Source organism: Tamandua tetradactyla, chromosome 5 (genome assembly GCF_023851605.1).
Source record: "Tamandua tetradactyla isolate mTamTet1 chromosome 5, mTamTet1.pri, whole genome shotgun sequence".
In the NCBI taxonomy this organism is placed as follows: Eukaryota; Metazoa; Chordata; class Mammalia; order Pilosa; family Myrmecophagidae; genus Tamandua; species Tamandua tetradactyla.
The window spans coordinates 51,708,861-52,285,576 of record NC_135331.1 but is presented as its reverse complement, the minus strand read 5'-3'; the positions used below and the strand labels follow the sequence as shown (position 1 = coordinate 52,285,576).

Below are 576,716 nucleotides of genomic sequence, written 5' to 3'. Positions count from 1 at the left end.
ATAAAAATACAGAAAAAAAAGGACAAGGGCTGAGGTGGGGGTGGGGGCAGGGTGGGCAGAGAAGAGAAGAGCTGAAGAGTAAGGAGCAAATATTGGAGCATGTTATACTTAGAGAGTCAGTGAATATATCAGAGAAATGATCTGAGATAGAGAAAGAGAAGTGGTTAGCTTCGTGTTGGTCAGGCAGGAAGGCGGTGTTGTTCATTTAGGTCAAAACCTGCAAGATCAATGCAAATGAGGGCTGAGAAACAGAAGTGGAGCCAGAGGAAGTTGTTTTCTAGAAAGAAGAGCTCCACATTCATTTATTCATTCAACAAATATTTATTGAGGGACTACTTTGTGTCCAGCCCTCATTCAAACCCTGGACAAACCATGGTGGGCAAAACGGAGACCCTTCCTCACAGACCTTATATTCTACTGGGGAGAAAAGATGATAAACAAAGAAAGATTGATCAATGCTCTGGAGAAAAATAAAGCCAAGTAAGTGGGTAGAGAGTGACAGGATGGTCAAGGAAAGAGTTTAAACAGAACCCTGAAAGAGGGGAGGGAGTGGATCATGGAAATATCTGGTGGGAAAGCATTTCAGGCAGAGGGAAGAGCAAGGAATAGGCATGAGTCTGGCATTAGGTGGGTATGAAAACAGTGAGGAGGCCAAAGTGACTGGAGAGCAAGGGGAGAAGACGGAGCCAGGGTTCAATCTCAAAGGACCACATCAGCAGTGCTAAGGTCCTCAGATGCTGTCTTAAGAGTGTGTGTGAGTATGTGTGGGGTTTGAAAGACCACACACTGGGTGTGTGTCTGTCTATCTGAGACTTGGTGGATGGGGTGAAGGAGGGGCATCAAAAGAAGTAGGTGGTGAGGAGGCTCTTGCAGTAGTTGGAGTGAGAGACAGTGGTTTGGAGCCTGAGCAGTGGTGGGAGAAGTAGCCAGATGGATGCTGGAAGGATGGAGCCATCAGAGTGGGAGACCTTGCAGAAGCTGTGAAAATGGGGAAGGATCAAGACTGGGGGACCAGGGGAAGGAGGAGGGAAACCCTTACCTGGAAATAAAATCATCTAGACCCAGGAGCTGTTCAGAAGTTCTGTGGCACAAAGGCAGCACAGTACTCTGGCCTTCAGTGTTGAAAGCAGGCTCACTATGGCAGAAAACTAGATTTGGGGTTTTCAGTTTGTGTTAGGAAAATACTGACCTCTCCAGATGTCAGGCAGAAGATCTTCATAAGTGAAGTTCTAGAATGGAGGAGAGCTTTTTACCTCCATCTTAAACTAGAGTTTTAGAAATAACACCTCATGACATCCTCCTTCTTTGCTCTGCATCCATGGTTTCCTAGACCCTGGGTTTTGGGATATGGTCTTCCCTATGAGGGCCACCACTCTCTCCTCCTTGCCACACTAGGTAGCTTGGTCTTTCTGGCTCTTCAGTCTGCACATGGTCGCCAACGTCCTGCTCAGGTCATGCCATGCCTGTCTCAAAAATCTTCAGGGGGGCGGGCCATGGTGGCTCAGCAGGCAGAATTCTCACCCGCCATGCCAGAGACCTGGGCTTGATTCCCGGTGACTGCCCAAGCAAAAAAAAAAAAAAAAAAATCTTCAGGGGCCCTTCTTGCTTAGCAAGTCAAAGATAAGCTTTTCTTCTATATGGGCCCAGCCTATCTCTGTACCCTATTGATTTCCCACTCTCATTCCAGAATTCAGCCAAAATGTTTGCTTTTCTCTAAAAACAAACCACTTTTTCCTACCTCTATGCCTTTGGTCCAGTGTCTTTCCAACCCACCCCCAATTCCTCGATTTCTCCCCATCCTTTTCTTCCTGTTGGAAAACCTAATCACCCTTTAAAAACCATCTCTAATACCACCTCATCCCTGAAGTCTTTTGAATGTGCTCTCCTTCCTTGAAAAATCTTTCCAGAATTCACACTACGCTCACAGCACTTTTCAGGTTCTATTTTGGGTTGGTATTATATACGTGCCTGTCTCAATCTTTTCTTGCTCCTCACATCAGACTTGTGCTTTAAGGGCAAAAGCCCCCTTTCCCTCTTCTTTGTATCATCTGAGGTGCTTAACAGAGGGCCTGGAACAGAGCAGGCAGTTAGCAAATACTGAACTGGATTGCTTTTCGGATGAGATGACCGAGAACGCTGAAATAAATCAGCATGGGGGAGAAAGGACTCCTAAGTGAGTTTTCACAAGGATAAGGAGAGGGGCAGCCTGAGGGGTGGATGTGGGTGTGGTGGGCACCCAATCACATGGCCTGGCAGGGAAGGAGGTCCAGGGCTACAAGGTCACCTTCCACTCACGGCCCCACTGTTCGGACAGGCTTCTGCAAGCGTTTCCCCAAACGACACAAGTTAAGCATGCTGTTCTCACCCAGAGACTTCACTCTCCAGCTCTAAACTCTTCCAGGTGGTTTGGGGAGCCCCTCCCACTAGTCAATCTTGCAGGACAGCTGCATAAGCAGAACAGCTGTTCCTCTCTGCTCTCTTAATTTGCATGTCTATCCCTGGCTAAAAGACCTGGGTCCACCAGACCGGTGCCAGACTCCTTCCTCCTCTTATCCTGTTTCCCTTAACTGCTTATCACTATGAATTTACCCTAAGCCTCTGAACTGCACTTAACCATCAAAATAACTTGACACAATAGATACCCAATCTCTCAAATAGTCTTTTCGGTTGTTAGAGTGAGTTTATTTCACTCAGCTGCCCCCCAGTCTGGGCTGCACATTCAGCATCACCTGGCTAGTTTTTCTCTAGGCCCCAGCCCCAGAAATCCTGATTCACTAGATTGTGGCAGGCCTGGGAGTTTGAATTTAGTATACCTCCCGGGTGATTCTCACACAGTGGATGACAGCCCTGCTTTAGGAACTGCTGAGGTCATCTCTCATTTTACAGATGAGGATTATGAGGCAGAGTGTGTGGAACCCTGGTCCAAGGTCATGCTACCAGTGTAAATAACAACAGCAGTCCTGGAACATGTCACAGGGTACGTGACTTCATGTGATCCTCCAATAACCTGTAAAGCTGGTATGAATACAGCTCGTTCCTCTTTACAGAGGAATGAAAGAAGCTGCAGAGCAGGCAAATGACTCACCTAAGGTCTCACTGTTAATAATCAGATCACAACTAGACCACAGGTTTCCTGACCCCCAGTCCTGAACTCTTTCCACTGAGAAGTAAGAGTTCTAAGTCCAAGCAAATGGTGGTGGTGGGTGGTGGGTGGTGAGGAGGCAGAGTGGAAAGGAAATTCCAAATCAGCAAAATTCCATGCAGCTCTGGCTCCCTATTGCTTGCCGCCACCTAAATCAAGTGGTTAGTATTGCAAAGGCATACATCAACTTACTGTGAGGTTTACAAGCTATAAAATGATCCATTTTGACGTTTTATACACACTTTCAATGATGAAAATGTTCAAATATACAAAATTCTTTCACTCTTCTGAAAGAATTAGAATAATCAATTCCTGTTTATCCAACAACCAGATTAAACAATTATCAGAATTTTTGCCCCATTTGCTTCATCTGCTCCCTTGCTTATTTTTTCTCATTTTTTGCTTTACCGAAGTATTTTAAAACAAATCCCAGACATTGTGTCATTTCTTCTCTTTATACTTCAGGGTGCGTCTCAGAAAAACACCTGACCTTTGTGTTTAAAGCAGTGTGATTTAGCAGCCAGAGCTGCCAGGCACCGCCCTGTACTGGGAGCACAGACTCTAGCAAGTCCAGCCTATCTTGCCCTGGGTGAGTCAGCAGATCTGTGCTGCACCTCTGGCACCAGGCATGGGTTCTTTTTCTTTTCTTTTCTTTTCTTTCTTGGCACAGGCAAGCTCCAGGAATCGAACCTGGGTCTCCAGCATGGCCCATGCGAGTTCTGCCACTGAGCCGCCCGGCGTGGGTTCTTAATAATTCTGGCTGGCAAACACATATTGGGCTTCCTCCAACCCTCTGATACATTTGGGTGTTGACTTAATCCAGTCTTGGTTTGCCAGTTGCTGCCAAGTGCCACCTTGCCTGCATTAAAGGATGTCACAAAAGAAGGTAGGAAAGCAGCCTCGACACAACAGTTTCTCAATTCCTGCTTCACAGATGGGACTATCATTAATCCCCTGCTGCAGTAAGATTTAGGACATCCAGTCCTGCTGCCACACATGGGAGAAACTATCAGACCGAGGAGCTGATTGGAGTCTTTAGCACACATGAGGCAGGAAAGAGTGTCATTATTTTTAGCCACCTCTTGTTAAATATTCGCCTGATGCTGAGGTACTCAACCAGTCACATTAAAACGAGAGGGGCTTTAATGCCACCTCTGCAGAGGGGGTGGAGAGCATGGGGAGAGGGCCCTTTTATGACTCACTTTGTTCAATCTGTCCTCCTGCAATCTTGCCACCAGCTGTTCCCATCAGTACTACATCTATAAAATTAAAAGCCAGAATCATAAAGCATGGGCTGAAACAGATCCATCTATATCTTTTGTCCCGGACTTTGGCACAGTCTTAACCAAACTGTACACAGACTGCCCTTGGGCTGCTTGGACAGCACCCTAACCTCCCTGTCTTCCTGGCCAAGCCTGATGAGGCATTCTTAGGAAACTCCAGAAACTTTCAGTCCACCGGGATTCTTGATCATTCATTCTGCTGATGCACCATCTGACACATTCTGGACACAGGAACCACAACTTGGGATTAAGTTTCCCACGCTTCTATTTCTGGGAGATAGCAGCCTGTGTATGTCCTAAAGTGCTTTCTGAAAACAGGAATAGCCGAGCTCGAGACATATTCTTACCAACACCTTCTAGTAACTGATACGTGACTACTTAGTAGCTAGGCCAGGACCGAGGTCCTGGATCCTGCTGTCACCCTGCTATCTGACACCCATTGATTCACCTAATTAAAGTCCTTTCACATGGGATCACTGTCTTGTTTACATGTGGGTGAACAGGGACAGAGACAATCGTGCTACATTTGTTTATTTTTTTTTAACTCAAAAGGGAAGTGATACCATTTGACACCTATATGCCTATCCACATCTGAAATTAAACTCTTCACTTGGCATAATTTATGGACGAAGGGTGTAGGCTGTTGTCTTTATGATTCTGGAACTACCGCTGAAAAATGAAAACATTTGGTTGATTAAGCTGATTGTTTGAAACTTTCCCCCTAAACGGGCAGCACTACCTGTTAAGTTGACTTTATCGGAATCTGTGGAGACTAGGAGTCTAGGGCGAGGGCACAGGATTTAAGGAGGCACTCACTCTCAGGGCTGGCAAGGCAAGATCAGTGGTTGCACCGTCCTGACGATGAGTTACCTCTTTATATTTTGCACCCTAAGTAACTTATTCACTTCACTCTAGTTCTACCTCTCATCTGAATCCAAGCACCAGAGCCCTGCTTTGGGTCCAATGTAATGTCCTGTAAATTGCATTTTTCCATATCATAAATCACATTATTCTCATGAAAGTTGCACTTTTGAAGAACATGGCTAAGGTGCACTTTTCCTCCTACTTGAGTGTCACTTATTTCAGAGACATGTATCTCCATCTCTTTTAATTCCTCACAAGACCACCTCCACCAAATAGGGCGCCACTCAGCCCTTCTGCTTCTGGTTGCCCTTTCGGCAGGGGTGGTAATCAGGATGTGTCTGTGAGCCAACAAAGTCATGAGACTGAGTGGTGAAAGGTGACTTCCATTAAAACATCAAGCAGATAGTGAGGCATGTTAAGAAACGGTATCAGCAGTATGCTCTGAGGCCCAGGGTTGAAAGTAGGTAAGAAGGTGCCCAGGGTACAGTTTAAAGAGACACTCTTGGGCTCATGCAAGTGCAGGGATGGCACCAAAGGGCATACCTCCGGACATCATCTTGTGCCCTGAGTCCTTCACTTGCCTCACCTTAGACTTGGCCCCAGTGGGCTGAAGAGAGCTGGGGGAATAAGAATTACCTTGGTAAGATACAGTCTCCTAGCCCAAATCTTGGAGATTCCAATTCAGTACATGAGAGGTGAGGTTGAGGAATCATTTTAAATAAACTCCCCCAAGCTACCTGATATGCAGCCAGGTTTGGGAACCACTGATAGATTGTTTAGAATATCAAGCTTAGATGGTGACCTTCCCTTAAATTTAGCATGATTAGCTACAAGTAAAAGTATTGGGTTCAATTCTCAGTTTTCTCAATGTAGAAGGTATTTGCTGAGCTGATCCTATATCAGTGAGGATTGTGTTCATCTGTAAGTAGCATAAAATCTGAATATCAGGTGCTGAACAATAGTGGTTTATTTTTCTCATAAGTACAAGTCTGGAAATAGGTTACTGCTGGTATGGGTCAGCAACTTGATAACATCAGGGTCAGTATCTCGGTGATTTTCTTGGACACTCCTTTGTTTTGCTTGCCTCATAGCCGTGAAATGGCAGCTGTAGTTCCAGGGATCACCTTCAAGATGGTAAGGAAGCAGAAGCAGAAGTGCACAGCCAGCCATGTCTGTCCCCTGGTATCAAGAAAGCAAAAGCCTTCTGTGGTAGTTAGGTTCAGTTGTCAACTTGGCCAGGTGAAGGTGCCTAGTTCTGTGGCTGCGGACATGAGCCAATGGTACGTGAACCTCATCTGTTGCTGATTACATCTGCAGTCGGCTAGGAGGCATGCCTGCTGCAATGAATGATGTTTGATTTAATTGGCTGGATGCTTAAATGAGAGAGCTCTACATAGCATAGGCCAAGCAGCTCAGCATACCTCATCTCAGCACTGGCAGCTCCAGGCCTTTGGAGATGCAGAAAGGAGCCACCCCAGGGAAAGTTGTTGGAACCCAGAGGCCTGGAGAGAAGGCCAGCAGATATTGCCCTGTGCCTTCCCGTGTAAGAAAGAACCTCAAATGAAAGTTAGCTGCCCTTCCTCTGAAGAACTAATGACATAAATCTCCTTTTATTAAAAGCCATTCCATCTCTGGTGTGTTGCATTCCAGCAGCTAGCAAACTAGAACACCTTCCCAGAAACCACTTGGCCCCAGCAGACCTCTGCTGGGTCCTATTGGCCGGAACTGGGTCATGTGATGCCCTGCCGCTGAAAGGGATGCTGGGAAATCAGGGACCATTTTCAAGAGGAAGAGCTCAGACCAGGACTCCTCAAACTTAAGCAAATATCAGAATCACCTGGAGGGCCTGTTAAACCACAGATTGCTGGCCTCTACTCCCAGAAATGTTGATTCAGAAGGTCTAGGTAAGGGCCTAAGAATTTGTATAGCTAAAACTTCTGAGTTGATACTGATGCTGCTGGTCTTAGGGCAACACTTTGAGAACCAGTGACTTCAGACAATGGCTGCCAGCCCTGGTGATGCATCAGAAACATCTGGAGAGCATTTTTAAAGATACCCTTTTCCTGGGACCTGCTCCAGATGTTCGACTTTCATTTGTTGGGTGGAGTCAAAGCTCTCCACATGATTCTAATGGTAGCCAGGGATGGGAACCACTGTTTTAGGCCAGTCATGTTCCCTTACCTGGGGCTGTTTTCAAGGTTGTATTCACAAGGAATACCCAGACATTCTTATTTAATTAGTATGGGGTACAACTGGTCTCTCAGGCATTTAAGAGCACCTGTCATGATTTTAGTGCGCAGGCAAGTTCAAGAATAACTGAACTAAAAGAGGGAAAACTCCTAAATCTTTTCCTTAACTCCACTATGGGATCTTCAACCTAAAATCCACTGAGAGGGATACTAGCCTGCTGCAGGTTCATGTAGTGGTTCCCAAACTTGTCTACACTTTTGAGTCACTTGGGAATCTCTTAAAAATTCCAAAGTCTAGGTCACACCCCAGGCCTGTTAACTCACAGTTCTGGGGCTGGTCGCAGGCATCAGTATTTTTTGAAGCTCTCGAAGTGATTGTGATGTGCAGACAAGTTTGGGAGCCACTGGGTTTAGAGAAGATTGCTAGGGAGATGATTATATTTGAAAATAGCTAAAGAGGAAGATATGAAGGGATGTTATTCAGATTGGAAAAAAGAAAAACGAAGATTTATTTAATTATAGTTTTTAAGTATCAGAAGAAATATCATAAAGAATGCTGTTGTCTGTTTGCACCAAAGAATAGCAAAGGGGAAATGGGATTAATTTGATCAGGGCCCTCAGGTTAGATGCAATGAAAAATTTCCTAGTTGCAAGTTGTTGCAATGAAAAGTAGTGCAATGAGAAGGGGATTGTGCAATCCTGTCATTTAAGAGCTATAAAAATAGTATAGATTCTCATCTGGTTAGAATTCTTAATGTCATTCTTTCTGAAGGTGAAGAGGAGGGTAAAATGACCTGTCTAGATTTCTTCTTTGAAAATTTCCTGTTTTACTCTTCTATGCATTTCACATCCTGAACTTAAAAGACAGACTTTTGTATTAACAACTCAAAGAAAACATAACCTTTGCCTGCCACTCTGCTTGAATGAATAAAATATCTGACAGCTAGTAATAGGTTGAGATGCCTCTAGCTCAAACAGCTTGAATCTCTGAAAGGCTATTTTGAGCTTCTGGATGACAAGCATACTGCCAAATAGAGAGGGTCACTGGGCAATTGATTTGAATAGGTACCTTTGTTTGAAATGTAAATGTTGCACTTAAGGATGATTCACAATCATGTTTGAACCCTGATACACATGTACACACACGCACATACATACACCAGAAGAGCTATTTTCATGCTGCATAGAAAGAATACAGGTGTTTAAATATAGCTACAATTAAAATGTGTTCTTCATTTGTCTGTGAAAATGTCACTGGCTAATATCAGTAGAACATGTCTTCTGAACTGTCTTTTACAGGACTAGTGATGGATTTACCCTGATCATACCAAACCTTATTACCATATAACGTGCACAAGTCCAAGTGCTGGTTAGAGTTGCAATAGCAGATGAAAAAATAGGAGCCATCCATGAAGCAAACCCCCTCTCAGTGGATTTTAGGTTGAAGATCCCATAGTGGAGTTAAGGAAAAGATTTAGGAGTTTTCCCTCTTTTAGCTCAGTTATTCTTGAACTTGCCTGCACACTAAAATCATGACAGGTGCTCTTAAATGCCTGAGAGACCAGTTGTACCCCATACTAATTAAATAAGAATGTCTGGGTATGGGAGCCCACCATCAGTTGATAGAGATTCCCAGGTGATTCCAATGTGCAGCAAAAGTTTGAGAACCTCTAGTCACCTTCATTATGGGATCTAAAATCTTCTGAAGAAAGAATTTCCTTTAGATCTCATGGTCAGAGGTAGTGGTAGGAATTAGTAAATTTTCATCCTTGCTGGGTATAACAAGATTGCTTATTTTCCTCAAATATTTCACCTTTTTAATTTCTCCATCATAATAGGACTCCTATTTCCTAGCCTCCTTATGGTGGGGCATGGCTATGCATCTCAATTCTGGCCAGTGAAATTAAGTGGAAGGGGACAATCCTTAAAGGGAAGGGGTGTGTTCTTCTCCTCTTCCATCTTTTTACTTGCTGGAATGCAGACAGAATAGATGAAGCTTCAAAAACCAATTGAACTATGACATGACTGGGAAAATGGAAGCCACACAAAGCAAAGAAACAAGGTAGAAGATTTTTTATTCCAAACACAACAGAACTTCAAATCAGCCCTAGACTGATTTGAGGATTTGAGGATTCATTAAGAATTAATGAATTAAGCCAACACTTGCTGAGTCCTTACTATGTGGCTGTAATTATACTATCAACTTTCTTAGATTATCTCATTTAATGTTCACCATGAAATAGGCACTGAAACTGGCTTAGAGAGGTTTAGTTAAACCTCTCTAAGGATAGGTCAAACCTACTTAAAATTAGGCCTAAGAGTCACCCCCAAGAGAACCTCTTTTTTAACTCAGATGTGGCCTCTCTCTCCAGCCAACACAACAAGCAAACTCACCACCCTCCCCCTGTCTATGTGGGACATGACTCCCAGGGGTGTGGACCTTCCTGGCAATGGGGGGCAGAAATCGTAGCATGAGCTGAGACTCAGCATCAAGGGATTGAGAAAACCCTAGAATGAGCTGAGACTCAGCATCAAGGAATTGAGAAAACCTTCTCAACCAAAAGGGAGAAGAGTGAAATGAAACAAAGTGTCAATGGCTGAGAGATTCCAAACAGAGTTGAAAGGTTATCCTGGAGATTATTCTTACACATTAAGTAAATGTCACCTTGTTATTCAAGATGTAATGGAGAGGCTGGAGGAACTGCCTGAAAATGTAGAGCTGTGTTCCAGTAGCCATGTTTCTTGATGATGATTGCATAATGGTATAGCATTCACAATGTGACTGTGTGATTGTGAAAACCTGGTGTCGGATGCTTCTTTTATGTACCTTGTCAACAGATGAGTAGAACACATGGAATAAAAATAAATAATAGGGGAAATAAATGTTAAAATAAATTTAGTTTGAAATGCTAGTGATCAATGAAAGGGAGGGGTAAGGGGTATGGTATGTATAATTTTTTTTTTCTGCTTTCATTTTATTTCTTTTTCTGTTGTGTTTTTATTTCTTTTTCTGAATTGATGCAAATGTTCTAAGAAATGATCATGATGATGAATATGCAACTATGTGATGATATTGTGAATTACTGATTATATATGTAGAACAGAATGATCATATGTTAAGAATATTTGTGTTTCTTTCTTGTCGTATTTTTTTAAAAATTTAAAAATTAATAAAAAAATTAAAAAACAAACAAACAAAAAACAAGAATCCTGGGATTCTTAACGATTGAGAAAAATAAACTTCTACCTTGTCTATGGCACTGTTCCTGTTTATTGCAGCTCAACTTAATTCTAGCTGACTCCATAGTTCTCAAATATTGGCATATATCAGAAACACCAAGGAAATTATTGAAGCATATTAAGGTAGGATATGGTCTAGGGCTAGGTGATTCTGATACTTCCCTAAGTTTGAGTACAACTGGAGTAGATGAAACTGGTAGCTAGAGAGGGCATGTCAGGGGGCAAATCTTTGAAAAGCATCAGTTCATTATAACCTGTTTTGGAGATAGTAATCTATTGAATAAAATATTTATTGGTATAGCATATTGGTTATAGGCTCAGGTTTAGGAGGAAAGGGTACCTAGGTTTAAATCTTGGATTTGCCACCTGCAAACCATTAGTGAACTGTGATAAGTAACTAAACCTCTCTAAGCCAGTTTCAGTGCCTATTTCATGGTGAATATTAAATGAGATAATCTAAGAAAGTTCATAGGATAATTACTGCCACATAGTAAGGACTCAGTAAGTGTTGGCTTAAAAAAAATTGGGGGGTAGTATATATGACTTAGCTTTGAATTCCATTTTAATCCCTGACTCTTTATAGCTATGCTTATTCAGTATGGTAGCCACTAGCCACAGGTGATGATTTAAATTAATTAAAATTAAATAAAATTAAAACTTCAGTTCCTCAGTTGCATTAACCACAGTGCAAGTGCTCAATAACCACATGTGGCCAGTGGCTACTGCATTGGACAATGCAAATAAATAGACCATCTCCATCACCACAGAAAGTTCTATTGGGCAGTACTGCTTCATAAGAACTTGAACAGCCATGTCTTCACATGGGGAAATCAAGCTATGGCTTCTTCCCAGGGGATATATGGTCATGTCCAACGGGGATGCTTTTTTAGAATCACTATAATGACCACAGGAATGTATTAACTATGGGCCAGTGTGTGTGTGGGTGTGAGTGTGTGTTTAGGGGAGAGTGTCCATTTATTTGAGCGTGTAGTCAAAAATTAAAAAAAGAATTTAACAAAAGAAGCACAAGTCTTATACACTGAAAAACACAAAATATTGAAAGAAACTAAAGAAAAATGTTGATGTTTGTGAATCAGAAGAGTTAATGTTGTTAAGATGACAACACTCCCCATGTTGGTCTATACATTCAGCGCATTCCCAGCCAAGATGACTTATTTTTTTTGCAAACGTGGACAAGCTGATTCAGAAATTTATATGGAAATTTAAGGCACTCAGAATAGCCAAAACAATCTTGAAAAAGAACAAAATTGGAGAACTCACACTTCCTGATTTAGAAACTTACTACAAAGCTATAGTAGTCAAGACAGTACACTACTGTACTTTGGGGTGACTCTCAGGTCTAATTTTAAGTAGGCTTAGCCTATCCTTTGCAGGAATAAGTTTCATAGAAGGAGTCCCCCAAGATCAAGTAACTTGGCCTATTGATTTAGTTGTCCCCACTGCTTGCAAAAATATCAGAAATTCTCCAAATGGGGAAGTTGAATATTTCCCCCTTTCTCCACATTCCCCCAAGGGGACTTTGCAAATACTTCTTTATTCACTGTCTAAATCACTTACAGCCTCATCTTAAAAAGAATAATAAAAATATAGAATGGGAAGGGGCATTTGTTCCAACTCTTAACCTATTCATAAGGAAAATGAGGACTGGAGATTTAAAGGACTTGACCACAGTCCTATTATTAATGAAGCTGGGACTAAAACCCTTCCCTATAGACTCCAATTCTGATGCCTTTTACTTTAACCTAATAAAATACATCTCAAAGTTGAATTTCACAGAGTGGGGGGTGGAAGATTAAGTCTCATACATACCTTAGTTTATATTTAATTTCATAAAACAATCTGTACAATTAAATTACAAGTGAAGGTTGGAGGAATTAAATCTCATATATGTCCTTATCTAAAAGAATTACTTCACTCAAATATAAGGCCAGTATTTCCAGAGTCTCTGGTTGAAAAGTTGGCATGCCTCCCACTTCAGAACTTTGTCCTTTTCCCTCCTCCACGCTCACCTCCTTGGTGATCTCTTGCAGCTTTACTGCTGTAAATACTCCTCTCTCCTTCACAGCCTATATGTGATCCATCAGGAAATTACATTAACTTGACCTTCAAAATATGTGTAGAGGGCAGTGCTTTGGTGGCTCAGTGGCAGAATTCCTGCCTGTGATGCCAGAGACCGGGGTTTGATTCCCCGTGCCTGCCCATGTGAAAAACAAAACAAGAAAACCACTCACACAAAAATATGTTCAGAATTCAGCCACTTCTCACTGCTCTCACTGCCTCTGTGCTGGCCCAGGCTGCCATCATATCTCCTTGGATTACCACTGTAGCCTCCCAACCATTGCCCTTTTTTCTGCCCTTGCTCTTTTGTCTGATCTCAATACACCAGGCAAAGCAATGCTTGTAAAGATAAGTCGGATCATGTCCTACCTCTGCTTGCAACCACCCACTGGCTTCACATAAAAGCAGAGTCCACACAGTGGCCCTGGAGACTTGACGTGATCTGCCACTCCCCTACTCTCTTGGTCACTCTGCCCTTACCATGGGAATCTTACTGTTCCTTGAGCCCTGCAGGTGGACTCACCTCCCAGCTTTTGCTCTGACTGCTGCTTCTGCCGGAAGTTGTCCCCAAGGGTAAATCCTGAAAGGTATGCGATTCTGCTGGACCCTAGTTAAAAAGTCTTAAAAAAGTCATGAGTCTAAAATCAGATGCAAGGGCTGGAAGGGGCCCCTGTATGTTAGAGGACTTGACATTTAAACTTCACTAGCGTCACAGTAAATCCACCTTTTTCTTATCTTAGATGTCTGTTTGATTGACTCCTGCACCTCTTTCAAGGCTTTGTTCTAATCTTGCCTTCTCAGTGCCGTGACTTCTCTGTATAATACTGTAATTTGTTCCTCCGTTCTCTCCTTCACCCCAACCCCTGCATCATGGCACTTATTCTAATATACCATATAATTAACTTATTTGTTACAATTACTATCACTTCTCATTCCCTGTACCCCTGTTGCACCGCTCTGGAATGTAAGCTCTTGTCTCCCCAGTCCCTAGAACTCTGCCTGGGGACAGAGTAGGCATTCAATAAACGTCTGTAGAAGGAATGAATTTCCGTTTCTTCAATGTCATGTTAGAGGCAATTAGAACTCCTAGGACTTGGAATAGGCTAAATGCTCATTAATCATCTTGAAGATGAATATTAATTTTGAAAAGCTACCATTGCCAATATTCATCCTGAATTTAGCATGTACCAGGCTCCTTATTACATTCTCTTGACAATCCCACCGGGTAGGTACTATTTTAATTCCCATTTTACAGAGGAGAGAACCAAGTTGACATAAATTGTCCAAGGTCACCTTGCTAGGAAATAACCAAGTGGCATTACACCCAAGTCTGCCTGATTCCAAAGGTGATGATCTTTCCATTTTGCTGGTAACATATTTATATTCCAGTTTCTTCCTGGCATGACTGAGGCAGACAGTTGTGAAGATGGCGTGAATCTGGGATTAACTCACATACATACTCATTTGGGGCTGCATGGGCAAGATTCTTAACCTCTGACATGAAGTTTTCTCATCTGTTAAATGGGCCTCCCAGTGTTTATCTCGAAGGATGGATAAAAGGAGTAATGATATGACATTTAATATAGAGGCTTTAATAAGCATTTAATAAATATTCCTTTCAAAGGATTCAAATTAGTTTATAATTAAACACACACCCACAAAAAAGCACACATACCAAGGTTCGTAAATAGAATTCGGAGGAGGATATGAGCCGGTTGCTATGGGGAAGTCAGTGGCAGGGAAGTAGTGCTTTTCTGGAGCCAAGTACACAGAGGTTCCACTCAAGATAGCAGTGTTGGAGTGGGGCAGAGAAGATCAATGTTGCAAACCACAAGGGACTGAAAGAGGTACTCTTGAAGTTACATTTTGTCCTCACCTCCTACCAGTTGGCTTGCTCACATCTTTCCTTAAGACCCTGGTGTCTTTTTGCAACACGTCAATGAACAAGTGTCAAAGGCCACTTGAAGTTTCCTGGAATTGAGTCATCCCATACAATTCCAAATATTTTAAGTGCCAAATGAAAGGAAAACTCCAGCTTCTTGTTATGTTTCTTCAAAACTTTGTTGGGAACAATAGTTGAGGAAAGACCGACTGGCAGTGTTAGGTGGCTGGGGGTGGGGTACCAAAGGCCAGGACGGCCCAGAGGTGAGGAGCAGCAGGCTGGTACCCACAAACCCCAAATTACCTCTGTCAAGAGCCCTGTGCTTGCCTCATGTGCACGCTGGAGGTGTCCACACCTTATTCAGAGCCTGGCATGGGGCAGGAAGCATGGATTCATGTTCTTTTATTTTCTTTTTAATATTAGCTGGGGTCATTTGGATATTCTTTAAATAAATGATTTAATCATACTATGGAGTCCTAATTCACCTGTAAAATATTATGAAAGAAAAACCTAATACCTGCAAACCCACTACCCAATGCAGCAACAACTAAAAATAGGTATTTTACAAAGAATGTGTCCATTTATCTCAAATATGTGACATTCTTGGTCTTCTAGCTCAAATTATAGGGGTCTGGTATTGAGGAAGTTTGGACAGTACAATATAAAAGATGTGTTAGGATTAACTCCAGTTAAGAAAAATAGCAGCTTAAACTGGTTGGAACTTTATTTTCCAAATACATATAAATCTGTATGGAGTCAGTCCAGAGTTGCATGATGCTCCACGGTCATCAGTAACTGAAGCTCCTTCCAGCTTTCTGTTCTGCCAGTCTTGGGCTATGGCATTTGATGGCTGCTGGGGCTCCCCATTTGAAGCAACTGGACAGTGGAAGGGAAGTAGGAGAGTGTGCCCCTCTGGTCCTTTTAAAGAGACTTCTACCTATCTTTTCTGCTTGCACCTGATTGGCCAGAACTTAATCACATGGCCAGATCCAGCCACGAGGGAAGCTGGGAAATGTCTTTTATCTGGGTGTGTTTTAGTTTGCAAGCTGCCGGAAAGTGATATACTAGAAATAGATTGGCTTCAAAAAAGGTGAATTTATTAAGTTGCAAGTTTACTGTTCTAAGACCATGAAAATGTCCAAATTAAGGAAAGCCTATAAAAATGTCCAATCTAAGGCATCCAGGAAAAGATACCTTGGTTCAAGAAGGCCAATGAAGGTCAGGGTTTCTCTTTCAGCTGGGAAAGCACATGGCGCGATCTGCTAGGTTTCTTTTCAATGGCTTACCCAGGGCTCTGTGCATTCTGTTGGCTCTGGCAGTTTTGGTGACTCTGGTTGCTCTGAGCTTTTTCCAAAATGGTTTCACCTAAAAGGGCTTCAGTAAGCAACCCCAACTTGAATGGGTGAAGACATGTTTCCATGGAAATCATCTAATCAAAAATTACCACCCACAACTGGATGGGTCACAACTCTGAGGAAACAATCACAAAGATTCTACCCAGCAATATTGAATGAGGATTAAAGGACATGGCTTTTTTTGGGTACATAATAGCTTACTGTGCCCAGAGAAAATTTTGAATTCTATTTTAAGAAAGAAGGGATGCCAATATTGGGAGGCTATTTTCAGTCTCTGCCTCTACTTCCTCTATTACTCTAAGAATCTGTGATTACTGAGTATCTTTGCTGTTCTGAACAGGAGGAAAGAAAGTCTATTTATATATATTATCATATTTAATCCTTACGTAGTCAATAAAATGCCACAGGGTGGGGGTCAATAAACATGTAAAATTATAAAACAAAGTGGGGTGAAATAGTTGAAGAAATGGGTTCAAAACCTGATTTGTTTTCAATTGAATAATCTTAGTTGATATAGGATGGTAGGTGAGTAAAACCCCAGAAAAGTATTAAAAAATTTTTATCTGTCATAGCGATATCTTTGTGTAAACTGGTAAAAAGCTGTTTTTTTTTTTAAATCTTTGTGCTGTTTTCTAATGTTTGTGATTTTTAAAGAGATGTTGATATGCATAAGAGAATGTGATGGTTATATTTGTGTCTGATTTATTAGATAAAGGAGACTTGTCTAAGCTCTCAGAAAGATTTTGTTTGTGAGATAACTCTCACATAGTCTGCATTGTGAAGTGTTTGAGAGAAGTAAGAATAAATTCATATTTGTGGGTTAAATGTCTAAAGGATTCTGATTAATTATGTAGGAGGTATTGATTAGGAAATTCTCATTCATTAAATTTAAGAGTGAACTGAATGAACATTAATCAAAGAGTGAGTGAAAGTTATTCCATGTGATTTATAAAAGGATGTGTTCTAATATATCATAGAATAAAAATATAAATATAAAAATATTATCTGTATATTGTGCTTAGTGGCTTAAAAAATACCAGGTTAAAAAATGTAAACCTTTAATATAATGAATATTAACTAAAACCGAAGTAATTGGGAGTGCTCTTTTATACACTCGAAAGCCCTCTCTGTCATTTAAAATCTACGAACAGATTTTATTTTTCCCATTTCACAGATGAAGAAAGAAAGTGAGGCTCAGAGTGGTTAAGTAACTTATCTCATGTCTGTCAGTGGGCTGAGCCCCTGAGATTGCATCTGAGACTGCACTCTCCCCAGCCTTTATCAGGGAAGGCTATAGTTCCATTTCTAGAAGGGAGCTCTAAGTCCTCCATCTTAGCAGCAAAGTTTGGGTAAACTGTGTTTCGCTCTGGCTACAACTGAAGTTCGCTGGCTAAATCCTCTGGAGTCAGAGCTGCAAGGAGGTTTCTGTGACGGATGGAAACAAATGCCATATTAATGTTGTTTTTAATGAACTTGTTATAACTAAAAAATTAATACAGACACATGATAAAAAATTTTAAAAGTACAAGAGAATAAGGGAAAAGTAAGTTGTTCTGGTTTTCTTCTTACCTTAGACAGTTGTAGTTTCCCTCTATAGCAGTAACCACCATAAATAATTGCTTAAACATCTTTCCAGAAATATTCCATGCATATGAAATGCATTTGTGTCTGCACCTAGCCTCCCCACCCTTTAAAACTTTCTCTGTACACTCTTCATGCTTTTTTTTTAAACAAACAACAAACAAAAAAACCATGGGTATATATTACTTTTTCAAAAACAAATAGATCATTTTGCCCAATTCATTCAGTGGGGAAGCATCTTTGAAACTCTATTCCTTGGATCACAGGCAGTATAAACTGTTCATGGATATTCTTTGGGCACATCTGGAGTCACTCCACACCACCTGAACTGCTTGTTGATGATGCAGTCTAGAACAATGGGCTGTGTGATTGAGGAGATTGTGCCTGGATGTACCCTACAGATAATTCATCTGTGATTATTCACCTTTCCCTTTCTGGTATTCTGTTCTCAATGCACGAGGGGATCATCATGATACATGCTGAATGGCTAAGGCAGGATTAATACAGATTTGCCTTAGGATTTCAGAACTCTCTGAGACGAGTTTTCCTGTTGTAGTAAGAGATGTGCAGTAACTTTGAAAAATGTGACGCCCGTAACCAGGTTGGAAGGCCAGGGAGCAGAGAAATCCCAGTTGGCCCCTCGGGGGTAAGGCGCCTGGGTGGGCGGTGGATGGAGTTGAGAAGATCAGAGACTGTTCCTGTACCAAGGCGTCTGGCCCAGCCATGGTCCTAGATGGGGTATTTAACCTTTGGGAAATCTGGGGGGAAGGGTTTCTGAACATCAGGTTTCCAGGTGCCTGGTCTCTATGGCAACAACTTGGGACTGGGCATGAGATTTAGGGAGAAGCCGAAGGTGGGGCACTTCGTTTCAGGTGCCCTGATCTCCATGGTGATGGCGGGGGGGGGGGGGGGGGGGGGGGGGGGAGAGGAGCTTTCCAACACCTGGATTCTGCTGGGAGTTTCTCAGGCCCATTTAAAAAAAAAAAAGTCTGTTAGACCTAATATCATCACCAGAATTAGTAACTTTTTAACAGTTAGAAGATGAAAATCAAGAAAAATGAGGAGGGTAGGCCATGGTGGATCAGCAGGTAGAGTTCTCACCTGCCATGCCAGAGACCGGGGTTCGATTCCCAGTGCCTGCTCATGCAAAAAAAAAAAATTAAAAAAAGAGGAGAAAACATATGATTAAAAAAGGACAAACTTTATTGAGAAATGTACAAGACTTTAATAAAGGAATGTACATATGGCCCTGAGAAGGCACTCAACAATAACAATTTTCCCCCAATTTATTTTATGGATTTGGTGCAACCCCTGTTAGATTTTTTATTTTTTTGAAACTTGGAAAAACTATTTAAAATTAATCTCACACACATAAAAAAGCCCTGCTCAGAATAACAGGAAAAATTTAAATAACGAGGGAAACTTATTTTATCATACGTAAAAACATATTGTATAGTCACGATAATTAAAATCCCGTGGTAGAATGTTCCCCTGTCATGCGGGAGACCCAGGTTTGATTCCCGGCCCATGCACCACTCCCCTCCCCCCCAAAAAAATCCCGTGGGTGTCTTGAAATTTTCCAAGGCTGATTCTCTAGGATCTTTTTTCCCGCATCAATACATCTCCTAGATGAATCAGTCCAGCTTCATAGTTTTAAAGATTATCTATGTGGTACATAGAATAATGCCTCCCCAAGATGTCCATGTCCTAAATTGTGACCTGTGAATGCTACACGACATGGCAAAAGGTATTTTGCAGGTATGATTAAGTTAAGGATCTTGGAGTTTCCAGGTGGGCCCAATGTTAACGCGGCATCTCTATAAGAGTGAGGCAGAGTGAAAGAAGAGCTGTGACAATGGAAGCAGAGGTTGGAGTGATTTGGGGCCATGAGCTAAGGAATGCAGGCAGCTTCTAGAAGCTGGACAAGGCAAGGAAACAAATTCTCCCCTCCAGTCCCCAGAATCTGACCACATCTCCACATATGACCCCTCACTGCTGCCATCATTTTTTTTTTTTAGCTTTTTTTCATATAGTTGTGCATTTATCACCAAAATTGACTTTTTTTCTTTTTTTGTGAAAAATAATATATATACAAAAAAGGAATAAATTTCAAAGCACATCGCAACAATTAGTTGTAGAGCAGATTTCAGAGTTTGGTATGGGTTACAATTCCACAAAGTTTAGATTTTTACTTCCAGCTGCTCTAAGATACTAGAGACTAAAAGAAATATCAATATAATTTTCAGTAATCATATTCATTTGTTTAATCTTACCTTCTCTGTATAATTCCACAATCACCTTTTGATCTTTCTCCTACTCTTTAGGGATATTTGGGCTATGGCCATTCTAATTTTTTCATGCTGGAAGGGGCTGTTGATAATATGGGGTAGGGGGATGGAAGTAGCTGGCGCCTCTGCATTTCAGGACTTATCTGGTCCTCAGACCCATCTAGAGGTTATAGGTTTCTGGAAAGTAACCCTAGGCATGGAACCTTTGTAGAATCTTATATAATGCCCTAGGTGGTCTTTAGGATTGGCAGGAATGATTTTGGCTGGTGTTTGGCCAGCAATGATAGGTAGCAATGTCTAACTGGAGCTTATGTTGGAGTGACCTGCAGAGTAGCCTCTCAATTCTATTTGAACTCTCAGCCACTGATACCTTATTAATTACACTTCTTTTTCTCCTTTTGATCAAGATGGCATTGTTAATCCCACGGTGCCAGGGTCAGGATCTACTGTGGGAGTCATCTCCCATGGCACCATGGAGACTTTCACCCCTGGATGTCATGTCCCACGTAGGGGAGAGGGCAATGGTTTCACTTGCAGAGTTGGGCTTAAAGAGAGAGAGGCCACATCTGAATGACAAAATTGCCTCCACCATTTTAACCCTCACCCAAATCAGCATTCTCTTTCATTTTTCTCCTACTTCCTCTATTCTTACCCCATGCCCTCACTTATTAGACTGGTTGACCTCTTTGAAATGTAAGTCTGATCACCCTCTGCTCGAATTCCTCCAGCAGCTTTCCAACAGGCCATTCTTATTTAGAGTAAAGCCAAAGTCTTTACCATTGTTTAGAAGGATCTACATGACCCGTGCCTTCATGGTGCTCTCCTTAATGCATCTCCTACACTCACCACCTCCATCACTTAGCTTCATCCACAATGGCCTCCTTGCTGTTTCCTCCCAATGTGTTATGCTCAGTTCTATCACAGAGACTTTGCATTTGCTGGAGCCACTGCCTGGACTGCTTTTCCTCTAGATACTTTCATGTCTCACACTACCTTACTACATTCAGGTCTCTGTTCAGATATCGCTGTCTTAGAGAGGTTGGCCTGACCAACATATTCAAACTGGCACTTGCTTGACATTACGTGTTCCTCACTCTGATTTACTTTCCTTCTTAATATTTATCATCACCCCAAATATTCTACAATTATTTGTTTCTTTAATTATTATTCATCTTTCCTGACTAGAATGTAAGGCCCAAGAGATTAGGTGCTTTTTTTAGTTCACTATTGTATTCCCAGAACCCAGACTAGTGCCTGGCACATAGTGTTTAACAAATAATTGTTAAATGGATGGATGGATAGATAAATGGAGCAGACCTGATTGCCTAGGAACAGACTCTATTATTTAATAAAGGAAGCTTCACAAATAACTGGAGAGCAGATGACTAGGTGAGTCAATAAAGGTTACAGAAAAAGTTGACCAGCTTTTTTTGAAAAAAAGTGATCATTTTACAATGAATTATATAAATAAATGTCCTTTCTGGTGGATTAAAAATGTGGCTATTTAGAGCAAATCATTAAAAATAACATTTTAAATATAAGGGTTATTTAAAAATTAAATATAAAAAACTGATAAGATGGTGTGAGATTTTAAAAATATAGCTGAATTTTCTTCTGACTTTCCATTGGGAGAGAGCTTTCTAATCTAAAAAGCAACAGGAAGGGCGGGCCACAGTGGCTCAGCAGGCAGAGTTCTCACCTGCCATGCCACAGACCCGGGTTCAATTCCCAGTGTCTGCCCATGCAAAAAAAAAAAAAAGCAATACGAAGATCATAAATGAAAAGATCAATACATTTGAATACACAAAATCTATAATTTCTTTGGATTTCTTTTTGAGTTAGATTTGGTTTTATTTATAATTTTTTAAATAATTAAAACCACAATGAAATCGCATTACACATCTATTGGAATGGCTAAGAGAAAAAAATGAAAGCCCAAAATGGCAATACCAGGTGCTACCAAAGATGTGTTGCTGGTGGGAATGCAAAATGGTACAGCCATTTCAAAAAATAAGTTGGCAGTTTCTGTGAAGTTAAATGTATGCTCACCGTACAACTAGTAGTCCACTTCTAAGTACCCAAGAGAAATGAAAAATTTTATTCATACAAAAACCTGTATGTGAATGTACATAGTGGCTTTATTCATCTCCCCAAACTGGAAATGATCCAAATGTCTGTTATCAAGTAAATGGATAAACAAAATGTGGTATATACCTACATGGAATACTACTGGGCAATAAAAAAGGAACAAATTACTGACACAATGACATGGATAAAGCTCTTAATTATTTCTGCTAATTGAGGGAAGACCCAAAATCTATATTCTGCATGATTCCATTTAGATAACATTCTAGAAACAGTAGAAAAATAGGAATAAAAACCAGAAGAGAAGAGTGGTTGCCAGGGGCTGGAGGCGAAAGGAGGATATACTATAATGGGGCATGAAGCAGATAAGCCCTGAAACCCAAAGGGGCCAACTTCTCCACATCAACAAGTTCCATCTCCATATCCCATTTTATTGACAGCCCCATCCAACATGAGAAAGTTAGAATGGCATAGCCCAAATACCCATAAAGACTGGGAGAAAGACCGAAGGAAAAGGTGGAGTTATATCAGGGAAGATAGGATTTAACAAATGAGTATGATTGCTGAATCATTATATTAATATTTCTTTTAGTCTCTAGGATCTTGGAGCAGCTCGAAGGTAAAACTTAAAATTGTGGAACTGTAAGCCATAACAAACTTTGAAATCTTTTCTATAACTAATTGTTGCAGTGTGGTTTAAAATTTATTGCTTTTTTGTATACATGTTATTTTTCACAATTAAAAAAAAAATCAATGGCCAATAAAAAAGGGGCTGTGGGCTGTGCTTTTGCTCACCACTTTCTGGAGGTGACAGAAATATTCTATATTTGTGACTGTGGTTAGCTGACTGCATGAGTTTGTGAAAATTTCTGGAACTTTTCACTAAAAGGGATTAATTTTACTATATATAAAATATACTTCAATAAACCTGACTTTTAAAAAAGTATAAAATTAAAAGGCAAACTGGAAAAATATTTAAAGCAAATAGGACAAAGTACTAATATATATACAATATATTAATATATATATAATAATATATAATATGCATGCATATTGATAAGATAAACATCAGGATTCCAATTGCTAAATAATAAAGGGGAAATATTCATTCTAACTCGTGATCAACTAATAAAAACAAAGCTGAGATACCAGTTCCTTGACTTAGCATGTATATTCTCTCCCCCCGCTTCTTCTTTGTTGTTGTGAAAGGTAAATTCACAAGGCCATTAACTGTGCAGAGGGATGTATACTCTCACAGTTTGTTGCGTGTAACTTGTTGAAATCTGCAGGGAAGTAGTCTGGTAAATCTATGTCAAGAGGTTAAGAAGTGTTCACGCTTTTTGATCCAATAATTTCACGTCTGGAAATCTATTGTAAGGAAATAAACTGAGATGTGAAGAAAGATTTCCTTAGGAAGATGGCTATCACAAATTATTTTCAGGTTGAAATAATGTGTCTATACTAAGATAATGTTCAAAAACAAAAAAATTATGGCTCATTCATAAGAAGAAAAATATTAGATAGCCATTGAAAATATTTTTGAAGAATTTGTCATGATAGAAAAAATTCTTATGAAATAATGTTAAGAATAGACAATAGCATAAAGAGTCTAATCTCAACTGGATAAATATATTCATACATTTATAAACTCAAGAAGGCAATGTGCGAACACACTGATTACAGTTTTCTGTGGTAGCTGATTTAATTTTCTTATTGGCCCATATTTTTTTCCTAAAAGTATCCCCCCAAACTGTATTTTGAAAGAAGAAGATCAAGGTTTAAAGGACTCAGGGGAGGGTGGACAACAGTGGCTCAGTGGCAGAGTTCTCACCTGCCAACTTGGAGACCTGGGTTCGATTCCTGGAGCCTGCCCATGGGAAACCTTGCCTTGGTTTCTAGCTCATTGGTGCTGCTTTTTCAGGAAGCATTTCCATTTTGGAAATCTATATTCATGGCTTTCGGACATTGTCACAACAGTTTGAAATAAAGTACAACACTACTAATGTTTGAAATTTGTCATGATAGAAAAAATGCTTATGAAATAATTTTAGGAATAGAGAATAGTGTAGCGTATTATCTCAACTGGGTAAACCTATTCATACATTAAAAAAACCTCCAGAAGGCAAAGTGCTAACCTGTGGAAGCTTTCTTAGAAATTAAATTTTGATTCTGTTTACACTTCTGCAGTCCAAGTTACAAACGTTTGGATCTGAGATTCAAGACTCTCTAAAACTGCACTGGGTGATGGCAGTCACCTGTAGCTCTGAAGCACCTGAAATGTGGCTGGTCCATATCGAGAAGCGCTATAAATTAAAATACACGGCAGATTTTGAAGAGTTAGACTAAATAATAGAAGGTAAAATATCTTCACTTGGCCAGGTGAAGGTGCCTAGTTATATTGCTGTGGACATGAGCCAATGGTACGTGAACCTCATCTGTTGATGATTACATCTGCAGTCAGCGAGGAGGCATGCCTGCTGCAATGAATGATGTTTGATTTAATTGGCTGGATGCTTAAATGAGAGAGCTCTACATAGCACAGGCCAAGCAGCTCAGCATACCTCATCTCAGCACTGGCAGCTCAGCCCAGTCCTTTGGAGATGCAGAAAGGAATCACCCCAGGGAAAGTTGTTGGAACCCAGAAGCCTGGAGAGGAGGCCAGCACAGATCACCCTGTACCTTCCCACATAAGAAAGAACCTCAGTTGAAAGTTAGCTGTCTTTGTGTTCCAGTAGCCATGTTTCTTGATGATGATTGAATAATGATATAGCTTTCACAATGTGACCCTGTGATTGTGAAAACCTTGTGTCTGATGCTTCTTTTATCTGCCGTATCAACAGACGAGTAGAACACATGGAATAAAAATAAATAATAGGGGGAAAAATGTTAAAATAAATTTAGTTTGAAATGCTAGTGATAAATGAAAGCGAGGGATAAGGGGTATGGTATGTATAATCTTTTTTTTTCTTTGTTATCGTTTTATTCCTTTCTCTGTTATCTTTTTATTTCTTTTTCTAAATCGATGCAAATGTTCTAAGAAATGATGAATATGCAACTATGTGATGATATTAAGAATTACTGATTATATATGTAGAATGGAATAATATGTTAATATTCTTGTTTGTTTGTTGTTAATTTTTTTAAATTAATAAATTAAAAAAAAAGAAAGTTAGCTGTCTTTCCTCTGAAGAGCCAAACCTTTTTTACTGAATAAATCTCCTTTAATTAAAAGCCAATCCACCTCTGGTGGGTTGCATTCCTGCAGCTAGCAAACTAGAGCAATCTCACTAAAAATTGTTTACATTAATTACATTACATGTTGAAATGGTAATATGTTGAATAATAAGTTTAATAAAATACACTACTAACGTTAATTTTACCTGTTTCTTTTTCAGTGTAGATACTAGAAAATTTAAAGTTACATAAGTGGATGGGTGGAAAATCACATTATATTTCCACCCATCAGCATCAGTTATAGCACCCATTTGCTCTAACATCTGCCCTCAGTCTAGCCTGAGTCCCACTTTTTCCCTCGTACTTGTACATAAATAAAAAATATAGACCCCTCACATGTTCCCATCATAAGAGAAAATCGTATTTATTATGCAGTTTCTTGCTGCAGGTTTCCTCAGTACTTTTCTCCACCCTAATTCATGTTTAAATCTTAATCTTTTTTTAACTTAGTATTTTTTAAAAATATATTTTTATTAATAAAACAGCATAAAAACATACAAACATTCTTAATATACAAACATTCCACACATGGTATGCTATCAGTGCATCACCCAGAAAAAGAAATAAAAAAGAAAAAACTTGTACACCTCATACCTCTCACCCCTCCCTCTCATTGACCACTAGTCCTAATTATTTTTTTTTTCTTTTAAATTTTATTTTATTTTTTTACAGGGGCAGGTACTGGGAATCGAACTCATGTCCTCTGGCATGGCAGGCAAGCATTCTTGCCTGCTGAGCCACTGTGGCCCGCCCAAGCCTAGTCATTTTTAGGCCCAATTAAAATGCTGCTATTTCAGCGAAGCCCTCTGCATCTACCAGGGATTGCACTCAGCAAAATGTAACAGGAGCCACACCAGGTACCTGAATCGAATTGGTGTTTCGTTTAATCATGAGTCCAGAACAGCTGCAGCGGTTCCCTCACATCATCCAGCTGCAGGCTCTCTGCCATTCTGCTTTCCCATCTTTGGTGTGGGGCTTTTCTATTTATGGTCCCCTTATAGTCACAAGAGATGGCTGCTTCGTTTCCTGCCGCACATCTGCATTGCAGGGAGTAAAAGAAGAACGTAACAAGGAGGAAGGCACAGAGCTATATGAGAAAAACAAAATCTTTCCAGAAATCTTCAGAAGACTTTCTCTTTGTGTGCTATTGGCCAGAATTGTGTCAAATAGATCCCTCAATTGGCAAGGGGGACAGGAAAATATAGTTCTTTCTGTTGTTGCTATCGTATTATTGCTGATGTTGTTTGCTGACGCTGCTGTGGGTTTGGGTTTTGTTTTTTTTTCCTGGACACCTTGCTGCAAAGATGTGTTAGTAAGGAAAAGGGGTAGGAACCCACACTGTGATTGTCCTGGTCAAAATGCATTTCCCTGGATGGTGCTGGATCCGCGCTGAAAGTTTTAGTCATTTTACTTCCCTCTTTCTAGCCTACCATAGAAAGACTTTGTTTCTCCCATAGATGCAGTTTTCCTTCAGGCAGCGATCATTAATAGTTTATCATATTTTGGATCTTCTTAATTACCATCACATTTCCCGTCTTGCCCGTGGGGCCTTTTCTTTTATTACTCACAGTGCCTAGAGTGTAGGAGCTTTTCAGGGATCTGACCGTTTGAGACCTGAAAAGAAAAAATGTGTTGGCTCTTAAATGCACAAAGAAAACGTCAATAACAACAATCATTAAAAACTGAGTTTAAAAAAAAAACGGAGTTAAATGTCTTCAAAATATATATGGTGATGTCCAGTGCATTGTTATAGCTAGTATTCACAAATGATATGTTTGAAATATATGTATAGGTACAGGCCCACTTTTCTGAGCTGCATGATGATCAGAGAGAAATGATAGCCACCCAACGATGAAAAGATTTACTCTCAGCCCGTGGTGGACCTGACGGTGGCTTCCCACCTCCTTTCCAGGCATATTATCGCTCCAAGACTTTCCCAGTACACATATTCCTAGTGGGTGAGTGAGCTGGGGATGGACAGATTATGCCACTTGGGCTGATAAGACATGGGTAGACATGTGCTGTTCTTCTCTCTCCTCATCTTCTAAATGTGAATAAGGAAGGGTTTTGCCATTACTGCTGCTGGCAGCCATCTAGCTCATGACCTGGGAGAGATCCAAGCTTAGGACCCAGCCCACACTGTAATGGGCAGAACAAAAAACTGAGAAAAAAAAATCTAGATCCTTAAGAACAAGGTTAAGCCACTAACCTGCAATCTGTTCTTCCTCTGGACCTCTCCAAGTCATATGTGCTAGTGAAGCTTAGTGTTCCCTTAGGTGTCTACCACGTCAAATTAAATGACATATTATAGTTTAAGAATTATGCAGATACCATGTTCATGGATTGGAAGACTAAATAGTTAAGATGTCAATTTTACCTAAATAGATTTATAGATTCAATGCAATACCAATTAAAATCCCAAAACTTACTTTGCAGAAATAGAAAAACCAATAACCAAATTTATCTGGAAGGGCAGGGTTCCTGAATAACTAAAAATATACTGAGAAGGAAAAATGAAATCAGAGGTCTCACCCTACCTGACCTTAAGTCGTATTACAAAGCTACAGTGGTCAAAACAGCATGGTACTGGCAGAAAGACAGATATACTGACCCATGGAGTCGAATAGCGCACTCAGATATAGACCCTCTCATCTATGGACAACTGATCTGTGATAAGGCAGTCAAGCCAGCTCACCTGGGACAGAACAGTCTGTTCAATAAATGGTGCTTGGAGAACTGGATATTCACATGCAAAAGAACGAAAGAGGATCCATACCTCACACCCTATACAAAAATTAACTCAAAATAGATCAAAGACCTAAACTTTAGATCTAAGATCATAAAATTTTTAGAAGGAAATGTAGGGAAATATCTTACAAAACTTGTAACAGCAGACGGTTTCCTAGATCTTACACCCAAAGCACAAGCAGCATTGAAGAAAGAAATTGATAAATGGGAACTCCTCAAAATTAAACACTTTTGTGCATCAAAGAACTTCATCAAGAAAGTAAAAAGACAGCCTACACAATGGGAATCAATATTTGGAAACGATATATTAGATAAGCGTCTAGTATCCAGAATATATAGAGATTGTTCAACTCAACAACAAAAAGACAAACAACTAAATCATAAAAGCGTAAAAGATGTGAACAGACACTTCTCAGAAGAGGAAATACAAATGGCTAAAAGGCATATGAAAAGATGCTCAACTTCCCTGGCTATTAGGGAAATGCAAATCAAAACCACAATGAGATATCATCTCACATCCACCAGAGTGGCCATTATCAATAAAACAGGAAACGACAAGTGCTGGAAAGAATGCGGAGAAAGAGGCACACTTATCCAACTGTTGGTGGGAATGTCAAATGGTACAACTGCTATGGAAAGCAGTTTGGTGGTTCCTCAGGAAGCTAAGTATAGAATTACCATATGACCTGGCAATACTATTGCTAGGTATCTACTCAGAGGCCATGAGGGCAAGGACACAAACGGATATTTGCACACCAATGTTTATAGCAGTATTATTTACAATTGCCAAGAGATGGAAACAGCCCAAATGCCATCAATAGATAAGTGGCTAAATAAGCTGTGGCATATACATACGATGGAATATTATGCAGCCGTAAGACAGAATAAAGTTATGAAGTATGTAACAACGTGGATGGACCTTGAGGACATTATACTGTGTGAGATTAGCCAGAAACAAAAGGACAAATACTGTATGGTCTCACTGATATGAACTAACATTAACATAGAATCCCCACCCCCCCACCCCAAAGGGGATAATTGGGGCACGAAATCCTGACATAAAGTAAACTTCCAGATAATCAAGAAGGTGGGGTCAAGAACCAAGATTTGGAGTAATCTTATGAGTGGAACCCCTCTAGACTCACTTTCAGGCTAGACCAGGTCATATGTATTAAGGCTGCTAATGTGCTATCTGTCATATACGGCAAATATTCACCCCTTTAGTTTGCCATATGTTCTTTCATTTTGAGCTTGTTGGCACAGAAGTGCTAACTTTGTATATAGTAAATTTTATAGACAAAGAATTTATACAAAAAAATTCTATATTTTCTTTGCGATATCTTCCATAAACATCTTTTACATTTAGGTAGCCTCTTCTTCCCTTTTCAAAAATATATTCAATATTTCCTTACAAAAAAAAAAAAAAGAGAGAGAGAATCATGCAGAGCTCGTAATCTAATTCCCTATTTTAGTTGAAGAAAACAGAGGCTGATAGATTCACGCAATTTACTCAAGGGTTGCATCGCTGGTTAATTATAGAGCTCAGGCTAGCACCCACATTTCTTGCCACCTACCTGTGATAATGAGTTGGTTGGGTAAATCATAGTTATGTCCACCCATTTAGAATACTATGCAGCCTTAAAAATTATAAGGTAGATATATATTTCTTAATATAAAAAGATAAAATTTAAAAAGTTGATTACACAACTATATGGTAAGTCCTGATTTAAAAACATATACCTATATATGTATATATGTAATTACTGGCAGTGAACACATGAAACTATTAACAGTGGACTGCAGTTTTCCTCTTTGCTTATTTTTTTTTTTTCCAAAAAATATTTAAATAAATCTGGAAAGTTTGTGTTTTGAATGCTGGGAAAGATCTCCATATCTAGGGACAAAGCATGGGGTCAAACGTAAGGACCTTTTCTGGCCTATCAAGCTGGCAGCAATCAGCAACAAAATGTGCAAACTTTGAGTACAAAACTGAGAAGCAGCTGCTGCCCTGGCAGCTCCCCCTCCATTCAACACAGATCTCTTATTCCAGGAAGAGTTTTGCTTTTTCTTTCCAGAGGTTTGACACCCTGCCTGGCCCCCTTTAGTATTGTGTAGGGAAAGTTGTTTTATTTTGTATTTTCATTCCACCTTTTCCTGCCTCTGTGGGGATCAAGGTGTGTCCTCCTGTTGTCTGTTTTAAAGGCAGTAACTGTCAGCCACAAAAATATGGGGAAACCAGCTTTGGAACTTAGAAGCTGACCTGAAAAGTCATGACGCAGCCAGGACAGCTGCAAATGGAATCTGCAGAACTTCTCACACACAACCCCAGGCCCAGCCTGGCTCTTTCCCCTACGTCCCTGATGAAATGATTAGTCTCCAGCAGCAAAAGCTATTTGAACTCTTTGGAAATATCTCCCTTCCTTGCCTGCTCTCCACCCTGAGCATGTGAGCTTGCCTCTGGGACAGCTTAATAACTATCACATGATCAGCACGTCACCAGTACAAAGTGTTTTACCCATACCATCCATTCTGGGAAAAGGAGCTACAGACAGGCTGGGTGTGGCCGAATCCAGGAGCCCTAGAGTGGCTCAGAGAAGGGCCCCGCATTTGTCTCTCTGTCTGAGCTCACTGGAATTGTTTAATGACCATTACTTCTAAGTTTTGCCTCCTGGGATTTACTTAGTGGAGGGTGGAGGCTGAAAAGCAAGAGTCATTAGGGGAACTAACCCCAGTCGGGTTGAGGAGTGTCAGGGGAGTGGACCTGAGGTTGGTTTCCTATCTGAGCCTTGGTCCCTTTGCCAGCACTGACCAGCTGGGAGAAGTGTCAGTGTGCTTGCAGGAGAGAAGGGCTGTGTTAAGTATAACTGTGACCTGGAAGTGGAACAGGAGAGCTGCTGACTTCAGCACACATTCTACCTTCTACTTTAGGATAAGCAAGAGCCCTCAAAAGAAAAAAAAGGCCCCCATTTTTCTCTTGGACCTTGGGAAACTAAGTGATAAAATAGCAATTGCAAATGAAACTCTCCCTGAGATGTCAATAGGTTTAACACTAATTGCAGATTCCAGGAAGATTCTATTTGATTTTCAGTGCCTTCAGTGCTGCCATTATTGCCCACTAAGAAGTGAGATAAATGAAGGCACTGAAACAGATTAGATTCTTGTGTGGGGAAAGTCTGAATTCTTACATGCTTTGTTCTAATTTGCAAGCTGCCGGAATGCAATATACCAGAAATGGGATGGCTTTTTTTTTCAACAAGGGCAGGCACTGGAAATCGAACCCAGGTCTCTAGCATGGCAGGTGAGAACTCTGCCTGCTGGGCCACCGTCGCCCACCCGGGGTGGATTTTAAAAGGGGAAATTCACTAAGTTACAAGTTTACAGTTCTAAGGCCGTACAGATGTCCCAATTAAAGCAAGTCTATAAATATATCCAATCTCAGGCATCCAGGGAAGGATACCTTGATGGAAGAAGGCTGATGAAGTTCAGGGTTTCTCTCTCAAGTGGAAAGGCACATGGCAAACACAGCACCATCTGCTAGCTTCCTCGCCAGGCCTCCCACTCCATGAAGCTCCCCAGGAGGTGTTTTCTTTCTTTATCCCAAATGTCTCTAGCTGGTGGACTCTATGCTTCTTGTGGCTATGTCATTCTCTGCTCTCAGAATCTCCTACTTTCTTCAAAATGTGTCCTCTTTTATTACACTCCAGTAAACTAATCAAGACCCACCTAGACACGTCTCTATCTAATGAAGTTTAATACCCACTCTTGATTGAATCACATTTCCAGGGAGATGATCTATTTAAAGTTTCAAGCATACAGTACTGAATAAGGATTAGAAGAAATGTCTGCCTTTACAAAATGGGATTGGATTAAAACATGACTTTTCTAGGGTACATATGTCCTTTCAAACCAGCACATGCTTTCAGCTGGTTTTAGTCTCTTTTGATTATACCCAATATTGACTGCAACTAGAATAATTGGGCAATGTTACAATTTCTGTCCAGTAGTGATTAGGGATTACAATGTAAATGTAAAATCAATAGTATAGAAACTAAATTCAGATTTGCCCTTAGGCAACTTTGCTTGTATTAGTTAATGGTATGGTAAGTAGTAAAGATTGCTTGAGATACAATTATGCAGGTAGAGGCCATTCCTATATGCTTCAAATTAATTTTTCGTAGGAAAATAAGTCTCTCATCATCTACAACAAGTATTTATTTAATTTCCAGTCTCCCACGTGGCTCGGAACTTCACAGAACAAAGATGATGCAATCAACACAAATTTATTGAGTGACAACTCCATGTGGGGTACAAAGAAGAGTAGGACTCAGTTCCCAGCTGCAGAGGGCTGGATTCTCCCAGCAGGGGGGAGTGAAGGTTGGGGATGTAGGGCTGTCAAGCTACTGTAAATGGTTCTGGCTGTAAGCATAGGAGGACAGCAAATTGGGTACAGCCATTGCTCCCAATTCATGGAAAAGGTGGTACTTGGCTAGAACTTCATGGACAGGTTAAGCTGCATGATCAGTGGGAGTTAAATGTGGGGCATTTTCAGAGGGGAACAAAGAGAGAAACTTCTTGCTAATGTTTAAAAAGCATTCGCTCCATTCATTCAACTTGCCCTCCTGAGAGCCTGCTGGGAGCACAGCCCTCCAGGGCGTAGCCTAAGAAAGCAGCTCTAAGGACAGCCTGTGCCTTGTCTGTTGGGCTGTCTGGTTCCAACTGGAGGTGAGCTGTGGACAGTGGCATCCTGTTTTCCTGGTAGGGAAATGGTCAGCCACAGGTTTAGTAGCCAGAAGGCCACATCACAGGAAGGTGTTTGGCGTGGGCCTAAGCTCAGTAAGGTCTCAAATGTGAACTCTGCTTGTACTCTCCGATGCAGTTAAACAACCGTGGATATACAACAGTGGGATAAATTGATGTTCAATTTATAATTTTAATTGTGAACCCTTAACATATATCCCAATTTTCCAACCCACTCTAGCATTTATTTTTTTAATATACCAGGACCCTTAAAAAATAGGAGTGGCCCTGACTTCCCTCAGCTTTTGGGAGGCCCTGCTAGCTAGGCTACCCCCTTTCCATCTCCTGCTCCCAGCTCCCCAAGGGCCTTCCATCCCAGACTCCCTCCCCCTGGTTTCGTGCTGAGCATTTCCATCTCTGCACTCCTGGAGCACTTTAGGCTTGTTCTCTCCTGTGGAGCATTTGGTACTTGATGCTCCAGCCAACTGAGCTAACCAGCTTGTACAGGAGGCCACAAACAGAAAAAGAAGCCTCTAAAGTACTGAAGGGAGCGCTATGTTCTTTCCAGTACAGGGCATTCATTTTCAGGCTGTCCAGCACAAGTGTGTAGCCCTGAAGATACTTATCGGAAACTACTTTCACCTCTTGTACTTGGCAACCAAAGCACACAGACACATACCAACATGACCTCAGGTTTATCCTAATTTTATATCCCAAATGCCCCCTGAGAGAAAAGATAAAGGAGGTGTTCTCTAGCTCCAGAAAATTCATCATGACTTTATTTTCTCTTCCTTAATGAATTATTATGCACTATGTGTTAATCTGTGATATACCAAATTATCTAGCTGGTAGACTATAAGAGAGAAAGAAACATCACCTTACTTCAGGAATCAACATCATTACCACAATAAAAAAAAACATAGGAAAACCCCCAAAAACCAAAAACAAATGAGAGGGAATGAAAAAAAAAAAAAAAAACCTTTGTGGATACAACTATCCCAATTCAATTAACAGCAAGTAATATACAACGGTTAAAATTCTCATTGCAAGAAATAAACTTGGTCCAGAATAAATGGTTGTGCAGATGAGCCCAAAGACTTCCAGCCCAACCAAATTCATAGTTTGGTTTTGGGGGAGTAAATGTGCACCAACATCACATTAGCTATTCTGAGAACTGTTTGCAGATTTTAAAACCAAGTGTGACCACTTTCATGATGATCCCGTTGGTGATGTTCTCAGATCTGGACATCAGGAAATCTTTGACTATGTACTAGGACAGTTAAAAGGAAGCCGTGCTGACCCTAAACATAATTATGAGCTCAGTTGACACCTTAGTGGCAAAACGAAATATCCAAAGTCTGTTAATGACTCACTAAAGCATATAATGTCCTGGAACAGGGAATCATTGTACTGTACATTCTTTAAGGAGGTGTAACATTTCAGATGTGGTCTATCAGACTTTTTTGAGATTTTTCGGGAAACAAGTTAATAAGACTCACAAGGCTGAGACAAATCACCACTGACATCCTGAAGAAATTGCGACTTCATCTTTGGACTATGGCTTCCTTTGGAACCTTCAGTTGCTTTTGAATATAGTATGTGCTTAAAACTTACCCAAAGGTTTCTAAGATGATGCTTTGGGAGATTTAAACCTCAGACAGAGCACAAAACTGTGAGATTAGGGACACTAGGCATTGAGGTAATGTGTGAATTGCTAAAACACTGGGTTCAGCTCCAGATCTAATTAGTGTTGCTGCTTTGCCTCCGGTTGACTGGATGAGCTTTTCATAAAGGAGTTCCACCTTGGCCCACTCTGCTCAGACCAAAGGGTATTATTGTTTCAGGTTTCTCACTCTGTCTCTCTCTCATAAAAAGTGCCATCTGAAATCTAGGGTGTCTATATGAAAGAATAATTACATGGTTATAATGCCTATGTATGCAGGTACATTCTCTGGCTTATATTCTTTAGTTTGAATACCTCTTTTTTTTTTTTGGCTTTATGTTTATACTTGCTTCATCATCTAACCTAAAAGAAAGCCATTATTTGCCTGACCCACCTGGGAGTCAGAATTAGGGTGAGGCCAGTGAGGCACTCGCCTTTGGCACAAAATTTAAGGAAATACCAAAAAGCTCAGTAATCAAGATAAATAAAATTTGAATGCAATATTTGAAGAAAAATTGGCAAACTATGGCCTGTGAGTCAACCGTATATTTTTGCACATAAAGTTTTATTGAAATCAGGATTAGGGTGCTCTGGGTGAGGCAGAGCAGTGCAAGTGCAGGGTTAGTTGTTACCTTTTAAAAAGTTTTTATAGCTCATCCATCACGGATTTTTTTTTTGCATTGATAATGATTTTTCAATGTCATCTCATATCTCTAAATTGCCCTTTTTATTTTTAAATCTTTTTTGTATGCTCTATGGCGGGAGTCACATTTCTTTCTTTTTCCACGTGAGAATTCCCTTTTGCAGCACCATTTATTGAACTTTTTTGTTTGTTTATTTGCTTGTTTGGGAAGTGCATGGGCCCTGGAATCAAACCCGGGTCTCTCACATGGTAGGCCAGAATTCTACCACTGAACTACACTTATACCCCCTCTAAATTGCCTTTTAACCTCTCTCCCACTTCCACCACTCTTGGCAGCGACCAAGCCATCCTAGATTAACTGTGTCAATCGGTGTCTGGTGCACAAAGTGGACCCCAACCCATCAGAGCTGTCATTCTTTCCTCAGAGGGAAATAAGCAATCTCACTCCTTGGTTAACCCCACCACAGATGATCATTTTCTTCTATCCTTTGCCAGTTTGAAACTGCTGTATACCCTGGAAAAACCATGTTCTTTAATCTTCATTCAGTATTGCTGGGTGGGATATATTTGATTGTTTCCATGCAGATGTGTGGGTGGTAAGTTTTGATTAGATGGCATGCTGGTTTGAATCTGTGGTATACTCTAGAAAAACCAGGTCCTTTAATTCTCATTCACTATTGCTGGGTGGGAACTTTTTCATTATTCATGGAGATGTGACCCATCCAATTGTGCATGGTAAGTTTTGATTAGATGGTTTCCATAGAGGTGTTTCTCCATCTATTCAAGGTTGGGTTGCTTATTTGGAGCCCTTTAAGAAGGAACCATTTTGGAAGGACCCACAATAGCCCAAGTAAACAGAGACCTTTGGAGATGAAGAAAGAAAATGCCGCCTGGGGAGTTTGATGAAAGGAGGCCTGGAGAGAAAGCTAGCAGATGTGACCATGTTCGCCATGTGCCCCTTCCAGTTGAGAGAGAAACCCTGAACTTCACTGGCTCTTCTTGAGTGAAGGTAACCTCTTGTTGGTGCCTTAATTTGGACATTTTCATGGCCTTAGAATTGTAAACTTGCAAATTAATAAATTCCCCCTTTTAAAAGCCTTTCTTTTTCTGGTATATTGCATTTTGGCAGCTTGCAAACTAGCACAGATGGTTTCCATAGAGATGTGTCTCCACCCATTCAAGGTGAGGTTGCTTACTGGAGAGCCCTTTAAGAAGGAACCATTTTGGAACAAGCTTCAGTGCCCACAGAGCCCACACAGCCAGAGACCTTTGGAGATGAAGAAAGAGAATGTCCCTGGGGAAGACGTTTGAAATGAGAAGTCAAAGACCCCAGCAGATGCCAGCCACATGCCTTCCCATCTGACAGAGGTGTTCTGAACCCAAGAGCCTTTCTTTTTTTTTTTTTTTTTTTTTAAAGAGAGGGAGGAAGGGAAGGAAAGACAGAGAGAAGGAAGGAAGGATGGAAGGAAGGAAGGGAGGAAGAAAGGGAAACATCTTTAAACATTTTCTTGTTTTATTGTATTTTGTTTGTTTGTTTGTTTTTTACATGGGCTGGGGCCGGGAATCGAACCGAGGTCCTCCGGCATGGCAGGCAAGCACTTTGCCCGCTGAGCCACCGCGGCCCGCCCCAAGAGCCTTTCTTGAACCAAGGTATCTTTCTCCGGATGCCTTAGTTTGGACATTTTCATGGCTTTAAAACTGTAAACTTGCAACTTAATAAATTCCCTTTTAAAAAGCTGTTCCATTTTTGGTGTATTGCATTCTGGAAGCTTTAACAAACTAAAACGTATCCATCCATACATAGTTATTTTGTCACTACCCTTTTTCTTCCTCCTTCTAATTAGCAGAATAATTTTTAAATTGGAAATTAAAAAACAATAACAACAAACTCATATGGAAGCATAAGGAATGACCTGTGTCAACAGCATAATCTCAGGCCAAGTTCCTTAGCCTTTATGGTGCTCAATTTCTCCCTCTGTAAACTAAGTGAATTCTGTTATCTGATATTTAACTTTCCTTCCAGCTCTGAGATTTTTGGATCATGGATTATGTGTATTGAGAGTACCAGAAGGTTCAGATAATCCATTTGTAAATTGAGGCCTTCTTGTACATTGCACAATACAAATTCATTTTTAAAATTAGAATCTCATATTTGCTGAAAGGCATTCACTTAAAATCCCAAAACCCTAATTTATATTAATGGCCTGTAAGTGGCTACTCTGTGTGTCTGATGGAAAACACGACAATAGCTGGAGAAGCTTAAATCAGAAAAGAGTCCATTCACTGGTATGGCATTACCCTGAGTCTGTGTATTTAAAGTACATAAGTAGATATATTTTTTAAACAGTTTTGTATTAAAAAAAACCTTTATTGAAAAAATGAAAGCAGCTTAAAATAAATATAAAAAATAAAGATTTGCAGCTATGATTCTCTTACATTAAAATAATCTATGTACAATTTTCTTTTAAAAGCTAACTTTCAAGTTAGCAATACATCATTTTAATACAGAAAATTACTTGCATTTTGACAACATGCCTGTGTGGGAATATGCAAATTAGACAGAATCCCCATGGAAATGACTTTCTGGCTCCTGCCTTATTATTTAGGTCAATGTAGCCAGCAGTGACCACCTCATCCTCTTCCATGCAAATATAGTAAAGGAGAAAACTGTGACAATGATAGGAGTTGGAGGGGGGTGGTCATTATATGGGAAGCTAAGAAAGGCAATGAGCCAGGAAGGCCTGCCCTGGGGAGCCACAGCTGCATGGCAGCTACTGAAAAGCTGTTTTTTAACTGTCAGCATGCCTAATGTGGCAGGGGGTACACGCAGCTACCTCCTCTTCCAAATTAATGGGAGGAACATTTGCATTTACCGAAAGTATGTACTCACCAAGTGGATGGAATTTTAACTAGGGTTTTCCCAGACTGAGGCGTATTTAAGTTGATCTCATTTCCCTGCTTGTCCCAGCTCTAGTCCTTCCTCTATACAGAATGCTGCTGAGTGAGCTTTCAACACTCAAATCTAATCCCATGCCCCTTCTTCACCAGGCCCCTGGGGCTTACCAAATGAAGTAAAAACCCTTAGCTTGGCATACCACTCCTCCATTAGCTGATCTCTCATCTCACTACACAGATTCCAGCTTGAAAGTCTTTACTGAGGCATAACATCCATAAGTGCACTAACCATAAGTGTAGAGCCTTATGATTTTTACAAATGTATATTAGATTAATGTATAGATCTTATGATGAATATACTGCTATGTGAAGATATTGTGAGCCATTGATTGTAAACCACGTATGGAATGTTTTATGTAAGAATATTTGTGTTTGTATGTTGTTTTGGCTTGTCAATTAAAAAATAACAATTAAATTAAAATTAAAATAAAGCATAAAAAATACATATATATACAGACCTTAGTCAAAACATAGATTTCCACGGTGCATGTGTTTCCCTTATGCTCCTTCCTGGTCTACACACACCCTACCCACCACCCCAGATTCTTCCTGTTTTTAAACTTCATATAAATAAAACTATACAATATGCATTATTTTATTTCTGGCTTCTTTCAACATAAAGGCTTGTGAAATTCATTCATGTATTTAGTTCATTCTTTTTGTTGATGTTGCTGAGTAGTAGTCCACTGCATGAATATACCACAGTTTATTTATCCATTCTCTTGCTTTTTCATCTGTTTCTTCGGGCATTTAGTATTTAATAAAAAGGCCTGGGAAGCAGTGCCCTGAGGCCTCAGGGGGACTCCTCTAGCCCATTCTTCAGCCCCATAACCTCAGCTCCTGGGATTGGGAGAGCTTGCAGGACCCAGGGCAACTGTGTCCTCGGAATGGATTAGAAGATCCACACCCATTTATTTATTTATAATGAGAAATATGATTGCCACATGTTCAGGTGAATACGTTCATCTATTTTTGAAATGGTTCTGTAATACTTATGTAGTCTTTCTTCCAAGGAACTCTGAATACATTTGAATAATGAGTTGCCACAACATCCTGGCAAGTAGACCACTAGAATTTACAAATGCAGAATTTGGGACAAAAGGAAGAACTAAGGCCAGCCGAGGTAAACCTGTAAGGAACAACGACCACAACAAAAACAAAAACAAACATTAGCCCTAATGTTTGCCTGTCTTTCCCACCAAGTCCAGGAGGCTGGGCAGTCAGGTGGTTAAGACTGTGCGCTCTGGGGCCAGGGGACCTGGATTCAGAAGTCCTCTGCCATCGCCTCTGTTACTTTGGGCAACTTACACTGCCTCTCAGTGCCTCAGCTACACCATTTGGAAAATGGGGTTGATCATTAAATGAGCCAATAGAGGCAAAGTGATTGGAACAGTGTCAGGCATGTAGCAAGCAATCAAAATATGCTAGCTGTTGTAAAATATGCCAGCCCTTGGGCCCCATAAATTGCCACTTTTCTCCTTCACAGAAAATTAGATCATATTTGGGCATTACTAACTACTCAGGCCTTAGCTGAAGTCACAAGGTGAAGCTGTATCACTTTTAAATTCCTAAGGGACGTGGCATTTCTAGAGGTGAGTCAGTGTTGGCGATACTTGACACATACTCTACTGATGACAACTATAAGGAGGTTAGGAAAATAAGACCAAATTTTAGTCAGAATACCCCAGGGTGATTAAAATGTTTTAAATAAATACATGGTGTTAGAGACACTGGTTTGTTGACCTGTTTTTGCTCTTGCTTTTTAGATTATGGTTCTAAAAAAGCAGGGAATCTGAAGCATTATTAAAGCTGAGGCCTCTGCTAGGGGGTTGCTAAGCAAAGTTTGCAATCCAGGGCTACTAATTAAAATTAATTCTACTTATCGTGCATAAATTAGGTCCTGATGGGGTGAGAAACTTGAGTAAAATAATTAAAGAATGAAAATATCTTCTCTGAATATAAAGGAAAACCATGGAGGCACTACACTCACAACTATATCTTGTTTCTCTTTGGTTGTGGTTGAAAAAAAAAGGAAGTAGCTCTGAGAACAGGGAGATGGAAAATAAAAGCAAAATTTTCATGTAATTAGCTTGTACTCTCCAGCCAGCCCTGTGAATGATAAAGAAATCTTCAGCATGTATTGAAAAATAAGCTACTCTGGGGCACTTTAGCTCAAGACCAGTCCAAGAGTAAAGGACAAGTGCCCAGGAAAAGGGTTTTGCCTTCAAGCTTAGAATGACTTGAATATGAAAAGTTAAGGATTTGGGTCAGAAGGACCAAATTATGCCTTAATCATTTATATTTTTCAAAGTACTGATAAAGAAGAACTTGTTGCATTATAAACATGTTCAAGTTCTGTTCTTTTAATGAAGAGAATTATTTTTGAGAGACAGAAAAGAGAGAAAGATGGAAGATTTCCAGGGAGCCTGAATATTTCAATGTGTTCAATTTTCAAAAACATGAGAGGCCTGGCAAAAGCAACTTCCAGGTTGCCAGTTCTTGGTAAGATGTGGTGTCAAATCCAGAAAAGGGGGTGTGCATTGGGTCTCCTGGGGTAAGAATGACCAGGGATCACAGGTTCAGGAGCCCCTCTCTGAAACCTGTTGATGACCTATACTGTGTTTAAAATATTTTTTAACCCTAGCTCTCAAAAAAAGACAACCTCAGGGGTGGGAGGGTAGTTCAGTGGTAGAATTCTCATAAGCCATGCAGGAGACTGGCCCATACACTACTAAAAGAAACCAACCAACCAACAAAAAAATTCAACAAAAATGGTGCTGCAATAATGGGATACTCACATGGAAAAAGAATGAAATGTGACCCCACCATACAGCATACAAAAAAAAAAAAAAAAAAAAAAAAAAAAGACACCCTCACCTAAAAAAAAAATCTAAATTTCCAGCTTCTCTCGCAGACCTTGACATTTTGGCAGCTCTGGGCCAGTGCTCCCACCTTTTCCCAGGGGGCAGCACTTGAGCGGTGGCTGCTCCTCTGCAGATCACCAAAGCCCCAGTTTGGCTTGTCTTATCCATCCATGCTACCTGCTTGGCCCTGTTGCTTGTGAAGTTTCACCCTTGCCAAGGGTATTGGTGCTCTGTAGATGTCCTGGGGATGAGGGATAGCAGGACTTTTGGAAAATCTTTTTCAAGGCAGAATATATCTGTGTCGGTTGAAGGCAGAGGCAGATGGAAGTGTTGTGGGTACTTCCTTGGAGAGCCACCAGTAAGATGAAATCAATCACTTCTCATGGTAGCTATTTAGGTATAAATATCTGGTTAACTACCTCCAGACTGAACTTCTCCAGGACAGGGAACCAGTTTCATTCACCATTAGGTCCCCAGGTTAGCACAGTGTGTGGCACAAAGTTGGTGCTTAATAAATATTTAATGGATGAATAAAAGATCCAATGACTGTGGTGCTCACTGCCCTCTGAAATGTGCACGAGAAAGTGTTTACTTTTATGAAAAGAGTAACTTCATTCTCTCAGTATCATCTGTTCCCACCAGAAACCCAAACCTTCACTCATTCTAGTAACTCCTATGATCTCTGGGAAGTTCACTTCCCACTAACCAGCAGGTTAAACAGGAAAATTATGGAGCAAATCTCCAGAGTCCCTTCCAGGATTTAGGTTAAGCCCCACAGACAATGAGCCAGGAGTATCAACTAAGTACCAGCTACACTACAGGAGGAAAGCAGATTTATCACCTGCATATCTGAGCAATATAAAATGTCTAAACCAAGGGCACACTTGGCTTCCACAAACTGAATGAGGAATTCTTGAGTGAACTAGTTGCCTATAGTTTGTTAAAAGGAAGCTATTTTTCAGTGTTCTGATGTATTTACTTAGCCAAATTTCCTCCAAGAGAATGATGAAGACAAATTTTTGCTGTTTATAAACCCTGCGTATAAACCAAGGATTCCAAACTCAGAAGCCCACAGGGTCAGGCCAAAAATGGAGATGAATAAAGTCATCTGGGGAAATCAAAAGGGGTAGTCACTTTTCTGCTACGAGTAACTGAAGCTAGGGCAGGAATCTGGGCCAATTGTTGCCAGGTCTTCTAATCTTTCAAGAGAAGCCAGATTTATATAGACAATTCCCAGTTAAAACACGCGTGTGTGTGCGCGCACACACACATCTAGGCCAAAGAGTGCAGGCCAGATTGAGTCAAGTTTACAGGTTTTGAAATCTGCAGTTGAGCCAGTGTGCTGGTTTGACACTGTTAAGTACCCCAAGGAAAGCTATGATCTTTTAATCCAATCATGTGGGGGCAGACCTATTGTGTAGTGGGACCTTTTGATTAGGTTGTTTCCATGGAGATGTGATCCCACCCCTTAAGGGGGTTTTTAAACAGCTTACTGGAGTCCTTTAAGAGGGAAATATTTTGGAGAAAGCTCAAACACAGACTTTTGGAGATTGCTTTGGTTTGTTAAAGCTGCTGGAATGCAATATACCAGAAAAGGAACTGCTTTTATAAAGGGAATTTATTAAGTTGCAAGTTTACAGTTCTAAAGGCATGAAAATGTCCAAATTAAGCCACCAACAAGAAGTTATCTTCACTCAAGAAAGGCTGACGAAGTCTACAACACCTTTGTCAGCTGGGAAAGCATGTGGCTGGCATCTGCTGGTCCCTTGCTCCTGGGCTCCATTGTGTTCAGCCTCTGTCTCCTGTGGGGGTGCCTCATCTGGCTTCTCCAGCGCGGGTTTCATCTCTTGGTTTTCCTTGGCTCTCTCCAGGTTCTGGCTTGCTTATCATTTCATGGGAAGGCACATGGTGATGTCTGCTGGGCTCTGCATCTCCAAACGTCTGGATTTCATGTTGGCTCTGTTGGCTCTGTGGCTTCTGCTTTTCAAGTGCCTGCATCTGAGGTTTCTCCAAAATGTTTCCCATTTTAAAGGACTCCAGTAAATGAATTAAGACCCACTTGGAATGGCTGGAGTCACATCTCTATCTAATTAAAATGCCACACCCACAATTAGGTGTGTCACATCTCCATGGAAACAATCCAATCAAAGTTTAAACCCTAAACAATAGGTCTTCCCCCATAAGATTGGATCAGGATTAAAACATGGCTTTTCTGTGGTACATATGATAGTTTCAAACCAGCACATTCTAGATCCCCCCCAAAAGACATGTTCTTTCCATATACGAAATACATTTACTCCATCACAATATCACAAAAGCCTTAAACCATTTCAGTAACAATACAAATACCATACAAAGTAAAAAAAAAAAACAACAAAAAAGTACTAAATCTCATCAAAATCAGTTACACACAAGCATGGTTTGTTCTAAGGCAAAGCATTCTCCTCTGGCTCTGGACCTGTGAAACTCAGAACAAGTTAGATGCTGCCAATATACAAAGGAGGGACAGTCATAGGATACATGTTTCCATTGCCATAGGGAGAAATCGAAAGGTAAACAGGGGTCACCAGATCCAAACAGTTCTGAAAACCTGCAGAGCAAACTCCATTGGATTTCAAAGTCTGAGAGTCATTCATCCTCCGGGCTTTAGAAAGCGGCAGTCCCACCCTTTCCAAGGGCCTAGGCAGTGGCCCTGGTCTCTCTAAATGTTGGAGAGTTGCAATACTAAGTTGCATTGAGGGGGACAGCCTTTCTCTCAGCTCCACTCTCTCCAAGCTTCAGGGCAACACTTGGGATTTCTACCATCTCCAGGGACCCGTCCAGAATAATGGGGTGGCAGGCTGACTCTCCCCCCTCCAATGCCTGATTTATGTGCTCCACCCTCTCTGAGGCCTGGGGCAGCAAAACTCTTCCTGAGCATTGAGGTGGATGGCCCCCTTTGCCTTTGGGGCAAACTCACCTCTCCAAGTGCCTGGGTGGGTCTGCTCTCTTGGCTTGAGGTTTTCTTTGCTTCAGACCTTGTCTTCTGTTGTTTTGCCATTTTTCCCTCAATTTGCCCCAGGAAAGGGAGTTGAGACTGGCAGTGGTTCCATTTATACAGATCCTACAACACTCTTACTGGTTTTCTATGCAGTGTACTGGGATTATACCCATCAGATAATAGGACTTTTTACAGATCATTTCTGGATAACTCTATCTCCAGTCCTTGCTTGTCCTGTATGGCTGACTGCCTCCGTGTTTGGTTAAATTCTCATGTGGGGCCCTATGCAATGGGGTCTCACTTTCTGGAAGTCCAGAATTTTCCAGACTATCAATTTCTGTTTTCTTTGTATCTAAGAGTTCAGTTCTCAAATGATCTGTTTCCTGTCACAGTTTACTCTAAGTTGCAAGGAGAAACCAGGCTGTATTTTCCTCATTTAGTTTGGAAATTTCTTCAGCTAAGTATCCCAGCTTATGGCTTTTAAATTCTGCTTTCCATTCAATTCCAGCAATCAGTTTTGCTAAATTCTTTGCCACTTTATACCAAGGATCACCTTCCTTCCAGTTTGCAATAAAACATGCATCATTTTTGTCTAAAGCTTCATTGGGTGTATCTTTAGAGTCCATATTTCTACCAACAGTCTCTTCAAAGCATTCTGGGCCTTCTTTATCAAGCTCTTACAATGCTTCCAGAATTTTCCCCTTATCCATTTAAAAAGTCATCCCCAAATGTTTGGTTTTGCAAACTTCAGTACCCACTTCTCTGGTACCACTTCTGGGGTACATAATCGTTTCAAACAGGCACAGAGATGCAGAAGGAAAACACCCCAGGAGATGCCAGAAGGCCCCACAGAAGCTGAGAGAGCCATTTGAAATGAGAAGCTGGGAAAGAAGGATAGCAGATGTTGCCGTGTGCCCTTCCATGTGACAGAGAAACCCAGATGCCAGCTGCATTTCCTCCAAGAAGGAATCCTTTTGTTTATGCTTTAATTTGGATACAGCCTTAGAACTGTAAACTTGTAATTTAATAAATCTCCTTTATAAAAGCCAATCAATTTCTGGTAGATTACATTCTGGCAGCATCGACAAACCAAAATAGCCAGGTAGGGAAAAAAGTTTCCTGTGGAAGCCTTTTAGGAGCAGCCCCTTGGTGATCTGTGATGAGCAACAAGAAGAAATGAAATACTGATAGAGAGAACAATATAGACGAACCTTGAAAATGAAGTCATGTATTGTGTGAGTCCATTCATATGAAATATCCAGAATAGGCAATTTATAAACAGAAAGTAGATTTGTGATTGGCTGGGCCTGGAGAAATGGGGAGTGGCTTGTAATGGGTATGGGTTTTTTGTTTTTTTTTTTCTGAAGGCGATGAAAATGTTCTAAAATTGATTTTAATGACAGCTGTACAAATCTGTGTCTATATCAAAAACCATTGAATTGTACACTTTAAATGGTCAAATTGTAAAAAAAAAAATAATAGCTAACACTTTCATAGCACTTGTAATAACCTAGGTATGGTTCTAAGACAAATTTATTTATTAATTTATTTAATTCTTCCATATATATATTAACTCATTTACATCTTACAATATCCAATGAGGCAGGTACATGACGGGCCCCAGAGGGAACTGCCCAAGGTCACAAAGCTGGGACATGAACCCAGGAGGGCTGGCTTTGGCATGCACATGCCTACTTCCACTTTATACTGTTCTAGATTGGGAGCCATAAAAAACTCCAAAGCTTGGATAACCTGGGTTCTGATCTTGGTTCTGCTGCTTCCCAGTCAAGCACCTGAACTTGGTTTTCTCATATATAAATGGGGACAATGATAATGCATGCCTCATAGGATTGGCACTGTTATTCACTATGAGATTCTTTTATGTTGTATCCTCTGGCACTGGTTAGAGAATTGAAAAGCACTACACAAATCAAAGCAGTAAGCAGCCTAATGCCATAGAGACTCGAAGAGTCAGCTTATTTCTGCAAGTATAGAATTTTGTTTTCCACGTAGAAATAGCCTGGTAAATTAGTGGTCTGGCATGCTATCTTTTACAAAGTGTAACTTAAAATTAAGTTTTAAATGAAGATGCAAAATATTTGTCACATGCACTAAGAATTTGAATGTTGAGCATTTGCTCTTTGTTGCATAACAATAAACAGAAATGTAAGACTGAGAGAGAAAGACTCCACTTCCCTAATACTGGCCTGCAAGGGCAGAGTGACCTTACACAAGAGGAAAAAATGTCACTAATTTCCAAACTAAACTAATTTTAAATTTCTGGATTTTTCATTTCATCTTGGAGAAACACTTATTCTTGAAAGAAGGAAAAAGAAAAAACAACTCAGCGACATTAGCAACACATGAAGTCATATAAGTTTTTCTGGCAAACACACTGCCTCGCACTGAACCGCTAATTTGGAAGGCAAGGAAGCAAGTCAAAGTTCCACTGCAATTCTCTGAGTGCCCAGAATGTTTCTCTGAGTACAGTTTGTGACCAGAATCTTTTTTATTTTGAAGTTTGCATAGTTTGCTATGGTATGATTCAGACACTTCTTTAATCTTCTCCAACTTTGCTTCCAACACTCAATGAACCCACTCCTCCCCCAGATTTCTACCCTGTAGAAAAAGCACCACCATTCATTCAGTTGCTCATGTCATCTCTGATTCCTTGTCTTCTCTCCCACATCTAGTCTATCGCCACATTTAGTAGGCTTCCTCTAAATAGATCTTGAATCTTTTCACTTTTCTCTAGCTACTTTATCACAACCCTAATCCAAGCTACCTACATCTCCTGCCTAGACTACTACCACAGCCTTCTAAATGTTTCCTCTTTTTCCACTGTGTTTCCCTATAGTTAAGTCTCTACAGAGCAACCAGAGAAAAATACTAATCTGGTCAATCTTCTGCTTAAAACATATTGATGGCCAAAATCCAAATAAACAATTGGAATATGAAAAAATGATGATCAATACCATTAATCATCAGGGAAATTAAAATTAAAACTACAATAAGATAATACTACACACTCATCAGAATGGCTAAAATTTTGAAGAGGCATTTTAAAAGATTGACAAGACCAAGAATTGCTGAGGATGTGGAGGAAGTTGAACTCTCATTTACTGCCAGTGGGAAGGAAGGTATACTAAGTTTGGAAAATTGTTTGAAAAGATCTAATAAGTCTAAACATATTCTTTATCTATGACCAAGAAATTGCACTCCTAGGTATAGACTCAGGACAAATGAGTACATATGTTCACCAAAAGATATTCAAGCATATTCATAGTTTTATTTATAACAGGTAAAAATTGGCAGCAACCCACACGTCCATCAATAGTACAATAGAGAAATGGAGGTCTACTATGCAACATAATGCAACACAGTGATAAAAACAATGAACTACCAGTACCTGCAATGGCATGGATGCATCTTCCAGATTAAGGAAATAAAGAGAGACAAAAGTATGTGCTGTATGAGTCTAATTATAAGAAGTTCAAGAATAGATACAATTAATCTGTTGTGAAAAAAGGCATATTAGTTATAAGCTATGCTGGGGTCTGGGAGCAGGTGAATGGTTGAATGGAGAAGTGGCAAAAGGGAGTCTTCTAAGGTTTTGGAAATATTCCATATCCTGAACTAGGTGATGGTTTCATGAGTATTGTGTGTGTGTGTTTGTGTGCATGTTGTCTACACTTTCCGTGCATGTTACAATATGTTTGTTTTACTTCAATTTCAAAAAGTTAGTGGCATCCCAATGCACTTGGAATCTAAATTTCATGTCATGGTCTGGCTCCCATCTTCCTTTCCTCATCTCACAGTTCATTTCTGCTCTTTATGCTCTTTCACCACACTGGCCTTCTTGTTTTCCCTCAAGCATGGCCCTCTCCCCCATTATCCTATTTTATTCTCATTATAGCCTCTACCACCGGTTAAAATGATCTTATTTGATTATCCATTTATTTCCTGGTTTTCCCCTCTAAACTTTCAGCTCTAAACAGAATTTCTGCCTGTTTTTTTCAACTCTCTATCCCTAGAATGGGGTCTAGTACATAGCAGGACTCAAATATTTGCTCCATGAATTGATACGATCTTCAAATACCTGTAGAAAGTAATACTTCTGAGTATATATGGTATCTTGATATCCTCAACACTATCTCAGAAGAAAATATAGCTATTGTGTCCATTTTATAAATGGAAAAATTTATAAATATCCTACCTGACAAATTTATTCAGTTATTTCCTCTATAAATATTTATTAAATGTTCACTATAAAGTATTGATTTATCTAGTCTTTTCTGGAGTGCAATGAGGAATTAGAGAGGGAGAATTAAAAATAGAGGAGATAAGAGTGGTTATTGAGGGACTATATTCTGGAGCTGGCCTAGGAATGGAGACGGGTCATGCTTTTTGTGAGACTGATGGGAAAATGGGAAATGTGGGTGAGGATATAGGTAAATTCATTTGTGAGGAAGCAAAACATTTTGAGGGTTCTCACTTGATAGCTTCTATGTCTTCCGAAGTAAAGGGAAGATCATGTGCTAAAAAAGAGAAGGGCAGGAGTAGGCTAGGGGATCTACAGGGAACAAAGAGATCATCCAGGAAATGAAACTATTTACCAAGACAGTATTATGACAACCATAAATGTGTATGCCCTTAACAATGTAGTTTCTGTGGAAGATACTGGAAATTGGCTCATTCAGCACTACTCCAACCCTCTTTTTATCGTGCTGAAGACTGTGTCCCAATTTCCCTTGCAGCTAGAGTTCGTGATGGAGCTGCAGAAAAGCAGATTGGGAAAGTGAAAACAAGCATCATGACATCGTAGCCACAAGGTTCTGCTGGCAGGAAGGGAGGTGCTCTTGGTTCTCCAGTGACAGCTGTTTCAGGAGTTTTGGCCCTGCTTCTAGCATCAGAGATGTTACGTGGCAGACAGTGGCTGGCTGTGGGGTTTCAGGGGGAAGTTGGATGTTTCTTTGGCTGTTTTGCTACTAGGCAATATAATACTATCCAAGCTTGCTCCTGCAGCCTCCCAGAAACTCTGTCAGCTACCTTGTACCCTATAATAAGCCCCTTTCTGCCTAACCTAGTTGGAATGTGTCACAATCTGTTGGATAAATGCTATGGTAGAGATGAGCCCTAAGTGTTCTCAGGATATATGGGATTCAAACTCAGATGGGGGGAAGTGTGGAAACCTTGTGGGCTTCCTAGACAGGTGACAGCTGCGATATGAGCTGAGGCATGAGTTGGAATTAGCCAGGTAGAGGCAGTGGGAGTGGGAGGGCCAAGATGAAGGAGGAAAAGCATGTGCAAAGGGAGGAGCCCATGAGATGCAGAGCTCTAATTAGTTCAGAATGTCCTTAACATAGGATGAGAAGTCTGCAGTGATGAAAAAGGAGACTGTGGCAGTTGTTGGGAAGAAATTACAAATGGCCTTGCATGCCAGTTTGTAGAATGCAACTGTCTTTTTCCTTTTAGTCTTGCTCAGGACCTTGGCACCTCTTCCCTCCCCTCTCTCTGTCCCATTGGGGACTCTCGCATTTCCATTGGGTACTGACTTCTTCTCTACTTCAAGTAGGAGATTCTGATTAGACTGTTGCCACTGTATCGCTCCTCTTGGATGACAGGGTGAGAGATGCTTGTCTCAGGCCTGACCACTGATAGTAGCCATTCCTATGACCATGACGGCTGTCTGCAATGGACCTGTGGGTCAATCCAGACCCACCGGAGACCTTCCTTGGTGGGGTGGGGGGAGGTTAAAATTTAGAACTGGGTCAGAGTTGTGGATTTTGGACGTTATCCCCATTCAACTCCCATCTTCCAGGAGAAAGCTCAACTGTGGTGGAAGACAATTATGCCAAGTAGAGAAAAGAAATAATGATAGGTGAAGAAGAGAAATGGAGAGGAGGAAGAAGAGAGAGAGAGAGAAAGAGGGAGGGAGAAAACATTTTGGTAAAGATAAGTCTCAGGATCCGGGGCCTGACCTCTCCATGGCTGCCCGAATTCCTATAGCCTTTCTGTCACACTGACCAAACCCCCCAATATACCCACTGTGCCAGTTTGAATCTGTTGTGGACCCAGAAAAGGCAAGCCCTTTAATCCTCAGTCAGTATTGCTGGGTAGGAGCTTTTTGATAGTTTCTGTGGAGCTGTGACCCATCCAATTGTGGGTGATAACTTTTGATTAGATGGTTTCCATGGAGATGTTTCTCCACTTGTTCAAGGTGGGGTTGTTTACTGGAGCCCTTTAAGAGGGAACCATTTTGGAAAAAAAGCTGTAGAGCCACGAGAGCCACCAAGAACTGACAGAACCAACAGAATGGACAGAGCCCCGGCCAAGCCGCAAAAGGGAAAGCTAGCAGATCTTGCCATGTGCCTTTCCAGCTGGAAGAGAAACCCTGAATGTCATTGGCCTTCTTGAACCAAGGTATCTTTCCCTGGATGCCTTAGGTTGGACATTTTTTATAGCCTTGCTTTAATTTGGACATTTTCATGGCCTTAGAACTGTAAACTTGCAACTTAATAAATTTCCCTTTTGAAAAGTTGCTCTCTGTTTCTGGTATACTGCATTCTGTCAGCTGGCAAACTAAAACACTCACTTATAATCAAGTTGCTTATTCAATTTGTTTATACATATTTAATAAAAATTTTCCATATTGCTGCATAGTTTTCTCCTACCCTTCTTTCTCTTGCCTTTTTCTTCCTCTTTTTCTTCTCACCCTCCTTCCATCTCTTCTCCTGCTTCTCTTCTCCTGCTCATTTTTGCTTACTGTAGAGTTTTCCGTTGAATTTGAATACCTCCATTTATTTAACTATTTTGTGAACTCTAGGCTGCTTCCAATATATCAAACACAGAGGGCTTGGAATTTTTTTTCAATTTTAAAAAATTTATTTATTAAACTTAACCACAAACATTTGTGCCCCCAGGCTTCCTCCCTCTATCATTCTCACATTCAGTTTCATTCAGTGTTCTAACATTATTGTATTAAAGTTAGGTAGTATTGTGCTATCCATTTCTGAATTTTTACAATCAGTACTGTTGCACAATCTGTATCCCTTCAGCTCCAATTACCCTATATCTACCCTATTTCTATCTCCTGATGGTCTCTGTTACCAACTGAAGTTTTCCAAGTTCATTCACTAGTGTCAATTCATAGCAGTGAGTCCATACAGTATTTGTTCTTTTGTTTCTGGTTAATCTCACTCAGCATAATGTCCTTAAGGTCCATCCATGTTGCTACATACTTCATAATTTTTTTTTTTACTCTTTTTTTTTTTATTAATTAAAGAAAGAATTAACAAAACAATTAGAAATCATTCCAATCTACATGTACAATCAGTAATTCTTAATAACATCACATAGTTGCATATTCATCATTTCTTAGTACATTTGCATCGATTTAGAAAAAGAAATAAAAAGACAACAGAATAAGAATTAAAACAATAATAGAAAGAAAAAAAACAAAAAAAAACAAAAACAAAAAACCTATACCTCACATGCAGCTTCATTCAGTGTTTTAACATAATTGCATTACAATTGGGTAGTATTGTGCTGTCCATTTCTGAGTTTTTATATCCAGTCCCGTTGTACAGTCTGTATCCCTTCAGCTCCAATTATCCCTTCTCTTTTTTTTTTTTTTTTAATTAACGGAAAAAAAGAAATTAACCCAACATTTAGAGATCATACCATTCTACATATGCAATCATTAATTCTTAACATCATCACATAGATGCATGATCATCATTTCTTAGTACATTTGCATTGGTTTAGAACAACTAGCAACATAACCGAAAAAGATATAGAATGTTAATATAGAGAAAAAAATAAAAGTAATAATAGTAAAATCAAAACAAAACAAAACAAAACAAAACAAAAACCTATAGCTCAGATGCAGCTTCATTCAGTGTTTTAACATGATTACTTTACAATTAGGTATTATTGTGCTGTCCATTTTTGAGTTTTTGTATCTAGTCCTGTTGCATAGTCTGTATCCCTTCAGCTTCAATTACCCATTGTCTTACCCTGTTTCTAACTCCTGCTGAACTCTGTTACCAATGACATATTTCAAGTTTATTCTCGAATGTCCGTTCACATCAGTGGGACCATACAGTATTTGTCCTTTAGTTTTTGACTGGATTCACTCAGCATAATATTCTCTAGGTCCATCCATGTTATTACATGGTTCATAAGTTTATCTTGTCTTAAAGCTGCATAATATTCCATCATATGTATATACCACAGTTTGTTTAGCCACTCTTCTGTTGATGGAGATTTTGGCTGTTTCCATCTCTTTGCAATTGTAAATAACGCTGCTATAAACATTGGTGTGCAAATGTCCATTTGTGTCTTTGCCCTTAAGTCCTTTGAGTAGATACCCAGCAATGGTATTGCTGGGTCGTATGGCAACTCTATATTCAGCTTTTTGAGGAACCGCCAAACTGCCTTCCACAGTGGTTGCACCATTTGACATTCCCACCAACAGTGGATAAGTGTGCCTCTTTCTCCGCATCCTCTCCAGCACTTGTCATTTTCTGTTTTGTTGATAATGGCCATTCTGGTGGGTGTGAGATGATATCTCATTGTGGTTTTGATTTGCATTTCTCTAATGGCCAGGGACATTGAGCATCTCTTCATGTGCCTCTTGGCCATCCGTATTTCCTCTTCTGAGAGGTGTCTGTTCAAGTCTTTTTCCCATTTTGTAATTGGGTTGGCTGTCTTTTTGTTGTTGAGATGAACAATCTCTTTATAAATTCTGGATACTAGACCTTTATCTGATATATCATTTCCAAATATTGCCTCCCATTGTGAAGGCTGTCTTTCTACTTTCTTGATGAAGTTCTTTGATGCACAAAAGTGTTTAATTTTGAGAAGTTCCCATTTATTTATTTCCTTCTTCAGTGCTCTTGCTTTAGGTTTAAGGTCCATAAAACCGCCTCCAGTTGTAAGATCCATAAGATATCTCCCAACATTTTCCTCTAACTGTTTTATGGTCTTAGACCTAATGTTTAGATCTTTGATCCATTTTGAGTTAACTTTTGTATAGGGTGTGAGAGATGGGTCTTCTTTCATTCTTTTGCATATGGATATCCAGTTCTCTAGGCACCATTTATTGAAGAGACTGCTCTGTCCCAGGTGAGTTGGCTTGACTGCCTTATCAAAGATCAAATGTCCATAGATGAGAGGGTCTATATCTGAGCACTCTATTCGATTCCATTGGTCGATATATCTATCTTTATGCCAATACCATGCTGTTTTGACCACTGTGGCTTCATAATATGCCTTAAAGTCAGGCAGCGCGAGACCTCCAGCTTCGTTTTTTTTCCTCAAGATGTTTTTAGCAATTCGGGGCACCCTGCCCTTCCAGATAAATTTGCTTATTGGTTTTTCTATTTCTGAAAAATAAGTTGTTGGGATTTTGATTGGTATTGCATTGAATCTGTAAATCAATTTAGGTAGGATTGACATCTTAACTATATTTAGTCTTCCAATCCATGAACACGGTATGCCCTTCCATCTATTTAGGTCTTCTGTGATTTCTTTTAGCAGTTTTTTGTAGTTTTCTTTATATAGGTTTTTTGTCTCTTTAGTTAAATTTATTCCTAGGTATTTTATTCTTTTAGTTGCAATTGTAAATGGGATTCGTTTCTTGATTTCCCCCTCCGCTTGTTCATTACTAGTGTATAGAAATGCTACAGATTTTTGAATGTTGATCTTGTAACCTGCTACTTTGCTGTACTCATTTATTAGCTCTAGTAGTTTTGTTGTGGATTTTTCCGGGTTTTCGACGTATAGTATCATATCGTCTGCAAACAGTGATAGTTTTACTTCTTCCTTTCCAATTTTGATGCCTTGTATTTCTTTTTCTTGTCTAATTGCTCTGGCTAGAACCTCCAACACAATGTTGAATAATAGTGGTGATAGTGGACATCCTTGTCTTGTTCCTGATCTTAGGGGGAAAGTTTTCAATTTTTCCCCATTGAGGATGATATTAGCTGTGGGTTTTTCATATATTCCCTCTATCATTTTAAGGAAGTTCCCTTGTATTCCTATCTTTTGAAGTGTTTTCAACAGGAAAGGATGTTGAGTCTTGTCGAATGCCTTCTCTGCATCAATTGAGATGATCATGTGACTTTTCTGCTTTGATTTGTTGATATGGTGTATTACATTAATTGATTTTCTTATGTTGAACCATCCTTGCATACCTGGGATGAATCCTACTTGGTCATGATGTATAATTCTTTTAATGTGTTGTTGGATACGATTTGCTAGAATTTTATTGAGGATTTTTGCATCTGTATTCATTAGAGAGATTGGTCTGTAGTTTTCTTTTTTTGTAATATCTTTGCCTGGTTTTGGTATGAGGGTGATGTTGGCTTCATAGAATGAATTAGGTAGTTTTCCCTCCACTTCGATTTTTTTGAAGAGTTTGAAGAGAATTGGTACTAATTCTTTCTGGAACGTTTGGTAGAATTCACATGTGAAGCCATCTGGTCCTGGACTTTTCTTTTTAGGAAGCTTTTGAATGACTAATTCAATTTCTTTACTTGTGATTGGTTTGTTGAGGTCATCTATGTCTTCTTGAGTCAAAGTTGGTTGTTCATGTCTTTCCAGGAACCCGTCCATTTCCTCTAAATTGTTGTATTTATTAGCGTAAAGTTGTTCATAGTATCCTGTTATTACCTCCTTTATTTCTGTGAGGTCAGTAGTTATGTCTCCTCTTCCATTGCTGATCTTATTTATTTGCATCCTCTCTCTTCTTCTTTTTGTCAATCTTGATAAGGGCCCATCAATCTTATTGATTTTCTCATAGAACCAACTTCTGGTCTTATTGATTTTCTCTACTGTTTTCATATTTTCAATTTCATTTATTTCTGCTCTGATCTTTGTTATTTCTTTCCTTTTGCTTGCTTTGGGATTAGTTTGCTGTTCTTTCTCCAGTTCTTCCAAGTGAACAGTTAATTCCTGCATTTTTGCCTTTTCTTCTTTTCTGATATAGGCATTTAGGGCAATAAATTTCCCTCTTAGCACTGCCTTTGCTGCATCCCATAAGTTTTGATATGTTGTGTTTTCATTTTCATTTGCCTCGAGGTATTTACTAATTTCTCTTGCAATTTCTTCTTTGACCCACTCGTTGTTTAAGAGTGTGTTGTTGAGCCTCCAGGTATTTGTGAATTTTCTGGCATTCTGCCTATTATTGATTTCCAACTTCATTCCTTTATGATCCGAGAAAGTGTTGTGTATGATTTCAATCTTTTTAAATTTGTTAAGACTTGCTTTGTGACCCAGCATATGGTCTATCTTTGAGAATGATCCATGAGCACTTGAGAAAAAGGTGTATCCTGCTGTTGTGGGATGTAATGTCCTATAAATGTCTGTTAAGTCTAGCTCATTTATAGTAATATTCAGATTCTCTATTTCTTTATTGATCCTCTGTCTAGATGTTCTGTCCATTGATGAGAGTGGGGAATTGAAGTCTCCAACTATTATGGTATTTGTGTCTATTTCCCTTTTTAGTGTTTGCAGTGTATTCCTCACGTATTTTGGGGCATTCTGGTTCAGTGCATAAATATTTATGATTGTTATGTCTTCTTGTTTAATTGTTCCTTTTATTAGTATATAGTGTCCTTCTTTGTCTCTTTTAACTGTTTTACATTTGAAGTCTAACTTGTTGGATATTAGTATAGCCACTCCTGCTATTTTCTGGTTGTTATTTGCATGAAATATCTTTTCCCAACCTTTCACTTTCAACCTATGTTTATCTTTGGGTCTAAGATGTGTTTCCTGTAGACAGCATATAGAAGGATCCTGTTTTTTAATCCATTCTGCCAATCTATGTCTTTTGATTGGGGAATTCAGTCCATTAACATTTAGTGTTATTACTGTTTGGATAATATTTTCCTCTGCCATTTTGCCTTTTGTATTATATATATATCATATCTGACTTTCCTTCTTTCTACACTCTTCTCCATACCTCTCTCTTCTGTCTTTTTGGTTCTGACTCTAGTGCTCCCTTTAGTATTTCTTGCAGAGCTGGTCTCTTGGTCACAAATTCTCTCAGTGACTTTTTGTCTGAGAATGTTTTAATTTCTCCCTCATTTTTGAAGGACAATTTTGCTGGATATAGGAGTCTTGGTTGGCAGTTTTTCTCTTTTAGTAATTTAAATATATCATCCCACTGTCTTCTAGCCGCCATGGTTTCTGCTGAGAAATCTACACATAGTCTTATTGGGTTTCCCTTGTATGTGATGGATTGTTTTTCTCTTGCTGCTTTCAAGATCCTCTCTTTCTCTTTGACCTCTGACATTCTAACTAGTAAGTGTCTTGGAGAACGCCTATTTGGGTCTAATCTCTTTGGGGTACGCTGCACTTCTTGGATCTGTAATTTTAGGTCTTTCATAAGAGTTGGGAAATTTTCAGTGAAAATTTCTTCCATTAGTTTTTCTCCTCCTTTTCCCTTCTCTTCTCCTTCTGGGACACCCACAACACGTATATTTGTGCGGTTCATATTGTCCTTGAGTTCCCTGATACCCTGTTCAAATTTTTCCATTCTTTTCCCGATAGTTTCTGTTTCTTTTTGGAATTCAGATGTTCCATCCTCCAAATCACTAATTCTATCTTCTGTCTCTTTGAATCTATCATTGTAGGTATCCATTGTTTTTTCTATCTTTTCTACTTTGTCCTTCACTTCCATAAGTTCTGTGATTTGCTTTTTCAGTTTTTCTATTTCTTCTTTATGTTCAGCCCATGTCTTCTTCATGTCCTCCCTCAATTTATCGATTTCATTTTTGAAGAGGTTTTCCATTTCTGTTCGTATATTTAGCATTAGTTGTCTCAGCTCCTGTATCTCATTTGAACTATTGGTTTGTTCCTTTGACTGGGCCATATTTTCAATTATTTGAGCGTGATCTGTTATCTTCTGTTGGCATCTGCGCATTTAGACAGATTTCCCTGGGTACTGGATCCAAAAGTTTGGAAGATTTTTCTGTGAAATCTCTGGGTTCTGTTTTTCTTATCCTGCCCAGTAGGTGGCGCTCGTGGCACACGTTTGTCTGGGGGTCCCACCAGTAAAAGGTGCTGTGGGACCTTAAACTTTGGAAAACTCTCGCCGTCCTGGGGGTTCGCTAGCCGAAGCGGGGTCCGAACGCAGGGAGGGTTGCTGGTCGCTGCAGCCAGGGAAAGAGCCCGTCCGAATTTCCTAGTCGGCCCTGGGCAACAAGCGTGGCGGGAGGGCGCCAGCGGCAGCGGCCCGCCCGAGAGAGTGCACGTTCCCCGGGAGTCACGGGTTTGGAAGGGGCCTCCCCCACCCGTCACCGTTCTCCGCGGCCTGGGGGTTTCCGATCCAATTCTCTCAGTTGGTCCGGGGGCTGTGCGTGGTGTGGGCGCCAGCCGCCTTGGTTTCAGGGGACCACCTCTCCAATTCTCCCAGCGGGCCTGGGAAGGGGGAAGGGAGTAACTCCGGCCGCTTGCCACCCCGCCCGGTAAGGCCCGCGCGCCTCGGCGATCTCACCCGAGCTGCTTCTCTCAGCCAGCCAGCCATTCCAGGATGGGGTACGCTGTCTTTTTTATCTCTGTTGTGGCTTTGGGCGCTTTCTGTATCGTTTCTACTCCCCTAGTAGGTGTCCTGGAGAAGAAACTAAGATCCGCGCGTCTTACTAAGCCGCCATCTTCCAGGAAGTCCCAAAGCTACTCATACTTCATAATTTTATTCTGTCTTATAGCTGCATAATATTCCATCATATGTATATACCACAGCTTGTTTAGCAACTTCTCTGTTGATGGACATTTGGGCTGTTTCCATCTCTTGGCAATTGTAAATAATGCTGCTATAAACATTGGTGTGCAAGTGTCATTTGTGGCCTTGCCATCATGTCCTCTGAGTAGATACCTAGCAATGGTATTGCCGGGTCATATGGCAATTCTATACTTAGCTTCCTGAGGAACCACCAAACTGCCTTCCACAGCAGTTGTACCATTTGACATTCCTACCAACAGTGGATAAGTGTGCCTCTTTCTCCACATCCTCTCCAGCACTTGTTGTTTTCTGTTTTATTGATAGTGGCCATTCTGGTGGGTGTGAGATGATATCTCATTGTGGTTTTGATCTGCATTTCCCTAATACCCAGGGAAGTTGAGCATCTTTTCCTGTGCCTTTTGGGGATGGCTTGAATTTGAATAGAAAGAAATAAAGTGGGAGGTGACAACACAGAGCTAGCCAGCTGCAGGAAATGGCAGGAAAAAAGGTAAGGAGGCGAGAAAGTACATAGAGGGCTGAGGATTAGCAAATAGTTCAGTTTGACTGGAGCTGAAGAATAGTGGGAACAGAGATAACCATGCAAATAGAAGCTTGGCCTATTAATGTATTAATAGTAGTGTGGCTGAAAGTGAAAAAAAGTGTGCAAATTTGTGCTAGATTTATTGCTACAAAAATGATAAGGAAGTTGTCATGCACAAAATCATGGGACATTCACAGGGAAAAGCCAGCAAACTGTTCTGAGAACTGCAACTTAGAGGCGTCAGGAATAATTACCAAACCTACAATCATCTTAATCAGCATTGTGAGGATTAAATACGAAGGAAACTATAGAAAATCAACTGATTGCACTAAAAGAAGATTTGAGAAAATGAATTGTAATTGACCAAGTGGGAAGACTGAATTTTATAGTTGTCAATTTTTATATTTACAGATTTGGTTGCAATGTGTGTGTAGTGGGGTGGGAATTGGGGGTTCTTCTTCCCTACACCCCTGGTTTTCATTAGGTGATTTTCCTGGTCTCTTGCCCCAAATTTTATGCAAATTCAATCTGTGGTTAAAAAAAAAAAAGACTTCACAATAAATGAATTATATTGGAGCAATTGTTTAGATGTTTAGGAAAATAGGGTAGATCCTCATATTACTAAATCACATGAACTAAAGAGAGCTGAATAAAACAAATCACATCATAAAATACAAGAAGAAAAATGTGACTTTGTATTAGATTTCAGTGAGGGGAAATGCAAGGGGAATTGGGGGTACTTTCTAAGCTTAAAAATGTTGGAAGAAATAAAATGCAAAAGATTAGGGCACCTGACCATGCAAACATTCCAAATTTCAATAGGTGTCTTATTCCATCCCCCACAATTAATAAAACCTCAATAAACTTAGAAAAAATGTTGCATCAACATGAAAGACAACAGGTTATGACATAGAGTATGCATGCAGATAGACTGAAATCAGTAGAATACAATTTCTGAGCACCAATCCCAGATGAGATCTGTGCTGGATACTTTGCAAACCATACATTGTTCAGTTAAAACAAAACAAAACAAAGCAAAACCCAAGTCTACAAGGCGGACATCTTGCTTGCCCAGGAAGAAACTAAGGGTCAGCGGTATGAAGGGGCTGCCTAATCACTCCCCTAAGGGACACACACTGTTTCTGCCCATCAGACACCTGCTCCCTCCCAGTCCCACACAACCAGGTTCCTAATCAAATCCCGAATTCTTTCTAGTAGCCCCTCCTGCCCTACACATACACAGTTGCCAGGTGTTCGGTGGAGCCTGATTCCCTTCTCAGGTCCAGGAGGTGGGTCCTGAGTGGGTTCGGTTACTAAAAGTGCAGTCCAATTCCTCTTACAGGGAGACTGCCTTTAGGAATGGGCATGTGGCAAATTCTGGCTTAGCTGTCAGGGAGAAATCATTTTGGAAATTTTGGGAAAATGATTTCTCACTCTTACAAACAGCCTCTGGACGCTGTTGTGTGTGGATGTAGTGCCTAGAAACGCTGCGAACCTCCTGCTGTTGGGGAACTGCCAGTGAGGCATGCGGTGTGGGGCTGACACAAGTCATCCCAGGGAAACAGGCCCGAATCCTTATCACACCCGCTCGCCCGGGCTGGAACAATCTGGGGGCTTCCTCTTAAGGGTAATAGTATATATCCTTATTATTGAAGCTTATTGGACCTAGTATTCTATTGCTTGCTGCCACAGGCCTTCTAACAGAGACCAAAGGTGTTGCAAGTACTGAGATTTGAACCCACAGAACACATATTACTAAAAGAGAAGATAAGTGGTGAATGAACAATTGGAAAAAAGTTTCAACCCTATTAGAAAGCAAAGTAAATTCAACAACACTGAGTCTCTGTTTTTGAAAAATGATCACATAAGCAAGATTTGTGTTTAATGACAAGTACCATCATACTTTGCTGGGTTTTCAGACTGCACACTATTGTGGCTCTTTAAAAATAACAGCAGTTATCATTTATTGAGTGCATACTAGTTTGCTCAACAAACTAAATAAGCAAACTGATTCGACCCTTAAGACAAACTGCGATGGCTTGAAGCTGTTAGGTAGCACGTTCTTTTAATCCATCCCTGTGGGGGCAGATTTTTTGATTAGGTTATTTCAGTTGAGGCATACCTCAGGGTGTATCTTTTAATCTCCTTATTGGTGCCCTCTATAAGAGATGAAATTAGGAGTAGCTCACCAAGAAAAGCCCTGCTAAGAGAGGACCACCTAAACTGAGAGAGGAGTCCACAGAGGCCAGAAGCTGGGAGTAATGAAACCAAGAGAGAAGGACAAGCAAATGTCATCATGTGCCCTGCTATCTGACAGAGGAGCCAAGGCTTGGGGTAACTAATCTTCAGAGAATGTATAGTCCTGTTGATGCCTTAATTGGGACATTTTCAGGGCCTTAGAGCTATACATTCGTAAGCTAATAAATCCCCATTGTTTAAAGCCAACTCATTTCTGGTATATTGCATTCCAGCAGCTTTAGCAAACCCAAACACAACCAAATGAAACGGATGTCATTATCTGCAGTTTAAAATAAGCCTTAGAGAGAATAACAAACCTGCTGAGGTCTTGCAGGCGTGGTGGATCTTCAGTGTCCCATCACTCTGCAAGTGAACCAACAGATGCCACAGGCATTAGGAGAGTAGGGGCACACAAAAAAATTAAGAATGATATTACAATTTGACACTTGATAGTCAAAATAAAGCATCAAAGCAGTTCTTAGAAGGAAATAATCCTTCATTGGCTCTCCTCACAACAAATTTTTGGCAAGGTGGTTTTTTTCTGAGTTAGTTCTGAGATATATGGCCCTCTCGTATTGCTCAATGCCTCTCAGGGTCTCAATTCAGCCCATAGAGCCAGGATCCAATCCAAATCTGAATCCAAAGCCTGTGCTTTTAACAAAGACCACCTGGACCCAAGTTAGAAAACAATTTAGCAATTTAAATCAATAGCCTTAAAAATATTTCCATGGTTTAATCTACTAAATCCAATGTTGTGAAAAATTGTAAAAGCTTTAAGAAAAAATATGCTAAGGGCAGAGTTCTTTATAATAGCGAATTTTAGAAATAAACCCACGTGCTTAACTATAGGGGACTCATTAATTAAACTGTATAATGACACCATTACAAATAATGTTCATGAAGACTTTATAATCCAGTGGAAAACTGATTGTATTATACAATGTCAAGAGGGGAAAAAAATCAACACATAAAAGTACTTATAGAAAGTATTCAGAACTATGTAAAAGGAGAATTTTAAATGTGTTAAGAAATACTTTAAAATGTTAACACAGTGCCAGCGTTTTTGTTGTTTTAAAGGATATTGTGGCCAAAATGAATTGCAAAGTAAAAAAAAAAAATGTTAACACAGTGGTATTAACATTAACACAAGTGGGTCTTGGTATAATTTCTCACATTTTCTATAATGAGTATTACTCTTATAATAGATATATTCCCCCCAAAACTTTGTTTCATAAAGAAATAAAGGTTTTAGAAGAGGTCCTTATGTAGATAGTAAACTTTACTGAGGGATGGAGAGGCGTCCACATGAAGATATTATAGTTGTGACTGCTCAGTGTTTGTGCTAGTTGAAACTGTCACGTACCCCAGAAGAGCCATGTTCCTTGAATCCTGATCCAATATTCTAAGGTGAGACCTTTCAATTAGGTTTTTTCCATGAGATGTGACACATCCAGATGTGGGTGTGACCTTCTGATTAGATCATCTCCACAGAGGTGTGATCCCCACCCATTCAAGGTGGGTCTTGATTAGTTTATCTGAGTCCTTTAACTGGGGAACATTTTGGAGAAGGTTCAGATGCAGATGGTTGGAGATGCAGAGGAAAATGCCAGAAGGATTCATAGGATCTGCAAGGGTTGTTTGAAACCAGAAGCTGGGAAAGGAGCCCAGCAGACGTTGCCATTGCCTTCCCATGAGATGCTAAGCAAGCCAGAACCCAGAATTTTTGCCCTGGAGAAGCTAAATGAGGTCCCACAGATGGTTAGAGAGGAAGTCACTGGAATCAGAAGCACAAAGCAGTGAAATAGAAACAAGGACCTCAGACATCAGCCATGTGCCTTCCCAGCTGACAGAAACCCCGGACACTATTTGGCCTTTCTTCTGAGTCAAGGTATCTTTCTCTAGATGCCTTAGTTTGGACATTTTTAAGGCCTTAGAACTGTAAACTTGAAACAGTAAATTCCCTTTATAAAAGCTGATCCATTTCTGGTATATTACATTCTGGCAGCATTAGCAAATTAAAAGAGTGTTCAAAGAAAAGGTTACGAGGAAACATGGTCCTGGCTATCCTCTACTCACAGTTTTCCAATACATACTGATGTCAAATATTTTGCCCTATTGTCAGCTCATGTTATTCAATATTTGGTTTAGCAAGCACAGTCATGTAGACACTCAAAATTTCTGTACTTATGGAAAATTTGTGGAGGTTACATATGTTTCTGGACCACTAACCCAGCTGAGCAGAGCCCTCTGAAACTTGAAGGAGCTAAATAACAACAACAAAACCACTATAACAGGGAGTAAATTATAAAGCCTCTCATTAGAGTTTGTTAAATTCACTACCTCTTTTTGGAAAGACACTTTTTCCTTGGTCTCTCTTGGTATTTATATCACCTTGTATCCTCTTCTGGTTTTCCTTCAATCTTTTCTGGCTGTTCTTTCTGTCTCATTTAAGGCTCTCCACCAGTACCTCTCTAAAATGTACATACTCACTGTCCCAGGATCTCTGCAGATCTCTACATTTTCCCCTGGAGAACCTCATCTATATTTAGCTCCAGGTACCCATTGTATATTAACGACCCTCCAGCAGCACCTGAGAGGTGGTTGTTGATGAGGTAGAAATAGGTTAAACATGAAAGTTTTGCTATGCACATTTTTGGATAACAGATGGTGCTTAGAAATGATTATCAAGGAATGGCCTATCAGCAAATACGTTATCCTTTGATTACCTTTTCAACCAATGTGTCTGCTGATGTCTTAGTATTAGGACAAACAGACTGTCTCTTGCTTTTAAATGGCTTCCTCTGAAGTTGCTTCATCAAAGTCTTAACAATTGTCAAGCCAGCCATCATACTTTAAAAAACTTACTGAGAGTCTCAAAAAGTTAAACGCAGAATTAACATGAGACCCAGCAATTCTACTCCTAGTTATATACCCCAAAAGAATTGAAAACAGGGACTCAAATAGGTACTTGTACACCAATTTTCCTATCATCAGTATTCACACAATAGCCAAAAAGTAGAAGCAACCCAAGCATCGATCTACCGATGAATGGATACACAAAATGCGGTGTATATATGCATGGAATATTATCCCATCATAAAAAAGAATGAAGTTCGGGTACACGTGACAATATATAAACCTTGAAGATGTCATGTTGAGTGAAATAAGTCAGACACAAAAGGACAAATACAATATGATCTTACTAGAATAGGTAATTTCATAGAAATGGAAAGTAGAAGAGAGGTTACCAGGAACTGGGGGGAGGAAAGGATGGAGAATTATTGCTTATTGGGTACAGAGTTTCTGTCTGGATGATGAAAAAGTTCTGGAAATAGGGGTGATGGTTATACAACATTGTAAATGTACTTAATGCCTCTAAATTGTTTACATAAAACCGTTTAAAATGGCAAAATTTTTAAAATTAATAAAATTTTTTACTAAGAAAACCAATTGACATACAACATGAACATTCTTTTTTATCACATATTGTATATTCATCATGATCATTTCTTAGAACATTTGCATCAATTCAGAAAAAGAAATAGAAAGAAAACAGAAAAAAATTCATATATACCATACCCCTTACCCCTCCCTTTCATTGATCACTAGCATTTCAATCTACTAAATTTATTTTAACATTTGTTCCCCCATTATTTATTTATTTTTAATCCATATGTTTTACTCACCTGCCCAATAGGTAGATAAAAAGAGCATCAGACACAAGGTTTTCACAATCACACAGCCACACTCATCATACAATCATCTTCAAGAAACATGGCTACTGGAACACAGCTCTACATTTTCAGGCAGTGCCCTACAGCTTTTCTGTTATGCCTTAACTAAAAAGGTGATATTGATTTAATGCATAAGAATAACCTCCAGGATAACCTCTCAACTCTGTTTGGAATCTCTCGGCCACTGACACTTTATTTTGTCTCAGTTCTCTCTTCCCCCTTTTGGTCAAGAAGGTTTTCTCAATCCCCTGATGCTGAGTCTCAGCTCATTCTAGGATTTCTGTCCCATGTTGCCAAGAAGATCCACATCCCTGGGAGTCATGTCCCATGTAGAGAGGGGGAGGGCAGTGAATTTGCTTGTCGTGTTGGCTGAGAGAGAGGCCACATCTGAGCAACAAAAGAGGTTCTCCAGGGGTAACCTTGGGCCTAATTTTAAGTAGGCTTAGCCTATCCTTTGCGGGGTTAAGTTTCATATGAACAAACCCCAAGATTGAGGGCTCAGCCTATTGCTTTGGTTGTCCCCACTGCTTGTGAGAATATCAAGAATTCTCCACTTGGGGAAGTTGAATTTTCTCCCTTTCTCACCATTCCCCCAAGGGGACTTTGCAAATACATAAAATGGCAAATTTTAAATTTATATATATTTTAATACAATAAAAAAATTCATTTAGAAATACACTAGGAGCAGGGTGGGGAAGCCACACCATGGCTTCCCAGCCAGCCATGCCACAGTGAGGGGCCAGTTCTGACATGGACTGGATAGGTTAGCTGTACTCGGACATGAATGAATAAATGATAACCCCCAAATTGTGCTTACCAAGCAAATTCCACCTTTCCCTGTAGACAGTTGAGATCATGTTTGTTTCTCTTTGCTTTATTTTTTTTTAACATGGGCAGACACTGAGAATCAAACCCAGGTCCTCTGGCATGGCAAGTGAGAACTCTGCCACTGAGCCACTGTGGCCCTCTTGTTGCTTTTTACTGTCTGAGATTAAAAGTAAGCAGTCCAGGCATTTGCATTATCTTCCTATCAAAAGATTTACTACCGGATGGACAGGTGAGTGAAAAATATGAATTAAAAATAAATAAATAACTAGGGGAACAAATGTTAAAGCAAATTGAGTAGATTGAAATACTAGTGATCAATGAAAGGGAGATGGAAGGGGTATAGAAAAAAAATAGGGGGAACAAATGTTAAAATATATTGGATAAATGGAAATAGTAGTGGTCAATGAGAGGCAGGGATAAGAGGTAGGTATGTATGAGTGTTTTCTTTTTATTTCTTTTTCTGGAGTGATGCAAATATTCTAAAAAATGATCATGGCGATGAATATACTACTATGTGATGATATTGTGAGCATTGATTATGCACCATGTGTGGAATGTTTGTACGTTAAGAATAATTGTGTTATTATTATTTAATAAGTGACATATTTATTATCACTTACAAATAATGCCAGGTATGATTTTAAGTGCTTCACCCTGTGTACAAACTCATTCATTTCTTACAACAACCCTAAAGAAGTGTTGTCATGTTTCTTATAAGCACAAATATGGACTAGAGAGCATTCATACACCTGCTCTAGGAGTGTAAATTGGCACTACTCCTTTGGAGGGAATTTGGTAGTAACTATCAAAATTGAAGACTTTGTTTTCTTGACATTACTTTTGGGGCTGTGACGGAAATACAGATACCAAAGATGTACAAAGATGTTGAGCATGGCATTTTGGCAACTGAAAAAACAAAGAAGAATTTTGATGTCCATTAATGGGGGACTCATAAAATTATGGTGTGGCCATATTAGGGAATGCTTTTCAGCTGTTAAGATTGAGGTGGATCTATTTATACAGATGTAGATGGATGTCCATGACACATTGCTGGGTGAATTAAGATATAGAACAATGTATAATCTATTAAAAAAACTTTATGTATGTATAGTTATGTACTTGTGTGCATAGAAAAGGTCTGGAAGGACACCTGAGGATTACCATATGATTACTTATGGAGAGTGTGCGATTGGGAGAGGTGAAGGTAATCTTTTGTATTTTTTTTTGTATTTTCCCCCCAAACAAGCATTTATCATTTTTGTAATTAGAGATTTAAATGAACTTTAAGACTGCCTTTCTTAAATAAAAAAAAAAAAAGAATAATTGTGTTGTATGTTGTTTATCAATAAAAATATTTTTAAAAAAAGATATAATACTGGGCATGCCAGCCACTCCTTCTTCTTCTCTCCCTCAGAGATCTTTTAGGCAATTCTCTCTCAACTGCAGAAGTTCAAAAGTATTGTCATATCTTCGTTTCTTTGCCCCTATCATGCTGGTCCATTTGGCAATCAATCACTTTAGCTTAACAAATTTTTTTGAGTGCTAACTCAAAATTAGCAGAGCTGTGCTAGGCAATGTGGAGTTCAGGATCAATGGAACAAGAATCTTCAGAGGTGAATAGCCACACGGTCCCCTGTCCTCTGGTTTCCAGGCCTGAACTGAGCTATCAGCCATATCTCTAAATACAATTAATTGCTCCGTAGCTGGAGAACACAGTCAATATCCAATCAGTGGCCCGTGCTGCTTGCTTTTTTCCTCAATCACAACCTTTATTGCAACTTTAACCTATCATTACAAATTTAAATTGATGCAAAGACCTGAAGTCAAAATTAGAAATTACAAGCCCTCTCCAGGATCTCATCCTAATGTTTTAAATGTTCTTCTCTCAGATAAAATACTCCACACCCACTCTCATCCCATTTAGCAGCCTCCTCAGGCAGCAATATGACTTAAACCCATAGAAATCATTACTTTCACTACACAATTGGCTTTCTGTGGAGTTAAGTGAAAAAGATTGAGCCACCCCCAAGATCATAACGGGTCCATTGTTATTTGTTTCTTCTTTCACAGCAAGTTAGAAAGTTTGATGGGATCACTATTATTATTCTTCATTATTACCAAATACTGACACCGGTTTTAGACTTTAGACTAAATTTTTTTGCTCCAAGTTGCAAAAAAGGGAGAAGCAGATACTCAGCATTCGTGAAAAACAGCCTCGCATTTTTCTGCACTTAGTGCTGTGTTGAAAGTGTTTCATAAACAGAAAATGTGCAGTCAGTGCCATCCATTCACGAGCACAGTCTGCCGGGAGCAGAGGCAGCCTGAGCTGAGCTGTGAATTCCAGCCTCCTCCCTCAAGTCCAAGCACCAACTCAGGCCAAGTACTCATGGCTTCCTTAGAGCTTTCATGGGTCGGCTTTTTGAAAGCATACTCATTCCATATGCAAAGGCCTGGATGCATATGCAGACCAACATCCCCTATGCATGCAAAATGTGCAAACGGGCAAAGGAAAATGAGACGGGGGTTGATTGAGACAAATCATTAACCTGAGAATTTCTAAAAGCCACATAGGGGTCTTCTAGAAAAATAGCTTCTCTGAGAACTGATACCAAGAAACTTATTTTAGATTTCAGAAACTGTGGTTTGACAGAAGTGTAATAAAAACAGCTTTTTTTTTAACTTCACTCCCTGTCCCCACCGTTTCCTTTGAAAACCAACATCTAAAAGATTGTAGAATTTCAACGAGCAGCCATCACCAAAACTGACCTTTTTTTCCCCAAAGCTCCCACCACATATGGATGAGATTGGCCTTAGCTGATACAGTACAAGAGAGCTGAAGAAGAGTTCTTAAATAAAAGAGCTGCACGATTCCTTTTAGAAAGGGAAAGTAAGATGAAGTACCATACAATAAATTATATTTTCAAATATTTAATACCCCATTAGGATTTATAAATACATAATAGATCATGTAACAGATATACCAAGATTTTATTAAGATTATATATTTCAGACTACTTTAGAGAATTAAGTTTTTAGACTATATTTAGGTCTAAGGATTTACAGATTTAAGGTCAGGATTTTTAAAAGAAATTTCATGTAGTTTATTCTCTACCCAAGAATTCAATTCTAATTAACTCAGCAGACCTACTTATCTGTGAGGTGCTAGACTAAAATAGGGGGAAATAAATGTTTATTTATTTTTTTGACTCAATATAACTTTTTGGTCTCTTCCATCATGCCATCTATGAGTAGTCACAACTCAAAGCACCCTTTCACAGATTAAGAGCCTTAAAGATATCTGTGGAATTGTTTGGGTCTATTATAATGATCAATAGTCTATTCTTGACTTGAAGGTTCTCATGGGTAATGCCTGTCCTTTCCTCTAAGTCCCTAGCACATTACTTTACGTTCCTTAGAAGAAGTCAGATATTAAGAGGTTACTCTAGGTTTTAATGAATTAATTAGGCTAGGGTAAGGATATGCTCTAAAAGCACACAGAAGGGAAGACCCCCGTGAGGAGTAATACTTAAGAAGTCTGAATTAAAGATACCTAGGAGACAGGACAAACTGGACTTGACAATTGTTTTGATGGGGTGGGGGTGAGGGGAGTGGCGGGTAGAGTTTGAGAGAATGAGTCAAGCATGATGCTTCTGTTCCTTGGGTAACTACTTGTTTGGGGATGTGGGGTAAGATAAGGAGTTTGGTCTTGGTCCTGAATTTCAGGGTGTGACTGAGATATCTGAGTGAGTTGTTCAGAAGGCAGCTGGATAAGAGACATCCAGGAAAGTGGCTGAGATTCTTTGGCAGTCATAAACATTTGGATGGCAATAGAAGCCAAGGGGTGAATGGGTTACCCAACAAGAGCATGCAGAGAGAGGATGAGGATGGAGTCTGAGAAGAAGAATGAGGAGGACAAGTAGGATGGGAAGAAAACTAAGAGAGGGCAGTGTTGGGGCATCAAGGGAACAGAGTGCTTCAAGAAGTCAGGATTAAATGTGGCCAAGTCACATAAGGTTATGGCTGAACAGTGGGTGTTTGATTTAGCAATGAGAAGTTCGGTAGTGACCTTGATGCTTTGGGGGGATGTGAAGGGCTGAAGAGCCAGATTACACTGAAAAAGCATGAATGAGGGAGTCAGTAAAAAGAGGCAGCAAAGAGAGAGAACTCTGAAAAAGTTTGACAAGAGCGAGGACAGATGGGGGAAGGGGCAGCTAGAAGGATAGTTAAGGTCAGTGTTTCATTCTGTACATTAGAATCACCTTTGGGAGCTTAAAAAAATTCTAACTCCTGGGCCCCACCCCTGGCAATTCAGACTTAATTGTTATGAGGTGGGGAGACATAAATTTTTTAAAAACTCCCCAGGTGATTTTAAAGAACAGCCAGGGCTGTAAACAAGTGGGATTGAAAAATAATTTCTTTTAAAGATGGGGGGTGAGTTGAGTATGTTTAATTGCTGAAAAAATGAAGTCATAGAGATGGAGTGGCTACCACAGAGAAAGAGAAGCTGAAGATATGAGGAGGTAGGGACGATGTAAAGTGAAGGCTAGGGGCTCCAGGTAAAGGAGGTAGAGGCATTAACTTTAGACTAGGCAGAAGCATGTGTTTTTATTACGGCAGGAGAAAGAAGAACACAGGGGTGTGTGGATGGAGTTGGGTTCTGCTGGCTGGACAGTGAGGAGGTAGCCTTCTAATGCAGTCTGTATTCTCTGTGAAGTAAGAGGAAAAAAAGAGGAGGTGGTGAGATTGGAGTCTGCAGGAGAGTGGGAAGGACTTGACAGTGTTGAATGCCCAGTTTAGTTTAGAGATCCTAGATTGTAGTGTCACCAAGATGTGAAGCTGATCGCTCTTAGCAGACTATTAAGAAGAGTGAAACAGCACCTCTTTAACCATGAGGCTTACATTCTTCATACCACATTGGTAGAATTCAAAGTTGAGAAATTTAAGTCTGGGGAGGCACTGGGTTGGGGTAGGGTGGGGGGTGGCAGGGTTACAAATTAGCCAGGGAACTCTTTTGAATACAGTTATATTCTCTAACTCCAAAATAAGCCCCTCCCCCCAACAAAAGCCAACCAACCCTTAAGAGTATATAATTTATAACAATAATATTAAAAGTATCCTTCATATTTTAAATGAGTAAACAATAAGTACTCAATATTTTTACCTTTATTTGCTTCCTGAAAACATTCAGCATCTCCATGTCCTGTGTTTTCAAGTGAGACACTTGCAAATTCATTATGCCTACTGACACTCTTGCCCTCTTCTCATATTTGGTCTATCAAATCCACATTGAATTTTTGGTGATGTAACTGAGTGTTTTTGTATATGCAGTCTGAAAATTTTGAAGTTGTTTAATAAAAAAATGTATATCAAAGTGAACCCACAAATACTTGAATTTTTTAAGGCCACTCCAGGTTGGTGAGTAGGATAAACAATTGTCCAGTTTTGCAAGGAACTGAGGGGTCTCCTCAGTGCTGTTATTTGAATTGTGTCCCCCAAAAAAGATATGTCAACTCCCAACACCTGGTCCTGGGAATATGATGCTATTTGTATATAGGATCTCTGAAGATGTTGTAAGTTAAGATGAGGCCCTAATCCAATATGAGTGATAGCTTTAAAAAGAGAGGAACACTTGGACACAGAGAGAGACAGAGAGAGGGGGAGACGGCCACATGGTCAAGGCAGAGATTGAGATTGACTACAAACCCTGGAATGCCCAAGATTGCATTGGACCCCCAGAAGCTGGGGGAAAGGCATGGAATGGTTGTCCCTCTTAAGAGGAGGCACGACCCTGCCAACATCTTGATTCTAGACCACTAGCCTCCCGTGCTGTGACACATGAGATGATACATTTCTGTTGTTTCAGCCAAGTCTGTAGGACATTGTTACAGCAGATCTGGCAAATTAAGACAAGTTCTAATTAAGGCGGATGTGGATAACTAAGACCAGCGCTAAACTGGGAGAGTCCCAGGCAAATGGGAAACCCAACCATTCTGTTCCCTGCAATAAACCCTAACTCTTTCCCCTTTTTGGTGACAAAGTGCTTGCTCTCACAAAGTCTGTGAGACTCACAGAGAAAGGGGCCTGTGTCACAACTCTGTGCCAGGAAGCCTGTGTGATGAAAAGAGACCTCAAGAATTATTTGAAGAACATAGAAACTCTTATATTATCTTATTATCTTCCTTCACCTTAATTGGCTTTTCACTTTAGCCTATGGAGCACTAACTCATTTCATCTCTAAAATCCTTGCTGATTTTCTGTTTTTTTTAACCACCACTGTCCTTCGAGGAGGCGGCTCTCACACCCCTAGTCTCTGAGACACATTTTTGCCTTGGGGCAGTGCAGAAGACCTCCTCTCTTCCCAAGCCACCAGTTCTCCACATCCCTTTTTCTCCTCTCATCTTCAGATAAGCCAGACTGAGGAAAACTCGCATCTTAAAATCCATCCCAAAGCACTTCTTGATAAAAGAAACTTCAATGTCTCAATATAAAATAGGTGCTTTGTAAGACAAACGCAGAGGACACTGCTCTACCCTCTCTGCCCTTGGACAACAGAGGCCAGGCCTTCATTTAGAAGAAACTGCTTTCCTCTCCATTCCGTGATGTGCTTTACTTACAGCCAATTTTTTTTTGTTCCCCCTGTTATTTATTTTTATTCCATATGTTCTACTCGTCTGTTGACAAGGTAGATAAAAGGAGCATCAGACCCAAGTTTTTCACAATCACACAGTCACATTGTGAAAGCGATATCATTATGCAATCATCATCAAGAAAAATGGCTACTGGAACACAAGCTCTACATTTTCAGGCGGTTCCCTCCAGCCTCTCCATTACGTCTTATTAAAAAAAAATTTATTAATTAAAAAATAAAGAAACAAAATAAAACAACATACATAATCAGTAATGCACAATATCATCACTTCGTTGCATATTCATCATTTCTTAGAACATTTGCATTAATTCAGAAAAAGAAATAAAAAGGCAATAGAAAAAGAGATAAAACAAACACAGGAAAGAAAAAAAAAGATTATACCTACCATACTCCTTACCCCTCGCTTTCATTGATCACTAGCATTTCAAACTAAATTTATTTTAGCATTTGTTCCCCCTATTATTTATTTTTATTCCATATGGTCTACTCCTTTGTTGACAAGGTAGATAAAAGGAGCATCAGACACAAGGTTTTCACAATCACAGTCATATTGTGACAGCTGTATCATTATTCAATTATCCTCAAGAAACATGGCTACTGGAACACAGCTCTACATTTTCAGGCAGTTCCCTCCAGCCTCTCCATTACATCTTTTTTTTTTTTTTAATTTTTTTTATTAATTAAAAAATTAACTAACACAACAATAGAAATCAATCCATTCTACATATGCAATCAGTAATTCTTAATATCATCACATAGGTGTATGGTCATCATTTCTCAGTACATATGCATCGATTTAGAGAAAGAAATAGTACTACAACAGAAAAAGAAATAAAGTGATAACACAGAGAGAAAACACAAATAAAAATAAAAAGTACAAAAATATATAAGAGAAAAAAAAAAACAAAACAAACAAAAAAAACTATAGATCAGATGCAGCTTCATTCAGCGTTCCAAGATAATTACATTACAATTAGGCAGTATTGTGCTGACCATTTTTTTTTTTTTTTTAGACATCATACCATTCTACATATGCAATCAGTATTTCTTAACATCATCACATAGATGCATGATCATCGTTTCTTAGTACATTTGCATCGGTTTAGAAGAACTAGCAGTATAACAGAAAAAGATATAGAATGTTAATATAGAGAAAAAAATAAAAGTAATAATAATAAGAACAAAACAAACAAAACAAAACAAAACAAAAACCTATAGCTCGGATGCAGCTTCGTTCAGTATTTTAACATGATTACTTTACAATTAGGTATTATTGTACTGTCCATTTTTGAGTTTTTGTATCTAGTCCTATTGCACCGTCTGTATTCCATCAGCTCCGATTACCCATTATCTTACCCTGTTTCTAACTCCTGCTGAACTCTGTTACCAATGACATATTCCAAGTTTATTCTCGAGTGTCGATTCACATCATTGGGACCATACAGTATTTGTCTTTTAGCTTTTGGCTAGACTCACTCAGCATAATGTTTTCTAGGTCCATCCATGTTATTACATGCTTCATAAGTTTATCCTGTCTTAACGCTGCATAATATTCCATCGTATGTATATACCACAGTTTGTTTAGCCACTCGTCTGTTGATGGACATTTTGGCTGTTTCCATCTCTTTGCAATTGTAAATAACGCTGCTATAAACATTGGTGTGCAAATGTCTGTTTGAGTTTTTGCCCTTAATTCCTTTGAGTAGATTCCCAGCAATGGTATTGCTGGATCGTATGGCAATTCTATATTCAGCTTTTTGAGGAACCGCCAAACTGCTTTCCACAGTGGTTGCACCATTTGACATTCCCACCAACAGTGGATAAGTGTGCCTCTTTCTCCGCATCCTCTCCAGCACTTGTCATTTTCTGTTTTGTTGATAATGGCCATTCTGGTGGGTGTGAGATGATATCTCATTGTGGTTTTGATTTGCATTTCTCTAATGGCCAGGGACATTGAGCATCTCTTCATGTGTCTTTTGGCCATTTGTATTTCCTCCTCTGAGAGGTGTCTATTCAAGTCTTTTTCCCATTTTGTAATTGGGTTGGCTATCTTTTTGTTGTTGAGTTGAACAATCTCATTATAAATTCTGGATACTAGGCCTTTATCTGATATGTCGTTTCCAAATATTGATTCCCATTGTGTAGGCTGTCTTTCTACTTTCTTGATGAAGTTCTTTGATGCACAAAAGTGTTTAATTTTGAGGAGTTCCCATTTATTTATTTCCTTCTTCAGTGCTCTTGCTTTAGGTGTAAGGTCCATAAAACCGCCTCCAATTGTAAGATTCATAAGATATCTCCCTACATTTTCCTCTAACTGTTCTATGGTCTTAGACCTAATGTTTAGATCTTTGATCCATTTTGAGTTAACTTTTGTATAGGGTGTGAGATATGGGTCTTCTTTCATTCTTTTGCATATGGATATCCAGTTCTCTAGGCACCATTTATTGAAGAGACTGTTCTGTCCCAGGTGAGTTGGCTTGACTCCCTTATCAAAGATCAAATGACCATAGATGAGAGGGTCTATATCTGAGCACTCTATTCGATTCCATTGGTCGATATATCTATCTTTATGCCAATACCATGCTGTTTTGACCACTGTGGCTTCATAATATGCCTTAAAGTCAGGCAGCGCGAGACCTCCAGCTTCGTTTTTTTTCCTCAAGATGTTTTTAGCAATTCGGGGCACCCTGCCCTTCCAGATAAATTTGCTTATTGGTTTTTCTATTTCTGAAAAATAAGTTGTTGAGATTTTGATTGGTATTGCATTGAATTTGTAAATCAATTTAGGTAGGATTGACACCTTAACTATATTTAGTCTTCCAATCCATGAACATGGTATGCCCTTCCATCTGTTTAGGTCTTCTGTGATTTCTTTTAACAGTTTTTTGTAGTTTTCTTTGTATAGGTCTTTTGTCTCTTTAGTTAAATTTATTCCTAGGTATTTTATTCTTTTAGTTGCAATTGTAAATGGGATTCGTTTCTTGATTTCCCCCTCCGCTTGTTCATTGCTAGTGTATAGAAATGCTACAGATTTTTGAATGTTGATCTTGTAACCTGCTACTTTGCTGTACTCATTTATTAGCTCTAGTAGTTTTGTTGTGGATTTTTCCGTGTTTTCGACGTATAGTATCATATCGTCTGCAAACAGTGATAGTTTTACTTCTTCCTTTCCAATTTTGATGCCTTGTATTTCTTTTTCTTGTCTAATTGCTCTGGCTAGAACCTCCAACACAATGTTGAATAATAGTGGTGATAGTGGACATCCTTGTCTTGTTCCTGATCTTAGGGGGAACGTTTTCAATTTTTCCCCATTAAGGATGATATTAGCTGTGGGTTTTTCATATATTCCCTCTATCATTTTAAGGAAGTTCCCTTGTATTCCTATCCTTTGAAGTGTTTTCAACAGGAAAGAATGTTGAATCTTGTCAAATGCCTTCTCTGCATCAATTGAGATGATCATGTGATTTTTCTGCTTTAATTTGTTGATATGGTGTATTACATTAATTGATTTTCTTATGTTGAACCATCCTTGCATACCTGGGATGAATCCTACTTGGTCATGATGAATAATTCTTTTAATGTGTTGTTGAATACGATTTGCTAGAATTTTATTGAGGATTTTTGCATCAATATTCATTAGAGAGATCGGCCTGTAGTTTTCTTTTCTTGTAGTATCTTTGCCTGGTTTTGGTATGAGGGTAATGTTGGCTTCATAGAATGAGTTAGGTAGTTTTCCCTCCACTTCGATTTTTTTGAAGAGTTTGAGGAGAGTTGGTACTAATTCTTTCTGGAATGTTTGATAGAATTCACATGTGAAGCCGTCTGGTCCTGGACTTTTCTTTTTAGGAAGCTTTTGAATGACTGCTTCGATTTCTTTACTTGTGATTGGTTTGTTGAGATCATCTATCTCTTCTTGAGTCAAAGTTGGTTGTTCATGTCTTTCCAGGAACCCGTCCATTTCCTCTAAATTGTTGTATTTATTAGTGTAAAGTTGTTCATAGTATCCTGTTATTACCTCCTTTATTTCTGTGAGGTCAGTAGTTATGTCTCCTCTTCCATTTCTGATCTTATTTATTTGCATCCTCTCTCTTCTTCTTTTTGTCAATCTTGCTAAGGGCCCATCAATCTTATTGATTTTCTCATAGAACCAACTTCTGGCCTTATTGATTTTCTCTATTGTTTTCATGTTTTCAATTTCATTTATTTGTGCTCTAATCTTTGTTATTTCTTTCCTTTTGCTTGCTTTGGGGTTAGCTTGCTGTTCTTTCTCCAGTTCTTCCAAATGGATAGTTAATTCCTGAATTTTTGCCTTTTCTTCTTTTCTGATATAGGCATTTAGAGCAATAAATTTCCCTCTTAGCACTGCCTTTGCTGCGTCCCATAAGTTTTGATATGTTGTGTTTTCATTTTCATTCGCCTCGAGGTATTTGCTAATTTCCCTTGCAATTTCTTCTTTGACCCAGTCGTTGTTTAGGAGTGTGTTGTTGAGCCTCCACGTATTTGTGAATTTTCTGGCACTCTGCCTATTATTGATTTCCAACATCATTCCTTTATGGTCCGAGAAAGTGTTGTGTAAGATTTCAATCTTTTTAAATTTGTTAAGACTTGCTTTGTGACCCAGCATATGGTCTATCTTTGAGAATGATCCATGAGCACTTGAGAAAAAGGTGTATCCTGCTGTTGTGGGATGTAATGTCCTATAAATGTCTATTAAGTCTAGTTCATTTATAGTAATATTCAGATTCTCTATTTCTTTGTTGATCTTCTGTCTAGATGTTCTGTCCCTTGATGAGAGTGGTGAGTTGAAGTCTCCAACTATTATAGTATATGAGTCTATTTCCCTTTTCAGTGTTTGCAGTGTATTCCTCACGTATTTTGGGGCATTCTGGTTCGGTGCATAAATATTTATGATTGTTATGTCTTCTTGTTTAATTGTTCTTTTTATTAGTATATAGTGTCCTTCTTTGTCTCTTTTAACTGTTTTACATTTGAAGTCTAATTTGTTGGATATTAGTATAGCCACTCCTGCTCTTTTCTGGTTGTTATTTGCATGAAATATCTTTTCCCAACCTTTCACTTTCAACCTATGTTTATCTTTGGGTCTAAGATGTGTTTCCTGTAGACAGCATATAGAAGGATCCTGCTTTTTAATCCATTCTGCCAATCTATGTCTTTTGATTGGGGAATTCAGTCCATTGACATTTAGTGTTATTACTGTTTGGATAATATTTTCCTCTAACATTTTGCCTTTTGTATTATATATATCATGTCTAATTTTCCTTCTTTCTACACTCTTTTCCATATCTCTCTCTTCTGTCTTTTTGTATCTGACTCTAGTGCTCCCTTTAGTATTTCTTGCAGAGCTGGTCTCTTGGTCACGAATTCTTTCAGTGACTTTTTGTCTGAGAATGTTTTAATTTCTCCCTCATTTTTGAAGGATAATTTTGCTGGATATAGGAGTCGTGGTTGGCAGTTTTTCTCTTTTAGTATTTTAAATATATCATCCCACTGTCTTCTAGCTTCCATGGTTTCTGCTGAGAAATCTACACATAGTCTTATTGGGTTTCCCTTGTATGTGATGGATTGTTTTTCTCTTGCTGCTTTCAAGATCCTCTCTTTCTCATTGACCTCTGACATTCTAACTAGTAAGTGTCTTGGAGAACGCCTATTTGGGTCTAATCTCTTTGGGGTGCGCTGCACTTCTTGGATCTGTAATTTTAGGTCTTTCATAAGAGTTGGGAAATTTTCAGTGAAAATTTCTTCCATTAGTTTTTCTCCTCCTTTTCCCTTCTCCTCTCCTTCTGGGACACCCACAACACGTATATTTGTGCGGTTCATATTGTCCTTGAGTTCCCTGATACCCTGTTCAAATTTCTCCATTCTTTTCCCTATAGTTTCTGTTTCTTTTTGGAATTCAGATGTTCCTTCCATCCTCCAAATCACTAATTCTATCTTCTGTCTCTTTAAATCTATCATTGTAACTATCCATTATTTTTTCTATGTTTGCTACTTTATCCTTCACTTCCATAAGTTCTGCGATTTGTTTTTTCAGTTTTTCTATTTCTTCTTTATGTTCAGCCCATGTCCTCTTCATGTCCTCCCTCAATTTATCGATTTCATTTTTGAAGAGGTTTTCCATTTCTGTTCGTATATTCAGGATTAGTTGTCTCAGCTCTTGTGTCTCATTTGAGCTATTGGTTTGTTCCTTTGACTGGGCCATATTCTCAATCTTTTGAGCGTGGACAGTTATCTTCTGCTGCTGGCGTCTGGGCATTTATTCAGATTTCTCTGGGTGTTGGACCCCACAAGGTTGTAAGATTTTTCTGTGAAATCTCTGGGATCTGTTTTTCTTATCTTGCCCAGTACGTGTCGCACGTGGCACACGTTTGTCTCAAGTGTTTGGAATGGGTCTCCCCCAGTCACCGATCTCCATGGCCTGGGGATTTCGGATCCAAATCTCTCCGTTGGTTCAGGGGCCGTGCGTGGTGGGGGCGTCAGCTGCCGCGGCTTGAGGGGACCCTGTGGCTGGTTGCGGGCCGCAGCGGGCCTGGGGGATTCCCCCCCGGACCAGGAAGCCTCCCGTGGGGGGGGGGCTTCCGCGGCTTGGATAGCCCTCCTATCTGAGACTCGTATCCGTGGACTCGAAGCAGAGACTCGAAGCCGCCCGCAAAAGAGGGGTGCCACCTGTCTCGGCTTGGGAAACTTGCTTCTCCAATACTCTCAGCCGGCCCGGAAAGGGGGGAGGGAGTAGCTCGGACCACCGCGGCTGCCGCTGCTCGGGAAATCGCACGCCGCTCGGGGGTCTCACTGCAGCCGAGTCTCGCAGTCAGTCTAGCCAGCCCAGACTTTGGATAGCCCTCTGATCTGGGACTCGTAGCCGCGGACTTAAAGCCGAGACTCGAAGCCGCCCGCAAAAGAAGGGCGCCGCCTGCCTCGGCTTGGGGAACTCACTTCTCCGATACTCTCAGCCAGCCCGGGAAGGAGGGAGGGATTAGCTCGGAACGCCGCAGCTGCGGCTGCTCGGGAAATCGCCCGCCGCTCGGGGATCTCACTCACCGCAGCCGTGTTTCACAGTCAGACTAGCCAGCCCAGACTTTGGATAGCCCTCTGATCCGAGACTTGTAGTCGCGAACTCGAAGCCGAGACTCGCAGCCGCCCGCAAAAGTGTGGCGCCGGCCGCCTTGGCTGGGAAGCTTGTCTCTCCGAGTCTCTCAGCCAGCCCCGGAAGGAGGGAGGGATTAGCTCGGACCGCCGCAGCTGCGGCTGCTCGGGAAATCGCCCGCCGCTCGGGGATCTCACTCACCGCAGCTGAGTTTCGCAGTCAGACTAGCCAGCCCAGACTTGGTTACGCTGTGTGTCCATTCCCTGCTGTAGCCCCGGGAGCTGTTTTGTACTGTTTCTGTTCACCTATTAGTTGATTTGGAGTCGGAGGAACTAAAATGCATGTACCTTACTAAGACGCCATCTTGGATCCTCCCTCCATTACATCTTGAATAACAAATTGATATCTACTTAATGCGTAAGAATAACCTCCAGGATAATCTCTCCACTCTGTTTGGAATCTCTCAGCCATTGACACTTTGTTTCATTTCACCCTTCTCCCTTTTGGTGGAGAAGGTTTTCTCAATTCCTTGATGCTGAGTCTCAGCTCATTCTAGGGTTTTTCTCAATCCCTTGATGCTGAGTCTCAGCTCATTCTAGGATTTCTGTCCCACGTTGCCAGGAAGGTCCACACCCCTGGGAGTCATGTTCCACATAGACAGGGGGAGGGTGGTGAGTTTGCTTGTTGTGTTGGCTGGAGAGAGAGGCCATATCTGAGCAACAAAAGAGGTTCTCTTGGGGGTGACTCTTGGGCCTTATTTTAAGTAGGCTTGCCCTATCCTTTGTGGGGTTAAGTTTCATATGAACAAACCCCAAGACTGGGAGCTCAGCCTATAGCTTTGGTTGTCCACACTGCTTGTGAGAATATCAAGAATTCAACTTGGGGAAGTTGAATTTTCCCCCATTCTCACCATTCCCTGAAGGGGACTTTGCAAATACTTTTTTATTCACTGATCAAATCACTCTGGGATTTATGGGGGCATCACTCTGGACAAACCAACAAAATCTCATGTCCTACTCAAGGTTCCATGTACTTATGGTGTTCAATTAAGCTATCTACATAAGTTGTATTAGGAAATGCTCAACTTAAAATATAAATTTTGTACCAAATAAACATTTTTTGCTTTAGTCTCACACATAAGTTGAAATTTTAAAACATTAATTACCATCTATTTTCAGCACCCCGCAGTACTGATATTCCTTTGTTCTTTCTCATGTAAAAACATTTTTAAAATTTGTACATTTAGTCACTATCATTATACACTCTAGGCATTCCTAGATTATACCATCTCAGTATTTATCATCTCTTTCTTTCTGATTTCATTTGTGCCCCCAGCCCTCCTCCCTCAATCATTCTCACATTCATCTTCATTCACTGTTTTAACATAATTGTATTACAGTTAGGTAGTATTGTGCTGTTCATTTCTGAATTTTTATATTCAGTTCTGTTGCACAATCTGTATCCCTTCAGCTCCAATTCCCCAATGTCTTACCCTATTTCTATCTCCTGATGGTCTCTTGTTACCAACGAAATATTCCAGGTTTATTCACTAATGTCAGTTCATAGTAGTGAGACCATACAGTATTTGTCCTTTTGTTTCTGGCTAATCTCACTCAGCATAATGTCCTTAAGGTCCATCCATGTTGCTACATACTTCATAACTTTATTCTGTCTTACAGCTGCAAAATATTCCATCGTATGTATATACCACAGTTTTTTTAGCCACTCATCTGTTGATAGACATTTTGGCTGTTTCCATCTCTTTGCAATTGTTAATAATGCTGCTATAAACATTGGTGTGCAAATGTCCATTTGTGTCCTTGCCCTCACATCCTTTGAGTAGATTCCTAGCAATGGTATTGCCGGGTCATATGGCAATTCTATATTTAGCTTTTTGAAGAACTGCCAAACTGCCTTCCACAGTGGTTGTACCATTTGACATTCCCACCAACAGTGGATAAGTGTGCCTCTTTCTCCACAACCTCTCCAGCACTTGCCATTTTCTGTTTTATTGATAATGGCCATTCACGTGGGTGTGAGATGATAATCTCATTGTGGTTTTGATTTACATTTCTCTAATGGCCAGGGAAGTTGAGCATCTCTTCATATGCCTTTTGGCCATTTGTATTTCTTCTTCCGAGAAGTGTCACTTACAGTCAATTTTAAAACAACCGACAGCATGAAAAATCTTATTCTTGGGGAATGATACAGAAAACAGTTTATACAGTAGATTGAAGAAATAAAGAGTTTAAGCTGTATCAAGGCCTCAATACATGTTTGTTGGTTTGGGATGAACAAGTAAAATGAAGACAAAGCAGATTTCTTAAACAACTGAAAAGTATCTCTTTCCAGTCACTGTCACTTTTCTGCTTTCACTATAATTTAACATTGCAATACTTGGTGGATCAGGCACAGTGGAAGGGCTTTACATTATTTGTTTCATTCATTTCTCAAAGCAAGCTTGTGAAGCAAATGAGGCTCAGTGAGGATAAGCAATTTGCCCAAGACCACACAGCTATTCATGTGACAGATTAAACAGACATATTTTCCCATTCTGTAAACTGTAAGCACATAAGAGAGGGAGAAGAGAAAAGGATATTTAGTACAGAAAGGTCCAAGAGGAGATGGTTGAATTTGGAATAAAAAATATGGATAGTAAGTCAGAGAGATGTCACTTCCCCAGGGATCAAGGAAGATAGAATCAGAAAATACTGCAAGAGATTAGATTTTAAATTTAAATTTACTCTGGATAAAAATAGCCAGGCATCTGGCATAAGTGTCCGGCTATGTTCCCAGGAGACCACTGATAATTCCATTGATTGTACAATGACAGAAGGACAGCCTTCTCTTTTTTATCCCCTGATTGTGCCTAGTTTTGATTGTTCCTAGGGTGCTCTGCAGATCATATACTGCACTCTTTGGGACCGTGTAACTCTACATGCTGTTCCTTCTAGCTGGCATGCCCTTCCTCAACTCTTTGTAAGCATGGAGATTGAGGCTACTAGGTAATTGATAAACCAAGTGAAATAAATACTGAAATTGAATAGATGCGATTCAAGAATTTGGGCTAAAGATTTTTATCTACTGGACTGTTGTTAGATAACATTGATTGGAGTATGTAAAATAGAAGTATTTTTAAATAAAGACTCCTAAAAGATGAGCAATGAATTACAACTGGGCTTTTGTGTCATCTAAGCCATTCTAGTTGAAATTCATGACCTACTTTATCTTACATTCTGTAGCCATAGCACTGGGGTTAAATGTGTAACTAAAGAAAATTTATTTCCAGTGTAAATCTTAATTTTTATTGTGCCCTGCAGTGTTAGATGAATGATGCATGTATGATAAGTCTCACATTTAGAAGATTCCAGGGGGAGTTTTGAGAGTTAAAGTATAATGGCCTCTCTTGATGATTATTAAGATAATATATTTTCTGTAGATAAGTCTCAATTTCCCCAAGAAGCACGTGGCTCTATGTATGTCCACAGGCACAAAAGAAACAGGCTTTTCTGACTACTTCAGAAACAGCCTTTAAATTTACTTGGAGCACAGCGCTGATTTCCTAAAAAGAAAAATAATATTTATCTTGGAATTAGTTTCAAGCTCAAAGACAAATGCCTGTTCCCCAAATGTTTTAATGCCTCATTTGGTTTGAAAATCAATTCCACAGTAAGGTATGCATTTAGAATTCTCCAGACCTTATCTTTATAAAAAATCATCCAGCTGTCAGACAGATCTCATGAAATGGTGGGGTCTATGGGTGTGTGTGTGTGGGGTGGGGAGGGAAACTGGATAAGGTAAAAGGCCAGTATTTCCCAGCATTCTCTCTAAAAGGGCAGAGAAAGGGCACTTTCTTTCTATAATGGTAAGGCTTTTTTGTATCACACCTAATCTTTTTTTTTTTAATGCATTTTTTCAAGTCTCCTTAAATCTAGAAGTTTATAGGGGTAGATACACCTCAGACATGTACTGCTTGGACTTCACAATATTTTGTGGTTCTTCCTTCCTTTCTTCTACTCACCCACCCAACCATCCATCCATCCATCCATCCATCCATCCACTCATCCAGCCAGCCATCTTAATTTGTGTGCATTTCAGCAAGGTGAGCTCTCCAATCACACTGACCCCAGCACTGTCTCATATCCTACACCTGATACAATTCATTCAGTGAAGTGACTTGTTTGGATCTTGCAGGCATTTGATCTTGTTACCCTTGTCTTAAATGTTTTGGGGAAGGGATGCAAAATATATTCATAAATTATGCTGAATTCATTAGGATGTAAAATCTGTATTTTTCAGTTTACTTTCTTTGAAATCTATTCTGTTTTCAGTTTTAAGATAGAGTATTTTTGCTTTATTGCAGGTAACAGGGGTCTCTTTTAGGCCTATAGAGAGAGGTAAGGAAGCTCTGAAGCTGTCTTAGCACCTCCCTAATCTTCCCTTTTCTAATTTAGGGCTGCTGGTGAGTTAAGGTTTATGGTTTCCATCTTCTCTCTGTTGGCCTCCCTTGTTTCCGTACCACTATACTGACTGTCTTTTTCTGGGGATTAATGTTCAAACTCTCTGCATCAGAGAATCCAGAATGAGCCCTAAGTCTGCTTGCTGAAGTTTGCCTATGGGCTACATGCAGGAGCCTACCTGCCTACGAGGATGTGTTGGCCAGAGTTGCAAGTGTGGCCATGACTGCATGGCAATTAGTATGCAAGAAATAACCCTTGATTGCTTCTCACCTTGGACCTTCAGCAGCAGACCCTGAGAATCAGAGACTCCTCTGGTGCAAAGGAAACCTGAATTCATCTGTGCTAAAGAGAATATATCCTGGAGTCATATTGTCTGGGTTCATAACTTGACATTGACACTCACTGACTGGGGGATCTAACGTGAGTTAGTTTACTAATCTGTGCCTCAGTTTCTTCACCTGTCAAATGGGGATAACAACACAAACCTTGTGGGGTTGCTGTAAGGATTAAATCAGACAATACATGGCCCATCACAGACCTAGACATATAAACAACTACTCAATAATGCTGGTTATTTTAATTATAATAATTATGATTACTTTGTGGTTACTTCTGGGGCTCTAGTATGGACTTTTCACATAAAAGGTGAAAACTTTAAAGTGGTACTTTAAAACATTACTTTATATCTAGAAACTAATATAAGTGCTCCATCTTTTTTTCTGAAAGAAATTATTTCCGTAATGAGATTTGCATTTCAAATGGGCTTTAAAACAGGATCCTTGTTCCTCCCCCACCCCCAACCTCCACCCAGGCCAGGTCTGGATGATTGTATTAGTTAGGGTTCTCTTGAGAAACAGAATCAACAGGAAACACTCACAAATATAAAATTTATAAAGGTGTCTCATGTAACTGTGGGAACACAGAGTCCAAAATTTGCAGGGCAGGCTGGGAAGCCCACGATTCTGATGGAGGGTCTGGATGAACTCCACAGGAGAGGGTCCCTGGCCGAAGCAGGAAGAGAGCCTGTCTCTTCTGAACCCTCCTTAAAAGGCTTCCAGTGATTAGATTAAGCATCACTCATCGCAGAAGACCCTCCCCTTGGCTGATTACAAATGGAATCAGCTGTGGATGCAGCTGACACGATCATAATTTAATTCTATGAAATGTCCTCATCACAACAGACAGGCTAGCACTTGACCAACCACACAAACAGGTACCACCATTTGGCCAAGTTGACACATGAACCTGACCATGCCAATGATCCATTGTTATTCTGCATAAGGCCCCAGTGAAAAGCTAGCAGTGGCCATAGTTCTCTTGGACCACATACAGGAGCCCAGCTCAATATCTGCAGATTCAAACAACTTGAGATTCCATGTGGTAGTTTGGAGTTGTATGTACTCCAGAAACGGTCATGTTCTTTTAATCCATTTCTTTGGGCACAGAGCTTTAACAGGTGGGACCTTTTGACTAGGTTATTTCAATTGAGATGTAACCTAAACCCATTCAAGGTGGGTCTTGTCTCCTTACTGGGGTCCTATATAAGAGGATAAAACACATACAGAAACTAAGAGATAAAATTCAGAGAAGCACCCAGAGAAGTAGAGAGATGGAGCAGCACAAAGCTGAAAGCAGCAAAACCTGGGAGAGAAAAATCAGCAAAAACTGGCCATGTACCTCCCCATGTGACAGAGGTGTCCCGGATGCTGGCAGCCTGTCTTCAGAGTCCAGGTATTGTCCTGTTAATGCCTTGAGTTGCACATTTTCATGGCCTAAGAACTGTAAATTGTAAGCCAATAAATCCCCACTGTAAAAGCCAGTCCATCTCTGGTATATGGCATTTTGTCAGCTTTAGCGAACTGAAACGTTCCATTTCTGAGATAGTGCATAAGGCCTACATATCCACTGACTGGCCCTATATATTACTTGGAGTATTTCTTTTGATGAGCAACAACTGTGAATATCACTCCAGCACCAAACATTAGGTAAGGAAACCAGAAATAGAGTTGACAAATATGATAGATGGGAAAATATTAAAGTTATACTACATCATTAATTAACAGCTCTTCAGTAGTGATGTGTATTGTATTTCATTGTATTATGATTCACCATGTCCAATTACGTGCCATTGGTGAGAAATAGTTCCACCTAGCAAAGGTGCAGTACTGGGACATATGGTCATTGTCTGAGTAGCCACTTGCTAGTAATAACTGTACCTGATAGAAGGGGAGCACAAATCTTTGGTGGCCAGCTAGTTGTTTCTGCCACCATCTGCCCCTTTGGCCACCAAATATCTATGCTCATCCTGCTTCCCACATGGAGAAGACACTCACCCCCTCCCCAAGGGAAATCTCTTCAAAGTCTAACTAATCACTGCATCCTGCTCAAAATCTGAGATTTCCTTCACTGTACTCCATTAATCCTCTCTACTAGGTTCAGAAGGTGACCTGGTGACCAATGAGCTAAAAAGACAAATATTCTACACAACACCCCCATCCCCAACACACATATCCCTTGTTCTAGTTTGCTAGCTGCCAGAATGCAATAGACCAGAAATGGAATGGCTTTTAAAAAGGGGATTTAATGTTGGTAGTTTACAGTTCTATGGCTGAGAAAATGTCCCAATTAAAACAAGTCTATAGAAATGTCCAATCAAAGGCATCCAGGGAAAGATACCTTGGTTCAAGAAGGCCGATGAAGTTCAGGGTTTCTCTCTCAAGTGAGAAGGCACATGGTGAACAGGGTCACAGTTTCTCTCTCAGCTGGAAGGGCACATGGCGAGCACAGCATCACCTGCCAGCTTTCTCTCCTGGCTTCCGGTTTCATGAAGCTTCCCGGGAGGTGTTTTCCTTCTTCATCTCCAAAGGTCGCTGGCTCGTGGACTCTCTGCTTTGTAGTGCTGCAGCATTCTCTGCTCTCTCTGAATCTCCTTCATTCTCCAAAATGTTTCCTCTTCTATAGGACTCCAGAAACTTATCAAGACCCACCCAAATGGCTGGAGACATGTTGTCACCTCATCCATCTCAACAATGACTCTTGATTAAATCACATCTCCAGGGAGATGATCTGATTACAATTTCAAACATACAGTATAGAGTAGGGATTATTCTGCCTTTATGAAATGGAATTTTGATTAAAACATGGCTTTTCTAGGGTCCATACATCCTTTCAAACCAGCACACCCCTCAATACATGTAGGGACAAGATTCTTGCAACAACGTACTCCCATTCACAAAAGGAACACTAGAAAACACAAAGCCATTACTGGCACATGGCAATTATAAAATCCTGCTGGGTGAGCATGGTGGAGGCATCCTATATTGTGGACAGGGGAAGTTTCTTGATTAGAATTTGATTCTACTCCCAGAGAAAAGACCTCTTGCCTCTTGTGCTCTATGGCCCCTGGCTTCACCCACTGGGAAGTTCTTTATTTATTACTCTTCATGGACACATCGGAGGATAGTTTTAGGGAGTGTACTGTGCTCTCCTTGGGGACTGTACAGCTTTCGAAGTCTGCTTCCCACTGACGTAAGTTTGGGAACCTAAGGTTTTTTATAAGTTAAAATAAAAGAAAGCTTCAAAGCTTATTTAATCTAGATTTTTTTCAATACAATTCCCTCAAAAACTTAGTATGGTTTTGATATTTTTTTCCAGTTAGCCGTTTCTGTCTTTCATTTTTTTAACTTTTTATTTATTTTTATTTTTTAACTTTTTAATTTATTTTTTATTTATGAAACATATCCACATGCAAACACAAACATTCTTACCATATGATCATTCCATTCTTGTTATATAATCAATAACTCACAATACCACATAGTTGTATATTCATCATCACGATCATTTCTTAGAACATTTGCATCAATTCAGAAAAAGAAATACGAAGAAAACAAAAAATTCATACATACCATAATCCTTGCCCCTCCCTTTCATTGATCACTAGCATTTCAATCTAGTAAATTTATTTTAACATTTGTTCCCCCTATTTTTAATTTATTTTTAATCCATATGTTTTACTCATCTGTCCATACCATAGATAAAAGGAGCATCAGACACAAGGTTTTCACAATCACACAGTCACATTGCAAAAGCTATACCATTACACAATCATCTTCAAGAAACATGGCTCCAGTTAGCCCTTTCTTTGACACAATTCTCATGGCTGTTTAATTTCTGTGCTTTCATTTCAGGACATAAACAACCTGTTCTTGTCTGAACTTATCTCCTTCTTCTAGGATAAATGCAGTCAGCAATAAGGAACACACACCACAACATTCCCTCGTCTACCCTCATCTTCTAGAGCTGGGCTCAGTAGGCACTTGGTCTGACTTTCAAATTCTCACAGCCTTCAGGTTTACTCCTGCATAGCACGGGATGCTGGCTTTCCAGCCTGCAAAATTCGTTTCCCTGTTGCCCAGCCACCAAACTAATACCATAATTTGAGGTTTTTATTGTAATAGGAACTATTTCTAAATTGGTTAAGGCAACGTAAACTGCTATAACAGATAAACTCTGAAATCTGAGTGGCTTAATAAAAGTTTTTTTTTCTCATTCAGTAATATCCAAACAATTAGTGTGTGTGACTATGTATGGAGGGGAGGGGCAGGGACTTATATTAGCTCTACATAGCCATTCAAGCTGACAGTGGTTCTACCAGCTCCAAACTGTGGTTGGTTTCCAAGATTGCCCTGAATGTTGGCATCCAGTCAGCAGATACAAGAAAACACTAAGAGAATGACGTAGGAGATTTTCATGGACCAGGCCAGTAAGGGGCATTCAAACTCTGCCTACATTCCATTTAATGAAACTCAGTCACATGGTAACACTTATAAGAGTGCTGAAAAATGTAGTCTAAATATGTCCACAGGAGGGAGGTGGAAAGAGGCTGCCTGTTGCTGAAATTCCTTAGAAGACAGCCTCAAGAAAGGACTAAGTGAGTGCTGATGTCTTTTTTGATAAGTACAGACCCATGGCAATGAGAGAAAGGAATAAAGAAAGGATGTGAAGTAGTACTAAGTAGCATATTCGCATTCTGGCTGCTGCTTCATGATGAACTGTGAAAAAACACAGTAGGTCACCTGGCAGGTGCATCTGCTTGGCACAAAAGGTATCTCTGGCTAGGGTGGTTGGAGAAAATGTGCCTCTGTGAAGTCTGAAGAAGGGAGGGCCTATTTGCCCCCTTCTTTTCCATGTCTGGTCATTATTAAATTCACTCCAAGGGGGTTTAACCCTGCACTCTGGGTTGATTTATCTAGCCCCTCAGATGACTGCTTGGGATCCAGATCCCTTGCCACACGGACTTACCAAAGTCCAAAGAAAAAACAGCAAGGAAGTCAGGTCCTCCAGGTATATGATCAGAGCTCTGATTGTTGAAGACAAAGGAGAGAATCCAAGTATTTCCAGGTCAAATGATTGTTAGAGGCCTTAAAGCAATAGTAGCACGGCTTGGGAAGGCAGTGGGGCTGGGGGCATGTGAGGTGGCTCATAGGATTAGTATATGATTCATAGGTTTGGTGAATATCTAGTCAGGCTAACAGTTAGGCAACAGTAAACAGCCTCAAATCTATAGCTTTTTCAATACTATAGATTCCCAGAGTGGATTTGCTGGGTTAAATATATGTCATCAAGATTGAATTTTACTGCTTATGAAAAAACCTTAGATAAACAGCGGCATAATCTAATAATAAGGAATCAGGTGGTAATCCAGGTGGAGCTGGCACAGCCATTTGAGGATCCAGACTATTCTTGTCTTCCTGGTGTGTCATTCTTAGCACATGGATTTTTTGTCTTTATGGTCACAAAATGACTGCTATGCCTAAAGGCATTATATCTGCATTCCAGACAGGAAAAAGGGGGAAGGAGGAAGAAAAAAAGAGCACTGTCCAGCTGAGTCATTCCCTTTTTAACAGGAAAAAAAATATTTCCCAATCACCCCATTTCTGCTTCCATTTCCTTGCCAGAATTGTATCACATGGCAACCCTTAGCTGCACAAGAGTCTGAATGTGACTATTCTAATCAAATCGAGGCTATTTTAGAGTGGAAGTAGAGAATAACTGATTTTGGGTATGCAAATTAGGTAAACTAATTTTTCATTTGCCAGATTTCTTCCAAAAAGCCATGAGCAGTGGATAAGAGAAATCTTGTACCTATATTCCTACCAGCAATGCGAATCATTACTCTAAAGTTGTTTTGCCAACAGCAAAGTGATATAATAGAAATGTTAAGCCTAAAATTCACAGATTCGATTCAAGTTGATCTGCTTCCTTTATAGAGTTGAACTCTATTGAAATAGGTAAAACACATGGTAGATCTTTGTTTGGATAGAATCCACTGCCTAACTCCTCCTCTTTCTTTTTTTTTTTCTTTTTAAGCACTCTTTACTCTGCATGTCCAGTGTACCATGGTTATACATGCCATATAATTTCTAGATGATCCTTAGATCTTGCTGTTCTTTGAAAGGAACTAGATACTATTTAGTGTAAGAAGCCACTCCTTCAGCCTTTCAGGTGTATCTTCATTCTTTTGGCTACCATCTCTTGTCATAAACATCATTGCTTATCATATTTCTCTAATTTATCCCTCCGAAAAAAAGTGTAAAAATTCCTACCATTTTAGATTGTTTACTGTTTGTATTTACCTTTTGCTTTTCTTATTAACTTACAAGGTGTATTAATTTTTCTCAGTTAGCTCCTGTTGAGCACTTCAATCTCTAACATTTAATCTAATCAACATTTTAAACTTTTATCTTCCTTAGATTGTTAAAGTTTTTTTTTTGTGTGCATAGTTCTTCCTAATCTCAACATTATAGTTTATTTTCTTTAAATTATTCTGATGATTTTGTGGCTTTGATCTTACATTTCCTGCTTTCATTTTTTATCTTCTTTTATAGTCTTGGTTTCTAAATAGCAAGCAGAAAATCTAGCTACAGAAAACGAGCCGACAGCTTTTGCAGATAAATTGGTCACAGATGAGAAGAAAGAAAGGAATTAGTGTTGAAATCTAGCTTTTTATAGCATGGTTTTGGAGTTACCATTATAAGGGTTCAGTTGAAATAAAAACAAATGAAAAGTAATTTATAAATATGTCAGACACATTAAAATAATCTTCAATCAAAACTTGAGCCCCTTCAAATCAAGTCTCTCTCTCTTTTTTTTTACAACGATAACATATTTTTGTAAAGACTCTAGGCCTTGGACATCAGCGCAGCCAGTTTCCCACCCTCAGGTTCTTCACCTGAAAAATGGAAACAATGATGTGCATGTCAATGGATTCTTGGGAGTATTTAATGAAATAATGGATATAAAAAAGGAGAAGGGATTCTACACGTGTTAGCTATTCTCTTTCTCTTTCTCTTCCTCCCCCAGTGGTGGGTACATAAAGAAAGTACTAAATATATGCTCGTTCAATGAATAACTGTATGACGCGGGGCCAGAGAGTTGCTTATTTTGGAATTCCGGAGACGCTGAAAGCACGAGTCTGACAGCAACTGTTATGTGGAATGTCAATAAAGTTTTGTTACTTAAAAAAAAAAAAAGCACCCGCTAAACTACAAATCCCTTCCTTCTTCTCCATATTGACGAGTCACGTGTCTTACCAGGACTCCAGACGTCTGTCGCCCTCGCCCAATCACGCCGGGAAGCACATGTAGCGACTCCATGCAGGCCAATCCTGGGCAAGCTTGCTCCGCACCGTGGCAGGTCCTGCTTCCGCGCGCCACGCTGACGGGTCATTAGCAGATACGGCGGCCGTGAGGGCGGTTCCAGGGGGCTCCGCCCAGCTTTGCCCCTGGTTCAGGCTTCGCGGCTTTCGGCCCCTTGCTCGTCATGGCTCCTAGGGGTGGCTCCAAGCAGCAGTCCGAGGAGGACCTGCTCCTGCAGGATTTCAGCCGCAACCTATCGGCCAAGTCCTCGGCGCTTTTCTTCGGGAACGCCTTCATTGTGTCCGCCATCCCCATCTGTGAGCGCTGGAAGCGGGTCGGACTGGGCGGGGACGTGGCAGGGCCGGGCGGCCTGGCGAGTTATGAAAGCAGGGGCCCTCGGCCCGCGTCCTCCTTGTTTCCCCCCGAGGGTTGGGGAAAGCATGCTGCCTTTGTAGGCTTCAGTGTTCTTGTTTGGCATGGTGGTGGCCAGCACCGCTGGGAAGTCATTTGGAGCGCTTTTAAAAGCGTGCACGTTCCCTGGGCCCACTGCGGTCGATTGTGATTGACGAGTTCTGGGATGGCGGTCTCGAATCTGTGCTCAGACCTCCGGGTTAAGATCTGTGGTATTAACACGCATGTCTGTCTCCTGCCGTCTGTTCGTCTCCATGCAAATGTTGCCATTAGAGTTCTCACACTTTCACTGCTACTTATTTTGTAGAAACTAATGAATTAGGTGAGAGGCAGAGGTTCCCATTCTAATCCTCTCACTTGGATTATAAGTGTTTTCTTAGGTGAGTTTAGGCGAACAACATCACACCATTTTCCTAATTTGAAAAATGAGAGGTTGGGCCAATGTCGAGGAAGAGGGATCTGTTTTGTTAGTGACCCAATTGAGAGCAATTCTAGAATCCCTGCTTGAGATGGGAGAGTTAGTTGCACATTTGGCCAAGATCGTTTTTAGAACTCAAGGTTCCTGAATTTAAACCTGGTGTGTCTCATACTACCGCAGTGTTGCTGGGCAATCAAATCCAGATGTATTTTCTCCTTTGGCCTTACAAAACACAGCGTAAACACAGCGTTCACTAAGTAGCCCTTCTGCTCACTGGCAGGACAGCACTCTCTTGAATTCAGATAGGGGCCACGTCAGCATGTAAACTCTGGATTGGTGCTGCACGTGGCCTTTTGAAGGAGCCTGTGTTTAGCATAGCAGTATTCTAATGAATGAAATTTCATTGGAATTTGAAGTCTGAACTGTGATTTTGTTGAGTCAGTTCTTATTTTGAAAGAAGCAGAAATTTCCTCTGGGCTGGTTATAGGTTATGATTTTCCTCGTGTTGAAACTGAAAGCTTGAGACTAAAACTTTTTGCTGGATAATCCACTTCTGAATGTCCTCAGACACTATTGAATTCCCTAACCTCACAGGAGGCCTCTAACTGGGTGGTAATGTTTTGTTCTTTTTTGTCTACCCCCCCTTTTTTTTTTTAATCAGGGTTATATTGGCGAATATGGCACATGGATCTTATTCAGTCTGCTGTTCTGTATAGTGTGATGACGCTAGTAAGCACCTATTTGGTAGCCTTTGCATACAAGAATGTAAAATTTGTTCTCAAACACAAGTAAGTATAATTTCTCAAGTGAAAGCATGCGTTACATATTGCATTTTTATATAGTACGGTGCCTTCTTAAAAATAATTTGAATATGTGTGTATTGATTTTAAAAAGTATTAATTTGATATATATATGTATATATATTTAATTTTTTGAGGAAAAATTTTTGACTAATTGAGGCAGAGGTAATTAGATCAATGATCAGTCTAACCCTGTTATGCAAGTTAGTTTTCAGGGTGGAATTAGAACACTTAAGCACTAACCTTAATGTTGGGTTTTATCAGAAAAACCAACCCATGAAGTAAATTAACATTTCTGAAGCCAATGGAACTACTTTCTGGGAAGAACTGTTCTGGACTCACCATGAATCTTTTTTTTTTTTTTAATGCAATTTATTGAGATATATCCACATACCATATAATCCATCCAAAGTATATAACCATTGGCTCACAGACCATCATATAGTTGTGCATTCATCACCATGATCAATTTTAGGATATTTTCATTATTCTGGAAAAAAGAAAAGTAAAAAAGAAAACTGAAAGCAACCCATACTCCTTATTCCGCACCCCCCCCCCCCATTATTGACCCCTAGTATTGGTATGGTACATTTCTTGTTGATGAAAGAATATTGAGATATTAATGTTTATTGTAGTGCATAGATTGCAACAGGTACATTTTTTCCCTATATACTCCTGTTATTAATTCCTTGTAGTAATGTCGTACATTTGTTCCATGAGCCATTGTTTAAAATGAAAGAAGTTGTCTTTTTAAAAAATTATTAAACCAGCTGACATTTTCAGTTTGAATTACGTTGTTATAAAAATGTAAAGAATTACCATACTTCCTCTATTCTAAGCCTCCACATATTAGAAATATATCATTAAAAAATGGTGGCTTTTGGGGAAGAAAACCCAAGCCTTATCACAGTAAATTTAATACATTAATTATAAGAAGTTATATACTCCTGGTTTCATAAATTAAAATGTGCAAAAAAAAGTCTAGACTTGAGGAAAGATGGTAACATTCAGAATGCAATGGACTTTGAGAAGTAGGTGAGAATTAATGTTTAAGTGGAAGAGGGACTCTTTGAAGTTTATTTCATACTTTGAAGTTTATTTCAACATTTGATCTGGAAGAATTAAATATTTGTTTCTTCATTGTGGCCTTCTAGGTAATATGTTTCTTTGGAAGCGTTTTCTTAAAGCCATTTGGAGTTTTGCCGAGACTTGAAGTGCTGTGTTCTTTGCGTGCACATTGTTATATTCATTTCCATAATTCCTACTCTTTATTGGATATTGGTTATTTTTTTTTAAATACCAAAAAATATCAAGCACAGACATTCCTATTTTGATCATTCTGTTCTACATATGTAATCAGTAATTCACAATATCATCACGTAGTTGCATATTCATCATCATGATCATTTCTTGGAACATTTGCATCTATTCAGAAAAAGAAATAAAACGAAAACAGAAAAAAAATTTATACAGACCATACTCCTACCCCTCTCTTTCATTGATCATTAGCATTTCAAACTAAATTTATTTTAACATTTGTACCCCCTATTATTTATTTTTATTCCACATGTTCTACTCGTCTGTTGACAAGGTAGATAAAAGGAGCATCAGACACAAGGTTTTCACAATCACACCGTCACATTGTGAAAGCTCTATCATTATACAATCATCTTCAAGAAACATGGCTATTGGAACACAGCTCTACATTTTCAGGCAGTTCCCTCCAGCCTCTCCATTACATCTTGAATAACAAGGTGATAGCTACTTAATGTGTAAGAATAACCTCCAGGATAACCTCTCAACTCTGTTTGGAATCTCTCAGCCATCGACACTTTATTTTGTCTCATTTTACTCTTCCCCCCTTTGGTCGAGAAGGATTTCTCAATCCCTTAATGCTGAGTCTTAGCTCATTCTAGGGGTTTTCTCAATCCCTTGATGCTGAGTCTCTGCTCATTCCAAGATCTCTATCCCACGTTGCCAGGAAGGTCCACACCCCTGGGAGTCATGTCCCACGTAGACAGGGGGAGGGTGGTGAGTTTGCTTGTTGTGTTGGCTGGAGAGAGAGGCCATATCTGAGCGACAAAAGAGGTTCTCTTGGGGGTGACTCTTAGACCTAATTTTAAGTAGGCTTGCCCTATCCTTTGTGGGGTTAAGTTTCATATGAACAAACCCCAAGACTGGGGACTCAGCCTGTAACTTCGGTTGTCCACACTGCTTGTGAGAATATCAAGAATTCAACTTGGGGAAGTTGAATTTTCCCCCTTTCTCAGGATATTGGTTATTTTTTGCCTGAATTGCTACAACAGTCGCCATCTAGTCTTTTTTAAAGAGACTAAGGTCCCACCCTTAACTGTACAGGCACTGTATAAAACACTTTATGTATTCCTCACATCGTCCCTAATAGATGCAGATATTATCCTTATTTTATGGGATGAAGAGCATATATTCAGCTTTTATCATTAACAGTCCATCATGGTCTTTTCTTTAATATATCACATTTTTCTAGGCCTCTGGAATGTGAGTCATCTGTCTCCTTCCTGCCAGTCTGACCTCATCTTTCAGAACTGGGTTATCTTTGACTAAGCTTTTGTGTTATCTTCTGAACTTGATCTGTGCCCCCTGTCATTTTGATACCTAGGAATCTTTTCCAGCAAGATCCCTCCCGACTTTGATCAGTTCTTTGCTTTATTGTCCTTGTGTTAGGCTCTTTCTGGTGTCAAAGAATGGGCACATGTTGAGATAATCCCAGTTAACGAGAATTTATGGTAAGGAGATGAGAATATGACCTTGGTGACTGAAAGTGGCCTCAGCAGATTCACCGCTGTCACTGTGGGCACACAGATCGGGTTGTTTGGCTGCAGTTATATAGAACAGCAGAGTGATCAGGTCATCTTTGTAATCTTTCTGTTTGTCAGCCCCTCCTTTGCCAAATGCCATTCCAGAGACTCAGCACACTTTGGCCTCAGCTACTATGGACTGTCTTTGTTGTGAGGCATGGCCACTGGTGGATAAGGAAGCCTCAGAAGGAATGTTAGGGCAGCAGGCGTTTTGAATCTGTATAAAGGGGAAAGCTTGCATGAACTATTTATGATTCCCTTGGAATTCTGTCTCCTTGAGACTTGTCTTTTACTTGTTCTATCATTTCATTCACCTCTTTGGAATAAAAATCATGTCCTTTTTATCTTCTCATTTTTATTTTAGGCTTCTTGAGGGCAGTTGCCATGTCTTTTGTGTTATTTCACTTTTCTTACATTTATTAATTACAGCATTAATGGTACATTTAGTTCTGTAAAATTTCAGTGACTTAGTGACTTAATAGACTCAATAGAAATTTTCCTAATCAGAGTTTTGGCTTAATATAAAGTATGCTACTTACGTTGAAGTCTAAAATTTGCAAGCTGGTTAAGGTTCCAGGACCTAGAAAGATACTGATTGTGCGCTGATGTTGGTTATAGGGGAAAGATGGCATCAGAGTTGGTGGTCTAGATACCAGTCCCAGCTCTGCTGCTACTCAGTGTCTGGCCTTGGGCATACATTTTACCTTTCCAGCCTTCACCCTTGAACTGTAAAATGGGGATACTAATGGTCTCTCATAGGGTGGTGAGAATTAAATATGATAATATGTGTGACATGTTAAGCATAATGTCTGGTACATAAAAATGTTTGTGAGCAAGGTTGGAGAGATTTGGGGGTGAGAGAATTCTTAGGAATTAGTTTAAAAGGTGGCATGACTTTAAAGGAAAAGTTTGCGAGGATGTTTTTCTTCTAAGAAATTAAATACATAGTATTTTTGTTTTTTATTCTGGAAAGATTCTGATATACTGATGTAAAAAAAAAAAAAAGAAAACCTAGTTGATTTTATGGATTATCTCAAATGACTGAGTACTAGCTCATGTGAGCAATTTCTGCCTTATTTTAGAGCACTGAACATTGAGTGGAATTTTTTTCCCAAGAGCCCTGCTGGGGGGTGAGGTGGCTTCCTGTTCTTGAGTTGAAAGTAAATTTATAGTTAGATTGTTATGCCTCTGTAAGGAGGTGAGCACAGAACTTTAGACCTAGAAGAGAAATTACCTAGTTATCTGGTTCTGTTCAGGAAGATTTATCATGTGGAACAGATGGTTGGCTGATTGTACTAAAGATTCTTAGTTAGAGATAAACAACTCTTGAAAATATAGTGTGCCCTGACACTGATGGTTGGTGTGTGCGTACATGTATTATTTCTTTTATTTGCTTTTTTATAGAAAAAAGTGATCTATTAAATTCAGTGAGTGTGTCTGGTCTGCTAGGGAGGTTCAGAGTTTCTGCCTTTCAGAGCCTAGAGTCTCAGAAATGAAAAAAGCTTATAAAATGATAATTTTTCATAATAAATGAGTTAGGTTAAGTTGGGTCTTTGGATGAAAAATTACATTGTAGTGGCCTAAAGTATGTCTGAAAAAGTAGTTTTTTCCTTAGCTACCTTTTACTTTAGTTTTCAGAAACTGTTATCTATTTTTCTTAGACAAACTGCTTTTCTTCCCTCTAGCTATTGATTTTTGTGGGGTAACAGTTTAAAAATTATTCTAAAAATACCTTTTATTTTTTAATGATGTCTGTATTAATTCAGTTCTTGAGTGAGAAAGAAAAATGGAGATACAGGAAAGCCTGTCAGAATTTGTATTTAATTTGTTTCCTAGAAGGATCCCTGTTGAAGAAAGGTTTGAAAACTAGTGCCTTGAATGAGCTGGAGTTTTCTTTTCTGGAATCATACCCTATTTTCCACAAGTTTTCCTTGGTACACTGACCAGAACTTAATACAGCATAGTAATGAGTGACCGATCAATTGAGTGAACAGATTTTTATCTCCATGCTCTGTTTCTTGTTGCTTTTAATATGCCTCGATATGATGTAGACTTTTTCGTAGTGAAATTGTATAGATAATTGTTGTATTTTACTTATGGTCAGTTAACATTTTTTTCTGCTGTATTTATGTTTATGAAGGGTATCAAAAACTTCAGCAACTTCCAGCACTCTTTTGACACCAGCTTCAAAGACTGCAGTAACTCAGTTAGTTCCCTTCTGCCTGTAACTACCTGGAGTTAGGCCAGATGCTATACGTTAAGGGCAGTCCTCTGCAAGATTGTCCTTTAGGCAGCAGTCACAAGTTTGGGGGCATAGGCTGCCTGTATTTCTGACCAACTGGCTTCAGATTTGAAGTTTCATACCACCCTCTCGGGTTTGATAATTTTTTAGAACGACTCACAGAACCCCTGAAAGCTTGTATTCAAGATTATAGTTTTATTATAGTAAAAGGATACAAATATGTTAACAGAAGAGATGCAGAGGGTGGGTTCTCACATGCAAGCTTCTGTGTCCTTTCCATGTCAGTCAGAATGCCCCAACCTCCTGGCACAGTGATTTATCTTTTCAGTCATGAAAACTCCTTGTCGTTTGAGTATCCCAAATTAATATGGGGTCTCATTTTTATACATGATTGATAGGATCAATATCTACGTGGTTGAACTCGGTCTACAGCCCCCTCCCCTCCAGAGGTAAAGGAGGTGAACTGATAGCATGTGGCTCAAAACCCCAACCCCTAATCACATATTTGGTCTTCTGCTGTGGCTAGCCCCCATCCTAAGACAACAGGTGTGACTGGCCCCACCTTGTAACTATCCTGGGTTTGCCATGAAGTACGAAAGACACTCTTTTCACAGGAAATTCCAAAGATTCAGAGGTTGCTGCTTCTATGGGAACTGAGAACAAAGACCAACTAAGTTGTTCATTATCCTGCAGTGGTCACATTTCTCTTTATATGAAAAGTATACCATGTTGAACTTAAAATGCCATAGTCTTTGAAAGGCTTTTTCTACTTCATTGTAGTTTAAATTTTATCCTCTCTGTTTGCTAGCCACCTCATGTGATAAAATTCACCTATAGATTTTTTCATGAGTATAGTTTTATTTATTTATTTTTGATCTGACTCATCACTGAAGATCCTGATCTGATTTCTTGGGAATAATGCTATTCCAGCCTTTTCAGCCTGCTTCCGTATTATCTTTTGGGTGCAACACTCAAACAGTGGTTCATTTAACTAAAAGTGGTATGGTCATGACTTTTTCTAGTGAGATTGTTCCTTGGGTGGAGTTAAAAGTATTACCTTAAGGGCTGCCAGGGAAGATGGTGGTTTCCATATTGAAAGAACTTGAAGAAGGACAAAAAAGAGTAGATGGTGGTACATTAGCTGGGGCCTGGAAGATGTGACGATGTAACACTTACAGGGTGGGCAGGCATGATTATTGGGACACCAAGGACAAATTACAATAACAGAATATATAACCTGAAAATAGAATGTGAACCTAAAAACCTAGAAGCTCCTTCATCAGTTAGATTTGTAACAAAAATTAATGTGACTGGAATAAATAATATCAGTGAAATGGTGGATGCACAGAGCATACCAGTGTTAACAAAATGGCAAAATTCGTATAGCAATAAAGTTGTATTTTATTGCTGTCCAATGAAAAATAAATTTCCACAGCCACCACATGGACAAGCATACAACAGTTAATTTTAGTGGATCTCAAACTTGTCTTAAATCAACATCCTTCTGCTCATGTTAATGTCTTGATTAAGTATCACAACGCAGAATACCCACACATTAAGTAAAAGAATTCCAGCTGGTAAACATCACCTGTACATTTGTAAGAAATATTTAATATATGTATGTCCATTATGCTTTCAGGTAACAGAAAGAAAAATGCACTAGTTCTTTTTTCTCTTAATCAAGGCACTGTCTACTTTGGAGAACTCAAAGTAGAATTCAGATTTACAAGATGAAAACATGACCAGAAGTGTCAGATTGCTGGGGAAGGATATGGGTGTCTGAAAGCTAATTTCAAGAAGGAAAAACCATAAATGGCATGCTTTATCTACTTGCTTAGTGAGAGAGCTGCAGTTTAAATTGTATAAAGTAGCTGGTACAAATGAACATTATTGGAAATTGTGTTAATTTTTGAGGCATTGTGGGTGCTGACTACTAGTAGTATCAAAAATATGTTCAGGATTGTTTAGATACCTGTATATAAAATAAAAAAAAAATTGAGGGATGTCAGTGAATTTTTGTTAAGCTGTACCCTGATCAACAATGCCATCCTGACAAAAAGTAGGGGAAAAGTGTAACAAGGTATCAGTGGCTGAGAGTTCAAATAGAATCGAGAGGCTACACTGGTGATCACTCTTGCTCAAGCTTTAGTTGGACATTGCTATTATAACTTGCCAACCCCCAACTAAAACCATTCTTGTCAATCCTAAAGAATAAGGGCATTATATAAGATTCTACAAAGGTTCTATGTACTAGAGTAATTTTCCAAAACCTTCAATCTCCAGATGGGTTTTCTGGACCAGACAAGTCCTGAAATGTAGAGGGGCCAGCCTTTCTAGAACATCAAGTAGTTCCATCCCCCATCCCGTATTATTGACAGCCCCTTCCAACATGAAAAAGTTAGAATGGAAATAGCCCAAATATCCTTAAAGAGGGGGAGAAAGATCAAAGGTGACAGTGGAATTATACTGAGAAAGTCAGGTTTAACAAATGAGTATGAGTGCTGAATCATTATACTGATATTTGTTTTAGCCTCTGACCTTAGAGCAACTAGAAATGAAAACCTAAAATGGTGGAATTGTAACCTATACCAAACTCTAAAATCTGTTCTACAACTAATTGTTGTGATGTACTTCGAAATTTATTGCTTTTATGTATATATGTTATGTAAAGAGATGGAGTATTATTACAGAGAAGATAGGATTTAACAAATGAGTATGACTGCTGAATCATTATTTTGATTTTTCTGTTAGTCTTCACTGTTGTGGAGCAGCTAGAAGAAAAAAATGAAAAATCGTGGAACTGTAACCCATACCAAACTCAAATATTTGTTCTATAGCTACTTATTAAAATGTATTTGGAAATATATTGCTTTTTGTATATGTTATATTTCACAATTTAAAAAAAAAAGCTGTTCCCTGTGTGTTACTTGTAACAGACATGGCAAATATTTGTTTACAGTCTTTATTTAGCATATCATGCATTTAAGTTTAAATGAAACCAACTGAAAGAAAATAAGTGTATGAATATGTGATTTTGAGATTAAAGTTAGTTTTAAAATGTTAATAAAATGTGAAAAGATTCAAAAAAAGCATTACTTTTAAGATATTAGGCTGATATTCCTCCCTTGTTTATTAAACTTGGTTCTATTTCCTATTATTTACTGGAATTAAAATCCTACGCCATTTACTAATGCCTTATAAAATTTATTTGTTGAACCGTTGAATTAAAGGTTAAGCAAAATGGAGTTATAGTGATTCAGAACTAAATTGTGTTGATAGAATTTGACTTTCACATCCATATTAAATACATAAGCTTTGGAAAATTCTCCGTTAATTTTAAGCAGAAACCAAAATGCATAATAAACCACATCTTGGAAGCTTCTTGGGCTCTTGCTCCCTTTTGGCTAGAAGAGTAATAAATTTGGAATTTCTTTCCGGCTTACTTTCATGAAACGTAAAGTGTCATATGGCTACCAATACAAAATATGAGTACAGGGTGTTTCTGAGAGAGTGTGATGTTCATCCCTGGAGTATGTGGAAATTTTTTTTTTCTTTTCCTTCCAGAGTAGCACAGAAGAGGGAGGATGCTGTTTCCAAAGAAGTAACACGAAAACTTTCTGAAGCTGACAATAGAAAGATGTCTCGAAAGGAGAAAGATGAAAGGTTTGATTCCTTATGTAAGGTATTTTTGGTAATCAAAAAAAAAAAAGAATACTTAGGAGAAAATAAAGTTTTAATTCTGCTTAGAGATTGTGGGTATTGGAATTGCCTGAAATAAATGTCTAAGGTAAATATTGGTGGTTGTAGACGTTAATAGTATGGGAATAGTAATACTAACTTTTTGAATATGCATTACTACCAGAAGCTTTTTTTGGTGTTATATACAATTCATTCATTTATTTCTCTAAAGAATGCTATCAGATTGGTACTGTCATTATCCTCCTTTTCCACTTGAAAAAACTGAGGTACAGAAAGTTTGGATAATTTGTCCAAGATGACAGATTAGTATATGGCAGAGCTTAGATGTGAGTGTAAAAGTCTGACTTGAGGATTTATAATGCTCTGCTGAAATTTAGGAGGCTGCAGAGCTTTGTCCAGTACTGTTTCTTTTACTTAATAGCTGTACAACCTTGCTGTATCACTTAACCCCTCTGGGTTTGAAGGGCTTCTGTGTTAGCATTTATACTGGGAAATCTACCCATAGTCTTATTGGGCTTCCCTTGTGGGTGATGGATTGCTTTTCTCTTGCTGCTTTCCAGATACTCTCTTTCTCTTTGACATCTGACATTCTGATTAGTAAGTGTCTTGGAGTACATCTATTTGGATCTATTCTGTTTGGGGTATGCTGTACTTTTTGGATCTGTAATTTTAAGTCTTTCATAAGAATTAGGAAATTTTCAGTGATAATTTCCTCCATTAGTTTTTCTCCTCCTTTTCCCTTCTCTCTCCTTCTGGGACACCTACAACATGTATATTCGTGCACTTCATGTTGTCATTCAATTCCCTGAGTTCCTCTTCATATTTTTCCTTTTTCCTTCTGTTTTCTTTTGCTTGTCAGATTTCAGATGTCCCGTCCTCCAGTTCACTAATCCTGTTTTCTGCCTCTTGAAATCTGACATTGTAGGTTTCCATTGTTTTTTTCATCTCTTCTACTGTGCCTTTCATTCCTATAAGTCCTTTGATTTTTTTCAGACTTTCAGTTTCATCTTTTTGTTAATTCCTTGCCTTCTTTATATCCTCCCTCAGTTCACTGATTTGATTTTTAATGAGGTTTTCCACGTCTGTTTGAACATTCTGAATTAATTGTTTCAATTCCTGTATCTCATTTGAATTGTTGGCTTGCTCCTTTGGGCCATATCTTCAATTTTCCTAGTGTGATTCATTATTTTTTGCTGGCATCTAGGCATTTAATTACCTTAATTAGTTTATTCTGGAGATTGTTTTCCCTTTTTTTTACCTAGGATTTTCTTGCTGAATGACTTTGTTGTCTATCTGTTCTTTGGCATTCAGTTTAGCTTACTCTGGACCTCTAGCTTAGTTTTTGTTTAAAAGTTCAGAATTTTCAGTTCTTGTTTTCTTGTGTCTTGCCCTGCCTATATGGTGCCTTTTTTCCTCCTTTAGGTATTAGGTATTTCCTCTTCTTAGGTATTACAGACGTCAGCTAGATTTTCCCAAGCCAAACTGGCCTCCTGTCAGCAGGAAAGTGTCACCTGCGTCAGTTTTCCCTGAGGATGAGACCCAGCAGATTGAAAGTCTTTCCTATGAAGCCTCTGGGCTCTGTTTTTCCAATCCTGCCCAGTATGTGGAGCTTTCCTGCTTGTGGGTTCCACCAGCATCAGATGATGTGGTACCTTTAACTTTAGCAGGCTCTCCCTACTGGGGACGTGGTGCAGACAGAGGAGAAGTTGTAGGCTGGCTTTAATCGCTTCACTTTTCCAGACCCTGGGGTCTGAACTCCTTGAGGGAGGATTCCACCTGAGCTGGGCCCCAGCACTGTCCTAGGGAAGGCACAGGCCCCAGACAAACACTCAAACAAGCTTAATTCTGCCTATACCTGGGGCAGTGGAGCCTGAGAAGCCATGCAGCTGTATCCAAACAGCAGCCAAGCCGTAGATAAACAGCCACCAAAATGAAAGAGAAAAATCCTTTTCAGAGCAGGCCCCCCGTTCCTCAGGTTTGCCAATCAAGAACTTAAGTTGGTATGTTGCTCTGTGTATCTTCAGGTCCTGTCCTCCTCCTCCTTCCCTCAGGGCCCAGAACTTTGGAAATCCAAAAAAACCTCTGTTTATATGGTTTTTTTCTTTTTTTTTGTCAGCCCTGCCCCCTCTGTGCCAGGGCAATATCAGCAACTTCTGCTTTTACTCGAGGTTCAGCTGAGCTGGGGGCCTATTTTCATAGTCAGAATTTGTTAATTAATTCCACAGTTGGAATTTGGTTGTGCTCAGCCCCTGCTACTGTTAAAGTCCCTTTCCTTTCCCCTCGGGGAAGCAGCCTGTGGGGAGGGGCACTGGCTGCCATGGTTTGGGGAACCCACAGTTCTGGGTGGGATTGCAGGCAGTCCAGCTGGTCCAGACTGAGGTACACTGTGTGTCTGGTCACTGCATGGCCTCAGCAGTTATTCTGTACTGTTCCTGGCTATTTATTAGCTGCTCTGGAGGATGACTAAATCGCACACCTCACTAAGCCACCATCTTGGCCCCTCCTGTGTTAGCATTTCTAGGTAATGGTACTACTTTTGTTTGAGTTTCCAAGGGACATTCAGTTCTTGGTTTCTCCAGTGTTTGGGGGAAAAAAAAGAACTAGGTTTGTCTCCTGTCACCCAATTCTGTGCCACATTTGTAGCCCCATCCCCAGTTTTTCCTGTCATTGGCTCTTAGAAGACTTAATTGAAGTCCCTGAATAATTGAGTAAACTTTTAAGAGTTGCTAGATGGTTTAATTGAGGCATGAGTCTGGTCATTTTCATGAATTTTAAGTTTTAGTATCAGCACAGTGCTTTGTGTCAAGGAATTTTTATCCCACTTTCTTCCAGAAAGACTGTGGGGACTTGAAGTATTAAAGTGCATATAAAACGAAGTAATACAATTTTAAAAGATCAGAAATCATTTAGAAAGAAGAAAAGGTAGGTGAACAAGGGCTCTAGAGTTGGTTACAACAATTGATCACTGAACTTAGCTTTGAGCTTCCAAGTGTCAGGGGAAGCATACAATCGGTAGCTCACAAGATAATCACATAGATGTGTGTTCTTCATCATGATCATTTTTTTAGAACGTTTTCATCACTCCAGAAAAAGAAATAAGAAAAAAGAATTCATACATCCCATCCATATCCCTTAGCCCTCCCTCTCATTGACCCACTGTATTTTAGTCTACCCATTTTCTACCCCTTATCTCCTCCTATTATTTAAGTATTTATTTTCCTTATTTTTTTTTACTCATCCGTCCTTACCCTGAATAAAAGGAACATCAGACACAAGGTTTTTACAGTCACACAAGGTTTTTGTATATGTATGTAAAAGCTATATAATTATACAGTTTTCTTCAAGAATCAGGGCTACCGGAACACAGCTCAATAGCTTCAGGTACTCTCTCTAGCCACTTCAGTATACCATAAGCTAAAAAGGGATATCTATATAATGCATAAGAACAACCTACCTCCAGGATAACATCTCGAGTCTGAAATCTCTCAGCCACTGAGACTTTATTTTATCTCATTTCTCTCTTCCCCCTTTTGGTCAAGAAGGCTTTCTCATTTCCATAACGCCAGATCCTGGCTCATCCCTGGGAGTCAGGTCCCAGGTTGCCAGGGAGATTTTTACCCCTGGGAGTCACGTCCCACAGGGGTGGGGAGGGCAGTGAATTCTCCTGCCAAATTGGCTTAGAGAGAGGGGCCACATCTGAGCAGAAAAAGAGGTTCTCTGGGAGTGAATCTTAGGCATAATTATTAGTAGGTTTAGCATCTCCTTTGCAGGAATAAGCTTCATAGAGATGAGCCCCAAGATTAAGGGCTCAGTGTATTGGTTGACCCCACAGCTTGCAAGAATATCAGGAATTCCCTGTATGGAAGTTGAACATTTTCTCCTTTCTCCCCAGTCCCCCAAGGGCACTTTGTAAATGCTTTTTTTATTCTCTGCCCAAATTACTCAGGGATATATTAGAGTATCATGCTAACCTGTACAAACCAGTAAGATCTCACACCCTATTCAAGATTCCGTGTATTATGACCTTCAAGTCAGCTGGCCATACAAGTTAAATTAGATAATGTGCTAACCAAAATGTAAATTTTGCACCCAATGAACATCTCTTCCTTTGGTCTTACAGAGAGGTTGAAGTTTGAAAGTATGGGCCATATGATCCTTTACCCAGTATTCTCATTTACCTTAGTCCTATCTAGATCAGCTTCATTCATATCTCTTAAAGTCTGATTACTTTTTCAGCTTTTTTAGCAGTCTGACTGTTTAGCTTTCTGATTGCATTTTTTGTGTGTAGGGGTAAAGGTTAGAGACTCTGGAACACTTTTTTAAAACCTTTATTGAATTTTGTTATTCATTAGAACAGTGTTCTTAAACTGGAGGACGCATGACAGTTACCCAAATTTAGAAATACCTGTAACAACTCTTCTCTGGGGTGTAAAATTGGCCAGATTAAATCTTGTATTTATTGAGAAGGCTCTCATATTTGTAAAAGGTTTTCCAGTTAATAGTCCTAATGTTTGAGAAAAGAATGGTCTATTTGGAAAGGAAGAGGCTGTGTATTTAGGGTTTAGATATTACTGTTTTCTGGTTTTGAGTGATTAATTATTTCAGAGAGTCAAAATGGGTTTTCTTTGCCGATTGCGGGAATGCCTGATTTGGTCTGACATTTGTTCTTGATCCTGAGATGTAGCACAGAACCCTTCTCAGCATGGCATTCCACTATTAGTGGATCAGAGTTGGAATTGGAAACGAAACCTCTTTGCCACTCCCTGGATTGAATATTTCAAAGTAGGGTGAAGTAGAGGTTTCCTGGACATATAAAATGTAGAGTGATTGTCAGAAGAGTATAAAATTTTTCTTGGCATTAGTAATAATTTGTGCTATTAGTATTTCTCTCCCAAAAGCCACACTGAGTACAATTGTAACTAGGTTTATACTCATGAGTGACCCCGATAACGACTGAAGACTCTCTTATTGAGATCTAGCATGTTTCTCCCTCAAAGGATGTGTTACTTCCAATATATTTAATCCAAGAGAGGTTATCAGCCCCCTTTTGACTTGATGTATCTCTTGGTGCTCCCTCTGCAATAATTTGAAATATGTAATATATACTCCATGCCACTTTGAAACTGCTTTAAAACATTCATCCATCCAGGGGTGCAATAAGCAGCGGGAGAAACAGACATTCATTAACATTTGTCCCAGGGTGTGAGTTTTCTTCTCACTTGATTTATCCATAGTCTATCATGTAGCATTATCTGATTTTAGCAATTGTTGAGTTTGGCCTCAACTTTTCTTTTTTTCTTTTAAATTTTTAAAAATTTATTTATGAAACATAATTACATACAAACAAATATTCTTACCATATGATCATTCCATTCTTGTTACATAATCAATAACTCACAGTATCATCACATAGTATATTCATCATCACGATAAGCTCTTAGAACAGTTGCGTCAATTCAAAAAAAATAAAAAGAAAACAGGAAAAAAATCAGACATACCATACCCCTTACTCCTCCCTTTCATTGATCACTAGCATTTCAATCTACTAAATTTACTTTAACATTTGTTCCCCCTATTATTTATTTATTTTTAATCCATGTGTTTTACTCATCTGTCAGTAAGATAGATAAAAGGAGCATCAGACACAAGGTTTTCACAATCACACAGTCCCATTGAGAAAGCTATATCATTATACAGTCATCTTCAAGAAACATGACTACTGGAACACATCTCCACATTTTCAGGCATCAACTTTTCTTTTGTTGCAGGCAGCTCTCCCTGGAAAAATGACTCGTTGGGAAATGGTCTTCCAGACTACGTTTCCTGCTAGTGTAGATTTGGCAGAACCATTGCCAGTGAGGGCATTTGAGGTTCTAATTTTTAAAAAATAATTGGCATATGTGTGGGCTGGGAAAAAGTTCCAAAGGCTCAGTCCTGGTTGAGTTTATGCTGATATGGTATGGAGTAACCTAAAGGATTGGGCCACTCCTTTTATCAAAACCATTTTGAAGATGGTTTTGCTTCTGCAGCCTGATAAAAAGGAAGTTTAAGAGAAGCGCTTTGATGGAGATGAGATAATTTAATCAGTGAGAATAAAGGCATGCTAGTAGTCAATTAGGGGACCCCTCTTCATTGAATCTTTTGTCTGTCTTAAAGATAGAGTGTTTCCTAACATTAAGCCATTGTTGGGACTATGCATCTTACTAGGTGGTGTTTCCTTTGATCAGCGTTAGAATGGTGTGATGTATTTTCTCTAACTATAAGCCATATCTTCTTTAAAAAAAATTTTTATTTTCATCCAAAATCTGTATAGACAGCTTTCATGATTTCCATTGCAAAGACACATACACACGTGTGCACATATTTTAATGGTTTTAATATGTGTAGGAAGCTTTATTGCAGTGTTGATGGGACAGAGTGTTTATTATACTTACTATTATTACTTTTTTTAAACATGGATAGACTCCGGAAATTGAACCTGGCTCCAACATAGCAGGTAAGAATTCTGCCACTGAGCCACCATTGCGCCACCCACTTATTTTTTAAATTTACACTTAAACGTCTTTGAATTCAGATGGCATTTTTTGGTTGATAGAGACACTTTAATTTAATGTCCTTCCTCTCCCCAGATTGATAGCAAATTGAAGGTTTATTAAGTTGATGGTGTCCATAGAATCCAGGAAATATGGCGTATAGTTAGAAACTGTAAATGTCTTCTGATGAGGATAAGGTAATAGTACTCTTCATCCTTTAGCTCTTCTACATGCAACCTCGTTGACTTGAATTGAAACATTTGGCAAATAAAATGTATCAGTTGCTAGTGATGTTAGCCTCAATGTTGTTCTTAGGATTGAGGGGTCACCTGGCCTCAGAGTAGGCTATCTTTTTGGGGGGACAAAGTGTTTGTACAGCCATGGCTTCTACCTTTTTAATAATGACCCATAGTAAAAAATGTGTTTAATCTTTTGGCTAAGTACAATCATGCATACACACACAAATATTTCATGAAACAGTAATTTACCTACTATGTGTGGTGCACTCTAATATCTTTCTAGTTTAATTTTTTTTTGAATGCTGGTCTCATTTAAATGAGACACCCACTCAATTAATTTCCCTAAGCTTTCACTTTCCACTAATGGGTCACAGTGTACCCTTTTAAAACCTGCCTTACAAGTTAATCAAGGAGAATAAAGACTTATTCACAGGTATTCTGGGAGCTGCCTCTTGCTTGGGTGTAGGGGTGAAAGGTTGATAAAATATAGTAAATTAATAAAATAAAATATAACATGTAAAATAGAATAAAAAGTAAAGGCATTTTACAAAAGTTAAATCCTCCTAATAAAAGTAGACCTTTTGAATTAAGTAAGATGCTTAAAGGTAGTCTCAGACAAGTCTGCTTCTGTGAGACCACAGTTGACTTTTGTTGGGATTATCTTCTTAACGTGCAGTGCTGAAGGCTGGAGTTTGAAGGCTATGGAGAGCCTCAAGCCAGAGCATGACCAAGGAAACTGTATCAGGATAATATCATATAGTTTAAAGTTTAAAGTGAAGACTTAGAGAAAGGGGCCTGTTATTTTGCTGGTGAAACCAAGCCATTTGCAATTAATCTTCCTCCGTATTCCTTTCTGCCTGGAAAAAAAACAACACAACCAGCAACTGTTTTCTTCAGTATCAATAAAGAGAGTGAAATATATTTTCCAGTGAAAGAAAGGGGATAATCCTGACTAAATGGAATATTAACAACACAGTTTGTTCCAGAACATAAAAGGAAAAACTTGTCTTACAACAAACTAAAGCCATTGTGATATTTAAAGTTTTTAATGCATGTTTAGAAATTTGATTGACTTATTTCTGTGTCTACAGAATCTTGTGGAAGAAAAATGAAGTTGCGGATTATGAAGCTACAACATTTTCCATCTTTTATAACAACACTCTGTTTCTGGTCCTGGTCATTGTTGCTTCCTTCTTTATATTGAAGAACTTCAACCCCACAGTGTATCCTTTTAAAATGTTGTTTATCTTTTTTAGAAATCTAGAAACAGTAGTTCAGTTTGGTTTTGACTTGTCTGAGTGTTTTAGTGGAAAGTGCATTAAATAACACTGTGACCTTAGGCAAGTTTCTGGACATTTGAAATACAGGCTTTGGCTTAACTTACAAAGTCCTTTTAAGTTTATGAATTATGACAAATAACAAGTGCTACAAAGTAGTCTTACATATGTGATTGTGTATGCCTGCCCACTTAACAAAAGTTCCAAGGATAGATTTTGGAGCCAAAGAAAACTTGCCTTTGATAGCTCCTGGCTTAAGCCTATGCCTCTGCTGTTATTTTTGGGTTTTGGGTGTTGGGTAGATAGCCAGTGTAGTTAAATAGGAACATTTTATGATATCTTAACAGTGTTTCTTAATAGTGCTGTTAAATTGAACTTTTGGGCAAGAAGTCAATTTTCTCTTGTTAAGGTAATTTTTAAAGAAGTTATCCAAGAATATGTAGCCAAACTTAACAATTGGGTATTATGATACACCGAAAATACCAGACAACCTTTAGCATGTGTCTTCTGGGAATGCTGATGTGGTTTGTGCAAAAAGGTCTAGGTCTGAGGCTGAGCGCTGCAAATGTTCAGAACCTCCTTGCTTTTACAAGTCACCCGCATTGAAGCACTGATGAACAAGGAAGACTTGCAATTTCTCTTGCTCTTGGGAAAAAAGAAAATCTCTTCTTCCCTCCCTTTTTTCTTTGCTCAAATTTTCTCCTGAAGGTTAAACATAATTCAAATGTGTTCTTTGTGATCCTGTATTCTAGGTTTCTGTCTCAAGTGTTTTCTTTTTTAAATTGGAACACATTTTCTGTGAATGTTTTTCATTCTTCACAGTCATCTATCTTGTAAATTGTGTTTGCAGACAATAGGGCTATACATCATTGTGATTATACAGTGTCAGGAAGGAGACATTACATTCCAGAGAGAGATGGACTCGTTTTGTTGAAAAACTAATTTTGGGTTCAGAATTTTTCCTTAATACTAAATTCTTACAGGAACTACATTTTGTCTATAAGTGCTTCATCAGGACTCATCGCCCTCCTTTCTACTGGTTCCAAATAGACCGTGTCAGCTTCCCCCTGGCTTTGTATTTATGGGTGGCCTGTGGTATATGGAAAAGTAGCAGGGTGGTCAAGGTGGGAGACACACCAGCTGTTTTTTTAGACTGGATTTTGAGGGCTTAAAAAAAAAACCAACAAAATATAACTCAGTATTTGTTTATTGGCTCTTTTTGACAGATTGTTGAAATTAAATGAATTGAAAGAGAAGCTTAGAGTACCAAGACATCTATTAAAAGGCAAAAAGTGTCTTGAAATGTGTCCTAGTCATAAGCAGAGAAAATAACTTTTTTCTTTAATCTTTCAGAGGTCACAGTAACCTTAGCTGAGCTGTTATTATTTATAATAGTAGCAAGAAGTTAATAACTGGTTCTCTATGTTCCAAGCACAATATTATAACTTTTTTTGAACCAATATCAGAATGAATCATCTCCCCTGGGGTGTTGAACAGAAACCTCATGTTTACAAATCTTTGAATTTGTGATTTGAAAAAACTCAACTCTGTTTAAAACATGGTTTCTCCATCTCAGGGATGAGAAATTTTAGAAAAGTTCCTTTTTTTTCCTTTTAAAAAAAGAAGAAAGGCAGCCAAGGTAACTAAAAATAGTGCCCAAGCATATGAGAATTGTCCTGTGGTCTTAAAGCACACACTGTTCAGCTATATGCCTTGGGCCCTGGGTGGCCATGGAGGTCACCTTGACCCTGCCATATTGGTTTGGCCTCTAAGAGACCAAAATTGTTGTTTTCCTTCACTGGGTCTCACACACTGGAGGAATGTTAAATAAGAGAAAGAACTTTTTTTCCTGAAAATTGATACATAAAAGACCAAAGTAATTTTTGTAACCTTATATCCAGAATTCTGAGACCTTAAAAGGAATTAATAGTGGGTTTAGTGCTTGTTAGCATGCTTCCATTAGTACTTTCATAAATTTTCCTATGGATTGGGAACCAGAACTTGATTGATCCCTTCAGTCCTTCAGTCCGACTGAGACCAGGCTATTGCATTTTTACCAGTGTGTGTACAGATCTCATTTTCTGTGTGTGGCCTGACTTGAGAAATTTTGGGAAGCCTCTTTTTTAACCTATATCACTTAAAAGACTGGAATCACAGGTGACTTCCTATTAACTTTTGATCACATCTAGTAATTTCTCCAAAGCATTACCTCAGAGAAAATATCTTATTCCTAATCTTTAGTTTCCACTTCTAAATTTAAGATGAATGTTGTAAATTACATTAGCTTTCATATTTATATCTTTATAAAAAAGGTGTGGATTAGGAGTTCCTAGTTCCTAGTTTCATCTTCTAGTTCCATGACATAGGCTATTTTCATGGGCCACATCAAAGGAATTGGAGGTAAGACAGGTCAGGAGCCTATTTTCATAGGTGACCCAGATTATTAGTGCAATTGGGGATTAAGTTTTATCATTGCTTTTAGAAATTTGCAGTTCTTTGCTTTTCTTTGATGCATTATTATCTGAGTGCCATCTCCGGATAACATGGAGTGGAGTGGGAAGTCAGAAGAGAGTGACTGCTAAGTGCAGTTAGAGTAACTCCTAAGAGGTTTATTTTTTTAACTTTTCTTTTGATAAACCAGTCAGTAGTTCTACTGGTGGCACAGAGTTTGTGTACAAAACGCATTTGCTTCCTTGACAGAATTACGGTGTCTACTATTTGTTACCAAGTCTGGGCCAAGTGTCTATTTGAAATTGCAGGGGAAAAAATTTGCCACTAGATGGCAGTGCCTGTACAGATGAGGATGGAAATCTCTACCGTACTTGGTATATAATACAGTGTAGTCTTGATGGGGTGGTGAAAATGGGATATCTGTCTAAAATTCTTAATAGAATTCTCTGGACTCAGTAAACTGAATACATTTATAGGAGAACAAATAAGCAAAATTTGTTTTCACTGTTGAATTTTTCTTTGAGTTCTTTTTGTTTTTAATCTTGATAATGTTTTCTAACTTTCTCTGTTAAATTTCTGTGTATAAGATTATAAAGCATAAATATACTCATAGTTTCAAGATTTTAATAAGGATTTACTCTGCTAGTACTTTATTCTTGTGAATTGCAAGACATTTCTTCCGGTAGTCTCCCCATCTAAAATGGCTGTGTGGCACATGGAATTATTGTCCTGAGTCTGATTTAATTGGTAAAAATCTGCTGTAGCATTTTTATCTTAAAAAGAAAAGGGGTTCTGTAATTGGACTGAAAGTGATTACATTTTTTTAAACTCCTTGTGAAGATAAGTAGACGCTTAAGGTGTTTGAGTATTTTTACATTTCCCTTTGTTTCCTCATTTACAACTTAATTTTGGATTGAAATTATTTTTTACAAGTCAGAAGTTTTGCTGGTTGCTCTCATGGGAATATTATTGTAACTTGGAAAGGATTATTTGAAATAACGTTTGAAGTTAACTGAAAGTTGGAGGTTGGATTCATACCTAAAAATTTCTTGTGAAAGGTTTTGTTTATTCCATTAAAATTTGTTTACAAAATTTACATTTTCCCTAGACTTCTTTATGAGATCTGTGTCAAAAAGTACATCATCTTCATTACACTATTTTACATAAATCACCATTTCAATTTACCACACATGGTAATGTGTGTTTTTTAGTTGCTAATCAAATGTCTGGGAGAGGACAGGGATAGGCATAGGACAGTTACCGTAAAGAGTACACATTTAGGTGTGTTTGCTGATAATGTGCCAATTGTACCTTCTTGCTCATTCTGTGTCTATTTTTTTAGTGAGTGCCAGTCATTGCTCTTTCTTTTTGGAGACAGTAAGATAGGATACACACGCACACAACATGCATATAAATACACACACACGTACATATGTGTATATAGAGAAGCTGTTTACAGATGCATTTAAATGACCTGTGAGGGTTTATCTCCTACCTCCTTGAACTCAAGCAGAGGAATTAATTAAAGATTAGAAGGGTTTTTTGTTGTTTGGTTTGTTTTAATTTTCAGAGAGGTAGTTAGGGACAGACTACTTACTGGCTTCCGTGATTTTCATTGTATTTCTCTTACCTCTGAATTTAAATTCATACCAGACTTTTTAATTTAAAAGTTCAAAATTGCCTATGAAAAAAGTTTTAAAGCTTAAAAAGGAAAAGAATATTCTCCCTAAAAGGGCCCTGGACTGGAAGACAAAATACTTGGTTCTTAGGCCTGGTTTTGCTGTCAGCTAGCCATGTGAGTTTGGACAAGTCTCAGTTTCCTTATTTGCTAGGAGGCCTGTGAGGAGGCATGGACTTGCAGATGGTTAAGGTCCCTTGAAGCTCTGGCATCTGCCTGGTGTCCACACTCTATGCATCTAAATGAGGTGACAGTTCCTAATGTGGGAAACCAGGTGCAGTTCCAGTTTGCAATTTCCTTGGCTGAGATTTCAGTATGTGGATGACCACTATCCGGTTAACCATCAAAATGATAGGTTCTTTTCCATGGAATTCTTTCCAGAAAATAAAATAAAATGAGAGCACCTGGAAACTTTTTTTTGAGGATATACCTGAAATTGTGTTCCTTATTTAGTACATGTACCATGGCATATGATTTGTATATAAAAAATTGAATTTTCCCAGGGCTAAGTAATAATATTTGTTAGGTTTTGATTTATTGGTTCTTTTACATGAGTTTGAGAAACTTTGACCTTAGTGCAAAGCATTTCTAATAAACCCAATGAGAAAGTATATATTCAGTAACTTATTTTTTCCATTGGAAGAGGGAAAAAAGTTCTAACGCAATTTGTCTCAATTTTTTTATCACCTCCGTTTCTGTTAGGTATCATTTAGTGCAGTTTACCTGCCAACATAATATTTAGATGTTGTTTTACAGTCATACATACATGTTTTATGCCTGATAGTAAAAGTTCACATAAAAACTCTAGTTGTGAGATTAAATGCAAACTGCTTTATTACTCCAAGCACATAAATAAGATAAATTGCAGTGTCAATTAGACTGTACCTCAGCTCATATATACATACAGTAGTTACACTGGATAGAATACACATTAAAGAATTTAAGAATTATTCTTTTCCATTAGTAATCTGATACTCTTGAACTAAACGAAATAAACCGTTTCCCTATAGAATACAGGTAGGGTAATCAAAAAGAAAATTTGTTGCACACTAACATGTTAAGATTTAGAATTGAACTGAAATATATATCTGGGAATCGATGGCAGAAAATAGCATTTTAGGCTGATAGTATATTCTATAAATCTCAAAGCAATTTCCATACGGGGGAACCTGCCAGCCTGAAAATTAAATTAGAACTTTGTACAATCCTCAGGGTATCCAAACAAAATTAAAGGGCCTAATTCCCCTCCTCACCCCAAAACAAAAACGAACCCCTGACCCCAAGAAAAAAGAGGAAAAGCCCACATATTCTCTTTTCTTACAGATAAAAGCAGGCACAATACATTCTCACAATTCTTCTCAAGTTCAAGATTCATTAGGATAGGTAGTCAATAGTGGCAGGGATAGATATACCTTAGATTTTGAGCACAAGGCTATAAAGCCCTGTTAATCCATGCAAAGAGCTTTCATGCAGATAGTTTAATGCATATGATGTGATTATAGAATTAGGAATTCTTTACTGTTTGCCTTTCATGGGGCAAGTTATTTCACCTGGCACATGCTGAGTAGTGACAGCATTTTTCACAAAGCCCATCATTCACTTTCATGTTAATGGCTCCTCAGAAATACCAAGCATATTGTAAAATCACAGTGCTAATTAAAAAGCAAACATTTGCCTTTCTGGGTGCTTTACAGGTTTACTTGCAAAACTTAGCATGTGTAAATTTGATTTTAAGGCTCAAATGTTTAAACTTGCAGAAACTACCTACAAGCAGTCAAAAGTATAAAGCAGCTTTTAATAAAGTATAGTAAAAAATGTGTAGTTGTTGCACATACATCACTCTACATTTTATTTAAAGCTAAGTTTCCCTTGCAGTGTAAACCTGTAACATCATTAGTTTAAGATTGGGATATTCATCCTTTTACCATCTCTACATGTAAATGGACATAGCATTAATGGAATCTTAACAGATACCTGGAATAGTTTTACAGGGCCATTCTTGGGGCCAAGCAACAGTGCATATTTAAAAGGTAACAAAAGCAAATACCTAGGAATTTTAGTGCTATTGAGTAAGTGAAACAAAATTCTTGCTTAACGTGAGTGTAAAAATAGAAAAAGAAGAAAAGCAAATAGTTTCTGCTTATTTTCCCAAGCAAGATATTCTATTCTGTTTCAGTTTTTGTTTATTGTACCTCCACATTGCATCTGTGGATTGTGTTCATTTGAAAAAAATACATCTGTACAGCCTTCTTAAATTACCAAATACCTGAAGGTAGTAACATCTTTTCCTCCTATATATTTTACATTGCATAAGCATGAGGTGAACAGAGCAATGCAGGAATAGGTGACTCCAGTCCAAGATAAGAAAATAGATGGATTTTCTTGGTTTGAGTTTTCAGATGTGCGCTTAATTCAGGTGCACTGTGGTAGCGACAGCAGATACCCCAGAGAATCTGGGGACACTAGAGGTTTGTGCAGGCTGCTAAGTGATTCAGAAGACTGGCTAGTAACACCATTCTGTACTAGGTTCAGATAGCCGTTTCAACCATGCAGCTCCTGTGGCTCATGCGTTGTCTTATGATCTGTAGTCCTTTTTGCTGTAGGGCTTGTTGCGCAATATGTTATCAATCTCATTTACCACATGTGATGTCACCTTTGGGAGAACCTGAGATTAGGAGAAGTATAAAGGATGGGGTTAGTACTGTTGATTATTTGTTCTTTGTGCTTAACATTAAGGCAAGGTCATCTAGACTTGTATCTAATTCTAAACCACAACTGGATCGTGAACTCCTCCAGACTGTAAGCTCCTTGAAGTCAGGGATCTTGTTTTGTTCACCACTATATCCCCAGTGCCTCATTCATTAATTACTTGTTGAATAAATAAATGTAGACATAAAGCATAAGGGAAGGTTCATAGAAATAAAGAATACCTAGAGCAGTACTGTCCAATAGAAGTATATGAGCCACATATATAATTCTAAATTTCCTAGTAGCCATATTAATAGTAGTCAAATGGAACAGGTGAAATTACTCTTAAATATATTTTATTTAATCCATTTTATCCCCAAAATTGCCATTTCAACATGTAATCAATATAAAAAATTAAGGTATTTTACATTATTTTCTGTTCTGAATCTTTTAATTCGATGTGCACTGTACACCTACAGCACATCTCAAGACTAGTTACTTTTCAAGCACCTGAGTGACTAATAGCTACCATACTGGACAGCACAGGTCTAGAGACTTAAGGAGTGATTCATTCTGACTGGTGGTCAGAACTCTGATAAAGGAGAACCAGGGTTTAGTAAGTGATTCCAGGTAGATAGAATAGCATGAACAAGTGAAAAGCTCAGTGAAATGGAGTAATAAAAGTATAAAGTGAGTTGTGGAGCTGTGGGGGTGGTAGCAATAGGGAAAAGGGAAATTAGAGTAAAGAGTGAAGAAGACCTTGAATGTCATTTTATGGAGTTGGGACTTTATTTTATAGGCAGTGGGGAAATTTGAGGACTTCTGAGCTGGGAATTGACTCCACCAGATACTGGAAGGTAGTGTGAAAAAAGAGTTGGAGGAGATTGAGTGAAGACACATTGTTAGAAATTCTTTGCAATCCAAACCAGAGACAATAAGGCCTTGACTAGGATAGTGGTGGTGGGAATAGAAAAGGAGATTCATCTGAGAAATTCTGGAGTGTAATGGTAGTTTCAAGATGGAGTGACTCGAAGGATGTTGGTATAGATTACTGAGATTGGAACCCAAATGAGAAGCAGTTTGGGGATTAAGAAGTTTTCAGTAGGATGTGCAGAGTTTATGGTACTTGTGGGAAGAAATGACTTCTAGACAGCTGGGAATGCAGCTGTGTAGCTTAAGAGCACGGACATGCTAATTGAAGCAGTGGGAAAGGATAAGATATCCAGGACTTGCATTTATTGTGAAATGTGGGCCCAGGGTACCCATTATACCATAAAGACAGGAAAAATGGCAGACTTTCTCCATGGAATAACCTGACCTGCTGTGGAGACTGGTGAAATACAATTTTGACAACCCATTTTGAGGTTTCAACCTCACCCTTCCTTTACAGCAGTCCATGTTGGCCAAGGTGACCTTGTCTCCACTCAAGTGGAGCCCTAGGATTTGGTAGGATTTTAGAGCTGCTCAGTCTGGGAAACTCTGGTTTTGGTTAATGCTTTCCTATCTGAAGCTAGAGAAGCATGTTTCCCCACCAGCTTTGGAATCTTTAGAGAGGTTCTAAAGAACTAATACGTTATTTAAAGTGAGACTGCAACAATGAGACACAAATCTATAAATTTGTTGAAAGTTTTGTGTCTAAACTATAGTTTGGTTACCCATGTGAGGGAGAAATATTCTTCATTACACTAAAATAAATCGCATATAGTACAGAGATCTAACCATAAAATAATGAAATCACGAAAATACTCAAATAAAACATGAATATATATCCTGAATTTAGGGAATCCTCTACCAAAGATCCAAAAGCCAGAAACCGTAGAGGAAAAATTGACTACATAATTAAAAATTTTTCCATTAAAAATACTGTAAATAAAAGACAAAAACATTTCCAAAATATATGATAAAGTACTCATTTCCTCTGTATATAAAGAGCTCTTCACAAATCATTTAAAAGTTATTGTTCACCTAGTAGAAAGTTGGTCAAAGGACACAAACATAGTTCTCAGAAAAAATACAAATGGTCAGTAAACAATTGGAAAGGTGCTTAGCTTCCCTCAGTTAAATGCAAATTACAGCAGCAATAAACTTTTTAATCGCTCAAACCATGAATGTTGTATTTATGATTATGGGACGATGGGAGAGTACCAGGAGCTGCAAACTTAAAAGCTGGGGTCAAGCAGATAATAAGTTAAATGGGTAGGTGAGACTGGTCCACTGGAGATGCTCTGCCTCTGCCTAAAAATATCTGCTAATCAATCAGTTGTTACCCTGTGGGGATTATAGGCCAGGTTTTTAAGAAAATCCATACATGCAGAATTTTATGTGAATTTGCCCAATATATTTCTTTTTACTGGCAAATAATTTTAAAAGTTTATGCCACTTCAAATTGAACAAATATCCCACAACCTACCAGCTTGGAACCATTGTGCCATGAAAGGTGGAGCGAGGGGAGGGCTGGCTAGTTTTGCTGGGGCAGGAGAGGTATAAGCCCACTGGCTGTTGGGAAGTCCTCATAGGAGTGGGTTACTATTGATCTGGACCTTGAGGATGGAGTAGGATTTTTCCAGGCTGGGGTGGCGGACACGGCAGGCAGAGAACCACCATGTAAGTTTGAATTCAGATAGTTCTTGGTGGCTAGAGATCAGGGTACAGGAAAAGGACTGGCTGGGGGAGATGAGTCTGGGAAGGTTGGGTCCAGGTTGTGAAGGGTTTGGCTTCTCTTCCGAGCCTGCACTTTTCTGAGTAGGCAATAGGGAGCTTCAGAACGGTTTTAAGGCTGAAAGGGGGGAGGTGGAAAGGCAATTATCTTCACCTTTTAGGTGGAAGTAGAGGGATTGTTGCAGGCGATGGTGGACTGCCTGCAGCTATGGTGTCTTCTCCCTGCTTTCTGCCCATCTTTCGAGGCTCTGATTTGTGTATGCCAGCTCCAATTTATACATGCCTTAGGCACATTCCATCCCTTAGAGCAGCTCTCATCTGGGACCCACTAGAAGTTTGCTTTCCTTACAACTGCTGGAACTTCATGATTTCCCTCCTTTTTGGCTGCAGCCAGTCCCACCAAAGCCTGAGACCCTAGCCCTGTCTCCATTTCATCACATCGGGGGTGGGGGTCAATCACAGCTTGCCTAGGGTGGGATCTTCAGTGCTGGGGGTCATAAAAGGGGAAGGGGTGGTAAGTCCCTTTGGTAGCTGGGACATGGGATAACGTGCCTTTTTTCTTAGCCTTTGAGTGGGAAAGCCCCATCCTTTGATCATCCAGAGCCCTTGCCAGTGAAGATATGCTTTGGGAAGATAACTAAATCAGTTTTCCTCAGAAATGTATCCCCTTTCCTGTTCTTTGACTACCTGGGTTGGCTTAACTCCCACAGCCTTTAAAGCTTAGCCTAGGAGTTACTTCTTTATATCATCCCCAGTCAGTATGAACTCCCCCTGGATGGCAGTGATCACCTTGTATTAGCATGATAGAAATCCTTAATTCTTAACCTCTTCCTCATGTTCCATGTTCAGCCAATCAGCCAGTCATGTTGTCTATGCAAAGCCTATGGAATTTATTCCCTTCTCTCCATCTCCACAGCCACCCCCCCACCCCCCCAATCAAGGCACATCATCTGTTGCCTGAACAACTACTGCCCTTCCTTCTTCAGCAGCCAGGGTAATGTTTAAAAATTTATGGAGGAGCAGGTTCCTCCTTTTCTTTTTTTTTTTTAATTTTTTTTTTTTTTAACATGGTCAGGCACCAGGAATCGAACCCAGGTCCTCTGGCATCACAGGCAAGCATTCCTGCCTGCTGAGCCACCGTGGCCTGCCCTCCTCCTTTTCTTAAAACCCTCCAAAGTTTACCTGTAGCATGTAGGATTAAAGCTCTGAGCCCTATAGTACCCTGTGAGATCTGGCCCCTGTCTGCCTCTCCACTTCAGCATATCTGCTGTCCCTTTTGCTCATTACACTTTGGCCACACTGACCTGGCAGTTCCTGGAAAAAGCCAAATTTTGGGGGCCTTTGCACAGTCCTTCCCTTTGCTCAGAATGTTCTTTCCTGGACTCCACATGCTATCTCCTCATCTTCCAGACCTCAGCCAAAACATCATCCCAGAGGGGCCTTTTGCAAGGCTATTTTTTTAAGTAGGCCCACCCATCTTTTGATTAGTCTATTACAACATGCTTAACATGTTGTAAGCTTAACAGCACTTTTCACAACCTGAAATTATAATTTATATAACTATATATTATAATTATATGCTTTTAAAACTAGGTGCCTCCCACTGAAATGTAAGCTTAAAGGTTGGACAGTATCATTCTTGTGCATCGGTGTCCCCAGTACTTAGTACATAGTAGGCTCTCAGTAGAGATCTGCTGAGTGAATTAATGGATAGGTTTTTAAAAAGCATTCTTTCTCAGTGAGCCCATGAGTTTTCTGAGAGCAGGATCCCCTGTTCCTTCCTGTCTCCGTACTCCCACTGCCTAGCATGGTGCCAGACATAAAATTCCCAATAAATATCAGTGGAATTGAGATTGTTGGATTGGATTTCAGTACTTTGTGTACAATCTGGCCCTCCACTCTGTCATCATCACTGTACAGCCTTTATCTCTTTCCAGAGCATAAGTGAAAATAAGAGAAGGTGGGGGAAACAGTCAAAAAAGGGAGCCTGCCCTATGCAGGCCAAGGAACCCAGCAGAACTGAAAAGGAATTGTGCTGGGCAGGTTCTTAAAAACAGAGAGCCAGAAATGATCTCACGGCTGCCAGGAGAGAAACGCGGTAGGGAAGGTCTCTGCACCATGTGGTCCCCAGGATATTCTGGGTTGCTGCTGCTTTTTTTAAATAAATAAGATATCAAGAATCATTTTGTCATCAACTGGGGATAAAACAATTACTACCTCTTTCCCCTGCACTGTAAATCATCAAAAACCAACTCTCATTTAAGAATTTATTACCATCCAAGCTATGGACAAGGGAGAAAGGGGAAATAAAACCAGGGCAAGCGTCACGTGTCTGTGGCCTGCCTGATGGAGTGGCCAGAGCGGGAAGGGAGGCTGCCGAGGAGGCCTCAGGCTCTTGATGAGACAATCTGTGACGGATTAAAAACGGGCCGGGCCGAGAAAACAAAGGAGGTGAACCAGCAAGTAACTGGCTTAGAGTATCATCTGAGCCCTTTCTCAAAAAGGTTTTGAAACATTTACGTTTCATCAAGTTTGCTCCCCACCCCCCACCCCCGGTCTGTTTCCTTTTGGGAGAGGTAACTGGGCGGTGTGCTTGTTTTAGGGCGGGCGGATGGGGAGAAGCTGTAAGATAGTTCTGTTCACCAATGAGAGAAGAGGAAAACGGAAACGTTGACTGTGCTCAGCAGGTAGTGGTGGACTCATTCTTGCAGCCCTCAGGCTCAGGAGTGAGATGTGACCTTTTGTGGGGGAGGGATGTTCACAACAGAAACCAACCCCCACCGTCTCCTTAGAACTCCCATGAACTGTTCTTTCTCCTACCTCCCCTCCTACCTGCCCAAACAGCCTCCCGGACAACTGCTGCAGGCTGCATTTAATGCTAGGGCCTCTGGCAGGGCACTTCTTAACTGGTTAACTGGGAGGGAGTAGGAATGGGTGCTCCTGAATTTGCTGCTAGGAAGAAGTGATCCCCGAAGTCCAAAATAGAATTTTGATCCCATTTCTTTTAATGTGCGACACAATAATCCATTTGTTCATTCATTCAACCAATTTTTCTTGAGTACTGACTGAGGGCCATATAGTATGATAGGAACTGTGAAAATCAGTGGAGAAGCAAGAATGACCTAGGTCTCTGACCTCAGGGAGCTTACAGCCTAGCAGGGGAGAAGACAATTATATACATTATTATAAGTGCTGTGATGGGGGGTGGAACACAGGGCTGTGAGAGTAGAGTGGAGGGGCTGGCCCACTGTAAGTTAGCAATAAATGTTTGTGGAAGGAACAAATGATTGATACACTTAAATTGTCCTATGAATGTTACATTTCAAGCAGGTCATTAAGCAGGTTTGTGGTTTTGCTGGGAATGCAATGTAACACGGCTTGGGTCTTGGAATGTACTGTCCCATAGACCAAACCATTTTAAGAAATGAGCTTTGGGAACACAATGTGTTCATAAGTGGGGGACACCCCTGGATCCATGTCCTGAAAAAGTGTTCTGTCTGTTTCTTTTGCCTTGCTTCCCTGTGGTAGTTAGGTTCAGTTGTCAACTTGGCCAGGTGAAAGCACCTAGTTCTGTTGCTGTGGACATGAGCCAATGGTAGGTGAATCTCATCTGTTGCTAATTACATCCGCAGTCGGCTAGGAGGCGTGTCTGCTGCAATGAGTGACGTTTAACTTAATTGGCTTGTGCTTAAAAGAGAGAACGCAATGTAGCACAGTCTAAGCAGCTCGGCATTCCTCATCTCAGCACTAGCAGCTCAGCCCAGGCCTTTGGAGATGCAGAAAGAAGTCACCCCGGGGGAAAGTTGTTGGAACCCAGGGGCCTGGAGAGAAGACCAGCAGAGACCATCTTGTGCCTTCCACGTAAGAAAGAACCTCAGTGGAAAGTTAGCTGCCTTTGCTCTGAAGAACCAACAAAATAAATCCCCTTTTATTAAAAGCCAATCCGTCTCTGGTGTGTTGCATTCCGGTAGCTCGCAAACCAGAACATTCCCCTCCACGACACCTTCCCACTCCACATCAGGCAGCCTGTTCCTGTGTTTGGGGCTTTCATGCAACTCAGAAGCTGTGATACACTGAGGCACAGAGGCTGGGAGAGACGGAAAACTGCCTGGGGGACACCTTTCTAGGCCAAGAAATTCCCTGGAGTGTGAGAAAGGGCTGTAGTACTTGCCTGAATGGCACCAAGGTTTTCAATGAGCTGCTCAGGAGTAGATGATCCCAGGAGTACAGAACTCACACCCTCGTTTCTCAGGCACCAGGCTGGGAAGCAAGAACACTGAGTCAGATGTCAGAAACACTTTTGATTATTGATTGTCTCTAATTATAAACACCAGCTATAGCTATCATCGTTGCAGTTAAGATTTATTAATTTGTTTGGGGGAGATCAACAGTGCACTTGAGGATTAGAAAGCTCACCAGCATCCCCTGGGGTGTAGAGGATTTGACAGAATCTGTGCTTTTGAACTGCGAGCTCAGGGCTCTTCTACCTTTTACCTTGCCCCAAAGTCTGGGGCATCGATTCCAGCTATCCACCCCAGGAACACATTCTTGTTCCTGAAAACATCTAACAGCTTCTCAACAGCAGACATCTTAATCCATTTCTACTTTGGTCCACAGTCTCCTATCTTCATTCTAATCAGGCTCTCACGGCTCCTCCATTTGTTGTGTAGAGACCTTGTAGACTCTGGATAACTGGTTCCTTATTTTCCACCCACCTCTCAACCCTATCTTGCCCTCCCTTTCAAACTAATAAGAGCTCTAGCTTGTGGTTGACTATCTAAATTAATCGCTCAACAACTTTCAACCCTCTCATTCCTCAGTTTCTGTGTCTCTAGCAAATCGTCATCAAGACCCTATCTGTGTTTTCTGCTCTTACAGAAGGGCAGCTGAGTGTGCTGGAGAATGATGCGGCCCCTTAAGTGTCTCTACAGATTCACATCTCCCCACTCCCCCACTCCTCCCTACCCCCACCCTTACCACCCACCGAGCTCTCAATGCAACCTGGCAAACTTTCTGCCCTTGGTAACCTCCCTTCTTTTTCTGAAATGACTTTATAACCTCCACCCTTCTCCTTAAACCCCCTATTCAACCACTACCCTGTCACTCTGAGCAGATGACTCTGCCTCCTACTTTATGCAGAAGGTAAAGCCCACTAGATGAGATATTCCTTCATTTCCCACTCTCCTACCTACGCAAGTATCTACATCAATCCTCCAGTTTGAGAGGATGGTGTGTTTGTCTTCTGCCCAACCCCAAACTCTACTTCTGCCCTTTATCCATCTCTTCCTGCTTTTTTTTTTTTTTAACTCATTCTATTAGTGGATGAATGGATGAAATAGTGATTCCCCTCTGTCTCCTGGATTTTAAATCTCTTACTATTCTCTTCCTCTCTTTAATAAAACATGCTCAAATCTTTTCCATTCTAAAATAAGCTTCCTTTGATCATCCTACTTTCCTCAATACTGCCCCTACCTTCCTAAACTGAAAGGTAGTTTAGACTACCTTTCACTCCTTCCTCATACCCCAGTCACCTTCTTACTTGCCCCTAAAGCCAACGTCACCAGAAAACTCTGTGTTACAGTGTCATCCTTAGCTGCCCAGGGCTAGATTTTCCTCCAGGTTCATAGATGCATGGCTTGCTGGACATTGGAGCTGGGTGTCTCACAGCACTGCAAACTTCCTATTATTAGGCCTGTCCCCCTTGCATGCTCAGTCTCATTTAGTGGTACCTCCAGCAACTTAGCCTCCTTATCTAGAAACCTGGGAATTTACACTTAGGGGTAGTTGTTTTCTAATCCTACATCCCCTTTTAATAGCCAAACCTAGTTGATTATCTCTCCTAAAATTAATTTCTCAATTCAGTGGTTCTCAAACTTTAGCATGCATCAGAATCACCTGGAGGGCTTAGAGAAGCATCCAGAGTTTCCAATTCAGAAAGTCTAGGGCTGGGGCCTGAGAACTGGCATTTCTGAGACACTCCTAGGTTATGCTGATGCTGCTGATCCAGGGAATATGGTCTTTTTTTTTTTTTTTAAACAACTTTACTAAGATTTAATTTATGGACCAAAAATTTTACCCATTTCACTGTACAATTCCATAATTTTTACCAAATTTATCAAGTGTGCAATTTTTAATCTACTACTAGAACATTTCCATCACCCCAGTAAGATCCCTCCTGCCTATTTACAGCTAATCACTGATCCCACCCTCAGGCAACCGCTTTTCTAGGTTCTGTTTGTAGATTTGCCTTTTCTGGACGTTTCATCCAAACAGAATTATACAACACGTGGTCTCTTGTGGCTTCTTTTCACTCAACATAATGTTTGTGAGGTTCGTCCATGTATATGTGCAGTAGGCATCACTATTTCATATCTTTTTATTGCTGAATAGTATTCCATTGTGTGGAGTCGGGGAATCACTGTTTTGGTTCTTCTCCATCTCTTGTCACCACTGCCCCCATTCAGGCCCTCTTCTTTTTAACCTAACTGGTTTTGCCACCTGGATTGTTCCCTGCAAATCCAGCTTTCTAGCAGCAGTCTCTCCAAACACAAATCTGATCATGTCATTTCACTGCCCCCAAATTCTGCAAAGTGTCCTTGACATAATTGTTTCTTATAAAATGAAGCCCTCATTTCTTACCCTGGCACTTCTTACCTTATTGCCTACCTCTCAAGCTTCATATCTTGTCGCTCCCTACCTCAAACTTTGTACTGCAGAAGCACCGAACTGCTTGGAGATCCTTCCCAACCCCAAATATATCATGCTGTTTTTCTTCTCTGAAAACATTTTCCCAGGATTTTGCTTGGAATATCCTCTTGCCTCCTCCTTTCCTTTGCCTTACTAATGTTTACTCATCACTTGAGATGCAGCAGGGGTATTGTCTTCTCCTAAAATCCTTCCCTGAATCACAGGCTTGGATGGCTGCCCTATTCTCTGCTCCCTTGAGTTTTTCTCAAATATTTTACTACCAAATTATAATAAAATTCTGTTTATTTTCTTGATCTGCCCACCAGGCTCTGAGCTATGCCCTATTTGCAGTTGGATACCAGCACCTAGCCCAACGTCTGGCACATAGTAGGCACTTATTAAATCTTTGTTGGATAAGAATTGGCATGGATGATTAATGGAAGCCCATGAGACAACTTCTCATCCTATTTGCTGAATGCTCAAATGTCAACTGATACTTTCAAACTGTTAACTGTGTTTCAACTGTTAGGCCTTTTATGGCATTTAATAAATCTTTCCACCTGGGCAAAATAATGCTCTATAAAGGCAACAGGCCAAATGATCCAGGGCTCTCTTTCTTTTTTTGGGACTGTGTTATTTCCTGCTTTGCACTTGGAACTCTTTTTGGCCCTAGTGGGAGTTCTGAGCGGAAAGAGGTGCTGGGTAAATGGGTAAATTACTGCCCATAAACTGTCTGATGTCTGCAATAGCGAATGCCCCGACAAGGCGGCTGGGCATAGGAGAACCCACTAGGCAGAGCTCACCAACTGTGGGTAGCACCTGCAGATGAGTCTGGAGAATGAGCCTATCTAATCAAGCAGTAGGGGTGCAGACTGCTACTGGCAGGCACATCCAGAATGCCTCTTTACAAGCAAGGTGTGGATGTTGGCTCCTGTGTAGGTATGCTTCTTGGGGAGCCAGCACACAGTTGGATTCAAGTAGTTTGTTTCTTGCTGGGGGGATTACCCCCTCCAGCTCACCCCTTTCCAGCAGATCAGAGGTAATATGCCCAGAAATAATTTTCCTTTTGGTTCTGTGAGTTCTGTGGTTAAAAGCAAATCATGTGTTTTTAAAGGGGGATTAAAAAAAGGCAGGAAGAAGACATTTCAGGGCACAGAGAAAAGGAGAAAAAAAAGTATGTTCTAATTTAAACTCATTTCTGTAAAGAAGGTCTTTCATGTATGTTTGGTATCCAGTGCAAGTCTAAACTTTATAAAGATTTCCTCTGTAGAGAAAGAATGTTCTTTCATCCCTTTCAGAACTGAATTCAGGACTTGAGTTCATGTTACTCCCTAAAATGGTACTATGACCGTGCAGAAAACGTGTTGCTGCATGTTCATGTCACTCACTGTGTGCCACAGCTAGGAGCTGGCAGAGCTTCAGATCTCAGGTGAAAACATCATCATCATCATCATCATCATCAACACCATCATCATCATCGCTACTACTTACTAAGCACCTACTTTTTGCTTTACAGATATAATTTTCCTTTATTCAGCAAGCTTATAAAATATGTGTTATTATACCCATTTTACAGATGAGAAAATTAATGATCAAGTTAAGTAACTCAGTGGTCAAATAACTAATACTTTTTACTATGCTTGTTAAAGCTGTAAGGATGCTAACTAATCACTTTAATTTTATTCTCTGATTTTTTTTTTTTAAGGAAACAAAGCCATTGTCATTCATATGCTTAGGTATATGACATTAACATCTTAGGATAGTTAACTGCACTACAATCTCTCTACCTACCAGCCTCAGAAGTGTCAAGCATCCAACAAATATCCTATTACATTTTTTTATTTGCACAGAACTTATTTATTGCTTTTTATCTCATTGGGTGACTGTAAATGATTTTTCCCAGTTCCTGCTACTTCTTAATCCTTAGCATTTTCCCCCTAGAATCTGCATCCATTTTATTCCTTTCTTAAAGCTGCACATGAATTCTCTTAACCTTCAGTTTCTTCATTTGTAAAGTAGTGTGTAATAATAGCATATTCTTTATTAAAAAAGGCTAGTAATAGCATATACCTCCGAAGGCCACTTTGAGGATTAAATGAGACCATGAGCATGATGTGCTAAGCACAGAACCTGGCAAATATCCCCCGGGAAGGGACGTGAAAGTCTAAATGCTCTGGTGTCCCATTCGGTAGGTACTGGCCCCATGTAGCCATTGAACACCTAGGATGTGGCTAGTCTGAGCTCAGATGTCCTCTAGGTATAAAGTGCACCCTGGATCCTGAAGACTTAGTAGGGAAAAAAGAGTGTAAAAATATCACATTAATAACTTTTTATATTCATTACATGATCAGATGATAATATTTTGGATATGATATATTACAGTGTGTTATTAAAATTAATTTGACTATTTCTTTTTTTTAATATGGCCATTAGAAAATTAAATATTATATATGTGGCTTGCGTTATATTTCTGTTGAGCAGTGTTGGTGCCCGTGGTTTTCAATTGCTACCAGGGATCATGACACTTCGGGGACTCCACAAGTCAGAAGAGCAATTTTAATGGTCCCCAAAGAAGGTATAAGGGGACAGTTCTCTGCCCCCTTATACTGTCTGTGTGGCAGTAGTTTTGGGCTTTGGTCACAGCCCTGTTTCTCAGCCTCTCACCAACCCTGGTTTAGCTTCACCAGGGAGTGGAAAGGTGAGCCAGAAGTAAAAGATGTCACCAGAGAGTTCAGGTGAGCACGTGTTTTCACTCAGATGTTCTTGTTTTAATGATTCCGTAAGGGCTGGGAGGCTTGGAGGTAAGAAAAGTGTCTTAGTGTGTAGAAAATTTCAGGGATCCATGTAAAACTTGCTTTATATAATATTAACCAGAGTTTATGTTACAGAGATCAGTCTGCCCTTGCAATAGACATTTTATCATGATAGAGGTGTAGATCAACAATAAAAACTGTATTTCCTGTGATCACAGCCGAGGGATTTTTTATCCCTCTCCTTAGTAGTTTTCTTACCAACAGCGAGCTGAGGTAGTGTGCATCCCAGACGCTCGGCAATTGGGGAAAGGTCCTTTAGCTTGTTTTGCTGTTTTCTCCCTTCTTCACTTACAATTCTCTCTTTCAACCACTGGTAGCACTGGGGATAAGAATAGCATTTAAATGTTAATGTGTTATAAGGTAAGGGTTTGATATCAAAGGTCATTAAAATCAATAAAATATAAGAATCTCCCAGTGAATTCCTGAATCTTCTTGACTCTGACGCTCATGTTTTTCAGTGCCAGGGGTGCCTATGTCTCCCAGCAAAGAAACGTCCCCCCAAAGTTTCACTTCTTGTTTGTTAATTCAAAACAGATTGATTTTTGACTACTGTTGAGTTGATCAGCATGCATAAAAGTTGTTCAAATCCTGACATACAATCAATGATATCCTAGTTTGCTAAGTGGAAGTGTTCTTATTGGGATAGTTTCTTATATTTCTAAATAGTTTCTTATTTAGAATGTTGTTCCCCCCTACCCCCAGAAAAGAAAAAAAGGCTTTATATTTCACCAAGGTCTGTTTTATGTTTCCTTTTTGTCAAGAAAGCATGGCGCTAAGATTTCTGCTCAAAGGATGCCATTATCTTACATTTTTGCTATAGCTCTCTTTTTTCTTCTTGCCTTCAATTCACTCCTAAATTTCCTTCTCTTCTTATAATGGAGCTTTGATGTTAGCTTCTTTGGCTCGTTCCTAGAAGCAGACTTGGTATAACAGATAGGTACCAAGTACAGTTTTCAAATTTTAAAGTTGGATAAATAATTTCTCAAATGTGTATTACCTCTGCCTACATGACAAAGACTCTATGTCTTATCAGATCAATATACTTACTGATATGTATGTTGACCATTTTCCTTATTGTTTTAGACAATGCCTCCTCACTTTAAAAAAAGTATGTCTTTTTAAAATCATGTTAACTCCTATTTTCTTTCAAACGTTTATGTCACCTTGATTAAATAAAGAACAAAAAATGTGTATTGCCTATCATATAACTACTGAAATTTAAAAAGGCAAGAAAATTCAAGATAGGAGACTGTTGTCATAAACATATGACAAGAGACTGACCCTACTCTGTATGTTTTTAAGTGAGCCTAATTTCCTAAATATAAAGAGAAAAACCTTTCAGATCGGCTCAGCACCCTAGTTTCTAAAAAGCTGTGCTTTTACTACGAAACAATAGACACTTCCATACAAAGCTAGTACTACGCAGCACCACCCGGAGGGAGAGAATTTTTGTAAGCATCTGTTTTAGTGAAAATAACAAAAATCATACCACTGTGAGGCTCTGTGGACTTTCTTTATTGAGCGTATTTGTGAAAATGTAATTGCCACCATACAACTTTCCCTTCCCAAAGGACAGAAAACTGGACAATCAGCATCATGTCACAGACTCTCCACCCATACGATTTCAATGGGCTGTTGGCTTTTGTTTTTTAAGTCTCTTTGTCCATCCTTCTAGGACAGTATTTCCAAAGGAGAAGTAACCCCATTATGCTTGATGATGATCTTTGGAATGAGTCTGCAGATGTGAAAGAGAGAAAGGGCGAGCCACCCTGGTTCCGTTCACTCTACATCACAAAGGCTGTGGTCTGGCTTCTTACTGGAGAATTTTCAGGGAGGAGATGGCCAAGAGTTTTCCCAGTCTTAACTACAGCAAGTTTCGGCTTCTTCCAGGAGGAAGGCTGGCCTGGAGCATCCTTCCAGGATGCCAGTGGTGATGAGGTGGACAGTGATGCACAATCAGCACTGATTCTGGCCTGGCTCCCTTCCCAGGACAGGGTATGCTGGGTGACTCAGAGGTCTCCGAATGAGCTTTTGCTGCCTTCAGTGGGGAGCACATCACCGGTCCTCACTTAAGTTTTATAACATCTTTCAGGGGCCTATTGTCTCTAAACGTTATTTTTATTTTTCTATAATTTATTTTTTTATTTATTTTTAAAAAAATATAGCAACAAACAAACACAATTATGTTCTTAATTTTATGATCTTAATTTATGATCATTCCATTCTACATATATAATCAGTAATTCATAATATTGTCACATAGTTGCATATTCATCATCATGATCATTTCTTAGAACATTTGCATCAATTCAGAAAAAGAAATAAAAAGACAACAGAAAAAAATTCATACATACCATACCCCTTACCCCTCCCTTTCATTGATCACTAGCATTTTAATCTAAATTTATTTTAGCTAAATGTTATTTTTTTAAAAGTTGAAAACTAATAGTCAGATGCTCTTTGAACAATTGCTTTTTATTATCACTAGGAGAGTGCCTGAGGTTTCAATATATATCACACACATAAAGAGTGGCTGGTTTATTTATCAACCTTATGGAATAGTTCCATTTTTGAAATCTTATGTCATTATGTAATTCATTTATTATTATTATTATTATTTTTTTTATTAGAGAACTTGTAGGTTTACAGAAAAGTCATGCACCATATGTGATTTATTTTTATTTTGAGAACTGGGTTACAAGTTGCACACACACACATACATGCACTTGCATAAAACATACTGCTCTGCTTGACACACTTCTAAAAAGAACAAACATCCATCATTCACCTATTGTGTCCCTTTCTCTCCACCCCCACACCATGAATCATAGTATTGCTTTAATCAGTGAAAAATATAAGCAGGTTAGGATTTAAAAGAAGTAAAAGCATAGCATTAAACTGCTTTTCTCATGCCAGAAGGAACAAAAGTGATTTGGAAATAAGCAGCTTTACAAATGGGGAGATGTTAGCATGGGGAAGAGATGAAGCTTAATTAAAATATTAATTAAATATGTAAGGGAGCCAGCATTTTTTGGTAAGAAGATTGGTGGTGGGCGTAGTTGTGCACAATAATAAACCCAGCTCCCCAACTGCGGGTAGTAATCCTTGAATCAAAAGATGAAATCTCCTTTTCTGACCCAATTATATCACTTACCCCATTGCATTGCAGTGATTTGTTTACGCATCGGTTTTTGCCTCTTAACTGAACCGGAAGGCAGAGGTGGCTTATTCTTCTCAGCATCACCAATCCTGGCACAGTGACCAGCCCAGAGAGGGACTTAGTCAATATGGTGGGGAGGTAGCAATCCCAGAAGCCAGCGTCCCACAGGGTGAAAAGAAATCTCTTTAATTCTTTCGATCCACTGCCAACATCCCCTCATGAAGTGTGACTTTGTTGGCAGTTCTCTATGATTCCAAAGTGTTTAGGTATTCTTCTCATTTAGACCTCACCCCACCACGTTGTTTCATAATTCACCTCTTCACGTGTCTGTCTCTCTAACAAGTCCCTGAGCTACTCACTGAGGGTTGAGACCGTATTTCATTCATCCTGAAACCTCAGAGTCCAGCCCCAAGTAGAGGGTCAACAAATGTTAGCTCAAGGAAAATTGAATTAATTTTTCTCCACTGCTTTTACATGTCATAAAATTCTTTGCTTTTTTTCTCAAGCCCATTCTCTACCAATGCTGTGATCATTATACATGTGTCCCCATTTTACAGGTGGTGATACCAAGACAGGGATACTTTGTGACACTTGCCCCAAAGCCCCCAATTGGATTGGAACTTGGCAAAGACTATACAGCCATGGACAAGTTCAGTCACAGTTAAACCCTGGATGTTTTCTGGAATAATTTAACGTTCAAATCATTATTTATATTTAAACATCAGCCTTTCACTCAAAATAGCAGAAAGTCTCCACTATTGAGTTTGAAATCTCTGGGTAAAATGCAGGGGCAAAACCTTCTCTTCTGAAATTATGCCATAATTTGTTATATGCTTAGTTTCTTAATGTGAACACCTGCAATACTTGAACTATCCCCATATGATGGTTAGGTTCAGGTGTCAAGGTTAATGACCTTGAATGAATTGGCCAGGTGATGGTGTCTGGTCAGGCAAGCACTGGCCTAACCATTAGCTACAAGGATATTTCATGGCTGGCTGATAAAACAAACGGCTGAATTATTAAATCATCAGTCAGTTGATTGCAGCTGTGGCCAATTACATCTCTGATCAATTAAGGGTGTGTCTTCTACAAGGAGATAATCCAAATAGTTGGATTTAATCCAATTAGTCAAAGAGAGTTTTCACCTTTTCTTCAGCCAGCCTCTCCTGTGGAGTTTGTCAGGGACCTTCATCAGGGTTGCCAGCTTTGCAGCCTGCCCTAAGGATTTTAGACTCTTGCATCCCCACAGTTGAATGAGACACTTTTATAAAATTTCATATTTACAGATATCTGCTGTTGTTTCTGTTTCTCTAGAGAACCCTGACTAATACACTCCCTTTCCCATGAAATTTGATTCACCTAGGTTTGCATCTTTCCTATTGTCCTCTGACAGAGGGGCAAGTATTTTGACAATTTTTCTTTAAATGTTTTGTTAACAGAGAAGATATGTGAATAAATTTATTGCACTATATATTTCTGTTTAAATCTACCCACCCAGTCTCCTGATTAGACTTTGTTGATCTTCTGTATGGCTCATTGCAGTCACTCAACAAACATTAACAGAACATTTATTATATGCCAGGGTCTGTGACAAACTAGATGAGTAAGTTTCTGTTTCTGTCCTACAGGTGTTCCTGAATCATTATCTAGTAACTTGAGAAGTGTTTTGTAGTTGGGATGCCCCACTCTGATTTCCTCAGAAACCATGTTTATACTGCCTCCTTCTGGAAAAGACCCCAACAAAATAGGTGGGTCTTTTTTTTTTTTTTTTTTTAAATTAACTAACACAACATTTAGAAATCATTCCATTCTACATATGCAATCAGTGATTCTTAATATCATCACATAGATGTATGATCATCATTTCTTAGTACATTTTCATCTTAGTACATTAGGTGGGTCTTTTGACCTGAGCTGTTCACAGTACCTCAATCTTTTGCCACTCTTACTGGTCTAACAGGTTGGCACAGGACCCAAGCTTGGTCAGTCTTCTCTGGACTGGGAAGGAAAATATCTCTTTTCTCCCAAGTTATATGGCTTTAAAGATGTAAGCCTGAAACAACCAGCCTTCCTGCTCCTGGTCTCATGGAGAAAGCCCATTTGCAGTAGAAGAAATTGATGCCCACATGCAGAAAGAATCAGAGGGAGAGATGGAGAGTCCTGCTAGTGTTCAAGTCCATGGATAAAGTGATCCTTGAGGCCAGCCGATATGTGAGCCAGTAGATTTCCTCTTCTTTGAACTGGTCTGAATTGAGTTTCTGTCACATGTAACCAGAGAACTCTAAGATTCCATAAGGAGTGTTTATAGTATTAGAAAGGAGGTGCAAGTAACTCAGTTTTATAAAGTTAGGATTGGCTCCACAGAGGTGAAGAAAATTAAATTCTGTCTTTAAGGATGAGGAGGAGTTCCACAAGATGAGAAGAAGGGCATTTCTGGGAAAGAGCATCGTGCATCTGGGTAGAAAATGAAGTAGTATGAGACAAGAATGAAAAAGTGGGCTCAATTCAGATTCTAAGATTGCAAGAGGATTTCCTGAACGTGTTGCTGTGTAGTTAGGGCTTTGTCATGCAAGCAATGATTGGGAAGTCATTAAAGGATTCCAAACAGGGTTGTGATATGGTCAGATGAATGTTTTAGAAAGATAATTGGGTTACAGTGTTGGGGTTATAGAGAAAAGGAGAAGAAGTTAGAGTATAGAAGGGAAGCTATGTAGTAAACCAGGCAAAAAACAATGAAGATCTGAACAAGAGTTGTACAGGGGATAGACCGTAGAGAGAGGATATAAACTGGAGGATTTGGTGCCTAGTTGGACAGGAGTGTGGAAGGAGAGGAGACAGTCTGACATGGTGCTTAGGCTTCGAACCGGATGACTAGATGGATGGGTGGTGGCTCTGTTAACTTGGAAGGGCAGGTTCTGGGTGGTAAGGAGAGATTCCTTTAGGTATGACTGATGCTCATGGGACATCTTGTTGGAACTGTCTAATAGGTATGAAGACATAATTGTGTGCAGCTCAGCAGTGAAGTCAGAGCTGATGACAGATTTAGACGTCATTGTAAGAGGGTATGGCCAGGTGAAGCCTTGCAGAGAACTCCCTGAGTAGTACTACTTTCTAAAATAGCCCTAGATGGGTATTTTGGGCAAAGCATTCATTTATCCTTCAATTAAACTTCAATATTCACAACAGACACAAGATATTAGCATCTTTATTTTATTGTTATAACTCGGAACAGCCAATGTGAAATGCCAACATTTACATATTTTATTTTGGGGAGGAGGTGAAAGTTGCCAGCTTATTTGTCTATTTGTCTAGCTATCTGTGTTTTAAAAATTTGTTTTATTGTTAGCATCCTCATTCACTCCTAAGGTTGCCCTGATATTGGCTTTCACTGTTTTTGCTTTACTCTTCTCAAGTAGCTTTCCTAAGCGTATATATTACTCTGGAAAGCACTCTTGTTGATAATTTAGGAAACCTTCAGAGTCTGCAAAGCTCTAAAGAAGTGTGCTTTAAGATCAGTTGCCTTTCACCTGTTAAAAGCTCTTCATGTTTATTGTTGAGGATGTTTCACTAGATATCAAGTTGACTTTATAAAAGTCAGCAATTGAATATTTTCTAAACTGCCTTTGAGTTTACCCCCTTCAGATATTTTGTATTTCCCTTTTTTTTTCTTTCTCTTTTTGTTAGCACATTTGTGAATGTTTTTCAGATGCTTGCAAGCTTTTCCCAAATGGTGCTGGAGGTCAGCCAATCATCCATGCCAAATAAAGTGTGGCTACTTCGTCTTCCTTTAACAATCTTGGTTTAAAGGGAAACAAAGATGTCCTTTGGGGAGATAATTACAACAAAAGTCAGAAGGCCTGGGTTCTAATATCTACTTCATCTCTTATGAGTTTAACGTTCTGGATTTATTATCTGACCTTTTTGTGCTTCAATTTCTACATCTGGAAAAGGTCTACCCTCTTATAGGGATATTTTGAGAACAAATACTTGGCATATATGGAATACACTGAATTTTTCGGAAAGTCTCTGAAAGAATATAGGGCAACATTTTTAACTATAACTAAAAACCATCTGTATCCTTTTTTTTTTTTTAATGAGGACAAAAGGAGATGTTTGTCACATAAGAGGTGCTCAGTAAAATTGCAATTCTCAATGCTCCTCCTCCTCCACCCTTCCTTCTTCACTCCTTTGATAGTTAGGTTCAGGCTGTCAACTTGGCCAAATGACCGTACCCAGTTGTTCTATTGCTGTGGACTTAAATCATTTGCACGTGAATTTCATCTACGACTGATTATATCTGCTATTGGCTAAAGGAAGTGCCTTCCACAATGAATGATGTTTAATTTAATCAGCTGGAGACTTAAAAGGAGAAGTCAGAAGAGAGGAAAATTGCTTAGAGTCGACACTGACCCAGATATATGGAGATGCAGAGAGGAAATGTCCCTGGGAAAGCCACTTGAAACCAGAAGCCAGGAGAGAAGACCAACAGACATTGCCATAGGCCTTCCCATGTGACAGAGGAACCCAGATAAAAGTTAGCTAGCTGCCTTTCCTCCAAAGAACTGTAGAGTTGTAATAAAATAAATCCCCTTTATAAAAGCCAATCCATTTCTGGTGTATTGCATTCCAGCAGCTTTAGCAAACTAAAGCATCTCCTTTCTTACCTTCTTTCTTTTATATGTTCTTCCCTTAGTTGCTTTAAGTTTTTCTTTCCTGATGGGTTTAGACTTGGTTCTGAACAATTATCAATTTTCAGGAACAAGACTTTATTCATAATTATCTGGGATAATTAATTTTGTGATAAATATTAAAATGAAAAAGAGAACTGCGGCAACATGCTTTAGGAGATATTTATATTGCATTATTTTAGAGAACAAACTAATAGCTCAACTGCTACAGACAGAAAATTCAGGGAAGGACTAGAGTCTTGAGTAGCTCTAACTGGGGGAAGGAAGCACCTAGCGGTGACAGCCACACTAGTCAATGGGCTGGTGCTCCAGCCCTTCTCCCGCGGACTCAGCGTAGATGGAGGCAAGAGGCTGCTTTAGATTTATGCTTTCTCTTTTGGGGCCTTAGGCTTGTCTGAATTTAAAAAATGCCTGTATTCCCTCTCCCTTGACATTATAGAGTAGTTTGTGGTTCTAATGTTGCTACACATTCTCCCAAGTTTGTAGACACAGACGTTATTAATAAGGACAGATGTTTGGAGTTCTTCCCGATAAATTAATCATCAAGATGTCCCAAATGGAAGTGATTTTATGTCAAAGATCTTGACTGTCTTTTTACCTTAGCACAGAATTTAAGCTATAAGACTTCGCAGCCAGAATTAATCCCTAAAAATTTCAGTTAAAGCGCTCAGGGGGGGCAGAGGCTTTGCTGTGAATCTGCCTCCTGAGACCCTCCCTCACCGCCTCAACCCTACATACAAGAAAAAATGTCTGCAACCTCAAACTGCAGTCAGCTACAACCATTTGCCCCATACAGATTAAACCTCTAAGGTTTAAATTTTGTTTTCTCAAGAAAAGTAAAATTAGATGCTCTTATATAGAAAAGGGATTTAAAATTTCATCAGTTTCAAAAGAGGAGTTAAGTACCTTCTTTAACATAAGAAGAAATCACTTTATAGGGATTTGAGCTTGTGAGTCCAACCAGGCCATTGGACACTTTTTCCCCAGTCCCTAGAGGAGGGGAATTTTCCATGCAGATTATAAAGGGCTTTCTTGTGTCTAGCCATGAGCAGAGAATTCCAGAGTTGAGGGGAGCCTGCCAGGGGAAGCCAGCCTGGCCAAGTCCGCCCTCTGCCTGAGCCAGGAAGCCAAAGGCTGTTGTGGAGCTGTCCAGTCAGTCTCCTGCCCTCCCCAACCCATCACCAGATTTTTTTTTTGTATGCTGTATGGTGGAAGTCATATCTCATTATTTTTCCATGTGACGATCCCATTATTGAAGTACCATTGATTTTTTTTTTTTTTTTTTTTTTAGGAAATGCCTGGGCTGGGACTTGAACCTGGTTCTCCCACATGGCAGGCGAGAATTCTCTACCACTGAACCACCCTTGCACCCCCATCCTCAGACATTTTGAATGATGAAAAGCCACTTTTCTGGAGGTTTCAGAAAATACCTTTAGCGACGCCCTGGAACTTTCAGGCACTCCATTTCCATATTTCCCTGAGATGATTCCACAGGCAAGTGGAGACCATGTCATTGCTCCAACCCCTATAGAAAAGGGAAAAAAAAATTTTAAAAGTTGCTTACATAAACTAGGATCAAAAGCATAAAGATGTTTAAATAGGACTTGGTTAGTTATGCTGAAAAGATATCAGATAAATGAGTCAATGCATCTTTCCATTAAAGTTTAGGGATTAACAAATTGTCTTTCACTCCTATAAACTGATTAAATGTGCACTATCAGTTCTTGGAAGCAAGCCATTTAAGGAAGCCTGAAAATGTGGCTTATCCATGATTTTCTGATATCTACATTCACTTGTTTCTTTTTACTCTCAGAAATGAACTATTCTACTTTGACAAAAACCCACTGCTTTACTTGTTCACTCAGTGCCCAAAATAGTACCTGGTACATAATAGGAACATGCTGCCTTGTACATATAAATACGCAATAAATGATGGCAATAAAGACTATTGTTAAATTTTAACCTTTTACCCCCTTACTCAGCATTTTTCTGCTCCTGTGAACCTCTACTTCTCAGGAATAAAGTCATCTCAGGATCAATTCTGATCAATACACCTAAAAGTGTGGCTTATTCATGCTTTTCTGATGTCCAACATTTTTGTGTATATGTGTTTTTCCCCCTCTCTCTGAAATCATGACTTCTACTTATACAAACATATCAGTCACTTTTGAGTTCCCCATGTCTCAGTCAGTGTGGACACAGAGTAGGAGCTAGTATACATACAGATAGATAGGTTTATTGATTGATAGATAGGCCAATAGATAGATGAATACACTAGACAGTTATAAGTGAATATGTTGATGGAAAGGCAGTCACAGTCCACTCAAAGTTGCTTTGGCTGCAAGTAGCACCCTGTGAAAAATGAGTTTATTCATTCACTCTTTCCTTCATGTTCTGTGCATTTATTAAGCACCTACTGACTACAGTTCATATGGCAGTCACAACTTACAGTTCTGATTGGCTTTTGTCATTGACACCCTGTGGACTTAACACAGGCACGTTTGATTCTTCTACAGTCTCTGGAAGGCACAGGTCTTACAATCTTTCCAATAATTATGAACATTTAGGAAAGTGTCTCAGCAATACGCTTTTTGAAATCACAGATAATTCTATTGTCAAAAACAATTGATAAATTTGTTTTCAAAGGTTACCTATTTTATGGTAGAGCTCTGGCAATTGAACCTCCACCTTCTCTCTCTGGAAAAGATGGTACTCGGCTTGTTCACACACTGGCGGGATCATGTTGAACTGTCTTGCTACAGAATAGGCTTCCTAGGGAGAAATAAGATTGTAATGGAATTTATACTGATGAGAAGCAAGGCTTCACTGTGATTTGTATGCATGTGAAAATTTCATTTTAGTGAAATCAGTACAAACGAAGAAACTGATAGGATGCAAATAATTAGCAAAGTTCTGATCATAATTTCACTACAAACATCACCAAACAGAGGGAATCCTTATTATTCCTGGGAAGGGTTTGGACTTGTGTGAAGTCCAGAGCAAAGACGTCAGAGTGTGAATTATGGGCTGTGGTGAAGAGAATGTAATTTGACTACTTTCAAGTTCATAGAGTAACAACACTTAGACTAACATATAAAAAAGAACTGTAATTACCATGGTTTGAACAGTGTGGCTATTACTTAATCTGATTTTTAAAAGAAAACTAGAATACGCTGTTCATAAATTTCATTAGCTGTGAAATTCACTTTCCCCTCTTGCAACAAAGAACACGATAAAACACGATTCCTACTAGAGACTTGAGTGGTCCCTGATGTTTTCTACACCGATGAAATCAGTCCCAATATTCGTCTGTACTGGAATGGAAGTGATCACAGAACTCCAGTGCCATAGTGATAGTGAGAAAACTTTGCAGAAGGTCTTGCAGTTTGTAAATGGTAACTGAAAAATAATAATGAGGTGCTCCATGGCCATTTAAAAACAGAAATTAAATTACCATGATCTCCATAGCGCTCCACCGCGAGGTGCCCCAGTACATTGCCATTCCTTGGTTTATCACGTATGTCATGGCTCGCACAATTTCTATGGAAGGCCAAACAGATAACATTTCATGAGTTTCTCAATATTTCAAAGTCATGCTTTTTTTTTAATCTCCCAAAGCTTAGAAGTTTAATGGCATTAGCAGTTTGATCAATATCATTACTTTGAAATTGTTGATGACACAATAGTGTAATATGAAATATTGATGGTTTGGAGGTTGATAGTACTTTTAGGTACACTGACATCCCATTTTCAGGTCACAGCCGTAGTGCTGCATGATATTAAAGCCAGAATGACCACTTTAAGGCCCTCCTTTGCTTTTACTGCTCCATGGTTCCTGACCTGATAAAAGAATACGGAGTTAACTTCTTTCAGAATCTGGGGTGCTTTGTCATTAAGGTGAGGAGTGAGAGAAAACATTTGTTTTGACTTTGTTGAATGTAAGGTCACTGAGGGTAGAAGACCTGTCTTTGTATGTAGGATTTGCAGAGCTGAGCCTACACAGGGTGTCTCTTTAGGAGAGATGACTCAACAACAATGTGTTTAGCAGAAAGAAAACATATTAAATGCTGAATAAATAGCCGGAGCCACAGTGCCTCAGAGCCCACAATGGCACACCCTGTCCTTGACTGCCTTGAACCAAACTTTGTTCTAAGACACCCATGTCATTGATTTCACCAGGGCCTGCTCGCAGGCAGTCCCACCCAGTTTGCTCAGTGGCCTCTTTCAGCCTGACATCACGTTTCCCAAACAGGAAAATGAATCCCTTCCCCAGGGGAGTGCAGTTGAGCTAATTCTCTTGGCACCCGCCCAGTGTGATACAGAACTAGAGAGCATGGAAAGCCTCAAGTTCAATTGAGTGAAAATTCACAGACAGGGTTGCTTTTCTTCTGCACAGCAGGTCAGCCACACATCCAGGGTTCCAAGTTATTTGACATTTACAAGGGGTGGCAGCCTTGGGCTTCCTCTCCAGGCCCCACTAATACAGTAGATTAAAACGTCCTCCATAAGAATCAAATACTTTGTCTCAAAGTAGGGTGGAGGTAGATGTGTTATTTCTATTTCTCATGGACAACCACTATCTAAACTGATGGGGACACGATTTGGAACAAGGCAGTCAGGGTTAGGGTCTCAGTGTTCTTGCTCTGTTTGGCTTATGTAAGTCATTTTAAATTGACTTTGGTTCCTTTGGAAGATGGGAGTGATTTTAGTCACCACTGTCTGATGTAGAATTTGATTTATAAGCAAAATATTTTTCTTTCTTGGACAAAGATTCCCAAGTATCGGATTACTTAGCAACTAAAACTGCGGCTCACTCTCCCTTTATAAAACAAATGGGATAGAAAAAACGGTATTTCTTTTCTTTTATTTGTACAAATGGAAATGAGTGCTTACAATAAATATTTCTGGAAGCTGAAAACCGTTCTGTAAATCTCTGCCCCCAGAGATTTTTCTCTCTTCTTAGACATCTCTCTCCATCATTGCACCAGTTCCCTTTCCTTCCCCATCCTGCTTTGCTCAGTGCAGGGGCATTCATTCATCAACAGTATTTATTAAGTGTCTCCTGTACTGGGTGCTGGCAGATACTGTGGTGAATCAAACATGCAGGTAAATACCAAAGAGGTTAACAGAGTAAATGGAACACGAGACTCTCTGCTGCATTTATTCTGCAGTGAAGTCAGGAGAACATGGAACAATGGCCAGTGGCTGGGCCACACTGAAGTCAATGAAGGCCTTGACAGGAGCAGTTAAGATGGAACGGAGGTGTGACTCTTCCTGTACATTCATTCACTTATTCAACATGCATGTAATAAAAGCCTAATGAATGTTAGGCATTGGGCATGTGTTGGGTAAATGGCTGTGACTAACACAAACACAAAGCTCCTGGACTTTGGGAACTGAGAGCTGAGTAAGGAAAATGGAGAAACCAGCAAGTCATTCCAAAATATGAAGTGCTATGAAGAAAACAAATAGGGGGCTGAGATAGGGCAAGATGGGAATGACCTATTTAGTTAGGTCAAGGAAGGTGTCCCTGAGGAGAAATGCTTAGGCATAAAGAATAGACATCAAATAAAAAGGAGACTTCCATGGGGAAAAGCAGAACAGGAGGATGAAACAGTATATTCAAAGACCCTGAGGCAGGACAGACCACAGCGAGTTCCAGGAATTGAAAGGAAACAATTGTGATGGGAGACTAGTAAAGAAGGAGGATGAGTAGAGGATGACGTTGGCAGAAGGCAAGCCATATTATTTGTATGTTATTCAGAGTTCAATGGGAAGTCATTAACTTATGGGAATGATAAAATGTAGTTTACATTTCAGAACAATCTCCCTGGCTATGCTGTGGAGAATCAGTGGGGAGGAGTGGCCTGGAGGAAGCAGGATGATCTTTAGGAAGGGATTTCAGTATTCCTGGCAGGAGGTGTGGATGGAAGAGAATGGTGGTAGTCACAGAAGTGGATGGATACATAATATATTTTGGAGGTAGAATCCACAGCACCTGCAGATGAACTGAATGTGACAAGTAAGGTAAAGGGAGGAAATAAAACTATCTTGTAGGTATCTGGTGATTTACAGAGATGAGGGAGCCTGAGGGAGGAACAGATTTGGAGAGGAACATCAAGGGTTCCATCTTGGACATACAAAACATGGAGATTCTGTAAGATACTATTGGGGAAAAGTAGATACAAAGGAATAGATGATAGATCAGTGCATGATTTGGTCTGGGGATGGTTTATTTATAAGTTACCAGTTTACTGAGTGTATCAAGGAAGTGGATGAGATAAGTGTGGCTGTAGTGAGAAAAGAGAGGAGGTTCTGAGAGCAAGCCCAAGGGTTGGAGAGAGGACTCTGTGTCAGGGCAACCAGAGGGACAGGAAGGGAGCCAGAGGTGAGGGGTGGCTCAGAATCAAGAGCACAGGGTGCAATGGGGGGTTGTGGCCCACAGGGGGCACTGCTGAGCATTCAAGTCAGGAGGGTGCCAAACATAGTCCGCTGGATTTGGCCACATAACAGGGAGGTGATTGCAGACCATGAAAAGAACAGTTATAGTATCTGCGTGTGATGGGACCAAGGCCAGACTGGAGCAGATGGAAAGATGGGTGGGCATGGGGGAGACAAGGGGGAGTCATTAGAGACAATCTGTGTGGATGGATCTTTCAACAAGTTTGGAAGTATATGGAGGAGAGAAATAGGGCATTAGCTGGAGGGTTATTTGAGGTTGAAGGAGAGCTTTATCTTAAAAATGGTAGATGTAAGAATAAGCCTATATGCCATTGGAAGTGATGGGAAAAGGCGCTTATTGATGAAATGGGAGAGAGGAATGGAGGAGGAAGAGGGAGAGAGAATTCATAGAGATAAGGTCATGAGTGGGAAGACACGGTAGGTTTGTAGAACTCAACATGGGAAGCTGTGGGGGCTCCCGTTTGATGAATTCTATTCTCAAACTATGAATCAAGTGAAAAGGAGGTGGGTGTGAGGAGAGGAAAAGATGAGAAATAATACTTTCAAGAGCAGGAGTGCTAATGCAAGGCACCCCGATGCCCATGTCTTTCAATTGTGGTTAATTTCTTGCTCATAGATTTTTTTTTGGCTTCTGACAATGAAGGCAAGGGCTTGGTGGAAGGGTGAAAGAACTCTAGGAATTATGCCACTGCTGCAGTGCAGGAAGTAGGGAGAAATACGTGTTGTCACCAATTGGTGCTCTATTTTTCTTTTTAAAAAAGAAACATTAAATGTAAGAGGAAAATACCTTGAGTTGTTTAGCGATCTAACGAAATAACCACAGTAATAGTCGAGTTGAATTTTTACACGATTCTAATATGCAGACACTAGAGGGCAGCATTGTTGAAAGAAAAAAAAAAATAACCGGCGCCAAGATGCAGTTGCTTTATTTGTTGTATTATCCTGGTTAAGGCATCGACTTGGATTGGGGGAAAAAGCCATCAGAAAGATAGTAGCGCAGTGCATATTCACCTGCCTCTGGGAGGCAGACAAAAGTGACTCAATCTGGCAAGTTTAGACTTAATGCTACTGCCACTAACCAGACCCCATTCCCACTTCTCCAGGAAGCCTTAATTTCAGGATTTTAAATCCTGACTGCACATTAGGAACCCCTGGAGAGCCTGGGCCCCACCCAAGTGCTATCATATCGGAATCTCTGGGGATGAGGCCCAGGCATTGATTAAAAACAAATCAAAAGAAAACCTTCTAGATGATTCTGGCACGTAGCCAGAGTTTAGAATGACTGCTCTCGTCTACATCACTGGTTCTTTCCACGTGCGGTCTCTGCCCCGGCAGCAGCATTACCTGGAAACTTGTTAGAAATGCAAATTATAAGGCTGGGACCTAGCAGTCTGTGTTTGAACAAGCCCTCTGGAGGCAATGCTGATGCACACTTAAGTTTGAGAACTACTGCTTTATACCATTCCCTAGTAAGCCATTTCAGTGGGTATAAACATCCTGGCACATTTCTTCTTTTGCTCCTTTGGCTAATTTAAATGGCTTATGCTATAATTTACCTCTTGATTTACTTGCTTTTGTACGTGTGCAAACAGACAGTCACTATGACACACATATGTCTGTATGAATCAAAATGATCTGGGGAATTTGATAAAAATACAGAGGTTCACCTCCTTGCCTTGTCAGCAAGTCTGAGCCTTTTGAGAAAAACTGTCTAGACTATTGAAAGACTTTGTTAAACACTCCTGGGTTTCTTTCAGGATTGAAATAATAATTATTCTTCAACTTAGTGATGCCTCTCCAGCACCCAGGGGCTGCAGCAGCTCCTGCCCTCATTCCCTATCCATCCCTGTACTCTGAGCACACAGCTGCCCTCTCTGAACACTGTAATGAAGGGTGAACGGAGGCACATCTGCCCAGATCTGTTACTATCACATCATGTGACCTTAGACAAGTCATTTCTCCTTCTCTGATATCCATTTCCCCATCTGTAAAGTGAAGGTGATATTGATCCTGAGGAATCTTTCAACACTTGATGAGAGGTAAGGTGTGTGGACCAATTTGTAAATCTAAAAGAATAACACAAACTGAGTGATGAGTTACTACTCAGATCGGCCCAGATTCTAACATTTTAGTGACCAAAAAATTAAAAAAAAATTGGCCTTCTTCTTTCAATATAGGTCATCTATACTTAAGAATCTATGTTGTTTTTTTTGCCCCATGGGTAAGCACCGGGAATCGAACCCAGGTCTCCGGCATGGCAGGTAAGAACTCTGCCACCACGCCACCATTGCCCATGCAAGAATATATGTTTTATACCAAAGGCCTTGATTAAAATATTTTGCTTTGAATAAAATAAGTTTTGTCAATCAACATTTTAATTTTTTAAAATTAGCCCTCATGCAAAATATGGTTACTCCCAATAAACCTTTTTTTCATGTGAAATGTTCTCTAGAACTTTGAAAGTTGTATGCAGAGAGTTATACTGTATGAATGATAAGTGACAAAGACTTAAGAAATAAATATGCAGAAAAAGGTGTTTTGATCAAATAAAATATACTCAGATTAATCAGGCCATAGATACAAAATGATAAAGTCAAAAGAAACCTTGGAGATAATCCAGTGCAGAGTCCCCTTACTCTAGATGAAGAATCAGGCCAGGTTTTAATTGTCATAAGATGCAATTAAATACCTAATCATTATTAACAATTACAAATATTTCAAATGTGCTTATAAAACAGTGAAAGTGAATGCACAAAATAATAATTGTGCTATAGGTAGAATTATAGTAAGTTTGTTCTATATTTTCCAAATTTCTTTGAAATGTGTTAAAATGTTTTTATAATGTAAAAAAAAGAAAAAGAAAAAGATTCCTTAACATGCAAACTCACCACTTTGACTTAAACAGTAACACGTTCTAGGCTAATTCATAAATACTAGGTTTAACCAAAGTAAATTGCCATTTTTATAAGTCAAAAATGATTGAATATTGGCAATATCATGTGGCTCAACCTAACTGCTATTGCTATCAAATCTTTTCTTTCTTTTTTTTTTTTTTTGTATTGCATGGCGGTGCCACATTTCATTATTTCTCCATGTGAGTATCCCGTTATCACAGCACCATTTGTTGAATTTCTGTTTGTTGTAGTTGTTTGTTTGTTTTTCTTGCTTGTTTGTTTTTGGGGAAGTGCATGGATTAGGAATCCGACCCGGGACTTCTGCATGGCAGGCGAGAATTCTGCAACTGAACTACCCGTGCACCCCTCTCAAATCCTGTCTTTTTTAAGAGACAAGGATGGGGATGGAGGCTGGGCAGTGGAACATGCAGAGACTGTTTTTTCTGAGGCATTGTTGTAAACATTATTAAAAAAGTAGGTCTAGACCTGGGCACAAATTTCACTTCAGACAGCTGTTTGTGATTTATTTAACATCAGTTATTTATTTACTTCTTTAATTTCAGAAGCTTGTAGAGGTTCTCGTTTGTATTCTTGTCTCTTAGTAGATTGGAAATTTCTTCTCGGATCTTTTTTTTAAATCATTCCTTTATCTTTTTGGCTATGGAGAACCTTCTCCCAGCACTCAGCTTAGTGTCTGGAGATAGAGAGCTATCCATCCTTTCTCACAAGAACGGACATTTCATACCCATACATGGAGTTAGCTCATGCTTAGCTGGCTGAGCCATAGGGTCTTAAAGGTTTACTGACTGTTGAGGAGAGCCTGGCTCCGTGTGCTGTACAGAGCACACACTAGGACTTAGGGGACTTTGATTTTAGTCCCTTTACTGTCATTAACCTTGGATATATTCCTCTACCTTGCTGGATCTAGTATCTTTAATGCAAATTGGGTTGTACAGATAATATCAACTGAGCATGTACATAATTTCTAAAGCAACTACTTGGGTGAAATATATACATATATATTATGCAATGTAAATTTGTAAATGTTATTAGAAAAGTTGTTGGTTTACAAAAAAGTCATGCAGAAAATACAGAGCTCCCATATGCTAGGTAGGTAATATTCTACCTCCCATCCCCCATTTTACTGATGAAGAACCTGAAGCTCGGAAGATAAAGTTGCTTTAGACAAGGTTTCAGCAGATAGTCATAAGGCTGCTTCTAGCTATGAAATTCTGTGACTCACCATCTTGGAAGGTATTGTGGGGGAAAGTGGATTGAGATCAGAAAAGCAAACAGGGCATTTACTTAACTGACCACATTGTGGACTTGTGATGGCCTTTGCTTTGAATATGCTGATGGTGATAGTCCCATGACATGTATGAATGACTCGGGAAATATGAGCTATCTTTTGGCTTCCTTGAAGAAAGACCTCAAAGCTGATGATTCTTTGTTAAAAGAGACAGAAGAAGGCTTGTGTTTGCATGTGTCCTATAGAAGGTTAGAGAAAGAGTGAAATTCATAAGATAGTTTACAGAGAGCAGGCTTCCTCAACTGGGACAAAATCGTTCCAGATCAGAACATACCAGATACAAGGAATTCAAAAGACATATATATGTTCACCAAGCAAGGTCAGTAAGACCTTTCCTATCTGGAGAAAATGAACCTTGGTCAAAATTTGACCCAAGAACAGAGCTTTATGTCTTCATGGACACTGCATTGTCTTCCACCTTACAGCTACCCTGAGAGAACCGTCCTTAAGGACACATGGTCCCGACCTCTCCCACCTCGCCCCACCTTACCTAACTAGATAGTTTGGATTGAGCCTTCAATATTGCCGAGGTGTGATTTCAGAACCTTACTATAAATGTGGAATAAGTTACTATTATTATTGGGTGTGTGGGTTGGGAGACAAACCCATGGAACAGGTCATTGAAATGAGACACTTTCAATCACATTTTCAGGTGAGGCCTAAAGGTCCTGAACAAACACAGTAGTCGGCAAGGACTCCTAAATTCTCAAGTGAGGTACTAGACCACACTTGTAGGACTGCTAAAAAGTTTTTGTCATCCTTAGCCCAATCCCACCTTAGCAACGTGGAGGCTGAGGTTCAGAGAGAATTTCTGTAGTCTTGTTTGAGTTCTATGGCATTTCCCTATCTACCCTTCGTTTCAAACTGAATAAATTCCAGAACCTAAAACCTTTCAATTAAGAAAAGACAGGCCAATTATCAATGATTAACAATACTATTATAGATATATATTGTCTACTTTTATCAGCTCCTTTCTTCCTTTCACATTTGAAAGTATGTAGATTGTGCCCTGCCACTCACAGGCCCCTCCTGTTGAAGGAAGGAATAGCATTTGAAGATCTCTGCATGGCCTCTTGGCCTTTGATACATTTTCCCCCCATTTAAATGGAAGCCCTCCAGGCAGATATTTGGTTCTGTCTTTAGATCTGGTATTTTGTGGTGCTCAAGCTCACTGATTCTAGTTAAAGAAAGACTTGCAGAATAGCTCTCTGTAGTTAAGAGCTTGAACTTGCTGTGTCTCTCCAGAATAGACATGGGGTGTCTTGGGCCTCTGCTCATTGTCTACAGAGCAACCCCTAAGAGAGGAGGTTATGTGATATATTTTATAGTATCAAGTAAGAGTTCATAGACTTTTGTTTATTTGCATAAAAAGACATACTTAACTAATTTTTAAAAGAAAGATTCATCATCTTGATTTCTAATAATATGCTTTGCCATGAAAGTTCTGGAGACCTTTCTCTAAGCTTTAGTTAAATAATTGAGTTGAAACATGATCATGATGCTTTAAGCCTGTAAACACCACCAAATGTGTTATTGTAGAACAGGCTGCTTGCTTTGGGGTGCTGTTGACATTTATAAACCACTTACTGATAAAAAGAAACATTGCTTCATATTATGACATTGAAATATGTGCAATAGAGATTCCCACCCTGGCAGCCTATTTCCAGTAAATGGAGGCCTCTGTTAATTCATGCTGTGCTTGATGGTTGTGAAAGAAATCATTCCTTTGATGCTGTATAATTTAAATACAGCCTCTTCCTTTACCAGACATGGATGCTTTCATCCCAGCAAGAGAGTGATTATTCATTTTACGTTTAGATGAGAATGGCCCATTGACATGCCCCAGGCAATGACGCAGCTTTCTTATCTTGCAATACCCTCCTCATTTCTCTGTAATTCGCATCACCCACCTCTAGTCTTTCCAGCTTCTCCCTTAGACCCATCTCTGCTAGCTGACACTCTCCAAGAAATTATTATGTAGAATATGGATCATAAAATTGCACATTTTTCTTCAACATGTTTTAAACTTGGTCTTCACCACACCCCGCTGAAACCTAATGATTTCAGTTCAGCAGTTTGTAATTCCAATGTTTGGTGAAAACTAAATGGCAATAATTAAAGTGATAGTTTTTGTCTGTCTAAATGACTAGAAAGTATCATCCATGATGAGTAAAGAGTACAGTGCTATTATTGTATATGTCAAATTCTATAGGATTTGTGAAGAGTGGAATGACTTCCAATTCATTTAAAGACATACAATAGGACAGTAATTGAACCCATTGCTTTAAATTCTATCTGGAACAAGGCAGTTTATAAGTAAATTTTAAAAACAAGCCTACCTGAACTGAAATTCTAGGTATGTCCCATTTTTCTAGATATCTTGGTTATGTCATCATCTCTGAAGCTGAAAGTTATATCATCATTGGATTTCAGGAAAGTGGACCTTTAAGTTAGCAACTTGGGGTTTCTTTAGACAATGTTATTGTAGTCAACCTATAACAGGAGCTTTTATAGTTTGAACATAGGTCTTACCCTGACATGCAGCATTTTTTTCGACATATTTGAAAACACTAAAATTTGAAAAGGCCTTCTTTTTCCTTCTTCTAGAATTTTAAAAGCTTTACTCTCATTGCTCAAGTTTCTGATCCATCACGAATTAGATGTTGTATATGGTGTAAGTCAGGGATCTGATTTCATTTATTCCTAACGATATGATGGAGGATGGACAACTGCTTTTTCCACATCCTTTTATTGAATAACTCCTATTTTACCACTGATCTTTCAGGCCACTTCACCATACCTTAAAGTTTTATTGATGCTCGTGTCATTTTTGGAGTCTTTATTTTATCCCACTGTTTGGTTTCTCCTGATGCCAGTAACTTTCTTAATTACTGAAGCCTTATAATATATGTAGGTACCTGGTAGGGTAAATCTTTCCACTTTACCCTTGTTCAGGAATTTTTTTTGACTATTCTTGGCCCTTTACTCATCTTTATAAATTTTATATATTGAATTATATGAAAAGCCTGATGAATTTTGGCTAGAATCACACTGACTCTATGGATCAATTTTAACAGAATGACATCTTTAAGATATTGTCTTCCTGTCCATGAACTTGGGCTATGTCTCCAACTATTTCAATCTCCTATAAAGTCCTTCAGTAAAGTTTTATAAAATTTCCTATACAGTACTTTCACATCTTTTTATTTTTATTCCTAATTACTTGATATTAACAAAAAACAAAAACATTGTAAATGGTTTCTTCTTTCTTCCCTATACAGACTTTCTGGTTTCTCTCCCCTTTCCCTTTCTTCTCTTTTTTTCTTTATCTCTCAGAAGTGGCTCTCAATCCTTTCCTAGTTAAATCCTCTGGCCTCTCTAGCTTCTCAGACCAGGGCTACACTCTGATCCCTCACCCAGAAGTACATTATAAAGGTCCAGAAGCCTATTGGTATAAGAAGTACTGTCCTGGGTGGGGGTGGTGGGGGGGCAGGGATGGGGAAGCAGACTGGGAACTATTTTTTTCCCTGCCATGCTTGTGCTCTGTATTGAGAATGATTCTATTTAATTTAGAAATTAGAAGAGTAGATAATAATCGCAGTAGCATCTAGGAGAGAATGAAGTACCAATGGAGAACGTTTTCCTGGCTGGAAGGCCATCTTATCTCTGTATGGGAGCTGGCAGCTGGGGTCCACTCTAGTATATTGATACATGGTCAATCAAATCCCAGAGATTCTATAATAGAACAAGGACAAGAAAATTTGGCCCAGAAAATTCTCAAAGCAAGCCATCATCAGTTGCCCAGTACCACCATAGATGATGATTTTCCCATGAGCACTTATTTTGAGTAACCTGATTTTTCTACTTAATTTATCAGAATGATCTACAAAATGTATCCAGAGATGAATAAAGAAATGAACCTGCCATGTAGGTTTATTTGATAGAACCAATTTATTCTAATTTCAGAAGAACTAAATGAAACCCTTTCTAGACAGGAGAAACAATTATCATAGAAGACAATTCTGGCAAAATCTAATCAGCAACACATAGAAAGATATGATAGATGATATAGATACTTTTCATTAATTATAACACACGAGGTCAAAAGGCAAAAGATCTTTGAGAATTATTAACTTTTTATTCTGCGATTCTCTTTAGCTTTGAGCTATAGTTTTCTTTACTGAGAATTGAGGATGTCTCTAACCTCTGATTGTATCAATTAGTATTTTCTTTTTTCACATGGGCAGGCACCGGGAATCGAACCCGGGTCCTTGGGCATGGCAGGCAAGCACTCTTACCTGCTGAGCCACCATGGCCCACCCAGTGTTTTCATTTTTATAGAGTAAGGTTTTGAAAACTCAACTGAAAAGTCCTTAAATTCCAAAAGAGATTTATCACCTTCCATCACTGGAAGTGCAGAGGTCACGTGTGCTTTAGGACTGGTTGCTCCAACAAGCTGTGGAGGACTAACTTATTTCCTAACTCTCTGCTCTGCTGTCCCTTTTGGTTTCCCTTGTGGCCTTAGGGTGGCTCTCAGTAGCATCCATGGCTGTACACTTTCTTGTTCATATTCGCAGGGCCCTTTTATGAGTGCCCGACAGGTGAGATTCACTCTGATTGGGCTACTTCAGTCACATGAACCAAGGGATGGTGGCTGAGGGAAACAATGCTGATTGGCTTATTACAAGCCAAGGCCTACCCTGGAACTGAGGTCAAGTGAGGGGGGTGGGGGAGAACAGTCTTCCACTTGGTAAATTTGTAGTATGGGGAGGGTGATCACCTGCATGAAAATAGGGTATTTGAGAAAGGAGGGTGGTTGATGAATAGACTATGAGCAATTTCTACTATGTTGGGATTGGGTCTTGTTGAGCACACCAGGGAGCTGGGATTCCTAGGTGACATGCAACAGAGGGACAACGAGAGAACTAATTATCAGGTGCCAGAGTGCTGGGCTCTATGATGGGCACTTAAAATATATGTATAATTTTTATTGATAAATCTCAACACAAATATTCCATACATGGTGTAGAATCAGTGGTTCATCACATAGTTGTGTATTCATCACCATGATCATATTTTAGAACATTTCCATCACTCCAAAAAAGAAATAAAAAGAAAAAACTCATACATACCACACCCCATACCCCTCCCTTTCATTCACTACTAGTATTTCAATCTACCCGATTTATTTTAACCTTTGTCCCCCCATTATTTGTTTATTTTTATCCATATTTTTTACTCATCTGTCCATGTCCTAGATAAAAGGAGCATCTGCAACAGGGATTTTACCAAATTATTGCATTTAGGCTTTTTTTATTTTGGGGGTGCATGGGTTAGGAATCAAATCCGGGTGTCCCACAAGGCAGGCGAGCATTCTACCACCCTGCATACAGGTTTTACTAAAGCCCTATGAGGTGATGAGGTGATATTATTACATTCCCACTTTACATTTGAAGAAATTAAGGCTCAGGGAAATGAAACATTTGATGAAGTCAGGTTTGAATTTTCCACTAAAACAAGCCCCATTTGCCAACACTCTTGCTTAAACAAAACAAAACGAAACAAAACAAAACAAAACAAAATATCCTTTTCTCTTTCACTTCATCCATATTTATATTTCATGCCCAACCTTTGTTTTATGATATTGGAAGCATATATCTCTATCAACTGAGGAAACAAACTCTTAGACATGTCATAAGGAAATGTATTATGCATTGCTAATGCATTGTTTTCCAACTGCTCATTTAGATGTTAAAAAATTTAACTAACTCCTTTCAGCTCTACATGGTGTCTAATATTTCTATATCCACTATCATTGGAACAGTTATTTTTTATAGTGGGAGCATCTGGCATTGCATTGTAGACATATGACTCAAGTCTTGAATTTCTGATCTTTTAAATTGTGTGAATGTCATCTTCATTGGTCAGACAGACAGAAGCTGAGTCTTGACACATAGCTACTTATTCTATTATTCTGTCTGGAGCTTGTTATTTATACAAGCTCTGTGCATCATCTTCTTAAGACAGGTTTTTAACCTTACTTTAAAAGGAATTCTATCTTGTGGAAGAAAGAATAAAGCAAGCAACTTGAAAAGAATTGATAAGAGTAAAAAATATTTATCTTAATGAGATTTTCTACTGCCAAATACAGCTTCATGCTATAACAGGAAGCAATCTTTATTGCTTCTTTAATAATGTAGAGCTGGCCTTACTTCCTGGTTCTATCATGGGAGATTTCTGGAAGGAAATGCTATCTTAATCTTAATGACATTAAAACCTCTACTCCTGCAGCCAATGAAGTTCTCTGGCAGCCCAAAATCCATTTTGGCTTTGCAGTGCTTATCTATAATCATTAGGTGTCTGGAAACTAACCAAAAGGCAACTTTAAACTTGACATGGTGGAATGGAATGATTTTCTCAGTTTTTCAACCATGATGCTTATGTGGTAAAGCATCTTTTTCTTTGTATATTAAAATTTAAGACTGGCCAGCCGTGACTGGGTTACTTTCATTGCAGAAACCCTTTGTCTAGGTGGTCGACTTGTCTCAGTGGGTCCACCCTGGGATATGCCATGTTCTATTCCTTTTATCTCCTTCATTGTTACACATACTGACATCTTGTATCTGGAGCCCTCTGTCTCTTATTTTGAGGCCTTCCTTCCCATTTTTGAAGTCCTTTTCTTCCCCCACCCAGAATTTTCCCCCATTTTCTCTAGTAGACTCTTCTGCAAAGGAAGGAGTTAGCAGGATTTTTCATGGTAAGACAGTGTTTCTTAAATGCTTTTGTCACAGGACATACCTGGTTTCTCCATCACAGAGACCACCTTAACCAAGTGATCGAAGTTCAGGTCATCAGTCATGGGAGAAAGAGGCATTTTATACCCCCTCATGTGGTATAACAAAAGGACCTGTCATTTCTTTGCTAATCTTGCTAAAAGTGCCTACCCTCTTTCTTTCTATATATATGTTCATGAAAGAACTTTTTAATATTTATGGAGTTAATCATGGACATTGTCCATCACAAGATTCACTGTTATACATGCCCATGGTTTAACCTCCAACTTTTCTTCTGGTGACACATATGACTCTAGAATCTCCCTTTACACTCCATTCCCAGTCCATTCAGCACTGCTAATTATTCTCACAATAATGTGCTACCGTCATCTCTGTCCATCTCCAAACATTAAAGTCCAGCCTAGTTAAACATTCTGCACATAATAGGCAACTGATCCCCATTCTTTAGCCTCATTATATATCCTCTAACCTATTTGCAATCACCAGGAGATATCTGAAAGTCCCTAATTGTGGGACGTCTACAAAACAACTGACCAGTAGTCTTTTGAAGTATTGAGGTTATGAAAGGCAAAGACTGCGGAACCTATCCAGATTAAAGAAGAATAAAGACAAATGATGACTAAATGCAACATGTGATACTGAGTTGGACCTGGGGGATCAGAAAATGAGATTAGTGGGACAATTGGCTAAATATAAATAAGAGCTGTGGGTCATATAATATCACTGCATCAATGTTAATTTCCAGATTTTGATAATTGCACTATAGTATAATTGGCATGTAAGATGCTAGCATTTGGTGGAACTTGGGTAGAGGGACTGTGGGTTCCTTGTATTATTTTTGAAAACTTTTTTGTCTGAAATTATCCCTGTGAAAAGTTTAAAAAGAAAAAATAGAAAAAAATAAATAGAAACTTTAAAAATCATAACTTTTTTTTCCCATCCTGCAATTCTGTTATAGCCTGCTTTGGAGGCCACTGATGGAAAGAGTATGGTTCAGCCTAGCTTGGGTGGGAAATGGTGGGTGGGTCAGTGGCACTGGCTTGTTTCTGGATGGATGTGGTGAGAGGTGGGTTGGCATCTGTTTGTGAAATCTGGGGTCAGAAAACTAGCATTGCTTGTGTGTTTTTAAACCCTAAGACTGTGGTGGTCTTTGACAACTATGATCATATTTAATACTGACAACTCTGTACCACTGCATTCTTTATCCCATTTGTGTGTGTATGTGTGTGAGTATTGATTTTAACTTTAGTTTTGTCAGAGTAGTGCATGCACATTGTTTAAAGAGTCTGTGCTATAACCTTTGGTTATAAGGCTTATAACCAAAACCAAGTGTTCCGTGACTTTTTGCCTGCATCCCAGAGGTGATTATTTCCAACATAGGTAGCTAGCTGCTTATTTGAATATTCATGTCTATACTTCTCAAAAATGTTTATGTATTATTTTCTCAATTCAGCTTTTTTAGATATTATCTATTGGATCTCCTGTGGAGATGAGGCTTTTATTTCTCTCTCACACAACCTCCCACTCTCACTATCTTTCTAATATATTCATTTTTGGGTTAAATCTGTGGTCCGTGTTTTTATTATCATGACCAAGTGCCCAGTATTCACTCCTGAGCAAAGCAGTATACACTGACTACATTTTCTTTCTTCTCTAACTTTTCAGTTTTTCCCTTTTGTTAATAATTACTTCATTAATTTACTTTTTTTGAAGCTAGAGCTAAGCCTTCCCATACTTTGTGTAAAATGCTGCTCAATAGAGTTTTCTACATGTCAAGCTTTTGAAAAACCCAGTTTCTTTTTGTTTTCCTGGCAGCCTCCCTCCTAGAATCTTGCATCCTCCTGTCATGTGTGTGGGTATCGATTTTAACTTTAGTTTTGTCAGAGTAGTGCATGCACATTGTTTAAAGAGTCTGTGCTATAACCTTTGGTTATAAGGCTTATAACCAAAACCAGGTGTTTCGTGTCACAGCAGTCTGGCTGCTCTCTGTACCTGTTGCACAGTGTTCCTTATGGCACTTCCCTTCTCCTTGTCCTGGAAATTCCCTCCTTCCCATTCATGAATTTGATCCCTGGACCTCTGTTGGTGGCTTTATTTTTTCACTTTGGGGAGCACATTTCCCAGTAGCTTCTCAGAAATTGTGACCAGGAAATAGAAAAATTGAAATGCCATTATTTCCTCATGCTTGATTTGCAGTGTTTTGGTTTGCTAAAGTTGATTAAATGCAATATATGTGAAGTGGACTGGCTTTTAACAATGGGGATTTATGAACTTGCAAGTTTACAATTCTAAGGGCATGAAAATGTCCAAATTAAGGCATCATCTGGACGATACCTTCTCTGAAGACTGGTTACTGGTGAGCTTGGATTCCTCTGTCAGAAAGACACATAGTGAAGTCGGCTGATCCTTCTCTCCTAGGTTTTAATGCTTCTAGCTTCTGGCTTCAATTGCTTCCTCTGTTTTCTGTGAGCTTCTCTTAAATTCATATCTCAGCTTCAGTCTGTGTTTTATCCTCTTAAAAAGGACTCCAGTAAGAGAATTAAGACCCACCTTGAATGAAGTAGGTCACATCTCAGTTGAAATAGCCTAGTCATAAGGTTCCACCTGCAATAGATCTGTACCCACTAGGAAAGGATTGAAAGAACACTATCTTTTTGGGGGCACATACAACTCCAAACCACCAGGTTGAAAATATTTTTGCTTAAAATTTTGAAGACCTGTTCTTGGTGCTACCGTTGAGAACCCCTAGGCAGTACTTCTTTTTGATCCTTGTCCTTCATGTGTGTATCTTTTTAGCTCTCTGGAATGTTTTTGATGTTTTTCTTTATCTTTGCAGTTGTGAGTTTTCATGACATTGTTCCTCTGTGTGGGTCTTCATTCCTTGTGCTGGGTATTCAGTGGGCATTTTCTAGCTGGAGATTCATGTTCTTCAGATCTGAAAATATTCTTATATTATTTCTTTGGTAACACTCCTCCCCCCCACTATTTAACCTGTTGTCTCTTTAGAAATCTTTAATCAATCCAATCTTGGACCTCCTGGAGAGAACTTTAATTTTCTTATCTTGTCATCCCTATTGTTCATGTCTTTTTTGCTTCTATTTTCTGGGGTGTTCACACAACTTTAATTGATTTTTAAAAGTTTTTAGTCCTTATATATTTTAATTTCTAAGGTCTTTTTCTAGTCGTTTGTTGTTCTTGCTCTCTCCTTTCACCCTGTTCTTGTTTCATTGATGTAATATCTTCTAATATTTCATTGAGTATATTAATTATAGTTTTAGGGTATTTTCTATATCTGTCTACATTTCCGTTTTATTTTTTCTATTTGTTTGAGCTATTTCATTTTGGAGGCTTTCTTTCAATGTCAAGTGATCCTTGGGTTTCTGTTTATGTCTAAGAGTGAGGCACAAAATTGTGCTTGGATGTGCTTATCAACTAGTGCAATTCATGGTGGGACCTGTCAGTTTTTTCTCACTGGAGATTTCTCCCACAATAATGTTAGTATTTGTTAAAAAATTTTCTGGGCAGTTAATCTCTTTTGCCTGGGAAAGGTGTAGCCTGGGTGCTGTTACCCTGGAGCTGATGGGAAAAGAGTTCTGGGGTCTCAAGTTCATAAGCCATTTTTTCAGCCTGGTTCCACCTTCTTCAGTGCTTAAGACTGGAGCCTCTCAACTTAATTCTCCAAAGTACCTCTTGACTCCTTCATACGAGAGAAAAGGCAGGACCTTGACTGCAAGCCCGGAGATATAGGGCTTTAAAAGCTCTTCACACTCTTTTAATCAACTACCTCATTCCTAGTTCCTGTCTCACCTCCATCTTCTGTGGCACAGGAACCTCTAGTGCCTGAACCATTCTGACATTGTACAGTGCAGATTAACTTGTTTCTTACCTTTGGACACCTTAAACAAATCTTCTCTCATTTCTGCTAAGTTGTTTATGATTCCTCCATCCTTTTTCCACTTTTATTTATATTAGTCTAGGTTTTCAATTGTCTGCTACTGTTATCAGAGATAAAGTTTCTATTTCTGTTCCTTGTCCACGAAGATATTCATTGTGTGATTTTTTTAAAGAGAAAGGGACAGAAATAGTTTTACTTTGTCATCTTAAATCCAGATGTTCCCTTCCTTTCCAAATGAGGAAACCATGACTCAGGGATTACCTGGCTTTCACCATCTCCCACATGTCCCATTTCACCAAAAACTGCTCTTGTCAAGGTCACTGATGCTCTTCATTGCTAACACTGATGGGCAATTCTCAGTGTTCATCTTACTTCGTCAGTAGCTTTTGATATAATTGATCATTTCTTTCTTCTTGATGTACTTTCTTTACCTTCTTCACTGGTACCATACTCTTATCCTTATCCTAACCTCCTAATGTTTGCAAGTCTAGGGTCCTGCTTTTCTGTGTTTTTTTCTACCTATTTGTACTCTCTGAATGATTCAATCAATTCTCAGACTTTAAATACCATTTACATCCAGACAAATCCAAATTTTATACCCCTAGCCCAGACCTGTCTCCTGAGTTTCAGATTCAGTATCTGACTGCTGCCTACTCACATCTCTACTTGCTTTCAAATGAACATCTGAAATGCAAGATGAATAACCACAAAGCCCTAATCCTTCCCCAAACACCAACTTCACCCATATGTTTCCTCACATTGGCTGATGGCAACACCATCCAGTGACTTAGGCCTGAAACCTTAGTGTCATTCTTTATCCCTTTCTTTCTGTCAAGCTCTACATCCAACCACCAGGAGATTTTGGTGCCTCTACATCAATATTTATCCAAATGGACTATTCATATACTTACATGTCTAGCATGCTCATCTGGGCTGTTATCCTTCTCTCACATATATTGCTTCAAACATTTCTTAACATGTGTCCTTGCTCCAAAACTTTCCCCCCTCCAATTTATTTCCAATCGAAGCCAGAGTGATCCTTTTGGAATGTAAATCAGATCACATCATTTCTTTGCCAAAAATTCTGGAAATGGCTCCTTGTTTTACTCAAAATGAAAGACAAACTCCTTTCAGTGGACTATAAGGTCCACAAAATCCAGCCCGTGATAGCTTTCTATACTCATCTTCTTCTACACTCTCCCCCTTCTTCACCTTTTTATAGCCACACTAGTTTCCTTGATGTTCCTCGAAGAGGGCAGGCTGTTCCTATCTCAGGGCCTTTGCACTGTTTCCATAGCCAGAAACAATCTTACCTCCCTTGTAGATAGTCACTTGACTCTTCTATGTCTTTGCTCAATTCTTATATTTTCAGTGACCCTCTTCCACCTCCGGACATTTTCCATCTTCCTTACTCTCCTTTACTTTTTCTTTTCTCCATAAAACTCATCATCTAATAGTCTGCATTACTTAATTTTTAATTTTAAGAGTTGTTTTATTTCCTACATTCCCTGCTAGACTCATGCAAGGGTGGGGATCTTTGTCTGTTTTGTTCTCTTATTTATCTTAAGCATCAAGAACAGTGCCTGTCATTGACCACTAATATTTCCATCTACCCAGTTTATTTTAATCAAGTATCTATGAGTGATCAAGGAGGGGGAGGGGTAAGCAGTATGGTATGTATAGTTTTTTCTTTTTCTGGAGTGATGTAAATATTCTAAAAAATGACCATGGATGCATACACAACTATGTGATGATATTGTGAGCCACTGATTGTATACCATGGATTATTTGCACGTTAAGATTTATCAGTAAATATATCGTGCCTGATGTATAGCAAGTATTCAATAAATATTAATGGAATAGGAATAATGAATGAGCCAGGTTTTGGACCCAAGTATTTTTACTCCAACCTTTTCCTCTCTAGGTTATCCTGAATGCTGTATGGCAGACATTTAAAAAGCATTCTGTATAAAAGTGTCTTTTGAGAAAGGGTCTTGTAAGATTTGACCAGACTTGGGAAGAGAATGGTAAATAGATGGGAGAACAAATTTTCTCATCTTATTCTTCATAAATTTTAATTTTTGATCTCCATACCTCCCTTTTTGCTTTAAGTTTTATGTGAATTCTTATGTCAATCTGTTTTTCTCTTGTTTCATTAGATAAAGAATTGGATTGGGTTTATTTCACTATCAAGTAAATGTCTAGTTTCAAAGCCAATGATTATAATAACACTACCTCCTTTTTTATCAAGAAAAGGAGAATATGATAATACTGTGTTTTCTTTTCCTTTCTATCTCTTCCCTGCATCCATTCATTTCATCCCAGTGGCTCTTAAACACACATACACATACACACAACTGGTTTTCTTGTAGAAGTAAGTTCTGGATTGACAATACTAAGATTTCAAAAAGTAATGTCAAATAATATCTTATTTGATTATCTTGAGTGATCGTGTCCTTGAGTAAAGTATAAAATTGAAGCCAGTTTCAATACAAAAGTTCACCTTTCAATATTTAAAACAAAATTTAACATAGGGATATATTTAGAAAGGATGGATAAATTCCAAACAGGAGAGGTGGGGGTTTTATGGCATATAAAATTTTTCAGTATTTGACCATTGACAACCACTCCCCAAAGTAGAAGTGACATTTTAAAGAAAATCTTCAGATTCCTGGAGAGGGGCTGTGGAGTAGAGCAGGGATGAGGACTGAGGGATGTCTAGGTGTAGTTTATACACCTTATATACACTGCCAAGTGCCAAATTCTGTAATTTGTAGAGACCTGAAACAAGCAAGCAAGGTTTTCCTAAACTGCCAATTATATTGGGCTTAAGAGTATTATCTTATAAAATAAACAGATTTTTTTTTCCTGAAACTAATGGAGGAGTTCATTTTTTGCAGGAGTAAAGACAGATAGATTTAAAAGTTAATTAATATATGTAATTAGTTTGTGGAACAAGTATGACTTTTGATAATGTAATCAAAACACAACTTTATTTTCTGTCCGCCTTCCCCTATACCTTCAGTGGGAACAAGTATCTGTTGGCCCTGGATGAAAACCCAGGCTGGTCACACAGCCTTTCTGCCCACCTTTGGGTGATAGACAGTCCTGAGGTCATTTTAAGTCATAACACAGACTCCACTTGGTAATTAGCACGTCCAGGTCCCGATCTCAAGCAAAACTCCAAGTTCAAATTATTCTCCTTTTCCCAAGCTGGGACCTCCAGAAGCCTGCAGTAGGTGGAGGGGGGCGGGGTGTGTGTGTGGTCTGTTTCTCTGTTCCTTCACTTTCTGCTTCTCCTTCGGGCCCTTCTCTTCCTGACTCTGGACATTCATGTCCAGCCCCCACCCTCCAGGATGCCCTGTAGGGCAGGATCCAAGGAGACCCCATTAGGCCACACTCTCAGGTGCCCTTCAGCTGTGCCACCAAAGTAGATTAGTCAGCCCACCTCTCTCCACCTACATTTTCTAGGCAGGAGTTAGCTCCCAGGCCACTAAGCTCCCCAACAGCGGAGGTCATGTTCAAACCATCTGAGTAGCCTGGCAGAAGCCCCCCCTCAACCTCAGGGCTGAAGTGAAGGGCCCCTGTCCTCCGCTGGGGGAGCTCACAGCACAGTATTCTCCAGATAGGCCCCTCTTGCTGGGTCCTAGCTTGGCCTCTCTCTCAAACCTTGACTTTTAAAAAAATAAAATGTATTTTAATGTCTTTTATTAGAGAGTTGTAGGTTTACAGAAGCATCATGCAGAAAGTATAGAGTTCCCATAAGCCTTCCTTCTCACACACAGTTTTTTCCTTATTAACATTTTGAAACAGAGTGGTGACTTTGTTACAACCGATGAAATATCATTACTATAATTATGCTATTAACTTTGGCTCACAGTTTACATTGGGGTTCACTCTTTATGTTGTACGGTTCAATGATCACCTCTTGATATTCTTGAAGTAAATGAGGGGGCTTCAGAGTCATGAAACAGAGAGTGAGGGAAGAGGAAAAGGCAGCTTATCCTTAGAGAAGAATACCAACAAGTAAATGTAGAAGGATTGATAAAAGTAGAAAATTATCATTTCACAACCCCATTGTGAGAGCTGATTTAGGCAAGTTCCTCAGTGGATGCTAAACACAGGTTGCTGGGGACAGTATATTCACATGGTCTTATAGAATCACACCCAGGTTATTTATAAATTACAAAATCAAAGAGGTACCATCATGGTTGAGGAACCTGGAAGATACACCCTCATTGACTAATCAGTGTTAACTTCAACAAGACCAATCAATAATGGGACACAATGACCTCCAGGGCCCTCTGAGGGACACACTGAGAAAGACCTAATAGTACCTTTGCATTCTTGCCAAAAATGCTCAATCTAAATGTAATCATGAAAAACAACTAAAAGTCAAAATTGAGAAACATTCTGCTAAACTGGCTAGGATTTTTAAAAGAATGTCAATGTCATTATAGAGAGAGAGAGAGAGGGAAAAAAAAGAATGGAGGGACCATGTTAGATTAAGAAAACATGACAATCAAATACAATGTGGGATTCTTAATTAAATCTTCAACCCCTGCAACAAAAAAATTATCATACAAATAATTCCACTAAAGATCTTACTGTGACTATTTAGGAAATTTGACTATGGATTGTATATTCGATAACAGCAGTGTATCAATGCTAAATTTCTTGAATAGGATGTTAGTATTGTGATTATAAAGAAAAATGCCTGGATTCCCTGGAGCTATTGGAGAATGTATTTAGGGGTGAAATGTTGTAATAAAAGACAAGGAGATCAAGAGAGGGTACAACTGACACAAAATATAGCTCAATTTGGTAAAGTGAAGTGAAGTGTATTGGGTGTTTATTCTTTCAACTTTTCTGTAGGTTTTTAGTTTCTCAAAATAAAAAGTTGGTGGAAGAAAATGTCATGGAACCAGTTCTTGCCAATTTCCTTTGCAAATATATAAATAGAGACTTGACTCTTCACTTCGAAATTTCATTTCAATTGTGTCTTGGTTCCTGATTGAAACTTCAAGTATAACATCTTTGGCATATATGTGCTTCTAAAAGTGTAAACACGTATAACAACAAAAATAGCAACCTCAGAACATTAGAATTTAGAAAGCATTTCTACTTTTCTAATTCTATCTTCACAACAATCCTGGAAATAGCTAGGAAAAGCAATATTTTTATTCTTCCCATTTTATACATGAAAAACTAAGAAGCAGAAACCAAGCCCATACACCAAAGACCAGCACCCTCGTTCACTGTGTGCAGATCACATACTATTTTCATTGCACATATAGATATCTAAGAGGGTTGTGGCAAACCTATTCACTCTCTCATTCCATTTTTTTTTGGGGGGGGGCGGCGTGGTGAACATAGTCCGGGAACTGACCTGGGTTTTCTGCATGGAAAGCAAGCATTCTACCACTGATCCTCTCTCATTTCATTTTGTACAGAAACCGGGAGAGATGCTTAGGGTATCTGTTTATCCCTACTGTGTGATCTGTTCAATTACCACTTGTACAGGTGGCTCTGTTCATCTCACTAAACCAGTGCTTATCAGCATGCCAGTAAGCCCTCAAAGTTAGATGCTGCTAGATAACAGGCTTCTAAATTCCACAATCTCATCCTCAAGCCCAGGGAGTCCGAGTCTGGATACTGTTAATCTCCAGGTTCTATGCATGTCATTGCAGATCAGCTGCAGCATCACAGGAAAGTTATGGAAATGAATTTCCTCTGAGGTTGAGTCGACATCCTCTCAGAATATAGAGTTAAATCTTGTCACAACTCCAGATATCTTTTAGGAGGATGACAACTCATACCGAAGAAAGTTCACATGAGTCACAAACCCACAGCCACAGAATGCTAAGCAGCTTTGTTTTTCACCTGATAGCTGGGGTGAGCTGAAGCAGTCTCCATGCTATTTCTTTCTTCTTCTTAACAACAACAACAAAAAAACAATTTAAAAAAAGAAAACACAAAAACACCGTTTCTACTTAAGAGTACATGAGGAGGTGGAGCAAGATGACGGCACTGTGAAGGATGGAATTTAGTTCATCATTCAGAGCAACTAATAAATAGCCAGGAACTGTACAGAACAACTGCTGGGGGAACATCAGTACTGGACACCTGTCATACACCAGTCTGGAATGGGTGGAATGGCTGACATCCCACAGAGAACTGTAAGCCCCCAAGTTGCAGAGGCTGGAGCCCCTCTCCCACAGGCACAGCAGACTGGTCTTCTGAGGAAAAAGGAAACAGACTTTACTAGTAGCAAAGGCTTAGCTCAAACAAGCTCCAATTGTGGAATTAATTAACAAATTCTGATTACTGAAAACAGGCCTCCAGCACAGATAAACCTGGAGTATGCACTAAAGGAACTAGAAGTCTTTGCCCTGGCAGAGAGGGGATGGGGCTGATGGAAAATGGTAAAACAAACAAAAAAAAAACCAAAAAGTAAAACAGAGGCTTTTTGAGTTGGACAGCACAAATACTAGAAAGGGCTGAACCCCAAGAAAAGGAGCCACATAGAGCCTGGAGATACATAGAGCCAATGTACCAAATCAAGTTCTTGATTGGCAAATCCAAGGAGCATAGGTCTGGCTCTGAAAAGGTATTTTTGCTTTTTTAACTCCTTAACAGTTCATTAGATAGAATCGCAAGCACTCTTAGGCTCCAGCACTGCCCCAGGTGGAACTAAGGCATGTCTGTGAGACAAAGTAACTAGTTAGGTGAGAGGGTTAATTACCTAAAGGGCATAGCTACCCAAGAAAAGAGGGGAGCCCAGCTCATGTAGATTCCTCCTTCAAGGACTTCAGGCCCCAGGGGCTGGAAAATTAAAGCAATCAAAGTGGCTACTACCTCACTTCTGTCTCAACCATGCTCCTGGCAGGAGGAGTCTGCTGAAATTAAAGGCACTGCATCATTTAAGTTGGTGGGAAGCTGTGGGCATCAAGTGCCACATGCTGGGCAGGAAAGGGAGAGCACAGAGCATAGAGGCTTTATAGGAAAACCTGACACCTACTGGGTCTCATCTTCAGGGAAAACTGATGCTGACTACTCTCTTCTCCCAAGACATGGGTGAGTTCTGGTCTGGGAAAATCTGACTGGGGTCTATAATATCTGAGGACATCTTCCTTCTCCTCCTCCTCCTCCTCCAAAAAAAAAGGGGGTCCATATAGGTAGGGCAAGAAATAGAAAAACAAGAACTGAAAAATTCTGATCGGTTAAACAGAATCTATACTAGAGGTCTAAAATAAGTTGAATTGAATGTGAAAGAACAGATAGAGAACAAAGCCATCCAGTAAGAGAACCCTAAGTAAAAGAGTGAAAACAATCTCCAGAATAAATTAATTAAGGAAATCAAATACCTAGACACCAGCAAAAAATAACAAGTTGTACTAGGAAAATTGAAGATATGGCCCAGTCAAAGAAACAAACCAACACTTAAAATGAGATACAGGAATTGAAACAACTAATTCAGGATGTTCAAACAGATATGCAAAATGTCATCAAAAGGGTGGGCAATGGTGGCTCAGTGGCAGAGTTCTTGCCTGCCATGTCAGAGACCTGGATTCAATTCCCAGTGCCTGCCCATGTAAAAAACAAACAAACAAACAAAAAATCAAATCAATGAGTTGAGGGAGGATATAAATAAAACATTGGTGAACATAAAGAAGAACTCAAAAGTTTGAAAAAACAAATTGTAGAACTTATGGAAATGAAAGGCACAATAGAAGAAATTAAAAAAAAAAACAATGGAAACCTACAATAACAGATTTGAAGAGGCAGAAGAAATGATTAGTGAACTAGAGGACTGGACATCTGAAATCTGACACACAAAAGAAAATATGGAGAAAAGAATGGGAAAATATGAACAGGGTCTCTAGGAATTGAATGACGACATAAAGTGCATGAATATATATGTTGTGGGTGTCCCAGAAGGAAGAGAAGGGAAAAGGAGCAGAAATACTAATGGAGGAGAGGATCACTGAAAATTTCCCATCTCTTATGAAAGACATTACAGATCTGGGTGGGCCACAGTGGTTCAGGAGGCAAAGTTGTCACCTGCAATGCCAGAGACCCAGGTTCGATTCCTAGTGCCTGCCCAGGATCAAAAAATATTACAGATCCAAGAAATGCAGTGTACCCCAAACAGAACAGATCCAAATAGACATACTCCAAGACACTTACTAATCAGATTGTCAAATGTCAAAGACAAAGAGAGAATTTTATAAGCAACAAGAGAAAGCAATAGATCACATATAAAGGAAGCTTGATAAAACTATGCATGGATTTCTCAACAGGAACCATGGAGGTGAGAAGGAGTGGTATGATATATTTAAGATTCTGAAAGAGAAAAACTGCCAACCAAGAATGCTATAGCCAGCAGAACTGTCCTTCAATAATGAGGGGGAGATTGTTCTCAGGCAAACAATCACTGAGAGAATTTGTGACTACGAGAACAGCTCTACTAGAAATACTAATGGGAGCAATATAGGCAAATAGGAAAAGGCAGGAGAAAGAGGTCTGGAGAAGAGTGTAGAAATGAAGACTATCAGTAAAGGTAAAAAGAGAAAAAGAAATAGATATGGCATATAAAATCCAAAAGGCAAAAATGGTAGAAGAAAGCACTCCCTTTATAGTAATAACATTAAATGTTACTGGATTAAACTCCCTAATCAAAACACATAGACTGGCAGTTTGACCTATCTATATGCTGTTTATAGGAGACTCACTTAAAACCCAAGTCAAAAAATAGGTTAAAGTGAAAGGCTGGGAAAATATATTTTATTCAAACAACAACCAGAAAAGAGCAGCAATAGCTATACTATTATCTGATAAATTAAACTTCAAATGTAAAACAATTAAAAGAGACAAGAAGGATACTATGTATTAATAAAATGAACATTTCAAAAAGGAGATAAAACAATGAGAAATATATATGCACCAAGCCAGAGTGTTCCAAAATATATGAGGCAAACACTGACAACTCTGAAGGGAGAATTAGACACCCTGACCATAATAGTTGAAGACTTCTATTCCCTGCTTTCATCATTGGATAAAACATCTAGATAGAGGATCAATATGAAAACAGATTTTTTTTTTTGATGGGCAGGCACCAGGAATTTTTTGATGGTCAGGCACCAGGAATTGAACCCAGGTCTCTGGCATGGCAGGTGAGAACTCTGCCTGCTGAGCCACTGTGGCCCGCCTGAAACAGAGATTTTGAATAATATAATAAATGAAAAGACAGAAGTGAGGTAGTAGCCACTTTGATTGCTTTAATTTTCCAGCCCCTGGGGCCTGAAGTCCTTGAAGGAGGAATCTACATGAGCTGGGCTCCCCTCTTTTCTTGGGTAGCTATGCCCTTTAGGTAATTAACCCTCTCACCTAACTAGTTACTTTGTCTCACAGACATGCCTTAGTTCCACCTGGGGCAGTGCTGGAGCCTAAGAGTGCTTGCGATTCTATCTAATGAATGACTTAACAGATATTTGCAAAACATCATATCCCACAACAGCAGGATATACATTTTTATGAAATGCTCATGGATCATTCAATTTTAAAAGATTGAAATTATACAAAATACTTTCTCAGATCATAATGGTATGAAGTTGGAAATCAATAACAGCTAGAGGGCTTTCCAGTTGAGAGAGAAACCCTGAACATCATAGCCTTCTTGAACCAAGGTATCATTCCCTGGATGCCTTAGAAGGGACATTTCTAAAGCTTTTCTTTAATTTGGACATTTTCATGGCCTCAGAACACATAAACTTCAACTTTAAATTCCCCTTTTAAAAGGAAAAACAAAACAAAACAAAAAAACAGGTAGAGGGCCAGAAAATCACAAATATATGGAGGCTAAACAACATACTCCTAAACAATCAGTGGATCAAGGAAGAAATTAGAAGATAAATCAACAAATATTTTGAGACAAATGAAAATGAAAACACAACATATCAAAACTTATGGGATTCAGCAAAAGCAGTGCTGAGGAAAATTTATTGGCTTAAATGCCTATATTAAAAAAGAAGAAAGAGCAAAAATCGAGGCATTAACTGTCTATCTGGAAGAACTAGAGAGAGAACAGCAAACTAACCTTAAAGCAAACAAAAGGAAAGAAATTATGAAGGTTAGAGCAGAAATAAATGAAATTGAGAATATGAAAACAATTGAGAAAATCAACAAAACCAGAATTGGTTCTTTGAGAAAATCAATAAAACTGATGGACCCTTAGCTAGGCTGGCAAAAAATGAGAGAAGATGCAAATAAATAACATAAAAAATGGAAGAGGGGACATAACAACTGACCCCACAGAAATAAAGGAGGCAATGAGAGGATACTATAAGCAACTATATGCTAATAAACTAAATAATGTAGATGAAATGAACAACTTCCTAGAAAGGCATGAACAACCAACATTGACTTGAGAAGAAATAGACGACCTCAACAAACCAATCATAAGTAAAGAGATTGGATCACTCATCAAAAAGCTCCCAAAATAGAAAAATCCAGGGCTAGATGGCTTCACATGTCAATTCTACCAAGCATTCAGGAAAGAGTTAGTACCAAATCCTGCTCAAACTCTTCAAAAAAATTGACGAGGAGGGAAAGCTACTTAACTTATTCTATGTAGCAAACATCACTCTAATATCAAAGCCAGAAAAAGGTACTTCAAGAAAATAAAACTAAAGATCAACCTCTTTAATGAATATAGATTCAACAATCTTTAACAAAATACTTGCAAATCAAACCCAGCAGCACATTACAAGAAGTATACGTCATGTCCAAGTGGGACTTATTCCAGGTAGACAAGGCTGGTTCAACATAAGAAAATCAATGTAATACACCATATCAATAAGTCAAAGTGGAAAAACCACATGATTATCTCGATTGATGCAGAAAAGATATTTGATAAACTTCAACACCCTTTCTTGATGAAAACACTTCAAAAGATAGGAGTAGAAAGGAACTTCCTCAACATGATACAGAGAATATATGACAAACCCACAGCTAACATCATCCTCAATGGGGAAAGACTGAAAATTTTCTCTCTAAGATTAGGAACAAGAATAGGACGCCCATTGTCACCATTGTGGAAGTTCTAGCCAGAGCAAATAGATAAGAAAAAGAAATAAAAAACATCCAAGTTGGAAAGGAAGAAGTAAAACTCTCACTGTTTGCAGATGATGTGATAGTATGTCAGTTTACTTGAACACCGTAATTACATGGAATCTTGAATAGGGTGTGAGAAATTGTCAGTTTGTACAGGTTAGTGTGATGCCCTGATATATCCCAAAGTAATATGGGCAGTGAATAAAAAGAATTTGCAAAGGCCTCTTAGAGAACTGGGAGAAATGAGAAAATATTCAACTTCCCCATCTGGGGAATTCCTGATATTCTCACAAGCAGTGGGGACAACAAATTCAATAAGCTGATCCTTCAATCTTGGGGTTCACCCCTATGAAACTTATTCCTGCAAAGGATAAGCTAAGCCTACTGAAAATGATGCCCAAGAGTCACCCCCAGAGAACCTCTTTTGTTGCTTAGATGTGGCCTCTCTCTCTAAGTCAACTGGGTAGGTGAACTCCCTGCTGTCCCCGCTACATGAGACGTGACTCCCAGGGGTGTAAAGCTCCCTGGCAATGTTGGACAGAACTCCTAGTATGAACCAGGACCTGGCATCACGGGACTGAGAAAGCCTTCTTGACCAAAAGAGGGAAGAGAGAAATGAGACAAAATAAAGTTTCAGTGGCTGAGAGATCAAACAGAGTCAAGAGGTTATCCTGGAAGTTATTCTCAAACATTATATAGATATCTCTTTTTAGTTTATGATGTATTGGAATGGCTGGAGGGAAATACCTGAAACAGTTCACCTGTGTTCCTATAGCCTTGATTCTTCTTCTTTTTTTTTTTTTTTTTTAATATTTTTATTGGCAAAACAACATACAAACACAAACATTCTTAACATACCAGCATTCCATACATGGTGTACAGTCAATGGCTCACGATATCATCACATAGTTGTATATACATCACCATGTTCATTTTTTAGAACATTTGCATCACTCCCGAAAAAGAAATAAAAAGAAGAAACTCATATATACCATACCCCTTACCCCTCCCTCTCATTGACCACTAGTTTTTCCATCTACCCAACAGTTGCCTTGATTCTTGAAGATGATTGTATAATGATATGTCTTTTACAACGTGACTGTGTGATTATGAAAACCTTGTGCCTGATGCGTCTTTTATCTAGGGTGTGGCAGATAAATTTAAAAAATATGAAAATAAATAAATAAATAATAAGACAGATAAGTGATAAAATAAATTGGGTAGATTGAAATACTAGAGGTCAATGAAAGGGTAGGGGCAAGTGGTATGGGATGCATGAATTCTTTTTTTTCCTTTTTATTTCTTCTTCTGGAATGATGTAAATGTTCGGAAAATGATCATGGTGAAAAATACATAACTATGTGATGATACTATGAGCCATTGTTTGTATAATATGGTTGGACTGTACGTGTGTGGATATTTCTCAGTTAAAAAATATTAAAACAACACAACAAACAACACGAAAACACCCTCTCTGAGCTTGGGGAGGGCCACTTCCTTTTGTGAGGAAGTATAATAAGCCTCCAGACATGCACCCTGCATTGTTTCTCCTTTTGTTTCTTACTAATGATAAGGATGTTGAATGCTGTCTGCTTTCACTGTTGCCTGAGCATGTGAAGGAAAAAAATAAAGGGAGGAGAAAACAGAGGAAGTAGCCAATTTTCCTAGAGTATAAGCATATCCATCTCTAGGATGCTCCTTCCAATTAGGATTTCATGGAGTATAACTGGGAATCTTTGCCTGCCAAAGAAAGCACAAAATAAAGCACCAGAATCCTACAGATTGTTAGTTGGAATAGAGTTTTCTTCAAAGCCAGCTCGTCACCTATTTTTCCTGAAGCTTTGACAATCTTAATTTCTCAGTATGCTCTATTAGGGGTGATTTTTTCTAAAGCTCCTGTTCTCTATTAGGAGCCCAGTTGGAAAAAGAAAGTTTTTTAGCCAGGACTCTGTTCCTGATAGATGCATATCAGAATTGCCCTCAGATGGAAGTTTGGAGGCCTCTATTGATTCTGCAAACCTGAGGCAGCATGACAACAATGAACCGTGGGTGGACTCTGTAAGCATAATAATGCTGTATTATTTAAGATTATTCAATTCTTCTTTAGAAAGTGAGGAAAACAGACAAGTTAGGAAAATAAATGACACTGAGTAGAGATGCAAATAGCTTGTGGGACATAGGCAGAATTCACATAATGGGCAAAGCAAAGCTAAGAGGGTTAGTCGTCTCTGAGCTGCCATGGCCATAGGTGAAGTAGAGAGAGAAAGTGTGTGCTGTACATGGAGAGGGAGGACTGGAAAGTTCCAATATTCACAGAGCATGAATATGCATATGGCACCAAACATTCATGACACATTACACATGTATGAAGCATTTGAAGACTTAAACGAACTCTTACACTGGCCACCTCTTAATGACCCCCATTCTGGCCTCAAATATCCAATTAACACGAAATGCAAATAAAGTTCACAGTTGCTCATCAGGCTAATTAGTGAGCCACAGCTAGTGTGGCAAGTTGGATTCTTCTCTGGGTCTTCCTGATAGCCAAAGCGTGTTATTGACCCAAGCACCTACCATCTGCCAAAGCCTATCTTCCCAACTTGAACTCTGACCACACCACCACCATGGGTGGTAGTTGTGGTGTGGTTTAGGTAGTTGGGGTCTTCAGGTAGCTGGGTCCTTCCCTTTACTCGTACTCTCTACCCTAAGGGTGTTAACAGCCTCCAGGTCGGACCCCTCTTCTCACTGTGTGTTTGAACTGAGTTAGTAAACCATGTGATTCAAGCATATTAATTTGTTCAGTGAATCTTTGTGCTTGAAGACCTTAGGATAACCTGGTAATGGACTTGGAGATGACCATGGCATCAAGGTAACTTCCCATGTGACAGATTTGCAGCTGGATTATGAAAACACTAACAGCAACAAAAAATGAACTTTAACTTTTTGAATAGTTAATATGTACCAGGCAACACTGTAAGCATTTTATACATATTACCTCAATCTTCACAATAACCCTATAGAGCAGATATTGCTTGCATGTTGCAGATGAGAAAACAGAGGACAAAAGAGGTTAACCACTTGCCTATGATCACATAGCTGGTAAAAACCCAGAACAAGGATTCAGAATAAGTTCTGCCTGACTCCAAAACCTGCCATAGCTATTTGGGGTAGACCAACCTTTCCTGTATCCTTCTCAGTTAGACTTCCTCCGCCATGCTCTCTGAAACTTATCTCCCCATACTTCCTATCTCCCTTCCAAGATTTTTTCCCCCTCAATACTATTATCACTATCTAACATACCTTTCTTATAAACTTATTGACTGATTTCCCCCACAAGAAGGTAATTTCTAAATGGGCAGAACTGTTGCCTGATTTATCCATTTCTGTCCAGTGTCTGGAACAGTGCTTGGCATATAATAGGTATTTAATAACTATCAATTGAATATATGAATGAATCCTATTATTAAGGGTTTTTTCCTAGATATTTCTTCAAAAATAGAGACATGGGCACAAGATTATTTTATCAGGCTGAACAGATTAATGCTGGAAAATCCAGGATTAAATCAATTTAAGGGCATGGAGGATTTCAGAACAGTTTCAAGAAGGGAAAAATGGACTAGAAGACAATTCTGTTGCCAATTCTGTACCTTGATTCCTTTCATGACCCCATCACAACCCTGGTTCACCCTGCAGCTTGGTCACCTCTGTGTGATTTTTACCACACTGTAATTCAGAGACTTGGGCTTCTCCCATTTCTTCTGAGAAGAGATCTAGAGAAAGGGGGCTTATGTTTGTTTGCCCTTGTTACGAGGAGGTACTGTACCTACATTGTTAACTCATCCAGGTCTAACTTTATGGGATACTCTATTTCCAGGAGAGAAAAATAAGCATGAGCGAGGATTGCAATTTGCCTTAAGTCTAGAATCTCATAGGTTGCAAAGCCAAGACTGAAGCTGAGTCTGCCTAATGCCACAGTCTACCCTGTATCATTAGTGCCTCAATGAGAGGCCCATGATAAATAGAAATGTGAGATTTTTCTAAAAAGCTACACCAGATACTGAAAGAATCTGACCTGAACCCAACCCCCCATTCAATACTGTTTCCTAGAATGGATGAAATGAATTTCTCCTTTTATGATGTAACTTGTTCTGTAAAGGAGAAAACGTTAGCTGAATAGGTTTTTGGTGGATTCACAGCAAAGAGGAAATAAAGCTGATTTAGTAAAATTTGAACCCAATTTTTGCCACAGGCTCTGGAGGGGTTGGCTCATCTTCTTGGATATAAAAATCATTTTCTCCAAGTTAATTTCTTAAAAACTCAGCTGTCCCAGCTTTTCAAGCCAGGAGGTTGAATGGATTGGATGAATACCAGAGGCTCTAGGAGCATTCCAGCCAGGGTCATAAATGAAATGTGTTAGACAATTTGATATAATAATCCTTAGGGGCAATTGTGTTGCCTCAGAATCATCCATCCATTCCTTTTAAGGAGAAATCCAGCATCTGGATCTACTGTTATTGCAGGGGAGGAGAAATGGGATGTAAGAAAATCCTGGGACTGTTTGCAGACAACCTCTCCTTAATATCACCTTGAAATACACTGAATTATACCAGGCACATGAATGTTCACAGATGTTAGAAAATGAAAATGGGCTTTCAAGTTGAGAAAAATGGCATTAGATCTATTTCACTTTAGAGCTTGATTCATTCAATCACTCAAACACTTGTTTACCCTTCCATCCAATCATCTATCCATTCATTCCTTGAATATTTCTTGAGCACCTACTATGTGCCTGGTTCTCTCTAGACTGAAAAGAGTTTATAGACCTGTGTGGTCCAAGAAAATAGCCACAAGCCACATGTGGCTATTGAGCACTTGAAATAGGGCTAGTCTGAATTAAGATGTTCCATAAGTGTAAAATACACAACAAATTTCAAAGACTTTATATGAAAAAGGGATGAAAAATATCTTATTAATATTTATTTTATACTGATTATATACTGAAATGATATTTTTGATATGTTTGGGTAAATAAAATATATTATTATTATTTTTTGTATGCTGTATGGCGGGGGCCACATTTCGTTCTTTTTCTATATGAGTATGCTGTTATTGTAGTACCATTTGTTGAACTTTTGTTTTTGGGAAGTGCATGGGCTGGGAATTGAACCCAGGTTTCCTGCATGGTAGGCGAGGATTCTACCACTGAACTACCCTTGCATCCCCCAGTAAAATGCATTATTAAAACTAAGCTCCCCTGTTTCTGTTTACTTCTATAAAATGTGATTACTGTAAAATTTAAGTTAAGGATGGGGATCAATTGCATTTCTACTGGACTCGCTGTTATAGCAGATTTCTTCCTGTTCCTATTATGCTTGTTGGGGAGAGGTTTGGGGTGCTTTCAGGGAAGATAATACATCTAGGTTTTTAGGTCATGAGGTTTTAGTTTCTGAAAACTTCATTTTGTAGCTAAATATCCAGGGCCTGTGCTTCTGGAATTGAAAAAAAAATGCAGAAAATGTGAGATGCTGCAAAGTTGCCAAGACTACTTCCTGGACTTTGCTAAGTTGTCATTGGATACCCTAAGTTCCTGGAGGTCAAGTGCAGGTTCAAGCACTAAAAAAGATGGCGTAGAAAAAAGTAAATACCATGGAGCTGGTTGTTTGACATAATGATAATAAGCTAACTTTGGTCTTACCTCTCTTATTTGAAATTAAAACATCTGGGTTACTGTTGAAAGTCTGCACTGACCTACTAACTTGAAAAAAGAAATATCTTGAACTGCATTAGTATGGGAATAATATAATGACTCAGGGATTCTATGAGCTTCACTAGTTTCAGCAAAAAAAGCTCTAAATGAAAAAGTAATGTGGCTCAATTCTAAGTGAGTTAAAATTAAAATTTTAAATATAATCTAATTTAAAATATCATCATATTCTCAGAACAACAAATGAGCGGGATTTTTTTTCCCCTTTTTAAAGCTAGACAAATTTAAATGGTTCCCCTTTTTTGGCCATTATTCATGGGCACTACACACAGTTTACTGCCCCCTTTTATTAAGCGGCTGTGCTCAATCATTTCTTCTATGAGGCAGAAGAAGCATACAGATGGGGAAATTAACTTGGTATTTGGGAATGATAGACAACCATCCCCCTTTCCCTCAAAAAAAAAAAATCCTAGTGCAATTTCTCAGACAAACAAACGCTCTGTGTCTATCATGTCCGAGTGAACTTTCATTTGTCTAAAGAGCTCAAGAGACGATTTTGACATACATGTTGGGAATTTATGGAAATTAGAGAATTAAGAATTCTAGTATCACAGAGCACAAGGAACTCTCAATGACTCTCCTTTGATGAACACAGCATGATCAGTAGAGAGAAATGGGATGTAGAGCTGATTTTTTCTAGGATTGGAAAACATGCCATTGATGCCAGATATTGTAGAAGAGACAGATGGCATGGCAGATGCTGTGAAAGTAAAGCGATTTACTACGAGGTGAATCAGAAAAAATAAGCAAGAAGGACAGAAGAAAAAGTACACCAGTTCCACTCTGTTGTCAGAAACATCTCCCCATAGCTCTAAGGTGTCTAATTATATTCGAAAGGACTGCAGATTGCAAATGCAGTGTCTCCTCCCCTTCTCCACTGGTTGTGCACTTGGAATTTACAGCCATTCTTTTGAGGGAATGTGCTTTCTACTTATTGATTTTCTAAGGAAGAATGGAAAGTAACAACTAATAGGATTTATGATGCTAATACATTATAAAGAAGGTGTACTTTGCTAATCTTTTTCTGGCTTATTTGGTTGCTGCAAGATATGTGAAACTGTATGAAACGTGGCTTATTTTAGAAATGCTCCCAATTAACATTCTCTGTTAGAATGAGATTTACTAGTTTTGGCAAAAAGCTCTAAAAGAACAGTAATAAGGCTCAATTACTAATTTGATTTAAAATAATCAAATAAATTAAATCAAATAAAATAAACATGTTTTCATTCTAATACCATTTAGGTCAAAGTTGTTCAAAATGTGTCTTAGAGGTACCCAATGGACACATGATCCTTGATATTTGGGTGGTTTACACCTGGAGACCTTCTAGGGTTCCCAAGTTCTTAAGTGCCTCTGTACTTGGTAAGCAATGATGAAGAAGAGCTAGTGCTGAGTGGGTGGGGGTACTCTCATTAGAAACGTGCTTAATTACCACTGTCTTAAAGTAGGTGCCTCATCAAAATTATGTTCGTGCATGTTGTTATTCTGTGGGGTTGAGAAGGAATAGTTGAAACAAAAAAGACAACTAATAAATGCTAAGGATCTACTGTGGAATAACCCAGCAAGCAATACAGTGCTGTGCCATATGCAGATTTAATATATGAAAAAGTCAAGAATATCTGCTGGGCAACCACTGTTGCATTACTTATATTACAAGGAAACGGATGCAATGGAATCTAAAATAACCGATGCAAGTTGTTGAGATGAAGAAAGTATGTGAACGATATGAAGGGTTTTCCTGCCATTAAAAAAAAAACGAGATTGGGCAAGTATCTGGTGATGGTTTTGTCACTATATTTGGAGAAAAATTACATAATTAATTAACAGCTGTAAAGGAACATTGGCTAACTTTTTTTTTTTTTCCTTAGGTGCATGGTCCAGGAATTGAACCCGGGTCTCCCACATGGAAGGCAAGCATTCTACCACTGAACAATGCATGCACCCTACCGTAGGATAGTCAAGGGTAATTTTGACTATGTATAGTATATATCTTATGTACTGTTTTTAGAAACTCTGAGAATTGTACTAAGATAGATCCTGGTGTTTATGTATATGCTGCCTGTGGAACGAAAGTCCTCCGGAGGGAATGAGCTTCGGAGCTGCGATGGGCAGGCTGTGGGTAGGTCTCATTCCAACATAAGATAGGTGATTGCTCCTTAGTGACAAAATACCATGTTCTTTGACCTTATCAAACAGGTCCAACAATGGCAAATCACCATTGTTTGCTGTCCTTCATTAGGCTTCTGAAGCTGGATGACTCACGATATAAATTAGCTTCCTCTTCTGCTTTGTGGAAATTTATATTAAAAACTTGGGAAGTATGTAACTTTTCTTAATTCCAACAGAGGCTGGACCCTGCTGCAGTTACAAACTCTACCCAAAGCAATGTATGTTATATATGTGTGTGTGTGTGTGTGTGTATATATATATAGTATGCTGTGTGGCGGGGTGACATTTCATTATTTTTCCATGTGAGTATCCTGTTATTGCAGCACAACTTGTTGAATCTTTGTTTGTTTGTTTTTGTTGGTTTCTTTGTTTGGGAAATGCATGGGCCTTGAATCAAACCCTGGTCTCCCGTATTGTATGCATATATTTTAGTATCTTGAGATTCTAACAAATTTAACGCATAATCAGTGTCTAGACAAGAGATACCATTATCTTTTTAGTTTCATTTAGTTTGGCTCCTAACTGAGTGTTTCTTTCTTCTGTAGGTATAATGCAAATGATAATTTTTACTGTTTGAGGGTCTCTGATAAATTATATCCCTAAAATTAAGGACAAGGGCAAGTAGGAAAAAGTGGGAAAAAAAAAAAAAAGGACCGTTGAAAAATTCCAGATGTTCTGCTATCTTGTATGTAGTATATATGCAGAAGAAAGAAACGTGGAAAGGAAGAAAGGAAAGAAGCAAGGAAGGGTGGAGAGAGGAAGAAAAGAGGAAAGTAGTCACTAGGCACATAAAATGGGAAGCAATTCTAGCTTTTCATAGTCCCTGCTAAATGACATTTTATTTGACATTTTTGCTGACTAAACAGCTTTAGTGCTGTTTTAATGTGTCCCTGAGAATCGTGCGACATCAAATAGTCCTAGCAATAAATACCTCTTGTACTAATAAAATTTTTATGATTTGCATTATCATACACTTAATCTTTGCTTTCATTTTTGTATGGATAATGACTTATGAATTTCCAGTGGTGGTATTACTTTACAGTAAATTCTTATTTAGGCAGAATCAAGACAGTAGAAAACTCTAGGAGAAAATCGTGTGTGCCATATATATAAATTGTGTGTGTTTATATGTGTGGGTATACAGCATTTAACATTTCTCTGTAGTTGAGAAAGAGATAAACGGCAAGGAAGATAATTTCCATAAATATTCTTTGTCAGAAATGCAAACTAATGAAAAATTCATATCTACCCCAATCATTTATTCTCCTGTAACTACCTATGCCCTATAGCCAGAGCACATATTCACAGACCATGATTAATTACAAGATCCTGACCAACAATTTCAAGGATGAAATGACTTTGCTGTCTATTACCCTATTCTAATTCTTTGAAAATTGATAATCCACATCCCATTGTAAGCCTCAATTAACCAGAACATTCCCTTTTCCTCTTTTCCACAAATATCTTCATTCTCAATCACCTCAGGCCAATGATAATTCATGCGATTATAAATCTCAATCAACTAGGGCTTTCTTTTCTCCTTGTCCCTGCAAACTGTCTCCCTTTTCAATCATCCTAGGCAGGTTCTGTAAATAAATGTAAATTGGAGAAAATCTGGTTTTAGGAACATTATGAAAACTTTCAAAGGGAAAAGCTTGAAACTATTGACTTCAAACCAGTTGTCAATGAGAGGGAGGGGTAAAGGGTATGGCTTGTGAATTTTTTTCTTTTTATTTCTTTTTCTGAAGTTATGCAAATGTTCTAAGAAATGATCACGGTGATGAATACACAACTATGTGATGATACTGTGAGTTATTGATTATATACCAAAGACGGAATGAGCGTATGGTAAGAATGTTCGTGTTTGTATGTTGCTATGATTAAAAAAGTAAAAAAATTAAGAACAACAAAAAAATAAACTTATTATCTTACAAAAACAAAAAACAAAACATAAAAAAAAAAAAAAACCCAGTTGTAAAAGAAAAGGGATATGATGTTGTAGCTTCTTGAGAATCAGTGAGCTGCTAAGTGCCAATGAGGGGCTAATTTTGAAGGTGTCCTTCCTGAAAAACCTCAGTTTCTGGCTCTACTTAGGGGTTATTACTGTAGATATAAAACTAATCAGACCTAGACCCATTAGAAAATAGGAGACCCCTCAAAGGGCTTAATTTGAAATAACGATGGCAGAGCTATAAATTCCCTCTCCAATTAATTTTAGTGTTTTTTTTTTTAGTTGACGAAATCATAAAGGTGAAATGAACCTAGAAAATAGTTAGGCCTGTACCCAGCAGGGACCACAATCCCAATTCCTTCAACTACATTAAAAAAAAAATAATGAAGATGCAGGAGGCAGAGCATTTCCTTTGAGGGTAAATATTGAGGCTGAGAGACATCAACCAGAAAGTTTTTTATTTTTTCATATGCACTCAGATCGGTCGGAATAGTTTCATTTCCAACTGTGTGTGGAATAAATCCTCAATTAGAATCCAAAACTGAAAGTTTTAAATGAAATATCTTCACTCACCTTCCATGGGGGTGTTGCTATCGGGTCGATTTGCAAAGACCACATCCACATACTCAAGCTGCAGCCTCTGGAGAGAGCCTTTCAGTCCTGGGGCAGGAGCAGGAAAAACAAAAAGTCCAAACAGAAGAACTATTAGAAAGAGTTGACATTTGGGTCTCTTCAGTAAATGATTTTTTTTTAAGGTACTAGATCAATTCCAAAATGACATTGAATACAATGATGTTGTAATTGGCCCTTAGAACCTTTTAAGAAATATATCAAAGGCTGATTTTGCCCCCAATAAGAAAAGAGTTAGAATTTTCCCAATAACAGCAGCACTCTCACCAGAAAATACTCAATAATGATCTTTTTTTTTTTTTTTTTGGTATGCTAGATGGTGGGGTCACATTTCATTCTTTTTCCATGTGGGTATCCTGTTATTGCAGCACCATTTGTTGAATTTTTGTCTGTTTTTTGTTTGTTTGTTTGTTTTTTGGGGAAGTGCATGGACAGGGAATCAAACCTGGTTCTCCCGCATGGCAGGTGAGAATTTTACCACTGAACTACCCTTGTACTCCTAGTAATGATCTTTTACAGTGACTCATACGTGGCAGTATCCAGAAGCCATGTTCAGAATAAAAAGCAGTTTCTCTCCAAGAGTTAATCTTCTTTCTCCTTGAAAAATGCAAATTAATGTCTAGGTTTTGAATTATTCAATGGACTTATAGTGGGACGGTGACATTTATCATACAACAAACCTACTACAATGGTATATATCACAAATAAATAACTGCCTTAATCCCATTTTAATATACACATGGGTTTTAATAGTAATGGAAAAGGGTTGGCAAATGAAGGTTTTATTCAATATTTTATTAATAGGAACAAAGTTTGAGGAAACTAAAATATGCCCAAGCTCTACCATTTCTATCATTCCCTATACTTTTGGGGAGAAACATAAACACTTAGAAGCTATAAAGACTTAGGAGAGAATATGAGAAGAAAGTGAGAGCTTAAAAAAAGTTCTGGGACCCATAAGTCTGTGTTTCTGCCCTAACCATTTAGTCACATTCCTGTGAGAAGTCAGAAAAATTAACTAATCTTACTAAAATTAATACTTCCCTGAAATAGAATGTATTGTATATAATATTATGCAACTGAAAAGATGGTAATGTTGGAGAATCATTTCAACTCATTTCCATGAGGCACAGCATTTCCTTATTAGCCTGTTTAATTCCTCAGGAAGACCGGAGGTTTTTCTTTTTTTATGATATGCATAAAATTAATTGCATGTTAAGTGAGGCTCTTATAAATTTAAATTTGACTCATTTAAATTTGATTTTTCAAACTGGTTTATCGGCCAGCTATAATTAACTTCTGACAGGAAAATGGACTGCTTGAATACAGTTCCGGAAGTATTTTACATTCATTGAGAAAGGATTGTCTGCAATGACAGCTTGTTGAAAGAAGCATTGAAGAAAAGATTAGAGCAGACAGGTGTAATAAAATCTAATGCCTGGTCTTCAAAAAACTGCACTGATTTTCAGGTCCTGGGTACCACTTGTTATCTCAAGAGCAGACTTGAAATTAAACTACCTTAAAAGCACTATGATATGAGTCACTTTTGGGAAGCAATTATATGTGGGGAGAAGATAAAGGGAGGACAGGTTAACCAAGCAAACAAGTAATAAGGTATCACAAGGTTTAAGAAATTAGAACTCTGAACCCTAGGATGCTGGGCGATCACGTGGGTTACTTGACCTTTTTTTGTGACTCAGTTCTCTAATCTGCGATGGGAATCACAATGCTGACCACCTTCAGAATCATTGCTTTAGAGAGCAAATGAAATCAGTTGTCCAGCACTTTGTAAGCATTTTCAGTAGCCCACAGAAATATCATGTGGTGACTACAACGGTGGTGTTTACATCAAGAAAGGTTCAGAGCTAGAGGTGCCAAAGACTGAACGCCAAAGATTTTCTCTGGACCTCTGGTTTTGGGGGGAAAGTGTTTATTGACAGTTTGGGCCCATGTCTGACACTGGAAACAATGTCCCCCCCAATCATGGCCTCCCTTCTGCCAGCCTCTTCCAAACAGCTCAGTGTGAGTTGTGAGTAACCAGGAGAAGGAGCTACAATTAACCCGACACTGTCCTAACACTGCGTGCTCAGGCATTTCACAGCCAAGTCATGATTTAAGTCAATGACTCTTCCACGCAACAAGTAATGCATTGAGTCTCAATGTGACTCTGAAACTGTCCCGGGCTCTTGGCATACAAAGGTGCCAGGACAGGGTCTTTATCTCTAAGGAGTTAAGTGTGTGTATTAAGAGCATCCATTGGCACAGGTTCATTGTTCAAGGTAACGTGTACCTATCAAGATTTGATATAAAAGTCAGACTCGTTGTATTTAGTCATTCCTCACCTCTCATTTTTCTTCTCTGGAGGCATTCTTGATATTTGGACAGAGATTCACATGTACTCATGTGAGAATATAAGAAATGATATGTTGCATCAGGTCACTGGTCTCTTTTGGCTCTAACCTGACTAGGAGAGAAAAAGGTGCCTCTAAGAGACTATCAACTGCTTCTCAATAACATGAAGCCTTGAAATCCATGGTATGGATTTTGGATTTTATTATACATGACATAGAAAAAACATGACACTCTGTGTGGGGGGGTGGGGGTGGGGGGTGGGGGGCAAGGACTGTATTAATGGGATCATGATATCAGATTTCCATTTTGAACCCATCACTCTATTTATGGAATGACCTATAGAGGGCAAGAGTGAACCCAAAAGGAGGAAACCAGCCAGGAAGCTACTGTAGTGAAGAAGCTTGGACTAGGTTGGTGAGCAGTGTTCAAATTAGGGAAAAGTTGTGCAAGTAGAGATGAACGTTCCTCCTAGTGTCCTGGATATAGGGTGTGGGGGCAGAAGAATCAGGATGACTCCTAGATTTTGGATCTGTGAAATGAGATGGGGAAGTCAGGGAAAAGTGGAGTGGTGATGGGGTCATGACAATTTTGAGCAGCACATCAGTCTATGTAGAACTTCTGGCAGCTGGATGGATGAGTCTGACTCAGTGGAGAAGTCTACATGCAGGTGAGGCACAGGGTCTGGGAATTAATTCGGGCCAGTTTGTTGAACTTTAGGGACATCTCTTAGCTTCTCTGAGCTTCAGTTTCCTCATCTGTCCAAAGACGGTATGGGGCTAGATGATTGCGATGGTTACAATCACTTGGCCAAGTGATGATACCCAGTTATTCAGTCAGGCAGGCACTGGCTGACCACTGCTGCAAGAGTATTTTGTGGCTGGTTGCTTAAATCATCAGTCAGTTGTTTGCATCTGTGGCTGATTGCAACTGCGATCAACTAAGGAATGCTCCCCACCAATGAGATAATCCAAATCAGTCGAAGACTTTTAAGGAAAAAGAGAGACGCTTTCGCTGCTTCTTCAGTCGGTGAGCCTCTCCTGTGGGGTTCACCCAGCCCTTTCATTGGAGCTGCCAGCTTCCCAGCCTACCCTATGGATTTTGGACTCTTGCATTCCCACAGTTGCGTGAGACACCTTTATACATCTCATATTTACAGATCTCTTCTGTTGGTTCTGTTTCTTTAGAGAACCCAAACTAATACAGTTTCTTTCTGCTTTAATCCTCTATGTGACTGCAAACCAAATCACACAGTTGAGTCTTTTCCTATTTGAAAGCTTTAGTCATGTAGAAGTGGTTAAATCACAGCAAGAAAAACAAGCTCTGGTGAATATTTTCTTGACAGCCGCAAATAGTTATGTTCCATTTCCACTTAGCAAATGCTTTTTGAACACTAGCTTGGGGACAGGTATTAGTTTAAATTTAAATAGACTTGCAAAAATGCATTAATCTTGACTTTAGAGGGGCAGCCGCACAGCTCACCTCAATCTAAGAGGCAAGTGCTCCAGTGCAGTAGACTGCACTTGCTGAAGGCTCTTTCAGCATTAGTCTGGCCTTGGCACTGACCAGTGTCCATGAGAAGTGGAGAAAGAGGAGCAGGAGACGTGTGCCCTAACCTTGAGGAGATTTCTAGAAGTTAACTGGCAATTCCTCAAAAGTCCCCTGGATGATAAATTATGTTCTGTAAAGAAAACAACTTTCAAGAATTATGGGAAAGAGAAAGCTGTGCTCATTTTTCTTGTAGGTTCTGAAGTTTAGCAGGAACAATATTGTTTAGAAGGTAAAGATACCATTAATCCAACTTAAGTCTATTTCATAGAAGTCTAGAGAAATATACTTGTTCCAGATGTTATAGCCGATTGGCACGTTTAGAAGTGAATCAAGTATTCCTGTGGCAGGTTAAATGTGCAGAAACAAGGAAACCAGTAGTTTGGAGATTCTATAAAGGTTCTATTCAAATTTTGGTTATCCTCTTTCTCATTTAACCTTCCTATCTAGCTTGGAAAAAATGTTGTCTTAAATAATGTATACTGTTTCTCTATATAATTTCTAGCAGACTCTTTTAGTAATATATGACACAAATTTTTATAAAGGCTGCACTGCATTAGAAGAATGTATATGGCTGCATTTCCATTAGGAAGCATGGTTCCTGAGTGGGTGATTTAAGTTTACTATGAACGTGATACCATAGAAAGGAATCCTGTGGTGAATCCATTTGTTAAACAAAACAAAACAAAACAAAAACAACCCTTCTTTAATTATAAAAATTACGAATTATTTTTTTTTAAAGTTTCAAGCAGAGCTTTCTTGGATTATTTTCCACTCTTGCTCCTAAAACAATAACAGCAGGTTTGGGTTTTGAAACACATAACAAAACTGTTGTTTATCTGAAAGGCAGCTAGAGACACAGCTTTTGATTGTTAAAGCACACAAACATTACTTATTCTTACTATGTGACTTCCCAAACATTTCTCTTCTTTTATGCTAGACATTATAGAAATTTGATCTGCTAAATTCTAGCATTGAGACTAGTGAATGCTTGTGTGATGGCTGAATGAATAAACAGAATTTTAGAGCCTGAAAGGATCTTGGGGTTCTAAATGGGTGCAATGAACTTATTAGTGAAAATTCTTTTTCCTCTTAGTGAATCGCAGGAGAACCTAATGGATCTAAGTCAAGGATATTGAAAAGGCTTTGGGTGTGAATTTTTAAAAGACACATTATGTCTGAGTCAGGCTTATTTTATGCTCTGTAAACTAAGTCAGGTAGTCAAGGTCACCCAGCACACAAATGGACTGGATTGGATTCATGAATTGGATTCAAGTCTTATCCTCTAACAGTGCTTCTCAAATTTAATGTGCATATGAATTTCCAATTTAGATAAGGTCACTTTCATCGCCACAAGCGTCAATGGCACCTGAGGCTAATGATTTATAAATCTCTTCAAACTTTTTTGAGTATAGAAATCTCACGTCTTTCACTATTCTCCAAATTTTGCATAATTCCCTCATTTCCGCCTGCCAAGATAACTCCTTAGAACTGACCCTCATACTCCCAAGCATTTGTCTTTGGCTGAAACCGCCAACTGAAAAATATCAAAAATTGCAGCATAATAATACATGATCCCAATTCTTCTTCAATCTCAAAAGTTTGAAATTTTGCATTAAATTTGAATCTGGGTCAGGTTGAATTTCAGCTGAACTGGTTTATCCATCCTGAGAGATTAGTTCCTAAGAGAATTTCTGACTCATTTAAAGGGAGAGGGAATTTAAACTATTTCTATTAAGTTATATGAAGCCTGAAGAAAACTGATTTTAAAAAGGTGGAGAATTATGAACTTATGCACACAATGGTAAATACGAAAATAATGGAGATTCAACTCAGTAAATAACATGGTGGCAGACTTTCTCCATTATTTTTCACTTTAATTTTATGTTTTTGTTGATTGTCAGTTGTGGACTATTTCCAAACGGTCTCTTTTCTAATCAGTTAGTTAAAAAAAAAAAGAAAAGAAAAGCAAGAACTTTTGAGGCAGCACAATGCTGCCCCATTAGCTGAACTTGATGGGATAGGCAGACTTCGGTTATTTGTCAATGACAAACTCATTGGTGGATGAGACAAGACATGGGGACAAATGGTCAGTGCAGAAATGGCAACCGCTTTGGTTTTACAATGTCAGATTGGACAGGAAGGCCTGGGAAGGGATTCTCTTTGGGTAAGGCATTTGGAAACTTCCTTTAGTGGTAGAGTGTGGTCATCGATTGTGGCAGCCTCAGGGTGCCACTTACTTAATAGAGAGTGTCCTTGGCCATAGAATAAGGACTAGCTGTTGAACTAATAAGAACAATGATGATGATGATAAAAATAACATTCATCCAGTACTTACAAAGTGACAGGTACTAGTTCAATCTGAACGATCTATTTTTAATCCTTGTAGTAACCCAGTGAGATAGGAATATTTATATCCTGTTTTATAGTTGAGGAGATTAAAGCTTATGAGGTTAAATAATTTGTAGACGATCAATTTGTAAATTACAGAAGAATCAGAACTTGAACTAAGGTCTGGCTTTAGAGCCCTCATGACTCCAATATTAACATACTAAAAATTAATTAGTGAGAAATACCAAACTCATGCTATACTGTAGAAACGATGGAATTATATAATTATGACCTTTAGGTATAATACATTCTGAGATCTGCCTGCAAAAGCCTCCATTTTTTCTCTTGCGTGGGCAGGTATCAGGAATCAAACCCCGGTCTCTGGCATGGCAGGTGAGAACTCTGCCACTTAGCCGCTGTCACACCACCCAAAAGCCTCCATTTTTTATTTTATTTATTAAACATACCAACATACAAGCACATTCTAACCATATGATCATTCCATTCTTGATATGTAATCAATAACTCACAATATCATCACATAGTTGTATATTCATCATCATGATCATTTCTTAGAACATTTGCATCAATTCAGAAAAAGAAAAAAAAAAACAGAAAAAAATTCAAACATACCATACCCCGTACCCCTCCCTTTCATTGACCACTAGCGTTTCAATCTACTAAATTTATTTTAACATTAGTTCCCCTTGTTATTTATTTATTTTTAATCCATATGTTTTACTTGTCTGTCGATAAGGTAGATAAAAGGAGCATCAGACACAAGGCTTTCACGATCACACAGTCACACTTTAAAAGTTATATAATTAAACAATCATCTTCAAGAAACATGGCTACTGGAACATAGCTTTACATTTTCAGGCACTTCCCTCCAGTCTCTCTGTTATACTTTAACTAAAAAGGTGATATCTATATAATGCATAAGAATAACCTTCAGGATAACCTCTTGACCCTGTTTGGAATCTCTCAGCCATTGACACTTTATTTTGTCTCCTTTTGCTCTCCCCCCTTTTGGTGGAGCAGGTTTTCTCAATCCTTTGATGCTGAGTCCTAGCTCATTCTAGGATTTCTGTCCCACATTGCCAGGAAGGTCCACACCCCCCGGGAGTCATGTCCCATGTAGAGAGTGGGAAGCTGGTGAGTTTGCTTGTTGTTTTGGCTGAGAGAGAGAAGCCACATCTGAGCAACAAAAGAGGTTCTCTTGGGGGTGACTCTTAGGCCTAATTTTAAGTAAAAAGCTTCCATTTTTAATCAAAGGAATAAACACAGAAATCATATGTTTTTTCCAGCACAGGTCTAAGTTATTTAAAGTAGTCATTTTTGCAGGTCAATAAAGATCTCAACTTCCAAAATGGGATGAATTTCAACCTTATATTTCTGATGCGGTTCATGACAGGAAAAAAATTTGCAATGAAATGTTAGCTTGGGTGAAAATATTTGCAACACAGGTAACAAAGAATTATCATCACTAATATATTTGTAAATTAATAAGATGAAGGTAAACAACTCAAAAGAAAAACAGCCTAAACTGGAAATAATCTATAAATTGTGTGTGTGTGTGTGATATATTTAATAGAGAAACAAAAAAGCAAGGTGTAGTTCAATGTGTATGTATAGTGGTTGTTTGGTCTGAGGTAAGGGTGGGGTGTGGAATGGAGAGTGACTGCTAGCAAGGTTTCTTTTTGGGGTGATGAAAATGTACTAAAATTAGATTATGGTGATGGTTGTACAACTCTGTAAATATACTTAATCAATTAATTTTACATAGTAAATGGGTGAAACTTTGTGTTGTGTAAATTTTATCTAAATAAGACTTTAAAAAAAGTCTCAACATAGATTTATTAATGTTTAGTAGTAGCTGCACATGGCAAATGTTCTAGACAAACTGGCCTCTTTCTTTTGAATGCCCTTTCCCCTCTACGGCTCTACAGTACACTTCCCACACTCAACCCTAGAAAGAAACCTGGCTGATTTGGTGGTTTCTATTCTTTTCTCCCTCCCAGTGTGTTTTGAACTATTTGGTTGCAACCTTTCTTGTATCAGCAACCCACAAACAAAAATAAAATGGAAACAGCAGTACTCACCTTCAATTATATGCTTTCTTGACAAACCTCTTTCTGTTTCAGCTCTGCCAAAGAAAAAAAAAGGCAAATGACTTTGGGTGGAGGTGTGCTTTTTTTTTTCCCTCCCTTTTAAATCCCTGTTCCAAAAGTACAGAAAAATAATTGCGCTTACTTAGGCCGAACTGCTCATTTTATACCCTGCTCTGGGCAGACTGTGCACCACTTAAAGCTCTGGAGGGAGGGCCGGTGGGCAGCACTTTGAGCACCTTTTCTTTGGAGACCCCAGGAGATGAATTAACCATGGACTGTCACCAAGTTATCACCACATCCCTGGTAATGATGACGGAGCCATGCCTGCCGCATACAGCGGTGGGTGTATGTAACAATGCTGAACATAATTCAACATCCCACCTCATTTTAACCAATCCCAAGCCCAAAATGACTTGACATAAGTTTGTGAGCTTGCTATAATGTTCTCATGAGCTCTTCTGACAAAAAGGAAATTTGAAAGTGTCCTTTGACTTTGGAAAGAAATTTAAAAACTATTTGTCTTGGGCGGGCCACGGTGGCTCAGCAAGTAGAGATCTCACCCGCCATGCCAGAGACCCGGGTTCGATTCCCTGTGCCTGCTCATGTGAAAACAAAACAAAAACAAAACAAAATTAAAAACGATTTGCCTTTAAAATGAGGTGAACCAAGTCTTCCTTCAATCAGTATCCCAAGAAGACAAACCCATACCAGGGCTTTGCCTTCCCAGACAGTTTTCAAACTCTGGTCCATTAGAAAGAAATATGGTCCCCTGGATTTTAAAAGCATTGATGAAACGTTTCTTTACTATCAATACTTTCTGCAGACTCTTTTTAAAAAAACATAATAGTTTACTATTCACCTTTGGTCATTTTATATCATTTATAAGTGTATTAGATAATTTGGCCTGTAGTACTTTGCTAGATAATGCTTCTCACAGAATCTTATTTCCTGTTTATTTCTAAACTATAAGTAAGATTTTGAGCACCACTACAAAAAGCAAGCAATGGCACCTTGAAATCAAAGCCCAGACAACTCAAATCGATATTTCTCACCAGCACCATGTTGTTTTATTTCTGTGCAGACAATGGTGGGAATAAAAATCTAAATTCCATCTTTCTGTCGTCATAGTCACCATAAACAGGCTCAGAAGCAACAATAAATTATGTGTGTGCATGCATGTATACACACATACATTTTGATTAAAAGGTTCATAAAGAAGAACTTGCCTCTGCTCTTTTATTTTCTTAACTATTTCCCATAGATTACAGGGAGGTAAATATGGTTTCTTATTTTTCTGTTTGTCTTTGTTTTTTCATTAAGACTCTGGTATTCTTTTTTATTGCCATGAAAAGCACAGTGCCAACAATCACTCTGGTATATGGAATAGCTTGTTGTTTCTTTACAGTTTGTCAAAAAAAAAAGGCCAGGCTTCTAAGTCCTGCCGAATAATGTAACTACCAGTTCAAACAATAGCAAGCTCATCTGAGCCATTCCATTCTGAGTAATTTCTTCTGTATCCCCACAACAGAGAAACGACTTCTCTTTCGTTTGGTCTAATCACAAATGATACAGGTAGCTCTGTGTTATTCTACAATGAGATGTTCCTTTTGATGAGTACTTTCAAAGCTCTCTGTAGAAATGATCAGAGACTTAAATGTGAGGCTAGATAAGATATTCTTATCTTTACATTCTGTGAATGTCTCTTTGCAGTCCGTGGCAGAGTTTTGGCAGGTTTGTGTAGCTTTCCTTCTGTCTGTGATGCTTTGTGCTTATTCCCTTTTCCCAAAATTTCAACTATATTTTGGAAACGGGACAGTGAGTAAGGTTGGCATTTGAAAAGCTCCATGAATCACTGAGTAACTAGTGGCCGCATGCTTTGCACCAAATTTCTTTGGGGGCGTCTTGCTAAAATTGAAACCTAAGCCCATTGCTATTTTGTTAGAGTGAGAAAAAAAACAATCCTTCTCTCTAAGCCAATTAATTTTAGGGAGTTAGATGTAACATGGTTTCCTAAAAGAATAAAAGCATGAACTGCTAGTCATTTTTTGCCAGGTAAGGATAAGAAAAGGTATTTAACTTACTTTCCACCCCAGTAGAGTTTGGTTGTTATGACCAGACTGGATCTCCTGTATATGAAACAGACAAATGCACGCAGAGAAATATTAAACAAATGGCAAGCTGTTGTACTTAGTTATGTTATTATTATAGCACTGGGAAGTATTCCTTGTTGTGCCTCACATTAAAATAAAATGGTAAGGAGATGAATTTGTTAGGTTGTGTCACTGGGATGAATGTAAAGCCACAGGGAACCCGGGGAGCAGAGATTTGAAATGAGATCTTAGAGGAAGGGAGTTGGGAGAAAAGGCGGGAGGGTAGGTGGGCATGGAAGCTCAGAAATAGTAATGAAGGATGATGAGACGAAGGACCTAAAGAATGGATTGGTTTAGTATCCCAATGCACAGACACCAATACACTTATTTAGCACCTGGCGTGTCAATAAATGTGCTGAGTGTGAATTTCTCTTGGTAGTAAGCCCATCTTTCATCAAGAGCCATGGATTCCAGAGCTCTGGGTTATTATCCCCTCCAGCCATGACAATCATAGGCAAGAATGGACTGCATGGTAATGTTAATGAAGTAAATTACAATAGTCAATAATATTGAGAATAAATAGAGTTCAATTTCTTTGAGAATCTTATTAAATGGACATGTCATTTGAAGGAAACAACCCTAAAATCCCTAACTCAAGATTCAACCACTTGACTCCTAAGGGAGATGTGGAAATCTTATGAGCACACTTATTACCCTCTCAAAGCCACACCCAAAGGGCAGGAAATGCAATTGTAGCATTATGACTGTGGAATAATGGGTTTGTCTTGAGAACTACAAACATATAATTTTATATTTGGAAGGAGATCTCAGTGCTATTGAGTTTCTCTAGGTATGTAATTCAGTTGAACTAGTCTCAAAAAAAAAAAAACACACACACTTTAGAGATTCAAAGGTTATGACCAACTTCTAGAGTATTTGAAATAAGGCATTTACAATTCTATTAGCTGTAGAGTAGATGCCTCAGGGTCCTCAGGTAGAAAAGCATAGCATGATTAATGATAACTTATGCAGAATGATGGTGACAATTCTGACAACTTGGCTGCAAAAAGAAAAATTTGTAGACTATGTCAGCAGTCCAATTCCACTGAAGTTAATTCCCTGAAAAGTAATTTGAATCAATGCAACGGGAGGTCTAGAGAGAAAAGCACCTGGAGATCACACACCCTAAAAGGACTGATGCACTTTCCCGGTTAACATACCAACCTCATGGTATCTATTATAATAACAATCTGCCACAGGGAAGCCAGGTCTTCTTTAGCAAACATTTCCAGAGCCTCAACAAAAGGCTGGATGGAAAATTGTAAAAAAAATAAAAAATAAAAATAAATAGACGCAGCCCTTTTAATTGTTCAGAGCCCTCACACTTGCTAAACTGGAACCTTCTATGCGAATGTCACTGTAGGCTTATTTTTTTTTCAAAGTTAGGCTTTCTGTTGCTGCCTATAAGGGAGTGCACACTGAGGTTTATGTTCAAATAGCAAGGGCCCATGCACACTGACAAGTTATCACGGAACCCTTTGGAGACTCTTAACAGTACCTCTTCTGCACGGGTAGAGAAGAATAAACAAATTTCCACTGACACATCACAACTTTCACTATCTGTTTGCATTTCTTACCTCTCTTCATCAATACAAAACCTTGCGAATGGTCATGCTGTCCTGTCCATTTTACAGGTGGGGAAATCAAGACTCAGAGAAGTGAAGTAGCTTGCTCTTGTTTACCACAGCTGGCAACTGGTGGAATTGGGACTAGAAGCAAATGTGCTGTTGCCTAGTTGAAATCGCTTTCTGTGTAACTCAATGCCATGGTGACATGGCTTATCTTTTCCTCCGTCTGTGGGGGCAAGTGTGAACTGGTAAGAACTTTCCAGGGCATGGTCAGAACTTGAGCTTTAATTTGCAAGGCTGAAGGACAGTTTGTGAAAGATGTATGTTAATGTGTTTTCTACAAAAGGTATGTAACAGACTCTGTGACTATGGGGAGTGATGGTTAAATGTTCCCTGGGTGTTTGTGGAGGGGAAAGAGCTGCTGTGCGGATGCGTCACCTTCATCTGCGGGTCTCATACACCTCGCTACAGACTTCGCTCTACTATTGGTGGACTCATCCAAGGTCTCGATGCGGGCATTAATGGGTGATGGACCAACATGTTGTGTGCGAAGGAACTCAGCATGGAGGGGGACTGGGTGGGGCTGTCAAATTTTTCCATATTTAAGGTTGAATACAGTATCCTAGTATCACTCTTACAGTCTCCTGGGGTGGTTGTGAGAATAAGGGAGAGGGAGGGAGAAGATCGCCCATCTTCATTTGTTCATATCTGCGTAAATAACTGTTTTTCCATTTTGGCAAGACCCCATGTGCCTACCAAACGCTTCTCTCAGAGTAAGGAGTGAACTACCAGGAACTAAAAATGGGCTGTGTTTGCCACGTTTAGTTCCTCCTTTCCTAGGGAGTTTACGTGAAGTGTGCGAAGGGATAATAAAACCAGTTGAGCTATACTCTGAAAAAAAATCCATGTTTCCTAGACTAAATTTAAAAGCATTCTTGCATATGTATATGCATGGTGCCAACTCTTTGCACAGTTGTTCCTCACTAACCTTAAAGCACTGTTATTTGGCCATCAGCAGATACTCTAGAGCAGAGGAGGCCACCAGACTTGTCCAGTTGTCTTTCCTAGGCCTTGCCTAATTCTCTACTTATGTTGGGGAAGCACTGGCTGTCATAGCCAAGGCGCACAGGGAAATGGAGGGGGATATTATAGAATATCCCTCATTACCACTGCTTTGGCTGGAGAAGGTGATGGCATGGGTCCTGAAGACACAGCCTCTCGTGTCTCTTAGAGGTACCCCTCAAGGTTAGCAGATGAAGCCCTTCCCTGAATGCCCAAATAATATGTCCCCAAGCACGCAGGAGACATGCTGGCTAATTGTGTTCAGATAAGAAAGCTTTGGAGTATTTATCCCAGAGGACTCTTGCCTCATCATCTCCTTGCCTCCAGAGTTGTTAACAAAATGAACAGTGAACACAAATACAAGTGCATCATTAATCAGCTTCGAGTCAGCTTGCTTCCTTTGCCAAATTATCACAAATGGCAAGCAGAAGCCATGAAAATATCACTTTCTTTTATGCACAAATATATCATGAGCATTCCCTTCTTCTCTGCTCAACCCTGTGGCGATTCATTGTGATCAATGACTAGTCAATAATTTTTGAAACACAAGTAATGAACTCACTGACGTTTATTTTGAAAACACTGTAAATTATTATTTTTTTAACCAAGATTTGATTTTTTTTTGGTTTTGACAGCTTTTGGGCAAGTGTCAACGGATTTTATTTTCCTTGCACTGGTGCAAAATCATTACCCTCTTCAAAGGTGAACAAATGATTATGGTGAATGCAGTTACCTCCAGCCTTTCTTCTTGATGATGCTTCCCAGTATCGCTTCAGCTCTGGAGGGGAAAACAGACACTGTCTTGGGATACAGTGGCCTGGAAAAGCACAAGTCAATCCCAAACACCAGAGCCAATCCCTGTTCGAATTCCCCATGACTACATATCCCAAAACAGACCCTGCTCTCGGCTGATAGCACAGTTCCCACTGTTTCTGCTTGTCCCCGCACAATGGTGCTCTAGAGCCTTCCAGAAGCACCTACCAAATTCTAACGTGCTGGCAGGAGACCGCCTGCAGTCCTGATGTTAAGAACCAACAGTTATTTGGCAATTTGGTGGTTTTAAACCACCTAAGCCCATATATGTATGTCTTGCTTGGTGATGTCCAATAACAGTCAAGGTTTTCCTCCTAATTACTGTTGTCTCCAGTTTTGACTGGGTGGACAATGGGCCCTCACACTGTTTAGACAGAAAATATTGCCTTGCTGGGGATCTTGTAGGATAAAAGAAGAACCCCATGGGGGTTTAGATGTCCCAAAGCCCAGGGCTGCAGTTGCAGTGGTCCATGTAGAGAATGTCCTGGGTTCTAGTGACAAACTTTGTCTCATAAACTTTGTGGTAGGAGCAAGATATAAAGGGACACAGAGAAGATCCTTCCTGTCCACAAAGCTGGGTCATTGGTAGCTGTGCTGGAGACATCTCCACTGTCCTCTCCCTGCCTTACTTACCCCAGCTGGAACACAATGGACCCAACCTCAAGGGGACCAATACTTTCTTCTACATCCTTCCCAGTAAGATCAGTTTTGTGAGAAGCAGTTGGGCTTGCAGAGCTCTTGTGAATGGGGAGATAATTATTAGTTTTATCCATCAAGGGCTTATAGATGAGAGCCACTGCTAATCATTATTTGTTATAACTGAAAATTCTGCCTTTGTGTGCATGTACAGCCTGGAAATAAACCACATTGTCGGTTAGCTATGGAGTATGACCTGAACAGACATGCATTGAATGTTATACCAGCATTCTTTTTTCCCTTCCTATCTGTCTCTCTATCGCCTTTTGCAACCTCACATTTCACAGTGGGTATACCTATAAAGGTTATACCCTGACAATAAATTAATAATCAATCAGAGCCGATTATTCTTCGCAATTGGAATACAGACAGGACTCTAACAAATTTGTTCACCATGCTTCCCTTTTCCTACTTTAACCCCAATTGGTACTAAACAGAGTTCAACAAAAGAAGAAAACACTGAGAAAGGGTAGGATGTGGAAAGGAAAAAGCCCTCATAAATTTTATTTTCTCTACTTTCCTCAACTGAAAAAATCAAGGATGTGGATTCTGAAAGTCCTTTATAGTTCTTCAAAATAGACCTGCCCATTGAAAAGGAAGAAATCTGAGCAAGGAATAAGCACTTAGACTGGGTGCTGATGTACCTGTTTCTGCCAGCCCAGCAGTTTGATTGCAATTCTCACCTGGAAGGACGTGGATTAGGCTTTCAGAGGATTATGCCTCACTGTCCCATTAGAAAATTGCAAACTGATGAAACAGCATTCCAGCTATTCGGTTTCTTTTGATTCTGGGAAGTGTACATCCATGTTCTCGGTGGGAGGCCAGGGTGCCACAATTTTATTCTGAAATGTGCTTGTTATGCTAGGACTGGAGGGCATGAACCTTGAGGCCTGGCCCCGAGGGGATATTACTCCATGTGTTCTGCTACAGGACCCTGTCCTAGAGCCCAGACCTGCTCCTGAGTTCATGGGGAGTTTGCAGCTAGATGGGATGCATCGGCAAAAGGGTGGCTTTGTTTGCAGCCTTCCGTCTCTTCAAAATGTGTCCTGAAATACCCTTTTATAAAATATTGGGTGTCTTGGCATCTGTGAGGATCTGTCTTTCACTCTGGGATCTACCTATAATGCTGGGTGTATGGACAAGTTTGCAATCAGGAAGAGAAGTTCCTACTTCATGGCACAGATGACATCTATAAGACGTAGTTTTGAAACAGACTACCTTTTAAACAGCGATACAGGCATCTGCTCATTTGTCCAGCTACATGCTCAGCTAGCATTTATTGATCTCACTCTTCTCTACTCTGGCCCCTGCCACCTCTGCCCCTCACCCAGAGCTTCCTGGCTCTACCTCCTTCCCATCCATTCCTCGTACAGGGACTCGATGCAGAAAGAGAGGTACACAGGTGGTCAATTTCCCCCAAGTTATGGGCAGAGTCTACTGATTCCAGAATGCAACTTGAGAGATTCAAACAGGTACCAACTTACTTTCCAGCTGCATAGACCTCAGCAGTATCAAAGAGATTGACTCCACTTTCATAAGCAATTGTCATCAGCCGTTCAGCAACCTGCAAAAGGATGCAGAGGTTAGTCAGAAAAGTCAAATGTTTTCTCAAATCTGGAAGCAACTTTGAATGCTCTAATGGCCTTTAGGAACACTGAGATTACACTAAGCAGTTTTTCTCAATTGACCTGAAGAAAGAAGAAAAAAAAATAGAATGCTCAACCTAATATATATGATACAAGTATCTTTCCCTCAGACATAGATCCAGCACTTAGTGATTCCCTTTAACACTAGAATTAGATCTGCTGTCAGGAGCACAGTGCAGTGGATAAATCTTGTTTCTCACTCTGCTTGGAAGACCTGATCTGACAACATTCTCTGTGGCATCATAATCTCTCTGACAAAGAGAGGCATTCAAATCACTCACGATTCCTTCCCTCTTATCCTTTCTTCAAGCCATGGTTTTGGCAGTTGGGTGACAATTGACCTAAAAGCATGGTCCCTTTTTCCTTAAGGTTCAGCAGACCATGCTGATGAACTGAAGCTTACAGAGCCGTGACTGTTGTAAAATCCCAGGCACCAAACCAGAGCGGTCAAGCAGAATCAACACAGAGGGAGGACAGAGGGAGCAGGCTGATTCACCAGAGACCCAGCTCCTCACTGTTCATCCACAGATGCTACAAAGCACCTCTATCCTTTCCTTTGTGCTGCTGATTGCAAGTGTGACAGGGAGTGAAAGGATAGGTATAGGGGAATTGGGATAAACAATAGTTGAGAGGCACCTTTTTTTTTTTTCATTTTGCTGGGAATTTTTTTTTTTTTGAGAGAGAGACTTCCAAGTCAATTGAAAAACTACACCTCACAAATCTTTACAATTGATTTTTCCATTATTTTTTTGATTGTGGGCTGAAGTTGCTTCATCAGCATTTCCAAGATAAACTATTTTTCTACTGTTTTAAAAATTGGTCTTCCAAAAAAATCGTTAGGCTAGAAAAACGGAGTCCATGCAAATCCTTTAGAATAATAACAGTAAAAATGCTATGACTGATTTTAATTTGTTGCCACTATGACATTTATCCTAAATAGAGATTTAAATTAAGATAAACATAGTTTTTTTTCCATAACGACTGTTTTATACTTTGGAAATTATTGTGTTTATATATCCTTGTATTATATCACATGACATAGTAGTAGATCGTTATTGGGAGATGTGCATAATTAAATCTTATCCAGAGAGAATATTTTAAGTAAGATGGAGAGTTCTGGGTGGAGAGTTGGACTAAATGATTGCTGAGATGTTTCCTAGCCATTGGATTTGAAGATCTGAAGGACATGTGGAATAATGAAAAAAAAATCATTAAACTAAGTTAGAAGGTTGGCTCCATTTAGTATTTACATATAAGTAAATAAACTTGGGCAAGTCTCTGGGCTGCTCTGAATCTTAGCTCCCTCGTTTACAAAATGGGTTTGATTCTGTTCAGCTCCCCCATGCAACCCACAGGTCTCAGGGAAGCTGACCTCATCTCCCTCCAATGGGGAGGGCCTCACGGCCCAAGAGCAAGGAGGGCAAGAAGAGTCATGTGACCCAATTGGGCCAATGAGATGCGAGGAGAGATTTTCTGCCGGCTTCTGGGAATATTTTTCTTGCTCTTACAATTTCTAGAAGCAACATTCTCATTCCCTGGATCTATTGTTCTGATTGAGGTCCAGAAATGATGTGCCTATCTTACTTCTTTTTTTTACATGGGCAGGCACCAGGAACCGAATCTGGATCTCCAGCATGGCAGGTGAGAGAACTCTGCCTGCTGAGCCACAGTGGCCCTGTCTTACTTCTTGAGATTGAAGCTAATACACTAAGGAGTACAGAGCCAAGAGAATTGCTGGAAAATGGGATGGGGGCCACTGATTGAGTTGATCCTGACTCATATGTACGATTCTAGTGTGAGAGTCAAAATGATTTTTTCTTTATTAGTTAAGCCATGTAGGGTTGGGTTTATTGATACCCGTGATTAAAGTCATCCTAACTATGGTACAGATGAGAAAATACAAATAAAACACTGAAAATTAAGTACTTTAAGTTGGTAATACACTCATCATTATTTTAAAAAATTGTTATTCATATGAGTAACACCTATCTTGGTTTTATGATGAAGCTAGAATCATCTTTGGGAGGTATCAGTTAGAGTTACCTTTTCGTGTTTGAATTCTTTTGGTAATAGCAAGTGGTTATTCAATAAAGGCATGAACTCTTCTAGTTATGAGGAAATCATTGCCTCCCAAGGCAAAGCTGATGATTGCATTACTTATCACATTATGGTGTGTCATCTAGGTGGCCCATCATTGCACCTGCATTGTATTGAGGCCATCTGAAGCCAGAGAGAAAGCAGGATCAAGCTGGGAAGGTGAGCTCATTGCTATTGGCCAGCATTTTTGCCATATGGACATGGCTGAGCTTGAGCCATCCAACCACTGCTGTGATTGTGGTCTGGCTGGGACCCCATCGCTCCTTCTCCTTGATGACAGTCTATCTGCAGGAACCTGAGGAGGTCACAGCGGCTTTCTGGAAGAACAATATCTATTTGTTTGTGTGGGCAATTGAATCGTTCCCCCCACCCCGCCCCAAAAGTCATTTCAGGTCCTAATGTCTGATCCTCCAGATGTGAATCCATTTGATGATGTTAAGAGTTAAGTTGTGTCCAAAGTGAATGAAGCTGGGCCTTAATCCAATATGGCTGGGTCCTTATAAGCAAAGGAATTTGGTCAGAGAAAAAAAGGTGCAGGGAGCAGCCAAAGCTGGAAGTCATTGGAACAAGGAAGAGAAAGGAAAGGATGCAACCATGTGCATTGCCATGTGACAGAAAAGCCACAGAACCCCTAAGAACCCCAAAGATTGCCAGCAGCAGGTTGCCAAACTCAGTAGGCAACGAGCTATTTAGCCTCTGAAACTGTGAACCAATAAATTCCTATTTTTAAGCCAGTCCATTGTATGGTATTTGTTTTAGCAGAAAGAGAACTAATACAGTCTTGCTGTATCTGAGGGGATTGCTTTATTGTGCAGTGTGAAGAATTGAAATTTTGAAATGATTTCCTTCAGAATTTAGTCCTGCGTACTCTGACCTAGGCAAGCTGGGCTCATTATAGCAGACACCGTAAAGGGGAGAGCCCAAGACTAAGGGGAAAATGATACATTTACATTTGGTTCCTTTGCTTCAAAAGGGAAGATAATTTTGTCTTTCTTTCCTATTAAGAACCATTCACCCCATACTGAATACATGGATTCTTTTTTTTTTTAACATCTTTAAAAATGTGTGTGTTTTTTTTTAAATCAGTTGTGTACAAAAGTGTTTCATAGCTTTTAATTCTCAAGACAAATTTCCAACCCTCCACCCCACAGCCCGCCTTGCTTCAGTGGTCTTTCTGGTAACCCATCCATTTTCCCCTTACAGGAAATTTATGGCTCAGAATAAGACCCTCCTACAGAATGTATCATCACTAACAGATTGTTTAGAATAGCGATCTAGAGAAGCTAACAAGCAACGTTCTTTCTCCCAACGAGGTTAATGAGAATCCCTATAATGGCAGTAGGCTTCCAGCAGACACTGCAAACAAAGCACCGTAATTGCTGAAAGCTACAAAGTAGATAGTATTTTCAATAGTATTCCATTTTCTATTGGAAAGTCTTTAAATTACATTAAATAAGCCTCTTTTCCTCCAAAGAAATAGTTTTTATTATGATGCCTGTAAAAAGTAGGTAACAGCAAGCAGACAAGGGTTGTTAACAGCACAGTGCAATGATTTGTATCCACTCATCCCCTAAAACTGAACTGAAAAATTGTGCCACCCCTGATTATACTTAGCAGCATGGTTGAAATAACCAAGCAAGAGGTGACACATTCAACTTACATGTAGATGATGGATGCATGGATTCTTAACTCTAGATCCCCCTCTCTACTTGTTACTTACTTTGTATCTGACTTCAAGGCTTGGTTACCACTGCTCTACTATCTCTGGCTTTTCCACTCACCCCTACCTGATGTCAATCAGAGGGCCCTGGAGTGAACTCTGTGACGTGCCACCTGGGTCCTCCACCAGAAGTGAAGGACTTAGTCCCTTACCTGCTAGGAGGGCAGCCATCAGAAGGCCTTCAACTGTTAGTCTCCTTGGCTGAAGAAAGTCAGCTCGGGGTTATAGACACTTCCTGGAAGCAGCCGCTATCCAAATGATTGCCCAATTCAGGGGACATAAAGGCCTGGCCCTCTTGTCCCAACCTGGGACAGATCTTCAGGGCCATCTCTCTTCAGAGCTCCCCATGGGGTCGGCTGTGGTCATTGCTGGGACTGCAATGCAACTCAACTTCCCAATTGCCCAATCCTGCTTCCTTCCCTGTGTCCACAAGTGTCGATAATGATAGCATTTCCTGCACGCTAATCTCCATCTCAGTCTGCTTCCCAGGATGCCTAACTTGCAGCAAACCCTCTATGGTGACCTCTGTTTAATACTGGTAACAGGCATTAGACAGATAAGAAGCTAGACAGGCATTAGAGAGATTAGAGTTTACATTCTTTCTCTGCTCTTCATATCTGTTAAAACACACTGGTGCTTTTGGGAGCTGTGGGGTGGACCCTCTGCTACCCCAAGCATCTCCTTGGGAAGGATAAGAGCTCCCTTCTTTCTAAGGGCTCGTTCTGTGCCAGGCACCAGGCTAAGCACTTTACAGGCTTCATCTCATTAATCTTAACCGTGACCCTGCTGAGTCGGTCTGTGGTTGACATTTTACTGATGTGGCAGTGGTGAGACTATCCACTCAGGTGTGCCACCTCCCTTGCCAGTGGGCTGCAGGAAGGTCAGAGAGGATGGGAGTGGCCTGTGGACACTGCCTTCAGGGGAGTTACTGGTGCTCGATGCTTGCCCACCTCACTTATGCTATGAAGGTATTGTTTTGAAGCAATGATAAAAGAGATCACCTTGGTAAATGCTGATTTGAATGGGTAAAGGATGACTTGGAGGAGTTTTATGGAAAATATAATTATTAAAGCTGCTCTTTATTGGGTGTCTATTACTTACTAGCCAAAGGGCTGTATAAACATCTGACATGCATGGCATGATCGAACCTTTCAACAACCCTTCAAGGTCACTATTATTATCCCTTTTGACATAGGAGGAACAGAGGCCGTCAGGGTTGGAGTAACTTGCCCAAGACAGCGTGATCAACTGCCCAGTTTGCCCAGGACCAAGAGGAGTCCTGCGACACGGGCTTCCAGTGCCCAAACCCGGAGAGTCCCATGCAAAGCCAGGTGAGTTGGTCATCTGAGGTGGAACTAAACACACACACACAGAACCAAAACAACAGCAGCAAGAACTTTTCCCATAAAGAGACCAAATATTAATTCTAAACTGGATCATCTTCTGTTGAGCTTGTTTCTAGATCAACAGCTTCAAGGACTCTTAATAGTCTACATGTGAAAATACTACATGAGGCAAGATAAAATTGAAAAGTTAAGTTCAGGACTGACTCAAAGATGTCCCATCATTAAAACATTATCGTCTTAAAAGAAGAAGAATATTCCCACTTTGCAGCTCTCTCTGCGTAGCCTTTAACCAGCATAGTGGAAACCAAAAGCAACTTACCTCATCTGAAATTTGACCTCCAAATGTCACCCATGTTCCTAGAAAAGAATAAATATTTGCACATTACTTATAACCAGTTTTATAATACAGTGCACAGGAAAGGAAACATAGTTTGCTTGGCTAAGTGGGTTTTGTGCAGGTAGCTCACTGCCTAAAGGCATCTGGATGAAAGAGAGTGTTGGGCTGACCCACCTGCCCTCCTCTCACTAGGGACTGCAGCGTAGTCTGCAGCCCTCTGGGGGAGGGGGTACTTTTTTTTTTTTCACCAAAATGCACTATAATATGCTAAAGGCAATCCAGTCATAAGAAATGCTTTGTGCTTCTTAATAGGACCATGAATGCTAGTGTGCAGAAGGCAGTGCTACCAAGCCCACCGGGGCTACCGACTCATTCTTGCTTTTACTTAACAAAGAAGCCACTGATTCTGAAGGTGGAGGTTTTCCCTCCTTTGCCTCTGACAAGGGACTTTATCCTTTTTTTTATTGATAAATTTTAACACACAAACATTCCATATAATCAATGTACAATCAATGGCTCACAGTATCATTATATAGTTGTGTATTCATCACCATGATCATTTTTTTAGAACATTTGCATCACTCCAGAAACATAAATAAAAAGAAAAAACTTATACGTACCATGCCCCTTACCCTTCCTTCTCATTGACCACTAGTATTTCCATCTACCCAGTTTGTTTTACCCTTTCTCCCCCCCATTGTTTTTTATCCATATTTTTTACTCATCTGCCCATACCTTAGATAAAAGGAGCATCAGACACAAGGTTTTCACAATCACATGGTCACATTATAAAAGCTATATCGTTATACAATCATCTTGAAAAATCAAAGCTACTGGAACGCAGCTCAACAGTTTCAGGCAATTAAGGGACTCTATCTTATATTCCCCATAACCTCCCCAAAGAAACCCTCTCAGATGTCCTCAAGACCCTCCCAGGATGTGCCACTTAAGAATCTTCCAGTAGGAGCGAGCATTGGGAAGGAAGGGGAGAGGCACAAATAGCAGCCAAAGATTGGTATTTCCAAAGCGAGAGGGAAGCAGGCACTGAGTGACTCCTGCCTCACTAGTCTCCAGTCATCTCATTCCTTCCCTCCTTTCTCTACTTCCTTGAGCCCTTGTTATATGGGCATCAAAGGCATTGCACTCAGGTGTAGGGAGAATGAGGGATTAACCCAGTTCTTTTTCCCAGGAGCTTTGTTCCCAGTACTACTTGATGAATGCTGTGACTGAGGCAAACATGAGGCAATCAGGGAGAGAGCGTCCAAACTAGACTAGAGGGAGGTGGCATTCAAGGCAGGTTTCATATATGAGATGACATCAATGAAACAAGCCATGACTGGTATACAGAAAGGATGGATGTTGTAAAACGACAGCATTTGATTTTGAATGAGAATACAATAAATGATCAGCTGTGAAATGCAGTTCTCTATTAAGTGAAAAAATTGCCGGGGCATCAAAACCTTTCTGAAGAAAATGAGTTTGTAAAAGAGTCTCTTTTGAACGCAGCAGTAATTATGTGTCCAGGGCATAAACAAGCATTTGCAAATGTTCGTATAACCAGAAACACAATATCTCAGCATGTGCGAGATGCGGTTGAGAACTTTCACAATAAGTTAAATTATTGGTGCCATTTTCTGTTGCAGCGAATGACAATATAGATATAAATAATAGCACACTGTCAGTTATGTTTATTTGTGATGTCTGGAGAATTTTAAAGGGGTCAAAGAACTTTTGGACAAGGGGTCCATGAAAGGTGAAACATCAGGAAATGGCTTTGTGTGATGAGAAAAGTCTCACACCACTGAATGTACACTGTGCCATTCAAAGATAGTATTATTATAGAGAGGGGCTCTCTCGGTTGATGGAACTGATATAGTACCTGTCAAACAACAGATCCAAGAGGGCAGTATTCTGTAGGGACACTATGCTTAAGTCCATTCATTGCCTCATTCATCAGAAATTGCTTTGGGCTAAAAAACTAAAATGGGACAAACCATGTATTCAATAATTAATGCCAGGAATTGGCTATGCTTCTATGTCCTGGAGCAAAAACAGGCCAGTGTTTGCTTGATGAATTTGCTGGTTTACTTGTGCTGTGAAACTAAAGAGATTTTTTATTAACTGTTTATGTCATCAGAGGAAATAGCCTTATCTCACTTTGCAGTGAAGATTGGCTCAAAGTCCCCAGCTTCATTCTGACGTCACAACCCATCTACACCTTTTGAATATCTTTCTACGGGGGCATTCACAAGTATTCACACAAATGTCTCGTTTGCTTTCCTCAGTCCTGACAAAATTGGTCTTTGGGAAATTCATTTGTGAAAGAATAATTTGGCCCACTTTCCTACATTGCAATAAGTTTTCTGAAATGAATGTAGCCTAAAATTCATTCCACCAAATTGTCTGGATTCTGTAGAAGTTCTCTTATTGCAAAGTTTATGAAAATCAGCTAAAATTAATTTAGATTGCCTTTCTTAATTTTTGATAGCACAAATGAAGGGCTATAAATGGAAATAATCACACTACAAAACAAGATGATACTGAAGACTAAATATGACAACAATGAAAAGCCAGGGTTGTACACACATCTTGGAGGAGATGACCCTTCCTATAAGACAATGTATAATGATTCCACTCATGTTGTAAAGAACCTATGTTTAGTAACAGCTCTATTCCAAAAGGAACCTGAAAAAAACTAATTGCCTTTTCTGGTTTAAGTATTTAAGACTGCATTCTATATACATCGCAGTAAAAAAACCAACCAAGCAAAGAAGAAACAAAACAGGACTTGAATGATGTATTGATACGGAAGGAAAGATCTCAAGTTTCTGATTCCAAATCGAAGTGGTAATGAATTATAAAGAAAAAAAGGTAATAATTAAATGAATTTTTTCTTTTTCCATTTGTTTTAAATTTTGAATACAAAATGGGATATATATATCTCATATATTTATATTGTTATATGTCTAAACTATAACTTGGTAGCAATAAAGTTTGGCTCATTTGTGGCAGTTTATTATTCTTATGTTCAGCTTACTTTGTTCAGATAAGGCTACTTCCCAGGCCTTTTAGACATTTGCTACTCATTTTTTTCATAGTTATTTCTTTATCAACTTTGTTTCTTTTATTGGACATTAAGTTGTCTGAGGGCTGGAAGTTTATTTTATTCATCCTTGTGTCTCCACAGCATTAGAGTAGAAGTGGGTCTTCAGTAGGTAATTGTCAGTAAATTGAATTGGATTGCCTGACTGTCATTAATCTACATATGCTGGGATAATTTCCAAAACAAACATTTATTTATCTATTTACTTATTTATTTCATATAGGCAGGCACTGGGAAACGTATCTGGGTCTACGACATAGCAGGCAAGAACTCTGCCACTGAGCCACTGTGGCCTGCCCACGAACATTTATTTTGATTCATAGAAAAAATGAGTAATGCTCATCAGTCATCTTCAGGTCTCATTCTAGGTGATTGAAGAGTTTCTCAGGACTCTGGGTGCCTATCAGCTGTGCCCCCTTTTTCAGAAAAGTCAGGGGGAGGGCCTTCTCTCTGGCCGCAAGGCTTCCAGCGAGGAGGGGGCAGCCCCACGTGCACGGGGCCACCAGGCACACATGAGGAAGAGCTCTCACCTACAAACGCCTTCCCTCCTGCTGGACAGCGCCTGAGGGGCAGCCTTCCGAAGGAGCTTTGCTTCTACAAGTGCTTTCATTCCCTGCAACTCCCTCTACCCGAGAGCTAAGGTGTTTGCTAGCGAATCTGACTCTCAAAACCCCTCCGCGACAATTTTTCTTAATCATTTTTCCGTCTCTAATGAGAACACGCTTTCCTGAGACCCGGGATGGAGTGTGATTATTTCACTGTGAAATCTCAAATGAGTGGAATGTTACTTCGAAGATCATTTTACTTAGCTGACAGTTGCTATTTCTAACCTTTTCAAAGCTCAGGAGTACAAAGAGCTGTTGAAGTGTTATCGTATCGTCTGATCAGACTTCTTGCATCAAGGAATATATGCTTGGAAAACCTCTGTTTGAATCCCTGGGAGTACACCACTGTGGCACAGAAAAGTGCTTGGTAAAGCATAAAAATAAGGAAACTACCTCTACACACGCACGTGCACGCACACTCATAGGCCGATTCTTATTCTTGGTTACTTAATTACCTTGTCGGTTGCATGGTAATTGCTTCTTGTTTATTCATTCAGAAAACATGCCTATTTAAATGAATTCCTTGCTTTGAGTACAAAGAGAGGTATTTAGACAGTTAGATGTAATAATGACTTCATAAAAACGATTTTTTCTAGCTTTTTATTTTGAACTAATTTGGAATCACAGAAAAAGAGTGTACCCCTCACTCAGCTTTCCCCAGTGTTATCATTTTACATAACCATAATGCGTCGTCAAAACTAGGAGATTAACATTGTTAGACTACTAGTAATTACACTACAGAACTCTTGAATTTTGTCAGTTTTCCAGCTACTGTCCTTTTTTTCTGTTCCAGGATCCCACATTGCATTTAGTTGCATCTTTTCTTCTTCTCCTCCAATCTGTGGCAGTTTCTCAGTCTTTCCTTGTCTTTCATGATCTTGATTCTCTTGAGGAGAGCTGGTCAGGTACTTTGCAGAGTGTCTCTCAATTTGGGTTTGAATCAGTTTAAGGCTATAAATTGGATGAATTGTTTATCAGTATTTCAGGTTGGCTTGCTTACATTTTGATGTATTTTTGAACTCATAAGAATGATGATTCAGCAATCATATTTATTGTTAAATCCTATCTTCTCTGTGTAACTCCACCATCACCTTTGATCTTTCTATCCCTCTCTTTAGGGGTGTTTGGGCTATGGCCGTCCTAACTTTTTCATGTTGGAAGGGGCTGTCAATAATGTGGGGTAGGGGGATGGAACTAGCTGATGTTCTGGAAAGATTGGTCCCTCTAGGTTTCAGGAATTTTCTGATCCAGAGATCCAGCAGGAGGTTGTAGGTTTCTGGAAGTTTACCCTAGTGCATGGAACCTTTGTAGAATCCTATATACTGCACTCTTCTTTAGGACTGAGTTGGAATGGTTTTGCTTGGGGTTTGGCAAGTTATGATGGGTAGCAATGTCTAACTGAAGTTTGCATAAAAGTGACCTCTAGAGTAGCTTCTTGACTCTATTTGAACTCTTTCAGGCATGGATACCTTATTTTGTTATACTTCTTTTCCCCCTTTTGGTCAGGATAGCACTGTTGACCCCATGGTGACAGGACCAGGCTCATCCCTGGGAGTTATATCTCATGCCACCAGGGAGAATTTCATCCTTGGTTGTCTTGTCCCACATAGCACAGAGGGCAATGTTTTCACTTGCAGAATTGCACTTAGAGAGAGTGAGGCCACATCTGAGCAACAAAAGAGGTCCTCTGAAGGTGACTCTTAGGCATAGCTATAGGAAGGCTAAGCTTCTCCACTACATACATGAGCCTCAAGATCAAGGGCTTGTCCTATTGATTTGGGTGTCAATAATGTTTGACACGGTATCAGGGGTTTCGTTGGTGGTAAAGTCTCATAGTTCCATATTTTTTCTCCCATCCCTCAAGGAACTCTGCCAATACTTTTTGATTATCTGCTTACCAAATTCTGGGATGTAGCTAGTGAAGAGTTTTGAATAGAAGAATGAGACAACCTGGCATTCTTTAAAAGGAACCCTGCTGCAGAATTGAGAATGGACAGTAGGGGCTAGGCTGAAGCAGGGGCTCAATTAGGAGGCTTCTCTGATCGTCCAAGTGAGACTGGACAGTGGCTTGGCACTAGGTGGTTGTAATGAGGATGAATTTTGGACATAATTTGAAAGAGTGGAAATAGGATTTACTGACGAGAAGGATGTAGGATGTGAGAGAAAGCGAGACATTAAGGAGATCACCAAATTCAGAGCAAGGGGGAAAATGGAGTTGCCATTCATGGATGAACCAATTCGACACATTCTACTATGGACTTAACAATTTTAAGTTTTGCACACAGGGCTTGTGTTAACTTCAGGTTATCTGCATCATTTCCATGTGCTTGGATGAATTAGATTATATCAGTGAGAAATGTAAGGTTAGAGACTCGAACCCCAGATCTAATTGGACTTGGACATCACACTGAGGAAAACTGATACCATTTCAGGATTTCATTTGTACAGTGTTATCTCTTAGAGGGGGTGGAGATGGAAGGGAGAGCATTCACTGAAATCGTATGTCAAGCTCTAGCAAGAAACAAAGTGAAACCCAGGACCAGTTTTAACACGGAGGAGGAAGCACTGAACCATTGGCTACCGCCTAAGATCCCAGAGCCAGAGACTTATTTGCCCTGGTCTGTACTTATCCTACCTGAGCTGGGAGCTCAAGTCTTCCAACAAGATTGCAACCTTTCCTGTACGCTTATGTCCAAATCCTACTTATTCTTCAGGACACAGAACTTCAGCCTCAGAGTCCACTGCTACTACCCAGCAGTTTCTTAGCCTCCTCTTTAGTCACTGTGTGTCTTACCACATTATTTGAACATTTTAGTCTCTGTTCCATTGACTTTGTGGCCCTCTGAAGGTCTGACCTCTTGGTTTGTGCCTTCCAGGTGCACAAAAACAGGTATTTTCATCTTCCTTCAGCTCTACAATTCCATGATTCTTTAGATGGGTTAAAGAAGATTCCACCCCATCCTGGAGTTTTGAACAAACTGCTGTTATTGTACTGACCACATTGTTGTAATCACATCATTTATTTTCAAATACGTGACTTCCCCATCAGACTTCAGCTATCCTGAGAGGAGAGACCAAGTTTAATTTATGTTTTTAATCTGAGCCACTGGAGGAAAGTTTGCACATAGTAGGAGCTTAAGAAATATTTGTTCAATCAGTTAACAAATATTTTTAAACATAGGCATCCCTACTCTAGTAAGAAAGCATCTCTAACACAAGAACATTTTCAAAATGTTGGGTATTTCTCTCGCTCAGTGATTTTTAACCCTGGCTGAGCATTTGAATAGCCTGGGAAGCTTTAAATAATGCTGCTGACCTGGCACGTCACCAGATGGATGACATCAGAATCTCTGGGACCCTGACATCTGTATATTTAAAAGATCCTCAGGCAATTCTAACTGCAGCTAGGGTGAGCATCACAGTTCTCGATTCCTCCCATACTGATTTTTTAGTATTTGATCCTTTTCTTTACATCCTCACTTGCTTTTCCCATGCTTTTATTTAACTGTTATCATCTCCATATTTCAGATGCTAAGTGACTTGCTCCAAAGTCAAAGGGCTAGTAAGTGGTAGAGCTGGGGTTTCAATTCAGGCAGACTTATTCCAGATACCCCCCCTCCTGCTCTTAAACATGGCATTGTGTGGAGAGAACTGTTCTTTTCAATCAGTCAGGTCAGCTGCACAGCTACCTTTAGCTTTTTTATATTGAGGGGCAATCAAAACAAGCAGAAAGCAAAATTCTAGGCATTTGTCCTGAGGGCAAGACTCAGCCAATGGTGCTAGGATATGTTTCCTGAGGTGAGAAACTGACTTCTTAATATTGGCACCTTGTACTCATTGCCGGGCATGTAATGGAAATCCTCTCCTGCCAGGAGACAGTAGGGTGAAGTGGCTAAGCAGGTAGGTGGGAATTCAAACAGCTGACTGCTGATAAGCAGGGTCTGGGGATAGTAACAATGACTAGTTCATACAGTTGTGAGGGTTCGGTGAGATTTGATAAATATTTAGTGTCTAGATAGCATGAGCAGCAATTCCCTGTCTCAGATAACTTGTTCTTAAAGCATCAGGCCCCTCTGGACCCCCTAGGAACTCCTCTCTGAGATTCTGTTTGTGCAGCTCTGAGGCAGTGCCCGGGCATCTACGTACTCAACAAGCACCCCAAATAATTTGGAGGCAGAACAATGCTGCGTGCGACCATGCTGCGGACTCCACAGAAGAACTGGCTGCAGTCCTGCACCTGGGTTCCTGGGACACAGTTTAAGGCTCCTCCATCTTTTTTAAAATGATGAGAGGCGGATTTGTGACGCAAACAAAGCCTTCTTCCTTGTTCTGCTTTGCATCTGTCAGTGTTTTCCACAGAGCCTGGCCCTTATTTTTGGATCCAAGCTGCAGCCTGGTCTTTCATTTTTGGCTTCTGGTATGTTGCTAATGAGCATCTGGCCAGAGTTAACAAATGCGATAACAACTTAGCCTTTTCTCTTTTGCTCTGATTACCTTTTCTTGCAAGAACTGATAATAACGTTCAAGCTCTGGGGGCGAGCTTACACACCTGCACTTTACAAAAGAGCTTGAAATAGCAGTAAGACCAGGAAAAAAGTGGTAAAGGCCATGTGGAAGGGAGATAAGTGGGGCTTCTCAAACAGGTGACGTGCAAGTAGAATTCCTGTGAACAGGAATATACATATATATATACACATATATGGCAAAATATTATTTCAAACGTTTTCCACTCTTAAAACTCCTATGTACTTAGTAAAGTAAGAAATTAGGGCCAAATGAGTAAGAAATTCTCAGCCTCTACCATACGGATGCATTATTATGCTTTTCTAGATTCTTCTGTGCCAGGGCTTTACATACGTCAGCTCTATTCCTTACAGGCAAATCTACAGAGTCTGAACAATTCCACTGGTTTCACAGATGAGGAAGCCAAGTGGTGGAGAAGGGACTTGCCACAGTTGCTTAGGGGTGGGGTCTCCTAGCCACATCCCGAACATCACACCGTGTGACTTTCTGGTGATAATTCTCATCCCCAACCCCCAATACTCTGCTCCAGGCAAATGGCACAGCTGAGTGTTGGCTCTAAATACTTGCAGCAGCATCCTGCTTTCATGGATATGCACATGTTCTTCCTTCCCTTGAATGCCTCCCCCACAAAACCACTGCATCCATTTCTACCTCCAGTCTGCTGTGGCTGTGGCTCCAGACGGTCATACATTTGCCCCCACATTTGTGCCTGCTTCCTGAGTCTCCCAAATCCACTTGAGTGCGACAGGGTTTGTCTAGCCATTCCATGAACATCATGTCCATTCTCATGCACAGGGCCATCTGTGACTCTGTCTGAACCCCTAAGAACGTGGGTGCCAGGGCTGTGAGGTGGCAGCAGCGAGATGTGCTATCCATTGAAGAAATCCTGGGGCAGGGTGAATGCAGTGGGCAGGGTGGAGGGGCTCGGTCTCAAATCAGGTCAGGCTGGGGCTGGGTGGCTGGCTGGGCTGGGCCTCAGGGAAAATCCAAGAATCCATGTTTTTTTGGGGGGGGGTGGGGCACGGTGCATGGTCCAGGTATCGAACCTGGTCTCCTGCATAGAAGGCCAGCATTCTACCACTGAACCACCCGTGCACCCCAAGAACCTTTTTTTTAATGCCTGTGTGTTGGCTTGAGGTTTGGAGGCTTAAATGGCTGGGATTGACGTAGGGTTCTCCATGATGGATATTTTCTTTCTCTCTTAGATTTAAAAACTTACGTGTTTAAGTGCCAAGGGATACTGCCAGTTTCATTTTATTTTAAGATTTGTTTCAGGCCTGGAGCCATTTTTCCTCCATTAATCTGATCAGTCAAGTTTAAAGACAGGGGAGTAACATGGAAGCAGGAAGAACAACAATGATCTGAACTTTAGAAGAAGCAGATTTGTGTTATAAAGCAGACTTGCAAGGGTTGACAGTCTTCTTCAGGAATTGTTGTGACTGTAGCGTACAAATAAAATTTCAGTGCATTCAGTCTCCCCCAGGAAACAATGGCCTCCTTTTGCTCCACAATTAGATGTTTCTACTAACAATATACAGTAAGACTTCCAGGAAGATGGCCGACTAGAGCAGCTTGAGATTGGCCTTGCTCCAAGGAAAAGTTAGAGAAGGGACAGGAGGGAAACTGAGGCAGCAATTCAGTTGTGCAGTTGACCTGGGAAAGCCTTCTGCACCATGTGTGGCAGCCCTGGTTGCAGAATCTGAGGAACTGAGAGGCAGAAAGCTGGAGCCTGGCGTGGAGGCATGCAGTGGCAGAGCCTGCGGGAGTGCACGGACAGGCACACGTGACTAAGAAGTAAGCCAGGCTGCATTCATTGGATGCGCTACCTTCACCGGTGCAGACCCGTGACCAGTGACTCACCCCACACCCCCGCACCTGAACCTCCTCATCTGCTCCCATTCCCTGTGCTCCAGGCGCTCCCCACACCACCAGTCCTCAGTGCATGTACCTGCCCCACACCCCCACCCTAAGTGTGGCCCAACCCACCTCTCCTACATCCCTCTCCCTTCCTGTTCCCTGTAGGCTGTTACCAGTGCATAAAGGCTGGGCACTAACCTCCATACCTAGGCTGCACACCCCGCCCTCCCTGAGCTCAGCACATCCATTTACAGCACTCCCAGGCCCAAGCATGTGCATGGGTCCCCAGTCATATCATTCAGCTCTGGGAACTGCACTTTACAGCAGTCCTAGAACCACGCATGCACACAGCCCTCAGCCTTACTTCCCAGCTCTGAGAAAGTGCTGACCTGCACAGCCAGGTCACCTCTGCCCCCAGTCCATGAAAGAGTAACACCAACCTGCTGCCACAGCTCTACACATGTGCACACAGGGCCCCATGTTTTAGACCAGCACACACCAGGGTTATGTCCCCCAGACCAGTGCACCTACATAGCTGCATCCTCTCTGGCTGCTGGATGCCCAAATTCACAAGCACAAATGTAACATCCCTAACTAGTGCCCATATCTGTCCTGAAACAAATCATCATACTGAGTGCACCACTCTATGCCCTGTTCCCTGCTGTACAACCATCCTGCAAACACAAGGCCATAGACTACTGAAAGAAATCAACTCCCAAAGTAAATCAATGCTTAATGACCAAATTAAAACACCAGAGGAGACACAGACATTGGAACAATTATTCAAAGATGTTCATACAACTCTACTTAACAAAATAGTTCATACAACTCTACTTAACAAGAATCACAGAGATTAAAGGCTCTGTTGACCAAATAAAAAACATACTAGAGGCACACAACACCAGATTTGAAGAGACAGAAGAAAGAATACATGATATAGAGGACAGGATAATTGGCTTAGAAGACTCAAATAGTAAATGGCAAAAAAGATGGAAAAAATTGGATAGGAACTCAGGGAAATGATAGACAAAACAAAGTGCACAAATATAAGAATCATTGGTGTCCCAGAAAGAGAAGAGAAGAGTAAAGAGCTAGGAAAAGTAGTTGAGAATATAATGGGGGAAAACTTGCCAACCCTCATGAAGGACAGAAATACATAAGCCAAAGAAACCCAAAGCACTCCAAACAGAATAAATCTAAATAAGCCTTCCCCAAGGCACATACTAATCAGTCTGTCAAATGTTGAAGAGAAACAGAAAATCCTGGAAGCTGCAAGAGAAAAACATTCTGCTACATACAAGGGAAACCAAATAAGTCTGAGTTCAGACTACTCAACTAGAACCCTGGAGGTGAGAAGGCAGTGGTATGATATATTCAATATCCTGAAAGAGAAAGACATCCAGCCAAGAATTCTGTACCCAGACAAATCGTCCTTTAAAATTGAGGGAGAGATTAAAGCTTTCACAGACAAAGTAGTCCTGACAGAATTTGTCAACAAGAGACCAGCCATACAAGAAATATTAAAAGGTGTTTTGCCAGCTGAAAAAAAAGACAGGAGAGGGAGGTCTGGAGGAGGGCACGAAGTGAAAAGTACTACTAAGGTTAATTTAAAGAATGCAAAGAGAAAGAGGGAAAAGGATAAATAGATCTGACAAATAAAATAAAAGAGATAAGATGATGGATTCAAGAAACACCTTTTCAGTAATAACTGAATGTTAACAGACTAAACTTACCAGTTAAAAGATACAGATAGGAAGAATAGATTAAGAAACATAATCCAGCTATATGCTACTTACAAGAGACTCATCTTAGACCCAAGGATACAAATAGATTGAAAGTGAAACAATGGAAAAAGATCTTCCAAGCAAGTTGTAAACAAAAGAAAGCAGGAGTAGCTATATTAATACCGGACAAAACAGCCTTTAAATGTAAAGACATCATAAGAGACAAAGAAGGACCCTGTATACTAATTAAAGGGTCAGTTCACCAAGAAGATATATGAATGTTATGCTCCCAACCAAGGAGCTCCGAAGTACATGAGACGGACATTGGCAAAACTGAAGAAAGTGATAGATGTTTTAACAATAATAGTAGGAGACTTCAATACATCACTCTTCTCTAAAGATAGAACAACCAGACAGATGAACGAGGAAATAGAGAAGTTAAATAACTTGGTAAATGAATAGACCTAACAGACATATATAGGTCATTGCACCCCAAAGCATGAGGTTACACATTCTTCTCTAGTGTTTATGGAACATTTTCCAGGATAGATCATATGTTGGGGCAGAAAACAGGTCTTTATAAATTTAAAAAATTGAAATTATTCAAAGTACTTTCTCTGATCACAATGGGTTGAAGCTAAATCTCAAGAACCATCAAAGAATGAGAACATTCACAAATATATGGAGATTAAATAACACACTCTTAAACAACCAGTGGGTCAAAGAAGAAACACTAGTGAAATCAGCGGCTGTTTGGAGATGAATGAAAATGAGAATACAACTTGCCAGAACTTATGGGATGCAGCAAAGGCTGTGCTGTGAGGGAAATTTATTGCCTTAAATGTCTATATTAAAAAACAAGAAAGAGCAAAAATCGAGGACTTAACACTAAACCTGGAGGAACTTGAGAAAGAACAGCAAACTAACCCCAAAGCAAATAGGAGAGGAGAAATAACAAAGATTAAAGCAGAGATACATGAATGGGAGAAGAAGAGAACAAAGAAAGAAACAATACAACCAAAAGTTGATTCTTTGAGAAAACCATAAAATTGATGGGCCATTAGCAAGACTGACAAAGAAAAAAAGAGAGAGGATGCAAATAAGCAAAATCAGAAATGAGAAGGGATGCATTATCACAGACTCTGAAGAAATAAAAGAAATCATAAGAGGATACTATGAACAACTGTATGTCAACAAACCAGACAACTTAGATGAAATGGACAAATTCCTGGAGACACACAAACAAGCTACACTGACTCAGGAAAAAATAGAATATCTCAACAAACCAATCACAAATAAAGAGATTCAATCATCAAAAATCTTTCTACAAAGAAAAGCCCAGGGCTAGATGGGTTCACAGGGAAATTTGATCAAACATTCCAGAAAGAAAAAATAGATAAATGGGAACTCCTCAAGATCAAATGCCTCTCACCTTAAAAGAACACCAATTCTGCTCAAACTTTTCCAAAAAATTAAGGGAAAAGGAATGTTACCTAACTCATTTTATGAAGTTAATATCATTTTAATATCAAAACTGAGTAAAGATGCTATAAGAAAGGAAAAGTACAGGCCAATCTCCCTAATGAACATAGATGCAAAAATTCTCAATAAAACATTAGCAAATGGAATCCAGCAACACATTAAAATAATTATATATCATGACCAAGTGGGGCTTATACCAGGAATGCAAGGATGGTTCACACAAGAAAATCAATTAATGTAATACAGCACATTAACAAATCAAAAGGGAAAAATCATGTGATCATCTCAATTGATGCTGAAAAAGTTCGACAAAATTCATCATCCTTTTCTGCTAAAAACACTCCAAAAGATAGGAATCAAAGGTAAATACCTCAATATGATAAAGGGAATATATGAAAAACTGATAGCCAACATATTAATCAATGGAGAGAGATTGAAAGCCTTCCCTCCTAAGATCAGGTACAAGACAAGGATGCCCACTGTCACCACTATTATTCAACATTGTGCTAGAAGTTCTAGCTAGAGCAATCAGGCAGGACAAAGAAATAAAAGGCATCCAGATTGGAAAGGAAGTAGTAAAACTCTCATTATTTGCAGATGATATGATACTGTACTTGGAAGATACTGAGAAATCTACAGCAAAGTTACTTGAGCTAATAAACAACTTCAGTAAGGTGGCGGGATATAAAATTATAGTGCAAAAATTAGTAACATTTCTATACACAATCAGTGCCCTAGCTGAGGAGTCAGTTAAGGAAAAAATTCCATTCAAAATAACAACTAAAAGAATCAAATACTTAGGAATGAACTTAACTAGGGACATAAAGGACTTGTACTCAGGAAAATACGTAACATTGCTAAAAGAAATCAAAGGAGATCTAAATTGGTGGAAAAATATTCCCTGCTATGGATAGAAAGGCTAAATATAGTTAAGATGTTAATTCTCCCCAAATTGATCTACAGATTCAACATAATACCAATCAAATTTCCAAAAGCCTACTTTGAAGATTTGGAAATCGTCACTACCAAATTCATCTGGAAGGGAAAGAGACCCTGAATAGCTAAAAGTATCCTAAAAGAGAATGAAGTGGGAGGATTAACACTCTCTAACTTTAAAACCTATTATAAAGCCGCAGTGGTCAAAACAGCATGGTAGTGTTACAAAGACAGAATCATTGACCAATGGAGTTGACTCGAGAGTGCAGAAATAGACCATCAAATCTATGGTCAACCGATTTTTGACAGGGCCCCCAAATCCTCTGAACTGGGACAAAATAGTCTTTTCAATAATTGGGCATGGAAGAACTGGATAGCAATAGCCAAGAGAATAAAAGAAGACCCCATCTTACACACTACACAAAAACTAACTCAAAGTGGATCAAACACCTAAATATAAGAGCTAGCACCATAAAGCTTTTAGAAGAAAATGTAAGGAAACATCTTCAAGACATAGTAATAGGAGGTAGCTTCCTAAACTTTACACCCAAAGTACAAGTAACAAAAGAAAAAATAGATAAATGGGGATGCCTCAAAATCAAATGCTGCTCACGTTAAAAGACTTTGTCAAAAAGGTGAAGAGGCAGCCAACTCAATGGAAGAAAACATTTGGAAATCACATATTAGACAAAGGTTTAATTTCCTGTATATACAAAAAAATCATGCAACTCAATAACAAAAGAATAAACAACCTAATTAAAAAATAGGCTAAAGATAGGAATAGGTATTTTTTTGAAGAGCAAATACGATGACTCAAAAGCACATGAAGAGATGCTCATTTTCATTGACTATAAGGGAAATGCAGATCAAGACTACAATGAGATACCACCTCACACCTATAAGAATGGCTGCTATTAAACAATCAGGAAACTATAAATGTTGGAGAGGATGTGGAGAAACTGGGACACTAATGCACTGCTTGTGGGAATGTACAATGGTGCAGCCACTATGGAAGACTGTTTGGTGGCTCCTTAGGAAACTAAATATCGAGCTGCCTTATGACCCAGTAGTAGCACTATTTGGTATATGCCCAGAAGAGGCTGAAAGCAATGACACAAATAGACATTTGCACACTGATGTTCATAGCAGCATTATTCACAGTCGTCAAAAAAATGAAACAAACCACGTACCCATCAACAGATGAGTGAATCAACAAATGCGGTATATACATATGATGGAATATTATGCAGCAGTAAGACAAAATGATGTCCTGAAGCACATGACAAGATGGATGAGGCTTGGGGACATGATGTAGAGTGAAAGTAGCCAGACACAAAAGGACCGATACTGTATGATTCCACTTTTATGTCCAGCATAAAGGTATAATCAGAGACTTATAATACAGAATATAGGGGACTTAGAGATACATAGAGGCTAGAGATGGGTGAACCATTAGCTAATGACGTTGAACTCCAAATGTAAAGGAACAAATAAGGAGTGAAGATGATTCTCTAGTGGGTCTAGAAGTAATATTACTATATTGAAGATAAACAAGATTGAAAGTGGTTGTATAGACCTAAGTGTCCCACTGACTCACACTAGAAATATGAATGAGTTCTTGTAAGAATTACTTCAAAGATATGATTCTTTTTTTTACAGTTAATAGTAAATTTTTTTTTACTGGTCCAGATAAGTTCTGAAACCTAGCTCAGCTTCTCCAAAATATTACATAGCTCCATCTCCCTACCCAATATTAGTGACAGAGCCTTCCAATAGAAAAAATTTAGAATTGCCATAGCCCAAACAACTCCAGCGAGAGGTATGGAAAGACCAAAGGTGATGGAATTCCATAGAAGATAGGACTTACCAAACGAATATGAATGCTGAATCATTACAGTGATATCTCTTTTAGTCTCCCGTATTTTAGAGCAGCTAGAAGTAAAAACCTAAAATTGTGAAATTGTAATACATGTCATAGTGTGAAATATGTTCTACCACTAATTGTGGTGTTGTGCTTGGAAATTTATAGCTTTTTTGTATATATGTTATTGTTCACAAAAAAAGGAGGAAAAGAAGTCGATTGTGATGATAAAAAAAATATTTAAACCCTTTAGCCTCCTCTATTCTGGAGCAACAGAAGGAAAAATCTGAGAGGATCATATGGTAGCCCGTGACAAACTCTGGGATCTGTCCTGTAAACACTTTTTGAAGAGTGCTTTGAAAACTATTGCTTTTTTCTTTCTTTGCTTTGTTTGTATGTTATACTATACAATAAAAAAAGTAAAAAAAAAAAAAAAACATAGTTATTGAAATCCATGGCTTGATCCCTTTAAGTTTCCTTTGGTAGGTGTGATTCCTGAATGGCTTGATTTATCACCCTGAGCCTATTATGAAAGTTTAAAGTAAAACAAAGCCCTGAGATCCTTAGATGATTTTTCTCTTTTTTTGTGCATTTAAATTTTTGGTCCACATTATTCAAATGAATGTATATTACTTTTATAATCATAATCAAAAGTTTCTTTAAAAAAGAAATCCTGGGTCAAGGTGGCTCAGCAGGTAAGAACGCTTGCCTGCCATGCCCGAGGACCCGGGTTTGATTCCCGGTGCCTGCCCATGTTAAAAAAAAAGAAATCCTCATTTCTTCACTGAGAAATCCACTAATAAACAAGGGTTTCAACAAATTACAGCAATTTCTACTTCCTGAACATGGAAAAGAGGCAGTGTTTATATTGTGTTAATATTTAGTCCTAAGGTTCTCGGTCAAAATTCCTAACATTTCTTGTACTGACATTTACATATTGAAAATTACTTCTTACAATGACGTTTCCAGTGCACTTATAACCAGCATGCATTATTAACGTGCCTTACTCATTTTGTTCCTTTGAAGAACTACAAGAAACGTATGGAACAGTTAATATAGGTGAAATTATACAATATTAGAATAAAATTAGACACCTACTACGGATGCTAGGACTCAGTGGCAATTTCTGATTTTTTAAAATGAATTAAAAAATTTTCAATATTGCCTTCTAAAAATGGAATCTATTATTAATGTTGAAAGTCCTTTTTTTTTCCTTTAAACTTCCAACACAGTGCCTGGAACATAGTATGTGTTCAAATATATTCTTTTATAGCCTTTATTTATTTATCTTTTGCCTTTCCCAAGTAAGTTGCTGTGAATAAGAACTCTCTGGAAAAACACTGCTCTTAAGAAGTTCGAAAGTCAACACAACCTCTTTAAAACTTTCTGTTATCTCTGAAAAGTCTAAGTCAGATTTTAATCTTTGTACAAGGCTGTTTTTTTTTTTTTTTTTTTTTTTTTTTTTGGCTAGTTCAGTGAGTTCTTTCCCCAAAACAGTACTAATTTTGAATAACTGTGGTGTATCTGTATATGAAAAACACAGTGTGTGTTCAGAGGGCTGCTGGGATCTTCTAGGAAATAAATTTTAATTCCATGGCAAGGCAAAGAAACTCTTTTTCTTAAGGAAAACAAAGATAAGGATAACGCATTGCATAAAGGAATGAAAAATATCTTACAACCGTCTTTTCAAATTCTATCTCCTGGACTCTGGGTTTCACACTGTTAATAGCATTAAATATCATTAATGAAAACTAGTGCATAAACTCAAAATTAGGTACTTCTTGACTAAAAAGTTTTGAAAAGTAGAGAAGGTAAAAACTGAACAAATATGTCTGGGTCATTTAGCAAAAACCTAACGAAAATCCCCAACCCTATTATACACAGATTGACCCAGTTCCCATCTTCCTCTGTAGCTTCATTGATTTACATATAAAGATTAGCTCATTTCATCTATGCCTGATGGACATCTACTGTAAATCATTTCAGCCTTTTTTTTTTTTTAACTCTACAGTATCCTTTTCTTTAATAGAAAATGCATAGCTATATCAAGCCAATGGGGTATTTTGCATCACCTATAGAACTATGCATAGAATTTTTTTAGGCACTGACTATTCTTCTTTTTTCTTTTTTTAAAAAAATTGATAAAACAACATACAAACACAAACATTCTTAACATAAAAACATTCCATATTTGGTGTACAATCAATGGCTCACAATATCAGCACATAGTTGTGTGTTTATCACCATGGTCATTCTTTTGAACGTTTGCATCACTCCAGAAAAAGAAAGAAAAAAGAAAAAGGAAAAAACTCATACATACCATACCCCTTACCCCTCACTCTCATTGATCACTAGTCTTTCCGTCTACCTAATCTATTATAACCTTTGTTTTCCCTATTATTTATCTTCTATCCATATTTTTAACTCATCTGTCCATACCCTAGATAAAAAGAGCATCAAACACGGGTTTTCACAATCACACAGTCACATTGTAAAAGCTATATTATTATACAATCATCTTCAAGAAACAAGGCTTCTGGAACACAACTCTACAGTTTCAGGTACTTCCCTGCAGCCTCTCCAATATACCATAAACTAAAAAAAGGATATCTATACAATGTGTAAGAATAACCTCCAGGATAACCTCTTAACTTATTTGAAATCTCTCAGCCACTGACTTTATTTTGTCTAATTTCTCTCTTCCCCATTTCGGTCCAGAAGGTTTTCTCAATCCCATCTCCCAGGAAGATTTACACCCCTGGGAATCATGTCGCACATAGGAGGGAAGGCAGTGGGTTCAAGGCACTAACTATTTCTAACTAAGGATCAGAGACCTTCCATTTTCTGTAATTTTATATAGAAATTTATTATGTCAAAGAAGAAATGTTGGTGCATCTTTAAACTTAGGAGATTCCATTTAATTTGACCTGGGTAGAGCTACCCTCCTTTGAAAAGCATTACTAAATTATGAAATTAATTAATTAATCTACAAGAGAAGTCCACAATAGCCTCTGGCAGCTCTCAGGTGCTGGCATTCCCAACCAGAGCACAGCATCAAGGTGGTGGCATCATTATGACATGGCCCTGAGTTTACAGGGATGGTCTTCAACTATGGCCTAACTATGATCACCTGGGATGCTACAGTCTTGTCCCACTCCAGATATACTGGTTTAACTGGTCTGATGAAGGACCCAGGCATAGTTTTTTTTTTTTTTTTTGGTGTGTGTGTCTGTGTTTTAGTTCCTCATATGCCTATAATGACAGCCAGAGCTGAAAACTGGTCTAGGCAGCCGGTTGGGATGCAGCAAGCCCCTAGAATTTCCACGAAGTAGAATGGTCTCAATCCCTCTACATACTCCCAAGGTGAGCGGTGGTCTGGAGGTGGTAGGCAGAGAGACAGCAAGTCTTAGGCTTAGAAAGTGATGCTCAATTCAGCACAGAAGTTTGAAGGTGGCTTTGATCCCAAATGGAGAGTGGAATACTTTTGCACAGCTTTTCATCTTGACCAAATAAAGGGCTCTCTTTGGCACTCTGACCTTCATTTTATTAGTAATATTAACCTTCTGCAAAATTCCCAGTGGCAGTAAATGGCCATAGAAAAAAAGAGCTCAGTGGAAATAAAAAAAAAAAGGATAGAATGAAAAAGAGCATCCAAGATCTCGTTTTCTGGGACAAGATTACAAGGGCTACCAATCTTGAGAGAGTAGGATGCAAGGGAAACACATCGATTTGATGGAGTCAGAGAAGAATTTCTCCCCTTGGTGCTGTGTAGAATGATTAATTCATTATGCAGAGTAAAAGCTTAATGGAAGCATAGTCAGGGATAGGCTACTATATCATTATACTATTCCTACATGTTTTATGAACTCTAGACAACACTTGCTTTTCCACTTGAAGGTTCTCATGTCTGTGACACCTGTATTCAAATAGAAATACGAAATATATTGCAAAGATAAATATAAATGCATTTTCAATTTTCTGTGTCACCATTCCCCTCTCTTAGCGGAAGTAATTGAGAACCCAGTATCTTCTAAATATGGCTCTAGTGGCTCAATTGGAGCAGCACACAGCAGCCACTAATCCATTTGAATAAAATGCCAAGTCTTCCTAAAATTACCCTGGTATAGAGGTTACATTTGTAAACCCTGGGTGTCACAACTCTCACCTACAAATCTCAGTGAAAGAAAATGTATGCCAGACAGGCATAAGCTATTAGATGTAATTGTGTAAGATTTTGATTGTGTGGAAATATCAGAAGATCACAAAGATGCCATGAATAAAATAGAGCTGAACATGCACTCAAGAGAACTTGGGTGGCTGCATGCCTCATTTGTAACTTATGCTTATTAAACATCTAGTCATTAACCCCTTCTTGCAACAATTTCTCACCTTTACAGGTCTTGTGCAGTTAGTTCCCCACACTATCTTTGAATTCTTTTACCTTCTTCCAGCCTATCTAGTCTTCAGTCTTCAATTCCTTCCTTAACCAGAAATGTTAGATGGCATGGTTCATCATTTAGAAGATTCTCTTGCCCTATCCTCAACTCCATTGCTTCACTCTCCTTTCATTTCACCTGCCCAGCAAAACTCACAGCCCGATGAGTCTGACTGACTACTCATCATCTATAATGAAGATGCTGAGCTATCCAGAAAATCACAGGCCTGCAGAGACTGATGAGTTGTAAATTCTTGGTCTCCGGTATCTACTCATCCATCATAGATCCCATCAGTCCTCTGCTTTCTAAGTACTTGGTTTTCACTGTGTGGATTTCAATCTTGTTCCACTTTCCTCAACCTCTGTTTCCATCTGCTTTCCCTTCAACCTCAGCAGATAACGCTGTCTCTTGTTTCACAGAGAAAATAGAAATGGACAAACCATAACCCCCTCTGATTCCTGATAACAAATCTACCAACCTAAGCATAGAAGACACTTGTGGTGCCCCAACAATGTCCTTGGGCATACAGTTGTCCGAGCAATCCTTCTGGCTTCTAAACCCCTTTTGCCCATGGCAGGCCAGAAATATCTGAGAACTAAAGGCTCATGGGTGGGCGTGCATTCTACTTTGGCTCCCACATGTAAATATGCCCTTTATTGTTTCATTTCCTTTTCTAGTCTCATGTCCTCACTCATCTACTGATTTTTAAAAGATTGTCTCTAAATAAGCTACTTGCCTTCAGATCTTTGGCTTGGGGTGTGCTTTAAAAGAAACATAAACTAAGATCACATCTATTTTTTCCTCCTCTCTCCCTGACACTGTTTAAAGGGTTCTCTCTTCTCTCCAAGGCTCATTTCTCCACTTAGACCCTGGAGACCACCCCCTTGCTTCTCACTCCATCAGTTACCACCCCTCATTACTGCATCTTTTCTTTGCTTTGAGTTCTACTCTGTGTGTTTAACATTAATGTTACCCCCTCTCTTCACTTCCTTTTTATTCCTATTTGCCTGATTTACATTTGTGCTTTTCTTTATTTTCCACTTATTTTCCTTAAAGAATATACCTGGGAACAAATGTTTATTTTTATTTTTAATTGACCCAGTCTCAGAAAATTTTGTCATTTAATTATGTCAAAATTAATAGTGACATAATTTTGTCACTATTATGACATCTATCTTAGGTCTTATTTCTCTTTCATTTTATGCTTTTGTGCTTAAAAGACATTTCCCTGCTTTTTTTTATCCTGTATTTTGCTATTTTAATCAAATTTTATCTACTTAAGAGCCCCAATGTAGAAGCTCTCATTACACTCACACTGTGAAATGAAAGGAGGTCACAGTTTGAGGGCTATTAACGTTGTTTCATCTATTCTCCTGGAAAAGTGAGATGTATTTGTTATACGTAGCCTGGCTCCCTGCCTCTGTTCCCGATCCTCTCCAACTGGTCCTGCGCACTCTCACCAGAATGCATTCGACCAAGTGACTCCTTGAGTTGAATATTTCAGTAACTCCCGATCACCAAGATCAATTCTAAGCTTTGTGGCATGGCCTCCACCGCGCTTCACAATCTTTCCAAGTCCACGCCTCATCCTTTCCCACACAGCGATCTCTATGGGAATGCTGATAGGCTTCCAAGTGCCTTCTTTCCAAAATGCCCATTCAGATGGATACATAGGTGATAGAGAAATAGACAGAGAGAAAATTATAGATAAATATATATCCACTATTGGCATACATCAATTAATTGAGAAAATGTTTATTGAGCTCTTGCCATCCCTCCGATCCTACCCCGAATGTTGTAATAAAAATGACCAATGGTAGTAATTGTCCCCATTCTCTGGAATTCCCAGTTCAGTGAGCAAGACAGACAGATACTCAGACAGTTAGGGTACTGGGCCCCAAGAGCCACAAACTGGTAGTTGGGGTTGAGATGGGAACTAATGGGAAGCCTTTAACCTAAACTTGGCTGGTCAAAAGCGACAACCTGAGGACTGAGTAGGAAATTCAACAGTAAGAAATGCCTGTGGCTTCCTTTCTCAAATGCCTATGACTTTCTTTCCCTTATCACTCAGACAGATGCTCATCTTTAACACCCCGCTGCTTCCAGCAGCCTCTCCTCGCCTCCCCTTCCTCTTCTGTGCCATTTCTGGGTATTGTACCTCTCTCTTCATTCGAGCCTTCCTCTAGCCAGGAAGTGGCCAGGCTTACCTCAGGTCTCTGGTTCTAATCTGTTTCTTCCTCCTCTCTCCCAGTCTCCCCACCTTTATCACATCACTGTTTAGATTCTCTTTTCCTCTTTCCCTCCTTCACTTTATTTCTTCCTACCCCTGCTCATTTTCAATCTTTGGCTCAGATATCTCTTCCTTCAAGAAACCTTTCATGATCTCCCCAAGTCTGGTTTTAGGCATCCCTCATATGTATTCTTATAGCACTTCGTTCTTTCAGAGCACTGATCACTCTGTGATTCATTCATTCAGTCCATAAATAAGCATATAATGGGTACTTTCTCTGTTCCAGCCACTATGTTCTGACCTGGAAACCCAATAGGAAACACATCAGGCTAAAAAAAGTTATCATCAGCAAACATCATGAGGAGAAAGGGAGGGTGGCTTCTGGGGGTGGGAAGTATGTATTAGAAGTATCCAATCCGGCCCGGGCATCAGGCCACTACCCCTTACCCCTCTCCCCACCAATGTAGGCTGTGTGGGGGGCGGGCCTGATATGTCTTTCTCCCATGTTTCCCCAGCATGGGGTTTGGTACATCTTTGTGCAGTACAAGAACCAGTGAATGAATGAGGGCAGAAGTGCAGGATTCCGAGCTTTAAAGGACAATAGAGTCAGTCTCAGGCTATGCCCTCTATGCGCTCATAAGCCAAGATGCAGGCTACCTCTGAGGCGCTGGGACCAGGGCAGCCAATCAGCTCTCTGGGAGGTGTGGAAAGGGAGGCAGACTGCTATGCTCTTTTCCTTCATCCTGGGAATGGTGTGACAGGTAGCAAAATCAGACAGAGGGTCATTTCCAGAAACAAGCTCTTCTATTCAGCCAAAGTTACAAAAAAAAATGTCCCTGCACAAAGAAACCGGGCTTTTGGGCTACAGTCAAGGCTCCGTAAGGGCCAAAGGAAAGGGCAACGTGGAGCATGAGGTAGAGCGATGGGGAGGCAAGGTAAGAAGAAAAACAAAATGAACCTAGCAGAAAGCTTGTTTTGAGTTCCAGTAAAGAGAGCCAGGTCCTTTCTTCTTCCTGTTTCCTTCTCTTCAGCCTAAAGAAATCCCCATGGTTCTACTGTCAGCTCCAATTTAGCTGCTGCTCATTACCTCATCACCCATTTTCTATAATTACATGTTAGGTAGTCTTTTACTTCTCTCATTTTAATTAGTTGTCAGATATAAAATGAGCACTGATGATATTTTTTGCTTTGCTCTTGTGGATCCTCTCTTATGCATATTTTCATAATGCAGGTGTTAGGATGAAGATAGAAGAGCTACAGTTTTCACTATTCCCTCAAGATTAAAGGGAAGGCTTGCCCTTATGAAACTTATTCCTGCAAAGGAGAAGCAAAGCCTATTTATGATTATGCCTAAGAGTCACCCCCAGAGAACCTCTTTTGTTGCTCAGGTGTGGCCACTCTCTAAGCCAATTCAGCAAGTGAACTCACTGTCCTCCCTCCTACATGGGACATGACTCCTAAGGGTCTAAGTCTCTCTGGCAACAAAATAAAGTTTCAGTGACTGAGAGATTTCAAATAGAGTCAAGAGGTCATTCTGGAGGCTACTCTTATGCATTATATAGATATTCCTTTTCACTTTTTGGTGTATTGTAATAGCTAGAAGGATGTACCTGAACCTGTTGCACTGTAATCCAATAGCTTTGATTCTTGAAGATGATTGAAGAACTATAGATCTTTGTGTGCCTGGGTGATTGTGGAAACATTGTGATTGACACTCCCTTTATCCATTGTATGGACAGATGAGTAAGAAAAAAAAAGACACACAAAAAAATAAGTAAATACTAGGGGGATTTGGGAGGATGGGATATTTTGGGTGTTCTTTTTCACTTTCATTTTTTATTTTTTCTTATTTTTATATTTTGGAGTAATGAAAATGTTTAAAAAATAGATTGTGATGACAAAAGAACAGCTATATAGTGAAAAGTACTGATTGTACACTTTGGATAATTATATGGTATGTCAATGTATGATATACCTCAATAAATTGCGCTTAATTTAAAAAAGAGTAAAAGATTAAAGGGAAAATAGAAGGAAGGAAAATTTTGTCCATCAGGCTAACTGAAGTAGCAGAAGATAAACAGGAGTTGTCATACCAAACTCATGCTATATAAAAGGAGAATTTTAGTTTTCAACCATGGCTACCAAAGACAAAGTAAAGGCTCAGATAAGCTAACATAAAGGGAAAAGGGGTTTCTATGGTCCAGAAATCTCTTCTTAACTCTTCATAGTGGTCATCTGTTTATAGTCCAGCAATGACTCCCCTTCCTTAGGTAAGAGCACTTCAAATTTTCTTTGGGAATATACCTTCTCCTTACTCCCAGCATGCAGTTTGGGTGGATTTAAACCCTTCTATAGCTTCAGGAGTGGTTCTTGGTTGACTAGAGTCAATAGGGTTGATCCTACTCATGATGATTGGTTCAGGAATGGATACAAAAGCCAATCAGAGCCAGGGGGATCTGAGGCTTGGAGCTGCTGCATCCATTTTACGACTCTGAGGGCAGCCTGAGAAAGGAACCAACTTTGTGCTTGCGGAGCTCATAGTCTGATCCCTGGATCAGGCCCTGTTGGGGTCCACAGTCCATGGGCTTCATTATATGAGCCTTGACATTCCTGTTATTGTTTAAGCTGATTTTAGCAAGGTTTTCTTTTAAAATTTTTATTAATAAAATCAATCAACATGCAAACACAAACATTTTAAACGTATGAACCATTACTTGGTGTGCAATCAGTGGCTCACAATATCATCACATAGTTGTATATTCATCACCATGATCATTTCTCAGAGCATTTACATCATTCCAGAAAATGAAATAAAAAGAAAAACTCATACATACCATACCCTTTATCCCTCCCTCTCATTGACCACTAGTATTTCCCTCTACCCAATTTATTTTAACATTTTCCCCCCTATTATTTTATTTTTAATCTATATTTTTTATTCATCTGTCCATACCGTGGATGAAATGAGCATCAGAACAAGGTCTTCACAATCACACACTTTTAGCAAGGTTTTCTGATTGAATATTTTCCAATTGATTTAAACCTAACAGATCTAAAAAGCACTGGGATGCTATTCCATCCAGCTGTGGCCTGTAAGGCATATGTGTGAATCTACACACACTTCCTCTCAATGTGTTGACCTACAGAGGGTTATTTCTTTGGCATTCACGCTGCTGTTCCAGAGGTGGTTGCCCAGTGGCCCTGCAGTCTCTTAACTTGAGCTCACTAGAGGAGCACAGGACTCCAACTGAGTTCCCCATTCCTGCTCACTCTTAAAAGAGTTTAATTGCATTGTTGATCGAAATTATGAAATTTTGATTTGGGTTTTTAAGTCACATAGGGGTAGGAAAATAATCTTTATAAATGTAGTGTGCCAAGGGCGAACTCTGGGAAAACAGTATGAATGGGCTGCAAATAGAGGAGGTGCGCCTTGATTAGGCTTCTTAGACTATAGGAGCTATGGGAACTTCATGGAATCTTTTGGGCATGTGCAGAGGAGGGAATGGCAGGAGTTAGGAGCTCCTTTCAGGGCATACGTATGTATATGTATGCACACACACACACATACACACGAAGTCTGTGCTCAATTGCATGCTTACTTTGAAATCTCTTACCAGGGACTACATGCCTGATTGTAGACCAAGAGACATGGATTGTGGACCCCCAATCTGCCTGTGGAGCTTTTGTTTGGTCATTGTCCTACCTAAATCTGGAAAGTGATGTCAGGCATCATTCAGGATCTAACATGCTCTAGTTCTAAAGTAGAGAAAAGACATTTTTCACCCATCAGCCAATTAAAAGTTACGCTGAATTTGACCATTGTCCACAGTGCAGATTATAAGAGCTGGAAGGAACCTTACGTATCTAGACCAGCGATTCACTTCTCAAGGAGAAGCTGAAGTCCAGGATGTGAAGGGACTTGGATGATAGTGGTGGCTCTTCACAATTGGAGGCTGGAGGTGGATGGGGTAGCTGGTGGGAGGCAGGGGATGGAGCAGCAGGGTGGGAAATCAAGAGTCTCCCACCTCTACTACCAACCATGGACAGGGTACTTCTACTCTACCTGCCTGTGTTTCTCACCTGTAAAAGGAGTAGTGACCACAAGGAATGATTCTCCTTCTCAATATTGTGATGCTCCTCAGTGGGACAATCCTTAAAATTGTTATCAGTTCCAGAAAATTGTCCATCTCAGGGCCTGGAGAGGACCATCTCTCCCATTCTACCTGATGGCACTGCACCCATTTGTTTCATTTTTGAATCACAGGTTAGCAAGTGGGGATTACTCATCCTTTCATGGCTGCACCGAGAGAGATGAGGAGTGGGGGGGGGGTGTGTGCGTGCGAACAGAGTTATATAGACCCCTGTCCAGAGGACCTTCTTTCTTCAGCTTTCTCTTCTCAAGCGCTCCCTTGAGTCCCAAACTCTGACTTCAGGCTGCCCATTATCTTACCTCTGCTCTCTCTTAGCTCATATTGGACTCTCATGTGTGAAGGCAAAGATATATGGCCAACAGTCACCAGTAATTCAGAGGACAATCAAATCGTCAGCAATTCTTAAGAAGGATTTTATCCGTGAATGTGGAAGGGTAGGAAAAAATATCTTAATTTTGGGAAAATATAAATGCCCATCTATTTTTAATGTGTACTGCATAATGGTATTTATTCAAGTAAGACTTTCCAGGAAAAACGACAAGCCTAAAATTCTCTTGTATGTTTAATATTTATGCACTATTTAAATGTGTGGATATTTTGGTCCTAAAACAATTCACTCGTCTGAGTTATGCAGAAAAATTGGTAAACTCAGAGGGGGAAGAAATTGTACCTTTTAAAGTTGTTGAGTGTCTTGGAGGCACTCTATAAATTGTTGTTGTTATGTGGTTACAATAATAGGTGAGGTGGCTAGTTTACATCGACCTTATCAACAAGAATTGGAATCACAAAGGGTATCATAAAATAATACCATCCATATTAAATATTTAATGTCTTGTTCTCCAACTGTCAAAATATTTAGTGCCGAGTGAGCATCTCTAAGACAGAGGGAGACAAGCCAAGAGTATACTCTGCACATATGCAGCACATTAAAACAAAGCCCACACAGTTTAGTCTGAAGATTCCCTATCTGCCTTTGCCCTAGAAGGTTCCCTGGGTTAGGGAGGTGCATCAGGCAAGACTGTGCCCTGGCTGACGGGAGCTGAAAGGCAGGGAAGGTCAGTTCAACTCGCCTGCTCCTGGAGCTTTCCCAGGCTTGGACTCCAAAGACTCCCTGAGGCCAGTCCCGAACTGGGCAGATTCTCCTCCTTGGAGGGTCTAGTTTAAATGGGGATGCTTGGACAAGCTCCAGGTGTCAGCGGGGGGCAGCTGCTAGCAAGGAGGTAAAGTTCATGGCTGCTGTCTCCTGGCTCACCAGCTTCTGGTTCACACATTTTGCCATCTCCTTCTGTCTGGTTAGAGCAACAGTGTCCAACTCTGACACTGCCTTGGAATACTTGGCGTAGCCTTCTAAAACCACGTATGCCTGGAGCTCACCTTGGAGCTTCTTATTCAAAAGGTCTTGGATGGACCCTGGTTGTCTACACTTTTAAAAGCACCACAGGTACTTCCAATATGCAGCCAGAGTTGATAAGAAACACTCCTTGAGAAACCCAGAGTAGGTTCACCAAGATATTAAATATTTTGCTTCTTGCTTCATTCTTTCAAGGGTGAGGTATGAAAGTGCTGTCTAAAAGAACACAGAAGCTAATGATGGCATCATTTTGCAGTGCCCAGGAATTATAGCCTTGAGACCCATATGAGAGTGTCCCAAAGGCATGGGGTGTTACTTCATCTTCACTGTTTATCCGAACCAAACCTGGAATGCCAGGGCTGCCTAAAATGCCCTTCTTGATGTGTGAACATTCCAAGAAAACTCCATTTGGAATATGCTATTCTAAACTAGATTCAATATGTGTTCATCTGAAAAATGAGCAAGTGACCCCATTTGTGCTCTGTCACTTCCTATAAATACCTGACTGTTCAGCTTGCCATGTACACCTGTGTGATGTTTTAAAAATCAGCAACATGACTTTCTTGCAAGCATCTGATCTTCTAAGAAGCACGTCCACCTGGAGTGAACAGTAGAGTGTGAAGGCAGGGCTTTCCAAGCACCTGCGGGAGCAGCTGCCCCTTTGTGGTGTGTCATCTCCCACGGATGAATCAAATGGGCCTGGCCTCCTGCTCCTAATGTGAGGTTTTGTGGAATCCCTCAGAGTATGAACAGGTTCTTCTTTCTAATGACAGGAGGAAGAGCCTTGCCCTCTTCTGACAGCTATGGGCCTCAACCCGGCCAGGACTTCATATCACTGTGCCTTTCTGCTAAGACAAACCCCGAAGCCGGATCTGTCTCCATCTGCCCTCCCCACACCACACCTCCATTTGAACTTCTCTTTTTCTGTGTTGATATGCTTTTGGACCCCAACAAGTCATGATTTTTGCCACTATTAGCTAGGGGACCTTTTGCCATTCCTTAGTGGGATTTATCCATGTATCAAATCATGCATTCGGTAAATATTTTTGAGCACCCATTACTTTGAGCTGCTGGAGGTACAACAGGGGTGAAGGAGAAGCAGAAGCGGTCCCCACCTTTAGGAAGCCCACAAGGCAATGGGTTCCAGACTATCCTCTATTACCTATGTTTCTAGGAACCCTCCATGACAGCCATGGTTTCACGGTTGTTGCTGTTCAAGTCTTTCTTTGCAGCCCAGATCTCTCTTCAGTGGTGACCACTGGCTTTCTGAAGCCAGAAGTTAGCAGTCTTTCAGGCCACCACCTCTGCACACTGTTCTCAGTGCTCTGCTTCCCCCTTCTCCCTGCTCCCTCATTCATTCCCTCTTAGTGATTTCATCCCGTCCACTTACGTGCCCAGTCCAGGACCCTGTATATCTTCCTCCACTCAGGGAGACCCCTTGCTCTGCATTCAAAGATCACCAATTCCTTTTCATTCTTCCTCCTAAATAATTACCTTCTTTCTCTACATTGTTATCTCCACAGCTCATCATTTGACTCTTAATTAATTTCCCTGTCTCAACCCCTTCCTGTTCTATCTTTCATATTGCTGCCAGAAAACAATTCTAATCCATTTGATTGTGTTACACCGCTGATCAAAGTTTTTTGCTGTTTCCTTGAAACTTAAGGCAGTGTTTTACTTTGATTTTTTTTTATTGGCAGAAGGACACTCTTCTTCAAAGCGTAATATGAAGTAAAAGTGGAGTTGCTTTGCTGGAAGTGGTGGCAGATGGAAGGAGGAGGGGAAAGAGGGGAAACCCTGCCTCCTCCTCATCTTCCAAGCATTCCTGAGACTGTGGAACCTTCAGATTTGGAGGAACATCAGAGACCCAGAGGATAAGAGCTAAATGCTTTAGCAAGGCAAACGAGGCCTCTCTGGATCAGGTCCAGCTTTCCTTCCAGTCTTGTTTCTTTCTATTTCCCAACACTTTGCACTTACAATATTCTATAGACTAATGCTTCCCCAAGAACCTCCCGCTCCATGGGTCTCCCTCCAGGCCATTGTTCTTGGTGTTCCTTCTGTCTTGATTTCTTCCCCCCCTTTCTCCACCTGGATGAAGGTTCCCTTCAAGTCTCAACTCAAATGGCACCTCCCCCATGAAGCTACCCCAAAGCCCCTAGGAGACCTTCCCCTTGAGTGGTTTCTTCATGCTCTGTTATGCACATCTGTCAAATGTATTGTCTTTTTATTTTTGCATGTCTAACTCTTACTACCCTGTCAACAATTTGAGTACAGTGTTCATGTAGTTTTCATCTTGATAACCCTGTACCCAGCACAGCTCCTGATTGCATAAATGTTTGCTTAGGAGTAAATGAGTGAATGAACAAATACATAAATTCCATTCTTCTTCCCAGAAGACAGTCCCACCTCCTGTGAAAGGGATGATTTGGGCTGACTCTTTGGAAGGTTCATGCCTTTCCCATTAATTTCTTTGATGTCAGGTCTTGATGGCAGGAACCAAAACATTTACAAATGGGGCAAGGCTTGGCCACCCACAGGTGGGTTTGGCCACTTAATTTTATTTTTCTGTTTTTCTCCTTGGCAAAGCCATATCTTCAGTTCATCCTCAAATTATTTCACTTTTATGCTTAATTTACACATGCTCTTAGTTTAGAAAAAGAAAGCTGGGTAGGGCAAGAAATCCCTAACCTGTTCTTCTCTGGTGGAGAGGGAAATCAGAATTGTTAGCTTTAACTATGACCTTTAGAATATTTCAATAAATGACATCTGCAGTTTTTGACTGTCTGAGAATTTTAGTATTTAATTTCCATAGCCTCAGTTGAACATGAGCCATGACTTAACTGACATCCCAATCTACAGAAGTAAACCTAGTCCCACTCGGATATGAAAGCTAGGGTCTTCAGAGCATGACAAATTATCTAAGGCTGGTGCATTATTCCTTTCTATAAATTTCTGTTTCTTCTGGCATACAGAAGCAGCTCAGAGAGAAGTTCTCGAAGAATGCTTATTTCAGCTGTCAAGCTTGTTAACCTGTTTTGAATGAAGTCAGTCAGCCCCATGAACTTCATTGTTTCCTCCAATTTTTCACTCGGAGTCTTATCACATGTGTTCAGGCTCTCAGAAAAACTTGAAATTCAAATCAAGGCTTGTTGCTTCTGAATCAAGCCTGTTTCAAAATTGACTAAAATGCCTGCATTCACACTGGATTTCTAAAGACTTCAGGGTCCTCGGGAAACTCAATTGGCTGTGGCATTTCATGGACAACAGAATTTATAGTAGTCAAGGGTTTTTTGTTTGAGTTTTTAATATTTGTATTTACTAAATTATTTTCCACCATAGATATTGACTCTTTGAGATAATTGATCAATGATTTTCACCCTATTTTTTAATTTATAGTTTCTTAAATTCACTATATTTCTTGATACATGTTTGTAGATAGTTTCTTTCAAAAATGAATAGTGAATAATTATTTACCACAAAGCACATTTTCAAAAAAAACTCAGTAAAGACTATCACTGAGAGTGAATCTCCAGGGTCTTTCAAATACAAGTAAATGGTAACATGTCCAGAGTCACACATTAAACAAATCAAATGACCTTAAGACTTATGGAGAACAAAGACCACCCTTACCTCCCAAGTTAGACCATCATGGAGACCCAGAAAAACTTAGGCATCAAAAACCTTCCATGTCTTTGAAATACAGAGAGAGGGGGAAGAATTAGTTGCCACTTTGCTTTATTCATTCACGACCCTCCCTTCCCTGGTCTCCCCACTTCCATTTAACAAAAGTCAAGAGCACTCTTGCCTTCCAAGCCCCCTCTATTAGCTTTGAATCTCACATCAAGCTCTTTATGTTGCAGTCACTAATCCACCCCAAATCACTTCTTCTTGTTCTTTGACAATTTTAGCTTCTAGCTTCACTAACAATCACTCCAATGCTGGTCTTGCCATTCTTTCTAGTGATTTCCATGGCCCCCGAAATGATCCTCCATGCATTTTCATCTCACAGTTTCTCTCCTTGCCCTCAACCCAACCTCAGTCACTCCCACAATGGACGCATTCCAGGTTTTGCTCACTACCAAAACCCAAACCCTTCCAAGACTTCAATTTCAAACATCTTCCTTCCAGCTTAATGTTTCTAATACTCTTACTCCAACTGTGCTTAGATCCTTCTGGGCTGCACCATTCATTGATCCTACTCCCTTTTACTTTCCCTCAGCTTTCTCAGTTTGGATGCTGGCTCATTTTCCTGGCCCCATCCTCATTTTCCTCTATACTCATTACAGCCACATCTTTTCACAAACCCTCAGGTTTTGTAACTCTCTTTCTCATCTTATACACTTTGAAAACCTCACCTGAGCTTGCACAACTGAAAACAGATGGCTGGAAAATACCTACACAGCCATGGTGATGGCTTCACTGCAAATTTATCAGCACTAATCTCAAGCAGGTCTTTAATGCTGTCTGGCCACCATGAAGCACCCCTGGTCCATTCACTCTTCTGGTCTCCTAGACATTCTTTTTCTCCCCAAACTTCCAACATCTCCTTCCCATCTTCACTAACAGCTGATAACTTTGCTGCTTATTTCCATTGAGAACACAGAAGCAATCAAAAGAGGACTTCTACAAGGTACCATCACCACCATATCAACCCATTTACCAGCCTCAGAGCTCATATATTCTGCCTTTTTTCATAATACCCCTCTTCTGGTGTGCTAGATTCTGTCCTTTCTCCTCAAAAGAGCATTCCAGCAATTCTTTTCTTTCTTTCTTTCGCCATTATCATTTTTTCCCTTCTCAAAAAAAATTTCCCCATCAGTGTGTAAAGATACTGTCACTTCTTCCATATATCAAAGAACCCTTCCTGAAAGCTCTTGCCCTCTAGCTGCCACATCATTGTCTTTGTAGCCACATTCTTTAAGAGTAACCTCCAGTTTTTCTCTTTACATTCTCCTCTTAGCCTGCTCTAATCATGCTTTAGCCTCCACCTCTCTACCACATTGTTCTTTTCAAAGTCATCAGTGACCTCCATGTTGCTAAAACCATTGGCCAATTCTTGCCCTCATTCTACTTGACCTAAGGGTAGCATTTGACCGAATTGGTCACTCTATTCTCCTTGAGATGTTTTCTTCACTTAGATTGTAGGATTCCATGCTTTCCTCATTCTCCTCCTATCTCACTGGGTATTTATGTTTTAGTCTTTTTTGTTGGCTCTTCCTCATTTCCCCAATTTCTTAATGTTGGAATTCCCAGAGCTTGGAAAATGTGCCTCTTTTTTCTGCACTATATTAGTGTTCTCATCTAGTCTTATGGCTTAAACAACATCCACATGTTGATGTCTCCCAAATTTATATATCTAGCCATACCTCTCTTCTAAATTCTAGGTTCACATATCCATCTGCCTATTTGACATTTATTCTTAAATGTCTAATATGTATTTCAAACATCATATGTCAAAGATCAAACTCCTAAAATCCCACCTCACAAATATCACCTCCTTCATTCTTCCATGTCTCATTTACTGGCAACTTCCTGCTTTCTGTTGCTCAGGTAAAAAATTTGGAGTAATCCTTGGCTGTCCCTTTTCTCTCATATCACATATTGAATCCATCTGAATGTCTTCCAGATTCTACTTTGGGAACGTAGCCATAATCTGAGCACTTAGCCCCACTTTCTCAGCTACTATTCTGAATTAAATTCTCTTGGATTACTGTGACAGTCCTCATGGTTTTAAATGACCCTAACACTGAGGCTGCTGTCCTTTCCAGTGTCTGAGGCATATCTTGAGGCCTTGATAGCTCCCCAAATCTTATACCCAGGTTTCACCACTTCAGACTCATCCCTATGCTGTCAGAACTGCCATCTCTGTTTCTTTTCTCTAAAAATGTACATTTTCAGGAAGGAATACCAATATTTATTTACTAATCATCACCTTGTCCCCAAAGTACTTAAGATAGACTTTAAAAGTCTATAAAAGATATAACAATATAGAAAAATAAATGAGGAAATTAGACAGAGGAAAAATAAGGATAGAAAAAACTCAGGTGAAGAGAGGGGAGAGGGGAGCATATCAATGCATGTCATGAGGTCCTTCATGTTTGCTAGACGGGGAGACGCACATGGACCCAGTCTTCCAAAGTGAGCTTTGATATGAGATTTCTTTCCATTTATAAGACCCAGTGAGCCCCACAGCCTCATGGGCCTGGAAAGGGAGAGGACTGTTCTGGGCAGGGTAAGGCTTGGAAGAAGTGGGAAAATGCTGGTCAGAGGGTCTCCTTTCACCTGAGACCAGATGCCATCCTTCACTGGAACTCTGGTGTCCACCAACCTCCCACCTCCTTGTCCAACCCCACATGACACCCCAAGGTACTTACCAAGACCCAAGCAAGAAACTCTTAGTCCTGATTTTCCAAGATTCCTAGAAGAAAAATAAAGCCACACATGGTAATCATTTCCTTAGGTGAAACTGTGCACATTTAACAATGAATGTCATAGCTCATTTTCTGTAACATTATTCTTGAGAAGAGCCATGATAGGGATAAAACCACAGAGAAGGTGTCTTGGGAGCCACCTCTCTTTCATCACCACTTGGGCATTAAGAAGCTCTACCTTTGCTCAGGCTCAGCACAAGAACAAAATATTCCCCATGAAATGCAGTTTTTTCAGTCTTGAATTATCTTCATTATTTACTCATATATTTATTGTCACTCTCTCTCAATCAGGATTGTAAGTGCCTTGAGGCCAAGAATTTTATCTTATTCACCAACCACTCATTATTAACCATTCACTATTCATCAACAAAGCCTGATGCACGGTAGACCTTTGGTAAATATTTGTTGGCTGATTGACTAAATTCTAAAACAGAATATTATTTCTAATGGATAAGGATTATTAAAGGAATAAACATAAAATTACTCTTTAGGGTATCTTGATTATATATTTTTTATAAAAAGCTATAAGAAAATTATTACAAGAATATTAAGTAGTGTTTTAAAAATGATTCTTCTTTTCCTCTTCTATCCCAAAATATGTATGAAGGTAAAGAAATATATTTCACTTCCTAAATAGGGAGAGTGCTAAGGAACTCAAGTGCTCATTTATCTTTAAGATATTTACCTGTGGGGATTCAAATTCAACTTATTTCCTGTCATCTAACTAATGGCTGTCAAAGAAGAAATGGAATCCTCAGAGAGAGGATGTATTGAAGAATTAGTGTAGGACTCCAAAGTCATAATTGACGTTTAAATAATTGTGATATGGTGGGAAAGTGCATCCCTTTCTCTCTGATCAGACAATCTTATAAGACTACAGTTTCCCTCCCTGCTTCCACCCCAAACAAAGCAACACAAACTCTCCAAATGAAGCTCCGCTTAGCTTCCCCAGGTGCTTCCTCAATTCTTCCCTCGACAGCGTTGTTAATTAGCACTCTCATTTTTATATCATATTTATTTTCTGTGCTTATTATTATTGTCTATACAATGTTGCCTAAGCAACACACTTCATTTTATAACATGATAAAAAGAGTGTGACACTGCAAGGAATTGGAACACAGGTCTTTGCCCCATTCTCACAATTACCTGGGTTTTCTTGGGGAAATCACTTCCTTTTTCTGGCAATTTCTTTTTTGTCACTGGTAACATGGGATAGTGGTATATGTGTCATTCATCTAGCATCACGGTTTTGGAACCAGACCATGATAATGTATGCTGGAGTGTTGTGCAGTATACAAATGTTAGGCATAATTATTTTTGCTGCTTTCTGACTCTGCTCTGCCTCTCACAGCAATGGTGCTAAGTTTTCCCACATTAACTAAAAGTGTCCAACTGGGAGGAAACTATTGCATAAAGGTGTATGCGAAAGATATTTTGCATTACCAAACAAGAGAAAAACAGCTAGGTGCATCCTGTGAAAATAATTTGCATCAATATTGTCCTTTCAGTAGTATCATAGAAAACTATAGGATGTACAGCCAGAGCTATCTTTGTAGTCTAAAAGTCTATTGATTTAAAAAAAATAAGAGTCTATGGAGACAAAAGCTACATAGTGGGAAGAATTTTTAAAAAATGGCGAAACCAAAACAAAAAGAGCAAAAAATTTTAAAAGTGAACAACTTAACCTTTCAGGTAGAGATTTTCAACATTCATAAAGCAGTAAATAGTCATTGAAAGATCACCACGTTCCAGGCAACATATAAGGACACGGGGATATGGAGAGAAACAAGGTGCAGCTCTCTATCCTCAAGGCACTTACAGTCCAGTGAAAGACACAAGAAAAGCAAATGTGTAAAAAGACGGTGAGATACATGCTGCCAGGGAGGTCTCTGGGAACACACTGGGGTGGGAAGCTATCTCAGGCACGTATAATTATTGTGTGAATGACGTATATGCATAACTATTGGATGAAAAGGATCTAGGTAAAGGCTTTCATGTAATCTTAGCATCTTCCAGTGATTTTGAGAACAATAGGGAGAGGGACTTGGTGAAGAAAACTATGCATAAAAAGACATTTCTAAGGCTAAGACTTCATAGTCCAGAGGTTTTCCTGGCAAACTCACATAAGTAAGGGTGTACGATGGGTACTGACTGAGCAACCTGTTAGCAGCCAACGTGGGGAGACCTGCCCTGTCTTCCTTATGCCTGCTCAATTAAGAAGATAATGATCACTCTGCTACGGATTTGTAAGACCAAACTTGAGAAACTTGAGAATTGTTAGCAAAGAAAAACTGCATAGTAGCAAGTACTAAACATGGCCCATTTCCTTACCACTGTTGTTTAAACACCTAGATCAGCTTTTTCTAGAACCAACGCCTTAGAAATTGTAAAATGTAAGAAAAGTCCAGTTACAGACAAATAGGGATGTCGTGATGAGATGCCCTCACCTTGAGTCTTGATGCTTTTGTTTCCTTTGCCTCTTTCTCTAAATATATTCACCTTTTAGAGGGGATAGTTGACAAATTCAGGTGGTTGGTTTCAAAGTGAAAAGCATTTTCTGTGCATGAGGGATAGCTGAGAATGTAAGTACTTTGCCCTTATTTTGTCCAGGTGTAAGTCTCTCTGAGATTTCTACCACCTAAGATACTCTAAACACATGACAGTGGCCATTCCCTTTGCAGACAGAGAAGGAAGGAGGAACTATCTCTACTTCAAGGAAATTGGTGAGTGTTGGAATTCCAACACAATTTTATTCCAAATGGCATATGTGCATCCTTTTTTCCATGTCCATGTCTGTATAATACTAAGTAGAAATGTGGTAGCTGTCCATTCACTCTGATCCAATTAAGCTGCTGCTAGATAACAGAACTTAAATACTTGATGCATTTGAGCTACTGAATCCAAAATGTATCGTCCAGGGGCATGTTTGTATGATTACAACACCAAATAATGACCAAGTTTACACATCATTCTGGGCAAGAACGGATGCCTTGAAACCTTCTTTACCCCAGCCATATGGAATTTTCTCAAATCCTTCATGATCTTGTGTGACATTATGAAAAAAGAAACAACAACTTTCTACTATTTCATTTTATTTCTTAATTCCTCAGCATCTCAACAAGTGAATGTACTTAAAAATTTTGTAAACATATCACATTTTCGATTAAATTGAATCCCTTTCCCATGTGATTCAAAATAGTTTTGCTGCACAGGTTTGCATATTTTATGTGTGTCATATATACCAGAAGGAAATCTCACTATGTTCATTTTTAGTATCTGCTCCTGTGCAACTGAAAATAAATGCTTCTTTTTCCCGGGTGAACCTGAACTGCTCCGCTGCTAATATTAGAAAGGAATGACATCAGTATGGGGGCACGGACACTTAGCATTGTCAGTTAAATGTTGGGAATCCTATATCTTAAGTTAAAGCTTCAGTAAACAGTTATCTGGAGAAGGAACATAGCTCTTTGAGAATTCAAAGTTTGTATTTCTTCTTTCTTTGTGAAGAGAGGACTTGTTCTCAGTGGCTACAGGCTTGAACTTATTTTAGGACCATCGTTAATTCCATGGCAGTGTCGTTTTTATTCTGAGGCATAATGGAGTGGCAAGAATTAAAATCAAGCATTATTTGAGCACAGTAGCATATGCTGATCTCAGGCTTTTGGTTCCTTTACAAACCAAAGATACTAAAAGCAGAAGATTGGCAGCTCAAATGTGTTGTTTTAAACTGCTTGCTTCTGAATGCCTGCATCCTGGACATTATTCACAGTTTTAAACTGCTGGAAAAGGTGGACTAGCTAGCTAAAAAAAAAAAAAAAAACAAAAAAAAACCCTGCTTTTTACCAAGAAAGAAACACATTGCATGGAAAAAAATCCCTAATGTAAAAGTTGACACAACAGTTATAGACTGAAAATTATTTCAGAGAACCTAAGTAAAGGGCTCTCTGGTGGCAGTGTCAGGTTGCAGAAACAGATTTGGTTTGACCTGGCTTCTCATGATCTCTGATAATTATATCATCTGCCTTTCACTCTATGAAGTTCCTTTCTGATCCTCCACATCAGTTCCACTCTCATGCCTTACCTGGAAGTTACTAGTGTGACCTGGGGTTTGGGATTTTTTTTTTTAAAGAAATGTATATTTAACCTTCCTGGATCAATTGAGAGTAGAAGGCATAGTCACATGCCAGCCAGCTGGTTTTGATGGTTGCTTGAGAAGGTGCCTTTTGACAACCATGAAGGTGACTGCAAATGCTAACATTTTCTCATGAAAGCACTATTCATCACTGTTGGTAAGTGAATAATGACTCATTTGGAAACCACTAGGCATATAAATGATTTAGAGAATGCCTTTGATGACAAATGTTCACGGAGAACACAAAGAAACTGTTTCATTCTTACCTTTATTTAAGTAGCAACAAAGCATACTGGGACAGACCTTCAGACTCTTTGATTGAAATGTTTGTCATTGTCAGTTGCAAATTGAGACTAGGTTCTTATTCATTTTATTTGGACATACAAAATCACCAGTTGATCCATATCATTCTAGAAAAGTTCAGAGAAGTTAGGCAAAAAAGAGACTGCTCTAAATTTAAGCAATTAATTTAATCAGAGATGTACTACATTTCAGCTATGTGTCAGGTCTTGTGTTAGACTTTGGGGGACTGAGCTGAGTGGCAGACAGTTGGTGGTTTTGTGGAGCTTCCATCACATCGGTGGAGACAGACATTAAGTAGTGAGCTAATGATGTGATTACTTACATTGGCTATAAAAACAATAAAAAAGTCCAGGATGTCAAGGTCTTGGAGAAGCTGACCTAGTCTGAGTGGTTAGGAAAAGCTTCTCTGAGGAGTAACAATTAAGCTGAGACCCAAAGGAGGAGTAGGAGTAATTGAGTGGAGAGAGCGGGGACAAGCATTTTGGGCAAAGCAAACAGCCGGTGCACAGGCTTGGAGGCTGGAAGAAGACAGATGACTGAACTGGAAGAAGGAAGAATAGAGAGGAATGGGTGCGATGACTACAGATGAGTCTGGTGAGTTAGGAAGGAGGCAGATTAAATAGGGCCTTAGAGATGACGTTGCAGATTTTGCTCTTAACATGGAGGAATGATGGAAATATACTGAAAAATTTAAGCCGGGCAAATGGGGAATTGGATTGGAAGAAGTCAAGATTAGGAACTAGGAAAGTGCTTAGTAATACTGGTGAGCAATGATGGTACCTTGAAATCTGATTCTGGGAGATAGAGAGAATGGAATAGATTCTAGATATTCTTAGGAGGTAGAATCTTTGAGGCTTGGTTATGGGGTGAAAGAGGAGGAGTAATGGACCACCCTCAGGTTTCTGGTTTGGGCAGCTCAGTGAGGAGGGGGACTTTTCACTCAAGTAGGGTTCCTCGGAGAAACAGATGGGTTTTGAGTCACCTGGGAGCACACGGGGTTTGAAACACCCAGGAGCCATCCATGCTAGTTGCCCTGATGCTCCAAGTAGGGAAAGAAGATTTCCAGGTATTGAGGGCAGGGGGGTCATGGACTGGGGTCAGAGGCCAAAGAAAAGAGTGCCCAGTGACAGAAGAGGCCCTGAGGAGGTCCAAAAAGAAGAGACATTGGTGGAGAAGACTGAGACAGAGTGTCAGAGTTGTAGGAGGGGACAGGAAAGTGCAGTATGGGAGAAGCCAAAGGTGGAGACTGTTTCAACAGGGAGCCAGTGGTCAGCCATATTGGAGGCTGCTGAGAGGTCAAGTGTAGTGAGAATGGAGAACTACCCTTCATGTTCGGCCACATGGGGAATGGGGGATGACTGCTGCGATGGCTATTTCAGTGGGTGGGAAATCAGGCTGGAGTGGATCAGGGACAGGAGGAGATGCTGAAATACTTCCAACATGCTGTGTGACCTTGGGCAGGTTACTCAGTCCTTCTAAATGTCTTTCCTCATTCCTAAAAGGAGAACACAATAGCCCCCTATTTATTATTTTTGAAGATTAAATAAGAAAATATAAATGCAGCCATCCTAGCACCAGCCCTAGCATATTGCACTGTTCAGTAAATGCTAGCTCCTTTTTGCCCTTCTTATTTCTTAGGAGGAGTGGAATCCGATACACTGCATCTGGTAAGTTCATCACAGGAGGCCGCCTCTGGCTTTGCAGGACCTACTTCACTGACCTTATGATCCTCTTACTTGAATCCCAGCTTAGGTGGATTCATGCCCTGACATTGCAAACATCCCACATACATTATATATGAATTGTGAGTCATTTTGCAAGCATTATTAGAAAACTGGGAACCAAGGGATAAAGATAGATAAGAGATGCAAAGGAAAAGGTGGGACTTTTTTTTGGCAAAGGCGGTTTGGAGAAATATGGGGATCGGAGGAATTTAGAGCAGTGTTTGCCTGATCACCAGAGGGGGTAAATGGAGATGGGACAGAAAGTTATATGGATTTGGCTACACAAACTTGGGGGTTGTGCAGGGGTGCAAGTGGCGAATGAGAAATGTGAACCTGGTTCCTCTTATCACGTAAAGAAAAGTTACTCATTGCTTTTTTTTGTCTCAAGCATCTAAGGCATCCAGAGAGTTAGAAATCAATTACTCAGAGTCGTAAATTAGAAGAATCTAGAATCTCTGTCTTGGGGGATATAATTTGGGGGTCATGAACCTAGAGAAAAATTCAGCTTTATTTTTCGCCAACTTCTAACTGAAAGTTAATATCTTTTGTCATTACGAATGTTGGGAAGAAACCTCGGAAGGCAAGAAACCATAAAACTCACATTACCTCTATCGTTGCCAATAGAAATCACAGGTATTTTTTTTCTATAACAACACATTGCTTCAGAGATCCCAAAAAATCATCTATACTCATCACCATTTAGAAACTATGGCAAAGACCTGCCCCTAGAGCTTACTATTGAATGCATTGATATATACTTATATAAGTACATGTATTACTATATCACACACTTACTTTTTAAATCTTGGGGAGCTTTATTTCAATATAATTGTAATCCAGGGTATTTTATATTATGCATTTAAAAACATTTTGTTTGTTTGTTTGTTTTCTGAAAAGGAGTCTGTAGCTTTCACCAGTCTGGCAAAGGTTTCATGACAGAAAAAGGAATTAGGAATCTCTGATGATGATGATGGATAAACGTCTTTAAAAAAAATGCCTCTAGGAACTGAGAAGCAGAGGGTAAGGGGCAGGGTTGCAATGCCAGAGCTAAGCTGGGCCAGCAGGGCCAGGAACAAGGAAGCAGCTGGGGTCAAGAAGGTAGCTGGCAGGGGCAGGGAATTGGGTGCATACAAAGATATATACAGGGATAGTGAGCAATTAAGTAAATATGCTGAGAATTATGGAGGCATATATATATATATATATATATATATATATATATATATATACACACACACAAATATACATATATATATTTGTATGCTGTGTGGTGGAGGTCACATTTCATTCTTTTTCTATGTGACTAGCCCATTATTGCAGCATCAATTTGTTGAATTTGTGTGTGTGTGTGGCGGGAGGTGAGGGTGAGTGCATGGGCCAGGAATTGAACCTGGGTCTCCTGCGTGGCAGGAGAGAATTCTACCACTTAACTATCCTTACACCCTCAAATGGAGGCACATATTCTTTTTTTTGCATGGGCAGGCACGGGGAATTGAACCCGGGTCTCCAGCATGGCAGGCAAGAACTCTGCCTGCTGAGCCACCGTGGCCCGCCTGAGGAATATATTCTTTATGCTCCAAAACGAAGTTCTCTGCAGGGGCCCTGGTGCTGAAGCAGCACCTGTGGACGGCCACCCATCCGCTGGCTCTCACTCTGCGGGTGTGGAGAAGCAGCCAGGCCACAGCGCCTCCAGGCCCTCCTGGGATTTCCTGCAGCCTTTCTGACGCTTGGGCCAGGTGCGTGTTTAGCTTTTCCTGTAGGACTCTCGCATCATCAAAGCTGGAAGTTTGGAAGTGGTGAGAATAAGACACGGGGGCCAGTGTGCTGTGCTCCGGCTTGTCCCTGCCCTCCCCACTTCACATCCGTCTTCCCTTCCTGACTTTCTGTCCTGGGGACCTCAGCTCCAGGGCCAGATGGCAAGATAACAGCCTATGTAGACATTTCCATCAGCTGCCCCAATTGTATTTGGCCAAATCCATATAATAAATCTCTTTCTCTGATAGAACGCTGGCGAATCCAAGCCCAACTCCCACAGTGGTTAAGACTGTAGATGGAGTGTTCTGGGTTCAGACTACATGGTTTGAATCCGAACTCTGCTGCTTTCTAACTCTCTGCCTCCATTTTATCATCTGTAAACTAGCAAAATATTGCAACCCACCTCACAGGATGTTCTCAGCAGCAAAATCACCTGAAGCCAGTCTGTTCCTCTAAATTAAATCTGTGTAGACTGTGCTGTATTTCACTCATATATATTTCAAATGTTTTAAGGAAAGGTCCATGTGTGAATTCAAAATCTCCACCAAAAGCAGGAAGAGGTAAGATAGAATGTTCTGCTGACTGGAAAATCTTAGTGTTATTCTTTGTTTACAGGACGGAAAAAGAATATTCATTGTTATTAATTAACAGATGCATCAACGAATAAAAAAATACTGAGAGAAAAAGATGCCTGTGGCTGTACTTTTATCTGCCACAGGGCATTGCAAATTTATGAGCCTCTTTTTCTAACAATGAGGGAAGGCAATCCTAAAAAAGTTTTCAAAAGCAAAATTAAATATATAATACCCCACTGCTACTATTTAAAATGGGTACAATGTTGTTGACAGTACCCTTTCTTTTTTGCTTAAGTTTAGTAAATTAAAAAATATTTCTTTAAGGGCTATGGTAGATTTACTCCCAAAGTCAGGCCCACTTCTGTGATCTCTACTTGGATGGAAATTCCTTGACTACGAAGTCTTCCATTCCTGAGCTCCTCAAAGGTGGGGTTCACCTGCCTGCTGAAGGCGGAGAGCTCTCATTCTCACCCTCGCAGGACAGAGCAGAGGCTGAGCCAATTCCGGGACACTGGGGCCTTAGGAAGAAGTGGCCTGCCGCACGTACAGTACTTCTATAACAATTTGCTTGAATGTGATTCATTCACTTAACCATTTCATATTCAACGCTACATTATACTTGCATTTATTTTAATATAAAATAAGGTTTCCTTCTTAAACCTTCAAGCAAGATGACTGTGTCAGAGATTTGCCATGCTGGCTCATGGCTTTAACCATTACTTCCTGGGCCACCCTCTGCTACCCCAGGTTTAAAGGCCTCACTTTAAAACCAGTGGTAGTCACTTACACTTTAGTGTGAAGGAGTTTCAGACTTTTTTCTTCAATAAATTTGGGGGGATTCTAAAGTGCAATTAAAAGATAACATGCTAAACATCTGAAAGAAAGGGTGGGAGAACACACACTTGGTCCCCTTCCAAGTTTTATCAAGGATAACACCTACCTTCACCACAGAATGATCACACTTTTCCAAGTAAATGTCATGCACATACTTGACATTTTCCAAGGTACGAATGGAGAATCTAAAGGTTTCAAAGTTTTTTTCATTTGGTGGTGATGATGGAGTTTCTGAAATTCTGTAAGACTAGACCAAGGTAAAGGTTTCTCTGGCATCCACTTTGTGATGAGACTCATGATTAGTTTCCACTGTAATGAGTGATGCAGTTTTCATAGGCAAAATAAAACAAAAAGTGTATCTGAGGTAGGAGTTCCATGCTTCGTATCTTTCCAATGCTGTTCATTGTGGGTGAATCCCTTTAGAAAGAAAATCAGCAACGTGCTAGAGACTGAGGGGGCTGGGTGATATTTCAACACGCATTTAATCAAAAGTAAACATTTTCAGCCCAAACACATTTGTTTTCCTTTCACTTTTCTTGACAGGGGAACCGAAAATTAATGCCTGTTTTCTCTGTGTGCCCACAGACTTTATAGCTGTCATCAGAGAGCCGTGTATCACATCGCATATTGTATTTACTGTATACAAGTTCGTCTCCTGTTCTGGACTGAGATCCATGAAGACAGAGGTTATGGCCGATAAGTCTGCCTATTCCCAGCACCCAGCGCAGTGCCGGGTGGATCATAGGTGACCGTGATACTCAGAGCAGGTGCTCTAAGACCATCCCTTGTTAAGCACGTATTGGCTTGGGAAGCTCTGTGGTTTGCTGGAAAATATTGGGGAGCGCACAGCGCCGAGGTGAAGAGCACCCTACCTCTGCCACTTAACCATCTGTGAAACCTCGGGAAAGTTAAAGAATCTCTCTGTGCCCTGTGTGTTACAAGGGGACAATAATAGTAACCACCTTTCTTATGAGGATTCTATGTGAGGATCAAAGCATTTAAGATAGTGCCAGGTACGTGGTAAATGCTCTTTAAGTACAAGCTATGACCGGCAGACACAGGTTTGAATGTGAGCTCGGCACCTGGCAGCTGTGGGCATCTCATTTCATCTCGTACAGGTCTCCTCCTCTGGACAACGAGGTTCGATTCCTCCCTCGCTGGTGGAGGAATGCAGAAAATTTTTGCGGCCTTTAACTCTTCTTTCAGCCTCTGCAAGTGTTAGGGCTCCTTCTTCTGACTGTACAGGAGACTGGGGTTTGTGAACTTGCTTAGCAGGATGTCTTTTCTCCCTCTCCATAGCCATTGCCTTCTCCCCCTGCCCCTCTAGTTCACTCTGGTCACTGTCCCCAGGGAGGGCTAAGTTCCGACCCTCTAGTATTTACAGCTTCAGAGCCTAGGACTGAAGCTAAAGGGGAAACATGACCGAGGTCTACCTTTGCATCCAGCCTTGACCCTGCTCTTCAGGTTCCAGTCAGTGCAGCATTTGCCTAGAAGCCATAGAAGTCTTCAACACAAACCTCAAAATCTGAATGTTGATTGTTGACTCTTCCTCTTTGTCTTTCAAACTGAGCTTGTACCCTAAGCTCTTGGCTTCTGTAAGGGGAACTTCCCTTCCCCCACCCCCACATTCCTTATGCTCAACCCCCAGAGCTATCATTGTTTCCTCCTGTGATTTTGGTTTCTACATCCACTCAGTTGGCAAATCCTACGCAGCCCATTTCTGCACCATCGCCTATCTCCATCCCAACTTCATAGCGACTGCCAGCTCAGACACTTGTGACTAATACCCTCCTACCTCTACACTCTCCCTCCTTTGAGCTCTATCTTTGACCAGCCTTGTCACTTTCTCCTTCGTATATCGTAACTTTTATTCAGTCTTATCACTTTCCCTCAACTATAATGCACTTGATGCTAGGATTCATGCTTGCTTTGTATTTGTTGTTGTCCTAACACTTAGCAACAGGTATGTGCCAATAAATATTTCATTGATAAATGAATGGTACTAAGCCCAAGAGGCCTTTCTTAGCTCCCTGAAGTGAATTTCCAGATTCAAATACAATTTTAGGATCTGTTCTTTTGTGTTTAGAGTGACTATTAAAATTCAGATGTCCAATCTGATATCACACTGGATGTCCTAGCCGGTGCAATAAGGCAAGGAAAAGAAAGAAAAAATATGAAGATTGGAAAAGAAGAAATGAAATTGTTCTTTTTATGATTACCTATGTAGAAAAATCCCAGAGAATCTACAAAAAAAACAAAAACAAAAACAAAACCCTGCTAGAATTAATAGGTAAATTTAGCATAGTTGCAGCTTATAAGTCATTCATATTTCTGTGTGGCCACAATGAATTCTTGGAATTTGAAATTTAAAATCCTGGGCCATGCAATGGTGACTCAGTGGCAGAATTCTTTCCTGCCATGCTGGAGACCTGGGTTTGATTCCCAGTGCCTGCCCATGAAAAAGAAAAAAATGTATTATTTATAGTAGCACAAAAATAAAATATTTATTTATAAATCTATCAAAATATGTACAGGATTTGTATGCTGAAAACTAAAAAATCTGAAGAAAGAAAGTGAACCTACCTAAAGGGTGAGACCTTCTATGTTCATGGATTGTAAGATTTGATATGGTTAAAATGTCAATTCCCCCCAATCTGGTCTACAGATTAAGTATAATTAATCCCAATTCAAATCCTAGTAAAACTTTTTGTAGATATCAACAAGCTGATTCTAAAATTTATGAAGCAAGTCAAATGAACTGGAATATCCAGAACAATTGGAAAAAAAGCAAAGTTGGAAGACTCACACTAACTGGTTTAAAGACCTAATATAAAGCTATAGTAATCAAGACAGGGTAGTATTGACAACATACCACATAGATGAATGGAACAGAATGGACAGACATGCAACAGAATAGATAGTCCAGAAATAGCTCTGCACAGGTACATTCAACTGATTTTTTTTTTCTTTTTTCTTTTTGTATGGGCAAGTACCAGGAATCGAACCCGAGTCTTTGGCATGGCAGGCGAGAACTCTGTCTGCTGAGCCACCGTGGCCCACTCCAATCAACTGATTTTTGACAAAATTGCAAAGGTAGTTTACTGAAGAAAGGATAATCTTTTAAAAAATGGTGCCAGACTCATTGTAAAGGTTCCTAGATTGCAAGTTCTTACAGCAGTCACACCTATTACTGAGTTTTAAGTGTTATTTCTAAAATCTGAGATGCTGTGCTCTTTGTTTATAGTCGGGTAGTTTCCTGGAAATTTAAGTATCTGTGTGACTCCTGAGCTCAGAGTTAGAGTTTTGCAGTTCTGAAAGTCAGCAGCTGTTAAAGAAGATGAAAAAGAGATCAGACTTCAGAAATGGATCTGGTTAGGACTAAGGTAAATCAGAATACAGGGTAAATGATGATATTGGTGTGTTTCAAAACTTCAGCTTCTGTGTGAGACCAAAGGAAGAGATGTTTATCTTGTCTTGAAATCTAATTATTCTGTAGTATACTACCTTATTTAACTCATAAGTTCAGTTTCTCTAAGCAACTTAATTACATGGAACCTAGAGTAAGGAATGAGATCTTGTTATTTTGTACAGGTTAAGTAATCCCCTGACACATTCCAGAATATTTTGGGGAGAAAACAAAAGAATAGTTTCAAAGTCCCCTTGAGGGGCTGGGAAAAACATGTAACTATTATCTTCTCCACCTGAGGAATTCCTGATATTCTCTCAAGATTTCCGGACTCCCAATGTAACAAGCCAAGCCCTCGGTCTTGTGGCTTGCCCTTGTGAAACTTATCTCTGCAAGGTGAATGTAAGCCTACTTATAACCATGCTTAAGCGTCACCCCCAGAACTATGCAGGGAAAGGAAAAATACTCCCACATCGATGACCTGAATATTTAACAAGCAGCAAATAGCAACATTTTCTTTTTATTGAGCCTACTCTACTGGGAGTTTCATTGATTCTTCACCGAACATAGCAGGGTGTTTGTGATCATGTCCACTTTACAAATAAAGGAACTGAAGGACTGAAAGTTTAAATAATTTGGTCCAAGGTCAACCAACAAGGGCATGGCTTAACTAAAATTTGAACTACTTTTTGGTTCAATGCTTTAGATTATGCTAAAAAATCTGACAGATGGACTAGCAATCTTGAAACTGCGTTAGTACTCTTTACCCAGAATCTTCCACTCCTTAGTTTGTCTGTCCTTAGAGGTGGTCTCCTTTTGGCATCCTGGTAAGCCTACTCCTCTTAATGTCTTCCATTCAAGAGTGACTGATGCATGCAAATGTTCTAAAAATGATTATGGTGATGAATACACAACTATGTGATGATATTACGAGCCACTGATGTATGGACTGTATGTGTGTGTGAAGATTTTTCAATATAAATATTTTAAAAAGAAAAAAAGTCATCCTCAGAGAATCTATTTTGTCACTCAGATGTGACCTCTCTCCCTAAGCCAAATATGCAAATAAAATCATTATCCTCCCCACTCTGTGGGACATGACTTCCAAGGGTGTAAGCCTCCTTGGCATTGTGGGACATAACTCCCAGGGATGAGCCTGGCCTTGGCATCACAAGATTGAGAAGGCCTTCTTGACCAAAAGGAGGAAAAGAATAAAACAAAGTTTCAGTGGCTAGGAGATTTCAAATACAGTGGAGAGATTAATCTGGAGGTTACTCTTATGCGATCTTCCATCAGATATTGCAAATTGCCACAGTATGCCAAGCTCCAACCAACAGTATTCCTGAAAATCCTAAAGCATACCCTGGACACTATCTAAGTCTCTATAAATGTTTTACCTGGTAAGTTTATTTTTTCAGAAACTGAAAGTCTCCAGAGTGTTCCTATGCCAGATAAGCCCTGAAACCCAGAGGTATCAGTCTCTCCAAGAACATAAACCCATTTCATACCTTGATCCCTAAAGTCAACACCCCTTTCCAGCATGTAGAAGTTAAAATGGTCATTTCCAAGCCATTCATGAAGATTGAGAGAATGATTCAATGAGAGGGAGGAGATGTAACAGAGAAACTGGCAAAAAGCTTTTAGCTATATCACCAAAGGATGATCCATAAAAAATTCATAATTTGGACTTTATAAAAATAAAAAGCTTTTGCTCTGTGACACTATTAAGAGAATGGAAAGACAAGCCACAGATTGGAAAAATCTACAAATTACATATCTGATAAGGACTTGGATTTATAATATTTAAAAAGCTATTAAAGTGCAAGATAAGAAAACAAATAGCCCCTTGAAAAATGACCAAAAGTACTGAACAGACACTTCACCACAAGATATTTGAATGGCAAATATGCATATTAAAGACACGAAGCATCATTAGTCATTAGGATAATACAAATTACAACTACAATGAGATACTACTACACAATTACAAGAATGTAAAAAAAAATAAAAATGAAAATAACTAAAAATAAACACAATGTCAAGTGCTGGTGACCAAATGGACTATTATCCATTGCTGGTGGAAATGCAAAACGCTTTTTTTTGCGTTGGAAGAGTTTGACAGCGTGTTATAAAGTTAAACACACCTTAATAGAACTTGGCAATTCCACGCCTAGGTATTTACCCAAGTGAATTGCACACTTATGTCCACATAAAAGCTGCACGCGAAGGTTTTTTTTTCCGATTCTTCTCTGACAAACAGAGATTTATTGATGAAATCAACAATGTAACTGCAGAGAAACTCATCTATAATTGCGCTGTAGAAATGGTAACCTTTTTTTCTGTTTAATACTGATAGTGGTAGTTATCTTTAAAAACACTTTTGAATTGAATACCTACTGATCTATTCCTTCTTAAAAAAAAGCTTATCCACACCACCCCCACAACCAAGTTTGTGGGTCCTCCTAATAAAGGAGTGACTGGATGCAATAAACATTTAAGTAACATTTAATGTAAGGTGTATTTTAATGTAGTTAATATAACTTATACATCTGGTTATCACATTTGGTAAAATTTGATTATTTCTCTTAAAAAATTGCTAATATTAGGTATGAGCTAATCTTTTCATGGTTTGCATTAAAAAACTGTATCTGTTGCTGATTTTCTACTGTTTAAGAAATCTTGGCTAGATAAAGTTGTCAGAAAAAATACTGTTTTTTTAATCAAGGAACAAATATTTCTGTGCTCAGATACCATTACTGACCTTACTAAAGTCTAGACACAAAGGAAAAGCTACTTTGCCAATTGTCTGCTTACTATTGGAAATAATTTTTTAGTAGTCATGATAAACCATCATATGAAAAAAACTTATGGAACACAAACTATTGACAAGGATAATGACTACTGATATGAATAATATACATTCTTCATATGATTTTTTTTTTTAAGAATTTTGAACCAGGGAAAATGTCTGCTCCTGAGGAATTAGGGTGTTTCTTTCCTTTCTGATAATCAGAGCCACATAACTTCAGTAAATTCTTCCTTTGCCCTGGCTGGTTATGAAGCTTAGCGGACTTAGGTTTAGTTACTTCTTTCTTGTGCCTTTTTTTTATTAATTAAAAAAAAATTAACTAACACAACATTTAGAAATCATTCCATTCTACCTATGCAATCAGTAATTCTTAATATCATCACATAGAGGTATGATCATCATTTCTTAGTACATTTGCATCTATTTAGAAAAAGAAATAGCAAGACAACAGAAAAAGAAATAAAATGATAATATAGAGAAAAAAATAAAAATAAAAAATACAAAAAATATATTTAAAAATAAATAAATAAATAAATAAAACTATAGCTCAGATGCAGCTTCATTCAGTGTTTTAACATAATTACATTACAATTAGGTATTATTGTGCTGTCCATTTTTGAGTTTTTGTATCTAGTCCTGTTGCACAGTCTATATCCCTTCAGCTCCAATTACCCATTATCTTACCCTATTTCTAACTCCTGATGGTCTCTGTTACCAATGACATATTCCAAGTTTATTCTCTAATGTCGGTTCACATCAGTGGGACCATACAGTATTTGTCCTTTAGTTTTTGGCTAGTCTCACTCAGCATAATGTTCTCTAGGTCCATCCATGTTATTACATGCTTCATAAGTTTATTCTGTCTTAAAGCTGCATAATATTCCATCATATGTATATACCACAGTTTGTTTAGCCACTCGTCTGTTGATGGACATTTTGGCTGTTTCCATCTCTTTGCAATTGTAAATAATGCTGCTATAAACATTGGTGTGCAAATGTCCGTTTGTGTCTTTGCCCTTAAGTCCTTTGAGTAGATACCTAGCAATGGTATTGCTGGGTCGTATGGCAATTCTATATTCAGTTTTTTGAGGAAATGCCAAACTGCCTTCCACAGTGGTTGTACCATTTGACATTCCCACCAACAGTGGATAAGTGTGTCTCTTTCTCCGGATCCTCTCCAGCACTTGTCATTTTTTGTTTTGTTGATAATGGCCATTCTGGTGGGTGTGAGATGATATCTCATTGTGGTTTGTTTTTTTTTTAACTTTTTTTATTAATTAAAAAAATTAACAAACAAAACATTAAGATATCATTCCATTCTACATATACAATCAGTAATTCTTAATATCATCACATAGTTGCATATTCATCATTTCTTAGAACATTTGCATTGATTTAGAAAAAGAAATAAAAAGACAACAGAAAAAGAAATAAAACGATAACAGAGAAAAAAAAGATTATACATACCATACCCCTTACCCCTCACTTTCATTTACCACTAGCATTTCAAACTAAATTTATTTTAACATTTGTTCCCCCTATTATTTATTTTTATTCCATATGTTCTACTCTTCTGTTGATATAGTAGCTAAAAGGAGCATCAGACACAAAGGTTTTCACATTCACAGAGTCTCATTGTGAAAGCTGTATCATTGTTCAATCATCATCAAGAAACATGGCTACTGGAACACAGCTCCACATTTTCAGGCAGTTCTCTCCAGCCTCTCTGCTACATCTTGAACAACAAGGTGATATCTACTTAATGCATAAGAATAACTGCCAGGATAACCTCTCAACTCTGTTTGGAATCTCTCAGCCATTGACACTTAGTCTCATTTCACTCTTCCCCCTTTGGTCGAGAAGGTTCTTTCAATCCCTTGATGTTAATTCTCAGCTCATTCTAGGGTTTTTCTCAGTCCCTTGATGCTGAGTCTCAGCTCATTCCAGGATCTCTATCCCACATTGCCAGGAAGGTCCACACCCCTGGGAGTCATGTCCCACTCAGAGAAGGGGAGGGTGGTGAGACTGCTCGTCATGTTGGCTGGAGAGAGAGGCTACATCTGAGCAACAAAAGAGGCTCTCTTGGGGGTGATTCTTAGGCCTAAATTTTAAGTAGACTTGACATATCCTTTGTGGGGTTAAGTTTCATATGAACAACCTCCAAGACTGGGGGCTCAGCCTATAGCTTTGGTTGTCTACACTGCTTGTGAGAATATCAGGAATTCAACTTGAGGAAGTTGAATTTCTCCCCACTCTCACCATTCCCCGAAGGGGGCTTGCAAATACTTTTCTAGTCACTGATCAAATCACTCTGGGATTCATCGGGGCATCACTCTGGACAAACCAACAAAATCTCATGTCCTACCTGAGATTCCAAATACTTATGACATTCAATCAAACTATCTGCATGAGTTATATTAGGAAATGCTCTAGTCAAAATATAAATTTTGTAACAAATAAACATTTTTTGCTTTAGTCTCACACATAAGGTGACATTTTAAAGTATTAATTATCATCTATTTTCAGCACCCTGCAATAATGGCATTCCTTTGTTCTTCCTCATGCAAAAACATTTTTAAAATTTGTACATTGTATATTTCACTATTATTATACATGCTAGGCATTCCTAGATTATAACATCTCAATCTTTACCATCTTTCTTTCTGATTTCATTTATGTCCCCAGCCCTCCTCCCTCTATCATTCTCACATGCAGTTTCATTCAGTGTTTTAACATAATTACATTACAGTTAGGTAGTATTGTGCTGTCCATTTCTGAGTTTTTATATTCAGTCCTGTTGCACAATCTATATCCCTTCAGCTCCAATTACCCAATATCTCACCCTATTTCTATCTCCTGATGGTCTCTGTTACCAAAGAAATATTCCAAGTTTACTCACTAATGTCAGTTCATATCAGTGAGACCATACAGTATTTGTCCTTTTTTTCCTGGCTAATCACACTCAGCATAATGTCCTTAAGGTCCATTCATGTTGTTACATACTTCATAACTTTATTCTGTCTTACAGCTGCATAATATTCCATCTTATGTAAATGTCACACATTGTTTAGTCAGCTGTCCATTGATGGACATTTTGGCTGTTTCCATCTCTTGGTAATTGTTAATAATGCTGCTATAAACATTGATGTGTAAAATGTCCATTTGTGTCCTTGGCCTCATGTCCTTTGAGTAGAGATAGCATATAGATGGGTCCTGTTTTTTAATCCATTCTGCCAGACTATGTCTTTTGACTGGAGAGTTTAATCCATTAACATTCAGTGTTATTACTGCATGGGTAGTACTTTCTTCTGGTATTTTGCCTTCTGGATTTTATATGTCATATCTAATTTTCCTTCTTTTTACCTTTACTCATAGTCTTCCTTTCTACACTCTTCTCCACACCTCTCTCTTCTGCCTTCATATCTGTCTCTAGTGTTCCCTTTAGTATTTCTTGCAGAGCTGGTCTCTGGGTCACAAATTCTCTCAGTGATTTTTTGTCTGAAAATGTTTTAATTTTCCCCTCATTTTTGAAGGACAGTTTTGCTGGATATAGAATTCTTGGTTGGCAGTTTTTCTCTTTTAATAATTTAAATATACTATCCCACTGTCTTCTCGCCTCCATGGTTTCTGCTGAGAGATCTGCGCATTGTCTTATTGGGCTTCCCTTGTATGTGATGGGTTGCTTTTCTCTTGCTGCTTTCAATATCCTCTCTTTCTCTTTGACCTCTGACATTCTGATTATTAAATGTCTTGGAGTATGTCTATTTGGATCTATTCTCTTTGGGGTACGCTGCACTTCTTGGATCTGTAATTTTAAGTCTTTCATAATAGTTGGGAAATTTTCAGTGATAATTTCCTCCATTAGTTTTTCTCCTCCTTTTCCCTTCTCTTCTCCTTCTGGGACACCCACAACACATATATTCATGTGCTTCATATTGTCTTTCAATTCCCTGAGTCCCTGCTCATATTTTTCCATTGTTTTTCCTATAGTTTCTGTTTCTTGTCGGATTTCAGATATTCCATCCTCCAGTTTTGAAATCCTATGTTCTGTCTCTCGAAATCTACCATTGTAGGTTTCCATTGTTTTTTTCATCTCTTCTACTGTGTCTTTCATTCCCATAAGTTCTGTGATTTGTTTTTTCAGACTTTCAGTTTCTTCTTTTTGTTCTTTCCTTGGCTTCTTTATATCCTCCCTCAATTCATTGATTTGGTTTTTGATGAGGTTTTCCATGTCTGTTCGTACATTCTGAATTAATTGTTTCAGCTCCTGTATGTCATTTGAATTGTTGGTTTGTTCCTTTGATTGGGCCATATCTTCAATTTTTCTAGTGTTATTTGTTATTTTTTGCTGGCGTCTAGGCATTTAATTACCTTAATTAGTTTATTCTGGAGGTTGCTTTCACTTCTTTTATCTAGGGTTTTCTTGCTGGATGAATTTGTTGTCTATCTGTTCTTTGACATTCCGTTCAGCTTTATCTGGACATTTAGCTTAAGTTTTGTTTAACAGAAGAGAATTTTCCAGTTCTTATTTTCTTGTTTCTTGCCCTGCTTGTGTGGTGCCTTTCACCCACACACATTTAGAAGGGTCTACTTAGATATTACACACCCCAGCCAGATTTTCCCAGACCAAACTGGCCTCCTATAAGGAGGAAAGAGTCACCTGCGTCGGTTTTCCCTGAGGTGAGACCCAGCAGGTTGAAAGACTTTCCTGTGAAGTCTCTGGACTCTGTTTTTCTTATCCTACCCAGTATGTGGTGCTTGTCTGACTGCAGGTCCCACCAGCATAAGATGATGCGGTACCTTTAACTTTGGCAGACTCACCCTGCTGGGGGCGTGGTGGAGACAGAGGAGAGGTTGTAGGCTGGTTTTAATGGCTTCAAATTACCAAGCCCTGGTTTCTGAATTCCTTGATGGAGGGATTCCACCTGAGTTGGGCTTCACCCCTCCCCTGGGGAAGGCACAGGCTCCAGACAAGCCACCAAAAGAGCTCTCTTCTGCCTATGTCTGGGGCAGTTGCAGCCTGAAAAGTCCTGCTGCTGTATCCAGAGGCAGTCAAGCCTTTATAGATACACAGCCACAAAAACCTCTGTTTCCTTCTTTTTTTTCCCCCTTTTTCTGTCAGTCCTGCCCCCTTGGCGCCGGGGCAAAAATGAGCAACCTCCGCTTTGATCAGGTTCACCTAAGTTGGGGGCCTATTTTTAGTAGTCAGAATTAGTTAATTAGTTCCACAATTGGTGTTTGATTGTGCCCAGTCTCTGCTGCTGGTAAAGTCCTTTCCTTTCCCCTCTGGAAAGCAGCCTGTGGGGGAGGGGCACTGGCTGCCACAGCTTTGGGAACTCACAGTTCAAGGGGGTGCTCGCAGCCAGTCCAGCTGGTCCAGACTGGGGTACGCTTCTGTCTGGTCACTGACGTGGCCCCAGGAGCTGTTCTGTACTGTTTCTGGTTATTTAGTAGTTGTTCTGGAGGACGAACTAAAACACGCATGTTGTTAAGCCGCCATCTTGACCCAGAAGTCTCATTGTGGTTTTGATTTGCATTTCTCTAATGGTCAGGGACGTTGAGCATCTCTTCATGTACCTTTTGGCCATTTGTATTTCCTCTTCTGAGAGGTGTCTGTTCAAGTCTTTTTCCCATTTTGTAATTGTATTGGCTGTCTTTTTGTTGTTGAGTTGAACAATCTCTTTATAAATTCTGGATACTAGACCTTTATCTGATATGTCGTTTCCAAATATTGTCTCCCATTGTGTAGGCTGTCTTTCTACTTTCTTGATGAAGTTCTTTGATGCACAAAAGTGTTTAATTTTGAGGAGCTCCCATTTCTTTCTTTCTTTCTTCAGTGCTCTTGCTTTAGGTTTAAGGTCCATAAAACCGCCTCCAATTGTAAGATTCATAAGATATCTCCCTACATTTTCCCCTAACTGTTTTATGGTCTTAGACCTAATGTTTAGATCTTTGATGCATTTTGAGTTAACTTTTGTATAGGGTGTGAGATACAGGTCCTCTTTCATTCTTTTGCATATGGATATCCAGTTCTCTAGGCACCATTTATTGAAGAGACTGTTCTGTCCCAGGTGAGTTGGCTTGATTGCCTTACCAAAGATCAAATGTCCATAGATGAGAGGGTCTATATCTGAGCACTCTATTCAATTCCATTGGTCGATATATCTATCTTTATGCCAATACCATGCTGTTTTGACCACTGCGGCTTCATAATATGCCTTAAAGTCCGGCAGCTTGAGACCTCCAGCTTCGTTTTTTTCCCTCAAGATACTTTTAGCAATTCGGGGCACCCTGCCCTTCCAGATAAATTTGCTTATTGGTTTTTCTATTTCTGAAAAATAAATTGTTGGGATTTTGATTGGTATTGCATTGAATCTGTAAATCAATTTAGGTAGAATTGACATCTTAACTATATTTAGTCTTCCAATCCATGAACATGGTATGCCTTTCCATCTATTTAGGTCTTCTGTGATTTCTTTTAACAGTTTTTTATAGTTTTCTTTGTATAGGTCTTTTGTCTCTTTAGTTAAACTTATTCCTAAGTATTTAATTTTTTTAGTTGCAATTGTAAATGGAATTCATTTCTTGATTTCCCCCTCAGCTTGTTCATTGCTAGTGTATAGAAACACTACAGATTTTTGAAAGTTGATCTTGTAACCTGCTACTTTGCTGTACTCGTTTATTAGCTCTAGTAATTTTGTTGTGGATTTTTCCAGGTTTTCGACATATAGTATCATATCATCTGCAAACAGTGATAGTTTTACTTCTTCCTTTCCAATTTTGATGCCTTGTATTTCTTTTTCTTGTCTAATTGCTCTGGCCAGAACCTCCAACATGATGTTGAATAATAGTGGTGATAATGGACATCCTTGTCTTGTTCCTGATCTTAGGGGGAAGTTTTCAATTTTTCCCCATTGAGGATGATATTAGCTGTGGGTTTTTCATATATTCCCTCTATCATTTTAAAGAAGTTCCCTTGTATTCCTATCCTTTAAAGTGTTTTCAACAGGAAAGGATGTTGAATCTTGTCAAATGCCTTCTCTGCATCAATTGAGATGATCATGTGATTTTTCTGCTTTGATTTGTTGATATGGTGTATTGCATTAATTGATTTTCTTATGTTGAACCATCCTTGCATACCTGGGATGAATCCTACTTGGTCATGATGTATAATTCTTTTAACGTGTTGTTGGATTCGATTTGCTAGAATTTTGTTGAGGATTTTTGCATCTACATTCATTAGAGAGATTGGTGTGCAGTTTTCTTTTTTTGTAATATCTTTGCCTGGTTTTGGTATGAGGGTGATGTTGGCTTCATAGAATGAATTAGGTAGCTTTCCCTCCACTTCAATTTTTTTGAAGAGTTTGCGCAGAGTTGGTACTAATTCTTTCTGGAATGTTTGGTAGAATTCACATGTGAAGCCGTCTGGTCCTGGACTTTTCTTTTTGGGAAGCTTTTGAATGACAGATTCAATTTCTTTACTTGTGATTGGTTTGTTGAGGTCATCTATTTCTTCTTGAGTCAAAGTTGGTTGTTCATGCCTTTCTAGGAACTTGTCCATTTCATCTACATTGTTGTATTTATTAGCGTAAAGTTGTTCATAGTATCCTGTTATTACCTCCTTTATTTCTGTGAGGTCAGTGGTTATGTCTCCTCTTCCATTTCTGATCTTATTTATTTGCATCCTCTCTCTTCTTCTTTGTGTCAATCTTGCTAAGGGCCCATCAATCTTGTTGATTTTCTCATAGAACCAACTTCTGGTCTTATTGATTTTCTCTATTGTTTTCATGTTCTTAATTTCATTAATTTCTGCTCTAATCTTTGTTATTTCTTTCCTTTTGCTTGCTTTGGGGTTAGTTTGCTGTTCTTTCTCCAGTTCTTCCAAGTGGACAGTTAATTCCCACATTTTTGCCCTTTCTTCTTTTCTGATATAGGCATTTAGGGCAATAAATTTCCCTCTTAGCACTGCCTTTGCTGCCTCCCATAGGTTTTGATATGTTGTGTTTTCATTTTCATTTGCCTCAAGATATTTACTAATTTCTCTTGTAATTTCTTCCTTGACCCACTGGTTGTTTAAGAGTGTGTTGTTGAGCCTCCACGTATTTGTGAATTTTCTGGCACTCTGCCTATTATTGATTTCCAACTTCATTCCTTTATGATCTGAGAAAGTGTTGTGTATGATTTCAATCTTTTTAAATTTGTTGAGACTTGCTTTGTGACCCAGCATATGGTCTATCTTTGAGAATGATCCATGAGCACTTGAGAAAAAGGTGTATCCTGCTGTTGTGGGGTGTAATGTCCTATAAATGTCTGTTAAGTCTAGCTCATTTATTGTAATATTCAAATTCTCTGTTTCTTTATTGATCCTCTGTCTAGATGTTCTGTTCATTGATGAGAGTGGCGAATTGAAGTCTCTAACTATTATGGTAGATGTGTCTATTTCCCTTTTCAGTGATTGCAGTGTATTCCTCACGTATTTTGGGGCATTTTGATTCGGTGCATAAATATTTATGATTGTTATGTCTTCTTGTTTAATTGTTCCTTTTATTAGTAGATAGTGTCCTTCTTTGTCTCTTTTAACTGTTTTACATTTGAAGTCTAATTTGTTGGATATTAGTATAGCTACTCCTGCTCTTTTCTGGTTGTTATTTGCATGAAATATCTTTTCCCAACCTTTCACTTTTAACCTATGTTTATCTTTGGGTCTAAGATGTGTTTCCTGTAGACAGCATATAGAAGGATCCTGTTTTTTAATCAATTCTGCCAGTCTATGTCTTTTGATTGGAGAATTCAGTCCATTAACATTTAGTGTTATTACTGTTTGGGTAATACTTCCCTCTACCATTTTGCCTTTTGTATTATATATATCATATCTGATTTTCCTTCTTTCTACACTCTTCTCCATACCTCTCTCTTCTGTCTTTTCCTATCTGACTCTAGTGCTCCCTTTAGTATTTCTTGCAGAGCTGGTCTCTTGTTTACAAATTCTCTCAGTGACTTTTTGTCTGAGAATGTTTTAATTTCTCCCTCATTTTTGAAGGACAATTTTGCTGGATATAGAAGTCTTGGTTGGCAGTTTTTCTCTTTTAGTAATTTAAATATATCATACCACTGTCTTCTAGCTTCCATGGTTTCTGTTGAGAAATCTACACATAGTCTTATTGGGTTTCCCTTGTATGTGATGGATTGCTTTTCTCTTGGTGCAAGATCCTCTCTTTCTCTTTGACCTCTGACATTCTGACTAGTAAGTGTCTTGGAGAGCATCTATTTGGATCCATTCTCTTTGGGGTGCGCTGCACTTTTGGATCTGTAATTTTAGGTCTTTCATAAAAGTTGGGAAATTTTCAGTGATAATTTCTTCCATTAGTTTTTCTCCTCCTTTTCCCTTCTCTTCTCCTTCTGGGACACCCACAACACGTATATTTGTGCGCTTCATATTATCATTCAATTCTCTGAGCCCCTGCTCAAATTTTTCCATTCTTTTCCCTATAGTTTCTGTTTCTTTTTGGAATTCAGATGTTCCATCCTCCAGTTCACCAATTCTAGCCTCTGTCTCTTGAAATCTACCATTGTAGGTTTCCATTGTTTTTTTCATCTCTTCTACTGTATCTTCCATTCCCATAAGTTCTGTGATTTGTTTTTTCAGACTTTTCATTTCTTCTTTTTGTTCATCCCATGCCTTCTTCATGTCCTCCCTCAATTTATTGATTTGGTTTTTGAAGAGGTTTTCCATTTCTGTTCGTATATTCAGAATTAGTTGTCTCAGCTCCTGTATCTCATTTGAGCTATTGGTTTGTTCCTTTGACTGGGCCATATCTTCAATTTTCCTGGTGTGATTTGTTATTTTTTGCTGGCGTCTGGGCATTTAATCAGATTTCCCTGAGTGTGGGACCCAGCAGGTTGAAAGACTTTCCTGTGAAGTTTCTGGGCTCTGTTTTTCTTATCTGCCCAGTATGTGGTGCTTGTCTGTCTGCGGGTCCCACCAGCAAAAGATGTTGTGGCTCCTTTAACTTTGGAAGACTCTTGCTGCTGGGTGTGTGGTGGAGACAGAGGAAAGTTTGTAGGTTGGTTTTAATGGCTTCAAATTGTGAAGTCCTGGGATCTGAATTCCTTGAGAGAGGGATTCCACCTGCGTTGCGTTTCACCCCTCCATGTGGGGAAGGTTCAGGTGGTAGAGAGCCCTGAAAGCAGCCTGTTTCTGTGTTCGGGGCAGTTGCAACCTGTGTAATCCCAGTGCTGAGCCCAGAGGCAATGAAGCCTCCATAGAAACAGCCGTAGAAGGCTCTGTTTCGTCCCTTTACTCTTTTTCGGTTAGCCCAATTGGCGACTTCTGCCTTGAACAGTTTCGCCTGAGCTGAGGGCCTATTTTTAGTAGTCAGAGGTTGTTCATTAATGTCAGTATTGGTGTTAGGTGGGGCTCAGTCTCTACTACTGCTGGAGACTCTTTTCTTTCCCTCTGGGAAGTCACCTGTGGGAGAGGGGTGCCGGCCACCGCGGCTTGGGGAACCACTGATCTGAGGCTCCCAGCCGGCCCGGGAAGCCGCGTGTGTGGGAGGGGTGCCAGTTGCCGGCCACCACAGCTTGGGAAACTGTTGATCTGAGGCTCCCAGCCAGCCCGGGAAGCCACATGCGTGGGAGGGGCTCCAGTCGCCGGCCACTGCGGCTTGGGGAACCGCCGATCCTCGGCTCCCAGCCGGCCCAGGAAGCCACGTGTGTGGGAGGGGCTCCGGTCGCCGGCAGCCGCAGCTTGGGGAACCGCTGATCCGAGGCTCCCAGCCGGCCCGGGAAGCCGCGTGTGTGGAAGGGGCTCCGGTCGCCAGCCACCGCAGCTTGGGGAACCGCCGATCCGAGGCTCCCAGCTGGCCCGGGAAGGAGGGAGGGAGGGGCTCTGGCTGCCAGCCGCCGCGGCCCGGGGAAGTGCGTCCCTCTCGGGGACCTCACCTCAGTGGAGTCTCTTAGCCGGTCTAGCCGTTCCAGAATGGGTACACTGTGTTTCTGGTCTCTGTCGTGGCTCCGGGAGCTGTTCTGTACTGTTTCTAGTTTTTTAGTAGTTGTTCTGGAGGAGGAACTAAGACGCGCGCACCTTACTAAGCCGCCATCTTCTCCAGAAGTCCTGTATGCGAATGTTTATAACAACTTTATTTATAATCACCAAGAGAGCTGGAAATCACCCATATCCTTCAACTGGTGAATGGACTAATTAATGGTGCTACATTTATACAATGTAATATACTCAGCAATAAAAAGAGTGGAACTCTTGTTACACAAAATAACATGTATGAATCTTAAATGCATTTTACTAAGTTAAAGAAGTCAGAACCAAAATTATTCCATTTATAAGATATTCTGGAAAAGACACAACTTTCTGGAAAAGACAGAAAATAGTAGTCACCAGGGGTTGGAGAAGGAAGGAGAATTAACTAAAGAGGCAATATGAGGGAATTTTGGGGGTGACAGAGCTGTTCCATATGGAGGGTATATGAGTTTATACATTTATCAAAACCCATAGAACTGTACAAACACAAAAAGTGAATTTTTCTCCCTGCAAATTAAAAAACAATCTACTCAGATGTCAGGGAACCCAAGATGAAGTGCAGATTGTGACAAATGAAACTAACTGTATTGCAAATGAATGTCAACATCACACTGAAGGAGATTGTCATGGTCAGGTTCATGTGTCAACTTGGCCAAGTGGTAGTACCTGTTTGTCTGGTTAGGCAAGTGCTGGCCTATCTGTTGTGATGAGGACATTTCACAGAATTAAATCATGATCATGTCAGCTGAATCCACAGCTGATTCCATTTGTAATCAGCCAAGGTGAGTGACTTCTGCAATGAGTGATGCTCAATCTAATCACTGGAAGCCTTTTAAGGAGGATTTGGAAGAGACAAGCTCTCTCCCTTCTTCGGCCAGTGAGCCTCTCCTGGGGAGTTCATTCAGACCCTCCATCGGAATTGTCAGCTTCACAGCCTGCCCTGCAGATTTTGGACTCTGCATTCCCACAGTTAAATGAGACACTTTTATAAATTTTATATTTGCGAGTGTTTCCTGTTGATTTTGTTTTTGTAAAGAACCCTAACTAATAAAACTTGGTACAAGGAATGGTTTCTAAGAAACAGAATCTTAAAAATGGGTTTTTATGAATGATTTTCTACTTGACTAGATTCAAAAGCACTAAGGACTCTGATTCCTATAATCAGAATGACACTCCCAATCCATGGAGTGAGTTGGCAAAAGAGATAGTCAAAATATCACCATTCAATTCTCCTAATGCTTCACTTGTACGAAGTCAGGCTCTGGGGGATAATGTTTTTGAAACCTTATGGAGTTTTATGGAAATAAGAGATATAGAGATGTTGGCTGGTTGTTGTTAGATACACTGGATAAATTAAGAAGTGAAAGGCATGGGCTTAAGGCTTCAAACGAGAAGCTTAGGCGCTGTCTGACAGATGTAGAAGTTTCTATGAGTATCTTGAAGGAAAATCTGATTTCCTGTAGCCATAGACTTGAGATCTCTGAAATGAGACTCAGAATCCTATTGTTAGAGTAGCAACTTTACAATGTAAACTGAAATCTCAACTTTGCATGGTGTCTGCCATTAAAGTGAGGGCATTGATTGGAAAGGAGTGGGACCCTGAAAAATGGGATGGTGACATATGGATTGATAATGATGTCGGGGGTGAGGTTGAAACACTAGGTCATGCTGAGTCTTCTCTAGATAACCCTGTAATATTTTGCCCTGAGGACATAGCCGCCCCACCTCCAGCCTGCCTTGAGGAGTTGGCCACCCAACCTCCTCCTGAAGGAATTAGCCCTAGAGTGATTAATCCTGTTTCACCAGATAAAATTGCAAATGAAGACCCTGAAGCAAATGGCTTGGAAGATATTTCAAATTCTTTTCATGACCCACCCCCACCAGCCTATAGTTACACTAAAATCCTAACAGGCCCCTAAAGGTGAGGTACAAAGTATCACACATGAGGAGGTATGTTGTACTCCAAAAGAACTGTGTGAGTTTTCCAATTTATATAGACAGAAATCAGGGAAATATGTGTGGCAATGGATTTTAAGTGTGTGGGATAATGGCGGGAGGAATATAAGGCTGGATCAGGCTGAATTTATTGATATGGGCCCACTAAGCAGAGATTCTGCATTCAATGTTATAGCTCAAGGGGTTATAAAAGGTATTAACAGTTTGTTCGGATGCTTGGTTGAAACATGGATCAAAAGATGGCCGACATTACCTGAGATTGAAATGCCAGAACTGCCCTGGTATAATGTAGATGAGGGGATCCAGAGGCTTAAAGAGATTGGAATGTTAGAGTGAATTTATCATGCAAAGCCTGCTCTTACACCCCAGGAATGTCCGAAGTATGCACCTTTTACCAGAACAGTGAGAAATAAATTTGTGAAACTTAGTGCCATCATCCTTGAAGAGCTCTGTAGTTGCACTTTTCTGTAGGTCAGATATTATTGTAGGAACTGCTAGTAACTGAGCTGGAATCCTTAAACCAATGGGGATAATTGGATCCTGAGTTGGCAGAAGCCAAGTGGCAGCACTTAATTGTCAAAGACAGGGTAGACATACCTATTATAATAGACAGCAAACTCAAAGCAGGCATCAAAATTATATGCCTCACAGAGATTTGAGGCATTGGCTAGTAAATTATGGGGTACCTAGAAATACAATAGAAGGGCAGTCTACTAAATTCTTGTTCGAGCTATATAAAAAGAGTTCTAGGTCAAGTGAACAAAAGTCTAACCTGAATTACAAAAACACAGAGTCACAGCCCCTTAATCAGTTTCCAGACTTGAAACAGTTTACAGACCCAGAGCCCCTTGAATGAAGGAGAGGCCAGGTCCCTTTGGGGGAGAAACCTGTTACACTGCCACAAATTCATACTGTTAATCTTCCTCCAAACCTTCCCCATGGAGACTGACAGCCTTTTACCAGGGTAACTGTGCACTGGGGAAAAAGAAATGATCAGATATTTCAGGGATTATTAGACACTGGTTCAGAACTTACATTAATTCCAGGGGACCCAAAACGTCACTCTGGTCTACAGTCAGAGTGGGGGCTTATGGAGGTCAGGTGATCAATGGAGTTTTATCTCAGATCTGTCTCATAGTGGGTCCAGTGGGCCCCTGGACCCATTCTGTAGTTATTTCCCCAGTTCCAGAATGCTTAATTGGAATAGACATATTGAGCAACTGGCAGAATCCCCACATTGGCTCTCTAACTTGTGCAGTGAGGGCTCTTATGGTAGGAAAGGCGAAGTGGAAGCTGCTAGACCTGCCCCTACCAAGCAAAATATTAAATCAGAAGCAATACCGGATTCCTGGAGGGATTGCAGTGATTACTGCCACTCTTAAGGACTTGAAGGATGCAGGGGTGGCGATTCCCACCACATCCCAATTCAACTCTCCTATTTGGCTTGTGTAGAAAACAGATGGGTCTTGGAGGACAACAGTGGATTATCGTAAACTCAATCCGGTGGTAACTCCAATTGCAGCTGCTGTTCCAGATGTGGTATCATTGCTTGAGCAAATCAATACCTCCCCTGGTATCTGGTATATAGCTATTGATCTGGCAAATGCTTTTTTTCAACAGCTATTAGTAAGGACCACCAGAAACAGTTTGCTTTCAGCTGGCAAGGTCAGCAATATATTTTACTGTCCTATCTCGGGATATATCAACTCTCCAGCCCTATGTCATAATCTTGTCCACAGGGACCTTGATAATTTCTCCCTCCCACAAGACATCACACTGGTCCATTATAATGATGATATCATGTTGATTGGACCTAGTGAGCATAAAGTAGCAACTACTCTAGACTTACTAGTGAGGCAGTTGCGTGTCAGAGGATGTGAGATAAATCCAACAAAAATACAGGGGCATTCCACTTCAGTGAAATTTCTAGGTGTCCAGTGGTGTGGGGCACTTCAGGATATCCTTTCTAAGGTGAAGAATAATTACTGCATCTGTCCCCTCCTATGACCAAAAAGAGGCACAACATCTAGTTGGTCTCTTTGGATTTTGGCAACAACATATTTCTCATTTGGGTGTGCTACTCCAGCCCATTTCCATTTATCTAGTAACCAGAAAAACTACTAATTTTGAGTGGGGACCTGAAGAAGAGGAGGTTTTGAGACAGGTCCAGGTTGCTGTACAAGCTGCTCTGCCAACATTGGATCCAGCAGATTCAATGGTGTTGAAAGTGTCAGTGGCAAATAGAGATGCTGTTTGGAGCCTTTGGCAGTCCCCTATAGGAGAATGCAGACCATTAAGATTTTGGAGCAAAGCCTTACCATCTGCTGCAGATAACTACTCTTCTTTTGAGAAACGGCTTTTGGCCTGTTACTGGGTCTTAGTAGAGACTGAATGCTTAACCATGGACCACCAAGTTACCATGAGACCTGAGTAGCCTATCATAAGCTGGGTGTTGTCTGGCCCACCAAGCCATAAAGTTGAGCATGCGCAGCAGCACTCTATTGTAAAATGGAAATGGTATATACGAATAGGGCCAGAGCAGGTCCTGAAGGCACAAGTAAGTTACGTAAGGAAGTGATCCAGATGCTCATGGTGTCCACTCCTGCCACATTACCTCCTTTTTTTCCAGACCAGAGCTATGGCCTCTTGGGGAGTTCCTTACACTGAATTGACAGAGGAATAGAAAAATCAAGCCTGGTTTACAGATGGTTCAGCAAGATATGCAGGTGCCACCTGAAAGTGGACAGCTGCAGCTCTACAACCCCCTGTCTGGGATTTCCTTGAAGGACAGTTGTGAGGGGAAATTCTCCCAGTGAGCAGAACTTCAAGCAGTGCACCTGGTTGTTCATTTTGCTTGGAAGGAGAACTGGCCAGAGGTGCATTTGTATGCTGACTCTGGGCTGTTGCTAATGGTTTGGCTGGATGGTCAGGGACTTGGAAAGACCATAATTGGAAAATTGGTGACAAAGAGGTCTGGGGAAGAAGTTTGTGGATGGGCCTTTCTGAGTGGGCTAAAAACATGAAGATGTTTGTGTCCCAAGTGAGTGTGCACCAGAGGGTGACTTCATCAGAGGAAGATTTTAATAATCAAATGGATAAGATGACCCATTCTGTGGATACCAGTCAGCCTCCTTCCCAGCAACTCCTGTCATTGCCCAATGAGCTCATGAACAAAGTGGTCATGGTGGTAGGGATGGAGGTTGTGTGTGGGCTCAGCAACATGGACTTCCACTGACCAAGGCTGACTTGGCTACAGCCATTGCTGAATGCCCAATCTGTCAGCAGCAGAAATCCACACTCAGTCCCCATATGGCACCATTCCCCAAGGTGACCCGGTCAGCTACATGGTGGCAGGTTAATTACATTGGACCACTCCCTTCATGGAAGGGGCAGCGATTTGTTCTAACTGGAATAGACACATACTCTGGATATGGATTTGTTTTCCCTGCACACAATGCTTCTGCCAAAACTACCATCCATGGGCTTACAGAATGCCTTATCCATCATCATAGTATTCCACACAGCATTGCTTCTGATCAAGGAACACACTTCACAGCAAATGAATTGCAGGAATGGGCACATGCTTATGGAATTCTCTGGTCTAACCATGTTCCGCATTATCCAGAAGCAGCAGGATTGATAGAATGGTGGAATGGCCTTTTGAAAACTTAATTACAGTGCCAAGTAGGTGGCAATACCTTGAAGGACTGGTGTAATGTTCTCCAGGAAGCTGTATATGCTCTGAATCAGCATCTGCCGTATGGTGCTATTTCTCCCATAGCCAGGATCCATGGCTCCAGGAACCAAGGGGTGAAAATGGGAGTGGTACCACTCACTACTACCCTTAGTGATCCACTAGGAAAATTTTTGCTTCCTGTCCCTGAGACCCTGAGCTCTGCTGGTCTACAGGTTTTAGTTCCAAAAGGGGAATGCTTCCACCAGGAGAAACAACAATGATTCTATTGAACTGGAATCTAAGACTGCCACCTGGTCACTTTGGGCTACTCATGCCCCTGGATCAACAAGTCAGGAAGGTGATTACATTATTGTCTGGGGTGATTGACCCTGACTATCAGGGGGGAATAGGACTGCATCTACACAATGGAGGTAAAGATGAATTTTCTTGGAATATAGGAGATCCCTTAGGTGCCTTTTAGTACTGCCATTCCCTGTGATTAAAATCAATGGGAAACTGCAACAACCCAATCCAAGCAGGACTACGAATGGCTCTGAAACTTCAGGAATGAAGGTTTGGGTCACCCTACCAAGGAAAGAACCATGGACAGCTGAAGTGCTTGCTGAGAGTAAAGGGAACATGGAATGGGTAGTGGAAGAAGGTAGTGATAAATATGAACTACGACCATGTGATCAATTACAGAAATGAGGACTGTAATGCTGTTTTATATTTAAGTTGTAAGACATCAAGTTTAAGAATGAATATTTCCCAAGGACTTGCACCCTATTCTGGAGAGATTTAATGTGCTTACAGTTATATTCAGGATAGTTGAGTATTGTTAGGTGAAAGAAAAAATGTGTGTTTTATTGTTTTTTATTTAGAAATTAGGTATGGTTTAAGGTAATATATATAGCTGCCAAGTTGACAAGGGGTGGACTGTCATGGTCAGGTTCATGTGTCAACTTGGCCAAGTGGTGGTACCTGTTCATCTGGTTGGGCAAGTGCTGGCCTGTCTGTTGCAATGAGGTCATTTCATAGAATTAAATCATGATTATGTTAGCTGCATCCACAGCTGATTCCATTTGTAATCAGCCAAGGGGAGTGTCTTCTGAAATGAATGATGCTTAATCTAATCACTGGAAGCCTTTTAAGGAGGATTCAGAAAAGACATGATCTCTCCCTGCTTTGGCCGGTGAGCCTCTCCTGTGGAGTTTGTCCAGATCCTCCATCAGAATCATCGGCTTCACAGACTGCCTTGTGGATTTTGGACTCTGCATTCCCATAGTTATGTGAGACACTTTTATAAATTTTATATTTGCGGGTGTTTCCTGTTGATTTTGTTTCTCTAGAGAACCCTAACTAATACAAAGATGGAGAACAAAGATGCTGACAAATAAGTCTGGAAGACAGTTTTGACTGGAAACTAAGGACAAAAAGGACTGTATACCAACACTGTACTCTAGTTCCTAATTTGTTTCTCACAGGTATATGAGGTAGCAAACCTGAGTAAGGTTGAATACAAGGATTGACAAAGAAGAAAATGTGGTGAGGAGAACCTTGAACCCTGGACCCAGAAATTAAATTAAAGAGGAAGAAAACTGAGGACCTCCTGCAGCCAACATCCTTAACACTTCCACATTACCTGAACAATATTTCATTTTAAAATTCAGCAGATGTTTATTTGGTTGCTACTAAGAGCTGGTAACTGACTTTGCGGTTAGCCATTTTTACTTGTAAATATTATTTCTCTCCAGAAGAATAACAAATTAAAATCTGACCTGGTGGGTAGTTGACATTGAATGTAGTTGGCCCATGACCATACTTTGAGCATGGTTATAGAAATGGCTAATAAAAAAAAATGGCTAATGATTGGTCAGGCTGGAGTTCTGGTTTTAGTTTATCTTCATTCTCTCCTTTACTTTGCTCTTTTTATTCTTCTTGATGCCCTCGTTTTCTGTGTCTCAAATGTGGGGGAAATGACATTTCATTCTTGGAGACCAGATGTGAGTTAAGTCTGAATCGGGGGCTGGGAACTGCGCTTTCTTGTGGTGAGGAGAAGATCCGCCACCACAAGCAAGAATTGCAGTTCTAGATGCAGTGTGCGTCAATCCTTTCATCCTTTGAAAATGATAAAATATCATTTTATTTGGTACATGAAGAAACTATTTCTTACAGATACCTGACAAGGAGGAAGGGAGAGAAAACCACCCACTTGTGAAAGAGCTAGGCATCAGAAAAACATATTTCACAGGATCTTAAGATAAAAGTTTTACTGAAATTCTTTTGAAAATGGAATCAAAGCTACCTCTCCTTAGGCTTAGGTGAAGTTTTAGGAATGCAACTATATATATATATTTAAATGGACCTCAGACATTTTAAATTAATCACCACATGACAAATAAAGAATCATGTGAATAACATTGCTTTATGCGCTCGTGAATTAATCCACCCTAAGAAATTAATTTTCAGTTGTTCAATTACTACTGACATTTTACTCAAGCTGGCCTAGGTAACTAGCCCTAAGTGATAGTTAGATGATGGGAATTCACCAGATAACACCCAAATAATGTAATAGAATATGTATTAGTTAGGGTTCTCTGGAGAAACAGAATCAACAGAGAACACTCGCAAATATAAAATTTATAAAAGTGTCTCACGTGACTGTGGGAACACAGAGTCCAAAATCCACAGGGCAGGCTGTGAAGCCGATGACTCCGATGAAGGGTCTGGATGAACTCCACAGGAGAGGCTGGCCAGCTGAAGCAGGAAGTGTACCTGTCTCTTCTGAATCCTCCTTAAAAGGCTTCCAGTGATTACATTAAGCATCATTCATTGCAGAAGACACTCCCCTTGGCTGATTACAAATGGAATCAGCTGTGGATGCAGCTGATGTGATCATGATTTAATTCTATGAAATGTCCTCATTGCAACAGACAGGCCAGCGCTTGCCCAACCAGACAAACAGGTATCACCACATGGCCAAGTTGACACATGAACCTGACCATGACAGAATACTTGGGTAGTTGATGCTCTTTAGATGTGGTTCCAAAGAAGTGAATTTCCAACTCTAGTACTGGGCCCTCTTCATCACACAATGAGAAGGAAAATAATTATGAGAAGTAGGTTCTGACTATACCATGGTCAATTACATGGCTGGTTATTTTAGTGAAAAAGCCCAATTTCTCCCAATTTTGTGTCAGTATGATGCCAAACAGGTAACTGGACGACAGAATAAAACTTTTAATTGTGTGGGATATTTTGCATTTATCATATACCTTGGACTTTAAAAATTGAAAGTATAGCCAATCATAGCATGTTTTTTTCCTTTCAGCTTTTTATTTTGAAATAACTTCAAACTTAATGGAAGTTGTAAAAAATAATACAAAACCCTTACAGAGAACTACAACATACCCAGATGTCACCAGATACCCAGATCCTCCAATTTTAACATTTTTGCCACATTTGTTATATCACTCTATCACCTGTCTGTATCTATCTGTCTGTTTGCGTGTGTCTGTCTATCTAGTGATTGCTCTGTTATCTATGAGTTTATATATTTTTGAAGTTTTGAGAGTAGGTTGTATACATCACATTCCTTAGATGCATAATAGCTTCAGGTAAATTTCCTAAGAACAAGAATATTCACTTATGTAACCATCTTAAAAGCAGATATCAAGTTCAAGAAATTTAACACTGACACAAAGTTTATAGTCTATATTCCAATTTTTCATTTGTCCCAATAATGTCCTTTTCAGCCTTTTCTCCACCATTATTAGATCTCATCCAGGATCATGTATTGCGTTTAATCTTCATTGTCTCTTTAGTTGCTCTTCTTTTATTTTTTTAATGTGAAACATGTATACAACACAAACTTTCCCATCTTAACCACCCCCAAGCACACCATTCAGTGGGAATGATCACCTTTGCCGTGTTAAGCATAGCATATTTCTGTTTGTTTTTCAATTACGTGATAAATATGAATGTACTTTTAGTTATTTTGCCTATATCAGAAACTGCTTCTTAATAGCAACAACTTACAGACACCTACCATGTGCCAGCACCATTCCAGGTGCTTTCGTACATAATTATGAGCCTAAAGGCAGGCCACTTTTCAAAGTAGACACACTTGTGCCCATTTAACTCATGTGGAAATGGGGGTTGAGAGAGGTTAAGTGACGAGTCAAGGTCATGCATACTAGTAAGTGGCAGAATCAGTAACCAAATCCCATCTGATGTCAAAGCCCGTGCTCTGTCCACTTGTCCACACTCCCTTCAAATTGGTCCAGCACTTGAATGACCCATCGTGCCTCATATTTATAAAGCCTTAGCTAGTACCTGGAGAAACACAAGTTGGTAAGGGCTGTGAGACCTGGCAGTGTGCTCATTTTGGAAGCCTTCTCTAGAAGGGGGAAAACGAAAGTTTCTGTGGCTCTAGCTTCTCTGCCAGGCGTCCACGCCCCCTCCTGTTCCTCCCCGCAGTCTCTTTGTGATTGACGTGACAGCAGTGGTGGGAGTTGAACTGTCACTCATCTCGTTCCTCTCCTAACAGCCCGCAGCCAGAAACAACAGACTAAGAAAATAAGGCAGAAAGAAATTTACAACTCGCATTGGTCTAAAATAGTCAGAACTGATTTCATCCTGCTTTTTTGCTCGTTTTCAAAGAGAGAGAGAGAAAAGAAGTCATTTGCAAGCTCTGTCAATTGGAGATGTGATGCTTAACCAGATCAATCTTGAATAATGGGGTCAGGAGGGACCACCAGAGGAGACCACATTTACAACTTGCAGGGTGCAGGGTCAGCATAAGAGCTTGGAAAGGGAAACTGAGAGGAAAGTATAAAAGAACTGAAGTAGCCTTGTGTGAAAAAGATTAGAGTAATTATGATTTTCAGGCCAGTTCAATCCAGTGAACACTTTCAAACTGCTGTGGGCCAAGAGTTATGGTCACACATTTGGAAAGTCATTCTCACAACTGGATTATTCATTCCATCATGTTGACCAGATCTGCTGTAAGGCAGATGCTATGGGATGGCAGTGAATCAAATGCATCCAGTTCCTGGCCTCATGGGTGGGGACATGGGGGCTCATGTCCTAGTGGGGGAGGGGGAAGATCCATTACAAACAAGTAAACGCAGAAATAGTTTCGATGAATTATCTCTAACAAGTAGGAGCAGAATAACAGCAAGCGTAGACAGAGGCTGCCCCTCAGAGCTATGAGATTTAAGCAGGGACCTAGAAGAAGGGAAGAGGTCAGGCTTGCAAGATTTGGGGGAAGATCAGCAAAGCCCTGAGATAGGGACGAGCTTGACCTGTTTGAGGAGCAGAAGAGGGAGGTAAGCGTGGTGGAGCCTGGCACCCGAGGTGGGGAGCAGGACAAGATCAGATTCGAGAGAGGTGGAAGCCAGGACTCACGAGGCTGCTGGCAACCATCTGAACTCCTCTCTGTAAGGTCAGACTAGACAGAAATCGTCCAAAAAATTTCAATAGACTGCATATAAGGCCAAATAAAATAGAGCTGTAAACAGAATGGATTCACCTTCCCTAGGAGAGCTTTTTGAAGGGGACTGAGGCAAGGTAGAACCAGAGCAGGGGAACTTCATGGGGCCCAGACCTTGCCTCCCTACATAAGAGAGGTTTTTGGGTATTGGGACCTCGTGTTGCCTTTTGTTGCACAATCCTGGAGCCACAGTGCACTCTGTGTGCATAACCCCTTTCCCCAATTGTACTATTATGGATCCCCCCTTTCCGTTTTTGTACCCTTTTCTTCTTATAAAGATATGCTCTCCCTTCCCTTCTGGTATCAAGTATTTCCAGTTCCCAGACTCTGTTTCTTTCCCTTAAATTCTGCTCTCAGGGAAGTCAGTGCAACTCATTTTGGTAAGGTGTAAAGGGCCAACAGGACTTAAGGGGTTTAGGGTGGCTGGAGGGCAGGGTGGAGTGAGGGGGAGAATGGTGCTTCAACTTTATGGCCTCTTGAAATGCTTTTCTCAGAAATTCTCCTTCAAGACCCAGCTCCAATGTGCCCTCCTCCCAGGAGCCTTCTCCTGGAAGAGCTACTTACCTCTGCCTCACTTGCACCTCAACTCTGCACTTCTATGCTACTTTGTGGGTTGTCTGTGTACCCATGAGCTTGTGGACTACTTGAGAACAGGCTCTGTGTCCCACTTTATTCCGTTCCCTCAGCGCCATCACTGTGCCAGGCTCATGTTGACCGACTGACTAAGGAGTTGGGAAGAGTCAGAGGAGCTGTGCTTTTTTTCTGTCATGGCAGGCTCTGTTTTCACAGGGCCGAATGGAGTTAATTAATATTTGTTGGAAGTCCTTTCTTCCTCAACAGTCCTATGTTCGCCACAGGTTTGATTTCTTCAATTTTGTAAAGATTACTGCCTGCAGTTCTACCAGTTTTAGAACTTTTCATCATCAAATTTCCTCTTTTAAAGTGCAACTACTCCTAAGAGGATTGAGCCCATTCATTTAAACAGTAAACATTTATTGTGTGTCTGTTTCTCACTGCATAACATCCACACTAAGACTCTACTGAGTTTACATAGAACTCCTCTTTTCTTCCATATATTCAATCAAGAGCACCCAACTCAAGACCCAATAATTTCACGTTTATTCATCTACCTAAAAGAAAAATTCAGAGATCTGCAATAAAGTTTATGCACAAAAATATGGTTTCCACCAATGATCTATAATAGTGAAAGGAAGAAAATGAAATAACCAACAATAGGGGAAGAATCAAATTAAGGTTCATCAATATGATGGATCATTATGTAACTATTTAAAATGATATTAAAGTATCTTATGAATAGGAGAAAATGCTTGTATTAAATGAAAAAACAACAGCAGGATATAAAGTGTTGCAGCATGGTTTAAAAAAAAAATGCATAGAGAAATGCCTAAAAGGAAATTCACTACAAATATAAATAGCAATGGTCTTTCTAGATGGTAAGATAAAGGGTGATGTTTATGTTTATTTATATTTATTTATATTTTCCAAACTTTTTGTACCAGCGAGATTGCTTTTATGGATGAGAGAAAAAGTTGTACTGAAAAACAAAACTATACCTCCCCTAGTTATTAAGATTTTGTAAATGGGATGCAGCCTAATTCACGAACTGCTCAATAAAACTGTGAGATCCTAAATTTAATGTTGTTGGGAAGTTTTTCTTTTATCAGCCTGTTTATAAATGGGCACTCGTCCACGGGGCCAGGTTCAGGACTTGAGCATGTCTTTGTGGGTGATGGGACTCAATCCAGAACACTAGTTCTACAATTTAAGACTCAGCCATTAGCATTATTTATCGCCATCTGGCAATATTAATTAACCATTCGTTCACACTACCTGCTGACCCTTCTCAGGATAACTGAAGTTTATACCACAATGGATCTCTCAGCCCTCACCATGCACAAAACACCTACAGCTCGTGGAATTTGCTTCTGAATCTTTATGTCTAACACCTTTTTTCATTCCCCCCAAACAGACATGTTCATCAGCAAAGGCATTACATCGATTTCCGATTTAAAAAGATTTTTTTCTAGTGAAATTGAAGAGAGCAGCAGAGACCTCTGGTTCAAGCCTGGGCTCCAACCCACACATAGCACGGAGATGCCCAGCTAGTCACTTAACTTCCCCAGCCTCAGTGTCTTCATCTGTAAAATGTGGATAAATACAGTGTCTGCCTTAACCTGCCTATGGCGTGGTTGTGTGGATCAAAGAAAAAGTATGTGGAAGGGCTGGCAGAGCCTTTGTGTTCTTTTCAAATGTCAGCTATTTCCATGATAGTAGCTACTGAGGTTAATAGTTTCAGGAGCTGCTGTATAAACCCCAGTAAGTGGGGGAAAAGACAATCCATCATTCTTGGGCTCTGGAGGGGAACAGTAGCCTTAGCTACACGCACTGAGGACAGATTTTGTAGCAAAATCAAATCATTCACATTGTAAGAGCTGTGTTGAAAGCTATGTAGCCACTTAACGTGTCAGCTTACCCCTGCCAAAAAAAAAAAAAAGAAAGAAAGAAAAATGGACCAAGAAGTGTTCTGAATAGAAATGGGGACAAACATTTTCATGAAAAAGAAAGTTCTTCTTCACTCTTTGTTCTCTGAGACCTCCTCTCAAATTCAGGCCAGGAAAATAAATAAGGAAGTGATTTTATTAATTTATTAAAGTACTAATATGGTGTATATCAGGGATGGGAGTGGTGGGCGGGAGAGGTAGGATAGAGTAAAAAAATAGAAAATAAAATATAAAACCTCAGATTCAGACTGAACTGAAATTCTTTCATGCAACTGTAGATTGTTTTATAAATAATTCTGTGCGTCTCCTTATTTCTTTCATTTATTCAACGAATATTTGTTAAGCATTTACTCTGTGCAAGGGCTGACAAGGCAGTAGAAAAGACACACTCAATCTTTGCCCTCATGGGCCTGTGAAGTCTAGTTGAGGAGGCAAACATTACAAAGGTAATCCTATTATTGCTGAAGGCAAAGTATAAGGTGCAATCAGAACGTCTTTAACTGTCCAGGTTCTAGTATATTGCAGCCTAAAGCACCTTATCAAGAAACTCTTCCAAGAGAAATGATTGTCAGATCTGGGAATAAAACAGGGGTGAAATTATTCTGAGTATTTGAGGTGATGTGAACACAGTAGCAGAAAGTAAGGGCTGGGTGGGGGTAGGGAGTAGGGAGTTAAGGCTTAAACGTTTCTATTTGGAACCATGGAAATGTTTGGTAGGGGATGGTGGTTATGGTAGCACAACATTGTGGATATAACTAACAGCATTGAAATATGTATCTGAATATAGTTAAAAGAGGAAGTGTTAAGTTGTGTATATGCTATTTTAAAAATATCCATGGAATTGCACAACGCTGTCAGTGAACCATAGACTATAGTTAATAGTACAATTATAAATGTGCTTTCATCAATTGGAATAAATGCACTATACCAGGCAAAGTGTTAATAATAGGGTGAAGTATGGTAATCCTGTATTTATTTTATGCATGAATGTCTTATAAATCACCAACATCTCTAATTAAAAAAAAAAAGAAAAGAAAAAAGGGCTCTTAAACTAGTCTTCTGGGTATATGATTGGGAGTGCGTTTCATCAATAAAATGGGAAAGGAAGTTTCTTGGTTCTTATTTCATAGGGCTGCTGGGGGTGGTTAAATTATTAATGTAAAAAGCTTAGCTCAGTGCCTAACGTACAGTAAGCACTCAATAAATGTTAACTATTATAATTATTGCTGCATCATTAACTAGCAACTAATTGAAATTAACTTTTGTAACGTGCAAAAGTTTTTTCTGATTGGCTTCTAGAAAGCGTAGAGTCAAATTTATGGCCCATAGGCCATCAATTTTTATGTCATTATAGTGCGCATATGTTAATCTCATTCTTGGCTCCATTTTCAGTCACTGCCCCTGTTTTTCTTTCATCTTTTGGCCTATTGTTATTTCAAGTATCCTTGTGAATTGTTAAATACTTTATGGAATAATGCATGGTGTGTATGGATGGATGGATGAATGGAAAAATGAATTATCTCTCACAACTAAGTCAAGAGATAGCTCTTTCAGTAAGAAAACTAAAGCTTTGGGAGCTGGGCATTTTCTCCACAATTTCACAGAGCAAGCAGAACTCTGACTCATACCAACTCATTCCTTGATTTTTCTATATAGTCAGACATTAGTGGATATGTTGATTCCCTGGGATAACACGGAATGGATCCAAATGCTACAGAAAACAACAATCAACTAGGCAACCAACTCACCAGATAGGTTTAGAAGAAGTGTTTCAGACTAAAGTCTACTTGTGAGAACCTCTCTTTTGTTCATATTTTATTTTCTGTGGATATAACACAAAAGAAGCTGTCAAGTTGATTGCATTATTGAGTTTAGCCAATGGCTGTTTCCATTACCAGACTTTCATGTTCACATATACATACAGACAGGTGATTTTTCTTTTAAGAAATCCACTATATGAAAGCCTGATTTTTAATGGAGCCCCCTTGCTATATGGCTATTCTTTAGGAAGAGCCATTGGAACATAGAGTAAAGAACCCTAAATCCGGAAGTGAGAGACATGAATTTGGGTCTGATCTAACTAGGAAGACCATGATTCTTGGCTAAACCAAGTTGGGCTCTGATTACATCTGTTGCCTTGTGCCGCCTACCTTTTATTTCAAGTGTCCCATTTCAAACTGCCTGAAAATGTAGAGTTGTGTTCCAGTAGCCATGTTTCTTGAAGATGATTGTATAATGATAAAGCTTTCACAATGGAACTGTGTGATTGTGAAAACCTTGTGTCTGACACTTCTTTTATCTACCTTATTGACAGATGAGTAAAACATACGGATTAAAAATAAATAAATAATAGGGGAACAAATGTGAAAATAAATTTCATAGATTGAAATGCTAGTGATCAGTGAAAGGGAGGGATGAGGGGTATGGTACGTATGAATTTTTTTCTGCTGTCTTTTTACTTCTTTTTCTGAATTGATGCAAATGTTCTAAGAAATGATCATGATGATGAATATACAACTATGTGATGATTTTGTGAGTTATTGATTGTATATCAAGAATGGAATGATCACATTGTAAGAAAGTTTGTGTTTGTATGTGGTTATGTTTAATAAAAAAAAAAAGTGTCCCATTTTGGATGATAAATTATGTGGCCATCCTAATGTAACCCAGTTGCTATTTATGTGGTCTTAAGGCTCAAGGTAGAAGGAAAATAGACCCCTCCCTTGGAGAGGAAAAGAAGTCAGAAGCTCCTTTCCATATGCTCCCTACTTGCTCTATCCACCATGGCTAAAATTCTCTAGAGGGTAGGGAGAGACTAAAAATGACCAGAGACACATGTGAAATCTCTGACCTGGGTACTTGCTCCTCCAGTCCCAAGGTGCCCAGGAAGCTTCACGTCACCTTGGTGTGGCCAGGAGAGCAGGACAGCATGGCAAGCAGGCTTCGTCCCCACAGGCAGGAGAATTTATAAGCTTCTTCCCAGTCCCCAAGACCATTTTGGGAAGAGGGAAAGAGGAGGAAAGAGAGATCCTTGTTGGAGAGTTTGACTCTTTAAATCAGAAGAGCTAAGATTAGCTTTGAATGGGCTACTTTAAGTGTTCCCTCACTGGTCATCAATAAGTATGGAAGCTTCAGAGAAAAACAAGATCAATTACAGAAAACAAATAAATCTCCCCATGCCCCCGAACCCTCATATGTAAGTAGTTGGGATAAAAATCATTCCATCTACACGTACCTCAGAGCTCAACACAATGCCAGGTGGTAGGTATATTGAATGAAAATTCTAACTTCAAACCACAAAAAATCATGAAAGGAAGACAAAAAAACCCCTGGACCCACCTGGTGTAATCCTGCAGAAATATTAAAACACTTCCTGAAATAACATTCATAGTTACCATAATAGGGAGGGGAAAAAAAACCAACAAAGGAATTTAGAGAATCATCTTTGTCAACTATTGAGCCTTGGCAGTGATCTTTCTCCCTGAGGCATAATATTGCAAGCTGGTCTCAAATATTTCAAGGATTTAATCCTGTTTTAGGCCATTTTACTTAGGCTACTGCCAGAGGCAAGCTAATAGATTATGTTACTAATTAATCCTACTCTGCTCAGAAAATTCCAGTATCCCAATCTTTGCCAGAAGAACAAAACATATTTTGAATAATTGCATATGATTGCCTCTTCTGTTCCAAGAAGGAAAAATATATATATCATTAGAATATATTTTGATACATTTTTAAAAATTGGAGGAATGTGGGTTCAATTATTTAGAGCTTAATTAATTTTGGTCAGTTTGATGCTAATCACATTAAAGTTTCCTAAAATAAATATTTTCAATGAAAATATCGGTAGGCCAGAAAGTATGCTTATGAACAAAGCTTGTGTGAACTTTGGAATGGATCCATTTCTTTTTTCTTAGTGAACAGAAAAATACATCACTTAGACTAACTTGTAAATACTTTATTTCTATATTAGGAGCTATTAGATTCTGGTAGGATTACTTAATATTGGTTTCAAGGGATTATGAAACTCTGATTATTGCATCTCTTCACATGCTCCCACCCACAATGTTCTTTCTTCCGTCACCCCCCCTCGTGTTTTGTCAAACTATAATTTGCTTTTATAAGCACTTTTTTAACTGTAAAAACTAAGGTTGAAAATCTTCAAGGAGAATTTGTCCTTTTCTCCTAATAATGGCTCACCAAGTAGTCACTCTTTTATAGATGTAGGGAATGAGTTTTAAATTTGTTTTGGCTCATTTTGAAAAAAAAAGTACTTTAGAAAATTGGCTCTGTGTCATTGTTGTTCTGCAAAACAAACAAACAAACACAAAATGCATTCCTTTGGATGACTGGGGCCTTGGTGTGGTGAAGGGAAAGTGGGTTCTAATCATTAAACCAAGAGAATGGAAATCTGGACTTGGATTCTCATGGTGGCTTTTCCATGAATTAAATAAATGAATTTGGATATTGATGGGTCAAGGCAGGTTAACGTTAGCACCAAGATGCTCCTACTAACTAAGGCACCCTTCATGTGGATTTCACTGTCTCTGTAAAACTGAAAAGAAAAGAAAAGAAAAGAAAAAAGACAATCAAAGCCCAATTCAGTGATTCATTCAGTACATTTTCAAAGTTGAGAGATGGTCTAATCATCTGAGAATATCAGATGCAGGCTGCTGGTGAAATCTAACTTGCAGCTGGTTCAACCATAACTTGCGTGATTTATGAAAACACAGATGGACAAAACAGAACTAACACCTAAAAAATGGCCAGTGTCTATGGTAGGGAAGAACTGTTAGCACTGACGGACCCGATCTGAACAATGTTTCTGTTTATACCCTACTCTGAAGTTTTCTATTTGTTTACAGAAAGTCCTGTAACTTGATTAAAGGTATTTGTAAAAAAGTGGTGGCTGAGTCTAAGGTCTTTCTTACTCATAAATCTGGAGATTGGGCCAACTGCAAACAAGAATTATACAACCTCTCCCAGGAAGGAGATTTCCTTATTAGGAAACCTTAACATTTAATAAGTTCCCTTCTGTGTATCAGTCATGGAGGATTTATTGAACAGCCCTTAAATATCATATGTCAGGAGGCAATGTGCATGGAGGCAAGGAGATGATAAACAGACAAGAATAATTCTATGACATGGTTAGTATATAATAGAGCTAAGTAGGAGGTAGAATGGGAGCAGAGGAGTGGGTGAGAATTCTGGCTGGTGATGTTCGAAAGAGGCTTCCCAGCAAGGAAGGAGTTAAGCTGGACTTGAGAAGAGGAGGTGTTCCTCAGGAGGAGAACTTGGGAAAGGTGTCCCAAGAAAAGCAAGTCACATCTGAACAAAAAGTTACAGGATATGGTGATAGATCAACAGTTGGGTCAGAGTAGAACTAGGGATCTTGCTTTTTAAATATTTATTGACATATTTTCACACACATACAGTCCATACATGGTGTATAATCAATGGCTCACAATATCATCATATAGTTGTGTGCTCATCACCATGATAATTTTTTAGAACACTTGCATCACTCCAGAAAAAGAAATAAAAAGAAAAGGGAAAAATTCATAGATCCCATACCTTTTACCCATCCCTCTCACTGACCACTAGTATTTCAATCTACCCAATTTATTTTACCTCTTATTCTTCCTATTGTTTACTTATTTTTATCCATTTTTTTTACACATCTGCACATAATCTGGATAAAAGGAGAATCAGACACAAGTTTTCCACAACCACAGAGTCACATTGCAAAAGTTATATCTTGATACAGTCTTCTTCAAGAATCAAGGCTACTGGAACACAGCTCTACAGTTTCAGGTACTTCCCTCCAGCCACTCCAATACAACATAAACTAAAAAGGGATATCTGCATAATGCATAAGAATAACTGCCAGGATAACCTCTCAACTCTGTTTGAAATCTCTCAGCCAGTGGAACTTTATTTTGTCTCATTTCTCTATTCCCCCTTTTTTGGTCAAGAAGGCTTTCTCAATCCCCTGATGCTGGGTCCTGGCTCATCTTGGGAGTTCTATCCCACGTTGACAGGGAGATTTATACCCCTGGGAGTCATGTCCCAAGTAGTGGGGGAGGGCAGTGAATTCACCTGCTGTGTTGGCTTAGAAAGAGAGGCCACATCTGAGCAACAAAAGAGGTGACTCTTAGACATAATTTTAAGTAGGCTTAGCCTATACTTTCCAGGAATAAGTTTCATAGGGGTGAACCCCAAGATTGAAGTCTTGGCCTATTGAATTGGTTGTTCTCATTGCTTGTGAGAATATCAGAAATTCTCCAAATAAGGAGACTGGATATTTCCTCCTTCCTCCCCAGTCCCCCAAAGGGACTTTGTAAATACTTTATTCATGGTCCAAATTACTCTAGGATTTATCAGGGTGTCACAGTAACCCATATAAAACAACAAAATCTCATGCCTTATTCAAGATTCCATGTACTTATGGTGTTCAACTAAACTGGCATGCAAGTTAAATCAGGTAATGCACTATTCAAAATAAACATTCTGTACCAAATAAACATCTCTCCCCTTGGTCTCACATAGAAGTTTAAAGACAGGGGCTCTTGAAACAGGGATAGAAAGGTTGATTGGGGCAAAAATGAGAAGGGCTTAAATGCCATGTTTAACAAATTGAATTGTAACCTGTGAGTGATGTTGAGTGACCACTGTATTAAAGCAAAGATAACGTGTCACACAATTTGCATTTCAGAAAGACACTGACATCAGTGTGGTGGATGCATTGGAGGAGGTAGTGATTGGAGGGAGGAAGATCAGTTAGGAGCCGTAGTCTAGGAAGAAGTATCAGCAAACTCAAGCCTTTGAGACTAGGGAAGGACTTGGGGCACTGCAGCTGCTACTTCTGCAAACCATAGCAATTACAGGCTTTGAAAACGTCATGTATGTGCTTCGTGATGAAGGGACACAAACCCAGGAAACATTCTCAGGAAATTTAGACATTTTTTTTTGCATTAACATAAAAAAATTCTAACATTTTCCTTTCCTTTCTGTATCATTATTTATTAGCTTATTCCCAGCCCGACCCCTAGGATATGCTGAGAAAGCTCCCATTTGCGAATCATATGAAGAATTAATTATGGATTTGTCTTGACTCCAGGGTGCTTAGAACTGTGGCCAACATGGAAGGGGCTCTCCTTACAGGGTAAATGCATGAGGAACATCACATTGCCTCTTTGGGCTATAGAGAATAATAGGTAATGCTGGCAACTGAATTGGATGATGGAGGGTCAAACCCCCAAAGGAAGAGTTATGGTTAAGATGATGGTGCAGTAATTTAGTATGGCTTCTGAAGTGGATGGCAGACTGTCCCACAATGGAATGGTTTTTATCTTTTCTCTATTTTTCAGTTTTTAGTGATAGAAAATTCTCCCAGGGATAAGACCTGCTCACTTCTTAAATTCTGTTTTGTGATCTGTCTTTTCAAGGCAGATTCTATTTATCAAGAACGGTTTGGAACACTGTTGGAAGGTTGTGTCCAGTATTCTGAGTTTCTGTCTCTGGTCAATTTAGGCATCTCTTCTGGGCTTTGTGGTCCCATAGGCAGCATTGCCATAGTTCAGATAGGCCACGGAAGATAGAGGTAGAGTCAAGCAAATGGTTCTAGATGGACAAGTTATTGTGAAATGCAGTAGAGTAGCCCAGGACTGTGAGTCAAGAGGCAGGAGTCTGGTCCTAGCACTGCCTCTAACTGGATATACATGGCCTTAATCAAGTCACTTGGCTTTGCAGACTTCAGTTTCCACATCTTCAAAGTGAGGAGACTGGATAAGAGCTGTTCTCCAGGGTCTCATCTAGCTGTGATAGTCTGTCTCTGGGGTTTATGCCATGGTAATTATAATTAGCAGAGATATACAGCACCTTATAATTTGTAAAGAATTTTCACATGTTATCTCATTTGATCCTCACATAACTAGGTAACTAAGAAAACATATTCATTACAAAATTGGAATCTCAGAGAAGAAAAAGACTTAATCAAGATCACACTAATATGAGAGTTTATACTAAAATCTTTAAGCATATTTTCTGACACCAAAATCTTTATGAATCCCTCTACCAGTCTCTCTGATATAGTAACTCAACCATCATCTCAGAATCCTTTAGTAGCCTTCTCTTGTCCCAAGATAAAGTCCAAAGGCTTTACCTAGGGTTTTAATGTTTTCCCCAATCTGGCCTCTACTCATCTATTTTTAAATGGCCTGGATGGGGTACTGTTAGCATATTGATCAAAAGTGTCGATGAACTAGAACTGGAGGCACAGCTACTACTTTAGAAAACAGAATCAAGATGGTGGCAGGTTAAAAAAAGCTGGAACAATGAAGTGGCTTTAACAGAAATAAGTAAGGTTTGGGGGCCTAATACACTAGCTGTCTAAATGCAGTTTTGAAAAGGACATGGCTCAACAACAACACATGTGAGAGAAGACATCTGCTGTGAGCAATTGTTACACTGGCTTCAACAATGGGAATTTATTAGCTTACATTTTGAAACCATGAAAATGTCCAAATCAAGGCATCAACAAGGTGATGCTTTCTTTCCAAAGACCAATTGCCAGTGATCCTTGGCTTCTCTGCCATGTGGCAAGGCACATAGTAGTGTCTGATAGTCTCTCCCTTCTCTTCTGGGTTTTGTTGATTTCAGCATCTTTCTTCCTTGGCCTTCCTTATCTGTGTCTGAATTTAATTGTCTTATAAAGGATTCCAGTAAGAGGATTAAGACCCATCCTGAATAAGGTGGGTCACACCATAACTGAAGTAGTCACTTCAAAAGATCCTACGTACAAAGGTTTACATCCACAGGAATGGATTAAATTTAAGAACATGTTTTTCTGGGGGTATATACAGCTTCAAAACAGTTCATGCCTTCTTGGGCCATAGAAATAGAAATATACTGGAAGAATGAAGGAGCAAGCTATTCCATTGGGCCTAGCTCTGGATTGGAGTTTGTATCCTAATGGGGTATGTGTGAGATGGGTGTGACAATGGAGGGTCAACATGGTGGTGAAAGAACATAACAGTGGGGGTAATTTCAAGGAACTAAGACTATTCAGCATGGGAGGAAGTCTTGGAGTCAGGGAAAGAAAGGACTCGTGGCTGTTGGAGGACTACTGTATGGAAAAGGGATTGCTTGGTTCTCTGTGGCTCCAGAGCAAAATTAACTTGCATCAATGACTGGAAGCTCTGGGAAGTTAATAAGAAATAACTGTCAAACCACAACTGTCTTAAAAATGGATTTGCAGGTAGTCCGTGCTTCATCACTGGAGTAATCCAGGATAACCAGAGAAAGCACTTGATGATAATCATGAGGGCTGATTTGGATGTCATTTGAGGGGCTGAACTATGATCCTGGTGATCCTTTCTGACATTGACAATTTGTAGATCTTCACTCTAGTCTTATCTGTTAACCTCCTAAAAGGTTGGCACTCATGTCCTACAGTGTATGCTGCGCTGATTCTACAACTCCCCTCACTGCTTCTCCTGTGGAGCATGTGTTCTCTCCTCTTAACTCCTGCTCTTCCCCATGACTCTTCCGGTTTTTCTGGCTCTGCAGACCACATCCTGTTGATACCAGCCTCTTGTACTAAAACTGCCTTTCATTGTAATTTAGTTTCTCCAGTCCATATTTTGTCTCCACAGGAAGATGGAAAACTCCTGAAGAGAATAAACTTGTCTTTGCATTCTTAGTTCACAATAAGGTCTAGCCAATGTCTGGTGAGAGATGTGTAGTGTGGGCTCCCTGAAGACCCACGGGATGGTGAGGATTTACTGTCACATGCACCCCAGCCTATTCCCACCACCTCTTTACCATACCACCACCTGTACCCCGGTATGGAAAACCATATTATTTTTGCAAGGAGTTTTTTTCCAGGATTTTTGTGGGTGGCCATTCCATACAACACACATAATGCGACTGAAACACCAGGCAGACTGTGGGTTCCTTGCGAATGAGCAGCCTTCTGATGCCACTTGCATTTGTTATTGCGAGGGGAAAAGGTAGGCTGCTGGTCTACCTTTTACATCTAGGAAAATGATCTGGAAAACATGAGTATAAACTAAATAGGAAATTAGTCATCCAAATGCTCCCACAGATAGCTGCAGAGTCAATGTGAATGGAGAAGGGAGGCATTAGAGAGTGCATGGTGGGCAGGAGATTCATGGGAAGAAAACAGCAACTGAGAAAACACTTCTAGGGTCTGGAAAGACAAAGTGACCACTCAATCCTAAAACAAATTGGCTTTTTATTATTGTCCCAGTCTCCAAAATGGGATGTGCATGCCTTATTAGACAACCCACAGCAGTGCAGGAAGGAAATATTCGAAGTACTCATATTTATCTTTCAATCTCTTTCTTTTAAAAGTTCTACATTCTTTGCTATTTTATAATGACCACAGTATTAGTCTAGTAGGAAATATATATAATTTAAATAAAAATATCTTTTAATTGGAGGTCTTGCTGATTGAGGCACACAGAACAGTTTGGAGACATCTGCTATAGTACCAACAGACCATATGTTAAAGTCTTATTTTCAAAATTAGGGAGCTAAAAATGCAAACATAACCATGCACCTATGAGCTGTCCTCCCCGTATACTCACTTCCAATGAGTGTGGTCGTGGCTCTCAAATCTCAGGGCAGATGTAGGAACATGAATGAGAATAATGGAGGTGAAGAATAAAGAACCTCCATCTTACTCTGTAATAAGATGGGTCTCTAAGGTTGTTATTCTTATGTAGGCAAGCTTAAAACACCAAAGAAAGTGAGTTTCTAATATTACTAAGAAAGGAATTAGGGAGAAAACACGACCATCTTCATACAGGCTGTCAAGATCCAAGCCATTCCAGTTCCCCAGAAGGCATGGGGGGTTGTTACATGGCATATTAAGAGAAAGAATTTGCAAACTTAAATAATTACATTTCTTTGCAAAGGTAATTTAACTTCTCAAGTGACCTGGTCTGAGATCTTCCAGTTAGTGTGAACTAAAGGTGTAGACAGTTCAGATGTTTGCTGAGTAAAGAAGCTCAAATCCACATGGCAATGTTCTCTGTACTTTATAGAGATCTGTGCCAAGTACCTCACTCCTTCCTTATAAATAACAACCTGGAGTTGGTATCTGCCTCATTTTTCAGATGGGAACATGAGACACAGAGTTTCAGTGACTGATTCAAGGTCACCTAGCTAAGTAGTGCTAAAGAGAGGATCCCACCTGACTCTGCCTGTCTCTATGACATCCCTTAGCTCTCAAATGCTTTGCAAAAGGAGGCCCAGCTTTTGATTATTCAGTGTGGTTTCCAATAGCCAGAGTGTACTGCTTCTCTCGCCTAAAGGCAGAGAAGAAATTACTGCTCCTCAGCCCAATATTTTTACACTTACATATAAATATATTCTAGTAAATACCACCAGATCAGCAGCCAGCAGCCATCCCAAATGTTTCATCATTCTACCATATGTGTTTGTGTCATTACTTTGCCTGTCCTAATTAAGATGAAATGAATCTGAACTGAAGTAACTGGTTAAGAGAATGCCAGAGGCCCTAAAGTACAATCCCCCTCAACCTAAGTTTCCCCAGTCCTAATTTGACTTGTCTAAACTTCCTAAATGATTCCATGTCTGCTGTCCACCCCCATTTTTAGAAAAATTAATTGCCAATGAAAATTTTGAAAAATGAATATTTCTGTCAAGCACACACCCAGGCAAATAAAGCTAACCCAGAAAAGTTGAGGCAGCAGAAATCATATGCTTTATTAAATTGTGTATTTGCCAGAAAGATTTAAACCTCTCCTCAATATTCGTTTGGTCCTGCAGTTGTTGGGAAGGGTTTGGGGTCAAGGGAGGTAGAAAGGAATGGATGGAAAAAAATTGAACAATCCATCGGGTTGATTATGATGTATGTGATCGAGTTCATTGGTAAATGAGAGCATATGTAAGCAGGACTTGCTAAGAAATGTTTGCCTCGTTCTCGGGGAAGCAATAGATTCTAAGTATGGCGGGATGAAAATAGCAGCCCTGTTGGATATTCACATTTTGCATTTTAAATTTATATATATTTGTTTACCAAATCGAACAAAAGACAGTTCCTATTTTCTTTTTTTAGGATTTGTATAGTGTGCATGTTGAAACAGGTTCACTGCAGTTAGCTCTACCTGCTTGCAATTAGCAAGGTTAGCGATAGCTGCCTAGGAAAAATCATCCAGGGCCCATTAATATATTAAGATGATTAGAGCTGACTTCAGAGAAGAAAAATAAATAAGCTCAGTCTAAATGGGGATGTTCTTTAGCCTTTCAAAGTCATGTAAAACAAGGTTTACAAAGCCAGCTGCTTTCACAAGAATTTTCTGTGTACACTGTATTTAACCTTCCTGTTACCAGTCACCAATTCTTTCTTTGAAGTAATAACTTAGCTTGGTGTCACTGTTTCTTCAAAGTACCAAACAAGGCAAGACTGAGCGGATATTTTCTAAATGTGATGACAAGATATGAAGCTGGAAGGAAGGAGCCTACTTCTCCTGGGCACTCAAGGAATCAGTCTGAAGTCTGTCCCCTCATGCCTGCTCATTGAGACATTCATGTGTACCCTTTGAAGACTACCTTCTACTTTGGGAATGTTTACTGTAAATTCAGAATCTATTGATGTCTTAAGAGAGGAAAAAAAATCCCTGAATATTCCAACATCAGCTTTCTTTTAAAAATAGTGCATTGGAACTGATAGCCTTTACAAATCTAAACGCTTGATTTTGAGACTACAAGTTAGAACATGGCCATATATTATTGATTAAGGACATAAGGGAAGAACACCACATTTGTTTTGATACGTGAAAATTGGTGAGCATTTGTATCTGGAAAAAGTGACCACAACATTCTTGGATCAAAGAGCACAAGCTCATTATATCAACATTTTGAAAAAAGATGCTCAAGAAAACTAATTTAGGGGATGTACCACTTTGTACCTGAATGTCATTTGAAGTAGAATGGCAGAACACCAATGAAAGTTTGCATTTGGAACAGCTCACAAATCAACATCTTCGATTATTTAAGAATATCCAGATATTTGCAGTGAGCAAAGCATTCAATAAAACTAGATGACTGACATATCATTATTACATTCATTTATATCCTTTGCCATTTCCCAGTTTCATTGAACGCTGGAGCAAGAAGGCCTACTGCATTCTTTCTTGGACTTCAAGAGAACAGAACAATGCTGGCAAACAAAAGTATGCAAAGAATGGAAATTAATTGGTAGATTCAAGGATTAGTGTATTGACCGCTTAGGTGGCTAAGGGGCAACGAGGAGGCTTAACAGCTTAACTGCATCTATACGAGGCAAACATTGAATTCTGTGTGATTTGCTCTCCAACATTCCCCCACTCCACCCCCGCCCCAGCCCCACAGGGCTTGTCTTCACAGCATTTGGTAAAGAAGCAAATTGACAAGTGGTTGTGGGGTCAGCTCCCTCTTCTGCACAACAGGCAGCTGAGGCATCAAGTCTCTTTTCACCTCTCCTCTGCCTAGAGTCAACATGCTGTGGTATTTCCTGGGCTGAAATACCCCCGAGGCTTTTTGCTTTTATTTTAGCCCAACTTCCCTGCCACTTCGAAAATAGACTTTACACTCCCATAGGCCATTTTAGAAAGTGGTAGAATCAACATGTCTTATTCTAGCTCCCTTGCTCCTGCCAATCTCCACTCTAGAAGATTCTAGGAGAGAAGGTGAAGTTAATCAAAACAGAATGTTCATTTCCAGATTTTTCTCCCCCAGCACAAGTCAATTCCTAGCTCCGTAAAACAGCAACTATGTATGTGAATAGTTGTTGTCTCATTTGAACCCACTATATTCATTACTCTCATTTTAAGTGTGCGTGGGATAAGTATTGTTCTTGTTTCATGGATATCTAATTACCACTCCAGAGGTTAATCGGTTTTGCAGAGAGGAAATGGAGGGAAGGAGTCAGGTCTCATACCCAGCTCATCCCATCCCTGGGCTTGTGTTTTCTCCCTCAACCCCTGGTGCCACTCTCAGCTAGTGAAGAAAAGGTACTAAAGATAAGAAAAAAGTGTTTTATCTTTAGCATCTTCTTCCTGGTGCTGCTGTGGTAACTATTTTCAACTTGGCAATTTAAGACAGGTTCCAATTTGTGCAGACGAATAGATTAATTACATATTCCCAAACCAGATCAAGCTACTTTGTTTTGAACATGCTGTCTTCAACCACCCTAGGAAGAAGGAAAGGAGGCAGGAATGTGACCTCACCATTCTTCAGTCACATATAATTCATAGGCATTTATTGAAGGCAGAGCATGTGTCCACTGTTGTACCACACAAGGCTTGAATGAGTGACTTGCAATAATGATTACAAAAGATCAGGCAGAAAGTAAGGAAACACCAAGCTGGGCACTGTGGTTGCTGGGGGCAAGAGGAAGGTAATGGAGGCTGGATTAGTAAGAGGAGGGTCCCCAGGGGGGTCCACAGTAAGGTTGGACTTGAGTAGCCACAGGGAAGGAGGAAGGCGTCTGTGGGTAGACAGCAGAGAGAGGGTGAGGCCAATGAAGGAAGATGTAGAAATGGAGATGAGCAGGATGTGTGGGATTGCTCGGAGAAATGGAATGTGCTTAGGGGTAAAAAACTCCAGAGAACCATAAAGTAATGTTTAGTAAAAATAAATTCGGTCTTATCCATCCAGATGAGAGCCATCTCCTTCAAAGTATTCTTCTTGGGTACCTAAATACTAATTCCCACAATCCTGCCTGTGCAAACCTCACTGGGGGTGACCTTCCAACTCCTTTCCATGCCCTTCCAATCCTGACAGAACTCTCTGAATAGTCCCAACACTGACAAAAATTCTAGTGTTTTGAAGCATCTGATTATTTAAATAGCCAGCTAAAATCAACGAGAACAAAATATGTTTTTCCTTACCCACCAACCCCTTTACTTATACTACATGCTTTAATAATTAAAACTAATATTTATTGAGGGTTTGTTATGCACTAAACATTATTTTATGTACATTACATGTAACATCTTATTTAATTAAGCCGCTTTATGAGGTAGAAAGGATTATTATCTCTACAGTAGAGACAACTAGGAATGAGAAGGTTAACTTGACCAAGTGAGTGGTTTTGGAGCCCATATTTGATGCAGACATGCCACATGTTACCTTCCGGTGAAAAAGGTTGCCCCGTAGGTTAACAGACAAGAATGTTTGTTGTCATTTCACCAGTGTGCCATGTTGCCTCTCAACTTGTTCCTGTTTCCTCTTTGCACTTGTTGTTTCTTCTTCCTTGGGATGAACTTTCCTTCTTTTCTTTACTGCTAAACTTCTATTGCTCCTTAAACCTAGACCAAAGTATAACCTAATAACCAGCTCCTGTAGGCAGAATTAGTTGTGCTGACTCTTGTAAACAGTCCTTGGTCCCTATCTTGATAAAAGCACCTTCATTTTGCTATAATTTTTCTATCTAGAAGTCTGTCTCCCCTGCAGATTGTCAACCCCTGTGTTATTCAGCTCTAGACTTTGAGTAGCTTATATGGAATCTGGTATCAGGAGGAACTTGAGATATACTCATTGAACTGGTTTGAATAAGGGGATGTGGGTGTAGATCAATCCTGGCCCTTGCAAACAGCTTGAATCCTGACTCTGAAGATGAGGCCATTGAAGAGATCCAAAGGGCTTCCCAGCAAAGATAGCACGTTGGATAGTATGGGGAGCCCTGAAAGTGTCTACTTTGAAAGACTTGACCTGGCTACATAACTTCTAGCTTGTTCATGTATTTGCCAAAAAAAAAAAAAAAACCCTTTCTGATAGGTAATTCAGAAAAGCCATTCAACTGAAAGGAACCAACAAAACTAGACAGAATAAAAGTGCATCTATTGAAGGCATCAGAAAGGTAACAAGAAAGAGTAGAATCACCAAACCAAGATCTGGAAGAAAATGGAAAGCCAGAGCAGTGAGCTCAGACTTGGGGACTGCTTCAACTCTGGAGCTTCTGTTGATTCTCAGAGGAGAAGGCTGACAAGCCAACCAGCAGTTTTGACATCCCTTCTGGGCTAAAGCAACAAAAATTTGAGTCCTGGGTGGTGTTAGGGGGCTTGGTCAACTCCCCACACTCTGAATCAGGACTCTAAAGAGCTGAATCCCAGACATAAGGGTTCTGAACTGAAAGCAGACTGTTCTTGAAGGGTCTGCAGCCCAGCTTTGAATCCCCTCAAGTTCTGAAATGGGGTTAATGTGATCTCTGTGTCCCTAACACCTGATAAGCCCACAAGGACCATTCTAGGCTTAGGTGGTTTCATTAGTGATTTATACCGAATACCGGAGGAAGAAATGACACCCGTCCTACACAAGCTTCCAGAAAATTTTAGAAAAAGAAGAATCATTCCCAATTCATATTATGAGGCCAACATAAGCTTGATATAAAAATGGACAAGGGTATCATGGAAAAAGGAAAATCACTGGCCAGTCTCACTGATGAGCACAGATGCAAACATCCTAAGCAAAATATTAGCAAATTAGGTCCCATAAAATATGAAAAGGATAATATATCATGTTCCAGTTGAATCCCAAGAGGTGCAACAAAAGCATTTGCTTATATTAACATCCATTCATGGTGGAAAAAAATTTTTTAGCAAAGTAGGAATAAGGAAACTTCGTAATCTGAAAAAAGTTGCCTCAAAAATCCTACTGCATATCATACTTATTGATGAAGGGTTGAAAGCTTTTCCTTTGAAATCAGGAATAACAACAACAACAAAAAAGACCATTATTATGATCTATTCAATATATTATATTGACTGAAACAGTATAGTAAGTCTAGAAAGAAAAGACACAAGGAAAAGAAATAAGTGAATAGATGATAACCATGACCCTAGAAATAGGAAAGGGTCTTTCTAAAACAAGAGACTACTTAACCATTTGGTATGAAACCTCCCTCTTACAATGGGTCACAAATTCTAACCAGAATGTTTTTTTTTTAAAACTTGTTTTAGGTGAGGATTTGTTCATTCCTGCATCAGAACAGTGTCAGGCACTGTTCTGGACCCTGAGGATACAGCAAGGTATAAGGCAATGATATTTTTCATTTTTGCAGGACAATGAAAATATACTTGACAATTAGCAAGTATTCAGATGACTATTCCATGTAATTTCAGATGGTAAACACAGTAAAGTGGGGTAGGGTCAGGAGAGAAGATAGAGAGAGGAGGCCACTTTAGGCTGATGGATGCAAGTCTATTCTAAGGAGGTAAATGTGAGCAGTGACCTGAGTGAGAATCCAACTTAAATACCAAGAACAATCTCTTCTGAGAGTAGTGGGCACAGTCTTTAATAAAAAACACCTATTGACAAGGTATTTTTATTTCTCGGGATCACAAAGTTTCCCTTTCAATGATCTATAACTTTCTGAGCATCTGCAAATTACAGAGCCTGCAATATTAGTTAATTTTTATCTTGGTGGAGTTCTTTCTCTTCTCCCATTCTCCATTGTTCCCTCCCTTAGCCCCCCACTTCCCTGGGAATTGAACCCGGGTCTCTGGCATGGCAGGTGAGCTTCTGCCACTGAGCCACCACTGCCTGCCCCCTGAACAATTTCAAAGACAACTCCTTAGGAGAGATGAATGAATGAGACACTTTTGCTCACATTAGGAGAGTTCTTCATCTCTCTTAAGACAGCACAATTTTTGTCTACCTTATCGATGGACAAGTAAAACATATGGATTAAAAATAAATAAATAACAGGGGGAACAAATGTAAAATAAATTTAGTAGATTGAAATGCTGGTGATCGGTGAAGGGGAGGGGTAAGGGGGATGGTAGGTATGAATTCTTTTCTGTTTTCTTTTTATTGCTTTTTCTGAATTGATGCAGATGTTCTAAGAAATGATCATAATGATGAATATACAACTGAAAAGAAAAAAAAAGGCAGCACAATTTGTTTCCAAAGAGCCTTTCTTTTCTCAGCTTTGCTAAATTTTTCTGAAACTACAAAACAAAAGAATTCTAAAACAGAGAAGGTAAAGTCCTACCAACTGGCCAAGAAAGTGAATGAATTGAGTACCTGTCTTCCATGTTAGGAATATGTCTAGCCCAGGTTGATCTCTGATTCTTATTTTGCAGATGAGGGAATAGGTTCAGAGAGGGTAAGGTAAGGTATTGCCTGCCCAAGGCCGGGCCAGTACAAAGTGACAGGGTTGAAATTTGAATCTAGGTATTCGAATCAGTCACCTTCCTGACCTTTGAGGACCGCTGCCTCAGAATTCCCATCTTCTTTATTTCTTAAGGAAAGGTGAATATTTCACTTTTTCAAGATAGTGGTCAGCCCCCGAATGAGTATGGACTAAATTGGAAGTCTGACCTAATGACATTCTCCAGCTAGAAGACATTTACGTATGGCTATTATTCTGGAAAAGCTTGCAACTGGGAAGTGTGCGCAAAACATATTCAATCACCGTAGAGGGTGTCAACAAAGACAAATAGAATTTCTCAGCCGCTAAGGGAAAGAGTTCAAACACCCTTTTTTAAAAAAGCGTCAAAACTAATCAAATATGTCTTTGATAAAAAGCCTGTTTTATGGGCATGTTGATCTGAAAGAGTCAGGACTGTGCAGCCTTAAAAATATTTATTGGCTTTGGTGGTTCTGTTTGTTTTTTTTAAAGTCATGGCATGCTTCGACCATTAAGAATCAGCGTCTTTTATACACAACCATCAGCCCAGCATTCCTGCCTCCCTTTTTCTATGCAACTGCAAATTCTACCACTAGCAGAGCCCTCAGACCTCAGGGCAGACTAGGGGTACAATGCCAGCAACAGCCTCTTCCAGTGACTTTTGATCTCAGCTCGAGTTGCTCCCACAGGTTTGGAGAACGCCCTTTCATTTCCAAATAGAATAAAACTTGCAATGGCCCAGTTCCCTATCGGGTTATTGTTTCTTTTGTTTTGCCTAAACTCCATTGGGCAAGGGCCCACGTGGTTTGTCCCAGACAGGGGGATACGTCTGTATAGAATAAGGATCGATAAAGCCCTTCTAGAGATATTTCCCATATTGTAGGCCATGATGCGGACTTTCTCGCATCTGCTCTACGCTTCCATTGTTGCACAAAAGCAGCTGTAGACAATATGTAAATGAGCAGGCGTAGCTATGTTCCAAGAAAACTTTATTCACGAAGACGGATGGCCCAGTTCTGCCCCACCAGCTATAGTTTCCCAGCCCCTGGCGTAGAATAATCATTTCCCTAAACCCCAAACCAATGATTCTTACCCTGAAGTTCCCCAGACCAGCAGCCTCAGCCTTACTCAGGAACCTCTTAGAAATGCAAATTCTCTAACTTTTGGTAGGTACCCAAATCACCTGGAAGGCTTGTTAAACATAATGCTGGGCTGCAATCCCTGTATTTCTGATTCAGTAGTCCTGGCGTGAGGCCGCAGAATTTCCCTTTCTGACAAGTTCCCAGGTGACATGGATGCTATTGGTCCTGGGGCCAGACTTGGAGACCCATAGCCATAAACAGACTCTTCCCGGACATGGGATCTGGGGAGGGTGGCACTTGTCCTAAGACAGCAATGGCAGCAAGGGTTGGAGGACAGGAGAAGCTGGAAGGTTCAGTGCTTTCTGTTTCCCTCCCTTCACGCTGTGGCCCGGGCAGGACAGCCCAGGGAGCAAAGGTCGAAGCAAGGCGAGGAGCTTCAGGAGCAGGAAGCTCTGATGAAATAAATGCTGTTAGAGGACTGGATTGTCCTCTTTCCCTGTACTTTCAGCTGGCCAGGCTGATTGCATTTGCTTGTGTTCAGGCATAGAAGAGAACAGGGAGAATTTACAAAAGCCTGGCACATTGCAAGAAAGCTGCAGCACTACCGGGCACCCATTCCCTTGCGAATAGTATCACATCACATGGCTGCAGATTTGACTTCTTAGACCTATAATTGTGGAAATGTAGGCTACAGTGAAACATCTGGGAGCAAGGGGAGGGAACCTACCTTTATCAGGCCACTCCCAGCCTCTCTCAGCTGCCAGCCATTCCGAGTCTCTAAGGATGGGGGAGTTGAAGTTATTTAGTGCTCACTCATTTAATGCCCCTGATGTGAAAGGATAGCATTGTCGAAGCCAGACACTGGTATGCTAGGAGCTTTGTTACTAAGCCACCGACTCTTGCTGGCTTGTGAAGGGATTGGGTGGCTGGCTGATGGGCAGCTGCTGGAGATAATTTGCACTGTGAACAGAGCTGCCCAGAGAATGTGAGGCACAGCAGTCATGCTTTTGAGCTTTTTGCTGGGGAGAACGTGAATGGGCATAATTGTTTCCATGGCCACTAGCTCAAAGAGCATTTGCAAAATTACCTTGGCTTTCCTTTTCCTTGGCCTTGGCCTAGGGAAGCTCATTAAGTAACTCATACATGGATCACTGGGATGTAGCCTTGGTGGGGTCCACACTAGATCTTCCCAAGTAGCAAAGTACTGGGAAAACATAGCGTTGGAACATTATTAGGATATGACTAAGGCTTAATGATGGAGCCATGCTGTTCTGTGCCCTCACCAGGCTATTCTGCTCTTGGTTCCTTTGAAAGCGATCTTGCAATACCAGCACCGAGCCTTCTGCATTCAGCCAGGAACCATGTGAACCCAATATCCACTCCTGGTACCTGTTAAAGGCCTTGCTTAAATCTTATTTCAAACAGTAAATTGTTTTGTATGGAATTGACTCCAGACACAGGGTCCCATTGCCTCTGCTTTGGGCTGGGTTTGCCAGGCTCTAGCACTGGTTGCCATACCTGTATCTCAGTGAGTGGTTACCAGGTGGATGGTGGCACCTTGCTTGGGCTTCAGGAACAATTGCCTAGACTTTTCCCAGGATCAGAACACAGAGTGATGCCTGGACCATACAGTCATTCCTGCCTTTTCTTCAAAAAGCGAACTCAGTATAAATTGTTTGATGTTTTAAGCAATTAACAAGTGGGACCCAAATTTAGAACAAAATGTATAAAAATGCAATAACTTTTTAATCTAATTCATTCTATACCACTTTCAGGGTTCAGAGTTTCTTGGCTTCAAGATTTTCCTTACTTCTTAAAAATCTATATTGTTAGCAGAGAAAATCTATATTATTTTTTCCTAATTTGGTGAATAGTAATCTTCCCACCAATTTTAATTCTGACTTGTATTAAAAAGGAAAAGCATTGTAATCTAACAACAGAGAAAGGGTGAAGGATTTTATGCTACAGCTATATGATGGCATATAGGCAGCCATTAAAAATGTTTTAAAATACTAAACAATTTTAAAAGCAGGTTTCTAAATTTTCAGCTGGGAGCATGGAGCTATCTTGAACTCTCCTGCATGACTGGAACCCTTGCTTTTGGTCTCTATTCTATCCCCATGTCTATTTGGCTTCTAATCTATAGGCCCATCTCTCATTCTATCTCTGTGCCTCTTCCTTGGAATCTGATGACAAAACTCAGCTTCCCTGGGTTGGCTTCTGGCAATTCCTAGAGCTCAAATGCATTTGTCCCCTGACTCCTTGGGGCCTGGCCTGCCTCCGTGTCTACCCAACTCTACTCGCTTCTGAACCTGGGACCTCAGCCCTGCATCAATTACCTGCACACCCAGCCCTGTGCCACCTGTGCCTGCCCTGTCAACCTCCGAGAACTCATAGAACCTTTCCATTTTAGGAAGAAGGATTTGTAGTTTCATAGCACTTGTAAAGCAGCATGCTGGCTCTCTTGGAAAAAAAAAAAAATCAAACAGCTCCTCCAAAGTCAGAGAAGGATGGAGACTCCACACAAAGAAGTGAAGCTGTATCTTGCAGCCCTGACTCCTGTTCTCAAAGACTTATCTTTCCTTTCAAATCTCTCCCCAGGTACTTGGTGGTGGCTGCTATTGAGTGGTAAGAGAGACTTAGAAGATCTGGGCTACGTTTGGTAAAGGAGTTGGTAGATTTCCCCACAACGGTAAGGTGATTTTAACCAGTGCCCTCTGTCTAAGACTAAAGTGGGTCCAACTTGACACTGAGTTTGACAGCGAGAGTTGAATTATTTGAACTGTGTGGGGTTTGGAAGATTGGAAACAGTAGCAAGGGCCATATCATCTTTTCAAGCCTCTTTTTGGAAGTCTGAAGAGCAGATAAAATTTTTAATGGTTTTACCCCCAGAAAAAATAGCATTGAAAAAAACTGAGGTTCAATCTGCAGAATAAAACAAATACACAAAATAGAAGTGCTCCTTTTAAGTTACAGATACACTTAATAAGCTAGTTGTTCCAGCAATAGCAATTGCTTTCAAGGGTGAATGAAATTCTGAGTCTAACATTCTGAAAGGGATCAAGAATTTCCTTTGCTATCTTTATATTCTAAATTATTACATAAATTAATCTTCATTTCCTTACCTTCTCTCAAACACTATTCTGTAAAATTTCCTTTCCTTTAATTTATTTTTGCCTCCTTTCCCCTACAGAAGGTAGCTGTGTGCAATCTGACTTTCTATCTAAATTTGAATCGTATGATTAACATGTTCGCTGGAAAAAAATGCGAGAAAATAATCCATTTTTATTTTAGATGATATTAAATGGCATAAAGTTGGAGGCATTTCTTTTCCCTCTGTCCAAATAGATCCTCCTTTTGTCTGCATCATACTTAAAACTGTTCCTCCTCTGATAAACCCTTATTCCTAGGCTAATAGACTTAAAGAGCTTGAAGGCATCAAAAGTCATTTGGTCCAACCAGACATCTTAGAGACAGAGTGTATAAGGAGACTTTGAGTGATGAGGCCTTGTCGGAACAGACAAGACTCCGAGGGCAGCACAATTCTCATCATTCCCATGACTGAGAAAGCCCTGAAAGCAGGCTGACTGGCACTTTTGCATCAGCAGGAAAAGCTAAAGTCTTGTAAGAATTAAAGACATTAAGGTGAGATCCTACTTGCAAAAATCATACTGAGATTAAAGTCATGAGGAAGCTGATGATGAGAAAAGTCTAATCCAAACAATTTTTAGGCTTTCTTTTCTTTTCCTTTCCACAGGGTCAGCTCTTGGAAAAAATGTTGAAGTAGGACAAGATAATGTTTCTCGCATTTCATAGTCTTTCTCATATCTTTTAGTTTTCTAGGCGCACCCACCCTGTTCTAGTTTGCTAGCTGCTGGAATGCAACACACCAGAGATGGATTGGCTTTTAATAAAAGGGGATTTATTTTGTTAGTTCTTCAGAGGAAAGGCAGCTAACTTTCCACTGAGGTTCTTTCTTATGTGGGAAGGCACAGGGTGATCTCTGCTGACCTTCTCTCCAGGCCTCTGGGTTCCAACAACTTTCCCCGGGGTGATTCCTTTCTGCATCTCCAAAGGCCTGGGCTGAGCTGCAAGTGCTGAGATGAGGAATGCTGAGCTGCTTGGGCTGTGCTACATTGTGCTCTCTCATTTAAGCACCAGCCAATTAAGTCAAACGTCATTCATTGCAGCAGGCATGCCTCCTAGCTGACTGCAGATGTAATGAGCAACAGATGAGGTTCATGTACCATTGGCTCATGTCCACAGCAACAGAACTAGGTGCCTTCAACTGGCCAAGTTGACAACTGAATCTAAATACACACCCCTAGAAGTATCCATGCTGTACTGCTTACATAATAAATTCTATTTGTTAAATCTATTCACAAATAAAGGAGGAACGTGGTATATTTTATTCGATTCTAAGGATGGTCTCAATATCGTGGAAGTTTTCTGAGGAGGACAGAACTTAAGTAAAAAAAAAGGTAGAATTTCTGGTAATGTGGTTCTTGGGTCATAGTGAATATATACAACAAAGAGACAGTCTTAATATTTCTCAAACTATTTTGCCTGGCATCCAGTGATTCTGCCTACCTCTTAGGCCAGCCCTGCCTCTAGAAATGCCCTCACTTCCCTTCATTTATTTCTACTAATTTCATTTGGCATCTCATTTCTCCTTTCATTCTAATTCTGTCTCTCTGTAAGTAGATTTGTCCTTTTGCCCTCCATTTTCCTTTTGTGCATTGCTCCAAGAGCAAATTGTTTCTATAGCCACCTTTGGTTCTAGAACCCAGGAGAACCTGAAAAATGGAGAGAAGAGGGTGATAAAAGTTAGAGGGAAGCTGGTCTTTTCCTAATTCCCTCTCTTTTTCATCAGGCTGTAGAGCAGAAGGACATTCAGGCAAATAGTTCACTTCAGAGATTTTTTTTAAGTTATAAATAATATTTTTAGCCGCTTTATAATACCTTGTATAATCTAGAGATGAAGTAAGTGCTGTAGCAGCTTTAACACTTCAAGGTTTCAGCCATTTTCCAACAACTTCCCATTCAGTTTTTCATTATCCATTTTCAACAAATGCTCAGTGCATTTATTTAATTGCAGAACAGAAAATACCTAACCTTATTACTCTTTAGTCCAGACTCTTCAAATAAGATACTAGACCAGTCTAACCTTTAATATGTTCTGAAGCAAAATCTTCTATTCTGGGGCTCATTTCACTTGAAAACAAGTTACTAAACACCCTTCAAAGGACATCTTGTCTAGTTGTCAGAACAGGAAAATTCAAAGCACTCTGATGGTGACAGACTGTGGCATCCCTGCCAGCATCTGGAAACTTGGATGCCACCAAGTGGCAGAGCTATAAGGCTCAAAACCAGCTCAGGGGCAAAACAATGCTGTGGAAACCACCCTATCAAGCTGGAAAAGGAATCGAGCTGAGAATTTTTTTTTCATTTTGGCTGGCATATTGAAAACTGTAAGCTTTTGTCTATAGAACAGAAACTGTTGATGGCTCACTTTTCCCCCTGACTTGAGCAGAGCATTTGAAAGAGTGTTGTCAACTATTAGGGTGGGGTGGAAGAGTTTGTCGTCACAGTGATGATATGAGAATGAAACAAACTGCTCCATAGATAACCAACTGTCCTGGTTTGTCCAGGACTGAGGGATTTTCCTGGCCATGGAGCTTTCAGTGCTAAAACCAGGAGAGTTCTGAAAAAACTGAGATGGACATTCACCCCAAAAGTAAGTTAGGGTGACCTGAATTATGGGGACCACCTTCACCTATGATGAAAACCTACAAAGCAGATTATATGTCCACTCAAATACAAATTCTAGGGCAAAGAAATATTGAAATGTTAAACGTAGGAATTCCAGCTGCAGAGTCAGCCCTCAGCCTGGTGATGAGGTAAGACTTGAGAATGGGCCTGAATGCTCTTTTGAACTCCATGCCCCAGATGCAGGTTCCTCATTAGTCTAAACTCTTCTAACTTCCCACTGTGCAGGATCAGCTTTTGATAAGAAGGTTCTTACCAATGTGAATGTCAGTTAGCATCTTATCACGGCAGATTAAATTTCCACAGAACCAGAAAAGTTTAGATTTGGGACTTCTGTTTGACAAAGATGGTAGAGCTTCAGGGTCCCATTCCCCTACAGAATTTTTGAAAAACTGGTAAAACTTTCAGAGCCATCTCTTCAGAATTCCAGAAAACATTTAAAGGGTTCCAGTAATTGGGAAAGTGCTAAATCAAGAAAACATGGCTTTAAAAATGGTAGGAGAAGCTCATGACCCCCTTGCTGGTTCTTCTCCCACCCCTCCATGGATGCTGTGGAGCCAGCCTAACCTCCCACTGTGGGTTCCTGGCTCTGTTCTGGAGGGAGGAGAGCAGTCCCTGTATGCATCCTGAGTGCCCGGATGTCTATACCAATCTACAGGGCAGCAGCCTAAAAGACCAAACAAGGAAACTCGTCTCAGGCTTGCTCTCCAGAACTTGGCCAGGAAGTAGAATAGCTGGTGGCCAGCTAAAGCAGTGTAAGAAACAATTAAGTTGAAGTAGCCTAGGGTAAAGGATTATTGGCTTGCAGACACTAAACTGAACACACGTGTGTGTGTGTGTGAATGCCAGTCTCACAGAGAGCTGAGAGAACTTTCAGATTCCTGTAAATGGGGTAATTTAGACTGTAAAGCCCAGGACAAGACACAGGTTCAGAAACTACAGAAAGGATTCTGTGCTTTACTTTTGCTTAGGTCTGATCTTCTTCATAGGAGAGCTAACTCTGAAGGAGAGCACCAGCCAAGGGCAGAAACAATTTGCAAAGAATGTGAAAGGTGTTTTTCTGCTTTTTTTTTTTGTCATTTGTTTTTTTGTCTTAACACCTAGCACTTAAGGAAATTTTATCACTAGCTGTATACAAACTTAAAAAACAGACAGCTCAGGGACTAATTCCCAGAGTTAATACATTAAAATATTAAAATGTACAGTGTGCAAGAAAAGATTATACAACAAACAAAGAAACAAGAAATTATGACCCATCCAAAGAAACAAGAAAAAATTCAAAATTCAGAAACCATCAGTGAAGAAGACCACACATTGGAAATATCAAAAAAAAAAAAAAAAAAAAAAAAAGCTTGAAAGAATGAATAAGCTCAAAGATAAAGGAAAACATGGAGAAAGAACTAAAGGATATCAGGAAAATCATACATTAGCAGTATGAGAATCTCACTAAAGAGATTAAAATTTTATAAAGGAATCAAACAGAAGTACTAGATTTGAAGACTATAATAACTGAAATGAAAACTCCTTATATGGACACATTGGAGTTAGTAGAAGAAAGAATGAGTGAATTTGAAGACAAGATCATTTAAATGATTTATACTGAAGAGAAAAAAGAAAAAGAATGAAAAAAAGGTGAACAGAGCCTAAGAGACCTGTGGGACACACTCACGCACACCAATAGATGCATTACGGAAGTCCCAGGAGGAGAAGAAAGAGAGAAGGGGGCATAAGGAATGTTCAACGAAATAATGGCAGAAAACTTCCAAAATGTAACAAAAGACCTGAATATGCACATTCAACATGTCCAATGAACCCAAACAGGGTAAATTCAAAGAGTATTCTGCCCAGGGTGGGCCATGGTCACTCAGTGGCAGAGTTCTCGCCTGCCATGCCAGAGACCCGGGTTCGGTTCCGGGTGCCTGCCCATGAAAAAAAAAGAGAGAGAATCCTGCCCAGACCTGTAGTAGTCAAATTGCCAAATGCCAAGGACAAAAGAGAGTTCTGAAAGCTACCAAGGAAAAGCAAAAAGTTATGTGCAAGAGAGCCCCAATAAGACTACATTCCAATTTCTCATCAGAAAACATGGAGGCAAGAAGGCAATGGGATAAAATATTTAAAGTGCTGGAAGAAAGTAATTGCCAGCCAAGAATTTTTTATCCTGTGAGACTGTCTTTCAAAATATGAGGGTGAGATAGAGACATTTCCAGATCAAAAAAAAAAAAAAATCCGAGGGAGTTCATCATCACTAGATTCTCTCTAGAAACAATGCTAAAGGGAATTCTTCATACAGAAAGGAACAGACTTAGACAGCGGATGGAAGTGGCATAAAGAAATAAAGACCTCCAATAAAGTAACCACATGAGTAATTATAAATGCCAGCAATAATGTATTGTATTTTTTTGGTACATAACTCCACTTTTTGTAGCTTCTAAAATATAACGCTGGAGACCTGGGTTCAAGTTCCAGAGCCTGTCCATGCCAAAATAAAAAATAAAAATAATAATTAATTGATTAAAAAATATATATGCATAAAAGGTAATGATAAATCTATGCTTTGGGCCAATACTATGTATGAAGATATAATTTGTAACAAGCACAACAAAAAGGTAGGTAGGAAGTTGGATACAGGAACAGTATTTTTGTATGCAATTGAAGTTAAATTGATATCAAAACAAATATGATTGTTATAGATCTAGGGTGTTGAATTTAAATCTTGCAACAACTACAAAGAAAATATCTGAAAAATATATACAGAGGGAAATGAGCTAGGACTCAAAATGGTACACTAAAAACAAACAAATAGGAAAGTAGTCATTAAAGAAAGGATTCATGGGCAAAAAAGGTATAAGACCTACAAAGGTTAAATAGCAAAAAGGCAGCAGAAAGTCCTGTATTATCAGTAATTACTTTAAGTGTAAATGAATTAAACTTTCCAATCAAAAGGCAGAGGTTGTCAGAATGAATAAAATAGTATGATCTAACTATTTGCTATCTAGACGAAATTCATCTCAAAGTAAAAGACACACAAAGGTGGACAGTGAAAGGATGGAAGAATATATACCATGTAAATAGCAATCAAAAGGAAACTGGTATAGTCATATTAGTATCAGATAAAATAGACTTTAAGTCAGAATCTGTTATAGGGGACAAAGAAGGCCACTATTTACTGATAAAAGTGTTAGTTCAACAAGAGGAGATAACAGTGATAAATACATATGCATCTGATGGCAAAGCCCCAAAATATATGAAGCAAATATTGACAGAAATATCCATATCTCTTTCTCTTTGTAGGAAGAGATAGACAGTCCTATATTAATAGCAGAAGATAGAGATACACCACTTTCAATCAAGGATATAACATCTAGAGAGCAGAAAATTAAGGAAATGGAAGACTTGAACAATACTATAAACCAACTAGACCTAACAGACATATATAAAACACTTTACCCAACCACAGCAGAACACACATTCTTCTCTAGTGCACATGGGTCATTCTCCAGAATAGACCACATATTAGATCACCAAACAAATCTCAATAAATCTAGAAATATTGAAATCATACAATGTATCTTCTCTGATCACATGGAATAAAGATAGCAGTCAATAATAACGAATGAATAAGAAAATTCTCAAATATGAGGAAATTAAACAATGGACTGTTAAACAACCAATGGGTCAAAGAAGAAATCACAAGGGAAATAGTGAAATATCTTCAGGTCAATGATAATAAAAACACAACATACCAGGCGGGCCAAGGTGGCTCAGCAGGCAGAGTTCTCACCTGCCATACCGGAGACCCGGGTTTGATTCCTGGTGCCTGCCCATGCAAAAACAAACAAACACAACACAACATACCAAAACTTATAAGATACAGCAAAGGAATCCCAAGAGGGATATTTATAGCTCTAAACGCTTACATTAAAAAAGATGTCAATTTAGAGACCTCACCAAATGACTGGAGGAGTATCTAGAAAAAGAAGTACAAAGTAAATCCAAAGTGAGCAGAAGGAAGGAAATAACAAAGATTAGAGCAGAGATAAACGAAATATAGGATAAAAATAATAGAATCAACAAAAACAAAAATATCAATAAAATCAACAAATCTTTAACTGATGACAAAGAAAAAAAGAGAGGATGCAAATAACTCAAATCAGAAATGAAAAGGGGGACATTACTACCAACCATGCAGGAATAAAAAGGATTTTAACAGGATAGTATGAACAGCGGTATGCCCACAAATTAGATAACCTAGGTGAAATGGACAAATTCCTAGAAACACACAAACCACCTACACTGACCCAAGAAGAAACAGACCTCAATAGACCAACCACAAATAAAAAGGTTATATCAGAAATAAAAAAACTCCCAACAAAGAAAAGTTTCCAAGAAGAATTAACATCAGTCTTGCTCAAATGCTTCCAAAAAATTGAGAGAACACTTGCTAATTCCTTCTATAAGGCAAACATTACCCCAATACCAAAGTTAGATAAAGATACTATAAGAAAAAACATTACAAGCCAGTATCTTTCATGAACATAGATGCAAAAATCCTTAACAAATTCTAGCAAACTGAATTAGCTTATTAGAAGAAGGTTTGTGTGGCTCAATTCTATGGGCTTTTATAATTTTTATAAGATAATTCCATGTATTCACTAGCTTTGGTGAGTTAGCAAAGACTCTTGTTCCCTAGGACACTGGAGACCTCACTCCCTTCTCCACATGGCCCCAACCCACCTCCTTGTCTCCTCAGTATCACTAAGATCAGTGTCAGCCATCAGAGCTGTCATTTGAAAGCACTGTGCACTCTGATATATCTCTCCCTCAGCCTAAAATGCTCTTCCACCTTTGCTGAAAGTCCCATCCTTTAACCAACCAGCTCAGATAATCATCACCTTTCTACAAAATCCCCCAACCCCAAGACTCAGCATTAAATATTTCTTCCTCTAGAATCTAGTGGCTCTTTGTTTGTGGCTCTCTTCTAAGAATCAATTACTTCCACCTCCTATTTCAGTGAGTTTACTTGGAGCTCGTTTCCCTCAGTGATCTATGCCCCCCTATGGCTGGGACTAGTTCTATTTTGTACATTTGTACCCCTCATTACCTTGTATAATACCTAGAGCCTATTTGATGCTGTATAAATGTTTCTGGAAGGAAAGACTGAAGGAGGGAAGGAAAGTAAGAAGGGAGGGGTAGAAGAAAGGGAGGAAGGAAGGAAACCTATTTCATATTTCTTCCTAGATTCTAATCTCCCTAGGGAGATTTTATTCATCTCTGAATTTACAGCTTTACTCCCAACCCCATCTCTAACCTAATTTAGCACAATGATTTCATATGATTAGTGCTCTGAGATTTTGTTTGATTTGAGGATTTGGGCTCTAGTCCTGGTAATTTGTGAACTCATTACATTTCCTTAGAGGCCTTAGGTCTTAGTTTTTTAAAAATCTAAACCAAAAGGTTTCATTCAGCATTTCCCAAATGAATGCTCAGTTCCAAAAGGAACTCATATCACTTTCAAAAATAACCATTAGCCATGTCTAGAATACATGATTCACTAACAAAATCCAGGCATTCTGAGCGAGAACAATGACGGCTTTCTCTATAAACCATAGGCTGAGAAACCTATGTTACATGTTCGTCACCTTGGCTTTCTATTTTTTCCTCCCTGGCAATGGAGGACAAAGGGGAAGGCTCAGAAGAAGGGTCAAGTGTGTTCAGAGAACCTGAGCCCATGGGGGAGGTGTGGGAAAGCAGAGAGTCACCTTGCCGCAATCTCTCTGTTGCGTGGCCATCACATGCTTGTGGGGCATCCCCAGATCAAGAATCATGAGACACAGAAAAGGAAACTTATTGGAAAGATGACCTAGAGCAGCCATATCCTTCCAGTTCAGGTTAAAATCTTGGCATCATCCTTGACGTCTCTCTTCATATGACATTCCACTTCTGACCCAGGTTCAGTAAATCCTGTCTGCTCCGTCTTCAAAATACATCCCCAAATGCATTGTCTTTCATCACCTCCACTGCCACCACTCTCTCTTAGATCACTGCAACAGCCTCATGCAAGTCTCCTTGCCTTTAACCTGTCACCTCTTTAGCGACCAAAGTGATACTATTAAAACAGAAGTCTGATAGCATCCCTACTCTGAAAAAAACCCTCTGCCAAACTTCCATTTCCCTCTTTGCAAAGGCCTGCAGAGTTCTCCAGGGCCTGGCCCTGGGCACATTCCTGCCCCCAGGGATTTGCACATGCCGAGCCCTCTGTCTGATACTCTTCCTTAGATTGTCACAAGGCCTGCTGCTTCCTCACTCCCTTCAAGCTCTGTGTCACATTCTCAAAGACACCTTCCCTCAGTACCCTATTAAAAAACACAGCTCCCACACCAAGACCCCCAACCACCTTCCTTCTTTTATTTATTTTTATTTCACTTATCACCAGCTAAAATGTAAGCTCCATTAGGGGAGGGATTTTGATTGGATATGTTATGTGCCATATCCCCAATACTTGGAGCAGAGGTGGCAGATATAGTAGGGACTTAGTAAGTACTTGTTGAATGAATGAATGAATGAATGAATAGCTGTGAGGTGGTTCACAGAACTCACAGCTCGCAAATGAACAGAATTTCCACCTATCTTCACAGCACTGTCACGCATACAGAATACCTCCCAGAGAAGTTAAAAGAATGAACCAGCAAATCTCCTTCAAACCTTCCTTGAGAATGTTTGGCGGGAAATTTCACAGGAAGTGTGATTCCTGCCGGCAGGAGCTCCCACAGCTCTGGGGATTTTCAAAAGAAACTGTCAAAGAGGTAGCCTTTGGCTCCTGGGATGCCTCCCAAGGCAGCTTGAGGTGGTAGAAGAGATTCTACTTTTCCTCTCCCAGGCACTCCTCCCTCTTTTCTTGGTTCTGTACTCTTGGCCTCTGCTGAGGCTGGCTTGGCACTTGTCCCTTCTGATTCCCAGGCTTGGCACTACCTTCAGACAAGAGAAAATCCAACCAGTAAACATGTTCTGAGTATCAAGTACCTGCCGGCACTGCTCAGGGTTCTAGGGACCCCAAAATGAACCAGCCGAGGGCTCTGCCTTGTAGGGCTCTGCCTTGTAGGGCTCTATGGCCCCACTGCAGGGATGAGGTAAATACACACATAAAGGAAAATAGTGAAGCAAGACCTGATTTAAGTGTTGAATGAATTATGTACCACTAGAGTTCAGAAGAGGGGTGAAGGAACCCTTGAACCTGGATGTCCAAGGAAGGGTTCATGGGGAAGCAGAGTTTAAGCTTGCCCAGAAGGGCTGAGTGGAGATGTAAAGTCCAACCTGGAGGAATGGGTTTCCTGGAAATATCCAAAGCATGTGTAATTCAATGCTTAAATTCAGGGAACAAAATTCTGGGGTGAGTGAGGTGAGAGGATCCCCTCTGAAATTTGGGCTGAAGGTGTTTATTTTCTCTGTGTGTAGATTCTAAGGGTAGGAACAGCTCTTCAGAACAGCTCCTACTCCTATCTTCCTCAACCTTTGTTCTGGGGAAGGGTGGTGCCCAGTTTATGATGCAAACCTAAATAATCTCCCCCATTAAATTCTGGTGTATTCAGATTCCAAAGAGGTGAGCTTATAGCCTTTATTTCTTCCTTGAGTCTGTTCCCACAACTTGGTTATAGCAAATCCATTTTCTTCGTAATCAGCTTTGTTTGGTTTCTCATTCCTGAAATGTGTTTGGAAGATAAAGCCTCTCTGCATCATGTCCAGATGCACATTAATCCTCAGAAAGCCAGACAGGCTAGTTCCCCCCACTCATCAGCACCCTTACAGCACCTCACTGGAGTCTTTCCCATGAATATTTACACTGACAGTGGCTCTCTCCACGCAACACTATTGGGACCAACCATTCCTTTCTGAAGAAGCATTCTGGTAAGTTATAAATATAGGGAGACACACCAAGAATAAACCAGCTTTTCTCAGCACTTTCCATAGTGCTTAGCTAGCCCTTCTGAAATCTTTACTGGGCCTTTATTTTCAAAAGTAATGCACTAAAAAAGCCATCTTCACAGGCCAGCACAGATTTGGATTTCTTTGCTCTTCCGTCACCTATCAAGCCTGCTGGTATTTCAGTCCCCGCTGAGGCCTCCTTCCCTCTCAGGATAGGCATTTCTTTCATTTGATATTGATTTGCCTTGTCAACTTTTCCATTAACCCTCACTTCTGAGGGAATGAGAGAAAGGGGAATTGGGGGTGGTGTGTTGACTGGAATTATGGAGGCTGCTGCAAAGCTTGCTCAGCCATTGCCAAGTCAGGGCCTCTTACCTCACACACGAAATAGAGGTTGCCAGCCCTGATGCCCTCAGTGTCTCCCACCTCTAAAAATACTCTCATCTCCCTGTCAAACGTGTTAATAGACATTTGTCGTTTTTGCACATACAGCGTCTTTCTCCACTCTTCAGCTAACAGAGCCTCATGTATCTTGGGAGCTCCCTTGCTCTCAGCTCCTATGAGTAGGAGTGGTTGGTGCCACCTTTATCCTGGGAGATGGTCACATGACCCAGCCAAAGTCAATCAGCTCTTCCTTCTCCACTCGTGCAAACTGTTGGCTGAGCATATGGCTGTTTTGGCTGATGAAAGTTAGTTCCAAAAATTTTGTTCTAATGATTGGGAAGAGAGAGTATTTCTTTTAGCCTCCATGCCTGAAAGTGAAGCCAGACTGAGGAACACAGAGCTGGAAAACAGAGTGAGATCAAATCCTAATGCCCAGCTGCACATAAAACTAGATGCAACCTTGAACTTTTCAGTTATTGAGCCAAATAACCTCCATTATTTTGACCAGACTACTTCTCTCTGAAAACCAGTGGTTATTGTGTTGTTATTTTCAAGAAAAAGAGAGTATACTCCTTCCACTAGGTGGAAAAATATCCCCTAATCTCTTACTCCCTCAGCTGTATCCTAAGCCCTCCCACAAGCCCTTGGCTACACCCAGATTCTCCAAATTTCTGTCCAGCCAGCTTATTGAAAGTCACCTAATCTCAGAGACTTCCCTTCCTTACCTTTCACTTACTTCTCAACCAAATATCTAGCTTCTTTCCCCCGCACTTCACTAAAACTGTGTTTATTAACGTCATAGGTGATAGGAACAATTTGAAGAGGAAACAAAGAGCAAAGTTCCATTTACAATAACAACTAAAAGGGAGAAATATCCAGGAATAAATTTAACCAAGGATATAAAGGATGTCCACACAGAAAACTAAAAGTCATTGCCAAGATAAATCAAAGAAGATCCAAATAAATGGAAGCAAATTCTGTGTTCTAGGATTAGAGGACTAAATATTGTTAAGATGTCAATTCATCTCAAAGCGATTTATGAATTCAATGCAATCCCAATAAAAGACTCAATAGCCTTCTTTGTAGAAATGGAAGAGCCAATTTTCAAATTTACATGGAAGGGTAATGGGCCCTGAACAGCTAAAACTATTTGAAAAAGAATGAAATTGGAGGATTCACACTTTCTAATTTTAAAACTTATTACAACCCTATAGTAATCAAAATAGCATGGTACTCACATATAAACCAATAGAATCAAATTAAGGGTTCAGAAATAACCCCCCACATCTATGGCCAACTGACTTTTTAAAATGTTTTTTTATTGTATAGTATAACATATATACAAAGCAAAGAAAGAAAAAGACACTAATGTTTAAAGCACATTTCAACCAGTAGTTACAGAACAGATCCCAGAGTTTGTCATGGGCTACCATTCCTTCATCTCAGATTTTTCCATCTAGCTGCTCCAAAACACTGGAGGCTAGAAGGAATATTAATATAGTGATTCAGCAGGCATACTTGTTTGTTAAATCCTATTTTCTCTGTTATATCTCCTTCTTCTCCTTAAATCCCTCTTCCAGTCTATAGGGCAATATCTGTTCTGACTTTTTCATGCTGAGAAAGGGTGTCTACACTAAAGGATAGGGGGGTGTAAATAATTGATAATCCTGGAAAGGCTGGTCCCTCTGAGTTTCAAGATTTATCTGATCTAGGAACCCTCTGGGAATTGAATGTTCCAGGAAGGCAAACTTAGTGCATGAAATCTTTATAGAGTCTCAGTTTGAGCCCTAGGGGTTCTTAAGAGGCAGCAGGAGTGATGTGGATTGGATTTAGCAAACTGTGGCAATTAGCACTATCTAAGTGAAGCTTGCATAAGAGCAGCCTCCAGGCTGCTTGATTCCATTTGATTTCTCTTGGCCACTGATGCCTTACCTTATTACATTTCTTTTCTTCCTTTTGGCCAGCAAGGTGTTGTGGATCCCAAGGTGCCAGGGCTAGACCCATTACCGGGAGTCATGTCCCACTTTGCCAGGTAGATTTTCACCCCTGAATGGCTTGCACCATATAGGGAGAAGGGAAATGATTTTTCTTGCAGAGTTGGGCTTAGAGAGAGAGGTCACATCTGAGCAACAAAAAAACTTACCAGAAGCAACTCTTAGGCCTCATTATGGGTAGTATTATCTTTTCCCCTACAGAAAAAAGTTTCGTAAAGCAAGCCTCAAAATCCAGGACTTGGCCTACATTTTTGGGAGTCCCCAGTGGTTGAAAGGGTGCCTGGGATAGTTGAGAGGGTACCCAGTCCAAATGACTTTTGACAAGGGTGCCAAGTCTACTCAATGGGGAAAGGTTGGTCTCCTCAACAAACAGTGGAGGGAAACTAGATATTCATATGCACAAGAATGAACATAGACCTTACCCCACACCATATATAAAAGTTAACTGAAAATGAATCAAAGACCTAAATATAAGAACCAAAATCTTTAAACTCCTAGAAGAAAATAAAGGGAAGTGTCTTCAGAAATGTTTAGGCAGTGGTTTCTTAGGCTTTACACCCAAAGCACAAGCGACAAAAGAAAAAAATAGATAAATGGGACTTCATCAGAATAAAACAATTTTGTGCATCAAAGGACTTTTTTATGGAAGTAAAATGACAATCTACACAATGGGAGTAAATATTTGGAAACCACATATCTGATAAATGTTTAATATAAAGAATATATAAAGAAATCCTTCAACTTAAAACAAAAAGACAAACAACCCAATTAAAATATGGGCAAAAGAACTGAATAGACATTATTCCAAAAAAGATACACAAGTGGCCAAAAGCACATGAAAAGATGCTGAACGTCATTAGCCATTAAGGAAATGCAAGTCAAAACCACAGAGACTCCATTTCACACCCACTAGAATGACTTTTATTTAAAAAAAAAAAACAAAACAGAAATCAACAAGTGTTGGAGAGGATTCAGAGAAATAGGGGCATTCATTCATTGTAGTGGGAATGTAAAATGGTGTAGCTGCTGCGGAAGACCGTTTGTTTCTCAGAAAGCTACGTATGGAATTACCATATGACCCAGCAATCCCATTTCTAGGTATATACCCAGAAGAATTGAAAGCAGGGATTCTAACAGGTATTTGCACATTGACGCTCACAGCAACATTATTCACAATTGCCAGGAGACAGAGGCAACACAAGGGTCCATCAACAGATGAAACAGATAAGTAAAATGCAGCACATGCATATAATAGAATATTATTCACCTTAAAAAGGAATGAAGTTCTGATATATGTGACAATATGGATGACCTTGAAGCCATCATATAAACCAGACACAAAAGGCTCAATACTGTATGATCGCACTGATATGAAATAATAAGTATATGCAGATTTGTAGACTCAGAAACTGGAAAACAGGTTACCAAGGGCTGGGATGTGGCTAGGGAATGAAGAGTTAATACCTAATTTGTAGAGAAATTCTGTTTGGTAAGATGGAAAGGTTTTGATAATGGGTAATAGTGATGAGAGTACAACATTGTGAATATAATTAATACCCCTGAATTGTATATTTGAATGTGATTAAAGGGGGGATATTTTAGGTTGATAAATGCCATCATAATAAAATTTTCAAAAAAACAGAATGTACTACCCCAACTGTGACTCTTGATGTAAACTATGGGCTATAGTTACTAGTATAATTATAATAGTATTGTTTTATCAGTTGTAGCAATACACTAATGTAAACTGTTAATAAAGAAAACTGCACGTGTGTTAGGGGTATATGGGAACTCTGTACTTGCATGATTTTTCTGTGTCCCTAAACTTCTTGAATCAAAAAAAGTAAATGAAACAAAAAGCCATAGATGACCTCCAAATAGTCCTCTCCTGTATGTTCTGGTTTGCTAAAGCTGCCAGAATGCAGTATACCAGAAATGAGTTGACTTTTATAATGGGGATTTATTTATTAACTTACAATTTACAGTTCTTAGGTCATGAAAATGTCCAACTCAAGGCATTAACAGGATGATACCTGGACTCTGAAGACAGGCTGCCAGCTCTGGGACTCCTCTCTCACATGGGAAGGCACATGGCTGGCATCTGCTGGTCCTTCGCTTCCAGATTTTGCTGCTTTCAGCTTCTGGCTTTGGTGGCTTTCTTTCTGGTTTCTTAGCCTCTTTAGCCTCTCCAGGGATTTTCTCTAAACTCTTAATTTTATCTCTTAGTTTCTGCATGTGTTTTATCCTTGTGTAAAGGACTCCAGTTAGAGGATTCAGACTCACCATGAAGGAGGTGGGTCACATCTCAATTGAAATAACCTTACCCAAAGGTATCACCCACAATAGGTCTACACCCACAGGAATGGATTAAAGGAACATGGCCTTTTCTGGGGTACATACAACTTCAGACAACTACACTGTGGTTCACTTTTGACCCTTGTCTTCTCTATGGCATGTTATGGGGTTGGACTTATCTTCATTTTTCATTCTTTCTCTTTGCTGATTGTCCCCTATAATCTTTGACCTTTGCTTTCCAATCTTTACTGACATTGCATCCTTTCTGTCTACCTCTTAAATGTTTTACTCCAGGGATTGTCCTCAGCTCCACCCCAACACCCCCCCTTCCTTCTCACACTGTACTCTCTTCCCTGATGTGATTTCATCCAGTAGCTTCTGCTATTGCACACACACTGCCTCTAGGTTGCCTTTGAGTTTCAACTGGCATTTTGAACTACTTACAGATATGCCCTGAACCAAAGAATTATCAGAATGTAAAACACTGAACTCAAGGCATACAGAATCCCCTGCCATACCTGGAACATGCAAAATCACTTTAAGATTTTGTTCTTTTGCACATCATTTCTTCACTGTCTTTTTCTTCGTGTCTACTTTGTTGTCTACTCTTTTTCCAAATAATAATTCAAGTATCACTTCTCTTGGACAACACATTCCTGCACATACACCACACACAGACACTGTTACCTGCTTTTCCCTCTGGGACCTGATGGCACCTTATAATTCATTTTTAAAGGATTATAAAACTTATTACATTGTTTGGATTTGCTTATTTATGCTTCTGTCTCATCTTTGCCCCTCACCAGCCATGTAACCTTGGGAAAATAATCTAGCATCAAATTTCTCACTTAATGAATGGAGGTAAATAACACTGGCCTAGGTTCCATCACAGAGTGTCTGTAAATGAGAGGCTGCATGCAAACGGATGAGCTTTGTAAACTGTACAAAGAAACACCGTGGCATTCTGCAAGGAAAAGCATGTTAAGAAAACTATATTCCACACTCCGCTCTGACACTCATGAGCCCTGCGAATTAACTTTGTGTTTTGGAAAAGAATTGGGTTGTTAAATATGGGAGATAATACATATGAAAGTGCTTTGCAAATTGTAAGGATCTAATGCAAGACATCATTATTTTATTATTATTTTTGCCTTACCTGACCTATTCTGAACATAAAACAAACTATATCAGTGTAATAGTAAATAAAGGGAGAAGAGTGCAAGAAATATATTTTGAATATGTTCCTTGTCTATTTATTCACGGGAATGATATTTGTTTAACATTTTTCATCTCTGTATGTGCTCTATAATAAAAACTCATGGGCAGGCAAGGGTGATGCAGTGGCAGAGGTCTCACCTGCTTGTGCCAGAGACCCGGGTTCTCTGCCTGGCTTGTGCCTGCCCATGCAAAATAAATACATAAATAAAAATAAAAATAAAAACTCATGATTTTTGACCAGTTAGAACTTCATACTATGCATTTACCCTACACTGAGAAAACCAAACAAACAAAAGAAGTAACCTTTACAATAACATTGAAGTAAGTATAAATACTCCCATTTTACAATAAGGAAAGTGGGGCTTAGGGAAAGGTAAGTAACTTTACCAAGGCTGAACAGCAATTAGTGGCAGAGCTGGGCACAGAGCCCACATCTGTCTCAGTGAGACTGACATCCATGCCAATAGCCACTATTTTGTATGGCCTCTCTCTAGTGGGATGGGCAAAGGGATACTGGCTATTGGGACTCGGTGACCCCAAGGGACTACTGAGAATCAAATCCTTCCTCTAAATCCTCTGCACACATGACCATAAAGACTGTTTATCCACTGCAATTTCCCCCACTTAAACTTTTGGATGGTGTGCTGGTTTGAAGCTGTATGTACCCCACAAAAGCATGTTCATAAATGTAAATTATCCCTGTGTAAATGGTGTAAACCCATTGTAAGTAGGATCTTTTGGAGAGGCTCCTTCAGTTAACGTTTGACCCACCTCATTCAAGATGGGTCTTAATTCTCTTAGTGGAGTCCTGTATAAACAGAATAAATACAGAGGCAGAGAGAAAACCACAGGAGCAAGAAGCTGAGATCAGTGGAACCCAGTAAAGAAGGGAGGGGCCAGCCAACCCCAAATGTGCCTTGTCATGTGGCAGAGGAGCCTCGGATCACTGGCAGCCTGAAATACTGAAAGCATTGCCTTGATGATGCCTTGATTTGGACATTCGCACAACCTCAAACTGTAAGCTAATAAATTCTTATCGCTTAACCCTAACCCATTTCATGGTCTACGCTTTGAGCAGCCTAGGAATCCAAAACAGACTGGAACTATCAAGTGTTAAGAATCAAACATCAATATTGGTGTAACTTCTGAAAAATGACTTGCTTTGTGCAGCCTGCTGTGAACAAATCAAGTTTTCCAAGGCAACTAAAAATATTCTCAGTGTCGTTCAAACTCTGAAGTAGCTCAGGGATTTGCAGCCAATATTAATGAGGAAAAGAGATAAAAGTTAGTCTTTTGCTCTTCTCCATCCTTGCATTTCTCTTCCTATTTTAAGGCAGAACACCGACAGCAGAGTCACAGAATCAAAGAGTTTAAGATCAGAAAGGATCTCAGAGATAAACTCACCTTACCCCCACATTTTCTGAGAAAAGTGAGGCTCAGAGATGTTGAGTTTCCTAAGGCCACACAGCTGGGTATCTGACATTTAAGACCTTTCCCATTTAATGTTCATGACACCTCCATGGGCAGGTACTGTTATCACCCCCTTTTGCAGATGAAGAAACTGAGGCATAGAGAGATCAGGTAGATTTCCCAGTTAGTCAGAACTTAAGGTCTAACCCAGGCCATTTGGCAACTAAGCCTGCACTTCTTACCTGCTGCCTCCTTCTCGATCTTGAATGACCCATTTTGGTTTCCTGAAGGTCAAATATAGCCAAGGAGCCTGTCCTTTGCCTGGCCTGTGCAGATCAGAGGGAAGCACTTAAGATTCTCTTTTCTGACCAATACAGGAGGTAAGTTAAGCATGTGAAATTTTTGCTCGCCAAGGCCCACCACGGTGGGGGTCATAAAGAATGTTTGGTTCAGACCTAGTGACCATGAATGAATTTTTCCTTTCTTTTTCTGGAGAGATGCAAATGTTTAAAAAAATGATCATGGTGGTAAATACACAACTATGTGATGATATTGTGAGCCATTGATCGTAACCACGTCAAGAATGGTTGTATGTCATAAATGTTGGTATGTTGTTTCACTGTTTATAGTAAAAATATATAAAAAAAAAAGAAATTGACATTCTTCTACATGAGGCTACTCATGCAGTCTTACAGATACCTAAGAAAAATGGGAAGAAATGATCATTATCACAAAAGCTGACAACATAGTTTATATTAAAAAAAAAGCTGTATTTTTTTTAACAAAAATTCTTTTGTCATCTCATGCCTGGTGCAATTATTTTACGGTTTATTTTATATGCAAAAAAGGATGGGTTTATTAAATGTAAACACTTGAAATGCACTACAGCTTTTGAAATCTTCATTTTTTTTTTTTAATGGTTAGGTCCCCTTGGAACTCTGAGAAGCCTTTTCTCTCACTCCCCTGAAGCATCTCCAAATTATTCTTTATGGAAAACAAAAATGAGATTAAGCTCTCCATTAGGGATCAGCTATGTATACTCTAGCTCTTAGAAAATTTCCAAGGCTTTCATAGTCTTCTCCCCTCCATTATCCACTGTCACCCTGCCCATCCTGTAATTATTTTTCAGCATATAAAATTGCTCTGTGAATTTGTCCTGTTCTGATGGGATGAAATAATGGGAGAGTTTAAGCTGCTCAACTGCCTTGAAATCTTGTGTTTGACCTGCAAGGCTCAGGTCAGCCTATATTTTCCAAGTTGGGAAATTTTCCTCTGATCAGCTGCTGTCCTTTATAATTTACACAGTTACCCTTTCTGCTATACGCATTCTGCCCACAAGCATTTATTAAGCACTCACTGTATGCCTGGCATGTACTGACACCTCACATCTGCCCCAGAAAAGCCAAAGTCTCATAAAAAGAAGTAAGAACTGTGAAGAAAGAACTCTAATACTTTTCATCAAGGCATAATTTAAACTCTCTGTGGCTTTCACACACTGTCCTTTTCTAACATTCCTTCACAACCTTGCCTTGGCGTCCTTTATTCCCCTCTATACCCAACTTCAGTTTGTTCTCTGAAACATCATATTGTTTCGTTTGCCTAGAGTGCCCTGCTCTTCTTGAAATGTTTTCTTCAACCTGCCAAACTCCTACTCATCCTCTTAAACCCAGTTCAAAAGTTAATGTGTAATAGCTCCCGTTGATGGCTTGCCATGCACCAGGAGGTGTTCTAAGTCCCTCACGTGTATTGACTCAGTGGTTCACCAAGGCAGTGACAGGTCCTTCAGCATCAGCATCATATGGGAGCTTTAGAGAAAGGCAAAACATAGGGGCCCACCCCAGGCCTACGGAGTCAGAAACTTTGGGGCGGGGTCTACCAATCTGTGGCTTAACAAGCCTTCCAGGTGATTGTGATTTCCACTCAAGCTTAAGAACATCTGCATTAACTTGCTTAATTGTGACACCAACCCTATGATGTAATACTATTATATCCCTATTTTCGCGACTCAGTTCATCCAGGCACAGAGAGGTGGAACAATTTGCCCTAGGTCACAGAGCTGCACCCAAAGCCATGCCCTTTGTACTCAATATGTACCTAATATCCTACTAGTCAGTTTGTTAGTTTTCCAGAACTTTATCTTCTCTTTGAAGAAATTCCCTTCTCCCCTAAATTGCCTTCTTTTCCATGTTCCCTTGTGTGTTGAATCCAATGTATAATCTCCTTTTTCACATTGTACTATACTGCGAATAACGACGTTTCTGGCTTGCCTGAGAGCCAGTGAGCTCCTCAAGAACAGGGATGCAGCAATTAATTCATCTTTAACTCCAAGCCTTGTCTGGGATAGAGGTTCAATGGATATTGGTTTAATGAATGAAAAAATGAAACAATCACAGGGTTTATAACACTTTACTGCAATAAAATTAGTTTGAAACCATTATCAGTATTCTCAAAGGAGCAAAGATTCATGGATTCAGCATCATGTTTTCCGAGCCTTCCTACTGTTAAGGACAGTTGTGAGGAAAATTCAGCTTGGGCTCTGCCTATATTTCATGCAGGATTAGACTGACCATTATAATCCAATTCAATACCTATTTGCTATACAGAATGTTTATTATATGCAAAATACTGTTCAAACTCAAGGCAGATTTGTTTTGTACTAAAATTGATTAACATTACAATAAAATCAAACTCCAAGTCCCTTGGTTTCTATTTCACATGGGAAAAAAATGTTCCCCGAGCCCCCACCTTTGCATTTCTGCAATTTTTCAAAACCTTTCAATACTTAGTCTAAGTATCCTATTTTCTTTAAATAGAATCATCTCTCAGGAAGTTAAGCAGCAGTATCAGGATGTAAAATGATCTCGAGAGGAAGAAATGATGCACTGATCTGCTCAGGGTGTTTCGGCAGAAAAACACAAATGGGGAGGGTTGGATGGGGTGAGTCATGGGAACCAACATTTGTTGAACTTTCCCTGTTTGACCTCACTCTCGAAATAATCCTGCGTGGTGGGCACTGTTAATTCCACCTTTTTTCAGATAAGGTAACTGAAGCTCACAAGGTTAATTGTCACAAAATCACAGAGCTGGTAATTTGCAGGTTCTAGATTTAATCTGGGCCATGCCCCTCCCTCAGTAATCCCCGCGAAGGGGGAAGGCAGGAGAGGTTCAATTCAGGGATGGTTTTAGTTCCCTAATTCTAGAGGTCAGGGACCAATCCTTTGACTTCTTTCATATCATTTCTCCATCTCTTTCCAGTCGCCTGGTTCAGTTCTGCAGACAGCAGTTCCTGCTAGATGGTTTTTGAATGAACACTCATCGCACTTAGTGCTTTGCAGCATTATAAACATTTTCTCCAAGGGCTTAATTTTATAATCCTGGCACTGGACTTTTGGCATTACTGATTAGTTCAGTGCTGGAAAAAATATTTTCAGGCAGAATAATACATTTCACAATCATTTGCAAATGATTGTACTTTACACCCACATACTTAACTTCTTGGAGCTTTATTTGAATTGAGGTCTTGCTTCTGTGGGCTTTGCCTCTTCTCCTCATCTTGGCCCCACAGCCTCCTCTCCTGGCAGCTTTGACAATGGGATACCCACCCCCGTCTGGTTTAGTACTGACATCAGAGGAGGATGAATGCAGGCGGTGATCCCAGCTAAATGTCAACTCCCCCTTTTTGAGGCCCAAATGTAGCAGCACTTGCTGTCTTAATGTAGGAGGAGAATATTAGCCTCATCCTTAGAAACTGCAGCAAAGGGCACAAGATATTACCCCTGTTTATAATTTTTAATTTTGTTTAAAATTCATTATATTTAATTTCTCTCCAAAATGGAAATAATGTTAATGATATTTAGTTTATTTTTGGTCTTTAAAAACTGATTTGTTTGTGAAGCATTTTTATATTTCCATAAGGTTATCTGCTACGACATGACAATTAGGATAACTTGAGAATTGATGAAGATATTGGTAAGATTGATGACAGACAAATTAATATGATGATTTGAATGCAAATTTTATGTGTGATGAAACTATCATTTTTCCTTCTTAATTTGCTTATACTTAAATAAAGTATATCACTCATATGTGGCTAAGTGCATAAGGCAGAAGTTGCTCTGTGGTCTCTATTTTCTGAATTTTATTGAAACACTCCCACTCAATTTAGGGGGTTTTCCTACAGTGAAATGTGAGTTTAAAGCATCCATTTATGTATGGTGAGTTTGGTGAAGGAGCTGGCTAGGAGTTTCGTTTTTCCTTATTTACTTCCTCTCCTTTGCACTTTTTTCCTTTTCCACAACATATTTGCAAATTTGCAATGCCAGCTGTGTACTTTTGTTCCACTTGGGGCTGTGTTCTAGTTTGCTAGCTGCCAGAATGCAATATACCAGAAATGGAATGGCTTTTAAAATGGGGGAGTTTAATAAGTTGCTAGTTTACTATTCTAAAGCCAAAAAATGTCCCAATTAAAGCAAGTCTATAGAAATGTCCAATCATAGGCATCCAGGGAAAGATACCTTGGTTCAAGAAGGCTGATGAAGTTCAGGGTTTCTCTCTCAAGTGAGAAGGCACATGGTGAACACAGGGTTTTCTCTCTTGGTTGGAAGGACACGTGGGGAGCATGGCGTCATGTGCTAGCTTTCTCTCCTGGCTTCCTGTTTCATGAAGCTCCCCAGGACCCATTTTCCTTCTTCATCTCCAAAGGTTGCTGGCTGGTGGACTCTCTGCTTCTAATGTCTATGCCATTCTCTGCTCTCTCAGAATCTCTCACTTTCTCTAAAATGTTTCCTCTTTTATAGGATTCCAATAAACTAATCAAGGCCCATCTGAATGGGTAGAGATACTTATCTACCTAATCCAGCTTAACAACCACTCTTGATTGAGTCATATCTCCAGGGAGATGATCTAATTACAGTTTGCACCATACAGTACTGAATAGGGATTAGAAGAAACAGTTGCCATTACAAAATGGGATTAGGATTAAAACATGGCTTTTCTAGGGTACATACAACCTTTCAAACCAGCACAGTCTGGAAAGAATGAACACATAGATTCCCCAGGAGCCAGCAATTCTAGTCCCATGTATCTAGGAGAAATGAGTGCATATTCTCACAAAAAGATATGTATATGAATGTTTACAGTGGCTTTATTTCTAATAGCCAGAAACTGGAAACAACTCTAATGTCCAACAACAGTAGAATGGATAAGCTGTGATATATTAATACTATAGAGTATCACATTAGAATGAAAAAAGATCAAACTACACATATACACAACAACATGGATGCATCTCAAACATATAATATCGTGTGAAAGAAGCCACACCCAAAATGGACTCATATGATTCCATCTACATAAACTAATCATATGATCCCATTACATGAACTAATATGTGGGAATCGAAGGGTAAATGGTATTGACCGGCAAGAGGTTTGAGGGAAATTTATGGGGAAATGATAATGATCCAGCTCTTGATTTTGGCGTGGCTACATAAGTGTAGACATATGGAAAAATTTACTAAGTTGTTTATTGAAGATTTGTGCATTTTACCATATATAAATTATACAGCAAATAAAAATATTAAAAGAAAGAAATAATGAAAGGAGCAAGCTCTAACAAGAAAACGTGCCCATCAATGCTTTACTAAGAGGTTTGGAATTGAGGTAATTACTACATTTCCTTTGTGAGTGGGACAAACGAGTTGTTTTATATATTGGACACCATATTAGTAGCTTTAATATTTTCCTTTTAACTTTCACATCTACCCTGGGGGCCAGGCAGAATCAGCATTTATCATCCCTATTAGCAAAAGTGAATTAATTAGTTTGAGATCACACTGCAAATAAATGTCAGAGTTGGAATTACATCCCAGGGTTTGCTGGCCCCAAAGTGGGCGCCCTTTCCATTTCTACAATGTTGCTTCCCAAGGCAAACTTTATTCTCTAATAAAGATTAAAAAAAAAAAAAAAGTGAAGGTCTTTCAAAAAACAACAAAGGGTAAAACTGTTTTTCATTTTAAGACGCCCTGGTCTGTTCTGGAGGGATCACCAGGCCAGGACAATGCACAGACGCCCTCCCTGAGATTTTAGGAGCACAGTGCTGGGATTTCAGCAACCCATGGTTGCCAGGTAAAATCTAGGGTGCTCAGCTAAATTAAATTTGAATTTTAGAGAAACAACAAATTATTATTATTTGTTTGGTATAAGTATGTCTTAAATATTACAAAGGGTACAGTTATACTAAAAAATTATTCAGTGTATCTATAATTCACATTTGTCTGGGTATCCTGTTTTTTTAAATTTGTTAAATCTGGCAAACCTACCCTTTTCCCCTCCCATCATTTCATTGATTACACAATACCTGGAAGTTTTCATTTCACAATAGAGATTAAGTTTAACTACAGAAAACAAACACACAAACAAACTAAACTTTGAAAGCAAGCTTCGATAAGGAAAGGGAACACCTTTGAGCCTCGGGAGTTGGGGAAGGGAAAGGGACCCTATGGGGAAATTTCAGCAACTAAAGATTTTAATCTTATTAATTTTTTGCTAAAATATTTTTGTATTTAAGAAACAGGTGAGAAAAGAAAGGAAGAGAAGAGAAAAGTAAAAAAAACAGAAAAGACAAAAAGAAAAGAAAAAGATCTTTCCTAGCTTTGTACACGAATTTATAACAGACCACCTTTGCATTTCTGCACGTTTACATTTCGCTCACTGTGTGTGAGGCTGGGGGAGGAGGAATTAAACATTGGGCCCCTTTTATGTCTTCACAATATTGTTTCTATAGCTGTTTCCACTGGGCAATTATTTAAGGGAAATGAAATCTGCTCAGAATTTCCAGCTACTGAAACAGCACCAGCTACAATCTTTGAATTGTTGATGTGTGTGTGTGTGTGTGTGTGTGTGTGTGTTTTGGGTAGAGTGGAAAGGGAAGGGGGAGCTTGCTTTTTCATATTCTTCAGGTATTTTCTTTCATAAGAAAAGAATTTGTGTTAGATTGTAAGAGACTACACTTACTGGGCAGGGGAATTGTTAAAGCTACTAATAATCCATGCAAAGGACTTTTTTTTTTTTTTTTAAAGGAAAGACAGAGAGAAGGAAGGAAGGATAGAAGGAAGGAAGGAAGGAAGAAAGGGAAACATCCTTAAACATTTTCTTGTTTTATTGTATTTTGTTTTTCCGTTTTTTTGTTACATGGGCTGGGGCCGGGAATCGAACCGAGGTCCTCCGGCATAGCAGGCAAGCACTTTGCCCGCTGAGCCACCGCGGCCCGCCCAAAGGACTTTTATGAACTATAAAAATCTCTGAAATTTTCCATTTAAATTCAGGAATCTTATCAACCTGCCTAGATATGGGATTCGCCAACATCGACACAATTATGACATTCTGCTTCTCTTGTAGGTTTCCCACGATCCTCCCAGACCAGGGCCCTTCCTTCTAGTAACCTGTTGATTCTCGGCAGCTAAATACTGTTACTCTTGGGAGCCACATGGTTGAAATTTAAATGCAGCCGTACTAATACATGAGACAAGGGCAACCTAGAAAATGCACGTGAGTTTCACAGTGAGCAAAGTGCGTTCCCTATTTGAATATTACAAAAGAAAATTGAGATGCAGAGATTCTGGATTCCCCATTCGAACTGGGCAACGCTTCCAGTTGATCGCTCTGAACATGGGCTCAGGTAGCAATGCAGCTCTTTGCTGCCGGCTTGGGTTGCTGTTCCTCCTGCGGGTTAAAGGAGCCCGATGCTGGGCATTCTCAATTCCTGATACGGAGTTCTTCCGCAATGACCTTGGAAGATATGATGGCTGCTGAGGGCTGAGAGGCTCTCAGGCCTGACTTTATCAACATCCCTCCACCCCCACCCGATGCGAGGAAGTCTAAAGCCTGCCCTGTTTTCTTATCCTTTCACAGATGCTTACTGAGCACCTACACTGGGCCAGCCCTCTGTAGGGAGGCACTTAGGGACTCCGCGGTGAATGAGGCACCCAAGGTCCCTATTGCTAAGAAACTACATTCAGTGGAGGGTACAGACAGTGAGATCAGCAAAGAAAGTGCGCGATGCGGGTCTTCCCCCGCCTTTCTTTAGCATCCTCCGTCTACACTTTCAGTTTCTACTAGGTTATACAAAGTCCACTCCCTTTTCATACTGTCCTTATTTTTCTTTTTTAGACCTTCTTTTTTCGGGGGTAGGGTGTATGGATCAGGACTCCGACCCAGGTCTCCTGCCTGGAAGGCGAGCATTCTACCACTGAACCAGCTGTGCGCCCCGTCGTTCTTTTTTTTCTATTTTTGCAGAGGACATGGTCACAGCTTAGAAAGCTGTGAAAAACTACAACAAAGGTACTGCAGCCGATAAACGAGTTTAGCAAAGTGGCAAGATACAAGATCAACACACAAAAATCAGTAGTTCACATCAGTGGGACCATACAGTATTTGTCCTTTAGTTTTTGGCTGGACTCACTCAGCATATTGCTAGTTCCTCTAAACCGATGCAAATGTACTAAGAAACGATGATCACGCATCTATGTGATGATAAGAATTACTGAGTGCATATGTAGAACGGCATGATTTCTAACTGTTGTGTTAATTTCTTTTTTTTTCTTTCCGTTAATAAAAAAATAATAAAAAAAAAATCAGTAGTGTCTCCCATACACCAGCAATGAGCCATCGAGGAGGCAATCAAGAAAAAAAAAATCCATCTACAATAGCAAGTAAAAGAATCAAACATCCAGGAACAAACCCAACCAAAGATGTAAAGGACCCGTGCACAGAAACTGCAAAACAATGGCAAAAAGGAATCAAAGAAGACCCTAACAAACGGATATACATCCCAGGCTCATTTAGTGGCCAAATGTCATTAAAATGCCAATTCCACACAAATTGATCCACAGATACAATGCAGCGAGGATCACAATTTCAACAACCCATCTTGTAGAAATTGAAAAATTCTTCATTCATTTTTAACACTATGGAAGACAAGGAGGGACTTTATAGTCTCAAAAGAGAAACTGTAAACAATCAAGTCTTGGCTATTTTCTACCTTCGACAGACACAAAAATGCCATATTGCACAAACGATGATGTTTGTGCCCCCTGTTAAACCCATATGAACTCTGGGAGGGCCAAGAACTTCCAATTTCTCTCATTCACTTTTGGCTAGTATAGAACGACTTACTAAATATTCAGCAAAGAGAAAGGGAAAGGCCGAGGAGCAGAGATCCCGCCCGCCAGGCCTTAAGTGTATTCACCCCTTAGCTATTCCCAGTCTGCAAAAACAATTTAATTTCTGCAATTTTTTTCAAAACCTATTTGCCTCAGTTATGTCTGGTCTGCATCCGTTCTCTATTGCATGAGGCTGTAGACTCCTGAAGGTTGAAACCTTGTCTATTTTAATTCATTTTGTAAAGGCTGAAGCCAGGGCCAAATGCTTTGCAAGATAATGAGCAATAGCAATGGAAATTCAAGCTGAAAAGGCTCATGCCCTTTATGACAAAAGCGTTTGATTTTTTTCTGGTCCAAGTTTTTCTTCCCCAATCTGTGCAGACAAGAGAGCACAAACGCGTGGCCCAGCAGGAGCCTAGATCCAAAGGTAAATGAAAAGAAAAATCAGAATATGAAAGCATGCAATCACTATAACAACAACTGTGAAGAATATGGATGCATAAGCGTGAACACTGGAAAAGGGGTGCGAAACTCCCCTTCCCTTGTGGTATTGTAAAGGATAAATGACGAGGGGCCATTAAAATGGCTTTAAGAATGTTAAACGTTTAGTAAGACTAAGGGAAGTTTGGCAGCAATTAACGTTTTCCTTAGGTCCAAGGAAGATACACCCCTTGCACTCATTTGTCTCCTATTCTATATAAGACTAGAAACAGTTATTGATACTATCTGTATAATGCCTTACGCCTGTGAGCACCTTGAGCATTTCAACCCCTTATGATACCTCTTAACACCTGGAATAGCATTACCATCATGTCCATTTTGCCAAGAGTCTGGGCAAATCAACCAGGATCCCACGGCTAACCAGTGATAGCGTTTGAATCCAGACCACGTGAGTCCAAAGCCCTGCTCTTTTTATTTTTTAAAATATTTTTATTGAGAAATTTTCACACGCATGCATTCTTTACATGGTATACAATCAGTGGCTCACAATATTTTCATGTAGTTGTGTATTCATCACCATCATCATTTTCTAGAACACTTGCGTCCCTCCAGAAAAAGAAAGAAAAAAGAAAAAACTCATATATTCCGAACCTCTTAACCCTCCTTCTCATTGACCATTAGTATTTCCATCTGCTCAATTTATTTTACCCTTTGTCCCCCTATTATTTATTTATTTATTTATATCCATATTTTTTCACTCATCTGTCCATACCCTGGATAAAAGGAGCATCAGACACAGGGTTTTCACAATCACACAGTCACACTGTAAAATGTTATATCTTCATACAATCGTCTTCAAGAGTCAAGGCTACCGGAACACAGCTCAACAGTTTCAGGTACTTCCCTCGAGCCTCTCCAATACACCATAAACTAAAAAGAGATATCTATATAATGCATAAGAATAAGCTCCAGGATAACGTCTCGACTCTTGTTTGAAATCTCTCAGCCAATAAAATTTTATTTTGTCTCATTTCTCTCTTCCCCCCTTTTGGTCGAAAGATCTTTCTCAATCCCATTGTGCCGGGTCCCAGCTCATGCGAGGAGTCCACACTGCCAGGGAGATGGACAGCCCTGGGTGTCATGTCCTATGTGGGGATGAAAACAGTGAGTTCACCTGCCAAGTTCGCAAAGCCCTGCTCTTAGCTCCGTGGCTACGCAGTCAAGATCTGGAGCCTCCTGACTTTGGGCTGAAAAAGCACTTAGAAAGGACTTGAATTTCCTGTTTCTTTACCTTGCTCAGGTCTCTGTCCCTCAAGTAACTATGTCATGCTTCCTTTCTGGTGAGGGAAATCCGCATCATCACCACTAATGGACAGGTTTTGATATGTGGCTCTCATTTTCCCTTCCCCCACCCCCCCATGATCCCTCTCTTCCCTGGTAGTAAGTACAAAGATATTTTAATGAAATAGATATTTGAACATTGTCCCTTTTCCATTTAGAGAGTGATGTGTATTTGTGCTGCAACTTTAAACCACCCAGAGGCATCCCTATTTCCTAATGTGTGTTGTCATGAGCTGGTGATCATTTACTACTCAACAAAAGGACTTGGTTTCAAGCTCAGCTAAGTTCTGAGGGGAGAATTCCTGACATGAAAAATGGGCTGGTTTTAACTAAAACTAAACACTCCACTCTGGTGTTCAAACACTCATTTGTCACACATACATCTCAATTGCTCTCAGAGGGTAGAGGGCTCTTAATTGTACAATTCAGCCTGAAGCCAGAAGAATGGAACAGTCCTCTGGATTGAAATTCTTTGCCATCTTGAATGCATCACCCTAGTAATCTCTCCTGGAATTTCAAGGATTGAGTAGATAGTGGCTGGAAGATTTTAAGAGAATTTTTGTTTTGTGTGGAGTGGAGATAAAATAACAAGTGTTCAATTATCAAATATATAAGCGCAGTGCACCTAAACTACTGCACTGGATTTGCAGCTCATTGCCTCTGTTTGTCGAAATGGAAAGGGTCTGATCTAGCGCTTTGGCATCTTGTCTTGGAGCATTCTAGAAGTTTCCCTTTAGTTCTGAGCAAACATCAGTTAATGTTGAGAATCTCCACCATCTTATGCCATTGCCTTGTAAACATCCTTAACTATGATAAATACAACTGCCAAAGTGAAGAATTTACAGGTGTCTTAACACTGATTTCTTCATTGAGCAATACGCTTGATTAGCTTTAATTTGATTATTTATAAAAGAGTATGCCAAAAGGCTAAATGAAAACATTTTCAATTAATAACATAATTGGAATTGGCTGGACATACAATTGCTGTTGTAAAACCAAGTGGAAAAATAAGTAAAAACACAAAATGCTAAAACTTTCAAGGTTAAACTTAATAAGGCATAACCAGTTGTGGCCACACTAAGGCATTTGAATAAATTCTTCAAAGAATCATGTATATTTGCTTAATAGACAATTATGTTATTAATTCTTAATGTGATCTGGGGTTAAGTTAATTACTTTTCTGAGACAATGCAATAGTGCTCTAGCTTTAATAGAATTAACTTCAAGTTGGGCGCCCAGGCGTTCACACCGGAGTGCCGATTACACAAATTCGTTTTCACTGCTCTTTCTCTGGCAGCTCGGTAGGCTGTATCCTGATCTACTACTAACATGGCCAGGAAATCTGCTTCCACAGATAACATTTGAGAAAGTTCTGAGAACTGCGTTGGCCTTATAAGGGTTGACTTTACCTATTCTTGGAATTACTCTTTAGTTTCTGATGAATCAACCAAGAGAAGACCGTACTATAAACAAATCATTCAAATTTGTGCATGAGAGTAAAATTCCATATAGTATTTTCCGGTGGAAGTGTAATGAAATGAAGTGGTCTGGAGAAGAAATCTTTCCCCATCTTTCATTCAATAATAATAACAAGCAAATATAATAGCAACAAAAAACAATAAATGAGAATACTTATCATTGATTGAGCAGTCTGCATTCCATACTGTGGTAAACAGTTTACATGTATTAACTCATTAATTCTCATTATTAATCAACTTATGAAATATATAGTTTATTATTTCCATTTTTCAGATGAAGAAACTGAACCACAGAGAGACTGTAACTAATTTGTTCAAGGTCACGAAACCAGCAAGTATTAAAACCCAGGCAATTTGTCTTTGGAGATCCTGCTCATCAACTCAATCTCACATTCCCCCCAAACAGCAGGAATGGAGATATTTTAATACTTATCCAAGTGTTTGACTGAGTTCGCATGAGCACTAGATAGATGTTAACGTTTTCCTTTGCAGCTAAACTGTTCCTTTCCCTCCTCTTTCTTACCCGTCACAGTTGTTTCTGATTACAAAAGTAACACATGCTAATTTAGAAAATTTAGAAAGTACACAAGAGCATAAATAATGGAAAAATTACCCACAACCCCATCACTATACACTTCACGGTCTTTGGCACAGAGTAAGGGCCCAGTAATATTGGCTGAGTGCTTATAGATAAATCATTCACTTAGTTATTCAGGAGATGTGTATTGAGAGCCTTCTCCGAGTCAGGCAATTTTCTAGGCAGTGGGGCTGTAGCAGTGAATAAACAGAGATTCTTGTTCTTATGGAGTTTATAGGCTAGGGGGGAGTGGCTGAAAAAAAAACAAATAAATTATATATATAATACATATTTAAGCAAACAAATCGTATATATATATATATATATATATATATATATATATATATATATGTAATATGCACACACACAACTACATCAAATGGTGATACTGTCGGAAGGTGACAAGCTCCACGAAGAAGAGGAGTGGGGAGTGTGGGTTGGGTGTGGGGTTACTGCATTAAATAAGGAGCTAGTGAAGCCCTCCCTGTGAAGACACCATCTGAGGGAAGACCTGAGACCAGTGCAGAAAGCAGTGGTGAGGATGGCTGGGGACGAGCACTGCAGGCAGGAGATGCAGGTGCAGATGTGCTGGAGCAGGAGCGGCATTGCGCTGCTTGAGGGACAGTCGAAAGGTCACTATGGCAGGAGCAGAGTGAGTAGAAGAGGAGAGAGCGAAGAGGGCAGGAAGATCTGGGGAACTGGGGGTGTAGGGCTTTGCTAGGCCATTGAAAAGGCTTGTCCTTTTACCCTGAGCGGCTGAGGGGAGGTCACTGCACAGGTGAAGGAGGGAAGGGGTTTGCACAGTGTCATGAACCCACAAGGTTTAGAAGGATTGCTTTGCCTCTGTGCTGCATGTAGGCTGGGGGGTAAGGAAGGCAGCAGTGAGACCAGTTAGGAGGCCACGGAGGAGGCAAGAACCCAGGGGAGAGATGGTGGCTTGGGCTGGGCGGCAGCAGTGGAGGAGACCAGCTGGATGTATTTTATGATGCAGCCAGCAGGACTGACTGACAGATTAGACGCAGAGCAGGAGAAAAAAGGAAGCAGCAAGAACGATTCCAAAGTTTTGGCTTGAGTCACTGGAAACACAGGAAAGATTCACTAATGTTAATTGAGGGTTGGAGAAAAGATGGGCTTAGGGAGAATATCACAAGTTCACCTTTGGTTGTGTAAAGTCTGAGATGCTATTAGAAATTCAAGTAGAGAGAGATGTCGAGTAGATAGTGGATATACAAATCTAGAGCCTAGGGGAGAAATTCAAGTTGGGTGTGATGATGGGAATATTAAATTACACAATTTAGAATATTTTATGAAATATGGTAATACACTTCTTCCATTTAGCAATATATTATGACCATTTCTAGTGAGTTAAATAAAAGCATATACATTAAAAATGCATATTAATCAAGTGCTTAAGGTTAAGCACTATCTTATATTAATTATCTTGTTTAATCCTCACACAACCCCCATGGCGTAGTTTTTTGATCTTCATTTACAGATGAGGAAACTGGGTGCTTACATGGGGTGAAATGACATGCTCAAGGTCACCACCAGTACGTGGCAGGATGAGATACAAACTCGGATTTTCTAGGGCTTTTTCTACTACAACACCACTGCCTCTAACATAACTGCGAAAAGTGGATTCACAGTTCCACTTTTCTGGAACTGTGACGAATCTATGGAAAGTTTATTGCTGCTAAATTTACATTAAGTATCTCAGGATGTTGCCCAAAAATAGAATCTATAATGGTATACTCTACATGTTGCATAACATGCTGATGAGCAACTTCTATCTAATCTGATCGTTCTCTGATGTGCAGAAGTTTACAGAATGGTGTATGCCTACCGCGTTGATCGTTTCCTCCATGTTACATAAGCAAATCATTCACTGTTTCCCTGGCGGTCCTGCACATTTTTGTCCTCCTGGATCCTGGTTTAAGGTCACTAACCTTTCTAATCCTGAACAACAGGAGCCCACTTCTCTGAGCTGATGAACTTGAAGGCAATAAGTGCCTACTCACAGGGCTTCACCTTTTGAAACCCTTGCAAGAATCAATGGCAAGGTGTCATGGGAGAGGATGGACAAGGTATAAGGTCATTGCAAATTCCCTTAGGCTCACAGAGCCTTGGCCCCTGATGTCCATTCTGAGCCACAGCCTGAGGACCGTGGTACAGGAAGAGGGGAAACAGGCAAAAAAATCATGAAAAAGCCACGAGCTCATACACAGAAGCAGATGAGTGACAATGGCAGCATTTGTATTTTTTTTCTGCAATGCAGGGGGCTGCATTCAGTTTTAATGAGTGACAACAGAATGGCTCAAACAGTCCAATTTTGAAAGAAAGGAGGTCATAGTAGATAATATATTCTTTCCTTCAAGGTAGTACTGGGACTGTTTCTATAAGGCATTCACTCTTTGGTGCTGCTCTTAAAATACTCATTTTTAGCCTAGTGGTTAGTTATATAGTTCTTTGTTGACAGACTTCATAAAAGTCCATGGTCTACCTAGAATTATGGAATTATAACTCATATCAAACTCTGAAATCTGTTCTACAACTAATTGTTGCACTATACTTTGAAATTTATTGCTTTTTTGTGTATATGTTATTTTTTCACAATTAAAGAAAAAACATTTAAAATTGAAAAAAACAAAACAAAACAAAAAAACCCATGGTCTACAATAATAATAATAAGCTCTACTGTCTCTTGAGGGTTTTCCATCTACCAGACTTCCTTGGAGGTGCTTTAAATACTAACTCATGATCCTCAGCACAGCCCTGTTATACTAGTAGGGAAACTAAGCCATGCGTTCTTCTCCAAGGGCAGTAGGTGGGAAGAGGAGAGGCCAGCTCAGGCTTTCCCCTCAAAACCATGAAAAGCAAACATCAGTGTTAACTGAGAATCATTTCCAAAAGCTTATGCAATGTTTTCTAATTTGAATGAAAGCCTTTAACCTTTCCCAAGGGACTTCCCAGGAAATGGCAGAGATTCAAGTTGGTCTGTGGTTAACTAGGAGGCAACCTGAGAGAGGGGACTGGCAGGGCAAGGTGGGAAGTGAGAATCTGACGGAGCTCCTCTTTCTCTGCTGTGCTCCCCTCAGCAGGGCTCAGAGGACAAGCCCCTTCCCTTTCCCTCCTTGACATCTTGACACTTGGCCCATTGGAGAAATGGAGCTTATATCAGTTTGGACAGCTGTTGGTTGATGGAGGGTCAGAAATAACCAACCAAAGTTGTCTTGACCTTGGCTTTTTGTTGTTGTCGGTGCTTGTTTGCTTTAAGTGGAGGGGTGACACAAATACAGATGATCAAGGAAAATCCTCAAGCCTTAAGTTGCCAAAAGTTTGAATCCTTTCAATAAATCTATCTCCAGGGAGATAAATATATATTTAAATATTTATATTTTTATAATTTATATCAATAAACTTGTATATTCATAAATGAGTATATGAATCCTTTCAATAAATCTATCTCCAGGGAGATCCTTGAACTCACAGTATCAAAAGGGTTCATGGATCTAAACCCGCACTATGCAATATATTTTCAGTTTTTTAACTTGACAGTGGAAAAGAAAACATAGCTGTTTCTTTAAAAGCATCTAGCGTATCATTTTAAAATGTTGAGTAACTGTTTTCAAATGGATCAGACTTTGTATTATTTATTTTTTAACTTTTGATTTATTAGCCTTTAAAAAGGACTTTCTGATTCAATCACTTACTGTTTCTGTAGTTGCAACCTTTACATGCATTGCCATTTCATATGTCAGAAGGAATTCTCTGTGGAAAAAATCTCTGGAAATGAGCTATGGTAGCTACTGTAACGGAGAAGGTAGGATTTAACAAATGATTATGATTACTGAATCATTATATAAATATTTCTTTTTACTTTCTGAACTTGTAATCAACTGTCTTGATCTCTGATAATGATTGTACAACTATATCGCCTTTATCTTGTGATTGCAAAAACCTTGTGACTGACCCCCACTTGTACCCCTTTATCCTGTTTTTCAACTTTAGAACCTTATGATCACTAAAGACAGTCCCTAATGCTTATTAATGAAGGGCCCTGAGTCAGCCCAGTGCTAACCCAGCCCAATTCTGAAGCTATTTTGCTGGACAAAGCTGGACCTAACCCAAACGGGCCCACCCGGCATGTGCAGTAACTTAAACTTTAACTTATAAGTGACCCATACCTCATTATAATACTAAATGCATGCCCGTCATCCTATTAAGGCCACCATTTTCAAGCATGTAATCAACCTACACATGCTCAATAATTAGATCATTTCTAACCTGGCCATCTAGAGCCCTTGTGCTCATTGTCCTAAAACATGTCCATCTTTCGCTATTATAAAACTATCAAAATTATTGCAATTTAGGGAGACAGATTTTTAGGTTGCTGGGCCATCTATTCTCCTGCTTCGTGCCTAGCAATAACCACTTTCTCTCTTTGCAGTTCCGGTGTCTCAGGAATTGGTGTTTCAGGAATTGGGCATTAAGTGCATCAGGCAGAGACACCCTGCTTTTGATCAGTATTACAGCTACCCACATGTGGCTCATGCAGTTGAGGAACTGAATTCTTAATGTTCATTTTAGTTCATTTAAATTGACATTTGAAAACTGAGTTCAATTCAGTTATTTTAAGTATGTTTGGAACTACTGGAGGATGCGTATCAACTTTTCAATGGTAAACTTTAAGAAATCTAAATACAGCTAAGTATTTCTGATGAAAATTTAGCATCCAAATTGAGGTGTGCTGTAAGTAAAAACTACTCAGCAGATTTCAAAGACTTCATATAAGAAAAGAATGGAAAATAACTCATTGATCATTTTTATGATCACATAAAATGCGATTACATTTTATATTGATTACATGTTGGAACAACACTATTTTGGAGATACTGGATTAAATAAAGTACACTATTAAAATGAATTTCATTTCTTTTCCATTTTTACTCTTTTAAATGAGGCTACTAAAATTTAAAATTACTTATGAAGTTAGCATTATATTTCTATTGGACAGCACTGCACTAGGCCTTCCTATAATTTATTAAAAGTTTTAACAGTATTCTGAGCATTAAATAGGCTTTGGTCATTTTCTTTCTTTTTCTTTTTCTTTTTTTAAGTAAGTGAAATTGCATAGAAGAGAAAACAGTAAGAATCTTGTACTGCACTCAATCCAGAATCGCCAGATTTGTGAAACATTGCAATGTCATACAAAAAGCAAGGGAGCAAATTCTTGAGGTTCTCATAAAAAAATAAAGTTTCCTCCTGCAGCTCAAATATTATGACTTACTTTCTCCCAGTATTTACACTTGAAAGGTCCCACACATAACAGCTTGGGTCTTTTTGCTGACCAGTGAAAAGATTCAACACAGGAACTTTCAGCATTTGTATTCAGAAGCAGCATACATGTAATAAACTGAATAAAATCCTTCAGAACAAGAATATATGTGTGTGTGTGCGTGTGAGAGAGAGAGAGAGAGAATGAGTATGTTGTGTGATGTGTAAGTAGATATATGCTCCTGCATGCATTCATATTTCATGATTCGGCCTTGGGAGGCTTTGTCTCTCCCACTTCACCATCTCAGATAAAACATCCACATTACAGCACACCAGAGGCATTCTGTCAATTGCATGAGCCATTCAAGGAACTGTCTATTGCTGTCATTTGAAAAGACAGAGCCCACAAAATTGAGGAAGTCCTCTTGGAACCTACTTTAGACACATCACAGTCCCTCTGTAATCCCCTGGTCCTGTCTCTGTGGAATTTCATTACTGCTGAAAAATTCAGAGAGATGTTGCTCTTTGAGTCTCATCCCCCACCCCCCACCCCCCACTAAGCTGGCAAAAGACACTTCTGCAAAAACTATACAGCTAGCAACGGAAATTTATTTAGAAACCTAATGTGTTCTTGGCGGAGTCAGTGATGATAAATTCCCAAGTTAATTGCAGATTTGACTTGCGTGCTATTTTGCGATATTATTTGCACAGTGAGCCCAGAGAAAGGGAGCTCTGAATTTGAAGAATAGGAGCCTCTTGGGTTTACAAAAAGTGGAGAGTGAGAATCAGAAAGCCTGAGTGTGACTAATGCATCGTTGTCTGCTGATGTCCTGCCCCTGCCAGAGTCTTCAAGAAAGGATCTTGAAGAAAGGATCATATTTTTAAAAGGGAGGCAGAATTTAAATCATTCTCTGGGACCACCATCTTAGCCTTGCCAGATGTGTTCCTTCTGAAAACTGGTTTTGCAGAGTAAAAAGTTTTCACACTCGTGCTCACCCCCTCTGTTTTAGTTTGCTAGATGCTGGAATGCAATATACCAGAAATGGAATGGCTTTTAAAAAGGGGAATTTAATAAGTTGCTAGGTTACAGTTCCAAGGCCGAGGGAATGTCCCAATTAAAACAAGTTTATAGAAATGTCCAATCAAAGGCATCCATCCAAGGAAGGACACCTTGGTTCAAGAAGGCCGGTGAAGTTCAGGGTTTCTCTCTCAAGTGAGAGGCACATGGTGAACACAGTCAGGGCTTCTCTCTCAGCTGGAAGGGCACATGGCGAACACAGCGTCATCTGCTAGCTTTCTCTCCTGGCTTCCCGGGAGGTGTTTTCCTTCTTCATCTCCAAAGGTCACTGGCTGGTGGACTCTGCTTCTCGTGGCTATGTTGTTCATTCTGCTCTCTCTGAATCTCCTTCTCCAAAATGTTTCCTCTTTTATAGGACTCCAGTAAACCAATCAATAACCACCCAAATGGGTGGAGACATGTCATCCCCTAATCCAGTTTAACAACCACTCTTGACTAAATCACATCATCCAGAGAGATGATCTGATTACAGTTTCAAACATACAGTATTGAATAGGGATTATTCTACCTTTACGAAATGATATTTTGATTAAAGCATGGTTTTTCTAGGGGGCATACATCCTTTCAAACCAGCACACCCTCTAAAAGTGATGTGACAAGACAGATATCCGTGTTTTTCTTCCTCTGTTATTTTTAATTTGAGGTGACATTTTCTGTAGCATGGAATTCCAAGCATTTTAGAATAATGCAATAACAATATGGAAAGAAACACCAATATCTGATGCTCTGTGGATTTAAAATCAGCCCCCCAAATGGGACAGTATAGTTAAACATTGAAAAATATGTACATTATGGATCATCCCCACACTGAATTTTGATTAAGGCTGCCAGATAAATTTACTCCTTGACAAAATTAGCAGTAATATTCCAGGTTTTGGGTTATAGAGTAAATGTGATTTGGCTTGATTTTATTTTTGTACTAAACATACATTCACACACATGCATACCAGGGATTTGCGGCAGCATTATTCCAATCAGCAAGGCCTTTTAAGGTAGGTAAACAGTCAGGGCTGATTGTTTTGCCAGAAGACAAGTGAAATGAATGTTGAATGAGGAACCTGGCCAGGCCGTGGACACTTGCCTTACTTAGGTCTGTGACCCACCACTCAGAGGACTGGTGAAACTGAGTTGTAACCTAAGGGCATGGGTCTCATCTCAATGTTGACAACTTATGTAAATTAAAATATTGGATTTAAAAAAATAATGCATCATGCATTCTCTATAAAACGTGTAGATATTTCCCATCTGCATTTGTTTCTTTTAAAAGTGATGGCACAATTGTGACTATACTCTTAAGAAAACAAACAAAAAAACCTAAACAAATTACAGGAACCATTTGTATGATCCATTATTCAGCTTTTAGGATGAAATACATCAGATCTAAGAGACAGTGGAATAATATTTGCCTTTATTTCAAAAGTGTTATGCCAGGTAGCCAATTAGGAATGTCTTCATTCTTTCTCTCATCTGACACTATAAATGAATAGTAACTGGGACAGTAGGTTACATTCCTGAATGCACATCTTTCATTTGGAAATTGTGAGCTAGTGCTCTTCTTAGGGAGGGAGCTTTTGCTATTTGGAGATTTGAATACAAAACATGAGTCTAACACCTTGAGGACATAACACTGAGTGAAATAAGCCCAACAGAAAAAGACAGACACTGTATAACTCTACTTTTATGATCACAGTAAAAGTAAAATCAGAGGCTTATAATACATAATATAGGAGACCCAGAGATATACAGAAGCTTGCGATGGGTAAACAGTTTGCTAATGAGATTGAACGTGATTGTAAGGGAATAGACAGAAGTGAAGGTGGTTCTATTCCTGGGTCTATAAATAATATTACCATGCTGAAGATGAACATGATTGAAAGGGGTTGTATAGACTCATGTGTTCCACTAATTAACACATGAAGGAATCAATCTTGTGCCAAGAGTGTACACTTTTGGGGTATAGGGGAAAATACTATTGTATACTCTGGGCTAATCATTATACTGATATCTCTTTTAGTTTCCAGTATCTTAGAGCAGCTATAAATAAAAAACTAAAATTGTGGAATGGTAACCCATACCAAACTCTGAAATCTGTCTTACAAACTAATTGTTATGATGTACTTTGAACATTAGTGCTTAATGTATATATGTTATTTAAAGAGAAAGAAGCGTACAACCGAGAAGATATGATTTAACAATGAGTATGACTGCTGAATCATTATATTGATATTTCTATTGGTCTCCAATGTTTTGGAGCCGCTAGAAAAAAAATTATAGAACTGTAACCAACATCAAACTTTAAAATATGTTCTATAACTACTTGTTAAAATGTACTTGGAGTTTGAAATGCTAGTGGTAAATGAAAGCGAGGGGTAAGGGGTATGGTATGTATAATCTTTTTTTCTCTGTTATTGTTTTATTTCTTTTTCTGTTGTCTTTTTATTTCTTTTTCTAAATTGATGCAAATGTTCTAAGAAATGATGAATATGCAACTATGTGATGATATTAAGAATTACCGATTGTATATGTAGAATGGAATGATCTCTTAATGTTTTGTTTGTTAATTTTTTTAATTAATAAAAAAAGTTAAAAAAATAAAATAAAATAAAATGAAAAGAAAAAAAAGAAAAAAATGTACTTGGAAATTTACTGCTTTTTTTTTTGTATATATGTTATATTTCATAATTTAAAAACAAAAAACAAAAAAGCACCTGAGTCCAAGTAGATACATCACAAGTGGTGGTACCTTAGTTTTTCTGGAGTTAGTTGGAACCAGCACTGGGATTTTATTGGGCAGTGGGTGTGGGGTGCTTGGTTAACCGGGATGGGTCAGGTTACAAGGTCAGCTCAATCTTCCTCCAGTAGAGACAGAAACTGAAATGTACCTTTTGGCAAGGTAGGAAAATAGGAATAAAGAAAGTTTTTTTCCCTATCTTTGGGGCTTTGTTTTATTGCTCCTAAAGTTCCCTCACAGGCTTTCCTCAGTGAAGCTTAAGGGAAATGTTAAGATTGTATATACGGTAACAGAATAAAAAATTTTTTAAAAAAATCCATGGAACTACACTACCAAGAATACCCTAAATAAATGTGGGTTTTTTGTTTTTTTTTATAACATGGGCAGGCACTGGGAATCGAACCCGGGTCCTCTGGCATGGCAGGCGAGAACTCTGCCTAATGAGCCATCGTGTCCCACCTCATAAATGTGCTTTTAAGCACTAAACTTTGGAGTGACTTGTTATGCAGCAAAAGACAAGTAAAGTATCTTCCAACGCTTATCACAATCATGTATTCACTTGTCTGTGAGCTCCTCGAGGTCAGCCTCTGGGACTGTTTCATCCTGTGAGCATGACTGGTACCCAGCATACTGCCTGGCACATAGTGGGAGCTCAATAAGTGTCTGAGAAAGGAAAGAGGGAAGGGAAGAGGAAGAGGGAAGAGAGGAAGGGAAAAAGGGAGGCATCGGTGAAAACAATGGAGACCACGAGCTCTGGTTTATGTGACAGAGAGCTGAGAATTACCAGTTGACTGCCAAGGAAGAATGGCCACTCAACTGGCAGGTTTTTCTGCACTCCTAACTTAGTTTTGTATTTGGTGGCCCACAGGCTGTTCTCACTTGGGGAAGCACTGGGATCATCAGGGGAGCTTTCTGCCAGGCCCCCACTATATTAGCCTCCCCTGGGAACAGGCTGAGAAGCATCCGCTTAGACCTTGAGCACAGAGCCACTTCCAGATGGGTTGGACGATATCTTCACTTCCGGGGGAACCCATGCTGGCCAGAACCCACATGGGAGGGCAACTGTGAGATGCAGGAGGAGACTCCCTGCGGCAGAAGGTTGTTGGAGAACAGGTGCAGGCAGCAGGAAGGGGGCAGATGGGCGCCGGGTGGGAACGCAGCGCTGCCACGATCAGGACCTGCCTGACTGTGCTAGTCCCAAAGCCTTGCTTCAGGGCTGGGAGTTGCTTCCTTTACAGGCTGGTCAGCAGCGGGTGGGTGGCCAGGAGCATCAATGCAACACAGAGCAGGTCTGCGGAGCGTGAGCCCAAGGGCTGAACTTGGCCGGGGTGTGGATATTACAAGGATACTTTGGTCAAGATGAGACTGTCCGGCAATTGAAGGGGCTGTTGCAGGGTTTAGAGAGGTTCCTGCTAGGAAAGTGCCAGATATCATAGAAAGGATCCATCAGGGGTGAGGAGTTGGCCTAGATGGACTCTGATTCTGAGACCCCTTTCAAGTGTGTGAACTCTGTGTGGACATTATGACTTATTAACTGAGGCTTCTTTCACTCCGATTTCCTGCTACCTCACCCCACCACCCCAATCCCATCTGGAAAGTGGGAGCTCCACTGGTGGGGAGAGTGTGACAGAGTGACAAGATCCAGACCCAGTGGGAGCCAGGGCAGCCCAGACTCTCCTTGGCACTGTGCATCTCCCAGGACAGAGGCACGGCCCCAGAGGAAGGGCAGGGAGAGATCCTGAGTTGCCTGAGATTATTCAATTCACCCGCCTGCTGGAACGAGCGGCAGAATGAATACAATGAAACGCAGCTAGAAAGGAAAGGCTGTGGCAGAGCTGGGTTGGTGGGGTGAGGTCTTACCCACCTCAGCGTCTAAGGCTCCTTCCTTTCATTTGTGGGGCTAAGGGAACTTACAGGGTGGCTGGAAGCTTCTGCCACAACCCACCATCACAGGTCTTTCTGCCTCCAAGCAAGCTGGAGCAAATTTGCTGTTTGAGTCCAGAAATTTGTGCCACCGGTTAAACCCCAACTGAGGACTAAAAATGAAAGGAAACTAGGGGCAATGAATATAAGCAGAAAAGAAGGGATTAATTTGGGACTTTAATTAAGATCAGGTGGACGCTAAAAGACTATGGCTTGAATCCAGCACGTCGTGCAACAGGATAGAAAGCCTGCACGTGTCCAGGCCCCTTTCCATCCTCTCCATTGCCTCTTTCCTGGAAGCCCACACACTTCCCTGATGTAGAACCTTTCCTTTGTTGTCGCAGAGCTGTCTACTTAGCCCTGACTCACTGTTTAGTAGGATTCCCTGTTTGCTTTCTTCTCTGACCTCCCCTGACTGATACAACCCAATAAACACACTGTGCTGCCGACTAAGAGAATAACAGAAGTACTGTTGCAGCTGCTCTGAGCTTTGGTGAAACTCTTCAGAGACTTTTTCTTATGAGCATTTCAGACAAGTTCAGGTTTTCATTTCCTCTGTAGACTGGAAGATCAAACATATAAGTTGCATTCCCAGCCCATCATCTTTTAATCTGTTTGTCTGATTCCATTCACTTGCTCAGTGCCTCCTATGGCATCCCATGCATATCTCTAGCAGGATTTCTAAAACACAGTAGTCCAATTGCTGAGCTTTTCCTCCCCGAGCCGGGTGGGGCAGAGATTGTGTCTCTCTACACTTCCCACCCCCCCTCACCTGGCAGGGAGCCTGGGAAAGGTTCTAAGAATTATTTTCTTCAACCAGATCTTATTGAAAATTTAAACAGGATTTGTGATATAGGGCATCGAACACTACACAAACAATGCTTTCCTACAAATTTTGGTGAATCAAAACACTTATTTTCATGGATTTATGTCTTAACTCCTGAAATGCTTTATTTTTATTTCTCACTCATCTTTAGGTGGCAATAGGTATGAGACAGTTCAGAATTCCCTTTTTAAAAAAACCTCTCAACCTCTCTGTCAAGTAAAATGTTCTAGGAAAAAACCTAAATGCTTTAAAACCAAAACAAACCAACCAAACCAAAAACCACAAAAACAAACCCAAAAAACCCCGCACCCAAATGCTCTAGAACAACCAAGGACTCAAAATGCTCTAGAACTCAGAGCCCCACAAATATAAATGCTCTAGAACCAAAAATCTAAACCCTCCTTTCCTGAGAAGTATTTCCCATAAAGAAAATAATCAGCCCCCTTCCCCTTAACTGGTCTTTTTGATCAATTCATGTTAAAGGTAAAAAAAAAAAAATCTGTCGTCGTGTGTGCTCAGCACTGAACAAAAGTTAAATTACCCTGACGTGGTCACTGCCCACTAAGGGTTTCCAGGATAAAATAATGGAAAACACAGATAATAGTAATACAAAATTAACAAGTCATGGACACAAACGTTGGTACATGTAAAACAGAATACCTAGTTCTGCATTTTGAAAATAGTTTGAAAGAAAGGTTCACAGAATTCTGGATGGTCTCTAACTTAAGCTAAGAAGAAATTTCAGAAATGACTTTAATACCAACTTGATATTTCTAGTATAAACATATACTAGAAGTAGCAGGTCAACAAAGATATTAGAGAGAGGAGAAAAGAATAGAAAATGAAAATCAAAGAAGATAAAGAAGGAAGGCTTGAATTTTAGAGAGGGGTGGAAGGTCACCAAGAATTGCTTCTATGCTACTGATTATGTCCCTCATTAAAAGGTACTTGTGAAGCAAACAGACATTTAGCTGTGGGACTTTGCTCTGACCTCCTGTGGAATTTTAATGGGACGACTAATGGGTTGCTTTCCAATATCCTGCTTGACCTGAGGCAGAAAGGGTCGTTTTCTGTTGCAGTCTCACTCTTGGCTAGAAAATGACATGTAGGGACTAATTGAGGATTTCTCTATTTTCGCTTTTCTTTACCCTTGTCCCCAGATAACCTCAAAAGGACAAATGAGTGCTCCCCAAACTGATGATCATTTCTGTTCATCAAAATAGCACAGTGAAGTGTCTAAGAGTTCAGGGCCTACGTAACTGAACACAAGTTACTTAACGTCCCAGAAAACTGGGCCTCAGTTTTCTTATCTGTAAAACAGGGAAAATAGCAGTAATCTAAAAGAGTTATTGGTAAGTTTGAGTTCATAGTTGTAAAGTACTCAGACAATATCTGACACATAGTGTGCTCAATAAATATAAGTGGTCATTATCATCAAAATCATTAGTTACTGTGCAAATATAAGTGGCTGCCTCTATGGGGCCAGGCAGGTAACAAAACTGAGAAAAGTAACAATAGGGAATGGTGGAGACTAAGTCTAATTACAGAGTGCGATGCTTGTCTAATATGGAAAATACAATTTAAAATTTTTAAATCACCAATCCAGGCAAAGCAAAACAGATCCTAAGGCTGAATTCTTCCTAGATGCAAGTTGATTACCTTTGGTGTGATACAATGAGCCATGTACTCAACGACATCCTTGTAGTAAACACAAGGATGAAAACATTGTATGGCTTCTCATAACGTCCTTCCAGGTAGGCTCATGGCATTGTCCAGCTACAGTGGACGTAGAGGCATCATGATAGAATCAGAGGCTTGGCTTAGTCGAAATGAGAGCCTTAAAGACTCCAAAGGAATGGATGGGATCTTTTAAAATATTATTTCTTTAGACTGAGTGTTCTAGTTTGCTAGCTGCCGGAATGCAACACACCAGAGACGGATTGGCTTTTAATAAAAGGGGATTTATTTTGTTGGTTCTTCAGAGGAAAGGCAGCTAACTTTCCACTGAGGTTCTTTCTTACGTGGAAGGCACAGGATGGTCTCTGCTGGTTTCCTCTCCAGGCCCCTGGGTTCCGACAACTTTCCCCCGGGTGACTTCTTTCTGCATCTCCAAAGGCCTGGGCTGAGCTGCTAGTGCTGAGATGAGGAATGCAGAGCTGCTTAGCAGTGCTACGCTGCAATCTCTCATTTAAGCACCGGCCAATTAAGTCAAACATCACTCATTGCAGCAGACACGCCTCCTAGCTGACTGCAGATGTAATTGGCAACAGATGAGGTTCACGTACCGCTGGCTTATGTCCGCAGCAACAAGACTAGGTATGCTCACCTGGCCAAGTTGACAACTGAATCTAACTAACACACTGAGCTTTTAAAGACAGAGGGACCTATCAAGGGCAGATCATTCAGGGAAGGGCCCAATCCTAGGAAGCTACGTGCTTCCTAGGAGCTCACATTCATTCCCATAGACTCAATAGGAATATTGAATTTATGCTGATGACTCCCTAGGTTATTTCTTCAGACCAGAGCAAGCCTCTGAGCTTTAGTCACAGGTATCAATTGTCTATCGTATAGCTGCCGTTGGGCATCATGCATATATTTCAGGCCTTAGGTGTCCAAAATGGAACTCATAAGTTTTCCCCCAAACCTGTTTATCGACTCAGAAATAATGTCACATCCTATTATACCATCTGGTTACTCAGCTTAGAAATCTGAGGAGAGTCTTGTCTCCAAATCTCTCATGTCCATTTTGCCAGCAAGAAATGCCAGTTCTGGCTCCAATATATATATCTCAACTCTAAACCCTGCCCTGAGACTCTGCCGCCACTGACTTAATCTGACTACTTGTATCTTTTGCAGTGGCTCTCTGTCTGGTCTGCACCTCTTCTGCACCTGCCAAGTCATTCATCCAAGCCGAGTTCTTTCCTAACTCATGGTCTTTGCATATGTTCCCACAGCCTACATGCTCTTCAGCCACTCTAGAGTAGCTCCTCATTTTAGGTCTCAGCTTAATGTTACAGCATCAGAGCAGCCACCCCAGAGCACCCTCTCTAAAAGAGATCTCCTCTTGTGACTTTCTAACTCAAACACTTGTATGATTTTCTTCATAGCCCTTTTCTCAGCCTACATTATTTTATTAACGTATTTATTTGGTTTTGTTTGCTTGTGCTCCATGTGTTCTGTTCTCTATGTCTCCCCAGTATCTAGAACAGTGACTGGTCCTTGGTAGATGCCCCATAGACATTTCTTGAATAAAGGAAAAATGAAGAGTGGGCAAGAGTCCTCATAACTGATTTCATTGGTTCTGCCCTGTCAGATCCACACTGCACATATTTAGAGAATTTCCCATGGAAATCTCACAGCAGACCAAATCGGTTTGAAGTATGCAAAGATAAGTGGATTTTTGAGAAAATTTGAAAGTCATCACTTTGAAGACTAGGAAATAATGTTTGGAAGAAAAATACTACTCAGAAATGATGGACAATCTCTCCCAATTGGTTACCATGTGAGTCCTTGTTGGAAGTTTCCAGATTTTTTTGACTAATCTTGCAGGGCCAATAAAACACAATGGTGGATTTATTTCCGTACATTATGTGCTAACTGATTGCGATGGGTAGAATTGTGTCCCCCCAAAAGACATGCTCATCACCCGGTTCAATGAAGGTGATCTTATTTGGAAATAGAGTTTTTGAAGATGTGATCAGTTAAAATGAGGCCACACTGGTTTCCTAGTAAGAAACAGAGGAAAGACATGTGCAGATATCACACGTGGGAGAAAGCCATGTGAAGATGGAGAAAGATACCTCTATGAGCTAAGGAACATCAAGGGCTGCCAGCAAACCCCAGAAACTAGAAGAGACAAGGAAGGGTTCTCTTCTACATGTTTCAGATGGAACATGGCCCTGCTGACACTGTGATTTCAGACTTCTCGTTTCCAGAATTGTAAGGCAATTAATTTCTGTTGTTTTAAGTCCTTGAATTGTGGTACCTCGTTGTGGCAACCCTACGAAACTAAGACACTGGTGGGTGAGTTATTTATAATATGAAACCCAACAAGCTCCAATCCTATTGATACTTTGGCTTGTTCTAATGCAGGTTCACACCCACAACAAATCTACGAGAGAAAGACAGAGCTGTCATCTCAGTGTCTTGAGGTGTCTGCCAACAGCTCAAACCCAGAAAGGTGATCCTTTCCTAAAACAGCAGGCCACAGACTCCCCAGTTCTACCACCAGGGCCCAGGGGTCAAAAACTGCATCTTCAGCAAATTAAATGTGACCATTGGCTTCATTTCTCCTGAGATCATTTCAGTGTTGTTTTTCCTGCCTCTATAATTTCCTTTGTCACATTACAAAGATTGTATCATACTTTCACCTGGTGCTTGAGGCTAAACTTGCTTCTTTTAATTTTTTCTTTGTCTTTTAAATGTATTAAAATGTGTGTTACTGTTTTCTTAGCCTTCAAGGTAAATATTGATAAATTAATGATTTTACATTGCAGGGGTGACTGCAGAAAAAGGTGAGAGAATAAAAAATTCAGATCAAAGAAGTCTTTATGTTTAATATTCAGGACTTAGGCAAACTTTAAAACTTTATTTATCTTTTAGTTTTACACAGCTTCCCCTTCTCTCCACCACCAAGTGACATTGTATATTCCTACTTGATTCATGAACATACGTTACATACATAGTGTTGGATTCAGATGTGGTTGTTCTTTTAACCCAGTGGGATAATGGGATACCCTTCCAGTAAAAGAGCCAGCTCTCAGAACCGGAACAAGTGAACTTCAACAGGAAGGAATGGTGTTTCAGTGTGCTGATTTGAAAGGATGTATGGACCCTAGAAAAGCCACGTTTTAATCAAAATCCCATTTTGTAAAGGTAGAATAATCCCTATTCAATACTGTATGTTTGAAACTGTAATCAGATCACCTCCCTGGAGATGCGATTTAATCAAGAGTGGTTGTTAAGCTGGATTAGGTGACGACATGTCTCCATCCATTTGGGTGGGTCTTGATAAGTTTCTGGAGTCCTATAAAAGAGGAAACATTTTGGAGAATGAAGGAGATTCAGAGAGAGCAGAGCAGAATGACATAGCCATGAGAAGCAGAGTCCACCAGCCAGCGACCTTTGGAAATGAAGAAGGAAAATGCCTCCTAGGGAACTTCATGAAACAGGAAGCCAGGAGGAGAAGCTAGCAGATGATGCTGTGTTTGCCATGTGCCCTTCCAGATGAGAGAGGAACCCTGAACTGCATCAGCCTTCTTGAATCAAGGTATCTTTCCTGGATGCCTTCGATTGGACATTTTTGTAGACTTGTTTTAACTGGGACCTTTTCTTGGCCTTAGAACTATAGCACTTAGAACTTGGCCTTAGCAACTCATTAAATTCTCCTCTTTAAAAGCCATTCTGTTTCTGGTATATTGCATTCAGCAGCTAGCAAACTAGAACATTTAGTTTCCTAGGTGCTGAAACAAATACCTTACAATGGGTTGGCTTAACGATGGTGTGCAGATTTGAAGCTATCATGTACCCCAGAAAGGCCACATTTTTTAATCCTCATCCAATCTCGTGGGAACAGTCATTTCTTTTAATCCTGATTCAATAGTGTAGGGCAGAAACTTTCGATTAAATTATCTCCAAGGTGATATGGCATGCCCAATTGTGGATGTGACCTTTCAATTAGATGGAGATGTGACTCCACCCATTCCAGATGGGTCTTGAATAGTTTACTGGAGTCCTTCAAAAGAGGAGACATTTTGAAGAAACCTCAGAGCAGATGCAGATGCTTGGAAAACAGATGCTTCAGAACTGAAAGAGCCAACACGAGACCCAGACGTTTGGAGATGCAGGGTCCAGCAGATGTTGCCAGGTGTCTTCCCATGAGATGCTGAGCAAGCCAGAACCTAGAGCTGTGTTCCTGAGGAGGTACGTGAAGGCCCACAGACACCACATAAGGAACCCCCACAGGAAACAGGCTGAAAGCAAGGGAGCCCAGGAGTAAGGGACCAGCAGATGCCAGTCATGTGCCCTCTCAGCGGACAGGGGTGTTCTGGACAGCATCAGCCTTTTTGAGTGAAGGTAACCTGTTGTTGGTGCCTTAGTTTGGACATTTTCTTGGCACTAGAACAGTAAACTTGTAATTTATTAAATTCCCTTTTTAAAAGCCGTTGCATTTCTGCTATACGGCTCCCCAGCAGCATTAGCAAACCAATACAAATGGTAATTTATAAGCTCACAGTTTGAGGCTAGAACCCTTGCTTCCTCCTGGGGTTGGTATCTTCTGGCCAAGTCCTTGGCTTTTCCATCACACGGCAATGCACAAGGTGATATCTTCTCCTTTCTCTTCCAGGTTTTGTTGACTTCCAGCTTCTGACTGTAACTGGTGCCTTCTCTCCCTGGTCCTCTCTATGACGCTTCCAATAATAGGATTAAAACTCATCCTGCCTCAGTTAGGCCACACCTTAACTAAAGAACCTCATCAAAAGGTCTTTTTTACAACGGGTTCACACCCACAGGAATGGATTGTTAGGAACATGTTTCTCTAGGGCATGTAACTCCAGGCCACCACAAGTGGGAAATGCCTTTCTCTTTTTGAGCCTTACAGGTTAGGTCTAAAATTAGAGGACAGCAGGGGGCGAGATTGAAAATAAAACATGAGGTGATCTGAACTTCCCAGGGTATAAATTTACAAATTGATTCTACTTAGTTTTTGCTATTCTTGTTTTACTTATTTACTTATTATTTTTTCAAAATTTATTATTTTTCATCTCTTAGCTAGTATTTCTCAAAGTGTAGTCCATGGCTCACCTTAAACAGAGTCTCCCGAATCATCTCAGATCTGTACAAACAGAATCTTTGGGATTAAGACCTTGCTATCTGATATGAAGAGGGCCTACTGCCCCCCGCAGATTCTCAAGTTTATGAATGCTGTGGATTCACTGCCTTGGTCTTTAGTAAAAGATTGTTTAAGTATTTCCTATTTTCTCTCAACTGTGGTGCTAAGCAGCTTGTAGTTATACAATCTATGTAGTTACATATGCAGCAAATGTTTTCAGAGAGAGGACCCCAGCATTTCAGACCTATGGGTGAGGGGCGGGCAGTCAGTGCACTTAGTAATAGCCTCCAGAAGGGGAAAATGGCTTTTGGCAGAGGAGGAGAGAACAAATGAAGGAATCAGGGCCAGAGAATTGAGGACTGTGTTTAGTTTTTTTTCTTTTTTTTTTTTTTTAACTTTTTTATTATAGTGTAACATATATACAAAGCAAAGAAAGGAAAAAGTAATAGTTTTCAAAGCACTCTTCAACAAGCAGTTACAGGACAGATCCCAGAGTTTGTCATGGGCTACCATATGATCCTTTCATATTTTTCCTTCTAGCTGTTCCAGAATATAGGAGTTAAGAGGGCTTAAATACTTTTTTATCATCACAATCTACTTTTTTTCCACCTTTTTTTGTGGAAAATAACATATATACAAAAAAGCTATAAATTTCCAAGCACAGCACCACGGTTAGTTGTAGAACATATTTCAGGGTGTGACATGGGTTACAATTCCACATTTTTAGGTTTTTATTCCTAGCTGCTCTAAGATACAGGAGACTAAAAGAGATATCAGTTTAATGATTCAGCATTCATATTCATTTGTTAAATCCTATCTTCTCTGTATAACTCCACCATCATCTTTGATCTTACCATCCCTCTCTTTAAGGGTGTTTGGGCTATGGCCATTCTAAATTTTTGATATTGGAAGGCTCTGTCACTAATATGGGCTAGGGAGATGGAACTAGCTGATGTTCTGGAGAGGCTGGGCTAGGCATCAGGACTTATCTGGACCAGGGACCCATCTGGAGGTTGTAGGTTTCTGGAAAGTTACTCTAGTGCATGGAACCCTTGTGAAATCTTATATATTGCCCTAGATATTCTTTAGGATTGGCTGGAATGGTCCTAATTGGGGTTTGGCAGGTTATGAGTCTACCTGAAGCTTATGTAAGAGCAACCTGCAGAGTAGACGCTCTACTGTATTTGAACTCTCTCTGTCACTGATACTTTATTAGAGACGCTTCTTTTCCCCCTTTTGGTCAGGATGGAATTGTAGATCCCACAGTGCCAGGGCCAGGTTTATCCCTGGGAGTCCTCTCCCATGTCACCAGGGAGACTTTCACCCCAGGATGTCATGTCCCATATAGGGGAGAGGGCAATGATTTCATTTGCAGAGTTGGGCTTAGAGAGAGTGAGGCCACATCTGAGCAACAAAAGAGGCTGAGTTTTGCTTTATTAGGGGAGATGGGCCTTTTCCTCACAATCCTAATGCTCAAATAAATGGCATCTTTAGGAAGTTGAACCCCAAAAAGTTAAGCCCAAGAAATAGTGATAAAGAGCTCCTTAAAAAAGAGAAGTTCTGGGTGGGCCTCTCTCTGGTCAAAATAAGCTCCACGGAAGAATGGAAAGGAGGAGAGCAGCTGTGTTCCAAAGAAAGGTTTTTTTATCAGGCCATTCTAAGAGGAGCCAGGTTGACTGACTATCAAAGAAGATGAGATGGATTCAAGACAATGTGGTTTCCACAAATTACTGAGTAGGAAATTAATAATGTGGTATCTTAGCCAGGACATTAACAGTTTAAAAACATGGAGAAGAAATCGAATGTGTCAAAGCAGATATTCACAGTCCAGCAAAAAGAGGCAATATATGTTTTTCCACTTACAAGTACATTATTTTCTTTGACTTCTTGATATTCCTTGATTTATATATTTAAGCAAATTACCTATTATGGTGTTACTATAAATAAACGCCTCTTTATACAGTCAATGATGATTGTTCCTGGGTTTATTAAATTTCCCAATCCTAAACATTCTGGTGCCTAAACCATGGTAGTTTTGATGCTGTCAGAATCAAAGTCTATCAGCCGAGGGACACAAAGGAGGGAAGTTCCCACCTGGAGCAAGAACTAATCACAGATCATTCCAGCAAGCTCTGTAATCTCCCATAGACTGAGGACCTGACCTGGAAGGCTAATTTGCTGAGTAAAGCTTTTTTTTTTTAGTCAGAAGAGCAAACCCTGCTCCCCAAGGCCCCTGGGCACATTTCATGGGATCATCATAAATTTCCACATGGCTTCTGGCCAGCTTATCATAGTCACATAGGCCATTATGTCCAGAAGCTGATCTGGTCTAATGTCTATACCCAAAAGATTAGACCAGCAGCACCCCCATCACCTGAACTTATTAGGAATGCAGAATCTGGGGTACCCCAGGTGATTCATGTGCATGTTAAAGTTTGAGAAATACCAACCAAAGGCACAGAGAAGAAGACATTTCATAACTGTAAAATCTCCTTGATTAGCTAATAATTGGAGTGCATTTTATGAAGATGGTCTTGATTCTCAGCCTGGAAGACAAAGATTGCATAAGTGAGTTAGAGTAGGAGGGCTAACGCAATGCCTTGTAATGATCAAGGGGATTGTGCAGATTATGTAGCATATAAAGGTTTTCTTAATTGCTGTGCATGTAAAGTGAACTGATTAAAAATTAATGATTTGTCTTTGGAAGAGTATGTCTGTCTGATTCCATAGCTTCTAATTTATGATCATGAAAATGTTTAATCGTGCACCTTCTGATGATGAGAACATCTTGAAGAGGACCAGACCTGGAGGCTAAAGTGTGCCTCCCAGTCCCCCTCCACTTTTCTCCTGAAGCTCACCTCCCACCCATTCCCTACCCCCCGCCCTGTGGTGGCAATCAAGCCCTGGGCTTCTCAACCCTGGTGGTTCATTAGAAGCAACTGGGAAGCTTCAAAAGGTCCCAACACCCAGGTCCCATCTCAGACCAGTTAAATGTGAATCTCTGGGTGAAAGGCTCTGGCATTGGGTATTTTTAAGAAACTCCTCAAGGTGTGCAGACCAGGCTGACTAACTCAGAACTTGGAAACTTACAGCTGTGTCACCAAGACCACTGGGGGTGAGGGACGTGGGACTCAGAGGTGCTCCTGGGGCCATACCAGTGAATGGAGATCCACAGTGTAGATTTGTTTCTCTACAGAGCCAGGGAGTCGTGAGGACAGAAGAGTACAGCTAAAAATTAGGATTTGCCCACAAGGAGACCCTATACGACGAGAGTACCTTCTTTTGGTGCTTTCCCTTGGATTGAGAGGACAGTTCACATAGCTTGGAGCCATAAGCTTTTCCAATTGAACATTTTGATTCCTTTTAAGAACCCCTAAACTTGACTTGCAATCAGATCTACCTTAGCTCCACTTGAGGTTATGATGGTATAGAGAAATTAGAAATATTGAAGTAAAAGACATTTGGCTTTCCACACATCACAGTTTCTTTAAAATTCATGTGTTCATTGGGAAAGGGATAATTGAGAGGAACTGTGGCCAGGCACTCCTGCTGGTACCTGCATGGAAGCTGAAGGTAGCACAAGCTGAGCTGGGAATAGGGGGTCCGGCAGGAGGGGGCAGTGGACATAGGTACTGGGGATGGTTCTGGAGTGGGTGTAAGGCAGACCTCTCCCGACATATGCTAGGCAGTGTTTTTCAAACTACTGGTTGTACCCCTCTAGTCTGTCTTAAAATCTATTTTAAAGGTCATATCCAATATTTAAAATCTAGGATAGAATGGTGTGGGATGAAATGAAATAGAAAATGTCAGAGGTCAGAGTCTACCCCAATGTAAGGATAATTATTGTTTTGTGAAACTTAGGTCTATGGTATGTATATATATGTATATATGTATTGGGTCATAGTGAAAAATGTATTTCTTTCTACAGCCCAAGCAATTGAAAGCCACTGGGTTATATTCTTTGCAGCAGAATAAAAGTTTTACTGGACTTGGCCTTTGGACTCAACACTCTGCAGGGCCACCACACAGACCACAGGGTAGATCAGCCACAAGCTCAGCCTAAAGCAGCTAAGAGACCAGATGACTGTGAGAGCAGCAAGTGTATGTGGAGTTGAAGGTATTACTACGACATGTGGACTGGTATCAAATAGCATGGGCCAGCTGTTAATTGCAGTATGAGTTCAGAGAAAACCAAAGTCATTGTTATCAGTATGGTGAAGCTGGTGAGAACCAAGCTCACCATCATTGCTTTTACTTGGTCCTCAAGAGAACTTCACCTATTGCCTGGATTTGGTTTTTATTATATAAGTTTTCTTCATTTGAGAGTCAATGACGTCCTAACAGATTTTGATCCTAAGAATTACCCATGAGTGTAGAAATGACACTCTTTAAGAGAATCTAACATGCGTATTTATACGTATATGCAGATAGTGACTTTTCATACAAAAGAAGTCTTTGCATTCTTTGCATGTCAGAGTCTACAAGTACATTTCAAATTACTAAATTTACTATTAAAAGATGACTAAATATAAAAATATGCTATGTTTTCAGACTAATATATTCCATAGAGGGAGCCACGTCTCTTTTAATTGATGACTATTTGATAGAAATAGGATTTCTTTAATTTGATTGCCTTATTTATTTATTTAGGATCACAGGGAAGGTGCTTGGGGACTCTGATCTCTCAATAAGAAAGCAACAACAACAAAAGTGAAATATCCTACTATTACGTGAGGGGAAGATGCATCTGTTATCTTGGCAACAAAGATGGCCCATAAAGAAATAGGAATAAAAGTCTGGACAGGCACCCCCATCATAAAACCTACTTCCTCTCCTCGCATGCACCGATGGCCAAAGAGTTGAGATAAGCACAGTCGTATTGACGGTGCTGGTGGTAACTCCTCCTGCAAAGTTGTTGCATTGGGTATTTATTATATAGCTAGGACTGCCTGAGATGACAGGAAGGACAAACTGGCTGGCAGCAGGGAGAAGGCTGTTGGGCAGATAGCCATGGCAGTGGTGTCCAGGATGGGTAACAAAGGATGGACAATTATCCCCAAACTTGCTCCTGTGGCTCTGCAGGAAGTATAAGCAAGTGGGACCGCGGGGTGCATCTGCCACAGAGCCCGTGGGCTGCAGCTCTGCTGAGGATTCTGATATTCTCAGGAAAGGGGCTTCCAGCAGGCAATGACTGACTGTGGTGGTTTTCAAAACCTCCTACACACTGAAAAAGGTGTCATGATGGTTTGGTGTATAATAGAGCATCACCACCGAGAAGAGGAAACACATGAACGGTTTTTCACCCTTGCAGAAGGAAACCTGAGTCACTGCTAATAACTTCAGGGATTTAATTCCTTTTTTTTTTTTTAGCTCTTCCATACTTTGGTTTTCACTGGAGTTTTCCTTCTACCTGAGCTGAATTCTCATCAAGAGGAACTTTCCACTGGGCTCGAGGGAAGGAAATGGGGGCTTCGGGCTGTTACACGGGCAGTAAGACATGCGTGATTCTTTTGTCAAGCCCTCTGACGTGCTTTTATTACTAATATTGAGAAATAATTCCTCCCCCAATTTCTCTTTGATCCAACCCATAATAATACACAGCATTTTAGCTAAACAAATTATTTTCACATCTGTAATCATATTGGATCTTCTCAACAGAGAAGTTGAGTGAATATTATTTTTTTACTCTTACAGAATATTATTTTTTTACTCCTGTCACATGGAAAGGTGACAGGAGTTTCCCTTACCTACGTGGTTAGAGAAGAGACAAGGAATGAACCAGACTATCATGTCTTAGAACCCCATACAGAGTGAGGACAAAATGCTCATAAAACCAGGGGTGTCTGGTTATGCCTGGGTGATTGGGGAGCCCTCTGACCTTCTACTGGGTTTTGTAGGTCATAGAGGTGCAAAGGCAAGAGAATGGGTTTTTATTGGGGCAAATCATGACTACTGCCAGGAAACTCAGCAGCACATGCTCTGCTATCTGCTGAGTAAACAGCGTGTGGGCAATGGGCACGGGTGTCATTCTAACTAAAATGGGTTAGGCTTTGGGTTTGATCAAAGCAAGCAGAGTTGCAAAGACAGCCCATACCAACACAGGCACAGATATGGAGATCAGATCATGGCCTTGCGATTTATTCCCTAAGAGGCTCCATGTGGACCATTTTGCCTCTCTGACCCTCAACCCCTTTTCTGTAAAATGGGAGAGTAAACTATTCAGGTTTTAGCAAAGATAAAAAATTAGCACATAGTTGGCACTTAAATGGTTGGGAAGTGTTAGTATAATTACCTGGCATCCCAACTAGAGCATATTACAACTGTAATAGACTGTGGGCACAAACTCTATTGTGAGAGGTAAATAAAATAGTCCTTTTTATTTTAAGCATAGTTATGGAACAAACTGTCATTAAACAATAGATAAAATACAGATACCATGCTTATAACTGGGCTATAATATTGAGGCCCACATTCCTATCTTCTTGGGCAAAACCATATGATCATTTAGTATAGACCAGCACGGCTGGGCCAACATATCCCTGACCCTAAACCCCAGGCCACAGCCCTTCCCGAACCTTCCAATCCTCATCACGCCCCCTGCTGAAATAATCTCCTTCTCGGAATTAAAGCATATATTAGAAGTTTGGGTAGCGTTTTGGTGGTATTTAGTTGGCATTGTGGTCAGGCAACCCTGGAGTGCCCCAAACTTGCTCTGAGACGTGCTGCCCCATCCAGTCCCATGGCCCTGTGAAGTGCCAAGGAAAATGCAAGGGGAGTAAGGGCAAGGACTTATTAAAATGTACAAAATGTTCACTTAGCTCTTAGCTGGGAGTTTGCTGGCAGTCCCAAAGCAGAATCATGGGAAGGGGAAGCTGGGGCACGGTCAAAGACAGAAAGCTAATGAGTCTATTCTTTCCCCCTGAAGCTTAAACCTGAAATACCATACTGTGGAAATCTCAGTGAAATGAAAGGAAATGAAAATGCCAATGAGAGTATAAAACCACGAGACCTCCTCCCAAGTGAAAGTGGGCCACTGCATTTCACTCTAAAAGGAGAAAAGAGAGTTCTGCACCCATATGCAGAATCTTTAATCACAGAGCGATCCTGCCCACTAGCAAACTCGTAGACATGACCCAATTCTTGTGCCTTGGCACTTGATCAATCAAATTTGTGAGTCCCTCTCTGGGAGCAGGCAGCGAGGGGAGGGGCATGGAGAGGTGGACCGTGCCTCTAGAGGCTGACAGCACATGTGTCTTCAAGTGGCTTGCCTCATTGTTACTGGTGTAAATCATCTTTCAGACCAGACTACAAGCTCCCTAAAAATAGGATCAGTTGTTCTCTCATCCTGCAGAGTGTTTGGAACTGAGAAATAGACAGTAGCTTGAATGCAGAGCAGAATAAAGGAAATCAATATTTATCAATGTGTCTTAGGTCACTATGCTAGGCACGCATGTCTATTACTGTACTTAATTCTCATCACAGCCATTTGAGGTAGGCGTTACTGGTCCATTTTCAGGGAGCTTGAGTAGTGTTCTGGCTTGAAAGGATATATGTACACTAGAAAAGCCATGTTTTTATCCTAATCCCATTTTGTAAAGGCAACCATTTCTTCTAATCCCCATTCAGTATTACATATTTGAAACTGTCATTAGATCATCTCCCTGGAGATGTGATGTAATCAAGAGTGGTTGTTAAGCTGGATTAGGTGATGACATGTCTCCACCCATTTGGGTGGGGTCTTGATTAGTTTCTAGAGTCCTATAAAAGAGGAAACATTTTGGAGAATGAAGGAGATTCAGAAAGAGCAGAACGACATAGCCACGAGAAGCAGAGAATCCACTAGCCAGCGACCTTTGGAGATGAAGAAGGAAAACACCTCCTGAGGAGTTTCATGAAACAGGAAGCCGGGAGAGAAAGTTAGCAGATGATGCCGTGTTCACCATGTGCCCTTCCAGATGAGAGAGGGACCATGATTTTGTCCGCCATGTGCCTTCTCACTTAAGAGAAAGAGAGACCCTGAACTTCATTGGCCTTCATGAACCAAGGTATCTTTCTCTAGATGCCTTTGGTTGGACATTTCTATAGATTTGTTTTAATTAGGATATTTTCTTGGCCTTAGAACTGTAAACTAGCAACATATTAAATTCCCCTTTTCCATTCCAGTCATTCCATTCCTGGTATACTGCATTCTGGCAGCTAGCAGCCTAGAACAAGTAGCTTACATAAGTTGGCTAATGACAAACAGTGAGTGGAGAGGGTACTGTTTGAAGCCAGATCTAGAACCAGGCTGTCCCTAGAAGGTCCCAGAACAGGATGAAATGACCAGTGGCCATCCTCTTCATGGAAGTGCTATTTTTCCCGAAGGGGACTTCAATATGGAGAAAGCAGTGTCCATTCATTGCCTTGAAGCAAAGTGAACTGTGGCTCCCAGGGGAAGGAGGAAGAAGGAAAATAAAAAGGGAGAAAAAAAGAGGTAAGGGAGTAAGAAAAAAGGAAGAACAAGGGAAAGAAATATGAAGAAAGGAAGAAAGCAGAAACGTGGGGAGGAACAAAAATGAAAGTAGGTCAAACTACTGTTAACGAGTTCTATGGATCCAATAAGAAGCACATTAGACTCTCTTGGCAAACAGCTTTAAAGCCACCAACATTCTATTCCTCAAAACAGAACTTCTCTCCATCCTTCCCTCATCTTCATTGTACTCAGATGATCATTTATTCCCACATTGTCTCTCTTATAAATAAGAATAAATAACAAACTTTATTTTCAGAGGGAGAGTTACGGTCTCTTAAGGGAGAAGTGGGCAATCTGAGTGATTCCTGTGCATGTGAATGCCATGTGAATTATGTTAAATGTAGTGAGCTTGGTAGCAAAGGCAGAAAAGTTGGGACAATAATGGTGGTATTAATACTAGTTAATTTAGGACACTTGGATTTTTACTTGCATGTCAGTGCTGTCACACTGCAAGGCTATCCTCACTGACTCTCATGCCTTGTCCTATAGGTGACCATATGCATATGCTTCAATCTATTAAGCATTTATCAGGAAAACTTTTACTTTTGAAATTGTGCTCCCTGGATATCTCCATGTTGCTTACAGACTGGGCATGCTTGGGCTGTGCTGCATCAGCTCTTTAACTGCATAAGTGGTTCCACTAATTGAGCTGTCCTGGGAGTGTCCTTCCTTCCTTCCTCCCCACTCCTTCTATTTTCTTTTTATGGTTAAAGCACTTGTTCAAAGTTAAGAGAAAATTCTTCAAGAACACAGGAGTGAACTACAATCTCTCCTAAAATTTCCAAAATGCATCTCCAGGTTTACTACTGGAAATTTACCAGGAACAAATCCACACAAATATATTATTCTAATTTTTCATCACTATGAACACCAATTATCAAATTTCTCTAATCCATGCCACCCTGGACATGTAAAACCCATGGGCCATTAGAATTAAGATCCAAATTCTCTTCAAATTGCTGTCCTGGATTATGGATGGTAGATTTGTTTAAAAGACTTTCAGCTGTTACTCTCCAAACATTATGACATTAATTCAACAATATTAATTAAATTCATTATTTTAGCATTATTATTATCCCTCTTAAACATGTTCTAGGTTACTAAAATTAAATCAGAGAAATAATTATAGTTCTTTGCATTGTAACCAATGTTTCTCATAGGTCGCTCCCAAGAAATAACCACAAATGAATCTACTAAAAATGACATCTTACAGTAAAGTGTCAGATACACAATGCCTGCCGATGAGATATCAAACTGTATTTTCCTATCTATGTAGTGCAAATAAAATAAAAAAGCTCATAAGCATCCTACTTTGACAGATCTTACTCTTATTTTTAAAAGCATTTGTGCTCTTCTAAACACAGTTCTGATTCATTAGCTCATGTTTTATAATAGGCTTACCACATAAAATACCCAACAATAGGTGAAATACTGACAGCGAAAAGAAAAATGAAAGCTTTTCCTGGCAGAATCTTAGTGTTAGCCAAAAAATGACTTATTCCAAAGCCTAGAAAACCTAACTGGATAATTCCTTACCTGTAGGCCTAGAGAACGTCTCTATAACATAAGGGAATTTATTTGGATATTGAAAGATTAGTATTTTATTTTTAACAAATATTTTTGAGTATGTACTATGTGCTAGGCAATGAGCTAGGGTTCAACAGAGCAAAGGGTTCCCAGTCTAGGGAAAACCAGACATGTATGTACATAAATAATTTAATACCATGTAAGGAGTGAAGGAGACACCACATGATAGGTGCTAGAATCGATGCATGTATGCAGTAAAGTGTTGATTTATGCCCATGTGAAGTAAAGGGAGCAGATTGCACTCCCTATGAGGCAGGGGTAAGGGTCAGGTGGAATGGTGGGGATGTGGGGGCGGATGGAGAGTGTAAACGCACAGAAAGGAGGAGGAAGCTGGGTCCTTTTTTCACTGTTTGAAAAAAAAAAACAAAAAACTGTGTGTATCTATTCCTTATTCGAAAATAAAAGGATTAGGGTCAGACACAGCAAAGGGAGTGAGGCCTGACACATAGGAAGGGTAGCAGTGCAGAATTGTCCCAAAATAGACTTTAACTCCATTCCCATTTGATCTCAGGATGGCTTCAAGGCTCCCTGAGGCTTTATAGATGTTAAGGTCACTGAGAAAGGGCTGGCCGAGGGACCAAGGGAGAGATATGAAGGAATTTCTAGAGGTATTTTAGCTTTAAGCTTCTTGGCAAACCTGGTCATGGAAGTTTAGAAACACATATTTAATCATAAAATCTGGGGGTGAATCTGATCTCCCCAGAGGAAGTCAAAAATCATAAGCAGTACAATGATGTCATTTTCCTTTATCTAAGGATAAAGCTGTTTTCATAACAACCATCCACAATTTAATGATTACTTTAAAATTTTACCAAATGGGTTTGTGGGCACAGTGGCCACATTGTCTGAAAGCAAAACCAGGTCTCTTGGTCTCAAATGTACCAGTTTGAAACTGTCATTTACCCAATTTAATCCATTCTTGTGGGTACAGACTTATTGTGGGTGGGACCTTTTGGTTAGATTGTTTCCATGGAGATATGACCTCACCCATCCAAGGTGGGTTTTAATTAGTTTACTGGAGTCCTTAGAATAGCTAATACAGAGAGCAGACATAGACATTTGGAGATGCAGAAGGAAAGGCCCCTAGCAGAAGCCAGAAGGACCCCCAGGAGCTGAGAGAGCCATTTTGGAACCAACCCAGGAGAGAAGGGCCAACAGACGTCACCATGTGCCTGCCCAAGTGACAGAGGAACCCAGAAGCTGCCTTTACTCCAAGAAGTTATCCTCTTTTTGGTGCCTTAATCTGGACATTTTCCCAGCCTTAGAATGGTAACTTGTACCTTAACAAATCCCCTTTATAAAACCCAATCTATTTCTGGTATTCTGCATTCCGGCAGCTTCAGCAGACTGAAGCACGAAGCATGGCCTGACAACTGTATGGAAAGCACTACATTTCCAGGGAGGGTGGCAGCTCACCGAGGATGGGAAGCCTCATTTGGCAGGTGGAGACATTTTTCACAGCAGATGCCAAGATAGCCTTTGTGGAAAAGCTGTGATCGTAAAGTAAAGGACCATGACAAATATCGGTCAGAAAAGACTCATACCTTAGGAGAAGCACCATTCTCCTGCAGTCCATTTTCAGAGTCAGTCTAATGTCATCCAATCTAATATGGATAAATACGGTACACTTAAAGATTTAAGGGGCAGGGAACAAAGGACTTCATTTCATGAAAAGAAATCGGATGACTAACCTTGGTGAAGACAGCTGGGTGAAGAGGTGGAATCCTTGTTTCAAAGCAAGAAAAACTTGGCACCACAACTACTTATGCCTGACCTTTAGACTCATATATAAACTTTCACTGCTGTTTTATAACATACCATTCCAATGCCGGAATGTTCACAATCTCTAATTAAGAATTCAAACACATAAAGTCCAGAAATTAGTAACCTTTTTTACTTTTTTCACCAGTCCGTTTTAATTTCAAAACCCACATACTACTCATGGCTTACTTTCTCTATAAGGTCTGCCAAGAGGCGTAACTGAGCAAGAACATTTTGCTGACTTGGAGTATACAGTCTCACGTGGCCATTAGAGAAAGGCTGCGGTGAGGTCCTGTGGATTCCAGCCCCAGGCATCCTGAGCTCACGTACTTTCTGACAAGAGCAGGGAGAATTTCCAACTTACTGCTGACTTCCATGGAGAGATAGAAGTTCCCTCTTCCCTTAACAATTGTTTTACTCATCCCAATGAGTTTCAGAACATAGGACCATTTGGAAAATTTGATCACCTGCTGCCAAAACTTTGGTCCATAGGGTATTTATCAACACCAGGGGTTTCCCGATGTTCATATTTCAAGGGTCAGAAAACTTTCTAAAAGAATTCAAGGAATGGACATAAAATTGCCAGCTTTTATTTTGCCATGATGAGATGCTGACAAACACACAACCAAAAATACCCGCCAGTATCTGCTATGGCTGGTGTTTCAGAAATGATAAAATTTTTTACCACCACCAAAAAAATACTCTAAATTTTATTTTTAAAAATTATGTGTATACTTTCATTTATGTAAAATTAGGTATGTATCTATCTATATATAAAGAGTTTAAAAATTATCCGAAAAAGGAATAAAAGGGCATTCTTTTACATGATTGGTGAATTAAAAAAACAAAACAGAACAGATAACCGACTCCGCTGTTCTTATTTTTTCTCACTTTGTCATGTACTGTTGAAATCTTCTTCCTGGACCAGCGCGGGACTTCTGCCTGGAGACTGGGTACCAGTGATCTAAACAATAACCCCTGTTTCTTTCCTTTCCTCGGCTTAACCCTTCCCGAGCTGGACTGAACCGCACACCCCGTCATGAGTGTACTGATCACCTTAAGGACGTCTATGGTGCCATGAAATGTTCACGAAAGAATCTGAGATGTTTTTAAAGAACTGACTAGAAAATATTTGTTTGCAAAATTGCAAAATCAAGTCAGTCACTTCCAGGCTCCTAACAGCAAGTTTCCAATGACCGAGTGTTGAAGGTGGGCAAACAGCTCCTCTTCCAGCGGTGCCCTGAAGTCAGAGCCACCTCCATGTAAACCTCTTCTGGGCTAACATGATGGCTATACTCAGAGAGGAGGTCAGCTTCTCTGTCCTGCACACAACTATTTTTTTTTTCCTTTAAAACAGTTTCAATATGAGATAAGGGACACACTTTAAAAATAGCAGCTGCAAAATAGTGACTGAGAAGCAGGAATGCCAGGGGTTTTGCTACAAAGCCTAGAAGATTTAGAGGGCCTGCAGAAAGAGCTGAGGCTTACCAAACTTGCTAAAGGACAACTAAAAAAAGGCTCAAGGACCACAGGAAACAATGCTGCAAGCATTCTTCATTCAGCAAGGGATTTTGTTGCACCTGCTTGGAGCAGGTGATGTCATGTGGATGGTGACAATCAAGCAGTAGAACTTCTTGGTTCTCCTTTTGAGGCCATCTCCAATAAGGAAAATAATCTGAAGATGAAAATGGCAGAACAAATACTTCATAGTGCAACTGAAGACCCAGAATTATGGGCAAAAGAGTAGAACAAGCTTTTTTAGTTGTTTAAGTAAAGCTCAAACAGAGTTAAACAAGTTTTACCTGGCTGTTCAAGGATTCAGTTTAGAAGGCTTCTGAATCATCTTCTACGAGCTTAGAGTCTCTAGAACCTGTCAACGGTCAGTGAAAAACCATGGTGGGCAGGAGTACTGCCTGAAGGGCTGAGACAGGCAAATGCTGCCTTGATTTTTTTTTTTTTTTGGCTGTAGAAGTGTTTATTTCTGAACTCTCAGTTCTGTTCTGTTGGTCTGGAAGTCTGTCCTTGTGCCAGTACTGTGCTGTTTGATTATCGTAATACTGTAATAAGGTTTAAAATTGGGACATGTGAGTGTTCCAAATTTGTTCTTTTTCAAGATGGCTTTGACTCTTTGGGGTCTATGACCCTTCATATAAATTTGATGATTGGCTTTTCCATTATTGCAAGGAAGGCTGTTGGAATTTTGATTGGATTGCATTGAATCTGTAAATATCCTTGGGTAGATCTGATGATTTAACAATTGCCTTCCAATCCATGAACACAGAATAACCTTCTATTTATTTAGGTCTTTGATTTGTCCTTTACAATTTGGTTAAATTTAATCCTAGGTATTTGATCTGTTTAATTGCTATGGCAAATGGAATTTTTTTCTTGATTTTCTCTGTAGATTATTCATTACTAGTAATACTGCTGTTGTTTGCATGTTGCCTTGATTTCTTAAAGTGGGAAAAGTGGGTTCCAGAAACTACATTGGTAAGGCTGAAACTGATTCTGGACCAGTGAGATGCACTTAGCAGAGGAAGAGGTGATAACTCAGAATTAACCACCAGTGGGGATTCTCTTATCACAATTCAAGCAAAGTTAGTCTTATTTTCTCACTTTTCATTGTTTCTCCTCATTTTTACTATGAAAGTATTGCAGCTGGGATATATTTTGCTAACTTAAGTTTGCAAAAAAAGCAACTTTTCAATTTTTTCTGTAGCTATCCCAAGGCCTCATATTCAGAAAACCTAGTCTAATTATATTTGGGGAAAGTCAATAAAATGTCATGATTTCAAAGTCTCTTTGGAATTAAAACTGTCTCATGTGAGATTCCTTTCTCTGTTCCCCTCCTTTCTTCTGCTTATACAGTTCTACAGTGTAGAATGACAAAAGGCATTTGAATCTATATCTTAGTCCATTCTGTTTTGGAGTCCTTTTAAACATAAAATTGACCAACGACAATCAAAAGACAATTGTCCTTGTAACCACATCTGCTAGGAGTTAATGGTTCTTTCAATGTCTTATGTTGCATGGACCTTAAACCATTCTTTTCTCTGTGTTCCCTAACCATAACAGCGAGATGGCTTCATCCTTCAGCTCTCTTTCTCTCACTCAGTTAAATTGCCACTGTACCTGGACCCCGGGAGAAGTCAGCTGTTCTCTCATTCTCCTCTGGGGCTACAGAAGGCTCCGCATGGCTACTTCATGGCCACTCTGTCAGAGACCCTTTGCAGCTGTCTCAGTTATTACTATCCACCCGATCCGCAACACATGCCCTGGGGACATAAGGCCCATCTGCAAGGCAGCTCCCCCCAGAGCTCCAGCTGAGCAGCAGGTCATAAATCCCCTCTGATCTTGAACTTTAAGGGTACTAAGGAGTCAGTGATCTCCATCCTATATATTTACTTGACCTATGGCCCTAGGCAGGGGACCTGTTCCCTGCCTTCAGCATCTAATTCTTTTGCTTGTTTCCCAATTTCTTCTCCTTCCTGCTCAGAATATCTTTCCCTTGTGTTCACACAAGGGAAAAGAGACGGGGTAAATGGGGACTAACTCTATTTGACCTCAAGGCATTTTCAAATCTGTTTTTGCTCTGCCTTTTGACTTTTTTGATCTTTGAAGTCAGTAGTGTCATATTTCTGTTCTCTGAATCCATTCCCTTGGAGGGGCTGGAGATCTCAAGCTGACTGGTTGACTGTGGAAAGTGCAGGCAAAGCGAGTTAGTTTAAATGTCACAGTAATATCCCACGTGTAAAATAACTCACTATAGAACATTTGGATAAGATAAGAAAGGTAGACTCATTTCCCATTTAGAAATTAGATGTCCAGAAATACTGTAGATCAGAGAAATGATGTCAATATCAAACAAGGCAAAGACTCTTCAGATTTACTGTGGAGTCAGACAGTTTTGGAGATGACTGAACAACTTATCCAAAGCTTATTGAGTTATAGTTTCCCCATGGGAGAGATTCTCTGATGCTTTGCAACACAGTTCTACTGCATTCTATTCAAGGATTCTATTAGCAATTTGCTGGGACTAGAGAAGTAACTACTGAATTCACAGATGGCCCACAGCTAGGAAAGACAGATGGATGGCAACAGTGGACCAAACAAACTTGATGTCATTCAGCTCAATCCAAATTATATGTTGCAGTTGTATTTAATATATTGATGTTATAACTACAGGCTAGGGGTCACACAGTTAAATAATAAAGGTGCACCAAATTCATATCTTAGGAGACTTAGCCATAATATTAATTTGTGCCAAGAATGGGACACAATAGATTTTGAGCTATGCTAATAGATATCAATGTCTATAAGAATAATTCATCTCATTGCTGTTTGTCCTAGAAAACATCTTGCTCCAATCCATCCTCTAAGCTTCTGCTATAGCTGTTTCTTGAAAGTGTTCCATAGCCCTTCATTACCTACAGAACAGAGCCCAAACTCTTTTTTATATCAAGCACTACATGGTCTGCTTCAACTATTCATCATTTACAATTGTTCTTATTTACTACCTGCTGTCCCATTCCAAACCAAATGCAGATTCCTGATAGGCCACCATGCTTTTTGTGTCTTTGCTTCCTCTCCATGTTGTCTTTGCTTAGATTTTTCACTTCTACAATAAGGATGGGGTGGATGAAGAGGAATCTTGGCTGCTGGGCTGGAATTTTAGGGGTTGTTAATAGATAAAGGTAACAGAATCCTATGGTGTCAAGAATTAGACAAGAAGAGACCCAGATGGAAGTAACAGGCAATCCAAAAAGCTATTCAGAATTAACAAAGTCAGAGTACTTGGTAGGTACCAGAGGACAGCATCAAATCTATGGTAGCGAATCAAGAATTTGAAGTGAGGTAAGTGCAAAGGAAGGAAGCCACCCGCCTGACATGTCTCATGACCCTTGTCATCTCAATTATTTTTCAAAACTTTCTAAGCAACATCTCTGCTATATAACTAACTCCAAGATAAACCTGGCCACTTCCTCCTTTGTGTCAATTCTGTATATAGAAAAGGTTTCTATTAGAGTCCGTATGGCCCAACTTTTTAATTATTTGGTCGTATTTCCAACTCACATTCTAAACCGAATGCTTGCTTGGTGGTGGGGCCATGCCTTCCTCACCTATGTAACTCCAGAGTCTAGTTTAGGGCCTGGCATGTAGTACTATATATATTATATATATTAAAATATATGGAGTACATTAATGGTATATCTACATTGTGAAATCTTACTTGAAAACCATATTTCTCAAGGTATCATGCTAATAGTAGCATATAGAAATAGGTCATCCTGATCTGCCTAATTTTGATGTAATCATCCTTAAAATATATCTATTATTGAGCACAAAATGCTTTTCCCTCCACATTGTGAGTTAGTCATATCTGTTCAAAAGCAAGCCATTTTAATCCTCTGAACCCAGTACATGCACTCCTGATAAGTTAGAGAACTGTAAATCTCCTCCTGAGAAGGAAATAAAGTGCCTGCCATAAACACAAAACCCTTCCACTGTCCTTCAAATATTAAATACGCACGTGGGCTAGTCCTCACCACCAAAACATGATACCTTACTGTTACTTTTACATTTATCTGATGCTACTTTTTTTTAACTTTTTAACTGTATAATACAACATATAAACAAAGCAAAGAGATGAAAAAGCACTAGTTCTCATAGCACTCCTCAACAAGAAGTTACAGGACACATCCCAGAATTTGTCATGGGCCACCACACAATCATCTCAGATTTTTCCACTGTTGCTACTTTAGAAAGTGTTTAATTTAGTAAGGTAAACTTTGAAAAGTGTTTTCACCCCACTTAGACACGGAGAGATTCTCAGGTTAGCATCCTCATCAATTTTTCTTGTCAGCTTTTCAGTTTAGAGTCAGCAGGACATGGAGTCTAAGCTATAACATTGTACATTCTATTTCTGTTCTTAGTGATAACAACACTTAGCCATTCATTTAGTCTATAAGTATTTGTTGATCACCTACTATGTGTTAGGCACTGTTCTAGGTGTTGGGGAAACATAAAGTAAAGAATTGACAATACCTCAGTCTTCAAAGATCGTATGCTCTAGTGAGGAAGACAGAAAAAAATCTAATAAATAAATATATAATATTATACTAAATAGCGATAAACGTTATAAAGAAAAATAAATCAGGCAAGAAATTAGAGAATGGCAGAGATTGCTGTTTTATATATTGTGAACAGAGAAGCCCTCAGGCAAGAGGTAATATTTGAGCAGAGAACTGAATGAAATGAAGGCAACACACATGCTAATTTTTGGTGGAAGAGCATTCAGGGTAGAGGAAACAGCAAATGTAAAGGTCCAGAACAAGTTTGAAGTGTTTGAGGAATGGTAAGAACAGCGATAAGAATTGAGGTTGAAGAAGTTGCCAGAGACCAGACATTGTAGGGACAGAACAGATTTTATTCTAAGTGTTATGGGAGGTCATTGGAGGCTTCGTGACATGATGTGATTTGTGTTTTAAAAGAAACTGTAAATGCACTGTAAAATTCTCCCTAAACCTCTCTCTGGCTGAGCCCCTAAACTGAGCATTTGCAAGGCAGACTCTGAATGGCCCCACAAATACTAAAAGTACAGAAATGAGATTTCATTTGCTGCTGAAGAGACAAAGTTTGCATCAAAGTTAATTGTCTGCTCTAGCATCAACAACAACAAAAACTCTTTGGAGAGATATAACAACACCAGAGTTTCCACTCTCCATAACATATGCCCAATGTCCAAAATACAATTCAAAATACAAAAAGGAAAACGTGGCCCATTCTCAAGAGAAAAGACAATCAAGAAGAAAGACCTTGACATGACTCAGGCTCCAGGAATCAAACCCTGGTCTCTGGAATGGTAGGTGAGAACTCTGCCACTGAGCCACCATTGCACTGCCCAGCAAAGATTTTTCTAAAGCAGTGATTTTAACTCTGCTTAAGGATGTAAAGGAAAATATGCTTAGAATTAACAAGAAGATTGGAAATATCCAGGGGGAAACAAAATCTATATGAAAAAATCAAATATAAATTCCAGAACTAAATAATACTTAGGGAAGGAGGGAAACCACTAAATGGGCTTAACTGAAGAACAGAGAAGACAGAAGAAAAACTCAATAAATTTGAAGCTAGATGGGAGAAATTACCCAATTTGAAGAAGAGAGAGAGAGGAAAAAAAAGATTTTTAAATATGGTAAGACATTCAAGGCCTTGGGTGGTTAATATTAAAAGGTTGAACATTTGTAATTGAATGGAAGAGAAAAAATACTTAAAGAAATAAGGGCTGAAACTTAAAAAATTGGGGAAAGACATTAATTTATGGATTCAAGAATCTCAGGAGCCCCAAGTAGGATAAAACAAAGAAAACAGTCCCTAGGCACATTACAGTGACACTTATGAAAACAAAAACTATAGAGAAAAATTTGAATGCAGCCAGAGAAACACCACACATTAATGACAAAGTAACAATGATGTAAAACCCATGAATTTCTCATTAGAAAAATCTCTGGAGACCAGAGGACAGTGGAACAACATTTTTGAAGGACTGAGAGAAAAAATTCAATCTGGAATTCTATATCCTTCAGATACAAAGGAGAAATAAAAACATTTCTTAGATAAGGGAAAACTAAGAAAAGTTTTCAATAGTAGATATTTAGTACAAAAAATGCTAAAGGAATTCTTCGGGCTGAAAAAAAATACTAGATGAAAAAGCAAATCTTCAGGAAATGGTAAGTATGGTAAGTTTTATTGGCAATGGTAAACATGTGGGTAAATATGAAATAATATTTTTCCTCTTAATTTCTTGAAAATATATGTGACTGTATAAAGCAAAAATTATAGTATTGTTTTGAAGGTTTATAACGTATATAATCTAAAGAATGAGGGTGGCTATAAATGGACTTATATATAAACTTGCAAAGTTTCTACATTCCACATGCACTAGTGAAATAGTAACTCTAAGTGGACTGTGAAAAGTTAAGGGTGGTTATTGTACTCCATAGAGCAACCACTCAAAAATAATACAAAGTGGTAAAGCTAAAAAGACAAACATGAATTAAAATGAAATTTAAAAAATTCAAATAATCCAACAGAGCAAACAAACATAATCTAAACACAAATCCAATATTATCAACAATTGCATTAAATGTTAATAGACTAAACACTCCAACTAACAGAGGAATGGACCAAAAAACAAGATCCAAATATATATGGTCTTCAAGAGATGCAATTTAAATATAAAGACACAAATAGGTTGAAAGTAAATGTCTGGAAAAAGTTTTACCAAGACAACAGTAAGAAAACACAAACAAACAAACGCTGGAGTGGTTGTATTAATGGCAAATAAGGTAGACTCCAAAACGAAGAATATTATCAGAAATAAATATGTACATTCATATAATAGAAGGACTAATTAATAAGGAAAACAGAACAATTATAAATGAGCACATGCCTAGTAACAGAACTTCAAAATGCATCAGACAACAATTGATAAAATTAAAAAGTGACTAGACAACTCCACTTTCAGCAATGAATAGAATTTGACCAAAAAAAAAATCAGTAAAACTATCATAGTTTACCTTGAAGGCTACCAACTGAAGTTGTGCACTGTCCAACCTTCACAACTGCTCATTGCAATGTTCTGGACATCTTTGGAATTTCACATATGGAAGTGAGTGTTCAGAATATACTAGACATGTCAGTCATTGTGCGAGACATAACTCCAGCTCCTTTTTGTGGAAAATATCCCACTCATGGCCTTGTTGCAGAAGCACCCTAAGAAGTGATGATTTTCATCATGAGACTCCCATTCCCCACCATTACCACCTATACACCTAAAGCAGCTTCCCACAGGCAGAAGGAAACCACTCTCCCATGACATATGGTGTTGAGGACTCTGCCCTAAAAGAGATAATTTGGGGAGCAGAGTCCATAACAAATTAGGTCAATCTGACGTTCTTTCGTAGAAATTTTCGCTAGGAGACCAAGAAATGAGGTAGAGCTGGAGCTGAAAGTCTTCACAGAGATGCCATGGCAAAGAGAGTTATGAGTTATGGGCTAGCAGGTCCAATGTGATTATGGGAAAAAAATCCATGTAAGAAGAAATGAATAAGCAAGTCAGAGATGCAGAAGAGAGCATATAACCAGAGGGTAGCTGACTGACATCAGTGGAGAAGCACTGAGCGGTGATGCACCAACTCCTGCTTCTGAGATTTCTAGAGCTTTCTGGTATTCACTTCAGGGGATAACTGGCTGATCTGGGCTGTTTTTCTTAGAGTCCCATGAGACTTGCCATTCAAGGTCCATTTGACCTTATGAGTAACCTTACAATAACACTCCATCTTACTTGAAGCAGTGTGAAGAAACCTGTTTTGTGCCATCAAAATTCCTAATTAGACAAAAGTTATCAAACTGCTCCAAAATTAGCAAGTCCTATTGGCAGGACTTGGTCCTACCAATTTCGGTAGTTAGCATTATAATCTCAGTTTGGCAATATATGCTTCATATTCATGTTATGGTGATACCTTGCATTCTTTAATGTACAAATCTCACTATTTTTAAAACATTAAATATAAAACATTCATTTTTTTAAGTGTAGAACAAGTACTTAAAAGAAAGCAAGAGAAGTTACTTTCTTCATCTAATGTCCAAATATTTCTGAAATGCATCCAATAATAGTATCCACTTCCTTTTTCTAGGGTCAATAAATCACATTTATTTTGATAGAGACTTGTAAGAGCTCTACATTTCTCACTAACGTATAATAAAAACAGTGGACATGGACACCCTAGTTTGTAAATGAGAATGGATACTAGACCCATAACTTGCTATACAGTAATCATTGTTGTACTGCAAAGTGTAAGAGATTGGGCTCTTGAGTCAGACCAAACTGAATTGGGAGATCAGCTTTGCCGTTTATCTTCCTAAGAGACTCAGAACAGCTACTCTGAACCTCAGTTTCCTAGTTTGCAAGACAGAAAGAAATAATAGCAGCATCTACCTCATATGGTTTTTTTGGACTAAGTGAGACAATGCTAGTAAAGTGCTTTATGTCATATGCAGCACATGAGCCCTCATTAAATGGAAGTTGCTATCCTTTGTGCTTGTGGGCAGAAGTGCACCCCATGGGTACTTGCTTGGGGAAGGAAAAGGAGGGAAGAATCGAAGAGATGGAAGAGTTTGAAGAAAGCCTTAGCATGATTACAGTGAGGCCTATAATAAGGCAAAATCTTCTGGGCTCATACTCTGATGCGGTTTCTGAAGGGTTGGCACAAAGCCTTTTACGGCAGGCACCTCTCCTATTTGTCTTTCTATCCCTTGAGACTGATAGAGAGCCTGGCACAAAAAATGTTTCTTGAACTAATGAATGCTATTGAGATGAAAAGCCATTGCAAAATGGCTGGAGGAAATTTCCAAAACTAGCAGAGAACCAGGAAACAGAGTTAACGTCTGACTTCTGGCTCCCACATGCTATCACTTCTAAACTTGAGAACTCCAAGAGCCAAGTGGGTGTTACATCAAGTTATTGTTGGCACAAAGTAAGTGTTCAATAATATTTATCAAGTGAATGAATGCATAGATAAATGAAGGAATACTCTGAAAAATGACTAAAATGTCACTGATTCCTGGGAAACATGCATTGGCCATATTTTCCTAGAACTGGATGGAAATCACAGGGCAAGGTCTTAAATGAAATAACTTTGTACTTATCTATTATGCTTCTTAATTAAAGTACATTGCAATATAGACTAATTTAGAAGACACAGCTTGGCCTACCAAAGACTTACAAGGGCCAAGTTGTTGCCAAGGACAGAATGAACTTGAGTTATTTAAATGAAAATATGTGTCTCTCCATTCAGCTCATAAAAATGTAGATGTAGCAGCACCTAGATTGTGAGTTCTGTTTTCCTATTAATTCTTATTCATAGTTCTGATCAGGCCCTGAAAGTACATTCAATCCTTCAGGTTTATCCATAGAACATAGACTGTCCTGAGGAAATGAGAGTAGATGTTAAAAATGCAGAATAAATTGTTCCAATTCTTCATAAATGTTCTATGTGAAGATTCTTGGCTTTATGAACTAGTAATAATGCATAAGAGAAAGAATTAAGAATAAAGTGCCTATGTGTTTGAAATGCTGCAAAAAACCATGAGAGCTTTGTTTCTCTGTAATACCTGATGCAAAGCCATTTCCATAATGATTCTCTTTTTGGTTCTTCTGAAAGCAGCATGAGATAAGAAAAAAGTAGCCTCAGGCTATAAATGCAAATTTTTGTTATTATAAAAGTTATTTGGGACCAAGAAAAATCAAGTCTGGCCCAGACTATTATAACAGGAACCCAACATGAAGTTGCAATGCACCATGTTCCAAATGCACTTATCCTATTATTTCACAATGAGTCATTACCATGGCAACATAACCTTCAATGACACAAGAGAAACACCTCAGATTTCATTTTTCAGAATGACACAGATCTCACACAGTATTAAGGGATTTGTTCAAAAAATACTTCTTTCATGCTATTTTTAATGGCTGAATCATAGATTTAAGAAGTGGGGTCCATGTCCAGACAGAACCAATATGAACCAAATCTACAAATGATTGAGTGTTACACATTTGCATAGTTTTCAATGATTTGATGTTCTACTGTAAAGATGTAAATAAGTACAAATTCATGGATATTTGGTTGGAGGAGAAATTTAATGAATTTAATTCAAGGGTCTTCTTTTCCTCCCTAATACCAATGTAATAGAACTGTTTCAGTTTAGAAAGCCATCTCCAACCCACTCCATCACTGGTCCTTACTATCTACCATTTTACCTAAAGAAGCTTCTGGTCAACAGTTGCTTAAATGCATACCCCAATGAGTGTGTTGAGAGGGAAAATTCATTTTCTACAGAACTGAGCTCCAAATCATGAAAAATTGTTAAGTATTTAGGAGTCAAATGATAGAGGTGAGTAAGTCTGCAACATGGCTGAGGGACCTCTTGATGAATGCACAAGGCTGTGTGATGTGGCTGATCAGTACAGATTCATCACGTTTCTTGGAAAAATCATCCAAAATTTGGGGCTTTCTCTTGGCACATTAGCAACAGTATCTTTTTATTAAAGGAAAGTAGACATTTGAAATTTCAAGCAGCTGGCTCTATAGCACAGTGCCTTCACAGATGTCGACTTAAAATACTTGCAGACTGAAAAAAAAAAAAAAAAACACTTGCAGACTAATGTGAGTGAAAGCAGCCTCATTGAGAGGTAGGAGATGCCCAGATTCTATAATCTCTTTTCTAGTGGGAATTCCCTTGGAAACCAGTGGTACTGTTTAATATTAAAGTGTTCCACCAAGACAGGTGAAAGAATTGCAATGCTTAAGTGATGTTTTTAAATCATTTTGAGGTCCTAAAGTTTCCAGTGGCTGCCTTACTACATATATATTTTGAGTTCAGTCACATCAAACATTCATTTAACATACTGAATTCAATGAAAAGCACTGGGCCAGAAAAGCGAAAAAGAGGGAAAATAGTTAAAACTATTCAATAGGTGATTTCCCCCAACGCGGAACTGTTCTGGGGTGGCGTTTATCACCGTCACAGTGTGAGCTTCTCACTGTGTAGCCATCTCCCTGCACTTAGGGGATCCTGCAGCTACGGACTTCTTGTTTGTGTCCCTAACCATGAGTTGACTGCTTCCCCTGGTCCTCAAACTGAAGAAACCGCGACCTGCTCCAGCACTGGAGAAGGAGCAGGCTGGGAGATGGTAAAGTGGTCTCCCATATGTTGCTTTCCTACAGGATTGTCAAGGGTAACTCTGACTACATCTGGCTTTCTCCCTACTCACTGACTTGGAACATACCCGGCATGAAAGATGCATCTCAACTATTTTTAATTCTGGGCTATGTAAGAGGACCTTGACTTTCTGGTTTCTTTAAAGTGCTGTTTTAATGACCTGAAATTCAAAATGAAATCCAAGAAACATCCAGCTTATAAATAGAGTGGGGCCCTAATGTTTATTTGCAAAGCAGGCTGTTTGGAACTGAGAATGTATTTTGCTATACAAACAATGTTATAAATGGTATAAAAGGTATGAGGGTTCCCAGAATAGCCTGCATAAATCTTTGTTCCAAAATGTATACATATGCAAAGAAAAAATAGAAGGAAAGGGAAAAAGGCTATAGAGGAAGAAGCATATAGAGTAGCAGCTAAGGGTGTTGGAGCTGGACATGCATTTAAATTCCATCCCTCACTGGCTTTTGACTTTGACCAAGCTACTTAATCTCTCTCTGTGTCTCAGTTTCCTCATCCGTAAATGGAGCTAATAGAGTATGTTCCTCAGTAGCATGTTGTAAAGATATAATCAGACAATATAAGCACCTTCCACATAGAGTTGTATGTTTAAAGTTGTACCTGTGGGTGTGACCCACTGGCACACGGTAGGTTTTGCACTCTAAGTGTTTCTCCAAACACCAACTATTCTTGGGGTGAGGGATTCAACAATCTCGACTCAACCATGCTTAGCACAGACATGTCCATTCTAATGAATATTTGGTTTCATTTGAAAGGAAGAAAAGGACAGGGTGGCACCGAAGGGAAGGTGGCTAAGGAAAATTCCTCTCCCCAATGCATCTTTCCTGGCCAGTCACTTATGGGCTGACCCTCAGCTGCAACTCTGCTGTCTCCAGGGTAGGGGTGAGAGGTGGGGGGCTACAGTACCTGCAGCAAGGGGCAGATGCCAACGTGAGGCGGAGACGGGGAGAACTTTCTCCACCAGTTCCAAAGCCCCTTGGACAGAGAAAATGTTCTACTGGTAATGTTGACTAGCAATTAGTTTTTTTTTCATTAGTCCATGTCTAAGAACCAAATATATAAATATAAGTCAGTGCTTTATATGGCATCAATGAAAAATTAAGGATGCATTAGGAGAGGAAGGAGCTTTTCTCAGGGCTCTCAAACTGTGCACCCAAAGTTGTATGTGGTAGTCAATGACACAGTTCACCAGTATTTCTGGTTTCCTGCATTCCAAGCCTACTTTAAAGCTAGGTGATGTCATTTGACTTTTGAAGGCCAGAGATAGAAGAACAGAAGTGGCAGGCATCACCTCTGGACAGAAGCTTTAAAACCAGCGTGCTCTTTTGCCACATTCTCTTTATTAGTCTGCCATTATAAAGGACAATGCCCAAGGAAACGGCTGCTCTGTCAGCTTGGGTTCTGGAGTAAGGAGCAGAGCAGAACTCTCTGCTAACCCAAGAAGGAAATGCATTGTGAGCAAGAAATAAACCTTTTGCTTGAAGCCACTGAGGTTTTGGAGCTATTTGCCACTGCAGCATAACCTGGACTATTCTGAGACAGGAGAGCTTATTTTCACTTCTAGGCTGACTGCATAAGAATCGCTGGAGAGGTTCACCCTGTATCTTTCTAAATCACTCCAATGTCCCCTTGCAATTTGCCTTTGAATTTCAAAGCTTGGGGTTTTCCTTTGTTCACTTAGAAAGGAACATTACTTTATTCCTTGGTCTTTTGCTGTTGTTGTTGTTGTTTTGTTTTTGAATCAATTACAAGGTGTGAAGAAGTAAAAAGCTATTAAGGGAAATAGAAGATGGAGGTTGCTATTGGTTTATCTATCCATGTGACCCTTGAACAAATTATTAGTGTCTCAGGACCTTGGTTTCCTTGACTGTAGTATAGAGAAACTGGATCAGATCCAAGAGGGCAAAGTATTGGTGTGTTGTATCTAGTCCTGGAGACAGGTTTGGTTTGGTCCACATAGAGGTGGGGTTTTCTGCTCTTTGAATTAAACTGTAACAAAGCAAAATTCTGCTAACATTAAAATTCAAGAACTGTGACATAAAAATCCAGCTTGCTTTCTTGTTTTCTTTCTTTTCTATATACATTCATTCAACAAATATCTGTTGGGTGCTTTTTGTGTGTCATGCATTCTCCTAGGCACTGGGGATACAGCTGTAAACAAAACAGACAAAAATCCTTGCCTCCAAAGAATTCACATCCCAGAGAATTTCCAACGTCTCTTGAAAAATTGGAAGATCTGGCAATAAGGGGCTCGTATATCAACACAGAAAAGGTTGCTGAGAAGCTGAGGAGCAGCTGCCCCTCCTTGGGTGTGGGTGTGGGGTCACCGCTTCTCCAGACCCAGGGGAGGCACTCATCAGACATTGGCACTTTATCCACCTGGCCCCTGTGGTCATCTGACATTGTCATAACTAGAATAGATGACCTCTCAGGGTCCTTCATTTCTAACAGTCAGGATTCTCAAAGTATATGCAATAGGAAATAAAAACTGAGTATTTTTAAGTGTGTTACAGATATTGAGCTGTGGATATGTAGAGAAGGGAAAATAGCTTCTCTCCTCTCTGCTTCCTCCACCTCTCCCTTGAATGAACTCTTCCAGAAAGAAAGAAATAGACCCAGCACACTTTCTGGCTCCTTTCACTTCCATCCTTTTCCTTTTCTCCCTCTTTTGCTGCTTTTCCAGAAATATTTTCCTTTGACGATGCATATTAGCTTTGAAAAATATCCAGACGTTCATATACCTTAAGTATCTTAAATACTTAAACTACCAGGCTTAAATTTCAGTTCTGCAATTGGATGGAAATTAGCATAGCACTTTAACAAGATTCTGAGGGGATCTTGTGTTTCGTAAGCAGTGTTATTTACTATTTCCATCATTGCCTTCCTTCCCAGTGAATCTAAGAAGGCAGGGGAATGGTTATATGTTTCCGCTCCTATGAGCTTTGTCAAGAATATGTGTGTTAGTAGGTATTAAACATAATATTTGCAAGGTTATTATAAGTCATTTGTTCCATAGCCATTTTTTTCCCACTTCTTTCTTTTCTCTCTCTCTCTTTCTTCCTTCTCCCTTAGGTGGGATTGTAGGTGAGTCATCTTTTGAGTCATTTCCTTATTAAGTAGCAGGATTAATGGTATCAAGAGAGGGAGAAAGAAGACAGAGCAGCAAAGCTATTACCACATATGTTAATGGATAGATACACATTACCTACACCCACGGTGCAAACACGCATTTATTCCATTACTCAAGTGAAAGAAAATTAAAAGGCTGTTTTTCTCAGAAAAAAAAATCTTCATCTAAAGATGAAACATAGTAAACCAAGTTTCATCCACAGCAAAATTTTGTATGCAAGTTATAAATAGCAAGATACAGTGGAAACTTTGAGTCAATCTTAATTATGCTGTCACAAGATACGATGTAAAAAGGTACATATAAATGTTCTTTTCTAATTCCACCAATTAGTCCTGCGTGTTTGATTTACCTATCCCCATTGGGAGTGGAATAGTTATTCTGGGTTGCAGATCAAAGTAGGTTCTTTCTGGTCATGTTTCTAGAAATCTCTCCCTGAATATATAATTAATGGAAGTAATAATCCAAGCAATAATTTCAACAGCTAACTGAGAACTTAGGTCCTAGGTCCTGTGCTAAGCATTTTTCCTGTCTCGTCGCATATAATCAACATAGTCGCCCTGCACCATATTCTTGCACTGGCTGAGCTCCGTTTTGGCCCTTCAGATACACTCCCTCTTTCTTTAACATGTATACTGACCTGCATGGACCTAATCTTTGGAGTTTCCATGCTGCTAGGAATTGAATCATGTTCCCCACAAAAGCCAAATTCCGGTCCCAACCCCTGCTCCTGTGGGTCAGGACCCATTGAAAATAAGATCTCTTTCAGATGTTGCTTCAGTTAAGGTGTGGCCCAACTGAGCTGAGTTGGGTTTTAATCAAGATTACTGCAATCCTTTACAAATACAGTGAAATTCAGGCTGAAAGAGAAGCCTTGGGGGGCGGCCAGATGCTGGAAATCAACAGAATCTGGAAGAAAAAGAAGATGCTGCCAAAGCAGTGGCATGTGACAGAAAAGCCAAGGAACCCCAGGGGTTGTCAGTCAGCCAGAAGATACAGATTCCGGGAGGGAGAAAGCCTTGTAGCCAATGAAACCATGAGTCAATGCATTTCTGTTGTTAAACTAGCCATTGTGTGTTATTTGTTATAGCAGCTGGGAAACTAGAAGGTATGTCTTCTAGCTTCTACTTGGGCACTCTCTCCAGCTTCTCTTAACTGCTCCTATCCTTATCTCTTCAGATCCAGGAGTCACTTTGTTATCCCCAGGATGCTTTCTCAACCTTCTTTGATTTCCCTTAACTCTGCTTACACTCTTACCATTAGTCCCTTATTAAATTCTGTTTCCTGTCAACTACTTAGAGTGTGCCACCTGTTTTGTGGACCGAGAATGATACAGTATTATCATTTCCTGTTTTGCAGGTTTTAAAAAATTGAAGCATTGAGATATTATGTGACTTGTCCAAAATTGCACAGACAGTACATGGTGGAATTAAGATTCAAATTGAGATCTTTTCCCTTCCCGGGTTCTTAACCAATGTGGCATATGGTTTATAACAGAATCTCCACTGTGTTGGGTTTCTGCAAAGGTATTATGAAAATGGTCTGGGCTTCCAGCCCAGGAAGAGGAGCTGGCTTTGCCATACCCTGCTTAGCTGGATGATGCTGATTTCTTAAAGTCATTTGGCTTCTATGTGCCTCTGTTTCATCATTTATAATGTGGAGGAGAAAAGACTCACTTCACTTATTAAGATTCTTGTAAGAATAAAAATGAGATAATAGATGTGAATGATTTTTAAAGGATGTGAGCACTATGTAATGAAAGTTATTTTTCTTAGGTTATACAATTTGTAGCACTATTAAAATGTATGCTGGGTGCTTATTTATGCATCCATATGTGTTCATGTAAGTATGTGTGTGGCATATTTGTTTTATTTATATAATAGGTTAAAAACCACTGTTCTTCCAAGAAATGAATGCTGTGTTGGGGTATCTACTATTATTTGTCCACAGTTCAAACCCATATGCATTTTAAACAGCATGACCCACATTCATATTCAACCATTTTAAAAAAGTAAGAAAATTCTCATTCACCATTGACAATTTTCTGTGTAAGAAGATATACCTATAACTAAGGAATATAATACAGACATGAAGATATATTTTGTAAAATGATTTTATCTGACATGAATAGGAAGTGAAGAGCTTTTTTTCCTTAAATTTGGTCCATTTATGCCATAGTTCAGATACAAAATACATTACAGTCATGCTTGAGACAAAAAAAGTAAAGCTTCTATAATGAGCAGTGGAAAGATGGATTCTACTTTATATCAGACGGAGGGGAGTAAATATATGATCATATTCTGGGAAACAGGTGTTTGGAATGGGAATCGGCACTTGAATCTATGAAATCTCTGACCATGGAGGAATTCCAGGACCCCTTAATGAGCAAAGGTGCTCCCTGTTTTGGAGCAGTGAACAGGTGGCTCTAAGGGAGGCTCGGTGATCTGGCTGATGTTTCATGGTGAAGCAGAGGCAAAGCTGGAGACTCTGAGAGCACCTGCTCACCAGCCCAGTCCACTTACAGCTGTGTTGACTGGAACTACCTCCACCACTGACAAGGTGGGCTGACAGCAGCATCAGGGGGGGAAACAGGTGCTCACAAAATGCCCCCGACATAAGTCTCAGCTTCCTTTGGCATGGTTCTGACTCATTCTCTGATATTAGGGATACCATTTTGGTGTTCAATGGCTCAATTTTCCGATCAATAAAGTACGTACACAACTTTCACCTCTTGCTTACCAGACTATGGAATGTTTTGTAGAAACCCAAGAAATTGTTGCCACAGAAACATCAAGAGCCACTAATTCTTTGCAGCTTGAGCTGGAATCATCTAGATACTTGTCCTGTGTCCTGAACTTACAAGCAGCTCTTAATTAGACAACAGGCATTTGACAATTGGTGTCTTTGATGTGTAAGATTCTGGCTCAGGGCCATGGGGATTACTCACCCTTGATGATCCTGTTCGTGCTACTTCTTAGCGGCGCAGGTATATTGAGGTAGTAGAACATAACGGTTAACAGCCTGGCCTCCTGAGTTTGGCAGGCTGGGCGACATTGGACAAGCATCCTTCCTGTACCTCTGTTTCCTCACCCATTAAATAAGACACTGTCACGGTCAGGGACATGTGCCGACTTGGCCAAGTGGTGGTACTGTTTGTCTGGTTGGGCAAGTGCTGGCCTGTCTGTTGCAAGGAGGACATTTCATAGAATTAGATCATGATCATGTCAGCTGCATCCACAGCTGATTCCATTTGTAATCAGCCAAAGGGGAGTGTCTTCTGCAATGAGTGATACTTTATCTAATCAGTGGAAGCCTTTTAAGGAGAATTCGGAAGAGACAGGCCCTCTTCCTGCTTCGGTTGGTAAGCCTCTCTTGTGGAGTTTGTCTACACCCTCCATTGGAGTCGCAGGCTTCACAGCCTGCCCTGTGGATTTTGGACTCTGCATTCCCATGGTCACGTGAGACACTTTTATAAATTTTATATTTGCAAGTGTTTCCTGTTGATTCTGTTTCTCTAGAGAACCCTAACTAATACAGATGCTAACCCCAACCTCAAAGGACCATTAGCAATGCCTGATGCATAGTAAAAAGTCAGTGAATATTAACTTCCTTCTGTATGCACTTTTTATATAGTATTTAGCATATTTATATTAATTCACTTGCATTTTGCTAATTCACTTATATTTCATGGTTTGCTAAAGCTGCCAGAATACAATATGCCAGATATGGGTTGCCTTTTTCAATGGGGATTTGTTAGTTTACAAATGTACAGTTCTAAGGCCATGAAAATGTCCATATTAAGGCATTGAGGGGGATATACCTTCTCTGAGGAAAGGCTGCTGGCATCCGGGGTTCCTCTGTCACATGGCAAGGCACGTGGCTCTGGTCTGATCTGCTGGTTCTGTTTTCAATAACTCTCTCTCTTTCTGTGGGTCTTTGATTGCTTCTCCTGGAGCATTTCTCTTTCTGTGTCTTCTCTTGGTTTCATCTTTCTGTGAGCTCTCCCTGAGTGTCTGCCTTTTATCCTCTCATAAAGGGCTCCACTAAAAGGATTAAGGGTGGATCACATCTCAGTTGAAATAACCTAATCAAAAGGTCCCACCCACAACTGGTCTGCCCCCACAAGAATGGATTAAAAGAACATGGCCTTTTCTGGGGTACATAACAGCTACAAACTACCACATTTTTCACCCCTCACCTCCACCTCTGCCCCTCCAATGCTTTGAACTGTGCCTCATACATAGCATGCACTCAACCAATGTTGGGTAATAGAATCAAGGAAAAGTATAAGATGTGGTCCTTACCCTCCAGGAGTTTACTATTGAGTTGGAAGATAATACATTTATACCCAAGATAACTAGCAATTATGCTCAGCATAAATAAATAGCACAGGGGAGGAAGGAAGGAGAGAGAGAGAAAGAGAGAGAGAGAGAAGAGAGAGAGAGAGAGAAATACTTCTGACCAGGTGGTGAAGGAGGGCTACGATGAGAAGGGAGGCTTTGAGCTGAAATTATTGCACCTCAAATCTGGCAGTCCTCAAAAAATAATTTCACTTTACACTCTTGTTGCTCAAACAATGACAATATTTTCCCCTCCAGTTTCCTGGTTTTTGCTTTGTGCTATTTTATGGCATCTAGGATACTGTTCTAGTTTGCTAGCTGCTGGAATGCAATACACCAGAAAAGGGATGGCTTTTTAAAAGGGGAATTTAATAAGTTGCTAATTTACAATTCTAAGGCCGAGAAAATATCCCAATTAAAACAAGTCTATAGAAATGTCCAATCAAAGGCATCTAGGGAAAAATACCTTGGTTCAAGAAGGCTGATGAAGTTCAGGGCTTCTCTCTCAAGTGGAATGGCACATGGCAAGCACAGAGTTTCTCTCTTATCTGGAAGGGCGCATGGCAAACACAGCGTCATCTGCTAGCTTCTTCTTTTCTGGCTTCTGGTTTCATGAAGCTCCCTGGGGAGGCGTTTTCCTTCTTCATCTCCAAAGGTCGCTGGCTGGTGGACTCTCTGCTTCTTGGTGCTACAGCATTCTTTGCTCTCTCCGAATCTCTTTCTCCAAAATGTTTGTTCTTTTATAGGACTCCAATAAACCAATCAAGACCCACCCAACTGGGTGGACACATGTCGTCACCTAATCCAGTTTAACAACCACTCTTGACTAAATCGCATCATCCAGGGAGACAATCCGATTACAGTTTCAAACATACAGTATTGAATAGGGATTATTCTACCTTTTTGAAATGGGATTTTTATTAAAACATGGCTTTTCTAGGGGGCATACTTCCTTTCAAACCAGCACAAATACCATGGTGATAGGTAGTTGTATTAATTTCCTACAGCTGCTGTAACAAATTACCAGAAATTTAGTGGTTTAAAACAATGCAAATTTATCCTGGAGATTAGAACTGCCAAATCAGTTTCGCTGGGTTAAAGTCAAGATATTGGTAGGGCTAGTTCTCTTGTAGGAGAGAATCCATATCCTTGCTTTTTATAAGGTGACATTCCCAGGTTCTGCAGATTAGGACCTGGATATATTTTTGTTGTTGTTTGTTTGTTTTTTAATATTATTAACTAAAGTCCATAGCTTACATTAAGGCTAACTTTTTAAAATTTAAAATTTAAATTTTACTTTAACAGTCAGTTTAATTATTATTGTTATTATTTATTTTAAATGCAGTCTCACTGAGATATACGCACACACCATACAAATCAAGGACCTGGCTTGGTCCTTGGGTTATTAGTCAGCTTACAACAGTAGCCAAGAAAATTGAGGGGAAAATGCCTTTCAAGCTCTTAGGTTTTTTCCAGTCCATCTTAATATTGAATCCAGCAAATGTGTTGTGAATTAATAAGACACATACCCTTCTCATCCTGTGTCTAATGGTAATCGGAATTTGCTGAAATTCTTCCATTGAATTTCATGCTGCTCGCCACCGAAGCTGTGGAATTCAAAGACAACATTTCCTCAGAAATAGAAACTGAACCAGAAAGCTCCAGTTGGAGACACTGGGTGGGTTGAGAGAGGGAGGAAACACAGAGACAGGAAGAATATCCACAAAGTGAGGGAGAGCTTCAGGGCAAGTTCTGGCTGCAGCCAGGCTGATGCCCATTTCTGTCCTACAAGGCAGCTGCTGGCACTTCCCTTTCCCTGAGAGAAATTTCCACAAACCATGGGGTGGGGCCAAATAAGTGATAAACTTGCACCCTCTGAGTTGGCAACAATAATCCTATTTCTTTATAACAGGCCATTCAAATAACACACAGAACTATGCTCACTATGATGACATATTTGCCATTTCCATGATTGTTTTTTTGTGCTCATGTACTTTGGGAAAACTGGATCGGTTTTAGCCTTTAAAAAGTATCTTTGTTCCTGGCACTTCCAGTAGCTCACTTGCCATGCTGTTTAAAACCTCTGGGAATTTGTCTTCTTCAAGGCAATGATGTAGCCCTATTTTCTGTTTTAAGTTTAATATCCATGTCTCCGACCAGAGGTGATGGTCACAAAACCTGTCACCTCTCTTTATCCAGTGATGGCATCCATAATTTCAGCAGTCACACAAAACCAACTTAATGCTGCAATTCTTCATTGTTACTAAGCTGTGTCCATTTTAATGGCATCATGTTTCCATGGTTACTAATGCATTTCAAGGCAGGGGGTGGGGAGCATAGAGCGCATTGAAATTGTAGAGAACAGGGGAAAAATAAGCAGCATAATTAAAATATGCATCCAGTGGGGTGCTCTATAGTTGACGGTTGCATGTGTGAAAAGCTAGAACCTTGGCTTATGGACAGGTAACTATAAACCGGCTACAGAGCTCCAAATCCCCACCTCTCTACCCAATGAGCCTTTAGATGCTTATCTGGTAAGGTTTTGAGTATACATCTCCTCTAAACTGTAGTCAATAAATGGAACTGAGGAAACCTACACATGTAGCAAGTCTTGATCACGCTGCTGGGTCCCTTCTCTCTTCCTGCTCCCTTAGTCCCACAACTGAGTGTTGGAATAGCTTCCTTATAGCCTCTTTGCCTGTTCTCAATCTTACATGCCAGACAACTCTTTAAAGCACCCTTCATATCGCATCACTGGGTGCTCAAGGATATGTGGTGATTCCCACCATTTTTCTCACTGAACCCCAATTCCCCACCTGGGAGCCTGTGGCACTTCAGTCCTGGCCAGCTGTGAGTGTGTGCAGCCTTCACACCCTTCTTGGGCCTGTGCCCCAGCGAGCCTGTTCCCTGACTGCTCCGCACAGGTCATGCTGTTCTCCCCCTCTGCTCAGAGACTACCTATTCTTCAAGGCCAGGTTTGAGCATCACCATCACCCTGAAGTTTTCTTAGATAACTCTGGTCAAAACCAATCTTCCCCTTTCCTTTCCTCCCATGGCATATACTCTTGCCTCAACTCTTTGAGCGATAAACATCCATTCGTTTTATTTTTCCAACTCACTGCTTTCAACTCCGCTCCTTTGAACCCCTTCAATTTCTGTTGGGTGCTGGCTTCCCTTGGGGATATATTGGTTCAATTTCATAACTTTTCAGAGACTGCTTAAAATACTTGTTAAGACTCAGCTCACTCCATTTAAAATGCCAGCCTCAAATTTAATTCAATCTCTCTCCCATCCCATCCCCTGTCCTTCTCTCCCCCTCCCTTCCTTTCTCATCCCCTTCCCTCCCTTGCCCTCCTCTTCCCTTCCCTTCTATTTCCATCCTTGACTCTGCTCTAGGTCAGGCACTATTGTCATATAAGACACCTCTCCCTTCTTTTCCTTGCTCCCTCCTTCTGGATAAGAAAGAAGCCTACTTTCTGTTCTGTCTGTAAAGAGTTCCAATCTTCTCTATGTCTGGGTCCTAATTGTTGGCCTGTCTCATTTTTGTGAGTCCCAGTAGGTGGATGCTGCAAGACAAGCTTATCCACCCTCAGTAGACTGGTCTTTACATACTCCTCTGAGAGGTGCCACCCTCTGTCACCCAGAACCTTGTAGTCTACAGCCTCATCTCTTTGGCTTCAGTTTTCAGGACCTATAGGTCCAACAAGGATCCTGCCTTTTGTATCTCTTCTTAATTTTTCATGCCCTTGGCTCACGTTGCACCAGCTATTTCTGCCCTGTCCCTTCCTTGGCAGCTGCATGGGGCTTGATAACTATCAGATGACATCCTGTCACCATCCTGATTTTGAGGATGGTGGGTGGCTAATGGAACTTTATGAGTGATTCTCTTGGAGTTTGCCTCCTTGGTGAATTAGTTCCCTAAGGTTGCTTCCTAAGGTAGAGGCAATTCCTCTACCATCATCTGGGTAGATCAAAACAACAGAAATTTATTCACACATGGTTCTGGAGACCAGAAGTCCAAAACCAAGGTTTTAGCAGGGCATGCTCTCTCTCTGACATCTCTAGGAAAGAATTCTTGCCACTTCTAGCTTCTGGTAGCCTTTGGCTCACCTTGTCCTATAGCAGCAATACTTCAATCTCTGCCTGCATCTTCATAAGGCCATCTTCCCTCTGTGTCTGCATCTCTTGTACAAATTTCCCTCTTCTTATAAGGATACCATTTATATTGGATTAGGGTCCATGCTAATCCAGTAATTTCATTTTAACTAATTACTTCTGCAAAGAACTTATTTCCAACTAAAGCAACATTCACATGTACTGGGAGCTGTGACCTGAACATTTATCTTCTGGGGAGACGCAATTCAATCTACAACATTTGACTTTGGAGTAAGGAAGAAATACCCCATTTCCTTGTAGGGGATTAGTGAAGGAAGAACTCAGTGCAACTATACAAGGATATCTCTTGACTTTTCCCCAGTTGGCTTCCCTGTATTAACTTGGGGCTAGTGGATGGTAGAGGAATTGCCAGGAGTTGGTTCTGCTGAAATCATGGCTCTCATCAAACCCTACAGGAGGTGGTTGGCCCCTACATGTGGTGTTTGTCTGAACTTAGAAAGTACAGGATGATTCTCATTTACTGAACAATAAGAATTCCCTGAACATTGCATTAGGCTACTGGCTTTCTCTCTAGTTCCTAAAATTGTGAAACCTTGTCTTCTCCCCCTGCATTCTCTGGCTTGTGACATTTAACCACCAGGTTGGTTACAAAGATGATGGAAACTGGGGGCTGTAAGCCTTCTCCTCGCTCCTTCTTTTGTGGGCACAGGTCAGCGCCTCTTCTTTCTTCAGTGCTGACTGCAAGGATGGGGTGAATTTGGTCCCATGGTGTATAACATTCTATTTGCTGTGTGATTATAATCCTATTGATCAGTCTATTTTACCTTACCTTATATTGTGCTTAATTTGTTTTAAGCAGGCAAAGCTTGCTTCTAATAAGGATAAAAGCTGAGATAAGCCTTAAAGAATATTCTGTATTTTCTTTGGTTTATGCACAGACTCTATCATAGAGCTGGGGACATAGTAAGTAGAGACTAGACAAAGAGTTGTCAACTTGAATCAGGGACATGAGGGACAACATGGGCTAGAGGATCTCAGAGCCTCTGTTGTGGCAACCAGCGGAGGCGGTCCACTGCATGAGAAGCAAGAGAGGACTGACACCTCCTAAGTAAGGAGCCTCATTCATGCTTGAAGTTAGTAAAGCTGTGTCTACCTAATATTCAATATTAATTCCGTTCATCAGAAACATGAACAATCCAGGCTGAAAATCCAGATTTCCAGTGTCAGGAACATAAAACATTCATATGATTGAATGTTTTCCTCTTAATAAAAAAAAAATGATTTATTACTTGCAATTCAGTAGAGAGCTAGAGAGAATTAGGTATGGCAAGAAAGAAGTAAACTGCCAGAATTCCTAAGGAAATGTTTGCTTTATGATTCTGAGATTTTAGGGGAATTATTTTTTTCTTTGAATGGGGAAAATGTAAGGAATAATAAATGGATTTCCTACTAAAAGGAAAAATAAGTTTTGGTAAAAAGTTGGAAGCAAATGCTCAAAAATTCTAAATTCTAATGAATGTTTACATGCCAATCCCTTTTATGTTGATATCCTATATTTCTTTTATGTTGCTATCTCATATTTCACACTCCATCAGTGGAAAGATGCCACATCCACTTAACAATAGCTGTTCAGAAAAAAAGAATCACATCTACAATAAACCTAGATGTTGATTGTAGGATGCATCCTAACATTAATGGCCCAAAATTAAAATGTTAAACTCGGTGTTATGCCAAGTTAGCACTTTATCTCATTTTTTTTTAAACTGTAAGATAGATACTGTCATTGTGTTCATCTTACTAATAAAACCTTGTCCAGCGTAGAGAATAGAAGAGGCAGAGATGGATTTGGACTCAAGTCATAACTATTCCAGTGAAAAGCCCCAGATTAGAAACTCTGCGTGTAAGTAAACCTCACCACCAAAGCTTTGCTTTCCAAGTCCGCCCCAAATCTGACCACTGCTCACCACTGTCATCCCTCTCCCCCAACTTCGTCGACCATCAGCCTCAGGAAGACAACAACATTCTCCTCCTCGGCCTCCTGGCTCTCACCTGTGCCTTGTCAGTCTCTTCTCCACCCAGATCATGCCACTCCTCCGCTCAAAACTCCTGCAGGCGCTCCCAGCTCACCCAGAATAAAGCCCAAAGTCCTCACCGAGGTCTACGAGGCCTGCCGCACCTGGCTCCTGGCTGCCTCCTTGGTTCCAATCTCAATGAACTCCAAAATGGCCCACAGATGCAGCAAGCACACCCTGAGCTTTGCACTCTCCATTGCCCCTCCTGGATTGTTTAATCCCCAGATATCCCAAAACCTTATTCTCTCACTTTCTTCCAGTCTATAATCAAAAGTTGTCAAAAAACTTACCTGTGCACCTTATTTGAATAGCGCCCTCCACGACTCCCTGACCCCTTTTCCTGTTTATCTTTGTAGCAAGTATCCCTTCCTGATATGCTAGATATTTATTCATCTCCTACAATAAAATACAAGCTTTTTAAAGGCAGTGTCTCTATTTTGTTCACTGCTGTATCCCCAACACCCAGGAAGTAGTTGTTGAATGAATCAGTTCATTCAAAATCATACTGATCTTAACAATCAAGGACTCATATATCTGAGCCTGGTGCTGTGCTGGGAACTCTTTATTCTGTCCAATCTCTTCTTCATTCTGAATAATTACAATTAAATATGAAAAAAGCTTTAACCACAATTGTTTAATAACGAGACAAGATCTGCCCTTTAACTCTTGCTACAGCCTGCCTGGACTTGTACATATTTCAATAATGACATGGTCAGTTAATGGCTTCCTGAGATGGCATCACTCTGCCTCATTCTCCATCTGCACCATCCCTGCCCAGAGCTCAGCTGAGCCACCTTGGCTTCCCCACCAACAGAGGGGCAGCAGCAGCATGAAGGCAGTTTCAGAGCACTTAGTTTTCTTTTTGCAGTCGCATCTGCACTACCACACTCAGCTTCGTTTTTAACAAACTCCTCTTGTTCTAACCCTACAAGGGACCGTTCGATTGTTCTTTTGAGAAAGTAAGCACACTGTTAGAAGGAACTTTTAAGCCAAAGAAATAATTTCCATTCTCATGGAAAGGTAGAACAAAAAGAACCAAGGAAAAAAAAATCATCAAATGAAAACATTTCCCAATTTTCATGAAAACAGTTTCTGTTCTAAAAACAAATCAGTATGGCCTCAGCCTGGCTAAGTCTGTAGCATCATGGATCTCTGCAGTACAAATCATTTGTCCTAATCTTCTTCCCTTGGTTGGCAAGTTTCCTACCTTGACGTGATAGCTGGATTGCTCCTTCTGCCCTCATATTCCACCTTCTAAAATGTACGTAAAGCAGGTAAGAATTGCAGGTCACAAACGCAAAAATATAACAATGAAATTTCTTCTATAAATTAACTTAACTTCAATTCGCAGGTCTGCCCTGCCACACTGACAGGAAATTTAACCTCAGACTCTACTGGCTCCCTTCCTGCCCCTCCAGGCTGCTGGGGTTGGACCGCCGGTCCAGGAACTTCCGTACTCAAAGTGTCAGGGAATCCCTTCCATCGCTGGTCCTATGTCCACTGGTTAACAGGGAGACAGTCTTTCTCCCAGACCACATCATCCTCAATTCTGAGGCTTTTAAGTTACACGGGAGTTCTCAGAGACCTTAGGCGACGTTGGGAACCACTGGCTGGGGACCCAGTCTCTCCAGTACCACAAGGCCACTTCCTCTGACATCCTATCATGTCCTTGTTATCTGGGAACAAGTCTCCTGATAGATCTTCTTCTCAGCCTCTCACCCAGGAGAATCACAGCTTAATCTGGAAAATGACTTTTTCCTGAAACCTGACTCTCTTCAGGGGGCACAGGCTTTTGGAAACAGAAACCAGACGCCCCTGTACACACTTTCTGTAAATAAGAAAGCACAAATTGCTTGCTTGAGTAAAGAAAAGAAAGTGCAGAAATGCAGGGAAAAACCACATAGTATCTTTAAAATCGTCCCACCATATATGCACAAACCTGAAGATCCCTTCCTCTGGTCATGCTCCTTAGCAGAAATTCTTGTGGCACTGTATGGGGCACAGTGAGTGGGACCTGGAATTGTGGGTGGCCCTGATGCCTGGGCCCCTGGGGGATTTGAATGCTCAGGGTGCTGCAACCATTGAAAAAAGGTCAAGTGTCCAGGTGTGTGGTGGAGGAGGGAACTGGGCCACCTCCATCTGTGCCTCACATTCTATTCACTACTCAAAGTCTCAATGAAGGAGTTTAAGAATTCTTATATTTGTTAATTGATTAATATGAACCTGTAAATATTTATCAATATAAATAAACCTTCCCCAGAGTATAATTTGCAAGTGGTATTCTCTTTTGTGTGCTTGCTCAACTTACTACCATAGGGAGTATGGCTTTGGAAACCAACTTACTGTCATTGCTCTCCTCTTTGTAAAGAATCATCATCTCATACAGATCCATGTCCTTAGCAGAAAACCAACAAAAAACAAAGACCTAGGTTTCTCCTTGCAAAATCCACACTGCAAGACTCCACACACAGACCATGGTCGGCAGATGTTTCTCAAGGACATGTGCACTTTTTAGTGTCTGAACAACAGGACAAGTGGTTACAAGCATCCTTAATTCCAGTCTTTTCCCTCTTGCCTTAGTTGTCTTTTCTCTTGTAATCTATGCAACTTTGGGAGCTACCTTAAATCATTTTCAGGAACAAGGCTAGGTATAAGTATATAACAGATACCAAATGCAGCCATTGGTTTCCAATCATTAAGGTAGAATAATTTGGGGAATAGCAAGGATAAGTCAGATTTTTCAATGGCCAACATCAAAAGCAGACAGAATTCCTGCCTCCAAAAGAAAGAAGATTCATCATGAATCTGAAGAGAACAAGTATGGTAGAAAATTAAGATTGCACTGCAGCGAAAAGGGTTATATAGGAATACAATCCCATGTACGCTTTAAAGCTTATGAAAATTGTATCATTTCCATAGCCATCCATCCAAAAAAACCTTCATTGGTCACCTTCTACATGCCAGTTACTGTGCCAAGAACTGAATAAAATATGAATGCTCTGAAGCAAAAAAATGTAAAGTTAAAAAGACCTATTGCAAAGATACTGCCACATGCTCAAAGAAAATTCATTTCTTCTTAGTCCCTTGTCCCATTCTACGCTGATGGTCCTGCTATTAATAACAATTATAATGAATAACAGTTGGTATTTTACATACAGTGTCTAAGGCAATATTCACAGAAGAAAACCATGTAACGTATTACCAGGTCCATCTTACAGATATCGGAGCACAGCAAAGTTAAGCAATTTACTAGGAAAGACAAAGCTGGGTAAATTGATATTGCAGTACTAACCACTACGTTATGATCCCATTGAGCCATTCACTTCTACCACCCCAAGTTTCGTGTGTGCACACCTTAAACACATGCAGACACATACACAACAACTTGCTGGACTAAATATGCATGATGAATACTGTTCTAGTTTGCAAGCTGCTGGAATGCAATATACCAGAAATGGAATGGCTTTTAAAACGGAGAATTTGTTAAGTTGCAAGTCTACATGTTCTAAGGCTGTGAAAATGTCCAAATTAAAGCAAGACTGTAGAAATGTCCAATCTAAGGCATCAGGGAGAGATACCTTGGTTCAAAAAGTCCATTGAAATTCAGGGTTTCTCTCTCAATTGGAAAGGCAGATGGTGAACACAATGACGTCTGCTAGCTTTCTTTCCAAGCCTCTTGTTTCATGAAGCTCCCCTTGGGAAGTTTTCCTTGTTTATCTCCAAAAGTCTCTGGCTGCATGGGCTCTTGTGGTTCTCATGGCTCTGAAGACTTTTCCAAAATGTTTCCTCTTTTAAGAGATTCCAGTAAACTAAGCAAGACTCGCCTGGAATGGGAGGAGTCACATCTCCCTCTTATCAAAGGTTAATACCCACAATTGGGTATCATCTCTGGAGATGATGTAATCAAGTTTCCAGCCTACAATACTGAATAGGGATAAAAAGAAACGGCTGCCTCCACAAGATGATCAGGATTAAAACATGGTTTTTCTAGGGCACATAATCCTTTCAAACTGGCATAAATACGTGCCAAAAATTGCCTTCAAATTATCTGTTCTCTCCTTGGGCTAGATTTTAATTTATCTATTAACAACTAAATGTGCCCTTAGGCCCCTCTTGAGGCAGATTTCTAATAGCTGGAATTACCAAAAACAAGCACAAGGGCTGCTGAATTTTCCATCATCTTGTGTACTGTCTTCTGGGCTCAGCCCAGAGTCCCTTGGAAGTCTGTTCCTTGACCTGCCATGCCATTCCAGCCCAGCCTCTGCCCTGGCTTTCTGGGCACAGTAACGATGAGGGACAACCAGCACATGGAATGTTCCACTACCTCATGCCAATGAGGGAAAATAAAACAGTGTTCAGAAATGGAGTTTGCCAAGATTAGATTTCTTTTATGCCAGACTGAGTCACCACTGGCATAAACATATGCTGGTCACTATCAGAGAAAGTAGGCCAGAAGCTGTTAGAACTTAGAATCGAAACCAAAAGCCCCAAATTTTAGGCTGCACAATTCATCAACTTCTTTCGTACCTCAGTTGTTCTAACTGAAAATGGGCTTAACCCTGCTTGCCAGCCTCTTTCAGAGTTATTCTCAAGGGTAAAAAGTAATAAGCTATTTCAATCCTTGGGTTAAATGTTTGCATGAGACAGTCAATATAAAGTAAGATCATAGCGGCAAAGAATGTCATTCAGACATTGTGCTGATTAGTGGTTTTTGTAAAATCCTGTCCCCAAGGCATTTCCAACTCAAAATAGGTACATACCAGGCTCATATCCTCAGCTGGGGGCAGGGGGACAAACAAAATTACAAACTAACATTTTATGAATGCTTCTATTTCTGAAACTAATCATTGCTAAAGGAAGACGAAATGTTCTGATCAGCAGTATTGTCACATGATAGTGTGGACTTTCTGCGAAGAGATGAAATTGGAATAATCTATTAAACTCCTCACATTGGCTTCATGAATGGCCATCAGTGGCCTGCAATCAGGCAGAGCACATTAGCTGAATAAACATGCAAACTTCAATTTGTTTTTGTTTCTTTCATGATAATAATGTTATCATTGTTGTATTTGCACTAGGTCCAAGGGAAATGTCTTCTTTGAGTTAGAATCAAGGGCTATATCTCTGCTTCCCGCCTTCAATGCACTATTAGAAGGGCTCAGCGTACACTGTTGGATGAACTCGCTATCCTGTGTATATAAAGATAATGCTCTTGGAGGTGCAAGGATAGATCAATGGTAGATTCTCACTTGCCATGTAGGAGACCCGGGTTTGATTCCTGGTCCATGCACTTCCCCAAAAAACAAACAAACAAGCAAAACAAACAAAAGTTCAACAAATAATGCTGTGATAACGGGTTACAGACATGGAAAAAAAAATGTGAACCCGCTATATAGCATACAAAAATAAAAATTAAAAAATTCAATTAAAAAAAAGATAATACTGTTGAATGGAAAATGTGGCAGTGCCCAGCCCTGTGAGGGGTTCTGCAGAAGTACCCTCCCATGCGCTTTAGAATTACTTCCTCTACCATTGCATTCTACTCCATGCTTTGTGTGGTAGCTTGAATTACGTGCTCCAATGAAAGACATGTTCTCAATCTGTGTTCCTATGGGTTTGAACTCATGCGTAAAAAGGCCCTTTTGAAGATGTCATTTTTAGTTAAGATGTGACCAACCAAGTCAGGAAGATCTTAATCCATATTATTGGAGGCTTTGTAAAGAGAAGAAACCAGAAACCAGAAGTCAGAGAAGTCCATACAGGAAGAAGCAGGAAGTCAGTAGAAACCAGAAGCATAGATACAAGAGGAGAGAAAGAGATTGACACATGATGGGAGGCAGAGGTGCAAGCCAAGAAACTCTTGGTTTGCAGCACGCCATCACCAGGACACTGCAGACTTTAGGGAGAATGCGCGGCCATGCTGACATCTTGACTTTGGACTTCTATCCTCTGAAACCACGAACAAATAAATGCTTAAGCAAACTTCATTGGGTAGTATTTGTCATAGCAGCCTGGCAAACTAAGACAGCCTGCATCCTGGCTCTGTGATAGCCTGATTCACAATCAGCATGATTCCCAAAGGAGTTATTTTCTCATCTCCCCTTTACTCAAGCATTGCCTCCCTTCCAGACTCTAGGAAACTATAGTACCTGATCATGTGAGATGAACTGCAATTCAAGGTTGAGTTTTAACTCTTTGACTGTCCTAATTTCTGAATTCCTAATGAATTTTTTTGCCAATCTAATATTTTTAGTCTGCAGTCACTAAAATTTGTCCCCAAATGAGATGCAATATGGTACTTTTTGTCTTCCATGCCAAGAGAGGGTATATCGATCTAAATGATTTGGGATGAAAAGTATAATCTTCAAAACCCAATGTTCTCAGCAGTGATAAAGGAGCTGTGTATCTTTGGAAGGGGATGCAAAGAACTGAGGGAAAAACCAGCTTCCTTTATTGGCACAAAAGTTGAAGCTTTACTGAAGAAAACTGCATCAGAATTAAAACATTTGAAAATTTGGGTCTGAATATGAATAAATTTTGTCAGTAAGAATAAAAGCTTTCTTTGTGATTAAAATAAAATAACTGTCCAACCTATTGGCTTCCAGAGAACAATATTTAATAGAATTAAAAAAAAGAATTTTACACTCCTGCAAGTAAGTCCTTTCTTCCTCCACAAGACTGATAACAATGGGTCAAAACCCATTTTATGGAAGGGTTACGTGCACAAAGCCTCCCAGATGCATCACATCAGGATGAAAGATGCACTGTCAGGGCTCCCAGGTCCCATCTCTCATTGACCACAGTCATGAAATTTGGAGATAGATTCATCTTTTAAGCCACAGGTACTGTTTTAGTATGCTAATGCTGTCAGAATGCAATACACCAGAGATGGACTGGCGATATTTTATAAAGGGGGTTTATTTAGTTACACATTTACAGTTCTTCAGAGGAAAGGCAGCTTGCTTTCATCTGGGTTTCTCTGCCACATGGGAAGGCACACAGCAACATCTGCTGGCCCTCTCTCGTGGCTTCCGTGTTCAATTGACTTTCCCTGGGGCATGTCCTTTCGCATCTCTAGATGTCTGGGTCAGAGATCTTGAGTTGTCTTCTGACCTCTCTCTTTTAAGCCTCCAGCTAGTTAAACTAAACGTCACTCATTGCAGAAGACACTCCCTTTAGCCTACTGCAGATGTAATCAGCCATAGATGAATTTCACATGCTGATGATTTAAGTCCCCAGCGACAGAACAACTAGGCACCATCACCTGGCCAAGTTGACACCTAAACCTAACTACTGCAGTAGTTTCACTACAGCTTGATCTTTATGGCTATCGTTGATATTTTATTAATATCCAGCCCCAAATCTTCTAATTTCCACTTAAGTCTTGGAAGTAAAATGAAGAATAAAGAGATACTTTTAGTAACAACTGCATTAAGGGGCCTAAGGAAGCAGAGCATATTTAGTCAATAACTACCATTATCAAAATTGCCAAAGCCAAGATGAAACAGTTTACATTTTATCACATCAGAGCCAAATACTATAAGTGGGAGTTTTTATTTCTGATTCAAAAACCCAAACCATAGACTTACACAGAGAAATCACCAGTCTCCTGCATTTTCAGTGACCCCATTATCCCTTTCACTGGCTTGCATCACCTGAACAAGTCTTGGAGTCTAAAGAAAGTGATGAGGATATAATACTTGATACTTTGGGGTTCCTCTAACCCTCTCAGTCTTGCATAATATATTTGCATCATATGAGTGGCAGGCTGAATAATGACCCCTGAAAAGTGTTCATGTTCTATTTCCCAGAATGTTATCCTACAGGGTAAAGGGATTTTGTAGTTATGATTAAATGAATGATTTTGAGATGGGGAGTGTGATTGTCAGGTTCACGTGTCAACTTAGCCAGGTGATGGTGCCCAGTTGTCTGGTCAAGCAAGCTTGGTCTGTCTGTTGCTGTGAGGACATTTCAGGGACTTAAATCATGAGCACATTGGTTGCATCCACAGTTGATTACATCTGCAGTCAGCTAAGGGGAGTGTCTTCTGCAATGAGTGACCTGCAATTAATCTAATCACCTAAAGATTTTTAAGAAGAATTCAGAAGAGACAATCTCTCTTTCTGCTTCAGCAGGCCAACCTCTCCTAGGAGGTCATTGAAGACCTTCATTGGAGCTGCCAGTTCACGGCCTGCCCTACAGCTTTTGGATTCTTTTGTCCCCACAGTTGCATGATACAATTATAAATTTCATATTTACAGATATACCCTGTTGGTTCTGTTTCTTTAGAGATGCCTGACTAACACAGAGAGATTATACTGGATTAGAATAGGTGGGCAATGTAATCACAGCAGTAAGAAAAGGGCAGCAGAATCAAAGCAAGAAAAGGAAGGTAAAAAGAAGGAACTTGAGGTTGAAGTGATGTGTTTTGAAGATGGAGGGAGGAGTCATGCAGGCAGCTTACAGAAGCTGGAAAACACAAGGAAATGGAGTTCCTCCAGAAAGAAGGCAGCCCTACTGATACCTGGATTTTAGACTTCTGGCCTCCAGAACTATGAGAGAATATATTTGAATTGTTTTAAACCACTAGGTTTATGGTAACTTGTTATAGCAGCGAAGGAAATCAATATTTTATGAAATTTTCAGCTTTGATTCTTAAGGAAACTTGCTGTATCCTCTTTTAAATTACCTCCTGAAACAATACTGTGGAAGGGCTTACTGAAGCCCTCAGAGAACATCTGCTGGAATCTGGACTCTTCAGACAAATGTACACTCACTTCTCTGATTAGGAAATTATCCCATGCTTTTACAGACCAAGAGAACAGAGCCTACTGTTTTCCAGAAGATTGCTTCAGGAGAAACTATTTCAGTGAAGCTGAAATTAAAGTTCTTTCTGGGAAATGACAGAAGTTGTACATTAGACCATGAATTTCCCAACTCCCTCTTTCTATTTGGATCTCCTTATAGTAGTTCTTTTATCTGCATTTCACTAAAGCTGAACAAATCTATTTCCCATCATGATGTAAACCCTCTGGGATCAGACAACTGAGCCTTCTTCTAAGCACTTTCAGTCTCTTAAGTAAATGTAAAGACATCGTAAGGCCAAAGTGCTTGTATATTTAGAAGTAGGAAATGGAGTGGTTTTGGGTCAACAGGCCTATTTTTTTCAAATGCCTCAAAGGTATTCTTTGCTGTTTTTTGGGTTTACACATTTGATTTCTATAATCAGTTTGTTGCTGTGAGGTCAGCCCAAAGACCCTAACAAAACCAAAAAATCATAACATAAAAACCAAGTTTAAAATGGAAAATAATTTCAAAGAAATGGAAAAGAGGGTGATTTATTAGCATGTGTCCCTCAGGAAAAATCTTGTTTTTCTTATATAAGAGCTCTGTTAAACCAGATGGACCTTCCAATAGACCCCAAACTCATCATGGAAAACATTAACTATGCTTGGAATTTCCTGCAATTGAGTCCTTTCAGGGGCACTCTCCTGGAAGATGTTATTAACCAATGCAGAAAATGTCTTTTATTACTAGTCATATGCAATTGCCTTTATATTTAAGCTTGCTAGATTTTTATAAAAATTATCTATAAGAGTACAACAAAAGGCAAATTATGTTATAAACTGTTGTTTTTTTAATCTGGATACTCAACTACCATTGAAATTTGTCCTTCTCATATTTGTTAACCCCAGAGACTTCAATTTTCACCATTTTGACCTCTAGAGCTGATGATTTCATTAAAGATGCTATGGCACAGCAGTCATCACCTATTGTTGAATAAAGAGGTTAGAATTTTTTTTAAAAACTGTCTCACAACAATGTTTTCAAAGATTTGTTCAAAACATTGAAGCTGATTTTTTTTTTCTGATAAAACAATAAGCATGGCCATGAGATGTAAAGAAGGGATAGAGCATGTTTCTGTTATAAAGCAATCCTGAATCCTAATGGAGTATTGAAAGTACCATGATTTGGAATAGAACCCAGCACTGGTTGTCTTAAAAGAGAGGTAATCATCTTATAGAGGGTTTAAATCAGAGTCATCATTACATTTGGGAATCAGAAAATGAAATCTGGGAGGAAAGCTCTAGAACCACCCTGGAAATTAGGATGCTGAGTGGTTGCAATGGTTTTGAAGTGCCAGAAGTCTTAGGAGGCAGGGAAATGATAGCTAGCTTATTTTCATCTCAATCAAGGACAGGCTGAGAAGCTTCAAATGTAGCTTTGAAGAATATGAGTCAAATGTAAGAAAGAATTTTGTAATGGTGAGTGTCTCTTAACAGCCAGGCCAAGCAAACAGATGCTAGGTGAACAGACCAGGTGAACACGTGCTAGGACCAGGATAGGAAGGAGTTCCCCTCCCCAGGTGGGCGTGCTGCTGTGTGCTCCCTTACCTCCCTGCTGTACCCTTGGTTTCTTGCCCCTCCGTCTTCTAGCTTCATTTTCCTCCCTGACTTGACTGTTAGGGTCCAAAGGAGAATCCAAGCTGAGAACCCTAAAGAACCCTTCCCCTACTGCTTCTTCTGATGATTTCAGAGCCTAATAAATGATTCTGATTCTTAGAAGGAAAAGTCAAATTTGTTTTTTATGACTGCTATGAAAGGAGACAGCACAATATTTCTTCAAGGGCCTTTACAAGTAGTTGCCACATGATGCAAACTGGAAAAAGAGGACAGATTTCTCATGAGGTCTGGACAGATGGCCCATGTGAATGCTTGCAGAGTCCTCCCTAGTGGTGGATTCCAAGAAAAAAAAATCACTGCTGGGCTTCTGTTTTGGTTTCTAATCTGAGCATAACTGAAAATTGACCTGCAATGAGGATTTTTAAATGTATTTTGATTCTGACTTTGAGGAGCAAGCTTTCAACCGCATCTCTAAAAGCATGGAGGAAAACTGACACATGTCCGGCATTGAGGGAAGCATTTCATATTCAGTGCTGACATGTGGCACTGTCTGATCATCTGTGTCCATAATGTTATAGCTCTCTTTTTTGAGATGCTGGTTCTTTGGAAACTGTGATGCTAATTCAATATCATCTGCAAGTTCATTTATGTCCAGCTCCAGAACATGTACTAGCAGAGAGCTGCAGAGGGAGCATTTTTGGTGTCTGCACAGCTCTGGGTGAAACTGAGAAAGCTGGTCTAGTTCTCTCAGTGCACAGCAGGGTTTTGCTTCTTCTTGAGATAAAAGCTTGAGCAGCAAACTGTGCATATGTAGAGAAGGGAATTGTCCAGAACCAAAGTACACGTCATTCATGCATTGTGCTTCTTTCCTGTGTCTAACCCAGAAGCTGCAAAGTAGAAGCTAAAAGAGTGTAATGAATTCACTGTCAGAGTTAGGAGACCTGAGCTCTGCTCTGGGCCTGCCGTCACCTCCTGAGTAACTCAGACCAGGGACCTGACCATTCTGTATAATATCATGTGATAACTAGACAGCATCAAAAGAGGGCACCCCACTGCTAATGCACTTGTTTCTAATGATCACATGTTATTAATAATTTCCAATACAGAAATGGGAATTTAAAAGGCTTTTTCCTTAAACTCTTTAGATTCTATCACCTTAATTCTGAAAGGAATGAAAAAATGCGGACAGGAATGCTTTTCAAGCATGCAACATAGTTAATTTGCAACATCAAATCATCTTTTTGATTATATCTCACGGCTACTTACCCGAGGGGCTTTGAGATTTTTGAAGGAAAGTGTGAATCGATGCCTGTGAATTCAGCTATTCCCATAAAGGGGTTTCCCCTCTAAATGGATTTAGAAATACTCAAAGAAATCAAGCGTGCTACATTTTGATCCAGATTCACTGAACCCACATTTCATACCATTCGTCAATTAATACCCTAACGATAGACTTATCAGTAAATTTGAAAAATCAAAGGAAAATTTATGAACCTGATTTTCCTTTTGAATGCGATGGGATTCTCTTCTCCTCTCAGAATCTCCCAAACTGTCATAAGTGGAAATGTTTTGCAGAAATATTGAAAAAAAAAAGAATTTCTGTAAAATGAGTGTGTTTTGAAAGAAAGTCATTAAGTGGACTTGGGTTTAAGGTTCTACTGCCTGTACCTGAAGCAAGCAAATGGAAAATTGTAGTTGGAGAACAAACCACTGCTGGGAACTCTTTGGATGACGTCCATCAAGCACACACACACAGAGAGACATTTATAGAGCCACACGTGGAAGAGACATCGCCCAACAACTTCCGGGAGGCTCCCCTCCTACAATTTTCTCACCATCCCATGGATGCCAGACTTCTGGCTGGTGCCTTGCAGACGTGGAATAAACTCCATGAGATTGAATCAGCAACCAGTTTTTAGGAAGGCTTCTCCACCTCCCCATTCTCACCAATTTGCTGCGAAGCAGAGAGGAAAGCCTGCCCCCATGCATGTCCGTGGAAATGATAATGGTATTCTCTATCCCCCCCAAATAATAATAATTTAGGATTTTAAATGAGCACACTGTTCTCTTCTCTGTATGGAGATCAAATGTTTCCATTTGAAATACGGCCACAGATCTGGCTTTTTTCCTCTTCAGTCCTGTCTTTCCTCCCACGCGTCCCCATATGGGAGGCGCGCATGCGCACGCGCGCACACACACACACACACACACACACACACACACACACACACACACACGGCGCCTTTTACGTAATTGGTTGACAAGATTGATCTTTCACTTCAATTGCTTTGATTCAAAATCTGCCCACCATTCGTGGGAGGCAAAGAATGGTAGATGAGATGTTTGCTTTAATAAAGAGGCTGTGAAAGGGATGGCATGGGAAAGGTATGGGATACGTCTTTTCTGTGTAGTCTGGACTCTATAGGAGAGTGACGAGTGCTATGGAATGCAACACATAAATTCTCCTATTTCAAATGTGCAACTCTTAGATTGGATCTTTTTTTAACTGCTAGATTAATTCTTTATTAACAGAACTTTGAAACCAGGCACCCTGGTCAAAAATCCTTAATGAATCATATGCTGGTGTTCATTTTATGTCTAAATGGCTCCTCCAACCTCTATTTACCTATACAAATTTCTTACTCACCACTTCCCTGTACAAATCCCATGCCCGACTGCATTATTTCTCTAGCACTCCATAAACAGTCATTGAGTCATGCTACACCCTTTGCGCAGTCTGCTCTCTCTCTCCTCCTCCTCCTCCTCTTCCTCCTCTCTGCTCATCTTGGTATTTCTCCTTCCTCACTATCCAGCATCAGTGACCTTTCCAGTGCAACTTCTCCCTGACGCCTACAGTTCCTGGTGAATGAAGTCTCTTCAAAGTGTAGGAGAGTTACGCTTTGCATAACTTATGCAGCCTTTTTGCATAGCTGTCCTACCACACTAAACTGTAAAAATGCAAGAGGCAACTCTTGCTTTGCATCCCTGGCACCTAGCATAGTGCCCCCAACACGCAGTGTGTATAGGGTTTTTCCAAGTATGTATTGGGTAATTATTATGTCCTAGATGCCAGCCAAACTCTGGGATTCAAAAATGAATATGGTCCAGCTCTCAAGCTGCTCACAGACTAATGAGGAAGATACAGATGCAAATAAGTAATGGCAACAGTACGCGATCATTTCCAGAGTAGAAGAACCAGACATGGTTGAGGCATAAAAGAGCAAGATTGAATGCTATTTGGGGTGGAACAAGAGAAGGTTTCATAAAGAAGGTTATGCTACAGTTGGGTCTTGAAGGATATATAGGAGTTTGCCTGACTGACCAAGAAGGCCAAAAGAAATCCAGGATTGAAGGACCAACATGTAAAGGGATACAGAGGCATGAAACAAAAAGAAGTTTCAGGGCAGTGTAAGCAGTTCTCTTTCAGGTAGTTCCTTAGGAGACAGCAGAAAGCAGAAAGTAGGAGAGAGCAGAGGGGAGGCTGGAATGGGGGATGGAAGCCAGACCATGAGGAATGGCAGGTGACATATTAGGCAGTTTAGGTATTATCCCCTGAGCTACTGGAGGCCATTGAAGGCATTTGGGGAAATGTCAAAATCTGAAGGCAAGTAATAAGTGTTAAAAAGTAATAATGATGACAACCTAAATGTCCGTCAGTGGGTGAATGGTTAAACAATCTGGAATATTTCTTCCATGGAATACTAATCAGCAACAAAAAGGAGCAAACTGTTGACACAAACAATAACTTGGATGGATCTCAAGGACATTGTGATGCATGAAAAAAGTCTGTTTCAAAGGCTACATACTGCACGATCTGATTTGTATAACATTCTTGAAATAACAAAATTATAGAGATTGAGAATGGATTATTGCTTGCCAGGGGTTAAGTACTGAGAAGGAGTTTGTGGATGTGCTATAAAGGGGTGGCATGATGCTGCCTTGGGGTGATGGTTATACAAATTATACGGGTGATAAAATTGCACAAGACGTATAAACACCCGCATGCACAAATGAATACATGAATTCGGGATTGTATCAGTTTCAATGCACTATTTTTTATTTTTGTGGTCTAGTTATACAGGGTGTCACCACTGGGAAAAACTAAGTTATGGATACACAGAAGCTGTATATCTTTTTAAAAATTTCTGTGAATCTATAATTATTTCCCCCCACAATTCAAAATAATGACAAAAATGGTAAAATGGGGTTATCCTAAAGAAATGAAAAAAAAAGGGGACGAGAAGTTTTTAAAGTGGGATTTAAAGATTAGCACTCAGACAATATTTCTTCTTGTAAAGGATTCTCCTAAGAATTTCAAAGTATGTTTTATATAATTATACAGAACAAAGTTTATATTGACATAAATAAATATGTTCAGACTCATTTTTTTTCTCAGTGAAATTGGATCATCAATATTTAAATTGTTTTAGAACTAAAATAATTTTGGAATTGAGGGGGTGGGGAACTACAAATGTGCACATTCTGAACGACAAAAGCTCTGAGGGCATGTTAAATACTAGTAGCCAGGTCATTCTAAAATATTTTTTTAAAACCCAAACAAATAAAGCAAACCTGGTCTGACTTCCACTCTGTAACCTTCTTAGGATGAAAGATTCATGTATGTAACCTACGTCTATAATGCATATGTTTATAATGGATGATTATAAGTGTATGTCAACTAATACAGAGAGATGAACTCTGAGATTAAAAACACAAGCAAAATGAAAACAAAGAACTCTTCCACAATAACAAAGCACGACCATAAAACTCTAGGACAAAAACAGTCCTGTACATATGGGATAGTCCCCAGGATAAATATTAGGTGGAATTTGGTTCCACATTAGTTCTTTTGAGCTGATTTTTAACATTAGCATAGCATGCTATTCTAGTGCATTTAAAAGATCTTCAGCCTTGAAATAAACAATAGCCAATTTTATGCAAGATTCTTGCATAATGATGGTATGAATGTGACAGTGACTTTGAACATTTATTCTTGCAGAATTCAGATGTTTTGCACAATTGTATATCAATTACTTCTAAGACTCTGACTTCATGAGTTCTGGACTAATGGATGGTGATCACAGGCTAGGCTATAAGTTGGGTCTTAAAAATTATAAGGCATGATGTGAGTAGAAGGTATTCTATTCAGTTAGGAGGGTTGTAAGTGGGTCCTTAGCTGCCAGGTAGAACCTTACAGGAGGGTTGGGAGCTGAGAAGAAGCCCCTGGGATAGCAAAATGGGTAACAGACATGGGTAAAAATACTCATGACCCAAGATGCAACCATTAAGCTTGAAAATAAAGCTGGAACAGATAGTAGTCTCAAATGGATAAACTGATTTGGCCAGGTATGTAATGATGCCCAAACCATAGCTTTCATAAGAGTGTCTCACCATAAATAATTCTTTCTACTGGTTAGGTTTTTTTGTTTGTTTGCTTAGGTGTATTTTGCCAACATCAATGTAAGTCATTTTCTGCAGAAATCCAACAAGTGCATTCTTGTGTACCCAGTTATAACAGGGTTTCTAGCACAAAGTAGGTGCTCGTTAAATAATTGCCGACTGAATGAATGCCTTTTCACTTTATAACACTCGTTTTTGACAAATTTTGAGTGGTAGATATTTCGGGGATTCTAATGAAAGCTCCGAACGCTCTCCTCAGGAAAATACACAATATTTTAAACTAAGTGTTCATAGATCCCAGATTAAGCTGTCTATGGAAACCATTTCCAAGGATGGAAAGGTATAACTGCCATTAGTTGCTAACTTTCCGTTTTAATTACTTCATGCATTCTCCAGTTTATCCAAGCCAATTATCTCCCCCACTCTATAGCATTATCTCTTTATTTTTGCCATTTATTATTATTATTAATAAATGGTTCTTATACGTGACATCAATGTCAAAAATATAATTTAGCTAATAAAAATATTTGTATATTTTTAATAAAGGATATAGCTAAATTCCTCCCCCCGACCAACCTTAAGGAAGTTTTAGTGTATATTTGACTAATTTCATAATGTCTTTCATAGAGATCATTCTGAGTAGAATTTGAAGAGCAAGAGGTAAAGTCTTAATCACACACACAAAAACCACCCCCTTGTCATAGATGGAGTACATAATAAAAGGAGTAGTATAGAAGGGGCATCTTGGTTAGCTGTTATACATTTAAGCCCCAGATGGCTAGCTTTTTGTCACATAAGAACCGCCTTTAGTTGCCAGTAATAAATGATGTCCATGTGAATCTTGCCAGTGCACTGAAATTTAGGAAAATAGGAACAGTTATTGTCCAACCTGAGCTAAGCTGTTATTACCCATAAAGCCGTAATGGAAAGCTTCTGACTTCTGAAAGCCCTCCTAAGGCCACACTCTCCCAACATAATGATCCACAAGCATTTATGAAACTCTGCCTCAAGGAATGAGGGGCGTTAACTTTTCATTTTTCTGGGTTTACCAAACGAAAGCCCAGTGTGCTGCTAAAATGCTGGAGGCCACACACCAAACTCTCTCTGTGATCTGCCTTAAACCTGGAGTTTCCCATCCTAGGGTCCTGCCTAGGAAGGCAGCAGCTCTTCTCCATCTCAGCAGTGCTGAAGTGCATGCAGAGAGCAGTGCTGGGTCCACAGGGCAGTTCTGGGTGCCTGCCACAGCAGCAGCAGGAGAAAATGCCAATGCACTCAAGACTGCAGACTCATTTAGAGAACTGTTACTGTATGGCTCTGATCTCCAACATGGAAGTATTAGGAAAGCAGAGCCTTTCCCACTGCTGACACTTCTAGAGTTGAAGTGCTTGAATTTATACTGCAGTTGGGTCACAAAGCTTTGGCTATGCTTGTCCCACTTCCACCCCCCAACCCTCACAGGCTTTCTTAATGTTTCAAAAATAAATCAAAACAACATGCTTGATTTTTTTTGTAATGGGAAGCTTTCCCATGACTCTGCAAAGAAACTTTTTTCAGAGACAACTTTAACAGAAATAGGCTTAAATGCTTATTTCAGAGAACCCATAAGGGAAACACTGAGTCCTAGATATGCATTAGTTTAATTGTACAAATTTCCTTCTATCCTACATCTGGTTCTTAACAAAGATGAAGGATGATTTAATGTAAATAATTGACAAAATCATATCTGCAACTTGAGTAACCAAAGATTTTGGAGGATGCATCTTTAACTTCTCTATACTCTCAAATACTTTTAGAGACAAGAAGCACAATAGTTATAAAGAAATAAAGACAAGAAGTCTCAGTACAAGGCCAGTCTAATGAGGAGACAGGAGCCACATAATTAAATAATGAAATTCTCTACTTATCAATTTTTTTTTCTTTGCATGGGCAGGCACCGGGAATCCAACAGGGGTCTCTGGCATGGCAGATGAGAACTCTGCCTGCTGAGCCACCATTGCCTATCCTCTACTTATCAAATTTAAGTCATTTCCTATTAAAGTGAGGGTCAACTATTGCCAGGAAGATTTCCAACTGTGGAAAACTACATAGAAGAAGAGGATGTTTAAAATTTATGAGGAAACTAGTGGTACGACAACAATTGACTTTCTCTACATTTCATGACAAAGTCTTTCAAACAATAATTAGATTTAAAGCATAGCAGTGTTCAATCTACATTTACCATTGTAGGTGTTTCTTCTTGCAACAAAACTTCCTTAAAAGCTGTGCATGGCATTTGCTGCCTTGGTCTTTCAAACAATAAATTAAGAGTGCAGCACTAAATTGGAAACTATTTTTGATAGCATAATCACAGTCTGTACCACAAAATAGGATCAACACATTTGCTGTTGAAAACTACCGTGATCTAACTACCCCTTTCCAATAATACAACACAATAATAGTCGCATTATTCTCTGTGAACTGGAAATAAGCTCCTAAAGTGATCACGGCACTTTAAAATAAGCAAATGGACCACATTTTTCAAAAATGTTGCATGCGCACACACACACGCACACACTCACCTTTGGGTTTTCCAAGCTCCTAAGGAGCTATTTTAAACCCACCTGAGAATTCTAAATAAACAACCCACCAATGAATAAGTCACTTTTCATAAACGAAGAACTGTATGCAGTGCATCCGTATAGAACACGGAAACACAGGAAGAGGGAATCTTACATGCATACCTATATTTCATGCCAGTCTGCTTTGCGGTGGACTCCTTCAGAGAAATGTGGTGTTGAGGGGTGAAGGTCCCCAGGCTGCGCGCGATGATCGCTACCGTACGGAATCTGGCCCGGGCGGCGTTCACCACATTGGGGGCGGTGGAGCTCTGCTTGCTCAGAAGTCGGTCCTCACCATTCCGACTCTTCAAATTGTGCTCTGTGCAGGCTATGGAGACTTGCATTGCTTCCCCGGGCAGCGTTCGGTCCCTCTCAGAACCCCAGGACACAGGCAGTCACGAGAGGTTGAGCAGTCAGGGCCGGGGGGTGGGGGCGATTTCTGCTCGTCTTTTAATCCCTCCTTGTAACACCCCCTTCCTAGGGATGCCGGCAGAGGAGTCCTCGCGGCTGATTCCAGAGCCGGGAAAGTGGCCGGAGTGGCTGCGGTGCAGGACGGAGTCCCGGGGACCGAGAGAAGTAAACAGCCAGCCCTGCCTGAAGTTGTCACGGCAGCTGGCGAGCGGATCAGGCTCGCAAATCTTCCCGGGCAGCAATCTCGGCTGATTAAACAGCCAAATCCATGCAGTCGGAAGGCTTGGGCAGAAGCCTAGAGCTGAGCGTTCATCTCCGCACGCAGACCCGCCTGGAGCCGGTCGGCGGAGTCTGAATGCGGGCTCGCCTCTGGGCGATGGCTCAGATCCACGCAGGCATACCGCAAGATGCGCCTCCAGCACCCTCCGGACCACAGGCGAGATGCTCAGCTGGCGCGCCCAGCAGCCCAAGCAGCAACTAATCACGAGCCGGTCCTCGGGGGCCGGGGGTCTCCATCCACTCGGGCGGTCAGTTCCGTCTCTCCCCCGCGCCGGGAGGACGTAGGGGGCGCTGCTCAGGACCCCTCCCCACTCATTCTTTGGGGCAATCCGGGCGATGGGTGGCTGAGCCGGCACTGACACGGCTTGGCAGCTGCACGGCGGAGTAGGCAGTTCCCTTTAAGGAGCTCCTCGCCTTCGAGTGTGCGGTGGGAAGATCACTTTCGCCAGACTCCTATTGTTAACAAAATTCAGAGGGCTGTTCAATTAAGGGGGATGGGGTGTGGGGGGCTCTGCCCAGACTGAGATCAAATCCTGCTGCAACACAACAGTTGGAACTGGGGGGGGGGGGGGGAAGCAGAGAGGGGGTGCTTCTGCCACGGAACATACCAGTGAATTAACACGTGAATTCTCTGTGACTGGCTTGCTGAAATGTAGCTTGAAATCCCCGTTATTAGCCTTGTCGTGGGTCGTTTTCCCCCTGGCATGTTATTTCTTAGGCAGGTTAAGTTTGGAGTTTCCTGAAGAGCCACTGTGCAGACTTTTTGGAGTCAGTTCAGCTAACTTGCTGCAAAATCTATCCTGGCTACCCGAAGGGGGCAGGGATGGGGGAGGGGCAGTCCCTGAGCACCTCTGGGAGCCACTTCCGTGGTGAGCAGCAGTTCCTCCTCAGTTAGGGAAAGTCCCAGCCTGACTAACCACACACGCTCTGGGCACTACTCAGCGGGGGCCAGCTGGTGAGGACAACAAGCGCTGTGGCAGGTCAAAGGGACTCTGAACCCACTTGAAGCTGGGAACACTGCTTGGTTTATCGTCAGGTGCAAAACAACTGCTCAATTAATGTGGTTGAACCAAATTCAACCAACTGGCTGATAAAAGTGTATTCTTAAATTTGAAATATATAGAAGAAAAACCAATCTCATAGATTTACTTATAATTAAATTATGGCTTTTGCAAAGTGTTTCTAAATGTGGCACCCAATAGACACTGGTGCCTAGCAAAAAAGAAACAGCATTTAAATTAGCAATATTTGTGAGCACCATCTCTGTACTAGGTGACAGGGCGAAATATGGAGAGAAAAAAAGGAAGCCTGTCCCTCTCCTAAAGGAAGTGACCATCTGGGTGGAAGGGCAAATGCTTGCATCTTAAAGGGGCTAATTAACAATTTTGGAAGGGCCGCTATGACTTGTTGAAATGAGCGGCACAGATACTAAGTACACCTGAGTTAAGTAGGAGGGGGATTACAGGAGGGATGCAGGAGAAAGTTCTTCCATTTGATTCATTCCATACACTTATACCAAGTACCTATTAAGTACCTGACTGTGCTTGTTGCTGAAATATACAAAGAGGGCTTAGACAGAGACTGGACCCTCAAGAAGTTCATGGCACATTGCCAGGCCCAGGAGGAATAAGTTCAACTTCCCTAGCAGGAAAGGAGAGAGGCTGTAATTCCTGGAGTTAGCAGATATGCAAAGAACACACACTCTGCCTGTGTCTACCTGATTCAAAAGTGGAAGACTGCTTTTTAATTGCAAAAATTTCAAGTTGCAGGAATGATACCTTTTCCAAGTGAAATATATACCTATTTTGATTTTCATCCAAGACATGAACTATATAACATTTTATAACCTGCAGATAAGGCTTGAATCACATTGTGCAATCTCATTTCATTTTTTTTTTTACCCTCTATACCCTTTCCATTTCTTTAAAAAATGAATTTACCGTCTAATCTGCAAGGGTTGGGAAGTAACTTTAGGATGGGGTGAGAATGTGGAAAGGGGCAAATGAACCTAGGATGCTTTCTTGGCACCCTCAAGCCTGAGCTCTAAGGGGGGTGGGGGGAGTTCTTGAACTATATTTTTCCCTGGAATAAACAACAGTGGGCAGAGAGGAAGCAGATCATTAGAACCTTTATTTTTTCACACTAAGCATGCTCATCAGAGATGATCAGTGTGAATCAGGAAAGAAGTAAAAGTAAGAAGAGGAAGAAGTGGGAGGAATCAAAAAGGAACAGCTCTGAAAAGGGGGAAATAAAGCAGCCTGGGAGTAAAATCAGAGTGCAGTTATCTCCAGACAGCCAGAGGGGTCAGGTGGAAGAGGCTTCAGCTTGGGCACTGGGGGAGGGTTGGGACGTGGCTGGGTGCTCAGATAAGAGTGCTGCCAATTCTATAAGGAGGAGGTGTAGCCCTGAGGGTCAGAGAAACCTGGATAACGCTAGCCAAAGGGGCTTTCAGGTTTGCCAAGAACTAGCAGAGCAATGCTTAAAAGCATAACCAAAATCGGAACAAGAATGAGTTATCAAAATAAAACATGCAAAGCAGAGTGTCTCTGAGTCACCTCTTTATCCCCCATAAGACCGAGTAGAGTACCTTGCACGTAGCAGACTCTCACTCTATAAATAATAAAGAAGAGAGATAAGGGAGCAAAGAAATCCAGGAGGGAGGGAGGGGAGGAGAAAGGAAGTAGGAGTATGGGAAGATGCCAGATTCTTGGATAAACTTGATTAAAAAAACATCCTGCATGTACTGGTTTAGTACAGCCTTCTCACTTAAAAGAAGTGAATAATTGCCCCACATACATGCCAGCACCTACCTCTCAGGTAGATACAAGTGTCTCAGACTTTAGTATATGTCTCAAAGGGGGTCAAAGAACTGAGGCCAGAAGAACCCTCACTGTGCAAGCTCTTTCTTGCTGACCGCAGTGCACCTTTTCAGATCTGATGCTACAGGGATGTTCTGACAGCCAGCCAGGAGCTTAATGCCTTACCCCCACCATGCTCGATCTCTCCAACTTTAAGGGAGCAGTCAGTCTTAGGAACCCGGAAATTAGATAACAGTTGGCTGTGAGAATGCTCATTCCTAATGAGTTTGTGCTAACAGGCCACATGCTAATTAAGCTAGGGAAATTAGATTTGGAATACGTATCCTACTACACAACAGGATTTGGAGGATTCCTCACTGCTATCATTTCACGTTTAAATAAGGCCTGCCAATATAGAAAGATACAGATGATGATATGTAGATAAAGATAGATGTAGATACAGATATAGTTAGTTTTCACAGTAATTTTCATATTGTTGGCAAAGAGAAAAGCATGGAGCCAATTGAAGAAAATGCTCCTAAAAATCATTGTTAGGCCAAATATCATTATTATGCCACTGTATACATCCTAAGCCAATATTACAAATGTGCTCCAAAGAAGAGCTCCAAATATGCAATTTATTCCTTTCTATTGTCATAAAGCCTCTAGACCACAACTTTTGATACAAGAAGTAATGGTTTTTAACACACTTTTAACACTTCCTCTCTCTTTTAAAAATTCTCTCTTTATTTTACCAGTTTGCCCTTCTAGGAACTTGCTTCATACTTACTTCCTTGTTTTCCTACTGCTGCTTGATGAGTTCTCTACAGTGAACAGTGTAGAAACAGCACCCTCAGAGAGGCAATAGAGGGTCCATGCCTGGTTCCAACCCCAGCTCTCTCACTTATCATGTGTGGCAATTTGAAACTGTATGTACCCCCCCACACACACACACAAAAACATATTCTTAAAGTTAATCCATTTCTGTGGTTGTGGACGCATTGTGAGTAGGAGCTTCTGATGAGGCTACTTCAGTTAAGGTGTGACCCACCTCATTTAGGATAGGTTTTAATCCTCTTACAGAGCCCTTTATAAGAGAATGAAATTCAGACAGAGAGAAAGACAGGGAAGCAAGTAGCTGAAATCCTAGAAGAGAAGTAAGAGACCTGCAGATGCCACCATGTGCCTTGCCATGTGACAGAAGAGTCCAGGATCTCTGGCAGCCAGTCTTCAGGAAGAAAGCATCATCTTGATGATGCCTTGATTTGGACATTTTTCTTAGTTTCAAAATTTCATGATCTCTGCTTTGAATAGCCAAGGAAACTAAGATACCATTGACCTTGGGCAAGTCACGACAGCTCTCTAAGCCTCTTTTCTCTTGACTGAAAGAGGGGAAGTGATGCATCACTCAATTTCCAACATCCCTACCTATTCTACGAACTCTAGATTCCATGAGGGGCTCTTTAGAGAGAAGTGGAGGTGCCAACAGTACATAGTGTCAAATTATCGCTTACCCTTCAACTGAGTCTCAGCCAGTCCCTATTCATTACTCAATATTTGGAATCTTTGAGATGAATGTTGGCCACACTGGGCCACGCTGACAGAGCTGCTGAGGAACAGCAAACATAACTTGCACCTTATCTCTTCATGCACATGTTAGAGTCTCCACGGCAACATGGAAGGACTCTAAAGGGAGGCATCAGTTGGAGCTGGGTGTGCATCCCAGTTCTGCTCTGCCTCTTCCTACATGTGTGCCCTTGAACAGAATGCCTAAACTCCCTGTACCACAGTATCCACATAGGATGAAAATAGTGCAAGAACAGGTTTGTCCTGATTAGTGTAGAAATTGCATGAAATAGTGCACTTGGCCTACTGCAGGCACTTGATAACTTTTAAGTGTCCATTTCAATTTACTAAAAGTAGAGTTGTTAAGAAGTCATTTATCTCCTCTCAAAGCTCACCGGGAAACCTCAACAATTAGTAATAGCAGTTACACTTGAATAGTGCTTCCTAGGTCCCAGGAACTCATGTAAATGCTTTACGTATATTAATTCATTTAATCTACACACAAGCCCATGGGGAGATGCCATCAATATCAACTCGGTAGATGATGACTCCTGATTCACAGAGATGTTAAATAGTTTGCCCTAAGGTAAGACAGGTAGGAAGTGGCCAGGCTGGGATTTAACCCGAGGCAGCTGGCTTTCAAATTAAGCATTCTCCCTACAAGGGCTTCCTTCTGAGAGGTGCTTTAAATAGTGTCGTTTTATGAATATAATTTAAAAGAAATCACTATCTTATTATGAGTGATAGAAAGGAATTCTATTTAAAAAGCCTAAAAATTTTAGAACAATTAAATCATCCATGCTCAGTAGCTTTTGAGTATATGCTTTCTATTAACCTTTACAAATACTTCATGATGCTTTATTCCTGTTGCTTAAAGAATTTTTTTTCCAGCTACCTGCAAATTTCTGATTGATCTCATTTCTTACTTGTAAAGTTAGAAGCAAATGCTTTTTGCTGAGTCCACTGAGAACTTATGGTTTATATTCCAGTGGAAACCACAGCCAGCAAGGGACAGGAAATAGTCAATTGCGCAGCCGGGCAAAACCGGATTCATTCAAAACAGGAAAGAATCTGCTTATATTGGAAGAATTTTAAATGTGCAAGTGCACAGATGGCAAGCGACTTTCTGTGCCTATCATTTGTAATTAAAAGAGGAATTGCTAGGGTGAAAATTTGCCATTTATCAAAAATTCTTAAAACTTGGATCTGGAGAGCAATTTTATTATTTCTGACAAAATGAACCAGCCGTAAAAATTAGCATGGGCTCACATTTGCATGAGCACAGCTTTTAGAATAGCAGAGAAAGTGAAATAGAGAGACCAAATTGGAAATACTCAAGAATGCTCAATAGAAGAAATTTCCAGATGTCTCCCCATCTGCTCTCCTGGATCACCAGAGAGGAAACTGGATCACCAGAGAATTGCTACCAGGAGACTGAGGGCAGGCTCAGTACAAATTTTCTCCCTCTACCGGTCGCAGGTCCAGAAACAGAATATAATAAATCAAAAGACAGGCAAGATTTTCAACTAACATCAAAACCATATCCATAGCCGTTGATAAATGCTTCCTTAATTTGAAAGGCCTCATGTATCAGGTGAATCACCAAGGCCTCCAATATTTACCTATCACTTTATACTTTCAAGATAAGGTGCTATATTGTTATAGGAGACAGGTGGAGAGAAATATAACATTCACAATTTTGAAGTTTTGTTGAAGTCTCTTCATGGTGGGTAATTTCCCACATGCTTAACTGGAACCTGGACATAGAGCTGGGAATGAAAAAGATATATGGTCTATTTTTTTTTAACAAATGTCATCAGTTCTTCATCAATTATTAGCCATTAGTATAATTTCTGCCATTGCTGTATATTAGAACAAGGTAACCAGAATATTTACCATATCTTGCAATACAAGATTTTCCTAAAGAGCTTAACTTGCAGAGAAGTTTTTCTAAGACAATTAGAATTACCATATTTTATACAATCTAATATACCATCAACCGTATGACACACCATTATTTCACGTGTCATTGAAAAAGAAAATGTGGCAATTAAATTATGACACGATGCTTTCTTATCCTTAAATTCTTTTTAGACTTACTCAGACCTTTCCCTCCAAATTTTATTCTCATACATACAAGAAATGGAAAATGTAGGGGAAATATATTGGGTAGGGTTTTCCCCAAATGTGTGTTCACATTCAGAATTTGATGTTTCTGAATCATTGCTTTTATTCGGGGTCATCAATGTCTATGTTTTTCCCACAAATCATCCTTTGGGCCATCAAAAGTGCTGGTGATAAAGCACTTCTTAAAAAGTATGCTCAGCTATTGTTTCTGGAATTTTTTTCCGCAGCTACTGACACCACTATGCAAGTCTTGCTACACATTCACATTGGCAAACACCGTGGTGGCTGCCTCCCTGGCAGCGGTAAGTCCATGATTTCAGCTAAGGAAGAAAAAGTGCCTTGAAGAACTGCTGGACAAGGATGATTTCCAAGATGGCATATTACATACTCCCATTTCATGGGATTTAAATCCAAAAATACTGTGGAAGGAAGGAGGGAGGGAGGAGGAGGGGAAAAAGAAGGAGGGAAGATAAATGAGGAGGGAAGAAGCTAACATTTTTGAGTGCCTGCTATGCACCAAGCATCTGCTTAGGGCTTCCACATCCATTATCTCATTCCATAGGCGAGAGAGAGAAAATGATCAACCTTTGTTGAGCATCTAAATTAAGTTCTAAGCTAAGTATTCTACGGGTGGAAGAAGCATTCTTCTTCACTCTTGCAAAACTGAGAAGTGAATCCGACACCTGAAGATGTTTCCACATAAAATTACCCTTGCTGGATGGGGCTAAGAGAAAGACCTAGCAGGAAGGTCTTTCAAAAAATAAATTAATGGGTGAAAATCCACTTACTTCAGTTCAATTTTTCAATCTTCTTGGGATGTAAAAAGCCATTATAACACATCTCTCTTTACTTCACAATATCAAATGTACTTTTATAAAAGGTGTATTTACCTGCTCCTTTTTTGTTTCACTCGTATTTGGGGCAGGGAGAGGTGTTGTAAAATAGCAGATCTAAGATTCTGTGAGTTTCCTTCTCATGTATGTTCTTTCCTTTGGCACATCACAGAAAGCTGATGGCAAACCACTGTGGGAGACTCCCTTAGCCTCTCATCACATTTAAAATGAAGTTTGTCTTGGAAGGAATAGGAGTCAAGTTCTTACCTTATGTTCTATCTAGTACTGTATTATCTGAAGTTTTCAACGCCCAGGTATTACTTCTGCAAGTAAAATGGAATAAAATACATTTTAAATTATGTTTTCTATTATAAAGTTAGCACAAGTTCATAAAGTAAAAAATTAGAAAGCATAGGTGATTTCTCTTGAGCATGTGTGGCACCTGGGAGAACTGGGAGAAAATAGGGATACAAGGAAGAAAGAAAGAAGCGATGTCGTGCACTAATCAGACTGCCAATACAACCATCGTTAACTTTTAGGTCAATATCTTCTTGGTTTGGGTGAGGTTTTTTTCCATGCATAGTTTTATTGTGGTTGTTATTGCTGATATATACTTTTTCAGGTGTATCAGCACCCCCATACTACTATTTTGCATTTGTTCACTTGTCTTTTCATTTTCCTATATTCTCTCTCCTTAGGTGAGAAGTGATTGTTAGTCATTGCCATCATCAATTTTTCAATTGCCCAATTGTTAAATGGTCTACCTGCTAAGGCAGAGGTAGAGGATTCAGCCTCTTTCATGGGACTCATTACCTGGTTGGAAAATATGAAGACATTCGAGTATGACCAGCTGCCTGTCTTGTATGGCAGAACAAGTATTTACAGCTGATACACCCTTTAGAGGAAGAGGGAGTGATCGTTATGGGTTGGAAGGATTAGAGGAACTACTATGGGGTCAGAAAAGACTTTGGTGCTAAGGACAAAAAAGAACTGTGGTAGATTGCTAATATTACCCTTAAAGATGTGTGCAAGTCCTAACCCCCAGTCCTGTAGGTGAGAATTCATTTGTCAAAAGGATCTTCAAAGATCCTATAAGACAAGATCAAACTGAATCAGGGTGGACCTTAATTCAGTTTAATTTCAGTCCTTATCAGCAAAGGGAATTTGGACACAGAAGTACAAGCAACAGGAGAAAGAGAGAGAGAGAGAGATCACCGTATGACAGAAACTGATGGCCAGCAAGCTCCATCAGAAAGCTACAGGCTTCAGAGAAGGCATGGCCCACTGACACCCTGAATTTGGACTTCTAGCCTCCAAACTGTTAGCCATTACACTCCTGTTGCTTAAGCCAACCAGTGAGGGCTATTTTGTTATAGCAGCCCTGGGAAACTAAGATAAGGAAAGAGACAAGAGGTGGGAGGATACACTAGCACAGGAAACAGCATCAGCAAATACGGGAGGTGGAATAACAAGCAAACCCCTTTGGATGGAACACCTTATTATTATTATTTTCATTTGTATTGTAAACAACACACAATCATACAAACATTCTTGACATACAAACATTCTTGACGTTATGATCAAAGGCTCACAGTATCATTACGTTGTTGTGTATTCATCACCACGATAATTTTTTTGAACATTTGCATCTCTTCAGAAATCTACTGAATTTGTTTTAACATTTGGTCCCCCTATTATTTCGTATCCATATTTTTTACTCATCTGTCCATACCATAGATAAAAGGAGCATCAGACACAAGGTTTTCACAATCACACAGTCACATGGAAAAAGCTATATCATTATGCAGTCATCTTCAAGGAACATGGCTACTGGAATCCGGCTCTACATTTTCAGATACTTCCCTCTAACCACTCTAATACCCATAAACTAAAAAAGGGATACCTATATAATATGCAAGAATAACCTCCAGGATAATCTCTCAACTCTATTTGAAATCTCTCAGCCACTAATCCTTTATTTTGTCTCATTTCTCTCTTCCCCCTTTTGGTCGAGAAGGTTTTCTCAGTCCCTTGATGCTGAGTCCCAGCTCATCCTAGGATTTCTGCCCCACGTTGCCAGGGAGGTTTACACCCCTGGGAATCATGTCCCACATAGAGGGGGAGAAGACAGTGAGGAACACTTTATTTTTAAAAAAGGATTGATGTGATAAGTGACATGAAACAATGCCATGTAAATCAATTTGGATTGTGTTCAGGAGGGCATGGAATAAAAGATGAGAGAGGGCTCCCCACTTCTGACAGTTGGTGGAGGTAGAAGATAGAAAATTCGTCAAGGATGCTGGTCCTGGGTGAGGAATAGTGTATTAGGAAGATCGATCTGGCAGCCAGGAATGGGGTGACCTGGGGCCATAAGAGACTCAACGCAGGAAGCCCTATAGGCGTCTGCTGGAATCAGCCAGCCATAGAGTAAAACCTGCAGATGGAAGAATGATGCTTCTGCTGCATCATTCTGATAGAAAAAGTGTTCACAATGCAATGTGAACTGAAAAAGGCAGTTCACAAAATAACGTATGGTACGAACCTATTTTGACAAAAGTAAACATCATCTATCTCTGCAGGTAAAAAAAAAGGGATATACCGTATACTCAAACATTATCAGTGGTTACCTTTGGGTAGTGAGAATATGGTAAATTTTATTTCCTTTGTTTTGCTAGTATATGATTTTCTGCTGTGCGTATATATTACTTTTGTACCTTGGAATAAAAAAGCGATGCCTAGAAGAAAAGAAATGCTACTCGAAGTGATGAAGAGCCTGTACGTATACTCACCCTGAAGGGAAGACTAAGGACTTGTTCCTAATTCTCTCATAGCACCCAGTACTGTGGGATAGTAAGTGGACTCAGCTTACCTTTTCACAAACATTATCCAGGATCAGACCACCGAGATTTGAATGCTGACATGGAGAAGAATTCAGCATGTCAAATCACTGTTTATTAGACTCTGTGGATCTGATACGGACTCCTACTGGGGAATTGGGCATGGAGTGGTCTGATGCACCGAGAATATTGAATATTGAAGGAATCTCTGGTAGTAGTGACTCTATGAGTTTCTAGCAACTTAAGCCTGATTGACCCTCCTTATTTTGGGCCTCTACTAAAGGGATGAGAATGTGCAATCAAGTTAATATGAGTTATGAGCTCCTTGTAAAAAAGGGTTTATCTCCTTAACAGCTGGTGCAGGAGGTACTTTATTAATTTTTTTTTTTTTTAACATGGGCAGGCACTGGGAATCGAACCCAGGTCTCCAACATGGCGGGCAAGAATTCTGCCTGCTGAGCTACCATGGCCCAGCCAGTACTTACCAATTTTTATTGATTGAATCAAAAGATTTAAACCTGCCAGTTCTGGTAGAAAGTGTTCACAATGCAATGTAAACTGGGACAGTGCCGGAACAGGGTGGGACTCTGCTTGTTAAAATTTTTGCAAAAGCTTTAATATTTTTGGTTTGTTCCTAGTACTCTGCTTTCCTCCTTTGCCCTTCCTCCTATATGTATTTTATACAGATTTATGGTGATGAAGTGAGAAAAGGGAGCGATGCAATATGGTATTTCTGTGCAGATGTTGGGAATATTGACAAAAGATTAGGAAAGATAAAGGGACTGGAAATGGAAAGAATTTTAGCTGAAAGCAAATACAGGGGAAGATTTGAAGACAGACACAAGCTTAACCTTAATCTGCTGACTAAATTCTATCGGGAGATGGTTTCAGGAAACTGTCAGTGTTATTAGTTTCTTAGGACTTCCATAACAAATTACTACAAGCTAGGTGACTTAAAACAATAGAAATTTATTCTCTCACAGTTCTGGAGGTAGAGTATTGAAATTAAGGTGTCTGTAGGGCCAAACTCTCTCTAAAGATTCTAGGGAACAATCCATTCCTTGCCTTTTCCAACTTCTGGTGGCCGTCAGCATTCCTTGTGGCTGCATCACTCCAATCTCTTCATGTGGTCTTCTCTATGTATCTGTATCTTCTCTCCTGTCTCTTATCAGGACACTTGTCATTGGATTTAATGCCCACCTGGATAATCCAGACTGGTCTCACTTCAACATCCCTAATTAATTACATCTGTTGAAGACACTTTCCCCCCCAAATTAGGTCACATTCACAGGTTCTAGAGATTAGGATATGGCATATCTTTTGGTGGGAGGGGGGCCACCATTCAACCACCACAGTCAGTTTGGGGAAAGGATGAGTCAAATGGGAGTAAGCTGGGGAATAATAGTGAAAGGAACAGCAGTGAACTAGACTTTCTGTCTGGTATAACACAGGAACAAAACTAAAGATACAACAAAGGAGCCTCAGAACATATGGGGATATTGCCTAGCCCAGAGCACGAGAGTCCCCAGTTCTTACTTGCCCGGTCCCACCTAGAGGCTCTTTGCCCAGAGACACCAGTATTGGCTCAGACACAGAGCATCAGAATCAAAATGAAAGAATCACCAGTCACCACACCCTTAATGAAAATGGAATTCAATTGCTTGTTGAACCAGAGAGCCTCTCTAGGAGGGGCAGTATCCCAGGGGTGGTAAGACAATGGCACATGGACAACTTGGAAAGAAGTAGCAATGAGACTTGTATGATGGAAGCTAAGAAGTATGCAAAATTATGGGGGAAATAGCAAGGCAATTAGAAACCCTAGGAAATGGTGAGATTATTATTATTATTATTATTATTATTTTTATTTTTATTATTATTATTTTTTTTACCATTTTACTGATCAAAAGAATCCCACATTTTTAATGAATGTCTTTCTTATCAGTGAAGGCTTGAACCATCACATCAGCAGAGGTAAATGTTGGAATCTGGTTGTCACAGTGTTAGAAGACCCAAGACTTGAAATACTCAAGATTTATTGGAGGATAGTTTGACAGTACCTCAGGAAGCTAAATATAGAGTTGCTGTACTACCCAGAAATCTCACTATTCGGGATATGCCCAGAAGATGTTAAAACAGGGATGGAAACAGACATTTGCACACCAATGTTCATAATGGCATTATTCATAATTGCCAAAAGATGAAAACAATCCATGTCCATCAACAAATAAATGGATAGACATAATGTGATATATCTATATCTATATGTATCTATCTATCTATGTATATATGACATATCATGGAATATTATTCAGCAATAAGAAAGGAATGAAATCCTCAAGCAAGGAACAACATGAATGAACCTTGAGGACATTATATTAAGTGGACTAAGTCAGACACAAAGGGACAAATAGTGTATGATCTCACCAATAGGAACAAATTATAAGCTGTAAACTCATAAACATAAAATATAGACTATAGGTTACCAGGTTATAGAATGAAGCTAAAGAATGGAGATCAGTTGCTTAATATGTGCAGAATGTTAAACTTGGTTGAATTTAGTATCTGGAAATGGATAGAGGTGGCAGTAGCATGTTATCATGAGAATGATTTAGAGTGCTGAGTGATGTGTCAATGTAGTGGAAGGAGAAGTTTAGAGTCATGTATGTCACCAGAAGGGAAGTTGGAGGTTAAAACATGGGAATGTATAAGACAGTGAATCTTGTGGTGCACAAAGTTTGTGATTAATTGTACAAATATAAAAAGTTCTTTCAGGAACTAGAACAAAGGTTTGACACTATTACGAGGAGTTAATAATAGAGGGGTATGTGGGAGAATTTACCTATTGCAAACTGTGAATTATAGTTAACAGAAATATTTTAATGTTCTTTCATCAACAGTAACAAATGTACCATACTAATACTATGGGTCAATAATAGGGGGCTAGGGGGTATAGGAATATTTGGGTTTTCTTTTTTATTTTTCTGTTCTGTGGTAACAAATGTACTAAAATTGATCATGGGGGTGTATGCACAAACATATGATGATACTCTGAGCCAATAATTGTATACTTTGGATAGTTTGCATGGTGCCTAAATAGATTTCAATAAAATTGTATTTTAAAAAGAGATTCTAGGGCAGGCCACGGTGGCTCAGCAGGCAGAGTTCTTGCCTGCCAGGCCGGAGACCCAGGTTTGATTCCCAGTACCTGCCCATGGGGAAAAAAAAATAGAGAGTGATTCTATTGGAATGTGGGTTCCAGGTTTGGTTATGAAAATAGAGAATTCCAGTCATGGAAATCATGATGAAGTCAAGAAGCAAAGAAAGACACTCAATCCAAATGAATGCTGGAGGACAGTTGGATTCTGGACAGTTTAAGACAGTGATTCAGTTGAGTGGTCACTGAGGTCAAAGTGGACCAGCCTATAAAATTAAAAAAATATTATAACAATTCAGTTTAATTTCCCATAAATCACGATGTCTGTGGTTATTATATCAAAAGAATTCTTCACTTAACAGGGGAAGATGAAGACCTCTCTGGAATAAAAAGTGTTTGATGAGATATGAGTTTCAAAGTTGGATGCTTTAAGTCTATAGCTAATTACATAACATAACATTGGACATGGGACTTCTGGTATGGTCTAGTAAAGATATTGGTAAGTTCTTCCCTCCAAAAAGCATCTAAAATGGACAAAGTTGACAAAATAATCGTTATACCACTCTGGATATGGACCAAAGTGATACAAAAACATTTATGCTTGAAAATCTGCTGAAGCTTGGGTACAAAGCAGTGAAAATCTGATATTCTTGCCTAGGAACGCCCCTATTCCACTCCCCCACAAGCTGAGGAACTGTGGAGGTTCTTCCAGGGCAGGGAAGACTGACAGCTTCTCTACTGTGATCAAAGGAGGCTCATTTAATTTGGAATGCTGGAAAACACCTATATTTGGTGTAAGTAACTTCTCAGAGGCATACCAGTGATGGAGAGTCAATAGCTCAGCTCCCATATCCTGAGTTTGGTGCAAGAATATACTTGGCTGAAGCTGCACACATGCACAGTGGAGACCAAAGAATCGAACCTATTCATATATTCTAGGAGTACCTGATGATGGCACATGAGCATTAAAGAATAGAAAGAACTGGTTTAAAATAAAACCTGGGGAACTTGAAAATGGCCTGAACTTCGAATACACACAAATAACATATAGATCCATCAGCAAAGGATGGAATCTTTACTTGATTGTACACCATAAAAGAGGTAGATTTATCCTAGCCAATTTATTAAACAAAGAATTGAATAAATAAACAGATAACAAGAATGGGTAAGAAATGATCAGATAAAGAGTTGCCACAATATATTATCCAAAATGTCCAGTTTTCAACAAGAAATTATGACACAAAGAAAGAGGAATATATGACATTATACATAAAAAAAGGCAATAGAAACTCTCTAAGTTGGATTTAGCAGACAAAGATTTTAAAGCATCTGCTACAATAGTTTCAAAGAAATGATGGAAGCTGTGTTTAAAGAATTAGAGGAAAGTATGAAAAAATGAAGCAAGAAATAAAATTTCTTAAGAATAGAGAAGTTATTTTACAAGAAAAAGAAAATTCCTGAGTTGAAGTTAATAGTAAAAGAAAGGAAAAATTCACTGGAGAGGCTTAATTGCAGATTTGAAGTGGCAGGAGGAAGAATCTACAAACTTGAAGGTAGATCAACAAATTATCCAGTCTGAAAAACAGATAGAAAGAAAGACCAAAAAAAAAAGAAAAAAGAGAGAGAAAGAAAAGAAAAGAAAGAGAAAAAATGAGTAGAGACTCAAAGACCTGTAGGACAATATGAAGTACACCAATGTACTTGTAAATGGGAATCCTAGAAGGGGAAGAGAGTGTGAAAGAAGTAAAACAAATACTTGAAGAAATGGTGGCTATCTTTCAAAATTAGATGAAAAAATTACCTACCCATCTATAACACTCAATGAGCCCCAAGTAGGATAGATACAAAGAGATCCATATGTAGACCCATCATAGTCTATTGATTGAAAGACAAAGACAAAGAAAATTTTGAAATCAGCAAGAGAAAAGCAACTCATCACATTTAGAAAAGCATCAGTATGAATATGGCTGACTTCTCATAATAAGCAATGGAAGCCATGTGGGATGACAAAATCAAAGTACTGAAAGAAAAAAAGGAATTGTCAACCAAAATTACCCTGCAAAATGAAGATAACATAAAAAAATTCCCAGGTAAACAAAATCTGAGAGAATTCATTGCTAGCAGACCTGATTTACAAAAAATAAATACTTAAGGAAGTAATTTAGGTTGAAAGGAAACAGCACCAGACAGTAACTTGGATCATAGTAAGAAATGAAGAGCAGTAGAAATGGTAAATATATAACTTAATATAAAAGACTCTATACATATTTTTCTCATTTCTTTTCAATTCTTTTCTTTTATATAAAGATATAACTTTATATAAAGATATAACTTTATATAAAGCAAAAATTTTAAAATTGGGATTACAACATATAAAGCTGTAATATATGTGACAATAGTAATACAAAGGTGGGAGTGTGAATGGAACTATATTGGAGCATTTTATCAGAATTGGGTTAGTATTTGTCTGAAATAGACTGTGATAGATGAAAGTGAACACTGTAATCTCTAAAGCAACCTCTACAAAAATAACTCAAAGAAAAAATAATTTTTAAAAATTACAAAGGAATTGCAATATTTATTTAAAACAAAGGAAAGCATTCAAGGAGGAACAGAATAACAAAAAAGAAAAAAACATATAGAAAACAAATAGCAGCATGGTAATTGTAAATCAACTAAATCAGTAATTACATTAACTATAAATGGTATAAACACTCTAAATAAAAGACAATGATTGTCCAGACTGGATGAACAAGCAAAATCCAACTATATGCTGTCTATAAGAAACACATATTGGATTCAAATATATACATTGAAAACGAAAGGGTGGAAAAGACAAATTGTATAAGCAGTAACCATAAGAGAGCTGCATTGGCTATATTGCCCAGACAAAATAGCCTTTAAAACCAGAAATATTAGCAAAGATAAAGATAACAGAGATTTTGTAAAGATAAAAGAGCTAATAAATGAGTAAAATATGAAAATTGTAAATGAGCATGAATGTAAAGACAGAGCTCCAAATTACTTGAAACAAAAATTGATGGAATTGAAAGGAAAAACAGGCAATTAAATCATTATAGCTGGAGATTTCAATATCTTACTCTCAAAAACTAATAGAATAACTGCATAAAAAATTGGCAAAGATATAGAAGACTTGAACAAAACTATCAATCATTGCAGCTTAACTCACAGATCTAGAGCTCTCTACCTAATGAAAAAAAAATACACATTCTTTGTAATACATATGGATTATTCTTCAGGATCAATCATATGTCAGACTATAAAACAAGTCTTAATAAATTTAAAAGGATTGAAATCATACAAAGTATAATCTCCAAATAAATGGAATTAAATTAGAAATCAAAAATCAAAAGAAAACTGGGAAATCCTTAAATATTTGGAAATTAAACAACACTTTATAATAACTTGTGGGTCAGAGAAGGGATAGCAAGGAAAGTTAGAAAATATTTTCAACAGAATAAAAATGAAGCCATAACATACAAAAATTTGTAGAAATCAACTAAAAGGGCTTTGAGGAAAATTGATAGCTGTGTCCCTTATGACACCTGGCATCTATGTCATCAACGTCCTTAAAGTAGAAGGGACACAAATCAATATCCTAAGCTTCTTAGTTAAGAGACTATAAAACGGTGTGCAAATTAAACAAAAACCATACAGAAAAAGGAAATTAATGAGGATTAGAGTGAACAACCAACAAAATAGAAAGAAAAATAAATAAAATTAATGAAATCAAAAGTTGGTTCATTGTAAAGGTCAACAAAGTTATCAAATGTTTAGCTGTACTGACTGAACAAAAAAAAAAGAGAGAGAGAGATTCCAAAATCAGGAATGAAAAAAAGGACATCACTACTGACCTTACTTTGCTAAAGCTGCCAGAAAGCAATAAACCAGAAATGGAATGACTTTTATAAAGGGAATTTATTACAAGTTTATAGTTCTAAGTCCATAAATGTGTCCTAACTAAGTTATCCAGAGAAAGATACGTTGGCTCAAGGAAGGCCAGTCTCAGAAGCCATGTGGCCAGAGTCTGCTGGTCCTTGTTTTCCATTTGTGGCTTCCAGCTTCTGATGCCCGTGATTTCTCTCTAAGATTTCACTTAGTTTCTCAGGGACACAGCTCTTGGTTCTGGTTTGCTTATCATTTCATGCGAAGGCATATGGTGACATTTGTTGGGCTCTGCCCATGTCTAGGCGTCTGCTCTCTCTGTGGGCACACCAAATATTCATGTCTCTGTCAGATCTGAAGCAACTGTTCTCTAAGCATCTGCAACTGATATTTCTCTAAAATGTTTCCCCCTTTAAAGGACCCTAGTAAGCTGATCAAGACCCACCATGAATATGTGGAGTCACATTTCCACCTAATCAAAAGGCCATGCCCACAGGTGGGCATGTTACATATCCATGAAGTTAATCTAATAAAAAGTTTCCACCCTATAATATAGAATCAGGATTAAAACAAACAGCTGACCCCACAAGATTGGATCAGGATTAAAGCATGGCTTTTCTGGGGTACATAATTGTTTCAAACCAGCACATAAGGAAATACTGTAAACAACATCATGCCAAGAAATTAAGAAACTTAAATGAAAAGAGTAATTCTTAAAACAACACAAATTACCAAAACTGTCTCAAGAGGAAAGAGAAAATTCTGAATAGACCTGTACCAAGTAAAGAAATGGAATCAGAATTTAAAATTTCTGATTTTAAAAAAAGAAGCCAGGCCTAAATACTTAAAGAAGAAATAATAATACTTCACAGCTCTTTAAAACTAAGGAAGGAAACTATTCCCATCTCTACTTTAAGACCAATATTATTCTGATACCAAAGCAACACAAAGACCTCACAAGAAAGGAACTACAAACCACTATCTTTCATGAATAGCAATACAACATTCCTTAACAAAGTATTAGAAAATTGCCTGTGTGACACCTAAGACTCAGAGATTGGAGTTCTGCAGCTCTAAAAGTCAGCTTTGCTACCTACAACTGTTCAAGAAACCCAAAAAGAGATCAGGCTTCAATCAGATATAAAAATAAAGCTGATCTGGTTGGGACTAAGGTGAATCAGAATACAGGGTAAACAATGATATTGTTTGTATTTTAGAACTTCACCTACTCTATGAGACCAAAGAGAAGTTTATTTTGTCCAAAACCTAAATATTCTGTAGCACATAATCTGACTCAACCTGTTTGGATAGCTCATTTAAACAACCCAAACACATGGTGCCCAGAATGGGAATGAGGACAGCATTACAAATACTGCATAGCTTACTATAATACATGGATACAACCCAGAGTACATTGGGAAAATAATTAAAAAGTACTGGCAAAGTCCTCTGAGGGACTGGAGAAAAAATATGGAACTGTTTCCTACGGGAGAAACATTAGGAACTCCCAAATCAATAGGCCTCAAGATCAATCAAGCCCTTGATCTTGAGGCTTGCTCTTATGAAATTTATTTCTGGAGTGTAGAAGCTAAGCCTACCTATAGTTATACCTAAGAATTACTTCTAGAAAACCTATTTTGCTGTTCAGATGTGGCTTCTTTTTCTCTAAGCCAAACTGCAAGTAAAGTCATTGCCCTCCTCCCTGCATGTGACAGGCCATCCAGTAGTGAAGTCTCCCTGGAAGCATGGGACACGACTCCCAGGGAAGAGCCTGGCCCTAGCACTGTGGTATCTACAATGCCTTCCTAACCAAAAGGGGGAAAAGAAATGTAGCAAAATAAGGTATCAGTGGCTAAAAGAGTTCAAATAGAGTCAAGAGGCTATTCTGGAGGCTACTGTTATGCAAGTTTTAGCTAGCTATTGCTAATTACTACAGTTTGCCAAACCTCAACCAACACCACTCCTGCTAACCCTAAAGAACACCTAGGGTTCTATCTGAGATTATATAAAAGTTTCATGTACTAGGTCAACTTTCCAGAAACCTATGATCTCTAGATGGTTCCTAGGCCAGATAAGACCTGAAACCAAGTGGTTAGCCTCTCCAAGAATATCAACTAGTTCATCCTCCTAACCCACAATGTTGATACCCCTTTTAACATGAACAAGTTAGAATGAGCATAGCCCAATGTGCTGGTTTGAAGCTATTATGTACCCCAGAAAAGCACGTTCTTTAGTCCTCATTCAATATTGCTGGATAGGAGTTTTTTTTTTTTTTTTTATTGTTTCTATGGCAATATGACCAGCCAACTGTGGGTGGTAACTTTTGATTAGATGGTTTCCATGGAGATGTGTCTCCATCCATTCAAGATGGGGTTGCTTACTGGAACCCTTTAAGAAGGAACCATTTTGGAAAATGCTTTGGAGCCATCAGAACCAACAGAATGAATAGAGACAATGGAACGGACAGAGTTCCAGGGAAGCCACTGATGAAGCTTGGAGGGAAGCTTGCAGATGGCACCATGTGCCCTTCCAGCTGAGAGAGAAGCCCCAAACTTCATTAGCCCTTTCTTTGGAGTTAAGGTATCTTTCCCTGGATGTCTTAATTTGGACATTTTTATAGCTTTGCCTTATTTTGGACATTTTCACTGCCTTAGAACTGTAAACTTGCAACTTAATAAATTCCCCTTTTTAAAAAGCCATTCTGTTTCTGATATATTGCATTCCATCAGCTTTCAAACTAGAATACCCAGGTACCCCTAAAGATTGGAGAAGGATTGAAGAAGAAGAAGTATGAGTTATGACAGAGAAGATAGGATTTAACAAATGAGCATGACTGATGAACCATTATATTGATGTATCTTTTCATCACCAATGTCTTGGAGCAGCTAAAAGGAAAAACCTGAAATTGTGGAACCATAACCCATACTAAATTTTGAAATCTGTTCTATAACTATTTGTTACAATGTGTTTTGAACATTGTATATATGTTATATTTCACAATAAAAAATGCTAAAAAAAAAATAAGAAAATTGAATCCAGCAACATTTCAAAAAGACTATGGGCCAGGACCTATTGGTTGGATTAGCATCAAAGGTAAAGTTAATGTAACATACCATATTAAAAGAGTAAAGAAAAACAACATATTTCTATAAATGTATAAAAAGCATTTGAAAAAATCCAAAACTCATTCATGATAAAAACTCTTCACAAACAAGGAATAGAAGGGAAATTTCTCAACCTTTAAATTGTACCTACAAATAACTCACATTTAACATCTTACTTATTAGTTAAGACTGAATGAGTTCCCCCTAAGATCAGCAACAAGACATGAATGTCCATTTTTGCCACTGTTATTCAATATCATACAAGAAGTCCTAATTAAGGCATAAGAAAAATAAAAGAAAATTAAAGATACACGGGTTAGCAAGTGTTGTGGTCAGGTTCATGTGTCAACTTGGCCGGGTTGTTTAGTCAGGCAAGCACTGGCTTTTCTGTTCCTATGAGGATATTTCATGGACTTAAATCATGATCGCGTTGGCTGCATCCACAATTGATTGCATTTGCAATCAGCTAGGGGGAGTGTCTTCTGCAATGAGTGATGCTTAATATAATCACCAGAAGGGCTTTAAGGAGGATTCATAAGAAACCATCACTCCTCCTGCTTCCTCCAGCCAGCCTCTCCTGAGAGTTTATTGTGGACCTTTATTAGAGCTGCCAGCTTGTGGCCTGCCCTACAGACCTTGGACTCTACATCCCCACAGTTATGTGGGACACTTTTACAAACTTTATATTTACAGCTATCTCCTGCTGATTCATTTCTCTAGAGAACCCTAGCTAATACAGCAAGTTAGAAGTGAAACCACCTTTAATTCACAGATGAGATGTTCCTGTAAATGGAAAATCCCAAGACATCCATCACACTACTAGAACTAATAAATGAGTTTAACACAGTTGTAGAGTGTAAGTTCAATAAATAAAAATCAATTATATTTTCTATATACTACCAATGAACTATCTAAAATGAAATTAAGAAAATAATTTTATTCATAACATCAAAAAGAATAAAATACTTATAAATAAATTTAGCAAAAGAATTACAAGTCACATATACTGAAAACTAGAAAACATTACTGAAAAGTTTAAAAATGATCTAAGCAACATTCATATTCATGAATTGGAATATTTAACATTGTCAAGGGGGCAGTTTTTCCCAAACTGATTTAGAAACTCAAGGCAATCCCTATGAAAATTCTAGCAGGCCTTATTATAAAAATTGACAAGCTGATTCTAAAATGTATACAGAAATTCAAAGAATTAAATAGCTAAAACAACTTTGCAAAGGAAGAACAAAGTTAGAGGACTTACACTATCCCATTTCAAAATTCACTTCAAAGCTACAGTAATCAAGAGAGTGTTCTGTTGGATAGACATATAATTCAATGGAGCTGAACTGAGAGTACAGAAATAAATCCTTACATTTAGAGTCAATTGAGTTTTGATAAAGGTGCCAAGACAATTTAATGGAAAAGATCATTTTTTCAACAAATGATGCTGGAACCATTGGATATCCACATGCAAAAACAAAACAAAATATATTTTAAAAGATTTTCTCATATCATATACAAAAATCAACTCAAAATAGATCCTAGGTCTAAATTTAAAAGTTAAAATCCTAAAACATCAAGCACAAGACATAGGAGTATCTCTGTGACCTTGGATTTGGCAAAAATATGACAGAAAATGTACAATCTATAAAAGAAAAATAATTAATTGGTCTTCCTTAAAATTAAAAAAAAATTCATTTAAAAAGATATCATTAAGTAAATGAAAAAAAAATAACCACAGACTTGTAAAAATAAACATTTATAATTTATATATCTGACAAAAAACTCATTTCTGGGTATGGTAGTTAGGTTTAGGCATCAACTTGGCCAGGTAAAGGGGCCTAGTTCTGTGGCTGTAGACATGAGCCAATGGTATGTGAACCTCATCTGTCGCTGATTACATCTGCAGTTGGCTAGGAGGCGTGCCTGCTGTAATGAATGATGTTTGATTTAATTGTCTGGATGCTTAAATGATAGAGCTCAATGCAGCACTGCTCAAGCAGCTCAGCATACCTCATATCAGCACTTGCAGCTCAGCCCAGGTCTTTGGAGATGTAGAAAGGAATCATCCTGGGGAAAGCTGTTGGAACCCAGAGGCCTGGAGAGAAGGTCAGCAGAGATTGCCCGCGTAAGAAAGAACCTCAGATGAAAGTTAGCTGCTTTTCCTCTGAAGAACCATATGTTTTTAACTAAATAAATCCTCTTTTATTAAAAGCCAATCCATCTCTGGTGTGCTGCATTCTGGCAGCTTTGGCAGACTAAAACACTGGGATATATAAAGAACATATAACTCAATAAGACAAATAACCCAATTGAAAAGTGAAAATTTGAAGAGAAATTTCACTAAAGTGCATATACAAATGGCTAATAAGTACACAGAAAGATGCTCATCCTCATTAGCCAATAAGGAAATGCAAATTAAAGCAAAATAAGATATTTCTACACACCCACCAGAATGGCTGTAATAAAAAGGCCATTCATTACCAAGAGTTGGTGAAGATATAGAGAAACTGGGACCCCCAAACATTTCTGGTAGGAATGTAAAATGGAACAACCACTCTGGAAAATAGTTTGACAATTGATTAAAAAGTCAAACACAAATTTACCATATGACCCAGTGATTACACTTCTAGGTTTGAAACATATGCCAGGCAAAGACATGTAATGAATCTTTATAATATTATTCATAACAGCCCAAGCCAGGAAACTAACCAAATGCTCATCCAATGGCAAATAAATAAAATATAATGGATTACATAAAATATAATGAAATATAAAATGTAATGGAAAAGGAACAAACTACTTATACATGATACAACATGGATGATCCTCAAAAAACATTATGCTAAGTAAAAGAAGCTAGGCAGCAAAAGTCTACACATTATATAATTCTATTTTTATGCCACATCTAGAAAAAGGCACATTTATAGAGATGGAAAGCAAATCAGTGGCTGCCTATGGCTGAGTGGGAACAGGAATGAACTGCAAACAGGCACGAGGGAACTTTTTGAGGTTATGGAAATCTTTCTAAAATTGAATTTTGATGATGGTTGTATACTTCTATAAATTTACTAAAATCATTGAATTTTAACAGTGGGTGAATTTTATGGTATGTAATTTATACCTCAATAAATCTGTTACAAAACAAAACGAGAAAAACATGATTTTGCTGAGAGAGAAGATTTGGTTCTTGTGTCCCCACTCTTCCCTATCCATATCAGAAACAAAGGTTGGAGATCTGAGCAAAGAATGTATTACAAGCCATAGGAGAGAGAGGTCAAAGGTCAGGGAATGAACTTCTGAGAAAATTTCAAGACAGAATCAGAAAGAACAATGTGGATAGTGGCTGTGAGAGCTCCCCAGAAGGATCTGTGAATCCTCCATGGAATGGGCTTGGGAAACAGGGCTGAGACACTAGACCCCTAAGTAGGTTGAGGGAGAGTCAAGGACAGCTCAGAGAAGGTCCATATTGCCTGCAGTGCAGGAATGGAGAGTAGCCATGACTGAGGGTGATGCCAGCGGCAGCCACAGAGTTGTCCAAACTATGGAACGAGAATGACAAAGAAGCCAACCATCACCAGGGCCACCAAGGCATCAGGGAAGCTCACAGGTTGGAGAGACCTGGATACTGAGGCAGTGCAAGATTTGCATTCGAAGATCCTGGGTGCAGCGGAATGTCCCCAAAGACCTGGCAGGACACCTGCGACATCCTGAGACCAGGTGGAGCAATGGGCAACTGAAGGGGGGTTACAAGAATGCAATGGATGGCTTGAAGATCAATTCCAATAGGGAGTGGGAAATTTGAATTTACGTAATATTTACCCAAAGCTGCTGTTTAAGTAAAGATTGAGTTGCCTTTAAACAGTAAGTTTTAGGGTTTTGGCTTCTTTAGGCCTTTGCAGAGCTAGGGCTTTAGAACAAGATGAAGATGGTCACAGGAGACTCCTTTTTCTGCCCATTGTTAGACATTTGCAGGACGTAGAAGGCTCCAGTGAGCTCAGGGTCTAATGCTGTGACCTCTGACCTCACACCTTCTAAGGGTATACGCAGAGCCTCCAATGTCCCCAGTAGTCAGCTGGATTTAAAGGGGCCTGATTTTATCAGGTTAGGACGTCTCCCTGCCTCTATCAGAGGACAAGACTCAGGTCTCTTACAGTAAGGAATCTGAAGAATCTGGAGGTCCAGGAGAGCAAGATGCCCAGAGATAATGGCTGGGGCATTGTCTTTTTGCAACTGGAAATCTTGCTTTGAGCCTCGGGCTAAAGCCCTAGCTGCAGGGAAATGGATGGTTTGTGCACCACACTGAGTCAGTAGATCCCAATAGTGTACTTTGGTTTCTACCCTAGGTGTTTCTGTGCTAGGTTCACTTACAGATCAATTAACCCATCTGTAACTCTTTAAGTGACATTTTAAAGTGAGATCTCATTAAACAAAAATCAATTGGAATCAGTCATTCCATTTCCCTGCTTGTCAGATTGCATCGCCTTTATCAGCCACTGTTGTGTTGTGCATCTAGAGGGGAATTTGCCACTCCACCGCTAACCTCATTATTTAGACCCAGCTCTGGCTCATTCAACTGCACAGCACATTATTTATGGCAATGTGGTTGTTTGTTATAAAAGCTTTCTGTGGGGGAAGGGAAGAGAGGTTGTTTAGATTCCTAATGTTTTTGGCTTGGGGCTTTTTCTTTTAATGGAGTGGGAGTGAGTTATTTAATGCTACATGTAGGTAAATGGGAAAATATGTTCTTTCTAACAAATGGCTGCCTGATTTTAATTAGTCTGTAATCAATCTTCACTGTCTTCTGAGAGATGAAATCTAGCTGTGGAGGATGGATGGGGAGGGCTCTTGCATAGGACTGAAAAGGGACCAAGAAGAACTGGCAACAGGCAGATTGTGGCTAATTGTAGGAAAGACTGTCTAACAACGTAGACAGCTCAACAACAGCAGATCAGGATACCTACCTTGAGATTTTGTAAGCTTGCTGTCACTGGAAGTTTTCAGATTGTAGCTATGGGACTACATGTCAAACACACAATAGAGAAAACAGAGAATGCTTCTCTGAATAGCTCACTGGCCTCTTTCAGGGAGTAAGAAACTGAGAGATACTTAGATGACATGGATCAGTTCTCCTGGCTAGTCCATCATCCTTTCTTCCTTCTGATAATAGCACACTATGGTTCAAGTAGGATAGAGCCCACTTCCAAGCACCTGAAAGAGGTAGGTGACCAGCCCAGTAAATGAGTATGTTCCATTTCCCAGGTCATAGGGATTGACTTGGGGATGGTCATATGACCCATGTCAACATAGCGACACTCAATCCTAAGACTTTAATTGGAAAAGAGAGCCTCTCTCTTTTTCTTAGACTTGAAGCTACTTAATCCTAAGCCACCTAGGGCTATCACTTGGAAAGGGCCCAATTGAAACAGGAAAGTCATTAGGAAAATCATTCATTCTGGTGACCCTGCCTTCTTATGGCCTCCTTCAGCAGATGGAGTTGTTTTTTCTTATTTTGGTGATCCAACATATGGTGACTCAGTTACTTGGTCTCTGCTTCCACTGCTTCCAAGGCTGCACACTACTAATTTTACATTTCCTGTTCAAATTCCCCAAGAACAAAGAAGCTGACTGCACCCACAAGTCGCCATTCATGTGGAACCCCCAGTAAACTATGGCTCTCCCATTTGGCTGCTATGGAGGGCTGTTTTGGTAGAAATTCCAATCCCTAATCCAATCCCTTGTGATCATGGTAACACAGTATAAGGAATCATTGGGTTCACAGTATTGAGAGGGCTATATCATGACTATGGATTTACAAAAAGGAACCATTCCAAGCTTCCTTTTGTAATATAAAGATGTTATGTTGTAGATGTGGAAGCTGTCCTTAGAATGGGCTCTGGGTATGAAGCAGGCAAAGCCCACTCACTAGGACACTAAGCAACCTGACAATTTCTGAGGGCCTTTCTAGAAGTATCTACCATTTCTTTTTATTTTAAAATCCTCTCTCAATTGTTTTGCATGGATTTGTGTTAGTGTCAAGATGTTCCTTACAAGGATTGATAGAAGGGCATGCCAAGCAGAAAACGTCAGGCATTCGGTTCCTTCTCTCATCTACTAGCCAATATCTCATGGAGGGCTTGGGGACCAAGTTTTTTTACAAAGGGAAGGAGATTCATAAACAAAATCAAATCTGGGGCAATTCAGGGTCTCCTTCTATGGTGCAGTGATTGTCAGGTCCTGACAGGAAAAAGATGCCCATCTTCACTGACCATCAGAGGACCAAGGTATTATATACAAGATACATAGTAAAGAACTTGGCTGGTCTTTGTCCCTAGTTCTTGGGAGACATCCTCTAACTATTTGGAATTTCTTATGACAGGAATATCTTTTGTTATACACAGTGGACCCCAGACTACACTTGAACATTTTATGTTGCAGAGATGACTCAGGGTTTGGGCTTTGAGCTATGTCATACCAACTTGAACTCCCCAACCTCCAGGGAGAGGAGGGGCACTAGGGATCGAGCTCAACCACGTGGACATTGATTCCATCAATCTTGCTTATGTAATGAAACTCCTAAAAATTTCTTGGGCACTGAAACTTGAGAGAGCTTCCGTGACTGATAATGCCCATTGATGTGTGGGGAGGGTCATGTGCTCTGACTCCACATGGAGACGACATGGAAGATTTGCATTTGAGACCCTCCCAGATCTTGCCCTATGAGTCTCTTATTTGGATTTGTTCTGATTTGTATATATATTTTTGTTATAATAAAACTATAATCACAATTATAGCACTTTACTGAGTTCTGTGAATTGTTTTAATGAATCACTTAACTTAAGGGGTCAGCGGGAACCCCTGACTTTGTTTGTGCTCAGTTGGTTAGAAGTGCAGGCGGCTCAGGAACCTCTGAACTTGCGGCTGGTGTCTGGACAGCAATCATGTAGAGCATTGTGCCCTTAATCCATGGTATCTGTCCTCATCTGGGTAGTTAGAGTTAGAATCGTATTGAAGTTAATGTTGAAAGTTACTGAAGTCATTTGCACGAGGTGTAGAGTGTAGGGATACCCCAAGGATAGGGACTACTTAAGATGGAGTCTAGCACCACCACTAGGCCTGAAGGGATGATTGAAGGAAGTGTTTCCAGAACTCAAGACAGAGGCTCTGTTGCAGACTACCTGACAGAAAATGTAATATGCAATGGAGGGACACAGCCACAGAGAAGGAGCTAAGTGAACAGATTCCCCAACCTTCTGCTCCTTCCATCCTCCAATCTCCTGCCCATTGGAACCAAGGGCATAGGAGTGCATTGATGTCATTCCTTCAGGGCAATCTCCTGGGGGCACAAAGCAGAGTAGAAAAGGGTAGAGAGTAGATCTGGAGGGGTAAATGAAAAATATCCAGCAGCACACAGGAAAAAAAAAAGGAACCTAACCTACTTTTTCCATCAAGTGGGCAAAAAATATCTCAATACTGCTTAGCCCACTGATACGTCTTTACTGCAGTAGGCTGATTTGATGTTGCTTTGGGCATAAAACAGTGGACAGTGTCCTGATCAGACAGTGAATATCCACTCCCCCTAGAGGGATAGTCTACCTCACTTGATGGCATCAAGAAATGAGAACCGTCCTCTCCATTAAAAGTACCTGGAGAGGAAGGACAGTTTCAGTGATCTGTTTAAATGGGTACCAGCCACAAATGCAGGACTGCACCATCCTTTAAGCATTCCCTAAGAGATAGTTGAATAGGAAACCTCTGTTCTTTCAGTTAAATACTTAACTTTCTATTTAATCAAAATGCTGAGAGATATTGTTTGAAAAGGGACAAGTGAAAAATATTATAGAAGAGAAAGGTCAGATTTCTGAAAGCAGAGCTTGCATTTAAGATTAAAACAGGAATGCACTTGGTGTTGAAAATAAAGCCCTTTTTCATTTTTTAATTTAAAATTAATCCACTAAAACATAAAATTACTAACAATTTTACCGAAATTATTCAAATTTGGCAGTCCAACTAAACTATTGTTTTTCTATCCTCTTTTAGGAAGACAGTAATATGGGAGAGAAATCACATCATTCTTCCATTCGTGAAACAAATATTTATTGAATATATACCACGTGCTAGCTGCTGTTATAGATGCTGAGGAATAAGGAGCATTCCAAGATAAACAAAATTTATCTGTCCTTAGGCAATTTAAAATCTAATGAGAAAGACGTATATTAAAAATAGCAAACCATAATACTAGGTAGAATGAATACCTACTAAAGGAAGTTTAGGTAATTATTTCTGAAAGTGCCGGGTAGTGTTCATTACAACTGAGGGAAAAGCAGAGAAAACTGCCTGGAGGAGGTGATGTTTGATCTGGGCCTTGGAAAATGAGCAGGATATTGTTAAAGGGCACAAGAGCCCATTGTAAGATAACACAAGGACACTTCAGCCAAAGATAGAGCATGAATAAAGACGTGGACACATGAAATGTGGGAAAACGTAGACCAAAGTTGGAAGTATGGTACAATTGAGTGTTGCTGTGGATGGAGGGTATTAGAGGGAAATGGGGCAGGAGAGAGTGTTTGAGTCAAATCATGGAAAGCCTGAAACGCCAGCTCACTTAGCCTTATTCAGGAGGCAACAGGGAATCTAATGCGGGTCATGTCTGGTTGGGGTGAATGCCGTATGCTTCTGTATTCTTTTGTAGTTTCATTTTGAACATTTCAGCCCATCAAAGTTCTATGTCTTACTGCATCATATCTATATCCAATTTGTTTCTGTGACACTAAAATCTGTAGTGCATTCTTCCCTAATGTGCCACATTAAATCACTTCAACCTAATGATATTAATGACTTCCAACTGTAAAAAAGATCTGGCTTACTGCACCTTTTTGGATAATGGAAATAGTTCAATTCCAACCATTTCAGATGAAGGAGTTAGAATGAAAGTGGTTTGTTGGAACAAAGTAACCTATAAATAGTCATACTGGGACAGACGAGCCAGGTTGCTAAAAGATGCCTCCACCTAATGGGCTGAATGTTCCATAAATCAGTGTAAGTACAGAAAGGGGGCACATGTGTCACCCACATTTTTGACTTGGCAGGGAAAAAAGAGATGGAGTCTGTTAATTAATCTTCACGTTCTGCCATTGTTACAAAGTTCACTGCAGTCTCCCTTTTTATCTGGGCTGTCAGTATTAAAAATGGGAAAAAAAATCCATCTACATGTTTTATATACTATTTTATCTAATCCCAAAGTCCAAATCAGGAAATACTTCATTTTTTTGGCAGTTTTATTTAGATATATTCACATACCATACAATCCATTCAATGTGTTAAATCAGTGGCTTTTAGTATAATCACAGAGTTGTGTATTCATCACCATAATCAACTTTAGAACATTTTCATTACCCCAAAAAGAAAACTCCTTTGCAGTCACCTCTCACTCCCTCTATCTTTCCCCAGCCCTACTTAACCACTAATCTAAATGTCTCTACAATGTATCTGTATTTTTTAAAAAATACTAACACATTACTAACTATAGTTCAGAGCTTGATTAGGTGTATTTTTCCCATATGTTTCCTTATTATTAACACTTTGTAATAGTGACATACATTCATTATAGTTCATGAAAGAACATTCTTATATTTGTACTATTCACCACAGACATCGCCTGCCACAAGGGTTCACTACGTTATAAGTCCCATGTTTTATCTTCTAGCTTTCCTTGTAGTAACATACATGACGTAAAATTACCCCTTCACCTGCATTCACATATGTAAATCAGCACTGTTAATACACTCACAGTAATGTACTATTAACACCATGTGTTAGTCTGTAAGCTGCCGTAATGCAATATGTCAGAACAGAACTGTAACTGCTTTTAAAAAAGGGAATTTAATAAGTTACAAGTTTATAGTTCCAAGCCTATAAAAGTTTCCAAGCTAAGGCATCCAGGGAAAGATAACTTAATTCAAGGAAGGCCAATGGGTCAGGAACACCTCTGTCCAATGAATAGTCACGTGGCTAGTATTTGCTGGTCCCTTGCTCCTGGGCTCTGTTGCTTTCAGCCTCTATTCCTGTGGGGGTTAATCACTGCTTCTCCAGGACTGGCTTTCATCTCTTGGCTTCCCTTGGCTCTCTCCATGTTCTGGTTTGCTTAACATCTCAAGACAATGTCTGCTGGGCTCCAAGCATCTCCAAAGCCTCTCCAAGTGTTGGCATCTGTGTCAGCTCTGCTCTGAAGTTTCTGTCAGCTTTGAGGTTTCTGTTGTTTCCGACTTTTCTCCGAAATGTTTCCTCATTTAAAGGATTCCAGTAAACTAATCAAGACCCACCTGGAATGGGTGGAGTCACATCTCCATGTTATCAAAAGGTCACACCCACAATTGGGTGTGTCACATCTCCATGGAGATCACCTAATTAAAAGATTCCAACCTACAGTACTAAATCAGGATTAAAGCAAACGGTTGCTCCCACAAAATTGAATTGTGATTAAAACACGGCTTTTCTGGGGTACATATTTTCAAACCAGCACACACCTCTATCCATTTCCAAACATTTACAATCAACCTAAATAGAAATTCTGCATAATTTAAGCACCAGCTCCCCATTCTCTAACCCCATTCTATCTCCTGACAACCTATATTTCAGATTTTAACCTTATGAGTTTGCTTATTATAATTAGTTCAGATTAGTAAGATCATATAATATATATCCTTTTGTGTCTGGGTTATTTCACTCAACATAATATCCTCCAGGTTCATCCATGTTGTCACTGCATCAGGATTTCATTCCTTCTTACAGCTGTATAATATTTCATTGAGTATAATACCACCTTTTGCCTATCCACTCCTTAGTTGATGGACACTGGGGTTGCTTCCATCTTTTGGCAGTTGTGAATAATGCAGCTATCAACATTGGTGTGTGAATGTCTATTTGTGTCCCTGCTTCCAATTCTTCTAGGTATATACCTAGTAGTGGGATTGCCGGATCTTATGGCAATTCTATACTTAGCTCCCTGAAGAAATGCCAAGGCGTCTTCCAAATTGGCTGCACCATTTTACATTCACATCAGCAATGAATGAGTGCTCCTCTTTCTCCACATCCTCTCCAGCATTTGTAGCTTTCTGCTTTTTTCAATACTGGCCATCCTAGTAGGTGTGAAATTATATCTCCTTGTGGTTTTGATTTACACTTCCGTAATAGCTAATGATGTTGAGCATGTTCTCATGTGCTTTTTGGCCATTTGTATTGCCTCTTGAGAAAAATCACTATTCAAGTCTTTTGTCCAGTTTATAAATTGGGTTGTTTGTCTTTTTATTTATATTGTGGAGTTGTAGAATTTCTTTATATATTCTAGAAATTAATCCTTTATTGGATATGTGGTTGTCATATATTTTCTCCTATTGCATAGGCTGCCTTTTCACATTTGACAAAGTCCTTTGAAGTATAGATGTCTTTAATTTTGAGGAAAACCATTTACACATTTTTTATTTTGTTGCTTATGCTTTGGGTGTAAAGTCTAAGAAACCATTGCCTAACACAAGATCTTGAAGATGTTTCCCTACATTTTCTTCTAGGAGTTTTACGATATTGGCTCTTATATTTAGGCCTTCAACCCATTTTGAGTTAATTTTTGTGTAAGTATGAGGTAAGGGTCTTTTTTCATTATTTTGGATATGGATATCCAGTTCTTCCAGCACCATTTGTTGAAGAAACTATTCTTTCTTGGGTGGGCTTAGCAGCCTTGTCAATTTTCAGCTGGCCATAGATATGAGGGTCTATTTCTGAACTCTCAATTCAATTCCAGTTGGTCAGTATTTCTATCTTTATGCCAGTACTATGCTATTTTGATCACTGTAGCTTTGTTAAATGCTTTAAAGTCAGAGCATTGCTCATTTTTTTCTATATGTTCTACTCTCTGTGTAATTTTGATGTCCAGTCTTCTAGTTTGCTGTTGCTTTCTTCTGCCTGTTCAAATCTGCTGTGGACACCTCTAGTAATTTTTAATCTCAACTGTAATAACTTTCATTCTCATAAGTTCTCTTATTTTTTCTCTGCATGCTTTCAAATTCTTCTTTATGTTTATCCAGTGTCTTCTTAATGTCCATATCTCTCTAGACATATTTTCCTTCACCTCTGAATTGATTTAGTAGATTTGTTTGAATTTCAACATCTTTGATAAGTTATTCCAAATTCTGTGTCTCCTCTGACATTTTAATTTGTTCTTTTGACCCATATCTTTCTGTTTCTTAGTATGAGTGCAATGTTTTGCTGATGTCTAACCATCTGATTATTGTGCTGAGTTTACCCTGATGGTCAGTTTCTTTCTCTAATCCAGGATTTTATTGTTGATTTGCTTTGAATTAAGGCTCTTCTTTGATACTTGGTTCAACATATTCTAGATCTTTACAATTGCTATGTTTAACTGATCAAAACAGGACTGGGGACTCCCAAAATGGGCATGGACCAGTTCCAAAAGACCATGGAGAGAGGGTCAGGAAAGACACCAAAGAGCATTTTTTGTCAGCTCCTTAGGCTGCTCTCTAGGCCTTCCTGGCAGGTGGTCCTGTTCAGCAAACTGTTCCCTGCAGCTCTAAGGAAGGAGTATATTTTTCAGCCTCCACAGGCTCCACCCCCTCACAGGGGCAGTGTTAAAATAATGTCCATGTGGAACACTGCCCAGGGCAGACTAGAACCACAATTCACAACCAGAACCCAGTGTTCCCAACTCACAAATCAGTAGCCATAATCAGTACATGACTTCCCCCTACACCCATTCCTGGGGAGAAAGGCCTCCAAGTCCCTCCCCACCCACACTGTACCGAGGCTGCTTTCCCGAGGGGGGGATGGGCACTGGTGTTTCCCACCATCTCCAGTGCATGGGCAATGGTCACTGTGATTCATTCACAGTGCTTCTGCCACAGTTTCTCTGTCTCCCTGTCCCGCTTTTTCCTGGAAGTTATACAGAGCTCCACTGGCCTCCAGAGCCCCAGAACCATTGGTCTGGACGTTTTCTGCCTGCCCACTAGCTGCTTTTGGAGGAAGAGTGCATCATGCAGCACCCTACTCTGTCGTCTTCCCTAGAAGTTCAGGAAATGCTTTTTTACTTTGAAATTAAAGAAGATGGAAAATGCACCCTAAAAAATTGCAGAGAAGCAGCACCTTGTGATAAACCAGTTATGGTCCAGGAAAGAAGGTAGCTTATCAGAAGGGACACACCATACTAATCAATGTATGTGGGTTCTGAACCCTTTCCAGGGTAGGCTGGAACCACAATTCAGAGCCAGGACTCCATGTTCTCCTTTTCCATCCTCCAAGAGGTTGTGTGAAATTAGATCAATCATTATGAAGTTAACTCTGTACCTGAAATGGAAAGGAAGTCAAAGTCCCTGGTCCAGCTTACAGTAACTCATACCTCATCTGCTTTAGGGCTCAGTTAAGAAAATAGAACCAAATGAAAGGTCACATTTTCCCTGGTGAGCTTTTGTAACTAAATATAAAATATTGTGATTCCCTTCTACAGAGTCCACAATGAGACTTCATACATAAACCTGAAAAGAAAGCAAATAGTCTTTGATGAGAAGCAGTTGAGCTCTGCAAAAACTGCTTTTGGTCTGAGCAATGGTCATTGAATTGCTGCAAAGACAACTCCAGGAGTCATCTTGGCCTTAGCATAGGTGATGAGTGAGGTCCATGAGCTGAGTGACATCCAAACATAGGTGTTTTCCACCATCCCCAGAAAAATGAGCCAGGAGACTGAGAGTTTGGCAAGGAATCTGCATGGAACATATGGCTTCATCCTTGTGGAGGCCAATGCCTGACCTTGAGGTAACATCTAGTGTGCCCAGTTCTGGACTGACTGAGGTGTGGTCCTGCTGAGAACAACTGTTGAGTTCTCACTTGGCCAAAATATTCCAAGTAAATTATTCATATCAACTACATTTAGCCCCTCCTTGCTTTTTATTTTCTTAATACTTTATGTTTTTTGAAGAAATTATGACAGCTGTTCACCAACCTCTATAAACACCTCTTGCTACATGAAAATGTTTTTGGCTGCAGAGAGGTCAGCCATTATATCCTTAAACTTCAATGTTCAGAGGCAGGAACATTTTAACATGTGTTCCCCCTATTATTTATTTATTTTTAAGCCATATTTTTTACTTATCTATCAATATTATAGATAAAAGGAGCATCAGATACAAGGTTTTCACAATCACATAGTCATACTGCAAAAGCTATATCATTATACATTCATCTTCAAGAAACATGGCTACTGGAACACAGCTCTACAGTTTCAGGGACTTTACTTTAGCTTCTCTAAAACACCTTAAACTAAAAATGGGATATCTATAAAATGCATAAGGATAACCTCTCAACTCTGAAATCTCTCAGCCACTAACACTTTATTTTATCTCATTTCTCTCTTCCCCCTTTCAGTTGAGAAGGTTTCCTCAATCTCTTGATGTTGAGTCCCAGCTCATTCTAGGATTTCTGTCCCACATTGGCAGGGAGGTTTACACCCCTAGGGATCATGTCCCACATAGAGAGGGGGTGGGCGGTGAGTTTGCTTGCTGTGTTGGCTGAGAGAAAGAGAGGCCATATCTGAGCAACAAAAGAGGTTCCCTGGGGGTGACTCTTAGGCCTAATTTTAAGTGGCTCAGTCTATCCTTTGTGGGTATAAGTTTCATATGAACAAACCCCAAGATTGAGGGCTCAGCCTACTGATGTGGTTGTCCCCATTACTCGCAAGAATATCAAGAGTTCTCCAAATGTAGAAGTTGAATTTTCCCCTTTTCTCACCATTCCCCCAAGGGGACTTGTAAATACTCTTTTGTTCATGGCATAACTGTCTTTTGTCTCTTTTTAAGAAGAAAGAAACTTTCCTGGAAGTGCCTTTGCTTCCCCTCCCATCTCATTGACCAGAACTGCATGACATGCCCACACCTCAACTAATCAAAGGCAGAGGACCTAAGCCTCCACCTAAACCAGTAGTTCTCAAACCTGAACATGCATCAAATCATCTAGAAGACTGGTTAAAACACTTGCTTGCTCCCTTCCCTAGAATTTCTGATTCAGTTGGGTTGAGGTGGGGTCTAAGTGTTGTCAAAGATAAACTGAGAGATTTTAAAAAGTTGTTAGAGTTATTTGGGTAGCAAACAACTTGAAAATCAGACAGCCCAAAACCAAAAATGAGAAGCAGCTCCACTGAGGATGTAAACATGGAGGTAAACATGGAGGCCAGTGAGGAAATGTTCTGATTGACTGATGTTGTTTCCATTTTACATAGGGAGCTCTTTCAGAGTTGGGAGCCCATATTCATTGATTAATATGGTATGCCCCTTCTGATAACCTACTTTCTTTCCTGGACCAAAACTGGTTTATCACTAGGTGTTGCTTATCTGCAATTCTTTAGGGTGCATTTTCCATTTTCTTGGAAATCCCCAGGAGGTCAATTTTTTTCTGGTGTATCCTCTCTCAGAGACGGGTTCTTCCAAGCAATACCCAATGCAGATGGCATTTTATTTTCCTTAACAGTATTTGTGTTTCTAATAAGTTCCTAGGGTTGTTGTTGAAGCTGCTGGTCCACCCATTGGGAACATAGCTGTGATATAATGGAACAATTATATCAATAACAATGGAGCAAGTAGCACCTAGGAAAGCCTTTGTTGCCAGCTATGCATCTTTTTCCAGAGCAGTGTTTTGGGGAAAGCACCTCTATTTTCTGAGATAATATGGTAAAAACAAAACATAATCCACAGATGATCTTGAACTGTTCCTTTAAATTGAAGTAAGCCAGACATCATAAATACAAGTCTGGTGCAGGATTATATTGGATGCAGAAGGACCCAAGTATATAATTATGGTCATGCTATGAGCTGGACCAAATATTACTGCTTGCTCAGTGCTCTGTGAGAAAACGAACCATTCAATAATCTGTTAATTTGAATTTTTCTTGGTTGCTTCGCACATTGTAAGCTTTATTCTCTTCACAATCATGATTCTCATTAGCTCAGGACTTAATTAGAGGCTGTTTTAGAAAGGGATACTTAGGGTCATTTAACATCAGTTGTGCTGAGCTATAGAAAGCACAAGTGAAGTGACTGATGGGTGAGCTTTCTTGTTTAGGTAATTCATCTGCACATAACTTGAAAGCTTATAAAACAAAGTGTACTGGGAAGCTGCTGGTTCTTCTCTGCCATAAATCCCCATTGAAGCTCTTACACTAAGACTGGATTCCATCCTGAGTACTTTGGGGATTAGGATGGGAGCCTTATAGGTAACATATCTGGAACACTCAGCTTTCCACAAATTACCTTATTCCCAGGGTCTGGGTATTTTTTTTTCCATATAAATCTATATATATAGTGGCCAAGAGCCACTTCTAATCTATGTGCCCAATTCTGGGAACAGTTACTTTGAAGATAGTCTCAGTAAATCCATTATTGAAGGAACAGACAGTATATTGTATATCATACTGTCTTTCAACCAAAGGATATCAACTGCTTGAAATAGAGTGCTGTCAACCACAAAGCCATTAGCTGTGCCTTTCTCCTGTAGATTTAGGCAGAATTTGAAGCACCAAAAGAATAAACAACAAAAGAATAAAAGTGTTGGTTTATCAAATGTACACAGTATTGCTCTACTTTCCACTCAGCAGGAAAACAGGGAAAAAATATACTGATAAAAGGCAAAAGAAAAGACAGTACTTTTCAGTTAAGTGATTTAGCTCTAGGTATGAATAACGTTAAGCTTTGTGCCAGGGAACAGATCCAAAGGTGCATTGTCCAAGGCCTGGGCACATGTTTCCCACAAGAAGATGCTGAGGCAACGCTCCAGGCTGTGTGTCCTTGTCTGCATGGACCAACAATGCCCTCCAATAAGGCAAGTCAGGTGTTTCCCACTTGCGATGCCCATGTGAGGTCATTCCATTTCCTGGGGAGGTCATCACAGCCTAGGAAAAGGGCCCAACTCACCAGGGGATGAGAAAACTAGAAGTGTTAAAGAATGGGCTAGAGCAGAGGTACCAGAGCTGTCAAAACCAGAAGTCACAGCCTCCTGCTCAGGTGCTGTATTTTAGCTGAAGAGTGCATGAAAAATACAAGTTCCAGGTCTCTAACACAACTTTGACTAAGAACGATTTTGATAGACACTCCGCAGAATTTCACCTACAATATAATTAGATCAGCTAAACTTTATAAATCTTTCCAGACAGGTTTAAAATATAGTTAGCAGCCTGAATTTCAATTTCAATTCCAAGGAACATACCTATGGAAATTCTAGGCTTCTCCTGGCTGTTTGGCTATACATTTACATTTTAGAATGCATGGATTGATTTTTTTGTCAATACAAATCCACCCGGCAGAGTGGTTTGGAATCTCCTTTGTATATCACTCCCACTTCCATATCATTCTCCTCTCATTCGGGGAGAGAACATCCCCATCCCCATTCCCGTAGAATGTAGCCAGAGGGCAAACCCCCTCAGCTCTCCTGTGAACCCTGTCAGTATTGTATCTCCAAATATTCCAAACAGTCGCCGTCCTCTTAGGGCATCTTCTTCCCTCTCTCTCTCTCTCCGTCCCTCCTTTCCTTCCTCCTTCCTCTTCCGGGGTATATAGGTGTGTAACAGGACATATCATCACCTTTACTTAGATATGGCAAATCAGAAATGCAAATTAGGGGGCTCGCTACAACCTGACTCACCCCAGGCTTTTATCACTGTACAGACCAAATTCAATCACTTATAATTGGAAGGAAGACATTATAAACACACACAAATATCGAAGAAAACATTTTAAAAAATGTTACAAATTTCTTTAAATGTATTGCACAGTACTAATATCGCCTTTCAATCAAACGACACAGGGATGAATATTTATCTCAGACAACAACATTTTAGAACATGCAAATGCTCCCTTGGGTCTAACTGCTCCAAACTGGCTAGAGCTTAAAGAATGAGAACAGGTTTCAAGCTGATGACAAGTCTCTGGTTTGGAGTCTCGTGATGACAGGGGGAGTCACAGCAAGTGGTGTGTGGCTAAAGGTCCAGAACCAAGTGACCCAGGCCTGCCACCAAGTGGAACTGTAACCAAGAATGAGCCATTGTGCCACCAAAGACAGCACAGAATGGAGCACCAGAAAACCAGCCAGGTCAAATCAAGGTCAAGGTTAAGAGAGAAGAGGGAGAGGTGAGCCAAGAAATAAGGCCAAGAGAGTGTCCAGACAAGGATCTGTGAAGGGCAGTGGTCCACAAGGTGGTTGTGGATGCTGTTGTGTGCCTCCCCCAAGCCTGTTTTCAAGAGCAGAAGTTCTTCCCTTGACATGGTTTCAAGGCTCCAATTTGTCAATAGGTTACCTTTATGGATACCATGAATCCTGGGATTAATCATGTTTCCCATTTTACTCTTGTCACCAGGAAGCTCAAAGTTTAGTTTTTTGCACATTTTAAGAAAGTACAGAGAACCTTTTGTCCAACATTTCTCTGTATTGATTTTAGCCCTGGTGGTAACCTGTCCTAATATCATTATACTTTCATCCATACCCTGAGTCTTTCATATACTTTTGCAAACTATCATAAATATTAGCAATAAGTACAATTATGCAATTAAGCATGCTTACTTTCGAGTGGTTTGTATTCCAGGACATTGGCTTAAGTCCATTGCTTGGAACTCAGAACACATTTTACCATAGAAAATGCTTATTATAAGAAGACTTTATCTCACAGAAGTCTATTTAAACTTATAGTGTAAGCATAACCAAGTATTCTCTTTGCTGATCAAGTCTCTTAGTATCAGGTTATCAGTGAGCTGGATATCAAATTTGAGTTGGTATTTTTCATACACACCCTCCTCAAGGTATTTTCCAACAATGATGTGAAATAAAATAGACTCAAGAAAAACCTAGGGCAGATAACAGAGGATACTAATACAAACAGAGCTCCTTCACAAATGTCACAAAATTGTGACAGTCAGTCCTTAAAGGAAAATTCTAGTTTATGACATGAAGATATTAGCCTGAAGATGGCCTAGGTGTGGAGAGAGGTCTGGTTGGGACACCTGTTACCACCCATCTCCAGGGTGTTTGAGTTCATCCAGCTGAGGGGGTGAGAATCTCCTTTCTACATCATCCCCTGAAGCCCCCATTCTTGGGAGAGGACACTTTTCAAGCAAGGTCCAGGACATTTGGTCAGATGGGCAAAATCATGACCTCTTCTGGGAAGCCTGAGAGCTTCTATCTATCTTCTACTCTATCAGGGATAAAAAAAAAGAGAATGACTTCTCACTTACGATGAGAACTCCTTACCCAGATCCCACACCATATACTCACTCTGCACAGAGTTAGTGCTCAAAAAGTTTGCTGAATGAATAAATGGTTTTAGCTGGAACTATGGGTTCTGGGAACGAAGGACCATATGGCACACAATAGGAGGAGGAGAAAAATAATGAACTCCTTTTTTCCTGAACATAAGCTGGTCTTAGGCAAATTGGTAAAATAGGCTTTGAGACAAAACTCATTTGGATCCTGGCTCCACCACTTCCAGGCTATTTGAACTTGCCTTCCCCTCATTAAAAAAGATGAAGTGTCCTTATTGCTTCCCAAGGCCAAATACTCCCTTGGTGCGCTGGATTCTTTCTACTCTTTCCTTCTGAAATCTTTTGTTCTTGCCTCTCTTCTAAATTGTGAGTTTCTCCTTCCCAATTGGATCATTCCCAATATTCAAAGATGCCATTGAACCTGTAATTTTAAAAACAACCCCCCCAAACCTACAACCCTCCAGTCACCACTCTATTCATCCATACGCAATAGAAATCCTCTAGAAGTTGCCAACCACTCCAAATGTTTCTCCCTACCCACCTCAAACAACTTTTGTCAAGGTCATCAATGACATTCATCTTGCCAAATTCAGTGATCAAGTCCATCCTACTGCAATCTTATTAAAGCACATTCCTCTAACAGCTTGTGCTCCCCAATCCATAGTGCGGAACCTGTGCTGATAAATTGTTGCTGAGCTGGGCATTACATTTGCCAGAAACCCTTACCTGCCCCACACTTAGGTGTGGCATGTGACTAGTTCTTAACAATGGACAAGGACCAGAGAATATAATGTCTGGGAGGACATGGTAAAGAGTTTGGATTTTATTCTCCTCCTTTAACCTGCAAATCTCATACCTGATCAGGGTTTCTGGACTTATTCTTACTTATTCCCTTTTACCAAAGATCTTCAGCATTTCTTCTCTTTCCACATCTTAGTCAAAGCCATATCCACTAACTAAACCATGTAAATAGTACTCTTTCCTTCATCTCCTCATTCTAACTTACTTTTCTTCATAGCACTTGCTTGACATTACGTTATATTCACTTATTCTCAAACTTCAAGGTACATCAGAATCACATGGCCAATTGCCAAAAATACAGATTTCTGTCCCAAATTCCCAAGAATTCAGGAGGTCTGGGATAGGGCCCAGTAACCTGCATTTAACCAGATAATTCTGATCCAAGTGGCCTACAAGTAGGCACATGGACTCCTGGTCTAGTCAGAAGGGTGCTGCCCTCCAGGCTTGACCCTAGGGAGGTAGATGATGCATTTTCAAAGAAGAAGACTCTCTGCCAAGGGAGGGCTCTTATCATGTGGGACCTTAACTGACGTAACTAGAGGAAAACAGCCATCTCATGGGCATTTTTTTTTTTTTCCTCTCGAATGGTTCTAAAATATTCATAGTGTACAAATCCCATTCGTAAAACCTGAAAGTCGTTATATGACTTTGACTGTGTTACTTTACCTCTGCGGGCCTCAGTTTTCACTTCTATAAAATAGGATTGCAGTAAATTAGATCTTATCTTTGTTGTCTCTTAACCCCCAGAGGATCTTAACTGTAGTCATTTATTCAATAGCATGCAATAAGAGGTAAATGCTGAGAAACAGAGGGGCTTATTACAAAAGAAAAATATCATTATAGGCTCAGAACTATGTAACAACTGCCCATGGAGTCTATTTGCTTGTTAAACAAAGGTATTTTCAAAAACTGAGTCTTACATAACTGCCAAGGAGTTCTGAACATTTGACCATAATCACTTCTTTCTCAAAAGTCCTAAGATCCTGGGTACTTAGAGCTACAGTATAAAACTGATATAGAAGAAAGTCACCCCAAACAGAAACAAACCCATTTAAGGTGTGCCTGAACTGAATGAAAGTGGGATTTTATCTAGTATGGCTGAAGTCCTTTCAAGCAAAGAATATTGGACACTGAAAGAGAAGGCATGAGGAGCAGCCAGAGGCTGGAAATCAATAGAAGCTGGAAGAGAAAGGAGAAGAAGCTGCCATGTGCATTGCCATGTGACAAGAAAGCCAAGGACCAAGGATAGAGAGCAGCCAGCCCCAGAATGCCAGTCTTTGGGGAAGAAGCATTGCCTTGCTGATGTCTCAATTTTGTACTTCTCCAAGCTTCAAAGCCAAGAGCTAATGAATTCCTTTTGTTTAAGCCAATCCATTGCATGGTATTCGTTTTAGCATCTGGGAAACTAAAACAGTATTAAAATAAAAGGGAGAGAAATGAATAAAGGATGAATTTCCTTCAATATGACAACATCAAGACAATATGGACAAGAGAAATAGAACTGGAGAAATTGTCATCACTTCATCTATTCAGAAAATATCTGTTGGACCAAGTACTGTGTTAGAAATTGGAACTATAAAAATGGTTGGGAATTAGGCTCTGTTCTTAAGGAACTGAAACTGCTCTAAGGGTTTGTGCTTGTAAACAGACACGAACAATAGAGTTGGTGGTGACACAAAGGAGGATGTGGTCGTATCTGCTGGAGGAGGGGACCAGTGCTGGTTTACCAGGGCTGAACTGGGGCTTGAAGGATGATTAAGAGCATGCCATAAGGCTAAGAGAAGAAATGCCTATCAGTCAAAGAAAATAATGCATGTGAAAAGGTTGCTTGTGTTATTTTGCTAGTATTTTTCTCTTAGCCATCCGTCTCAACATTGAATATATATATATGAACAACATATGAATATATATATATATATATATTGGCTTTGTGACTCTGACCAACGCAATATAAGTGACCTTGTGCCCTCTCCGAGCATTGGCCTCATGAGGCTTTGCACATTTCTATTCGCTATTTCAGACTTCTACAGCCACGATGTGAGCAATTTCAGGCCAGTTTTCTAGAAGACAGGCAACCACATAGAAGAGAGCCAATCTAAACCAGCCAGTCTCCAGTCAATGTGCGACAGATCAGAGATGAATGACTGAAGGAGGACAAGATCAGCCGAGCCTGGCCGTGATCACAAGAACCTTTCTGACTCATGGTCAGTAATAAATGGTTGTTGTTTTAAGCCACTAAGTTTAGGGGTGGTTTGTTATGCAACAATAGATAACCAAAAGTTTCCTCACACTTGAATCTACAATTTTATTAAACAAGGTTAAGAAAAAGTGGAATTAATTGTCTTAACTTACTGTAGTCATCAGTGCCTCATGGAGTTTCCTTTCATTATTTTAAACCACCATGGTTTCATTTAGATTCCTTCAGTAATGCAATTTTGATGCCCTAAATCAGATAGGCTGAAAAAGAAAAGACTATAGAGTAAAAATAAAGTTTTTCTTCTCACTTCTGTTTATCAGTGCTCATCCCCTTCAACATCTCTATTGCCTGTTCCTGGTCAAATACAGCCAACGAAAACACAGTTATTTCACAAACACAGTCTCTGAGAAGGGCTCAATAGGAAGAGAATTGAAATAGTATTTCTTTCTCTCATACAAATACATTCTGTAATAAGGCACAATATACATAAATGGCTGAACATAAAATCCTAGGTTTCTTTTACCATCTATACTGACTTTTAGTTTAGATGTTATCTGGTTCTGATCGTCTCATCAGCCTACACGCCTACCTCCTGGCTTGGGGTACAAATACAAAATGTTAATTTTCCATTACTGCATTCAATTGAGTCCAGGTGGCCTACTGAGACAATTAATTATCTCAACGCCCAACTACTGGGCATGATTTGACAGAATTCAGGAACAAGTACTTATCCAAAGATACAGCCCCATTTATGCATCCTACTCTTAATTCTCATTAATTCTTTATCTCACTGGAAATCAGAAAACACAATTTCCCTCTTCAGAAAGAAAATGTGGAATAAAAACAGTTTTACATTTCTTCCTCTCCAATCTTAATTAAAAGAACCTATCACCTACATTCAGTATGGACAAAGAACCTACCACAGAGAGAATGCAAACTAATGGTTATAAACATTTTGCCTATTCAGTTTTGTGTAGCAAATTGCCTTTCTCTGAGCTGATTAAAAAAGGGAAGGATGCAGAATGATTATAATCCAATGATCTCAACAAAGAGCCTTGTTAGCTGACCATAGGACTGTGGGCAATGTAGTAAGGAAGACAGGGTTTGACCATGCTCTGCTCTTGATTACAAGTTCAAGACACGTTCTATTGTGGTTCCTGTCATTTAACTTTAGAATAAAGAGGGCACATTGGAAACAAGCCTAATTTTGCCTTTTTACAAAGCTCCAAAAACTATTGTAACAGGATTTTTTCACTTAAAAAAATACAAAACACACTATAAAATTGCATAGAATTACACATACACACACACACACAAATGGGTGCATATAAAACTAGTAAAATCTGAACAAGATCAGTGGATTATTTCAGAGTTTGCACAAATGTCGGAGGATCTAGGGAAGTGGAGGCTCTGGAGGAGAGAAGTCAGAGGATGAGAGAAAGTTATTAACCACTAGGATAGACAAAATAATGGCCCCTCCCAAGATGTTCATGTACTAATCCTTAAAATGTGTGAATATGTTACCTTATATGGCAAAAAGGATTTTGCAGATGTGATTAATAAGGATATTGAGATGGCATGATCATCTTAGATAATCCAGATGGGCCCAAAGTAGTTCTTATAAGAGGAAAATCAGAGGACTGAAGTGAAAAAAGGGGCATGTTAAGACAGAACCAGCAGTTAGAATGATGTATTTTGAAGATATTGGAAGGAGCTATTAGCCAAGGAGTGCAGTCAGCCTCTAGAAGCTGAAAAAGCCAAGAAAACAAAAATTTCCCCTAAATGCTCCTGAAGAAATGTAGCCCTGATGGCCCCTTGATTTTGGACTTTTGACCTACATTCCTGTAAAAGAATATATTTGTGTTGTTTTAAGCCACTAAGTTTGTGATAATTTGTTATAGCAGCAGTAGGAAGCTAATACATGCACAACAGCCTACAGCATTGATGTGAATGGAGCATGTGGGAAATTTTCAGAAAGTATGCCTGTCTGCTACTCAAGTGGGATTGTGAATGGGGAGATCATGGCAAGGTCCACAGAAGCTATGGCCTTTGAGGACTTGGGGTCACTGTTGGTCAGTGTAGTCAGTAGTTAGGATCAGAGGCTATAAGTTGGAGACCACTGGACACCTCTGCATCTATATGTCATTACATCTGACCACTATGACCTTCTGAAAGTAATGGCTCCTACTTCACTTCTGCTTTCCAAATCTTGTGCAAGTTTCTCTCTTGGACAAAGTTATTCACACAAGAAAGGTAGTTCTAAATAAAGGTAATATTAAGCCTTAAATAGAACCAGTAATTCCAAAGTGACGAAACACAAGCTTGTGAGGTTTCCCTAGATAGTGATTTCCCAAGTAGCTCGCCCTTCAACGAAGGTCGGAGTCAATAGAACCCACCCATGTGTTTAATGCTTCTAATCAAATTTTTAGTTTCCCAGTCTCAAAAATAAATAGTCAAGGATTATTGAACACCTGAGGAAAGGATTGACTAGGAAAAATAAATATAAAAACACCGAAAAACAATACTAAAACACAAAAAAGCAACTAGAAAGAAACAGAAACAATGAAAATATAACACAACAATAGCAATAGAGATCACTGATATATGTAGAAGGTTAAGAGAAAACATTGCTATCATGAAACAAACATAGGGCATGATAATAAATGAACATTCAAAAACTAACTCATTGAAATTAAAAACATTATTTAAAATGAAAAATTCAGTGGAGGAACTGAAGAGTTGAGTTAAAAGTTTTCAGAAAGAAGAGTTTAAAGAAGAAAGGCATGACTCCTACCTCACATCATATACAAAAATAAATTCAAAATGGATTAACAACTTAAATATAAGAGCTAAAACTGTAAAAGTCTTAGAAGAAAATGCAGGGGTAAATCTTCATGATCTTTGATTTGGCAATAAATTCTTAGATATGACATCAAACCATGAATAACAAAAGAGAAAAAGAAATTGGATTTAATCAAAATTTTAAAATTCTGTGCCTCACAGGACATTATCAAGAAAGTGAAAATATAACCTACAGAATGGGAGAAAATATTTGGAAACCACATATATGATGAGAGTTAAAAATCCAAAAAATGTGAAGAATGCATAAGTTCAACTACAAAAAGACAAACAACACAATAAAAAAAATAGGTAAAGTACTTGAATAAACATTATTCCAAAGAAGATATACAAATGGGCAAATGCAAATCAAAACCACAATGAGATTCTACTTCACACCTACTGGGATGACTATTATTAAAACAAAACAAAATAACATGTTGGTGAGGATGTGGAGATATTGGAACCTCTGTACACTACTGGTTTGAATGCAAAATGGTGTCACTGCTATGATAAACAGTTTTGTGATTCCTCAAAAAGTTAAACATAGAATGGCTATATGATCCAGCAATCTTGCTTCTAGGTAGGTAACCAAAAGAATCAAAAATATGTGCTTGTAAAGTAATAGCACAGTGGCATTATTCACAACAGTCAAAAGGTGGAAATAATCTAAGTGTCCATCAAAAGATGAGTGAACAAAAAAATGTTATTTACGTACAACAGAATATCACTCAATTACAAAAAGGGATGAAGTTCTATACATGCTACAACATGGTTGAACCTTGAAGACTTTATTCTAAGTGAAATAAACCAGACCCAAAAGGATAACATCAGATGATGCCAATTAAAGGAACTATCTAGAATAAGCAAATTCAAAAACAGAAAGTAGATTAGAAGTCACCAGGGGCAGGAGATAGAATAAGGTCTGGAATGAGACGTTATTATTTACTGGATGCAGAGTTTTTGTTTGGGGTGATGAAAGTATTTTGGGAATAAATTGCACAACATTGTGAATGTAATTAATGTCACCAAATTGTATGATTAAAAATGGTTAAAGTGGCAATTATGTTATCTATATTTTACCACAATACATTTTTTTAATTTAAAGCAAAAAAAGAGAGAGAAAGATGGAAAAATAAGAGAAAAAAATAAGGCAATTAGAAAACAGTACAGAAGTCTATATTAGAATAGCATGATGATGAGGGAGATAACAGAGAAAATGTAGGCAAAAAATATCACCAACAAAATAATTTAAGATTATTTCCCAGAATTGAGGATATGAATTTCCAGATTTAAAGGGCCTGGCTCTCTGAGTGCACAACACAATGGATAAAAATCAACCTACACCAAGTGTTTAGTTTCCTAGGCTGCTCAAAGCAGATACCATAATATGAGTTGATTTAAACAAAGGGAATTTATTGGTTTACAGTTTTGAGGCCATAAAAATGTCCAAATCAAAGCCTCGTCAGAGCAATGTTTTCTTCCCTAAGACTGGCTGATGGCAATCCTTGGCTCCTCTGCCACATGACAAAACACATGGTGGTGTCTGCTGGTCTCTCCCTTCTCTTCTGGATTTCATTGTTTTCAGCTTCTAGTTTCTGTGACTTTCTCTGCATTCATTTTATTTAAAGGACTCTAGTAAGAGGATTGAGACCTATCCCAAATGAGGTGGTTCACACCTTAACTGAAGTAGCTTCATCAAAAGATCCCACTTACAATGGGTTCACATGCCTAGGAATGGGTTAGATTTAAGAACATGTTTTCTGGAATATATACACCTGAAAACCACTACATAAGTGACTTCATCCTAAAGTGTAGTACATTGATAGGAGGAGATTTGACAAGTTTCTAGAGATTTAAAAACAACATCAACAACAGGCCAAATTTAAGGTATTATATATCAGAATTACTTCATACTTCTAATAGTAACATTGGAAGACAGATGATGGAGAAAGGTCTTCAAAATTCTGAAGGTAAATGATTTCCAACCTAGAACTCTCTATCCAGCCAATTAACCAATCGAGCATAAAATAAAGATATTTTCAGACACTCAAAAATTTGTCTCCGTGGCACCATTTTTTAGGACAGGGGAAAGTTGATGGGGATCTCCTGGGTGATACAGGGAAGGAAAATCCGAGAATAACAACAATACAGAGGGAAATGGAGCAACCAATTCTGATGGAAGCAGTGTGACTCAGTAGACAACAGGTACTTTCCCTGTCTTTTAACCTAACTAAACTGTGAACAATGTGCTCAACCAAGAAGTAAATCAAGAAAGAGAAATATGCGTGGATCAGGAAACAAAGGAGTCCAAATCAAATGACAAAGAATGAAGCAGGATGTTCCATGATGTCTGTCATCTGTGTAGCAGGACTTGAGAGTATGCAGTCCATAAGGGAGACGAAAGGTCTCCAGGGTATCTCCAACAAAACAATCAGAGCTGTTAGATTACTTGATGTGATTAACTTTGTAAAATGTTGCATTGAAAAAAATAAATTGGAAGATGTGGGAAGAATTAGCATTAGGTACCAAGAAAAGAAGCATTTTTTTTTAAAAATAAAAGGCAATTGATAACTTCAGGAAAAAACAAAAAAATAAGTGTGAAAGCATAATTGCAATGCCTACTATACAGCTAGTGTGAGTGGCCAACATCCAATTGCCAATATTGGCATCTTTTGCTGACTTACACTAAAGCCTCCTAAGGTCATGCTGCCTGCATGGAGTAGGTTAGAAGTGCTGGAGAATTAAGGACCCCTGACAGCAGCTGTCAACAAATGACTGCTAGGAGGTGATGTATAAATACCTCAACTCCCTCACCATTCAGTGGAATGTCACTGAGAGGTGTGTTCCATATCATTCCCTGGATAAATCTCCAATTGCCCATAGTGGTAGCCCCTTGACAATGCACCCTTTAATACTGTCTTCTATTCCATTCATAACTTCCCTAGTCCCCCAGTGGTGTTTCCTCTGACTCTCAAACTACTTTCACTTGAATCCTTGTTTCAGGATCCTGGGCTCCTGGGGGAACCCAGACACTGGTGTTTTCAGCTGTGAATAAAATTTTCATAAGCATAATAATGTTAACACTGAATGTGTATTTAACCAATTTAACCAAAATTGGTAGTTTAATTATAGCAGGATACTGAGGAGGAGAAGCAGAGGGAATGGTAATATAAGGGAGTTACATACTCATCTACTATATTAGGAACTCATTAGATTGTGTTAAATTGATGAATCAAAAGAAAGCATTATTCACATATTACTTAAAAGCATGGAGATACATAAATGTCAGAAAGAAAAGCTTAAAGAGTCATAATTAACTATCTCTGGGAAAAGGGAATCAGAAGAATGGGGTGGTTGGGACAAAGGGAGTTGCTGTATTTTGTCATATGAACATTTAAATACCATTTGACTTTTTAATAGTACTATTATTTTTTTTTAACTTTTTAAATTGTATAACATATATACAAAGCAAAGAAACAAAGAAGCAATAGTTTTCAAAGCACTCTTCAACAAGTGGTTACAGGACAGTTCCCAGAGTCTGTCATGGGCTACCACATGATCCTCTCATATTTTTCCTTCTAGTTGCTCCAGAATATAGGAGGCTAGAGGGCTTAAATACTTTTTTATCATTACAATCAACTTCTTTTTTCCTTTTTTTTTGTGACTAATAACATATATACAAAAAAGCTATAAATTTCCAAGCACAGCACCACACAATTAGTTGTAGAATATATTTCAGACTTTGACATGGGGTACTATTTCACAATTTTAGGTTTTTACTTCTGGCTGCTCTAAAATACTGGAAAATAAGAGATATCAATTTAATGATTCAGCATTTGTATTCATTTGTTAAGTCCTATCTTCTATATATAATTCCACCATCACCTTTGATCTTTTTATACCTGTCTTTGGGGTTGTTTGGGCTATAGCAAGTCTAAATTTTTTATATTGGAAGGATCTGTCACTAATATGGGATAGGGAGATGGAACTATCTGATGTTCTGGAGAGGCTGGGCTAGGCGTTAGGACTTATCTGGACCAGGGACCCATCTGGAGGTTGTAGGCTTCTGGAAAGTTACTGTACTGCCTGGAACCCTTGCGGAATCTTATATATTGCCCTAGGTGTTCCTTAGGATTGGCAGGAATGGTCCCGGTTGGGTTTGGCAGTTTATGATAGGCAGCAAGGTTTACCTGAAGCTTACGTAAGAGCAAACCTCCAGAGTAGCCTGTCGACTCTATTTGAACTCTCTGCCACTGATACTTTATTAATTACACTTCTTTTCCCCCTTTTGGTCAGGAGGTAATTGTTGATCCCATGGTGCCAAGTCTGGATTCATCCCATGAGTCCTTGCCCACATCACCAAGGAGACTTTCACCCCTGGATGTCATGTCCACGTAGTGAGGAAGGCAATGATTTCACTTGCAGAGTTGGGCTTAGAGAGATTAATTGAGGCCACATCTCAGCAACAACAGAGGTCCTCCAGAAGTAACTCTTAGGCATGCCCATAGGTAGTCTAAGCTTCTCTGCTACCTATATAAGCTTCAAATGAGTAAGCCTCATGATTGAAGGCATGGCCTATTGATTTGGGCTTCCCTAAGATTCCCTGATGGCAAGATTTAATATTTCCATATTCTTTCTCCCTTCCCAATAGTATTATTATTTTAAATTGCATTACTACCAGCATTTACTACTTTGATATAATTTTAATGAAGGGGAAAAAGAAAAAATAAAGAAAGGAATGGAGGAAAAAAGGGAGGGAATAAGGGAGGAAAGGAAGAGGAAGACAAGGAAAAAGATGAAGGAGGCTAGCTCTCTTGGAAATGTCAAAATGTTTTATGACTGAAACTTCCTTTCCTCAGTTGGACTGTAACTCTTTAACCCCAAGGCTTGTGTTGACTCCAAAGCTAGGCAAATATATTTTAGAAAATTTCATGAAGTCATAAAACATATCTATTGTAGAAAATATTTTTAGACAATGAAATACATCTGCTATTACTCAAATTGTAAATTACCTCGTATGTGTCTCATTCTCTCCTTTTCTTTTCTTTTTTTTTTTGTTCTTCCAGCATGATGTTTTTCTTGCAGCTATAGGAGCTACTAAAAAAAGAAAACTTCTCTGACTCATGCAGCTTTGTTTTTTTCCCCATCCTTTTAAAGGCATTTGTATCCCCTTTCTAAGCAAATACTGTCTGTGAGGAGATACTTAAGTTCCTCATTATTTTGATGATGCAGGGGATTCAATAGATGAAGAAGAGAGAGTGCTTACTTACATGAAACCTACATTCTTTGGAAAAGATCGATAATAAATAAACCAATTACAAAACCACAAGATACAAATTATAGCAAATACCATGAAGGGAATAAAATATTAGGATATAAATGAGAGCAGGTATGAAAGGACTCATGCTTCAGAGAGGCTGGTGAGGGTGGCCTCTGAGGACTGCAAAGGCACGAGAGCCTGGGATCCAAGTGGACATTTTGCCCTGATGAGCTGTGACCACCACTGAGGAACAGTGGGTGCTGGAGGAAGAAACCTAGGGGAGGTGAACGAGGAACCGAGCTTGACAGGGATGGCGAATGGGACAAACTTAACTGACTGCACAGAGGATGGACTCTGCTGGCTCTGGGCAAAGAAGTGCCTGACTCAACAACAACCACCCCCACAAAATGGATTTCCTTAACAGTCATATGGAAGTACAAATCGCCTGCTCTGATTTCATGTCTTTTAATTTTTGCATTTTACATGAGAGAAAGGGCAAAATAGAAAGAGGCTCTTAAAGCATTTCCCAACAACCATAACATACACAAGAAAAGAGGAGAATGACTTCATGTTTTTGTGTAAATTCATTATACCTTCCACGTGCAATTTGGTGCATACCTTTGATCGCTAGAGTGATCGGAAAATATGTTCAAGTCCTCTGCATTTGTTACAGTTTCCTCAACCCACATTTCTGATTAAGTGTCTTGCTTCTCGATGATCTTATCTTGGAAATGGGAGCAATAACCTGCTCTCTTTTCTCTCATATGTATTGCAAGTTAAGAAATACTTCGTTTATTTCGTACCTGCCTCAGATCAAGATCTATGTGACAGGAATGCAAAGAACTATTATAGATCATTTTTAGGAACCTCATTGTCACCTAACTAGCTTAAAAGCTTGAGCATTCATGCATAATTTCATAATCTCAATATATTGTTGATTCGTCACAATTTTATACCACAGATAAGGATGTTCCTGTGGTCTGAATCAATGACACACAAAAATAATACCACTTAGAAAAATCACCCATGTCTTTCTAGAATCAATTCCTGGAATTTAATGAGAAACTACAAGTCTTCAGTCTAAATAATTAATATGAAAGAGGCAAAACTGCAACTAAAAATAAGGTTATGAATCTAAAATCTCTAAGGTAATTGTAGAATCATTTGAATTCTACCCAAACCTCAATCAGAACCTGAAGGTAAAGGGACTTTTTTTCAGGTATTGCTATTTGCTGTTTGCTAGGAGCCAAGCAGTGCCTTTAAGATTTCTCTGGGCCAGTTATCTGGTATACTGCCTCATAGACCCTCTGCCGACATTGCTTTGTCTGTTTGCCCAGCCACAGGTCCTCAGCTTCCACCCTCCAAGGTTAACAGTCTCATTCATTCATTCACTCAATGAATCAGTCATTTCCTTATTATGTGTTCCATAAATATCTATTAAACCCCTACCCTGTACCAGATATTGTTCTAGGAAATTGGGATACAGTGGAATAGGGCAGAGAGGGCCCTGGTAACATAGGAGGTGCTGGGATGGGGAACCCTGGGAGTAGGGGGTGTTGCAGCTTTAGAATGAGTGGTCAGGGAGGGCTTCTCTGAGGAGGTGACATTTGACCTGAGATATGAATGGAAAGAAGAATGCAGTTACTTGAAGAAGGCAGTTAAAGCATCCCAGGGAACCTATGTTTTATGACTTCATGAAATTTTCTAAAATATATTTGCCTAGCTTTGGATTCAACACAAGCCTTGGGGTTAAAGAGTTACAGTCCAACTGAGGAAAGGAAGTTTCAGTCATAAAACATTTTGACATTTCCAAGAGAGCTAGCCTCCTTCATCTTTTTCCTTGTCTTCCTCTTCCTTCCCTCCCTTATTCCCTCCTTTTGATCCTCCATTCCTTTCTCTTTTTTTTTTTTTCTTTTTCCCCTTCATTAAAATTCTATCAAAAAAGTAAGCTAGCTAGGTGACAATGAGAGGCGCCCATGCAAAGGCCTTCATGTGGAAGAGGTCTCGGCTTTGATGTAGCTGAGGTATGGAAAGAAGAGCAGAAGTAATGAATGCAAAAAATATCCAAGCCCCCAAACCATTGTTTCTACAAATTACAAAAAAACAAGCTGTGTGTGTGTGTGTGCGTTGTGTGTTAAAAGCCTGGAAGGCTATTCCCCAAAATGTCAACAGTAATTTTCTAAGTCAACAATGTATGGCAATTTTTACTCTCTTCTTTACATTTCTCGTAATTTCTAATTCTTCTGTGATTAACATTAATTACTTGGATAACAAAAAAAAGCAACTATTCTGAAAGGTCCCATTTACCTTCTTATGAACAATTACATAAAAATTCAGAAAGAAAATAACCAATTTATTTATATAGTAAACCTCATTTACTTGGCCTCCATCAGTTCAAAATCAGAAACAATTCCAGACATCATGGAGTGATGCTTGCTTGCTATCAGCTGTGAAAACAAAGTATTTGGAATTAATTCAAAGAACGTGATTAAGCCACAAAAGGCTAAAACCAATACACTATTTCAAAGCTGTTTTTTCTAGCCTTCCTGTTCAAACATCCCATGTATGGAACAATAAATGATTGCTCACTTGCAATCCTTACAAATAGCTCCTGTCTCTGCCCCAACCCCTCATATATTCACCTACGCTTAAGAATAATCCCACTGCAACTCTATAAACTTATTGTTTTACCTCGACTTTTTACCAGGTGTTACTTCAGTCTTTGCTCCAGCTATGGAATTCTTAAGGGGATTTGCTATGTTTTTAAATTTCAGTGTGTTGAAAACAATTAAGACACACATCCCTCATTATAAGAACTCAAATCCTACCATCTTAGTGTGGGCATGTATGCAAAACATTCAATTCCAGTTTCAGGCAAATCGGCCTCAGTAACCAGACACGAGAGTGACAGAGGCCTGGAAGTGGCCATACCTGGCAGTGGCAGCAATAAATGAACAAACAGAAGGGTGCTGGGAGCTGAACAAAGTAGGAAAGTAGGAAGTGTGAAGAGTAAGTTCTTGAAGAGGTTTGTAGGGAAGAGGCAGTACCAAATACCAGGTGTGATGCAATCAGGAAGGTGCAGTTTGAGGGCACATTTACATTTTAATCAAACTCACAGCACTGGAGCCTCCTTAAAAGGCTGTTATGGAGTCCGCATATTGGAAGGTCCTACCAGAGTCCAACACTTGTGGCTCCCAAACTTGCTTCATCCTCACAGTCACTTGGGGTATTTTTGAAAAATAGGGATTTCTGAACGCCACTCCTAGAGACCCCAACTTCAGCAAGTCCGAGCTGGAGCTTTAGCATCTATGTTTTTTGAAATTTCCCCCAGGTAGTGCAGCCAGGTTTGGGACTCTGCTTTAAAGGAGCAAAGGTGGCAGGTTAGTGATGCATCCCAGATGAAGAGCTTTGCAGGGTCCTGAAGGCAGCCTGCACTCAGAGCTGCTGCTCTCTTACTAACAAGAGACAGTCTTCCAGAACAAAACAGCTTTTCCAAATGAGCTGAGAGGGGTATGGCAAAAAGGATGCTTTGCATCTCCTGCCTGGCTGATCATCAGAATCATTTGGGAAGTGGTGCTGGTGTTAAAGTCTCAGGCTTCACCCCAGAGAGTCCGATTCAGTATGTTTGGGAATGAAATCCCCAAATCTGCATTTTAACCATCCAAAGGTGGTGCTGGGATCCACTAGGTTTAGGAACCACTGATCTGGACTTGTAGACCTCACGCTTTAGAGTGGGAATACCTTTTGGGTGTAAATTAGGTAAGCAAGTTCCTGGCCCCACCTCCAGAGAATGTGAGTCAGCAGGCTTGGAGGTAACGCAAGAATATGCATGTTTTGATCAGCAGCCCAAGCAATTATGTTGCATAAAACCCAAGGATCGCCCTTTCAGAAATACCGGTCTAGAACACCCAACTTCCCACTCCAATGCTCTCCACCCAGATCTGCACTTTACAAGTGACCTTTCATTCAGAAGTAGAGAAGTCAAAGGCTTAGGTTAGTATTTCTTCAATGTACGCCATAGAAGGCATCTCTGTGGCCTGATCCCTTTCCATAGGCTCCAGGAAGACCTGCCAAAAAAAAGGCAAGCAGATGGGCCAGTCCCATGGGCCACTGACCTTGGGGACTGAACAGCACTAGGAAAGCCTATCACCTAGGAAAGCTGGATGTGGACTGAGCTGGAGGAGAAAAGGCAACTCATAGGTGAAAAGTAAAGGTGAAGCTAAGACACCATATCAGGTACTGGCCTTCATAAGACATCATGAAACTATTGACAGGAGGTGAAGAGAATGATCAGCATTTGAGGAGAACAAGAAAAGTTGGGACTCAAAACACAAGGTAGGATGAAGAGCCTTGCTCACTGGATGTGAGCAAAACAAGATTGCAGGTTGTTCAGTTTTAGGCGTAGGCCAAGTGGCAAACAAATAGAGCAGCTTGTTTAAAGGAAGTCCAGGATTAGGCCAGACAAACATGAACCACTGGTATTTATGGCTTTAGCAGTTGCACTTTTCACCAGCCAGTGGGATTTTCTGAGACAAGACTTTAAGTCTTGCACCCAAGTCTGGTACATCGAGTGAAGCATTTAGCTAGTGAGTGAGCCCAGTTACTTGCTGGTGGAAACTTGATGATGTAGCATGCTGTTCTTACTCACTGCTTATGTGGTAAATTTTCATGAAAAGGAGTGAACAATTAGAAAGTCAACATCTCATGCTACTAAAGAGGAAGAGAAGACATCTAAGACAGCAATAGTTTTATTTCTTACTAAATATTTGCAAACTCTGGTATATGTTGATATCTTATGTGAATTTAGATATCACGATCTGTTTTCTGAGGTAAGCATTAACTCTCTAAGTCTAATTTAGCCTACTTTGCACTGGCATTTATGTAGCTAAATGTAACTCATTTCACTTTAAATTCATGGCATGGGCCTTAGAGACCCAGAAATCATACTCTACGTTTCACTCTCCCACTCATTGCTATTGTTCATACTTTGTCTTCTCTCTTCGAACCTCCAAGATACCCCCAACTCATCCCTACTATGAGCTGTTGACCTTACTTCCTGCTTCACTAAAAAACAGTAGCCATGGGAAGCTACCACCACATCCCCTCACCTTTCAGCATGGGTGCCTGTAGTAGTTAGGTTCAGGTGTCAACTTGGCTGGGTAATGGTGCACATTTGTTCTGTTGCTGCGACTTAATTCATCAGCATGTGAATTTCATCTATCTTTGATTACATCTGTGGTAAGGGGGGTGCCTTCTGCAATGAGTGACATTTAATTTAATTAGCTGGAGGCTTAAAACTAAGAGTCACAAGAGAGAGAAGTAGCTCAGCGCAGCACAGCACAGGTCAGCTCAGAGTTCAGAGCCAACGTAGACCCAGTCATTTGGAGATGCAGAAAAGAAACTCCCCAGGGAAAGCCATTTGAATCCAAAAAGCGTGGAGAGAAAAACAGCTGCCTTTCCTCTGAGGAACTGTAAATTTGTAACCAAATAAGCCCCCTTTATAAAAAGCCAATCCATCCCTGGTGAATTGCATTCTGGCAGCTTTAGCAAGCTAAAATAGTGCCCGTTTTCTCTCCTTTCTCCCATATTACTCTGGATAAACTGTCATGCTCCTAGGTAAAGTCAATTTCTCCACTCACACTCTGGGTCCTACCCCTCTTGTGTACTTAAGGAAATTTCCCCAGAAGTTCTCCATTCTCTTTCCTAGAGTATCAATTTACCCCTCTCTATTGGACCTTCTTAGAAGCATACATACATGTTTGACAGAGTTGATTAATCTCTCCTCTCTCAAAATTTTTTTCCCTTGGCTTCCAGGACACCACACTCTGCTGGTATCCATCTACCTCACTGGCTGCTCCTTCTCATTCTTTACTAGTTCCTCCTCCTCTCTCCAGCTCTAGGTCCTGTCCTTGGAACTCTTCTCTTTCTAGCCACATGCACTCTCTACATGATCCGTCTGAGCCCACACCTCCCAAATATCTATCTCTAGCCCAATTGTTTCCCCTAAATTCCAGAATCACAATTCACCAGCATTCTACTTGGATAGCTAATGGTCATTTCCATTTTCACAAGTCCAAAATTGAGCTCCACTTCTCCCACCACCTTCGTTTCTTGGAAAGAGACGATGCCACCTTTCCAGAGTCTCAGACGCAAAACCTTGAATTTGTCCAGGACTCCTCTCTTGTGCTCATTCCTCTTGGCTCTTCTTTCAAAAAAGATCTACAGTCTGACCACTCCTCATCACCTACACTGTGCTTCCCACCCCCAGACCCTCTTCTTCTTCACCTGGATTATAGCAGGAGCTTCCTAAATGTGCTCCTTTTGCCTCTGTGACTCCTCATTCTATCCTTAGCACAATATAGGAAAACACTCTTCTACCCATGCTTTCCCATCTCACTCTGAGAAAAAGCAAAAGCTCTTATAATGGCCGACAAGGCTCTACACAGGTTGGCCTCTGTTACCTCTTTCATATGGTTTCTTACTACTTGGACCTCCCTCCAGCCATGCCTGCCTCCTTGCTGCTCCTTCAACTCATCAGGTGCACTCCCGTCTTAGGGTTCTGTATTTGCCCTTCCCTCTGTCTGACACTCTTCCCCCAGATGTCAGCGGGGCTCACTCCCTACCTTCTGCAGGTCTTTATTCAGATAGTATCTCCTCCGTGAGGCCCTCTCTGACAGCTCTATTTAAAATCGCAGCCCTCTGGTCTTCCATATCCTCCTCTGATTTTATTTTGCTCTTTAGCACTTACCACTATTACATGTTTAGATTATTACTATTATTCTCTGTACTCTCTGACATCCACATAAGCTCCACAAGGATAGGGATACTTGTCTGTTCTGTTCACTCCTACCTGTGACCAAATTAATGGCTAAAGCAGTGCCTAATCATTATTTTAGCTCCTAATTCTTTTTTTTTTAATGAATGGAAGAGTTAAACTTTGAGATTTCAGATTTCTACAGAGCATGGAACAGTCTCTAGAAGAGATGACTCTCCAAGGTGTGATAACCCAAGATGCCTCTCAGTCCAAGGAAGGGAAGCCAGAAAGGGAGTAAACAAGAATGAAAAGTAAAATAGAAGGAAAAACTTTTCTCTGTAGTTTCTGTGTTTTCCTGAAAGTCAAGTACTTCTATATTATGATTTTATTTTTAGAATAGTGACTAAGGATCTGACTACCTGCCCTTTGTTCTCCCAAGGGTTTACAAAACCTTGGTAATGGTTGGAATAATTAGATTTAATAATAAGTTTTAAAATTAACAGTTTCAGATTAAAATTCCTGTACACTCTGGAAAAGTACTACAGTCATGCTCTGAAATAAAAAAAAAATGCATTGCATTTATGCTTCCTGGGCATTCACAAAGACAAGAAAAATAAGTCTATGCCTTTTTCACATGTGGTCTCCTGAATGTTCATCACTTATAGAAGCTCTTGGTCATGCCTTTCTTTATCCTCTTGGTCAGGCCCAAAGTCTAGAAGAGGTGCAGACCCTGTTGGGAAGTTGTGGTTATTCCAGTAGAATGAGGAACAAGAACTTCATTGATCTCTGTGCCAGCTCGAAGCTATTACGTACCCCAGAAAAGCTATGTTTTTAATCCTGGTCCAATCTTGTAGGGGCAGCAGTTTCTTTTAATCCAGATTCAATATTGTAGGGTGGAAATTTTAATTAAATTTTCTCCATGGAGATGTGACATGCCCAATTGTGGGTGTGACCTTTTGATTAGATGGAGATGTGACTCCACCCATTCCAGGTGCATCTTGATTAGTTTATTGGAGTCCTTTAAAGGAGGAAACATTTTAGAGAGAGCTCAGAGCAGGGATAAAAGAGAGGACATCACCATGTGATAGGAAAGCCAAGGAATTCCAAGGATTGTCAGTAGCCAAAAGCAGAGCATGGCAGGCTTCAGGGAGAAAACAAGACTTGCCACTGTCTCAGTTCAGGACTTCTACTCACCTCAAGTCCTTGAGCCAATAAATTCCATTCTTTGGGACGACTCACAATGTGGTATTTGTGATAGCAGCTCAAGCAGAGTAAGACACTATTGTTTACCATTAACATCTAAGATCATTAACAGGTTTCTACATACTGAAACCTAGCATTAATAATTAGGCTATTAAATAAACACCATTTTCTTCCTTCCTTTACTCTTTTTTTTTTTTTTTTTATATGAGAGCATTACTCAATAGCCAGGACCTAATATTTGGACATCTGGTGCTCTGTTTTCCTGCTCTTTCAGCAAATGGCTTTTCATTCACATATTCATATCCCATCCCAGGGATAAATTCTTTTCTAAAGAGATAGTTATAGAAATTATTTTTTACCTTGGTAGGGAATACATCTTTAAAATAATCTATAAATAAATATCGAGTCGAAGCTTTCCAGACTTCAGTGGAAGATTTGCTCCCCAAATGATTCACAACAAAGCTTTCAGGATGTAATTTTAAAATAATGTATAAACCTATATAGCACAGCCAATGAAAATATGATGAACTGACCAATCCTTCAAGAGATTTGTTGAACTGAACTTGGATTAAAGAATTGGCCAATATTGTCACAAAATATAGGATAAATAATATTGGATGATGAAGGGCAGTTTTTTTTTTTAATATCTTGGTATGTGTAACTGCTTATATATCACTGCCCATGTCTATAAAATGATTCAGTTCATAGATTACAGGAGTATTAGTAATTTGCCTACTTTGACTATCAAGCACAAAAACAACTTCAACTATTTTTTTTTATAATATTAGTTATTTGTTGAATTAAATCAGTGAGTTCTTTTGCTATTAAGTAAATAAAAGAATTGAAGTCAAGTCAAATGATATTAAAAACTATTTTAAGAGTGAGAAAAGCGTATTTAGGAATTTTAAGATTCATAAGGGTGCCAGAAAGAATGTTGTGATTCTGTGGCTTCTTGGATTAGCCTGTACACTAAACCAATGCCCTGTCGTAATGCACTGTATTGCTTGGGGAAAAACAATATGCCAACACCACATTCAGTCCTTTTCATCTCCTGCTACTCAAGTACCCATAAGCTATCATGAAAACAAAAAGTCAGGAGATAAAACCATATTGAATTTAGTTTTTCATTGTACAATGTTCTTGGGAGCCCCGGTCTCTGAGGGCCTCTGAACAGCCATAAAATGATTGAATATTTGTCTCTGATGTGAAATATTTCTGTTCTCCCAGCTTTCTCTATCTTGGTAAATAGCACTGTCAGTTTCTCAAACAAAAACTGTAGCAGTTATCATGCTCAGTCCTCCCTCCCTCTCACTCCTTATATCCAATCCATCAGCAAGTCCTTCGTACCTACAAGGCTTATCTTGCATCCATGCATTTCTCGCTACCTCTCCCATCCCCTACCTGGCCCCACCCTTGTCATCTCTAGCACCCACCCCCATTCTTGCTTTCCTCTAACTCTTGCTCCACACAGCAGAGAAAAATTATAATTTTAAAACATAAATTTGTTCCTGTCGCAGTCATGCAACAAAGTCTTCACACAGCAAAGATGGTAAAGATGGCTGATTAAACTCACGTATGGAATTTTGTTCCCTAGTGAGACCCCAATAAATCTATAGTAAAGAGACTCGGGACAGGTAAGAAACAAAATGAAGGCTACAATGGTAACATTTTGGAAGTGGAAGCACTGTGGAAAGTGTGGAAACTGACTGCAGACTTGGGAAAGCTGGATCCCAACCTGGCAGTGGGGCAAGTGGGGAGAAACTGATTTACCTGTGCAGTTATAAAAGGGTCATAAAAGGGTGGCAGTACGTAACTTAGGGAGGGGGTACAAGGAGGAGCATAAAAGAAGGAACAGGTCCAAAGTAATTTAAGAAGCCCTTCCATATTATTACTTTTTTTTTTTTAAGCTTTATTATAAAGGGATAGGAATAAAATCTATTGCTTCTCTGACTGGGCAATTATTCTCTTTCCCCAATGACTCTCCACTCAGTCTCAGCAAGAGATCAGTTTATTCCTTAGAAAGGACAAAATATGGGGTCCCTGAACCGGACACTATGCAGAGTTGAGGGAATGGGTACTGTCTTAGTTTGCCAGGTCCACTGTGAAAAATACCACATACCAGTTGGTTTAACAATAGATATTTATTGTTTCACGGTATCAGAAAGTAGAAGTTCAAAATCAAGGCATTGGTCTCCAAAGTCTGTGGTCCTGGTGCTCCCTCGCTGCAATCTTTGGGCTTCCTTGACTTGCCTCTCTGCTTCCTGTCACGTGGCCTCTCCCCATCTCCCTTTCCTTGTGTCTGCTCAGTTCTACTTTCTCCTGTGGCTTTCCTTGACTGCTTCTGAATTTCCTCTCTTTATAAAGCCTCCAATAATATGGGTTCAGACTCACCATGATTCTATTTAGCCACATCTTAACCAATACCAACATCTTCATTTACAAATGAGTTCACATCAACAGTAACACAGAATAAGATTACAGACATGTCTTTTGTGAGGCACATGTTTCAATCCCCAGCAGGTAGCTTGCAGGAAATAAAGAGAAAGTGAATCTTGTATCAGGTATGCTTGGACTTCCTAGGTCTTCACCCTTTAGAGAGGGATGGAAGGAAAGTTATCTGGAGAAAGTGGGCAATCTGGAGGAAAGACCTAAAATTTGGGTATCCCCAGCCATGACCCCCCACAGAAAAACCAGCCAGATCCCTCTACAATAAGCTTAACATTAACAAGCCCTGCACACATCCTCAAAGTTTCTAATCAGCCTTTAGGACTGATTAGATATGAGCAGTCCACCAAAAGATTACTAGCTACTTAAGGAAGGATTCAAATAAGAAAGGCAGAGAAAAATAAAGAACAAGGACAGAAAAGATTATTGGGAAGGAATAGATAACTATGTAAGAGAAGAAAACTTAAAAAAAAACTCTCAAGTCATTAGGGATATAGGACAATGAAGAGAAGCAAGAATAGGATACCATCAAAAATAAAATAATATCAGAGAACAAAAAAAGGGGGTTGGGAAATTAAAAATGGGATGTGAGAATTGCAAAATTCAATGGAAAAAAATTTTTAACTTTTTTTATTGTGAAATATAACATATATACAAAAAGCGATGTATTTCCAAGTACATTTTAACAAGTAGTTATAGAACAGACTTTAAAGTTTGATATGAGTTGCAGTTCCATGAATTTTCTTTTTTTTTTTTTTTTTTTCTTCTAGCTGCTCCAAGATACTGGAGACCAAAAGAAATATCAATATAATGATTCAGCAATCACACTCATTTGTTAAATCCTATTTTTTCTGTTACACTCCCCCTTCTCTTTTCTTTTTTCTTGTGAAAAATAACATATGTACAAAAAAGAAATACATTTCAAAGTACATCACAGCAATTAGTTGCAGAACAGATTTCAGAGTTTGGTATGGGTAACAATTCCACAATTTTAGGTTTTTGCTCCTAGCTGCTCTAAAGTACTGCAGACTAAAATAAATATCAATATAATGATTCAGCACTCATACTTGTTTGTTAAGCCCTACCTTCTCTGTCTAACTCCACCATCACTTTTGAGCTTTCTCCCACTCTTCAAGGGTATTTGGGCTATGCCCATTCTAATTTTTTCGTGTTGGAAGGGATTGTCGATAATGTATGATAGGGGGATGGAACTAGGTGATGTTCTGGAGAGGCTGGGCTCTCTGCATTTCAATGGAAAATTTTGAAGATAAAATATCGAAGTATCCCAGAAAGGTGAAAAAAAAACAAATGTTAAATAAATGGCAAATAGGAGAAAAGTCAATAAAAATATGAGTCAAACTGTTCAGGAGGTCCCACATTTGAATTACAGGACTTCTAAAAATATAGAAGAGAAAACAGAGAGGAGGAAATCAACCATGAAATCGTGTAAGAAAACTTCCCAGGAAAGAAGAGCATGTGCTCCCAGACTGAAAGGGCCCACAGAGTGCCCAGCATGACGGATGCAACTAGGTTCACACCACAGTGAATTCAGCATGAAATTTTCTATTACTAGGGCAAAGGGGTATCCTAAAACCTTCCAGAGAGAAAACAAAACATGAGTTTTTAACAAAGGATGAAGAATCAAGATAGCTCCAGATATTACAACAGCACCTTTAAGCGGTAGAGACAATGGGGCAATGGTTTCAGATTCTGAAGGCAAATGATTTCCAGCCTACAGATTTCCAAACCCAACCAAACTATCAATCAAGCGTGCAGAAAGAATAAAGTTGTTTTCAGACAGGCAAAATTTCAAAAATTTTGCTTTCCAAGACCCCTTTTCCAGGAAGCTACTGAAAGATATGCCACAGCAAAATGATGGAATGAACCCAAAAAGGGTAAGACATAAGATAGAGAAATGGATTCAACAAGGGGGCAAAGTGAAGGAAATCCCCAGGGTGACAGCTGGGCTGCAGGCGTGAAAGCTCATCTGTCCAGAATAGAGTAGGGAAGATGAGTTCAGGAGATGCTGCTTCAAGAATGTGAAAGTGATAACATGTCTGATATAAAAGGGTATTTGGGGAGGATATTTAGACAACTGGAGGAGGGTTTGAGGTTGAATAAGTGACACATATAGAAAATAAGCTAATTATTAATTCCAGAAAAAAGGAAAAAAATTGTGCAGGAAAGGAAGAACAAACATGGTTTACTATGAGATTACAAGTAACAGAGCTCGGCTGTGGATAGTGCTCGCATGGGTATAGTCATGTAAGGATTGAATATTGTTCTAATTGAGATGAAGATAAATCTGTATCAGAAGAATGGGGAGGGTATACCTGTGCACACAGGGCAGGAAAAGGGAAGAAACCTGTAGCGCATAAAACTATAAACACAAGAAGGTATACTCAAAAATTTATCTTAGAAAACTGGAAAGCTTTTCTCTAGGGAAGGGCCATTAGGATAGAAGGAGCCCCAAGACTATTATTTTTCCAACCAGCAGAACTAGTTGGATCTCTAAAGCATGTGCATGTATAATTTTAACTCAGCTTTTTTTGTTAAATAAACAAGCCTTTTTACTGATTCTAAAATGTTTGTACAGTACATTGCACAATCATATATAATTCACACAAAACAAGCACGTCCCTGTTCTATCACTCAAATGGAGGGGACTTCCCTGCACTACGTTTTGGAAGGAGCACCCCTTCATTGAAATTCTTCACCTCATCAGTGCATTTGTTTGCTCCATAGCACAAGTGGTAATTGAGAATTTATTTGTTTGTTGACTTGTTTGTTGTCTGTCTCCCTGTAATACATAAACTCCACAAGTCAAATTCTTTGTCTTTACTGATCTCCCCATAAACATTGTTAAATGAATGAATGGTTGAGTATAAGGTCCTAAATATGATGAAATGGCAGTGCCATATAGAAGCTCTTTTATCGTGTACTTCTCCTACTTAGTATTATTATTTACTGCAGCTTTTTGAGCAGTTGCAGATTTACAGAAAAATCATGCAGAAAGTATAGAAGTTTTCCCTGTTACTAGCATTTTGCATTAGTGTGTTACGTCTATTATTATCATAATTGTATTATTGTCTAAATTCTGTAGTTTGCATTAAGGTTCACTCTTCATGTGATACAGTTCCACGTTTTGTTTTTCACTTAAATTGTTTACTGTGGTAACATACATACAACATAAAGCCATATAGAATCTCAAAACTGGAAGACAATTCATGTAGCTTGTGCCTAACTTTAGATTTTGTAGATGAGGAAACTAGATATCAAAAGAAAAAATATCTTCAATGGAAGATGTGTCCAAGGAAATCTACATAGCGAGTGGCAGAGATAGAACCCAGACTTGGGACCCCCAAGCCTGGCCAATGCTTTTTCCATGACACTAGCCTGCCTCAAGAGTGTATACTCTCAGAGATTAACTCATAATTATTGTACTATCTCATAGGTCTGACATAACAAATAAGGTGCCCTCGCTCAAATTTTAATAAATTGTGACAATAGGAAAACTTCCTTCCCTTTCCCTCACCCCAGGCTCCCTTCTCCATATCTACCAGCATTGGCACAAGGTATGGATCCCAGGTTGGTGTGCGGAGTCATGCCAGTGCTTTCTAGGAATTGTTTTGCTTTATGCTCTTTGATGTCAAGCTTATGTCAGAAGAAGCAGGCCCATGTTATCTTTATAAATAGAATGTTAAGCACATGGCCAGGAAAATAATTAAGAACTCAATAAATAGGTGTTAAGTGAAGTTTTTCTTAAATCATGCCAACTATCACATTTTTTGGAAGCAAGCTTTCTATATAAGAAGGCGATCTGTGTTTTAAAAAGTCTTATAAATTACAAGTTGCAGGGTTGACAATATCCTGCCATTACACAAAGACCTCTGGTACAGCTGATATTTCCCAACACCCAATGGAAGAGGAAACAAGGAATTAAATGTTTTAGTTTGCTAAGGCTGCCGGAATGCAACACACCAGAGATGGACTGGCTTTTTCTTTTTTTTCTTTTTGTATGCTGTATGGCAGGGTCACATTTCATTCTTTATCCATGTGAGTATCCCACTGTTGCAGCACCATTTGTTGAATTTTTGTTTGTTTGTTTTTTGGGGAAGTGCATGGGCTGGGAATAGAACCCAGGTCTCCTGCATGACAGGCAAGAATTCTACCACTGAACTACCCTCACAACCCGCCTGAACTGAGTTTTATAAAGGGGATATATTTAGTTATGGATTTACAGTTCTTCTGAAGAAAGGCAGCTAACTGTCATCTAGGTTTCTCTGGCCTATGGGAAGGCACACGTGACATCTGCTGGCCCTCTCTCCCCACTTCTGGGTTCAAAGGGCTTTCCCCAGGGTATGTCCTTTCTGCATCTCCAAAGTCTAGATCTGAGCTGCTTACCTCTCTTCTGACCTCCTTCTTTTAAGCCTCCAGCTAATTAAATTAAATGCACTCATTGTGGAAGCACTTCCCTTAGCCCACCGCAGATGTAATCAGCCATAGATGAATTTCACATGCTGATGATTTAAGTCCACAGCAACTGAACAACTGGGCACCATCACCTGGTCAAGTTGACATCTGAACCTAACTACCACAACAGCGAAAAAGGAAGATCTTTGAAACATTTCTGTTTTCATCCCTCATCTCTTTTCTGTACCTTCCCTACATGTCCCTTTATTTCAGACTTCCTGTGTCTTCCTGCTTTCCTTACTGCAATGTCCTTTCAAAGTAGGGAGTGTTCTTGTAACATTTTCCTCCTTCATTGACTACACTTGAGAATGAATAAGCGCTACCCTTTTCATTCATGTAGCTGACATAATTGTGCCACATCTTTCATCTCTAACAGTAGAAAGAAAAATCTTCTTGTTCCTTGTTAGTTTTAAGTCTCACCCTCAAAGGCGCCATGCCTAGGACTGAGACCCCTCAGAGCCTCCTCGCGTAGAAGAGTGCTCACTGCTTGTGGGTACACCCACTACCCTCTTCCTGATCTCCAGCCCTAACTCCTTGCTGAGGTTCAAGCATGCCCTGGGCTTCCCAGGAGTCTTGGCATGAGGAACCAATCAACCTGTGAGGAGGTCTATGGCCGTGGCCAGAAAACTTGTTCTGATGGAAGGAGAAAGCTTGGTGCCCAGAAGAAGGAGTCAATTCTAAGGGCCACATAGGGGCTGTCACTGAGGGTTTCCTCTGTTCCATCCCCCTTGACTCCAGCCTGGGTCTGGGGGATGAAAGTTGTGGAAGCCGATCTTAACAAGCAGTTTCATTACAGACTCTGTAAGCCATTGGAGGCCCAAATAGAGGGCTCTGAAGCCCCTCTAACAGAGGTGTAGGGACCCAGGGCCTGGGATTCCCTTCCATATTGAGAGCAGGTCATTTTACGTAGTTGCCTACATGACCAGGACAGACATCAAAGGTCATCAAACTTTCTTAGGCAGGAAAATGTGCAAATGGTATTATACACAATGCAATGAAACTCCCTTTCCTTGATCACTGTTGATAACAAACTCCTGGGTCATGAGACCCTGTTGGAACTCTGTTCTCACACCCATCTCCTAAACCCTCATAAGCTCTTGTGCTCCACTCCCCTTTGCAAAGCACTGATTTCATTTTCCACAGCCAGCCACCACCATGGAAGATCCTCTCCTGCTAATAAAGTCCTAATTAAAATTCACACATCTAAGTTCATGCCTGATGTGTTCTTTGGTCTGTGGGCTGCCCTAACACAAGTCTTCCATGAGCTGGATTGGAACAAGAGGATAACCCAAAGAGAAGAGAAGCAGTCGCTTCACTTTCCTACCTCTTCCCTCTAGTATGTCAGCAATAGTTTCTGATGGGACATGATAGAACCTAGAAGATTCAGGCTAGAGAGGAGAAGGAAGAAACAGCAGATGCCAGGTGAAGGTTGACCAGGCTTGTTTCTGACCACACATGAAACACATGCTGTTGTCTTCCAGGAATGCTTGAGAAGGTAAGCACAGGAGCTGAGGACTACAGAGGACCCTGAAATAAATGCTGGTGTTATGTTATAAAACATATGGTGGGCATGGGGACAAGGGATTTCTGTGAATCACAATATCCAAGATTTTAGGAATCTACCACCTCCCAACCATCTTTTCTCCTCTCCCTGTCACCTGAGAAACATGCACCACCCAAGGGTTGAGACAGAACCTGGCAAGGGCAGGTGCTCAATAAAAACGTGTAGAATGGATGGAGGAGTAAACAAAGAAGTAAAATCAAACCACTTTGGAGACAACAAATTTTGTGAAAAATCTTTTTTTAAAAATATTTTTATTGATAAATCTTCACACACATACAGTCCACACATGGCATACAATCAATGGTTCACAATATCATCACATGGTTGTATATTCACCATCATGACCATTATTAGAACATTTGCATCACTCCATACAAAAAAAGAAAAAGAAAAAACTCATACATACCATACCCCTTTCCCTTTCTCTCATTGACCACTAGTATTTCAATCAACCCAATTTTTTACCCTTTATCCAACCATATTATTTATGTACTTATTAACCTTATTTTTTTAGTCTTCTGTCCACACCCTGGGTGAAAGGAGCATCAGAAAAAAAGGTTTTCCCAATCACATGGTAAAAATCACTCATTGTAAAAGCTATGTAGTTATAACAATCATCTTCAAGAATCAAGGCTACTGGGTCACAGCTTAACAGCTTCAGGTACTTCCCTCTAGCCACTCTAATACACCATAAATTAAAAAGAGATATCTATAAAATGCATAAGAAGACCCTCCAGGATAAACTCTCAATCCTGAAATCTCTCAGTCACTGAGACTTTATCTTGTCTCATTTCTCTCTTTCCCCTTTTGGTGAAGAAGCCTTTCTCAATTCCATGATTCTGGGTCCCAGCTTATCCTGAGATTCCTGTCCCACTTGCCAAGGAGTTTTACACCCCTGGGAGTCATGTGTCTCATGTAGAGGGGAGGGCAGTGTGTTCACCTGCCAAGTTGGCTTAGAGAGAGAGAGACCACATCTGAGCAACAAAAGAGGCTCTCTGGGGATAACTCTCAGGCATAATTATAAGTAGGCTTAGCTTCTTCTTTGCAGGAATACGTTTCATAATGGTGAACCCCAAGATTGAGGGCTCAGCCTACTGAAATGGTTGTCCCCACTACTTGTGAGAATATCAGGAATTCCCCAGCTGGGAAAGTTGAATATTCCCTCCTTTCTTCCCAGTCCCCAAGGGATGTTGCAAATACTTTTTATTCTTTGCCCAAATTACTCTGGGATATATTGTGGCATCACACTAACCCATACAAACTCACAGCAACAAGATCTCATGCCCTATTTAAGATTCCACGTAGTTATAATGTTCAAGTAAACTGACCATACAAGTTAAATTAGATAATGTGCAAAATCTTAAAGGGGAGGATATTTCTATGTTTAGAGTCAACCTATGCAACAAAAATGTAAGTTTAAAACTCTTTCCCACCTGTTCATCTCTCCTCTCTTCATGACTCTAGTAAGTCACTGCTAAATGTGCAGCAATTCTCATATCTGTTGCTGAGTTGGTATGTCTTTCAGACCTCGTACTATTGACATGTCTAGAGGTCTCCCCCCTTCCTTAAGCACAATTTAGCAAAGAAGTTCTAACAGGATGGTGTGCTTGAAGAGTGTTGCTGTAGTTTAGGGAAGAGCTGAACCACTGTGCCTGCTAATGAGGCACTGCTCCTGTTTCATGGAGAGAAGAGTAATCTGGTGTCAGAGTGATTTGAATTGAACTTCAAGCATTTCCATTTGGTAAGTGCGTTACCAGGAACACATCTTTTAACTTCTCTGGACCCTCGCTTCCTTCTTGGGGTAATATCTTACCTAGCTCCTCTATTGGTAAGAGAATGAAACAAGAATCATATGTATAGTTGCATGTAAAAAACTCCCATACCAAGCCAAGAATATCATGAGAAAGACAATTCTCACTGAAATCGGAGAGAAAGTCCTTTCCAGTCTCTTAGAATTGTCATATTCTACTGTATCCTTGGTACAGGTATATTCCAAAGCACCTTGTTTATTTTTCTTTAACTCAAATGTTTAAGACATATTAAGTACCTTTTAGAGCAATGTCCTCTGTCATTTTCCTCAAAAATAGTTTATATTCTTGCAAATAACCAGTAGTTTCAGGACTAAATAAAAACGGTTTGATGTTGTAAACGAATAAAAAAGAAAATTTTCCTTGCATTAGTTACTGATCAGTGGATTAATAGACTACACTTGTTCACACAGGATACTAATGGATATTTTTTTAAGCAGCTTTGTAGCCAAGTAGTACTCAGTTTAGAAGCCATTAAAAATTATTGAATAGAACAACCCAAAAGTCCTTGATCATCCCTATGGCTTTCTTTTATCTCCAGTTGGAATTCATTCTTTATTTAAGTGCTTTTATTTTTATGCAATCCCTGCAGGCTCAAGGTTCTGGTTTTTCTCTTTTAATAAATGTTTATCCCTTATGTCTATGCATATTACGACCATAGTCCACCATGGTTTAATTTGCCCCAAAGTTAAAATGCGCTCTTGATCTTTATGCACAGAATTAATCAAAACTGACAAGACTATTAATGATGCTTATCACTTACGCAAGAGAGAGGAAGCATGCCCAGGTATTAGGGGCTAGGCTTCAGGGTGTTTTCTGAATCTAGGATGAAATGACAATCTCAGAAACATTGGAGGTTGTTCATAAGCTTTCAAAATGATGCTTCTCATGCAGCCCTGAAGTCCCTGTTTCAGTAACAGGAGGTACCCAATTTCCTGTCAAATGCATATCTGATGGGATATCATGCCCAGTCTGTTTCCAAATCCGTAATCAGAAGGACTTATCATCCTTGGAGGGAGTAGCAGGCATCTTAAAGGATGAGCTCCCTTTTTGTTTCACTAATAAATACCAAAGCAGCTCCAGACTCATGCATTTTAAAGCAATAAGAAGAAAATCAGCTATAAGATCTCTAAAATCCTTGGCACCTAAGTAAGACAAGTACTGTTGGTTTTCCTTGTTCACACCAAACTATGGGGGAAATTCAGTAATTTTTAAAATGAACAGAAATCTTTTGAGGATGGATGGATTTTTCAGGACAAATTCTTTTTTCTCAGGTCTGCAGAGTCATTTTTAAAACCAAGGAAATGATAATTTTTCCATAATTTACTTGTTTCCTGATTACATCCAAAGTATAATGTAGCCTGATGTTTTTAAACCAAAAGAACTTAAAAAAAATGTGGGATAGAGAAGCCAAGGTAATGATATTCATGCCCCCCAAATAAATACCCACACCACTCCTGGGCTGTAACTTCTACAAGCTCATCAGAACTGAAACACTTGGAACCAAACACTCATTATCCTTGCAGACTCTGAGCAATATCTTTGTACTTTCTTTTAATGAAGCAGCCCTTGTGAAATCTGTTTGACTTGCAGGAATACTGTCTCATCATTACCTTCAGTCTGAAAGGCTGTTTTCATGCCCTTAGCAAATGTCTATCCCCTGACCTTGACACAACTTGCATTGCCACTGCCAGCAAATGGTTATGATTTCACTGTTCTGATTCCACTCTGGTTGAAAAGAAAATAAGCTCTTGGACAAATAAGCCTTTGATGCTCCAGGTTTGCCATGCAAAACTCAAAATTGCCTTCATATTGGGGATGCTGATGGTGAGAGCTCAGCCTTTGAAGACAAACAGATCTAGGCTTAGCCCATCTCCACCACTTTCCAGCTGGATAATCTGCAGCAAATTTCTCAGTTTCTCTAAGGATTTATTTCCTCATCTGTTAAACAGGAATATTAATACCTCATTTTCCCATAGGTAGCAAGGATTACAAGGAGATAATGAGCCAAGAGCCCAGGGTCTGGCATTGTCGTCACTCTCTCTGCGCCCCCCGCCCCCGCCCATCCCACAGTTTCTTTCCACACTGTGGTTTTAATACACAGTTCAGCACTAGATGCACTCAATTTCTCTGAACAGCAATCATCTCTTCTTCATTCGAGTTTCAGCCAAAAACCTCAAGAACCAGACATGCAAATAAATCTGTCTTATTTTCAACCATATCCCCAAAGCCTAAAACTGTTCACGACACATTTAGACTCTCAGAGAACTTCTGTTGAATGAAGAAATGTAGGCACAGGGCCCAGGATACCAAAAGTTGCTTAGAAATATTGGATATCTATGTTGAATCTGGCTTTCAGTAAAGTCTTGGGTAACCAGTAGTTCTTACCATCAGGGACCATTTTTAGTCTGTATTCTCTATTCACCCTCTTCTCCATAGACCTTAGAAATTTCTGGTTTCATCTGTCAGAGCCTCTGGCCACCATGACAGCTAGAGTTACCATCTTAAGTTAATCAATTCCAGCCTAAAACAAATAAAAGTTTATTTCATTGCCTTATTGACTAAGCTAAAAGAGTCAAAATTTCTGGTAGACCCCAATGTTACTTCTGAGGATCTCAAAATGCCAGGAGATCCCAAACTTATAGCCAAGTAGTGTGCTTTTCCAGAGTCAAAAGCAAAATCCTTAAATATACTAAGTTGAGCCGTATGAAATGGTCATTTTTGTTTGTCAAAAATGGTCAAACATCAACAGTTTCATGGAGTTCAATCTAGTATAACCCTCACTGACCACCAATGAACAAACCATGAATGTTTCACTCTCCCACAGAGGGAATGTGACCATGTCAGCTCTTTCCCTGAAAGTCTTCAGTGGCCACCCCTTCTATAGGAAGCCTCAGCCAGCACTGCTGGCCATTCTTACCTTCAGCCCAGCCTCTCTCCTGATTTCCCGTTTCCCCTCTTCTCAGGTAGCTTGTGCTGCCAGCACAGTGGCCACTCCCTGAGCAGGCCAAAGACTCTCTCATCTGGAGTCGTGGAGCCTTTGATCAGTGCTGAATCTATGTGGAATGTTCTTCCTGTTTCCACCATGTGTTAAATGCTTCCTGGTCTTTCAAAGTACATCTAAAAAGATACCACCTTTCCTAAACTTCCCCTACTGTTGTCCAACCCCCAAGTCAGATTTCACCTCTGCTTCCATAACCTCTGCCTACCTTCTACTTTAGCATTCAACATGTCTTGTTTTACATAGACATCTAGGTTTAACTCCCCGTCAGATTTTAAGCTCTGGCAAAGAAGAAACTAAATATTATCCCTCTTTTGTCTCCTATACTGAGCACAGTGTCTGGTACATAGTAGATGGTCATTAAATGTTGACTGAATTGAGTAGTGCTTGTAGACCACAGATGAGCTTCCCATTACTTATGCCTTGTGGTAAAAAAAAAAAAAAAAAAAGAAGAAAAGCTAAGGGCTTTGCTTGACTCTCATCTCTACCATTTATAATATCTGAGAAACATTCTTCCAGTTATTTATACCCTACAAGTTACTTTTCTCATCTCAAAAAGGAGCCTTAATAGTCCCTACTTCTCAGGGTTCTTGTAAAGATAAGATGAGATTAGGTATGAAACCTGCTTAGCATAGTGCCCATCATTGAGAGAGCTCTCAGAAATGGGGATTATGTTTTTATTGTTCTTATAATTATTATTGTGATTATTACCTGTTGAATAATTAACTGACGGGTGATGGGCTGAAAAGAAGAGCATCACCAGAGGCAGATGGAGAAATAGACATTTCCAAAGAATCATGTATACTACTTGGAAACACCTGAATGTTAAGTTCTTGCTAATAGAATTTATCCCTAGGTGACAAGAATGAATTTTCAATCTTTATTTCTTATTTCCACTGGTAAAAATATGACTGAATCTGAGATTTTGAGAAATTAAGGTTTTGGCTTCAACTGAATTATGAGAACTTGTTAAATTATTCTGTTGCCATTCAAAAATATGGCAGGGTGGTTTTCTGGGTCTATTTGGTCTGTAATCAGGCCCAGAATCATTTAGATGATGACCTACGAGGAGGAGGTAACTGCAGACAGGTAACCTACCTTGGGATGTCAAAATCTCCCCATCTTCCAAAAATAGGGCCAATGTCAGGGAGTTTGGGGACTTTGACTTTTAATGAGGTTTCCATTTTTTATCTTGGCTGGGAAAAGGTAAGAGATGCTGTTTACCATGTGTTACCAGATTCCCCAAAACAAAGGCAGATGACATGCATGGCAAGATCTTCCCCACAAGCCGTACTCTTCAGGAAGAGAGTAGAACTCCCCTCACTTCCTGGAGGCTTGTTTAAAGATGTGGGTATGCAGTAGCCTTGGCAGGATCTCGCAATTGATTAGACATGGAGCTCCAGAAAGCAAAATTGGCTGATACAACTGTAAATTTTTTTTTTTAACTTGGGTAACAAAGAGGATATTTTGTGCTTTTAATGGATACAAGAACTGCAGGAGGACTGCTCTCTATGCTTTGTACCATATTCAGACCCTCACCAAATCCTATGGGTTTTAGGTCCTAAGAGGCTTTTGATTTGGTCTTGATCTTGCTTCCCTACTTCCCTTATAAAATCCATTCTCCAAATGGCAGAGTGATTTTATTTTGAAGCATTGCCCTCCATTTCTTAAAAGTCTTCCATGGCTTCCCAACAGATAATGTAAAAACTCTTTATTGTTTTCAAGGCCTCATGGTCAAGCTCTTGTCCACTTTGCAGTGGCATCTCTCATTATTTCCTCTTGCCTTCTCCATATGACACACACTTTGAGGGCCTTGCACTCCTCCAGTCCCCTCCCACCCTAGGCCTGCTCTTCTACTCTTCCCTCTGCTTGGAATGCTCACCTCCCCTCTTGACTCACCTTTTAGATCTCAGCTCAATCATGGCTTCCTGGAAGCCCCACCCCTCACCCCAACTTCCCTGGTCAGGTCAAACCTCTTTATAATAAACTCTATGAGTAATGAGAATTATCCTTTGTTATGTTGGTGGTGGGTGCAAATTCACAATCATTTGATTTTATCTCTCTTCACCCCCGCACCCCCCTCCTCCCAGCCAACTAGACAGTAGACTCCAGAGTCTGCTTTCACCATGCATCATATCTATCTCTAAAGCCTGGTCCAGAGCCCGCACATGATTAACTATGAATTATTAAAGGAGAAACAGCTTTTTATTTTTTTAGTCCATAAAAAATATCTACCACACTACCTTTCATATTATCTGAAAACATCACTAAAACTTTGTTCTTTTATAGGTGGAGAATTTTCACTTTTCCAGTGAGATGTACATACTGAAAATATCCCTGGGAAAGATTAGAATTTGTCTCTGCTCATACCTGATGGTTCTGGGCAATGGGGCCAACAGAGAAATGGAGAACGGACAACCTCTTCCATGGAACTGTAGCAGCCTCTGGTGTTCATATCACTCTATCTCCTGTATTCACATCTATGGGATAAATTACCACTAGGATCTAGACCCAGGAAGCTATCTGGGTTCTTTTCAAGAACTACCATGGCTGGGAATCACTCCAGGAAAGAGCCCCTGCTATTATCCTTGGATTCCTGAAATATGGAAGATGCAGCTCACTATACAGCTGCATTCAACAGCATCAGCACTACTTTCTATTGCCTGGTTTCCCTCTCCATTTGATCAGAGAAGCCCTAAATCTTCTTCTGATTCTCAGCCCCATTCCTCCTTAGATCATCTTCCAGTGAACAACCCTTGATAGCCCTGCTGCACCTCAGCTGAGAAATTCTGATGTGCAGCCTGCCACATGCTTACAGTCCAACCCCAAGTGTCTTTGGATGCCATCTGGGACTGTCATCTGGACACAATGTATCCCTGAGTTCCTGGAATCATTCATTTCCTTTGAGTAATTACCACAGAATTATGAGAAACATCAAGGTAAGCAAGTTTTTTGGCTAGGGGTAAGAAAATTCACTTATTTTTCCATTACTGCATCATATATTTTGATCTGCATGACGTGTAACATGATAGCAAAGAGCAAGCTGCCCTTGGAATGCATTTTCACAATAGTGCTTCATTGATCATCCTGCATGTGTGCATTACCCTAGCACCCGGGGTTATTTCACTGAGGGAATGATTTGAGAATTGAGTCAATTACATTAGGCCTGAAAGTCATCTGTACCTTCTGACTATATCCAGAGAAATGATTGCCCAGAAATCCAACCCATTACGTTGACCATACATCTAAAAATAATGCATGTTTGCATATGATATGTATTAATCATTGCAGATAATTACTCCACAAATCAGAAAGTAATAATCTGCTGGAAAGCTTCAGGCAGTGGGCAAGCCTACAAGACAGTTCCTAATCAGTCATTCATTTTGCGACTCTTTTTCTTGTTCTCCCCCTTTGATTTATAGTTCTCAGAACAAGGTGCTAAAAAGCACAATTTCCATAGCTATAATTATATTCTTGCTCCTGACTAAGCTACACTATTCTTCCCCGAGTGGAGGAGAGGTACACCCCACACTCACACTGAGAACTCTCTCACATCTCCCCTTGTTTGATGTCAAATGCAGCCTGGCTCAGATTTCATTACTTAGTCACAAAGGAATCTCTCTTTCTTCCTTTTTCTTTTTCATCCCACCCAACCTCTCTGTTGTCTGTATTTGTTCAACCCAGTTGCTTGAACTAACATAATTTTGGTTGCTTGGACCAAAAATAATATTTTGAGGCAGGCATTCACTCATTTTTCTACCCCGTGTCCTCTATGAGCAGGTAGTGACCAAAGGGGACTTGAAAATGGGAAGGAAGTTTCCAGAAGGACAGCATGCAGTCGTGGGAGGTGTGGAAGACTGAAGAGCAGAGTTCCAGATGCAAGCGCCTTCCCAGGGCCAGCCACAGCCCACACACAGCAGGCACAGTGGAGAGTGGAAAAAGCACAGGGTCTGGAGCCAGGAAACAAGGCTGTTTTAGTTTGCTAATGCAGCCAGAATGCCAAATACCAGAAATGGATTGGCTTTTACAAAGGGAATTTGTTAAGTCACAAGTTTACAGTTCTAAGGCCTTAAAATGTCTAAACTAAAGGATCCAGAAAACGATACTTTGACTCAGAAGAAAGGCTGATGTCTGTTACATGGGAAGGCATGTGGCTGGCATCTACTTGGTCCTTGTTCCCGGTTCTGTTGCTTCCAGCTTCTGATTCCAGTGGATTCCTCTTTAAATGTGTCTGAGTATCACTTAACTGCTCCAGGGCAAAACTCTGAGTTCCATCTCTTAGCTCCTAGGGCTGGAGATTTCCTCTCTTCAAGAGTGTGTGTCCTGGTTTTCTACGGCTCCTCTAAACATCTTTGTCGATACTCCAAGCATATCCAAATGTCTGCATCTGCGTGTTCCCCAAAATGTTTCCCTTTCTCAGCGACTCTAGTAAACTAATTAAGACCCATCTTGAATGAGCAGAAACACATCTCCATCTAATTCAAAGGTCTCACCTACAGTTGGGTGTGCTACATCTCCATGGAAACAATATAATCAAAGGATCCGCCTGAAACAACAGGTCTACCCCAACAAGTGTGGATTGGAATTGAAAGAACAGGGCTTTTCTGGGGTGCATAACAGTTTCAAACAAGCACAAAGGCTTTCACTCTCAATGCTGCCTCTTACTTAGGCTGTGATTTGAGGTCAGCTTGTGGACTCAATTTATGTCTACTGTTTTTTTATCAGCTATGTCTGATGCCAGATATGCCTGATATCTTTTATATCATTTATCTCTTGTAATTGATGAGAGTGTTCAGTAAACTGCAGAGTTCTAGACAAATATTGGGTGTTGTAGCCACCTCTGTTTTCTTCAGTGCAGGCTGGGACACAACCTCCATTTTCTCTAACCCTCTGACTTCCAGAAATCACAAAGAGAATCTGGAGAGAACATCCAAATTTCTGTACCACAAACACTAATCCTGCTCACTGCAAAGAGGTCCAGGGAAGAGAGGGAAAGGAGGATTATAATCCAGGACAGCATGAAAACTAAGGATGAAATTTGCATATATTCAGTTCTACTCTCAATTCTGTCTTTGATCCAAAGCTCCAGAAAAGTGAAATGTACCCAGAGTAAATCTAAAACACAATTGACTTCATAGAGAAGGACATGTTCTAAAACAAAGCAGAGGCATTCCTGGTCAGTGTGCTGCCCCACACCCTTCAAGCAGCAACCCCCAGCTCACCAACGTTGGCTCAGAGTGTGCTTCCTTACATTCCAATTCAATAATTCAATACAACTTGACAGGCGCTTACTGAGCTCCATGACCAGGCCAGACCATTCTAGATGTCCTGCCAGGGGAAGGAAAAATCTGCACTCTTCTGATGATTTAGTAATTTTAAAGAAATATCGAGGTAATGCTTTTAAGATCCTTTGTTTAAATTCTCTACTGTGGAATTTAGTGTCCATTACTTGTGAAATTAGCTCATTTTGATTTCTATCACCTGCTCTGTGCTACAATTTCTCTCTCTTTCTCCCTTTCTTAAATAAGGATAAATATTCAATGAAGGCCATTAACAAGATGCTGGAGGTGTATAACCTTGATCAACAGAATAAACCCTTTGAAATGAATTTAGCAGATTTGGTGACATGACAATAATGAGCATGTTTGTCACACACACACACATACACATACACATTTCACCTGCTTCTTTCTGCCTCTGAGCTATGGTGGAATTTTCCAGATAGCTTGTGCTCTGTTCACATGTGTGACCTGGAGTGGAACATTTGTTCACATAAAACACCAGAAAGTATCTGTATCAGCACTAACAGAAATGCATGCAATCTGTATTTTGTTTAAAGTAACAAAACTATAACATGTCGTTGATATTCAGGAAATATTTACACAACCTTTTTTTCCCTCGAAGTGCTCTCCTCTTAGATGATGGGTTTATCAACACGGGTGTTGGTTTATTAAGTTGTATAAACATTTGCATATGCAGTAGCTGTTTGGGATCCTCTCCCTAACAGAGAGCATTACTGACCGTTCTGAATAAACCACAAACAAGATTAACCATCTAAATGTAATCTGTTTCTCTTGCAGGGTAACTTTGCACATGTTGTTTTCTCTGCCTACAATCCCATCCCATCCAATTCCAATTCAGCTCCCACATGCCTTTCAGAAGCCTTCCCTGGTTTTTGCTGCTCTGTCCACTGAGCCAGACCAAATATGTCTCGTTCATACACATTTTGGTTGTGACACTGTCACCTCTAAATGTAATTGTGTACAAATTTGCCTTTCCACTTGACTGTCTCTTAAATAATAACACCTAGAGTCTTATTCCTTTTGCAGCCCTGGATACATGAGAGGAATTCAAAGTACATATTTTGAAAGACAGCTGATGGTTCTTAGGATCCATTAACTCAAACTGGAAGAATATATCCCTGTTATGCATTTCTGCTACCATGTATTCTTATAAACTATCCCCCTAAAATAAATGTTCCATAACTGAAATTTCCTATTAAATTGGATTGGTTGTCACTTCCAATTGGTTTGAATGAGTGAGTTTCACTGTAGAACTTTTGGCTTACCTTGTATATACAGCAAGTCCCTAAATAGCAAGAGGCCTGGCTAATTAGTGCTCATTGTGGTAACAGGGCAGGTGGTCAGGACGCAGGATCCTTGGGCAGCTGAATTACGCCGGAATTAACAGTTTGTTCTGGATGCTCACAGCATGGAATTCAGCTCCTCATCAGCATGGGTAAGTATTTTTTCCCCTTCTTATTAACATAAACACTCGTAACACACTTAGAGTACAACATGGGAACACCTCCCTCACTCTCCACGTTGTCAGAGATGTTCTCAGCCAAGCCGGTTAATGACTCAGAAGGGACATTCGGAAATTTCAAAGCTCTTAATGAACCTGCTTTCTGCACCACCCCCCAAAATCTCTCAAGACATGGTTATTTTTAACTCCATGCTGCTACAGCTGCACTTCAGAGAAAGCCAAGCTGAGATAGAGGCAGCAGCCCTGTTCACAGGATGGGAAGTAAGTCTTAGGAAGTATGACCTTGAAAAGAGAAGATATCCAAAGGGGGGTGGGTAAGCAATGAGGGATAATCTAGAAACTTTTTTAAGAGAATAGAATGCTTAAAAGGTCAAGTAAGAGCAAAGGCAACTCTAAGGAATGGCAAATCATGGGGATCAATGCACTTCTCAAACTGGGAGTGCAGAGGGTGGACATTCCCAGCCCTGACCAAAGAACCAAAGAATCAGTAAAGCAGGGCTAAGGAAACTGGTAGTTTTGCCAATGGTACTAAAAACACCTTAATGGTCACTATATATTCTGATCTAAGTGAAACTTCCATGTCAAAGCGAACAAGCCTTTCTTACTTTAATACCCAACTCTTTGTCTGCATCATTTCAAGACTTTGAACTAAAGGAACAGATTTCAAGGTGAAAAGAGCCAAGTTATTTGGTGATTTCTTTTTCATGGTTCTTCTTGGTATCAATTTTAACTTTATTTCACCCAAATAAAAATGCCCAATTTGCTCTCATTCTCTTCCTAAGCAGAAATGGCTCTAGTTGTCAAACATTCCTAAATTTAGCCTGCATCATCCTTTGACGGCAGCCCCTGGGATTTTGCAATGAGAAGACCTGCTTGAATAAAACCAAGAAAGCTCTGCAAGCATTTCCCTTCTGTGGGCTGTCTTGTTGGTTATTTTCATATGGCCATAGGCAACACGAGTTCTATTCTTCCACCCATCTTAAAAGACGGTGTTGCATATACCAGTGTAAAACTGTGTTCACTTTGTATGGTTCGTGTTTAATTTTTTTTATTTCTAAAATAAATATGCATCACTTGGAGTCCCAACAGAAAACAGATGGCACGTTCAAATTAGGTAATTGAAAACAGGTTTATTTTCATAGGTGTAGGAGAACTACAAGGAACAGTGCAGTAACCCAGGGTGAGTGGTAACAGGGAGAAGGGAGAGGTTCCCAGAACCAGGGAGGACAGAGTCATTTGAAAAGATGCCCTGAGACAATTAATGACTTTCAGACAGGGGACACAGCCAGCCTGAGGTGAACCCCTGCAAGGAGGGGGTCAGGGGCATAAATACTCCAACCTCACATCCTCCGCACCCCCAAAATCCAAGCCTCACACCATCAAACCACCAAAGCCAAATGAGGCCTGTTGTCTGTCATGAGAGCCTATCATTTGCATTGAGTGTGGGCCTAATCCAAACCAAACAGTCTGCCAGTGGACCCATGAGACCCAGAAAGACAGGGACCCATGGGACACTCCAAGGGTTGTTGGTGAGAAAAAGGGCCAGAGATTGTCAGGGAAGAAACCATCAAAAAATAAAAATGTGTGCAAAATGCTCTAGAAGCCAGAAAGGAGGGGGCAACAAACTCTTACAGGGACTGGGTGACATATGACCTGATTTTTAAAGGAGGAATAGGAACATAGAAAATGGGAGAAAGTGATCCTGGCAAATAAGATGGTATGTACAAATGCACAAAGGTATTAGAGTATGTTGTGTTCCAGGAACTGTGGGACATTCAGTGAGGCTGGAGCACAGATGTAAAAGCATTTGGGACCACTTTATGGAAGAGCAATGATTTAAGGTCTTATCCTTAAAGAAGTTAAAGGATTTAGGCAAAGGAGTGACAAGGCCAGATCCATATTATAATAGTACAATGGAGAGCAGGCAATGTAGAAGACAAGACTAGAGGAAGGCTGAGTCTATAAGTTAAAGGATCTTTTCAGAGGCCACTGCATTCAAAGGCAAAGGATGGTGTCTGAGTGGAAAGGAAGGAGGGGTTAATCTAGGAAGAGAGCTGTTAGAATCAGCTGGACTTGATGATCAGTTGGATTTGACAACCAACATATAAGGGGGAGAGAAGAGATGAGAATGACTAAATTTACCCACATACTATCAAGGATGTTCTATTCCATTTCGGGTGTTTTTATTATTCACTCATATTTTTTGCAAACTCATTTTTATGTTTATTAATGCCATCAAATTCTATTACAGTTGAAGCTTCCATTTACTTAATTTATACACACAAAGAAAAGTGGAGAAGTGGAATAATTGTGGTATAATTCAATCCACAATATATTTTGGCTTAAATTAACCGAAAATTCATCCCAAAGTGGATTTTTTTTTTGCTTTTTGTTTTGTCTGAGTCACTGCATGATGATGAATACAGATATAAAAGGCAACATAGCTCAATCTACAAAAATTAAGCTCAATAAATGAGCATTGGAATTTTGCCTTCTCCTTGAAAATATCCTCTAGAAGGATCTCTTGTCCATCCCAGATTGGCAAAGAAAAGAAGAATTCTTTTTTAGGATTATCTTTACAAGTGATTTGCAGCAGTCCCTCAAATATGTAATTATCAATTGTCTGAATATTTAAAAGACATCTAATTTTGGAGTTGCGTATATATTAGATTTTTCATTGATGATATTTTGTTCTGTGACTGAAAATTAAAAAGTTAAGGAAATCAATTGAAATGCCCAACTTGGCTTGCCCCAGTTTTCCTCTCAAATGGCCGGGAATGGAGAATATATGTGAGTTCTAGACAGAAGGAATGTCTTCCATATGCCAGTAACTTTGAGGATGTCTGTAAGATATAATTTCATGCAAAGTCAGATTAAAGGAAGAACCTACCAAACCTTGAGTCATAAACAAAAGAAGAATTGCATACCTGGAAAATAAGTGGATGGGTGTCTGAGTCAAGTTTGCTACAAGTGACAGGGCCTAGTGACAAGGAGAGGCCATGTGGCAATCAGTTCGAGAGCATATCTCAGCAGTATACTCCCTAGAGGGGGTGATTTCTAATAGACTAAATATGATGGTCATAAATTGACTGGTTGATTTAGGAATGCAATAATAATCATAGAATATAAACTTGTTTGTACAGGGGAAGCTTTCAGCTTCACAGCTTAACTCAACAGTGGCTCTTTCCATGCTCCCAGTGGTATCTGGGTTTCAACTCCAAACTCTTTTCTCCCCTGGAATATTGGAGAGTAATGCAAATAAGTTCTTCTAGACCAATTGCAATTCCAAGAATGAGTAAAAGTAAAACTCTCCCAAAGCATGAATGGAAAACCACTATTCAATATATAAAATATCACAGAAGTTTAAAAGGAGGTCTGTCTTCACAACATCAACTAGTTCCATATCCCTGTCCCATGTTATCGGTAGCCCCTTCCAACACAAGAAAGTTAGAATGGGCATAGCCCAAATACCCCTAAAGAGTGTGTGAAAGATCAAAGGTGATGGTGGAGTTTACATATATATATATATATATATATATATATAAATCTCCAGTATCTTAGAGCAGCTAGAAATAAAAACCTAAAATTGTGGAATTGTAACCCATAACAAACTCTGAAATCACTTCTACAACTAAATCATTGTGATGTGCTTTGAAATTTGTTTTTTTTTTGTATGCATGCTATTTTTTTTATTAATTAAAGAAAAAAAGAAATTAACACAACATTTAGAGATCATTCCATTCTACATATGCAATCAGTAATTCTTATCATCATCACATAGATGCATGATCATATTTCTTAGTACATTTGCATCGATTTAGAAGAACTAGCAAAACAACAGAAAAAGATATAGAATGTTAATATAGAGAAAAAAATAAAAATAATAATAATAGTTAAAAAAAAAGAAAAGGAAAAAGAAAAAAAAGACAAACAAATAAACAGACAGACAAAAAAAAAACCTATAGCTCAGATGCAGCTTCATTCAGTGTTTTAACATAATTACATTACAATTAGGTATTATTGTGCTGTCCATTTTTGAGTTTTTGTATCTAGTCCTGTTGCACAGTCTGTATCCCTTCCGCTCCAATCACCCATTATCTTACCCTGTTTCTACCTCCTGCTGGTCTCTGTTACCAATGATATATTTCAAGTTTATTCTCAAATGTCGGTTCACATCAGTGGGACCATACAGTATTTGTCCTTTAGTTTTTGGCTAGACTCACTCAGCATAATGTTCTCTAGGTCCATCCATGTTATTACATGCTTCATAAGTTTATTCTGTCGCATGCTATTTTTCACAAAAAAGAAAATAAAAGGTCGATTGTACCGATAAATGCACAGCTGTATGCTGATATTGTGAACCAGTGACTGTACACTTTGGATGATTACATGGTATGTGAATATAATATACTTCAATTAGAAAAAGAAAACAGAAGCAGATCCGAAGCAAATGTTTGCCTATGAAAGAAGCTTTCTAAAAGAGCCCAGAATAAACTTTAGAAAATATTTATTCATAATCTTAATAAGATTTATTTTTTTAATTAGAAAAGTTTTAGGTTTACAAAAATCATGTAAAAAATAGTGCTACCACATTTTGACATTTGCATTGTGATTCTTTTGTTACAACTGATGAAAGAATATTAAAATTGTTCTATTAAATATAGTCCATAATTTACATTAGGTGTATTTTTCCCATCCATCACTCTATTATTAACACCTGATGTTAGTGTGGTACATTTGTTATAATTCATGATTATTTTTGGAATTATTTTTCATCTGTAAAATATTTATTCTGAAAATCTAACTCTGGACAAAAACTGAACATTTTAGAAATGCCTACACTAGGTTTTGCTGGGGGGGTGGTTTCCTATTACGTTAACAACCTAATAAGGACAAAAAAGAAAAAAGAAAAGGAAACCTCTTAAAACAATATTGTTCCAGTTTGTCTGCAGTTGTGTGATTTAAAATATCCTGTCCTGTTGAAGTATAAGCTTCAAACTTTGGCAAAGTGAGAAAAATTAAAGTATTCCAAAACAAATCAATTGCAATGGGATTCATTGTGTTATACAATCCTATATTTTATTTTAAAATTTTTGTTCTAGTAATATATATTACCTAAAATTTCCCCCTTTTAACCACATTCACATTGTACTGGTTTGAAAGGACGTATGTCCCCTAGAAAAGCCATGTTTTAATCAAAATCCCATTTCGTAAAGGCAGAATAATCCCTATTCAATACTGTATGTTTGAAACTGTAATTAGATCATCTCCCTGGAGATGTGATTTGATCAAGAGTGGTTGTTAAACTGGATTAGATGACGACGTATCTCCACCCATTTGGGTGGGTCTTGATAAATTTCTGGAGTCCTATAAAAGAGGAAACATTTTGGAGAATGAGAGATTCGGAGAGAGCAGAGAATGCTGCAGCACCATGAAGCAGAGAGTTTATGAGCCAGCGACCTTTAGAGATGAAGAAGGAAGACGCCTCCTGGTGAGCTTCATGAAACAAGAAGCCAGGAGAGAAAGCTAGCAGATGACACCGTGTTTGCCATGTGCCCTTCCAGCTGAGAGAGAAGCCCTAACTGTGTTCACCATGTGCCTTCTCACTTGAGAGAGAAACCCTGAATTTCATCGGCCTTCCTGAACCAAGGTATCTTTCCCTGGATACCTTTGATTGGACATTTCTATAGACTGCTGTATTTGGGACATTTTCTCAGCCTTAGCTGTAAACTAGCAACTTATTAAATTCCCCTTTTTAAAAGCCACTCTGTTTCTGGTATATTGCATTCCGGCAGCTAGCAAACTAGAACACACATACATAATTTAGGGCTGTTAATTACATTCACAATAATGTGCTAACACCATCACCATCCATTTCCAGGACTTTACAATCAATCTAAATAGAAATTCTGTATAAACTAAGCATTCATTCCCCTTTCTTTACCTTCAATCCGGACCTTGGTAACCTATATTCTAGATTCTAATTCTATGAGTTTGCTTATTCTAATTAATTCATACCAGTGAGATTACACAATATTTGTCTTTTTATGTCTGGTTAATTTCACGCTTCATGATGTCTTCAAGGTTCATCCATATTTTTGCAGGTATCAGCATTTCATTCTTTCTATGGCTGAATAATATTCCATTGTATGTAGAGACCACATTTTGTTTATCCATTCATCATTTGATGGACACTTGGGTTACTTCCATCTTTTAGCAATTGTAAATAATGCCCCTATTGACATTGGTGTGCAAATATCTGTTTGATTTCCTGTTTTTAGTAGAGGGATGGCTGGGTCATATGATAATTCTATACTTCACTTTCAGAGAACTGTCACACTGTCTTCCACAGAGCTGTACCTTTTTTGCATTACCACCTGCAATGAATGGATGTTCTTATTTTTCCAATCCTATCAACACTTGTAATGTTCTTTTTTCTTTTTTATTGTAGCCATTCTGGTAGGTGTGAAATAATATCTCATCATAGCTATAATGTGCATTTTCCTAATGCTAGTGATGTTGAGCTTCTTATCATGTGCATTTTAGTCAATTGTATATTCTTTTTGGAGGAATTATCTATTCAAGACTTTTGCCCATTTTTAAATTGGGTTGTTTGATTTTTTGTGTTGTTGAATTATAGAATTTCTTTATGTATTTGGGAAATTAATCAATTAATCCCTTATCAGATATGTAGCTTCCAAAGATTTTCTCCCATTGGCTAAGTTGTCTTTTCATTGTCATGACTAAGTCCTAAGCACAATTCTTTTAAATTTTGGTGAGGCTCCATTTATCTATTTTTTTTTCTTTTGTTACTTGTGCTTTGGGTGTAAAGTCCTAGAAACCACTGCCTAACACAAAATCCTGAAGATACTTCCCTACATTTTCTTCTAAGAGTTTCATAGTCCTGGTTTTTATATTTAGGTCTTTGATTCATTAATGCTGATTGTCTGTGGTGTGAGGTAGGGATCCACCTTCATTCTTTTGCACATAGAGATCCAGTTCTCCCAGCATCATGTGTTGAAGAGACTATTCTTTCACAATTAAATGGACTTGGCAATCTTGCCCAAATCAATCAGTCATAGATGTGAGATTCTATTTTGAACTCTCAATTCCATTTGTCAATTCAATTCCATTTGTCAATGTATCTGTCCTCGTGCCAATATCATGCTCTTTTGACCACTGTGCCTCTATAATAAGTTTTGAGGTTGGGAAGTGTGAGTCCTCCATTTTTGTTAATTTTCTAGATGATTTTTCTATTCAGGGCCCCTTACCTTTCCAAATAAATATGATCATTGATTTTTCCATTTCTGCAAAGGAGGGCTTTTGGAAGTTCGATTGGCATTGTGTTGAATCTGCAAATAAGTTTGGATAGAATTGACATCTTAACAATATTTTGTCTTCCAATCAATGAACATGAAATGTCCTTTCATTTATTTAGGCCTTATTTGATTTCTTTTAGAAATATTTCATTGTTTTCTGTGCAAAAATTCCTTTCAACCTTGGATAAATTTACTCCTAGATATTTAATTCTTTCAGTTGCTATTATAACTGTAATTTTTTCTTGATTTTCTCCTCAGGTTGCTTGTTACCAGTGTATAGAAACACTACTAATTTTTGCATGTTGCTCTTATACCATGTCACTTTGCTGAATTCATTTATTAGCTCTAGGACCTTTGTTATTTTGGGAGGAGTGTTTATAGATATGTTCGCATATTCTACAACTAGTGAAAGTTTTGCTTCCTCCTTTCTGATTTGGGGGTCTTTTATTTCTTTTTCTTGCCTAACTGTTCTTACAAGAACTTACAGCACAATGTTGAATAATAGTGGCAACAGTGGACATCCTTGTCTTATTCCAGATCGTAAAGGGAAAATCTCAGTCTTTCAAAATTGAGTATAATTTAGGTGTGGGTTTTTCATGTATGCCCTTAATCATGTTGTGGAAGCTTCTTTATATTCCTTTTGAAGTGTTTTTATCAAGAAAGAATGCTGGATTTTTTCAAATGCCTTTTCTGTATCAATTGAGTTCATCGTGCGGTTTGTCTCCTTCAATTTGTTAATGTGGTATATTCTATTAATTGATTTTCTTGTGTTGAACCACCTTTGCATGTCTGCGGTAAAACCCACTTGATCATAGTGTATAATTCCTTTGATGTGTTGTTGGATTCGACTTGCTAGTATTTTTCTGAGGACTTTTGCATCTATATTCATTAGAGAAATTGATTTGTAATTTCTTTTCTTGTAGTATTTTTATCTGGCTTTGGTATTAAGGTAATGTTGGTTTCATAGAATGAGTTATGTTCCTCCCTTTTCAATTTTTTGGAAGTGTTTGAATGGGATATGTATAAATTCTTCTTGCAATGATTGGTAGAATTGACCTATGAAGCCATCTGATTCTGGATTGGGAGGTTTTTAATGACTGATTCAATCTCTTTACTTATAATTGGTCTGTTGAGGTCTTTTATTTCTTGTAGAGTCAATGTAGGTTTTATGCATTTCTAAGATTTTGTCCATTTCATCTAAGTTTTCTAACTTGTTGGCATACGATTATTCATAGTGTCCTCTTATAATCTTTTTTCTTTTTATGAGGTCAGTAATTAGGTCCCCCTTCTGATTTCTGATTTTATTTATTCACATCTCCTCTCTTTTTATCCTTGTCAGTCTAGCTAAGGCTTTTTCTATTTTATTCACTTTCCCAAAGAACCAATTTTGATTTTGTTGCTTCTTTTTCCCCTCAATTTCACTTATTTCTGCCTTTATTTTTGTTAATTCTTTCCTTCTGCTTGCTCTAGAATTAGTTTTCAGTTGTTTTTCTAGTTCTTTCAAGTGTGCAGTTAGGTCTTCGCTTTTAGATCTTTCTCTTTTTTTTTTTAAATGTTTCTATCTACGAATTTATATTTCTATAGCTATACATAGAGGCAGATACGTGATATGTATGTCACAGGAAATTTTGTTCACAATTTTAAAATTTTTGTTCTTTTGGGTACATGGGCCCGGAATCAAACCCAGATCTCCTGTATGGCAGGCAAAAATTCTACCACTGAACTGTTCATGCAGCCCTCTTTCTCCCTTTTTAATGTAGATATTTAGGGATATAAATTTCTCTCTCATTAGACATTGCTTCTTATCATAACTTGCCAAACTCCAACCAAAACCATTTCAGCCAATCCTAAAGAACACCTAAGGCAATATATAAGATTCTACAAAGTTTCCATGCACTAGGATAACTTTCCAGAAACCTACAACCTGCAGATGGGTCCCTGGACCAGATAAGTCCCGAAATCTAGAGGGCCCAGCCTCTCCAGAACATCAGATAGTTCCATCTCCCTTCCTCATATTATTGGCAGCCCCTTCCAAAATGAAAAAGCTAGAATGGGCATAGCCCAAATACCCCTAAAGAGTGGGAGAAAGATCAAATCATGGATTTATACAGAGAAGGTAGGGTTTAACAAACAAATATGATTGCTGAATCATTAAATTGATATTTCTTTTGGTCTCTAATATCTTAGAGCAGCTAGAAGTAAAACCCTAAAATTGGAGAATTGTAACCCATATGACACTCTGAAAACGGTTCTACAACTAATTGTTATGCTGTGCTTTAAAATGTATTGCTTTTTTGTATATATGTTATTTTTCACCAAAAAAGAAAAAAAAAGTTGATTGTGATGATAAAAAATATTTATTTCTTCTAGCCTCCTATGTTGTGGAGCAGCTAGAAGGAAAAATCTGAAATGATGGTTTGGCAGTACATGACAAACTCTGGGATCTGTCCTGTAACTACTTGTTGAAGAGTGCTTTAAAAACTATTCCTTTTTTCTTTCTTTACCTTGTATATATGTTATATTATACAATAAACAAAAGTTTTAAAAATTTCCCTCTCAGCACTGCTTTCACTTCATCCCATAATTTTTATATAGTGTGTTTTCATTTTCATTCATCTTGAGATATTTACTGATTTCTCTTACAATTTTTCTTTGACCTACTGATTATTTAAGAGTATGCTGTTTAATCCCCATATATTTGTAAATTTTCCAGTTCTCTGCCTGTCACTGATTTCCAGATTCATTCCATCATAATCACAGAAAGTGCTTTATATAATTTCAATGTTTTAAAATTTATCCAGGGGGGCATGCAAGGGTAGTTCAGTAGTAAACTTCTCGCCTGCCATGCAGGAGACCTGGGTTCTATTCCCAGTCCATGCACTTAGTCAAAAACAAAAAATAAACAAGCACAACAAACAAACAACCAAGCAAAAATTCACCAAATGGTGGTGCAATAATTGGATATTAATATGGAAAAATAATTGTGGGAAAATGGCCAAAGGGCAGAGTGTTTCTATCACGCAGATAAAGGGACAGACCTCAGAACACCAGGTCCTGCTGGGGCGGAACCCACTGTCCTGGTGAGCACATGATTGTTTGCAGAAGGAATGTTTGAACCTCGTAGGACATGCCTAAGATTAACATTGATGTGGCAGAAAAGACTTTCTGTTTTGAAGCTTCTCAATAAATATGATAAGGAACTCAGGGTGGAGGCTCTCATCCTTTGAGACATGAGTCCCCTGCTCTCATCTCAAAAGACTCTTCTGTGTGAGTGTCTTTATTTTTCAGATTCGTGTTGCCTTCCTCAGCCCCTCGTGTTGAGCTGGTCTCAGCAAATAATGAAATGTGACCCCACCGTACGGCATACAGAAAATATATACATCCAACACGTGGTCTATCCTGGGGAATGATTCATGAACACTTGAGAAGAACGTACATCCTGCTGTTTAGGGGTGCAGGGTTCTATATATGATTGTTAAGTGTAGTTCATTTATAATATTATTCATGCTTTCTGTTTCCTATTGATCCTCTCTCTAAATGATCTATGGATAGGAGTGGTGTATTGGAGTCTCCAGCTACGAAGACTATTTTCTCTTTCATTTTTGCCAGTGTTTGCCTCATGTTTTTTGGTTTAGGTGCATAAATAGTTATGACTGTTATTTTTTTCTTAGTGAGTTATCCCTTTTATTAATATATAAAGTCCTTCTTTATCCTATACCAGTTTTGCATTTAAAGGCTATTTTGTCCAATATTAGTATAGCTACCCCGGCTCTGTTTTGGTCACTGTTTGTATGCAATATCTTTTGCCATCCTTTCACTTCCAACCTATTTTGTCCTTGGGTCTAAGGTGAGGAGCTTACAGACAGCATATAGATGGATCATATTTTTAACCCAATCTGCCAATCTGTGTCTTTTGATTGGGGAGTTTATTCCAGGAACATTCAATGCTATTACCATAAAGGCTGTACTTACTTCAATCGTTTTATCCTCTGGCTTTATATTTCATATCCTATTTTCGTCTCTCTTCTTACCCTTCTAGCTACCCTTACTGATAATGCTCATTTCTACCTTCTTCGCCAAGCCTCTCCCTCCTGTCTTTTCCTTTCAGCCTGCAAAACTGTCTTTGGTTGTGGGGCAGGTCTTTTGGTAATGAATGCTCTCAGTTTCTAATTATCTGTAAATACTTTTAACTTACCTTCGCTTTTTTTTTTTTTTTTTTTTTGTATGCTGTATGGAGGGGTCACATTTCATTATTTTTCCATGTTAATATCCCATTATTGCACCACCATTTTGTTGAATTTTTGTTTGTTTGTTTGCTTTGCTTGTTTGTTTGTTTTGGAAATGCATGGACAGGGAATTGAACCCAGGTCTCCCACATGGCAGGTGAGAATTCTACCACTGAATTACCCTTGCACCCCTCTCCTTCATTTTTGCAGGATAGTTTTGCCAGATAAAGAATTCTTGGCTGGCAGTTTTTCTCTTTCAGTTTCTTAAACAGATCATAGCACTGCCTTCTCGCCTCCAAGGTTCTGATTAGAAATCAGGTCTTAGTCCTATTGAGCATATCTTGTGTGTGATGAATCACTTTTCACTTGCTGCTTTCAGAGTTCTCTCTTTATCACTGATATTTGACATTCTGGTTAGTATATGTCTTGGTGTAGGTCTATTAGGATTTATCCTCTTTAGAATATGCTGCACTTCTTGGACATCTATATCTAAATTTCTCATAAAATTTTCAGTCATTATTTCCTGAAATATTCTTTCTTTTCCTTTCCCCTTCCTTTCCTCTCCTTCTGGGACATCCATGATGCATATATTTGTGTGCTTTCACACTGTCATTCAATTCTCTGATAACCTGCACTATTTTTTTTTTTCATTCTTTTCTGTATCTGTTTTGTTTGTATGATTTAGGATGTCCTGTCTTCTAGTTTTCTGATTCTTCTGTTAGTTTAAATCTGCTGTTGAATGCCTCTAGTGTATTTTCAATCTCATCTATTGTGCCTTTCATCCCCATATATAATTTTTCTTTGCAGGCTTTGCAATTCTTATTTATGCCCGTAGAGTGTCTTCTTAATGTCCTTTATCTCTTTAGCCATATTTTCCTTCATCTTCTTGAATTGATTTGGTTTTGTTTAACTCCTTTGATTAGTTGTTCCAAATTTTGTGTCTCCTCTGAAGTTTTAATTTTTTCCCTTGACTAAGCCATATCATTTTGTTTCTTGGTATGGCTTGTTATTTTTTGCTCATGTCTGGACATCTGATTATCTGGATGAGTTATCACTGAAAGTCTGTTTCTCCCTCTTGTCTTGGGTTTTATTTTTGATTGGGTTTGTGTTAAGGTTCTTCTTTGACACTTGGTCCAACTTACTGCAGACTTTTAGAGTAGCCTGTGTTTAACTGCTCAGGTTTTCTCAACTCTTCTTCATCTGATTCTTCTCCTGGATATATGGCACATTTTTAAAAATTGGACCTTTCTGTGCAATCATTTCACCTCTAGGAGAAAGCTTCCTTTCCTCTGTTCCTTCTCCAGGAATCTTGATCTGTTCTGTTTGCTTTTGTGCAGAATTTTCTCCCCAGCTCCTGTAATTCGTTTAAATTCTCTCCCTCACTCAATGTCCCCTTTTCCTTATACCTTTCATTTCTGGGTCCTGTCCTGTCTTACCACAGCTCAGTTTAACCTTTCCCTCTCACCCCCATTTTTTCCTGAAAGGCTTTTCTACCTCTGGTTTCTTCCCCATTAGGGTATCCCACCCTGGGGAGCCAGATGGAGTCAATCCAGAAAAGTCCATTTTGCATTTACGTGGCCCAGCCAACAGAAACTGGCCTGAACTAGTGCACCTCTTGCCAGTAGTTCTGCCTTGGTCTCCCTTCCAATGTCCCCCACCCCCCAGGGGCCCTTCTGTAGGCAGCATGACTTAGCTGTGTTCCACCCTAGGTCTCGGCAGACTTGGGTCCCTGTACCTGAATATGCTGTGGGTGGCTCTATAATCTTCCTCTGCTGTCGCCTCTGTGCAACCTCCAAGCTCCAGGGGCTGAGGGAGGGGGAGGGGTACAGACTGGTGGGTCCGCAACAGAAATTTCATACCTGATATTTTTCTTTTTCTTCCATCCGGCATTTGTGGAGTCCTTCTGTCTGTATTGTTCTTCAGAATTCTAAGAAACTGGGATTTGTCCTCTTATTAGCTGATTGTCTCCGTAATAGGATTTGAAAAGGCATTTATTTAATGAAGGAAAGAATCCAGATTAGAAAAAAGTACTCTCAGAAGGGAACCAAAATGACTGACTGTAACAATGCATCAAAAGAGCAACTAGCCTATTACGTACTACACAAAACCAGAACTATGATTTCAAGGCAGTATCAAGAAATTGGCTCAAGAATTAAATAAGCTTTTTTTTAGTTTAGAATTTATGATGTTTCAAGCATTCTGCCAAGTACTTAGAACATGCTTTAACATATTTAGCCCTTATTGTAGGTATTATTTTAGGTCCATATTTATATTTATAGTTGAGGAAAATTGTCCATATGAAGTTTAAATATTTTGTACACCAGAGCACCATTAGTAAGTGATGGAACTGGGATTTGAACCCAGTGCTGTTTTATTCTGGAGCCCATGCTCTGGTTTTAAGAGTGATTGCCTCTAGATCATCAAGAAAAAGATAATTTCCATGCTATTTAAATTGTTCCAGGGCAATTGTTTGCAATTTTTTTCTGTAAAGAGCTAGATAGTAAATGTTTTTTACTTTGCAGCCCACATGGTCTTGGTCACAACTAATTAACTCTGCCTTTGTAACAAGAAAACAGCTCCAGGCAATACATAATTGATGGTTATGAATATCTCCCAATAAAACATCATTTACAAAAACTAGTGGTGGGCCAGGTTTGGTCTGTGGGCAATAGTTTGCCAAATCCTCTTCTAGAGCACGTAAGAGAGGAAAAGACAGTCATTTTAATTTTTGAAGCTATCACAGCACTAATGCCAAAAACTTGTCAAAATGTCACATACAACTATACAGGTAAAAACTACAAATAAATTTTTTGCAAACTGAAACCGGTAGCAAAATAAAAGTACTACATAAAAATCAAGTAGAGTTTATCCCAGCAATGCAAGGAAGTCCAATTTTTAAAACCTGTTATTTTAGTTAATAATATACACAAATAAAACATATTAGTTCTTCAGAAACGTTCTTCATAATTCCACATCCATTTTTAATTAAAAACAAAAAAAATCCTAGTAAAGTAGGAGTAAACTACTATCACATGCTTAATAAGGTAAACAATATGCCTTAACAACTCTCAACATTGTAAAGAAATACAGAAGACAACTCTACTAAACTAAAAATATAACCCTTCATCACCACTGTTATTTAATATTAATCTGTAAGTTCTAGTGAAGGCCATATGATCCAAGAAAAATTATTAGAAAGTAGGAGGCAAGCCTATGATTATTTGCAGGTGATATAATTGTCCACCAGAACAAACAGAATGAAGTAAAAAAAAAAAGCAACTTAGAAAATGTAGGGAAAAATATACATTCTTATAAACTTAGCATATAACCAGTTATAAAATATAATTTAAATAATTTCTTTCACAACAAAAATTTAAGATATGTAATAATAAGCACAATAATAAATGTACCAGACTATGTGAAGAAATACATAAAACATTTCTAAGTTACAAAAAAAAATTAATTAAAGGGAGAGACATACCATGTTCATGGACTTGAACGGCTCAAAATTATAAAAATGTCAATTTTACCAAGATAATTCCTAAGCTTAACACAATACTTTTCAAAAAACAAAATTGGGGAAACTTGGAAAAACTTCTTTAAAACTCCATCTAGAAAAATCGATGCAGGAGAAAGGGTAAAAGCATTACAAGAAAGTAATATAATAGAGTGAAACTTGCCCCACCTGACTAAAAAGTATATTTTAAAGCTGCAGTAAATGAAAACATGTGGTAGTAGCATAGGAATAGACAGGCAACCAACTAGACAGAAAAACAAGCACAGGATGAGAACATAAGTTCTCTACTCCCCTCCACAATGAAATCATTTGGAAGCATTGTTTATATTCAATGTCACCACGTCCTTACCTCCAGTTCTCTCTTCAACCCACTCCTGTCTGGCACCTGTCCCCTACAACTCTACAGCAACTGCTCTTGCCTGGCAATCTGGAGACTCCATCTTGGCAGGTCCACCCCTCCAAGTTCTTCTTATTTGACTCTTCCCGAGCATCCCACCAGGTCATCCACTCTAAACCTCTTGAAATCTTTCATCCATTTAGTTTATAAGACAACACACTCTTCTCATTTTTTTTCCTACCTCATTTGCCTTTCTTTTAGTCTTTTTGCTAGCTCTTCCCTTCTATAATATTTCTAAACGTTGGAATGCTTTGGGGTTTAGTTGTGGCTCTTCTCTTCTCCTTTCCAATCTTTCCTTACATAGTCTCATCTAGGTTTTAAATACCGTACATACACTGATGACTCCCAAATTCATGCACGTCTCTATCCTTGACCTGGCACCTGAGGTTCAGACTAATAGATCAAACTGCCCAGTTGGCATCTCCCTGGGAGCTCCAATAGCTGTGGCACACGTGGCATGTCTAGAATAGAGCACTCGAGTTTACATTTCCCCACCACCCATACCTGCTCCTCTCCCAGCCATCCCCATCTCAGTGCATGTCACCACTCTTACCCTGTTGCTCAAGGAAAAAAGAACAAAATAGGAGTGTTGGTAACTCCTCACTTTCCCATTTCCCTTACACCAAATCCTTTCAAAACATCTTGTGGCTTATCAATTTCCTTCCATCTTCACTGCTCACACTCAACTATCTCCCACGCAGATTGTTGTAATAGATTCCCGTCTGATCTCCCCAGATCCACTGTTGGTTTCCTAAAAATCCATTGTCCACACAATGAGAGAAAATTTTTAACACATAAATCATATCATGTCACTCTTAAAACTTTCCAATGGCTTCTCTGCATGTAGAATAAAATCTAAAATCTAAACTCTCTGACCCTGATTTGTGCCACACCATCCCTCGCGCCTTATGCTCCAGCCTCACTATTCTTCTTTCAGCTTAACCAATACACAGAGTTCCCTTTACAGTTACAGGTCCTCCCTGGAATGCTTCTTCTCCCCCTTAAAACTCCTTTTCATGATTCAAGTGTCATCTCAATGTCACTTCCTTAGGTATTTCTGCCATACCACTTGGTTTTCACTCTCTTCAAAGCTCTTATAATTATTTTATTATTGTTTATTCATATTCTTGTGGGTTTCTTTCTTTTTTTTTTTTTGCTTTCCTTTCCAAACTCTCAGTAGAATGTCAGCTTCACAAGAGCAAAGTTCTTGCATGTCTTGTTCACTCCTATGTCTCTAACCCCTAGAGAAGTTCCTCACACATAGTGAACGCATAATAAATATTTGTGGAATGAATGTCTTTTCTCATCAGTGGTGTGAGACTGATTATTCAACTAATAGTGCAGGTCCAACTGTCAAATCACTGAAGAGATGAAGTCCTATCCTGACCAAACACCTCACAACAAAAAACGAAAGATTATAAAAAGAATTAAAGGTAAGTAAACTCATGCCAGAGACTCAGGTTTGACTGCTGGTGCCTGCCATATATATATATATATATATATATAAAAAGAAAGGTAAATAAACTTTAGGAAAATAGTATCTGTGACATATATAATCAATGTGATCAACATGTTTAATTTAGAATGAAATATTTAGCCTGTGAAGAAGTCTTAGGTGTCGATAAGGAATATTTGAATACTTATATTTAGAAAAAGGGGAGGACAAGAGCAAATAAGAGAAATCCAAATAGACAAAAAAAATCAAGTTCACTGATATTTAAGGAAATATATATTAAACAGCAATAATTATTTATTTTTTCCTATCAAACTGGAAATTGTGTACACGCATTTTTTAATGAAAATGCTCATTACCTACAAAGCCTCCGTGCATTGCATATGGGATGGTGATTTGATGGTAAGAAGCAAAACCCTTAAAAGTACAGATATCTTTAGCCTTAACAATTCTTCTTTTAAGAATATAGCATAAAGAAATAATTAAGGCCATGGAGAAAAATTTAGATATAAACCAGCATTTTCATCTCAAAACTGTTTAAAACAATGATCAATTAGAAATAACTCAAATATTCAGTAAGATAGGCTTAATTTTAAATATTGACTCTGTTTTTGGTCAAGATGGAATAACAGGGGCCAGAATCACCCTCCCAAAAATGGACAAAATATAAAAAACAACAGTTTTCAAGAAATTAGACACCAAGCAATAAAGGAAATTGATCCCTGAGACATCAGAAATGAAAAGTCAAGCCCTATGATTGCCCCAGCTTACTGTCTGCAAAGAGTTTCCAGGTCACACAACCCAAATGGCATCTGGAAGTTTCTCTGCATGGAGGAGACACACGTAAGATTCTGGGAAGGCCATGACAACTAAAGTTGGCAGAGCAAACTACTAGAAAAGGGAGACATGCACAGAAAATTCTGGAGATCTGCAGAGGGCCCTCCTTGAGTATTCATTAGCATACTGATCAGTGCATGCGGGTGAAATGAAATCTTCACAAGCAGTGGGGACAGTCAAACCAATAGGCTGAGCCCTTGATCTTGGGGTTCGCTCCTATGAAACTTATTCTTACAAAGGATGGGCTAAGCCTACCTAAAATTATGCCCAAGAGTCACCCCCAGAGAAAGTCTTTTGTTGCTCAGATGTGTTCTCTCTCTCTCTCTAAGCCAACTCAACAGGTGAACTCACTGCCCTCTCTTCTACGTGGGACATGACTAGCAGGGGTGTAAATCTCCCTGGCAATGTGGGACAAAACTCCCCAGACAAATCGGGACCTGGCATCGAGGGATTGAGAAAACGTTCTTGACCAAAAGCGGAAAGAGAGAAATGAGACAAAATAAAGTTTCAGTGGCTGAGAGAATTCAAACAGAGTTGGGAGGTTATCCTGGAGGTTATTCTTGTGCATTATACCGATATCCCTTTTTAGTTTATGGAGTATTGGAGTGGGTGGAGGGAAGTACCTGAAGCTGTCGAGCTCTGTTCCAGGGGCCTTGATTCCTGAAGATAACTGCATGAAGATATAGAACTTGTAGGGTGACTGTCTAATTGTGGGAGTCTTGTACCTGATGCTTCTTTTATCCAGGGTATGGACAAATGAGTAAAAAAATATGGATAATAAATAAATAAATAAATAAAGGACAAAAGCTAAAATAAATTGAGTAGATGGAAATACTAGTGGTCAATGAGAGGGAGGGGTAAAGTATATGGTATATATGAGCTTTTTCTTTTTCCTTCTTATTTCTTTTTCTGAAGTAATGCAAATGTTCTAAAAAAATGATCATGGTGATGAATACACAGCTATGTGATGATATTGTGAGCCACTGATTGTATAATTTGGTTCTACTGTACATGTGTGAATATTTCTCAGTAAAAATATTAAAGAAAAAAAAAAGAGTAGCGGAGGGAAGCTATGAATTTCATGGACTCTCCCAGGGCTAATGTTTTTGACTTAGTGATTGTAGTTACACTTCTGTAGTATATTTGTAGGCATTTTTATAAAATAAACATTTAAAAAAATTTATTTTGGTTTAAGAGTTGGTCAAATCCTGCACATGTCAAAAAAGATTCACTCAAATCAACACTACTACCAGAATCCAAAAGAGATCTGGTTGAAGATTTATTCTGTAAAAGCACACGGTAGTGTGCCCTTGCCCCCGTCCCAAAAAAGTGACCTTAGGATATGTCTGCTGGGCCACTAGGATTTCCATATTACCTGAACAATTTGAAAAGAGATGTGTCCTGACTTGTTCCTGAAAAATACAGAGCATGTGCTATTGGAAGTTTACACTAAGTGTACCAACAAAAACAATAAAAACAACCCAAAACATTTTCCTTTCTTTCTAAATCTTATGACCACATCCATTGAACCACACCTTCATATCATGGGTGTCCTACAGATTTAAATGGATAGAGAAGGGATGATACAAAAAAGATTGGAAGGAAAAAGCACTTTACAATTTATTAATATATGAGCACCAGAAAAATAAAGAATATTTTTACCTTTTCATAGATACATTGTTAAATATTCTAAAATGAAAGTTTCAAAAGAGCATGAAGCATATTATCCCATAAAAGTAAAATTTTAATGTATATTTAAGTTAATAGAAGTATAGGAAAATGAAAGAACATACCACAAATAATTCATAATCATTATGACTGTGTAAGAGGATTATGAAGGCTTTCATTTTCAAAGGATATATCCCAACCTCCTAACCCCTTTATTTAAAAGCACTGGGTCTGGCAATATGGACCATATTGGACAGAGCACATATGGACCATAACACTGTCCTTTATAGGGGAAAATGGAGCTTCTGACTGCCATCTGCTGTTTCTTCCAGCAGCACCAATGGAGCACTGCTGACTTACACACTCTCTCTCTCTTTTATGATGAAAGGAAGCACATGTCTCTGAAATGGCTCATTGGAACTAGGTATGTAGTTCTCATCATGGAACACTTTAATGGGCTGCACAGAAATTCATGATTGCTCTTGACTCCTTAGCCCCATGATTACATCCCATCAGCTGATCTCCAATGATTCTTCCCTTATCAAAAAAAAAGAACTGAAGACCACAGATCTTACTCAGAAATGCCCAAATCAGATGCCCAAGAGTGTGTCAGATAAATGGAATCGTGGGGAACAAAATGATTAGTCAATATAAACAAAAGCACCACCACCACTTTTGGAGAGCTAGAGAAGACATAAACTGGAGTTTGTGGGATTGGAGAGACCTGTCCTATGGCAGGGCAATGTTCCAGAGCCTAGGGCTTGCTCAGCCAAATCCAGCAAGAACTGAAGGGACTTCCAGCTGTCAATGCTTGGCCAATCCCTAAAGCCCACCAGGACTCATCCACCCCCACTGGGCAAGGAATTTTGTGGAGAAAAGGGGTCACAACTGACTGTCTGATATTCTTACAAATTAATACGAAATAAAAAATTAGGTCCACCTGTAGAAAAACAGCTTGTCTCCCAGGGTCTCCTCAAAGTGTAATAGAAGTGAAAAATGTAAAGTGATAATTGTGCTATGAGACATCATTAAAGAATATTTTTACCTTTTCAGAGATACATTGTTAAATATTCTAAAATGAAAGTTTCAAAAGACCGTGAAGCCCAATGTTTATAGCAGCATTATTTACAATTGCAAAGAGATGGAAACAGCCAAAATGTACATCAACAGACGAGTGACTAGACAAACTGTGGTATATACATACGATGGAATATTATGCAGCTCTAAGACAAAATAAAGTTATGATGTAACAATATGGATGAACCTTGAGGACATTATGCTGAGTGAGATAAGCCAGAAACAAAAGGACAAATACTATATGGTCTCACTGATATGAACTGACATTAGTGAGTAAATTTGGAATATTTCGTTGGTAATAGAGACCATCAGGAGATAGAAATAGGGTAAGACTTTGGGTAATTGGAACTGAAGGGATACAGACTGTGCAACAGGATTGAATGTAAAAACCCAGAAATGGACAGCACAATACTACCTAACTGTAATACAATTTTGTTAAAATACTGAATGAAACTGCATGTGAGAATGATAGAGGGAGGAGGGCTGGGGGCATAAATGAAATCAGAAAGAAAGATAGATGTTAAAGATTGAGATGGTATAATCTAGGAATGCCTAGAGTGTATAATAATAGAGACTAAATATACAAATTTTAAAAATGTTTTTGCATGAGGAAGAACAAAGGAAAGTCATTGCTGCAGGGTGCTGAAAATAGATACTAATGAATATTTTAAAATGTCACCTTATGTGTGAGACTAAAGCAAAAAATGTTTATTTGGTACAAAATTTATATTTCGACTAGTGCATTTCCTAATATAACTTATGTAGATAGTTTGATTGAATACCATAAGTACCTGGAATCTCAGGTAGGACATGAGATTTTGTTGGTTTGCCCAGAGTGATGCCCCAATGAATCCCAGAGTGATTCTATCAGTGAGTGGAAAAGTATTCACAAAGCCCCCTTTGGGGAATGGTGAGAACGGGGAGAAATGCAACTTCCCCAAGTTGAATTCTTGATATTCTCACAAGCAGTGTGGACAACCCAAGCTATAGACTGAGCCCCCAGTCTTGGGTTTGTTCATATGAAACTTAACCCCAGAAAGGATAGGTCAAGTCTACTTAAAATTTAGGCCTAAGATTTACCCCCAAGAGAGCCTCTTTTGTTGATCAGATGTGGCCTCTCTCTCCAGCCAATACAACAAGCAATCTCACCACCCTCCCCCTGCCTACGTGGGACATGACTCCCAGGGGTGTGGACCTTCCTGGCAACGTGGGACAGAAATCCTAGAATGAGCTGAGACTCAGCATCAAGGGATCGAGAAAAAACCTAGAATGAGCTGAAACTGAGCATCGAGGGATTGAGAAAACCTTCTCGACCAAAAGGGGGAAGAGTGAAATGAGACAAAGTGTCAATGGCTGAGAGATTCCAAACAGAGTCGAGAGGTTATCCTGGAGGTTATTCTTATGCATTGAGTGGATATCGCCTTGTTGTTCAAGATGTAAGGGAGAGGCTGGAGGGAAATGCCTGAAAATGGAGCTGTGTTTCAGTAGCCATGTTTCTTGAAGATTATTGAATAATGATATAACTTTCATAATGTGACTGTGTGATTGTGAAAACCTTGTGTCTGATGCTCCTTTTATCTACCTTGTCAACAGACAAGTAGAATATACAGAATAAAAATAAATAATAGGGGGAACAAATGTTAAAATAAATTTAGTTTGAAATTTTGGTGATCAGTGAAAGCGAGGGGTAAGGGGTATGGTAGGTATAAGTGGTTTTTTGTGTTTTTTTTCCTCTGTTTTCATTTTATTTCTTTTCTACTGTCTTTTTATTTCTTTTTCTGAGTGGATGCAAATGTTCTAAGAGATGATGAATACGCAACTAAGTGATGACATTATGAATAACTGATTAGCTATGTTAATTTTTATTTCATTTGTTATTTTTTTTAATTAATAAATAAATTAATAAAAATAAATTAATAAAAAATGCAGATATATGCATCCAATGTAATACCAAAAAAAAACAAAAACAAAAACGAGCGTGAAGCATATTATTCCATAAAAGTAAATTTTTTTTTTTTTTACATGGGCAGGTACTGGGAACTGAACCTGGGTCCTCTGGCATGGCAGGCAAGTAAATTTTGGGGCCACCATGGCCCAAAAGTAAATTTTTAATGGATATTTAAGTTAATAGAAGTATAGGAAAATGGAAGAACTTACTACAAACAATTCATAATCATTATGACTGCGTAAAAGGATTATGAAGGCTTTCATTTTCAAATGATAACTTCTATATTGTTTGAAATTTTATTTAAAATAACATTGCTTACAATGAGCATGCACTTCTTTTGAAATTAGAAGAATAAATCTTTTAAATAAAAAAAAAACAGGCCTTTCAAGAATATTTAATAGCATAGAAAGTTTTCTCAAACAAAGCAGGCTATAGACCAATACATAGTATGATACCGATTTCTTAATTTTCATAAATGCTTATAGTAAAAAGTACTAAAACAATCACTAACATGCTAATGGCATTAATTTCTGGGTGAATGAATTGTAAGTGATTTTATACTTCTTTATTTTTCCATTTTATGAATGTTTTACAATGATGATATATTTATAATCAGAAAAACATACAATGAGATAAGTCATGAGAAGATGAGAACAATCTACTGAAAGACATACTAAAGTAGGTACTCCACTTCACATGCCTGAAGGATTTAAAAAAATTCACCAGGGAGATAGGAGTAATTATCCCTCCAACAGCAATGTGTGAAAGGAGGACTGAAAAAGAGAATGGTGTATTTAAGAAGTTTCATCTTGTTCAACATGAGTTTGTAAAGATGAGAAGAGTGAAATTGATAAGAAGCTAAGCATTACAGAAGTCGGGGACTGGGGGCCCCATTAAAGACATTGTACATTGCACCAAAGAATCTAAACTTGAAGCTCTAAGCCAGGGAAGCCATGCATGACTTTTAAGTAGGGGAGTGACATGATTAGATTGGCATTTCAAATCATTTGTTCACTACAGATGAGAGGGTAAAGTGAAATAAGACAAGTCAGGGAGCTCAGCCTTTGCAATTATTAGGGTAAGAAGTAAAGAGGATGCATCTCAATTGAACAGATCATGAGGAGGTAGGATGGATAGGAATTAATGACTTACTGGCTGCCTGTGAGCAGGAATGAGTCCAGCAGGATGCCCGGGTTTCTGACCTGGGTAACTGTGCACCCCATGGTATTCTTTTCCAAGAAGTACGGCTGGGGCAAGCTCAAGAAGCAAATTCCAGGGTGGTAAAATAATTCATTTCATTTCATACATGATCAGTTGAAGTAACCATGCTTCAACCAGGTAGAAATATCCAACTGGCAGATAAGGAAAACAATAAAGACAACCAGACAAGAGAAATGTAATTCAGAGCTCTGAGCTGTAGCTCACCTGTCAAGGCTGTGAGTAGGATGACTCATGGGGAATGTAAAAAGGAAAAACGAAAGCCAAGCATGGAGCTTTGGGGAGTATCGACATTAGAGGGCCAGTGATGAAAGAGAAGCTGCCGGGAGTCAAGGATATTGAGATGAGTCAGGAAAACAACACTGTAAATGTCAAGGAAGGAGAGAAAGAGGGAGGGAGGGTTTAACACCAAGCCAAACAAGGCCCGAGATCTCTCTTTTGGCTATTGGAAAAGCACACATCACCTTGTCGAGAGCAGTGTTCCTTGTCTGCTGGCTGTTGAAAGCTGGGTTCAAGGAGATGAGGGGCTGAATGGAAATGAAAAGGTGAAAGAAGACCCCTCTTTGACCAGGACAAGTAGATATGAGACAGAGCAGCAGCTAGAAGGAGCACAGGACAAAAGGAGAAGTGTTTTATTTTGTTTTTAAGATGAGAGATGCATGTACAGGCTTATAATCTGAGGGGGCAGAGACAGCGGAACATGGAGGGAAAGTGAGAAGAGATGGAGCTGGGATACTGGAGGGATGTAGGTCACAGCCCAGTCTTGGAGAGGAGTGTTGGCTTTGAACAGGAAGAAATCCTGCTGATCCTACAGTGGTAAAGGAAGAGAAAGGAGGAAGGACAAGAATTGATACAGATAAATCTTAGATTATAAGGCTAAATTTTAAGACTGCACGGGTGGTTCAGTGGTAGAATGCTCACCTTCTGAGGGAGACCTGGGTTCAATTCCTGGGCCATGCACCAAAATAAATAAATAGATAAATGGCTAAATTATAAGAGGAAAACAAGCAACTGGTCTCTAATTTCATTATAGAGAAAAAAGGCAAGGTCATTGGATGGAGGTCAGGAAATTTGGCCTGTAAAGAGGGATGAAAAATTGAAGTAGCAAATGAAACAGAACTGACAAGATCAAGTAAAAGGTTAGCACTGAGGCTCCCACTGAGGCTAGTTGTTGGAAATTTGAGACCTATCTATTGCCTGGATGATACACTTTTTCTCCACAATGCTCATGTGTGGGGTGCAGAGAAGAGAGTATTTAGGTATTTCCGAAGCTGGGAATTGAGAACTTGGGATTTGCAAGGACAGAACCACAGGTTGAGGAAACAGAGAAGATACCAACCCAGAAGTTGCAGTAAAAGACCATGTGGACTTGGCTGAGTATAAGAAAATGAAGACCAGGGCACTGTTGATAGCTCAGATGGTGAGAGTGGAGAGTGTTTGAGGAGGGAGCAGGGGCATGGAGCCTGCAAGGAGGAAATGTGGTTGGGATGGAAAAAAAGGAATACTGGAGCCTAGAACATCAGAAGATCTTTGGCCTTGAGGGCTGACAAGGTCAGGTGAGCTCTGAAAGAGGGTTGCCAAAGTGGGTGGAGTGTGAATGAAATCACTGAAAACAGTGAATTGGTGGGGACTCAGTGAGGAGTGGTGGAAAAACCCCTGGATCTGCAGTAAAGGAGTCGTGGGTTTTAGTTTCATTCCTATCACTTTGTGGGTATTACCTTGAGCTTTGCACGCAAATTCCCTGCCTTTTTGGTTTCTTCCTGTGGGAACAGATATATGGAGGCACTGTGAATATTAAATAATGCGCATTACTGCCATATGGTCAGCTTCCATCAATATTGAATGAAGCTGAAGCCTGGCATGTCAGGTGAGAACACGGGAGCCTCGGGACTCAGTGAAGGGAGGAAAGATGGCCCCACCAGGATGGCAGGGGATAAAGGGGGCTGTGGATAGAGAAGACACATTTGACAGATTTCCCAGTTTTGATTTGAGTTGGGGGCATAGAGGTGTACCCTGAGACGTGTTTTGGTCACACGAGGCTGCAAATGTAGACAGGTTCATTTCACTTGATTGATGAAGTCTGTTTAAAAAACCTAGCCAACTTTGTTTGAAAAGACCTGTGTTCTTGAACCCATCCCCTCCTGCCTGCTCCAGGCACTCACTTCATCAGTTATCCCTTCTTGTCAGCATCTTCCATCTCTCCACCTCTGCTGGCAACTTCTCTTTGGCCTCCAAACACCCTGCAGCATCTCCTTCTTTACAGAGACCTTCTCCCCAGGTCTGCATCCCCTGCACTTAGAGCTCCAGGGCTCTCTCTTCCCTTCCTTGTGAACCACACTCGGGTCCCCCACCTGGGGAAGAACAGAGCTGGGGGAGGCAGGGCCAAACAGAGTAAGAGATTCTCTCTGGCTGGAAGAAGGAGCCTGGAGTTACAGCAAGCTGATCCAAGCTGAAGATGGCAGGGGCAGAATCAAACTGGCAGCAAGCAAAGTTAGAAACAGGAGGAAGTTGCTGGAAGGAGACAGGAGCACAGCATTAAAGAAATAACTATCCTTCTCACTTACCTCTAATTCTATTCACCTCTCAGTATTGTATGTACTTTTGACTGACTTGAAGCATTTGGGGGACAAGAAGTGGTATATATTGTTCAATACATTCATTATCACTTGCATATCAGCAGTAGTAGTAATAATAATAATAATGATAATAATAATAGCTAACATATGTACTGTATTTACTAATTGGCATGATCAGTTCTATGTTATTTAAAAAACTTAGCTCATTTAAAGCTCACAGCAATCCTACAAAGAAGGAGGTATAATTATTATCCCCATTTTACAGAAGTGAGAAGTGAAGGGCAAAAAAGTTAAGTAACTTGCTCGAGGTCACGTATTTAATAAGAAGCGGAAGAGGTGGTCAAACCCAGGGAGACCACATCAATAGCATTTTCACTTATTTTTCTCATTTCAAACTCATAGTAACCCAGATGACATGTATAATTACGTTCATTCCTATTTACAGATAAGGAAACAGACCCTGGCAGATGACGGTGATTGCCATAGGTTACACGATTAGGGGACAGCAGAGTCAGCAGCCCGGGATCTCTAAGACTGATCGCTACACTGGGCAGACAGACAAGGTGAAAGAAGCTGGCATCCAAGCCTGCCATGGGCAAACAAAAGACATCCAGAAGGATACAAGCCAGGCTGGTTCTTAGGTGGTTCCCTGGGGCAGAGGAGAGGAGCAGCTGAGCACAACCTCAGACAGTCCAGTGCAGTGCCCTGGGGCTGTCTGGCAGCACACACATGACTATCACTGTTTTAAATGATTAACTTGGGACTCCTGGAATGCTCCTATTCTTAAAGGCAGTAGATCTTCCATGGGGGTGTGACAGTCCCAACAGGGGGCCTGGGTCTGAGCCCTGACAGGACCCCTACCCTGAATCCAGTGTCCCTAATGAGTTTCTCTCTATCTTTATCCTTTGAAACTCTGACCCTTGAAACTTAACTCCCATCCCTCCTTGAAGGTCTCACCTCCCAAATCATTTCCTCTTTTTTTTATAAGAGATGATGCACAAAATATAGAGTTCCCATACATCACCCCCATTTTTAACATTTTGCATTTGTGTGGTATTTTTTTTTACAATTGATGAAGACTATTATTATAAAGTACTATGAGCTACAATCCATAGTTTACATTAGTATTCATTGTTTGTGTTGTACAGTCCTTTGGTTGTTTCTTTTTTTAATTTTTGCCCTAGCAACATATATATCACCTAAAATTTCCCCTTTTAACAACATTCCAGATACTTATTTCAATCCTGTTAATTACCTTGACAATATTGTTGCCATCACCACTATATATTACCAAAACATTTCTATCACCCCAAACAGAAACTCTTCACCAATTAACTTCCCATGCCCTACCCCCACCTTGGACTCCAGTAACCTTGATTCTAGTTTCTGACTATGAGTTTGCTGATTCTAATTATTTCCTATCAGTGAAATCTTACAATATGTGTCCTTTTGTGTCTGGCTTATTTCACGCAACACGATGTCTTCAAGGTTCATTCATGCTGTTGCAGGCACCAGGGCTTTGTTCCTTTTTTATGGCTGAATAATATTCCGTTGTATGTATAGACCACATTTTGTCTATGCATTCATCAGTTGATGGGCACAGGGTTACTTCCATTTCTCACAATTGTGAATAAGGCTGCTATGAACATCATCGCACAAATATCTGTTCAAGTTCCTGCTTTCAATTCTCTGGGGTAGATACCTAGAAGTGAGATTGACAGGTCGTATGGTAGTCCTATACTTAGCTTTCTGAGGACCTCCAAACCACCTTCCACAGCAGGTGCACCATTTTACATTGCCACCAGCAATGAATGAGTTCTCCTGTATATCTGCATCTCTCCACCAACATGTTATTTTCTGTTTTTTTTTTTCTTAATAACAGTCATTCTAATAGATTTGCATTTCCCTGAGGGCTAATGATATTGAACATCTTTTCCTGTGCTTTTTGACCATTTGTGTATCTTCTTTGGAGAGATGTCTGCTCGTGTCTTCTGCCCACTTTTTAATTGGGTTGTTTGTCTTTTTGTGTTAAAGGATTTCTTCATATATTTTGGATATTCAACCCTTATTGGGGGGTATGTGGTTTCCAAATATATGATCACTGTGTAGGCTGTAATTTTACTTTAGTGATCAAGTCCTCTGAGGAATAAAATTTTTTAAATTTGATGAGGTCCCATTAGTTTACTTTTTCTTTTGTTAGGGCCTGCTGGACAAAAGGTCCTGAAGATGCTTCCGTATGTTTTCTTCTAGGATTTTGATAGTTCTAGCTATTTAGGCCTTTGATCCATTTTGAGTTTATTTTTGTATATGGTGTGAAATAGAGGTCATCTCTTTCTTCCTTGCTTTCTTTCTTCCTTCCTTCCTTCCTCCCTCCTTCTCTCCCTTCCTTCCTTTCTTGCAAACTGAGATCCAGTTTTCCAGCATCACTTCTTGAAAAGACAATTCTTTCTCAATTGAGTGGTTTTTGCCCCTGTGCTAGAAATCAGTTGCCCACAAATATGAGCATTAATATCTGAGATTTCAATTCTGTTCCGTTGGTCTATATGTCTACCCTTGTGTCAGTACCATGCTGTTTTGATTACTGTGGTTCTGTAATAAGTTTTATGATCAGCAAATGTGAGTCTTCCAAAAATTCTTCTTTTTCAAGCTCTTCAGGGATGCTTTTTCTGCATCAACTGAGATGACCACATGGTTTTCCCCTTTCATTCTATAATGATACATTACATTAATTGATTTTCTTATGTTGAACCAAACGTGCACTCCAGGGTTAAATCTCACTTGATCATGGTGTATAATTCTTTTAATAAGCTCTTGGATTCAGTCTGCTAGTATTTTGTTGAGGATTTTTGCAGTTACATTTATAAGAGATATTGGTCTTTAGTCTTCTTTTCTTGTGAAATCTTTATCCAGCTTTGGGTATGTGGGTGATGTTGGTCTTATAATATATATAGAATGAGTTGGAGAGTGTTCCAATTTTTCAGAAGAGTTTGAACAGGATTGGAGTTGTCTTCTTGGAATGTTTGGTAAAATTCTCCTGTGAAGCCATCTGATCTCGGGCTTTTCTTAGTAGGGAGGTTTTTGATTAGTGAGTCAATCTCTTTATCAATAATTGATTTGTTGAGATCTTCTATTTCTTCTTGAGTCAAAGCAGGTAGTTTGTATGCTTCTAATAATTTGTCCATTTTATCTAGGTTATCTAATTTATTGGCATACAGTTGTTCATAGCATCCTCTTATAATCCTTTTTATCTCAATAGGGTCAATATTAATGTCCTTTTCATTTTGATTTTTATTTGCATCTTTTCTCTTTTCTTCTTTGTCAATCCAGCTAAAGGTTTGTTGGTTTCACTGATCTATTCAAAGAATCAGCTTTTGGTTTTTGCTGATTCTTGCGATTGGTTTTTTTTTTTCTATTTCATTTATCTCTGCATTAATCTTTGTTATTTCCTTCCTTCTGCTTCTCTAGGTTTAGCTGACTCTTCTTCTTCTAGTTCTTTTTTGATATAAGCAGCTAGAGCTATAAATTTCCCTCTCATTAATGCCTTCACTGCATTCCATAAGTTTTTGTATATTGTATTTTCATTTTCATTTGCCTCAAGATATTTTCTAATTTCACTTCTAATTTTCTCTTAAATCTATTGGTTGTTTAAGAGAATGATGGTTTCATTCCAAATATTTATGAGCTTTGTATTTCTTCCTCTGTTACTGATTTCTAGCCTCATTCCATTGGGGTCAGAAAATATACATTGTTTGATTTCAATATTTTATCAAAGTGTTGAGACATGTTTTGTGACCGAATGTATGGTCTATCCTGGAGAATGATCCGTATGCACTTGAGAAGAATGTGTAGTCTGTTTCTTTTGGATCCAGTGATCTATATATATCTGCTAGGTCTAGTTGATTTAGTGTATCATTCAAGTTCAATATTTCCATATTGATCTTGTGACTAGATGTTCTATCTATTATTGAGAGTGGTATGTTAAAGTCTCCAACTATTAATATAGAACCATCATTTTTTCCTTCAAATATGTCAGTATTTGCTTCATATATCTTGTGGCTCTGATGTCCAGTGCATATCTTCAGATTGAACTGTCACATTTATCAGCATATAATGACCATCCTTGTCACTTGTAACTGTTTTTGACTCAAAGTTTATTTTATCTGCTATTAGTATAGTCATCCCAGCTCTCTTGGTTACTCTTTTGGCACATATATTTTTTCACCCTTCTACCTTCAACCTACTGTATCTTTAACTTTAAGATGAGTCTTTTGCTGATAGCATATAGTTGGACTATGCCTTTTAGCCATTCTGCCAATCTTTGCCTTTTGACTAGAGAGTTTAATCCACTTGCATTAAAAGCCACTACAGATAATAGAGGACTTTCTTTTGCCATTTTGCTATGCAGCCCTGTAAGTCATTTTTTTTTGTTCCTCACTACTGTTAATACCTACTTTTATATTTATCTGCTTTTTTTGTGTTGTACCATATTGAGTATCTTCTTATGTGTATCTGCATATATTTTTCATCATTTTTCTTGTGGTTACCATGGGGTTAAAATTTAACATCCTGAATACATAGCAATTATACTTGGTTTGATACCAACTTAATTTCAATAGCATGCACACACATTTTTCCTATAACCTTCTGTCCCCCCATCATGTATTTGGATTTGTTACTATTTCTATCTTTGTACATTGTATGTCCCAAAACTTAGATTTATCATTACTTGTTATGCATTTGCGTTTTAACATCTGCAGGAAGTAAGAAGTAGAGTAACATACCAAGCAGTACAATTAAATAATGTAGGTATTTAATTTAATAATTACCTAATACACAGGTCTTTATTTCATTATGCTGCTAACCACTATCTAATACTCTTTTCCTTCAGTCTGAAGAACTCCCTTTAGTGTTGCTTGTAGAGCAGGTCCGGTTGTGATGAACTCCCCCAGCTTTTGTTTATCTGAGAATGTCTTAATCTCTCCTTCATTTTTTAAAAAATATTTTTATTGAGAAATCTTCACACACATGCCTTCCATACATGCTGTACAATCAGTGGCTCATAAAATTATCACATAGTTGTGTTTTCACCATGATTATGTCTTAGAACATTTGCATCACTCCAGAAAAAAAAGAAAAAGATGAAATTCATACATATACCATACACCTTACCCCTCCCTCTCACCGAACACTAGTATTTCCATCTACCCAAATTATTTTACCCTTTGTCCCCCTATTATTTATTTATTTTCTATCCATATTTTTTCACTCATCTGCCCATACCCTGGATAAAAGGAGCATCAGACACAAGGAATTCACAATCACACAGTCACATTATAAAATTACATCTATATACAATCATCTCCAAGAGTCAAGGTTACTGAAACACAGCTCAACAGTTTCAGGTACTTCTTTCCAGCCACACCAATAAACCATAAATTAAAAAGGGATATGCATTTAATGCATAAACTAAAAAGGGATATGTATTTAACACATAAAAATAACCCTCAGGATAACCTCCCAATTCTGTTTGAAATTTCTCAGCCACTGAAACTTTATTTTGTCTCTTTTCTCTCTTTTCCTTTTTGACCAAGAAAGCTTTCACAAACCCTTGGTGCTGGATCCTGACACAACCTGGGATTTCTGTCCTACATTGCCAGGGAGATTTATACCCCTGGGAGTCATGCCCCACATAGGAGGGAGAGCAGTGAGTTCACCTGCCAAGTTGGCTTGGAGAAAGAGGCCACATACGTGCAGCAAAAGCGGTTTTGCAGGAATAAGTTCACAGGATAAAAAAATATTGGCTGGCAGTTGTTTTCCTTCAGTACTTTAAGTATTTCAACCCATGGTTTCTGATGAGAAATTGACATTCAATCTTCATGGGACTCCCTTGTACATAAAACATTGCTTTTCTCTTGCAACTTTTAGAACTCTCTCCTTGTGCTTTGCATTTGACAGAGTAATCAATATATGATGGGGTGTATTTTTCTTCATGTTTATCCTGCCTGGTATTCTCTGAGCTTCTTGGATGGGCATATTCATATATTTTGCTAAGTTTTGGAAGTTCTTTGTCATTATTTCTTTGACTATTTCTTCTGTCTCTTTCTTTCATCTCCTTCTGATTCTCCCATAATATGTACCTTGGGGTGTTTGATGGTGTCTTTGGCTATTTTCTCTTTCAACAAATCTTTTTTTTATTTATGGTCCTCAGCCTGATTTGTTTCAAGTGCCATGTTTTCAGGTTCACTGATTCTATCCTCTGCCAGTTCCAATCTGTTCTTGAAATGCTTCTGGCTTTTTTTCTTTTCAGTTTTTTGTGGTCTTCAATTCCAGTAGCTCTGTTTCATTCCTTTTTAAGAATTCTATCTCTTTGCTTAGACTCTCATATTGCTTGTTCATTTATTCATTCATGGTTTTCCTAATATACTTTATTTCTTTCTCTGTACTTTTTTCTTGAGCATTTTTAAGATCATTTCTTTGAAGGCCTTATTTGGTATTTCCACATTCTCATCTTCTTCATTGACATGTTCTGGATATTTATCCTCCCCCTTTTGAGTACATCATCATTTCGTTTCTTTGTTTATCTTGTATTTTTAATTGCACACTGTATATTTTAATGTTTTTAGTGTCAACTCTAAGATTCACTCTTTGGGATGTATGCTTTTTGGTACTGTAACCAGCTGGTAATAAGGCAAAGAATTTTTTTGATCTTCAGTCCTCTTATCAGGAAGGTCTGCCCAGATTGAATACACTGGTCAGTGTTATCCCTGCCTTGTTAGGGCTCAGTCATGTTCTGGGCCTTTGCTTGTTAGTTGCTGTGGAGTTCCCTTGTTTACAGGAGTTCGGCTGTCCCTTCAGTTTGCAAAGAAACAAACTTCCCTCTCCTGGTTATTTGATTCTGGTAGATTATGTCCCAGTCTGACCACCTCTGTAGGAGGTGGAATTTACATTCCTCTCATTGTTTCACACTGTTTTTGCCTGAAGGGCAAATTCTGGGAGGAGAGGACTCACCCTTGAGTGGAACTTCCCAAGTCAGTCTTTCCCAGCCAATACAGGGTCAGGGACCCATGAAGGAGGCACAGACAGGCTCCAAAGTGCCTTGGGGAAGGACTCAGGAAGGGCACCAAATTTTCACTGATGGGAAAAGCTTAGATTTTCTTGGACTGCACAGCAAAATCAGTCTTTTCAGCTAATTATTCCCTGCAACCCTGGGGGAAGTGTTGCATCTTTAAATCATTGTCTCTGCCCCTGTCTGGGGCAGGTTGAAATAATAGTTGCCCTGAGAGCTGAGACCCAGCAATTCAAATCCACTAATCCAAAGCTGAGATCAGTAACTGGCTGTGCTTACCCCTGTTCTCGGGGATGAGGATTTTTGTCTCTCTCTTTCACCAGCAGCTAGCTGGGGACTGGACCTTGTGGTGGTCTGTCACAAAAGTGGTGGATGAGCACTGGTAGCCATTGCTCAGAGAGAGCAGTTTATAGTTCTTTATTGTAATTTGTCTGCTTCCTCCTACTCTCCTCTTGTCTGGCTTCTGGAATTTCAAAGTATTTCAGACAGTTCTTGCCTGTTTAGTAGTTGTTTTGGTGGAAGGGTTAAGTCTCGGAGCTCACTACTCTGCCATCTTCCCAGAAGTCCATATGGTAACTTTCATATTTAATTTTCTGAGGAACCACCAAACTGCTTTCTGCTTCTGGAAATTTTGGTGTTCACTGTCCTGATTCTGTTACTTCTCTGAGTGTGTCTCCTCATCTCCCTCCTTGGGTTCACTATCGACCACTTCAACCCCTCATTGTTTATTCTTCCCAGATGGTCTCAACCCACCCCAAGACTTCTATATTTAGTTATTTAAAAACATACATATTTAAATTAATTATTGAATAGTAAAAAAGTCATATTAAGACTGACACAAAAATTCTTCTAAGAGATGAAACTTAGTTTAAGAAGATACATTATTGGGCTACTCAGATGGAAAAAGACAAGTCCCAGGATAAAATCTGGAAGGAGGGAGCAGAACAAAGGAGGACTAAACTGATTTTCTTAAGAAAACAGGAGGACTTGTGGGAATGAAAGTGGAGGGGAGGTATTCCCCACAGGGGAAGGAGAAGATGCGTGGCATGAACTGAAGCTGAGTTGGTCAAAGTAGCTGAAAGAGCGTTTAAAAAGAAGCATTTCCTTCTCGATCAGATATACAAACAAGTTGTTTGTATACCTAGATTGTAAAGTCCCATAATCCGCCCCCTCCCCGATCTTCAAGAAATTCTGCTATCCACAAAGGACTTGCGTGAGTCTGTTTTTGTGAAACCTTCTCCTTAAAGAAGGGGAATGCTTCTGGATAAGTGAGGTATTCAATAAGGGAAGCACCTATGAAATTTTAGACAATGAGAGTCTCCAAAATTCTCAAAAAAGAATATGAAAATGAATCATCACAGCAATAACAATAATGTCATAAAATTTTCCATTAAATCTCCAGATACTATATCTTAGGAGGGTGTTGGATTTACCATGAGGCAGGAAATGGGGATTTAAACCCATCTTACCTGGATCTCAAGAAACATGGAGACCCTACTTTATAATTTTACAATTATAAAGTTAATAATGTTCATAATAAAGTAAATATTTTGAGTGATAACAAAAAATAAATAGAAAGAATACAGATTAACTATAATCCCACACCCTCAAAGCAATCATAATTAATATTTTGGGGCATTGCTCTCTTACCTATTTCCTAGGAATACTTGCATATATTTTAGTAATCTGTCATTTATACGCCAATCTTTTTCCCAAATTCTAAACCCATTTCTCCCATTTCTTTCAAATGCCTGTCCTATAGAACCCCAAACTTGAGATGCTCTAAATTGAATTTAACATCTTCCCTCCCAAATAAAGACCACCACTCCCCACTGCCTTTTGTTTTGCAGTTAATGACCATTTTTGGCTCATCATATTTTACCACCACCTTTGACTCCTCCTTTCATTCCCCTCCCTATCCAATAAGTCACCAAATTCAGTCAGTAAAAATCTCTGTGGTGTCTCTCTGACCTCTACTCTTTGTATACCCACCACCATCCCCTCATTCTCAGCCTCATTTCCTCCTAACTAGAGGTCCAGATAAGCCTCCCTGCAGCCCATCTCATTTCTCTCTCTCTCCCCACCCCCCCAATCCAACCCAACATGTTACATCTGATCCATAGTCCCCAAGCAGAGCTTTATCAAATCACTCTTCTGCTGGAGACCTTGAATGGCTCCCCATCACCAACCAAAGTAAGAACTAACTCTTCACCCTGGTATTGAAAGTTCCCCTAAAAGGACCCCATTCTCCATCAAGTTGGACTGCTCAGTTGCTCCCCTAAACACATTTCCCACTTTCCTAAACCTTGTGTTGTGTCTGCTGATAGACTCTTCCTCTCTTGGAATTCTAACCATTCTTCAAGGACTATGTCTGTTTCCAACTTTCCCATGTGACATTTTCTGTTCTCCCTCTTGGAACCTAAAAGAACACATTGTTTATGTCTCTGTTATTGCTTGTTTGGTCTCCTGCATGGTATCTGGAATTCTGCCTTGTTTACGTGATGGACTGTGTTTTGTTCATATCACTAGTCATCATTGTGTCTAACTTAGAGCCTTGCAAATGGTAGGTGTTCAAAAAGCACTTTCTGGAGTGTATTAATAGGAACTTCATTGCAGAATCAGTCAAGTGCTGCTGCATTCAAAAGAGAATATGAAAATGAATCATCATAGCAATAACAATAATGTCATAAAATTTTCCATTAAATTTCCAGATACAAAGCATTTCCTTCTGACACTGAGTATCTAAGGAAAGAAAGTGGTTATGTAAACCAAAATAAGAACTTTTACTTTTAAAAATTTAGATAAGTCAGCACCCTCCTTTTTAATATTAGAACCATGGTTAGTTGGTGTGGCACAGTGAACCAATCTGGTTCCACACCTGACTTCTGCCATAACCAGCTATTTGATGATCATCGAATTATCTCACTTTCCCACGGCTGTATCCTTATCTGTAAAGTGGAAATGCCCATGCCTACTTTGCAGGATTGTGGGGAGGATTGAATGAGAAATAATATCTGAGAAACTGCATTGAAATTCCACCTCTCTGCTATTCACTAGCTGAAAGACTTCTGGCAAGTTACTTAATCCTTCAAAGCCTCAGCTTTCTCAACTGTAAAAGGAGGATGAAAACAGTAATAGTTCCAAGCTGGGAAGGCTATTATGAGTATTACTTGGGTAATCTGAGATACAGTAAGCGTTCAATGTACTATATGTTAAGTAACATAATAAATCAATATTAAAGTGCCTAATATAGAGCCCAGCACATACAGAGTATCTAATAAGTAGTATTTTTATTAATATTACTTGCTCCAGGGGGATTTACATCAAAAGTACAACTACTATCCTGAGTGCAAAATCTTTTACTATATTCAGTCAATTATAAAGTTTCGAAGAAAGGATTCCAGTATTTGAGACGCGGTCATCTTTCCCTGAGTGGGAACAGTTTAGATCTACGGCATTGACAAGTACTAAGCAATCTCCTCATATTAATTCATTGTATTGATACTTTTGTTGTGTAGGGTTAGCCCTGCTATTTAGATAACAAGAATGCTACATTATAGAGTTATTTCATACAATGGAGGGCAGGAGACAAAGCTGTTGGTGAGACTGGTTCAGCTCTCTGACCCACACCCCATGAGGGAGCCCACAGAGGGCTGTTCTCCCACGTGGAAGCACATATAGGTGGCTGGGTCCTTTAGCAGGAAATCAAAGATTAATCAGCCAGAAAAATTCCAAGGGGGGCCATAACCACAGAATAATAAAAAGGAGATTTAAGAAAATGAAAATGCATCTTTTATTTTATAAAGTTTTATATCCCTTCTTCTGAAATGGAGAAAAACATAAGTAAACTATAACTTTTGTGTGTGTGTGTGTGTGTGTGTGGTATGTGAATTTTTTTTTTATTAATTAAAAAAAATTAACTAACACAACATTAGAAATCAATCCATTCTACATATGCAATCAGTAATTCTTAATATCATCACATAGGTGTATGGTCATCATTTCTCAGTACATATGCATCGATTTAGAGAAAGAAATAGCACGACAACAGAAAAAGAAATAAAGTGATAACACAGAGAAAACACAAATAAAAATAAAAAGTACAAAAATATATAAGAGAAAGAAAAAAAAACAAAAAAAACTATAGATCAGATGCAGCTTCATTCAGCGTTCCAACATAATTACATTACAATTAGGCAGTATTGTGCTGACCATTTTTTTTTAGACATCATACCATTCTACATATGCAATCAGTAATTCTTAACATCATCACATAGACGCATGATCATCGTTTCTTAGTACATTTGCATCGGTTTAGAAGAACTAGCAGTATAACAGAAAAAAATATAGAATGTTAATATAGAGAAAATAAATAAATAAAAGTAATAATAATAAGAACAAAACAAACAAAACAAAACAAAGCAAGAACCTATAGCTCGGATGCAGCTTCGTTCAGTATTTTAACATGATTACTTTACAATTAGGTATTATTGTGCTGTCCATTTTTGAGTTTTTGTATCTAGTCCTATTGCACAGACTGTATTCCATCAGCTCCAATTACCCATTATCTTACCCTGTTTCTAATTCCTGCTGAACTCTGTTACCAATGACATATTCCAAGTTTATTCTCGAGTGTCGATTCACATCATTGGGACCATACAGTATTTGTCTTTTAGTTTTTGGCTAGACTCACTCAGCATAATGTTCTCTAGGTTCATCCATGTTATTACATGCTTCATAAGTTTATCCTGCCTAAAAGCTGGATAATATTCCATCGTATGTATATACCACAGTTTGTTTAGCCACTCGTCTGTTGATGGACATTTTGGCTGTTTCCATCTCTTTGCAATTGTAAATAACGCTGCTATAAACATTGGTGTGCAAATGTCTGTTTGAGTTTTTGCCTTTAATTCCTTTGAGTAGATTCCCAGCAATGGTATTGCTGGGTCGTATGGCAATTCTATATTCAGCTTTTTGAGGAACCGCCAAACTGCTTTCCACAGTGGTTGCACCATTTGACATTCCCACCAACAGTGGATAAGTGTGCCTCTTTCACCGCATCCTCTCCAGCACTTGTCATTTTCTGTTTTGTTGATAATGGCCATTCTGGTGGGTGTGAGATGATATCTCATTGTGGTTTTGATTTGCATTTCTCTAATGGCCAGGGACATTGAGCATCTCTTCATGTGTCTTTTGGCCATTTGTATTTCCTCCTCTGAGAGGTGTCTATTCAAGTCTTTTTCCCATTTTGCAATTGGGTTGGCTATCTTTTTGTTGTTGAGTTGAACAATCTCATTATAAATTCTGGATACTAGACCTTTATCTGATATGTCGTTTCCAAATATTGATTCCCATTGTGTAGGCTGTCTTTCTACTTTCTTGATGAAGTTCTTTGATGCACAAAAGTGTTTAATTTTGAGGAGTTCCCATTTATTTATTTCCTTCTTCAGTGCTCTTGCTTTAGGTGTAAGGTCCATAAAACCGCCTCCAATTGTAAGATTCATAAGATATCTCCCTACATTTTCCTCCAACTGTTCTATGGTCTTAGACCTAATGTTTAGATCTTTGATCCATTTTGAGTTAACTTTTGTGTAGGGTGTGAGAGATGGGTCTTCTTTCATTCTTTTGCATATGGATATCCAGTTCTCTAGGCACCATTTATTGAAGAGACTGTTCTGTCCCAGGTGAGTTGGCTTGACTCCCTTATCAAAGATCAAATGTCCATAGATGAGAGGGTCTATATCTGAGCACTCTATTCGATTCCATTGGTCGATATATCTATCTTTATGCCAATACCATGCTGTTTTGACCACTGTGGCTTCATAATATGCCTTAAAGTCAGGCAGTGCAAGACCTCCAGCTTTGTTTTTTTCCTCAAGATGTTTTTAGCAATTCGGGGCACCCTGCCCTTCCAGATAAATTTGCTTATTGGTTTTTCTATTTCTGAAAAATAAGTTGTTGGGATTTTGATTGGTATTGCATTGAATCTGTAAATCAATTTAGGTAGGATTGACATCTTAACTATATTTAGTCTTCCAATCCATGAACACGGTATGCCCTTCCATCTGTTTAGGTCTTCTGTGATTTCTTTTAGCAGTTTTTTGTAGTTTTCTTTATATAGGTTTTTTGTCTCTTTAGTTAAATTTATTCCTAGGTATTTTATTCTTTTAGTTGCGATTGTAAATGGGATTCGTTTCTTGATTTCCCCCTCCGCTTGTTCATTGCTAGTGTATAGAAATGCTACAGATTTTTGAATGTTGATCTTGTAACCTGCTACTTTGCTGTACTCATTTATTAGCTCTAGTAGTTTTGTTGTGGATTTTTCCGGGTTTTCGATGTATATTATCATATCGTCTGCAAACAGTGATAGTTTTACTTCTTCCTTTCCAATTTTGATGCCTTGTATTTCTTTTTCTTGTCTAATTGCTCTGGCTAGAACCTCCAACACAATGTTGAATAATAGTGGTGATAGTGGACATCCTTGTCTTGTTCCTGATCTTAGGGGGAACGTTTTCAATTTTTCCCCATTAAGGATGATATTAGCTGTGAGTTTTTCATATATTCCCTCTATCATTTTAAGGAAGTTCCCTTGTATTCCTATCCTTTGAAGTGTTTTCAACAGGAAAGGATGTTGAATCTTGTCAAATGCCTTCTCTGCATCAATTGAGATGATCATGTGATTTTTCTGCTTTGATTTGTTGATATGGTGTATTACATTAATTGATTTTCTTATGTTGAACCATCCTTGCATACCTGGGATGAATCCTACTTGGTCATGATGAATAATTCTTTTAATGTGTTGTTGGATACGATTTGCTAGAATTTTATTTAGGATTTTTGCATCTATATTCATTAGAGAGATCGGCCTGTAGTTTTCTTTTCTTGTAATATCTTTGCCTGGTTTTGGTATGAGGGTAATGTTGGCGTCATAGAATGAATTAGGTAGTTTTCCCTCCACTTCGATTTTTTTGAAGAGTTTGAGGAGAGTTGGTACTAATTCTTTCTGGAATGTTTGATAGAATTCACATGTGAAGCCATCTGGTCCTGGACTTTTCTTTTTAGGAAGCTTTTGAATGACTGCTTCAATTTCTTTACTTGTGATTGGTTTGTTGAGGTCATCTATCTCTTCTTGAGTCAAAGTTGGTTGTTCATGTCTTTCCAGGAACCCGTCCATTTCATCTAAATTGTTGTATTTATTAGCGTAAAGTTGTTCATAGTATCCTGTTATTACCTCCTTTATTTCTGTGAGGTCAGTAGTTATGTCTCCTCTTCCATTTCTGATCTTATTTATTTGCTTCCTCTCTCTTCTTCTTTTTGTCAATCTTGCTAAGGGCCCATCAATCTTATTGATTTTCTCATAGAACCAACTTCTGGCCTTATTGATTTTCTCTATTGTTTTCATGTTTTCAATTTCATTTATTTGTGCTCTAATCTTTGTTATTTCTTTCCTTTTGCTTGCTTTGGGGTTAGCTTGTTGTTCTTTCTCCAGTTCTTCCAAATGGATAGTTAATTCCTGAATTTTTGCCTTTTCTTCTTTTCTGATATAGGCATTTAGAGCAATAAATTTCCCTCTTAGCACTGCCTTTGCTGCGTCCCATAAGTTTTGATATGTTGTGTTTTCATTTTCATTCACCTCGAGGTATTTGCTAATTTCTCTAGCAATTTCTTCTTTGACCCACTCGTTGTTTAGGAGTGTGTTGTTGAGCCTCCACGTATTTGTGAATTTTCTGGCACTCTGCCTATTATTGATTTCCAACATCATTCCTTTGTGGTCCGAGAAAGTGTTGTGTAAGATTTCAATCTTTTTAAATTTGTTAAGACTTGCTTTGTGACCCAGCATATGGTCTATCTTTGAGAATGACCCATGAGCACTTGAGAAAAAGGTGTATCCTGCTGTTGTGGGATGTAATGTCCTATAAATGTCTATTAAGTCTAGTTCATTTATAGTAATATTCAGATTCTCTATTTCTTTGTTGATCCTCTGTCTAGATGTTCTGTCCATTGATGAGAGTGGTGAGTTGAAGTCTCCAACTATTATGGTATATGAGTCTATTTCCCTTTTCAGTGTTTGCAGTGTATTCCTCACGTATTTTGGGGCATTCTGGTTCGGTGCATAAATATTTATGATTGTTATGTCTTCTTGTTTAATTGTTCCTTTTATTAGTATATAGTGTCCTTCTTTGTCTCTTTTAACTGTTTTACATTTGAAGTCTAATTTGTTGGATATTAGTATAGCCACTCCTGCTCTTTTCTGGTTGTTATTTGCATGAAATATCTTTTCCCAACCTTTCACTTTCAACCTATGTTTATCTTTGGGTCTAAGATGTGTTTCCTGTAGACAGCATATAGAAGGATCCTGTTTTTTAATCTATTCTGCCAGTCTATGTCTTTTGATTGGGGAATTCAGTCCATTGACATTTAGTGTTATTACTGTTTGGATAATATTTTCCTCTAACATTTTGCCTTTTGTATTATATATATCATGTCTGATTTTCCTTCTTTCTACACTCTTTTCCATATCTCTCTCTTCTGTCTTTTTGTATCTGACTCTAGTGCTCCCTTTAGTATTTCTTGCAGAGCTGGTCTCTTGGTCACAAATTCTTTCAGTGACTTTTTGTCTGAGAATGTTTTAATTTCTCCCTCATTTTTGAAGGATAATTTTGCTGGATATAGGAGTCTTGGTTGGCAGTTTTTCTCTTTTAGTATTTTAAATATATCATCCCACTGTCTTCTAGCTTCCATGGTTTCTGCTGAGAAATCTACACATAGTCTTATTGGGTTTCCCTTGTATGTAATGGATTGTTTTTCTCTTGCTGCTTTCAAGATCCTCTCTTTCTCTTTGACCTCTGACATTCTAACTAGTAAGTGTCTTGGAGAACGCCTATTTGGGTCTAATCTCTTTGGGGTGCGCTGCACTTCTTGGATCTGTAAATTTAAGTCTTTCATAAGAGTTGGGAAATTTTCAGTGATAATTTCTTCCATTAGTTTTTCTCCTCCTTTTCCCTTCTCTTCTCCTTCTGGGACACCTACAACACGTATATTTGTGCGGTTCATATTGTCCTTGAGTTCCCTGATACCCTGTTCAAATTTTTCCATTCTTTTCCCTATAGTTTCTGTTTCTTTTTGGAATTCAGATGTTCCATCCTCCAAATCACTAATTCTATCTTCTGTCTCTTTAAATCTATCATTGTAGCTATCCATTATTTTTTCTATGTTTGCTACTTTATCCTTCACTTCCATAAGTTCTGCGATTTGTTTTTTCAGTTTTTCTATTTCTTCTTTATGTTCAGCCCATGTCCTCTTCATGTCCTCCCTCAATTTATCAATTTCATTTTTGAAGAGGTTTTCCATTTCTGTTCGTATATTCAGCATTAGTTGTCTCAGCTCTTGTGTCTCATTTGAGCTATTGGTTTGTTCCTTTGACTGAGCCATATTCTCAATCTTTTGAGCGTGGACAGTTATCTTCTGCTGCTGGCGTCTGGGCATTTATTCAGATTTCTCTGGGTGTTGGACCCAGCAAGGTTGTAAGATTTTTCTGTGAAATCTCTGGGATCTGTTTTTCTTATCTTGCCCAGTACGTGGCACACATGGCACACATTTGTCTCAAGTATTTGGAATGGGTCTCCCCCAGTCACCGATCTCCGTGGCCTGGGGATTTCGGATCCAATTCTCTCCGTTGGTTCAGGGGCCGCGTGTGGTGGGGGCGTCAGCTGCCGTGGCTTGAGGGGACCCTGTGGCTGGTTGCCGGCCGCAGCGGGCCTGGGGGATTCCCCACCGGACCAGGAAGCCTCCCGTGGGGGGGGCTACCACGGCTTGGATAGCCCTCCTATCCGAGACTCGTATCCGCGGACTCGAAGCAGAGACTCGAAGCCGCCCGCAAAAGAGGGGTGCCGCCTGCCTCGGCTTGGGAAACTTGCTTCTCCAATACTCTCAGCTGGCCCGGAAAGGAGGGAGGGAGTAGCTCGGACCACCGCAGCTGCCGCTGATCGGGAAATCACGCACCGCTAGGGGGTCTCACCGCAGCCGAGTCTCGCAGTCAGTCTAGCCAGCCCAGACTTTGGATAGCCCTCTGATCTAAGATTCGTAGTCGCGGACTCAAAGCCGAGACTCGAAGCCGCCCGCAAAAGAAGGGCGCCGCCTGCCTCGGCTTGGGAAACTTGCTTCTGCGATACTCTCAGCCGGCCCGGGAAGGAGGGAGGGATTAGCTCGGACCGCCGCAGCTGCAGACGCTCGGGGGGTCTCGCCGCAGCCAAGTCTCGTAGTCAGACTTGCCAGCCCAGACTTTGGATAGCCCTCTGATCTGAGACTCGTAGTCGCGGACTCGAAGCCGAGACTTGAAGCCGCCCGCAAAAGTGTGGCGCCGGCCGCCTTGGCTGGGAAGCTTGTCTCTCTGCGTCTCTCAGCCAGCCCGGGAAGGAGGGAGGGATTAGCTCGGACCGCCGCAGCTGTGGCTGCTCGGGAAATCGCCCGCCGCTCAGGGATCTCACTCACCGCAGCCGAGTTTCGCAGTCAGACTAACCAGCCCAGACTGGGTTACGCTGTGTGTCCATTCCCTGCTGTAGCCCCGGGAGCTGTTCTGTACTGTTTCTGTTCACCTATTAGTTGATTTGGAGTCAGAGGAACTAAGACGCATGTACCTTACTAAGACGCCATCTTGGATCTCCTAAACTATAACTTTTAAAATAATATTTATATAACGTTATAAGTATTAGCACAGAACTCTAAATGCTTCTTAAATTCCACTCTTTTGAAAATTCTACTGTGTCAAGCTCATAGGAAGAGCTTAGTAAATATTTCTTGAATTTGAATTAATGAACAAATTAACGCCTATTTCAAGGTCTTCAGTAAAATGAAGCTTCAGACAATGTTAATGATTGTCAGCTGGAGTGGGGCAGCAGGAACACATCACAATCATTTGGTTTAAGAACAACTCATGATATATAAATTTATTTAGCAAAAATATCCTGCATCATCAAGTCAAGTACATAGGCTCTCAAAGAATAAAAATAGGGCGGGCCGCGGTGGCTCAGCGGGCAAGAGTGCTTGCCTGCCGTGCCGGAGGACCCCGGTTCGATTCCTGGCCCCAGCCCATGTAAAAAACAAACAAACAAACAAAATATAATAAAACAAGAAAATGTTTAAAAATGTTTCCCTTTCTTCCTCCCTTCCTTCCTTCTCTGTCTTTCCTTCCCTTCCTCCCTCTCTCTTAAAAAAAAAAAAAAAAAAAAAAAAAAGAATAAAAATAAACTAGATCCTCAGTCCCCTCAAGATTGAAAAGGTAAGTCCGCTCCCAATACAAAGGGTTATCAAGGAAAAGAGAATTCTAGAAGGGTCCTGCTCCCTTCCTACTACTTTTCCCCACTACACAATGGGACAGAGATGCAACAAGGGTGAAGCCCAGCTTCCAGCCTTCTCTGTGGTGCTCCGCCCCTTCTCCCCTCTAGTTCTTGGCAGAGCATCCTCTGAACCTTGTGGAATAGAATTTCTGGAGCATAATCTTAACAGAGTGGTAGATTATTAGATGCCACGGGTCATCTTAGAGGGCTCCTTACCAGTAATGCTCAACCCCAGTTGGAGCATATCACCTCACCTGGGGAGATTTTTCAAAACCCACATTCTTCTCTCCCTTGATTAAATATCTCTGATGGATGTGAGGGGTGAAATATTCCCACAGCTCTATCCCTAGTTACGAACCACTGATGTAAACTGAGGTTTTCCTTCACAGGTAAGAAATCAGGTCCATAGTAAACCAAGGAACTTGCCTACAATTGCAGTATAACCTCAAATCCAATCTCTCCTAACTCCCATATGAGCTTTCTCTAACTCTGGAATCCCAAGGCGAGTCTGAGTGAGCCCTCTTAAAATTGTATGCAAACTTAGGATATGTGTGCATATTGCATCTACCTGGGAGGGGAATCCAGGGCTCTTAACAGATTCTCAGAAAAAAAAAATTAAGAACCATAGGTTCAATTTTGCATTATCTAATTCCCTGGCTACTTTAAGAAATGTCTGGGTAAAGCAAGGCAGAAGTAGTTATGTGTGACTGGGGGTTAGAGCTCTGCATGACATGATCTGAGGGACAGAGTATCAGAACCTCTCTTTAATAGACCTCCAGTGCACTTTTGGACTTTTGCCTGAAGTCTCCTTGTGGGTTAATGGATGTTATTCCCATTTAAATAAAGATACCCTTAGAAAAAGAAAATAAGTCATTATCACACACAATGGAGATAAAGTCATCAAATTGCCTCCTAGTGCTTTGGAGATGCTGAAAGCAGATATGAAGGGTGGGGAGGGGACATCAGAGAATGAGGACAGCTCCACAGGGGAAAGGGCCTGATAATAAGACACCGGTGGACTTCAAAAGCCTGAGGCCCTTCTGCTTTCCTTTAATGACAATTCTGAAATGTGTAAATCCAGACACACCTGGACAGAGCAGAATCCTCATGAGCTGATCCTTAGACTGAGACCACTCAAAGCCCTGCATCAAATATATATGAACAGATAAGTAAATAAAGAGAAAAGTACCATGTTGCCCTGAACAGGTCCACGCACTGATTTGAGGAGCATTTGGGTAACTAGCATCTGGTGAAGTTGACTAGAAGCTGGCATCTGCCTCTCAGCATTCACCCCTGCATAGGTGGCTCCATGCCTTCTCACTGGGCTGTGTGACCAAGGCTAGTGGATCCAACCACATTTGCTAAATCCCAGTTCCCCCACCCCCTGGGGCTATCACCAACCCCTGACATTTAGGAGCAGTTAACCACTTTGAAAGAACAGACCTAAATGAGTTTCGGCATGTATGTGCTTTTCTAGCTTCCTGTTGATATCTTGATTTTATGCTGAAATATATTAAGGAAGGGCCCATCCTATTTCTTTATGGGTAAAGAATAGGTGGCTATTCTCTGCTGGGAGAATTTTATTTTGTTGAGTCCACAGATCCTGCTGACAAGTTACCCCTCTCCTGATATGGCTGGTCACACAGCTAAAGAGCTCCTCCTGCTGAAATCTCATCAAGAAAATCTCATTTGCAAAAAGCAGCTCCTCCTTATAAGCCCTGCATGTAGTCCACTGCTAGTGGCATAAAGTTTCTAATTCTTACCTAGGAACAAACCACTAAAAATCAATTATTACTTGAAGGAAACAGTGAGAGAAAATGCCAAGTGTTTGGTTCCTAAAATCGTGTTCAGTAAAATTGGATACAAGAAGCTCTACTTGAGCACTACCTTGGCCCCTAAATGTACCAGGTGTTGCCTGGTTTTCCCAGTTACACAGAATGTTCAAGCTGGATGGGATCTTAGAGTTAATGCTCTCACCCAAAGATGAGGAAACTGGGATCCTGAGAGAGGTTAAGGACTTGACTCGGAGTCACACAGAGAGTTGAAGGAAGCTGAAAGTACCACTGCATGGACTATGCCCATTTTCTTCCCTACTGACCACAGGATAATTGTTCTTACTGCTTGTTCTAGTTTGCTAGCTGCCAGAATGCAACACACCAGAGACGGATTGGCTTTTAATAAAAGGGGATTTATTTTGTTGGTTCTTCAGAGGAAAGGCAGCTAACTTTCCACTGAGGTTCTTTCTTACGTGGAAGGCACAGGATGGTCTCTGCTGGTCTTCTCTCCAGGCCCCTGGGTTCCAACAACTTTCCCCGGGGTCACTTCTTTCTGCATCTCCAAAGGCCTGGGCTGAGCTGCTAGTGCTGAGATGAGGAATGCAGAGCTGCTTAGCAGTGCTGCGCTACAATCTCTCATTTAAGCACCGGCCAATTAAGTCAAACGTCACTCATTGCAGCAGACACGCCTCCTAGCCGACTGCAGATGTAATTGGCAACAGATGAGGTTCACGTACGGTTGGCTTATGTCCGCAGCAACAAGACTAGGTATGCTCACCTGGCCAAGTTGACAACTGAATCTAACTAACACAGCACCCATTTCTGGTAGGTTTGGCATTTTTGACTAATTGCTGAACACTGGGAAGAATTTCACTTCCAGAGAATGAATTTTCTTCTTCTTTCTTTTCTCTCTCTTTTTTTTTCTCTATTGACATTGACCAAGTCTTTGGACATCTTGAAAACAGTTCTGTTCTCCCCACAGTGAAATCAGAGCTGTGCTTCTTGAGACACAGTCGAAGTGGTGTAAGAAAAGGGCAGAATCCATTTCTACTAAACAGACAGATTTCATGGCTCTTGTGATCAGAGCTCCTGTCTCTCTCAGATGTTGACAGTGGTGGGTAAAGGCATCAAACCTTCAGATCTTCTTCCGGGCTCTTCTTTCCTTCTAGAGAAGGAGGCTTTGTGAGGCAATACTTGTCAGGTGCTTTTAATGAGCTCTACATGTGTTTTCCTAGCAGCAAAATGTTTAAGTTACACCAGTGAAAAAATACTCAAACACAGTTCCTGAAAGAACCTGCTCAACAATGGAAAGGACCTTTACATCCAGAGGCACTGGCAAAGTCACGTGGGGCTTAGTAGACAAGTCAGAACCACTCTAGCATAAAAGGCATCTGGTGCTCTCGGCTCTTTCCATGGCTGGTAAAACCTGGCTCAGAGAGTATTTCCACACCAATTTTCATTCAGCCTCTGAGGACTTCCCCAACCCGTATCCTCAGTCCTTTGACCTAAAGTTTTATCTCCTTGTCATGCCTTCATGATGCTGTTCTCTGGGCTTCCCTAAAAAGGCCCCATATCTTCCCTTCCTTATCTTCACTCATCACTGACCACTGGCCTAGATACAATGACCCACACCCATCCTTAATTCCCTTTTGAAAAATGCCATTTGAATCACATAGTGGGGCAATGTATTTTTCAAGAATGGAATTCTGTTATGAAACACCACTGCCCCACTGCCTGGCTCAGCCTCACAAAGGGAATCAGTATATTTGCTTGCAGTATCTTGTTTAATAATAGTTTCTGATGCATAAAGATACCAAGAAAATTGCCAGGTTTATGTGTGAATCTTCTGGGCATCAAATGATCATTTTGTTCCTAGTTCAGGGATCCTTCTTAAAATTTCTTTGAATCCTGTCTAGTTTTTAAATTATTATGACCCAGGCATGTGTGCCAAGAAATACAAAACCCAGTCTACTGTGTCTAGCTTGAGCTGAAATGCATTTGAAAAGGTTTTGAGATGGGATTTCTTATTTAGGAAGCTCCCTGCCTGGCACATAATAACAGCCCTGTTTCTCACAATCGATTCCTTGGAATCACCCGGGACTTGATTAGACAAGAATAAATACAAAGATCCCAGAACAGCCGGTGGTTTGTGAGGAGAACTTGCAAGATGGAATTTACCCTAAGGTTGGGCATTTTTGCCATGGATTTCAAAAGGAATTTTCAGAAACTGTGCAAAGAGGACAGTTGGGTACATACTTACAGATGTGTGGCTGCAGGCTCTGTAGTGTATCTGCTTTCTGGAAAGTGTGGGGGAAAGGGAGAGCTTGACATACACATTCAGAACTCTGAAATGCGCATTGGACTCACTTATGATTGGTTTACTCAAAGAAGGGAATGTTAGGTAAACATAAAGAACTGTCTTCAAGGATGACATATTACACATTTTTGCTCTTTAATGGATATATATAAAATTGGTCAAAGTATGTATTACTGTTTAATGAAAAGTATAAATCACTTTCCCTCTTACTGTCCCATTTTCCTTCAAGGAAATTCTTTCAAGCACTCTTTTATAGTCAGTGCTAGATTCTTTGTAGCCAAAGGAACACTGGGGAGAAATTTATATTTTAAATATAGTCATACAGATTAGGATTCTTCAGGAAAGCAACTATTCAATGATATTTATAGCAGAGAGAAGCCGATATAGACCATCTTTATTGTTACAATGGATATTACTGAAAGGTTTTATAGTTCAAAATAATACAAGTGGAAACAGATTTAGGTATGTGTGTGTGTGTGTGAATGTGTGCATATGTTAAATATCTAACCATGACCTGATGCTCAGATTTAATAGAAACGGCTTTGAGCAACATATTTCATCAACTATAAATTTTTATCCTTGTAGGGCTCAAACTCAACAAAATTGGTTCAACCCAAAACCTCTGAGCCTAAACCTGGAATGAACCATGACTCAGGAAGTGTCTCAGCAGCCACGGTTTTTTACTCAATTTACCCCCAGAGAGCAGCATGTGTAATTCCTCTCTTCAACTGAGTCTGAAGAAGAGATTCAGCTGATCAGAAAATACAATGTACTTCCATCCAGCAGAAAAAAAGGAAGCTGGGGCCTTGTAAACGCAGAAGGAAGCCATTTTCTGGGTGAACAGTCAGACAATAGAAAGACCATGGGCCTCTGTTGAAATGTGATTGATCAGGACTCTGTACTTAAAAATGAACTTTCAGCAGAGACCGAAAGCAAAGGGCAATTAGAAACACCCAAATTTCCCGGGTGGCAAGAACTGCTCAAGAAGGGAAATTCAAACAGAACAAGAACAGAAACTGCTCCCTTAGTCATCCCTAAGGGTTTTTATCAGTTTCTTCTTGAGGAAGGACAAAATATCATTGTCTGTTGCATATAATAAAGTTTAAAATCACTGCACAGAATTGCATAGTTTCTATTATATAGAATGGGTTCAAGCAATTTCAGCAATTCCTTTTGCCCTCTTTACAAGGTCCACAGCATAATAATCCCTGTAAATAAAGATACTGAGACTCATTGAACCTTATTTGTCACTGATCCATTGTATTCAAGATTCTGAATCCCTTGGGCCCCTGTGGGGACCAGAGTCAGGTCTTAGATTGCCAGGTCAAGGGCAGTGCTGGGGGGCAATGGGGACATGCTGTCCTGCAGGGACAAGCCAAGGCAACCAAGAAACACCGTGTCTAGATGACTCCACATGTCCCAAACGAAATCATTCCAAATAAAAACTCATTCACAAAAAACCCTAAAAAGTTTATAAGAATATACACAAAAAGCTCAATCATCTAGGAGAACTTTGTTAGGAAAAAAGCTTAAATGGAATAAAGACTTTGCTATAAAACCATTAATTTATTTGCTCCACATATTCTCTAGTTATTGTATTCTAACAATTCCAACTGTATGTTTTGTTGGAAAGGGTGTCAGTACAATCACGGTTGCCACAAAAGCTGTTGCAGACAGCCAACAGGTTACATTGGAAAGTCCTTTAACAGTTTTAGAACCACATAAGAAGTTCAGGGATCTCACTGAATTTTACTAATAAAGGTTGCTATAAAATATATCATATTGCAGCCTATCTATCTATATGCAAGTAATCTTAAATTTTTCTGTTACGATGCTAAAAATATCAAAATTATTTATTTTTCTATCTTAATCTGCTTGTGTCTCCCAGCTCTACCAGCCAATTTCATTACATCATTTTTTTTCCTTCTTAGAGAAATTGTGGCTTTGCAGAACAATAGGTATAAAATACAGTGTCCCCATATACCACCCTATTATTAACACCTGGCATTGGTGTGGACCATTTGTTATAACGGATGATAGCATGTTTTTATAATTGTACTATTAACTATAATCCATGGTTTAATTAATTTCAGGTTCACTGTTTGTATAGTGCAGTCCCCATGGAGTTTTTAAAAAGTTTCTTGTTCTGTTACCATATACACAACCTAACATTTCCCCCTTTTAACCACATTCAGATTTATTTCAATGCTCTTGATTATGTTCACCACCATCCGTTACCAAAACATTTCCATAATTCCAAATAGGAACCCTGCACATTTTAAGCCTTAACTTCGCAGTCCCTATCCCCATCCTGTCCCTTAGCAACCTATATTCTAGATTCTGTCTCTGTGAGTTCACTTATTCTAATGTTTCAAATCAGTAAGATCATACACTATTTGTATGTCTTTTTATGTCTGGCTTATTTCACTCAACATGATGTCTCCAAGGTCCATCCACGTTGTCACATGCCAGGGCTTCATTCCTTTTTATGGCTAAATGATATTCCATCTAAAGACCTCCAGTAAAGGTGACCATCTGGGTAATTATAAATCCCGCTCCTTATTACTTTTTATATTACTGTCTGTTTTCCAATGCATTCTCTGTTCCCTACCAAGGGCCGCAACCTCCAGGGCCTTTTTACATATTAAGACAGACAGTGGGACATCAAGACAGGATATATGGGCCAATTCATCACTGCATTGCCCCACATCATAACACTGAGGATTGTTTTGACACTACACTTAAAAGTAAAGCCCTGCACTTACCACAGAGATGCCACACTTCTTCCTTACTTCTGCAGTGTATCTTGGCATAATCACCTCAACTTTGGTTCTGGCCATTTCCTTTTCTATCATTACATACAGATAAGTTGGGTCAGCTATTATTCAAGGGTCCACTTGTTTCTCTGCTTTTTATTTCCCCCGTCCTTTTTTTTGTGCTTCAGATTTTCCTACTTCTCTTAGAACCAAAATTGCTCATTTTGAAATGTTCAAGAATCTAGAGGCCTACAGAAGTACAATTTATCTTGTTACAAATTATTTTCCTTTTTATTTATCCATTTTATTATAGTTATATCATCATAATGATTGTTTAAAATTTGAGTGCAGCTAGGTTAAAGTATCTATGAATTTCATTCCAAGATAGTTAAAGGGGAAATATAAATTAGTTGTTATAAAAGGGATTTTTTGCTCTGATAGGGCTAAAAACCACTACTTTGGAACCAAAGTGCACAGTCTGCTAAAGGAATAACATTTTGTTTTTCCTCATAGGCTGTGAAAATAAAGACTACAATCCAGAATTGGAAATTCCTTCTCGTTTACTAGCTACACATGAAAAGGAATGAGGGACGTGGTTTCCAGCCAAAAGCTGGGCAGTTCCCTTCTATAAGTTCACAACATCTCAACAGGCTCCCATTGTACCTGAGCACAGCCTAAGAATCTCTCAACACCTTCTGAGAACTGCTCTGTGATCCACAAAGCGGGGGAACGGGGTCTCCTGAGAACACAGTGAACAAGTTCCTAAAAGCCTCAAAATGCCAATCAAAAGTGAGAACTGATCATTTATGTTTGAAAATGAAAATGAGGATGGCTCAGAAGAACCAAAGGGGATAAAATCATAAATGAAAAAGTAACGTTAAGCACCACGAATTGTAATTTCTAATAATATTTATGTATGTATAAGTAAAAATTATAAATAAAAACATTTAATGTAATGAAACATTTGCTCAGAAGAAGAAAGGTGCTTGCAACATAGAAAATCTGTAAAAGAGTGATGATGACTTGTCGAGGGAATAAAACTGGACTGCGTTTGGTTAGGGGTGTTGATACGTGAAACCCAAAGGCCTGTTTACTATAAGGACTGCTCTGTCTTGTACCCTGTGGTCCCTTAACTGGGCTTCACTTAGCTCTGCCTCTCGCTTCCCTTGAATCTCCAGGCTGAGCACAGGAAAAGCTTTTGAATGCAGGCCTGTGACCTGCCCATACCACTCGTCACCCAGGAAACCACACGGCCGGTGCCCAGCATTGCCCAGCAGTGCCCAGAAGCGCCCAGCAACTTAGCCACTTCTGTCTCTCTACAGCCCAGTGTATGACATAAGCCTGTAGTCACTTATTTGCTCTCATTAAGGTCTCCTCTCACACCAAAAGGTTTTTAGGAATCACCCCCAGGAACAAAAACGTGAACACTGGTACAGCTTTTCAATCCTTCATACATAGGCATTTGTAATCTATCTCTGGTCTGGAATACAGATAAAATTCATTTACCCTTTTGCTGGGCTTACTGCAAAGAGAGCTGATACATCTTAAAGATTTGGAGGTTAAAGGTAATAGAAAGTCTTAGTGAGAAATGTACTGTAAAAGAAGACCTGAATGCTAGATCTACCTCCATCGCTCAGTACGGTGTGACCCAGGCCCCATGTGCATCTTCCTCAATTTGGCTAGAGCGACACCAAGAAAATCTACCATAATGTTTTCACCTCTTGAACAAACACCATTAACTGTAACTCCTTTATGGACCATTTGTGTTACATTCACCTTTCTCCTTCCGGGTAAATAAGCAATTCATATACCAGGTATCGTGCTAGATGCCAGGAAAACAAGATGAATAAGAACACGGTCCTTCCCTCCAGACGCTTTCACGCCTAGTGACTGAGATCGTCAGAGCCACAAATAATTAAAAACAGAGGCACAGGGGAAGGAAGAGAGCCAGAGGACCTAGGTGGACAGAGCATAAATTCTTATCAAGAGAGCAAGTCTTCCCTTCTTGCAGAGAAAATGAGGTGGGGATCAGACAGGTAATATTTGTGAAAGCCCTTGGAAAAGCATAAGGTTCTCATCTCTTCGTGGGCACTCATGTCATGCTTTCTACCTCCCTTATCTGATCACATCTACACTGTAGTTTTGGGCAAAACTGTAAATAGGCAGAAGGGAAGTAGGACCCAGCCATACTTCATATTTCACAACTTTCCCAGATTAACTGACTGTTTAGGTAATTGATTCCGAAAGGCAGTACTCCCAGTAGCCAATAGGTTGAGAACCAGACAGAACTGAATAAGATAATATGCGAAACTCCGCAGGCTCAATTCCCAGCATTGACTTTTGTGCATTAGTATGCATCAGCATCCAACTTCTCAGCTGGGAGACGGGATAATAAGCGATGAATCACCTTATAGATCATCAAGGTTGTGTGCACGCTAAATGAATCTTTGTACCATGGCAGCCATGCAACATTTGGACTTGACTGATAATTCTGTACAAAATTGGCCATTGCTGCAAAGGATAATGAATTAATAAGATGAAAGTAGAATTAAAAGTGCTTTGTCATCTAAGTGTCTACACCCAGCCAAAAAGTTATAGCTGGAATTGAGTCGATGTGAATAAAGACAAAAATTCATATTTCTTGCTCCCTAATCATAGGGTTCAGCTAGTACCAGGAACATGTTCATTGTGAAACTTAATCACTAAGACAAAAAAAAAATGTTTCTCATCAATTCTCAAAAATAGCAAGACTTACAACACATGCTGTTTGCTGAGGCACATCCTGACCTCTTCTCCGTAACAGTTTTATTTACAAGTTTCTTAATCAACCCCACTGCCTGCTGGTAAAATTAGATACTTACTGATCATGGTGCCTATACAGTTTCAATGAGGTTGACAATAGGTGAAAACTGTTGCTCCCATACCTAACATGGCTTGAGTTGAGGGATCTATGTAGAATTTTTTTTAAGTGCTGTAATTCACTTGGAAATCTGAAAAAATATCCACAAAAACAAAGACAATGTTAAAGGTCTTGAGTCTGAGATTCTTGCCTTGAGTTGTTGTATCTTTTAATTCAGGGCTGCTCTATTGGATGATGGGGATATTCTGTTATCTGTGCTTTCCACTACAGTAGCCACAGATTCACACAGATAGTAAACACTTGAAATGTGGCTAATGCTACTGAGGAAGTGAATTTCAAATTTCATTTAATTTATGTTAATTTCTATTTTAATAATCGCATGTACTAATGACTACCATATAGGATAGCATGGTAAGAGGCCCGTTTTCAAATACAATTGAATAAACCACCCCCAAACCTAAGTATTAAAAACAGTTTTCTGAATTACCCAATTTATAATTCTGCAATTAGTTATTAACTGCAGAGTATGTCCTTTTTAGTTGAATTTCATTAAGTGACTTTGCCCAATGGCTTTCCTTATTTTTCTGACCTTATTTCTGTCTTAAACAAATATCAATAGTGGATCTTAGTTTCTTTTGGTCAAAGTCTGAAGCAGCTAAACAAATGGAGCAGATGGATAGTTTTTTTTTACTCATTCAGAGGCAAAAGAGTGGGCAGACTCTTTCTTGTGCTATTCCAAGATGAAGCTCTTGGTGAGTTTTTTTTGTTTGTTTGCTTGTTTGTTTTTTAGCCCAATGGCAATAGATACTGAAAATGTCACAGCGCCAGCTGGCAAATGGCCTCCCTTTGAGTCATCATCAGGAATGACCTGAAAGATATTCACAGACACTACGCATCCTTTTTAAGTAAAAATCTCCATGTCTCCGTAACATCTGTGATTCTCTTTAATCCAAGCTAGATTTTTGAAGACTTAGCTGGACAGTCATTTAAAATAAGGCAACGGCTGTGGAGGTCAGTTTGGCAATTCCTTAGAAAGCCGAGTATAGACTGGCCTTACGATTCGGCAGTCCCGCTACTCAGGATATACCCAGGAGATTTGAAGCAGGGACACAAACAGACATCTGCACTCCGATGTTCATAGTGGCATTATTCACAATTTCCAAAAGATGGAAACAACCCAAGTGTCCATCAACAGAGGAATGGATAAACGAAATGTGACGCAGACAATGGAATATTATTCAGCACTAAGAAGGAATGAAGCCCTGCCGCATGCAACAACGTGGACGAAACTTGAATACACTCTGTTACGTGAAATAAGTCAGACACAAAAGGACAAATAATATATGGTTTCACTGATAGGACCGAGTTATAATATTTTAACTCATAGGCATAAAATATAGACTATAGGTTACCATGATAAAGGATGAGACTAAAGAATGGGCAGTGGCTGCTTAATATGGACAGAATAAAATGCTGGGAAATGGACAGAGGTGACTGTAGCACGCTGTTGTGAGAATAATTAATACTACTTAAAAGTGTGTGAATGTGGTGAAAGGGGAAGTTGAGAGTCATGTATTTCACCAGAATGAAAGTTGGAAGTTAAAATATGGGAATGTATAACACAGTGAATCCTGTGGTGGACAGTCATTTAAAATGTAATATATATGTAAAAATATTAAAAACTTCTTTCATGAACTAGAACAAATGGAGGACACTATTATAAGGAGTTAATAATAGAGAGGTATATGGGGAAAACGTACCTATTGCAAACTATGGACTCGAGTTAACAGTAATATTTTAATATTCTTACATCAATATTAACAAATGTACCACACCAAAAAGGTCAATAATGGGGGGCGGGGTGGGGGGAATAAGGGGTATGCATGTTTTAGATTTTATTTTTTATTCTTATTTCTTTTCTGGAGTAATGAAAATGTTCTAAAATTGACCATGAGGATGATGCACAATTATATGATGATATTATAAGCCACTGCTTATATACTTTGGATGGCTTTTATGGTGTGTGGACATATCTCAATAAAATTGCAAAAATAATAATACTAATAAGACAACAGTCCTCTCAAGCCTGTCAGGAGGAAGGAGATTGAAAGCAGTTGATGGGGAAGGTTTTGTTTTGAGAGTTACTTAGCCTCCTTAGTGTCTAGTGCAATACTTGGCCCATAGCACGTAGTCAAAATTACTAGTTGATTGGTTGCATAATTAATTAAGAGACCAAAATTAGAAGGAATTAGAAGGAACAGTAAATTCACACAATGCACAAAATAAACAGGTAGAATACTATTGCTACTATTTGTTCTTTCTTCCTTAAAAAATCCACTCGGTATTAATATACCTTAAATACTCTCTCTGTTCAGTTTGGCCCCAGGCACTGTTTAGAAAGTCACTTTATGATTTGAAATGACAAAAGCACTTCAAATATAAATTTTTCAAAGGCTTTTTCTATGTGTCCAATGCTGAAAATCAGGTATTCCAAGCACAGTGTTCTAAATGTTTATCAGTGGTTTTATGAATTCCTAGAATGCTTTCACTAACTAGACCCCAAAAAATCAAAATCACGCCATGTTGAAATATCAAGTGAATAGGTATTTTGGTTTTTGTTAGTACAAAAAAGTCAAAACACACAGCTAATTTTACAGATAAAAGCTGAAATACCTTTCCAATAATCCTTCACTGATTTTCATCTGGAGCCACATACACAGATATTTTTAGATGATTAAGTCAACAACCAATTATTTTATATAAAGGGCGAAGCCTGGATGTTTTCCATGTGGACCAGCCTTCACAGATTACTCAGAAACCTTTATGGGAGTAGGACTGAAATATTTTCAAAATGCATAGATGGTATTTACATTCAAAAAGAAAATATGAACAAAACCGGAAATACTAGTTAGGCCAAAAGCAGCAGGAAATGGAGTTATGAGGGAGGGAACCCTCCCTCTGGCATGACCTAGTGCAAATGTGTTGGGAGGTTGGAAGTCAGATACCAACATTCCTTTCCTTGACATCCGTCATCTAAGGTACGTATGTTATTGTGTGGATGAACAAATTACTTCATCTTTCAGTTTGGTCATCAATAAAAGGGCCAATAAAACCACTGTGAAACAAGAAAAACAACATGTAGTAAAGGCCCCGGGGATTTTGAAAGGAAAGTGATGCAGTCGAGGTTTCACAAGGCGTAAAGCAATTGACCAAAGGGCTTCGGAGAGTGGAGGGCTCCCAAGTGCCTCTCGCTGCACTCCACGTGTACTATGGCACGTAGTAAAGAGGAGACACAGGCCAGCCTTAGAGGAAGTTCTTGAGCTGCTAAAAAAGCATGTTTTTGAGGTTACACTGAGTTAATATTTTAGTGAAGAGATAATTTGCCTGAGGCAGGAATGTAGTAGTTTAAGGAGTTGCTTTAAAGCTGGAAAAGGAAGAAAGAATTTGACCGTTCAGTGATGTCTCTCTGAGGTTTCTTTTCATGTGATTGAGAATGTGGATGATTTAAGTGATTCTGTGGAAGCACTTCAGAGACACACAAGCCAAGAGTGACAGAGCTGCTACAGGATTCTGCCCTTCCACCTCCTTCCAGGTGCCTGAATAACATACCTCCAGCCTCATTAGATAATGAGCTCTTCCCCTTCTAGCCCACCCCTTACTGTACATGTGAAAATGAAAACCAGAACACAGTGAAAAAAACTGTTATCAGAATTCATCTTGCAATTTAACCTCTGAATATCTCTCAACCCGTGCTTTTCTCTCCACTACCATTCTAGAGCCTTAACTCATGTTCTTAAGTCCTCTCACATCTGTTATCAAAATATATCAGCTTTGGATGCACAGCTCTACTAGAAATGCTATTTAAGATGTAAATTTGGTCTTGTCACTTCTTATCTAAGAATTGTTCAATCATTTGTCATGGCCAGCTCCTGTGACCTCCAATAATCTATTTTTTTCCTACCTTATAACATCTTCTCCCAGTACCCTCCTCACCAAAGGGAGTGAGGAAGAGCAAGGAGGAAGAGGCAAATGAGAAGGAAGTTCAAGAAGAGAAGCAGCCTCCTCCTGAGTTCCCACTATGTTTCATGCTTTACAATTGTCATATTATTTTATCTTCTCCATACCCTATGGGATAGGTATTGTTATTTCTATTTTACCAACTCAAAAACCAAATAGCCAGAAGAGATAAATAAATTATGTAAGATCATCCACCTGGTAAGCCCTAGAACCAACATTCAGTCCAAACCTGTCTCCAAAATTTGTGCTTATAACCATCACCATGGTTCCCTACCTCTGGGCCTCCAAACATGATGTTCCCTCTACATCAAATACTCTCCCAGCCTTCACCCCTTGTTAAACTTTTATTCATCTTTCAAACCCCTGTGCATTTATCTAATTTAACTTGTATGATCAGTTTATTTGGGCACCATAATTAACATGGAATCTTGAATAGGGTGTAAGATCCTCTTGGTTTGTATAGGTTAGTGTGATGCTGTGATATATCCCAGAGTAATTTAGAGTATAAAAAAGTATTTGCGAAGTCCCTTTGGGGGACTGGGGAGATAGGAGGAAATATTCAACTTCCCCAGCTGGAGAATTCCTGATATTCTTGCAAGCAGTGGGGACAACCAATTCAATAGGCTGAGCCTTTGATCTTGGGGTTCACCCTATGAAACTTATTCCTGCAAAAGAGAAGCTAAGCCTACTTATAATTATGCCTAAGGGTCACCCCCCAGAGAACATCTTTTGTTGCTCAGATGTGGCCTTTCTCTGTATGACAACTCAGTAGGTGAACTCACTGCCCTCCCCCTTACATGGGATATGACTCCCAGGGATGTAAATCTCCCTGGCAATGTGGGACAGGATTCGTGGGATAAGTTGGGACCTGCCATCATGGGATTCAGACAGCCTTTTTCACCAAAATGGGGAAGAGAGAAATGAGACAAAATAAAATTTCAGTGGCTGAGAGATTTCAAACTGAGTCAAGATTTTATCCTGGAGGTTATTCTTATGCATGATATAGATATTCCTTTTAAGTTTATAGCGTATTGGAGTGGCTGGAGAGAAGTACCTGAAACTGTTGAGCTGTTTTCCAGTAGCCTCGATTCTTAGAGACAACTGCATAAAGATAGAACTTTTACAAAGTGACTGTGGGATTGTGAAAACTTTGTGTCTGATGCTCCTTTTATCCAGGGTATGGACAGATAAGTAAACAAAAAAAAAAGGATAAAATAAATAAATAGAAGGGGCTAAAGGATAAAAAATAATAGTGGTCAATGAGAGGGAGGGTTAAGAGGTATGGATATATGAGTTTTTCTTCTTTTTGTTTCTTTTTCTGGAGTGATGCAAAGTTCTAAAAATGATCATGATGCTGAACACACAACTATTCGATGACATTGTGAGCCACTAATTGTATACTATGTATGGACACTATGTGTGTGAAAATTTCTCAGTAAAAATATTTGAGAAAAAAACAACCCTGTGCATGAATCACCACCTCTGTGAGGTCAACCCTGACTCTTAATAGAACATTCATCCATTGCTCTCCTAAATAATGACTGTTTCAAGTGGCAATATTGTATGGATCAGACCAGCCCCTATCTAGTTGAGAGCATGGCTCTCACCCTTACTGGACTGCTCTTGGGGTTTCTTGAGGGCAGGAACCATGACTTTCATTGTTATGAGCTCTGTGTTTGGCACCTTGCCCAGTGAACAGCTGGTGCTCAATGAATCTTTGCTGATTTGGACAATTGTATTGCGTAAAGAATAAACTAGTAAATCAAAAGCCCTTGGTTAAACCCTTAACTAGAACATAACAAACCAGCATGTGACTATTCTCAGGTCACTTAACCTCTTCAGGTCTCAGAAAGTTTATTTGTAAAACTGGGAAGGGGTAATAGTAAATTATCCCTAACATCTCCAACGCTAAAATTCTGTGCACTTGCAGAGGGAGCAGTACTGTAATCAAGTGCAAAACGAAACATGCATTTGTACAATTGTAGTTACTGAATAGTTGGTGGAACTTAACTGTATTTATTGGGGGAAATGCAGGGGGAGGCTAACCACCTTACAAATAAACTACTTCATGAGTTTTCAATGTGTTCCTCACTAAGAAACATTATTTCACAGAAAAATCAAAGGTCAATGTTTTCCTTCTTACCTTTAGTTAAATGAAATAAGATGTCTGCTTAGTTTAATTGTGTGATTAAGTAGCACAAGCTACTTGGGTGCAGATTAATAAGGAAAAACATCTCTACACATAAAGAGCCAGAGAATTTGGGAGCAAGAGGGGAGCTAATAACCAGATCCAAAGCTTGAGAAGCAGAGATATGTGCACAGTTAGTTAATGATGGAGTAGTCCCATTCCCAATTTCCAGATGATTGACTAACTGGACTCTTCACTACAAGCTCATTACCCAATAAGCCATGATACATCTGTCTCCTTCCAGGTTTGATCATTAAAGGGTATGGTCCATGAACATGGGTTGACTCACCATACTCTACCCTCAATTCTCCCCACCAAGAGTATTTTGAGTCTCCATTCTCAGCCAGGCACTTTGGGAGTGGTGGAACACAACCCTAGTTTAGAAGCCAGTCAGTTTCTCCCACCTTTCACATATGGTAAGTGGCTCAGCGAACCACCAACAAATCAATAAGAAACTAGAGCTTCTGGGAAAAGAAGGCTCCTTTTCTCTCTTCTCTTCTGAGAGTGAATGTAGGTTGTACAAATAACTCACAAAGTAACTTTTGTGGTCATCTTGAAGATGTGAGGGGAGAACAAGAAGCTGCCATGGACCCCCCACAAAGAGCTGAGACTAGAATCATTATAAGAAAGAAAGTCCCAAACATACATAGATAGATAGATACAGTGAGACTGAGAGGTCTTACTACTTGAAGGCAGAGGGAATAAATAAGCATTATTACTTCTTTCTTTTTCTAATTTTTTTTTATTTTGAAAAGTTTAAGGATTTTGTGTGAGGACTTCCCTCCCAGAATTTATGGTGTCATCAGGAACCACCCCCTTACCTCCTGTCCTATGATTTTTTAGGAGTTTCCATCCATAAATAGATACAGTACAGTAAGTACTCTAACATCCCCAAAGGACCCACACACACAAATGACATCTTGGGTTTATAGTTGAATGGGATTTGGATTCTGTTATCCAGATGATAGGATAAGAGCAAAATGTCTCTTCCTTCACTTAAGAATGCAGAAAGGCTGTTTCATGAGGCAAACACACAAATAATTCAATGAACATTATTTGGGGGACCTTCCAAATTCGTTCTGCTCCTCGTCACCTCTCTGATGTCATTTCTTATTATTCTATCATCCCTTCACTCTGCTCTTGCCATACTGGTTTCCTTGATGTTTCTTCCCATACATACTCTCACTTTAAAACTTTGCAGATATTGTTCCCTCTGTCTGGGTACTTTCCCGCAGAAGTATGCATGACTCTTTTTTCACTTCCTTCAGGCATTCATTCAAATGCTATCTTCTGAGTGAGGTCTTTCCTGACTACCCTATTTAAAATTGCGGTCATTCCTTGGCACACATACTCATTGCTTCCAAGCTTTGGGTTTCTCCAGAAGATTTATTCTTTCTGATATGTTGTACATTTCATGTATTTAAATGGGGTATATATTGTTTGTCTCACCTGCACCAGATGAAATATGCTAGAAAGCAGGGAATTTAGTTTTTGTGGGTAACTTTTTATCCCCAAGCCTGGAAGAATGCATAACAAAAGGGGGGGCACTTGGTGACTAGCTCTTGAATTAAGGAATCAATCTATGTATACAGGAGAGAAAAGAAGTTAGATGGTTATGTTAAAAAAAAAAATAGGCGCTGTACCAAAAACCATAGGGAGTGTTTAGTGGTCATACAAAGTGCCTCTTAAGAAGAGTTTCTACCAATGTATTATAAAATATGGATGAGCAGATTTAGCTGCATCCACTGGTTTTTCATCTTCTGAAACAATGTGCTTTGGATCACCTAATGACAATAGGGGAAATATTTAACTCACTTATGACATCCAGAAACTAAGACCTGGTGGACAGGGGGTTCAAAAGGGATGGTTCTCTGAGAAGAACTATCTGTGAGAAAGGGACAGAGAGAAGATGGCATCCATAGACTGCATTTAGGTCAGACTCTGTCCACTGTCATTGAGTCTCACCCAGGCACCAGTAGGTAACCAGCCCTCCCAAAGTGGAAAGGTATGACCCTTTCATTGCCACTGCTGATTCCCATGAACAGTGATCCCCTCTGCCATGGAGAACACATAAGGCAGGGCCAGACTCAAGAGAGAAACCTCACAGTGACTTAATGGTACCTGCAGGGGTCCATCAACTGCTAATCACCAGCTATTATTGTAAGCCAGATCTGTGCTGAGAAGGAGAAGGTCCATTCATAACCCAGTTACTCACAACAACTGAGTAGAAAGAGATTCATACAATATATTTAAGGCGGCGGGTCAGCCAGGAATCCCAATAGGAATCCATCTTTTGGGAGAAAATACCTAGTGTTGTAATGAGATGACAACCTCTCTCATAACAAAAAGGAAATGGAGAATGAAAAGGGAAAAAGTAAATTAAAGAGGGCTAGTCAATGGGACTGATGGACAAGGTGGCTGAAAGGGGAAGAGGAGTTGGTGGTGGGAAGCAGTGGAGAAGGACAGACTGATGGCCGCTGTCATGTGGATGTGTCCTATGAGGTGCCCTCACTGCCTCTGTGGTGTCTGGGGTCAATCAGCCTCAGGAAGCACCATATCTGAGTGGACATAAGGGATATGGCCTGAATGAAATCCATGACCCAGGGCACCTCTACAGATATGGGTGTACAGTGGCTCCTCAAAGAACTTTCTGGAGATGTATTTAATATACAGGCAGACCTCAACCAATGAGTGGAGTAAATGACTGAATGAAAAGTGAAACAAGATGGATCTGGGAGGCCACAAAAATAAAGTGAGCTTATGACATCTGGATAAGTATCATGTGGCAACCTCAAAGCATCTTGGAATTCAAGATGTAAGGACCTATTTACTAGGAGAATAATACTGTCCCTCAGCACCATTATCTCAAATGAGGATACCTTGGATGCTTTTGATAAAGTTATGAAGTAGCCAAGAGATTGAATCACCAGTTTGCTGGAGTGATTCACACTTTCTGATAAGCCAGAAGATTGTCTCCCAGTGAACAATGAAGGGTTATCTGTTTATAATTCTCCTTGATAATTCATTTATTTGCTGTCTATTGAGTTCTACACTAAATGCCAGATTCTGGGGACACAGCAATTAACCACAGGGATAGAGTCCCTGACCTCCTAAAGTTACTCTTCTGTGTGAGAGGAAGGCAATATGCAAATAAAAGTGAATGCCAAGAGGATAAAGAGGGGTAAAAGAAGGAGGGGATAACTTAATAAATCTTGCAAAGAAGTTGCAATGAAGGTGAAGCTTTGGGGAAATTATGCATGTAGGCACTGTCATCCCAGGAAGCAATCATAGCTGCTTCTTAAAGCCAAGACTAGCTTCTAAATGTACTCTTGTCACTGGGTGCTGAGTTATAGACTGCTGCAAAATTTCAATAGCAGGATGAATGGCTGACCTGTTACAGACCATTCCAATGCTAAAGCAATTGCATAGAAACTCAATGAGCTGCGCACTCTACACCCACACTCTACAACTGTCGGAGCTTCTACATCATTCTGCTTTAATAAATTAAGAGGAACATGATGGAGGAGGAAAAAAGGTTAAAGACAATTGGTCAAAACTCCCTCATCTAAAAATGTTCCATTTACTTCTCTGACAACCTGTCTCCCTGACCGTTCTGGGCATCTTAGCTCCCACGCTTCCCATCATAGCCTCCAGGACCTACGGCCAGAATCCTCGCTGCTTCTGCTCTGGACCCAGCTTGCAGCAGGTCAGTCCTGCTCTAGGCTCTAGGGATGATCGTCCGCCCAGCTTATTGCTGGGTACCTGGCTTCGGTCCTGGATAGTACGGAGACAACCATGTTTGTGCGCTCCTCGCCCTCCCACACTGTCTGTCTGTCTGTCCTCAGAGGGCTCACTCCAAGCAGGACTTAGCGACTTTCGCAACGCGCCCCAATCACTTCCCAGCACCCCACAGATGAACACAGAAGGCTGAACTTAGGTGGGTCGGTGGGCTCAGCATGCCTTCGACCTAAAGATGAAGAGGGGGATGTTATGGCCCTTGTCTGGTACTGTGGGAAACCCGTCTTTGACATAGAATTGATAGCGGTAAGCGGGAGTCCTTGCTATAAAAGCATTGCAAATACACAGCACCACAGCTCCTCCTCCCCACCCCAGGCAGCAACTGTTCCAAATCAAAGGGGACTAAAAAGACACAGCAACTAAATGCATTTCATGGTCCTAAACTGGATCCTCAAATGGAGCAAAAAAAAAAAAAAAATGCTATAAAGGACATTGCGTCAACTGACAAAATTGAAATACAGATGGTAGATTAGATAAAAGTATCAGATCAATGTAAATTTTTCTGAAGTTGCTAACTGTACCAGAGCTATGTAAGAGAATATACCACTCTTAGGAAATGCACACCGAGGTATTGAGGGAAAGGGACCATGATACATGCAACTTACTCTTAAAGGTTTAAAAATTATATAGAACACATGCAATGAGGAAAGAAAATGGGGCAAAATGTTGGCAATATGTTAAAGGATAACAGGGTCTACAGGTATTCATTATAGTGATCTTGCAACTTTCCTGTCAGTTTGAAATTATTTTCAAGTAATAAGTTTTCCCTTAAAACGTAGGGCCTTAAGAACTAATAGTTTTTCTTAAAAAGCTCCTCTGCTACCTGGAACTGCACCATTTGAGGTTCATTTCTTCAAATATTTCAGACACTATTAAAAAGGGCCTCTATCTGAAATCTGAGGGGGAATCAGTTGAAAACTAGCTAGGCAGAGAAATCCTGGGAGGGAGACAAGGTATTAGTGTGGGAGGTGTCCCGTGGTAAGCGAAAGGGCATCTGCTTCATCTCCCTCTTCACTGTGCAACAAGGTGTCTCTGCTTTTGGGGCAAAATACACTAAAGAGACATTCTCTGAAGGAATACCACCAGGTGAGATCGCGCTCCTTGCTCTCCTCCACCAGCCACTCCCAGACATCTGCACTGCGGCTCAGGAATGCCTAGTGCTGGAAGCCTCCAGGACACAGAAAATGTGCTCTATAAGATACCTGTTTTAGGTTATAAAACCCCAGGAATATTCTGGTTGAATTACCACAAAAATTCTTATTTTTGGTCACTATAAAAAATTACCATCGTAATAGTAAAAAAAAGGCATGTATTAATTTTTACAATCTAGGGAAGTATAGCAGTTCAAATTTAAGTTCTGGTCTAGAATTGTCTGGATGAAGTTTAAAGATTTTTCCCCTTTACAGCTCAGGGGACAGAAGGATTTCTTTTTCTTTGTGAGACAGCGCAACCTAGTGGCCCTCATGAGCACTGCAGGGAAATTGAGAAATAATTTTTTTTTTGAGTAAAAACCATATTTGACTAATTCTCAAAATTCTTTTTTTCCCTCCATATGAAAGCACAGTCAACAACCGCTATATAAGAAAATGCTGGTTCATATAACCGAGCATTGTTCTTGAGCCGTGAGTTCCCAATGTTTTCACTCTGCTATACATATAAAACAAGTTTTACTCTGGAAAACCACAAGTGGAAATTCCAAAACAGATTGAACTTCTGTACCCAAATAACATTTCAAATCCAAACTGTGCTCATCTCTCACTATTACTAAAGCATTTTATATCTAAACTGACACTTTCAAAATATACTTAGCTTAGAACTTCTGTTTCATTCAATAGGAAATAAATATATTCTGTGTGTTCTAAATATGCCCTTTCATGATGTCTTATAGACTTCGACAGCTGTCCCTCCAGATTTCAAATAATCACATTGGTTCTGAGCCTTAACCACTTTGTATCACAGACTTTCCTCCAAAAATGTTAATGCAAGGAGAGGCACAGCCAAAAACCTCAGAGCAAATTAGCACAGCCCCCAGACTGACAAAAAGGAGGCCAGCCTAAAATCAACCAGGTAAGCTTTTTTTTTTTTTTAGAAAATACAACCTCTGCACAGGAAGCATTTTTTTCTAGGTAACTGATTTTCAGTCATGGCATAGCTATTTTTCAAGCAGATCTGAATGTACCAAGAATTCCATGAAAAAGGCAGGTCCTGAGAATGCATAGCAGAGGGGCTTGTTTTGTTTTTGTTTTTGAGGAGTGGAAGGAAGGAGGTGACAATTCAGTTTAAGAAACAAATAATTTTCAACTTCCACACTGTACCGACCCTGTGATACTATTGCACAAAAATAACAAGAGGCATAGTCTTTCCTGAGTACCACTAAATGCCCTTTTGCATGAATACTAGTATCTTGGGAAGAAAGTTTTGCTATTTTGTGTACAGATAAGGAAAAGGACCAGAGAAGAGAAGGAGGGCACTGGTCTTCAACTCTCCTGTTACATCGCGTTCTCACCACAACAGAACCCGGGGAAAGGTTTTCAGTGTGAGAGAGCTAATTAGTTCACATCCATCCCATTTCAAAGTCAACTCTTTGGGATTCCCAATAAAAAATCAATTTAGAATCTTCTTTTAGAGATCAATGAAAACTCTTATCAATGAACAATGGCCTCCAAATTTGGTCAGGACTTCTTTGAGAAAGGTGTTAGGTCAGTGAGATTTCTCTCTTGTTTCCCTTCCCCTTTCCTCTAGGTTATTGTTCCTGCTGCCTGCACAAACATGAAGCACTGCACCATGACATCCAAGCTTTCCTCTTGCTCTAGCCTAGAACCTTCCTTCTCACCTTCTCTTTTACCAAGCCAGGCCTCCTTCTTGTCTGGTGTCTATTAGTTTAGATTAAGGTGGTGCTGCCCTCGGGAAGGCAAACGCTTCCATTTAATAGGAGCCTCTGAGGAGTACTGCTAAGTCTGAGTCCAGAGAAATTCTCAGATGATGTGGACAGCCGATGGCAGAGGTATTTGCTGGCTGGTGGGAGTTTCAGCCCTTCTCCAATTTCTTTCTGTCTCAAATATTTTTGCTCCCAATACCAATACAAGGTACTAGAATTATAGAGATTGATAAAGCATAATTTTTATCCTTATATTACATCATTTGGATAGAAATTTATTCCACTTCATGAGGCAGTTCTGACTAAATAGGAACCCATGTGTGAGACAAAAACAAAACAAAACAAAAAACCCATTCTCAATAGCACTTAAGGCTCTATTCCAGTAAGAGAAGCAAAGAATTTATAAAAACAACTGAAGAAAAGAGTGTCATAAATATTGCTCAGAAATTGTACCAGCTCAAATTCGTAGGTGTTCATTTCCTGTCCCTCTCTTTTTAAGATATACCACCACACACTTTTCCTTTCAACTTCTAAAAGATGACTAAATGATGAATTCCTAGGGCTGCTGAAGGAAGGGGGTAAAACAAGGCCACTCTGTTAAGCTCCCCTTCTGTGGCAGGCAGAGAGTTAAATGACATAAATTGAGTTAGGACAATTTTACAGATGAGGAAGTTGGGGTTCAGCCAGATTAAGTAACATACTGCAGCTAAGATACAAGAAAAAAAAATATGGGGCTAGAGCACTATTAGAGGGACAAAGGAAAGTGCCTGCTGGCTCTTTGGTGGCTTTCCTTCTAGACTCCAATTGCTGAACAGGTGCACCTCAGTCAAGTAATACACACATAACTGAGCACTTAAGGGCAAGGCATTGGAGGATTACAAAATATTATAAACTCTAGTCCTTATTCTCAAGGTGATGATGTAATTTAGAGGATAAGATACACACACACACACATAAATGCACACAAATAAGTGGCAATCCACTTACAGCTAACACACCACTGAGGAAGAGGAGGGAGAGTCTGTGGGTTGGATTTGCCTAGGTAGTAAGAACATTCTAGTGGGGGAAGAAATGGTGAGTGGAGACTCAATGGTGGAAAAGAACAGAAGAATCAAGGGGACACTGTGTAGCGCAACCAGAGGGGGGCAGGTTACAGAGTAGAGCGGTGAAAGGTGAACCTGGAAAGAGAGACCGAACAGGGTGGTGAGAACGACTGTGTCTGCAGCATCTACAGGAGGCAGTGGGAGTATGCTGTTGTGGGGCAGATAAATAAAGACAGTGTGAAAAAAGCATTGCACAGGCACCCAAGAAACAGGGGATGCTGAAAATGCAACTTTGGGTTATTCCGAGCTTTGATTTACTTCAGCTGTAAAACCAGGAATTGCAGCAGATTACCTCCAAGGTCTACCCCATATCGATAATTCCAGGACTCTCCTCTGCCTCTCCCATTCCTCTTTCATTGTCCCTTCCCCATTATGAGCTCAAGGCTAAAGAAAATATTGTCTTTGGATGGCAAATAGCCTGGGTTTGTGTTTTTGAGAAGCAGCTGTTTCGTTCCATGAATTGGACAAGCCCTGTTATGGTAAAAAAAAAATAACTAATGCTGTGTGATCATTATTGGGGAATTTTTAAAAGGTAAATCACCTCAAATGGACAAATTGTTTCTATTAAACCGACATCATTTCTTCCACGATTCACCACTTGCTTTTGCTAAATTATTATTTGATATGATGCCACCTCTTACCGTTGGGGCTGCATAGGAAAAAGCCCAAGGAACCTCAGTGGTCTGTTAGCTGTAAGGACATTGTTGAGAACGTCATTGATTGCACAAAGAAGTAGAACCACAAGAGAAATTTCCCTCTGGCCTCAAGATCAGGAAGAGGAGTCTCTACTCTGGGTTATTCAGGAACTGGATTGTCACTACCTCATGGACTCTTCGAGTGTTGGAAAGGGCTCCATTTCCTTCTCCATGACTGGTGCTTCTAGAAAGTGCAGAGCCAAGGCCCAGACCTGCCTCTCACCGGACATTTGTCTCACGCATGCTTCACTCTCCGGCTCCTGCCTCTGTCTTACCTTCCTGCTCTTAGTCTTTCTTGGCCTAATTATTCTTATTCTTATTTTTTTTTAAATCTTTTTGACTTATATGCATTTACATACCTTAAATACCTCTGGAAACAAGGAGGGTTAAAAATAAATAAACACAGGGCGGGCTATGGTGGCTCAGTAGGCAGAGTTCTCGCCTGCCATGCCGGAGACCCGGGTTTGATTCCCAGTGCCTGCCCATGCAAAAATAAATAAATAAACACAAATACATAATTGTGCAACTGAAACTTTGTTTTTCCTACCAGGGGTCAGTGAACTACGGCCCCTGACCTTACCCACCCTGGTTTCTGAGCAGTTTGCAAGCCAAGAATAGTCTTTACATTTTTTTAATGGTTGAGGACAGGGAGGAATAAAAGGAATATTTGCGACTCATGGAATTTACATGAAATTCACATTTCAGTGTCCACAAATAAAGTTTTATTGGGATACAGCCAAAGTCACTCTTTTACATTCTATCAATGGTTGCTGTCACACTACAAAAACAGAGTTCAGTATTTGCATCAGAGATGGATGTGGCCCACAAACATAAAATATTTACTATCTAGTCTTTTGCAGGATGTTTGCTGACCCCTGGGGTAGGTCTTTGTTCTGCATCCATTTGAATTCCTCCTGGTTAATTAAAATTGCTTCACAGCCGGGCATCTGCTGCATTCTTACACAGCCCAAACATTTTTGTGCTTTGCCCATAAAACTACCTTGCAAGACACTTTAACCTTACTTTCTGTTCGATCTCATATTTACCATCTGGCTCAGAGTTCAACACTATGTAAAAGAGACAAATAACGCTCAGCCTCTTCGAAATGACTGAAGGACCCTCTTTCAGTGACTATTTTATAGTCACTAATAAAACGAACCCACAAAAATTTCTATTTCTGCTAAAAATTCTAAGCCAACAGAAGGATCTACGCAGAAACTTGGCACTTCTGCACCAAATTCAAACAGTTTTCTCCAGTTTCTTTTGAACTGATACATGTGTTTGCATATTTATTGATTTTTTTCCCCTCCCCTGGTCACCCTTAGTTAGAAATAAAACCAAGTCTCCATGGAAACACAACATAACACTTTCTCACAGATGATCAAGGGACCCAAGCAGCTGGTATTGGGCTGAAGGCTGCAATGGCATCTGACCAAATTAGGCAGGGAAAACAGCTTACACAGCTCTTCCAAACCTCCCAGAATCCTAAAGCTCAGCATGGAAACCCACACAGGTTGTGGATTATTGAAAATTTTTTAATTCTTTCTTTCCCTCTTGAAAAATATTCTATCTTAACTGACTGTATGTTTCAACTAAAGGGAACTTTCATCCCCCTTAAACTGATTCACAGAAGCTGCCAGATAAGCAGGAAGGACACTTGGTGAGCCCCTGCTGTGTGCCGGGCCCTTCTTATGTGGGGCTTGCCCAGCGTCACATAGTTTATAAACCCACAGACCTAGGATTTGAACTCTGATCTGGTTAATTTCAAAGCTCATTCTCTTGCCACTGCACATGAAATGAAAACCTATCAAAAAGAAGGAAATAGAAATAATAAAGTTGACTGGAGGTCTTTTTGCATACATGGTATGGTAGGTTGAATTATGCATCCCCCCAAAAACACCATGTTCTTAATCTTAATTTATTCCCACAAATATGACCTATACAAAAGACCTTGTGAAGATATTACTTTAAGTCAAGATCTGGCCAGGTGAATCAGGTTGGGCTTAAATCTGTGTTAATGGAACCCTTTATAAGCAGAATGAAATGCAGCCATGGAGAGAGGTCATGAGAAGAAGTCAGACGTCAGCGGAACCTAAGGAGGAAGGAGAGGATGCCGCCACGTACACTGACAAGTAACAGAAAAGCCAAGGACCAAGGATTGCTGTCAGCAACCCCAGAACACCAGTCTTCAGGGAAGAAGCACTGCCTTGCTCACATTTCAATTTTGGACTTCCCCTAGCCTCCAAACCATAAGCCAATAAATTCCCTTTGTTTAAGCCAACTCACTTTTTGGTATTTGTGATCACAGCCAGGAAACTAAGACACACGGTCTTGGAAAAAAAAAAATCAGAATAAAGAAATGAGAATATGAAAGCAACTTTCCCACCTAACCATAGCTATACTTAGAGGAAACCAAGATAAGGAGCCAAGCACCCAAGTTCTCTTCCCTAAAAACCGTTATCTAATGCTTAAAGGAAGGTGTTTTAAATAAAAGATGATTAAAGATAGAATCAACCAATAAACTACTATGGAAATTTGGAGAAAGGAGAAGACATGCTTCCAGTTGAGGAGGGGTGATGGACGAGTGTGGCAAAGCACAGGAAGTTCATCATAATTCAGAAGCTTGCATATTTCCTCAGATCAATTATCAATTTAACTGCACTTTTCTCACCTTAAATTGTGATTTGGGAACAAATTCTCCTAAGTCACATGTCTTATTAAAGTGTGACTTAGCAGCACACACATTTGTTGAAGAGCCTGGCTCAGTGACCTCGACCTGGCATTCCCAAGATCACAGAGCCTGGGCTCCAAGGAATTAAGAAACATTGGCCCAGACCCATAGTCCCAAGTACTTCTTTAAGGGAGTCTCATGAACCCTGGTAAGGAATGACTGCTCTCCTCAAATAGATGGACTCCAGGTCGCCATGTTCAACTGGGAATCGGGGGGGGGGGGGGGGGGGGGGGACTTTGTTTTACCTGTTTTAAGAAAGCATCTCTCTGCCTAAGAATAGTTTGAGAAGCGCTGACCTAGGACATGTCTTCATCTGAACACTGGCACAAATCAAAAAGATGTTTTGATATTCAGACCAGGACTTTTTTTTCAGGGTGGGATGGGGGCTGGTGATTCCCTCTGAAGGTTTATGCAAGAGTTGAAAATTATGCCAATTAACCTGTGACAGAGATGCAGAGGCAGATGTAAGAGAGTAAAATAGTCCATCTTCCCCTTTGCCTAGTCCATATTTCCACAGTAACCACAGCCGCTAAGAGTCATGGAAAGAAGGGAAGAGTGTGAGGCAAAGTGGAAAGACACAGAGAGAAGGGTTCAGGAAAGGAGGTGGGTAAGGAATGTTGGTCCCTCCTACCCCATCCCTGTGCATGGAGCCATGTGTTCTTTTGGAAAAGTGGTTACATTCCTCTTAGGCGCCACTTCTAAAGCGTGATGGGGCAGGCTGGCCCATGTTCTCTATAAATCTAGAAGAGTTAATTTCCCTCCTACATGAGCCCTTTATTACATAAAGAGTCTGTGTAAAATACTTTACTCTCCAGAGAGGAGCCGTATCATTGCAAATTGCTTTATTAATAAAATTAGCTGATAAAGTAGAGCAGTAGCTATTACTCTGAAATAGACCTTTACATTTATGGAAAAATGTAATCACTGGGGATGTCTCGTATATACGTAACACACTTACCCTGTGAAGCAGAAGTTTTGAACTTGACAACCATTCTTCATAAATGCCAGATTGTTTTCACAGTTTTCAGTGCCCTTATCCTTCTGAACAGCTTTTGCTCATCTGCCCTGATGTTTAAAACTACAGGAGTTTGTCAAAGAAGTACTTGTACAAGTGCTACCGAGTGATTTAATGAAGCAGTGCATACGCTATTAAATGTTGGAACAAAAATACTCTGAAAAAAAAAAGATATTTCCTATCCCAGAGCAATTCATAAAGATTACACGTTCAACCCCATACGTAAAAAAACTCTCCCTCTTTTTTTCTTATTTCACAGAATAAATGATGGTATTGGAAGGTTAGAGAACAACCAGCAATTTATCTTAGGCTACAGTGATAAAAAGTGCTGTCGTCTCAAGAACTTGCTTGCTCTCATGAACTACTTTATTATATATTAGCCATGATTTCAGACTTCGATGAAAATAACAACCCTAGCTAGAAGCCCAGAATTAGAAAATTCCATTCTTAACTTATAAATTCCCTTAAGAAGTATGAAGTTCCCCATTCTTCATTTTGACCCATTAAATCATCTTCCTACTCACAGCCAAAGAGGATTCTACTTGCAGCATAAGGCTAGGACCTCCTACAGGTGAGCTTTCCTATCTTTAAAGCAACCCTCCGAGCAAACAGAAAGTAGATAATTTATAGCTAGAAAAAAATAAGGTAACCCAAGAAGAGGGCTGGCCGCATTCATTTGTCTTATCCTTTTGCCATGTAGTGTTTCATTTTGAAATTTCAATCCTTACTTCTTTTTTTTTATTTTTAAGCATAGGCAGGCACCGGGAATCAAACCCGGGGTCTCCGGCATGGCAGGCGAGAACTCTGCCTGCTGAGCCACTGTGGCCTGCCCAATCCTTATTTCTTTAATAGTAACAACCTTTGCAGTGCAGGGCCCTCGAGCCCTGGTTGAATGATTACGCAGTGCACAAGTACCTGTATGCCATGCCCGTCTCTGCCTTGGTGGTTTCCTGCAACGATAATCCATGAACACGTAAAAACTTCTCCAGATATTTCCGTTCTGCTGCTCCACTGGGCCTAACTGGCCAGCAGGCTGCCTGTGGTGGAAACTTGCTCACCGCTGTGTGCCGTTTACTTTTGAGAGCAGAATCACTGGTTTTCGGCAGGCCCAGCTTGGGGCTGGGAATGTCTGCACAGGCAGCTTTATACAGATGCATGTTTCAAAAAACCAAGCAAGCAAAGCTAATTGCACAGAGCTTAGCTTTAAGATTGACTGTATTTTGCTATGATTAACTTGAGTTATCTGGCTTCGGTGTGCCCCGAAAGGGATCAGTTTTATTTCCCTTAGATCTTCCTTATCGTCTTTACATGCGAGTAAACTCCTAAATCCCAGGCAGAGCTGTTGGTTGCATGTCTCTACCAAGTCCTCTGCAAATAAGAGCCTGGCAAAAGCCAATCACTATTCTAGTTCCTTTAAAGTTCCCCAAATCAAACATAAGCAACTATGTATTGGCTCTGAAAAAAAAAATAAACACAAGCAATCTTTCCCATGACTTTCTATTTAGGTAGAAGGAAATATTTTGGTGGGATATGAGCCAAATCTTTGGTTCTCATAAGGACCATAAGGCCTTGGTGATGATTCATGAGTATATAATGAGACCTCTCTATGTTATTAAATACTTCATAATCAAATAATTTTTATAGTGGTGACTTTATTCATCTGAGTAAAAAAGCTGTTAACCTTTTGCTTTTTTCAGATGCTGTTGCAGAATTATTTTATATCAAATAATAGGAGACATTAATAAGGTGTTTATAAAAAGGCAAAAGGCCCACACAAATACATCCAAATGTTTTTTGACAAAGATGCAAAAGCAATTCAATGGAGAAAAGATAGCCTTTTCAGCAAATGGTGCTGGACTGATTGGACATTCATCAGGGAAAAAAAAAAAAAGGACCTTTCTACAAAAATTAGCTCAAAATGGATGGCAGAATTAAATGCAAATGCAAAGCTATAAAACTTCTAGGAAAAAAATAGAGAAAATTTGGGGGACCTAGGGCTATGCAAAGAATTCATAAACTTGACACCAAAAACACAAATCATAAAAACAAAAATTAATAGATTGGGTCTCATTAAAATTAAAAATTGGTTCTGTAAAAGGCCCTGTAAAGAAGATGAAAAAACAAATTATAAACTGGGAAAAATATTTACAAACTCCATATCCAATAAAAGACTTATATACAGAATGTATAAAGAACTCTCAGAACATAACAGTAAAAACAGAAATAATCTAATTAGAATAATGACAAAAGACATAAAAAGACATTCCACTGTAGAGGACATATAGATGGCAAATAAGCACATAAAATGATGCTCAATATCATTAGCCATTAGGGAAATGTAAATTAAAACTACAATGAAATATTACTATATACCTATTCGAATGGCTAAAACTAAAATATGGGCATAACACTAAATCCTGGCAAAGATGTGGAGAAACTACATCACTCATAAATCACTGCTGGGCATAGAAAATGTACAGCCACTCTTAAAAAGGACATAGCAGTTTCTTATAAAACTAAACAAATCAAACCCACCATTGACCCAGCAATTTCACTCTTGGATATTTATCCCAGAGAAATGAAAACTTATGTTCACACAAAAGCTTGTACCTTAATATTCATAGCAGCTTTACTTGTAATAGCCCCAAACTGGAAAGAACCCAAATGTTCAACAAGCGAATCATTAAATGGTGATGCATCCCCACCACAGACTACTACTCAATAATAAAAGTCCAAACAGAGTCAAGAGGTTATCCTGGAGGTTGTTCTTACACATTAAATAACCTTTTTAGTTAAGGTGTAACAGAGAGGCTACAGGGAACTGCCTGAAAATGTAGAGCTGTGTTCCTGTAGCCATGTTTCCTGAAGATGACTGTATAATGATATAGTTTTTGCAATGTAACTATGTGACTGTGAAAACCTTGTGTCTGATGCTCCTTTCATCTACCTTATGGACAGATGAGTAAAACATATAGATTAAGAATAAATAAATAATAGAGGGAACAAATGTCAAAATAAATTTAGTAGATTGAAATGCTATTGATCAATGAAAGGGAGGGGCAAGGGGTATGGTATGTATGAATTTTTTTTCCTGTTTTATTTTTATTTCCTTTTCTGAATTGATGCAAATGTTCTAAGAAATGATCACGATGATGAAGATACAACTATGTGATAAAAAATGTTCATATTGTATTTTGATTGGTTTTATTAATAAAAATTTAAATAATAATAATAAAAGGGAATGAACTATTGATACACAAAAACAACTTGGATGGATTGCAAGGAAATTATTCCAAGTGGGGGAAAAAATAGAGTGCAGCCTGTAAAAATGAATACAATAAAAATAGAGTGTTGTTAAAATGCAGCTGGATACTGTTGGGGTCCAAAGACTTTTTTTATTTTTTATTAAGGAGGTTAACAAGTATTAGGGAGGTATTTGGGTTATCCTAGCACAAATCTGTGACTTTCTTTTTCTTAAGTAATCAGAAGGGCTGAAAGGCAACTGAAATAGGAAAATGCCACCTTTACAGTGTGAACCAGTATCTAATGCCCTGACTGTGGCACTGACTAAAATCATCTCCTGGTCCACCAGTGGTGTTTGTTACCTACATTGGGAAAAGAGATTCATAATCTACTAATCAAGAGTATTAGATACTTCTTCCTGCAAGTGCACATCTTAACTCCCCACCCGGAGGATAAGCTCTTTATTATCTTATTATTATCTTCCATAATAATAAGCATGGTGTCCTCTAGACAATCAACATTTCATGAATATTAATGGTTTGCTTGCTTTCATTTTAAGCTCCCAACAGCTCTCTTTCCCCTCATTTGCACCCCAGTGGTCAAAGCCCTGAGCCTCAGGAGAGAAATAAGAACTGGTAAAGAAGCCCAGAAAAGATAGAAGAGGGCCAGTGCAATGGGATGGTGTGTTGTTAAAGAGAAACTTGTATTTTTAAAGTAAAGTTGTACCAATTGTTTCAGTACTTAAAATAACTGCTAGTTAAATCTGACTGTGTGAACCACGAGAGTGGTTCCTCCAGGTCTGAACACCTGCAGGCTGAGGCAGTGGGAATTTCCATCCAAGGAAGAATGATCATGAAAGATGAGACATAGCCCTCTCCCACGTATCCCTTTTTTTCTCGTCCTTCATGAATCAAGCCCAAGAGAGGACAGAGGGATGAGAAAGGCAGTTTTTGTCTGAACCAGAAGTTTCTTTTCATAAAGTTCTAAAAGTTGGTGAATGACATGAAAGATCCCTGTTTGAAGGTGGGTGGTAGAAATGGTATTTATAAGAGAACTATTAGTTGCTTTAGCTGTTAGTCCACATTAAGATCGGTTTTAGGGCGGGCCGCGGTGGCTCAGCGGGCAAGAGTGCTTGCCTGCCGTGCCGGAGGACCCCGGTTCGATTCCCGGCCCCAGCCCATGTAAAAAACAAACAAACAAACAAAATATAATAAAACAAGAAAATGTTTAAAAATGTTTCCCTTTCTTCCTCCCTTCCTTCCTTCTCTGTCTTTCCTTCCTTAAAAAAAAAAAAAAAAAAAAAAAGATCGGTTTTAAACCACATGTGATAAAACTGTAAGAAATGCATCTGTGCCACTGAGGGGGCAGTTATTGCCTGCCCTGCTGTCTTTGTGTGTCTCAAGAGTGACAATTGTCATATTCTTTTCAGAATTTCTAAGTTTGCAATCCTAGGGTCAGCAGAACATGGGGAAAATGGCAAGCTATCTGGTGAAAGAAGTGCTCTGGCCACACTCTGGCAATGGGATGCAAGAGGCCCTGGAATTTGAAAAAAAAAAGTCACACATAGAAACTCCCATAAGCTTTTCACATGGTGGGATTTACCAATACTCATTTAGTATTCATAAATAACTGTGTGACCTTGGGTAGGTCTTGATTCTCTGTCCCTTAATTTCTTTTTTAGTTCAAGCAAAGGTAATCTTTAAGATTCTCCTAAGTCTATTGTTCTGTGAGTCTTAAAAAATCTTCAGGCTAGACATTCTACAGAGGTGAGGATCGTTCCTGTGTTGACTGGTGGATTTAATGAATTATTAGCTAGTTCTCTAAGATACCAGGCCCATGAGATTGACGCTGTGATTCTTGGCCTGTATCACATACATTTATAGCCTGGCTTAAAAATGTTATCTGACCTGTTAAACATTGTCTCCTGGATGTATGGCCATGGAACAGCCACCAAAACATTGTCTCAGGGGTGGGCCACAGTGGCTCAGCAGGCAGAGTTCTTCCCTGCCATGCCAGAGACCCGGGTTCGATTCCCAATGCCTCCCCATGCAAAAAATAAAAAATAAAAAATTGTCTTAGTTTAGAATTGAGGCCAGAGCTGGTGGGGCTAGAAGAAAGGGACTTGGTTCCCAAGGGAGAGGGAGAGGAGTCTACACAGCTGAGTCTGGACAAGGAACATCAAACAACAGATCAGAGCACGTTTTCTTATTCCAATTATGTTTAGGAACTTTCTCTATAAGCCCCTGTTTCTATTTGCTCATTAGCGCTCTGCCGATGATGCTGTGACAGGCAAGCTGGCACCTGAGTGGGTTGTCTGCCTCTGTCCCAATAGGAACCAAGATGCATATGGTGAAACCACAATTCAGTATGTGTGGGTTCTCTCCAGGAATAACACATGGGTTTTGTCCTGGATGAGCTCACAGTAGAGGAGAGGACACAGACAAGCATAGGTGATTACAGAGCATGTGATATGAGCTAAGATGGAGGCAAACAGTGAGAAGACACCCCAAACCTAGTCTTAGGAGGTGAGGGGACAGGATAACGGAAGGTTCTCTGAGGAAGTAACATCAGCAGTAAATGAAAGGGGTGGAATGGGTGGACAGAGTCCTTTCAAAAGTTTGAAATCAAGAAACAGATCTTATCTTGCAAAGCCTTTCTATTTGTTGTTCATTGGCACTTTCCTAGACAATCCCTCTCACCTCCTTTTATGTCAGGCCTTCTCTGGGGTTAAGATAAAACTGTCCTGGTAGGATGGGGGGACGGGGAACCTTATGGGATTATAGCTATGACTCACAGAGAGCCCCCAGTAAGGCAGCCTCAGCTTCCCTTCCCTAGCACCAGAAAGCAATCTTGTTTTGTCTCTTTTGCTTATCCCTACTGCTGATATACTATACATTCTGGTAGTATAACATAAAAACACCATACCCCTCAATGCACAATTTCTCACATTTCTAATATATGCATTGAATTATACAGTATAGCCTTGCTTTAGAAAAAATAAAGTAGACTTATTAGTGACTGGGTTTGCCTCCCTTTCTTGGCCTGTAAAGGACTCATGGGCTAGACTGGCCCTTGAAATTTCACTGGCATTTTTTCATTTATCTCACACAGATCAACAACCATAGTAAGAAATGCATTTTCAAGTAGAGCTCTGGCATTTGTAGCAACAGTTTTCCTTATTCCCATAGGTGTGACTTTCTTGCTCTTTCTGCTAACGTTCCCAAAAGATGTCAAAATATGGTGTTTAGCCTAAGGTTAAAGAGAAAGAAAAATCACGGGACCCAGATGTGCAAAAATGTTCTATATGGCCAGAAATGCCTCCAAATGTGACTTCTAGGAGTTCAAGATGAGTTGGAGGAGAGATGGTAGAAGAGGATGGAAAAGGTGGGAAGTGCGATCCCAATCCCATTCTATAAGCTCTGAGCACTATTCCTGAGTTATGTTGAGCCATGGAAGGTTTGATATTGGGGTCGTTTTGTGGTCATATGTTGTGGAGTCACCATGTGCAGTAATGCCTCCAGGATGATGAAAACACTTTCCCCCTTTCTCCCAGACTGCACTGGCCTGGCTTGATAGAATTCCCATGGAGAGGGAGCGGTGTATGGTGGAAAGACCATGGGCTGTGAAATCAGAATTTGAATCTGAATCCTGCCACTACAGCACACTGGTGGATTGACCATGGATATTTTTGGAGCCCAAATTTCTGCTCAGGAAAGTACAGCTCACCATGTTATTTCATAACACTGTCGTGAAGATTAAATGAAACGTTATATTTGATTGATATAATGGCACAGAATAAATGGCTCAATAAATGGCAGTTATTGTTATACTATCTACAGTGCTGTCAGAGCCAAAGGGTCACTGTAATGCTCAACTCCAAAAGCGACCATCCCCATTGTAGCTTTGGTAGATGGCACCCCCTAGCTTTGTGCAATGCACAGCGTGCTTGCTATATTTGACAGATCTGGACAGACTTGGCAAAGCTGAAGACAATTTTCCGGTGACTGCAATGCTATAGGTTGCATGACTATAAAATGCATGGCACTGGCTTGAAACATGACGTTCTCTCACCTAAAGAGACATGAAAGATTGTCTGGATAAGACTTATTTGTTCTTCATTTACCAAGAAATACCTCTGTCACTCTGTAAGAGCCAAATCAGAAAGCAGGATTGGAAGTTGCAAAGACTCCCCCATATCTGTGGTCACTGGGGATTCATATCCCTTCGTCCACTCATTCTTCTTACAGGGCCTGGGACTTGTCAGATACGAGGCTGGGAAGCTGGGAAGGGGAGTAAATCTCAGCTATGAAAACAAGGCCAGAAATTTACAGTTTCAGTTTTGTGACATAAAGCACTGCTGAGACATCTTACTGGGATCATTCCATCGAACCCAACTGGCCTCTTCCTCTTCTTTTAGACACAACATTAATCTAAAAAATCTAGGATTCTAACTAGAGCTGGAAGAACTCTTAAAAATTTGCTAGTTCAAGCTTCCTGTTTTCAAAATAAAGAAACAAACATCCAGGCAAATAGGCAATATTTAGAAATCAATTATCAGAAGGATTGGAATAAAATACAAGTTTTCAAGGCATGAGCTTTAAGGTCAGAAGACTAGGACTGAAATCCTCACTCTACAGCACACCAGTGTGTGACTTGGATACTTTCTGAGTTTGCCTTTTCTTCCTCAGAAAAATGGGGTAAACAATACTACCCCCATACAGTTAAAAACATTTGATGTTTTAAGTCCCTAACCATATCACACTACCTCTTGAAATGTTATTCCGCTATATAATAAAGATAAAGATTTAACCATTGATCAAAGCCTGAAGACACTACTATTGAAAAAAGGATCCAAAACTCCTTCTCATTGTGTATCTGCTGTGGAAGACATAAGAATAGCTTTACTTTGCTTTCTTTATATATGATGGAATGTTCTCTTTGGAAAATTTATAAAATCGAGAATACAAGTTTCCCATTTTAAAAAACTGTGTCCTACATGGTTGCTTTAATCCCTAGAGATTATCCCAACATAAATGTCAACTTGAAGCAATTTCAGCATTTGGCATTTTTCCAAACAGATCCAAAAGTTAATTTAAATATAGTAACAACTGCATCTTCTAACAATCACCTTTTTAGCAACCTTGCTACATACAATATAACTAAGAATAAACAAATGAATAAAAAGGCCACAAAGTCCAGATTTTAAACATCCTGGAAGAGTACCTCATTCATAAACCATTTACTTTTTTGAATCATAATTATGGCAAGATTGGTTTTCTCATTTTCCACTGCCCAGCTGAGCAAAGATAACAAGTTAAATGAAAAGGAGGTCAGACACAGGCATACTGACACTTTCAAGAAAAGTTTACAACAAAACAAGGATACAGAAAAAATAATGAGGGGGGAAAAGTTCAAACGCCAAAATTTATAAATAAAATCGCAAAATGAGGGAGGCCTCTAATTTTCAAGACAATTCTATATGCCTTAATAGCCCTGAGGACATTTTGGCACAGCGTGATAGTTGACAATTTAAGTTAAACTAGAGTTGACAACTTGTTTCTTCAGGTTTAAAAAGTTAAAGTCTTGACACTTAAATCAGAAGGCTTCAGGTACAAGGAGAATTGCTTGGGTGAAAGTTTTCATTCTCTAACTTTCAGATGAAAGAGGCCAAGTTGTGAATATCTCCTGCATTTAGAAATATCACCACGCCCATTTGCACTGACATTTTCCCCATGAATAGCACCTTGGTGGACATCTGATTCTTAGCCTAAGAAAAGTGTACTGTTCTTGTGCAGGACACTACAGCTTCTTTCTCCTACACCTTTTCTGCCTACCTCCTCATTAACTTGCAGTCCCACAAACACTTGAGCATCCCTGTTAAAAGTCCAGTTGAAGTGGTACATCTTAGGTGCATCTTTTCCTGACACTTCTCTTCCCTGTCTCCATGCCTCCTTACAAAACGAATTATCCCTTCATCTGCATCGCCACAGCACTTGGATGATGCTTCTAACATCACCAGTAAAACTGTACTGTAGCCTTGCCTTCCCAGAAAAGACTCCAATATTACTCAGGGAAAGAACCCTGTCTTTGCAACCCCATATCCCATAAGAGATGTTCAAACCTTTTGAGTAAGTTTCTGTTTAATTCTCTAGTTTGATTATTAGAAAATTTTCATTATTACATGCATGGTAATAAAAGAATATCCTTGAATGTAAATCACGGTTTTCCATTTTTTTAAAATTAATTCCGAATGTTGACTTTATCAGAAATTCATTTCATAGAAAATCCTCTAAAAACACACTTAATATTTCTTTGCCATTTCTTTTGGATAAATGACCATCTGGCACCTAAAATATGGAAAACAGATTAAGCATTTAATATTTTGTTCAACAAGCAACTGGTATTTGGATAGCCACTTCATTTAAATTATTAAGCTTGAAGATAGAAGGAGCTGATCTTTGAAATACATCCTGCTTCTGGAATTCTTTATGCTGACTGTCACTTCCTTAGTCCCTGAGGTCATTAAATAATTCAGCAGCCCTTTTAGATAGCTTGTTTTGTACTTAATGCCATTGCTGTAATCAAATTAAATTTGAAAATTAAACTACAAAAATGCATGTTGGGCTTTGATTTTATTTTTTTTAAGTGAACTCTTTCAAAGAGGATTTACAATAATAAAAGTTCTCAAATACAAACCCAAATTTTCTTAACTGTTAGCTGAATTCCTCAGCATTTAACAAAAAAAAAAATCTGTACATAACTTGATTGAATGCTAACGACTCACAGAGGAGAAAAAGATATTCAAGAGCATAGAATAAAACCTCACTTAAGAAGCTAGAACGTCATTGACAGAGTCTCAATCTCTATTGTATTCAAAACCACCTGCGACTGCTGGTGGGAATGAACCGACTGGCTCGACTAATATCAAGGATCCTGGAGATACATTATTTAAAAAAAAAAAAGTGTAATGATTGCATTCTTTGAATGAAAATATTGCTATTGAAGCTCCTCTTGAAAACACACAACTTACTGGTTCTGAAATAACAGAGTGAATTAAGTGAGCTCTTCTAGCTCTCAACAAGTGCTCTGGGACCTTTGTTTCCAGGGGCGTGATTCTGCCTCATGAAGTATGCTCTGCCGTGCCAGGCTGTGGCTGTCATCAGGGAAAGAACCAGCTTGCCACACGGCAGCAACTCCAAGGAAAGGAAGCGGAATGAAACATCTGCAGGGAGGCTCCTCACTCGTCATACCCAAGGGACTTTTAGCGTTATTTAAAAAAAAAAAAAAACCTGAGAGGCTCAAAATGAGAGCTGAACGCTCACAGATTGACATAGAGAAGGCTGTTTACTTCCCCGGTGTTCCCAGTCCCTGCCAAGCACATATCAGATCACCATCTACGGGTTTCTGAAGGGGCACCAGGCTTCTCAGTGAAACAGGAACGTGAGCTCCAACCCCAGGAACCGGAAGACTGGCCGGCCGCATAGCTAATGAGAGGCCAGGCCAGGCCAGGGGTATGGCTTTGAAATGAAGAGAATTAATAAGGAAGGCAAAGAAGTTCTTTTTCTCTCTACGGTAAAGGAGATAGCCAGGCTCTGCCTCACCACTCCTGTGACTCTGCTTGGACCACTGCTCTGTGGCAGAAAGACTGGCCAGCTGTTTGGGATTCCCATTTCTTTCTTGTAGGCACGTGTGTGGACTACAATTCCCAATGCTCCTTGCAGTTGGGTGTGGTCATGTGACTGAATTACAGCCAATGCCACCTCTGACCGCAGCGCCACTTCCAGGCCTGGCCCATGAAACACCCTCTGCAGACTCCTCCAGGCTCTCTTTCCCGTCTGCTGGATGGATCTCACTGTTCAGCCACAGGTCACCTTGGAACCCACAAGCTGCAGATGAGAGTGACTTATCAGCTTGAGACCCAGATGATGGGAATGTCCTAGGACTGATTGCAGTTACAAGAGTAAGAAATAAATTATTATGTCAAGTCACTGAGATTCCAGGGTTTGTGTGCTATTGACCTTGGGCTTCCTCTAAGGAACTCAATTTACTTTACTTTTTAAAGGGCATTTATCTACTGCCCGACTATAAGCAGCATTCGGGAGCCCTTCTAGGTTGGGAACCAAAATTAGACATCTGACTTGGAGCACCAGTTTAATGTCTTGATTACTGAAGAAATATTTGGCAAGTTTCTGTTCCATATTAAGTTGCAATGTATGTACCAGTAAACAGAAAATGCTCAATTTCTCTTGCCTTGGAATAGAGATTTTTTTTCTAAAACTGGAAGATTAACATATGATGGCATTTCATGTAGATGGGGAGGCTGTTGAGGAAATGAAGCATTGTTTCAACTGTAACTTCCAGAGAAATGTGAACAAGTGCTCCTCAAAACTATGTTGCTTCTTCCTCCACATGGAGCCAAAGCACATAACACAAGAGTGAAAATCCTCAACAGGACATTAGCACATACCATTTAGTGATAACCACAAGCTAAAATTGGAAAGGTCAGGGCAGTAGTTGCTGTTTAATCTTTATGTCCTCTCAGGGCTCAGAGGAGAGGGAAATGGCTCAAACCCTGACTTCAGCTCAATTTTTGAAATCAAGTTAAACTCAACGAATATAGAAGGCCATTTGAGCACCTCCATGGGCCTCAGTGCTTACATAGCCACTCTGGCTAAAATAACTTCAGTGGGAGAGTCATCTGAAGAAATATTAAAATTCACAGTCGACTCTATAACACAAACCTTACATCCTCCCCTTAGCCCTCAGTAGCCCAATTCCTCTCCATCCAAGCTGCTATTCAACATGCCCCAGACCTGGAAGTGCAGGGCAAGATGCAGGCAGCTCAAATGGAGAAGGGAAGGTGTGGCTCCCATGCCTTACATTAAGGAAACTTATACAAGAAGATAAGAGTGTGTGCTTTGTGTTGCATGAAGGCAAATGAAACAATGTATGTGAAAACATACCATAAACAGTGACATAACAAAAAGAGGTGTTTGTGCGACTCCTTACCCTACCATTAAAGAAAACTTTTTTTAAAAAAGTCAAGCATATCTGGCCATAGCCAACCAATTACTAACAGAATGCACTTTAAAAATCAAAGACAGTTTTTCTATTTCTCCTCCAACTTCAAAACAAGGCATCGACTCATTTCATTTTTTTGCAGAGGTAACACAACTACATAATCTCCACAAAAGTCAATGACCAGAGAGGAAGTCAAGCTCTACCCCTTTGCTCTGTGTTGTGTATGATATTAATATACTACACAAGCTCAGAGCTGGAAAGAGTCCAGTGGATCCTCTTGCTTAGACTTCTCATTTTTCAGAAGAGGCTCTAAATCTGGAGAATTTAAAAACCTTGCCTCTGGTCACAAGTAAAATCGGATTTGAATCATGGCTGCAGGCCCTCAACCAATGCTGCTGCCCAACACAGAGACCAGATCACTGGAAAGGCAGAGAAACCCTAAAGCTGCTGTACACTTTAGAAACCGTGAGCATCCAGTTAGGGCAGAACCCTATGGGGCAAGTCCAGGGACCAAGACATAGACATTTTCAAGGAATCCTTTGAAAGGAATAGGACAGACACATGAGGGGCCCAACTAAGAGGAATATTAAACTGAGAATATTAATACCTGCCTCCACTTTCCCCAGGTCACTAAAAAAGTAGTCACAGAGATGTCGATTGAAGCCAGCCTCTTTGTATTTGGCTTCTGCTATGGGGTTGGGGGTGCCTACGCTGGGGGAATAGCCACACATAGGGCAAAGGGAGCCTCACTTTTCCTTAAGTCAAAGGGTGTCATCACCTTTAGGGACCATTGCAAATTCACCCCTCATCAGAGGCTGCTCCTGTAATGCTGGGGACTTTCTCTGGCTACCTAATTCCAGTCCTGAAGTTCACCCTCTTGTCAGCAGCTATACTAAGGACTTTTATATAATAACACACTTACTGTGTGCCAGGCCCCATTCGATAAACTTTATGAAAGCCATTTGATCCCCATAACAAACACTATGGCATCAGTGCTATCATTCCTCACCTTTTATAGTAAAAGAAACCAAGGCACAAAGAGACTAAGTCACACAGCTACTAAGTGACAGAGCAAGAGCTTGCACCCAGCAGCTTAGCTCTAAGATCTATGCTCTTAACCCCTAAGCCAACTGCCCCTCTCAGGCAAGAAGCTTGCCCAAAGCCCCCTGGCTGGTAGATGTGCTCCTGGGATGCAGCCTGAAGACATGGGATTCTAGAAGCTTGCCCTTCACCACCAGGCCACATCAACACTTGCCCTGCCTAACCTACCTGCAATAACTGCCCTCGACTTCATTGTCCTCCTCCTTGGGGATTGTGCTTTTTTATTTGTATTGCACACTCTCCTGCTCCACTGGACTACTCTTCTCTTCATAAAAAGGTCAGCTTCACCCTACAAACTTATCTCCTAGATCCTGATTCAATCATCAACTCTTATCCTCTCTCCTCCATTGCCTTTTCTTGAGAATATCCTCACTCACTGCCCTCCTCTTAGCCTGGTCTTTGTCCAACTCACACATCTCTGGAGTGGTCTCCTTTTCTTCCATTCTCCTGGCCACACTTCACATGCCAGTCTGCAAGACCCTTTCCAGGATGCCTACAGGGGCCTCCTTGAATAGCAGCAGCTCTCCATTTCTTACTTTCATATACCTGTGCCTTTGCTCTCACTCTTCTCTTCACATGGATTGCCTTTTCCAGTCACCACCACCACCACCACCACCCAATCCCTTCTTCCTCAAGTCCTGCACATCTTCCAATGCCCAGATCCAATCAATCCAGCTGGGCACACTCACTCCTTCCTTTGAACCTTGTTATGACACACTATAGAATATCTTATTTAAATACGTGTTTTATCTTACCTAAACTGTAATCAACTTGAGGGTAGGATTTCTGCCTAATTCATCTTTGTTACCTGCAGGGCCTTGTACAAAGGAGATGCTTGACACTCCACAGCCAGATTTTCCTGTATACACTTAAGCAAGAGGTTGGTAAACTATACATCCCATACACCCTTATTAAGCTGAGTTTACCAAATTCACCTTTGACAACTGTCTGTCCTGTCACAGAATTATATTCCGTCCTTTGGAAGCAGGCGGAAGTGAGAACAATTGTTATTAAATCACAACAATTTAACAGCAGAGAAGAAAACACTAGAAATATTGTTTAGTGTAACTACTCTTTTGGATAAGAAGAAACATTTATGAAAATGGTAGAAATCACTCTCAGAATATTGTAGCTAAATTTTCACTCATGTGTTGATTTGTCCTACTAAATGTTCTATGGTTTGAAATGTTAATACTGATAGTATTTAAAAACTCTTTGTATTCTATCCCCAATTCACTTTACCCCAGACTGAGGGTCATAGGATGGTCTCTCAGAGATAGTAACTTGAGCACAACAGGATCCTCAGCTGCCAGGTGCTAGGTGAAGCATAGCTTTTTTTGTCAGCTATTTTGAGAGTCATCCCATCCTTAATTATCTTCATAAGCCTAGGTCCACACACATGCCCATGATGAAAGGGCATCTTACACTTTGGCCTAGAGCTATTCTCAAAACTCACTGTATGGATAAGCCCTGAAGGAAGGCACTCATACAGGTCAATCTGCAAAGACTGGTAAGGTTGTTTTCTTTTTTTCCTTCTTCTTGCTCTTTTGTTGTTGTTTTTTAGCTTCTAGCATTCAAGGCAAGCTCTGGCATAACACTAGTTGGATATAAGCTTAAAGATCAGACACTCTAGAATCTAAATTCCAGCAATAGCATCTTAAAGTATAAAATGTCCAGATTTCAGCAAAAAAATAAAACATATAGAGAAAAAGGAAGCAATGGTCTAGATAAAGGAGAAGATGAAATCATTAGAAATAATCAGTGAGGAGAATCAGGCCTGAAACATTCCAGACAAAGACTTCTAAAAATGATTCTAAATATACTCAAAGAGATAAACCAAAACATGGATAAAGAATGAAAGGAAATCAGAAAAAAAAGACAGACACAAAGAGAATACCAATAGAGAGATGGAAATTATGAAAGGAACCAAATAGAGCTGAAGACCACAGTAACAGAAATAAAAAATTTCCTGGAGAGGTTTAACAGTAGATTGGAGCTGGCAGAAGGAAGAATCAGTGAACTTGAAAATAAGACAATTGAAATCATTGTCTAAGAAACAACACTATTGTATTTTGGGTTCGTTACCTCACTTTTTACTTCCTATAGGATCTAAAAAGCAAAAGCACAAAATGCAATGATAAATCAGTGGCTTTTGACACATAAATGTATAAATATGTAATTTGTGACAAGAACCACATGAAGGTGGGGGATGGAGGAGTATAGAAATATAGTTTGTATATACTATTGAAGTTAAGGTGGTATCAAAGCAAATGAGATTGTTATAGATTTATGTCTTTGAACTTAAATTCCAAAGTAACTAGAAAGAAAACATTGGGAAATATGCTAGCTCGTAGAAACAGAAATTAGAGTACATTTTGCTTGAGGAGAGTGTCAGGCAGAATGAGAGTTAATGCACAATGGATATAGGGTTTCTATTTGAGGAGTTGGGATGGTTTTAGTAATGGAAGTGGTGAGGGTATTGCAATATTGTGAATATGATTAATCCCATTGAATGGTATGCTTGGGTGTGATTGAGACAGAAAAGATTATATTGTATGTCCCCACAATTAGCCATGTTGGAGGGGGTGAAAAAGAAAAATTGAAAGTCAGGAAAAGCTTTCTATAGCTTATTGACTGCCAACATCTACAAATGAAAGAAAATCTTGGGTGGCATGTTTTATTGCCTACACTTCTTTTATTAAAATAAAAGAAGAATGAGCAATTAAAGAGCCAATGATAATTGAACGCAATACGTGATACTGGATGGGATCTAGCAAGGGAGGAGAAAAGGCTCAAAGGTCATTATTGGGACATATGAAAAGACTGGAATGTTGTCTGTAGGCATTGTATTCATGTTGATTTTTTTGAGCTTGATGCCTACCTGTAGGGTGGTTGCACAGTTGGGTGTCCTGGTTCTTGGAAATTGTACATATCAGTATTGAGTGTTTAGGGAGTATGAGCTATGCAACCCATTCTCAACTGTTCAGGAGGTGGATGGCTGGATGAATAGACGGATAGATGAACAGATTGATGGATGACAGCATGGTAGAGCAAATGTGGCAGAATGTTGGAATTGGTGGATCTGGGTGTCTAGAGGGCGGGACTATATTGGAGTTCTCTGTATGGGTTTGTGTTATTTTTGTAGTTGTCCTGTGAGTTTGGGAGTATTTAAGGATGGAAGGTTTAGAAAGAAAATATTAAATAATTTTAAGAGAATAAAATAAGTTGATATAATAGTAAGTAAAAAAGGGTTGCTAACAGAATATATTGTATAATCCCAATCCAAAAGCCTGGAGGAAAGCACACCAAAATATTGGTCATAGTTTCATTTTTTTCTTTTTTTTAAATTTATTTATTTATTAATTTAAAAAATTAACAAACAAAAACATTAACATATGATCATTCTGTTCTACACATATAATCAGTAATTCTCAATATCATCACGTAGTTGCATATTCATCATTTCTTAGAACATTTGCATCAATTCAGAAAAAGAAATAAAAAGACAACAGAAAAAGAAATAAAACGAAAACAGAAAAAAAAGATTATACATACCATACGCCTTACCCCTCGCTTTCATGGATCACTAAACTAAATTTATTTTAACATTTGTTCCCCCTATTATTTATTTTTATTCTATATGTTCTACTCGTCTGTTGACAAGGTAGATAAAAGGAGCATCAGACACAAGGTTTTCACAATCACACAGGCACATTCTGAAAGCTATATCATTACTCAATCATCACCAAGAAACATGGCTACTGGAACACAGCTCCACATTTTCAGGCAGTTCCCTCCAGCCTCTCCATTACATCTTGACTAACAAGGCGATACCTATTTAATGCATAAGAATAATCTCCAGGATAACCTCTCAACTCTGTTTGGAATCTCTCAGCCATTGACACTTTGTCTCATTTCATTTTCTTAATGTCTGTTTTGTTTTTGAAATTTTCTACAAAGCTCATATGTTACTTTTGTAATCACAAAATATGTAATTTTTAAACAATGGTATTTTTTTTACAATGACATAATTTTTAAAAATTATGTCCACAATTGCACAGGAACTAAAAGGGGCAGCCAAACCTTTGTCTCCAACTCCAGGACTCTGGTGCCTCCACCCCTTACCCTCAATGTGCAGGGGAATGGACAGTTATAGAAAATGAAGCTATCAGCATCATGGAGTGACTAGATGGCTCTGTGAATTGGCCAGTAAATCAATATGAAGCAAATTATATCAGATTGTGTAGTTTTATGTAGACAGAGCCTAGAAAGGGGTCAGGACCACTTTCTACAAGACTAATGTGCATTTACCGCCCCGCTTCCTACAATTTTATTTCTCAAATGTACCAGGTCAGATATATTTGGACACTCCTCTATCGCTAGTGCTCTCTTACAATCATTTAATGTTTCAAATATAAGTTATCATAGAATCTTAGCATGAAATAATCCTCAAATCTCTCATGTACTAAAATTCACCTGGTATGAAATATTTTAGTTTCACTGTTCCAGGAAGGAAATTCGAGTCAGAGCCCTCAATAGGTCTCTGTCAATGATCATCAACCAAAGACCCAGAGTTCTTGCCAGTAGTAAAGTGTAATGTCTTCAAGGACTCTTTAAGATATTTCATATTCTGTCCAGTAAGTAACATTTCATAAAGATAAATTTGCTAATATTTTATAAACTAATCATATTTATCTTCTACATATAGGTGTCTAATGGAGAAATCACTCTTGGACCATGTTGAACGGAGTGAAAAAGGAAAATTGAAAGTCCAGAAGAATTTTCTATAGCTTATTGACTGCCAACATCTATAAATGAAAGAAAAACTTGGGTGGTATGTTTTATTGCTTACACTTCAATTTGAAGCAATTGCACTATTGGTCATTGTCATTGTCCCAATAATTTCAAGGACTCAACTAGGACAGATGAATTCACCTTTAGGGTGGAAAGAATGGTAACCAAAAGAATTGCTTAGTTTCCTGAGATAATGCAAACATAGATCTCTACAGTAAATCCATCTAACTTTAATTTATAAACCAACTTATTTCCAACTGCATATACTAGTTTCCTCCTAGAAAAAATCATGTTGCACAAACAGGAAAGGGAATATTTTTCATTTTTTTCAACACACTAAACAAGAGACATATAAGGTTATTGTGAATGCCACCTCCCCACACATGGCCACGGAACCCAATATTCTGGATGACGGTTAAATACAATCTCCTCTGATTACAGGGCAAATTGCTGTGTAAGTAAAGCAGAAAAGAATGGAGATGTGCTTTTTCCCAAAAGTTGGAGGCTAAAGCTGGTTACCTTAACTAATATGCTATCCTCACCTGAAAAATGTAGTTCCAATGTCAGGCAATAAAGCGGGAATTTTATAATACAATGTTAGATTCCTTCAAGGGAAGTTTCTGATGCAAAGTAAAATGTTATGGAAGAAAACCGTTATCAAGGCTTTCCCTTGCTACTTAACTCTTTCTCCAGAGGCTCTTTCATAATGGATTTAAGATTTATAGATATGCGGTACACACTGATAGACTTATTTAAGCTTTCTTTAAATGAAACCATCCTCCTTGGGTCTTTCCTGCACGTACCTTAGATGTGAACATGTCAGCCCATACAATTGCTTGCAATTACCCAATCTGGCCATGAACAGTGAATTTGTCTGACAGAACATCTCCAGATGCTTTATTTGGTACTATTTGTTAAATGCTGATTTTTGAATAGTGGCTTAGATTTGGAAATATTAAATTTTGTTACTGCCCTGACAATCATTTCAAGGTCTACAATCCAATAAGTTTGTATATATCATTTAATTCAATTTGCTAAGTAAGTTTTCCTATAGTGTCTTTTTGGAATTAGAAATATAAAAATGGGGCAGCTCAAAGCACACTGAAATGCTTTCATAAATAAAAACACAGCCAAGACATTCTTTACTACCACACTTTATAAAATAAATTTTCCATACTTTGACCAAATCACTGGAGTCATATTTCATTTCTAACAGATTTGTATTTCCACTTAATGAAAATAGTTGTTTTAGGCAAAAGTATAATTGTCCTTACAAAAATATCTTTAAGCCTAAGAGATTTGTCACAGCAATTATAGGGAATCACAGAGAATAAGCATCCTTAAATTTTAAGACTCCAGAAGCTTTACTCAATAGCTTTTACTTCATAACATTGAGATTTGTGCAATTAGTCTACCCTGCATTACTTGAAGCAGAGGCTGAGAAATGAACAAAGCAAGAATCTTTAGGGATTTGTCTTACATGTTTCTCTCTTTTCTTAGGTGCTCGTTTTCTCCCGATGTGATATGTCTTTCTCAGACATGGAGCTCAGACCCCCAAACTGGTGGTCAGTATGTTCAACTCTGTATGTCCATTGCCCACACTGAACCTTCATTCCACAAATTCCCATCTGTAAGCTTTTAAACAGGCAAAACACATTTCCTCCCCTTGTCCCCAAGTTTTCAAGGTAAAGGACGTGCAGAAAGATTGCAAGTCTTTTCTGTTGTTTTGGAGGGGAGCACTTGCATGCAATCTTTGAACTCCTCTGATTTTCACTTAAGAAAATTAATGCAATACTTTCTTCCTCTCAGCTATTGCATGTCTACCACCTCCTTACAAGACATGTTTTCTGAATAAAAATCTAGGGAGCATTATTTGCCATTTTCACCAAGTCCCTGTTCTTTGTGGATATATACTGAAGTGTTAATCATCAGTAAGGCCATTAGAGCTGCTGAGATTTCCAGCTGTACGTGAAAAGAAATCAAACTGTCCACTCGATAGGGCATTTTTACCTGGTCTCCCATCCAGAATGCACAGAGCAGGGCAGAGGCTTACCTGTGAGGC

The 576,716-nt window shown here is 39.5% G+C and overlaps 2 protein-coding genes, 2 long non-coding RNA genes and 2 other non-coding genes across 9 annotated transcripts; 3 read left to right on the top strand and 3 right to left on the bottom strand.

Annotated features, from left to right (window-relative positions):
* The first annotated feature begins 90,830 nt into the window (after positions 1 to 90,830).
* Positions 90,831 to 112,736, top strand: SSR3 (signal sequence receptor subunit 3). The gene is made up of 5 exons (XM_077160855.1): positions 90,831 to 91,050; positions 92,224 to 92,350; positions 101,006 to 101,104; positions 109,004 to 109,135; positions 110,173 to 112,736. The coding sequence occupies exons 1-5, from the start codon at positions 90,918 to 90,920 to the stop codon at positions 110,237 to 110,239; spliced, it is 558 nt and encodes a 185-aa protein (XP_077016970.1). The 5' UTR covers positions 90,831 to 90,917; the 3' UTR covers positions 110,240 to 112,736.
* A 1,390-nt stretch (positions 112,737 to 114,126) lies between these two features.
* Positions 114,127 to 557,957, bottom strand: KCNAB1 (potassium voltage-gated channel subfamily A regulatory beta subunit 1). 2 transcript variants are annotated; one of them, XM_077160853.1, is made up of 14 exons: positions 557,411 to 557,957; positions 235,404 to 235,447; positions 200,752 to 200,789; positions 195,108 to 195,187; positions 192,848 to 192,892; positions 189,416 to 189,460; positions 187,326 to 187,369; positions 178,939 to 179,025; positions 139,467 to 139,552; positions 138,664 to 138,784; positions 137,443 to 137,537; positions 128,363 to 128,483; positions 122,836 to 122,924; positions 114,127 to 115,983 (listed from the first exon to the last, which is right to left on the bottom strand). In XM_077160853.1, the coding sequence occupies exons 1-14, from the start codon at positions 557,650 to 557,652 to the stop codon at positions 115,894 to 115,896; spliced, it is 1,227 nt and encodes a 408-aa protein (XP_077016968.1). In that variant the 5' UTR covers positions 557,653 to 557,957; the 3' UTR covers positions 114,127 to 115,893. The 2 variants fall into 2 exon arrangements, with proteins under 2 accessions (XP_077016968.1, XP_077016969.1); XM_077160854.1 differs by lacking the exon at positions 557,411 to 557,957 and adding an exon at positions 404,420 to 405,113.
* TRNAG-ACC (transfer RNA glycine (anticodon ACC)) lies at positions 173,628 to 173,698 on the bottom strand. Its single transcript has one exon. It is a non-coding gene; the product is annotated as a tRNA-Gly (tRNA).
* On the top strand, positions 224,234 to 246,092 carry LOC143684157 (uncharacterized). Of its 3 annotated transcripts, none has more exons than XR_013175879.1 (6): positions 224,234 to 224,462; positions 227,357 to 227,486; positions 227,994 to 228,112; positions 237,153 to 237,322; positions 238,071 to 238,183; positions 245,369 to 246,092. It is a non-coding gene; the product is annotated as an uncharacterized LOC143684157 (long non-coding RNA). The 3 variants fall into 3 exon arrangements; XR_013175881.1 differs by lacking the exon at positions 245,369 to 246,092 and adding an exon at positions 241,534 to 241,808; XR_013175880.1 differs by lacking the exon at positions 237,153 to 237,322.
* On the bottom strand, positions 470,230 to 470,302 carry TRNAD-GUC (transfer RNA aspartic acid (anticodon GUC)). The gene has a single exon. It is a non-coding gene; the product is annotated as a tRNA-Asp (tRNA).
* LOC143684154 (uncharacterized) lies at positions 534,830 to 536,085 on the top strand. Its single transcript, XR_013175878.1, has 2 exons — positions 534,830 to 534,993; positions 535,724 to 536,085. It is a non-coding gene; the product is annotated as an uncharacterized LOC143684154 (long non-coding RNA).
* Positions 557,958 to 576,716: the final 18,759 nt, after the last annotated feature.

What these genes read in the sequence shown, in the direction of transcription:
- SSR3 (XM_077160855.1), top strand. Translation starts at nt 90,918, where the DNA reads ATGGCTCCTAGGGGTGGCTCCAAGCAGCAGTCCGAGGAGGACCTGCTC. An exon ending in AAATTTGTTCTCAAACACAA is followed by an intron (nt 92,351 to 101,005) that starts GTAAGTATAATT and finishes TTTTCCTTCCAG; the next exon opens with AGTAGCACAGAAGAGGGAGG. An exon ending in AAGAACTTCAACCCCACAGT is followed by an intron (nt 109,136 to 110,172) that starts GTATCCTTTTAA and finishes AAATTCTTACAG; the next exon opens with GAACTACATTTTGTCTATAA.
- KCNAB1 (XM_077160853.1), bottom strand. Translation starts at nt 557,652, where the DNA reads ATGCATCTGTATAAAGCTGCCTGTGCAGACATTCCCAGCCCCAAGCTG. An exon ending in AGTTTCTTGCTTGGGTCTTG is followed by an intron (nt 200,790 to 235,403) that starts GTAAGTACCTTG and finishes ATTCTTTTCTAG; the next exon opens with GAACATGGGTGACATTTGGA. An exon ending in GTTCCAGGGCGTCGCTAAAG is followed by an intron (nt 128,484 to 137,442) that starts GTATTTTCTGAA and finishes TCTTATCCCCAG; the next exon opens with TGCTACCAGTGGTTGAAAGA.